Source organism: Gopherus flavomarginatus, chromosome 7 (assembly GCF_025201925.1).
Source record: "Gopherus flavomarginatus isolate rGopFla2 chromosome 7, rGopFla2.mat.asm, whole genome shotgun sequence".
Lineage (NCBI taxonomy): Eukaryota > Metazoa > Chordata > Testudines > Testudinidae > Gopherus > Gopherus flavomarginatus.
The window spans coordinates 91,889,709-92,337,844 of NC_066623.1; the positions used below are offsets into that span (position 1 = coordinate 91,889,709).

The window sequence follows — 448,136 nt, forward strand, 5'->3', positions numbered from 1 at the left end:
GCAGAGAACAGATTTCAACCACTATGAATCAGGAACAAGCTAAGTGTTAGCACAAAAATGAATAGCATTAATTAATGAAAGGAAAAAAAATAACCTCATTGCAATGAGACAGAGCAATCCTGAAAGTCTTTGCTATATGGCAGTTGAAGGAACTGACTGCTGATTGTGTGCAATACATATGATTATATTCAAATGCATGATACTAGAAATATAAACTGGAGCTGCTGTTCACCATGCTGCTTTGAACCTGTGAAGTGCAAACAATTTGATAAACAACTTACAGTACTAGTGTTTTAGTGTGGAGACCATTTTGTATTTAGCATACTGTTTGATTATAAATAAAAGATTTATTTTAAAGTAACATTTAATACCACATGCACAAATTCCAGATATCTCTCAAGACAGCAGATATTGCTTTGAACAGCAAGTGCACATGAGATGAAACTTCGTAGGTAAACCATTACTGTACTTCTGCTGAAAGAGACAATGCTTCCTCTTCCTTTTTCAGAAAGCAGTCGACTGATGAGCAGACTTGAAGAAAAACCTCTTCTGGTGTTCCTTCTGCATGTATCTATTAAAACAAAATATATGTTAGATAGAAATGATGTTGTGAACACACCAGCCTATGCTGATTAAGTTGTAACAATTTAAATAACCCATGTTTTCTAAATAATTGATCCAAAGGGCTCAGAGCAGTACTAATTCTGGGTTATTGGATTTGGGATTGGATTTATAAACATTCTGCTTAAGATAACCTACTGTAGTGTCTGCAGCTTCTGTAAATGCTGAACTGGAAAACAGCATATTCATTTGTATGCTTCCACTAGATTACATGTGGCGGTTTTGTAGGTTGTGCAAGTGTACATTGATCTTTATGCAGAGTCCTTTGAAGTTTAAAATATAACATCTTTGATATATGGAAAAGACTAAAAATTTTGGGATTCCTATTGTAACACTATTTTATGTTAAACATAAACTCAATAAAATAGCACCGTTTAATACTGGTTAAAAAAAAAGTCACTAGTCTGTCTTGTTTACTGTTTTCTTGTCATTTGAAGTGTCACTGAATATAATCCTATGATCTAAGGGCTTTCAGGCAACAGCTCCCAACCTAGCTTGTCAGTTTTGAGTTTTTTGTATTTCAAGCTTTGTGAATTTGTTCCAGTTTTTTCATGACCTTTGGGCAGTGCATGTTCTGCAGTGGGCACTGCTTTTGTTCTGGTCCATTGCTCGCTTTCTTCAAAACAGATGATAAGTCCGAGTTTTTCTCTTTAGCTTGAGTTCTTCACAGATTCTGCTTTGACCAAATTTTCTCCTGGCTGTTAGATTAAAACTGCTTCCTATGCTGTGAAATAAATACCAGTGTTCTGGCTGTGGGGAACAGAGTTTACAGATAGTAATTGTTCTGTGTATTATATGGGAAACGTGTTGATCAATACAGCTTATTTATTTTCATTATGAATCGATTTTCTTCATTTGTATTTAGTGTCAGATGCTTTTCTTTATTCTGCATTTCATCTTTGGCCTATTAAAACCATTCATACACCTTTCTAAATTTTTATATTTTATATTCCAGAAATATCTGCAAATTGGATCTGCAATACAATCTATCATGTTTATTACCATGATAAATAATGGCTTCATCTATGCAGTGAAACAGAATTTGATGTCTAAACCAAAGTTTCAATCTCTAATTCAATTATTTTTTTCCAAAGTATGAAACTCTACACTGTGTGCACATAAAATAGATATTTTAGAGTAGCAGAATTTCAGTGCAAGAAAAACTCCTTGTAGAAATTTTTTTATTTCTCACATTTTTTAAATACACCATTAGCTGCCCATTCAGGGCTCTAGGTGCCTATCCCATAATTTTAAAATCACTAAATAAACAAAGGCCTGTCCATAACTAGAGCCATTTCAGCACATTCCCTCCTCAACCGCCTCAGAGAAGAGAGGGAAAGGATGTGTTTTGCAATGTGCCCAAAGTAGGGTGACCAGATGACCTGATTTTATAGGGACCGTCCCGATTTTGGGGTCTTTTTCTTATATAGGCTCCTATTACCCCCACTCCCATCCTGATTTTTCACACTTGCTGTCTGGTCACCCTAGCCCAAAGGTTAACAACTCTGGATTCTGGTGGATCCGAGGGGGGTAGGGTGAGGTGGGGGCTAAGTTCTAAAAAGGATACCCTGCAGCCTGTCTCCTACTCTCCCTCCTACCCATTGAAACAAGTGAGGTGACAATATCCATCGCTGTAGTACTGATGAGCCAGTGCATGGGACAGCAGAACTATTGCCCACAACTACACTCTGGGTTCTCTTACAAGTATAAGAACAGATACACTCGGGAAAGGATCCATCCACCCCATTTGTGTTCACAAACAAACCAATTAAATCTCATGGCAACCGTATTGAAGGCTGCAGACAAAGAATCAGCATTAGCGTAGAACCTCAAAGATAGGAACCCCAGAGTTACGGGCTTACTGGTCAACTGGACACCTTGTGGAACCAGAAATAATCAATCAGGCACTAGCAGAGACAAAAAAAACCCAGCAAGTACTGTACTGCCTTGGGGCTTTAGCCCTGGGGCTCAGGGCTTTGGCGTGGGGTTTGGGCTACAGCTGCAGGGTGGAGGGGTCAGAGCTCTGGGTTGGGGAGGAGGGGGAGCTCGGGGCTTCTGACCCTCAGGAGCACTGGGGCTCAGAGTTTTAGACACGGAGTGAGCACTGGGACTTGGGGTTTCAGCCCCACAGCTCTGTTCCTGGCTTTTGACACATGGGTGGGTCCTGGGACTCAGGGCTTTGCTACGGGGGAAGTGCTGGTTTCAGCCCCAGCACTCCCCTCATGACTAAAGCCCCGAGCCCCGGTGTGCCTCCACCCCGGCAGAAACTGGAAGTGGTGGGGGAGGAGTGGAGCTGTAGGGACCCCCGGCACCCTCTGTGAGGCAGAAGCCCCAACCACAGGTCTAAAGCCCAGAACGCTGACACCCCGAGGGCCAGAAGCCCCCACCCACATGGCTGCAGCCCCAGTCCCCCAGTGGCTGAAATCCATAATGTCTTGTTCAGAGTTAGGGAACGTTTCAGATTTATGAACAACCTCCATTCCCGAGATGTCTGTAACTCTGAGATTCTACTGTATCTTCATCTATTGCCGGGAGGAGGTTAGCAGATGCATCCAGTGTAGTTGGCTTGCTACTGCCTTCTGGGGCTATGTCTACACTGCAATAAAAGATCCACTGCTGGCCCAGGTCAGTTGACTTGGGTTCGCAGGACTTTGCCATGGGGCTAACATTTGTAATGCAGATGTTTGGGCTCGGGCTGTAGCCTGGGCTCTGAAAGCTTGTGAGAGGGATGGATCTCAGAGCCCAGGCTCCAGCTTGAGCCCAAAAATCTGCACTGCAGCCTGAACCCCATAAGCCTTTGTCAATTGACTCAGGCTCTGAGACTCAGCGCTGCAGGTTTTTTACTGCAGTGTAGACCTACCCTCAATGACTCTTCCTAATAATGGGAGAGAGAACACAGGCCAATAGCCAGACTGTCAGCATCAAGAGTTGGTTTCCTGAACATGGCGTTTGCAATACTTTAAGAGCGGCTGAAATCTATCCACTCAATGGGAAACACTGACAATTTTGGCCAACAATGGGCCCAGTACCACCACCACCAGTCTTCACCAGACATGAAAGGAAAAGGTTCAACGCGCAGAATATAGCACAAAGTTATCCCAGCACCTGTATAATCTCAGCGAGCAGCACTAGCTGAAAGAGAAGTTTGTCCCTTCAAGTGTACGATGGACCCTGCAAGCTAAGAATTTACAAATGGTACGGTAAGTTCAAGACTTTGTGTCCTCTGTTATGGTGCATCAGATTGGAAATTCCACTGCAGGTTTAGATAACTTCCAACATGGAGGGTTTTAGTGTGAAGTCTGAAAATCAAAAATACACTCAGCCCTATAGTCCTTGTGTTTATTTTGGTATTATTTTCAGTTTATTTTATACTTTCCCCAAATTTTTATTTCATTGCATGACTTTGTATTGAAAATAGATCATTTGAAATTGCCACAGAGGAAGCTGGAGCTTTTGACTATAAAAACAAGACCATGTGGGGACACTTAAGGTACCTAGGAAGGCAGTTAGCATTGTGGGATAAGCATATTTAGTTGGATGTTTTGTTAAAATGCTCACCAATTAAATTATAGTTAATGTTAACACTTATATTCCCAGGACTGGGGTTACAGAATTACAATCTCATTGAGAATGATGGTGCAGATCATACTTCTCTGAACTAGTTACTCAGGCTGTCTGCAAACATAGAGGCTTAGCTACATGGGAAGTTATCACAGAATGAGCTAGGGTGGAAATTTAAAGCACCCTAGCTATTCAGCACAAACTCCCCACTCATTCCACACTAAAAGTGACTTTTGTGGTTTAGTGGACTAAGCTACACACAAAAAGGGTCATTCTTCGGCTTGGTTTACACATAAATGTTTTATTGGCATCTATTGGTCATGCTAACAAAACCCCCAATATAGACACAGTTATGCTGGTGGAAGAGTGCTTCTGTCCTCAGGACTAACATTACTCAGAGGTGTGATGTTCCTATGCTGGGACTTTAGTCTGTCTGTATGCTAGGGGGCTATGCCAGCATAGGCTCTGTAGGGTAGACATGGCCCTAATGTAGAATGTGTCCACATGAGGAGCTACAGCAGAATTGCTATTGCACTCTACACTCACACCCTAGCTTATTCCATGCTAACCTCCTGTGTAAACAAGCATAAGTAAACTGTGCTGCACTGGTTTCCATTCATTTCACATTTTAAAGAACTGTCTCCTATGACCACATTACCCATAATTGTCAGTTATTGTTTCTTGCACCTCTCTCAGAAGCAGTTGAGAAACAACAGAGTTTCCACTCCCAGGGGGTCACAAGGTAATCAGGAGGGTTGAGGTGTTATATTTTATTACAAGCTAAAGCAAAAAAAAAAAATCTCGCTTCCCCACATATCCTTACCCTTCAGATTCAAGTATTCTCTGCCAACCTTTAGACACATACGCTGCTACATGGGAGTATCACTGTTATCACTGATTCAGTCTCTGTAAAAGAGTAACACACGTAGGGATCACAGAAATGTGTTACTTCAAACCAGGGTTCATCCACCTGAAAAGTTTAATAAACACTCTTCTAAAGCATATAGTGTTGGCTGCTATCAGAGATTGGACAATCCTACACTCAATGGCAATTTCTATGAATAATTGTGGGGGAGTTTGTAATAACTATGCAAAAAGTCTGCATTAAGTAACTAAAAGTTTCTTTTACTGCTCCTTAACCAGCACATGCCTTAACTACTTTTCAGAGCTGTTATTAAAAGTAGAAGGGAAAAAACTGACATCTTGTAGGCTAAACTTCAGGCTGATGTGACTTGAAATAGGGAAGTTTTATGACTCCCTGAAAATCCACTGGGCCAGGATGCTTACATTATTTGCTAAGTGTACACTCCTTTTGTTTAGCTGTCTATTTGAACATGAAGTTTCCTAGGAATACACCTACACAGCTACTGTAAACCAGGTTGGGATCTTGCTTGATTGCCTATGCATTGCTTTTAATATTACTTATTAAACTCCTACGTACCGACAATAAACGAAGCTTTAAAGGATGAGTCAGATGTTAGGAATAATCAGAATTTGTCTTTCTCAGTAAAAAGCATAACTACTGAATAAGCCACTATTACATTGACATTGAGCCTGATTTTTAAAAGTATTTAGGGACCTGAAGATCCAGATAGATGCCTAGTGGGATTTCCAAAAGCACCTATGTGCCTCACTCCCCTGGAAATCAGTGGGGGTGAGGCACATAGGCACTTTTGAAAATCCCACTAGGCTAGGCTGACTAGACAGCAAGTGTAATAGTGAGGCACTGCTTAGGCAAGTAGTAGATTTCACACCTGAATCTCTAGGCTACAGCCCCAGTACACCCTCCAACCCCCAGCAGTGCTTCCCATGTCTACACTGCTATTTTTAGCAATGCAGTGTCCAGGGCCGGCGCTTCCATTTAGGCAACCTAGGCAGTTGCCTAGGGCACCAGGATTTGGGGGAGAGGCAATTTGGCGGCGGGGGGTCCTTCCGTGCTCCGGGTCTTCGGAGGCAATTCTGCGGCAGGTCCTTCACTCGCTCCGGGACCAGCCGCTGAAGTGCCCCGAAGACCGGGAGCGCGGAAGGACCCCCCCCCACCGCAGAATTGCCGCCAACCAGGAGTGCGGAAGGACCCCTGCCTAGGGTGCCAAAAACCCAGGCACCGCTCCTGGCAGTGTCCTGCTGCCAGAGACTTTCCCTGCCACAGTGAAAGGCTCCAGCAACAGGGGAAGACTCTAGCAGGGCAGAGGCAGCACGGAAAGGTTCTGGCAGAGGGGCGGAGGGGGACCTCCAGCAGCTATCCTGCCTCTGGAGCCTGTCCTCACTGCCTCCCGCCCCGCCAGAGCCTTTCACTGCCATGTGTAACTACACACCACAGTGACAAGCATGGATGTAGCCGACCTTTCAATGCAGCAGGTAGCTACACAGGTAGTGACTGTACTGTACACGCTGCTGTAAGGGTAGAATAGCCTGTAATCTTTAGGCACCCAAATACAATTAGAAATCTGACCCATACTCTGCTTCACTTAACCATTATGCCATGAAAGACAACTTATAATTCCTAGCCTCAAAAACTCTGTCCCTGTGGATAACTGTGTTCAATGGCTATAAGAGTGAAATATATTTCAGTTTCATAATTTGATTTTGTACTAGAAAAAAAAATCAGCATTTGCTATAAAATCTTTTAGCCTACAAACCCCATATGCCGCAGTTCTGCTGAGATGCAGCCTGCCCAAAATTGTGCCTTTGTGCCTTTCTAAAAGAAGCACCTAATTTGTTTTAGTGGAGTTGAATTCACATATGGCTGTCACATATAATAAATATGAGTATGGTTCCATAAGTTTGTTCTTGCACCTGGGATTGATTTTTGCCATGAATTTTCCTATTTTAACTAAACCTTGACTTTTGCATTTTTTGCTAAGAATTTTTTTTGTTTTTCTATTTTTCTGCCATAACAAGCAGCTACCGCAAAATGACATAGTTCAATAGTTAATTGCAAATTGAGATCGTCTTTCTGTAAGTAAAATAGTGCGGTGTCTTTGTATTTTTGAAAAACAACACTAAAGAGTATGAATGCTTCTGTATTAAGGAAGTTACAGTCTTTGTTCCTTTCAAAAGTACTTTCTGCCCTTTCATGTAGGATAGGAATGATCTGTAAAAACAATCTGTAGTAGTTGTTATCAGCTGGTAGATGCAGTGCATCACACATGGTAGGGATCACAGAGAACTGAATTGCCCCCCAAACCAAGATTTTAAATTCCTTAAATGGAAAAAACTTCTGTCCCACCGTTACAGTCACTTTGATGCCCAGAATAGGGTTTGGAAGCTCTCTGCTCAAATGGAAAATGTGCAGATTAGAAACAAACAAACAAACCCCAAATCCCTTCAATTCTATCCCCTTTATTCCGTCTGATTAGATTTCCTTTGAAACTGCACACTACCTGTGCCTCTGCTCAGCTGAGCTTTTGAAAGGTTCACTATCATTTATTCCTGTCAGGTTCACAGACAGCGGGAAACATTTGCATATTAAGATTCCAATTCTTTTGTTGGGTGTAGCGCCTTAGCTGCTGAATAGAAGCAGTTAGTTATCTTTTGTTCAAAGAGTGACTTCAAACGGAGACCTGACCTGCTGCCACAGTAATCTGACACTGCCAAATCATCATTTCAAGAATCCTATTGACTGCAGTGGCAATTAGGTCAGACTCCAGAGGTTCATGGGCTCTATAAGGTCCTTAAAGCTCCTTCCATGTATATTCTAACAGTAAATCAAATGCAGTTAATGAGCAACCTAAGGTTTGATGATTGGGCTCTTTATAAAACAAGTGCCCTCACTTGATGGTCCACATCCCTACCTTCTCCACCTAACTGATATTTAACTGGCACCCTTGCTGGCCAAAGATTACATGAGCCAGGAGAGTGATCTGTCACCCACTAATAGAGGGCCATTCCCATGTATCATGGTGCTATACAGCAGTAGGGAAAGCGACTCTTCAGAACAACGACTAACAATTCTAGCCCACAAAGAAAACATTTTCAATTTAGACTTAAACTAATAAACAGGGTGAGCAACATTCATATCCTTTGCCAGAGTGACCTAAAGAGGGGCAAAATACAAAGTATTTGGAAAACGTACACGCAGGAGGTAGAGAAAACAGTAAGAAACCATTGCTAGGATGTGATAATGTGTGTGTCTGTTCCTTTCACCAGGATGCTGTGCAGGACCATAAGCACTAATAAAACCAAGACAAGGGAGAAAGAGAGACTATCAAGGGGAGTGACAAATGATCTAGACCGTGGTCTATACTACGAGTTTAAGTCAAATTTAGCAGCATTCGATTGATTTAACCCTGCACCAGTCCACACGACAAAGCCATTTTTGTTGACTTAAAGGGCTCTTAAAATCGATTTCCGTACTCCTACCAGACAAGGGGATTAGCACCAAAATCGACCGTACTGGGTCGAATTTGGGGTAGTGTAGATGCAATTTGATGGTATTGGCCTCTGGGAGCTATCTCAGAGTGCTCCATTATGACCGCTCTGGACAGCACTCTCAATTCAGATGCACTGGCCAGGTAGACAGCCAGTGCGTCTGGCCCCACAAATTTTTAAATTTCATTTCCTATTTGGCCAGTGTGGCGAGCTGATCAGCACTGGTGACCATGCAGAGCTCACCAGCACAGGTGACCCTGGAGTCCCAGAATCGCAAAAGAGCTCCAGAATGGACCAAACAGGAGGTACTGCATCTGATCGCTGTATGGGAAGACGAATCCATGTTATCCGAACTCCATTCCAAAAAACAAAATGCTGAAACATTTGAAAAAATCTCCAAGGGTATGAAGGACAGAGGTTACAACAGGGACCCACAGCAGTGCCACATGAAGCCTACCAAAGGACCAGAGAGGCAAATGGCCGCTCTGGGTCAGAGCCCCAGACCTGCCGCTTCTATGATGAGTTGAATGCCATTCTAGGGGTTGCCCCTACAACTACCCCACCTCTGTGCTTCCCTCCTCTCTAACCCTTCCCAGGCTACCTTGGCAGTTATCCCCCCATTTGTGTGACAAATTAATAAAGAATGCATGAATTTGAAACAATAGTGACTATATTGCCTCTTCAAGAGGATATCAAAGGTGAGAGGGGAGGGCAGTTGGCTTACAGGGAACTAGAGTGAACCAAGAGGGCAGGTTTTCATCAAGGAGAAACAAACGGAACTTTCAAACTGTAGCCAGGCCAGTCATGAAACTGGTTTTCAAAGCTTCTCTGATGCACAGCGTGCCCTGCTGTGCTCTTCTAACCACCCTGGTGTCTGGCTGCGCATAATCAGCATCCAGGTGATTTGTCTCAACCTCCCACCCCACCATAAACATCTCCCCCTTACTCTCACAGATATTGTGGACCCCACACAGCAAGCAGTAATAATAATGGGAATATTGGTTTCATTGAGGTCTAACTGAGTCAGTAAACAGCGCCAGCGTGCTTTTAAACATCCAAAGGCACATTCTACCACCACTATGCACTTGCTCAGCCTATAGCTGAATTGCTTTTACTACTGTCAGGGCTTCATGAGCCATGGGAGCAAGGGCTAGGTGTGACCGCGCAGTGCTGCTGACTGGGAGAGCAGCCTGAGGCAGAAGCCTGCAGCTGGCATGATATTCCAGGCAGGACTGAATCTCCATTAGACGAAACTTAAAGGAAAGAATGACCTGGAGTCATTCCCATTTTTGTCCAGGTGCCCCTGACCAACTTCACTGAGGCCGACCAGGAGCACCCATGTCTGCCCAGGCACTCCCCCAACCATCCTAACTGAGGTCGTCCAGGAGCACCCATGTCTGCCCAGGCGCTCCCCAACCATCTTAACTGAGGTCGTCCAGGAGCACCCATGGGATGACGATGACAGCTAGTAGTCGTATTGTACCGTCTGCCATCTGCAAGGCAAGGCAAGGGGAGGCTGCTGTGTAGCACCGCAGTACCGCGTCTGCCAGCAGCACCCAGGAGACATACCGTGACAGTGAGCTGACCAGGCTCCACGCTTGCTGTGGTACGTCATCTGCATGGGTAACCCAGGAAAAAAGGTGAGAAATGATTTTTTGTTGTTGTTTTCATGGGGGAGGGAGGCTGACGCCATGTACCCAGAACCACCTATGACAGTGATTTTGCCCCATCATGCATTGGAGGCTCAACCCAGAATTCCAATGGACAGTGCAGACTGTGGGAACTCTGGGATAGCTACCACAGTGCAACGCTCTGAAAGTTGATGCTAGCTCGGTACTGTGGACTCACACCAACAACTTAATGTGCTTAGTGGGGACACACACAATTGACTGCATCAAATCGATTTCTAAAAAATCTATTTCTATTAAATTGACCTAATTTCGTAGTGTAGACAAACCCTGAATGCATTTTTGGGTGGAGTGAAAGCTATGGATACAGTTAATGGCTGAGGCTGTCAAGAAGCCTGTTGTTTGTTTATGTTGATTTCCTACCCACAACAAGTTTGCACCCTCCCTGGACAATAACCAGCTTGGCAAGGTAGGGATGGAACATAAAGTAGATGACTGAGCAGGTGGCAGTGACTGGCACACAACTTGTTTATTTTTTTTGAATGCCCACCATTACTACATTAAGGGGGCAGAGGGCACTTGGCTTTATTATGTGACTGATACAGTCATCTATGGGCGATACAGAAGACCGCGTGGCCTAATTGTTCAGTGGAAGAGAGGACTTTTTTTTAAAACAAAATTAAACACACAGAAATATAGCAAACAGATTCCTGACTCTGAACCAAGTAAACAAGACATTATAACCAGAGACTAGGGAGACAGTACTGGGCAGTCAGTAAGCCATTTCAGAATACAAAAGGAAAGTTTTGAACCTGCTCATGTGTAAACGTCAGAAAGCTGAAATGCACCCATCTCTCCTCTCACTTAGGCTGAAACACATCCCTGGGCCCAGGGGTGAGGCACCAAGCAAGGCCATTCTAGGCCTTGTGTGCCAAGGTGAATTTCTCCCGTGCACATGAAGCCCCCTCCAGTTCCTGACTGAAGAGCTGGTGAGCTGCAAAGGGCAGGGGAGCTTGCACTGCCACTGCCCTGCGCTGTACCCGTTCTGTGGATAAATGAGGGGACTCAGTTGCCAGGGCTGCCAATCTGACCCCTTGTCTCAGCATTAAATTCACTTACAAATGTTGAAATCAAATAAAAATAGAGTCTTCTCTTTGACAAGCCAATTGACAACTCTGTCTTTTTGCTCTATGCCAAAGCAAAGGCTGGCTCTTTTAGAAGTGCTGTATGCTTATGCTCCTGAAAGCTGTGACGTGGAACACTTGGATTGAAGTAAAATTGCTAATCTCCCTGCAGGTAAAAGCATGATCAGTATTTGGTCATGTACTGGGGCAGGCTGCATTTAAAAATAAAGACAACTGTGATTTTCAAAGCAGCCTAAGGGAGCTGGGTGGGATTTGAGCCCCTTAAAAACCTTTTCAAATCCCATCCTATGCCCTTTTAAATCCTTCCCAATTCCTCAAAATAGGGTTTGTCAGATTTAAAGGGGCATAAGCTTTGTGTGGGCTCTCAGCACAACAGTGAATTTCATCTGTTGGGAGCATGGGCCTCAGCAGGAGGGGTTTCCCAGCATTAGTGAGGTGGAGCAGGACTTGCGTCACCTTTAAGTCCCAATACACTGGCCAGAAACCATCCCTCTTTCCTGCACAGAGCGCCCTTCTAATGGCTCCTCCCCACCTAGGAATGAACTAAATTCCTAAGGGTGAAAACGTGAATTATGTTTAAAATAAGAAGCATGTATACTAAATACGTATTTTGAAATGCTTTTACATAAAGACTCTATCCCGTACACATAGCTAGATCCATAAAGTAACGAAGCATGTGACAAATTCCTTGATTTAGAATACAAGGAAATTGTGATCAGAAGTAGTGTTGGATTTTTCTATTTTTCACCTGACTTCCACTCCACTTCTCTATTTCAGAGAGCACACGAGTGTGCCAGTGATGATATCAATTATGCCGTTTCCACTCAAGACTGCCTCTGCCTTCTGGGCAGAAGACCCTAGCCCTGCCACAGAGCAGCACACAGCAGTCTGAATAATATGTTGTAACTTGCTATAAGTGAGAAAGCAACGCCCCTGCCCTCCAAATTGCAAATTTCCCCTCCACCAGTGATATTCAAACTTCAGTGGTTCAGGAGCAATCAACATTACCCCAAAGAACCACAGCAGTGTGAATTCAGTGTTTCATTTACTATATATTATTCTCCTAGCAAAACGATTGACCAAGTATTATTATTTTATCCACTACGATTTGTTGTTCACATAATACAGGGGTGGCCAAACCTCTGGTCTTGAGCCGCATGTGGCTCTTTTACAGTTAAAGCGCAGCTCATGGAGCCCCTCACTCCACTCACCAAACTGGGGTGGGGGGAGTTCAGGCTTCTGCCCTTCAGGGATGCGGGGGGGGTCTCAGGTGGAAATGACATCATTGATATCATCACTGGCCCTCTCCTGGGTGCAGAGGCCCAAGGTGGAACTGGACAATGTAATTTACTTCCCAATGCCAGCAAGAATGAATCTGGCTCCAGGTCATAGATTCATAGATTCATAGACTCTAGGACTGGAAGGGACCTCGAGAGGTCATCGAATCCAGTCCCCTGCCCTCATGGCAGGACCAAATACTGTCTAGACCATCCCTAATAGACATTTATCTAACCTACTCTTAAATATCTCCAGAGATGGAGATTCCACAACTTCCCTAGGCAATTTGTTCCAGTGTTTAACTACCCTGACAGTTAAGAACTTTTTCCTAATGTCCAACCTAAATCTCCCTTGCTGCAGTTTAAGCCCATTGCTTCTTGTTCTATCATTGGAGGCTAAGGTGAACAAGTTTTCTCCCTCCTCCTGATGACACCCTTTAAGATACCTGAAAACTGCTATCATGTCCCCTCTCAGTCTTCTCTTTTCCAAACTAAACAAACCCAATTCCTTCAGCCTTCCTTCATAGGTCATGTTCTCAAGACCTTTAATCATTCTCGTTGCTCTTCTCTGGACCCTCTCCAATTTCTCCACATCTTTCTTGAAATGTGGTGCCCAGAACTGGACACAATACTCCAGTTGAGGCCTAACCAGCGCAGAGTAAAGCGGAAGAATGACTTCTCGTGTCTTGTTTACAACACACCTGTTAATGCATCCCAAAATCACGTTTGCTTTTTTTGCAACAGTATCACACTGTTGACTCATATTAAGCTTGTGGTCCATTATGACCCCTAGATCTCTTTCTGCCATACTCCTTCCTAGACAGTCTCTTCCCATTCTGTATGTGTGAAACTGATTGTTCCTTCCTAAGTGGAGCACTTTGCATTTATCTTTATTAAACTTCATCCTATTTACCTCAGACCATTTCTCCAATTTGTCCAGATCATTTTGAATTTTGACCCTGTCCTCCAAAGCAGTTGCAATCCCTCCCAGTTTGGTATCGTCCGCAAACTTAATAAGCGTACTTTCTATGCCAACATCTAAATCGTTGATGAAGATATTGAGCAGAGCCGGTTCCAAAACAGACCCCTGCGGAACCCCACTTGTTATACCTTTCCAGCAGGATTGGGAGCCATTAATAATTACTCTCTGAGTACGGTCATCCAGCCAGTTATGCACCCACCTTATAGTAGCCCCATCTAAATTGTACTTTCCTAGTTTATCTATAAGAATATCATGCGAGACCGTATCAAATGCCTTACTAAGACCACGGCACAAATGAGTGACTGGGGAACCCTGGGTCATGCATGGTTTGGAACTTCTTTCTGTCCTGCTGTAAGGAGATCTGTGAATGGTGGGGTGGGGTGACCACTGTATACAGGATTGCAAGACAGCTTAGTACATCAATCAGTAAACATATATTTGTTTTCCTTTGGCAGCTCTACAAAGTGCTGCTTATTCATTCTTTTTACTTGAACTAAAGTCATGCTTTGTGTTACTCCATGAGGGTCAGATCCTCAGCAAGCGTAAAAAGAGGTGGCTCTGTTGAAATTAGTGGTCCTATGCCATTTACACCAGCTGAAGATCTGTTGCTAACCGTCTATGTAAACCTGGTGTGGAGGTTTGTGTTTAGTTCTGCACAGGAGGGAGGTTTAGGTGTCACACTAAGGTGGATATGCTGCCCTTGGTGACCATGCAGAGAAGTATACACAAATTTTTTTTAATAAAAACTTTTAATAGGAGAAGATGCTTTGGTTTGTGGTGCTGCATGGTATTCTAGGTGAATCTGCCTTTTTATGCTTTAAAATTGTTTTCCAGACGTCAGAAATTTGATTGCAGAAATTGCATAATGCAGGCTGCTCCACTGAGTGTTTGAAAGTAACAGTGTATTTTACAGAGACTATTTGAAGTTGCCAATGCCAGTCCTGTGTGCAGGAGAAAATAAGTCAAGCAAGAGAAAGGCGAGATCAGATCAGAATATGAGCAGCTCCATGGGAGGCTGGCAGGAATTGAGCACAGTTTATAAATGGCCTTTCCATCACTAATCCTGAAACACTATTCACATAATGGAAGAGGATTAATTCAAAAGTTAAGCAATTTACCTTGCATAACTGTGTCTTCTTTTCATAATATGCAATCATGGGCTCGGTTGCTTGGTAGTATGTATCAATTCGTTTCATGACAGCTTCGGCATCATCAGTGCACTGACTCCTCTTCAAAAGGCGACTGCTCATGGTCTCAGTGGAGCAGTCCAGGTAGAGCACAAGTTTTGGCTCCCCAATCTACGGAAGCAGAGAAACAATAATTAGTCCAAATGCTGGGCTGGAAAAATCTGGTTTTGTTTATTAACCCAGCTTTTTTCAGATAACTGTAAAACACAAGCTAGCTGATTAGTCATATAATTAAAACAAGACCAACTCTCTTCAGCAAACAAGTTATTCAATTAATTTAGCCCCTCTTCTATTTGTGATTTGCCGGCAAACGGATTATTATTAACAAATAGTCATGTTATACAGCAGCACCCAGAGGCCTCAATCGGGACGAGGGCCTTACTGTGCTAGGCAAACACATACAAAGATACAGGCCTTGCCCTAAAGTAATTACAAGCTAAGACCCAGACTTGGGCTTTGAGAATTTGTTTGCTCTTTGCAATTATCTGACAAATGCTTTATGCAAACACACTCCAGCTTCTGGCGTGCCCACTGTAGGTATTCAGTATTTGCTGGTCAAGCTTTGTGACTAATCACATGGTATTGTTTTTAACTCCATGACTGGATAACTATAACTTGGATAGTTTCACGTGCAAATAGGTGGTTTCACATGAACATGTTTAATTGCATGCAAATAAAAGAACTATACATAAACATACATAATCTTGTGCATGAATGTTCCCAAATGTTTATGTAAACAAAACCCTGCCTGAACAGCAATTACACAGTCAATAAAAGGTTTTAGGAATGCAATCCAATATATTTCACGGCATTTACTCAAACAAATGTTCATAGGTACTTTATCACAGTATTTGCCCGGGTCTAATTGAGATGTAACTCTCCATCCCTATGGCTCTAGTATGAACAGAGAGATGTGTTATATCACTCTGATTTATGCAGAGATGAATTGTTTCTAACTCATATAAGAAGAAACCTAGCATTGCGTGCTTCTCAAACTGTGGGGCTGCCTTCCTTGGGGAGGCTTTGACCTTTTCCAAGGGAGGCGCAAGTGAATCAAGGCAAAATTAAACAGGTTTTTGTGGGTTTTTTTTTTCATTCTTGGGACATGGTAAAGACAGGTAATTTCTGAATTAAATAGAAGAGTATATTATATGCATTTACTTGTTCCCAGCTGAAAAAGAACCTGTAAATATAAGGGCGGCGGGGGGAACCAGGCAGGTTGCACTGTTCCCATGTTATAAAATATCTTGTGTGTCTGTATGTGCATCAGATCCTTACAAAAATTCTGAGGATGATTCACAGTAATTAACTTTAAAGGGCCATCATGGATGTTTCTCTATATGTTGGGTTAAGAAAGCAGCAGTGCACTTTATCCTGCAGCCTGCTCAGTCAAAAATGCCCATTGACACTGAATTTTGTCTGAGCAAGAACTGTAGGACTGAGCCTAGTACGTGATAAGCTGCATGGAGATAATAAAATCATAAAAATGTGCAGCCCATTGCGCTGATGCACGCAAGTAAACCTAAACCATCCTTGACAGGTGTTTGTCCAACTTGTTTTTAAAAACCTCCAGTGACGGAGATTCTATAAGCTCCCTTGGAAGCCTACTTCAGAATTTAACTGAACTTATAGTTAGAAAGTTTTTGCTAATATCTAACATAAATCTCCTGTGCTAAAAAATTATCACATTACTTCTTGTCCTGCCTTCAATGGACATGGAGAACAATTGATCACTGTCCTCTTTATAACAGCTCTTAACATATTTGAAAGCTGTTATCAGGTCACACCTTTGTCTTTTTTTTCTCTCTCCAGACTAAACATGCCCAGTTTTTTTAACTTTTCCTAAAAAGTCAGATTTTCTAAATCTCTTACCACTTACGTTGCTCTCCTCTAGCCTAAGTATGGTGCCCAATACTGGACACGATACTCCAGTTGAGGCCTTCCCAGTGCTGAGTAGAGTGGGACAGTTAACTCCCATGTCTTACGTACAATGCTCCTGTTAATACACCCCAGAATATTACCCTTTTTTGCAACTGCATCACATTGTTCACTCATATTCAGTTGTGATCCACTATAACTCCTGGATCCTTTTCTCTGCAGTATTACTGCCTAGCAGGGCCGGCGCTTCCATTTAGGCAACCTAGGCGGTCGCCTAGGGCACCAGGATTTGGGAGGGCAGCATTTTGCTGCCCTCGGCAGCAATTCAGCGGCGGGGGGTCCTTCCACGCTCTGGGTCATCGGCGGCAATTCTGCGGCGGGTCCTTCACTTGCTCCGGGACCCGCCGCCGAAGTGCCCCGAAGACCAGGAGCGCGGAAGGACCCCCCCGCCGCAGAATTGCCACCAATGACCGGGAGTACGGAAGGACCCCCGCCTAGGGCACCAAAAACCCTGGTGCCGCTCCTGCTGCTTAGCCAAGTTATTCCCCACTTCGTATGTGTGCATTTCATTTTCCTTTCTAAGTGTAGTATTTCTATACTGAATTTCATCTTGTTGATTTCAGACCAATTCTCCCATTTGTCAAGGTTGTTTTGAATTCTAATTCTGTTCTCCAAAGTGCTTGCAATCTCTCTAGCATGGCACTATCTGTAAATTCTTAAGTGTACTCTCTTCTCCATTACCTAATTCATTAATGAAAATATTCTATAGTACCAGACCCAAGACAGACCCCTGTGTGAACCCACTAGATACATCCTTCCAGTTTGACAGCAAACCACTGCTGAACCACTCTTTGAGTATTATCCTTCAACCAACTGTGCATCCATTTTATAGTAATTTAATCTAGACCACATTTTCCTAGTTTGCTTATGAGAATCCCATGTCAAACTGTGTCAAAAGCCCTACTAAAAAATCACAAAATATCATGTCTACTGCTTCCCTCCCATTCACTAGGCCAGTAACCCCATCAAAAAAGGAAATTGTTTGTTTAGCGGGATTTGTTCTTGACAAGTCAATTCTGGCTATTACTTATAGCCCTATTATCCTCTGGGTACTTACAAATTGATTGTTTAAGAATTTGTTCCAGTATCTTTCAAGGTATTGAAATTAGGCTGACTGGTCTATAATTCTCTAGCTCCTCTTTGTTCCTCTTTTTAAAGCTAGGTACTATGTTTGCTCTTCTCCAGTTCTCTGGGACCTTTCCTTACTCATCCTCCATGAGTTTCTGAAGATAATTGCTAATGGTTGTGAGATTGTTTCAGCTAGTTCCATAAGTACCCTAGGATGAATTTCCTCAGATCCATCAACTTGAAAACATGAAACTTATATCCTTTAAACTACTGTTTCCTAATTTTAGCTTATATTCCTTTTCTCTTATAGTTAATATTGTGTTGAGTTTCTGTCACCACAAACCTTTTTAGTGAAGACTGAAGCAAAATAAGCATTAAAAACCTCAACCTTCTTGATGTCATCAGTTATTGGCTCTCTTTCCCCACTAAGTAGAGACCTGAAATCCTACACTTTCCTTTGTCTTTCTCTTGTTCTTAATATGAGAGGAGATGTCTCTCACCTCCTCTTATTCCCTTTTATGTCCCTTGCTAGTTGTAACTCATTTTGTGCCTTAGCTTGTTTAATGATCAACACATGTAATGAGAATGTCAGATATGATCTCCATCCATGTGTATCTGAAATCCTTTGAAAGGGACATTTCAGAGTTACGAACAACCTCCATTCCTGAGGTGTCCATAACTCTGACGTTCTACTGTATTTATGTTGACCTGTTAATGTGTTAAAACCACAACTGCCTTGTCCATGCTAGGATGTTACCATGTATTGATTACCACATGTTAGCTAACACATGATTTTTAAAAAGATACCTTCTTTCCTTGACAAGGCCTTAGTCTCACTCTGCCTCAGTTCCCCATCTTAAAAATGGGATAATACATTCTTACCATATGGTGGGGTAGGAGGGGCAGTGAGAATAAAATCCATTGACAATTTAAGGTGCTTAGATACTGTGGAAAGGAGCTCGACAGTACTGCTCCATATAAAGGAGGCACAATCTGTCCCACAATGCTCAAAGATGCAGGATATGGAACAATTCTAGGATGCTTCTGAGTACCCTCAACTCTCACTGACTCCAATATATTGGGTCTTCAGAATGTTTCCATAGGGACTGCTCAAACTGTCCCTATGTAATTTACTCTTTCACGTTACACTATCTTAGGGAAGCAGCATTAATTTATTGATAAACAGGATTCTCCCCCCTCCTGCCCCACCTCTCACAGCTACAGGAGCATTTAATACTAGTTCCATTTAAAATAAAAAATGTGTCTGAGAGAATATGATGGCTGGGCATTAGTGCTGGGGTGCATGGATTCATGAGGGAATTAGTTTAGGGCCTCTAAGCTTTGTATTTCTATAAGAACAATTCCTGAAGCTTTCTAAATAGTATGTATCTTTAATACTTGTAATGATTTTCGTATATGCTGTATATATACAGCCTCACCACATTCCTGATGTCACCTCTTGTCATTCATTCAAACATAATGTGGTAAGAAAATATTTTTTAAATGCCCTTTAAAAGAAAAAAATGACATTAGTCATCAGTCATGACTAATTTAAAATGTTTCAAAGATTTACTGAGTTACCTACAACCAAATTCCCCCCTTATAGAACTCAAGTGGCTTCAGTGTTGCTACACCAGGGATGACTTTGGTGACTAGTATTTTTCAGCTAAGTTTTAAATATGTGGATCTTTATATTTTGTTCCAGAAGCTGATAAGGGTTCAGTGTTGCACAGTCTCCAGTGGGTTTCTGCAATGCCCATAGAGCAGCGGTTATCAAAACTAGGGCTGCTGCTTGTTTAGGGAAAGCCCCTGGCGGGCCGGTTTGTTTACCTGGCGCATCTGCAGGTTCGGCCGATTGCAGTTCCTACTGGCCGCGGTTTGCCGCTCCAGGCCAATGGGGGCTGCAGGAAGGATGGCCAGCACGTCCCTCAGCCCGCGCTGCTTCCTGCGGCCAGGGCCGGTGCAACCATTTAGGCGGACTAGGTGGTTGCCTAGGGCGCCGAGATTTGAGGGCGCCAAAAAGCGCCCCCAAATTTTTTTTTAAATGGTTGAGCAGCCGCTGCTGTTGGGACAGAGAGGGAGTCTGAGCTGCCGGCAGCAGCCGGCAGCCCAGGGGGTCCCCTGGGTCAGGGCGCCGCCCCGGCAGCCGGAAGCCCAGGGGGTCTCCTGGGTCAGGGCGCCGCCCCGGCAGCCCAGGGTGTCCCCTGGGTCAGGGCGCCGCCATGGCAGCCGGCAGCCCAGTGTGTCCGGAGGGGGCGGCAGTCATGCCTGCGGACGGTCGCCTGCTCGCGCGGCTCCGGTGGACCTCCCACAGGCATCACTGCGGCAGCTCCACCAGAGCTGGGGGACCAGTGCGCGAGGCGGCGAAATTACCGTCCGCCTAGGGCGCTCAAAACCCTAGCGCCGGTCCTGCCTGCGGCCCTCATTGGCCTGGAGCAGTGAACTGCGGTCAGTGGGAGCGCGATCAGCCAAACCTGTGGACACACCAGGCAAACAAATTGGCCCGGCCCGCCAGGGGCTTTCCCTGAACAAGAGGAGGCCCTAGTTTGAGAACCACTGACATAGAGCTTAATCTAGGAGACAATATCTGTGGAATTCTGGGAAGGATTCCTTCCCCTGCTCCAGTTCCGACATGCTGCTCTGGCAATGAATAGGGGCTGCAAAAAGCCCACAAGGGGCTGAGGGAAAACTCCCCAAGAGCACGCACTGAGTTGGGTCATGGCACATACTGTTCAGGCCATTCTGGCTTGTACCTCAAGCAGTAGGCACAAAGAGTTGGCAGCAGGTTAGGAGCCTCCAGGACTGTCTAAGTTACTGAGGGCCAGTTCAGCCCCTGTAGCAGCCCAAAGCCACCTTTGTTCCCCCTTGCCCTGGGCTGTGTCTCTTGGAGATCCAGTACAGAATCTGATCTTCTGTCTCTAGCTGTCATCTCTCACTGCTCATATGGATCCTTCAGATGTCCCTCCTGTAGCAGTGCTATGCAGTAGGTGGCCTCTGAGCATGGCCTTCCCTTAACTTCCGCTAACACCATCTGGGTGTTTGCTCTCCAAAACTGTCAGTGAGGTGTAGGATGACCACCGGTCCCTAATTGGGCAGGACAGTCCCGAAATGTACATTTCAAGTCCCAGTACAAATGACTCCAGGTCAGCATTTGCCCCAGATTCCCTGTTGCACCACTCCATGCCTGCCCGAGGTGGTGCCAGTCTCCTCCTGGTAGGGGGGCTGAGGTGGGCCTTAGTCCCCTCTTGCCATGAGGGTGAGGCCCCACCCCATGATCCTCCTCTTCCTCCCTGAGGCCCCACTCCTGGCCAGGCCAGAAGCTGGGCAGTAGTAAGAGCCACCCAGGGAGTCTGGGCTGCTGTGGGGAGCCTTGGACCTTCCACCTGCCCTGGGTGGCACAGACATGGGAGGGGGCAGGGACATGGGCTGTGGGCTGTTCTTGTACAACCCGGCACCCCACCCAGGGCAGGTGGAGGGTCCGAGGCTCCTCACAGCAGCCTGGGCTCCCTGGGCGGCTATTACCACTGCCTGGCTCTGGTTTCGCCATGGGGGCAAGACCTCCAGGTGAAGATGGGGCGGGAGGGGTTAGGACCATGAAGGGAGAGGGGGGCTCCTGCATCCTTCCTGTTTTAACATTTTGAAATGGCGGTCACCCTAGTGAGGTGTGAATTAAATGGTGGCCAGATATGAGAGTGGAACTCACTCAGTTAGGCCACTGAAGGCACTTCATCAGGTAACTGGACTCTGGCTGTGCATTCTGCACATTAAGAGGGCTGAGGTTTGAAGTGGGACCTTGGTGATCTGTTGGCAGCTCAATACTACCAAGCAGTTCCCCTTTGGGCAAGTCTGTAGGAGCTGTGCTAAGCTTGTCTCAGCTGGAAGTTGCCCTTGGCAGCTATTACATCAGCTGTGCTGATCAGTGCCATGGGGCGTTAATTGGACTATTCAGTGTTAAATACTTCCATAAAGTATTTTGAGTTTTCACAGCTGCCTGGGACATCAACAAGGCTAGTGTTCTGGCCTCTGATAATTAAGGTTCTCTGGTCTGTGAATCAATATTTCAATTTAGGAATCATGATTACTACCTCTGTCTTTCGCTAATAGAACTTTGATGTGCTAGAGATGGCTCTTGGAAGCTTTTATTAAAATTTGCCACCAAACTGAAGAGATGGCTTTCCTGCCTTTGATGGAGTCAACCCCTCCCACTATTACTGCCAGAGAACTTTACCTCTTGGGAATCTGCTGAATATTTAAAAAAAAAAAATCCAAACTAGCAGCCTTTGGAATGAATCTGATTGCACCTTATGTCAGTCTGTTCTAAGTATCTTTCAGGGTAGGCTACGTCCCCCATCTCCTCTCACACCATTTCAAGTTACACAGATCAAACACAGCTGAACTATCAATGTACGGAGTAGAAGCCTGAGCCTGAAAACCTTTGCTCAGTTGAATGTTCCTTACTTACACTACTCATTACTCTATTTGCATGAGAAAGAACTACTCATTTGAGTAAGGGTTTTCATATTCAGATCCTATTTCAGATACAGTCACTTCCAATAAGTGCAATCACTATATGTTTATTTGTCCAGTGGTGCTGCCCCCCGCCCCTTCTCCCTTGTATACAGAGTTTCTGTAGTCCTGCCCCCCGCACTCTGCAAAGACATGCAAATATATGTAGCGTTTATCAGAGGCAGAGAGGGAACATTTCTGTGGGAGTCCCTTTGTTAAACTGGCACATGCTATTGGAAAGAGACATGGGAGAATTACTTAATTTTGTGCACAGGAAGGCACTAATGGACCAAAAATGAATCTCTGACCTGGCCAACTTTATTGCTAATTATCTTGACTCGGTGTTGAAGCCATTTCTCCCACCTCCTGTGGCTTTTGTGACTCTTTTGTAGTGAACAGAATCTATATAAAGCAACTAAAGGTCCACTGATAACTCAATAAGTCTTTACAATATTTTAAATGAGTTACAAGAGAATATGTAGAGTGAAGGTGCAATATAATGGAATACATAATTATTATTTTCCTCCAGGATATAAACTAATCAGCCACTCCTATTTTGCTTTTTCATTGTGCTAGTGATCTTGTGCAAATTCAATTCAGGCACTTATTTAGAGAGAATGGAATATTTTCTGCAGGCTGAGAAATCAATAACTGAGACTTCTCTGTAGATCTTTGTGCGTAGTGAAAAAATCAATAGCTTCCTTAATCTTTGTAAACTACCATACAAAAACTTGCAAAATGCTCTTTTATGAGTATTTCAGCATGCTGCCTACCACAATAATTTGGCCTGTGCTTTGCTCAGGCACAATGGTTGCAGGCACTGAGAGCTCTGACTCAACTTAAAGAGAGAGTTTAATAATGCATCTAACAGTGCTTGAAATTCTGTTATGCCACATTGCCTTTTGATGAGAGATGCAGTAGCAGCACATGCAAACTGAAAGTGTAGCTATAATGAGAAAAGTGACTCTCAAAATGGCAATATCTTACTAAACAGAATTGCTCTCGTCTGTATTTAATGTAACTTAAATGGCTAAAATTGATTTTTATTCCTTCTGGCACTGCAGAGGCCATATACTTGAGGGAGTAAGCTGGATTTGCTGTATTGCTGGCGTTCCAGATCCCCAGTGATCAATAGCAACTCTCTACTCTCTTAGTCAACAAGTTGGAACAGTGGCTTATAAAGAGCCATATCTGTCAAAACTAGGGACCTGAGTAGCTGATTTGTGTGTCAGATGCAAGTTGCATTTTAATATCAGCAATAATGGTAAATAACTAGATGTTCACCTTGCATTCAAATTCTTCTCCCTGTTTCACGTCCCTGGGATACCCATCAATCAGAAATCCCTTTGTGTCTCCTAAACTGGCAATCATGGCCTCCTTCAGTAGCGCCAAAACAATATCCTGTATTGAAGAAAAAGAATTCTTGGTTACTAATAAATATTGCTTTAAAGGACTCAGTTTTTACACATGACCTTTAATCTTATGTCTTCAGGAACTACCACAACTCTGCTGTGCTTCGAGCAGGTCCTTTGAAAGCTGGCTTTTTTTTTCTCTAGCTGCCCAGGGAAAGGGTAGTTTGATATAGGGGAGGAATAGCTTTCCCCCAGGAACAGATATGTCACACAAACCCAGAGCCAGGGTGAGAACAAACCTGTTCTGGGTTTTCCAGGATCTTTCCTGTTGTGATGCGCTGTTGTTGTGGGACATATCTGAGTCTCAAAATCTATCTGGGGACTGTGACAGACTGACACTATCCTGTAATAGCCTGAACAAACCTTATGGAATTAAGATAAACGTTACTGAAGGAAGTTAAACTGTACTGAAATACATTTGGAGTACATTGTATTAAAATGCAGTTGTGTATGTGTTACTATGGTACCCTATCCACCTTCTCAATCTGGGAGGGGGATGCTAATGTAATTCCTCCATTATCAGCCCTTCGACACCCCTCTCCCCCCAAGGTCTGTATATACTAGTTCAAACCAGATTCTCCAGGAACCAACAAGCAAAGAAATGTTTTTTGGATAACTAGCCTGGTTTTAAACTGGCTGATGGCCTTCCTCCTGGTCCTGCAAATGGACAGGAGTCCTAGTCCACGAGGATCCCAATTATTAGCATAGAGTTGAAAGGACTGGACCTACTGAGGTCCCATAAAACTGGGTGCTTATTCTGAGATGAAGCTGTGATGAACTGGTAACCACAAAGAATCCCCTAGGGTGGGGAGCGGAAGAACTGCTCGTGTCAGAATCCATGTTAGGGTTAATTCAGGTAAGTTTATTAGCATCTGTGTGGGTTCTTTTATTGTTTTTAATATGATTTCTCTGTAGTGTTTTTACCTTAAGAATAAAGCAGGCTTGCATAAGAAGTGCTGTGTGGTAACTTATAACTGTAGCAATTACACCTAACCATCTCTGATGACAAAAGCAAGCAGGTGTTGGTGGGCAACCTGTCTGTGCTGGAAAGAACACAATGAAGGCAGGAAGCTGTGCAGCCTGGAAATACCCCAGTCAGAAGGGAAAGAGACACTGGTCCCCAACCAGAAAGGCAACAACTGAGGAGCTGGAAACCTGAGAGTGCCCTTGCTCGATCACTGAGGGAAAATATGGATGCAGTTGCCCTGAACTGTGTGGACCATGAAACTTTATGACATTATAATGACACTTCATAATCTGATTGTATTTTGACATAGTGTCACATTGTGTCAATGCAATGTTGTGGTATCCTGCTGTAAATGACAAGAGAATTTGCCTCCCCCCCCAGACAAACTGGGGAAGATAACAACACTGAGCTAGACCCAGTACTCCTTTTAATTTCCTATGGGCGACATTTCTTGATGCCTTTTATTAACACACACATCTCTTGATCTAACTGTACTTGCTGCACATCATATTGTCCATGATTCTGGCCTGCAGCCTGACCCCTTTATGCTGCTCAGATGCTGTAAAGTGGGGGGACCTCTCCCACCCCTCCACCCTGCATCTGGAAATTATTGTAGTTCAGAGAAATTTCCTGGCCAGAGACTGAAATAACAGCCCCTACACCTCTTCACATTCCCCATCAGTTGGCGCTCAGTTATTCTGGGCTGCCAGCCAGTTCCTTAGGGAGCCATTGCAGTTAATGTAAATTAAAAGAGCTCCTAGGGATGCTCCAATTTGCACTGAAGGCCATGCCAGCTCGGGCACCAGCCCAGAATTTGGAAGCTGTAAAAGTGGCATAAAGTTCCCTATGCTGCTACTTCTGTGTTGCATCTCTTGCAAGGTGTAGCATGCAATCTGGCACGTTGTGTTTAATAATCAATCTACCATAGGGAATTTATGGGTATGGTGTGAGAAGGGACAACTACGTCACCAGGATACAGAAAAAAGAGAAATGCCACATATCTGGGAATGAAGGATCCTCTCTGTCAAGCTCTAGGCTTACTTCCCCTCAGGCAGGAATACATACCAGTGCTGCTTTCCTATTTCCACACTTTTTGAGGGACATCCCCTGCCCCCTTTATTTTGCAAATGAAACTACAGCTTACTCCAGGCACCAGTTCGCCACATTCCATGATGTCTTTGATCAGTTTGCTCCTCTCTGATGATGATGTTAATTCACGTTGGAGGAGGTCACCAGTGGACAGATGAGTAAATCCATATTTCTGTGCTAATTGTTCACACTGGGTTCCTTTGCCAGAGCCAGGGCCACCTTCATGAGGGGGAAAAAAATCTAGAGTTAGAAACAGAAATTGCAGGGAGCTGAACAATTGGCCTTTTTATTAATCACTGCAGCTGGGCAAATGTAATGAAAATAACATGAGTTCTTGTACTGACTGGGCGTTCAAGTACATAGTTAGTTAGTTAAAGCATTCTGTGCAGAAACTGCCTGGTAACATATTACCATTAAGTAACACTGCTGAAAAGAGAGCAAGCCCCTTGATCGAGGATTTTAACTCTTAAAATATGTTGTTCCTTTTTCTCTTCATTAACTTTCAGTGCCATTAACAAATTCTCCTTTCACACTGATTTCACACTGGTGTACCAGTGGAGGCCCTTGGAATAAGTAATGTAACTTAATGGCAGTAAATTACCAGGCAGATACTGCATAGAATTTCTTAGCTAATTAACTGTGACCTGAAGGCTCACCCACTACAAGAAGTGGTGGCATTTTCTTGTACAGAGATGCTCTAATAGGTAGCAGAAAATTCTGCTCGCCCCTTCCCGAGGGGGAGCCAGTTTCTTTTGTGGTTTGTCCATTCCAGTGGCTGACAGATTAAACTGGAAGCTTTGTTCATTCTCCTCAGTGCTGGGAGATACTGGTTTGTTCTCCAGAGCAAATCATGAGAGTTTAAAGAAAGCCAGAAATAAATTGTGTTTTGTGGTCTGTCTTTTGATTTTTGAACTCTCCTTGCCCATCGCTGATGTGTGAATGACAATTAGTACTGTCCATTAGTACGGTCCACTCTCAGATTTACTGGGAAAGGTGACTTGCTCCTGCTACAGCAGTTTTCATTGCCACATCAACCAGACCCCTGCCCAGCACTTAATTCCCAGCTTCCCCTTTCCCCCACATCTGCCCAGGCCCCCCAGCCTCACCACTGCTCCTTCCCTGGCTGAGCATTGCAGGGAAGGAGGAGGAGCCGATGAACTGGGGCTGTTGCTGACAGGAGAGGAAGGCTGCTGGCCTCTTCCTGCACCTTCCTCCTCCCCTCTCTTTCTGTGAGAAACTGAGAATAGCTTTGGGAGCTGAGGGTGGGGGGATGGAGCTCTTTCTGCAGTAACTTTGATTGCTTGCTCTACCTTAGGAGGCAGGGCAGAGGACAGCCAGCCAGTCAGAGGGGGATTTTCCCTGGGCAGATTTCAAGTTTGTTAGAGCACTGGAGCCTCTCAGGCCATCAGGAGAAGGGCTCCAGCCCAGCCAAAATCCCATCACGCATGGAAAAACTGTGAGAGTTGGCCACCGGAGTGCAGTGCCAGCCTTGGGGCACCAGGACTTTAGCCCTTCTGGAGTCAGTCTCACTAGACACTCCAGACTTAAAACAGTTTTCATCCCTGCCTGGAGAAAACCCTGAGTATCTGGCTCCCCCAGGACCTGCCTCTTGGGAAAGAGCAGCCAATCAGGGCTGCTGCAGGTAGGCAGAGCTCCCCCACCCCATCCTCTCAGGAGCTGAGAGACATTTGTGGGTTGGCAAGGTGAGGAGAGGGAGCAGCCACTGCCATTGTCACAAGAAGGGAGGAAGGAGGAAGAAGCAGAAAGGGACGAGTGGCTCAGGACAGCTCTGCTTCCCCCTTCCCACCTGTGAATAATGGGTCAGTCTGCTCCTCCCTCACCTCCCCATCCCTGCAACACTAGCCTGAAAAGGGGGCGAAGGGGCAAAGAACATTGAGAGCTGCATCCTACCAGCCTGGGAAGGGGATGAGGGGATGAAGAACCCCTAGAGCTGCCCCTCCCCAGCCTGGGTGGCGGGTGAAAAACTGCTGGAGCTGCAGGAGGAGCAGAGGTGTGTTGGGTGGGGGAAGGAGCCTATATGATGCTAGGAAGGGAGCAGAATTGATGTGGAGGGGGAGCAGGTAGGATGAATTTAATTGTCAGCCTGTGAGATGGGCAGATATGGGTCTGAGGTGGCAGAATTGCTCAATTAGTATATTTGGGTTCACGGAGAAGCTGGAAACTCAGCAGCACCATTACCAGGCAACATTTTATACAAGACTGAGCTCAGCTGGATCTTCCAGGGTGAGAGCATCAGCAGTAGGCACCAAAAAAATTGTATTACTCTGTACATTTGGGAGAGCTAGTAACACTGTCATTGTCACACGGGGGCAAGGGAGAGTTCAAAAATCAAGACAGCCCAAAACCACAGTCTAATAATTAAAAGTAAACCTCATGATTTGGGTGTCTGACTGATAATTTTTGAATGTTTGAGGTTGGCAATCAACACTGTCAACTCTAATATCCAAATACTATGCATACTACTCCACTATATGACTGAGTCCAAGTTTCATCCATTTTTCTTTCTTGATTGCTTTAGTCAATAAATATGGGCTGACACACTCATGAATTTAGCCATCAATCCCCTTCAGGAGCAAAAGTATCCATGTTCCAGGCCTTCACATTGAGTTGTAAGAAAATGCTGCCCAAACAGATATCGTTCAGTGGCATTACAGTGGTGTAACTGAGAACAGAAATTAGGCCATAATGTAACAGTGACAAAAGAATGCATTTGTCTTATATAAACGCAGCGCCTTTTATTAGAGTCGCAATGAACATTGTTAACATACAACCAAAGAATCAGGCGCTGCATCTTCACTGAGAATGTTTTTGGGGAAAGGGTTAGTCTTTGGGATAACCTCTTTTTTTTCCCTTTAGAAAGATAGGCATCCAGATGCCTTGTGTGAGGTGGCAGTGTGCAGGCCCAGAGGCAGAAATGTAAGCATCTAGGAAATTTTTACTGCAAAAACTTAGGTGCTGAGTGAGTCTAGGCATGTACACGATTAGGCAGTTCATAGGTGCTGACTCTATGGGTGTTCTGGGCAAGGCCATCCCTAGCCATCCCTAGCCATGGGGGTGCTGTGTGGGGCCCTAGGCCTCTGGGGTGGGGGGCTGGCCCCAGGCCTCCACAGGGAGAGGGCTGGGGGAGGCGGTTTCCCCGCTCCCCCAGCCCACTCTGCTCTGCTCCCCTGGCTCCCAGCCTTGAGGGGTAGCATGGAACCGCCCCCCCCCAGCACTTGCCAGCAGCGCAGCTGGGGCAGAGCCAGGGGGCGAGCACCCCCCGACATTTTAGAAAGTTGGAGCCTGTGGGGCAGCTGCTGAGCAGGGTTTACAGTAGTGCCTAAAAATGGGATTTAGTAATCTAAAACTGGGATTAAGGCAACTCAGTACACTGTGGATCCAGACCTAGGTATCTGGGTACCAGCTACAGATGAGGGTTCAGTGGTAAATATGAGCCAGCTATCCCCACAGAATCCTGGCCAGTGCATTAGGCACAGTAGCCTCACCTCCTCACTCCACATGAGGAGGAGCCTCACAGCCTGAACCTCATTTTTTTAATGGGAATGAGGCCACTAAGCACCTCACAGAACTGGACTCAGAATGAAGAGATGCAAGTCACGAGTGAAGGTGCAAAGACCGCAGGATGTAGCTTTTTATATTAGAAACTGTCCCTTTGTAACAAAGTAACATAGTAATTAAAAAAAAATTGGAGTAAATATTTACATTTAGGGCTAGCCTGTGTCTTGCCTTTGTACATGTACACAGGGAGAAGGAGGAAGGAAGGAAGCTTCCAGCATTCAACTCAAGGGTCAGTCACAGTCCCTTTACTCTTGGAGGTGCAGAAACTACTTCCTCCTAACAAGCCTAGGAGCAGGTGGGGCCACGTGGTGGAGTTCCACTTTTTTCATCTCACTGGTCAGAATGCTCTGTCCCCATTGCCTGATTTGCTAAACCCTGGTCTCTCTAGCTGAGGAGTTTTGGGAGGTTGCAGATGAACATCCCTGCATATTGTATAACACTCAATGCAAGGTCCAACAATGAGAGTTTACAAATCTAAACCAACCAATGCAAAGAGTAGGGAGAGTTCACTTCTAATATTCTTCTTAGGAATACCCACACTTTTGGCTGCTGGTCCAGAAGGCTTATTATCATAAACCTACCTGTGATCGAAAGACTAGATGAGAGAATTATGTTTACTTCATGATGTGCCAGTATGAATATACATGCTGTTAGATGAGTGTTAGTTGTAAAATCAGAGTAATAAGCCATGGACAAGAGCAAAGGTAGGACACTGCTGAGCTGGACTAAGGGCTGGACTTTGGTGGGTTAAATGCCAGCAATGAATCAAGATCCACTGAGGGAGGTGCTCTCAGCTATGAGCTAATTAGACAAAGCTGACCTTCACTGGGCACAGCTGACTCCCGTTAGGTTCAGTACCAGAAAGAAAATGGGACTGGTTAATGCTTAATGGCGAGTGGATGATATGGACCAGAAGGAATAAAAAATGCTGTCTTGTATGGTTTATATTTTTCTGTTTTGAGTTTATTGCTTTTAGCTTGTACACAAAAAAAAAGTGCAGAAAGAGACTATATTGCTATGTTTGTGTTTTGTTTAAATGATATTGTTTCAGGAGAATATTTCTTCCTTCCAACTAATACAGTACAGAGAGTGCTTATGAAGTTATTAAAACTTTTTACCAATGCTTGGAGCGATATGTCATTTAATACTTATCACTCTTCTTTTAAAGCTATTTTGTACCAATTGTTACATTGAACAAAGGTTGTGGATAAGAATAAGATTCTTCTAAGCTTCTCTCGTAATTTAACACTTTTAAAAATAAATGAGTGTCTATTGCTATGGCCCCTTCCACTGTATTATCTGATCACCTCATAAATTAATTTATTTACCTTTGCAACACACTTTTGAGGCAGGCTAATATTACTACTTTGCTTCATGGATATGGAATCCAAGGCACAGAGGGATTAAGTGAGCTATCCAAGATCGCATTGCAAGTCTGCGGCAGAACATACAACAGAAGGCCAGTCCTTCCAAGTCTCAGTCCGGTGTCTAAATCAGTGGTTCCCAATCAGTGGAAGTGGCAGCCAGTGTGTCCCTTGGCTTGTGCCGCTTCCAGCAGCTCCCATGGGCCTGGAGCAGTGAACCGCGGCCACTGGGAGCCGTGATCGGCCGAACCTGCGGACGTAGCAGGTAAACAAACCAGCCTGGCCCGCCAGGGGCTTTCCCTGCACAAGCGGCAGAACAAGTTTGGGAACCACTGGTCTAAATCAAACTACAAGACCATCCTTCCAGCTATGTGTATGCAATCAGTAAAAATAATACAGGGGAAATCATTAGGCTAGAGACACTTAGATTTCTTTAAAACATTGTTAATTACAAACAGGAACATTTTCTCTGGCTCTCCTAGCTAGCTGATGTTCTATTTATCCATCACCCATCTGTGTTGGAAATGTGAATCTCCTTTAGTGAGAGAGCAGATTCACACTGATCAAAATAGAAAATGAATATTCTTAATGGATGGTGCAGCTCAGGACTGATGCTAATAAAACCTTAAGCCATCTCAGTGATTAGAAAGGAATCATCTGGCTATCAATGCACTTTGAGGTATCAGTTGTCTGAGTTGCATCTGCCAATACACTAACCTTTTGTGTATTCAAGCTTTTAATTTTTTATAATATAAATGGTACTATATATTTATAAATATATTAGGGCTGTCGATTAATTGCAGTTAACTTATGTGATTAACTAAAAAATGAACTGTGATTAAAAAAATTAACCAAGATTAATCACACTGTTAAACAACAGAATACCAACTGAAATTTATAAAATATTTTTGGATGTTTTTCTATATTTTCATATATATTGATTTCTATTACAACACAGAATATAAAGTGTACAGTGATCACCTTATATTATTTTTTATTACAAATATTTGCACTGTAAAAATGGTAAACAAAAGAAATAATATTTTTCAATTCACCTCATACAAGTACTGTAGTACAATCTCTTTATTCTGAAAGTATAACTAACAAATGTAGATTTTTTTGTTACATTGTTTTGGTTTTGAGTGCAATTACCTAAAACTTTAGAGTCTACAAGTCCACTCGGTCCCACTTCTTGTTCAGCCAATCGCTAAGAGAAACAAGTTTGTTTACATTTATGGGAGATAATGCTGCCCGTTTCTTATTTACAATGTCACCTGAAAATAAGAACAGACGTTCACATGGCACTCTTGTAGCCGGCGTTGCAAGGTATTTACTTGCCAGATATGCTTAACATTCATATGGCCCCTCATGCTTTGGGCACCATTACAGAGGACGTGCTTTCATGCTGATGATGCTCATTAAAAAAATAATGTGCTCATTAAATTTGTGACTGAACTCCTTGGGGAGAATTGTATGTCTCCTCTTCTGTTTTACCCACATTCTGTCATATGTTTCATTTTACAGTAGTCTTGGATGATATCGCAGCACATGTTTGTTTTAAGAACACTTTCACAGAAGATTTGACAAAATGCAAAGAAGGTACCAATGTGAGATTCCTAAAAATAGCTACAGCACTCAACCCAAGGTTTAAAAATCTGAAGTGCCTTCCAAAATCTGAGAGGGATGAGATGTGGAGCATGCTCCCAGATGTCTTAAAAGAGCAACACTCAGATGCAGAAACTACAGAACTGAACCACCAAAAAAATAAATCAACCTTCTACTGGTGGCATCTGACTCAGATGATGAAAATGAAAATGTCAGTTCGCTCTGTTTTGGATTGTTATCGAGCAGAACCTGTCATCAGCATGGACGTATGTCCCCTGGAATGGTAGTTGAAGCATGAAGGGATATCTGAATCTTTAGCAAATCTAGCACATAAATATCTTGCGACACCAGCTACAACAGTGCCATGTGAACACCTGTTTTCACTTTCAGGTGACATTGTAAACAAGAAGCGGGCCACATTATCTCCTGCAAATTGTAACCAAACTTGTTTGTCTGAGCGATTGGCTGAAGTAGGACTGAATGGGCTTGTAGGCTATGAAGTTTTACATTGTTTTATTTTTGAGTGCAGTTATTTTTTGTGCATAATTCTACACTTGTAAGTTCAAATTTCATGATAAAGAGATTGCACGACAGCACTTGTATTAGGTGAATTGAAAAATGCTATTTCTTTTGTTTTTTACATCGCAAATATTTCACTGTATACTTTGTATTCTGTGTTGTAATTGAAATCAATATATCTGAAAATGTAGAAAACATCCAAAAATATTTAAATAAATGGTATTCTATTATTAACAGCGTGATTAATTTTTTTTTAATCACTTGACAGCCCCCCCCCCTACTGAAATAAAGCCATTGCATCTCTCTGAAAGGTTAATCTTGGGAACAAACATTCTGTGCTCTATCGGGTGTGTGATACAAACAGTGAATCTGTAACGTAGTATACCAGAGCCTCTTAGAGAGAAAGTAATGCATCAGTAAGTGAGATGTCTTAAGGACACTTCAGTGTTGCAAACTCTTAGGGCTTTATTGAGAGTTTCACGATATGTGATATTTTATTTAAAGTTCCAGCTTTGGAGTCAAGTGAGTGTGCGAATCTTGCCTTTCATCTATTTTCCTAGCCCTTCCATTGTGGAGAAAAGCTTGAAAATGTGACCTGAGTATATCCTAAAATCTCAGAAACCAGAAGGCAAGTTAAAAAAAAAGTTGTTAAATTCCAGAACTTTTAAGCCACTCACTGAAATCCTGTGTATTAAAGATCATCTTGGTTGAAAACAGAAAATAATCTTCATGTGCTTTCTGGAAATGCTAAAGGGATATTCAGTGCTTAATCAGGATGATTGTAGGGGAGTAGTTCCCATGGAGTACTGCAGAAAGCAACAACCATCATCTTCTAGCTCTGGCACCTGCAATGGTTTTAGGTATGGCTACTTGGACAGAGTGTTTGCTGTAGCATCCTGGTCACTGAAGTTGCTACAGCACCAAGATGGCTATGGGCTGAATTGGAGCTCATCAGTCTATTAGTAGTGGAGATTACTGACAGTTGGTCATAACTGCTGAGCTAATGAGACTCAGTAACTGGGAGGACATCTCACGGGGAGGAACATGAAGTAGAGGGAAAGCGCTGAAGGTAAGCTGGGTTGAGGAGAGTAGATGTGTGACAGGCTCCTCCTGTGGTACACCTGTGCTATGTTCTGCTCTGTTTGGACATAGAGGATTAAAGGTACATGTAGTGGGAAAAAGTGTGTGAGTGAGTGAGTGAGAGAGAGAGAGACACCATGAAAACAGGTAGCTGAAGAAGGACTACTTAGCCCTGTTGAGCTGATCTGTCAGAAACTGAGGAATTAAAATCCTGAAATATCTGGTATGAATAAAATCTTGCTATTTAGCATTTTCAACACTTTACCATATTATTTTTCTTTGGTAAATGTTGCCAGTACAGCCAAGGCCAATGGGTGCAGCTGAACCATGCTAAGAATTCCTTAAGTGTTAAGTGGCACCAACTATTTCCAGTACCAATCAGAAAGCTTCTTGAGCCACTTCTGGTTCTGTTTATGCTTGTAGTTAAACTGTCTTCAGCCCTGCACTCATTGTAGGCACTGATTGTCACAGAGGGGTCAATTTGATAGGATCATTTAAATGGTCAAGCCTGCCACACATTAGTCCTGAAATAGTTATTTAATATAAACTATTAAGCAACTGTCAGAGGGAAGGGCTATGCCATATATGGGGGAAATGCCTACAAAACAGCATATTCATCTTTAATCTCATTTTAGATCCAGTTTGCCCACAAACACACTTTTAGTATTTTGCTAGCCAGGAAACGAATTAATCTTTAGATACAGCTGAGTGCCTAGCATCTGATCCAGACTCTAATGAAGCCAATGGACATATATTCTCATTGATTAGAGTGGGGATTGTCTCTGTCACCTATTGTATCAAATTCTGGCAGAAGGTGAGGATGTCTGGTGCATGCAACCATGAAGTCAGTATGAGTGCTGTTTTTTTTAGATGTGGTGTTAGGCTATCAAGTAAGTTAAATTGGTTAAAAGCTATCCACTAGATTTTCATTGTTCAAGACTGTGAGAGTGCTCACTACTGTGTGCAGCTGAAATATAGTCAATTTGAGTCATTGGCAATTATTACAAAAATGTAAAATACTAGCATCCAAAAAAATCTCATGTTTTGCTAATTTATTTGGTTATAGCTAATTTCATGATTGTCTCTTCAGCTTGTATTTCTAAATTCAATGAATTGATCTTGTCATAGTCCATTACCCTGCTGTTATGTCTCTCATTTTCCTTTCTGATTCTACATCTTTGCTTTCATTGTCTGGATAAAACATTGATGTCGTTGTCTAATTAATTTGTCTTCACTGCATTTCCAATTAATTCCTACTCTAACCTGCATGTAAATCTTTGCTAATCAGTCCATGTTTTCGTTCCCTTACTAGAGACGTTTGAGAGAAATTAGATTTGTTAGTGATTTTTTTAATCTCATAAACAGTGTTTCAACAGCAGATGTGCATATTTACTTCAATTATTATGTAAACAATTAAAACACTATTTTTTAAAAAGTCCTTCTTAGAAGTGGCTTGGCAAGTCCAGATTTCTTCCCTGAAGGCAATTGGGGTAGTAGGAGTCCTTCTGTCCTTCTCACTGGGAAGAGCAGAATTTTTGCATATGCTGTTACAGCTTCTAGTTCCTTTACAATACTTTTAAGGGCTCAGTTGAACTCCCTGTGAAGTCATTCTAAAGACTCCCATTGTCTTCAGCAGGGATTGGACTGGGCTGCTAGGCTGTAATCCTGCAAACACTCATACAGTGACTCTTCCCTGTGTAAGTACTGATATTGACCTCAGCTGCACTACTCTTGTGAATGTCTGTAGAACTGAGCCCTCTGTGCATTAGTCCAAGGAAATAAATAACAGCAGCCAGTGTTTCTTTGTCTGCAGAGATCAGATATTGCCTTTGAGAAACACCCACTGTTCCCATGAAAGATGTACTCATACAGGCAGCCAAGGCAGTTTAAATATCAGTGCTCCGAGGAAGATAAATAGGACCTATATATTGGAATCTTCTTCTATGACAACATGGTGGCATCACAAGAAGATCACTTACAAATCCCATAGAATAATGCTGTCAAGGCTACGCAGAACTCTTCACTTCTGTTACACTGGCACAAAGCAGCATAGGATGCCAGACATAAGAAGGAGCGGCGCCAGGGTTTCTGATGCCTTAGGCAGACAGCCATTTCACTGCCCCCCGGGGCCCCGGTGGACCTACCACAGTGATGCCGGCGGACGGTCCGCTGCTGGAAAGGCTCCGGTGGAGCTGCCACAGTGATGCTGGCGGGCGGTCTGCTGGTCTAAAGCCTTTAGACCAGCAGACCGCCTGCCAGCATCACTGTGGCAGCTCCACTGGAGCCTTTCCAGCAGCGGACCGTCCGCCGGCATAACTGCGGTAAGTCCACCGGACCCGCGTACCGCCCCCCCCGGCAAAATAGCGCCCCCCAAAAATTCTGGCGCCCTAGGCCATTGCCTAGGTCACATAAATGGTAGCGCCGCCCTGAATGAGGTGCATAATGGTGATTGCATGGGGAAACTTCAATGGTGCCTGCCTGGTCCTTGATTCTCTGAAAAGCAATTTACTGAAAAATATACTTTTAAAAAAAGAGGATCATGTGTTGTGATTTGGCCAACAGACTAGCAAACAGTGGTAATATCTAGAAAAACATGTCCTTCACCTGCCTATCTGAACTAAGACAGCAACTTCTTAGTGGGCTATACCCACAAGTTGGAGATCAGCAGGATTGAGCCGATTTAAGTAGATTAGTTCCCTGTTTCATTACATCTTTCCTTCTGCTTCTCTTTAAAAAATGGCACAGGATATGTCAGACAAAAGCTATGCCTTATGAAATCATGTTGGTGAGTGACTTTTTTCAAATTAATGGTTTTTTCCCAGATGTATTGCAATCCCTGTCCTTAGTCTCTAGGATCTGTGATAAACTATATTTACTGATCTGTACTTTTCTCTCAGTTACGCTTCTCTTTTTCAGCCTGTCTATCTAAATACTTAACCTCATCGTGTTAGAATCTGGTGCCTTTCTTAAACATTATGCTTACTTGTGTTTTCCTCTAATTTTTGAGCTTCATGGAAAAGAAATTTCGAATTCATCTAGCCAGGTACAATACCTGATTCTAAGAGCTAGGCTGATGCAATAAGGCAAAAGAAACATATCATATGCCTGCATGTCTCCTGGAAAGACAGCTACAATTTCAGATGTTGAATATTTTAAATAAACTACTTGCAAATAAGAGAGAGTCAAGAATTATTCATAAAACAACCAAATAAAGAATAAATTTGAGAAAAATGTTGTCTAAGCGTGGACAGCTCACAAACATAAAATTTCTGAAATTTGTTACAGATCACTTCACAGTTCCGTGTTTTATACAAACCCACACATGAGTTCTCAATGAAATGAAAGAGAGAAAAAGTGTAACTGTATGACATAGGATTGCAGTTTTTCAAAAAGTATGAAGCAAAACATTGCGCATTTTCCTTTTATGAAAGTTCTGGATTATCATAGCAATGGTGTAATAGTCCAGTCTCAGTTTTTCAAGGGTTTTTATATACATACAGGTTAGTGATTAGCTGGGTCTATTCATATTTAGTACAAAAATGGGGCTTAAAAAACCTGTAGTATAGAAATGTGGTCTTCTGATCTTTGCAAAACCTTAATTTGCATGGCTTTATTTCAGATTTCATGGTTTTAATTTACAAGAATTAATATGCAAATAGAGAGGTTACTTACCTGTGCATTAAGAACCAGGTTAAGATCTCAAGGAGGGGCAGGCTCTTTGATTTATGGAAACAAATTAGACAAACCTTTGAGGTAACCTGACTGGTACAGTGTACAAAAACAATCTGTGGATAGGAGGGTGAAATCCCATAATGATCGCTAGATGTACTTTAACAGAGCTACACAACAAACTTCGTGATTTCAAGTCCAGCATGTCATCAACAATGCCTGAGTGGACCTTCCACAGGAGTTATTGATCGATGAGCATGCCTGACCTGGAAATGCTTCCATTTCTGCAGGTAGGTTTTCTTCATGGCAGGTTTCCTACTGCCCAGAAGTACTGTCTTAACCAATTCTATGCCCAAGAACCATTGAGGATCCAAGCTCTGAGATACAGAAATGTTGGGCTGTGGTGCCCAAGTTTTGGGTCAGGAGATCCATTATCAGAGTGGCATTCACAGGGAAAAGCAAAGCGGGTTTGAGAGCCAGACTTGTCATGGCCAACATGGAGCTATGAAAATTTCTACCACTTGTTCCTATTTAGAACCCTAAGGATCATGTGTTGGAGGGTAGGCACAGAGGAGGGTGTAATGTCAGGTGACTAAGAGGGTATCCCCACTGGGTTGTGACTCTACCACAAGCACAAGTGTCTGCAGTTTCCATTGGATAGTTTTGCAAAGAAATGCACCTTTGGGAGGCTGAGCTATATGCTAAAGCTTCAGTGCTGACAGGTGGGATGGTACCAGGAGGGATCCCTCTCAGTGCCCCTGAGGAGGAAGAATCTGGTTCTTCTGTGATCAAGAGGTCCTCATGAAAAAGGAACCTAATCGGTACCATGGAGTCTGGGCAGTGTTCCACCAAAGCTGGGGATGGTACGGAGATGCAGTCCTTGTGCCCTGTAGGTATGTGAGCTGAGGAGAAAGGTACTGGAGACTGCTGAGGTACAGTTATTATGGCTACAACCTGAAGAGAAGTATTCTGAGGTCAATATAGGGTTCTTAGAGGAGTCCCTTAGAGTTCTTTTTGTGTCTGGAGGGCTCATCTTCCAGTAACAACTTCAGTGCTAACAGCTGTGATTTTCCAAGAGATCCCTTGGTATGGGATGAAATGGGCTTTGTCTTGATGGGTTCTGGGGCTCACACAAGCCTCAACAGTACCCATACTGGGATGCAAGATCTCCCTAAATTCTGGCCATGGAGATGACTTCCCTTTTTATAGGAGTTCCTCTAGGTAATGTGGACTCTTTCTTGGAATATTTGATTCCAGAGCTGCCCCACAATCTTTAATTGAGGCTGAAGGCATTGGAATGACCTGAATGGCTGAGGCTGACGTACAGGGTGCACTCCATGAGAAGGCGCTTCTGTCTGCCCTGAGGTGCAAGGGTCTGGACAGATCTGCTTTTTAAAGCTGGTTCAGACCTTGCATTTGGATTGTATGTGGGACTCTGAGGCAGCTGGAATGTCTGTTGCTGAGGGAGAAAGACCTGTGGCTCATCTGACAAGGCTTGAAGCCTGGAATGCTGGGCATAACCTGTTCCATCGAGGGAACAGCCAAAGGCAGAAGCCCTGACTGCAGAAAGAAGAGTTCAAGTGAGGGGGACAAAGTGTGCTAAAGAAAAGTAACATAAAGAACACAAAGAAGGAGCTGTAAAGCTAGCAGCAGACACTGTTATGATCTGTCTTGAGCCAAGGGTGGCTGAGTGGGAACTTGAGTGAAAGTAGGTTCACATCTCCCTATATAACCTTGCACCAGAGCACAAGGATGTATGGTGCACAGGTTTGGACCCTCAGACACTGCTAGCTAAAATTTCCAATCACAAGTGCACAGGTGTATGCATGTTCCCCAGAGGGACTAACAATTATCTGCATACCGGAATTTGGTTATTGTCACCGATATTACTTTAGTTCTGGCACAGAGATGAGAAAGGTTGAAGAGGTTGCTGTCAATCCGATATTGAATGCTAGTGGCCTGTGGTAGGCAGTTTTGGGTTAATGTTTTCATAGCTGCTAAGAAAATGGAGAAAAGGATGGGTGACAGTACACAGCCTTGTTTTACACCAGTTCGGATGACAAAGGACTCACAGGTAGAACCACCGCACAGGATGGAGGCAGTCAGGACCGGCTGCAGGCACCAGCGCAGGAAGCAGGTGCTTGGGGCGGCCAATGGAAAGGGGCAGCACGTCCGGGTTTTTTGCGGCAATTCAGTGGCGGGTCCCTCAGGCCCTCTCAGAGGGAAGGACTGGCAGCTGAATTGCCGCTGAAGAATGAAGCAGAGCAGTAGAGCTGCCGCCGAAGTGCCGCTGATCGTGGCTTTATCTCCCCCCGCCCCCCTGCCGCTTGGGACAGCAAAAAAGCTGGAGCCCAGCCCTGGAGACAGTCATCTGGTCATGGAGGAGTCTTACAATGATGATAAATTTGCTTGTGCAGCCAAACTTTGACATGATTTTCCACAGAGCCTTATGGTTGACAGTCAAAGGCTTTGGTCAGATCAATAAAGGCCATATTAAGCTCCTGGTGGTAGTGTTGACATTTTTCCTGGATCTGCCTGGCTGCAAAAATCATGTCGGTGGTGCCTTGTGTTGGTCTGAAGCCGCATTGGGACTCTGGAAGTACTTCCTCTGCAAGAGGGAGCAGGCGATTCAGTAAGATTCTAGCCAGGATTTTCCCAGCGATGGAGAGGAGGGCAATGCCTCCATAGTTGCCACAGTCAGCTCCGTCTCCCTTTTTGAAAATGGTGATGATGTCAGCATTACGTAAGTAAGCGGGGATTCCTTCGGTGTGCCAGATTTTGAGGAGCACCAAGTGCAGCTTGTCAGTCAGTGTTTCTCCCCACACTTTCAGTCTTTCACCTACATTAACAATCAAAACTGTACGACCCATTGTTAACAGCTGCAAATGGAACAGTTATATTAAGGATCTTACTTACCAACTACAAAAATGATGTTAGATTTCCTTAGATCTTCTGTAAAATCTAAATAAAAATAAAATCTTTGTTTTATTGGCAGCAACTACTGATTTTAATCATCTGTTCTTTCTATATACCGTTATATAACACATAGCAAGGTTTTCAAGGTAGCTTTTTGATTTAATGTAGCTTTTGTTTTCTACTAGAATGTTCTTTATTCTGAAATGAACTGTTATTCACAAGCTCACTTATGTCCCAGTTTTGTAGCTGTCACTGCAGAAGTGACAAAAATATATCTTACAAGGAAACAATGACAGCCCTTTCATATGCACACCCTAGCAAAAAGAGGCAAAATCATAATAACTAAAAAGAATCAAACTGCTCTTGAGATCAGAATAATATGCATCATGACCCACCATGTTTCTTTGCTTTTTTTTGCTTTTATTCTAAAAGTATGATTTGATTAAAGTTCATATATTACAATTTCCATATCCTTTTAGGTTTTTGCATTCAGTGCTCCACATTAAAGGAAATTTAATCTTAAATTCAGCCAGACTAAAAGCAACTCATCTCTGACTTGCACATTTCTAATTATGGGATATCACTAGCTGAACGTGTTCATTAACCCTCAGGCTGCTCTTAGAATCCTGCCAAGTCACACCTTACATCAGCTCTTAATAACTGTTTGCAAAATTCTGAAAGCTATTTTTGGCTTAATAGTAAGACTTCTAAATAAGTCTGGGTCCAATGGGTTGAATGGGAATTGAAGTAACTCTCCGACATACTGTCACACAATCAAAGGTGCTTTCCATCAGTATCTGAAATGCATACCTCTTAAAAAAAAAAAAAAAGAATCTGGATGCAATATAATACACTTATCATGTACTTGATTATACTAAGGGGGGAACTAAAAGTATCATAATGAATACATTAGTCTATACTTAAGAAGAAACTCACCGCCTGCGTTCTCATATCCAGAGAAATTTGATTGGTCATCTACCTGTTAATTAAGGAATTGACATTTTTTAAATTGTTATTGCATAATTTATGTGTTCTTCACGTACCTGTGGATATTAAAACTACCCATGTGAAAGATGATTTTGCGATTTTTGTGCCTATTCAAATATACAGTAACAATGGCTACAAAGGAACTCTATTCATGTAGCTTTATTTCTCCCTGCAGAGCATGCATGCAGGAAATCCAAGGTAGTTCACGTTGATAGATATTGGCCCATGCAGTAATTGTTGCAAAGACTAGCCTATTATAGTGTTAAGCCACACAGTGGCTAAGTATTTCAGAGGCTGCTAGTATGCATACTAAATAGCTTCCAACAGTAAATGGTGGACATGTTTCCAGGTCAACCATGTGATAAGTAACAATAGAATGAGTTGTAGTGTGCAAAGTATGTGTTAGAAAAACGAAATTAACATATTGCCCCTCGCAATGTATTGCACTAACTCTCAGGAAACTGGAGTTCAGGACTTGAACTATGACACTCTCTCCTGAGATAGTAGGAACTGAGCATGCTTTGATGGCACCATGAGGGAGAAGAAAGCTACCTTGCGTGACTCTGCAGTGACCTCTCTTGCCCATTTGGGAATTGTTTGGGCTCTCAGGAGAAGTCTCCTCTGCCAAAATGGTCAGATGAACATGAAGTTTGGCAAGTGTGTATGTTTTTTGTAAAATATGTGGTTTGTATATGTAGCGGAAACAAGTTCCGAGGTTCTCTGGCAGACTCACTAGACCCAGCCAGGAAAAAAGTTGTCCTTAGCTGTAGTCCTCAGTTCTGGAGCATGCTACATCCATTTTATGCCAACTTGTGGTAGACCCTCTGGCTGCATGTTCTCAGCTCCTGACTAGAGCTGGTCAGGAAATTATTTTTCCAACAAACCATGGGCAATAATAGGAGAGCACTCCCTGTAACCAAGGAGAGCGACGTGACTGTGACTGACCCCTATATGGAGGGGCATGGAGCAACAAAGAAGGACAGCTTTGTGCTTTCTCTTCCACAGCCCACACATGTCAGTCACAACTCCTTCCATAGAACGAAGGGTCAGAAAAGATGATGCATACTCTGAACCCAACAAACATAGGGATGTGAGTGGTAAGGAAATGCCTGGGGGAAAAGGACAGCTAGGGGAGCTCCTGCAAGGATGGTTATGCAGACTGCCCCTGAACCTTCCTGGCCACAATAAAGGCTCTTATGTTCAAAGATATAATGTGGATTTCGAGTGGTTTTGTCTTTGGTCTGTTGACCTTCAGGACAAACTGCAAGTGCTGCTGCAGCAGCAAATGTTGTTAGAGGAGAATGTATGGGGGAAGTGAGTTGCGAAATATGTGGTTAACTACTTATTTTGCACTGCCTGGTTATTTAATAATATTCTGTGTCATGGGGCTACTGTTCCTTATTTGATTTACAGTATTTTTATAGTATTTTTAAGTGTTCGACATAGGCACCTTATAATCAGGAAAGATTTGGACAAATTGGACAAAGTCCAGAGAAGAGCAACAAAAACGATTAAAGGTCATGTTTTCTAGACCTATCAGGGAAGGCTGGAAAAAAATTGGGTTTGTTTGTTGGAGAAGAGGAGAGACATAACAGTTCTCAAGTACATAAAAGGTTGTTACAAGGAGAAGGGAGAAGAATTGTTCTTCTTAACCTCTGAGGATATGACGAGAAGCAATGGGCTTAAATTGCAACAAGGGTGAGTTAGGTTGGGTATTAGGAAAAAAAAGTGTGTTCTTAACTCAGATCAAAACAGCAGTAAGTACATGGTCAATTTGGCTTTTTAAATTCAGTTTGGCAGCTCAAGTCCAACCACAGACTCTCCTATTGGCTGCTAACATGAGTTAAAAGCTGAGTTGCCAGTGCCTTTGCTGCTATTTTAACCAGAGTTAGCTGATGTAGATTTGCTAATCAAAATTAAGAGCAGTCCCCCATCCCACTTCCCTTTTTTTTTGCATACCTTTAGTCACAAGTTTACCTACCATTCGAATGAAAAAGAAGTTACTGCCATCCTTTCACATAATCGGCTCTGTTTGCTCTCCCCTAATTCCTCAAATGAAATTACATTAAACAGACTGGGACCCTTGCAGGCTGGTGGGATCAGTTGTTGAGATAGTGAAGGAAAGTTTAAGTCAATTGGAGCTATAATTTTTTGCACTGGAAGTTCCTTATATTGTAAATACATCCCAGGAGGCAGTAGTGAAGCTAAATGAACTTCTCAGTTTCCTGTTTGGCAGGCAGTATCTCTTTTAGGATTAGTTATATGCCAGAAAAGATCAATATTTGTGAGTCTTCACTCCTGGTTCAGGAAAGGAATAAGTGGCATTTATATTCATTAAAATTCAAAAGTCGATAAATAACACACACCAGGAATCATTGATCAAAAACCATCTCCTCAAAAATATTTACTTGTACTCTTATCTGCATATATGCTGATCTTCCCGTGCAGAATTATGCCCATCTTCACTAGACTTTCTTTTATTTTTAAATTTTACCCACAGGATTTCCTTAATGAGACAACATTAGGGATTGTGAGACTGCAATTTGGATTTACAGTCATCCTATGAAAATGTCTCTCATAGCATTAATTCATAGTGATTTTGAAATGATGCACTGAGGTCCACAGAACAATACTGGACTACAGGGCAAAGAGGTACTATGAACTCTGAAAGGTAAGAATCCACGCTGACTATGGTCTTCGGGAAGCCAAGAGAGAAAGTCAAGGAGGCTTAAAATAAATTAGAAAATAAGATGACTTTGGATTTGATTTTGGTGCCTTCATTTTCTTAGATGGTTTCCATTGTTCTAGGTATTAAACCCTACTCATAGATGTCGCAGCCCTAGGCCTCTATTCTAACATGGTGTCTGTATGGCCAATTGTCGGTCATCTAGAGGTCACACTGGTACCGTGTGCAACACCATGGTGCTGTGTGCTATCTTAAGATGCGGTGTGCAACGTTATAGTGCCATGTGCATTTTCCCGCTCTTTTTGCCTGGTCACCTAGGGGTCAGGCTACTGCTGTGTGCATAATACCGGCGTGCCATGAGCAAAGGGATCCAATCTGACCAATCGTAGTTCTGTTCAAACGGTCAGATTAGGGTTGTGTGCAAAATAATGCTAGTATGCCATGTGCAGATTCTATCTACGTAAAGGGCACCAGCTCGGGACCTGGAAGGTGAAGGAGCTAGGGACCAGTCAGATTTTGACAAGTGTAAAAGAGCCTCTGAATAAAACTATGCCTCATGCCAGAATCTGCAGGAGTAGCCACATACTGACTGAAGGACCTGATCAACCCTTCAGCCAGGGGTCTCCTCTGGATATAGCCGGCTCAGGACGTGACATTTATTTTTTAAAGTTATCTTCTACGGATTCAATATGCTTCTGGTGTCTGTACTGCTGGTCAGCTGCGCCTGGAATACGGTACTTGCTTTCTAATTTTTCTGTGAATACTCTGTGCTTTGCTTAGTTTCTTCTGCAGAACTGTATATATATTGTTGTTATTTGGTGTAAAATTGTGCATACGCAGTATATGAGAGCTAAATTGTTGTAATAATTGCTATTAGAGTAAGTTGGTATATTTTGTAGTGTTTGGTTAATGTGCACAGTTCATTTAATTTAGTGTATTAATTTTATTTTTTAAAAGAGCAGATAATTTTGAATTGTGTGGTTCCTTGTTGATGAATGTAAATAGCTTGTTTCAAGTTGTGTAAGTATTTTGTTCTAATAGTACTGTTAGTTGGTAAAAGTGCTCCTCCCCAGCCCAAGCTGTGATTTTTTTCCCTGTTAATAAACGGCCACGTGGTGTTTTGAAGTTTCAGTTTGTCTAGTTTTAATTTTCCTCTCTCAATTAAAATTCACCCAAACCCGCATTAGGGACGGACAATAGATTGATTCTCTTTTGCCCTCTTCCCGCCCACCCCACCCCCGCTTCCCCTAAAAATCACAGGAAGCTTCTGTTGATGTGGGTGGAGAGCCAGTCTCTTGCTGTATGGAATTCAGTTACAGGATCTGCACACTCTTGAAGAGGTCATGTGATGTGACCATGTCAGACAAGGAGAAGCTGGTGAGCAGATTTCTCTTGTACTGTCCTTTTGTATAGGGGCTTATGTCAGTGATTAAGCCAGTCAACTAAGATTTTAATTTAAATAATAAATAAATAATACCTATTTGTATGTATTAATTTTTAGCAGATGGGTCTTTAAAGTGATTAAGATGTAAAGGATTTGTTGGCCTGCAGTGATGATGGTGGGCTCTGCCTGGATACCAGAGGGCTCTGGAGAAGAACTGAAAGACTTGCTAATGATCACATAAGGAAAGGAATGAAGAGGCGGTGCTAAGAATATTAGGTTGAAAGTGGTTCAGTGTGAGAGATGACTATCAGGAATACAGTGATTCAGTAGTAGCTGGGTCAAGAATATAAAGACAGTTCTGTTTCCATTTAGCTGAGGCCAGGGCCGGCTCTAGCTTTTTTGCCGCCCCAGGAGTGCAAAAAAATTCCGCAGCTGGACTACCGAAGCAAAAAAAAAAAAAAAAAACAGTCGCAGGGAGCTTGTGGAGGGCGATTGAAGGACAGTACCCACCCGCTCCCTCCACCCGTGGGCAGACAGGCGCTATAGCCCGCTCGCAGCCGGGTGAGAGCAGCTCCCCCCTCCGGCCTTGGGGTGACTCTCCCAGCTGGGCAGGCTCCGAGGGGGCCGACACAGGCAGCACTGGCTGGGGTCTGCGACTTCCGCGCGGGGCCGGCATTGCAGCGGGGCTTGGCATAGCGCAAACGGCGCCAGGATGAGTGGGGCCCACCTCTCCACTGCCCGCCGGGCCGCTGCAGAACCCTCCCTCCTTCCGGTGCCCAGGGGCTGCAGGAGGTGGTGGTCTTTAAAGGCGGCTTGGCCAGGCTGGGCTCAGAGCGGTGCGGGAGGCAGAGGCCGGTGCAGGCGGCAGGGAGTGGTGCGTCCCAGGGAGCCCGGCGGCACGATGAGTGGCAAGGACCGCTAGTTCCTGCCCCCCCCGCCCCCCGGGCCAGGATCCATGTCCCTGCAGAGCTAGGCTGGCCGCCCCAAGATTGTCTGGAATGCCGCCCCTTTCAATGTGCCGCCCCAGGCATGTGCTTTCTTATCTGGTGCCTGGAGCCGGCCCTGGCTGAGGCTCATGTAACTCATACTGAGGTTAGGGGATATCTATCTTTAATAGAGATATTTGATGGGCAGTTTATAGTCCAGTGTTACTGGTGCAGATAGGTCAAGGTAAGGTTGTCCATAAGTATAGTCTATCCTTTCGTGGTGGATTATAACAGTTTTTGGGTTGGGCAATTGCACTTGAACCCAGCTAACAGATGTAGTTGTACTGTCTGAAGGATCATCAGGTACAGGGGATCTAGCTGCCTATAACTGAACAAACAGAATTGGGAAGACAGATTTTAGATTGAAATGATTATTAGATGTTGGAGGTATAATATCAAGAGTACAATAAGTTACCATGTATGTGATCTAATGATAATAGCAGAAATATTGATAAAACAATATCCTGTCATATAGTTTGGGTTACAATAAGACCTTCTCTTGTCATTTAATTCATTAGAAGGTAGGTAATTTATATTGGATATTGTTATAGTTTAACATGTTTAACTTTATGAGTGTAATGACTGGGACTTGAAATAACTATAATAATAAAATGGGTTAACAGTAAGTCTTAGCATATTACAGGGAATGTTACAGCACTATTCAGATCTTTGTAGGTGGTGATAATGGTCAATTGTGACTCATAAATCACATCCATATATAGAAACTGGAATATTTATATAATGGATGGTGCTTTTAAAGCATGTGTGAATGTGTTCTGAAAGAAAATAAGGACCAGCACAGGGGATATGAACAGACATGGAGAAAGCTGATGTGTCAGAGGAATATCATGTTTTATTAGTCTATTATTTATTTCATTTATTATTTGAACGTGTCAAAGTAGTGGATAAAAGAGAAACAATTGTACAATTTAGACTTAAAAGGTCACCTACAAGACATTAAAGAAACTAAGTAGTCACGAAGTAAGAAGAAAAGTATTGTTGTCAGAAATTGGCTAGGAAAGAGAAAATAAATAAGATTAAACGGTCAATTTTTATCATGGCAAAAAGACTTCAAGAATATCCAGAGGTATAATTGCTATTGCTAACAAAATTTCTTGAAGAGATATTAAAAGTCATGCCGTAGGGCTGTGATGGACTATACCCCTGTGTTCACACCCTCACACTATTTGTAATAATCTTTATACAAGGTATGCCTTGTGAGATCATTTGAAAACTCACAACTTGCTAATCAGTGATATCATGGTAAAATGTGTATAGCAGCTTTATGCATAAAGTAAAAAATTTTCCCTACAAGGTGATAAAAATATGTACTCACCTAGCACCAAACAGACCTGTCTTGAACAAAGGAGTGTATGCTTGCCTTAATTTGTATTTAAGCAATAAACAGTCATCAATCAGAAAGGGGGAAGGGAGAAAAACAGAGAGGTCACACAGGTGAAAAGCCCAGCAGACTGCTTGTCACCTGGTTCTCAGCTGGAAATGGTGGGGGGAGGGGGAAAGGTGAACGCCCCAAGACACTCCTCTCTCTCTCTCTCTCTGCCCATCTCATTATTCGCACCCAGAAGAGAAAGGAAACAGCTGTTGGACTCTGGGGAAGGGATCCAGATCTGAAGAGTTAGGTCAGTAATTCTCCTGGAAGCATGTGGTAAGAAACTTTTCTTGAATTTAATATAGTTTGTTAAGCACTAGAAGGGGACTATCTTTATTTTTCTTGCATCCATTTCTGACTTTTATGCCTCATTACTTGTACTCACTTAAAATCTATCTCTTTGTAGTTAAGAACTGTTTTATCTAATCCAGTGTGTTTAAGTTAGTGTCGAGTAACTCTAGTTAAGATAACAAGCTATTGGATATTATTCCCTTAAAGGGAATATACTCAGTATATTTGGACTGTCCAGAAGAGGGCTGGGTAGTACAGTAGACCCTGAAAGATACAAACACCAGCAGTCAACCAGACACCATGTGAAATCAGAAGTAACCAATCAGGCAGCAGCAGAGATGGGGGGAAAAAAAGCAAATACTGTACTGTGCCTGTATTGCATCTTAAAGGTAGACACATCTGTGTTGCCTGTTCCCACCCCATCCCCTACTCACCATGATGTGGGGCAGCCACTTACAAGTAGAAGGTGGTGAATGTTGTTTTTCCTTCTCCCTCCTACTCCTACTGGGAGGGGAACAAGTTTGCAAGCTCAGAGCCCTGGGATAGAAATTTTCCGAGCTGCTACTGACACTTGGCCTGGAGTGTAAGCTGCAGGAGCTGGAGCCCGAGTTCCTGTCTGAATGCTGCACTCTGGAGGAGCAGCTCAGATTTAAAGGGCCACACACTGCACCACACGCCCACTGACACTGCGGTGCCCCAGATGCCTCACTCATAACTCTGGCAGCCAGGCGCCTAGAACCCCCTTTCCCCACCTCCACTTGCCGGGCAGCCACTGCAGAGCTGTGAGCCCCCTCTCCAAACAGTCCACCCTGAGGAGCATCCCATAACGGCTTGTTCAGAGTTATGAACATTTCAGTGTTACAACTTCCCTTCCTGAGGTGTTCATAACTCTGAGGTTCTACTGTAGAAGACATACTTTTCTGGGAAAATTCAAGACTAGGAGTGTGTTGGGGTAACCCTGCAGTGTAACCCAGGCTGGTGAGAGCCAGGGTGTGACTGGCAGGCTGCAGTCACACAAACACATCTGGGAGTGATGCTCCTCTCCCATGTACATTGGCCAAACTGGACTGTCTCTAAGCAAAAGAATAAATGGACACAAATCTGACATCAGGAATCATAACATTCAAAAACCAGTAGGAGAACATGTCAACCTCTCTGGTCACTCAGTAACAGACTTGAAGGTGGCAATTCTGCAACAGAAAAGCTTCAAAAACAGACTCCAATGAGAAACTGCTGAACTTGAACTAGATACCATCAATTTAGGCTTTAATAGAGACTGGGAATGGCTGAGCCATTACACACATTGAATCACTACACAAGTTTTTTCTCTTAATTAATTAGCCTCTTAGAGTTGGTAGGGCAACTCCCACCTTTTCATGTTCTCTATATGTGTATATATATCTCCTTACTATATGCTCCATTCTATGCATCTGATGAAGTGGGCTGTAGCCCATGAAAGCTTATGCTCAAATAAATTTTGTTAGTCTCTAAGGTACTACAAGTACTCCTGTTCTTTTTGTTGTATAGTTGTAGTTCTTAGAGCAGTGTTAAAACAGATCCAAAATGTTTGCAGCTGGTACCCCTGAAGATCAGCAAAGGGTGCCAAACCTTCTGAGGAATTAATAATAATATGGGGAGACCTGCCTGGTAATCAGAAAGCATCACGAGGTGGCTGTCAGCAGGCGAAGTTTTGGATGTATGACTTGCTTGTTTCAAGATGATCCAGTCTCTGGCATATTCTGAGTGGTTTTAGAGTTCATCTGATGATCTAAAATGTGTGTGGATGTGATCCAATAAGCATACATCTGCTCAATAGTTTACAAAGCATTCAAGCACACTGGAGGTCCTGAGTCCAGGACCAGCAGCCTCAGACCCCCCAAAAGGCTTGATGCCTACGGACTCAACAGTGTCATCTCATAAGGAAAGTTCTAGTGCTAAGGGGTATTCCAAACAGCCCTCCGGGAGCTTTGTCCTCTCTGTCCCACTCTCCTCTCCTAAATCTAACATTGGAAATTGTAAAAGATGTTGAGAGAGGTTACTTTATACAGTCACACTCCATGACAGCCCACCATCTGCTTCCCAATTCCCCAAGGGAACTTCATGAGAAACTACTCTGCTTTCTCTCTCCTCCAAATGAGGGCCATAGAGGTAATCCCTCAGCAACAAAATGAGAAGGGATATTATTTGATTCACTTTCTAGTACTAGGAAGAGACGCTATCTGTTGCATCCAATGATGAATTTTGGATGTCTGAACAAGAAGAGTGGGCAATTGTAGCAGTGACACTTGCATCCATCGTTCCTTTCCTGCGCCAATAGAATTGCATTAAATCAGAACCAGACGTATTTTCAATGACCAATATTACCATATGGAACATGCATGCTTCAAATCAAACTTAAGTTCACAGCAAGCCATTCCTGGCAGTGAATTAAAGCATGTTTCTCAATCTTTTTGATACCAGGAACCAGCTTTCTGCCTTTCTATACTGTGCCCCAAGGAAATCTCTGGGACCAGTGCCGGTCCATGGACTGGTCATTGAAGAAAAACTGCATTAAAGCCTTTTAACCTGAACACCCCTCTGGTGCATCTCACAGGGAAGGAAGCTCTGTAGTCAGTCCATATCTGGTACAAAAGTCTATGGTGCACAAGGTATAAATGACATGGTGTCAGAAAGGAACAGAAATAGAAAGAAAAAGGGGACAAAAGGGGGAAAATATGCAAAAAAAGTTGTAGGATCTCATCAACATGCCATTCTTCAATGCCCCAGAGAATTTTATCTTTGATAGATTTTCAGAGTGGACAGACTGGAAACAATATTTCACAAAATTTCAAATTGCTACAAAACTCCATAAGAAAACTTGAGATATACAGGTGTAGGGTGTGTGTGTGTGTGTGTGTGTGGTATGCAATTTATGCTATGAGAAAGTAGGCAGAGTATATCTTTAAATCTTTTCCCTTTACTGAATACTGTCATAAAGATCTCAGTGAAAGGGTTCTGGCTATGTTTGGCATACTTCATATCTCTGAGAAATGTAGTGTATGAAAGAGCATGTTTTCACCAAAGAATTCTAGAACCAGGATAAAATGATTAATCTTTTGTAAAAGCTCTGCATGCATTGGCTGAAAACTGTGATATCTGGGACTGCACAACATGAAAATATCAGAGACAGGCAGTCTTTCACAGCAGCTACAATTAAAGGCAGACCTAACACTACACACAGCTATTCAAGCAGTAAAGGAGTCTGAACTTGTGAAAATAAATTTGCCAGACTTGAAAAAACAAGAAACTAGTTTATAAGCTGTAAACAGCTGCAACATGACTGCTAAAAGTCATTATCATAAGACTCCTGAGCCTGAGAGGGGGAAAATTCCAGCCAAACTACAAAACCTTTCAGAATAAATGTACAATATGTAGAAGATTTCATAGCTCAAGATATGTGTCCAGCTAAAGGTGAAATATGCAATAATACATAAAATATGGTCATTTTGCAGCTGTTGGCCATGCTGAGGCATTGAAAGAGCGTACTATGATTAGAGAGAATAAGAGCCATTGTTTCTGGGTTCCATCATGTGACTACACAAGCCTGCCTGGAGATTTAAAGTGAGTATTTCTGGAAAGACTGACTAAAACTGACTCAAGAGCAGATGTGACTGTCATTTCAGAAGGAATTTACAATCACCTTCAACCCCTCCTGGAGCTGAAATCACTTGACAAAGCCTTGATTTGCATTGGAGTTATTCTGAACTGCATGGACCAGTTCACCACAGAAAACTTACACGCTGAATGCACAGCTTCTGTCTTTGTACGTGATCAAAGACCAACAGCCTTCTCAACTGCAGTATGGCAGCCATGATGAACCTCGGTGAGAGAGGGTGAAAAACTCAATGGAGTATTTGGTGATATTGGACTTTTGAAAGGAGATCCAATACAAATAACATTGACAGACAATGCTGAACCAGACAGCCTACACACATCTTGCAGTATTCCTATCCCATTGCTTCATAAAGTAGAAACTGAATTAAAGAGAATGGAACAGATTAGTGCTACGTAGAAAATCTCTGAGCCAACAGCATGGTGTAATACAATGGTACCAGTTATAAAGTATAAATGTGTGGATCTTTAAATACTGAATGAAGCAGTTGTGAGAAAAATATATCCTGCCAACACTGAATGATTTCCTCCCCCAAATGAAAGGAGTTACAGTATTCTCCAAGCTGGATGTCTCAAGTGGATTCTGGCAAATTTTGTTTAGATAGAGTTCTAAACTGACTACATTTATCACACACTTTGGGAAATTTTGCTTTTGAAGATTACTGTTTGGGATTACCAGTTCACTTGAAATTTTCCAAAGAAAGATGGCAGAACAGTTCACAAACACAAATGGAGTTGCACTTTTCATAGACAATACGAGTCTTCGATGGAAGAACACACCAAAACCCTCAATGAAGTTTTAAGCCAATAATTAGTCATTCTGAATGGAAGCTAAACAAGGACAAGTGTATTTGCCAACTATCCCAAATCAAGCTGTTTTTTTTTTTGGGGGGGGGGGGGGATTGGAGACAATAAACAAAGATTAAATCAGTCATAGCCATGAGAAAGAAAAAGCAATTCAAGAACTGAATGCATCAACAAATGTACCAGAACTGAGATGTGTTCTGGGCAAGGTGAATTACCTAGGTTTATACCTATAAGACCTTTCTACAATGAGAAAACCACTGGACAAACTATTAAAGTCCAACACACAGTGGGTGTGGAGCCAAATAAAGACTAAAAAGGAGTGCCTGGGAAGCATACGGGAGCCCTGCAACCCATTCAAAGATTACATATAAAGGCATTTGTGAATGCTATGGATGCATACAGACTAGTGTCAGAAAAGAGACTACTCCAGCTACAAGTAACCTTGACAGACATGCAATTTCAAGAAGTTTTAAGTTATATTTGGGCTGGCTGGTCCAAGTATCTAAAGGACACTAAGGGAGCAATAAGAGACTACTTTGCAGTACGTGGACAATTAAGCAAATCAAATGGACTCATAATTAACAGCAATTTCACTGTAGTTTCAAATGAAATGAGCAGAAAAATCCTAAACTTCATACATGAAAGACTAACTAAATGCTGCGAACAGGCCAACCAGTCAGCATGGTGGCCAGGCATCAGCAAGGACATAAAGAATAAAGTACCTGCATGTGAACATGGCCCCACTTGAGGAATCTGACCTGTTGACTTGAGCAACTCTATCATCTGTATAATCCCAGCAATTAAAGTTATTAACAATTGCACCTTTCTTGAAAGGTAACCTATGCACAAGATTTCAGTTATAGTTAGCTGAAATCTTGTGCATAGGCTATATTTCAAGAAAGTTTAATATTACTTCTTTTTTTCTCCACACTTAACATCATATCCCACCAGCAAGTTCAAGGTGCTGTTTAGCTCCTGTTCTAGTTTAACAAAGATGCTAAATAAACCATCCCTTACACCTCACCATTGGAGAATCTCTCCTATGTCCTACTTTATTACTTTTCTGCTTATGACTACCTTCTATTAACTGCACTTCACTTTTCAGTCTCTTTGGCTTGCAACTGAACATTTTCAATCTGAATGAACTTTCTAGTAAGACTCTCGTAGGATCCAGTTACATTACATCCCATGCATTCCTTTTATCTATGGATTGGGGGTGGTGCTGGATTGGCTTTTTTGGGTTTTTTTGGGGGCGGGGGGTTTGGACAGCATTACAATCAAGCTTGTCTAGTATGTTTTCCACATATAGACCAACACTGTTTCTTATGCTAGACTTGGTTCCATTATGCTTTAGGTCTCCACAGATTTATTTTCTTAACATCAATTTTATTGTTTTACAAAGTATCTGAGGGGCAGCCGCTAGTCTGTATCCACAAAAAAGGATAAATGGACACAAATCAGACTTCAGGAATGGTAATATATAAAAGCCAGTAGGAGAACACTTCAATCTCCCTGGACACTCAATAACAGATTTAAAAGTAGCCATTCTTCAACAAAAAAACTTCCACAACAGACTTCAAAGAGAAACTGCAGAACTACAGTTCATTTGCAAACGTAACACCATCAATTTGGGCTTGAATAGGGATTGGGCACAGCTGGCTCACTACAAAAGCAATTTTCCCTCTCTTGGTATTGACACCTCCTCATCAAGTACTGGAAGTGGACCACATCTACCCTGACTAAATTGGCCTTCAGCATTGGTTCTCCACTTGTAAGATAACTCCCTTCTCTTCATTTGCCAATATATATTTATGCCTGTATCTGTAATTTTCACTCCATGCATCCGATGAAGTGGGTTTTTTACCCATGAACACTTATGCCCAAATAAATCTGTTAATCTTTAAGGTGCCACCAGATTCCTCATTGTTATTGTTTTACAAGGGATTGAATTGAGATGATCAAATAGTCATTGCTATAATTACTCTTTCTTATTTCTTTTAAAGACTAGTACCAGATTTGGCCTACGATCATTAATATATCTGGAAAACTAGAGAAGCCAGTAGTGATTTTAAAAGATCTGAGCTCCTAAAGGGTGTTTTTAAATTAGCCTTAAAAAAAAAAATAAAAAAAGAAAAGGAGTATGGACAATTAGGAAGTAGTAAAGAATGTGCCAGTATTATCCTTACTTGCAATCAATTAGCAGTATCTTTAGAAAAATTAAATAGACTCTGCAGATCAATGTTAAACAGCTAGTTGTAAAGGGACTTTTACTACACATATGTTCCTCACAAAATCTTAAATGACAAACTAATTCAAATTGGCTTGAATTAAAACCACTGTACTGTGGATTCGAAACTCATTAAAGTCTAGAAATAAAGGCTATGGCTGCCCTGTAGAGTCCATGCTGGCACAACTATGCCGATATAGCTATGCTGGCTCCTAGTGTAGATGTGGTACACACTAGCAGGAGGAGTTCTGCCAGTTTAGGAACATCCTCCTTGACATTAACTATGCCGCCAGAAGCCCTCTTCTGTGTTTTTTCACATCCCTGCCTGACATAGCTATGATGACAAAAACCCCAGTGTTTGACACATCTATGCTAACAGAAGATTACTTCCGTCACTACAGCTAATGTCATTCCAGGATGACATCCAACACCATGATGTGGTATTCCTATGCTGGCAGAAACACTCTTCCTTCTGTGATAAAGAAGAGGGACTACACAGCACATTGGAAATCTGAAGATGATCAACTGGGCAAAGATGCAAATAATAATGTGAATGGAGAAATAAAACAGAGGAACAAAGGAGAAATACTGGCAGAAAACTGCAATGGGATACAATCTGGAAAAAATAAACTAGGGGAAAATAATATGAAAATATTCAGTGGAAAACTGAAATAAGAAAAGCATCTAAAAGAGATCTAGGGTGAAAGTGGTCTCTGGCTTCTGTGTGATTGCATATGGGCCTGAGAACTGCATACCACCAGAGTTTTCTTCCAGCAAAGAAGAAGAAGAAAGAAGGTCTGTACTGAAAGTTATATAAAGGAGAAAGAGTTCAGGCCAGTGGGGGAAGATTAACTGAGAATTTGAGGTGTTTTTTAAAAAAGCTTTTACATTCCATATTGCTCTGGGGTTTTTGTTTTTGTTTTGTTTTTTGTTTGTTTGTTTTTTAAATAAAATACTATCCTTTGGAGCTGGGGGAGCTTGGCTAATCTGAAAATCAAGCCACAAATTCTTAAACTTAACTCTTATCTTAATGTGACACTATTATCTGAGAAACTTTTATTGATTCAGAAACAGTCCTTCCCAAAAGGAGAAACAAGCTTTTGTATAATTTTGGGCACAGAGTTGAACTAAAGGAAGCATAAAAATAGCAATCTGCTTTGAAAAATAAGCCCCAAGGCTATGAAGCAAACTAAAAAAGACAGGAAATTCAAAGTGGATGCCTGAATTTTGAGAATAAAAAGATCCAAAATCCGGAGTCAAGGACAGAATGTAACCTGCACTTTTAAATTTCTTGGGGGGTTTAATCATTTTAATGTTTGTTTTAAATGTAGCCTCTCTATAAATATCCATGTGTATAATGCAACATTAAAATAGTGGAACTCAAAAGCTAAAATAATACGGGAGCAGGAGTATACACATACAATGAGGCAAAAGCACATTTTAAAATCCAACAGTCCTTAATGCAGCCACGTGTTTGCTTCCTACTAGATCATGCTATAAGCAGTACCCAGCCAAAAACACATTTTCATTCACTTCATGTTCTCCTAGCTTTTCTCTAACCTCACACACTTGCAACTCTCCATAACACTATGTATTATTTACCTATGACTCTCAAATAGTCCAGATACAAATCTCTCCCCCTTTTCCTTTAATTTCTCAATTATATTTTGGCACTACAGAAAAAGGTTTGGTGGTGGGAGAGTTTGGCTTTCTGACAGCACGTATGCCCAGATGATGAGTAAACATCTCCTGGAACAGAAGATGAGACCTTTAAGATGATGAATATAACTGGCTATTATCACAGAATAGCTGAGCCCAGATTTCACCGGCCATGCATAAAAGAGCAGATACACACTCCAAGAGCACCAGACAGACTGGTTTAAAGTGGGGAGAGATGTACTCCCAGGAAATAAATCTGCAGAAAAGAGGGCCCTTGTAATATGTTAATTGTTTACTGCCTGAAGGACCCTGGGATACCAGGAAGTGGAGCACTACTGAAATAGACTGCATCACAGGAAAAGGGGGCTGCATGTAGGGTTGCTGATAAAAGATATCGAATCCTAGAATTTGTTCTTAGTAAGATGTAAGAAGTTAGTTTTCTCTTCTGAAACTGAGAAAGCCTTATCTAGTATATCTTTTGGCCAAGTATAAATCTAGATACTGTTGAGACAGTCAGTTACAGTGTATTAAATCCTTTTTCTATCTACTTTTTTATAACTCTTTATAAAACCAGAGTTTCTTTTGAGTGTGATTTTCATGCAGTTCCATCCTGGAGAAGGACGTACCAGGAAGGAGTTCTCAAACCAGGCCACTCCACACTTCCCTTGGCCAAAGGGCATGGAAAAGCAAATTTAACCCTACTAAAATGCAAAAGCATGTAACTCACAAAGGAGGAGACACTTAGACCCCAAGCCGGAGGCAGAGCTGGAGGAAGGATGCATTTGATGACAAATGCTGATTCTCAGGCAAATACGCAAATGATTTTTTAAAACGTATACATTGTACCCAAAGAAGCTGTTCTATTGCTTTGATACAATATGAATAAATATTTTAAAGAGCAATTTTTGTACCCAATAGAGTAAAATAGCACTTGTGTAGACACTGCAGTTTAAAAAGTAAATGTATAGATTTGCCAATAGGTGTGAGTGTGAAAATGAGCATTAACATTATTTATAAATAGAGCTTGCTCACCAGCCAGCTTTACAAAGTTCATTGTCTGTATTGTTTCATTTATTTTCAAAGAATTGCACAAAGTGAACTGGTGCCTGCTCTTACTGTACTTGCTATCTTGAAGTCAGTAGGAGCTCTGCATGAGTGAGAACTGGGCACTTGTAAGTTATAAGCTCAAGTATACTTGTGTAGAAGCACGCTGTGCTAAAGATGGGGAGACGGTACACTGCCCCAGTATTAATACCTGGAGGCATTAGAGTTTTGTAAGCCATTAAGCTTCTAACCTAGAGGCACTAGGGGAACTGGATTCTTTGCCCCCCAAAAGCCACAGAACAAAACTTGATGATGTGCTGCTGACAGAATCTAGGGAGCCTAAAATGCAAGTGATTTTTGGAAAATGAAGTTGTGGATGTTTAAATCTGCAGTAACTTACATGGGTTTCCCTCCATGCAATGACATTCCAACTGAGGGGGATTCTAGGAAGCTTCTGACAATATGGCTCCAGTAGGCAATTATCTTGGGGTAGCAGGCAGTTTCACCTTGTCTCTGGCAGATCACCACTAAGATCTTTGGGTTTGAGTGTGGAGCCTCATGTCTTCCACATATGGGGAAGCAAACACCACTTCTGTTCCCGACAGAAGAATTCCAAGAATAGTCTGCAGGTTTGGCCTGGTGGCATTTCTGTTCCCCTATGTGGGAATAACCTGCACAATGGAGAATGGAGCTATAAGATTTGTTTTATCGTATAGAACGTACACTTTTGAAATGACTGAATAATCCTGAAAGATATACAAAATGAAATAAAAGCACCAAAAAGACATTTAGTTTTGAGCATATTAAAGCAGTGCTTTGTTCAAGGCAAACTACAGTTCTTTTGTTTCTAGAACTGATTTTTTTTTTAGCCCCTAATAGGACAGTTTCCATGGTAACTCAAAATGAACAGATTGTGCATTGGGCTCAGTAGATTTCTGTTAAGCATGTTTCATCTGCCTAAAGTTAGGACAGATTTTTAGAACCTCTGCTGTGGTTTGAATGTTCATTTTTCCTTATTAACATTCATGTCCTCGAGTTTATAATCTCTCTCCTTCCAAAGGCAGAATCTGGATCTATAATCTGAAGAGATGTCACTGCATATCAATGAGGGAGAAAAGCCCATAACAAAAACATTGGAGTTGATAAACCTGGAGGACTGTGGCCTTCTGGATGCTCATGGTCATATTTTAAATTCAGATTCCTTATGATTAATGCTGTAGAGCATATGTGAATGCAACTGCCACTTTACTATGTACTTTATGTCCTGGAGTATGATTAAAAAATCATAGTGTATTCTCCTGCACTCTGACCCAGCCTCTTAAATAATTTAATCACTGTGTATCTTGAAGGACTGATGTAGAAGTCCCAGTGGAAACTAGAAGTTCTTGAATAGCTGATAGAGGTGGGAACCATGTTCTTTGTCATGTTGTAATTTCAACCCTTGAAGTATCATCTCTGTAGTGCTGGATTATTCCCAGGGATCTTGTCTTCCAGAAGTGGGGAACAGAGAGACAAAATAATGTGACAAATGAGATAATATGGGTAGAAGCAGAGAGAAGATCTTTGATATCCATAGAGCTTTAGCTAAAAGGGAATTTGAATTCACTGCTGTCTATCCATCTTTTGAAAATTGTTCTGCTACAGTATTGATTAGGATTTTTTCCCGGGCATTTTGATTCTCTTTTGGACATTTATCGGTTGAGTTTTTACTTATGGCAAAGTATCAGGATGGATATGTTGTTCTACTCCTGGTAGTAACAGAGTCTGTTTTTCATTGGTTGGGTTGATACCTTTCCGTTTATATTTGCGTATCCTAAAACCTAATTTTTTACATACTCTGGGCTGGAAATGGTAGTGCAGCCATGCATCTTGAAGAGTTGTTGCCATATTTTCTAAACAAGAATTTGCTTTCTGGGTTAGTAGAATGTAATTCTGTTTTTGAGAGAGTTTCTTTCCCTCTATTTCCTCTTTCTTTTGTTTGTTGCTTTTTGAGTAATCCTGGGACATTTTCTAATTATAAAACATTTTTCCTTTGCAAAACAGATCAGGTTATGCAATTTGCTTAATACAGGCGATTGCATGAACTCCTGAACAGAAAACCTTTTTGATATATTTCTGACATTTTTTTTTATCTTAAACATACTTGGCCATCTCCATTTTGTAAATGCTATTTGCACTCATAATCAGGTTTAAATAAGATAGTTTGCTGTGGGGGAAACAACCTGCCTCCAATCTAGCAATTTATTTTGTGGCAAAAAATGTGTGTGCAAATTGCGCCCAGAGTCAGGCACTTGGCATTTTTACAATTTTTCCCCAAGTATTTATGTCCATCTGGATTTCATCCCCTTGACTAAGGCATGTTCTCCTAGGTTACCTGGAGTGTAGGTTTTTAAAATTTTAACTAATTCTTGCTTTGTTAGCATATATTCAGATTGTAAGCTTCCATCTATTTTCTACACACAATTCTTTATCTAATGAGAGCATATTCTTACTCTACAGGCTGGTTGAACTTGAAGCAGTCCATGAAAGCTTTGCCTTTCACAAGGAAATAATTTGTTACTTCATTCTGAAGCTCTTTGACGTGATTCACTGGTTGCAATTAATCTATATTCTTGTTTGGCCTGAATGCACTTAAATTTAGACCAAATGGTAGATTTCAAAATAACTATTGAATTTTGAAAGATAAAACATGTCTGAGTCCTAGTATCAAATGGCACAATAGCGACTAGTTCTCTGGCAAGGCCAAGAAACTCAATAGTAAGCATGACGGAATACAGTTAGCAGTAATACAATATAGCCATGCCAGAAAGCAATTCTGCAATCAGATACTGTATGTGCAGATGCACACACCTGCATTGTCTTTAATGCAAAGATTTCTTCATTACATAAAACAGATAATAGAAATAACAATATTTCTAAAAATGAGTATTAGAAATTGGGAGAATACAATAAAAATATATTTCCATTGCCATAAGCAATCCTGTTTCCTCCCAGGATGAGAAACCAAGGATGGGGTACTAGTCTGAGAAGAAATAGCAGGAGCTCTTCTCCAGCTCTCTGTTTTTCAGTTGGGTCATTGGGTGCTGTCATTTTCTTTAATGAAGGAGCTGTAATTGCTTGGCTGCCTAAATAGCAGCTCCTCCCTGCCACGCCTTTAATTGCAGGGAACTTGCAGGAGGCAGGGACATCCAGCCCTAGTTCTTCTATTTGCTAGGAATGCTTCCCATCTGCCCACCTATATTGTGGTTTTGTTTTTTTTAAGGGGGATATGCCAGGTATGATAGTGGACTAACTTCAATGAAGTAAATGCAGTTTTACTAGATCTGATTGCCTTAAGTATTGCAACCTTGTATTAGGATTTATTATCAAAGGAGAGTAACATATCCAAATTAGATTAATTAGTTCACTGCATGGGATATTAAAAGTTGTTAATGGAGAAAGAGAGGCCAACATGGAAGTGAAAGGTTGGTGCTTAGATGAGGAGCAGTGGATAGGCTGGAGCTTTGTTTGAGCCAAGGTTTTTGAAATAGAAATTGTGGAGAATGTGCAGTTGAAGAAAGATATCTCTGTGAGAAACCTAGGAATCACAAATCTCATTCTGGAATTATGGTTGCAAATTAGATGGAGAATGAAGATAAGGGTGAATCTGAGATATTTGAGCATTTTAGGTTTAGGGCAAGCCGTTTTGTACTGTTTTAAAAGGTTGTAGATATTGTTTCTCTCAAATGAAGGTAAAATTATTAGCTTGGGAATATTCTTATTGAGTTTAAATACTCATTGCTTCGAAGGTGAGCTTGCAGGTTTAAATGCTGCTGTAAAATGTTACTGAATGAGAAGAACTATGAAGAAATCACTTCTTCCACATTGTTGTAGTATGATCTTTTAAGTAGGTGAGTTCTGACTTAATCTAATGAATACATTTGAAAATTTCAGGAGCAATACTTTGGATGTGGAGGATCTGGCTTAAGAATAAATGTCTTTTTATTTCTAGTTCATCATGTATAGCATTACAAGGGCATTGCACCCCTCTGGCAGACCCATTGTTACAGTCCTAATACATGTCAACATGGGGTATTTTATATTTAAACATTTGATTAAACAGAATACATCGACTCCAATGTATGTGCCCATCAGGACACCAGTCTAGATAGACTTTTGGCAAAGGAAGGGAATTCAGCAGCTGCAGTTCAGACTTCATGATTTGGCATAGGATGCAGTGCATGACTTCTGTAATTGGATCTATCTTCTGATAGGCTTAGAAATCATGGCTCAGAAGAAGAGGAATGGTCAGATCTGAACGGTCCTAAAAATTGTCTGCATGAGATTTTTTAGGGACAGTGAATCAATAAAAGATATGGGTAAAGTAACAAAGTGGAATTTGGTTCATTCTTTCACAAGACATTATGAGCTGAATGCATTGTGTGGTCTTTTTTTCAGAACTGTTTTCTAAACAGTGTTTCTAAAATACCTGTCTACATCATCTCTGACACAGAACCTGTTTGTTAGACCTATTAGTTCCAGATATGAGTAGGAATGGAAATGTAATTCTTTTCTGAAAATTTTCTTTTGCAAATTTCTTCAATTTACATGGCCTCCCTTGTTGCCTTACAATGTTTTGGGATCTTACCGAGGTGCAAATATTCAGGCTCCTAAAGCATTCACGAATAGCAAGTGGGGAACAGTCAGCTTGTTTATTGAAAATTATAAGCAATTTGTTCTAATTTACATTATAAAGGTGTAAAATATACAGAATCAGTTTAAAACTACAAAAAAGAGAGCCAGATCTTGACCTGCAATTAATGCTGCTTTGCACAGTGGAGCAAAGCAGTGCTGAAGTCAGCAGAGCTGTACACGGGAGGATCTCCTCTATGTGGTGGAATCCTTGGATGGCATAGTCTTAGAGGTTCATATATCACTCCACCCTCCTGGCTGCCAGTACCAGAGGGTGCGTGGGTGAGAAAATTCTTGGCTCCAAGAATGGCTCCTGGTAGGCCATTAGCAAGTGGCATAAAATAATGACGTCCTTAGGCTGCCCTAATTTACTTCAGGGACCATCCTGACACAAAGCACCCCCAAAATTTAGTGTGTGCAAAGGGCATATCTGTGCCTCCATTTCAGCTGCGCCAGATGCTGCTCAGTCCCTGCTGAGGATCTGCCCCAATGAAAGCAGGACATGCCATATAGCAGTAACCCACAAATGCACCTATCTCTAATTGCTCAGTGGCTGCCAAGATGTTCTGCTAAATCTCAACCATTATTTTAGCAGCTTAGCTGCATAAGGTTGCTTGGAAACCAACCCACTTACCCCTCACATTCCTCCTGATAGCTGTTCTTTGCAATAATATCCTCACATGACACACTTGTATCTAGACATGCATCCCTGCCTCACTTGAGAGCCCCATTGTAGAGGGTGTTGGTGCTTGAGACAATTACTAAATAATGTGTCATGCGGTAAGTCACTGGGGTATTAATTCACTGTCCTAGTCAAAATGTGTTCCAGCACTGAATACAAGCAGTTCCACTTAGTCTAGTAATCTACTTCATTTTACTTTATCTTTCATTGAGGATAATTTCTAATTTATTCTTTCAGATGTGTACGTACACTCTGAGTAACTGGACAGTTTTATGATTGTAACCCATATCTTAATCTCTTTCTTCCTTTCTTTCATATATTTCCCTCACTTGTGTCATGTCTAAATTTAGATTGTAAGTGCTTCTGGATAGAACTAGGTTTCTTCTATCCATTTCTGTAAAATGCCCATCACAGATTTAGAGACACAACGATCAATAATAATAGAAATCTGTCCTGTGGGTTTTATTTTTTTATTTGATCTGTTTTCCTGACCTTTGAATCAATGGCCATATTAGTAATTCCCATTACCTGATGAAGGCAGCCATTATCAATGAGCTGCTTTAAAACTGCATCAGATGTTTCTGGTGCTTATGGCTAGGAGGTTTTCAAATCTGCTTTTTTCCTCTCCTTCTTTTCCTAGTTGACAGCAATCTTGCTTCATTGCCAACCTGACAATTTGCTGCTCAGGGCAGGAATGATAGTCAACCCCAAGCAGTGGGAGGAAGACTTGCAATTAATGAATTTTATATGGTGCCATATCAACCTTCTTAACAAAACATATGGCTAAAAAACAAATAAGTTTAACCCTCAGCCTCCAAACCCAACCATACATGGAATGACTCAATACTATGAAATTAGCAATTTCACATAATTTTCCTGTTAATCTTGTTTTGTAACCATGAGCAGCACTTTTAAGGACCAGTTAAAATAATTCGGTTTTATGTACACAGGTTGTGGAATAAGGTGTGCTGTTTCTCCAGGGACTCATACTTTGCCAAGGGAACACACACATCGTCGTTTAAAAATTAAAAATACATGATTATTCTCTTATGGATTTGTATAGCACTGCAATGGTACACTCTGCATTACAAAGCTAACAGACCCTCTCCCTGCCGTAAAGACTTAGACCTAACCAAGACAAGGCAAAAACAAAAGAAACTTAAGGAGCTCATTGATAAAGAGGCCAGCTTAAGAACGACTGGTGGAAGTGTGTGCTTTAAGGAAGGTTTGGAAGGGAGAGCAAGGCTGCTTGATGGACAGAAGTGAGAAAGAGTCAAAAAGCTGGGAATAGGAAGAGCGGTAAAAAACAGTTAAGGGAAAGGACTGGGAGTAAAACTGGAGGAGAAGTAAGCAAGGGTAGAATATATTAGACTTTGAAGGTGTTTGCATCAAATTTGGCAAAAGAAAACCGAAGGACAAATATGCAAATAAGGAAATGAAAATGTGAAAAGCAGAATTATAAAAATCTAACTTTAAAATATGCTAGTGCAATAGGGAGATGGCCCTCAGCAGAGATTTTCTGACCTTATTCAATCTTTCAATGATATATTTAACAGGGCAATATTCAGGCCCAACAGATGTGTGGCATACCATAACTCTAGTGTGGACCTGTACTGTGACAGGCTGTGACTCTATGGATAGTCCCTTCCAGTCTGGTTTTGCCATGGCAGGAGTAACCTGTGAGAAAGGAGGGGAAACTAGGGCAGGGCACATACATACTATAAACAGGCTGAGCCCATCCTTTGACTCTAGGTCCTGCCTTTTCATACCTCCATGGGTTAGGGAGTAGGATGACACACCGTCTGACCATTTCTTTTTCCATGGACTTGGAAAAAGCTGTCTGAATTTGACCTCACAATAGAGATGACATTGCAGTTGATAGGAGGGTTGATCTTAACACAAACACTTTTTTAAAACTCCATTTCAAGTGGAGAATATGTTTGCTTGGGTTTTAGTTACATTCCTCACCTTTTTCTTTTTAACCCATCTCCTCTAAAATATGTTCAACCATTGCTCCTACTCTAAATGGGATACACCTAGAGAGGCAGGGAAATGGAGCATGACAGACTTCTGTTTGTCTGTAACAGAACCACATGTGCCACCATTCTGAATTGCATGGAGAAAACTGCAAAATGTAAGGGATGGAGAACAGGGCTTTGAAGCCAAAGTAATCTTCATTGCTTTCCCTTAAGCAGATAGCTACTTCACTGTGTGTGTGAGAAGAGATACTTAGATAAGCAATTACCTGGTCTTCAAAGTCAAATTCGGTATCAGAGATATCTCCACAATCCATAGTCAGACTAAGATCAAGTACATTTGGCCCTAAAATATGAAAGGAAATGAAACTTCAGAAATGGACTGGCAGTTTTCACTTCACATGATGGGACATAATTATATTTCCAATCTCAATCAGGTTCTTTCATTGTCCATATGTTTGGTGTGGTTTTTTTTAAACAAAACTTGTCCAAGGAGTTATTTGTATGTAAAAGAATACCAATCTGTGTGATTGTTCTTTAGAGATGTCTTTTAAAAGCTACAACAATCCTAATAATGAGTGGTTAATGTGATTAGTATACTGTCTGAATTACAGTGCCTTTCATGTATTCTGCAAAGTGTTGTACACTGTGCAATGTAGTACAAAAATGTTACTGGAATTTTAATTAACTATAAAGTTGGTTAAGAGTAAAAAAAATTTTATACACAAAGGGATCAATTAATGGTTCTCAATAGACTGAGAAAGACATAATCTACTTTGTGTATACTAGTAAATCAGAAGGGTTGCATTTTACATTTGCTTTGCTCTGATGTAAATGACTGCAGGGCATTGGAAAAATAGGGCTCAATACTTCCAGAGGTGCTCGAGGTGTCCAAGGCTAAACTGGTGTGGTAGGAAAATCTATCAATCTCTTAGTTCAGATGTACCAACATACAGGATAGAGCCATGGCCCCTAGCACCTGCATCCTAGAAACATCTATTTTGGGACCACCAGTTCTGCCAGCAACAACTCTCCAATGCTGGCAGATGGATTATGGCAGTCCCCTGTGTTCTGGGGAAAGGAAGGATTCCCTGTTCCCTCTATTGCAGTAATAATTTAGCCCCTTTCATAGCTCATCACAGCCCACCAGTATCTGGGACTTATGCAAGTTTCAATGGGCACATTGTTACAAGATTATTTGAGTTCCAGATAACATAAACTCAATATATCGTCTACTTTTTGCCATCACTTCAGTATACTAATTAAAAACAAAAGTTACTACTCTTATTTAACTTTCAACTTGTCTTCACTCCACTGATTTACAGAATTTTAAACCCTAACGTTATATATAACAAATTCAAATAATGAGAAAATCTAGGACCCAAATGTTGAGTCCATTCTAGATTGCAGCTACAAATTAGCTGTCAAGAAGCCCGCTGAGGGCCTAAGCACCATTTATCAATTTGGGAGCAGTGAAGAACTACAGCAGCTAATAAATATAATTTTTGTTGTAACCCGTTGTCATCAGTCAGGGTTATGGATGGGGAAGCGGGAATGATGTTCTGCTGGGTTGCATGTATGATCATGCAGCAAAATATCTTTGGGAGGAACAGGCACTATTGACCACGTAGGGCATGGCTATACTTGCAGATGTAGAGCACTGTGAGTTAAACCCGCCTTCTCAGAGCGCAGTAGGAGAGCCTCACAGTCTGTCCACACTGACGGCTTCAAGCACACTGGCATGGCCACGTTTGCGGCACTTGCAGTGGTACTGAGAGCGGTGCATTATGGGCAGCTATCCCAGCATGCAAGTGACTGCAACGTGCTTTTCAAATGGGGGCAGGGTGGGGTGGAATGTGACAGGGAGTGTGTTGTGTGTTTGTGGGGGGAGAGAGTGTGGGTTTTTGGGGTGCTGAGAGTGTGTCAGCATGCTGTCTTGTAAGTTCAGGCCCCCCCAACCCCTGCCCGCCTCTCTCTCACTCACTCAAAGCGAACAGTAAATGTTTGCTTCTTTTCTAAGCTGATAAGCAGCCAGCTTCTCCGAAATGGAGCTTTGAAAGGGCATTTCCGCATTCCTGCAGCCGATTTCACAACTATGACAAGAGTGGCAACTTGACTTAAGGGATTATAGGACATTTCTGGAGGCTGATCACAGCACAGTAACGCAACACCTCGTTCACACTGGTGCTGCGGCGCTCCAACAAGTGCGCAGCAAACATTATTCCACTTGCCGAGGTGGAGTACCAGCAGCGCTGTATCTGCAGAGTCAAAGCGCTCTACATACCTTGCCAGTGTGGACAGTGAATGAGCTAGGGCACCTGGGGCTTCTTTATTGCACTGTAACTCGCAAGTGTAGCCAAGGCCATAGTCTTAACGCTGCCACTAATCTTTTGATTAATTTTTTTTTCACTATTAAATCTAATTCTTATTTTACTGTGTATATGGAGAGCTGTCTGCATCATGCACTGTCCCCAAAGGCTTTACTGTTTCATAGTTCCCAATTCATTTAAGCATCAGCTATTTGTGTTTATTTTTCACATTTACATAGTAATCATCTGTGTAGGTGGTGAGATGAACAATAAGAGAGAGAACATGAGGAGCAGAACTAGACAGCATGATGAGTAAAACCATGAAGCTTTGTAAAAGGAGATGACTCCAATGCTGTTTAATTTGCAATCTATATTATAATTGGCCAAATTCATCCCTGATGCAGCTTGTTCACTTTATGGGATTTACACCAGGGATGGATTGGCCCACCATCTGTTTGTGTGGGTTTTTAAAAAAAATGTTCTTGTATACGTTAACAATTTGTTATATTAATATAGTAGAAAGGGATTATACTTTCCCCATCTTTATAACCGGAGATGCACCTGCATTCTGTACGTTGGTATTAGTGTTTTGTGAGGTGTTCTAATGAAAATACCTGTTTTTATAGATAGGTGCAAGAGGACAGAATTAAGATTACTATGAGAAGCTTAATTAAGTTTCTTGTATTTTATGCAACTGAAGTCTCAATCTTAATATTGCATCAAGGCAGATAACTAAGCCTGAATCCTGATTGAGAATGACCTACCTTGAACTGCCAATTATTTTTAGAGGCACTTTTGTACAATATTTGATTAACTATCACTAATATTCCTTATCTACTGGGAGCAGTATGTCTCCTCCCTAACAGGGAGCATTTACATTAAATATTGGATTTAGAAGCTAAGTGCTTTTTAGGGAAATAGACTACTACAAACTTTTAATGTAAAGACTGGGCTGAAAGTTAGTGGTCACACACAATATATTTTAAACTAGAAAAGCCATAACAGTTCTGTATTTGTAACATGGCAAATTGTCTAAGGAAGTTTTTCCTTGAACTGTGAGGCTTGTTTTCTTTGCAGAAGTCCCAATTCTTTTGCAAGGTTCAAGAAAGGGTAGGATAAATTGAGAGATTTTTTTCTTTCTTGTTTTCACTGAGAACTTAGTGAAAGGAAAACCATCTGTCACTCTCTGAATATTCTAGAGAGAGCTATGTTTTTGGTGAGTGAAATAAGAAAAACCTAAAAGAGATGCCCTGCAGTACACTGTAGTAAGAGGCTATTGCGAGAATAAGGAAAAGCAGTAGGGACATAGCGGAGCTTTTGGACACCATTGCTGCAGTATTGATAGGACTGGAGAATGGGGTAGGTTGTTTGCCAGTCTAACTGTACTTTTAGGGGGAACACACCTAACTTGCTGGACCCACACTAAAGCCTGCTACTACAGGGATGGTAGGGGAAGAGAGCAGGTTTGCTGGACATCCACTGAAGAGAATGGGAGTGGGAAAGGGCCAGCCAGTTGATCAACCTCTATAATAATGGAAGTGATGAGGATAGGGATGGGAACTGCCACTGACACACTAGAAGACCTTGAAAGATGTGGGGGAAGTCAGAGGGCTGGTGGGTGTTCCGAGTCTCAACCTAAGTTTGCTCAAAATTTTCTGTACTAATTTTCAGGAAGCTTATGCTAAACTGGTGTTGCTGTCATCAGTATTAATGGGGAAACAAAAATTCTGAACTCAGGACCAGGCAAATAAGTGGATGAAGAAAGAGTTGTCAAATGTTTTCTTTAAAATATCAGTGCATGTTCATGGCTAGTCTATATATAGCAGTGGTCTGGTAATACCCTGCAATCATAAACAAGGTTTAATTAATGTTGTGGGGTTTTTTGCATCTTTCTTCCTAATGTTAAGCTTGTACATAGATATAGGCTGCAAAGCACTTTAGCACATGGTTAACACCAAGGGGTACATCCTTAGCTGGTTTGGATCATTTTGCATTCCATTGTCCCATTCCATTACTGCATTTAAATGCTTGCTTAACATTAAGCATATGACAATTTACATCAGAGCTACCCATAGATATCTTAGTCATCCCATTGACTTCAATGCGCTACTCATGTGCTTAAATGTTATGCTGGAATGGAGTCACAGAATGCAAAACCCAAGACCTGATCTGAAAAGGTGCATTTATAACCTGAACTACCTCTTTCAGTTTTGACATGTATGTGCATATGAGGTTGGGGAGAAGTTAGTTAATTTTCACGTGTATTGTGTTTTCCAAAGGGGAAAAATGGAAAGGGTTTTATACAGTTGAGTACATTTAAAAAAAATTTCCATTGACTTCTTTGTTGGAGCTCCCTTAGCTAAATAATCAGCTCCACAAGGAAGAAGAAGTTATTGAAGGAAGAAAGTACTTCAGACAATTTTATTTACTTTTGTGCTCAACTTTGCATCTTTAACACAGAGGGCAACATTTATGCTATCTTGTAAATTGAGAGTTCATTCTTAGTAAAGATTTGGCTCAGATTTTGACACCTCTTTTGTCGATATGAAGCTGAATTGCACAGAACTGTTAGTGAAAAACTATTATCGAGGTATAACTCATGGGCGGATACGTATAACAGATGTCTGGATCCTAGTACAGAAATGTACCCCAGTGTTAATTTATTATGTTCATTTATATCGAGTCAAATTATGCTGATCTGTCTAAATTTAGCTGCTGTTAATTTGCCATTGAAAGGTAGCCGAATCACACTGATGCAAGTTAATTAAGCAGCTGTTTGGACAATTTGTATTTCAGTAACGTAGAGTTAATATAGTCTCACACAAATGTAAATATTTTTTTTATTTGCAGTCCATAAGCCTCAAATATCCTTACACAATATATCTTTTTAAGAACAACGGCATTTGTGCTTTCCACATTTGACATTGTAATAAAAATAATTTTAAAAAATTCTGTGAAACCTAGGTTTGTCCATATAGTTAAAAAAATTAGGTTTAATACAGTCAAATTGTCCTTTTAGTTTATTAAATTCTCTGAAGAATGGTCTAACTCAGTTAATAAGTCTTACATTTCAGCATTCTAAATACTTAGAAAACCATTTTCCAGGGAAAGATAATTAAAAAAAAAAAGATAACTGATTGGTATTAGAATAACAGTTCCATTTTGCTCTCAGTAAGATGTTTCTAATACAAAATTTATTGCAATCTTTAGTGGTGGAATTTCATGACAGGTTGTTGCTTTTGGCAACAGTCTTAATATATCTCAAGGAGCCACAATGAAAAAGAATATCATCTACGAGCACACTGAATAGCTTTCTTTCTCTAAATATTTGTTGCACGTGGATCTTGTAAGAGTAGTTCAAGGTATGGCATATCAAATATGATGATGTGAAGCCATTAATGTGTTCAGAAAATAATGTCTGTTAGTCACTATGAACCAAATTACATCTGCAATTATGCTAACAGTTTAAAGATAAAATGAACTGTGGCTAAAGACCTTTACAAACATTATTGAAACAAGCAAAGAGCCTTTAATTGCCTGCTATTTTATTAATCCTCACACGCTTTCTGAAAAAGGGAAGTACCCAACTGACTGTATCTTCTTTGGTCTGATGCCCATGTTTGATATGGAGAAAAGGCTAATTACAGAAGTGATAGCTCTTAGCCTGGAGACTGGATTACCGCACTTTTGAACCTTATCCTGAAGGAGGACAAAGGCAGGTACAAGGTTCCTGTTCACATGAAAATTCACTCTAAGGCCTGGTCTACACTGTGGGGAGGGGTCAATGTAAGATATGCAAATTCAGCTATGGGAATAGCATAGCTGAAGTCGACGTATCTTATTTTGACTTACTTCCTGTCCTCACAATGCGGGATCAATGGCCGTGGCTCCCCTCGTTGACTCCGCTACCGCCACTCGCTCCAGTGGAGTCCTGGAGTTGATGGGAGCGCGTTCGGGGATCGATATATGACGTCTAGATAAGACGCGCTGCATCAATCCCCGATAAATCAATCACTACCCGCGGATCCGGCAGGTCGTCTGGACATACCCTAACACAGAAGGGCTGAGGGGGGAAAATCCTCCAACATGTGTTGTGGAGCTCATTAACAGCTAATGTGGGTATTGGAGGAGTAGCAGATGTTGCCTGCTGCTTCTCTTGCAATGGGTTTTTGGCTATGTGGGTCTATGCGATCTGTAGAGCCACCGAATGCAACCTGTTCTGTAGGTGACACACACAATTTGTGCATTTCTGTGGCCCCCCCTGAGATCTCATATCCAAGCCCTCCTGATTCTATTATGTCAGTTCTCCAAATATTTGCCCATTCAAACGGTGAAACATACCATTTCCTTCCCAGACCTGAACAAGAGCTCTTTGTGGCTTGAAAGTTTGTCTCTTTCACCAACAGAAGTTGGTCCAATAAAAGATATCACCTCAGCCACCTTCTGTAGCTGAGAGCATTAGCAATTTCGAGGGGGTGGGGAAGAAGTCAAGAGTTTGTTTCAGTGTTTTCATCAATATTTGATGGATATGAAAAACAGACATCACTGCTACATTTGATGTTGAAAGTAAACAGTTTCTTATGCTTGTACAGTAACTCACCTGCCACTGCCTCTTTGGGAGAAAATAGCTTATTGTCGAGTGCCATGCGTATGTCATAGAAAACTTCCTCTTCGTCCCTGTCCGCATCAAACTGTTGGAAAGAAAGAAGGCAGTCAGACACTTCTGGACAGGATGAATTATTTAGATGAATGCTATTATATAATATGCAGTCCAATCCTAAACCATTAAAGTCAATGGGAATTTTTCAATTTCCTTCCATGGGCTTTGAATCAAGCCCTTAGCTATGATTCATTCCATTGCCAACTAGTCCATTTTTCACAGACTGCAGTTAAAAAGCAGTTGAGTTGTTTTAAAAGACTGACATTTCCAAGGTAGAACTTCAGAAAACAATACTAGTAATACATAGCACTATATTTGACACTTTTTCTGCCATCCAAAGTATCTATGTGGAGACTGTGAAACTACAGATCACATGAATAGTTCTTATCACCTGATTTTTAGGGGGACACTGTAACAAAATTAATTTAATTTGTAAGTCAAAATCGTTGAGCTACTTCTGAATTGTGGCTCAAACTAATCTTTTTAATATGTGAGCCGTTCTTTCAGAACTTCAGGGAGTTACTGGAAAAATGAAATACTTTTGAAAACTCACCTGTAATAAGTGGAGGAAGAAAAGGTTTCCTTTGTGTATTGCTATCTGATATCTGTACTATCCTGATTAACATAAGTTTACAAAATCACATGGGGGTAGAAGTCCCTTTAAAATTGTGCAATAGCTTCTTGAGTTTGAACTTTTTCCCCTCTCTCATTTAGAAAATCCTTTGTCCAAAGTTTGACTTCTGTTTTCCTACATCCTAGTCTCTCTCTCATCTGTTTCATGAGCTTTCTGTCCCAATCCATCATTTTACACTGTTGTCCCCTGTTTCTGATATTTATCACTGCACCATTCAACTAGATCATTTTTTATTTATTGTTCCTACTTAATAAATTATGAATGCCTGCTTGAAGATGGCTCATGTTTTTCTTTTATTGATTTGAATATGTTGCCAGCTGATTACCTTCAGTGTTCTTCATGTTAATTGAACATGGAAATAAAGGAAAAAATGTACATTTGGGTACATTAAGCTGCCTTTTCTCCTCAACTGAAGACAGGTATGTTTCCAAGAGAAAATTAAACACTCAGCGTAGACTTAGGGTTAAATCCATCCCTCACCGCTGATCCACCACAAATCATTCTAAGTTTCTATTAAATCAAACAAGCTTTCAGTTGTCCTTATACATGACCAAAATAAAAACCAGGTTCCAGATTATGAACTGATCTGTTCTGAGTGTTTATATACATCTTGAGCTCTTTTCTTGTCTATGAGGCTTGGAACAATTTTAATCATAAACCAGCCTCTTGGCACAATTTTCCACATTATGGGGTCATTTTTAGAATAATGTGCCTTGTGATGCAGAATGAGCCTAAGGGGCAAATAGCTGTCCACTGATGAATGTGAGTTCATGAGCTTTGATGGGCTTGTCCTCTCAAGTTTGAAACTCTGCTGAACAGCATGCTCCAGCTCTATAGCCAATGTCTGTTTGTCTTGTTTTGTTTGGGGATCCAGAAGCATGAGATTTCTTGGAGAGATTATCAGAGGGCTGGCCGTGTTAGTCTGGATCTGTAAAAGCAGCAAAGAGTCCTGTGGCACCTTATAGACTAACAGACGTTTTGGAGCATGAGCTTTCGTGGGTGAATACCCACTTCATCAGATGCATGTAGTGGAAATCTCCAGGGGCAGGTATATATATGCAGGCAAGCTAGAGAATCTCTTAGAGAGATTATGACACATATGACTTAGTATTAGTGATGCAAACAGCAATAGGATATTTTGTTAAAAAGAATTAATCTTATTTCTAGACCTTGTGCTAATACCGTAATTTATTACACTCTGTGTGAGAGAAGCCTGGCCGCTGCTGCAAAGGTGCAAACCTTTTTACAGCCTAGTCTAAATGCTGGTTGGAGCTGGGCTGCAGAAAGCTGGCACTGGTGGAAGTTTAGTTGTTCTTCCAATACTTATCATGTATATTGATTAAGACTACAGCGTGACACCCAAGGATTTATTCAGAAAGCTGTTAAAGCCTTTAGCTAGCCTCTACTTCTAGAAAATCAGTGTCACCCTGTTTATTAGCCCTCATGGTCCTTCATGACAACTTGTATAGGACTCGCACTATACAAACTGTTTTGTATTTGTTGTTTGTGGAATTTCCTTTCAGTACCTAATAGTGGATTTAGAGGCAAAAAAGAATCCAAAGGAAGAATCTCTGATGGCCATTCATCATAATAGTTATCAACAGACAGAGACAGAATTTGTGCCTTGGAGACCCAGAGAAATAGTCCTAAAAATGGAGAAAGAATAGGAAATTCTGGAGAAAGAACAAATCTAACAAATGAGATTCTGAGAGCAGAGAGAAACAGGGCATACTGGAGGAAGGCATCTAAAAACTTGAAGAACGAGTGACAATAAACCAAATCCTACATAGCCACCTGGGTGTCTTCAGCATGCCTATTCCTATTCAGTCCTATTCCTTTTAGTTTCTCCCTCTAAGGCCTCACAGAACGATGACCACTTTTCTTCTAATCCTGTCTTGACTAGGATTTAAAGATTTGACTAAAACTCTAGTCAAGACAAGGAAGTTGTACTTCCTCATGCTAAACTGGTCAAGTCAAAGCCTTAGGCACCCCGCCCCCGCCCTTAGGTTTTAACTTCACCAGTTTAGCATGAGTTAAAGAATACACCTTCCTTGTCTACACTAGACTTTTAGAAGGTGTTAGTTAGATTAAGCAAGCTAACATGATCTATCTCTATGATCTTTTACAGCCTAGTCGAGACAAGGCCCTAGTGCCTGAAGGTTGGATGTGAAGGTTTGTCTAAAATGTTCCCCGTGTGGAGATACTCTTAAGCCCAACTGCTCCTGGAATTCAAGATAAGGTTGGTGACAAACAGCACAATTTTCCCTCTGTGGCTGATTAGGTGTTTGTGCTCCTTTAATAATTTTTAATCACTTACATAGGGCATTATATTTTCATAGGGCTTTACAAACACAAACTAAGTCTGCATCTACACTTGGCGCTGAGGGTGCAATTCCTAGCTCAAATAGATGTACTCAGACTAGCTCCCATTGAACTAGTGTGTGTAAAATAGAAGTGTAGCTGGGGTGGCATGGATAGGGGTGGGCAGTGAGGCAGGCTAGCTGTCCCAATTACAGTTTTGTACTCAGGGTGGCTGGCCTATGCTGCCATTCATTGCTGACCAGGCCATAGCAGCTACGCTATTTGTGAACACTAGCTCGATGACAGCTAGCAGAAGTATGTCTCCTCAAGCCAGGAAATCATACTCCAAGTGTAGACATAGCCTAAGCTTCACAACATTGTTGTGAAAGTAGACAACTTAATTATTATCCCCTTTTTATAGATACAAAACCTAAGGCACATTGAAGTTAAATGATTTGTTCAAGACTGCACAGTGAGCCAGTGGCAAAGCCAGAATTAAAACTCAAGTTCTTGGCTTCTAGCTCCATTCTCAGACCACTAGACAATACTACCTTCATGATTCTTTCTTTCACAAGTGGGTCGTACCCCACTTACCCATGCCTTTGACTTCTGGATTGGTTACTGCAGTGCACTTTACATGGGACTGAAGCTGAACACTGCTCAGAAGCTACCTCCGGGACATAATATGCCTGTCCATCTTTTTTAGACAGAATCATTCACAGGGAACATATCACCTCAGTTCTTCAGGAGTTGCACTAGCTTCCTATTAACCTTTGGGTGAAATTCAAATTGATTTGGATTTAAAGAGCTATGTATTTGGATCCTGACTATCTCAGAGATTGCCTCTTTCCCTGTACACCGTGACAACAACTGAGGCAAGTGTGGTCTTCAGCCTTAAATTTAACAGTCTGTATAGTGGTGGCAGTGCAGTGTCCATGGAGAGTCCTTGACTTTGGAATTTAATAATCTAGCAGTGGTCGAGTGACCTTTAAAATGAATCCCTTCACTCAGGCCTTTTTCTAAGGCAGAATGGTGGACTTTTATATCTTGGGGGGATGTCTTTTATATGTTGTTTCATAGCAAAAAATAGTATATTTTGTTAGACTTCGTACATGCTACTTGAGACATTGTAGGGGACACATTTTATACATCAAAAATAAATACTTATGGCACATAAATCGGTGAATTGCTGTCAGATAGTCTAATTGCTATCAACCTGGGCCGTGTCACGTTTGAACTGATGAAAGGCTCTGTATCCCAGTATTAGCAATCTCTCGAGTAACCCAGTTTGCCGTGGAAAATTGCTAGATCTTTTTGAAACATTCTAAAGGTTTCCCAGAACTCAAAACACAGCTGCATTCTCTAATTCCGGGGACACAAGATGTGTCTTTGCACTCTGAAAAATCTAAGTTGTACAGTGAAATCCTCTTATTGCAAACCAAAGAAAATCAATTATTTGAACACTTGCACTTAATTCAGTTTCTCCCTTATGTTATGGGACTTGTAATGCCCTGAGCTGTGGGAAGGAAGATAATTTTGATGGGGAAAATATTTTTGAAAGAAACAGAGATGTAGTTTTGTACTTCAGCGAATTATTACACATTTTTAAATGGCAATTCTTTGATAACTACCAGATACTTGAATAGAACACAAGGGTGCTCAACTGACCCTATTCAGTTTTAAACAATAGCAAAACCCTTATGATTAAATATTTTTGACATTTGATCTCTAAATTTGTTGGATTTTTCTACCTATTGAAAATAGAATTGCTAATCACAGTAAGAACAAAAGTCTCTACTATGTGTGCAATCCAGTTCTCACTTTATGAAAGAGAATTTCAGAGCCCAAACAGAACAGGAGTACCTGTGGCACCTTAGAGACTAACACATTAATTTGAGCATAAGCTTTTGTGGGCTGCAGCCCCACTTCATCAAATGCATGTAGTGGAAAATACAGTAGGAAGATATATATATATACACACAGAGAACATGAAACAATGAGTGTTACTATACACACTATAAGGAGAGTGATCAGTTAAGGTGAGCTATTATCAGCAGGACAGAAAAAGAACTGTTTGTAGTGGTAATGAAAATGGCCCATTTGCAGCAATTGACAAGGAGATGTAAGCAACTGTGAGGCGGAGCGGGGATAAGCATGGGGAAATAGTTTTACTTTGTGTAATGGCCCATCCACTCCCAGTCTTTATTCAAGCCTACCTTGATGAAGTCCAATTTGCAAATTAATTCCAATTCAGCAGTCTCTCATTTAAGTCTGTTTTTGAAGTTTTTTTGTTGTAATATTGTGACTTTTAGGTCTGTAATCAAGTGGCCAGGGAGATTGAAGTGTTCTTCAATTGGTTTTTGAATGTTATAATTCTTGATGTCTGATTTATGTCCATTTATTCTTTTATGTAGAGACTGTCTGGTTTGGTCAATGTACATGGCAGAGGGACATTTCTGGCACATGATGGCATATATCACATTGGTAGATGTGCAGGTGAACGAGTCCCTAATGGCGTGGCTGATGTGATTAGGTCCTATGATGGTATCTCCTGAATAGATATGTGGACAGAGTTGGCAACAGGCTTTGTTGCAAAGATAGGTTTCTGGGTTAGTGTTTTTGTTGTGTGGTGTGTGACTGCTGGTGAGTATTTGCTTCAGGTTTGGGAGTTGTTTATAAGCAAGGATACATACTAACACGGCTGCTACTCAGAGCCCAAACAGGATCTCTAAAAGGGTTGATTACTTGTATGTGCTGCTAAGTTCTCTCCCAACCTCCTTTGGTGGATGCAAAATATCCAGAGTCAAAGCATATACATTTATTTAAAATATATTTATTCCATAGACAATAAATTTGCCCAAAAGCAGAGCACTAAAGTGAAGTTCTACTTTGAATAATTCCTGTATAAAAATGGCACCTTTTTACTCAAGAGATCTGCGTTCAGAATCACATCTGCTTAATTTTGGCCCTGACCCTGCCATAAGCAATGTGTGAGGGCACCCATATGCCTGCACAGTGCTCCATTGACTTTGCTGGGGCTCCATAAGGGTGCATCGGTGTGCCCAACTGGAACTTACTGCAGGGTCAAAGACTATGTGATTAAATACTTTGTAATTGCTTTTTGCTCTTTTTATCCATGGGGGAAAAATACAATTGAGAGAGAGAGAGAGAGAGAGAGAGATGGATGCTGTTCCTTTTTGTCTGTTGTCAACAGAACTGCATGCTAAATTTTAACCAGCCACACCTGTACAATTCCCATTGAATTAGGTTGCACAGATGTGGCTGATGACAAAATCTGATTTATGCAACCCTTATCGTGGATAATGATGCATGAAAAGGAAAGTAGCTAGCTTGATGCTCCCAAGTGCTTGTCTATCCTACAGGCCCTACAGCAGCACAACTATGGTGCTGTTGCACTATAACATAGTTGTTTCCTACAGTGACAGAAGGTTTTTCTTCCAGTTGCTGTAGGTAATCCACTTCTTCAGATGGTGGAAGCACTCCTCCGTCGACCTACCCACCTCTTATATGGGTGTTAAGTTGGAATAGCTAGGGTGCTTAGGGGTGTAGAGATGTATACCTAAATTTTAATTGTAGACTAGGCCTAAGTTTTAGTTTTCAGGGATGGAAGTGAGGAAAAACATATTTTTACTTGTAAACTGAGCACATTTGATCCAGAAGCCACTCAGAGAAAAGAACTATAAGACCCCACAATGCCATTGTTAAAAATACATTTCAGATTTGTACTTTAAGAAAAATATGCATCCTGTGAGCAGAATAGTTTGACAGTGTTTCCCAAACGTGGGATGCCGCTTGCGTAGGGAAAAGCCCCTCGCAGGCTGGGCCAGTTTGTTTACCTGCCGCGTCCGCAGGTCCAGCCAATCACGGCTCCCACTCACTGCGGTTCACTGCTCCAGGCCAAGGGGAGCTGCTGGAAGTGGTGGGCCGAGGGACATACTGGCCGCCACTTCCAGCAACTCCCATTGGCCTGGAGCAGTGAACTGTGGCCAATGGGAGTCGCGATCAGCCAGACCTGTGGATGCAGCAGGTAAACAAACCGGCCTGGCCCGCCAGGGGCTTTCCCTATACAAGCGGCATCCCAAGTTTATGAAACACTAGTTTAAGACATCACAATCATTATAATTCAGTAATGACACTTATAATTTGTAAATTGTATTTTCCTTGGGGTCTTGATTTGAGCTCTGTGTAGCTTGAAAGCTTGTCTCTTCCACTAGCAGATGTTGGTCCAATAAAAGATATTATCTCATCCACCTTGTCACTCTAAAATACATAGCTGGCTTTTGTGGGGGGGTTGGTTGTGGTTTTCAGTTCTTGCATATCTTCTACTGGTGTGGTCCAACAATCATAACAAGCTTTCAAAAGCAGGACATCCTACTCTTGGGCTAATTTCCTCATCATCTTTCAACTGAGGAAAAACTGCCATATAATTAATACCACTTGGAAGATTTGCAGAGCAGGAATCAGAAAGCATGGTAGCAAGTGGTGGAATATATTCTGGTTATTTAGACATTTTCAATTACTGACATAGTCAAAAAGTTAACATATTAAAAATTCTCCTTCTGATCAGGTTTTCCTTTGACAACATTAGAGGGAGAAATAAAAGTACTACTTTCAAAAGTGAAGAAAGCTACAAAAAGCATAGAAGATGAAATAGCAATATGTCCTTCAGCTTCAATGTTTTTGTGTCTCATTCTGGAAAACAAGTTTCCGCACATATATTTTAATCACTTTTAAATACATAACATGTTGTTTGGGATGCTAACCAGAAAAACTAGGCAATTCAGAGGGTATCCGTATCCTGGCCACACTTAGCCTAGAAACTGTATCACATATGCATTCTTCTGAGTATTCCACCAGAAAGCAGAAACCTAGACTAAGAGATATAGGGTCCTATAAGCAAAAGGTGAGGGGAGTGAGAGATGGACTTCATTATAGGGAGGACAGGAAGGATTATATGGGGCCTTAGAAGGTAAAGGAGGAGAAAAATGTCAGAGTTGACTGTCAATCTTAATTCTCTCCCTTAAGGAGACACATAAAGACAAAACTGTCTGAGACTCAGAATTATCTTTTGTGTTGATTTTTTTTTAATCCCGCACCAAATTATTAGTTAAACCAACGTGTTTAACATACATCCTTAATGCTGCACATGGGAAAAACCAATATTATCTGGAAAAGTTCTTTTGAAAATAAAATGCAGGTGGGGGGTGTGAGGAAATAATCTGGAACTGTAATGCAAGCAGTGGCTGCTTAGGTGCTGAACAGTGCTCCATTTGCATGGCTTCTCCCTCTATCACTGAAGAAAGGTTTTGGAGCTTTTATAGTACCTATTCTGTGATTCCTCTGTTTAGTTAATGAATTCATTGATGTTTCCACTGCTGCCGCCTCCTCTTCAAACAAAGTTATATATAATATAATGTTGTATAAAGTTCAACACAGAAATACTAGCCAAGGAAATGTCTTCATTTAAGAGCTGATGCTGCCAACCTTTGTAGTGGCATAATCTAGCTGTTACTGCTCATTTCTGCTCCCAATGGATTTAGAGGGACTCGTGCCATTGACTTTGGTAGGAGCAAGTGTAACTCATGCCTGCTTGGTGTGGCACTCTGTCCCCCTGTAGTGACAGCTAGACCATCTAGCAATTGATGAGCCTGCTACATCCTTGGCTAACAGAGATGTGTCTTTTAGATCATGCAGTAGAGAAAGGCTCATGTCTTACGCTCCAGAAGTCCCTGGTTTGATCCCAGACGACAACCGGGATCTGTTGGCATTACACAAGAGCAGTCTTTAAACTCCTCAGAGCTTTTTTTCAGTTTGGTTTGCAGATATTTGGACTTTGTTGTTGACATCAATATTTAGGAGAGAAATAAGCTAGTAAGATCCTCTTTAGTATTTTCTTTTTGGTAGTACTGGAGAAATAATAACTGGCATTATAATGTATCTGCTGGAAAATTTATGCCATATACTGTGTATCCTGTTGGCTGATTTGATTGTGGTCCAGGATTATATATCAAAAGTCAGCATAACAGATTTTTGATAAATTGGTGAATGATATTCTGAGGTCCTGTCTGCATGTCATAAGTAATCTTTCTAGGGAAAGCAGTTGTGCTGCTAGTCATCAGATGCTCAATGAGCGTTTTAAAATATGTTCTCAGAGAATCCTGTTCCAAAGAAATGTTTTCATAAAGTTATATGCCACTTCAAAGAAATGGTCTGTGCTTCTAAATAAGTGGGGTTAGGTGGCCAGTGATAATAAATGGAAGTTTGGTAGCATCCTGACTTAAAATAGGAAGAGAAAGAGAATATAGTGTAGAGATCCAGGATTCTTTCCTCTTTAGCTAGATGAAAACAAATATATCAAGGAAATTGCATGGTTGTCTATGCTTTTGTTTGAAGGCAAAGTCATCCAGTCTCACTGCTCCCTACAGGCTGATTTACAAAGTGAAACTGATGGTCTGTCTCAATGCAGGTCGTTTATCTATGATGACAGCCATGAAACTGGGAGATAATTTTTTCCCCCCAAAATTAGTGTACAAAAGAAGAATACGAAGGAGTTCGAGTACAGCAGACTTCAGCTCAGCGCAAGGCATAACAAGCTTGTGCGACAAAGGATACTTAATGCTGCCCAGAGATCCTACCAGATACACAGAAATGAAAATAAATCAATAAATGAAACATCAAGGAAAGAGATGTCGTTGAAAAAGTATTTGTAATTGCTGAAATCATGATATCATCTAATCTGGAACATGACTGATGAGAATGAAGAGAAAAAGCTGTGGCCCAGTTCATCGATATATGGCAATCTTCCCATCCATCTGAAAGTCTAATCGGATTACAGGGATTGGATGATTAATGCTCTAATTGTTCATTTGGTAAGTAAGGCAAAGGCTGTAACAACAGCTATAATGCATAGATGAGTGTTCTTTCTGTTAGTTCCTGAAACAAACATATGGCATATGGAGAAACAACATGACTGGCATTTATGAACACTGTACAGAAATGCAAGCAAAAGGAACCTGTTGGAAAATAACGCTAATTATATTCTCTAATTAAAAGATCAACTGTTCAAAATCACATCAGAATGGTTTCTGTATTCTAGTAAAACATCAAATCCCCCATAGGTATTTCCTTCAGTCAACAGACTCTGTAGTACTAAGTCTGTCTTGAGTATCAGAATCTAGGTATCTGCATATATTTACAGAATAGCGGGGGTTTGTATGGAGAATACTAACTTTTGCTGATTCTAATGTGGAAGAGGAAGTGAAAATTGAGCTTTTTTTATACCACCTTAATTTTGGGGAAGCTTCATTGTACAGATGTTGTTGTTCTAGGGAAAGAAAAATGATTTTTAAAAATCAAGTTGTTACAAAATCTACAGGGACATACAGGTGACCTGTAAAGATAGGGTACCAAATTCTAGAACGTTTACATCTCAACAGCCCTCCATTTCCATGTTGTGGTACAGGCAAAGCAAGGTACACTGAAAGGCATATGTAGTGGAAATACTGGTAAATGCTTCATTAGTAACAATCTGGAAGTGACATACACTGCAGTCATTGACAAAGTGAAAAAACCACCATAAGGCAGGTGGTTTTTACTAAAGAAGGGAACAGGTTTGCCTACCCCACCCCAAGTCCAAAAAACAGCAGCTGTGTGGACTCTGTTATTATTCCTTTGTCCCCTCCACAATTTAAAACCTAATAAACATCCAGATTTTAAAGTCACACTGCATTACAGTCCCCTTGTATCCTGGCATTTGTCAGTTTTGAAGCTATTTGGCACATAATGCTCCAAGATAATAAATATAAAGAAACAAATTGCTTAATTTAAAGGTGCAGAATCTTCTTGGCCAATAAATAGGATTATAAAGTGGAACATAAACTGATCACGCAATTAGTTTTAAGAGAAAACTTGACAAATATTTGGGATTTTATGATAGGGATGATTGTGGGTGGGGGCAGGGCCCCCCTTGGTGCGTTCCTTTATATTCATGTTTTATGTTCCTAAAAATCTAATGCTTCAGGGTTTCAGACAGTCAATTGCAGGGGACAGAAAGGGATTCCCTTTGCCCAGCTCCCAAGCATTCTGTTTTGGTTTGTTTTTTTACTTTTTGTTGGCGTGGGGAGGGTGGTCTCCTTTCTCTGAAGCATCAGAGGTTGCCACAGCTGGAGATGGATGTGATGAAAGTGGAAATTTTCTGTAACATTTTTGTGAACAATATTCATGTCAGTCGCCACATTTGGCCTGCACGAACTGTCTTAACCTTTGCTAATCTAAGGACTTCCCAACACTGTATTCCAGTTGACTATTAAAACCTACTCTGTTTTGAAAAGGATACATGCTATAGCTGCAAATATTGACTGACATGCATTGATCCCTGAAGGTGTGAAAAGTCTCTGAATAGGCATCTATCTCAGCTGGACTCTCTGTTCAGAGCTCACAATAAGAGACAAGATATGTTGGAGTCTGAAGGCCTCCGTCTCATAGGTGTTATGGTCTACGTGGCTCACCCTTGCGGAAGAATGTAACCCGTTGTGGTTATGGCATGCTAAAGGGATTACTCTTGGGAAGTGTTTAAAGGCTGGGGCATAGCACACGACCTGTAAATCTGTGACAAAGGGATACTGGATGGGGTGGGGTGGGCTGGTGCTCTGAGGCAGTACTGAGAATTCTCTCAGTCAGGTAGGTGCTTGGCAGGCTGGCTCATGCTCCCATGCTCAGGGTCATAATGATTACCATATGTGGGGTCCAGAAGGAATTTTCCCCCAGGTCAGATTGGCAGTAACCTTGTGGGTTTTTTTGTTTGTTTGTTTTTGTTTTTTGCTTTGCTCTGCTGTGTGGGCATGAGTTACTTGCTAGGCTTATCTGAGTTGTCATTTTTCTTTGATTCCTGTCAGTCAGCTCAGCAGCGACAAAGGGGCTGAATGAAGGCTATCCACCACTTTCTGTCTTGTATCAGCTTCATTCATCTTTATACTTTTTTGGTTCTAGGTCATGTACAGAATTTAGTTTTTAAACTAAACAGTCAAATTAAAAAGCCACAAGCCTCCCCGTAACATTAGAGGGATTTAAATTAGGCCCTTACAAAAAGCTAATAGGTGCTTATAAATTAAACTGTCACCAACAGGGCCGTGAATGGTCAAACCTAGTGGTTAAAATGAGAGTTTGGCCTACCAGTTAGAGCTGGGTCCAGGGAGGGGAAGAATCCATGAACAAGCTGAGGGTCAGTACTGGAGAGACAGAAGCCAAAGGCTAACCAGACATGGAGCTGAGGATTGAAGCCGCAAATGAGAAGCTGTAGGGGAACAGGCGCTCAAGCTAGAGCTGGCAGTAGGTGGAGCAGGAGGAGGTTTGGAAACAAGGCCAGAAAAGGACAGGAACTGGGCAGAAGCAGGGACTGGAAACAGGCTGGGCAAGAACTGAAAACAGGAGTAGCACAAGCTCAGCTGTGGGTGTGGTGTGCATTCAACAGCTACAAATCTGCTGTGTGAGTTAGGCTTACAAGCCTGCCTGATAAAGCAGCAGCTAGCTGGCCAGCCTCCTCCTGGCCCTGGCTAAAATGGCCATCTATAAAACCAGGGAGAGGAGATTGACCGATGGAGACTCTTGTGACTGTGGGGCCTATTTCCGATCCTCTGTCAGCTCACGCATCTGGGCAGAGATCCTCTGGGTGGCGTTTGCTGGCTCCCTTGACACCTTTGAGGAACAGTGGGTGCTTTCTGGGGTTCTCTGCTCAGTGTCCCTGTCTGGTTCCCTTCATTTGGCCCTCTGACCTCACTCCTGTCCTTGTTATCTCATTAGTTGTCCACTGGAATCACTTGGCTTCCAGGTCCTGTGGACAGGGGCAACTCCAGGCCCCAGCACGCCAAGCACGTGCTTGGGGCGGCATGCCGTGGGAGGCACTCTGCCGGTCGCTGGGAGGGCAGCAGGCGGCTCCGGTGGACCTCTCGCAGGCATGCCTGTGGAAGGTCTGCTGGTCCAGCGGTTCTGGTGGACCTCCCGCAGGCGTGCCTGCGGAGGGTCCGCTGGTCCAGCGGCTCTGGTGGACCTCCCACAGGCGTGCCTGCAGGAGGCCCACCAAAGCCGTGGGACCAGCGGACCATGGGACCAGCAGACCCTCCACAGGCATGCCTGCGAGAGGTCCACTGGAGCAGCCTGCCGCCCTCTCGGCGACCTGCAGAGCGCCCCCCGTGGCATGCCGCCCTGCTTGGGGTGGCAAAATGTCTAGAGCCACCCTTGTCTGTGGATCCTCCCCTTAGGCTGGGGGGAGGTCCTTTAGTAGTGGGTGGGCTTCCTGGATCCCAATAGGAAAGCAGCAGCCAGTGAGCTGCTGTGGCTACTTTGTCAGTTCCAAGGCAGTACAGCCTGGCTCAATGGTTGCCTAGCAGCAAATCAAGTCATGGAGCAGGCCAGCAGCTGGTCTAGTTGGTCTGGCCCCTAATAGCACTTCCTCCCATTTCGGGGCTGCCTTCTAGGAACTCTGGGGCCAGGTTTCTCTGGGTAGGCCCAGTGGAAGGCACACAGGAGGTCCAGGATGTGGACGTGTTCCATAGGTTTCCATGACCCCTCCTCCAGGCTGTATCCCTCTTAGTAAGTCAGATATGGGAGTCTTCCCCAGACTCAGTAGGAGTCTAGAATCTGCTGGACCATGTATTCCTCTTGACCCGGATTATTGATGGAAGAGGTGGAGTAGTGCAGTGTGGGAAGGGATTCTCGAAAAAAGGTTTCAACAGGAAGCCATGGAACACGGGGTGAATCTTCAGGAATTCTGGCAGCTGCAATCGAAAAATTACAGGATTAAGTTTCAGAGGGGTAACCGTGTTAGCCTGGATCTGTAAAAGCAGCAAAGAATCTTGTGGCACCTTATAGACTAACAGACATTTTGGAGCATGAGCTTTCGTGGGTGAATACCCACTTCATCAGATGCATGTAGTGGAAATTTCCAGGGGCAGGTATATATATGCAAGCAAGCTAGAGATAATGAGGTTAGTTCAATCAGGGAGGATGAGGCTCTGTTCTAGCAGTTGAGGTGTGAAAACCAAGGGAGGAGAAACTGGTTTTGTAGTTGGCAAGCCATTCACAGTCTTTGGTTAATCCTGAGCTGATGGTGTCAAATTTGCAGACAAACTGAAGCTCAGCAGTTTCTCTTTGAAGTCTGGTCCTGAAGTTTTTTTGCTGCAGGATGGCCACCTTAAGGTCTGCTATAGTGTGGCCAGGGAGGTTGAAGTGTTCTCCTACAGGTTTTTGTATATTGCCATTCCTAATATCTGATTTGTGTCCATTTATCATTTTCCATATAGACTGTCCAGTTTGGCTGATGTACATAGCAGAGGGGCATTGCTGCATATGATGGCATATATTACATTGGTGGACATGCAGGTGAATGAACCGGTTATGGTGTGGCTGATCTGGTTAGGTCCTGTGATGGTGTTGCTGGTGTAGATATGTGGGCAGAGTTGGCATTGAGGTTTGTTGCATGGATTGGTTCCTGAGCTAGAGTTACTATGGTGTGGTGTGCAGTTACTGGTGAGAATATGTTTCAGTTTGGCAGGTTGCCTGTGGGCGAGGACTGGCCTGCCACCCACGGCCTGTGAAAGAGTGGGATCATTGTCCAGGATGGGTTGTAGATCCCTGATGATGCGTTGGAGGGGTTTTAGCTGGGGACTGTATGTGATGGCCAGTGGAGTCCTGTTAGTTTCTTTCTTGGGTTTGTCTTGCAGTAGGAGGCTTCTGGGTACACGTCTGGCTCTGTTGATCTGTTTCCTTATTTCCTCGTGCGGGTATTGCAGTTTTGAAAATGCTTGGTGGAGATTTTGTAGGTGTTGGTCTCTGTCTGAGGGGTTAAGTTGTTCCATGATTGCAAATGGCCTTAAATATTTGTGGTGCAGCTTTGCAGACAGACTGGTGGATCACAGGTTTTGGGCAGACAGCCAAACCTTATCCCCTACTGTGAGGTTGGGGATCGGCTGATGGTGTTGGTTGGTGTGGGGCCTGTATGCTATCTTAGCCTCTTCTAACTGGTGCCTGAGTTCATGTACTTGGTAAATGTGCGTAGTGAGGTCCGCAACAGTGGGCACTGGCAAGATGAAGGGAATTTCAGGGTGTTACTAAGGGTGGAACCCATAATTCATGAAGAAAGTTGTCTGCTGGGTCACAGCATGTGTGGAGTTGTAGGTGAATTTGGTGTGGGTAATCATTGCTAGCCAATAACGCTGATAATAATTTAGCAAGCCATGTATGTACTGCTCCAGGACTCTCTCCTTGACTGTTGGAACTAAGATGTTAAGCAGTTGAAGTGCAAGGTTTGATGCCTCTGAGATGCAGAAATTCCTGCCAAAAGCGGGACGCAAATTAGGACCCCCCAGTCACATACTATGCTTGCAGGCAACCCATGAAGATGAAAGATGTTGTCTTCAAACAGTGGGAAGGCTGCAACGTGGTATAAAATACACCATCTTTATCAGGAAATCATCTACCACTAGAACTGTAGTGGACACTTGGGAGGGCGATAGTTCCATGATGAAATCCATTGATACGATGGCTCAAGACTGAGGTGGAGTGGGCAAGGGCTGAAGGAGACTGAGCAGTTTTGCATGGGGAGGGGCGGGGTTTGGTCCAGGCACAGAGGTCACAGGACCAAACGTAAGTTACTGCTGAAGGGTGGAGGGCCAGCCACTAGAAACTCCTCAACACCAGGGCCTGGGTCTTGAATAACCAAAGTAACCTGCTAGAGGAGCATCATGGCAGATTCATAGGACTTAGAGCCTCAGTAGGCCATTGGGTACAGAATTTTATTGCAACAGGTGAGGCAGTCTGGGCACTGGCACTGTCTAGGGCTTGGTGGTTCTGAATTGTGAAGGGATGTTGGTCAGAAGGGAACATATGGAAGGTAGAAGGTCACGGACATTGGTAACCAAAATGAAATTTTGTCAATTTGAGGATCCTGGATGGAGCCTTTCATCAGGTTCACAACGTAACGTATCTGCCCTCCCATTCCTGGTCCCAGGTGCAGTAGGTCACCATGAAGTCAAATCAGGTAGATAAGAGGGACCAACAGGTCACTGTTGTCACTGATTTAGATGCTGAGCTGTCTTCAGGAATTCCAGGTTCTTGTAGTTGGTAAGGACTTGGATTAGGAACCTGTCACTTTCCAGGAAGTGCTGCAATTCCTTGACGGCTGCTTTGATGGCCAGTAGCTCTTTGTCAAGGATGTGATAGCTTTGCTCTGCTGAGGTGAACTTGAGCAAGTAAAAGTGCAAGGGTAATGCTGACCATTGGAGGCTGCCATTTGGGAGAGAACTGCTCCCAATGAAAAGTTTGAGGCATCTGCTTCTACTGTAAATGGCTGGCCTGGGTCAGGGTAAACCGAAATGGGGGCTGTTATGAATTATTCCTTTAGGCACTTGCCACTTATGCCTCTGAGGACCAAGAATAATGGCTTCCTTCCACAGGAGGACTGTGATTGAGCTCAAGAAACTCTAGATGAATCTATAGAAGCTGTTGAAGCTCAGAAAAAGTTGCACCCCACAGATGTTCCTGGGTGTCACCGAGTCAGTGATGGTATTTGGAGTAGAGGTTTTGGTTGGGCCAATTTCTAATACAAAAATAGGGTAAATTCCAGACAACTTCTACATAGATGCAGGAAGAAAAGGAATGGCAGAAGATGCTTCCCACTGTCCATTTTTCAGCTGCATGGGAGTCAGAATGTGGCTCCTCTTGACAAACCTACCTACTGTGCACCCCCTTCAAATGCACCTGAAGCACAATCTGGCCTATGATTAGCAGAGTAGATATCATAGAATCATAGGACTGGAAGGGACCTCGAGAGGTCAACTAGTCCAGTCCCCTGCACTCATGGCAGGACTAGGTATTACTAGACCATCCCTGACAGGTGTTTGTCTAACCTACTCTTAAAAATCTCCAATGATGGAGATTCCACAACCTCCCTAGGTAATTTATTCCAGTGCTAACTACCCTGACAGGAAGTTTTTCCTAATGTCCAACCTAAACCTCCCTTGCTGCAATTTAAGCCCATTACTTCTTGTCCTTCCTCAGAGGTTAAGAAGAACAATTCTTCTCCCTCCTCCTTGTAATAACCTTTTATGTACTTGAAAACTGTTATCATGTCCCCTCTCCATCTTCTCTTTTCCAGACTAAAGAAACCCATTTTTTTCAGTCTTCAAGTCCTTCTAGATCTTTAATCATTTTTGTTGCTCTTCTCTGGATTTTCTCCAATTTGTCCACATCTTTCCTGAAATGTGGTGCCCAGAACTGGACACAATACTCTAGTTGAGGCCTAATCAATGTTGCTTACAACACTCCTACTAATACATCTCAGAATGATGTTTGCTTTTTTTGCAACAGCGTTACACTGTTGACTCATATTTAGCTTGTGATCCACTATGACCCCCAGATCCCTTTCCGCTGTACTCCTTTCTAGGAAGTCATTTCCCATTTGTATTTGAGCAATTGTTTGTTCCTTCCTAAATGGAGTACTTTGCATTTGTCCTTATTGAATTTCATCCTATCTACTTCAGACCATTTCTCCAGTTTGTCCAGACTGTTTTGAATTTTAATCCTATCCTCCAAAGCACTTGCAACCCCTCCCAGCTTGGTATCGTCTGCAAACTTTATAAGTGAACTCTCTATGCCATTACCTAAATCATAGCAGGGTTGTATGGAATAACAACTTTGATAGATATGAATGGGAAGGGATCATCCCTTACACTTTGATTATGATAAGCAGCATCCTGAAGCTTCACACACCAATGGTTTTTAACTGTCAACAAGTTTCATAAAAATGTATGTGCTTAATGCTTTATGGGAGGAAGATAACTGATGGGGAAGATACCATACAATTATTAAACTTGGCAGGATGGAATATTGATGGACTCAGGGAGAGCTTGAACTGGGAATGGTGGGAGGAAGGGAGAATTGATGCTTGATGGCATGGCAGGAGAAGGCCTAATGTATTTGTGTTGAGCTAACTGATGGGTTTGCAGGGGGGCTGGTGAAATTGGGAAGGGGGCTGTATAGAGGTTTTGAAATATATTCAAATTTAATGTAGACTTTGTAACTCTAAGATGCAAAGCCCATGTTTGATAAGGCATTTGGGGAGAATTAAGATAGCTATAGAGAGATCTTAGTTTTTATCTAGAAAGAATATAGGGGATGGGAGGTTCTGAATTATAATATATGGTTGACCAGTGATTGTTATGTGGTGAAGGGTGAGGATTAATGAATTGTTTTGGCTTTGTAATTATTTTGTATTTTTAATTAATACCAAAGGTGTCTACAGTTTCATATAGGCATTCTTTTATGTTGTATATACATCCAAACATATTTTCCCCCTTTCTTCAATCCCTCTCCCCATCAATTTTTAACACAGTAAGTATCAAAGCATTACAAAAGTTGTAGGCTCTCTTTCCATGCTGGCTAACCCTGCAGTAGATATACTGTTCTACTCTCTCCCACAAGCTGTCTCTCCCACAACCAGAATTGAATTAGATAGTATAGGCAGGTTTGTTAGACACAATATTGTCTTGGACAAAACAACAACAACAAAAAACCCCAAAATGACATAACGGTAGCCTGTTTGCTCATTCTGGACATGACCTACCAACTGACTTAGTAACTCTAGTGACTTTTCAGTATTCTAAGCATAGCCAGTGGCTTCCATATACAAACTCTCCCAGGACTGTAAAGCTTACATCTGTTGTAAACATGCACAGGAAAAAGTGAGAGTGCTTCATAGGATGCACGTGGGATGTACCCGTCTTGCAGAAGATATAGGAAAGCTTACCCTATCAAATAGTTTTGGGAACGAATTTAGAACAAGAAGGCATTTCACCACTTACACAAACACTGGATATGCTATTCTATCTTGAAATGACAACACAAAACACCAATGTGTCATGTTTTTATATTCCACACTGGCAGAGTAATTTTCAGTCCCTATTCTCCATTTCTGGAGACAAGTTACACTGAACAGAAGTAGTACAGTGGTGGCTGACAGCAGGACAGATTGCTATTGGAGCACTAGCATGGCAAATTGAATTACAGTCTGGGTTAGGATGCCCCATGGCTTGTTTGCTGCTTGCCTCATAACACTTTAGGAAAATGTCACACTTTAGGGAGAGATGGTCTGAGAGTCTCATCTCCAGTTGTGCTTACTCTAAAAATGGGGTTTATTATTATTTTTTAGTGCATCTAAAAATGGAGGGAAGGAATGTACTGGCTAGAGTCATGCATGGAGTGGCTAGATGCTGTTCAAACATCCTCTACCTGTATCTCTACCAGTGCACTCTGTCTTAACTTCAATACCCTTTGCTATTACAGTGCCAGAGCTGACATGATGCTGCAAATTATGAACCAATAGTATAAAATGTAGTATTCTGAGACACAGTCAAAGGCAACTGAAGTGCAGAACTGTGCAAAACATTCATGTGAAACCTACTCAAGTATGTCCTGGGTTGGTGGCTAGTTCCATTTAATCACCTCAGCTCATGAAAGATCCAAAATCACAAATCTCTTCCCCCAATTGCATTTCCTCACTCCCCACAGCAACATTTCTCCTTCCTCGGCAAGCCCTGGGACTCCTCCTCCATCTTTGCCTCTGATGTATTTGGGGGCTCAGTGACTTCCTCATTCTTCAGGGGTCATTGGGTGGTTGCTCTCTGCCAGCAGGCTCTTTAGGAGTTACCAAGTACAGGATGATAACTAGTTCATAGCGTGTCTTTTGCTTATTTCCTTCATGCTGTACAGTGAGTAGGAACATGCTATAAGGTGGATAGAAAGCTGGCTAGATTGTCGGGCTCAACGGGCAGTGATCAACGGCTCGATGTCTAGCTGGCAGCCAGTATCAAGCGGCGTGCCGCAGGGGTCGATCCTGGGGCCGATTTTGTTCAACATCTTGTTAATGATCTGGATGATGGGATGAATTGCACCCTTACCAAGTTTGCAGATGACACTAAGCTGCAGGGAGAGGTAGATAAGCTAGAGGGTAGGGATAGGGTTCAGAGTGACGTAGACAAATTGGAGGATTGGGCCAAAAGAAATCTGATGAGGTTCAGCAAGGACAAGTGCAGAGTCCTGCACTTAGGATGGAAGAATCCCATGCACTGCTACAGGCTGAGGACCAACTGGCTAAGCAGCAGTTCTGCAGAAAAGGACCTGGGGATTACAGTGGACGAGAAGCTGGATATAAGTCAGCAGTGTGCTCTTGTTACCAAGAAGGCCAATGGCATATTGGGCTGTATTAGTAGGAGAATTGCCAGCAGATCTAGGAAGTAATTATTCCCCTCTATTCAGCACTGATGAGGACACACCTGGAGTACTGCATCCAGTGTTGGGCCCCCCCCACTACAGAAGGGATGTAGGCAAACTGGAGAGAGTCCAACAGAAGGCAATGAAAATGATTAGGGGACTGGGGCACATGACTTATGAGGAGACGCTGAGGGAACTTAGGTTATTTAGTCTGCAGAAGAGAAGAGTGAGGGGGGATTTGATAGCAGCAAGGCCAGCTCCAGGCACCAGCTAAAGAAGCATGTGCTTGGGGCGGCCAATACCAAGTGGCGGCCCTCCGGACACTATTGGGGCAGCACATCCGGGTCTTCGGCGGCAATTCGGTGGCGGGTCCCTCAGTCCCTATCGGAGCGAAGGACCTGCCGCCGAATTGCCGCTGAAGAGTGGAGCAGCATGATTGCGCTGCTGCAGCTTGCTTTTTTACCCTGAATAGCAGCCTTCAACTACCTGAAGGGGGGTTCCAAAGAGAATGGAGCTAGGCTGTTCTCAGTGGTGGCAGATGATAGAACAAGAAACAGTGGTCTCAAGTTGCAGTGGGGGAGGTCTAGATTGGATCTTAGGAAACGCTATTTCACTAGGAGGGTGGAGAAGCACTGGAATGGGTTACCTAGGGAGGTGGTGGAATCTTCATCATTAGAGGTTTTAAATGTCCGGCTTGACAAAGCCCTGGCTGGGATGATTTAGTTGGTGTTTGTCCTGCTTTGAGCAGGGGATTGGACTAGATGACCTCCTAAGGTCTCTTTCAACCCTAATATTCTATGTCTATACTCCCATTCTCACAGCAGCCAGTTTGTTGAAAGAGATCAGTGCATTTAACACCTCATAACCTCTACCAGATGCCCTAGAGGTATTACCCCAAGGGGGGAGGCCCAAAAGCTAGAGTAAGACATTAGCCAGAATTTTGTTTCCTTATGACCTTCTAAAATAACAGCAGGTTTTTCACCTTTACTTCCATATTTGCAGAAGCATTAGAGCTCCAGGGTCATCCTTCTTTAACAACAACAACAACAACAATTATTTATCACAGCATCTATCTTAATGGCAGATTTCAAAATGAGTGAGAAACATATAGGAACATCAGCCTTAGTCAATCTGTAATGAATGTCTACACTACCATATTTGTCGGTAAAACTTCTGTCCGTCAGGGGTCTGAAAAAACCACAAAAGTGCTGGCATCGACAGCGCTATTTCAGCTGGAGACGCTTTCCTGCCAATATAGCTAGCATAGCTACTGCTGCTATTTGGGGTGATTTAATTATGCCGAGAGGAGAGCACTCTCCCGATGGCATAGAGCTGGGGTGGGCAAACTACGGCCCAAGGGAACCTCAGCCTATGGGAGTTTCAAGGGAGGTACCCGCAGGCCAGGGCAGTGCCCACTGCCCCTCCCTCCCCCAGAGCCTACAGGGATGTGGTGCCATCCGCTTCTGGGAGCGGTGCAGGGCCAAAAAATCGGGACAGGAGGTGGGGGGTAATAGGTGCCTATGTGAGAAAAAGACCTAAAAATCAGGACTGTCCCTATAAAATCAGGACATCTGGTCACCCTAGCCCTGTTGCGCACTGCTGCCACCCTGGAGCACTTAAGGTAAGCAGCCCAGGCTGGAGCCCGCATCCTGAACCCCCTCCTTCACCCTGCACCCCAACCTCCTGCCCTGAGCCCCCAACCTCCTGCCCTGAGCCCCCCCCTGCACTCCACACCCCCTCCTACACCCAGCCTCCTGCCCTGAGCCCCCTTGTACACCCTGCACTCCTCCTGCACCCCAACCCCTTGCCCTGGGCACCTTCCTGCACACCACATCCCCTCCCACACCCCACACTCCCTCCCGCACCCCAACCCTATGTCCCAGCCCCACATTCATGGCCCTGCAAGCAATTTCCCCACCCAGATGTGGCCCTTGTGCCAAAAAGTTTGCCTACCCCAGCATAGAACGACTATATGGGAGACCTTACAAAGGCACAGAATAAACATCCCTAGGTAAATTATCCCAATGGTTAATAACCCTCACTGTTAAAAATGTACACATTATTCCTAGTCTGAATGTGCCTAGCTTCAGCTTTCGACCATTTGATTTCATTATGTCTTTTTCTCCTAGATTAAAGAGTTATCTATTATCAGAAATCTCTTCCCCATGTAGACATTTGTAGCTAGTGATCAAGTCACTTCTCAGCCTTCTCTTGGATAAATTAAATAGATTGAGCTTCTTTGGTTGCTCACTGTAAGGCTTGTTTTTCAGACCTCAAATAATTTGTTAGCTCTTTTTTTAACCCTTTGAATTTTTCAACATCCATTTTGAAGTGTTGACACCAGAACTGGAAAAAATATCACAGTAATGGTCTCAATACTGCCGTACAAAGTGGGAATACCACCTCCCTATTCCTACTTGATACTCCCTTTCATATACATCCAAGAATTATGGTTGCTCTCTTACCTACAACATTGCACGGGGAGCTCATGTCGAATTGGCAATCTATCATGACTCCTAAATCATTTTCAGAGACAACTGCTTTCCAGGACACAGGCTGCCATCATGTAAGTGTGACCTATATTTCTTGTTCTTAGACTGATGATCTGGCATTTGACTGTGTTTAAGAACATATGTTTTTCAAGGGGCCCTATCTCATCAACTAACTGAGGTCTGTGTAACTAGCCTATTCCCATTATTATTTACCACTACATCAATTTTTGTCAACTGCAAATTTTAACAGCAATTATTTTATATTTTTATGCAGTTAACATTTTACACCTTTTAAATTCATTGAGATGATAGATAAAATATCTACGGATCTAATGTTTGGGAAAAGGTTTTGAAAACACATTTTGTGCAAAAGCAATAAAAATTTAAATCTACAATGGAAAGTGGTGAATTTGTGGCCATTTATTTTACTTGGAGTTCAGAATGAAAATGTACTAGTATTTTAAGGACAATAAAGAACATGTGACTGGCTTAGATGCATACATTTTTCTGATCTTCTTTCGATGTCTTGTCATTAGAGACTGGTGAATACTGAAAAAAGTCTGAATATTTATTTGAAAATTCAAACTAATAAGCTTTCACTGTGTTCAACCCTAGGAGGTCTGCTTTCTGTGAACAGTCTTATGAATGAATGGAGAGTGAATTTTTGGTAAATACCCATAAAGGAAAATTTTAATTAATAAATTCAAAGTACTGGCCCTGGAAGCCTGCTTGTAAGAGTTATGCTCATCCTCAGGGAACAGCAACACACCATGTGACCAATATATCCCATCAAAACTAACTAATGCACATCAAATTGTGAACTCTATTAGCAACCTGCTTGTGAACAAGCATAAATGTTTCAAATGGGCTTGGCCAGGGGCTGGGTGCTACAAGAGCTCAGCAATGGAAGTGCACAGGACTTAAACAAATATCTAGATCTCAGGTGGATGTAGCTAGAAGCTGGAGCAGTGATGACAAAGTAAGAGAGGGTGTTAGCCACTCCTTTTTAATAAACAGAATGGATATTACCAATGGGCATTGCGGGAAACCTGCGTAGTCCAGCAGCTGCAATGGCAGAAAGGCAGATGTAGATTTTAACTCCATTACTCTGTGTCAATGTCATAGGTGCATCTGAAGAAGTGGGTTTTTCACCCACTAAAGCTTATGCCCAAATAAATCTGTTAGTCTTTAAGGTGCCACTGGACGCCTCGTTGTTTTTGTGATAGGTGTGTGTAGCAAGGTGCTGGTAGCCCCATAGTTCAGCTTCAGCCAAGAGCTATGTTTCAGAGTAGAACCATGCTTCTAATCAACTGTGCCAATGGCTCCCAGTAGGATAAGCAGAGCATGTCAGTCACCGAGTTTTCATAGACAGAATAGTGCAAACTCTAAATTCAGGCAATTAGTATGTTTTGATTCCTTCATTTTCTACTGTTAGTCTACAATGCAGAGAATAAGAAGCTATGAAAAACAGTACAGTATAAAATAACTCTGCTAATCTCAGTTGTGGGAATTTAAATTTTTTTTATATACTAAAAAAGCTAAACTTTGCCTTTGACTTACAGAGCAGGAGTGATTATGTTGAAGAGACATGCCTTCCTGTGTTTACTTTCCTTTAGAACTTTCTGCACAGCTGTCATCATGTCCTTTTCCTAGTCCCCATTAAATAGGTGTCACACTTTTCCTCTGTTAAGCATGCATTTTTAATGTTAGACATTTCACTATAATCAATCCACAAAGCAAGGGACCCACTGGAACTTTCTATGTTCTCTAATACAATTATCATATATTTGACCATTATTTACCAAGTTAAATCGGGTTCAAGTAGAAAGGTTTTCTAAGCGCAGTTATCCTCCCAGAGCAGTGAAATTTAATTAAAAGCATATTGTCTTTTCAATCAGAAGATGGGGGTGGAGTAGGAAGTCTGCAGATGTCTAAGTATTGGTGGCTAAGTGCTTATAAAAGGAGTGTTACTGTGATTGGATTAAGTCACTGCACAGTCATTATTACTGAAGTGGTGGAAACTGCCTAATTTCTCTCTAAATTGAGCTGTAGTGAGGTAGCTGTTGGTTGCTTTTGAAAGTCACTATCAAACTTCCAAGAAAATGTAATTCAGTGTTTGTTTTTAGTAGTCTTAAAACTGGTCTATACTGAAGAGGGGGAAAGGTTTGTTCAGCTGGTTCTGGCACACAGTGTTTAAACATGGATACCTAGGTACTTGTAAGGCCCATACTGTAACAAGGTTATGCCCTATCGACACTCATCAGGGAAACTGTGTTTAAACATAGGCACTCCTTTAGACGTGGGTACATGAGACCTAGGGTGGAGCTATGGAGACCCTATGGAGAGCTCGCCACAGGGCTTTAGGAAGTGGCTGACCTGACTTCCATGTAGAAAGGAAGTAAAATCCATGCATGGACACTCGGTACAAGTGCTTTGGGGGCAAGGTCCATATTTACTTGCTGTACATCTGTTTCAGTGCACACTTGTACACCTATTTAAACTGAAGTCAACTTGTTTTTAAGAGTTTTTCATTCTCTTGAAAACTACAGTCAAAAGTCAACCCAAAAAGAGCTTAATTTAACAGTCAGTTTAACATAAGCTAAGCAAATCTGTATCTTCAGTGATTCAGAACAAACCTACTATGTACGCTCAGAGTGAAATTTCCAAACAGTTGCATCTTCGTTTTATTCAAACCAAGGAAATTGTTTGTTTCAAGGTTCAATGCCATTTTTATTGTAGCTCTGTCTTAAAAAGAGAGAATTAGATTTTTTTTTAATCAGATTTTTTTTTCCCTTTTGCTGTTCTCATAAATAGCTTAAGACATTTTGTCCAAAGCTTTTTCTCTGTACAGAGAGCAAGTATGAACTTTAATTTTAAAAATGAATATTTGTAAAGTGAATAAAGCTCATTGGAAATTTTATGTCAAAATGGTTTTTCGATGAAAAATGTCCAAATGTTTCAAAAATATCAATTTTGATTACATTTTGTTTTAAAAAAGACAAATGAAGCGTTCCAATAATACTTTTGATATTTTTGGAACAGACTATTTGAGTTTTCATTTTGAAACTTTCTTTCACCCACAAAAAAATTCAAGTTTAAAAAGGTTGAAACTGGAATGAAGCGTTTTGATTGATCTGAAATGCTTTTGTCCCAGAATTTAGTTTCACTGGAAATTTTGAATTTTTGTTTTTATTCTGTTTTTTAATGGAAAAAAATTCTAATTTGTGGACTCTCACACAAAATGGACAATGCGATTTCTGCCCAGCTCTAGCATTGAGTGTCTGAAGAATAGGAGCTTTTAACTGAAATTGTTCTGCCATTTTAACTATAGCAGGTGCATACATACAATTTCAGGAGTATTTAATGGATAAATACTTAACTGTAATTTTATATTTATATTTATCACCCTAAATGTAAGAAAAGTTCACATGATTTGCACTATAAAGTCTTAACCGCTGAAGATACGGATTTGCTTAGCTTATATTATGTTAAACCCACCTCTGTTAAATTAAACTCTTTTGAATTGTCTTTTGACTGTAGTTATCAAAAATAATGAAAAACTTGCCAAAACAAGTTGAGTTCAGTTTCCACATGATTCCTGACCTTCTCTAGAAAAGTCCAAGAGTCATAAGAGATCAGGAACTGTAAAAATTAGGGTGACCAGGCGTCCTGTTTTTAAAGGGACAGTCCATATTTAAGTCATTCTGGAAGTGTCCCGACTTTTTCTTAAAAATGGGCAAATTGTCCCATATTTTCTGTCTCCCCCGCATCAGTACTGGTGGGTCCTGCTGCTGGCCAGATTCCTGCTGCCAGCTGCCCACCCACCAGCAGTGAGTCAGAGGGTCCAGTGGCTGATGATGGGGGTGGATGTGCAAGGCTGGTGGCGGTGTGAAGCTGCAGCAAGCGGGGCTGGGCCGCTCCCTCTGTTGGTCCTTCAGTGCAGCCCCCACTGCGTGCCGGCTCTCGGCCAACAGGGCCCCAGTCTCTGTCCCATTTCCTGCTGGCACTGGTTGCAAGCTGCGATGGCTGGTGAGTGTGGGCAGGTGCTAGGTGCCAGCTGGTTGAGTGTTGCCTCTGCTGCCCACTCATCTGCCATTTACGTGCTCACCCTCTTGCTGTCCTCTCCCTGCTCTGCCCCGTCACCCCCTACAGCCCTGCTGCTCCTTCATATCTTGTCCCGCTCCCAGTGCTGTGTGGAGAACCAGCGCCTGGTCAGAGCACTCAGCTCACCAGCAGCCTGGTCAACAGACTCCTTCGGTCGGGACGCAGGACAAACACCTAAATATCGGGACGGTCCCGATTTTATCGGGACATCTGGTCACCCTAGGCTGGGCTGGCGCCCCAGGAAAGCCCAATATCCCCCGGCCCAGGGCGCCGGCCAGGAGGAGCCGAGCCCTGCATCTGCCAAAGTCCCTCACAGCGCTGGCATGGGGAAGCCTCTCCACCCTCAGCTCAGCTCTTGAGTGTGAGGGAGAAGCGATTTCCAGACTGTTCGCGCCCCAATCCTGCAGGCTCCACAGCAACCCTCCAGGCAGGAGCTTAGCACCCTCTTCACCCGCCCCCCCTCCACCTCCGCCCTGGGTCCTGCCCCCCCAGGGAGAGCGAGGGTCCCCTAGACACCCTTCCCTGCTGAGCCACCTCTCTGGCCAGGTTCCCTGAAGCCCCTGCAGTCAGGTTTCCTGGGCCCTGGTACACAATGCAACCTTAGAGTTTAACCCCTTTCTGCCTGCACTGTAGCTTGGGGACAGGAGTTGGCTGGGTTATGTCTGTGGCCAGCAGCAACCTGGAGGTGTTAGCTGTCTTTCGATACTGTGTGGGCAGGAAGGAACAAGCTGCTTCCAGCCACAGGGGATGGGCGGCGGGGGGCAGAGATCAGTTCTGCAAAGACATGAACCAGGTCATTCCTTCCTCCTCCCCCTCCTCTGTGGCTGGAAGCAGCTCCCATCCCTTCCCTCCTGCACAGTGCCGAAAGGCTGCTGCTGGCCCTATTCTTGTGTGAACCCTGGCAGAAATCTGGGAGCGGGGCCACGTGACCCTGCATGCCCCCCACGTGTTGCCTCGGGAAGACACAGCGCTGACCCAGGAGAGTTGGGTCCATCCTGAGGGTCCAGCCCAGCATGGAGGGCAGAGAGCGCTGGGCAGGGAGGCTCAGGTCATTTGGTCACTCCCCCCGTGTGAGAGAGGTGTACAGGAATATGTGTGTGTGCCACCTATCCCTGTGTGTGTCACCCCTCCCGGAGTGAACCCTAAAACCTTACAGATAAGAAAGTAAATAAAAAGAATCCAACTACACAGTATTTCTTTTTAACAGGGGCTTAGTCAACTTGATGTTAATTTGACTTGTTTGTACTGTATGGTTCTGATTAACGTTGAACTCACTTGAATACAAGTAATTTTACCAGAGGTCCCATACTCAGCATAGGGAAATATGGTCACCCTAGCACAAATGAAGAGAAGGCTGGTGTGCACAGAACTGCAAATTGTTTGTGCTTTCCTCCAGATGATCAGAGTCAGAGATAAGAACTGGAGTATTCATGAAAGCTTCAGTGGTCACTGTGGCAGATAGAGGGCAAGCACAGATCTAGAGGGAGAGCAGAAAACTAAGCAACATTTTCTTAAACACAGCAGAAATGAGAACACCAGGGGGCTGTATGAATCTTAAGGGAAAAAATTCTTGGGATGCTTGGAAAATGGAAGGACAGAAAGCACTGCTGAAGACTAGTTCCCCATGGTTATTATTAATTAAGCACTAACAAAATGTTCAGCATCATAAAAGGCAAAAAATGAAGAAACTGCCAAATACTGCAAGAGGATCCGTGCGGATGGATGGACCTCTGCATCCACAAATTGACTTCAGTTGGGCTTCTTGCAGAACTAGAGAATCAGGGCTTATCTACACTTACAGTGCTGCAACAGTGCAGTTGTGCCCAGGGCCAGATTAATTTTTTGTGGGCCCCAGTATCTAGACCAAGGCTATGCCCCCCCTACCATCTTGCTCAGCCTCTCCCACCTGAGGTCCTGCTCACATGAAGGGGTAGAGAGGAGGGAGCAGAAACAAGAAGGGGAGGGCACAGAGAGGAGCTGGCCCATGCCAGCTGACTCAGGCTTATGGGCAGGACCGCCGCTACCATTTAGGCAGCCTAGGCAATCGCCTAGGGCGCCAGAATAATTGGTGGGCGTCATTTTGCCGGAGGGGGCGGCAGGCAGCTCCGGTGGAGCTGCCGCAGTCGTGCCTGTGGAAGGTCTGCTGGTCCGCGGCTCCGGTGGAGCCGCTGCAGTCCTGCCTGCGGACGTTCGGCTCCTCGCGCAGCTCCGGTGGACCTCCTGCAGGCATGACTGCGGCAGCTCCACCGGAGCCGCGGAGCACCAGACCCTCTGCAGGCACCACTGCGGCAGCTCCACCGGAGCTGCGGGACCAGCGTGCGGGGCGCCGAAATTGCCGGCCACCTAGGGCGCTCAAACCTCTAGCACCAGTCCTGCTCATGGGGCTTGGGTTAAGGGGCTATTTAATTGTAGTGAAGGGGTTTGGGCTGCAGCCCAGGCTCTGGGACCCTCCCACCTCACAGTTTTTAATTGCAGTGTAGATACACCCCATCTGGTCAGCCTGTTGACAGCAAATGCAGAAGTGTTATAACCCTGGGACATTAGAGAGGCATCTATTTAGAAGGTGCAACACATTTGTGTTTCTGCTCTCAGATTTGATGCCTTTTCTCCATTTAGATAGTTATGTGGCTCCCTTATGATTTCTGTTACAAGCTGTAACTCCATCAATTTAAGTGAGGATTCTAGGCTGCTGTGATGGAGTGTCCACCCCACACTTGCCCTAAAAGGGTTAAGGCAGATTGAGAAGGGGGCTAATTAACCTGAGAGGCCATAGCTGAGAGGAATTAGGTGGCTAAGCAATCCCCAGATGAGGAGGAAGGAGCTGGGCTGGGACTACAAAGACAGGAAATTGGAAGCAGAGAGAGCTGCTGGGAAAGTCTGGGAGGAGTGTTTGGTGGCTACAGGGACTGGTAGCTTACAGTTTCTCCTTAGGAGAGGGGAGTTAGGAGGCTGGCAAGCCTACAGTGGCAAATTGTAAAAAAGGGCTTAGGAAAAGGCAGTAAGGCCTAGAAGGGAATGGACCTTGTAGGCTGACTAGAGGGTCCCTGAGCTGAAACCTGGATTAGAGTGTGGGTTTGGGCTCCCATGCTAGCCACTGAGGGAGTGGCACTATGTGGTGGTGAATAGGAACACAGCACAGGATTTGCTGGAGAAACCTTTTGGCACCTGGAAGGGGAAAATGTGTGTAGTGACTGGGCTGGAGAGCTGAGTCATGAAGATGCAGTAGCCCATGAAGCAAGAGAGGGACAGCAGACTGAGGGAGAGAGGCAGAGGCCCATGTGCAACTGTGGCAAGGAGTGTTGACCTGGTGAGCTATTCCTCAGACTGACCAGGTGGAGGTGCCATCCTAGCAGTGTGCACAGCACCCGCATCACAGCTGCCACAGCCATGCTATCAAATTACCATCCCATAATGGTACCAGGAAATGCTCAGGAGTTTGAAATGCTTGCAAGGGTTGGTAATACTGGCTTAAGGTTCAGAAAATAATATATTTTATCTATCTCCAAAAGGTTAAATCTGAAAACATGTTAAATCTCAGAAGTAGGGACGGATACAATCAATCAGAGGCAGCTGCAGTTGTTGCCTAGGTTAATAAGCTTGGAAGGATGCCAAGTGAGGGCTTTGCAGAGCACTTAAAAGGCAGCTATGGTTCAACTGAGGTTTCAGCTACATTAACCATCAGCTGGAAATACTGAAATCAAACAATTGTTGACTTCTTACCATGGAGTCAAAAGTTCATACAATGTGAACTTTTACCCATATGATAGTCAGGGCTGGATGAAACACAATTAACACTGATAAATTAATTTGGAGTGGAAGAGAATAATATTTTTGCACACTCAAAATGAAGTGTAGCAGTAATGCAGTTTCAGTTCTCCAGTAGAATTCTTCACATTCCCTCACTTCTCTAAATCATCAGTTGGTCCTTTCAGAAATTTAGAAAGATACTTAAAGGGCAAGGAATTTTTTTTTTACAACCCACACGTTTTTTTCTATACTATGTCTTGCATTCAAACAATTTGAGTTATATTAATGTATACTCCTAATGCCAAAGTGAGAAACCAAAAGACAGAAAACCAAAACATTCAAGCTGGGATCCTGTGTGATAGCACTGGAACTTTGAAATGGCTTGTAACGGATGGTTTTGTCAGCTTGATAGCTAAAGTTCATGTCAGTGTGCAAGTGGGTGACAATTGGAAGGCTGTGCCATTCTGAAGGGCAAAGGGGTGAGGAGGAAATATTCAAACACTGCAAAAATCCACTTTTTCCATTCAATAAAGAGAAAATCTTATGCACCTAAATTCCACGGGGAGTTTTTCTATGACAGTTGACAGCCATTAGGCTTGTTTGATGCTAATTAGGTTAGACAATTATATAAGCCATTCCTTTGCTGATAACTATTAAACTTCTAAATCTGTGCACAAGCCCACTTCCAGCTTCTGCTGCTTTTGGTGGGTCCTCGGCAGCTGTAGCTCATCTGAATGTCTCATTTTGAATGGGAAAAGTGAGTTCTTTAAAATGCGAAATAATGAACATATCAGTGAAATCAACATTGCATGCCACAGCTTGTTGTCCTTTCCAATCAGTTTATGAATGAAGATACAGTCCTTTCTTTTGATGCTTTATTAAAAAAGAATGTTTCACTGAAGCCAGTCATTTGATTGGATAACTTACAAACTCTAACTCATGGTTGACATGTGAAGCACTGTGCTTATACATAATATATCTAAGATAAACCAGGTCTGATCCTGGGTTTATATGATGATAGTATGCTGACTTCTGACTTTTTTTTTTAATGTACTGAAACAAATAGCCATGCATCAGAAGATAATCAAAACCACTCTTGTTGATTGGACAAGGAAACCATACTTAATTTGCGAATACAAGCACCATCACTAAGCCTTGAATACTAGGAAAAGTTAATAGAATAATATCAGAGGACTTGAGAGTAACACCTGATAGACTAATATGACTGTTAGTAATTGAATACATTGGGAAGGATGATGCCTTTAGACTAGTTGCTGACTGCATAAAAATATTTTGATTCAGAAAGGTTGGTTTATTATAAACAGAAATAGATATATTTTGGATTCTTCCCTATTCTCCTCTCCTGTGTCATGTCTACTTTTTGATTGTGGAATGTCCTGAAATTCATTTTGTTTTGGACGTAGAAATGTACTGTGATTCAATAAGAACTAGATTGTACAACCTTCACTCACTTGATGGGTATTTATACAACAGTCCTATGGAAGCTAATGAGACTTCTTACTTGAGTAAGTGCTAATCAAAGTGAGTAAGGATTGCAGAATCTAGCCTTCAATCTCATAACACCCAATTTGTTCTGTACCTATAAGTCTGAGTTTCTAGCTATTTGATTGTTTTACTTTTAAAAAAAACAACAGAATGTGCTTTCTTCCCATGGCTATGCTATCAGCTCATCATCTTTTATGTTGTTTTAGTGTTGGCCATCCTGACCCAGGTCCTACAATGAGCTCACTGCAGGATTGGGGCCTTATTTGTCTGTGTACATAAAAAAAAAAATCTGTACCATAAGTCAATATGATTAGATATAATTTAACATCCCACAATGCAATGTGACCTTCTTTCCATTGTGTTATGGCAAATCCTACAGAGAAGAGTAGCAGATGATGTGGTACCATCTAACTCGTAACTAACTAATCATGTAACTTAATGTAATTATATTTAAGGTTTCTGGTTTTCAGTGTTTATTTTTTCTGATATTCTTTATTATATGAAAATTATTACTGCTTTCCAACTTGTATATTTGTTGTTTAGAATAAAAATAATTTTAAAAAATTCAAAAGTTTCTTAGTACAAGTTTTCCTCCATTTAATTTTTAAATATAAAGACAACTCTGTCACATAACATTGAAAGTCATAAGCTGATTAATTGCACATTCAGCACCTTCTGTTTATATGTGTTATTTACCTTCTCAATAACAAATTGATACAATTTGCAGAAAGGTTAAAATAATAACAACAAAAAGAAGACATTTACAAATAATAGTGCTTACTACTTCTTTTGAAGAATAAACTGTGAAAAATGACTTCCATGTAGTTTTACAGTTTAAACTTTAAAACCAGAAATCTTAATTTCAATATATTGTATAAACTGGCAAAATAATATTGCACTTCTCATGTTAAGAGGACATGCATGATTGTCTCTCACCATTCCCTCCTCCCCCATTTTTTCCACGGTAAAGAAATCATCATAAGAACTGCCACACCAGTTCAGATCATCTAGGCCAGTATCCAGTCCCCAACAGTAGCCAGTGCCAGAGTTTCAGGAGGAGTGTATAGAACAGGGCATTTGGAGTGATTCCACCCCATCTTCCCCCGCTGGTTTCTGGCAGCCAAAGCATGAAGTTGCATTCCTGACCATCCTGGCTAACAGCCATTAATGGACCTATCCTCCATGAACTTATCTAGTTCTTTTTTGAACCCAGTTACACTTCTGGCCATCACAACATAGCATGGCAATGAGTTCCACAGGTTAACTGTATGTTGTGTGAAAAAGTGCTTCATCTTGTTTGTATTAAACCTGCTGCCTATTAATTTAATTGGGTAAGCTCTAGTTTTTGTATTGTGGGAGAGGGTAAATAACTTTTGTCTCCATCATTCCTGCTTTTACACATCTTTATCATATCCTCCTTTAGTCATCTCTTTGCTGAACAGCCCTAATCTTTTTACTCTCTCCTTCTATGAAAGCTGTTCCATATCCTTGATCATATTTGTTGCCCTTCTCTGAACTTTTTCCAGTTCCACTATATCCTTTTTGAGATGGGGCAACCAGAACTGGACAAAGCATTCAGGGTGTGAGTGCACCATGGATTTATATATTGGCATGATGATTTTTTTTGGTCATTTTGTATCCCTTTCCAAACAGTGTCTAACATTTCATTGGAAGTGGTGCTGTATACTGAACTTACCTTTTCAGAGTATTATCCATGGCGATTCCAAGATTTTTCGATTGAGAGCAAACTAATTTAGAACTCATTATTATGTATGTGTAGTTAGGATTATTTTTTCCAATGTGCATTATTTTGCCCTTATAAATACTGAATTTCATCTGTCATTTTGTTGTCACCAAGTTTTGTGAGGTCCCTCTGTAAGTCTTCGAAGTCAGCTTTGGACTTTGCTATCTTGAATAATTCTGTATCATCTACAGACTTTGGCACTTCATTGTTTACTCCCTTTTCAAGATCATTAATGAATATGTTGAACAGCTTTCTGAAAACGCAAGTACACTACCCAAGAAATTCAAGTAGATTGGAACTGCTCAAAAATTATAAAAATTCATTGTTCACGGAATAAGGCTTGGTCTATGCTATCAACCTAAACACCAGAGTACACAGTGCTATGTCGCTAAGACCAGTTACCAAGGTATTATCATTGGCTGAATATTAAAAGAGTAACTATTTATGAATTCTTGCCATGCTCCCATCAGTACATCAGTATAAAAAGATGCCTAATTAAAAAAATTATAGGCACTGAATTTCTAGTAACAAAAAGGCATTTTCCTTTAAAGATCCTCACTTTAAAGCGTCTTCACTTTCTGACAGAATCTTTTGATCTTAAAACCATAAACAAAGGAGTCCCTTTATTTTAATGGAAAACACATAATTGGAGGCTTCATAATGAAACTTAGGCAACAGAATGTTTACAGATCTGTTTTAACAACCAGTTTGAAGATTCACAATCCAGATACTTGAGACAATAATATCTTAACATTCTTTGTCTAATTAAAAGTCATATAGTACCCTAGATCACAGCAACCATTCAATTGCTTAATGTTATAAACCATTAACTACATCTCTCCAAATATGAGACAGACAGAGGGCACTAGAATATAACAGTAATAGAACATGCCTAGAGGAAGTAACCTCCTCACCCTAAAGTGTATAACCGTAAGTTAGGATGGTTATGGGAATCACTACTTGTAGAGTCTCTGGTGTTTAATAGGGTCAGTGTTCAAAGAAAAGGATGGCCACTACTATATTAACAGTTGAAAACACCATTAGAATATGGCACAATCCCTGTAGATGAGGAATGTTGGACCATGTGAGCTGGAATGGGCCATATCCACTAGTTTACAAAGCTAGGTTTAATTATAGAGAGCAGCCTCTGCTTTCTTGGGAGGGGGAATGTGTTATTTCTGATACTAGTTTATGATCCAGAGCTAGCGCCATTCAATTTTGGTTAATACAACAACTACATTATGGTGTAGCCTGCTTGTATTCCCTACATTTCTATAGACCTGTAAAAGGGCCTGCCTGTCTAGTACCACCACCTTCTGGCCAAGTGTAGCTCTGCTGAGGCCTGCCTCTGTTCCTCTTTAGTGGTCAACAAAAGGTTCACTTTAACAGTCCAGGCAGAGCCTGTGCTAGGCATAAGCAGACTTAAACAATTGCTTAGGGCCCCAAGCAACTCAAGGGGGCCCTCCATTAATCATTAGTATGTGTTGTGTGGGAAGGCCCCTCAAAATATTCTTGCTTAGGGCCCCCAATGGGCTACCACCAGCACTGAGTGTAGGAGCCAAATATTATAACCTAAGCATGTCTCCTTTCAGTGAAGTCCTCCAAAAGGGGCACTTTAACAAAAGCTTAAAGTTTGTTACCTCAGAGCCCTGGTTTGGACTACTCAAGATTGAAAGCTCCCAAAACAGGGAGCTGGGCCAGAGATTACCACCCCTTTACCAGCTGTGCAGTTTTTAGTACACACACACGTGTACACACACACACACACACAGAGACTCCTTGATTATATGCAGGTGGTTCTGTTTGCAGCTCCTGGTCAGCCTTTAAAAGGTAGTACACTCCATCACAGACAGTACTTAGGACTTTTGTGCAGTGGAGTGAATTAAGTAAACAAGGATATGTGATGATGACATCCACTAATAAAAATAATTTTGGAATGCAGTATTTTATTCAGAGATTAGTGAATATGATTTCCCTAAGCACTACACTGCAGATCTCTTAGGGATTAGCTATTCCATTATTTCAGGGCTAACAGATGGTAAAAATACTGAGACGCTGCTTAGTTTATCTGGTAGAGAAAAATAACACAGTGGAAGGATAGTTCTTCAACTGAAATTTAGGCTTGGTGCCATAAAGAGTTCATGGATGTATAATGCAGAGAAGAGCTCTGTTCATAACAGGTTCTCCCTAGACAATGATGAAATTTGTGGGCCAGATTTTCAGCTGACGTAAATTAGTGTAGTTCCAAAGATGAAGCTATGCTTATTTTACAACAGGTGAGGAGTTATATCTACTCTCTTCGCATTAAACCAGCAGTTTTCACACTTCACTGCACCTTGACCCCTTCTGACAACAAAAATTAGTACATGACCACAGGAGGGGGGACCAAAGCCTGAGACTGCCTGAGCCCTGCTGCCCCGGACAGGGGGCCAAAGTCAAAGCCTGAGCCCCACTGCCCTGGGCGGGGGTGGGGGAGGAAGCCGAAGCCCAAGGGCTTCAGCCCTGCAGCCCGACCTGAAGGCCTCAAACTTGGGCTTGGGCCCTGGGCGGTGGGGCTTGAGCTTTGACCTCGGGCCCAGTAAGTCTAATGCCAGCCCTGCTGATCCCCTTAAAACAGGGTTACAAGCCACGTTGGGGTCCCGACCCAAAGTTTGAGAACAGCTGCATTAAACTATTCACTGAATATACCCTTTTTAACCTGGGTAGGATTGTCTCTTTTCTCCAAATCTCAAAACAGACTTCTTCATGTAACTAGTTAGATATCTCTGGTTACACATTTAATTATTTCTTTGTTTTCTCTTGTTTTGTTTGACTGTTTTTCTAATTGTGCTACAATTAAAAAAAAAAAAGAATGAAACCTGCAGAAAGCAGTATTAGTATATTAAATGGTGTCATGTTGTTTGCAACGTTAGAATATTCATATTAAAGATTATTGTAGGCACAGTTTATTAAACATGCAGTAAGGTATAACCTAACAGTTATTTTAGTAGGTAAATGGTATGAGTCAGTTAAGTGTTTGTGATTGAACAAGTGCTGTCTAGTACAATTCAACTTCAGACATTTTATTTTGGGGTTTTCTGCTTAAGTCCATTTATCTATAACATTCTTGGTTTATTTGGCATAACAGTGTGCACAGACAGAATGATACGTCAGCATTTCAAAGCCAATGTACACCCTTCTACAGTATTCATCTCTAGACGATTACTGGGAAGGAAATAGGTGAGAATAAACTAGGTCAAGAACAGACTATATCTTCAACATAATGTACTTGTTTCTCCGTGTAACAAGGTCCTCGGGCCCCCTCTTCCCAGGGTTCCACTGGCTGCCCCAGTAAAGCTCAGAGAGGCCTCCAGTTCTTCAGCTTTATTTACACCAGGTTCTCCCACCACCCGTGATATATTATATTACAGCTTGCAGGCCTTACAATCTCATCTTCCGCACAGTCTGCCCTCAGCCTAGAGACTGACCTTCCCCTGGCCATCTCCCTCTCTTCTGGCTGCCAGCCAGCCTTTATAGTCCTTGAACCCTCAGCCCACAGGTGAAGCCAGTTCTAAAGGCCAGGCACCAGGCTTCTCCCCAGCCCCAATCTATTTCCCCTGATTGGGGCTGGCTGACCAGGGGCTAATTAGGTGCCGTTGCACCAGCACCTTGCTACAATCCAGTTGATAAGTGCTGGTTTCTATCAGGTGATATATCTCCTAACTGTAAATATAGGATATTATTATTGCACTACCTGTTCTTCAGTCAAGCTGACTACATAGGAGTGAATTTCACTCCTATGCAGAGGGCCAGCATAAGACCTATTCGTCACTGAAGTTCCACTTAAGCCGATTTTATGCTGTAGCAGAAATATTGTCATCAACTGGCATAAGAAGTTGTATCTTTCAATTTAAAACTCTGCAATCATAAATGTACATTCTAGGGGAAAGAAGTGGCTTTGAACAAATCTCTTCTTTAACCCCACATTATTTCTTTGTCTCTGGTTTAATTAAATACTTTTTTTTTTAAAGGTGGGAATGTTTTGTACTTATATTAACTAAAATTTAATCATGTGTAAATTGAAGAAAGTGTTTAAAAATCTGCTTCCCAGGCAGTAAGACACAGTATTCACTATTACACTGACCACTGCATCACTGTCCTGAACAAACTACCCTCACAAATCTAAATCCTGAAACCTTTACTTAAGAAAAATGGGGGGCTGACATTCTGTGCTGAGCCACCAGGAAGCTTACAGCTGGTGCAAACTGGGTTTTCCCTCCTTCCTCTCACTGAATCTTCTTTCCTTGCTTAGTTTGGTGTCTTGTAAACCATTTAAAAAGCACTAGCATAATTTAGAAAACAGTGTGCTGGTGTAGTAAAGTAAACAGTAAACGCATGTCAACTTCTGCATATCTGTCTGGTTAGACATCTATCTATAGTCTTATATTATGTCCAAAATGTAGCATCTGTGATCCTGAATAAAATCCTGACTCTACTGAAGTCAATGGCAAGACTCCCATTGACTTCAGTGGGGCCAAGGTTTCTCCCCTAAGATTAAATAGCCTACAGTTGGATGTGACTTTGGGGATAGAGTGAGTGTTTATTGAAAATGGCTATTTCTACATATTTCATTTTTCTTTCCTTATAGCTGGCGTTAATGTCAGGATTTTACATTTGCAGGGCACTGGATCTCTCTTTAGAATAAACACTATTACAGATGGGATAGAACACAACTGAATACAACAATAGAGGTACCAAAGAGGCAGAAAAGATAGCAAGGCATGTAGGAGGAGGGTAGGTATATGAAAAATACTCTATGGAAACTAGCAGAGAGGAAGGAAAAAACGATCAAAATAACAATAAGAAAGAAGAATACAAATTAAGCACCAGAACAAATAAGGTCTAAAACAAGAAAAATGTCAAGAAGAACAATTAATGCAATATATTTGAGCACAAATGCAAGAAGTATGACTAAGAGTGAATATATATATATATATGTATATATATTTTTAGGTATTTAGTCTTTTTTTTCTGCTCATGCAGTATCAACAAGCAGACCGCAATTTCCTCAAATGTCTGCATATCAATCATATTTAGTCACATTTTCTGCTGAATTTTTCTTTTCTCTCTTGCTCTGTTGATTGATTGTGATCAATATGTTGTACATAGTTTATACTTGGCATTTGAAAGTTGTGATTGTCCATATGACAAATTGTTTTGTTACTTTTCCCTGAGTGGAATGAGAGCAAGGAATGGAGGAAGCCTCTAAAGCTTGGAGCTCTGAATATCAGTGAGAAGTAGCAGACAAGCAGGATTAGGGAATTTTTGAAAAATTACAAATCTTTTCCACTCTGGTCTTGCCTGAGGCATCATTCCTCTAGGAATTAAGCTATTGTAATTTTCTTTTCTTCTGTTCACATTCTTCACTGTCCTCATCACCATAGAATCTAAGATTCTTTCTCCCTTCCTGTTCCCACAGGGAGAATGTGTGGAAAGTTTTAGAACTTAGTGTATAATATGTACATTGTTCATTTTAGTAAAGCCACGGTTGAAATGTACCTTCCCCCTGTACTTGGAGGAAAAGTGGTAAGGTTTGTGGTGGTTCTTAGATCCTGGGAGAATTAGTTCCACAGTTTTATATCTTTCACACAGACAAGCTTTACCCTGGTGATGGCAATTAAATTTGCCAGAGGAGCAAAGTTGTCAACCACAATGCTCATCCTCATGATCTTTTAAGTACTCTGGGGCCCAGACCGCTGAGTGCCTTGAATATAAAGACTAACTGTCCTTGAATTGCTGCGTAGGATTGCCAGCCCTCCAGGATTGTCCTGGAGTCTCCAGGAATTTAAAGATTAATTTTTAATTAAAGATTATATCATGTGATAAAACCTCCAGGAATATGTCCATCCAAAATTAGTAACCCTCTGTAAGAGTTATTCCTGAGTGCAGTTTAAATTTAAACTTTCTCGTCACATTCCCAGAGTGCAATTTTGAATGTGATCCCAGCTGAAAAGGGCACAAACAGAATTCTATCTTGTTTAATTGCCTTTGGGCCAGAGCTCCAATGAAGAATTTGCCTTTACTGCAACGTAAGGCCCTGGACCCACAATGAACTTCATGTGGATGGACCCCTGCATTCACACAGTCCTCCTGAAGTCAATGGGGCTCTGTGCTGGGATGGGATTTCATGCAGGTGCAGGGGTCTTTCAGTGAGGAGCTGATTCCAGGAGGAGGGACTACATTTGTATCAATCAGCATCAGAACAGTTAGGATTAAATTGCTTAAAAGCATGACAAAAGAATAAAGAGGGAGAGTTAAGAAAAAAGCATATTAAAATAAATGACCAAACAGAAGGGAGATCAGAAATAAGCTAAACGTTTTTTTTTTAAAAGCCAAATATGAGAAATGAAAGATTTCACAGGACACTAAGAAAATCAGTAAGATTTTTTTGTAGAGTACATAAGAAAACTCAAGTCTGCCAGTGAGAAATATAGCAGGATCTCCAAGCAACAGCAGAAGCAACTGATGGAAAAGAGGGAGGCATTAATTTTTTTTTTAAAAAAAAGAATCAATTATTTGCCTTAGTGTTTATATAATGAAGGATAATGGTAAGTTGGTCCAGAGAGAGACAGATTTCCCAGTGGATAGAAAAAATATCATGTGAAATTAGAATCTTAGCAGATTATGGGGGAACTAGGATGTAAGAGGACTGTTAAGACTCATTAAAAAATGGTCATCTATGTCAGAATTTGGAGAAAGGCGCAAAAGAGCCAAGGAAAACTTAAGAGTTAGAAGAAAAAGAGCATGTTGACCCAGAGGTGGATTTGAATACGGGCTTCTTTATTGCGATACTTATTCCCTTTGACCCAATTGTTGGGTAAGCACTGGATTAGTTACAGCACACTTTTTTTATTTGAGTTAGTATGTAAACGCCTACATCTGAAACAACACCCCAAATATCCTTATTAATAGAAACTCTCATACTACGATCATACCCACCCCTCTTGACTGATTACAGCATTACAAATATTATACACACATTTTTACCTTGAAAATACATTTCTTTGCAGTAATTTGTTGCTACAAGTTCCCTTAATCTGCAGTTCTCAGGGGAGGGAGGAAGGGACCATGAGCAGTTCTCAGGGGAGGGAGGAAGGGGCCATGACCCAGGGCATGCTTATGTAGCTCGGAGAGGAAGGGAGGAGGAGATAACACTTCTTTAGCCAAAAGGTATCCTTTAGATCCCCACATTTCTTATGCAGCTGTAACACTTACCAATTCTTACCCCTTTCCCCTCCCTTCTCCTTGTTAACACTTTATCAAGGGAAGGAATAGTGTATGCCTGTGCCTACTTCCTGACACTATGCCAGCACACCAGCGGTTTTCCATGTCTTTACTTAACCCTTACATATTCCAACATTAAGCAGATATATTTATGTTTAAACACTCTTTGGAAAAAGTAGTGATAAAGAATTGAGAGACTGGAGAAAATCGATTGCAATATCTGTTGTAAGAAAAGATTTAAATTATACATAAAATCAGTATGTTGGACTTCAACACTAGTAAAAGAAAAGGCAAATTATGTGAGAAAGGGGGGAATATTTGGAAAGCTCTATTAAATATAGTCAGCATGAATCTACCCACAAATAAGAACTTTGTATTTGAAACTTGGGACAATAATTTCTAAAATGTTCATGTCAGCTCATTTTTCTGGGCCCCTGTGCTCTCTGGCTCCCTCCTATGTGATATGTAAGGGGACAAAACTGCAGAAAAAATCATAGTGTGGATGAGAAAGCCAGCTAATGTCTGCTTGGGAAAAGGGGCGATGAAAAGCAGCAACCCCATGGGAATTGCAGGAGAACTGCACTCGGGTGGCTCCAGGCACCAGCATGCCAAGTGCGTGCTTGGGGCGGCAAGCCACGGGGGGCGCTCTGCCGGTTGCCGCGAGGCCAGCAGGCAGGTTGGCTTCAGCGGCATGCCTGCGGAGGGTCCGCTGGTCCTGCGGCTTCGGCGGACCTCCCGTGGGCGTGCCGCTGAATCCGCGGGACCGGGGACCTCCCGCAGGCAAGCTGCCGAAGGCAGCCTGCCTGCCGTGCTTGGGGCGGCAAAATACCTAGAGCCGCGCCTGACTGCACTACTACTTGTGGCAAGTTAATTGTGAATTCCCTTGTGTGCTCTCACACCACCACTCCATCTCATTATGGGTCACCGAACACAAGGTCCAGCCATCAGCTGGTTGTGGGTCTGGGGAGGAGTGTGGTGGACCAGGTGTTTGCAGGGTGACAGCTGTGGACTCCCCGTGTCTGATATGTTTACTTGCATCTTACCACCACCCATCCTATGGGAAAACCACCAACTTCCATGGCTCTAGAAGCCAATTCAGTGCTCCACGGTCTCATGGGCAGCATTTCTGTGCTGCACCTCTTCAGCGATGTACCTTTAAGGAGCTCGTGCAAGTTAATATAGCAAAAACATAATGGAATATGTCTGGAGGTAAAAAACAAGAAATAGGGATATATATTCATTGGTAATCTATTATCAAAACACAAGAATGCCCTGGGCTTATTAACTGGGAAAGCTACTCTCAAACTTTACCAGCAAGAAGAATAAAAACAAACAAAATACTGGGCAGCACAACCATAACTACTATAGATAAACCATAGGACAATTTTCTAGCATTGTATGATAACGCCTTGCAGCATCATAGTATCTTTCCTCTTAGCATCTGGAAATGAGTAATATAAGGAACTAGTGGGATGTGTGTAAAGCTCGAACTAAGTAGTAAAGAGTGCAGTACAGCATAACCAAAATAATACAGGCACTGGAGAAACTTTTTATTCAAATAAGGTAAAATTCAACCCTCCTATACTAAGCTTATGCATAGAGCAATAAACAGAGGTGATTAGTGAAACTCACCCCCTTTCAATATGTGGTCAAGCCACGGGATTCTAGTGCAGTCCCTTTGAGGATGGAGTTTTGGTTTGGATGGAGGGAGAATCTACCCAGAGTTCAAGGGAAACTGAAGCTGTGGCCTCATGTCTATAGTGGACCCAGCAAGCCCCTCTACATCATAAATGAACTTCATTCATGGAGAGGAAATAATATATATAACTTTAATAACAAGTTAGGTACATGATTTGGATCTTCAAATATTTTTACAGGCAACTTGTGAGCACTATAGATCAATGAAAGGACAACCTTGGATGGTCTCATCTCATCTAAAATTTGCTATATTGGACAAGCAATGAGTAGTGATGAGTCAATATAAAATTATTTATAACAGAAATTCTAAAAGGAAAAACTAAAATAATCCCACTGACTTTTCAACTGACAGAATGAAAGAGACAAAATCTTGGAAGTGCATTATTAATGGTAATATCATACCACAGGAGTAGTCAATGGGTGGTCTGCGGGCCAGATCTGGAGCACCAGATACTTTTGAATGGACCCCGAAATCACAGAATCATAGGACTGGAAGTGATCTTGAGAGGTCATCTAGTCCAGTTCCCTGCACTCATGGCAGGACTAAGTATTATCTAGACCATTCCTGACAGGGGTTTGGAAATTTTTAAGAGCAGGTTAGACAATGATGGAGATTCCACAACCTCCCTAGGCAATTTATTCCAGTGCTTAACCACTCTGACAATTAGAAAGTTTTTCCTAATGTCCAACCTAAACTGCCCTTGCTGCAATTTAAGCCCATTGCTTCTTGTCCTATCCTCAGAGGTTGAGAGGAATTTTTCTCCCTCCTCCTTGTAACAACCTTTTATGTACTTGAAAACTGTTATCCAGTGGTGCCGGAAACGGGGGATCAGGAGGGCCATAGCCTTCCCACTTTTTGCTGGGGTGGACCCCACCCCCTTTCCCTTCTCTTCCCCCCAAGGCCCCATCCCCCCGTCCAGGCCACCATGGAGCCTGGCTGAGGAGCCCGGGCAGTTATGGAAGCCCCGTGGACCCTACACCTTCCTGTGGTGCGGGAGGAGCTGAGAGCAGCCCCCAGCCTGTGTCCCCGCCCCCCAAGCTCCCTGCCCAGACCAGGGCAAGTGGAAAGTCCACCACTCCACACCAGCTCACCACATGGCTCTTCCCGACCTGGCTCTGGCCTAGGGGTGGGGTCTCCAAGCCGCAGACCAGCCATGGTAAGAACTGCATGGGCAGCTGTGGGGAGCCACGGACTCTCCACCTGCGCTGGGCAGGGGGCTGCTCTCGGAGGGCCCTCCGTATCACGGGCAGGTGGATGGTCCACTGTGGCTCAACACTGCTGTTATGATGTCCCGTCTCAATCTTCTCCTTTTTCAGATTAACCAGACCTTTCATCATTTTTGCTGATCTTCTCTGGATGTTCTCTTATTTGTCAACATATTTCCTGAAATGTGGCATCCAGAACTGGACATCATACTCCAGTTGTGGCCTAATCAGTGTGGACTAGAGCAGAAGGATTACTTCTTGTGTCTAGCTTAGAACATTCCTGCTAATACATCCGAGAATGAAGTTTGCTTTTTTTTGAAACATTGTTACACTGTTGACTCATATTTAGCTTGTGATCCACTATGACCCCCAGATCCCTTCTGCAGTACTCCTTTCTAGGCAGTCATTTCCCATTTTGTATGTGTGCTATTGATTGTTTCTTCCTAAGTGGATACTTTGCATTTGTCCTTATTGAATTTCATCCTATTTACTTCAGACCATTTCTCCAGTTTGTCTGTGTCATTTTGAATTTTGATCCTATCCTCCAAAGCACTTGCAATCCTTTCCAGCTTGGTATCATCCACAAACTTTATGAGGGTACTCTCTATGCCATTTGTCATAACATTTTTTCCCAGATCTGGACCTTAGCGTCCAAAATATGGGTGTTAGCATGAAAACCTCCAAGCTTAGTTACCAGCTTGGACCTGATAACGCTGCCACCAGCCAGGGATTTATACAGTGCCTAGCTCACTGTGGTTTCCCCAAAACCTTCCCTGGGGGACCCCCAGACTCAGATTCCTTGAGTCTCACAACAAAGGGGAATAAGCCATTTCCCTTCCCCCTCCTCCCCTCCAGGTGTTCCTTCCCTGGGTTCCTGGAGAGATATACAGAAGCAAGCTCCGTGAATCTAAACAGAGGGACTCCACCCTCCCTGTTTCCAGTCCTGGAAACACAAGTACCGAGAGCTAATCTCTCTTCCCCACTCACCCAGAGGGTATGCAAAGTCAGGCTAGTAAATCTAACACAAAGAGATTTTCCCCCTGACGTCTTCCTCCCACCAATTCCCTGGTGAGCTGCAGACTCAATTCCCTGGAGTTCCCCCTAAGAAAAACTCCAACAGGTCTTAAAGAGAAAGCTTTATAAAAAGAAAGAAAAATACATTAAAAATAGTCTCTGTATAAGGTGAAAATATAGAGGGTCAATTGCTTAAGAAAAAAAAGTGAATAAACAGCCTTATCCAAACAGAATACAATTCAAAACACTCCAGCAACTACACACATGTGAATACAAAAAAAAAAACTATATAAACATATTGTCTTACTACCTTTGTACTTACAGCTTGAAAACAGAAGATTAGAAAGGGCAGAAGACAGAAAGATCACTCTCCGAGCCGAGAGGGCACAGACACAAGACAAAGAACAAAGAACTCACACCCAAAACTTTCCTCCACCCAGATTTGAAAAAGTCTTGTTTCCTGATTGGTCCTCTGGTCAGGTGTTTCAGGTTACTCCTTTCCAGGTGAAAGAGACATTAACCCTTAGCTGTTTATGACACCATTATTTAAATCATTCATGAAGATATTGAACAGAACTGGATCCAGAACTGATTCCTCCAGGACCTAACTTGATACGCCCTTCCAGCTTGATGGTGAACCACTGATAAATACTCTCTGGGGATGGTTTTCCAACCAGTTATACACCCACCTTATAGTCGCTCCATCTAGGTTGCATTTCCCTAGTTTATGAGAAGGTCATGTGAGACAGTATCACAAGCCTTACTACAGTCAAGATATACCACTTCCCCCACTATCCACAGGGCTTGTTACTCCATTAAAGAAAGCTATTAGGTTGGTTTGACATGATTTGTTTTTGACAAATCCATGCTGACTGTAACTTATCACCTTATTATATTTTAGGTATTTGCAAACTGCTTAATTATTTGTTCCACTGTCTTCCCGGATACAGAAGTTAAGCTGACTGGTCTGTAATTCCCCAGGTTGTCCTTTTTTTTAGCTTGTTCTTTCTGTATTTTAACCTCTGATCCTACCTAATTTTCACTGGCATTCAATATGTTTGATGTCCAGTCGCTACTAACCTTTTAGTGAAAACTGAAACAAAAAAGTCATATGGCACTTCTGCCATTCCACATTTTCTGTTATTGTTTTTCTCCCCGCATTGAGGAATGGGTCTACCCTCTCCTTGGTCTTTCTCTTGTTTTTTATGTTTTTGCAAAAGGTTTTCTTATTACCCTTTATGTCTCTAGCTCATTTAATTCTGTTTTGTGCCTTGTCCTTTTCTAATTTTTCTACATACTTGTATTATTTGTTTATATTCATTCTTTTTAATTTGACCTAGTTTCCACTTTTTGTAGGACTCTTTTGAGTTTCAGATGCATTGAAGATCTCCTGGTTAAGCCAGGGTAGTCTCTTGCCACACTTCCTATCTTTCCTATGCAGTGGGATTGTTTGCTCTTGTGCCCATAATAACGTCTCTTTGAAAAACTGTCAACTTTCTTGAACTGTTTTCCCCTTAGAGTTGCTTCCTATATGACCTTACATACCAACTCCCTGAGTTTGCTAAAGACTGCTTTCTTGAAATCCATTATCTTTATTGTGCTGTTTTCCCTCCTACTATGCTTTAGAATCTTGAACTCTATCATTTCATGATCACTTTCACCATGTGACCTTCCTCTTTCAAATTCTCAACCAGTTCCTCCCTATCTGTCAAAATCAAATCTAGAACAGCTTCTCCCCTAGTAGCTTTCTCCATCTTCTGAAATAAAAAATGGTCTCCAATGCATCTTTTTATTTTTAATCTAATCTTCTTATTTACTTATCAGTATTGTTGTTGTTTTATTGTATTCTCTGGAGTCTGAACCTTGACTATACCTTGACCAAAAAATTTGGACCTTGACAAAAAAATAATTTACTATCCTTGTCATACCATGTCTAGTTTGCAATTTAAGGACATTTTTGACATTTTTTAATCTGATTAGCACATAGCATTAAAAAGACTTGCTCATATTTATAATGACAAGAAAAATTATCTGTATGATTTACAGACCTTTCCAAAAGAGGTTGTACATGATACATTATATAGTGCCAGTTTTTCTCTTAAGGGTCAATCTTCCAAACACTTACTACCAGGCAGAGCTCATAATTCATCGGTTGTAATTTAACCACTCTGAGCAGTCCCCATTGACTGCACTGAGACCACTCACAGTACGAAGTACTTAGGGTGAAATCCTGAGCTCACTGAAGTCAATGGGGGACTTGCCATTCTCATCAGTGGGGCCAGGATTTCACTCTAGACTAGCTAGTGCTTGCTAAACCTGTTAGCGTTTGCAGGACTAAGTCGTAAAAGAGAAATAAACAGAACAATTATTAGTCTAACTGCATTATCTAGATTTCTTACCTACAGCAATGAACTACTTTTTACAGCTGGACTATGAAAGATGTCTAATACAACCAAAGATAAATGAGTTGGAGACATACACTTGTCAATATTTTATACAGTGCTCCTTCAAGTGTATTGTGAATTCTCAGTTGTAGATTCTAATCAGATCAGTCTCTCTGCTTATTCTGCACTTTTCCTAAAGTTTTTTAGTATCTGTGTAGTGAGGTGGTCACCCGCTCCTGTCTTAAAAGGCTAAAAACAGCCTGGGGAGAGGGCTGTGGCAGGGAAGGAAAAGCGGGGCTGAGTGAGGAAAGCAGCCTCAGTGGGGGCCATGCCCCAATCAGGCCAAGGCTGGCTTAATGTGGGCCCAGCTGGCCTTTATAAGAGGGCTGGGGCCAGAAGCCAGAGAGAGACTCTCTCTAGCTTTGAGAGGGAGGGGCCTGGCTGCAGGGAGCTGAGAGAAGGTACCTAAAGTGGAGCAGGGCTGAGGGAAGGCCAAGGGAGCTGTGGCCTAGAGGAAGTCCAATTAGGTACTGGAGTTGCAGGGGGCAGCCCACAGGTAGGCAGAGGCAGCAGGTCCAAACTCCCTTTGCGTATGATGAATAGCTTATATACTGCAGTCTGCGCCAGCGAGCGGGAGCTAGATGGTGACTGCAGTAGCCCACGACTGAGGCAAGGTGGGGATAGAGGGTTAGGGGTTCCCCTGGGTGGGAAGACCCTGAGACTGCAGGGGTATTGCCAGGGGGCAGCACCCCAGAGACAAGGGGTACCGGGTCCTAGGATGGACAAGGGGGCCGGTGGCAGTGGGACATTGGCCTGCAGAGGGCGCTCTTTGCTGGAAAGAGCTAATTCCCTGAGATGACCAGTAGGGGGCGCTGCAGTGGTGATTCCTGCACTCTCACAGTATCCCTTATATCCCTTTATAGTGACTAGAGTTATTCATCTTAAACCTCATCTGTTTTCATACTCAGGATCTGCATTGTTATTCAATTCCTCTGTTAGATCTACTGACATTTCACCAAGCAAAAAATAAATTAATCATCCCCTTCTTAAAGCTGTCATAATCTATCTTACTTGTGGTGATGGAGGTGATAAGCTTGAAATACGTTTGCAGTACTTTATAACCCTGCTTGCACTAATTAAACCTTCTGGCTGCACTTACGTATGTAACTTGTTTAGCGTGCAAAGATGGATTCTCTTTTCCAGCATATTGCAGAGATCACTATTCATACTGATTTGCCAAAAGGACCAATTTATGCCAGACCTTCCTGGCCTCCAAAGTTTTAAAAATTATCATTTATATAACACCATAAATTTATGTGGTACATTATAAACAGGATGTGACTTGTCTGAAGAGCTTACACTTCAATGGCCAAAGCCTCTACTGGTGTAAATTAATACTGCTCATTGAATTCAGAAGATCTATGCTGGTTTTCTCCAGCTGAGTAATCCACAATCAATGGAATCAAATGTCATTTCTCTGATGTTTTCAAGACAAAGAATCCCAAAGGTGTTTGCAACGCATGACACTGTAACCTTCAAACAGTAATTAAAGCTTCATAGTTTTTTGTTTCCCTGGATGAAATTCAAGGCCCTAATAATTTTTGCCCTAATTTTAGCATGCTCACTCTAATAATCAGAGCAGAATTTGACTCAGATTCACTATTATAAAGCACTATTATAAAGCAAAGAGAATGCAGAGTACCAGGTATAAGCTCCTGAGTTCAACTACAGCCATACATTCGTTTATCAGGGTGCATATATTGATAGCTAAATGACTTACTGTGATGATTAGCCCCTTTTCCTGGAAATATTTGACCAGTGGAACAGCATTCTGCTTGAAATTAATTAGTCGTCTTTGAGTGGCTTTCAGGTTGTCATCAGGTCTCCCTTGCTGTTCAGCACGTTTCAATAACCTTTCCTTCAGCCGCTGATTGGAACAGGCCAGAAACACCACCAAATCTGGAGTGCAGATCTGTAGTGAGGATTATCCAAAAAACCTGTGATTTAGTATACCATCCAGAACAGCCATAAACAACAGTAACCTTTTCATGTAAGTCTTAAATATGCTATCCTTGCATATATTATTTCTGAGCAGATTGCTAACTTTGACAAACTCAGTAATTCTCAATTGACTTTGTAGGCTACTTTATATAGAGACATGTTTGTCACATTTTTATTCCTAAAAGGTTTCAGTACGTTGTAACTAAAATTTAGATCTTAAAAAAATCAAAATATCAGTATCCCATATTCCACAGGAATCCCCTGTGTAGTTTCCAAAAGTAAGTAATTTATTCAATAAGATGGCATTTAAAATCCAGAAGTCACTATAGAGTTTACTAGGGTGCAGAGCCAGAAGACAGGAGACCTGATTTCTGTTCCCAGATCCACTATAAACTTCCTCTGCAATTTTTAAGGACAGTCTTTTATTTTTCCATGGCTCAGTTTCTTTATAGTAAAATGATGATAGTATCATCCAGTTATTCTTGATTCATAATGTTCTTTTTTTCTCATCTTTCTTTTGTCTGTATGTCAGCATATTCCATCTCGAGATGTTTCCCTAATCCTGACTTGACTATTGCAATCAGTTTTCCATAAAGCTTTTCCTGTTCCTTAAGTCCTCATGCACTAAAGTTTACAGAGGGCAGAATTCTATAGCCAGATGATTCAGCTGCAGCTGGATGTGAGACCATATCAACCCCCGGTTCCTCAAATTCTAGCCATCTCACAATTCAATTTAAATTGTCCTTTTGATTTTCAAAGCTCTTCATGGACTTTTAGTTACTTCTGTTATCAACCAGAAGTTTCTCAAGTGAGAGAGATGCTCACAGAATAAGTAAGACCAGCAGAGTCATGATAACCATTCATAGAAAAGCTGCTAAAAGTTCTCATGAAACAGAAGTCTTCAGAGCCCACTGTTCATTGCTTTATTCCATACAATAAATACAGTGGGGAAAAATGTCAAAAGCACATAAGTGGCTTAGATGCTGACTTCTACTGAAAGTTGATGGGACTTAGGCTCTTTAACCACTTAGGTGCTTTTGAAAATGTTACCTGATATTCTTGGTGTTCCCCCAGCCTACAACACCCATTCTCCTCAGTTTACTGAGTCTCATTGGACTGTGAATCCAAAGCATCATGCTCAGCAACGCTACTTAAGCTGTGCTATTTCACAAGACTGACTGGACCCCTGGCTTGATTCAAGCCCTTGTTCAGTTGTTCTGCTCCATCTATCTTGAACTTTCTCCTCCTTCTGTAATAAAGCAAGGTGCTTCTCCTTAAATCTTTCTTTTTCTCTTTAGCCTTTCAGAGTGTGTGATGTTTCTGACTGTTAAGGAAGCTGGATAAAAATAAACTCTATTATATGGTGCAGATCTCCATCTGACTACAGATTACAAAAGGGTTGTGCGCATTCCCACATGCATTTATTTCTGATGCCCCTAAAATTCATTGCTAAAATTTAAACTTCTCTGTATTGTGTGTGTAAAATATATGATAATATAATAGTTAATGGTCAAGAGTGCAAGGTACATGGATTATTTCCCATAAAGTTACCTATGTATAAATTGACTTTGTCTGCACTATCTAAATAAGATAATGTTTAGTAACGTTAAAGGGCTATTGTTAAGAATTCACATGCATTTTACTTATTAAAATGTGGACAGAGAATGATTTACATACCCTAAAGTAACATGTTTATTAATATAATCATTCATAAGTAAACTACTGTAGTCATTAACACTTTATTTATGGTAGCACCTTCCATCTCAGAATTGTGAAATGCTTAGGCTGATAAACCCATATGAGGTTCAGTACAGACGTTCTGTCACTCTTTTACAGGTGGGTTTTGTGGAGAAGTCAAGAAACAAATTTTGAAAAGTGGCCTCTAGTTATGCATGCTTCCGTTTTGTGTGTCTAACTGTAAACATCTTTGACCTGATTTTTCAGGGATGCTGAGCTCCTGCAACCCCAAATGAATTCAATGAAAGCAACAGTGGCTCACCATAAAAAAAAATTAAAATTGAGGCACCCAAAATTGACGTAAATATTTCACAATTTGGGCCCAATCAACGGCACAGAACCTAGGAAGTACAAAAGGGGAAACTTTGACTAGACAATAGGAACATATTTTGGACTATTAATAACAGTAAGATAGAAACAAAAATCTCAAGGGAGATGAGGAATCACCAGCACTACAGTGAATTAAACTAGCTGATGATTGGAAAAGTTTAAAGATAATGAAATCATTCTTTGTGCCATGGGGTTGACAGGCGGGGAATTGGAACTGAATGACTAAATACAGTCAAATCTAATGATTGTTTGGTACAGACTGATCTCTGTTGAAGTGATGAGAGCTATTCTGAATGCAAATCAATTAGCAATATTAATTTTGGTCATTTTTAACAGCATTTTTCCATTAGTTTATGGAATAATATATATTTATAATTTTAAAACTCACGTAGAAAACTGCCAATCCTCTCCCTACTCCAACAAAATAAAATAAAATTGCATATTGTTTCAAGCTATTTTAATTGTGTAGTTAACTAGGTTCTTCTGTCCCTTCCACACATCCTATAATCACAAGCCAAATTAATTGTGACAGCTGAATTCAAAAAACATCATTACTCCCAACACGTCCTGTGTAAAGTTAATTTCTGTGTTAGACTTCTGTGCAACAGCATTCTGGTAAAATCAGCTATGTTAAATTCAGGTGGTTGTTGTTAAGCAGGGGTATGAAGAAGAACCAGGATTTGTGGGGTTTTAATGGGCATATAGTAGTAAACAAACCCAATTTACAACATGAGATTTACTCACCATTGGAGTAAAAGTACTATGTATTTCAAAGTGTTCCAAGTCATTGAACTGTATGGCTACAGAATGCATGGTGGAAAGGTAGTGTCACCTAGTGGGGTGAGCATATTAGTGGTACCCAGGACCTCCACTGTTCTAATCCTGGCTCTGTCACCATCTTGTACTTGCTAACCAACCTTATGCAAGTTACCTAAGGCCTGATACAGTTTCCACTGAGAATAGCAGAGGGCCAGTAAGGACAGAGACAATATAGTATTTTGGACAAGTAAATACAATTGTGGCTAACTTTTAACTTACACGGCATATCTCCTGATGGCCACCTGTCCTGGCAGAAGTGAAGAAAGGTGGGCAGAAGTCAATAGCCTCCCCTTATTGGCACCAGTTTTCCCCCTCTTTCGGTACTCCAATCCACAGCATCCTAATGTAGCCGGGGCTTATCAAGGCATGCAGCTGTTCTAAGGCCTAGCCATGTCCGTAACTCCATGCTTTCCGCTACATGAGGACACCATCAGGGCTGCTCAAGTGCAGTAACTGCAATATTCTGCCCTAACCTCATGTACAGCATAAAATCACACACAGAGTGAGCAACAAGAAACAGATTCCCCAGGAAACCAATAGCTCCCAAGGAAAAATGGGGAGAGGGTAGGACTGTGTAGTGGCATAGAGGGCAAAGCAGAAAGATGCCTTCTGCCTGGCACCACCTTTTTGTGAGCAGCCCCTGTTCCTCCCCCTCCCCCTCCCCCCATACTCACTAGTCAATCTTGGTGCTTAAAAGAAACACTAGATTGACCAGTGGCAACTCTCCGAACAAAGGAGAGCTGCCCACGGGCTGGCAAATGCTGTGGCCCCACCACACAAACTGGGCTGATTGTGAGGGGCCAGCTCCTTTTAGAGTCAATGGAAAGACACATTCTGGGTCTTAGTTTTCTCTTCCAAGTTTTAAAATTAGGATAAAAAGAGGCTATATCACAGTGAGTTCTGTGAGGAAGAATTAATTGTTTTCACATTGCTTTTTAAAATGTAAAGCACTATAAAAGTGCTAAGTATTGTTATGGTTAATGTTTTTTTTACTAACAACAGTAATAGTGCAGTAAGCTTCATGCTGTTAACACCAGAAACCCAGTAGCTGAAGCTGTTTATCCTGAAGCCTTGGCTTTTATGCTTGGAAACACACATCATCCACCCAGAGAAAATGTCAGTCCAAATAGTAGTTTAAAATTCTTAACATGTGAAGCCTATTGTCAAAGCAAGCTATTCTCTAAAAGGTTTCTTAAAAGGAAATAGTGATTCAAGATTATATTAGATGTTAACATATGTGGTGGGCCTACACAATAGATTCTAATTTTTGTGACAGCTGCATTAATACCCCTCCTCAGTAGAGTACAAATGTTCAGTCCGAAAGCAGTTTAAAAACTGTGCTATAAAATTTATGTTTATTAGCATTTCTCCCTGGTGTTTAGATGCAAAAAGTGTGTTGCTCACAAAAAGATAACCTCTCTCTTACATGCAGATATAATTTTTATTGGAAAAGTGCAAAACACTCCAAATATTAGTGATGACTGCATTTCTTTTCTTCATGAAGCCCTGTGTTTCCTGTTTACCACCTAACCTCAGCCGCAGCTATATCTTCAAGAGTATGCATCAGCTATGGCTTCAAGGGTGTGCATATGAAGTAGGGATGTGACAAATTACTGTGGACACAGAGATGTGTGGGAATAATTCACAGTTGCTGTCTACTCACCTATGACTTTTAAAGTTGGGTAGTGAGTGTAAAGCTGTAAGATAAGAACAATGGGTTCCTGACTGTATCTGCATCCCTCCTACTCCTTGCCTGTGCACAGATTGCTGGATCTACAGAAAGCTATCCTTGAGTCCCAAAAGAAGAGTATTAGGGGAAGCACTGGTTCCACAACAAATCCATCATCTCCATACCAGTGCTTCCCCTAATACTCTTCTTTTGGGACTCAAGGATAGCTTTCTGTAGATCCAGCAATCTGTGCACAGGCAAGGAGTAGGAGGGATGCAGATACAGTCAGGAATCCATTGTTCTTATCTTACAGCTTTACACTCACTACCCAACTTTAAAAGTCATAGGTGAGTAGACAGCAACTGTCTGGCTCCAAGGAATGGGATCCTCAGGCAGTAGGAAGGCAGAGGGCTTCCATATGGTTAGTCCTGTATCCCTTGGGGAACTACAAAAGTTGTGAGTCATACCCCATTGCCCATTATAGGGAGATAAGCCCCACTCTCCATTCCTCTGAGGAATACAAAGGAAATCCCAGAAGGGAATTATGACTGAAAAGACTAAATACATTTTCTGTTTCCTATTTTAATAGATTCATAGATCCTGAGGCCAGAAGGGGACCATTGTGATCATCTAGTCTGATCTCCTGTATAGCACAAGCCATAGAAGTTCCCCAGAATAATTCATAGGGCATATCTTTTAGAAAAACATCCAGACTTGATCTAAAAATTGTCAGTGAGGGAAAATCCAACGTGACTCTTGGTAAATTGTTCCACTGGTTAATTGGTCTCACTGTTAAAAATTCACACCTTATTTCTAGTTTAGTTTCAGCTTCCAACCATTGGATTGTGTTACATTTTTCTCTGCTAGATTGAAGAGCCCATTATTAAATATTTATTCCACATGTAGGTAATATATAATCAAGTCACCCCTTAATCTTCTCTTTTGTTAAGTTAAATAGACTGTGCTCCTTGAGTCTATTGCTAAGGCATGTTTTCTAATCCTGTAATCATTCTCATGGCTCTTCTCTGAACTCTCTCCAGTTTATCTATGTCCTGCGCACCTCTCCCATGAAGCTGAAAAAAATACATGAAGTGTCTTGACTCCCAAAGCAGCAGGCACAGTAAAAAGAAAAATTTAAAAGACTGAAGAAAATGTAGTTAAAAACTGATGTGAAAGTTAAGGTGGGGGGAGGGGGATTAATTTATTACATGAAGCACATGGAGAATTAACCACTTGAACTATTCCCAGAGTTGAACAAATGCAGCTATGTTTGCAAAGCCTTATGTTTCCAGTGGATTAATACCCCATGATACGTGCCTAGACTGTGCACCGCGGTAGTAAAGACCCAGACTGATTCAGTGCTCACAAATTATCCTTTCTACATTTGTTGTTAAAATTAAGTGCCATCCATGTAGAAAGGACAAACATATTTTATGTACACAGATAACTAATGTAAGAGTAATTAAGCACTGGAATAAATTACCTAGGGAGACTGTGGAATCTCCATCATTGGAGGTTTTAAATACAGGTTAGACAAACGCCTGTCAGGAATTGTCTAGATAATACTTAGTCCTGCCTGAGTGCAGAGGACTGGACTAGATGACCTATCTAAGTTCTTTCAGTCCTACATTTCTATGATTATTAATGTTACACATGTATATGAACTGTAGCATATGAAAGGGATCATACTAATTCATACATGACTCAGTACATGAACTCTTAGGACCAATATGTAAAACACATGCTACTTGTATAGCTTTCGTACATGTCATATATTTGTATTCCATGCTTTCTCTTATGTAGGTTTGGAAGGGTACGTGGAAAGGCATCTTACTCATATTAGGCCTGATCCAAAGCCTTTTAAAGTTAATGGTAAGACTCCATTGACCTGAATGGCTGCTGGATTAGGCAGGGAGTAACTAGAATCACAATGCTTGAATTCTCTGAACTAAAGGGTGGGAGGAATTGTTAAAGGACCAAACTGTGAGAATTTGCATGTTTTTTCTTTTGGTAGATGATAGGAACGAGAAGAGATTGCCTGTGTTCATAGTAATTTTGTTATAAATATTACCCAAATCTAAAACCTATAGACCAAATTCTTTACTTGAGATCCAACCCCTTTGCACTGCACCAGAGGGCCATGTTCTGGCAATAAATGTCCAGCAAGGAGTTCCCCTGGCTTAAGGGAGCCCCCACTAGCATAAAGCTGGTAGATGTGGTTCCTGCATCAGCTGCTCCTGTCCCTGGAGTAGGTGAAGTGTCTAAGAAAGGTGGGGCAGGTTGAGATGGGATGTGGCTGTCATGGGTTTGAATTCCACTACACCTTTCCTCCATTGATGTAGAATCCATTGGAGGTCCCATGCCAGTGGTGTAAATTAGAACAACCCCTGGTTGTTCTAAATCTTACTGGCATAGACTGGCCCTCATGGTCAGGGTGCTGGAACTGGCTCCCCAACCTCCATGGAGTGGAGCTCAGCAGAGGAGAAATTCTGGCCGTGTGTAGGCAGTAGGTATTCTACTATGGATGACTTGCTTGTTGAGTTTTAAACTAGGCAAAAGACATACAGCTTCAACTAGAAACACAACAAGGGGGTGCAGAATGGTGCCAGTCCTCTTATCTTTTATAATAAAAATTTCTGGTGATCAAATCCAATTCTCTTTTAGTCTGAGTCTCCTACTTAAACCAGTGTAACTTGGAAGTAAGTCTATTGAAGGCAATGGTATTACTGGAATAAAGCCAGTGTAAATGACAGGGAGGCTTTGTAATCTCTGGAGGTATTTTTCACGTCTCGTCTTATTAATCAGATTGCAATAGTTGCTAGTTAGAAAATTAGATGATTAAACTCTCTTTTTTCCTCATTAGGAAAAAAAAAGAAAGAAAGAAAAAAGAAAATATCACTAATTTGCTTCATTTCTTAATTCCTGGTACATTCTACTGGATACTCATGAGAAAACTTAATTGATAGTTCATGCACACTCATCATTAGATTAATAGTGCATTTAACTCTAATTGCACTAATAAAGGTTATTATAAAGTTACTTTATGTCCATTGTGTGGTTACTCCCCATGATAATTACTGATCTGCTGTGTATAATCCCATCTCTGCCGGGTTATTAGACTATTTGCATAATTTTTCTTTTTTGTTTTAGGAAAACATAAATGTGTTTCCAATTATGCCAAAAGATGCATGCTGCTGGAGGGGGTTTGCTGCTAATTTACTTCAGTCTTTCATAACGTGGGTGCTATGTGGGTAACACAATTGTTTCCCCAACATTCATATAGGTATTTATTCTGATTAGACCTAGACTGGGAGTTGGGGCAATTGCCTAGTGGGTTAGATCTTCACACCAGCTGGAGGGTCTCTTCTCTCTCAGATGCATGCAAGTTGAGCATGAAATTCATGCCTGTGCAGAGGGAACTTAAGTGGGATTTAAATGGTATATAAACCGCATGTTGGCCCTCTCTGTGCATATAAATATCATCCTGAATACACTGACTGGGAGCTCTGTTACTTATGACTCTGATGCAGCCATCAGGGCTTCAGTAACAAGTGCCAGCGGCATTACCTGCTAGCTGGCCTTTCTCCCTGCAGATCAGCATCCCAAACATATAGTCAACAGTTCTGCTTTTTGCTCCTCCCTCAGTCTAACTTTCACTCCTGGACAGCAGGCACCTCAAGGAGGGTAACCAGAACACACAGTTAGTGTGTTAAAACCCTCCGCCTCAGCATATAGGAGTTAGGAAGCAAGGGTTACTGATCATGCAGACCAACTTTACTCTTCCAAAGCTAGGTTTTGTCCAGCTAGGCAGAGCTCCTACCCCTTATGCCTTTAGTCAAGTATTAGTTCATTAGGAAATGGTATTTTGGGGCTTGAGCAGCCAGGGACAAAGGATAAAAGGACGGGGCCAAGAGGAGATAAACAGTTGAATTTGTGGGGGGGAGTGAGCTATTTGAGATGGAGTTTTAGGAATGGGGAAAAACAAGAGAGGAGCAGGCAAGAGGAGGAAGATACATAGATTTTTGAGAAGGAAAAGGTAGATTTACTTTCTGGGCAATGGATTTATTTTAGGGGTGACAGATGAGATAGGAAAAGATGGATTTGTTTTGCAGGCATAGAGAATCTGGCTCATAACACTTGGTGGGTGGGGTTACAAGTAGTGGCGGGTGTGTAGCTGTTGGAATGAACCAAAATGCACCAACCGGCAGGAGGAGTCACTTTCATCTTAGATAAATAATAGCACAGTTGAATTCAAGAGAACTTCAGTTGTTCTGAAGAACAAAATTTTCACCATCCTTCCCCTTTTACTAAGTACCTGCCTTTTCTCTATAGGCATTAAGATTGAAATTCACCTATCAGTAGATGGTCATTAAAGATCTGTGATATAGTGGACTTGTAATTGTTCTGCTCTTCAAATTCCAGCACAGAGAACAGGACTAGTGGCCATAAACACCAATGTGGGGCTGTATAAGGGTTTCAGCTACTATTCCCGCCCCAGGATTTGAGTAACAGACCTAGAGGATGTGTAGTGCTGCCCTGAGTCTGCTGTTGTATAAGAGGAGAATTCAGTTCTCCTCAAGTTCCTACAGTGTTCTCTGCACAAAACCTGTTTTACTCCAGCATTGTGGAGGGAGCATGGACTCCTCCCTGGGGGAACTGTATTTGAGAATTAACAGGTTAACCTAATTCATACAAAATAGTTCTCTATAAATTAAGAAAAACAAACAGGCTTCCAATCTTCCGGTTTGCAAAGCACATGTAGAAATGAATTTACATGTTCTCAGAGGCATCTTTAAAAGAACATTGTATATATTTCATTGAAATTTAACTTCCTCAAATTCATCCATATTATCTAGCTCACACAACACAATTAAAAATACTTATTCTTTACAAATTAATCTCTTTATTTTAACATGGAATTAAACTCTACACTCTTCATTAACATATCAGTTTATTGCAATATCTACCATACATTTCATTTCATTATTGATATATCTACCTGTTAATAAATTCTAGTCAAATTTTGATGTATTTACTCCTGCTGAGATAAAAAACAAACAAAAAACCTGCTGAACTCAGAAGGGAAAAGTGATATATCAGTGAATGAAAATGGAATAGGAGTAATTGAAATTAACTGAAAAATATTGTAATGCTAAGCTGTGGTTTTCTTAGGAAGGAAAGACCTATTGTCACCTCAAAGACTGGATGAGAAGATCAAGCTGCAGTTTCTTCTTCATAGGCAATTTGAGTTCAACTCACCAATCAGAGCCATCGCTGGAGCTGAAGATACTTAACATGCATGAGCATGCTGCTCCTGTAGGTGACTTGCTGGATTTCAAGCTGACAGGTTAATACTAAGTAAATCGCTTTCACCTTAGCATTTTCCAAAATGTGCTTGGAATTTAAATAACTCTCCAATATTTGCCAGTCTGAAGGAAAGTGGAATGCCTGCTTTTAGGATACTTATTTGTTGAGGCTCAAAGAAGGGACAAGCCAGAATTACATCAGCAATACTGACAGCCTCAAGCATTCAAAAATAATGAACAGGTCTCCAAAAAAATCATGAACAAATTTGGGGTTCTTTTCATTTGCTTTTTGATTCATGTTTTCAAGCTTTTCTCCATGACCAGGAGGACTAGAAACTTATTTTCATTTAAAATGGTAGCTGAGATTCTCATGTAATCACATGATTCAAGGAGCTGGAATTTTAAGAATAAGCACTATTATTACAAAAGTTGGCAACACTCTTGAAATAGGAAATGGGAGAATCAAAACTGGGCAAGAATCCAAGGCCTTCCTGTGAGAAAAGCTATCTGGGTTAGGATGTGAGATGTTCAGTTACTAGGAGAAAGAGTTAAAGCAGAGAAATAAAGGCCTTACTTTGGACATAGACAAGTGGCTCTAAGGAAAACTGTGACTCCCAGTGTTCAGAGTTTGATTTTGACATCATACTAGATTATATCAGTCATCAAATCATTTTAATGACTGGAATTACATCAAGTGGTCATTGCTGCTATTGGGTGCTGAGCACTTTTGCTTCTCAGATACCATGGTGACAAGAGCCTCGGTATTACCAAAATTAGAAAATCTAGACGCCAGTTTATTATTCTAACTTATCCAGTATCTACAGAGAGAGCTGAGACATTTCTGCATAGTCATATGGAGGTTATGTAGACCAAGAAAATTGCACCTCGATTCTAATTTGAAGTGTCATCTGTTCCTTTGGGCTTTAAGGTGTAAATATGGATGCCATGCAGGGAGGACTTGCATGACTAAAGATTATTGTTTGGAGAGTTGTCTGTCTTCTCCTTGATTTGTAGATCTGAAGCGATACAGAAATAATAGCCACCTCTGGGTACTCTGAAGATGCACATTTACTACAGGCATTCTGACTAGCTGAGATGCACTGTGTTTTAATATGATTCTACATAGTACTACTTTGGGAACATTCTAGCTGCGCCACACCATCAAGCTGATGTTGGAAACATAACTGGAAGATACTATAATCTCTAAACTATTCCTATGTTCAGGAATATTAGCATTAATTGGTTTGTTTTGGCTCAACTATATTTTGTCCTAGCGAAAAGGGAGTATGTGAAGTTCAGTGAATCAAGCTTTTGGATTAGCTGAAGTGGCAAGAAGAAATGTGTTGAAGTTAGCACGAGTAAATACATCAGAAGTTTAACTAGAATTCACTATCAATAAAAAGTGTATGCAAGAGCAGACACTGTAATTAATGCTCATACTGTAGCATTTTGTAATGTCTTGATTAAGTAAAGAAAAGATTTAAGCCCAAAGAATGCTAACTCTTCATAATTGAGCCATGTGAGCTGGAAAACCAAATAATTTTAATTTTTAATTAAATACTCATAATTTTAATATCAGATATTGTGTTAAAGATGCTTCTGATGATACAGGCACTTTAACTAATTTCTACATGTGCTTGCAAACAAAAATGGTAGAATGCTTTCCCTACTCTTAGCCTTTGTATTTTTTTAGTATAGTGAGCAATTTCTGACAATTAGCCATTAGCTTGTCCTTGTAATTACTGGGCATAAGTCCTTCATTAATCACTTTCATAATGGACTAGCGTGTAAGCCAGTGGTTCCCAAACTTGGTTCACAGCTTGTTCAGGATAAGCCCCTGGCAGGCCCTGGCGAGACACTTTGTTTACCTGAGCATCCGCAGATACAGCCGCTCGCAGCTCCCAGTGACCGTGGTTCACTGTTTCCGGCCAATGAGAGCTGATGGGGGGGCAGGGAGGGAGGGTAGGAGGCAAAAGGAGCAGTGACTGCATACAGGCTGGTACTGGTGGCCCCTTCTTACTGGTATGCCGTACCGACCCATACCAGCCCACTTTCACCCCTGCCTAAATCTCTCTAGCTGCAGATTAAGCCAATTACTTCTTGTCCTACCTTCAATGGACATAAAGAATAACTGATCTCAGTTCAGCTGTACTGCTCCCTAGCCAGTTATTTCCCAAATTGTATTTGTGCATTTGATTCTTCCTTCCTGAATGTAGTACTCTGCACTCATATTTACTGAATTTCATCTTATTGATTTCAGACCAATTCTCCAATTTCTCAAAGTCATTTTGAATTTTAATGCTGTCCTCCAAAATGCACAGAACCTCTTTTAGTTGGTGTCATCCTCAAACTTTATATGCCTACACCAGTGGTTCCCAAACTTGGTTTGCAGCGTGTTCAGGGTAAGCCTTTGGCGAGCCACGAGACACTTGTTTACCTGAGCGTCCACAGATATGGCCACTCACAGCTCCCAGTGGCCGCGATTCGCTGTTTCTGGCCAATGGGAGCTACAGGAAGTGGCTAATAAGCAGGGCAGGTTTCAAAAACAAAACAAAAATGCTTTTAATGAGCTTTAATGCCTTTTAGCACTAGCTGATGCTAAGAACTAGTGATACCTTGTAAAGGTGACTTGAAAAGAAGTTCTCAAAACTGGGTTTGTGCCAAGATGCATAACGTTTTTAAATGTTTATTTTTCCCAGGGCCGCCCGGGTGGGAGGGGGGGCAAGTGGGACAGTTTGCCCCAGGCCCCTCAAGAGCCCCCATGAGAATATAGTATTCTATAGTATACTATTGCAACTTTTTTTTATGGAAGGGGCCTCTGAAATTGCTTTGCCCCTGGCCCCCTGAATCCTCTGGGCTGCCGTGTACGACCGCTCTTCCAGCCCTACATTTCTATGATTCTGTAGTAACATTTTACCCTAATACTGCATCGAGGTTAAGTAAATCTTCTTCATTCAGGGAACTCTGTAGAGTTGGAATGTGTATGGCAGATTTTCCTCTCTATGGTCACTATTCCAGCCCATAGCCTAGCAGCCTATATGCCCTTACACACACCCCATATGGAGGTTTTGGAGCATTGGATCTTGGTAAGAATGGAATCTCTCCTGGCCAACCTCCAGCCTGCCACCAACAACATTCTTCACAGCAGCCTATTCAGAGGCAGTTCAGAGCCTGCCTCTTTGGTGTATCTTAGGTACGGAGGCCCCTTATGCGGACACTCTATCCAGACATCTTCCTCAGCCTCACTTCCCCACATCTCACAGGCAGAGCAAATATAGGGTTCAAATGGCACAGAGCACCTATGCAGGCCCCCTCCATTTGCCTCTGGTGCCAAAGAAAAAAAGACCCAAAATTGCAAAAATATTTGATTGAATTAAACAAGGCTGTTTGTTTTTGAAACCTGCCCTGCTTTATTGCTGTCTGTATCCCACCCTCTTCATGTCAACTTAATCTCTCTTCCTGCTATACCCATTCTCCCCAGTTTCCTTTATTACTCATCTCCAATTCCACATAATTTAACCATTTACCCTTTTGCAAAGTCTCCTTGTTCATTCTCTCTCATTTGATTTGATGTCATTATGTATGTTCTTGCAATGTGATTTAGCTCTGTGTAAACAGTATCAAAAGGAGGGGACTCCAGTGAAAATGCTGCTTTGCAAGTGAACACTTCTTTGGTAATTACACACTTTCACAGGCCAGTACACATCCATCCCCAACACGCTACAGATTATAACAAATGACAAGGGATGAATTTATTACACCATTCTGTCCTCACCGCCCATTGTTGTCCCCCATCCACATTTTATCTATTTCAAGAGATCCTAGAGGGTAATCTATACATCCACTGTACTGTGGCATGTTCTGCATATCCCAATACAAACTCACAATATTTATTATTAATGTCACAGCACCCAAGTGTGCAAAATGCCTTTTAGAAAAAATAATAAGACACAGCCACTGTTCTGAAGAGTTTAGTCTAGAAATTTTAAATTCATTGTGATGAATGCTGTTGCCAAACTGTAAGGTGGAGATGGGATGAGGAAGAGAAATGGTTGTTAAAAAGATCACCTGTTGTGGGCATGTGAATATCTTGATAGTTCAATTAAATTTAACCTTTTGAAATGTGATTATAATAACCTAGATTGTGCATCCCTTACTCACACTGGTGGGCACTTACTCCTATACGTAGTCTGATTGACTTCAATCCCTCTGAAGTCAATCATGTGACTATGTATTCACATGAATACTTACACAAGTAAGTACTCACAACATAAATAAGGGGTATATATTCCAGGCTAAAATGATTTGATTATTTTCATTACTGGGGATTTCAACATTTCCCTTACAAGTGCTACTTCCTCGTAGATCTTCTAATTAAGAAGTATCTTCTTATTTAATCAAAACGCCCTTTGCTGCAACTTCAACTCATTATTTCTCATCTTTTCACTTTTGGTTAATGAGAACAATTTTTCCCTTTCCTTATTATAAATTATGAATAGCTTCTACACACAGCCAGTAAGAAAGCTTAAACATTAATAAGTTGTAGAAAACATGAGTCATGTTTTTAATTGCTGTCTTATACAAATTATTGTGAAATGTTCAGTAGTTTGTACTTCACAATTCCACTGCACTTTCTACCTAAGGATCTCTAAACACTTTATAAACATTTCAGGCTAAACTTGAAAGGCTATGCCATCCCTTCAGTTATTATCCTCATGCTACAAAAGAAGGGTCTGAGTCACAGAAAGGGTAAGTTGCTTACTGAAGCTTATTACTCAGAAATCTATGGTAGAGCTGCAACTAGAACCCAGATCTGGCAGCTAACAGTTGCCAACCCAGTACCTTAAGCACAACACCATCCCTCTTATGGGTGGAGAATTGTTGCTTGCTCTACAGAGATCTTTTAAGAGATAACCAGCATTCTTTGCATCTATAAAATACAAAACCAGGAGAAAACCTGATCCTTTCCCCATTGATCATGCCACACAGCAGATTAAAATAGTTCTAGTATATTTTAATTCATATGTCAGCCCTAGGTCTATAGTAATTTCCATGGCCCTTGTGTGGGGAGAGGGAAGGGACAAGAATAGGGAAAACGGTATTTTCTCCCCATTACCCTACTCTAAAAAGCTCCACCAGCTCTACAACTCCAGACTGGAACATGGCTGCATACATAGGATTACTCACAGAGATGCAAATAGCACTACACTGTATCTTGCAGTCAGACTAGGACTCTGAGGAATATAATTTAGCAAATGCCATTTGATCAGCTTGAAAATGAAAGAAGTGACTGATAGTATATTCCAGCCTAAAATGACCAAATATATCCCCTCTTTCCTCTGAAAAACATAAGAATAAATCTACAGCAGCCATGAAGCAATGGGACATATTAAAAAGGAGCCCAAGTTAGCATTTGTCGTCATCCCCCTCTGTTTGCCTAGTCTCCTAGGATCAATGAGAGCTAACAATGTTACCAGAAGGGTATCTTTAACACATACTGTATTAGAGGAACTTTGATAGGACAATTGAATATTTTAAAAAGTTAATAAGAGATATTGGAACACAGCAAAGAAGAGTTCACAAATGAGCCTTTACCTCTTCCTGCTCTCTTTCTGTGCAGATGGATTTACCTTTCAGTGGCTACCCCCATCATGTCCTCAGGCTTGACAGAGGCATAGTGGTATTAGTCACAACATCTTTAAGAGTGAAATGCACCCCTGCATAGGGGCTTATGTGGGATTTAAGAGGTTTATAGGCCAAGTGCTGGTGCTATGTACATAGAATAATTTCACCATAGGATAATTGTTGGGGGTATGAAGAACCCATGCAGCGTAGTTTCTGCCTATCCCTCCACTCCCATCTCTTTTCATTCTTCCTTTGCCAACAGAATCAAACAAAGTCTTAGCACCAAGAAGCTTCCTCTGTTTCACCACTAAATCACTGCTTTTAGTTGTATGCCATTCGTCATCATTCATCTGTAAGCTCTTAGACCAGGAGTGGCCAATCTGAGCCTGAGAAGGAGCCAGAATTTACCTATGTACATTGCCAAAGAGCCACAGTAATACATCAGCAGCCCCCCCATCAGCTCCACCCCGTTCCCAGTGACTCCTGCCCACTGGCAGCCTTGACGATCAGCACCTCCTCTCATCTCCCTCCCCACACCTCCCTGTACCTCCTGATCAGCTGTTTTGTGGCATGCAGGAGCTCGGAGGGGGAGGAGTGAAAGCACAGCACGCTCAGGGGAGGGGGCAAAAAGGGGTGGAATGGGGGCAAGGCCTGTGGCAGAGCCAAGGGTTGAGCAGTGAGCACCCTCCAGCACATTGGATAGTTGGTGCCTGTAACTCCAGCCCCAGAGTCGGTGCCTATACAAGGAGCCGCACATTAACTTCTGAAGAGCTGTATGTGGCTCCAGAGCCACAGCTTGGCCACCCCTGTCTCAGGCAATAAACTCTTCAGGGAAGGGACTTTGTTCTCATTGGACCCAATACAATAAAGAACCTAAGTGGTCTGTTAAATAGTGATAGATTCCTCTTGCTTAAAGTTAAACACTTGTTTAAAAGCTTTGCTGAATCTGGGGCCGTGTCTGTAAAATGCCTTATTACTGTTTAATTTTCTCTAATTCTACGTTATTTTTAAAACGCTTAATTGGTTGGTAATAGTGTTTGAGTTTTCATCTTTGTTCTGCTTATTAGATTTTAATATAGGATTTATCTTTTGTTGTCGACAATCATCAGTGTGTTATAAATTTTTTAAATGTTAATTCTGGGTCTACGCCTGCTATCTCTGCACGCTCAAGTTTTCCCTTGATGTTTATGGGAGATTTTAGTGCACAAAGACTACAGGATCAGACCATAGGTTCTTAAAGAAATAAATACATACATAGACTTTGGCAAAAGGCTCATAGTGAGATGAATAAATGTGCTGGGCTTGATTCTCAATTACAGTAAGGCTCTGGCAGTGCAATGGGGCCTTATTCCTTTAAGGCCAAGTTACAATGCTTGAGCAAAAATGTAAAAGGGTCTTAGAGTAAATAAGAATAAGGCCCAATTTGTAATGATGTATGTACTTACACTCTATGATCATTATTCTTATATCTCTAAGTATGTTATGTAATGCATAAACCTTATATATAATGGTCACCTGCCTGGCATAACGCTCTTCAAAAACACCACCGTGCTTACACTAACTGCAATTTTATTATAAAAAGATATTTTAAATGTCTACTGAAAACGAAAACTGAATCAAGGAATGATGATTTGGACTAAATTTCTTTTCTTTTTTCAGTTTTGAAAATAATTAACATTAACCACAAACTTCTCCTTTCTTAATTTATAAGCAAATGTAGCTGGCAGTTATCAACTGTTTTCCATAATAACTATTTTGTCAGTTTCTTTTAATTTTCACAATTTGATTTTCTGAACTTCACACAGAATTATACCTTATAAAAGAGCAATAATGAAGAGCCTCATTAGGCTGCTTTCTCTTTGTTACTTCTATTGATGCAATTCCATTTAGAATTCAAAGTACAGCAATGATAATTAGTGCTTTTAGTGATTGTGGAGCACTCTGAAATGGTTTGCTTGAAAAGCACTCTAGAAATGCAATATTGAACTGTAACCTTTGCACATGTCTATAAGGAAATATTACATGTTACGGTGTTTAACCAGAAGATTAAATAACATTTTTTCCTCACAACACTGCAGCCAAGTGGAAATTAAATTTACATATTTTAGATTAATTTACTTATATACATGTCTACATACACATCTATGTCATCCTAATAGGACTCTGTATTTTACTATGCAATCATTTTATCTGACTAAATTGATTTCAATAATCAAAACTAGGCAAGCCAACAGACAACTATTTCTAAAATGAGATGACCACTACTGGATTAAGTGAGCTCACAAAAATGCAGGCAATTTTAATCTTAGCATTTGTTTCAGTCTTTTCAGTGCCTCAGAATAACCTTGAGACCATTCTTCCTTGATTGTGAAGGAATTAATTGATTGCAATGTGTTTCTCTTAATGAACATTTAAATTGTACAATTAAATATTAAAGGATAACTTGTTTCCCTTCCTGTAACAAGGCAGTGTGGCTCCCCTCCTCATCCGGGAGGGTCGAGCCCCGTCAATCATCCATAGGGGCGGGGCCTCTAAGCGGAAGTCCCGCCCCTCAGATGGTCAAGCGGCAACCCGATAGGATAAAAGCCGGCCCTCAGCCGTCAGTTGGAGCCCAGCCACCGTCAGGAGCAGACCTGTCCGCGAGAGCTCCTGACTGGGAAGCTACTGAGGCCGCAGGCCGGTGTCCGGACTGGCCGGAGCTTCCCTGCACTCGCTATAACAAGGAGCTGCCAGAGCTTCCCTGCGCTCGCTATAACGAGGAGCTGCCAGAGCTTCCCTGCGCTCGCTATAACGAGGAGCTGCCAGAGCTTCCCTGCGCTCGCTATAACGAGGAGCTGCCAGAGCTTCCCTGCGCTCGCTATAACGAGGAGCTGCCAGAGCTTCCCTGCGCTCGCTATAACGAGGAGCAGCCAGAGCTGCCCCGTCCCTGCTGCGGCCCCGAGGACACCCCAGAACAGGCCTGGCCGGACTTCCCGGAGGAGCTGCCGGATCTGCCGCCCAGCCCTGGCCGTGAGGAGCCTACGTGGTGGGACATCCCTGAAGCTGATCCCACGAACCAGGTAGGCCCGGAAGGGGATATTGAAAGTAGCCCAGGGGCAGCTGACCCGAGTCAGGCTGCAGATTTCCCGATACCCATGGCAGTGTGTTGCGGTCAGGATCCCCACTAACCACCTGCAGCGGTGATCACCGCTATTAGGGCCCCGGGCTGGAACGCAGTGGAGTAGGTGGGCCTGCATTCCCCCTGCCACCCGTCCACGGGTGGCAGAATCTCCCTCCCCAGCCTGAAGAGGCCAGCTAAGCTGAGCTAACTGTGTACTTGGTGCCCCGCCCGAACCAAGGGCTGGGCCCCCTTTGACTGTGCCACTGCTTGGTCCTGTCCCAAAGGGCCCAAGCAACCCGCACTCCTGCCAGCCCGCCCCTGAACCAAAGGGCCGGAGCTGAGCTAACTGTGTACTTGGTGCCCGCCCGAACCAAGGGCTGGGCCCCCTTTGACTGTGCCACCGCCTGGTCCTATCCACAGGGACCGAGTTACCCGGGGGATGGGCGAAAGTTCCGAGAACCGAGACCCTCAGACGATAAGTCGAGGCCGGTGTGGCTCCCCTCCTCATCCGGGAGGGTCGAGCCCCGGCAAGTCTCGCTTACACTTCCTAAATGATTAATGTATGAAAACTGTTAGATTTTTAGCTTGAACTTGAGAGGATTTTCTTTACATCAGCAGGAGGTTAGTCATATTTGGTTTCACTATCACATTCTGTCTTTTTACAGAATTTTCTGTCTTCATACTCTAAAGTATATGCCAAGAAAGTGACCTTTTGTCAACTGTAATTATGTATTTGAAAAGATTTAAAGTGCAATGCTGAGAATCTGCTCATTAATTTCAAGAAGCTTTACAATGATATAAGACAAGTTTTCTTAAGAATAAAGATAGTCTCTTACTTGGTCCTCAAAGGAGAGTGCCTGTGCAACGTCTCTTGGAAATCCATCAATAACTATACCTTCTTCATCAGGAATCTGCATTAATCTCTGCTTTATCTCAGTTATGGTTGTTTCCTTTCATGGAGAGAAATAGTTTTAAAAGTTTTTTGGTGATGCACATTAACACAGCATGTAAAAATCTTTACAGAATAAATACCAAAAAGAGGATATTTCTTAGGTAAGTTGTACCTGAGGGGCCAGTTCTCCTGTAGTAATTATTTTAGCAATTAGACTCCATTTTCTGTTGCTGCTCGTATTGTGGATCTTCTTCCTTAACAATTCACCAACTGATATATATTCAAATCCATAACGTTCTGCTATTTTCAAACTTTGGGTTCCCTTCCCACTTCCTGGGCCACCTATTGTAAAGATAAGCAAAAAATTGTGCTTTCATTTGGAATGTCAAATTCACTATGACATCTGTCATCAGCACCAATTTCTCAACATACTATCAAATCAAATCCTACAGTTGTTTCATGGTTAGCACTCTCATCAAAGTCAGTGGAAGTGGATCTATTGCGGGATTGAACCTAAAGTTAACAATCTAAAATAAAATATCTGCATGAGTCAAAAAAACAGATGACCTTGTTCTTTCTGGGTCCGATTCTCCATTCACTTACCTCCCTTTACTAACCTCTTTAGTGGAGCTTTTTCTGGTTTATACTAGTGTAAAGAAGAAGAGTATCAAGCCCTCTTCTGAATTTCGGTTAAGGAAAGCTATTACTAACAGAATCCAAATGGAGGGACAGATATTCTGATGACCTTATTCACATTAAAAATGTACCTTAGTCTACAAGTGGTCCCACTTAAGTCAATGGAACTACTCATGAGATAGAAGTATCAACGTCTATTCCTATGTCTGCAGAAAATTCTGGAGTTTGTAAAATTAACATACTTTAAAATGTTAAATGAGTGGAGAAGGTATAAGAGAATTGGTACATGTAATGATTTCTGTCAAAGCATACACATTTCAGGTACCCCAAGAATTTAAGAACCATTCGGAATTTGTTTTATCCTTCTGTGTACTTTTAAAAATAAAGTACTACAGTGGAAGCAAATACAGTAACTCCCAATTTAATGTCCTCTCGCTTAACGTTGTTTCGACCTTACATCCCTGCTCAATTACAGAACGTGCTCCATTTAAAGTTGTGCAATGCTTTGCTAAAACATCGTTTGGCTGCCTGCTTTGTCCACAGCTGGCAGCTCCCCATCAGCTCCCCTATGCCCCCCTCACAGAGCCTCCCACCTGCTGGCAGACCCCATGGATCGGCCCCTTCCCCCTCTTTCCCCTGCTTACTGCCGCAGAGATGGCTTGCAGCATTCAGGAGGAAGGGGGGAGGAGCGAGGACTTGGCGCGCAGGCTCCCCCTCCCTCCCCTGCCTCCTGAATGCCGCAAGCCAGCTGATTGCTGTGGGCAGGAGGCAGGGGATGGAGGGGGAGCCTGCATGTTGAGTCCTCGCTCCTCTCCCCTCCCTCCTGCCTCCTGAACGCTGCAAGCTAGCTGATTGCTTGCAAAGTAGGGGAAGCTGCCGCTGCTGCTGCGCAACGTTCTTCTCTTAGTCTTCAGCACCTTCAGCCTCCTTGCCTGCCTCATTGTCTCCAGTGCCAGTGGGCTGTGCCTGTGTGGGGTAAGGCGAGGGCACCTCCCAACTATAGTACTGTACTGTACTATGGGCAAACAAATATTTCCCTGGAACCTAACCCCCCCATTTACATTCATTCTTATGGGGAAATTAGATTCGCTTAACATCGTTTCACTTAAAGTTGCATTTTTCAGGAACATAACTACTATGTTAAGTGAGGAGTTACTGTATTAATAATTGAGATAACATAACATAAACTGGTTACAAGGAACAACATACCTCTTCCTTATATTACCTATATTAGTCCCATAAATCTTTCTTAAGGATTTCTGTGGGAAATATTACACCCTAGGATATTTCTCCATATGTGCTATAAAATAGTGTGACTTAGGGTTAGATAGTTGTGGACAGTTTTTGAGGGCCACGTTCTGCCATTGAAGTCAGTGGGACTATTGGTGGAGTGAGATACTACTGAGTGAGAATAAGGATGGCAGAATGTAGCCCTATATATATTGCAATGGGTAATTATCAAGTAATTTTAAATATATCATTATGAATTTGCAAGGCTTTATTTACTGGCAACAGGCTATCTATTTATAAAGCACCTATCAACTGGGAATCAAAACACTTTGCAAGGTTTAAAGGTTGAACAGAGTTGCCAAAGAGGGACAGTCAATTCAGTTCCCTATCTTTCAACCTGGAGATTCAAAATCTTCCTGAAATCATCTAACTGCAATAGAGCAATAATTAACAGGCAGAATAAATATAGATAATATTGTCTGTTATAGAAAATTTGGTGATGGAGGAAAAAGTTTGCCTTATTCTGTCAGAACTGCACAGGATATTTGATGTGAAGAACTAGGAAAAAGATCACCCATTAATATCCCTTTTACTAATATTTTGAAAATCTCAATCTTTACTCCTAAATTTTCAAAAGAGCTGAAAGAAACCACATAGCCTGCTGAACAGAGGAGGGTTTCACTCTCATTTTCAGGGAAAACTTTCCTTTGCCATGAAACACATAGGAAAAAGGAAGTGCACACTGTCCTGTATTTCTATGCTTTCATCTTAGTTTTGTGCCCAAAAAAATAATTAAGCCACAAATTGTTTGGTATCAAAGGTTCACAACCTTCTCATATCTGAAGTAAGTTTTTATCAGTCAGAAAATTACCTTTATACCAAACTGATTTATGAAACAATGAGGAAAAGTTCAGAGAATAAAGTAGGAGGACAAGTATAAAATTATTTCCCATGTCAAATAATTATCCATTTTCCTTTTTTGCAGATTTGACATTTCTTGGTATGACTTAAGTTGACAAGTGTGTTTACCAAAGAGGGAGGAAGCTGAATTTGGTCGCTATTTTTTGGATAATGTAAAGAATTTGAAAGTAGCTGTTATACGCCACGTGTGACAGAGTTTCCAACAGAGGATTCTTTTCCTGCTAAGCTTCAGAGCCATTCAATGGGGGCAAGTCAGCCCAATGGCTGAAGTAGCCCTTGTGGACTGCTTACATAATTCCCCTTTAGATGGGAAACAGAAAGATCTTCATAGCACCATCCCCTGCTCCTTACATGCCATCAGGCAAGAAGCACGCACTGAGTAGAGCTCCACCCTGTTCCAGGAGTGCATGCGTACTGTGCATTTCACCTACATCCAGTCTTCACCCACTTTACTTGTGCAATGGAACCACACTGATTCCACGGCATGAGGCCTTCCATGGCCGCAGAGTAGAGAGGCCTGGATTTGCTCCCTTATGAAAAGGATGGCTATCTATTTGTTAAAATAAGAAAAATAAAAGGCATTTGTGTTACTTCTCCATCTGCTGAAGGTCACAGAGCTCAAAGAATATGAAGGCTGGAATTTTCCCATGTTTTGATTTCTGCATTAGAAAGTAGGAGCAACAGGCTGAGGAAAACACCATTGTCTAGCAGCCCTATGAGGGGTATGCACCAGTAGCTATGAAAATGTGATGCTTTTTTGTTCTATGTGTATTGCCCTTTACATTTCTAAGAACTCTCCCTGTGTGCAGAGTTCAGCAGACATTTTGTTCTCAGTGCTTCTGCTGTATATCGTAGAAGAGACACACACGTTATCCTCTCTCATAGAGATTGCATTTGTTCTCTTTAATATAAGTCCTTTTAGATGCAGAATCTGATTCTTGACTGCTCTGCACCTTGTGTAGTCATTTACACATATACAAAGTAAGTGCAAAATGGGCACAAAACACTACCACCAGAGTAAATGAGAGAAGTCTGATTTGGCAGCAATTTACACTAATTTGCACAGGTATAAATGACTAGATATGGTGCAAATCTTTGGCAAATCAGGCCCTGATATGGCATTTGGAAATCAGGCCCTCTTGGTATCTGGAAATATAACACCCAGACAACAAAAAACCTAATCCAGACAAGTGAAATGCAAATGCTTCATGTCCATTGGACAAACTATTGACCTGGATTCAAATTATAGGTATACTGAGTGATTAACATATCTTACCTGAGGTTGAAAATTATTAGTTTGCTTGCAAATGCCACTAAGCAACAAGAAACGATGAATTTTATGAAAAGTGTGTAATTAAGTACTACATTTTTTCTGATGAGCACATCAGACACAACTGGCTGAGTGTAGCTAGAGATGAATTTATCAAAGTAGTGGGCTGAAGAGGCATGCTTTCACTCAGGCAGGAAATGCATCGAGGAGTTTTAAGCACAGGTCACATGACACCAGGGACATAGCTTATCTAATTTTACAGGTGTTTCCTTTTCTGTGGACAACTATACTTTCTTATCTGGCAATCAAACCCGAGACATAGTTTGCACTTGGACCATATTCTTTCCCTAACCTAAGTAGAAAGTTTACATTTAAACACTGTAGGCATCTGATTTATTTACATTATAAATATCAATCCAGAGAGACTAATAATATGGGTTTGTCAAACAACTGACCCTCACTTTGCCTTCATACCTAAGACAAGGATGATTTTTGGTCGAGGTCTTGCAGGATCAAATACATCATATTCCTCAATTAGCTCAGCAGTTTCAGAAAGATCTGTGTCACTTTCTATGGAGAACTGGTGGATTGGAGGGAGTCGGTCATATCGTCGATAAGGAAAGTTAGGATTGTCAGGCATCACTGCAAAACAATAAAATAAATGAGAAATAGTGGAAATAAATAGCAAAGTCAACATTACTTGCATTTTTTTATTAAATGAGGTTGACACAAAGAAGACTAGTGTTGTTATATTAAGAAATATAGTGGTATCAAAATTCCTTCAATATCTCAAATGCCATTTTACTTACTAGAAGTATTGGGTATTGAGTCTCTCCACTCACTGGGTTTATTCAATTTCAAACAACTAGTTCTTACTTTATAAAATATCTTTAGTGTCTTTTGAAATTTACAAACTTGCATTTATGGTAAAGTACTTTTATTCTTCAATGAAAATCTGCCCTCATGGACAGCATGAAGGCACAAGCCTCTGAGCCCTCCTCATCTCCTGTAGATCCCCCGGGATCCATGATTTTGTGAGTGAATCTCCTTTTATGTTGCATACAGATATTGGATAGGAGGAATAACTATGGCAACTTGAAAAGGAACTAAATTACTGATCATTAATGTTATCAATATACGCTATTCATATGTTAGTATGACAGATTTATATGTACTGAGAAGCACCAGTTCTAAATAATTTCTTCATATACATTATAATTTGTAAATTAATGTACAGCTCTAATAACTTCTTAGAACACAAAGGGACAAAATTTCAGTTGGTGTAAAGCAGTTTAGGTCCACCGAAGTCAATGAATGTGTGGCTCATGAGGACCAATTAAAGATCTGGCCCAAATACTGTAAAGATCTGAGGCTGAATTATGTCTATACATAGATGTGTTACGCTCTCACAATGCAGCGTATCCACACAACAAACATTCATCATTTAGCTGCAGGATTATGGTGGCCAATTATGGCATGGTCAAGAGTGCTAGCAGCCAGGGAAGGAACATGTGTGTGCATCAGCAGAGCTGCATTTCCTATGCGTCAAGCACCAGGATGCACATTTTCAAATGTATTGGCAAGGGTTTCACCTCTGAGCACTTGCCCATACATCAATTGAGGCATAATGCCTCCAGGAACCATGGCTTTGACAACACACTTCTTCCCCCTCTGCATCAAACTACTTCATCATAGGAGGCATAATTTTGATCAGTTTTCCCCCTACATAACAACCATTATGAGAAAACAAAACAATCCACCCATTATTACAAACCAAAAAACAACAAACAACCACTCTTGAAAGTAGTTTTAAAATAATTAAATAAATTACCATTTCAGGTTTAACTGGTCATTAACTGATTGAATATTTGTTTAAAATATTTTGGCATATATATGTCTGTACTCCTACAACTTTTCCCATAAAGATGTGTAACATCTAATTTGTCATAGCAGTACAAGATAACTTGTGTAAATATACATTTTTAAAATAGTGGATCTGAAACTGCCTAATACACTGATACACAAAATATTCAGCTCTAGGATATACATTACCATTCCTGAAAAAGGATCTTCTTGATTGTCCTCCATTGAGCGGGGGTAATGTCCTCTTTTCTTGACTAACAAACGTGTCCCATTTCACTTTTTCTGACCCTCCCAGCTCCTTCACTTTTTGTAAACAGCCTTCCAAATATTCTATTGGGTCATCAGGTTTGTAACACACTAATCCATTCAACAGACTCTGAAACATAACATCCAAAAATCAGTTATAGTTCCAAGGTTATGAAAACAAACGCTAGCTTGTATTTTGAATTTAATTTTGTTGCACCCATTTCTAATTCAGTGCACCCCCAAAACCTCTAGTTCAAGTCGATGTTTGGGATATGCAAGGAATGTAGGATTTGGGTCTGCTGAGGTCACCAATATGACTTAGAACATAAGGTTCCTTGGTATATCTTTATTTACCTGTTTACAAATGGAATGAAAGCAGAAAATAGTAACAAGTTTTCTTTAATCTTTCTTAGAACTACATCTCTGACTTGGCAAATATATATATAGTGTTTCTTGTATTAGCTAGATAAGCCCCAAAGCTTATGTTTTCTAGTTTACTTGTTAGTTTAATAAAAATGTATAATTTTCTGAAAAACCAATATGACGACAAGCATTTTGCTCATATTAATGTTTGAGGGACAACACTATAATAAAAACTAGATAGTCTTAAAAGCCCTGACAGGTGTTCAAACATCATGTTGATGAATGTGGTATAAGAAGCTGAACTGACCACTAGCTACAGTCATTTAGAAAATGTCCATTGTGTAGTATGAATTGTAGTATGCACTAATTGGTACAGGATAAATGTCTCTGTAGGGTAGGGTGGGATGTTATAACCACTTTCGGAGCAGACAGGGATTGTTGTTTGTTAGTAAAAGGATAGGATTTGTCAGTGAAAGATGGACCATTGGTTCCAATATAGAAATTCCGACTCTTAGCTTTTAACATATGCTTTAGGATGTAGTCCTTTCCATTGCATTTTTCAGCTTTCCCTTATTCACATGCATAAAATTGGGTGCTGTAGTTGAAATTAGTATAATACATGAAATACCTTACATTCATGTTTCAATATTTCTCCAGTGTTATTTTAATAGCTACAGTTTACATAGTTATTTCAATGTTGCTTTTATATGCATTTGCATTTATAATATTATAAATAATTTGTTCGCATGGGTTACACCTTTTGTATAATCAAATAACTGAGCATTGCAACTATACAAATTTCTGTGGAAGAATGCATACCTTTGTCATACCAGAGTCTTGCGGCTCTCTAGATGCACAATTGCCTGTATCCATAATTAAACCATATATTTTTAAAATTTATGAATAAAACATAAACATAGCCTTTGCCCTATATATGTCTTTTCAATCATTCATAGGGAAAATCTTGTTTCAAATAGTCTAAAAATAATATTTTCATACAGATCAGCCAGGAGATGGTTTACTCGGTGGAAAAATCCACATTGTACTGGAAAAAGCAAATTACTGTTCATTAACAGATACACCAGGTAGCTTGCACTAAATCACTTCAAAAATTTTATGTTTAACAAACTCTCATTAAATAGTCTGGGTTATCGATCAGTTAGTGAACAGAGCTCTTCAAAAATGGATGATCATTTATGCCTGAATTCCTAAACAATCATTTCATTTTCGTATAGGAACTCATTGGGCATATGGGTTTTATCTAAGTGGGTTGTTTTTTTTAACCTAACCTAATTTTTTAAAAGGGTTTGGTCACACACGATGTTTTCTACTGTTGGCTGAAGGACAAAATGATCAGGGAAGAGATAATAATAGCTTGCACATTACGCCTTCCATCCAAGGCTGACACAGCGCCCTGGAGTACGTGGAATATGTGACTGACACGCTCCTGTTCCCTAGTTCCCGATCGCTCCTCGTTCCCAGCCCACCCAGGGGCGGCTGCCGGCCAGGCTGGGACCCGAGCCCTGAGTGGAAGGGCGGGGGGATGTTTCTGTGCTGCGTGAGGCAAACCCAGCCCGGTCCGAGGAGCCAGAAAGCCCGTGTTTGCGGTGGGGTCACCTGGGGCGGCCCCTGGCCCGTCGCTGACTGGGCGGGCGCGGGAACGCCACACCGGCCCTTCTCCAGCCGAGGAATAGGGTCGGGCGGCGCGGCGCGGCGCTGGCCGCAGAAGCGGAGCCCAGATGCCTTCCCGGCCCCTCTGGCTACCCGAGCGGGCTCCGTCCCTGTCAGTCTCTCCTGGCTCTGGGACGCGGAGCGGGCTCCAGCCTTCTCCTCCCGGCTCCCGCCCAGCCTAGGACCCCGCCGGCCCCGCTCCCACTCCGGGCACGCGTTGGCCCCCTCCCTCCTATCCATCCTGCTCCACTCCGGGCACCCCTTGGTCCCCTCTCTCCTGCTCATCCCCACCCGCCACTCGGGGCACACCTTGGCTCCCTCCCTCCTAACCATCCTGCTCCACTCCGGGCACCCCTTGGTCCCCTCTCTCCTGCTCATCCCCACCCGCCATTCGGGACACACCTTGGCTCCCTCCCTCCTAACCATCCTGCTCCCACTCCGGGCACCCCTTGGTCTCTCCTGCTCATCCCCACCCGCCACTCGGGACACACCTTGGCTCCCTCCCTCCTTCCTAACCATCCGACCCCACTGCGGGCACAGCTTGACCCACCTCTCTCCTGCTCATCCCCCCCCCACTCCGGGCCCCCCGGGGGCCCCCCACCCACGCTTCCCCCACTCCGTGGGCCCCTTGGCCCCCTGTCTCCTGCCCCCCCGCCTCGCCCCACTCCGGGCACCCCTTGGTCCCCACCCTCCTACCCATCCTGTCCCCCCTCCGGGCACGCCCTGGCCCCTCTCTCCTGCCTCCCGCACTTGGCTGGCTCAGTCCCCCCTTCCCGCGCTGGGGTCCCGCCCAAGGCGCACGAAGGGAGCTGGCGGGGCCGGGGTCAGACCGGCTCTCGGCGCCCCGGGCTGGATCCGGCAGAGTCAGGCAGGTTCGCCCCGGGGAATCTGTCCCCTGCCCGGGCTCGCTCCGCGGGCGGTGGCTGGGCTCCGCCCTTACCTCGAAGAGCTGCGGGATCTCCCTCCGGGCCAGGTACTCCTTGGCATCGCAGCTGTTCATGCCGCCGGCTGCCGGGGAGCGGGGCGACGGCTCCACGGCTGCTGCTCCTCCCCCGGCCCCGGGGCGCCTCCTCTCTCCCGTGTCCATTGCAGGAGCCGAGGGCTGCAGCGCGGCGCCGGCTCAGGCCACTGGCTGGCCGCTCCGGAGGGCAGAGATGAGCGAGAGGAGGCAGAGCCAGCCCCTTCCCCAGCTCCGCGGAGCACCGCTGCGGCCGCCCAGCCGTGTGCCGCGGGAGCCAGGCGCGCTCCACAGCTCAGGCTGGCGGGTTGAGTGGGTGGCTGAGCAGCGCACGCCCCCTCCTGCGGGCTGCATAGCGCACACGGCACGGCCCCTTTCAGGGCTTCCGGGCACCGCTAGGCAGCCAAACGCGGCCACCTTACAGCGGGGTTAACCTGTACGTGCCAGAGGAGATCCCCCCTAGCCCCAGGCCCCCTCCCTGCTGCACGGATCTGCCAGGGCACGTAGTCTGCAGGCAGGAAGGAGGGGCACAGGGTCCGCTGGATCCAAAGCGTTTCCAGCAGACCACAGGCGTCAGGAAAGTTTCCTAGGCTGCAGTGCTGCAGCCAGTGCAGATTGCAGCCCAAGTCCAGGACACACAGCACGGGCACCAGCTGAGCTTCGGACCTCTGGCCGTAGTATTCAGTGCAGTTAGTGACACACGTGTGTAGCTGGGACACTGCTGTTAGCGGGGGCCTCCGGTGACATCCCGAAATGCTCCCGACGAGTGGGAAATCATCGCTTAGTTATTGCCGTCATCAGAAAATATATCTGAGCCATCTGCGTGTGAGTGGACGGTTGAGAATGAAGGAAGGGTGTGTGTCTGTGTGTGTCTGGATGAGCCGGCGTATGAACGTGTTTGTGAATAGGTGCCTGTGGTACTGAGGAAGATAGGGAGAGGGAGGCTGCAAGGGCAGGTACCTGTAGACATGGTGGTGAAGTCCATGTGCACTTACCAGTGAGTAACTACCTCAGTTCCAGTTAGATCTCCCAGTTCTTCCCCTCCTCTATGTCATCGATGATCCCAGTCAAGCCCTTGGGACTCTTTAGAATAAGATTTCCAGATTAGGTGAGTGCCAAGGTGAGGAAGGGTTGTGTTCAGGGGCAATCTTTGCTATTGGGTCAAGGCAACCTAGATACACTTCTTAGGACTATCAAATGCTGCAGGTCACTGGTTCCTTTTCAAGGACTGTGACTTACCATATCAGAAAGTGCTAAATGTTGTCTTGTCCCTCACTAATCATGTCTAGTCATGAAGTTAGAGAATTAATTTAGCAACTGGTACTGGGTCCTTTGCAAGGCATCCAATCTGAAAAACTTAATTTTCCTTACAATACCACGTTCAAAATGGGGACAGGTGTTAAAGCCTGCTTCCAACATACCTTGCAGAGTGGATATATCTTGGTCCCATCTCCCTGGTGAAAAACATCCTCACCTTATGTGGTATTGGGGTGTTTCCAAAGGAAATCGCTAGCTACTGGGTCTGGGACAACCATATTCCCACCATGACGTTGTGTAAGAGAATTTGGAAATATAATGCTACAGCATTGCTACTGTGTAGGGAAAACCAACATGTCACCTCTTTTCGTTTCCAGAGGCAGTGTTGACAAATATGCTACTTCCACTTTTAACATGATGCATTTGAATGCAGTGGGCATCTGGAACTGTATGGGAAAAGTTGGAAAAAAGCTCTATTTACTCATTCCTAGAACAGTTGACACCTTCACGTATATTTGAGGGATTGAGATGTGTGTCATCAGACACTTCATCCTTAAATACTTGAGTATGATGGGGTGTTCATCCCATGCTAGCTTAAAAAGAGTTAATGAGGCTGAGAAGGGGTCAACTAAATAAATAGGCCACAGTTGAGGGGAATTAGATGGCCTAAGTAAGCCCTGAATGATGATGGATCCCAGCTGAGAAGGAGTAGGCAGGGCTAGTATAAAGCTAGGAAGCTGGCAGCAGAACAGGGCTACAGTGAGGGAGCTTGCAACTATTCTCTGGATACTAGAGATGGAGGGTACCTGGGAAAAGTAGAGACCTCAGGGATCTGGTCCTGAAGGAATGGTTTATCTAGAAAGATGGTGGAGTAGAAGCTTGGGAGAGGCCGAATAGGAAAAGGTTAAGGGAAATGACAGCAAGGTGGGATGTTGCAGATCTTGGATGCTGATTTGAGGGTCCCTGAGCTGGAACCAGGATTAGAGATTGGGCCTGGGTTCCCACACCAGCCACTAGGAAAGTGGTACAGAAGACTGCCTGGGACAGTGGTTGCTAGAGGTTAAGAAATCTACAGTTATTCACTTGGAATAACAAACTGTAACAGGTACAGTAAAAGAAACACCAAAAAGTAACCCAGAAAGAATCATCATGCAATTTAAATCACATAGAGCACACTGATGTAGCTACTTGCATTGGTGCAAGCTGCTCTAGTGCAAAATGGGGTTTATGCTAGCATGATTTACTCAGGTAATTTACTGAATTAAATCTATTCAAATACCTCTAAGGTAGAGGGACCTAATTCTTATTAGATCTGGTAAATATTTTTATGAAATCTTGTACAATTAAGTTGTCTTTTCTCAATTAATCTTTTTGAGAAGAATTGTTCAGATGAATGAAAATTTCAATGTTTTTTCTTGAAATAATCTCACATGATCAAAATCACTTGAATTTTTTCATTTACTAAAACCCTGGGTTTCAAGAAAAGGAAAATAACAATAATGACTTCAAAAACAAAATAAATACAATTTGTAATCATTTCAATTAAAAATATTGACATTTTTCATGAAAAATTGATCCATTTTGAATTCCTTTCCGCTCCCCCACAACCCAGCTTCAATGTTTTGAAGTTCTTTGTGGAATCATTATCTGTTTGTCTGACCTGCATCAGAGAGCGAAATTCTACCTGCTCCAACTTCTACTGACCTGGCTCAGTAATCATTTTTTATTGGCCATGGATGTCTTACATGCAGGCATATTTCTCTCACATGGAAAAATATTCGTTACTGACAATAACAGTTGCTGCCAAACTGGTCCTAAACATTGTTTAAATACAAGGACAATTTGTGTTTAGCACCATTTCAGAAGCACTAGTTAAATCCCAGAGGTGTAAACACAACTTGGCACCCCAGAAACCATTTGTTTTTGTTTACTTACAAAAGCTTGAAAAACTAAAGTTTGTAGCTTACCACTCTTCTTTGAAAAGGCTAAAAATGGGAACTTCCTTTGTCCTAAAAAGCTGAAATACAGAATAAAATAGAATTATTCCTATAATAAACTCAGTATTTTTAAGTCTATTTAAGAACGCTTTAGATATCGTATAGTTCACTATTATAGACAATGGCTAATGCACAATGGAGCCAATGGACTAGAGATAAGAGTCTTTGTGCTGTAGAAAGCAGCAGTCAGAGTTTTGTAAATAATTTAAGCTATGCTGATTGATTTTATTTTGTTAACTAATGTGTGATGATTTTCAGCACAGAAGGCATAGTTTTAGTAAGTTTGAGACACTAGCAGGACAAGGTGTCATGTACTTCTCTACCAGATATGGATTGGCTACTTGCTTATACACACCAGATGTGTTCATCATAAGGTCCTTGCATGCTCTGCCAGGTATGGCTGAGGTTAATTTAAATACAATAGAACCTCTCAGAGTTATGAACCCCTTGGGAATGGAGGTTGTTTATAACTCTGAACAAAATATTATGGTTGTTCTTCCAAAAGTTTACAGCTGAGCTTTGACTTAATATAGCTTTGAAACTTTACTATGCAGAAGAAAAATGGTGCTTTCCCTTCATTTTTTAGTAATTTACACTTAACACAGTACTGTACTGTTTCTCTCTCTTTTTTTTTTCCTCCTTTTTTTCCCCTCTGCTGCTGCCTGGTTCCAAATGAGATGTGTGGTTGGTTGGTCAGTTTGTTACCCTGGTGCTCCTAACTCTGAGGTTCTATTGTAAGGTATCTTACACACACTGTCACCTTGTGGCTGTGCAGTATAATACAGTTTAGCATTCTATTATATCTCTCCATTTAAGTTCTATGTTCCTAACCATTTATAATATTTACACTATCACACTCTTTTTGAAGTTCAGTACATATCTGTCTGTTAAGAACCTCTGAATTGTATAATTTAAAAAAAAAAGTACAACCTGAATGCAAAGCAACTTGCTAATCTGGCTTTCCATTAGTTGCAATAAATGGCTGGCTGGTTTGGAATCCTTGAGGAGTCGTCGTCGTCTTGTTCTGCATCTCCCATCTGTAGAGTTTGCTCTGTTGATGGTTCTTTCTGAGGAAAAAACTGTAGATGTGGACAGTTTCTGTTGAACTCTCCACTGTCTGTCTTGATCACATATGATGTAGAACCAGTTTTCATTGTGGAGGTCCAGTCTGTTGTGGTCCATACCTCCTGCTGCCATTCTGGCATTGCACCTGACCCTCACCCTTCACTTTGTGGGTAGTGACGTCATAGTCCTCTCCCGGAAGAAAGTGGACTGCTCTCTCCAGGTGAGGGAGGAGCAGCTGCTTTTAGTGGAAGAATTGAAGTACCTAGGGGTATGATGGTAAGCGGGAGCATGAGATCGACTGGCAGATTGGTAAGGCGGTGGCAGTTATACGGGTGTTGTACCAATCTATGGTAGTGAACTGGGAGCTGAGTTCTCGGACAAAGCCCTTGATTTACAGGTTGATCAATGTCCCCATCCTCACCTATGAACTTTGAGTAATGACCAAAAGGATGAGATCATGGTTACAAGTGAAGTAAATGAGGTTTCTCCACAGTGTGGCTGGACTTACTCTCTGAGACTAGGTGAGGATCTCTGTTATTCAGGAGAGCCACAAAGTAGAGCTGCTACTCCTCTGGATCCAGAGGAGCCAGCTGATGTTCAGGCACCCGATAAGGATGTCCCCTGGAAGGACTTACTTTGGAACTCTACTGGGCATGTCCCATTGGGAAGAGGCCCCGAGGCTGACCCAAGACATGCTGGAGGGATTATATCTCCTGGCTAGCCTGGGAATGCTGGGTAATACCCCAGGAGGAGCTGGAACCTGTTGCAGAGGAAAGGGAGGTCTGGTTCTCCCTACTCTCTATGCTGCTGCCATGACCCTCACCAGGAAAAGTGACAAAGGAAAAGGAAGAAATAAAATAAACAATATATGATCTGGGTGCTGGAGTTGTCCGTCTTTCTCCATCCAATTGGACATGAACACAGTCAGCAGGTTCTAGATGTGGCAGTTATCTAACTGAGTGATGTCTGTTGTAAAAGTGTTCATAAGCTCTTTTAACCTTGTTATCCAATTTGGTCATTCTCTTTGTGTCTGGCCACTTCAGAAACAAGTTATTTTCCAAAGCTGGAACAGTAGTTCTGAGTTGTCTTCCCACCAGAAATTAGACTATATCTAGCAGCTGCTGTTGGTGTTGGTCTATAACTCAGAGCAAAGAATGGATCCTCCTGCTGTAGGATTTTCTTGGCTGTCTGTACAGCTCTCTCAGCCTTTTCATTTGCTTGTGGGTGAGTGCTGGTAGTAATATGAGCAAAATCATATTTCATTCAAAATTACTTAAATTCTGCTGAAGTGAATTGTGGTCCATTGTCCATCACTAGTTGTTCTGGAATATCAAAGTGAGCAAAAGTGCGCTTCAGCTTCTCAATAAAATTGCAACACGTTATGTCTTTCAAATATATTATTTCTATATGCCTGGAAAAGTAGTTCATGATAACCAGATAATGATGTCCTTTGAATTCCTATAAATAAATTTGTAGCTAGTCTCTTCCAAGATCTCTCTGGTAGAGGTGTTTGTCCACTGTATGATCTCACATTGATACCTTTCAAAAGTCATATAATCAGATTCTCCAAATTCTTCCACATTTCTCACTAGGCCCATTATACTTGCCACACTGCAGTTAAGAAGGCTGTTGGTCTTGATCCTTTGATCACATGCACTCTGAATGTATAGCTTTTGTCTTTGTAAATTGTTTGGTGAACTGGCCCATACAATTGATAACTCCAGGACGAGTCAGATGTGTCATATGACATCAGTTCTGGGAAGGGCTGAAAGTGATTACAAGTCCTTTTTGAGATGACTGTGTCATGTGACATCAGCTCCTGAGTGAATTTTGAAGTTAATAGTCTTGCCAAGAATATTCAGTTTAACTCTCCAGACAGTCTCTGTCATCGCAAGTGATAGATTCCAGAAACAATGGCTCTTGACTGTGTATCATGTGAATCAACTCCCTGACTGCTTTGGCACAGCTGCAGCAAAGAGCTGCAAAATGTTCATATTTCATGCATGTATTACACTATGCACCTCTGGCTGAACATGCATCATCTCTTGGGATATGACTTTTTCCACACATTGTGCATGTAGGCTGGAATTTGTCCCTCTTAGTCTGGGAGTTCTTTCCCCTTGCCTCATGGGGCTTATGGTAATGACTCTTAGCACTTAACATCTATTAACAGTTTCTAAGCTAGTTTCTTGTTTTTTCAAGGTTGAGTTGGTCTTGGTTTTGCTGTCTCACCAGCTCAAACCACTTCCCTATCTGAATAGCTATGGTTAAATCCCTCTTCAACTGTAGCTGCTGTGAAAGGTTTCTATCTGTCAACCCAACAACCAGTCTGCCTGAGATTTTCATGTTTTACATTCCCAAAATCAGTTTTCAGCCAGTGCACACAGAGCTCTTATAAAACATTCCCCTGGTTCTTGAATTCTCTGGTGAAAACATGCCCTTTCATAAACCACACTTCTGAGGTATAAAGTGGTCATCAAACATAGCCAGAACCCTTTCATAGTAATCTTTGTAACTGTCTTCAGTGAAGTCAAAGACTTTAAAGATAGACTCTCTCTGCTTCTCCTATAGCATAAATTAAAGAAAAGACCTATATATCTCCAATTTCTTTGTGTAGTTTATTTGCCATTCAAAATATTGTTTCCAGTCTGTCCATTGTGAAGGACTACTAAAAGTGAAGTTCTCTGGTGCATTCAGAGCCTGCAACTTTGTTGGTTTGTTTCTTCTGTTTCTGTTCTTATCCTGCTCCTGACACAGTGTCCTACTTCTATACCAGATATGGCCTGGCTAAGGAGCTTGCTTATACACACACACAATGAGTTCATCATAATTTGAATGCACTGCCAGTTATAGCCGGAGTTCGTTTACATATGTTTTTTGCACACAGTGCCGACTGGTGGCTGAATGGTATAATACAGTTTAGCATTCCATTATGAAAGGTGGATGAGGTAATATCTTTTATTGGACCAAGTTCAGTTGGTGAAAGAGACAAGCTTTCAAAGAACTCCCTTGGCTCAAACTTGTCTCTTTCACCAACAGAAGTTGATTCAATAAAAGACAGTACCACACTCACCTTGCCTCTCTAATATCCTGGGACCAACAGGGCTACAACACTGCAAACATATGATGCTGTCCTGTGCATTCTCATTGATTGCTTTTAAGTAACAGAGACCTTTTATTTAACATACACTTTCAAGCTAGGCACACTGAGTCTGACTTATAATTGTTTTAGTTTCAAATAATGGCAGCCTCTACATGAGAACTTTTTGGACTAGCTGACTCCTAATTTAAATGCTCTAGTGTGTTAATGAGATTTAACCAAGAGACTTCTTAATGAAAACTTAACTGCTTCAATATCTAAGTAAGTGTCAGTGATCTCGCTCCTCGTGTTCTCCCTTACTCCATGGGAAGATTCTTGTGTCTGGTCCTACCAGCACTGAAGATCCTAGATTTTAGCTAAGTCAGGAATTTCAGCTAGCTTGAAAAGAGACTAATACAGAGAACCCAATAGCTGTCAAAGATTACCAAGGTAATTTGCTGAGTTGGTTGAAAAATGTGAACTTTTGGTCAAATTTGGAATTTGCTATTCAATATCAAGAGTGTCTAGACGTCCCCTCTGCTCTGTGGGTGCTCGATCCCCCCCACCTCTGCCCTGCCCCTGCACCCCCCTCAACCTGCCCCCATTCCACCCCTTCCCCAAAGTCCTTGCCCCCTTCCCACCCCCAAGTCCCTGCCCGCCTCTTCTCCGCCTCTTCCCCTGAGTATTCCCCACTCCTCCCCCTCCCTCCCAGAAAGTCCTAACAGCTGTTTGGCAGCTCTTAGGTGACGGGGGAGCAGGAAGCACTAGGAGGGAGGGGGAAGAGCAAGGATGTAGTGTGTTGGGAGGGGAGAAGGAGGTGAGAGCTTGGCTGCCACTGATGGGTGCAGAGCACCTGCTAAGTTTTACCTGTGAGTGCTCAAGCCCCAGAGCACCCACGGAGTCAGCGCCTATGTCAAGACTGCCTGATTGACTAAGAGAGATTAAGGTTACAGCTGCTTCAATAATTCTGATCATGGTGAGGAAGCCGGCTATCTATTGTCAGCTAAGTCCTTCAACAAGGACTGTTCACCAAGGCCTTGTCTGTGCACAAAAGTTGCACCAATTTAATTAAATTGTTGTAACCCCCCTGTCTGGGCACCCTTTAATTGGTTGAAAAGTGCCTTATATCAACTTAACTTAAATCAGTAAAGAATAGACAAGGCTTACGTATACCTTTCAGAAAAGGGAAAAGAATTATTTTCAGATACCTTAAAGGAAGCTCAGGCAAAAGGAGGATTGATATCAATTAAATAGATATGTTCTTGATCTACTCTAGGGAATGGTGAATGTAAATTAACTTTGTATTTAGGAAGACAGGCGTCAGCAGTGTTAAATAAGCACTGGGTGTTTTAGAAATTCATATCTTTTAAATTTATACAACGAAGGTACAGTGAAACTATCATTGTCCCCAAAGAACAATGCATTCCAAATTGCATTTATAACCTTTCATGCTGCACTGCTGGTAACAGTCAAAAAATGTGGTTTGATTTCTAAGGAAAATCTTTTCACTCACATTCCTTAAATGCACTATCTTCAATAAGTGTCTTTCTCAAAAACTTAAACAGTGTGTGTGCAAAGTCAGAACTGACATTTTCGCTGTTTTGGCTGCCAGCTTCTGGGCATGTCTTGGGGTCAAATTAAAGACTGCCTGGAAAGTTAGAATCAAACATCAGTTATCATGCACTTCTAAATTACTATCAGACAATGAAAGAACTGGGGCTGATTTGGTTTTGATAAACAGACTCTAGTTCTATGCTGTACAATTTACCATCCCAGGAAAATGATTGCCCCTTTGGAAATCAGTCAGGTTCTGAATATGTGAAATGTAACTAGAAATCAGACTGTTAGATCTGACTGACATGACATCTCTCCCTTGATAAAATTTTTACTTTTGGCAAGATCCACATTACTGCAATATATGGGGGAAAAACATCGGATGAAACTGCATCTGAAGAACAAGAGGATGTATTTATGTACTGACAGTTATACATGTATCTTGAAGATAGCACTCTGCCAATTAACAATATCAGAACATCAGAGAGCAAATGGAAGAGGTACAATCCTGCTGATTGGGAGACAGCACAGGGGTGCACACAAAGTTCCCTATAAGCAATTCAATGAATTTGAATTCTACAGCATTGTGAAATTCTAACTCAGGGCCAGATTCTATAACAGGAAGAAGAGGGTGTGAGGAGTCCCTTTTGTGGTACTCTACAGAAAAGGTGGAAGAACCATTTGGGCATGCATGCCCCCAACCCTCTGAAAGTCCCTGGGGATCTCTACTTCCGGCTTGAGCTGCAGCTACACACCCCAAGCCCACCCAAGGGTGTCAAGAGCAGAATTTTGCTCTCAAAAAAGTAATTCCAACACTGATTCATCACTAACCCTGGGAAATTATCTTTAAATTCATTGGTTTATTCCATACCATGGTCCTCATTCTGATCTTTCATCCGCTTGTCCAGTAGACTGGCATAAAATGTGTGAAACCAGCTAAAGGTCCTTAAAGTCCTGCTTCTGCTCCCACTTAAATCAATGACAAATCTTGCTGACTTCAATGAAAGCAGGATTAGGCCCTGTGTTTGTTCCATCACTTCAGAACCACACCCGCGATGTATGAACATCATCAGGATTTTTTTAAAAAAACAAATTATCATAGAATATTAGGGTTGGAAGGGACCTCAGGAAGTCATCTAGTCCAACCCCCTGCTCAAAGCAGGAACAATCTCTAACTAAATCATCCCAGCCAGGGCTTTGATAAGCCTGTCCTTAAAGACTTCTAAGGAAGGAGATTCCACCACCACCTAGGTAACCAATTCCAGTGCTTCAGCACCCTCCTAGTGAAAAAGTTTTTCCTAATATCCAATCTAAATCTCCCCCACTGCAACTTGAGACCATTACTCCTTGTTCTGTCATCTGGAACCACTGAAAACAGTCTAGATCAATCCTCTTTGGAATGCCCATTCAGGTAGTTGAAAGTAGCTATCAAATCCCACCTCATTCTTCTCTTCTGCAGACTAAACAATCCCAGTTCGCTCAGCCTCTCCTCATAAGCAAAGTGCTCCAGCTCCCTAATAATTTTTGTTGCCCTCCATTGGAGTCTTTTCAATTTTCGCATATCCTTCTAGTAGTGTGGGGCCCAAAACTGGACACAGTACTCCAGATGAAGCCTCACCAATGTTGAATGGGGGGAATGATCATGTCCCTCAATCTGCTGGCAATGCCCCTACTTATACAGCCCAAAATGCTGTTAGCCTTTTTGGCAACAATGGCATACTGTTGACTCATATCCAGCTTCTCGTCCACTGTAACCCCTAGGTCCTTTTCTGTAGAACTGCTGCCTAGCCATTTGGTCCCAAGTCTGTAGCAGTGCACGGGATTCTTCCATCCTAAGTTCAGGACTCTGCACTTGTCCTTGTTGAACCTCATCAGGTTTCTTTTGGCCCAATCCTCCAATTATTCTAGGTCATTCTAGACCCTATCTCTACCCTCCAGCATATCTACCCCTCCTCCCAGTTTAGTGTCATCTGCAAACTTGCTGAGGGTGCAGTCCATGCCATTCTCCAAATCGTTAATGAAAATATTGAACAAAACCGTCCCTAGGACTGACCTTTGGGGTACTCCGCTTGATACTGGCTGCCAGCTAGACATGGAGCCATTGATCACCACCTGTTGAGCCCGACGATCTAGCCAGCTTTCTATCCACCTTATAGTCCATTTATCCAGCCCATACTTTAACTTGCTGGCACGAATACTGTGGGAGACCATATCAAAAGCTTTGCTAAAGTCAAGGAATAACACATCCACTGCTTTTCCCTCATCCACAGAGCCAGCTGTCTCATCGTAGAAGGCAATTAGGTTAGTCAGGCATGACTTGCCCTTGGTGAATCCATGCTGACTGTTCCTGATCACTTTCCTCTCCTCAAAGTGCTTCAGAATTGATTCCTTGAGGACCTGCTCCATGATTTTTCCAGGGACTGAGTTGAAGCTGACTGTCCTGTAGTTCCCCAGATCCTCCTCTTTCCCTTTTTTAAAGATGGGCACTACATTAGCCTTTTTCCAGTCATCCTGGACCTCCCCCAGTCACCATGAGTTTTCAAAGATAATGGCCTATGACTCTGCAATCACATTCGCCAACACCTTTAGCACCCTCCGATGCAGTGCATCTAGCCTCATAGACTTGTGCTTGTCCAGCTTTTCTAAACAGTTCTGAACCACTTCTTTCTCCACAGAGGGCTGATCACTTTCTCCCCATGCTTTGCTGCCCAGTGCAGTAGTCTAAACATTTCTTACAGAAGCTGCTGCTCTGCTAGATAGCTTTACCAAATCAAGGAATCATGCTTTTGGATTGACACATTTATCCAGGCTGATGCAATATACATGGGAAGCCTGAATTTGTAGATTCTGTAAGAAATACAATTATGTGAGACCTTTTCAACAGAACCTGCTGAATTATATGCTTCTGTTCCAGAATTAATGTCTTTTAATGTAGATGTACAGCTTGAGCAACTCTACATTGTGCTCAGGCCATTAGCAAGTTGAAAATTCATCAGACAAGGATGACTAACAGGAAATCTTTCTGCCTTAGAAAGGAAATACACTGTTTCTGAACATTTTTTACCATATAGCTATCTAACAAGCTTTCCATAACATCCATAGGTTCCCCCCTTTCTTGTTACACTTAACTAAGAGTTTGGTTTTGTTAATTGTAATGATACAATTTATTGGTACCTATTCAGATTATCTGAGTGAAGTGGAATCATGACTCAAGAAGTGGTGAAGATTCTACATTATGGAATCTAACATCTGACTCTAGCATTGATTTAACCTCAAAATTGCTGTTACATGTCATTTGTGGAGATGCCATCAGCTTTTGTTTAGGTCCCTAAATTAATTCTTTTAAAAGCAAAGAGGTAGTGGTGTGGGGATGGTTACACAGCCCAATAATAGAAATATTTTCATTTAGTTTATAATGTTAATCTTATTTAAATCAGCACTGGGCTAATGAATAAGAACAAGAAAAATGAAACTGACTAGAAATTACAGCAAAACTGACTTGTTTTATTTTTCAAACTCAGTAAAATGTACTGCAGTGCACTACAAAATAAAACTGAGTAAACAGAAAAATCTGGAAAGTAAATTAGATCTCAAGTGTGTGTGTGGGGAGGGGGATTTTTTTATTGGGAAGAGTGGAGGAAGGGGAGTTGTTAATGCAATATGATATAAGTAATGCAGACAAGTACGCTCTTTAAATAATGGGGCCAAATCCTGAGGTCCAGATTTGCTTCAGACCTTACTCTGAAACAGCTAATTCACTTTTGTTTTGTGCAGACCCCTAGAGTCCTGAGTCCACCAGGAATGGGCATTAGCCCTGAGCCCACAGAGGGGTAGAGCCCTGAGCCCACAGAGGGGTGAAATTGTGTCCCTTATCCCCTGAGTACCCACAAGGATGGGTAGGGGTGGGAGACATATAGTATGGTCCTGGGTAGCCACAAGGGGGGTAAGGGTGGAGCCTGTTCATGTAACAGGACCATGCCCCCAAACTGAAGGAACACGTAAGAACATAAGAATGGTCATACTGGGTCAAACCAAAGGTCCATCCAGCCCAACAGTGACCAATACCATGTACCCTAGAGGGAGTGAACCTAACAGGTAATGATCAAGTGATCTCTCTCCTGCCATCCATCTCCCACCTTCTGAACTTTTTCTAATGCCAGTATATCTTTTTTGAGATGAGGAGACCACGTCTTTATGCAGTATTCAAGATGTGGGTGTACCGTGGATTTATATAAGGGCAATAAGATATTCTCTGTCCCCTTTTTAATGATTCCTAACATCCTGTTTGCTTTTTTAACTGCCACTGCATAGACCTCTTCAGAAAACTATCCACGATGGTTCCAGGATCTTTTTCTGATTAGTTGTAGCTAAATGAGTCCCCATCGTATTGTATGTATAGTTGGGGTTATTTTTCCCAATGTGCATTACTTTACATTTATCGACATTAAATTTCATTTGCCATTTTTGTTGCCCCATCACTTAGTTTTGTGAAAGCTTTTTGAAGTTCTTCACAGTCTGCTTTGGTCCTAACTATCTTGAGCAGTTGAGTATCATCTGCAAACTTTGCCACCTCACTTTTTACCCCTTTCTCCAGATCATTTATGAATAAGTTGAATAGGATTGGTCCTAGAACTGACCCTTGGGGAACACCCCTCTCCATTCTGAAAATATACCATTTATTCCTACTCTTTGTTCCCTGTCTTTTAACCAGTTCTCAATCCATGAAAGGATCTTCCCTCTTATCCCATGATAACTTAATTTACGTAAGAGCCTTTGGTGAGGGACCTTGTCAAAGGCTTTCTGGAAATCTAAGTACACTATGTCCACTGGATCCCCCTTGTCCACATTTGTTGACTCCTTCACAAGAACTCTAATAGATTAGTAAGACATGATTTCCCTTTACAGAAGCCAGGTTGACTTTTGCCCAACAATTTATGTTTTTCTATGTGTCTGACAATTTTATTGTTTACTATTGTTTCAACTAATTTGTCTGTCTGGTTCTGACAGACTTACCGGTCTGTAATTGCCAGGATCACCCCTGGAGTCCTTTTTAATATTGGTGTTATATTAGCTATTTTCCAGTCATTGGGTACAGAAGCTGATTTAAAGGATAGGTTACAAACCATAGTTAATAGTTCTGCAAGGTAGGAAGTAGCCCGGGGTGTCAGATTTAGACTCTGTGCAGGAGGACCTTACCACTGTTGTTCCCACAGGGCCCTGGGCTGGGGCCTGGTGGAGAGGAAGGACCTGGATCTCCCCTGTGACTTCCCACTTAAGGGCAAAGGCCCAGACCCAAGAGCACACCCAGACATTCCTGGCTTGGGGTCAGAAAACCAGGTATCTCTACTGTCATCCAACAGAGATAAGGGGCTGGTGGTCAGCCCAGCAGTTAGCACATCTGTCTGGCCCTCTGAGCAGAGAATGTAGGCACTCATAGTATCCCAGGCCTGAAAGTAGGCCAGAGAAGGAAGAAGCAACAAAGAAAAGAAGCAGAGATGGATTTTTGAGAAGCTTCTGAAGTGGGTCCTGCAGAACCAGCAAAATAATCAACTACTCCAGCAGCTTTCTGCCCAACAGCAAGTGATTAAAGAAATGATGGCACAGCAGTGGTGGCTCATCCAGCAGATGGCAATGTTCCTACAACCCCTCGGGCAGCAGCAAGTCTCACCAGAGGAAGGCAAATACCACCCTGATATCATCCATTCTGGTGGAAACTGACAAATGGGGCCCATGGATGACCCAGGGGTATTCTATATCATGTTTGTGAGGGTTGTTGCTGTGACCCAATGACCCATGAAAAGCTGGGCCACCCTATTGGCCCACTCCTTGATAGGCCTGTCCCATGCAGTGTACTGGGGCCTTGATGTGGTGACCACCAAGGATTATATCCAAGGCAAGGCAGCCACCCAAGAGGGCCTGAACATCTTGCATGACACCTACTGGCAGTGGTTTCACCACAAGAAATTCCCATTTGGGGCAGGGGGTACAGCCCTCAGCCATTGCCCAGGATCTGAAAGAACATTGTTGGCAGTGGCTCCAGCCAGAGGACTCCCTGGGGGTTCAGGTGGCTGAGAAGTTAGTCACGAAGCAATTTGCAGATCCTCCTGGAACTTTTGGCAGAGGCAGTCACCCTGGCAGAGAACTATCTGATGTTCATTGGGTCTGAAGCAGATATGCCAAAGGCTGTTCTGGTGCACTCCCGGGACCCATGCACCACTGATCCCTGAACCCAACTGAAGCTGTCTGGGGCACTTGAACACAGAACCGTATTGTAGGGAGGTACAAACACTATGAGAAGAGCTCAAAGCCCACCCTCAGTCGGCTAGGAGGAATCCAGCCCTGGTGGAGCAACCTTACTTGAAGGAGCTATTGCCTTGGAGAATTAACAATGGAATTGCCTTTTGAGGGCCTGTTTTGCATATGGGCAACAAGCCCATTCATGGATCGTAACTATGGGCAAGCCTGGACAGCAGATAACCAGACTCAGAAAAAGGGCCAGGGGAAATGCTAGTCCCCATACAAGTGGACTGAGTAATGGTGGGGTGGGAGCTGAGGATGGGGGAAGGGAGGCATGCTCTAATTCCAATGGAGACATACAACCCTACCCAATGAGAGAGTTGAAACTGACTCTGTAAAACCACACCTAGACAATGCATGCTGTAGTGGCCAAAAAACATGGCCTCTTTGGTCATCTTGCGGTAGGACTTGGAAGGTTTTTGTTTCTTTTAAGAGATTGCCCAGAGATGGGATAGTACATCCTGGTGGAGACACAGCTGAGGACAAAAGGCAGGAAACGTATGCAGTAGCTGAGAAAGAATATCATAAGGAGAAGGCTGCAAGGAAAGATGAAGACCCAGGAGAAGAACCATCCTTGTGGATGAATGACTATTCACTGAAGCCTAATCAGAGCAGTAAGGCCCACTGCTGCCTCTCAGTGTGGTCTTGCTGGCTGGTGAAGCAGAGTCTGTAGAAGAACAAAGGAATGACCCAACTTTGGGTCAGGTTTGTGAACAGCTTGCCCACGTGGTCAGCATAGTACTAGATCCCCAGTAGTTAAAACAGTAGCCCCATCTTAAGCTGGTTGAGGAAAGGGCATGCTGGACCATGAACGATTCAGTTACCTGAAACTGGGCCAGCTAGTAAGCTTAGGGAGGACTAATGACCCACCAGAGTTTGGCAGAAAGCAGCATGTTTATTATACTGATAGCTAAGCTCAAAAGAAGGGGCGGGGCTCACGCTCACATGCCCAGGAAAGGCACGGCACCGGAGATGTCAGGATCCTTCAAGGTAAGTGTTCCACAGCACAGCAATGGATGGTGCAATGAAGGTAAGTCTTCCCAAGGCACGATGGAATGCAATGCAGTGAACCACTGGCCGGGTGGTCTGGATGAAGGGCCTTCACAGGAGGTACACACTTGTGAGTGCACTGCTGAGCACATGGCCCCTTCCCCTTTTAAGGACCTGCTCCTCATGGCCTGCGACTAGAGATGACTTGGCTGCGTTTGGCTGGTCACATTCCACCTTGGCCAGTGTCCATGCATTGGGTGTGTGAGTGCTGCCTAATTAGAGCCCCAGACACCTTGTCTACCTGGGAGCTCTTCTGATCTTCCAGCTGTTCAACCAGCCCATTCATCCAACAAGCATTTCGAGCGGGAGAGGGAAAGCTACTCACAGTATTCAAAAGGGAGAGGAGACAAAAGGGGGGTGGGGAAATGTAACAGACCTTTTGAGCATATAGGTTATAGATTCAAAGACAAGGGAGGTGAGAATGCAGCTGCTAGTACCAAGAGAGTTCTGAAGGGGTGTGTGTTCTCCAATTGGCCTGTTCAATACAATGAGGGACCCTCTGGGGAGACAAAAGACACACTCAGTGACAAGGTTCTACTGGCCAGGTATCCACTCAGAGGTGTGGGAATATTACATGTCATGCCCCAAGTGCTAGTGGACAGATCATAAAAAGGTCCCAAAGGCACTCCCTGTACCGCTGTCCATTGTAGGGGGTGCCCTTTGAAAGGATAAGCATGGACCTGGTGGGCCCATTAGAAAAGTAAAACTGGTGATCTTGGACTATGCTACTAGACACTCTGAGGCTGTCCTCCAGTCAGCTACAGTGGCCATCGTTGTCAATGAGTTTCTGAAGGTGTTTGTCTGGGGTGAGGGAGTCCCCAAAGAGATGTGATTAGATCAGGTGACAAATTTCACCTCCCAATTAATGAAGATGTGTGATCTGCTAAGAGTCAAGTCCTTGAGAACATTGATATACCATCCTCATTCTGACAGACTGGTGGAACAGTTTAACATGACCATTGAGGCAGTTCATAGCCATTGATCTCTGACACTGGGAGAGCTTGCTCCCACTTCTCCTGTTTGTCATCTGTGGGATGCCCCAGGCATCCACAGGCTTCTCCCCATTTGAATGATTGCATGGGAGGCAGCCAAGGAGAATTCTGGACCGCCTCCATGAAACATAGGAAGAGCAGGACTCCAGGACAACCAGTGTAGTGTGATAGGTTATACAGCTCAGAGAAGTTGAAGATGGGACAGGGGGATTGCAAGGGGAAAACCTGCAAAGGGCACACCACAACTCGGAGCCTCCTCCAATCACTCCCTTTGAGAACCAGCAGGTCTTGCAGGACCCTGTGCATTTGGACTTTTTGTTAAACTATTGACTGTTTGGATTACAGAGGCCATGTCCTAAACTGAAGGAGCACATGGATGGCAGTAGCCCAGGGTGGCAGACTTAAACATTATCTACCGGGAGGACCCTGCTAGTTTTACTTCCCACAGGGACCTGGGGTGGGACCTGGTGGAGAGGGAGGGCCTGGTTCCCCCCATCACTTCCCACTTTAGAGCAAAACTCCAGAGGCAAGTGGAAGCCAAAATGCCCCTTGTTTGGAGTTAGAAATCAGGCACCTCTACTGCCCCTCCACTTAATGGAGAAACAAGGGGCTGCAGGTCAGGTGCACTAACCATTAGGCTTTCTGTCCTTCTGAGTGCCCTATCACAAGCTTTAAAATGGTTTAATTGGTTGAACCATTTAGAACAGATTAAACTGTTTGACTTGTAGGGAGACAGTTTAGACTTTAGGAAAGTTGAATTAACTGAATTAAGTGAAGCTTGTTTGTTTTTTAAATAGCAGCTGGGTTTGGGAGGCCTTAGAATTGGTTGGATTTAGGCATCCTGGCATAAGTATGAGCCCAGGTAAGGAAGGACAGATATTTTCAAGAGGAACTCCATTAAACATAGCTGGGGGTTTGATTCTGTATGAATGTATCAGTTGTGCCTGATACATACTATGTACTTTGAGTGGGTGTATGAACCACACACTGGGCCTGCAGGGTTAATGATTGCCTGTGGGTGCAATCAGCCTCAACCCACTACATCTGCAGTATGTGTCAAAGCTGGTTGGAGGAGCTAAAAGGGCTGAACCTGACTCTGTTAGGTGCTGTCCAGGAAGGCAAGCTGATCTCTGGCTCTCTCTCAATAAGAGAAGCCAGGCTGGAGTTAGGGAGGTGAGTGGGACTGCTGGCAGACAGAGCCTTCCTGAAGGAGGCAGTTGGGATGAAGTGGCAGAAAGTAAGTCCTCCCAGTCCCATGTGTGGTGCAGGGAGCAGGAAGACCACCCTGTGATGAGAGTGGAGAAAACTCCCCTCCAGCAGAGCCAGCTGGGTGCTAGATGGTGCTAAGAAGCTCTGCCAGGAGCCAGTGGAAGAGGGTTAATGGGAGCAGAGCTGACATGGGGAGCCTGGTAAGAGACTGAGGCAAAGACCCAAGGCAACGTAGGCCTTGGTCTAGGGAGGCAGCAAGGGGTGTCTGTAGTCAAGCCTTGACTCCCTATTCAATGGTACCTGGACTAGAACCCAGTGGAGAGGTAGGGCTTAGTATCCCCAGCCTGCTGAGGCACAAACTCCACTGTCAAGGGGTAAGAACTATAGAAATCCCCTGATACCCAGGGTAAAGACTAGTGACTCCAGTCTTGGACTGAGGGTCCAGTGTGAAGTTGAAGGACTACTATTTGGTGGGCTAGTGGTTTATTCTGGCAGGGGTCAGCCTATATGACTTTGTTAGAGGGCACAGGGGGAGCAGGCATTGAGGTGAAGGGGAACAGTGCAGGGATTGGGGAGAGGGGATGGTGGGGCAACTAAGGCATTCTTAAATGATTCCCAATCATCATTCATATTTTTCTGAATAAATTCTTCCTCCTAGCTATTTGGCTTATAACTGATTTTAGCTTTCAATAACCACCTTCTTAGTCCTTAATCTTCTGTTTTATTAACCATACAATATAGCTATGATCACATAAATAAGATGAAATCTGCTGTAAAGAAAAAATGCCATTATGGCTCCATAAACTGAACTAATACCAAGAGGCCAAAGTCTGCAGTATTTATACCAATACAATCCCATTAAAATCATTGGCTAAAAATTACTCCTATGAATAGAACCAGTATAAGGTCAACTCACCATTACAGTCCCACTGGTTAAATTAAGACTTAACTAGTTCATAAATCTTTTGCTGATCTGTGCAAGATAGAATTTTCACCCAAAGGAATTAAATGGGATGTCAACAGTCAGAATCTGGATTAAATTGAACAACAGATGTAGCAACAAAGTTCACTGGTGACTATGCAATTTGAAAAATATTTTCTCCCATGGCAGTCAACTAGACAAACTGTTGGTGGTGTGAATGCTGTCCAGTTACAGAACTCTTTTATTATGTAAGCTAAGACAAATATAGCCAGTGAAGCTGTATTGAGTACTATGGGAAGGTATCATGAAAGTTCTCCCATATTGTTCTGCAACCCTATTATGAGTGAAATATCCAGAAACCCCCTTCCTCTTACAATTGTCTTTGAGAAAGGATGTGTCTTAACGAGGCTGTTCTGTGATAGAAACTGAATGAGAATCAAGAAATATACACATTCATAACAAGGATTACTCACACTAATGTGCGTCTGTTGGTTTTTTATATCTCTTTCCTGCTCTTGACCTGAATTAATGTGTTTTACTGATAACTATATCTGCTACATGAAAAAGCAGCTAGTGACCTTTTTACAGTTATAGACTTAGTTTACTTTCTCATTTGGGATATTGATGTCAGTCAATGCCAGCTACTCAGGGTTTTCATGGACACTTTTGAAGGAATATTACCTCAATTAAAGTCAGCTACATACAATTTCAACATTTAGCACTTTAATGGGAACTTTAAAAAAAAAAAGCTTTATAAAGTAATGCAATCTCTGAAAAAGCAGAGAGGCAAACCATTTATATTGAACTTGCAGAAAAAACAGTAAGCACAACTTTTAAAGAACAGCTCATACACATGTAGAAGTTTAAGATTTAAAAACTCAGGGCCAGATCCTCTTGTGTATCTCAGTTATTTATTCCTTTGTATAGTGAGTTCTGCATGTTCCTACCTCCCACTCTCAAACAAAAAGGGATATATCCAGGGCCAAGAGAATGATCAACCAGTCCTGACACACCACTGGTCCTTTGATCTGGAATAGGTACTGGTGTGCACGCCAGACGTAAATCACAGCAAGCCTGAGATTGCTTTAAATGTATGCTACTCCTGGAATTGAGGGAACAAAAGGGCAATTTCAATCTCCCTCCATTGTTGAGTGAGCACAGCTGGGCTGGACTGGAGGACTTCAGATTGGAAGCATAATATGTTGGGTGGCATAGACAATTAGTGGAGATACATGTGGTGCCACAAGTCTTCCATGTAAAACTCATGTTCTGCAAGCAAAACCTCTGCTATATGAGCTAGATGCAGATATATGCTATATTTTCTTAGCTGCATGTCAATTTTACATACATCTTAGGAAGTAAATTTGTAGTATGTTTCAGTTTCAGAATTGTACATCTCATTTCTAAAGTGCAAATAATTTCAGATTCAGGCTGCAAAATCATAACTAGAATACAGGTTCTCAGATTCATATTGTCAGTCTCTTATGACAAACTTCCTTCTCTACCTTGGTGGGTCCTGTGCTTATTGGCAGATTTGCTCACCTCAGTGATCTTCCCCACAGTTTGGGTCAACTTCTCCTGTGTCTGATCAGGAGCTGGGAGGTTTGGGGGGAACCTAGGCCCGCCTTCTACTCTGGGTTCCAGCCCAGGGCCCTGTAGATTGCAGCTGTCTATGGTACCTCCTGTAACAGCTGCATGACAGTTACACCTCCCTGGGCTACTTCCCCATGGCCTCCTCCAAACACCTCCTTTATCCTCACCACAGGATCTTCCTTCTGGTGTCTGATAATGCTTGTACTCCTTAGTTCTCCAGTAGCTCTCACTCTCAACTCCTGGTGCCTCTTGCTCCCAGCTCCTCACACACTTCCTCTCCTCTGGCTCCCCCTCCCTGATTGGAGTTAGCTCCTTTTTAAACCCAGGTGCCCTGATTAGCCTGCCTTGATTGGCTGCAGGTGTTCTAATCAGTTTGTCTGCCTTAATTGGTTCTAGCAGGTTCCTGATTACTCTAGTGCAGCCCCTGCTCTGGTCCCTCAGGGAGCAGAAGCCTGTTTCTCCTGGGGTCAGTAGCGGATCTTCCTTCTCCCGCTCTGTTGTAGAGGGAGAAGGCAGCAGCTGCTGCTGTTCCTGCTGGGTTCTGGGCCCTCGCTGCTGCTGCTGCTGTTTGTTTCTGCTCCAGCTGTTCCCCTGGCTGGGCTAGACACAGCTGCCCACCCCTTTCTCTGTTGTCTGTTTGCTGGCTGGCTAGTGGTTCCCCCCCACCTCAGTTACTGCTGTTACTCCACCTACAGCCCCGGGGGGTGGGGCAGCTGCTGGCCTGCTTCCCAGAGATGAGGGGAGTGAGGGACCCCAGATCTTGTTGCTGAGGACACCACCATCTGAGCGGGGTCCCTCCTGCCTGGACACCAGACCACCACCACCTGGAGCTGCTGGGACTACTGTGGCTGCTGCTGGGGAGCTGTTGGTGCCCTGAGGTGAAGGAGGAGAAGAAGAGGACTACCTGCTGCTGGGAGACCACATGAAGACCACTGTGGAGGGGGCTTTTCTGGACTGAGTCTTTTTTGAACTGTGCTCTTTTGGTGGGGGCTTTGGACTGTGTTTGCTGGGGCACCGGGGGTGTGGCGTGGAGCCTGCCCCCAGTCCATCCGTGTCCCCTTTTGCCCCCACCACCATTGTTGCCCCCTCCACCACCCCCGCTAGCTGTTTTCTTTCTACTTTGGACTCCTGCCTCTGGGACTGAGCTGCTCGCCTGGCTCACCACGCTCACTTCCATCATTTGGGCCTGCAGCAGTAGCAGCCAACCATTGACTTTTTGGCGCAAGTGCCTGTGAGCGCACACACACCCCCTGCCCCCTGGGCTGACCCCCTCCCCTTGCCACATTTGTCTGCCCCACCTATTTCCCTCTGAGGCCCTGATAGTCCTGCCCCAGCCCTGCAGCTGTCCCTGTGGTCCCTCTACCACATTCCCAGCTCGCCCTCCCCCCCCGTGCTCCCCCAGCCCTGATTGGTCCCTCCCCTCGTGCGCCCACACCCCCTCCCATGCGCTTGTGCCCTTCCCCATTTAGTTTCCCCTTGTTCCCTTTCTGGCGCCCTCCTCCCCTGCCTGCAGCCTAGCGGGGAGGGGTGGTTTCCTCCTTCCGCTTCCCTCACTGTTTGTCCCCCTTCCCACTCTCATTATGGCGGGGGATGCGGCGAGGGAGACCCCTCACAATGCTCCCACCGCCCCTCCTCCATCTGCTCCCGTGTCCACGCCCAAGCCTCTATCTCGACCGCCGCTGCCAATCCACCTACCTTCGCCCCTACTGGGGCACTGGCGGCGGTGAGTACTGGGGAGACCTCTGCTGCTGCCACGTCCCTTGCCCCTTCTGATTCGGGGGGAGCCCCCCCAGCCGGTGGGAAGGGTCGGGGTGGGAAGAAGGGTAAGGGCCCCACTCGAAAGGCCAGGCCCTCCATGGCGGAGACTGCCCCCGCTGCCGTGGCCCCACTACCGGCTGTGGCATCTCTCCCTGCTATTCCCTCCACCAGCTCTGCAGGTGTCCCTCCCCCGGCCCCCAGGGCATATGCCCAAGTGGCGGCGGCCCCCCCACCTGCCGCCGCTCCTCCGCCCGCTGCTTCCGCTACCATCTACAGCGGCCGGGGCCCCTTTCCCACTTCGACCAGGAAGCACGGCGTCCGTTGCCTCCTGGTGCTCGCCTCGCCCCATGTGGAGACCTACATGCGGGCGTTGGCGAGGGTGGTGGGGCCCACGGTCATCATGGTGGCCTCCAAATGTACGGGAAGGTGGTCTTCTTCCTGGCATCGGAGGCCGCCGCCCAGGAGGTGGTAGAGACAGGCCTGGCTGTGGGGGGGTGTGTTCGTCCCCCTGGAGCCGTTGGAAGACCTGGGGGTTTGCTTAATTTTGACCTCCATCCCTCCCTTCATGCCCAATGCTGCCCTGCTGCCCGCCCTTTCTGCCCTGAGACGCCCCATATCCATCATCAGCCCTCTCCCCTTGGGCTGCAAGGACCACGCCCTCCATCATGTTCTCTCGTTCCGCCGGCAAGTGCAGCTTCAATTGCCGCCGGCGGCTCGTGGCGGAGAGGCGCTCGAGGGGTCCTTTCTGGTCCCCTACCAGGGAGCCCACTACCAGGTGCATTATTCAACGGGGGAGGCCCGGTGCTACCTCTGCAGGCGATGGGGCACGTCTGGAGGGACTGCCCTTGGCCCAGCACAGAGGAGTGTCAGGGACCCCCGAGCCCTGGCAAGGCGCTGGTACCCCTGCCTGCCCGGCACCCGAAGCTGCCCCTCCTCCTCCACCACCTGGAGGAGGGTGTGGCAGAGATACCGCCGGGCGTGGGAGAGGGCTCGTCCCAGGGGGCGTCCTCCCTTACTTCTGCTGTCCCACCACTGCCTCCCTGAGCCATTGCCCTTGCCCTCTGACCTGACCCGTTAGCCAGCCCCCGGATGATGCCATGGAGGGCTGGTCCTTAGTGCAGGGGAAGCGGGGCAAGCGGAAGGCTCGAGTTTCCTTACTTCCTTCGGATTCGGAGGCCCCTCGGAAGAGCAGGAAGGGGTGCACCAATGACGAGTCTTCCGCCTTGCCCCCTGATGACTCCCGTTTTGTGGTGCCGGCTGGGGACGCCGTGGCAGCACTGGAAGGCAACACCACCGCTCCTCCGGGGTCCCTTCCCATGGAAGCCCCTGAGGGAGCCTCTCTCACCCCCTTCCCACTCAACGCCTCTGCGAGCGCTGCGGTAGGTATCGCCTTGGGTGCTGGCGGGGAGGGCCCTGGGGTGGTGGCTGGTGATCTCCCTTCCATCTATGAGGAGATCGAGGCCCTGGGTCTGACCCCAGTCACGCAGGGGGAAGATGACCCTCTGCCGGCGGGCCTCGATCTGGGCGACCTTGCCACGGCCCCTCTGTCCCCGAGTTCCCTTCCCCTAACCGCTGCTTCTGCTCCCACTCCTGAGGGTCCCCTGGATTCTTCCGTCGACACGGCTGCAGGTGGCACCCTGTTGATGACCGCCGAGCCCCTTGGGGCGATGGCCAGTGCCCCGCTGCCAAGAGCCAGTTCCCAGGGGGTATCCCTCTTGGGTGTGGAGGACCCGCCCTCCGTCCTCAGCAGGGACCCCATTGACCAACATCTATCTCTGGATGCCGAGGCTGCCACACGTGCCACAGTGGCTGAGCCTGGCATTGTTAGGGGTCCCCTTCCCACTTCCCAGATCCCTGAGCCTGGCCAGGAGGAGCCACGGTTTGGCGGCTCAAATATAGAGGCTCTGGATCCTGCCTCTACCTCTTTCCCGAACTCTCTCCCTGATCCCCGCCCTACTCCTGTTAGCCCTGTCCTTGTCCCCCTCCACCTCCTTTGATGCCAGTGCCACCCCTGGGACTATCCCCCAGGGAGCGGCTTCACTGTTTTTTCTTGTCCTGACCTCCCAGGGGCTGCCGTTCTCCTTCCGCCGCCTCTTCTTGAATCTGGGAGCGGGGTGGGTCGCGTGGCGTCGGCCCATCGGACGCCACGTCAGAGGTCTGCCCCTGCCTGCCCTCCTCGGTGGGCCACGGGGCTGTGACAGGGGCTCCACTGGGGGACAGTCATCAATCAGTGACCCCGCCCCCCCATGCGCTGAGGGAGGAGCTGCGGGAGTTCCTTGAGGACGTCCGTGGCTCCCGGAACAAAGTCCATCTTGCGCTCCAGCGGTGGGGGAATTTCTATCAGGTCCTCCGGGCTGCGAGGGCCCTCATGGGGGAGGGTAAGAGGACTGGGAAGCAAGCCCCCGCGGCCTACCGGCGGGTCAGTGTCTTCCGTGACTCTTTACTCACCTACGGGGTAGGTCACGGATTGCTGCGCGGCCTGCCCGAGGCCGTGGGCGTGTCTGCCGGCGAGGATCCCCCCCAGCCCTCCTCACGGCGCCGATCATCCTTGCCACTTTAAACACCCGGGGCTGTAGGATGGGTCTCCGCAGGAGCCAGGTGCTCTCCTTCCTCCGGGAGAGCGGGTACTCTGTGGCTTTCCTGCAGGAGACCCATATGGATCCGGCCGCTGAAGCTAGCTGGCGGCTGGAGTGGGGGAACGGGGCCTACTTTAGCCATTTCTCGGTCTGTGCGGCTGGAGTGGCGATCCTGTTTTCCCCCGACCTACGGCCTGAGGTGCTGGGGGTCACCGAGGCTGTGCCGGGTCGCATGTGGCAGCTCCGGGTCCGCATGGAGGGGCTTGTGGTTAATCTCGTCAACGTTTACGCCCCGACATCGGGCCCGGAGAGGCTGCGTTTTTATCAGCAGGCGTCCGCCTTCCTTGGCTCCCTGGATCCTCGTGAGTGCCTGGTCCTGGGAGGGGACTTTAACACCACCCTCGAGGCACAGGACCACGCGGGGACCGAGCAGTGCCCGGCCGCCGCGGACATCCTCTGGGAGATCGTCGAACGCCACTCCCTGGTGGACGTCTGGCGCGACCGCCACCCGGACGACGTCTCGACGTTCACCTTCGGGTGGAGGCCCATCGGTCGCGCCACTCCTGGCTGGACCATATTTACCTGTCACGTTTCCACCTTTCACGGGCCTACTCCTCCAGTGTTCGGCCGGCCCCCTTTTCGGATCACCACCTTGCCACCGTGACGGCCTCTCTCTGCGCGGAGAGGCCGGGGCCGGCCTATTGGCACTTTAATAATAGTTTGCTGGAGGATGCGGGCTTCGTGGCGTCCTTCCGGGAGTTCTGGCTGCCTGGCGAGGGCAGAGGCACTCCTTTTCCTCGGCGCGGCGGTGATGGGATCTGGGGAAGGTGCGCGCCCGGCTCTTCTGCCGTGACTACACCCGGGGCGCCAGCCGACGGAGGGATGCGGCGATAGGGCAGTTGGAGCGGGAGGTCTTGGAGCTGGAGAGGCGTCTGGCCACCAGCCCCAAGGATCCATCCCTCTGCAGAGCGTGCCGGGAGAAGCGGGAGGAGCTCCGTGCCCTCGAAGACCATTGGGCCCGGGGTGCTTTTGTTTGATCCCGCATCCACCTCCTTCGGGAGATGGATCGCGGCTCCCACTTCTTCTTCTATGCCCTGGAGAAAAGGAGGGGGGCCAAGAAGCACGTCACCTGCCTCCTGGCGGAGGACGGCACCCCCCTCACGGATCCGGCAGAGATGTGCGAGAGGGCCAGGGCCTTCTACGCCACTCTTTTCTCCCCGATCTGACCGATCCTAACGCTTGCAGAGTGCTCTGGGACGGACTCCCAATGGTCAGCACGGGCGACCGGGACCGGCTAGAGCTGCCTCTCACTCTGGCCGAGTTCTCGGAAGCCCTCCGTCGCATGCCCACCAATAAATCTCCGGGCTTGGACGGGCTGACCGTGGAGTTCTACCGCGTGTTCTGGGATGTCCTTGGCCCAGACCTGGTCACCATCTGGGCCGAGTCTTTGCAGAGCGGGGTCCTCCCTCTCTCATGCAGGCGAGCCGTGCTGGCCTTATTGCCGAAGAGGGGGGACCTCCGTGACTTACGGAATTGGCGTCCCGTCTCGCTCCTCAGCACGGACTACAAAATTGTTGCGAAGGCCATCTTGATGTGGCTAGGGTCCGTGCTGGCGGACGTGGTCCATCCAGACCAGACCTACACCGTCCCGGGCCGCACCGTCTTTGATAACTTGTATCTGGTCCGGGACCTTCTGGAATTGGGGTGTAGGGATGGTCTGTCGTTCGCCCTCTTGTCCCTGGATCAGGAGAAGGCATTCGACAGGATGGATCACGGGTATCTCCTGGGCACTCTGCGAGCGTTCAGCTTCGGACCCCTGTTTGTGGGTTTTCTCCAGGTGCTGTACGCTTCTGCGGAGTGTCTGGTCAGGCTCAACTGGACCCTGATCGAGCCGGTCAGCTTCGGGCGGGGAGTGCGACGGGGTGCCCCCTCTCGGGCCAGCTGTACGCTCTGGCGATCGAGCCCTTCCTCTGTCTCCTCCGCAAGAGGTTGATGGGGTTGGTGCTTCAGGAGCTGGGGCTGCGGCTGGTCCTGTCGGCGTACGCTGACAATGTGCTTCTCGTGGTCCAGGACCCGGGCGACTTGGCACGGGTGGAGGCTTGCCAGGCTGTGTACTCGGCAGCCTCCTCCGCACGGGTCAACTGGGTCAAGAGCTCTGGCCTGGTGGTCGGGGACAGGTGGCAGGCGAGCTCCCTCCCACCCACGCTTCAGGCCATCGGGTGGAGCGCGGGTGCACTGCTCTATCTCGGCGTTTACCTTTCTGCCACGCATCCGTCTCCGCTGGAGAACTGGCAAGATTTGCAGGGCAGGGTGACGGAGCGGCTCCGGAAATGGTCAGGACTACTCCGGTGCCTCTCCCTTCGGGGGAGGGCACTGGTGCTTAATCAACTGGTCCTGTCCATGCTCTGGTACTGGCTCAACACCCTGGTTCCGGCCCCATATTTCCTGGCCAACCTCCGGACAGCGATTCTGGAGTTCTTTTGGCCAGAGACACACTGGGTCTCTGCAGGGGTCCTTCACCTGCCCTTGGAGGAGGGGGGGCAGGGCCTGAAGTGCTTACGCACTCAGGTCCATGTCTTCCACCTCCAGGCCCTGCAGAGGCTCCTGTTTGGTGCGGGTAGTCCGGCGTGGAGCATATTGGCGCACGCCTTCCTCCGCCGCTTCCAAGGGCTCCGATACGACTGGCAGCTCTTTTACCTCCATCCGAGAGGTCTTCCGCGAGTCCTCTCCGGGCTGCCGGTCTTCTACCAAGATCTCCTCCGGACCTGGAAGCTCTTTTCAACGACCAGGTCCGTGGTGGCCACCGTGGAGGCTGACCTCCTCGCGGAGCCCCTGCTAGACAATCCCCAGCTTCATGTGCAGGTGGCGGAGTCCCCCACGGTGCGCCAGAGGCTGGTCTTGGCGGGAGTCACCAGGGTCGGAGACCTCCTGGACTATGACCGGGGAGACTGGCTGGCTCCCCTGACGCTTGCTCAGCGCATGGGGCTCTCCAGACCTCGTACTCCCCAGCGCGTACTTCAGGAGGTGAAGGCCGCCTATTACTGCCTGCTGCTCGGGCTTACCTCGACCAGGTCCTGTGAGAGGGCACGCCCCACCCACCCTCCACCCCAGGCCCCGTGGACATTTTTATTGGGCCCCTGCCCTGTGGACCCAATCGGCCTCCTCACCCTTTCACTGCCAGCCGGCTGCATGATCTGCAGCCAGTTCTGTTCCAGACCGCGCCACGGAAACATCTGTACACGCTCGTGCTCCATACCCTTCACTACCTCACCCTCGCGTCCCGCCCCGATACCAAATGGCGGGACCTCCTGCCACCTCTCGAGGGTGAGAAGCCCCGGTGGGCCAGCTTGTACTCTGTCCTGGTCCTGAGGCCCGCCGGGGATATCAGTTGGTGGCTCCTTCACGGGGCCGTGAGCACGGGCGTGTACTTGGCGCGGTTCACCCCTGTCCCTAGCACCTGCCCTTTCTGTGGTGAGAAGGAGACCTTGGCGCACAGTTATTTGCAGTGCACCAGGTTGCAGCCCCTGTTCCGGCTCCTCTTGAATATTTTCTTGCATTTTTGGTTGCACTTTTCCCCTCACCTTTTTATCTACACGCTCCCCATCCGTGGCCCCACAAAGTTGCGGGATCTCCTTCTCAACCTTCTCTTGGCCCTGGTCAAACTGGCCATCTACAACACCAGGGAGAGGAGGTTGGCCGACGGGATTTCCTGCGACTGTAGGGCCTATTTCCGTTCCTCCGTCTGTTCACACATCCGGGCAGAGTTCCTCTGGGCGGCGTCCACTGGCTCCCTTGACGCCTTCGAGGAGCAGTGGGCATTGTCCGGGGTTCTCTGCTCGGTGTCCTCATCAGGTTCCCTTCGTTTAGCCCTATGACCTCACTCCCGATCCTGTTTTTTCATTAGTTGTCCCAGACCTGTTGGTCCTCCCCTTAGGCTGGGGGGAGGCCCTTTAGAAGTGGGCGGGCTTCGCCCGTCCACCCCCGCTGGATGCCAATAGAACCACCACCCACCCCTCTCTCTGCTACTGCCTGCTGGCTGGCTAGTAGATTCCCCTCCCCCCTCTGTTACTGCTGTTACTCCACCTACAGCCCCTCGGGGGGGGGGGCAGGCTCCTGACCTGCTTCCCAGAGATGGGGGGAGTGAGGGACCCCGGCACTTGTTGCTGAGGACACCATCTGAGCGGGGTCTCTCTTGCCTGGACACCAGACCACCACCACCTGGAGCTGCTGGGGCTACTGTGGCTGTTGCTGGGGAGCTGTTGGTGCCCGGAGGAGGAGGAGTAGAAGAGGACAGCCTGCTGCTGGAGACCGCGTGAAGAACACTGTGGAGGGAGCTTTTCTGGACTGAGTCTTTTTCGAACTGTGCTCTTGTGGTGGGGGTTTGGACTGCGTCTGCTGGGGCACCGGGGGTGTGGCGTGGAGCCTGTCCCCGGTCCATCCGTGTCCCCTTTTGCCCCCGCCACCATTGTTGCCCCCTCCACCACCTCCGCTGGCTGTTTTCCTTCTGCGTCGGCCTCCTGCCTTTGGGACTGAGCTGCTTGCCTGGCTCACCATGCCCGCTTCCATCATTTGGGCCTGCAGCAGCAGCAGCAGCAGCCTAGCATTGACTTTTTAGCACAAGTGCCTGTGGGCGCACCACCTCCCCCTGGACTGACCCCCTCCCCTTTTCCACATTTGTCCACCCCACCTATTTCCCTCTGCAGCCTGATAGTTCTGCCCCAGCCCTGCAGGTGTCCCTGTGGTCCCTCTACCCCATTCCCAGCTTGCCCTTTCCCCCTCCACCCTGTGCTCCCCCAGCCCTGATTGGTCCCTCCCCTTGTGCGCCCACGCCCCCTCCCATGCGCTTGTGCCCTTCCCCATTTGGTTTCCCCTTGTTCACTGCACTGCACCCCCCCCCTCTGCCGTTGTCCCCCCTGATGGGGACAGGAGCGAATCGTGCCAAACACCTGCCCTTTTTGTGGCGTGAAGGAGACCCTGGCGCACATTTATTTAGAGTGCGCCAGGTTGCAGCCCCTGTTCCGGCTCCTCTTGACTTTCTTCTTGCATTTTTGTTTGCACTTTTCCCCTCACCTGTTTAGCTATGCACTCCCCATCCGTGGCCCCACCAAGTCATGGGATTTCCTTATCAATCTCCTCTTCGCCCTGGCCAAACTAGCCATCTACAAAACCAGGGAGAGAAGGTTGGCCAACTGTGGGCAATGTGCAGAAAATAGTGGATGGCTTTGCGGCAATGGGATTCCTTAACTGCGACAGGGCAATAGATGAAACGCATATCCCAATCTTGGCCCCAAACCATCTAGTGATGTACTCCATCAACCAAAAGGGTTACGTCTCCATGATCTTGCAGATGCTGGTGGATCACCGGGGCTGTTTCACTGACCTCAATGAGGGGTGGTCAGGGAAAGTGCATGATGCTTACATCTTTAGGAGCACCAGACTGTATAGAAAGCTGCACGCTGGGACTTTTTTCCCAGACCAGAAGATTCTCTTGGGGTATGAGGAAATGTCCATAGTGATCCTGGGAGACCCTGCCTAGCCCTTGCTCCTGTGGCTTATGAAGCCTTATACCGGGAACCTTGACAGCAGCAAGGAGTGCTTCAACAATAGGCTCAGCAGTTGCCAAATAACCACTGAATGTGCCTTTGGCTGATTGGTAAGATCACTGGCCCTGCCTTTTTGTTAGGTTAGATCTCAATGAGGAAAATATTCCGATGGTCATTGCAGCCTGCTGTACTCTGCATAACATTTGTGAAGAGAAAGGGGAGAAGTTTCCCTAGTGGTAGAACACTGAGGTTGATAGTCTGGCTGCTGATTTTAAGCAGCAAGATACCAGGGCAATTAGAGGGGCACAATGGGAGGCTATTCAAATCAGGGAAGCTTTGAAGGAACATTTTGAAAATGATTTCCAGTAATGTCTTTGTGATGCATTCGGACAGGTGAGGTTTACTTGCCACCCTGGATGACCCCTGTAGTACTGGCTTATTGAGCTGCTTATAGCCACTGTTTGAATTTTAGCACCAACTAATGTGTGTGACACAAAGACACATTTTATTTCAAATACTAAAGTTTAATAACAGGACAAAACTTATTTTATTTTTGGCAAACAGGGCACATGGCAATGATGAACAGTCTCTCAGTTATGGCTCTCAGCGCTGTGTGTAACTCCAGCTTTCATTGTGAAACCAGTCCCTATGGATGGAGTGTAAGAGGTACTGCGAGGGACCAGGAAGATGTGAGGAACATGGTGGGGGAGTTTGGGGAGGGCATGGAATGGAGTTCTGTATGGCTGTGGGGGGGAGTTGTGCACAGATGTGCTCAGACTGCAGCATAGTAAGGGACTTTAACATCTCTGTCTGGCCCTCCAGTAGCTTTAGCATCTGCTCCAGCCCCGTCTCCTTTCCAGGCAATCTAACCTGACTTTTTCGTTGTCTCCCTCCATGCTCATATTTCACTATCTGTTGCTGCAGCAGTTCGTGAAACATATCTCCCTTACTTGCCCTGGTTTGCCACCTTATCTGACAAAGGCACTCTGAGGACCAACTGCACATCTGCAGAAGCCAAAGAAACAATGAACAGAGACAGCATTGTGAGTGCACTCATAGCAGTGAATCACAAAAGTTACACATGCCTCTTTCTCACTGTCCCTTGGCTAGCACACAGCTCGGCATGAGTCCCAAATATGGTGTGTTTGCTTCAGACCGGCTCTGTATGCTCCTCACCTGTGTGCTGCTCTGCTCCCTGCAGAAATAATTGCTGGTTGGTGCAGCAAAGTTTCATACAGCAGGGGGACAAACAAGGCAGCTCTGCCAAGGAACCTTCGGCAGAGGATTTTAGAATACCTGCAGAAAAGTTTCCTAGAGACCTCTATGGAGGATCCCCGGGCCATTCTGGTGTACATTAACAAACTTTTCCACCGGGCCTCCACTGCATAGCTGTATAGGCTCTTGTTAATTTCTGTCCCTTATCCTTCCTCTACCATATAACAAAGTACATGAAAGCTCAATCTCCTCTAACCGTGTGGCATCAAAGCAAAATGTGTGCTTACCAGAGCTCATGTCCACCGCTTCATGCGCAGCGGAGCCAGAGTGCTGGGACTGGCTACACCTCTCCAGTGTCAAAGAGATCCTGATTCACCATGCCCTGGATGACCCTGTCATGTGTTCCACATCATCCAACTCCATTTCCTTGTCTACCACTTCATCCTCAGGGTTGACTCGGCTGGCCACTGTCTCCAGTCTCCTCCGAAGTATCCACGAGGCTCTTGGCAATGGAGGTGGGGTTGTCACTGAGGATGGCATGCAGCTCCTTGTAGAAGTGGCATGACTTTGGCATGCATGAGACTGACAGTTGGCCTCCCTTGCCTTCTAGTATGTCTGTCGCAGCTCCTTGATCTTATCACGGCACTGCTGCACGTCTCTCTCGGGTCCCTTCTCCTGCATGCCACTAGCAACCAGCCATACATATCAAAGTTCCTGCTGCTGGATCCTCTCCCAACAGATCCAACAGCTCTGATGTACTCCATGCAGGAGCGGGTCTGCTGCAGAAAGCCAGCATGGTCAGCTGGGAAGAGGCTATGTGAACTGTCCACAGATGCCAACTTTCCAAAGTGCTGGGGGGTGCTCGACCCCCAGCTCTGCCCCAGGCCCCAACCCTGCCTCACCTCTTCCTGCCTCCACTTCACCTCCTCCCCACCTCTCCCTGCCCAGTTCTGCAGCGTGCCGCATTCTTGCTTCTCTCCTGTCCCTCTCAGAGCCTCCTGCATGTTGTGAAACAGCTGTTTGTGGCAAGCAGGAGCCTGGGAAGGGAGAGGGAGGCACTGATCCGTGGGGCCTGCCGGCGGGTGGGAGGCACTGGGAGGGGTAGGAGCAGCTGATAGGGGGGCTGATGGTGGGTCGGCACCTATGGAACTGTCCATGCTAAGAAAACAGGAAGAGGAACTTCAAAAATTCCCAGGCCTTTAAACAGAGGAGGGGTACATACCTGTGTACCTTCAGGGCAGCCGAGTTCAAACTGCTGACCAGAGTGGTCATCATGAGCATTGCGGGACACCTCCTGGAGGCCAATTAGGGTGACAAAAGCAAGTGCAGTTTCTACATTGATACTGTGTTGTTCTAACTATGTCTCAAAAAGCACTCTGGCTCTCGTCGGGGTGGTTTTATTATGTTGGCATAGCAAGGGAGTTATGTTGGCGGGAGGAGCATTTCAGTGTATACACCTCCAATGTTTTGTTGACAAAACTGTGTAGTGTAGACGAGGCCCTAGACATACCTTCAAAACCAGTGTCCTGCTCTGAAACTATTATGACCACCTTCTGAATGATGGCAGAATGTCAGGACCTTTCGGTTGGCTTCTGTTGGAGGAGAAATCAGTGACGCAGAATCTGGGCATATTCAAGCATAATTTGCTTTATTTATATGGCCAGGGACTTACTCTGCATCAAGAACTGACTCTCATGAAGAGTCTAAGGCAAAAAGCAAACTTTCCTTCTGCTTGCTCTGCTTCCACTCTCCCAAAGCAGCCTTTACACAAATATTCTTGCACAACTAAAAGTAACAACACAAGCATTTTTTCCAAGACCAAAAACTTGCTTGCACGCTAAAAACTTGAAGACTAGCTGTAAGAGCACCACATGGTGACACCTGCTATCACAATATTATGCTGTAACTAGTATTATTAAAGGCCTTGATGATGCAGTTTCTTAAGGTGATCAGAGTAGTCTAAAGAAAACATGGGCTAAGAATTACCTTTCTAACTGACTTGAAGCAGGCATGAGAGCTTTATAATAATTTTAAAAGGAAATGCTATGATTCTTACATGTTTGTAGTTAAAGAATACAGTGAAATTTCTTTTCAAGGAAGAATTGGACAGGACCTCATGAGATTATCTAGTCCAACCCCCTGCTCAAAGCAGGGCTAATCTCCAGATAGATTTTTGCCCCACATCCCTAAATAGCCCCCTTAAGGATTGAACTCACAACCCTGACATTAGCAAGCCAATGCTCAAACCAGCAAGCTATCTCTCACCCTGAAGCAGTTTACTTTAGTAAGGAAGGACACACCAATAAACAAGTACCTTTTTTTTTTAAGGGAAAACTATTTTTGAGCTATTATTCATTTCATGTATTTTTGTTTCAGTCAATGTTTAGATGAAGGTTCCAAGTGCTAAATGTGACCTTATATCTAGAAAACAAAAAAAAGGATATTAATAACTAACCCATTGGTCCACATAAAAGCAAGTATGATACACATTCACCTCTGATCTATGGTTCTGACATTACCTACTCAGAGAATATAAACAAGTTAACATTTTTTCCCCCATATTTCATCCTCTCACAATAGAATGAGCTTTATATGATATTAAAATGACTTCTAACCTCATGTCGTCTGAAAAGGAAATATTGGATTGTTCCATGATACAGCATCAGGAAATCTATATTCTCTTGTTGATGTGCTGGGGATTTGAATGCACAGAACAGAACTGATAGCAGGATAGAGCTCTGAATATATACTAAAAATAAATGTCAGCTGAATTTCATTTTCCTTCTCATTGCTTTATTTTATAGTTTACTGCTGACTCCAAACCTCACTGAAAATGAGATCAATATCATTTCATTTTGCAAATACCAGTTGAGACATTATTGTTTCATCTGGTTCCCAAGAATAAAGAGGGACCTTCAATTTATGGATGAACAACATGGTTCTTGTGTTTAAACCACTGTTCAAATCTTTAAAAATCTATTAAAAGGTACAGTTCAATAACTTTACTATAGAAGCTAGCTCTATTTAGGAGTTATTTTCCTTTTTCTGTGGGGGTTCTGAAGCATATAGACATGAGGAGTTGATCACCCTGTCCAATTTATTGGCTATTCCCTAACCACCAATCTCTTTCCACCCAACAGAGGAATATGTGAAACATTCCACTATAATTCAGAGGACACAGCTTATTACTTTAAGTGTAACATTATATTTTTAGGACTAAACACACAACTCCTAACTCACAAAATATATGTGCATGTGATCTTTTAGCTTGAAAGGTTTTCACTTTGGTCTGTTTTAGGTATTTGAGGAACTATTCTATAGGCACCATTTTCAAATTATTTTGTTTCTAGCTACATACACACACATGCTCACTTTGAGCTGTCTGTTGCAGTAAGATATATATATATATATATATATATATATATATATATATATATATATATATATATAATAATGCTGAGGTAGTGGCATCTGTCCACTAACATAAATTTGAAAAAATATAAAGAACTGGACTTTAACCACTGAATACAGGTAGTAGCAAGCTTTATATACCAATATCCCTCCAGTCTGAACTGGAGGAAGAGTCTCAGGGTGGGACAATTCAGTTCTCACTCTCTCTGCTGAGCTATTAACCAGAGTGTTTGGTTTATGCCAGTTGTGGTAGTGGTTTGTGTGATATGGTTACTTATCCATGGAGAGCTGAAGTGAATTAATCAAATAGCCATCAACTGGTGTTAATTCTGACAACTACTAACCTGGTCTGGATTTGAAACAGAAATGTAGCAGGCTCTACATTTCATTAACAATTCTTAACTCAACTATTAGCCCCCCTGACTCCACTCTCATGTTTTTTACTAAGCTGGGCCAACAGAAAGTAGGTTCTTCCTACAAATTCTTTATAAAATCTTATTTATAGTTGATAAAGTACTTGGCAATTGCAAAAGCATCTGGAAGCTTAAATGATTGATGGTTATAATTAAAAAAAAACATAAGCAGCTGTGGCAGAGAAACTACTGTAGCAAACATAATAGTTATTATATGGCTGGGTGCCCACATACATGTTGACATAATTGCACTCCAGCACCTAAGTTCTCATTTTAAAAAGATTGAGGGAATGCTCTACCATTTGGTTTCAAGTAAGGTAGTTAAAGCTTATGCAAAAGATAAGGAGTTATTACAAAAATTTTTGGGTATGGATAATTTTGTAGGAAAATACATACCTAGCCTAGCAGAAAAAACAACAAATCTAAGGGCTTTACTCTGTAAAAATAATCAAGAGAGATGGGACTGTCAAACTCAATAAGAATTTAAGCATCTTAAGCAACTAACAAAAAGAGCTCCAGTACTAAAATGATTTGATAGTAACACAGACTTACAAAATTGTCTTCAGATGCATCCCAAAGCTGCCTAGGAGTAGTTCTATTACAAAAGTTTGGTGATCTTTGGAAACCAATTGCTTATGCATCTTGAGCAGCGGTGGGCAACCTGCAACCCGTGGGATGCAGGTTGCCCACCACTGATCTAGAGCCACGTCAATAATGGAATGTCAGTATGCTCAAATAGAAAAAGATAGTTTGGCATTAGTTTTTGCATGCAAACTATTTCACATTTATATATAGTAGAGAGAGATCATAAACCATTAGCTAATATTTCAAAAAGGAAAATGACAGGCATACTGCCTCAGTTACAAGGATTGTTTTTTTTTAATTGTATCTGTATGATTCAGAATATCAGCCATGCAAATCATTAACGGTTGCTGATACATTGGTTACATCATAAGCTCTAGAAAGAGTACTTGAAGAAGATGATGTGGTATATGTAGATATACTTAAAAATAATTCCTATATCAGCCTATAGGAGGAAATCTTACAAGCAACACGGCAGGATGAGAATTTACAATAGATTATTACAGGCATTGAAAAAGGATATAATAAAAAATGCTATCAAAAGCCATATAATCATTTTATTCAAGATGTACCAGTGATTGAAGGAATTCCATTTAAAGGTAATATAGTAGCAATTCCTCTAGGACTAACAGCAGAGATGTTGAAATACATACACGAGGGACATTTTAGACATAGAAAAATATAAATGTAGAGCAAGGGAGGTTCTATATTGGCCACAAATGAACCAAAACATAAAGGATTATATAAAAATGTGACATAGGTTTTCTGAATAAGTACCAAATTGTTTAAACTGAGCATTTCTATGTTGAAAATATAAGACCTTGGTCTAAAATAAGTTTAGATCTATTTGAATATAAAGAACTAGGGCTGATTAAAAAAAATTAATCGCAATTATTCATGCGATTAAACAAATTGTGTGATTTATAGCACTGTTAATAATAGAATACCATTTATTTAAATATTTTGGGATGTCTTCTACATCTTCAAATATATTGATTTCAATTACAACACAACACAAAGTGCACAGTGCTCACTTTATATTTTTGATTACAAATATTTGCACTGTAAAAAACAAAAGAAATTGTATTTTTCAATTCACCTAATACAAGTACAGTAGTGCAATCTCTTTATCATGAAAGTTGAACTTACAAGTGTAGAATTATGTACAAAAAAAAATTGCACTCAAAAATAAAACAATATAAAACTTTAGAACCTACAAGTCCGCTCAGTTGTACTTCTTGTTCAGCCAATCATTCAGATAAACAAGTTTATTTACATTTGCAGGAGATAATGCTGCCCGCTTCTTGTTCACATCAGAAAGTGAGAACAGGCATTTGCATGGCACTATTGTAGGTGGCATTGCAAGATATTTACATGCCAGATGTGCTAAAGGTTCATATGTATTTTCATGCTTCAAACACCATTCCAGAGGACATGCGTCCATGCTGATGACGAGTTCTGCTCGATAACAATCCAAAGCAGTGTGGACTGACACATGTTCATTTTAATCATCTGAGTCAGATACCATCAGTGGAAGGTTGTTTTTCTTTTTTGGTAGTTCAGGTTCTGTAGTTTCTGCATTGTAGTGTTGCTCTTTTAAGACTTCTGAAAGTATGCTCCACACCTCGTCCCTCTTAGATTTTGGACGGCACTTTAGATTCTTGGGTTCAGTACTGTAGCTATTTTTAGGAATCTCACATCTACAGCAAAAGTGTTCTTAAAACAAACAATGTGTGCTGAATCATCATCTAAGACTACTATAACATGAGAGTTGGAGCAGTTAGGTTACCTCAACCCACAGTTATGTTGGGTCAGTTAGGCTTCCTGTGCCGAAAGTAAGGGCTGGAGTCAGTAGGGTACCCTGATTTGGGCTTAGGGTGGAGGCTAGTACCCCTGCCTAGCCTAAGGTTAGGGCTGGGGCAATTAGACTAAACCAACCTAGGGTTAGGGTTGGGACAGGTAGGGCTCTCTAGATGAAGTTTAAGATGGAGTTGTTACAGTTCCCTGACTTAGGCTCAGGGCTAGGGCTGGGGCCGGTACCCCTCATTGCAGAGTTACCAAGTCTAGTATATACCCCAGCTTGTAACCAGCCTAGTCTATATCCAGCCACGCCAGTCTAATGCAGGAAGCTTGTACTTTCTCCAATGCTCTCAGCAGATATATGCAGAAACACCTGGCAGGCTTTTATTAGTTACCTGGTAAACAGAATCTGAAAGTTCTTAGGTTACCTTAGAGAAGAAAAGGCTAAGACAGTTCAGGCTGCCAGAGCTCCATGAGCCATATTGCAGATTCCTTTATTCCCAGGTATGTGCACTGAACTGTAAGTGTGTGTATCCAGCATTCTGAAGCCCCCAGCCTGGGTCAACAGACTTGGGCTAGCAGGGCTCATGCTAGTGCTCTAAATATAGCTGTGCTTCAAAGTTGTAGCTTGGGCTGGAGCTCTGCCTCTGAGGCTCACCCCCAGTCCACCCCACCTAGGCTTCATAGCCAAAACTCCAGCCTGAGCCACAACTTTGAAGCAGTCTGTATAGCTGTGGTGTATAGATGTTGCTTTTGATTATTAGAACTGGGAGCACAGGTTGTTGGGAGTCTGAAAGGACAGGAAATAGGAAGGAGAGGGGAGGAGTTGAGGAGGCAAAGTAAGAGTTACAGAGAGTGCAGCAGCAGTTTGGTAAAGAGGTAAAGTCCAGGTAAAGTCCTGTTGAAGTTTGTTAGTACCTTGCCTGGTTGATACAACAATAGCTGCTTTTAGAGCAGTAGCATGAGTCTGTTGACCCACTGGAGGCTCCAAAACACTGGCTGGACAGCCTCTGTGAGCTCATCTCTTATTAGAGCCATCTGACACTCTTTTGTTTTTGTTCTCTGGACACAATCATGCTGTGTTCTCATGTTCAGCTGCTTCTGTAGATAGCTATTGTCCCTTTTTGTAGTCTTCCTTTCAAAGGTGTTGATTCCTGCCCAGGCTGTCCTAGCAGCTATGTCTCAAATACTTAGCCTTATTTCACATGTTTTAGGAAGAAAATAATTCCCCTCCCTCAATGGGTAGTGATGCCAAAGTGATAGGAGGAGAATCATACAGATAGCTCATAACTGTGGGAAATTTTCTGCAAAAGTGTTAACACATCCCAGCCCAGCCTAGGCTCAGGGCTGGGGTACTTTGCCCCAACTCTAACCTTTGGTGAGGGAGGGCTTTTAGGTTATCATGGCCTATGGTTAGGCCTCACTCAGAGACGATTAGGGCTGGAGTTGGTAGGGTTCCTTCCCTGACCTAGTTTTAGGGAGGGGGCTGGTACCCCTCCCCAGCCTAGGATTAGAGTTGAGGTTCGTAGGGCCCTCCTTTATAGAGTTGGGGTAGTTAGAGCTCTCCAACCTAGGGATATAGTACCTGGGGTTCCCTGGCCTAGGAGTAGGGTTGGGGTAGTTAGGCCTCCTTTGCCCAGGGTTAGAGATGGAACAGGTAGAGCTCCCTGAGCCCCGGCCCCACCTGAATCCTATGCCAGAGTGCTTCCCAGCCTATAGTTAGTGTTGGGGCAGTTAGGCCTCCCTAGCCTAGCGGCAGGCTTTGGGGTGACAGTGCTTCCTAGCTTAGGGTGAGGGGAGGGGCAGTTAGTCCACTTCAGCCCGGGGTTAAGGTAGGGGCAGCTAAGGCTCTGCAGCCTAGGGTTGGACTGGAATCAGTAAGGCTCGCCGAACTATTATTATAATTGGGGCAGTCAGGCCATCCTGACACAGAGTTAGAGTTTGAGGTTATTAGATCTCCACAGACTAGGACTGGGGTTAGTAGGGCTCCCTGGTATACGGGTTAGTTTGGCCAGTTAGGGTTGGAGTTACATTTAGGATAGGGTTAGTTATGGGGAGCAGTTAAGCTCCCCAGCCTAGATTTAGGGCTTGGTCCAGTAGGGCTCCCTAGTTTATGATTAGGGCCTGTAACGGTAGGTCTACTCTGCAGCTGGGAATGCATCTCCCAGCCCAGGAAGACAGGCTCAAGCTAGCAGGGCTCAACCCCTTAGGCTTGAGAGTCCAAACTGCAGCCTGAGCTGCAAAGTCCACACTGCTAGTGTGAGTCTGTCTACCCAAGATGAGAGGGTTACTCCCAGCTGCAGTGTAGATATACCCTAGCGCTCCCCAGCCCAGGGTTAGGGATGGGGCAGTTAGTACTGGGAGAAAGTAAGGCTCCCCAGCCTAGCTTAGGACAGTTAGGGCACCATGACCTTTGATTAGAGTTGGGAGCATTTATGGCTCCTTGGCCTAGTGTTAAGATTGGGCAGTTAAAACTTCCTGCCTAATATTGTCGGCTAGGCCCAATCTGTCAGGTATGATCTAAAGCTGCACAAAATGGGCAGCACGTGTGCACGGAAGGGGTGTGAATTTGGGTCTCCTACCTCTCAGGCACCTAATGCTGCAATATTGGTTATGTTTTGTGGATGTGTCTCTATCTGTCCTTCTGAAGCTGTTCCACTGTTATAAATCATTAAATATTGTTGAAGCCAGCTGAAATCTGGATCTCTCACCTATGTGCCCTATCCACTGGGTACAGAGTTATTCCAGTTCTCTCATTTGCTCACTGACTACTTAATTATTTAAAGAGAATGTATCAAATTCCAGAGGAGAGATTGAGGGAGCCAGGCCCTAGATTAACTCCTATCCGGTTATGGCACTCATCTAGGAGATGGGAAACCTTAAATTCAGATCTCTTCTCCACCTCTGGCAGAAGGGGGAAGTGAACTTAGGTTTCCTCACACTGTGGGTGCCTGAGCTGACCCAGAAGGCTGTTAGAGTGGCACTTTCTCCCTTTTTCCTGAAAAAGGACTGACCTGGTTTAACTCCAGAAAAGAGTGGTTGGGGATCCCAAATGAATATAGGCACTTAAATCCCTTTGAAAGGAGGAAGTGAGGCAGCCCCCTTTTCTTCAGCATTTCCTACTGGCTAATTTAGGCAGCTCTCTGCTCAGTTTGCTGGCTTTTGTGAATCCCATGTTTAGGCACCTCACTCTCTTCCCACGCATTGAATAGGGAGCTTAGGTGCCTACAATTTAGGGCTGTAAATTTCACTAGGTGGGTGCCAGGGCACCTAAACGTTAAGTGTAGCAACACTGATAATTGCAGTGCTTAAATCTCCCTTGTGAATCCCACCCCCCAAGTATGGCATTTCCTAATTCTTGAGTGCTTCACTCTGCAATCACCTTGTTTGTACCGTGTGTGTAACACACCACACGTACAGTGAGTGTTTACAGCTTGCCATTCTATTCTTGTTTCGCTATCTTGGGTCTCTAAATGCGTGTTCATTCTTCCCCCGGAACTATTTATTTCGTGTTACCTAGTGGCTAGGAGCCCTAATCTTACACGGGGTCCCCAGTGCCACTATCTGCATTTACCCTGGATACATTTTTCCCGCCACGGCTAACCGCCCGAGTAGACGGCCAAGCAGCCGGGAGGACCGCACCTACCGCGGTACCTCAGCGCGCCCAGGCACAGACCGAGGCAGCAAGCGGCTCTCCCGCAACAAACGCAGCCACGGAGAGGCGGGGCGATGGGAGCAGGGAGGCTCGCCCAGGCGGCCCGGAGCTGCTTTACGGCGGGGTTGGGGACGCGTCCTCCCTTCCTCTTCCTGTTGTGAAGCCGGGTGCTATGGCCGCTGCCCTGCCTGCTCCCCGCTGGCTCCTGGCAGCAGCCGCCGCCCTGCTCTGGGCCTGCTGCGGGTCGGCAGCTACTGATGGGATCCAGGTAGGGGAGCGCGTTGGGCTGCCCAGCACCGCCCCTGGCCCCATGCGGGTGACTCGAGCGCCAGGCCCGGAGGCTGCGTCCGTGGACCTGCCCCTGCATCGACTCCACGCACTGGGGTGGCTGCCGTGCTGGGGAGGGATAAGCCTGTGCAGCCCCCACTGCAGCGTTGGGGGAGAGGCCATAACGCTGCCCACCCCTTCCTCTGCTCCGTGTGTAAAGTTCTGCCGAACCCCATCCGATCTGCTGCCTGCGAGGCTGGAGCGTCTGATTTATCTGAGATTGTCTGTTCCTTGCTCTAAAATTCCTTTTAAACCTCTAGATACCTTGAGCTGCCCTCAACCCCTTCTAGCCCAAGCACTGAAGTATGATCCCCGGTTGTCTTGTTTTTCAGTACACCGCTGCCCCAGTATAAGGCGGCTTCACAGACAAGGTGGTAAAGCTCTGCCATGTTGCTCTGAGCAGTATGTTAAGGGTGCTAGGCCGGGGCTGAGCAGTTTGATGAAGGGCTGAGGGGTTTGGGGGCAGTTGGGGTCCCCCCAGGGTCTGGGGGACAGCAGCTGTGGGAGAGCACTTTTGGGGGCCCTGCAGTCCCAGAGGGGCCTGGGGGATTAGCAAGGGGCTGGGAGAAGCCTGCTCTGCTTCCCTTGCCTGGGTCCCAGCCGAGTCGCTCGGAGAGGGGACTTGGGGGATGGGATTCCCCCCGCATTCACCGCGGCTTGGAGATGGCGGAGTGAAGCGGGCTGGGGCTGCATCGCTCTGCTTTCCGCCGCAGGGTAGCGTGGGGAGGTTGGGGAAAGGACACTCTCCGCACTCACCTGCGGCGGGAAGCAGAGCAACACAGCCCCAGTCCACTCCACTCCGCTATCTCCCAGCCGCGGCGCTCCACTTCCCATCGCAGGTGAGTGCGGGGAGGTTGGGGAAAGGACGCCCCCACGGACTCACCTACGGTAGGAAGCGGAGCACTACGGCTGGGAGCTGGTGGAGTGGAGTGGGTGTCATAAACAGATAGCTAAGGGTTAATGTCTCTTTCACCTGGAAAGGGGTAACAAACAACACCTGACCAGAGGACCAATCAGGAAACAAGACTTTTTCAAATCTGGGTGGAGGGAAGTTTTGGATGTGAGTCCTTTGTTCTTGGTCTGTCCTCTTTCTCGGCTCTGAGAGTGACCACAGGAATCTCCAGGCTTTCTAATCTTCTGTTTCCAAGTTGTAAGTACAAGGGTAGTAAGACAATAGGTTTATATTTTTTTTTTTGTATTTACATGTGTGTAGTTGCTGGAGTGTATTCTTTTTGGATAAGGCTGTTTATTCATTTTTTCTTTTAAGCTATTGACCCTGTATATTGTCACCTTGATACAGAGACCCTTTTATGTCCTTTTTCATTCTTTTTATATAAAGCTTTCTTTTTAAGACCTGTTTGAGTGTTTTTCACTGGTTAAGGTTAAGAAACGAAGGGAGGGGGAAAATCTCTTTGTGTTAGATTTACTAAGCCTGACTTTGCATACCCTCTGGGTGAGGGGGGAGAGAGATTAGATCTCTCGGTACTTGTGTTTCAAGGACTTGAAGCAGGGAGTATCCTAGGGTCCCCAGGGCGGGGAAATCTGGGAGGAGGTAAAGAGGGTGGAATCCCTTTGTTTAGATTCACGGAGCTTGAATCTGTATATCCAGGAACCTAGGGAGGGAACACCTGGAGAGGAGGAGGGGGAAGGGAAATGGTTTATTCCCCTTTGTTGTGAGACTCAAGGAATCTGAGTCTTGGGGTCCCCCGTGGAAGGTTTTGGAGAGACCAGAGTGAGCCAGACACTGGAATCTTCTGGCTGGTGGCAGCGATATCAGATCTAAGCTGGTAATTAAGCTTTGGAGGTCTCATGCTAGCTTCTCATGTTCTGAACTCTAAGGTTCAGATCTGAGTAGGAGAGTTATGACAGTGGGCTGGGGCTGGGCTGCTCCGCTTCCGCTGGTGAGTGCTGGGGGGGGGGAAATCCCTTCCCCAACCTCCCTGCGCTCACTGGTGGTGGGAAGCAGAGCAGCCCAGCCCCAGCCAGCTCCCTTACGCCAACTCCCAACCATGGCGCTCCACTTCCCGCCGGACAGGTGAGTGCAGGACCTTCCCCAGCCGCCTCCCAGCGACACACCTGGGGCCAGGGAAAGGAAAGTGGAGTGGACTGGGGCCGTGTCGCTCCAGTTCCCACCGCAGGTGAGTGTGAGGGGGGCATCCTTTCCCAAATCTCTGCACAGATAACCGGGGCAAGAAGCGGAGCGCCATGGTTGGGAGGTGGCGGAGAGGAGTGGGTTGGGGCCAGGCTGCTCCGCTTCCTGCTGCTGCCTGTGAGTACCTGGGGGTGTGTGTACGGGGGTGGTCGGAGCAGTCAGGGGACAGGGAGCAGGGGGGGTTGGGTGGGGTCCCAGGGGTGATTAGGGATGGGGGTCTCTGGAGGGAGTAGTTAAGGAACAAGGAACGGGGAGGCCAAAGCAAGTTTGATATAACGGGGTCTCATCTATAACGTGGTGAGATTTTGTGTCTCCCGAGGGCCGCGTTATATTGGGGTGGAGGTGTATTTGCTTTCGTCTCCTATACCTGAGCTTGGAAATCCTCCTGGTTGACGAACTCTCACAGTATAAATACACATATTTATGTAAATGTACATGTTAAGCATATAAAAAATGTAAATAACTGATTCTAAAGAACTAAAGGGCACCAAATGAAATTAATAGGCAGCAGGTTTAAAACAAACAAAAGGAAGTATTTCTTCACACAACACACAGTCAACTTGTGGAACTCTTTGCCAGAGGATGTGTTGAAGGCAAAATCCTATAACAGGGTTCAAAATGGAACTAGATAAATTCATGGCAGATAGGTCCATCAGTGGCTATTAGCCAGAATGGGCAGGGATGGTGTCCCTAGCCTCTGTTTGCCAGAAGCTGAGAATGAGTGACGGGATGGATCACTTGATAATAACCTGTCTGTTCATTCCCTCTGGGGCAGCCTGGCATTGGCCACAGTCTGAAGAAAGGATACTGGGCTAGACAGACCTTTTGTCTGACCCAGTATGGCTGTTCTTATATGCACTATGTCTTGTTTAAACTGTGTAATAATTATAAACTACTAGTTAAGCTGCATCAAAATTAATTTTCAGATTCGTTCGCATGCACCAATTCTCTTTGAATAGGAATATAATATTGGGAGGTGGTGGGTTGTGGGTTTTTTGTTTGTTTGTTTGTTTTTTTGATCCTTTTGAGTTATTTGCCAGTTGGGGTTCTCAGTTTCCAGTAAACTGTTCTTGTTTGGTTAAACATACAAGAATAATATTGTTCACTTTTGTGATCAATCCAGATATATTATGGTCAATTTGTGTATTTCTTGTATGTGAATTTTTCAGAGCTTCATGTTTTTATAAACTGAAGGAGTTAATCAAATATTGTCCCATGGTCAGGAATCATTACAGTTTTTGCCTTTTTCATATTTCAGTAATTATACCTTTTTACATACTGCTCACTTTAAATCCAGATATGATGTTTATAGTCTAATATGAATCCCATATTAACATTTTGATAAAGTAGAAAACTTCACTGTCAAATGATTTCTATAATGCACAGTTAACAAGATTAATAAAATGTGACAAAATAGCTAATGGAAATAAGATCAAGTATTTTAAATACACAAATTTTAGAACCTTATAAAGTTACCATTCAGAGCTGCAAAGAAGAGCTCTGTGTAGCTCAAAAGTTTGTCTCGTTCAGCTACAGAAGTTCGTTCGCCCACCTTGTTGCTCTAATATTCTGGGACCAACACACCTACAACACTGCATAATTCTATTTTCATTGTTTATTAATCATTGTACTTGTGTTTCTGTGTTAGAAGGTCCAACATAATCTGGTCTTTAAAGCTGATTTAAATGTGTGGGGTCTTTTATTTTCCTATCTGGTATTCTATAAGGGAGTGAGGATAGTGAAAGGAAAAACTTCTCCAAGGCTCTTCACTTTAAGGAAGGATTGAGGGCTGCAATGCTTTAAGGAAGCATTTCATCTGTTCCTGTTTAACACCTGATTAGAGACTTGTAAATGGAAAGATTCTGGGATTTTAATCTTTCCCAGATATTGCCCTCTTGGACAGAGTGCAATGTTTCTTTTTCATTACATTTCTCCCTATCCTAGTTTGCTGCTTCTCTCTTTCCATCACCACCACCACTCTGAAGTTCTCTGGTTTTGTTTTCATTGCCAGTCAAGTGTTTCTTAATGTGATACCAAGCTTTGATACGGAGTTTCTGAGAGAACCAGATTACCTGTCTGATTTTAACGAGGACAGAATAGCCCAAACAGAATATAGAATGCATCCTTTTCTCAGGCATCAGGAGGGGTATTATAAACCAGAATAAGTCATGTTTTCTATTTAGCTGGTTTAAGGTTTTAATTGCATATGACATTAACATTTTATATTTTGTAGAACCAACCAACCCCCTCACTCCCCTCCCCCCCAAAGTGTTGTGTTGTAGTTTTTTTCCTACACACATGTTCCAATATTGTTTGTCTCTTGCAGGACCAAGCAGAACAGTTTTTTAGAAGTGGGCATACAAATAACTGGGCAGTTTTGGTAAGCATTTTGTATTCGATCTTAAATAAAACACTGGTCCTGCAGTTGTTGCATGCTGGTGCCATGGCAGTCTGCCCATGTGCAGCAAGTTGTAAGATCAAGACCTGGAAGTAAGTGGTATGACTTGGAGTTATCCCTGCCAGTTTGCTATACTACATTACCATTATCTCTTCTGCATAACTTAATTACAAGCATCCAGAACATTAATGCACATTTGAAGTATTTATAAAATTAAAGTTACAATTAGAATGAAAACAAATAATTGCTGTATATTATTACAGTTATGTTGTTTTTTAAACATTTGCTTGGTTAGGAAGGTACAACATCTTCCTAATTTTTTTGTTTGTTATGAAACTCACTAACTTCTGACAACAAATTTTCTTCTTTTTTTAATTCTAATTTCCTAAATACTTAGGATAAGAAATACTGGTCTTAATTTTTTTATCTGGGTAACTTCAGATTGTATGACTCGATTAGTTTTTAATCAGGCTTTCCGAGCATAATGACTAATGATCAGTTCTAAAATATTATGTGAGCAGTCAGACATGACACAGTGTTTTTTTAAGTATTAAAATTTAGCAAAATGAAAGAATTCAAGAAAAGACAATTGGATAATTGAAATAATAGTAATCATTCTCTTATTCCCTAATGTACAGACTTAAAATTATTAACATTAAATACCTGTTTCTGTTTCAATGTTAAAAGCAAGCAGAGAGTTAAAACACAATTTTCTTTGGTCAGAGCAATACACTTGTTACAAACTGGTAGTAATAAGGAAAGTAGAAAGTTCTTGGTGCTGAGGGTAAAGAGAGACATGCTTTCTATCCTGGTCTTTGCCGCTGATTTCCTGTGTGACCCTGAGGAAGTTGCTTGTGGCCAGACTGTATTCCTTGCTCTCCCAAATGGCCCAGAAATTTAGGCTCTGGCCTCATGCCATCTGTGCCTCATTTTCTCCATTTATAAAATAGGAGTGATAACAGCACTTGTGAGGTATAAAATAAATGAATTAAAGTACTTAGAGGTGCACAAAAGAAAAATGCCATAGAAGTCAAGACTATTATTACTATTTTGTTTTTATCTAAGTCTTTGTACTGTGCTTGTCACTGATAACTATATAAACAAAACTCAAGAGCTTGATATTCAAAAGCCTGTTTAACAGTCTGCTCTATTTTGCCTAAATAGAAAAGCAACTTAAAATCATCTCTTCAAAAAATGCTCCTTTAATTGATCATCTCCTATCTCAAATACTCCTTTTTAAAGATTTTTTTTTAAGCTAAATATTTTGCATCCTGGCTAGTATATTTTGTTAAGATGTACTTATTGCAGGATCTTATTCAATTGACGCTGGGCAGTTTTTTCCATCTGCTCATAGAATATTTTGAATATTAGGGTTGAAAGGGACCTCAGAAGGTCATCTAGTCCAATCCCCTGCTTAAAGCAGGACCAACTCCCAGCCAAGGCTTTCTGAGAGCTGTTCTAATAGTTTTAACCCAACAAATGTCTCTTGTGTTGGTCAGCCTTCCAAGGACACTTACTGCTGTGCTAAATAGCAGCTACTCTCATGGCTCTCACTGGTTGTTCTGGAGGCAGCTTGAGCCTGGTTAGAAGCTACAGCCTTAGTGCACAGTTCAGAAAGGGCCTGGCGTCATAATTCAACAAAGCAATTAAATGTGCTTAACTTTAAGTAGGTTTGGTAAAATGTTGCATGACCTGGTCCTCTCTTGTGGGTTGGTACAAGTAGGCAAAGTCCTGAAATGGTGACACAGGCATGAGCTAGGTAAATAACAGAACATATGTTTTATTACTGGAACAGGTTACAGAAGCAGCTCTCCTCCTGCTGGTGATAGTACTGACACCCAAAACCCTGCACCTTCCCCTCCCCCTCCTCTCAGTATTATGTCCTGGGTCCTCCTCTGGGAGGAGCCACACCCTTTTGGGCTGTTGTCGGATGTGTAATGGACACAGACCCAGCCAGCACAGTAACTCTATTATAATGGTAAAAGCTTTTAAGTGACCTCGGAGCCTAACTCGCAGTCAAGGGGAATTGTCTGCCTAACTCCATTATGCCCCTTTAAAAAGCCTCTCTTTAAAAACCAGCTTGGCGGGACAGGAATCTCCCAGGAAGCTGAGGAAGACAAGAGGTAGGAGTCTTATGATTCTTACTGAAAATTAAGTTAATTTTTCATGAACCAGGTTCAGAGTAAGAAGTATACAAAGCAAAACTTTTAAACTGGTGTCTCCATCTAGTCAACTTTTAAAAACGAATCGTAGGTACTATACCTGCCCCAGATCCTCCCCTGCTCCTTCTGTGTGGCTGTACAGTCCTGTTTTCTTCTATTTTAAAATGTCTTTATCTTTCCTCTTCTGATCAAAAGAGCCAAAACAAAACAAAACAAACCTGGCTATGAAGGCAATGAGGAGTCTGGTGGCATGGCTCCATGCATCTGAAAAAGTGAGTTTTTACCACAAAAGCTTAAGCCCAAATAAATGTAGTCTTTAAGGTGCCACCAGACTTCTAGTTGTTTTTGTGGATACAGATTAACATGGCTTCCCCTCTGATACTTGTCTATAAAGGGAAAACTGCCAGTGACTGTACAGAAAATGCTATGGGATGCACAGAGGAAGTATAGTTCTTTTTTTTTCTAATCTGAGTTGTGTTAAATTGAGGTGTAATTTGTAAAAATGGTAAGTGAAATATCTTCAGACAGAAATAATTTTTTTAAAGTTTTAAGCCTATGATTTATGATTTTTGTTTCAGTTCTCATACCTCTGTTACAGAGGATTGCAGGACTGAGCTCGCTTACAGGTTTTAATATTGCTCTGTACATCTGAAAGATTCTTTCTATCTATCATAGTATCTAGGCCATGAGTGTTCATATTTAGTCATTGTCTGTTTGAAGGCTATATAATACAATTATTGCTTCTTAATCAGTTTCTGAAAGTTACTTCTGACACTCTTCTTGTAATTACTTGCTTACTTGTATTTAAACAAACTGACACATTGGTTGGAAATGGGCCCCCATACTGGAATCTGAACATTCCTACACTGTTTGAGATTTTATAGTCAAACTCTGTGGGTGGGGCCCAACTGTAATGTTGTTATAGTTGACTCTGTAAAAACCAGACGTCCCCAGCAAAAGTTTCCTTCTTTCTACATGTGGACCTTGTGTTCATTTGCTTACACTTTACCACAACAGGGCAATCATAGAAATTAGAAATGGATAAGACATTAAATAATCTAGCTAATCCACGTGCATTACTGGATTATTCCCTATGGTACTTTTTTTTTTTTTTTTTTTGTTAGTACTTTATCCAGTTTTAAATGAAAGTTTTCTCCATGGCTCAGTACGTTAACATTTGTTTTCAAAATATGAAAAAACATTGATTTCTTGCAGTTGCTTGGCACTGATTGCCGAGTGACAAGTTTTTTGGCATCTCAGCAGTCAATATCCATTGATGCATATACTAATTCAGAATGCATTTCTTACATCTTCTAATATGCATTTATTTCTTTTTAACTCTTAAAGGTGTGTACATCTCGCTTCTGGTTTAACTACCGTCATGTGGCAAATACGCTTTCAGTTTACAGAAGCGTCAAGAGACTAGGCATTCCTGATAGGTAAGAGAATCTTGAAGAGAACAATTGTTTAAACTTGGATATTAAAGGAAAAGTTCCGTCTCGTCTTCTGAAACAGGATTAAAATGCTGGTCTCTTCCTTTCATAAGCAAGTGAAAGGTAAAGAGCATAGACTTAATTACGTTAATTTACTGAAAATTAGAACAATATTATTTCAAAGGAAAATGAAAAAAATATGTACCATGATGCTTCCAAACAGAAACGGAGAATTAGATGAAATGATGTGACACTCACCAATCACTAAATTGCCCTGCTAATTAATTTGGTGAATGCACAATGTGAGAAAATTGGTAAAATGTATTCAGAATTGATAGTGCAACTCTTTGACATGTACCTGTTACTGTATTGCAACTTCATGTCTAACATAACTAATGCCTTTTTAATATGCCTTTTGATTAGAGAACACTTCATTTAATGAGCAAGACTAAATACAATATGAGTACAGTGCTTCAGCTAAATCAAGGGCGCACAATTAGAATAAGGGCCTCTAAATAACTGGTGTCTAACAAAGAAGCTCCTGCATGTCACAAGCTATATTAAAAAAAGACATTTTGTCTGGGAGTTTCAAAGGAACCAGAAGCCTTTCCTGCATGCACAAATTGTACTGCTTTAACTACACCAGGATAGTGAAAAATGACACAAACTCCATAGTGTGGATGCAATTATATCAGTATGAAGGTTTTGTATGGGAAGGGGAATAAGCAATAAGGCATCTTTATTCTGGTATAACTGCATCCACATCCGGCTTGTACTGGTATAACTGTTTTGGTAAATAGTTACCTTTGTACAAAAACTGTGCAGACCCATCCTAAGAGTGAGCTGCCCAAATACCATTGGATGTCAGTAGGAATTAGGTACCTAACTCCTTTGGCAATTCCATTTTTATGTTATTTTTATGATTAACATTTTTATGTTATGTCAGAATGAAAAAACTAGGAGGATCTTTACCATGGCCGATGCTGAAAAGGAAGCAGTTGTTTCATCATGAAAAAGCCAATATCACATTAAGTTAATAGCTCCCTATCTCATTAAAGTAATACCGTGGTGAAACTAATGCTGAGATCTATATTTCCTTATAACACCAACAACTGTAGTGTTTTCTAAGAGCTCAGCCCAGGGTATCATGGGAATTGCTAATGTGTGAGGTGTGGAGGGATGTCTTCAGTGAGTATTCAGTAATGCCTTCTCATACTTTTTGGCCTTGTTTTTGTTTTGAATTTTAACCTGCTGATTGCTCTGTGATCTGTGGGCTACTGTTAAAATGCTGAAAGCTTAATCTTTCATTTATGAGCATTCTTTTTTCACTCAACTTTCCAAATAGCAGCTCTCTACGTTTAAAAATTGTGTTATGTTTTTATTTGCGTTGTCTTGTGTCCAAACTGTGTTTGTGTTAATAAGCTCAAATTAGCCAAGGCCCACAGCATTGATGAGAGCTATTGGGGACTTGGCAATACACACTTCTTTGAGGTAGATAGGAGCATTGAAAGACTGAGCAGACCAGTCTTTCCTGTTTTGGTTGGATTTATATGCTCAGGTCTTAGATTTTGTTTTAAAAAGCTCTTACTTTATATTGGCTCCTACCAGAACTTTTGTTCCCAAGGGACAGTGAGGACCAGATCCCCAGATGGTGTAAGGTGCTGTAGCTCCAGATCTGACCCTATCTTATTAAACTACACAGTCTGAATAAAATAACATGCATGCAATAACTGTTCTGGATGGGGTAGAATCAGGGCACTAATGTCATTACAGACTAATGTCTTGCTCATCTAAGGCTGTCTTCACTGACAAAAAAAAAAAAAAAGGTTTTAGAAATGGCAAGATAACTAACAGACATTAGCTGTCCTGCTGTAAAAACCTAATAAAAACAGAACACTGTATTTTCTCGCGCGCGTGTGTGTGTGTGTGTGTGTGTGTGTGTGTGTGTGTGAGGGAGGGAGGCCTTGGCTATACTGGCACTTTACAGCGCTGCAACTTTCGCGCTCAGGGGTGTGAAAAAACACCCCCCTGAGCGCTGTAAGTTACAGTGCTGCAAAGCCTTGGTGTAATCAGTGCCACAGCGCTGAGAGCTCGGCTCCCAGCACTGCAAGCTACACCCGTAGAGGATGTGGTTTACGTGCAGCGCTGGGAGAGAGAGCTCTCAGCGCTGTGGCACTGATTACACCAAGGCTTTGCAGCTCTCTCCCAGCGCTAGCGCTCTGACCACACTCACACTTCAAAGCGCTGCCGCGGCAGCGCTCCTGCTGCGTTGCCGCAGCAGCGCTTTGAAATTTCAAGTGTAGCCATACCCAGAGAGAGAGAAGCGGAGTGGTATAGCACTGACCTTGCCTGGCAACCTCATGGTAACAATGGCACGTGTCTTGTCTTTGCTTAGGATTTTACAGTGATATAACTGTTGCGTGTTAGTGATCTCACTTTAAAACAGCTTTGTGTCAGTAAAGACACAGCCTAAGTTTGGGGTTTTATTTGTGGTGTTGGGAAGGAGGTGAACTGGGACCTTGCTCAAGTGGTGATATGTTGTCATTTGCCTCAAGTGTCCCTAATAAGAAGTCTGCTCAAGCTCTGTCCTGTACCTGCGTGGCTGTGCACGTTATGGGTTGGTGTGTAAGTTAGGGGTAAATCTATGCTATTTATGTACTGTTTATATTTCCAGGACTAAATCTTTCATGCCCTGCCTATTGACTATGTGTAATTTTTCCCAGCTTATGGGTAGGATTCTGCTGTCACCGACTCAAGTGACAAAACGCTCATTGACTTGTGTGGGTACAGGACTGAGCACTAGACACACAACCTCACTGAAAGGAAAATAAGTTTCTGCTTGTCAAAACTATGTTGAGAGAGCCTGGGATTAATTGCTTTGCTGTTTCTGTTTGGCAAGACGAAGGTCAAGACTACACTACAGACATCTGCCAGCACAGCTGACGTCAGGAATGTCAGGAGGTCTGATCCTTAATCAACATAGCTGTAATATCAGAAGACCCTAGCATAGATGCAACTAGACCAACAGAGCTCAGCATTTTTAACAGTATAGCTTGTTTTGCTCCCTGGAGTATTTTAACTGCATTGATATAGCTGAGTCTACACTAGGAACACATTGGTGGTACAGTACACTGGTATTCCTATATTGGTAAAGTGATTTTAGTGTAGCCAGACAAGAGCTAAACTGGCTTGAGTGAACAAGCATTTTCAGTACATCAGAGGAAGCCAACATTCTTAATGTCAGTTGAAAGTCATTGCTGGGAAAAGAAGAGGAGAATCCCAGGTGTGTGACTGCCCACAGCCTGACTGTTTGAGAAACTTTTTTATACCTTGCCTGTATTTTGTATCAAGACAGGCTGTTTGAGTACAGTTATAGTAGGAGTATGTCTCGTGCTGGATAGAGCTGTCTAGGTGCCCTTAACTTCTTGCCATGTGCATGTCTGGTATTCAGTCTCACCTGTGCCTGTTTTAGTATAAGTGCACTTAAACCTGACAGTGTTTTGACATGTGGAGTCAATGCTCTAAGCTTGCAATCTTTACATATTTGGTTCCCAACAGAACGGTGGATAAGATATTCTCCTTTTTGAGTGGGTGCTGAGGGGTGTTTAAGCTGCTGACTGAACTGACCTTGGAGGCATGGATTTCCCCTGGTGTTCCTTACATCTCTTGTTTAATTTTTCGTTTTTTTAATATAGGTTTCTGTTTTCCCTTCAGGCTGCAACAGACACAGTGGACAGTTTAGTTTAAAAATATTACTTTTGTTTTTAGTTTTAAATAATATTCACAGAGTTCTATACTTCATTTTGCATAGGAGTGCGGATGTGGGTTCTCCTTGTGGAATATCTGTGGTCCTAAGTGAATTTCAGAGATTATTATTGGTACAGACCGTGAGTGAATTGCAATCCTGCATTGTGCTTTTGAACAATGTCATTGTCCCCACAGCCCCCATTAAAGCTCACATCTGTGGAAAGCAGCAGATTTCTTCCCTTTTTATCGTCTTACTTTGCAAAAGCTTTGTGAGGGGAAAATAATTCTTGTTTTAATGTTGCCTTGTCCTCTCGCCTTCCTGTTGTTTCACCCACTTGTCTTCTCATAAACCTAAAATGTCAGCTGTCTAGGTCAGGTTCTCTGTAGTTCTTGTTTGCCCAATGCCAACTACAATGGAGACCATGGCTGAGGATCCCAGACACCACTGTAATATATATAACATGGCAGAGGAGTACTGATTTGTTAAGCCCCTCTGAGAAGTAGAGGGGAAGAAATTGAAGAGAAATGGGATGAAAGAGCCCCAAAGGCAACAAGGGGCAAAGTAGAACCAAGCAGCTTTATGCAGAATTCTCTTCTTAGAAGCAGGAGAAAACACCATAAGTAAAAACAATGGAAACGATGCTCCTTTTAGCATTAACTCCTACTGCATGTTTTCTCTTCCCAAAAGAGGTACAGGTGAGCCTGGAATGGTTGATGGTAACATGAGCTATTGGAAAGCTGTTCAGCCAGGTAAAAGGATAGCTCCCGAGATGAGCGTAGAGGTTGTGTCTCTTTGCGGGACTGGAGCTTGTCTTTCCCATGAACACTGTAGGGCTTGGAAGGTGCCGTGTCAGCAGCCCCTCAGATATCTCCTTTCTCTATGCCCATAGGAACTTTCATAGGCCTACTGTCCCACTTGTGTTGATTTTGCTGTAGGATGTCATGTTACGCTCCAGACTGTTTTATTTGCATAGAATAGCTTTGTTTTATCCTGAGTTGAGTTGTATTAATATTTAATCAAGTCTAATAATAATAAGGGAAAATGTTCACCAGGGCAGTATTTGTGCTAGTAGGAGGAAAGCTTCTTTGTGAGTAATAATTCCTCCTGGAATACTTGTCCTCATGCTTCTTCATATTCTGAGGAGAAATTGCTGTGGCCAAGGGGTTGTGCATGAAGAGAAAAAAAAAGTAGTCTGCTGATGCTCGGAACAATCCTTAGGTGTTAATAACAGTGAGTGTATTAATAGCCTCATAGGGCTTAACAGTTGGGTCCTGAGTACTTGGAACTAGACACTGAGGACTCCCCCTACCCTCTCCCCCCAAGAGCTTTCCAGTGGTTAGGGTACTGAGCTGGGAGTCAGGAGACCTGAGCTCTGTTTTGAGCTCTGCTGTGTGACCTCGCACAAGTTACTTTGCTTCCTTGGTCTTCAGTTTCCCCCATCTCTAAAACAGGGATAATGTGATTTCCTTTCAGATAGATAGATGAAAAGCTATATGAGAGCTAAGTGTTATTAGTACACTTTCTCTTTCACAAATGTTCAACAGGAATGAATTTCATTCCTGCCAATGTATAGCTTAAGCAATTGGGATTTGTGTGGGGAACTAAGTAGTGATTTTATGGTCCACTCTCTCAACTTATTACCCTTTTTGCTAGGCAGCCAGGCCCTGCTCCCTCTCAAACCAGAGAGAGCCTCTGAACTCCTGGCTGCCTTGACCTTTATAGGGCCAGCTGGGTCTGTTTGGGGCGTGGCCACAGCTGAGGCTGTTTCCCCAATCAGCCCAGCTTTTCTCCTCCCACAGCCCTCCTCCAGGGCTGTTTTAAACCCCTCAGGGCAGCAGTGGGTGTCCACCCTGCTACAGTATGTAATTATTCATTTTGTCTGTCTTGGTGATGGAGCATCATGCTGTCTTCAAGAACATTGCACAAGGTGGTGGAGCTAATTGGTTTCATAACAGCCTCAACTCAGAATTCCCTTGTTTTTGAGACTGAGGCCTTGTGTACTTGCAGTTTTGTGCACTGATTTTTAAGTAAATCTGTCATGTGCAAGGCCCACACTCTCTTTATATAAGTGCCGTTTAAAACCCACTTCTTCAAGGCCTGCACAAAGGCTTTATAATAGGGGTTGGAAAAAACACTAGTGAGCCATCTTCATCTTTTTTCCACCGTGACCCACCTTCTGTTTGAGTTTTTAAGCTCTTTGAAGCAGCAGCCATCCATTTTTGTGAAGTACTGTATGACATTGAGCACGTTGTTAGTGCTAAACAAATAATACCATTACTGTAACAAACAAAAAGCTTAATGTGGTAATGTTGTGATGGTGACAGAGTTCTCTGGGGAAATAAAATATTACCTAAGTAACTCTTACTTATACTCCAGGCAATTTTCTAAATGCTATAGACTCTTGTTTTAATAATGAGTAGAGCCCTGCGTGGATACAAAATTTGTATCTTCAGCCGATCTGTGATCAGTAAGCATAGTCTGCAGTTATAAAGCAGATATCTGCGAATTTGCAGGGCTCTCATAATGGGTCATGCTTGTTGGCTACATTATTTGTAACTTTCCTTTTGTTTATTGTATTAAAATAGAATATATGAGATTGTGTTATTTTGTTTTTCCCAGTCACATTGTCCTGATGCTGGCAGATGATATGGCATGTAATCCCAGGAATCCCAAGCCAGCAACTGTGTTTAGTCACAAAAACATGGAGTTAAATGTTTACGGAGATGATGTGGAAGTGGACTATAGAAGCTATGAGGTAACAATGCTTTGTCCATCTAACCAGATTTTTCTGTAGTGTTGTTTCAAAGCCTGATCCAAAGTCCATTGAAGTCAGTAGTAGCCTTTCCGTACATTTCCCTGGATTATGGATCAGACCCTTAGTCTCAATTGATATATATAATAATAAGAAATTTTTTACTGAATTTCAGAACTTGTTACAACTTTTTACGTCTTTATAACTAATTAGAATTTATTATTATACATTGTTATTGGCTATTGTAAAGAAAACATTAATTCCTATGGCTGTTGTTGTTATGAGTTACGGTTAGGAGATTGTGAGGCTTTCCAGCTATATTAACAATATAAAAATGTTACTGGGTTTTCCATTTTGTTGAAGTAGTATAGATTGTATGACTGATTAAACGGCTAACACTTTCATAAGCTTTGACGCTAAGCAGGTGTGTGTTTGCACATTGCAGGTTCAACATCTTTTTTTAAATATTTGGTTTGTTTTTTTTTCAAATAAAACATGTCTTTTCTGTAAGTAACCCAATTCTAACCACTTTATAACAACTAGTTATATCTGCAGCACTTTACCACGTTCTTGTTTTCAGAAAACACTTCTTGCTGCAAATTCTTTTTCTAAGTCTTTACTGGACTGACTTTAATTAGACTTCAGTTACAGTTTTTAATTAGTACCACATAGTAAAATGATTTATAAAACAAATACGTATATTTTACAGGAACAAATTAAACCCTGTACCATATTTGCCTATTAGAGTATACAGAAGATGTCATGTTCTCTGATTTTTAATGTCCTGAGAACATAAAGTGCATGTTGAAAGATTATAGTAACAAAAAAAAAAACCTAGCTGTCATGAGTCTGAATTTTGTTGGTAACAGTTTTGGGTGTTGTAAATCTGCATTCAGAACAAGTAGTTCTAATGTTTAATCAAATCTTTTATGGTCGCTGTCCAGATGGACTACATCTGATCTTTTAGATGTTCGTGCCACAGGAATCTTCTCCTTGCCTGAGTTGCACAGAGAATTTAAGCCTTAGAGTATTTATTAACATTTTTCCATGGTAACACATACTAATGTTGCAGCGTTTTGTGAATGCATAAGTAGTATTAACTGAATAAAGATATACACTACAGTGTGACAGGTGTTCAAATCAATGAAGATGTATTAAAAGACTAGAATGGTCATAGAAGTGTGTTTGATGAAATAGTTTTCAAATATAGTAAACCAACAGGCTGATTTTAATGGGGCTATTAAAAAAACAGTGATTGGTGAGCAGTAGCACAGTAAAACCTTGAAGAGAAGAAATCTGGTAGTGCAATTTATACCATCTATTGCTGGACCTATTTATATATAGTGCATAGTTTGTGTCATTATTTTGTGGAGCCACGTCTAGTAGTGGTCAATAGATATCCCTTATGATAGTTAGAAATTACTTAATTTCCATGTTTGTAGGTTACTGTGGAGAATTTCTTGCGTGTGTTAACAGGAAGAATCCCACCAAGCACACCTCGATCCAAGCGCCTACTTTCTGATGACAGAAGCAATATTCTAATATATATGACAGGTAATTACAGGAATTTATTGGTTTTGTTGCACAGTAAGAGAGTGAAATCTCATGAGGATGCTAAATAATGCTGAAAAATTAGTAAAACAAGTACACAGTAATCATAGAGTCACATTAGTTTGAGCAAAACATCCATTATTATTAACATTAAAAACAATCCATGCAAAAAGTTCTGATAACAAAGATTGCTTCATCAGTTAAAAATCTGGGTCTCACACTTGTATTCCACAACCCTGGGCATATGGTCTAGAGAGCCCAATTTGTAATGACTCTGGAAGTTATAAAAAACATTACCATGTGAAGAGGTTTTGCATAAATAGTAATCAAGGAAGCATCTTTAAAGCAGTGTCTATTAATTTATGAATGAATAGATGTATTCCAGGTTAAACATACATGTATACACTTACGCAAGGTGTTCCGGGACGCTTGCGTAAGTTGGGGAGCGTCTGTAAGGTTCTCATTACCCTGGTATTGTCTTGTCGTCCCACACCAACGAGGGGAGAGATTGCATTTAAGCTGTTTCTGTTGGCTTTTGGCAACCATGTTTTGTATATATTGTACTTCTATCTTTAACGTACATGCTTATTTACCTTTTCTACAAGGTCATGGTGGAAATGGTTTCTTGAAGTTTCAGGATTCTGAAGAAATCACTAATGTAGAACTTGCTGATGCCTTTGAACAAATGTGGCAGAAAAGAAGGTAAAAATTTATTACTTAGCTATTAAATGCAGTATGTCACCAACAGGTGTAAAACTTGGGTTGTAGCCTTTCATTCCTCCATTTAATTCTTGTCAAAACAGCACACTCTTCTAGTGAAGATGTCGAAATTAATTATTTTTATTCTGAATGTGGTTTAAAAATGGAAAAAATTACCGCTACCACAGCAGTGATATTAAATAGCTGTTGTCCTTGAGGTTGCATGAAGCTCTCCTTTCCAGAGGAGAAGGAAATCTATTATAATCTTCAGCCACTCATGTGAGTTACCTTGGGTCAACAGCTGTATGTGCTTCTTACTAACTATAAGGTTTAATGGTCAGCCAGTTGGAGCTCTATTAAATATCTTGCTAACTATGCAGTGAAATGAATGAATGAAAACATAGTCTACAGGATGCCAGATGTGAAAGCTGTTTTATTTCTTTCAGATACAACGAATTGCTGTTTATTATTGATACCTGTCAAGGAGCATCCATGTATGAACGATTTTATTCTCCAAATATAATGGCCTTAGCTAGTAGCCAAGTAGGAGAAGATTCACTTTCAGTAAGTATGAGTTTGGTTGGGTACTTGGAGCTAAGGTTAGAGTTCCTATGGGTATTCAGAGGTAGGGTTAGGATTCCTATGGATAGAGCTTTTCACCCTTGAGTCAGGGTTTCTATGGGTCAGGTACTTGGAGTTAGGGTTAGGGTTCCTATGGGTAGGGCTCCCTGCCCTAAGGGTTAGGGTTTCTGTAGATATAGCTCCCCACCAGAGGCTTAGGGTTCCCATCGGTAGGGTAGTTGGAGGTAGGGCAAAGGGGGTATTTTCAAAAGTGCCGAAAGGATTTGGCTCACACGTCCCATTTAACTTTCAGTGGCAGTTGTGCTACTACATTTTTCTGGCACTTCTGAAAATCTCCCCCTTAACTGTTTAACAACATAAAGGATGTTTAGCCTCTAAAGCAGGGACGAGCAAACTTTTTGGCCTGAGGGTCACATCGGGTTTCCGAAATTGTATGGAGGACTGTTTAGGGGAGGCACAGCCTCCCCAAGCAGCCAAGTGTGGCCCGGCCCCTGCTCCCTATCTGACCCTGCCCCCCACTTCTCGCCCCCTGACAGCCCCTCCCCTGGGACTCCTGCCCCATACACCCCCTCGCTCCCTGTCTCCTGACCACCCCCAGACCCTCCACCCCTGACTGCCCTCCGCCACCCCATCCAACCCGTCCCCTCATTCCTGACTGCCCCTCCGGGACCCGTGTCCCCATTCAACTGCCTTGTTCCCACCCTCTGACCGCCCTGACCCCTATCCACATCCCCGCCTCCTGACCACCACCCTGAACTCCCCTACCCTCTATCCAACCTCCCCTGCCCCCTTACCGCAGCAGAGGAGGGGCTTGGGGGCTAGACTCCTGGGCCAGGAAGTCAGGGGTCAGGCAGGAGGGTCCTGCGGACCAGATGTGGCCCGTGAGCCATAGTTTGCCCACCTCTGCTTTAAAGCATCACTCATGTAATGTTGATGTACTTTACACATTGTTCCGTTGTGCTGTCCGAAAGTGTGGGGATGTCAGTTGCCCACTAGGCTAATGTACACCCCTAATTTGATTTTCAGTAAGTCTTACAATTCAAACATAAAATAATGAATTAAAAAAATGTAATGATAAATACATTGCAGAAAAAAGGTAACAATAGAAATAGAAAATGTGATTTATAGTACAGTGGGTAGCGCACTTGAAGAGAGGGACATTAGTTGTCATCTCCCTACGCCTGCAAGCTTCCTCTTTCTAACTTTAGGCTATGGCCTCGTATGACAGCCACGGTTTGTGAAACCATCCTATTCTGTAGTTGTTCGATTTTTAAAGGTAGTGAGCACCATAGCCTCCGTAGATGTTCAACATCTCTGAAAATCAGGCTCTACTCATGTGCTTACTGAAACTGGTAATGACGTCCTGGAGCCACACAGGATTATCTCTCTCACCCCCCCGCCCCCTTCTCATGCTCAAGAGGCCATAGTGGGAGGATCCTACCGGAGTTCTGCACAGGTGAATAATGGAGGAGTCGGCTCCCTGCAACTAGGCAAAGACGGTGCTAGTCAGAAATGAGTCTAAAAAGAGGAAGATGATAACATGCAATATACAGATTCATTTACACAGTCTGTTGGTTTTTTTGATGGTTAGTAATCTTTTTTTTGCATACTTCTGATAATTTGACTAATAGTAAAAAGAATTCATAGGTTTGACACTTGCATGGTCCTGTTTTGCTCTGTTCTCATCAGATTTTTGCTATGGAATACTCTAAGTATGTATATTTTGTTTTTAAGCATCAGCCTGATCTTGGGATTGGAGTTCACCTTATGGATAGGTACACATTTTATGTCTTGGAGTTCTTGGAAGAAATTCACCCAGCCAGCCAGACCAATATGAATGACCTAGTAAGTAGTATACTGTATTCATTAGTTTGCTAACTACTCCTGTGTTCTCACAACTGGTCCATTTTAGCAATGGGAACTTCACAAAGTTTTTTGTTCTCCTGCATATCAAGAGGATATTTTTAAAAATGTTTTTGTTGTTGTTTATTCAGTAAAATCATTATATATTGACATTTTGAAGACTTGAGTCCACAGTTTTAAAATTGTGTTTTTGCTTAATTAGGAAACAATTAAATTAAAACAACCTGGTTATTTTACTGAAAAATGTCACTTGTGTGTGTTATCTCTGCATCCTGTGGAACCGATCCATTTGCATGGTACCTAGAGTCATGGACTACAATCACTTTGCACATATGGAAAGGCAGTCGTTGGCATTTGCTGGAGGAAATTTGTCTGTTGGAATCCTGATCTTGCACTCAGAACCCATGAGTAGAGCCCCATTGACTACAGTGCTTCGCCACGTAGGTGCAGGGGTCAGCCTGTGCAAATCCAGTTACAAGTCTGGGGCTTTATTTGTTCTTGGGCAAATATTATAATTGCCACTTACGATCCAACAAAAAATGTCTTGAAGTTTAATGACAGTGGCCTTTGCACAGTTACATATGTTCCATCGTGGATACCATGAATTGAAAAAGCAACTACATTTCAGTAGCATTCTTAGCCTGTTGGCCTTGAACAGGTCAAACGTTCCTTTTTTTCATCGCAATGCATTATGCTTTTATAGCTTGTTGCTGTAAATTCTGTCATACTGTTGTCAGAGACTTAAGAGCCAGCATTGACCACACACATTAAATCTCCATTTCAGTAAAAGGAGCAGCTGTTCAAACATTTTATGTCAATGTCTGTGGAGACTGGTGTCAGCCTTGCTGCTAGATGAGGTGTAGTAGATTTCACACAAAGCAGCCCACAGTGGCAGATTTTGTGTTGACATAGAATTGATTCAGTGACTAATATGCCAACATTTTACTACCAAGAGTACGAAAATCCATTTCATTACATCATATTCTAATTTATGATGGGATTTGGAGAATTTTAGAACAAAACTGATGTCACAAGGATTAAGTAGCTTTTCTGTTGATTTATGTACATATTTAAAAAAAAACATTGTTTGAGTGAATTTGGCTGGAACACTCAATCTGTAGTCAAGGGAATTAATTGTCTTATAAAAAGAAACAGTACCAGAAATTCAGCAGGAGTTTGAAGTGTATAAATAGCCATCTGGAAAATGGTGCGAACTGGTTCAGCTAATTAGAAATGTTAATGCAGATCTTGTTGATGACATAGCAAGTCTGTAAATCCTCTATCATTTCCATCGCTTTAATAACTTGTAAAAATGTTGACAACCACAAAATAACAGAAAAGTCCTGTGTATTCCTTATTTTTAATTATAATTGTATTGGTTTTTCAGTGGCCAAATTCAGAGTATTCAGCAATAAATTGAAATAGTACAGCAAACCCTGTAGTAGCATATTATACCCAAATACTATCTGAGGGATAAGGAGACTTGCATCACTGACCCCCGCGCGCCCCTCCCCCCCAAAAAAAGAAAGAAAACACAAATGTATGTCACGATTTGCAATCAGAATACACTGTATTATATTGAGACAATGTGTGAATGAACTTCAGGGAATCTGACTTCCAGTTGCAGAAGTCAAATCCCACCATGCTTTCATCCTGAGGGATCCCTAAGAGCCATAACTCTAAACCCTGATAAAATAATCAGCTCATGTTTTGTGAGAAATTAAAGGGAATACTTTGGTCAGTTACTGAATTTCTCTGCAGGGTACCTGCTTAAAGAAGAACAAATTCCTTGTCCAGGCCTGATTTTAAAAATTAGCACTATATAAATTCAGTATAAATAGATTAAAAACTGGTTAACAGACAGATCTCTAAGTCAAAAGTAATTGTAGATGGGGAATCATCATCCAAATGGTGTGATGTTAGTGAGGTCCCCAGGAATCTATTCTTGGCCCAATGTAATTCAGTATTTTTGTCTAATCTGGAAGAAAACAAAAAATCATTGCTAGTAAAGTTTAGATGACGATCAAATTGCTGGAGTGACAAATGACAGATCCATTTTACCAGAACAGTATGTATCTAAGTGATTTGTGTTTAAATATGGGTTTTTACTACAGCCAAATATAAGGGCAAATACGTAGAAACAAGACATTTAGGTCACTTACAGGATAGAGGACTGTACTCTGGAAAGCTGGTGACTCTGCAAAAGGCTTGGGGTCGTGGTGGTTAATCAGTGAATGTGAGCGCCCAATGCAATGCTGTGATTAAGAGGGCTGATATGATTTTTGGCTATATAATCAAGAAACTATCAAGTAGAAATAGCAAGGCAGCATAGGTGAGACAATTACTAGAATAATGTGTCTAGGTCTGGTCTCACACTTCTAAAAGGATGCTGAAAAAGTGAAAAGGGTCAGAAAAGAGCTTTACAAGAATGATGACTTGAGGTCTGGAAAACTAGCTTGCCGTGAAAGGCTTAGGAAGATCAATCTGTTTATCTTATTAAGTTCAGAAGTGACTTGATTACAGTCCATAAGTACCTAAGTGATGAGAAGATTTCTGATGGTAACGGACTTTAATCTATATAGGAGTAGACCTTGGCAGCATAATAACCAGGGCTTGCCTCCCAGAGAAGGTTTCAGTCTGTAACCTTTCTCTTAAAAAGCCTCAAGTCCACCCCCACAACATCAGTGTGTGCCTGCTTCAGCTTCTGGCCCATATGGCCTAATAGCACATACGGAGCTTTGCATTCCAAACTTCACCTTTGCTCTCTGCAGGCCTGGCTCCAATAGATATATTGTCTTCCCAGGCACCTTCTGGACAGACGTACGGATTTGTGTAGCAGCATAAGTGCTTTGGTCTCTTGGTTGGCGGTTGGATCCCCACAACGTGTGCAAAGGAATTCTGTTTTTATCCCCAGAACTGATTGACTCTGGTAACAGATGCATCTCTTAAAGTTTGAGGATCCCATCTTGGTCAACTCTGGAGGCAAGCTCTTTAGTCATCTCTGGAAATTTCACTCCACATAAATGTGTTTGTGCTCTAGACTATTCTTTGGGCCTGCGAGATATTTGTCCACCATCAAGAATCAAGTGATAGCAATTCTTACAGACAAAACCACTGCCATGTTATATCTGAACAAGCAGGGGAAGTGCAAGATAGCCTCACTTGTGCCCGGGGGGATCCTCCTGTGCAATTTATGCATTCATCACAATGCTTCCCTGAAGGCTTTTCACCTTCCGGGAACGAGAGTGGTCAGTCAGTCAGGAAGGACGCTCTCCATCAGATCTTTCCCTGCTGGCGGTACGCAGCAATAGACTTTTTCATGACCAACCTGAACAAGAGGTGCACGAGCTTTTGCTCCAAGGTGGGCTTCAGTCTGGGTTCCATCACAGATGCTTTTCTTCTTTCGTAATCCAGTCATCTCCTATATGCGTTCCCTCCAGTTCTTCTCATTCAGAGGGCACTCAGGAATCTGAAAAGAGACAAAGCAACATTAATCCTTATTGCATCAGCATGTGCAAGACAGTATTGATTCATGGACCTATATCAGCTTTCCATCTAGGCACCAATAACTCTACCACTAGTTGAGGATCTTCTGTCCCAGAACCAAGGCAAGTCTCTGTATTCCAACCTCCAATCTCTTTACCTTGGATGATCTCTGCTTGAATTTTCATGAGAAATTGTGCTCCTCAGAGGTTCAAACCTTTTTGGTGAGCAGCTGAAAAGAATTCACTAGACCCACATATGCAGCAAAGAGATTTTCGATTTGAGCACAATCTCAACATTTATGGCCCTCACACACCAGTTACACATGTGCTGGACTATCTGTTGCACCTGAAATCATCAGGCCTTTCTGTTATTTCCATGAGAGTTTGCCTGGCTTCCTTTTCTGCACAACATCCACCAGTAGGTGGGTTTTACGCTTTTTCTCACCTGCTCATTTCCTGGTTCTTGAAATACCTACCTAACATTTATCCTCCTGTGCCTGATCCTTTACTGGTCTGGAATCTCAGTCTAGTCCTCTCCAAACTCATAGCACCACCCTATTTGAGTCTATGGAAACAACCTCACTTTTGTTGTTGTTGTCTATGAAGAGTGCTTTTCTGGTGGCAACCACTTCTGCTAGAACCATTTCAGAACTTCAAGCTCTCCTGGCTTATCCTCCTTTCATGGTTTTTCCATAAAGACAAGGTTTCCCTTAGGCAACCTCACAAGGTAGTGTCCACTTTCCACCTAAATCAAACTATTTATTTGCCAGTGATTTTTTTCTGAAACCTCATGCTTCTAAAGCTGGCAAACTACTTTATACATTGGATGTTCGTTGAGCTTTGGCCTGGATCTCCCAGGCTTTGATAGCCTGTGATGAGAGAGTTAAGAGTCAATCAGTGTCAACTCAGCAAATCTCACATTGGATTTTTACTATATTAAGCTCTGCTATGATCTTACTAAAATCTCTCCTCCATTGAGAATAGTGGCTCACTCCACTAGGGCTCAGCCCACTTCATCAGCCTTTCTGAGCAATGTTTCAGTAGCTGGTATCTGTAAGGCATGATCATCTGCATATACTCTGTCCTTTTATTATGCCATTACTCAAGTCTCTTGAAATGATGCCGACTTTTGCAAGCTGGGATTATAGCCTCTATTCAGTTTATCTGAAGTCCCCCTGCTTGTAAGGGAACTGCTGATGAGTTACTTGGAGTGGAATATATACATGCACAGTCACTCAAAGGGGAAAAAATGGTTACTTACCTGTAGAATACCTGTTGTTCTTTGAGGTGTGTTGTGGACATACACATTCCACAACTCTCCCACCTTCCCTGCTACCTTTGAAATTATATACAGCAGTGTTAAGGAACAGAGGGGAAGATGATGGCACGAGGCGAGCAGGGCACATGTGCTGCCTAGTGGTACTGGTGACAAAAGTCTCTGACTCAAGTACTTTGTGTGCACAGGTACCTGCAGCAGAATGTATGTGCACAACGCATCTCAGAGAACAATGGTTTCTGTACAAGTAAGTAATCCTTTTTGTTTTCCCCCTGCAAGTTTTCTGGTTCCGGTAACCTCCTAGGCAGACCGTCAGAATAAACCCCTTGCCTTGTGCAAGAGGCAATGGTTGTCATTTTGTGCTTTATGTAGCAAGCAGTTTAAATGGGATCAAGTTTATCCAAGTTTTCCTTTTAGTTTCTATTACTTTTATAAAGATAATAATTGGAGAGGTGTATATAGTACCTAATTTTATGATAGGGCAAATATGCATTACTTACATACAATAGGTGAGCATATTAGTAGATTGCTCCTGTCTCCTCCAATAAGATATTTTTTTAAAATTAGCTATACAAACAATCTATATAGAAGAGAGTGCTAAAAGCTCTCCATTTTAAGGTATCGGATATTCTAGTATGTATCATTGCTTAATAGTGTAATTGTTTTCTTTCTGAAATTGAATATTCCAGATTTTAAAGGATTTTTATCATGTTTCATCTCAGAAGGATTAAATCCTATTAGTTTTTGTTCTGAAAATGGCCAAAATTGCTTGCTGAAAGCATATACTATACATAATGCATCTGAACTGTCAAACAGGTACTTGGCTTCTATTAACAAATCTAAGGAATCTGATACATATACGATCCATCATAAGTAGTAACTCACTTCTGCAGCATCCGCAGATAGTTGCTCCTTAATCATTTTCCTTGTAGTAGTAAATGTTGCTTTTGTGATAGTAAAGGTCTTTTTTAAAGCCTTTAACTGATAACATCTTTCTCTACAAAGGCTGAATATAAAATGGGAAAGAGGAAAAACTGGGTCATATGTCTATATTTAATTTCACTCTTAGTCTCTGGATTCTTCTTATTTAGAAGAAAAAAAATCCAAATTAAATGGCATTTATTCAAGAGCATTTATGTTGGTTACAATTTTTAAGGAATATGTGACACTATCAGTTTGAACTCAGGAGGAAAACACAGTGGCAGCAATCTGTTGGAAAAGCTTTCTGCTTATACCAGAAGAAATTCAGGTTATGAGTACTTTGTTTATAGCATAGTTCTGTGTGATTATAGAACATCTAAAATTTATTAGGCAGGATCATTTCAAAATAGTGACTAAATGAACAGTCTCCTGGTTTTGGGTGTGGGTATGGGTATTTGGATGGAGATATTCGTGCCTTGCGAAGAATCCAGTTTTGATTGTCAGATTAATTGCTGTTGTATTGGCCTGTCTGATCTGAACTGGTAGACTGTTGGTGGCTCTGACTTCCATGTGCTGTTTTTCAAAGGAATTGTATCCTGTTATTCCTAGTGTGTAATCTTTTAGGAAGCAGTACAGCAACTTCAAGGTGTTCCTATACCCTATGATATTCAGAGCAGCCATTTTTCTTAAAACACCTCTCTCTCAGACCCACCTGAGCTCTTGGCACCATAATGTTGCAGAGAATAAGGTCTTCCTGCTTGCTGTGCTCTACTCCGCCCATTTCCCAACCCTCCTGCCCACCTGCATGGCTTCGGGATGTAGTGGCTCTGCAGACTCTGTCCTCTGACACTGCTACCCGTGCTGCATGTTACTGGAGCAGAAAGGGGAACCTTGTGGCCTTTTATGTCCCAGTGCCACTCTGTAGCCCAGGCAACAGTTCGGCCCGTAATCTACTCTTGAGGGTATTTCAGTTTACACTGTTTATGGTATAGTTATGCTTATTCTTCCTTTTCTTTTTTTTCCTTAACTATTTGTTTATTTAGGAAGTTTTAACAGGATTACAAATCCTTACCATGTAAATATCAGAGTCAAAACAGTAATCGTTATAGCAGTGAGCTTCTGTTTAGAGAAACGTACAGTAATATAGTCGTCATATCTCTATCTACTTAACAGGATGTTACCATATTACAGAGTGAAGCATCTTTACTCTATCCATGACATGCTGCTTCTGGTGATTTTTCTTAAATTGAGTGAAACCTCAGGTTACGCATGTCTACCAAATGTTACCACATTTTTCTCTTTCAAATTTTTTAAAGTAATTTTATCTTTTGTTACTTTGCTTATTTATGTCCCTAGTGCTATCCCCTGTCAATTTCAAATAATTTTTTGATTAGGAAAAGTTTGCCCCTACTGTCATCCAGACTCTGTATTAAAGTGTAAATAATTTATTCTTCCTGACCCTCCCCCTTTTTTTAGCATTTAGTAAAATTCATGTATTAATAGATACTGTAAAAATAATTGTACTCTTGAGAGAGATTTTTTTAAACTAAGTAATTGTTATTGGCATACTCCAATGTTTTAAATTCTTAAATACTTAGTATCTAGTCTTAATTATTTTTCTTAGCCAAGAAGCACGTATTTGCTTGTAGAGTGCCTTTATTTTGTGCAGAAGTGGCTGTTTGCAGTCTTCGAGAATGTAAAGACTTAGGAATATAAACTAATTCTGGGCTGCATTTGTCTGTGTTGCCTCTTAAATGTCTACAGCAGGAACACTTTATAGAATGACTGACATACCACAAGGTGCCAGATGACTGAGGAGCATCTCCCCAGGTAGTGTTCAATCCATACAGCCTAGAGCTGCAATAGACAGCATTTATTGTGGGTAAAGATTAAACCCATTGCTAACCCACAAAAGGGGCCATTTTTCTGGTTTTAATCTCTGACTTATTTGAGTAAATTTTATAAACTAAACTCATGTTCTCTAGGTTAGAGGAAAAATCTACATCTATTTCTATACTTTGTCATCCAAAAGAAAATCTGCTGGGTAGAAGTGCATCCGGGGGGAAGCCGTGGGAAGGCAGTGCTCCTTTTAAGGAGCATAGAACTCCTTAGGAGTCAAGAGTAGAGATGAAGAGAAAAGTCCAAAAGGAGCAGAAGACTCATTTGTCTGGATGTTTCAGTTGGACTTCTGTTATCCTGACTGAACTGAAAGGTGACCTGGCCGGAGAGCTAGGTCATGGAAAGTATAGACAGAAACAAGCCATCACGTGGCCTAAGAAGAGGTCAGCAAAGGATGCTAGAGATGAAGACCTTCTGCAGTGCCACATTGTTACATCAGGGAGTGCTGCAGGGTGAGTTGAACCATTGGAAAGGAAGAACCTGGGGCTGAAATTGAGCAAGAGTCAGTCTAGCCGCCTCCACTAGGGGCTGCTGCAAAAGGCAGAAGGTGGAATTGGGAGCACTTGTATTTTTTTGGCATCTGGCTTGTGTTTTGCTTTTCTTCTCCAGATTAAAGAGCTCTGTAGTGCCTGATATTATCTTCACATGAATGTATTTATATGCTGCAGTCATTTCATCCCTCAATCTAATTTTTGATAAACAAAACGGATTGAGCTCCTAAAGTCTCTCACTGTAACACATATTTTTCTAGCTCTCTAATCTTTTTTTGTGCATCTTCTTTGCAGCATGTCCAGTTTTTCAACATCCTATTTAAAATGTGGACCCCGAAGCTGGATACAGTATTGGTCTCACCAATGCTCTGTACAGTGCCTTCCTTACTCCTACTTACCACTCCTTCTTTGTATATCCAAAGATCACATAAATCCCTTTTGCCACACCCACCTCTGGTTAGCTGAACTAATTAATAAGATCACTTTGAAATGTAATTTAAAGTTGATGGCATGATTTTTAGCATGACGACATAAAACAGGATTAGGCCAAAATGAAGTTCTGACTTTCTGAATACTCCCAACATTCATTTTTAATAGTTATTTACATGCATGAGCTTTTGCCTGGCAGCTAATGCGTATGGCAAAGTGAGCTATCCATACACCTAACACTTTCATTATTTATTTATTTGTATTTTTCAACCAGATTATTTCTTTTAGCACTCCTGATACTTCCAACTTGATATTTGACTGATATCAAGCCTAAAAAGGCAGAGTGGTTTTGTTATCTGTGTGTAGCAGAGCAAAACTCTTCTCATGAATTCAGAACTGAACTTTATTGTAGCAGATAGAGGTGAATGTTGGCACAATGGATTGAAATAAAATCTATACTTCTGGAAGCAAAATATGCCCTTCAGATGAACAGATCAATGAAATAATTGAATTGTTAATTACTTATCCTCTGCAGTTACCTTAACTTTCCAGAGCAAACTGGTTATTTTCTGATAGACAGTATATAGTTCTCATGGGTTTATTTTTATTGGTGTCTCAGTTTAGCATGATAGAGGAAGATACACTGAGCTAGGCAGAGAAGGGATGCACTCAGGGTTGCAGACTGGTTCCTGAAAAATTCCTGGGGCAGCATAGCTAACACAGCTCCCTTTCTTCTGGGCTTGTGATAAAAGCACAATTGACCCCAAAGGAGGATGGTCTTGGGTTTTTAAAGATATCTTTTAAATCCCTTTCATATACAGTTTATCACAGATTTCATTCACTCTTAGAATGTACCCATTGAAAGAGGGAGGATTTTTTAAATTGGCAGTTTTATAGGAATAAAATAGAAGAATTTGTCACGACTATTTCACCAATGAAAGAGCAGATCAATGGGCTTTCAGATAAAAGAACTGTTGTTGTCGTGTGCCTTCAGTAGTTAACATAAAGAAGAATTAGTAAGCAGCTATTGCTTTGAGGTCTTTGAAGCTGTTTGCAATGGAATCAATTTCAATCAAAAACCTTTGGTGCTAGGTTTGAAATTCTGTTGGGAACTGATAGATTAAAGTTATGGATGATGTGCTTTGAAAAGTCATTCATAGTTTGTTGAATCATTTATACACCTCCATTTGTGGTGGTGTTGACATTACAGAAATATAAAATTGTTACAGTTACTCAATGTTTTATAACATTCCTTGCCAGTGTAGTGGCTTGATGGCATAGCTACAGTGTAGAAGACTTATGTCTTCAATAATTTGTGAATTAAAAAATACAAATATTATGGATATTCACGGGCTTTAAAGATTTAGATTTTTAAGGTTGTGCTCTTTGAGGAGCTAAGAGTGAAGGGAACATGACTGATCTTTCTCTTTAAGAAGTTGTGATTTGCAAGATGGCCAGAGAGGAAGTCTCTCTTCTATTCACTTATCTGAAGATGTACAGCCAAACTCATCCGTGTGCCCAGCTCTTGGGCCAGTGTGTGTCTCTCCAATTCCAGAGCTGCTAATGCTGGTTAAGAATAACCATAGAAAACTAGACTTCTCTCCTGCTTCTGATCACTTTCCTGTGCCAGTATATAATGAAGTTGGAACAGTAAACTACAGGGTTGCCTGCAAGAGAAGGCAAAATGCTTTGAAGAGTGGGTAGGACATGGGTAGGATCCAGAGTTGGTGAGTTAACAAAGAGCTGGAGAGTGTAAGTGCCATGCCTAAAAACACAGATGTAATCCTCCAAGATGACATTAGCTGTGCAATGAGTGTGCACCCCAAGTGTAAATGGGATGGAACAAACATGGATGTTGGCAGCTATGTGGAAGTGAAGGTTCTGTTTTCTCTGATATCTTTCATGAATAGGTCTCATCAACTGGACCACTCTGATTTTATTGCTACCTAAGACTAACTGTTCTGTTTTCTATACTACTACATCATGCTGCATAAGCTGTGTTACGGTGAGCCCAGGAGACCTGCCTAGTGACATAGTTGTCTGGCTTCTTGCATATTTTCTGCCAGGTACATAGGAAATAATATTGAGCTGTTCCTCCTATTTTTTTTTTTTTTAAAGCAGATATTTGGCAACACATTTTGGTTCAAACACTCAGTTTTTTTTCAATGGTAATAAAAGCACCTGATAATAGCCAGCACCATCGAGTTACTAGTCTAGTACATCGTGTGTTCTAATGGGAAGAGAAAATACTAGTCTAGCTGCCTGGTAGTTTCTTGCCATCCTTAAACGAGGTTGGAGGAATCTTTGCTCTTTCTCTTCCTGTCACTAAAGAACTGTTCCCACATTCCAATCCTCCATTTGGTTTTGTATTTCCTATGTCCTATCAGAGGCAGCAATATCTACTGGGGAGCTGAAGACTGAGACTCAGAAGAGTGGGGTCATATTCACAAATCTGCTACTGACTCGCTGTGTGGTCATGAACAAGTAATTTCTCTTTTCTCAGTCTTTTCATTTTATAGTTGGGAGAGTAATGATACTTAATCTTGAGGTCCTTGGATGGAAGGTGTTATATAAATCAAAGTCTTATTTCAAGACTGCTGCACGCTATATCCAGGGATTGGAGTCCACAGTGGTTGTAAAAGTGCTGTAAAGACTACTGGTGTTCATTTTAGATTGTAGATGTGCGCTTTCCCTAAGCAATGGCAGGGAAATGGTCTTGGATTGCATTTATTGGGTTTTGGAGGATTGTAATAATTTGGATACCTGGTCCTAGCAGTAAGAACTATAGCCAGAGTCCTCCACAGCCCTAATAATGTTGTGTGTTTAATTTATGGTCAAGTGGCTTCTCATGGATTGGCAGTAACCCGCCAAACCTTGCCATAAGAGGTTAGAAAGATAGGGTGTTCCCTCATACCTAAGTGAGATTTGGAGATACCCTAGTGCAGGGGTAAGCAGCCTATGGCACGTGTGCCAAAGGCATCATGCAAGCTGATTTTCAGTGGCACTCTCACTGCCCAGGTCCTATCCACCGGTCCGGGGGGCTCTGTATTTTAATTTAAATTTAAATGACGCTTCTTAAACATTTTAAAAACGTTATTTACTTTACATACAACAATAGTTTAGTTATATATTACAGACTTATAGAAAGAGACCTTCTAAAAACATTAAAATGTATTACTGGCACGCAAAACCTTAAATTAGAGTGAATAAATGAAGACTCAGCACACCACTTCTGAAAGGCTGCTGACCCCAACCTAGTGCAATACTTTGAATGGAAATACAGACCTGGTTAGACCATGGGTTTAGGAGAGTTTGTTATGGTTTTGGAAAGAAGGTACATGTCTAGATCTGAAACGCCATGTTTACAGAATTACAGAAATGGGAGGGTTGTGGCGGGAGAGGAGGATGGACAGCAATGATGCATAGAGCAATGATGCTATCATCCCCTTTTGTGCCCCTGCTTTCAGAAGTTGATAGAACCATATGTCTTGTTGTATTACTTATTTAATAAACGTTTACAGTCACTTGAAATACTAAGTTGAGTTTGTCTCCTCTGATGCCTACTTAGTCTCAGTAAAGTCTTTGCTATCTCGAATTTCTTGAGATCTAAGGAAAACCTGGATAAGTTTGTTACTGCTTCCTTCCCTTGGTGGCTGTGCCTTTACAGGAGTGTCAGTGCTGCATTTTGGAATTCAGCATAGCCGTGGAACTGATCTGTGGATAATATGCTGCGTAAGCTGCAGACATATCTACAATAACTTAAAATAAGTCTAAATTTTTTTTAATATATGATGATTCTAATTCATAGTTAATTTTCAGGCTGTAGAAGGGAAACAACTCTTGGGATTTTGGCTCCTCTGGACCTATGTCAAGAATCCAAATTCTTGCTTCTTTTTTGCAACCTTTTTAATTAGCTACTCAGTAGACTTTCCAAGGCTGTGCGAGCACTTATCCAGCCTCACTTACCTCCCTTTGATCAACCTATAGGATTCCCACCTAGTTTTATTTTTCAGAAGTTACCACATGTACATTGAAAAACAGCTTGTTCTGATGAACGGCTTGTTTTCTCCCAGAAGAGTTGCATATAACTCCTCTTTAATATTAATTTGCCATTAGAGTTAATGGGAGTTACATTCATATCAGGAGCAAAAAAGGTTTCTAAATGCATAATCTTGACAAAACAACACTTCTTAGTTCTTTAGTTAAATCGCTTTTTCTAAGTGTGGAAAACCATTGTATGTGTTATTGATACCAGGGAAATCAATGCTGATTTTGTTTAGCGGTTGTCTCTACTTTCCCAACAATATTCTGACAGACACCAACAGAAACTAATTTAAAGAGTAAATGTGAGAGGGAAAATGTAACTATCCTTTTTGTGTTCAGTTTCAGGTGTGCCCTAGAAGTTTGTGTGTTTCTACACCTGGACACCGGACTGATCTTTTTCAGCGAGATCCTCAGAATGTTCTGATAACGGACTTCTTTGGCAGTGTACGAAAGGTGGAAATTACAACACAGACCATTCCTCTGGATCCTAACTTAGGTGGCTTGGAAACCAGGTGTGTGTGTGTGTCTGTGTCTGTGTATATATATAATATAAAAAATATTCAGTTTTGGTTCATATACTTTAATGTAGTATGAATAGAGAACATATACTGTTGCTGTACCCACCTGTTTTATACTCAATATGAAGTCTGTGAACATGCAGTATATTTTAATGAGTGAGGCTTTGATTCTCTACTCCATCTGACGTGGGTGGGGGGGGCTGCAGCTCCCTGATTCAGGGCAGTCCAGCTCCAGTGCAAGTTCGGGGTGTATAGGAGCACTTCTGACTTGCCTCATTGGAGGGTCAGGCAGGGTGACACTCTGCTCTGCCATACCCGCCTTCCTGTACCATTCCAACACATCCTCCTCCTTCCCCTTATGCAATGCAGGGGAGGAGAGGGAGGGCAGGGCAGCACCGGGTCCAATAGGCTGCTGAGCCTCATTCTTCCATCCAGCCACTGGTGGAGAAGAGAACATCTGCGCAAGAGGAATTCTCCCCATGGTTGTCTGAGTGGCTTAAGGCTACATAGCACAAAGTGGTTTTAGACTAGAGAATCCAGCCATAAGGAATTTTATAGCTGATATAATGCTGCTGCATTTTGACATCCAACAGCAACTGTTCAGCGTGCAAGCCCAGTCTGCACTGTCCACGTTTATTTTTAGAAAATTGTGGTGGATTTAGGATTCTCATAAAAAGTGCAAAATCCTCTCCATACCAGCCTGCACCAAAAATATCTCAGCCCCTTCTCTGGGGGAATGTGATTGTCCCTTTTATTTTTAGATTAATTTTCCATTGAAAATCCAGAGGATTGCCTTCTGTGTCTTCTAATATGATATTTTATTTGAAAATAAAGCTTAAATCTTGAGAAGTAGCCACAGAGAAGTGTTCCTCAGAGAAGCAACTCTGCAATAACGCTTGGGATTTTGAGCTCCATGTAGTAATGTATACATGATGTTATTCAAGATTGAGTGAGGGGATACAGGAAGTGTCAGCCAATTGATGAAGTGTATTCTCTCTTCAGTACTGTACGATAAAAACAGGACTTCTAGTTTTCAGTTTAAATTGATACTTTGAGATAAATATTTCTAAAATCTAAGGCTCTAGAGAATTCTTACAGTTGTGTCTAAACTCAATCACTGTACTTTCAAGCATCACTTTGCCCTAATTCCTAGCCAGTTTCACACAGCAAAATGATGTAAAAATATGTAGCTCATAATTCTGTCTGACGTAAGCTGAAAAGTGCCTGGAAAATGGGAATTTGGGGGCTCAATACTTATTCATTGAAAAATTCTCACTTCTCTAAGCTATGTTGCAAAAATATAGTCAAAGATCAAAATATGGCCACCAACAAAAGCTTTTTAACAAACCAGTTTTTACTTTCCTTCTTAGAAGCCCTTGTTAAGTAGCCCACAAAGATTTCTTTACTTCATATCACTGCTAGTAAACTATATACGTCTTCATATTTCCTCTTAGATTGTCCATCAGGTAGCTTGCTGTTCACACACAGAAAAACCTCTGCCAGGTTTCTTAATAGATGCTTTGATCTTGCATAAACACTTGTGCCCTTGGGTAGCTTTACTTGTGGAAATAGTTCCATGGGCTTGAGTGAGGCTACTCCTGTGAGTAAAGTTAGTTAGGCATAAGCATTTGTTTGATTGGGACCACTGATAACCATCTGATGGCTTCTTGTTTCAGTAATAGTTAAGCAAGGCCTTAGGTTCATTGTATTTCTAGTACTCTGTTGCCATCTATTGGGAGCATGTACTAGATGACTGATTTGTATTATTGAGCTTCTTTCATGTTGTATTTGCCTTTCTGTTACAGTCCTTTGTAAAATGACCTGAGAACATTGTGTTGCCATCTGCCAGGCAGAAATATGAATCAGGTTATAGACTGTTTTTATGTATATAGATAGATACATAAAATATAGATAGATACAGGTATATAGATATGGATATACATATTTTGTGATTCATCATTTTTCTTAGAACACTGTACAGAATTGCTCGTGGTTTCCTTCTGGCCCGAAAAATCTGATTTTTGGTGTTGGCTTGTAGGTAAGTTAAGGGACAAACTACTAGTAGTAACAGGGAGGTGAGTTCTTTAGCATAGGTGGGAGATACCTGCTTCTAGTCTAGTATGTTAGATGTATAGCATAATTATCTGGTGTATGCGGCATATGGATCTACTGTGTGCTGGTCTTTTGTAAAATAATATTAGGTGTTCTAAAATATTTGATTATTGTTTTTCAAGCAACAATGTACTTTATAGTGCTTCAGCTCTGTTTTCAGTAGCTCTGTTGGTATGGTTTAAAACAGAACCTTTTTTTGATAGAAAAAGCCTTTTGGAGCAGTGTAGAAAGTTCTGTGGCTTTCTGGAATTACCTTCAAAGACAGCTGTGCAGAATGTTTATTAAATTCCTCAGATTAGCTCTCAGTATGGCAGTCTTCAAAGCTATATTTCGCTACAGTGAACAGCGAGGAAATGTAACTTTAAGTGCAAAAAAACTTAGGAATATGTTTATCTGCCAGTTACCATTTCCCAGTATTGTCCTCTTTAAATGTCTGGCAGATGATCCTCCTTCTCAGCGCACCCTTGTCACAACCCTCAGTAGCTGGCTTGAATGGGGTCTGAGATGTGAGGCCAAGATGAGGAGGTTCTAGACATGTAAAAGGACAATAGCGTGAAATGGTAATTAGTAGAGATCAGAGTTTGTCAAACTGTAGACTACTGTGCTACACAGATCACTTAGTGGTTGGCCCTGGGTAGGTAGGCTGATCTTATACCAGCTCTTCTTTCCAGCTTCTATATCACGTTAAAGTATGACTGAAATTTGGTAAGTGCTCCTAATCATAGTTTTGGATGCAAGTGATTGTTGTAATTGCATTTGAACATTAGGCAGTGGGAACAGAAAAAAAGGTGGGGAAGGCAGTTCATGCAGTATACAGTTGGACGGGTGTCATCTTTTGTATTCATGAGTAGGCTGTGCTGTGACTGAGTTGGAGAGTTTTTTTCTAAACTTTTTCTTTTTTTTTTTTTTTTTAAATCAATGCTGTACCGAAATACAACTTTGAAGGGCCTGCTATACTAAAAAAGCTTAGTATGTGGGATTTTGTCTGAGGAATCTATTCAACCTTCTGTACAACTGTTCTGAAGGTGATGTTAGAAAGCCACAGCGCTTTTCTATGACATTAACTTGTAATGAGACACTTTGAACATTTATAGTCCCGATTAACTATTTAATTTTCCCTAGCTGAACATAAACATAGTTTCTGAATTTAAAAATATGGGTCAATCATCTTCCCAGTGCTAATCCTACAAACTTTCTGCATGTTGATAATGAGACTTAAGAACTCTTGAATATTTGACCACTGTTTAATCTATTAAAATTAATATGATTTTTTTTTAATTGGAGATATACCAGTCTCCTAGAACTGGAAGGGACCTTGAAAGGTCATCGAGTCCAGCCCCCTGCCTTCACTAGCAGGACCAAGTACTGATTTTTGCCTCAGATCCCTAAGCGGCCCCCTTAAGAATTGAACTCACAACCCTGGGTTTAGCAGGCCACTGCTCAAACCACTGAGCCTGGATAATAAACACATACCTTCAATAAACTTCATTAAGCAATATAACTATAGCATGACAGCGTATCACCCTTTCCCATGATTGCACCAATATACAGGAGACACTTCTGAAAAATTGGTGTGATGGAAACTTTTGAAATCTTTTAATGTAAGGATTTTAGGTATTCCAAGGTCTCTAGAATTGGAAAAGCTGTTTTGTAGATAGTTCCTCTGTCTTGAATTACCTTTCTGAGTTGGGGCCCTCACTTTATATTCTGAATAATGTGCATCTTTTAAAAATCTCCTATTTAATGTTTGTCTCCTTATCTCTGTCCTCTAGACTAGCTGCAGTAGATTTGGCTGGGCTGTTTTATAGGGATTGTATCATGGGCAAACTTTGAGCCTAAAGGGTATTTCTAAATAAGATTTTTATTTTTCCTGGTATGTGGATATGAGATTTTGAGAAGACTATCACTGGCATATACCCTTTATGAATGTCTTCCGGCTTTCAACCCTCTGTGTTTACTTTCGGTGAAACTGACAGTAAAGTCTAAAAAAAATACACATTTTTTTCAAACATGATGCCAAAGTCATCTTACTAACACCATTTAGGCAGAAAGGAAGCTTATTTAAATATACATTTGGCCCTTCATGAGGTTATTTTGGCTAATGCTGTGCTTATTCAGTGGTTTAAAAAAATTGTTTTAATGGTAAATTAAGTTGTTGAACTCATTACTTTATATACCACAACATTAACTCTGAGCCGTTCAAATGTTTACTTGGGCTGCTAAGGTTCTCTCTTGGTATTTTTTTCTACTGCTTCTGTCACATGTTAATAGCTTTTTAGGAATAGGATTTATTTTAGTATCTTAAAAATTCTGTAATTAAAAGTTTCTTTTCATTTTCCTTTAATTGTATAACAAAGTTATTCAAAAGATTTTTTTTTAAAGAAAAGGACTGAAATTATATTAATTTTATTAAGCAAGCATAATATTTTCCTCAATATTAAAGAGGAAAAAGCTTTGCAAAGAAAATATAAGAAAGTAACTCAGTATTAAGTTAGTGCCCCCTGTAGTGTTTATATATAGATGTTTATAAATGTGTAATACATATTTTTATAAAAATATAAATATTTTAATCTGTACACTTTTATACATTTGATTACTGGGTATAATACATATTTTAAAATCTTAACTGAAAATTAAAGATTGAGTCAAGTCACAAATTTGCTCACATCTCCTTAATGGATATTTAGATCTAGATATTTTGTTTTAGGCTCATTGTCACTAAAACTCACATTTTCACCCTTGTCTATACTACTTTCCCTCTCTCTCTCTCTTTCTTTCTTTTTTTTTTTTTTAATAAAAGGTGGCCTAAAAAATGTGTTTTAATCGGGTTTATGCCTTTTTTGGTTATGCTTTTCCTTTTTCAAAATCACTCCCTCTTGTTCCAGATGGGGTTTGTGTTGCTAGTTAGACGGTCACCACGGAGATTTCTGCCTAGCCCAGATCTGAATTTTTAATATGAAATACAAAATAAATAAAAATTATAGGATGAGGAGAGAAGGAGACACACATCTTTAGGCACCGTATGATAACATAATTAAAAAATATTAATGAAGCAGAAAGGGAAATCAAGGCCCCTTATGTAGTTTCTCTCATTTCTGGGTCACTATAATAGTGTCAGCACATGCCTCTCACAATACATGGCCAATACATGTCTGCGATCTCTCTACTTTGGAATGTGACGGCACCCATGTCTCATGAGCGTCCACTTCTAGTCAGGTGTGAGCCGCCTTTTCTTTCAGTTCTGAATGGGTTAGCACTCATCTTTCACAGGCACTTTCCCTGGCTGATGATTCTTTTGGCAAGTCTTCAGTGACTCAGCCAGAGGGCTGAGTCTCACACACAGTCCCCTTTTCTGGGTGTACGGTCTCTAGTTTTTGCTCATAGCCCTGGTATGGGGCTGTAGCACCAAGGCTCCCTCCTGGAGACACCGTCTTCTTTACCAGCCCAACAGGGGCCCATTTTGGTACCCTCAGTTGGTGTCCTTTTGGCAGCCCTCCCTAGGTTCAGTCTTTAACCAGACCATCAGGGCCCATCACGGGACCCTTGTCCAGTCTGCTAGGTTCTAGGCTCAGCCTGCCTGCACTGAGCTGTCCATGGTCCTGCTGCACTTCCAGCCAGCCAGGCAACCTGTCTTTGGCAGCCTTTCCTGGGCTCAGTCCTGTCTGCAGCGAACTGTCTGCGGTCCTGCTCCTCTTCTAGCCAGCCAGGTACCCAGGGTGCCCTCCTTGAGTTCCAGGCAGCAACTAACTGCTCTGCCTCTGCTACTTCCTTTTATATGGCCCTTCTGATCCCTGATTGGTCACTCCATCAGCCCCTCTGATTGGCTGCTCCCCTGCAGCCACTCTAGGCTGCTTGGAGTACTTCTCTGTTCTTTTCTGGGGCGGAGTGAGGGCGGGCCCTGAGGCCTCTAGCATAGGGCCTCCAGACCTAGTCTGCTTTACCTTTCAGCAGCATTACTTAACTCTGTAAACGTTTTCTGGTTTACAGGATTTTGTTCTACCAAAGAGAGAGAGAGAGAAAATTGTGGGAAAACCTGTCTCCTTTTCTGTGCATATGGGGGGGAAGGCATTAGAGGACTAATAACACTCAGGTGATTTAGCCTGTCTCCTCACTACAAAGTTGGAGAGTTATGAGCCCAAATAAAAACAGAACCCATGCTCTAACCCGCTCCCTCAGTTGTGCCAGCTAGCCCGGGTTGAAAGCACCACTTAACTCAGGTGGGAGGTATGTACTGGAGAGGGGTTGGGATGACACTTGAGTGAGAGCCTGGGCTAACTCTGCAGCAAATATATACTCATAGGTTATGTCATTTCATTCAAAGTTAGCATGATGTTATCAGAATCCCTGATGCAATGTGTCTCCCCTTCTGGCTCACAGGTGTCCATAGATAGTGAAAATCCCACTTATATAGAATCACATTTCTGGCATACCTGCTGAGCACTGGACAAACTAAAAAGTCTACTGGATTCTCCATCCCTTACTCAACTTAGCTTCTACCTCTGCAATAAATATTCGACTAAAGTTACCCCAGATAGCATAGTGGGATCAAACTGTGCCGGTGGAAGCAGCTGTCACCCTAGTGGGTTTCATCCTCAGGAGTACAAGCTGTGTTTATGATGCTACCTTCCCAAGGGGTTCTGCCAGGCAAGGGCAGCTTTTATTTGTTGCACACCCTCATCACCTAGGCCAGAAGCTGCCTGTAGGCCCCTTTTGTGCATTTGCCCAAGCTGTGTGTTTATCCTACTGGCAGTGTCTTCCTCCAAAGCTCATTCCATTTTCTCAGCCTTTAGCTTTGTTCAGGAAATGGAGGCCCTTGAAGAAGATGTGACTCCAGTTCAGTCTTTAGTAGTCAGCATTAAAAAGAGCTCTTGCTTGCATTTAAACTTGCTAGAGTCTAATGCACATAATTAATTCAAACAGATAAGGACTGTTTCTTTAAAATACTGGTTACTCCTGACAGGTAATAAATAATGAAAATGCAGCCCTGTATTACAAGGAAATTCAATTTTGGGATCATACAAATGGCAAACCACTCAAGGTTCCTTTTTCCCTCTCTGCTTTGACTTTGCCAGAGCTCTTCAGTGAAACTTTGTCCTTGTTTTACGTAATTGCTTAGCTGTTACTCTTACTACACAGTTGCACAACAGCTCATTAACTATAGCTGTACTACCAGATTACAGCTGGCAATTTCATCTTGAGCATCAGCTATGATGTCTGTTGTGTATAACTTTTGAAGTTTTACTTGGGCCTGATCTACACTGGGGGGGTGATGGTGGTTTCGATGTAACATACGCAACTTCAGCTATGGGAATAACATAGCTGAAGTCGACGTACCTCCCATCCTCACGGCACGGGATCGATGGCCGCGGCTCCCCTGTTGACTCTGCTACCACCGCTTGCCCTGGTGGAGTTCCGGAGTCAACGGGAGCACATTCGGGGATCGATATATCGTGTCTAGACGAGATGCGATATATCGATCCCTGATAGATTGATTGCTACCTGCCGATGCAGTGGGTAGTCTGGACGTACCCTTGGTTTGGGTTGAGACTTCTGTGAAGTGAAATCAGCAGTTACCCAAAAGAAAGAGCTTCCTTTCTAGCCCCATCCAAATAGTGAAATATTTGTGAGTAGAATAAAAGTTTCATTTAAAAAAATACTAGTTTCTTCCTTCGGAGCACTTTCAATCTGAGCTATTGTAACTTCATAGGCTTCACTTTACAAACACCTCAGCACTGACGGAACCTAGAGTTGCCAGAAATGAAAGGTCTTGGGATCCTGAGTTCAGTTGGTTTGTTTTTTTTTTTTAAATCCCTTTTTAAGCAAACTAAAATGATCTAATGGAAACAGTAAGGGATGGAAGGAATCGTGTATTTTAGAGAAGTGGGATTTGCAGAGTTTAAGATGTTTATCAAGTTTTGAGCCTTCAGTCTGTCAGACTCAGGTAGGAGCTCTCACTAGCCAGGTTGATCACTTTCTTCTTTTCAGCTCTTGTCATGAGGAGGAGATCCCTAACCATGGAGGTGACATTACATATTAGCGATGTCCTTTTCACATGCGAGTGATAGTGTAAAGTGAATTCAAGATAAAGTAAGGTCATTTTTAGCTTTGTTGTCCTTGATAATTAAGCTTCATTGTTTAATACTTTCTTAAAACAAATGGTGGAAGTTCATATCGATAATTGGGCTAAATCCCTGGCAGTTAAGGTTCAGACACAGCTAATGGAATGGGCAACATCTGTAAAAGATATTCCTTTGCAGGAAATAACCCTTTCTACTTTTCACACAGTAAGTGTAGGCTTGGTGCTTTTATTTATATTTTTATGATTTTGATGGGTAATATATTTATTTTTAAGCATTTTTTAGCTTTTTCAACTGTTTACATATTCATAGTTTCAGGAAATTGTGTGTGTGTTGAACAGTGTAATTATTTAGTGACGGACAATGAGATTCTAAGAGTTAAAGCTTTATAACTGTTAAAACACAAATTGGCAACACATCCCATGTCAAAATATACATAGTAAATATTCTTAAATCAAACTCTAAGTTCTCTGTATCAGAGGGACAGCCGTGTTAGTCTGGATCTGTAAAAGCAGCAAAGAATCCTGTAGCAGCTTATAGACTAACAGACGTTTTGGAGCATGAGCTTTCGTGGGTGAATACCCACTTCGTCAGATGCATGTAGTGGAAATTTCCAGGGGCAGGTATATATATGCAAGCAAGCTAGAGATAATGAGGTTAGTTCAATCAGGGAGGATGAGGCTCTGTTCTAGCAGTTGAGGTGTGAAAACCAAGGGAGGAGAAACTGGTTCTGTAGTTGGCAAGCCATTCACAGTCTTTGTTTAATCCTGCGCTGATGGTGTCAAATCTGCAGATGAACTGAAGCTCAGCAGTTTCTCTTTGAAGTCTGGTCCTGAAGTTTTTTTGCTGCAGGATGGCCACCTTAACGTCTGCTATAGTGTGGCCAGGGAGGCTGAAGTGTTCTCCTACAGGTTTTTGTATATTGCCATTCCTAATATCTGATTTGTGTCCATTTATCCTTTTCCGTAGAGACTGTCCAGTTTGGCCGATGTACATACCAGAGGGGCATTGCTGGCATATGATGGCGTATATTAATTACATTGGTGGACGTGCAGGTGAATGAACCGGTGATGGTGTGGCTGATCTGGTTAGGTCCTGTGATGGTGTCGCTGGTGTAGATATGTGGGCAGAGTTGGCATCGAGGTTTGTTGCATGGATTGGTTCCTGAGCTAGAGTTACTATGGTGCGGTGTGCAGTTACTGGTGAGAATATGTTTCAGGTTGGCAGGTTGTCTGTGGGCGAGGACTGGCCTGCCACCCAAGGCCTGTGAAAATGTGGGATCGTTGTCCAGGATGGGTTGTAGATCCCTGATGATGCGTTGGAGGCATCATCTACAACCCATCTACAACCCATCCTGGACAATGATCCCACACTTTCACAGGCCTTGGGTGGCAGGCCAGTCCTCGCCCACAGACAACCTGCCAACCTCGATGCCAACTCTGCCCACATATCTACACCAACGACACCATCACAGGACCTAACCAGATCAGCCACACCATCACCGGTTCATTCACCTGCACGTCCACCAATGTAATTAATATACGCCATCATATGCCAGCAATGCCCCTCTGGTATGTACATCGGCCAAACTGGACAGTCTCTACGGAAAAGGATAAATGGACACAGATCAGATATTAGGAATGGCAATATACAAAAACCTGTAGGAGAACACTTCAGCCTCCCTGGCCACACTATAGCAGACGTTAAGGTGGCCATCCTGCAGCAAAAAAACTTCAGGACCAGACTTCAAAGAGAAACTGCTGAGCTTCAGTTCATCTGCAGATTTGACACCATCAGCGCAGGATTAAACAAAGACTGTGAATGGCTTGCCAACTACAGAACCAGTTTCTCCTCCCTTGGTTTTCACACCTCAACTGCTAGAACAGGGCCTCATCCTCCCTGATTGAACTAACCTCATTATCTCTAGCTTGCTTGCCTATATATACCTGCCCCTGGAAATTTCCACTACATGCATCTGACGAAGTGGGTATTCACCCACGAAAGCTCATGCTCCAAAACGTCTGTTAGTCTATAAGCTGCCACAGGATTCTCAGCTGCTTCTAAGTTCTCTGGCAGCAGCGCCCTTCCTTTGCCTATCTAAAAATATTTTTTGTCTTGTATGTGTATGATGAAGTCGAACCTTACCAATAAAAATCTAATCCGTCCAATCCTAAATAAAGAGGACTCATTTAGGTAACTGAAGGTCCATTCTTACTATATGTCAGCAGCTAATATTCCTCTTACTCTTGTCAGTGTTTCCTTGTTTGAAGACCACCAGGGTAGTCTGTGCCCAGAAGTTGGAGGGTTTATATTTATACAAAACTTTTTTTATCCTTACTTCTGTAGTTCTGCATGTAGTTTTCAGTAGAATGCCCAATTATTTTTTGAACCCTATGATGCTCTTAGCATCAGTAATTGCTTTATCATTGCCACGAGATACCTCAGTATTGGTAGTATTCTCTGGCTGCCTTTTATACTAGGGCAATTAAAAGCTTTTAAGAAAAACCTCTGTCATTTGCCTGTCATTTGGTGGCATTGCCTGTGCTCCATTTAGACTAAGTATCTCAAATATTTTCTTCTTATATAACATATTCCACAGACTTCTTAGACTAATTTTTTTTACAGGATAAACCAATAACACTAAAATATTGAAAGTTTATTTTCATAGGGGAAATCTGATTTTGAGTATTCTGTCTCTCCAGTAGGATACATTGAAATGGTTTGTGTAACTTTATTAGTTCCAGCAGTAATTGTGTGATTGAACTGGATGGTATTTTGAACCAGAAGATGGCAGTACTGTTAAGCATGAAACTGTGTCATCACTGTTTTATTTCGAAAACTAGCTTAGAAACATTGCAGGTTATTAGGTAGTGCCCTTAGGTAGTATGTAGGATTAACTCAGTGCTACTGAATGTGGAATCAGTTTTTGTATAATCAATTTGTGGTTTCTTTAGGTCAGGAGAAGGAAAGGAGGACTTGGGTTTTTATTACATCTGTCGATTAATCGCAGTTCACTCAAAAATTAACTGTGATTAAAACAATCACAATCGCACTGTTAAACAGTAGAATACCAATTGAAATATATTAAATATTTTTGGATGTTTTTCTACATTTTCAAATATATTAATTTCTATTTCAACACAGCATACAAAGTGTACAGTGCTCACTTTATATTTTTTTATTACAAATATTTGCACTGTAAAAATGAATCAAAAGAAATAGTATTTTTCAATTCACCTCATACAAGTACTATAGTGCAATCTCTTTATCATGAAAGTGTAAGTTACGAATGTAGATTTTTGTTATTACATAACAGCACTCAAAAACAAAACAATGTAAAACTTTAGAGCCTGCAAGTCTACTCAGTCCTACTTCTTGTTCAGCCAATTGCTAAGACAAACAAGTTTGTTTACATTTACAGGAGATACTGCTGACTGCTTCTTACTTACAGTGTCACCTGAAAGTGAGAACAGGCGTTCTCGTGGCACTTTTGTAGCCAGCGTTACAAAGTATTTATGCCAGATATGCTAAACATTCATATGCTTTTTCATGCTTCGGCCACCATTCCAGAAGATGCTCGTTAAAAAAATAATGTGTTGATTAAACTTGTGACTGAACTCCTTGGGGGAGAATTGTATGTCTCCTGTTCTGTTTTACCACATTCTGCCATATATTTCGTGTTATAGCAGTCTCGGATGATGGCCGACCACATGTTCGTTTTAAGAACACTTTCACGGTAGATTTGACAAAACTCAAAGAAGGTAATATGAAATTGTAAGGATAGATACAGCTCTGGACCCCAGGTTTAGGAATCTGAAGTGCCTTCCAAAATCTGAGAGGGACGAGGTGTGGCAAATGCTTTCAGATGTCTTAAAAGAGCAACACTCTGATGCGGAAGCTACAGAACCTGAACCACCAAAAAAGAAAATCAACCTTCTGCTGGTGGCCTCTGACTCAGATGATGAAAATGAATATGTGTTGGTCCGCTCTGCTTTGGATTGTTATCAAGCAGAACCTGTCATCAGTGTGGACGCATGTATTCTGGAATGGTGGTTGAAGCATGAAGGGACGTATGAATCTTTAGTACATCTGGCACATAAATATCTTGCGATACCGGCTACAACAATGCCATGAGAACGCCTGTTCTCACTTTCACGTGACATTGTAAACAAGATGTGGGCAGCATTATTTCCTGCAAATTGTAACCCGACTTGTTTGTCTGAGTGAGTGGCTGAAGTAGGACTGAGTGGACTTGTAGGTTCTAAAGTTTTACATTTTTCTTTTTGAATGCAGTTATTTTTTGTACATAATTCTGCATTTGTAAATTCAACTGTCATGATAAAGAGATTGCACTACTGTACTTATATTAAGTAAATTGAAATATACTTACTATTTCTTTTGTTTTTTACAGTGCAAATACTTGTAATAAAAATAAATATAAAGTGAGCACTGTACACATTGTATTCTGTGTTGTAATTGAAATCAATATATTTGAAAATGTAGAAAACATAAAAAATATTTAAATGGTATTCTCTTATTGTTTAACAGTGAAATTAATCACACGAATTTTTTAATCACTTGACAGCCGTAGTTTTTATATAAAAATCTTTAAGTAAAATTTATCATTAAAAGTAATATATACATATAAGTTAGCAGATTCCTGTTCAGAAATGGGATCAAAAGTTCATCTATGGGGTTGTGAATCTATCCGTAGGAGTGCTGTAAATCGCCAAGCAATTCTGTTTATCTGAAATGTTTTAGGATACGTTCCACATCCTGTTTATGAAACAAACTGGTAATTACATATCTACTGCATTTGTGTTTAACATCTTCAAGTTGTTGTGATGCAAAAATGTAATTGTTGTTTTACCAAATTTTTGTTGATGTCCACGAAGAGATTTGAAAAGCTTAATACATGAAGTGCTATTGGTACAATTGCTAAATTTCCTCTAGTTGTAAATATATTTGTCTTTTCTGTTTGCCTATGTGGCATTAATTGACCCTATAAAATTATATATATATGGCTATATTTATTAGTGGAAAATAAAGAGAAATTCACATGGGAAGAGTGGGCCTCTATCAATAGAACAAATACTATGGCAGAATTAATACAGTAGAGTACAATTTACATAGTGAAAAGTCAAGGGAAAATAAATAAGAATGACAGGATCATTGGGCGCTCTAACAGGCATAAAAGGAGATGGCTAGATTTAAAATACATTACGATAGAAAATGATGCTGTAGATAATCATATTCCCCATTTAGTAATGGATAAAAAATTTCATTAGAATAGTGTGTTTTTAAAAAAAGGAAAAGAGCAATATTAGAGGAGTTTAACTGCAAGTAATAAGTCATGTAAAACTGTTTAAGCCTTTCTCTATAGGTTTCTTCACTTAACAGCTCACACCTTCACTCCTTCCTTATGTCAGTATATCCTACCTACCTCCCCCCTGTCCCCCCACCCAGAATTGGAATTCTTCCTAATGCTCTACCTTCCACAGGTTGGATCACAGAAACCCTCTTGGGAGCTGCCACCCGACGTGCCAAAACTACTTCTATACCTGGTTTCCCTGCCAGCTCAGGACTCCAGCATCCTGTCTTGCTGAGCCAGACACTCCCATCTGCTCCAGCAAAGACCCAGGGTCTGAGTTGTTTGCCCCAAAGCTGCAGGTTTACCTGAAAGCAGCTCACAGAAGTGTGCTTGTCTTTAAAACTCAGATGCCCAACTCCCAATGGGGTCTATACCCAAATAAATCCATTTTACCCTGTATAAAGCTAATGCAGGGTAAACTCATAAATTGTTCGCCCTCTGTAACACTGATAGAGAGATATGCACAGCTGTTTACTCCCCCAGATATTAATACATACTCTGGGTCAATTAATAAGTAAAAAGTGATGTTATTAAATACAGAAAGTAGGATTTAAGTTGTTCCAAGTAGTAACAGACAGAACAAAGTAAGTCACCAGCAAAATAAAATAAAATGCACAAATCTATGTCTAGTCAAACTGAATACAGATAATCTCACCTTTAGAGATACTTCAGTAAGTTTTTTCCTCAGACTGGACACCTTCCAGGCCTGGGCACAATTCTTTCCCCTGGTACAGCTCTTGTTCCAGCTTGAGTGGTACCTAGGGGATTCTTCATGATGGCTCCTCTCTCCGCTTTGTTCTGTTTCACCCTTTTATATATCTGTTGCATAAGGCAGGAATCCTTTGTCCTTCCACCTTTGTTTCCACCCCCTTCTTCTCAATGGAAAGACATCAGGTTAAAGATGAACTCCAGAGCAGGTGACATGATCACATGTCACTGCAAGACTTCATTGCCCACTTGCCAGCACACAGTATACAGAAAGACTTACAGGTAAAACACACCCATCTGCAGACAGTTGTCCTGGGTAATGGGAGTCATCAAGATTCCAAACCACCATTAATGGCCCACACTTTGCATAATTACAATAGGCCCTCAGAGTTATATTTCATATTTCTAGTTTCAGATACAAGAGCGGTACATTTATACAGATAGGATGATCACACTCAATAGATTATAAACTTTGTAATGATACCTTACAAGAGACCTTTTGCATGAAGCGTATTCCAGTTACATTATATTCACTCATTATCAAATTTTTATAAAATCATATAGACTGCAACGTCACACATACACCTTCCACAGAAGAGGAATTCCTCCTAATGTTCTACCTTCCAAAATTGTAATGACTTGCCCATACCTCCTTGCTTCCATTGACACCCCTATACTTCTTCTCATGCTTCAAATCGTGTTCTCCCATTGGTCTTAATCAGTAGTTCACTTCATAGTTTCATAGATTTTTTTAAGGCCAGAATGGACTATTAGATCATCTAGCTCAGAGGTTCTCAAACTGGGGGTCGGGACCTCTCAGGGCGTCATGAGGTTATTACATGGGGGGTCGCGAGCTGTCAGCCTCCACCCCAAACCCCACTTTGCATTCAGCATTTATAATGGTGTTAAATATATTAAAAAGTGTTTTTAATTTATAAGGGGAGGTCGCACTCAGAGGCTTTCTATATGAAAGGGGTCACCAGTACAAAAGTTTGAGAACCACTGATCTAGCTTTACTTCCATTAAATTTCACCCAGATACCTCCATCAATACTTTATTTAGATGAAAGCATTTCAGTCCTCAGATTTAACTGTTTGTCATAGGCAGAGAACAGGAGAGACTGAGGCACAACCAATGCTAACGTCCCTGCAGTGTCAAGGAATTGATTAGTTGAGATATCAGTAGATGATCCTAGCAGATAATTCATGCCCTCCATCTGCCTTTCCGCAATATCAGATCCAAGTTCTTCTCTCATGCTTATCCCCTAACCTTCCCAAATGTTCTCTTTTATTGTAAAGGAGTGTGTCTAGGCTTAGCTGCTGGAATGCCCTGGCTTCAAGTGGATTCCATTATATTCAGGGTTTACAGTTTGATTCAATATCTCTCAGTCCCTCCACTATATAAGTTGTTCCAGCACCACTGTGTCTAGGGGGCTAATGGGCTTTGTAGGGAGTGAACTCCCTGATTTCCCTGTATAGCTAGCTACTCTTTCTACACTGTGCTACTCAGTGGCTCAGTCTTCCCTTTGTTTTCAGAAGCAGCAGCACTTCTGCCTAGAAGGAAGGGAGTCTGTCCTTTAGAAAGCCCAAGAGCTATTCTCACCTTTTCTTATTGCCACTTGAGACTGGCTGTGGGATGGGTCTGGGGAAGAAGGTAATTCTCCCCGGAGAGTGAACCGGTGCAGGGCTGAAGGCTCCCTGCTCACTCCATGTGGAGCTGCTGAAGGAATTGTAGTTCTGGATCTCCACATGGGGGATCAATAGGTGGGTGAAGAGCTGCAGAGAGGACTCAGAGTGGCGGGCTAAGCTGAAAATTATATATTTCCTACAACTGTGCACAGGACTCAATGCCCTGCACACAGACTCCAGTTATTTCAATGGGGATTACAAAACAGCTGCTGGACCAGTCCCTCAAAACAATAATTGTGTCAGAGTCCAAAAATGTGTGTGCGCCACATCATGTAAGTATATTGAGTGCAGTGACTTTTGTGTCAATGGTAACGCTCGGTGTATAGCATGGGGAAACATGCACCTGCAGCTTCCTCCACTAAAAGCCCTCTCTGCACTCTGGCGTGTAATGAAGCATATCATTATAGTTTCAAAATGTCGTACTCTGCTCTTTCTAGGTTAACTCCATCTTATTTCTCTGAGTCAGATTTCTCAGAGATCAGGCAAATAAGTTCCAATTCCTGCTGGTGTGCTGAGTTCGTGTGTGCCGGGGGGTTGTTAACGTTTTATAAGCCGAATTGCAGTTTGTGGTTACTAAACTAATGCTATCAACTTTTCAGTTTTAAACCCACTTTTTACTTCACAAGCTTTCCATAGAAAAAATATATATTTACAAGATTGTAGCTGTTGATTCAGATACCTTTTTTAGCTAGATTTTTGCAGAAATGTTGTTAGGGTTTGTCTGGCTTTGAGAACTTCTGCTGCAACATGTTTTTTATTTTTGATACAAGGTATCAGGGGTATCATTTCTTTTATGTTTTCAGTATACATTACTTTGCTGTACACATGAATGTAGCTTTTGAATAAGCTTTGACATCAGAGAAAACTGTTAGTGTGTGATGGCAGTGCATACTGGGAGTAATGCAAAAAACTCAGTTAAAAATCTGACCCAAAACCCACTGAAGTTAATTTTTATAGGCTTTGCATCAGGCCCTAAGTCAGCGTGCATTCTGTGTTAGCACTTCCATCTGCTCATTGACATGTACATCATAATGGCAGTAGATCTAGTTAACACAAATGGATAACCTCGGAGATAGTTAATTGCTAGATTTGGAAAGGGCTTGCAAGTAAATTTTACAGCAGATTTTGACATTTCTTAACATGTGAGAACATCTAGGAATTTGCTTGATGGGCAGACAAATGACAATTTGCTCAGTCTTTGTTCGTCTTTGTCCCTCACCCGTTACTTAAGAACTCTCTGTTCTCCTTTCCTTTGTAGCATTTTTCTCTCTCCTCTTCTGTCTCACCGTGCCGCCTGTACCTTTTCTGTGTGATCTTGCACTCAAGTGGTCTGTTCTAAAATTCTGGTCTCTGCTGTTCTCTGTACAGACATCTCGGATAGCATGATTTTGGTATGTTTTTCTTTCCTGCCAGCATGCTAAAATATAAATCCCGTTTTTTTTTCAGGGTGCACTTCTGCAGTTATGCTCAGTTTGCTGCCACTCAAGTAAAATGTATTAAATCCTGATCTATGTTGTACTGGTGCTTAACACTTTGTGCCACCAGAATGTTGATGTCATATGGTTTTATGGGTTTCTTTAGCCCTTTGGGACAGCATGATGTATTATCCCAATACGGATTAGTAGTAGTGATGCTTGTTAAATGTTTGCAATTGGAAGCACTAAATGGCTGCTAATGATTAGAATTCCTCTTTGGTGTTTGTGGCTTAGAGGATGAAGGCAATAATAAGATGATGGGAATTTTAAGGGGGTAGAGCTGAGAGGAGAAGAGCCAGCAGGTTGAAATGCTAATTACTGGGCTATTAGATCACCGGCTTTTTGGTAAGCAGTTTATTTTGTCATCCCTTTATGCCCTTGAAAATGGACCTGAAAACATAACTATAAATTCTAGAGAGCTCCAGGACTCAAGCAACCTTAATATTTTTGTGTTTGGCATTAAACCACATACAAGCGGTCTCAGTCTTTGCCCACCTCAATATCATCATAAAGTTTACACTAGTTTTTTCAGTGCCTGAGAGATTATCTTCCAGATGGTCAGAAATCTCTGCCACTGAAAATTCATATCTTGTCCAAAAGCTTGGAGCAGGGTGCGGGGAGGAAGGGGCATTTTGCCTCTCCTGTTCACATATTGAAGTGACAGCTAAAAGACTATAAGATGGTCTTTTTCTCTCTCTCTCTCTCTCTCTCTCTCTCTCCTCCCTCTTCCCGAACTTTAATTCTTCCTTTGTGTTTCATATTCTAAGAGACCAGACTTGTTGTGATGACCAAGACTGTTACTTAAATTCCAGTGATTGCACTTCATGCCCTATGGGAATCTTTGTATTGATTTAGTGGGAGTCTGTTCAGGTCTTATGCTGGAGGAGGATCTAGAAGATGGAACCAGTATATTTTCCCTTTATTGTGCATTTCTGAAGTCTTCCTTGTCCTCAGATGAGAGAGAGAGAGAGTGATGCTCCATGGTGAGCGGGAAAAACTGGAAAAAAAAGGGGAAAAGAAAGGCTGAGCACTAAATGAAAAAGGTAAAATTATCAGTGGCAGAGTGGAGGGAAACACCGTTTGGGTTCAGGTGGACATCTTGAGAGAGTGCTTGAAATGAGGTAGCACTGGGGCATCCGTGATCGACCAGGTATGCAAATCAAGCTAGTGGTGACTGCTAAGAGGGCTTCTAATCTGGTAAAAGAAATAGTTTTCCAGTTTTTGTCATTCTTGTTTTGTAGAACAGTGTGAATGTGATGCAGTAAATGAGACCATTTTCTACACCTGGTCAAGTATATAAAAGCTGTAGAAATTACAGTTAATATTGAAATTGATGTAAGGGAATCCAATATGTGAATATATCTACAAATATGCACAGTAGCAGGGGAGCTTTCAGGCTATATGCCAGTGTTAGGTTAAATTTGTTGGTGGGGTGAAATATGTGGAAAAACTGATCTTTCAGAAATAATGAGTTGATATTTATAAAGAATTGGTATGGCTGATTTCCAGAAGGCTTTTGACAATGTATACAAAGACAGTCTTTGGAAAATTATGGCATGCTATGGAATATTAGCAAAAATAATTAGAATAGTCAAGGATCTGTCTGATGCTGCTGAATGTGCATTCAGAGATCATATCAGTCAGTTGCAGTGATAACTGGAGTAAGGCAAGGAAGTGTCTCCACAATTGTTTGCACTAGTCACTATTTCATGGGGGAAGTAACTGCAGAAGGGCAACCAAGGAATTTTATGGACCAGTGATAGAGCAAAATTGTATCGCCTTCTTGCTGCTAATATTGTCCCGCTTAGTTCAAAACATTGCTTAATGGAAGAAGAGACCCAGTTATTGGCAGATACAGAAAAACAGGTTGGTTTGTTCGTCAATAAAGGGAAGACAAAATATACAGTTATCTGTGTCGCAAAACTAACTATTTTAATGGATGAAGAAACACTAGAAGAATTCAGTCATTTTACCTATCCAGCGAGTGAGATGTGCAATGATAATGAAACCGTGGCAGATGCTAAGCAACGGATATCAAAATCAGCAATTAGGTTTCATAAACTTGAAAAGATTTGGAAAAGTAGCATGATTGACATTGATGAAAAAATATGAAATTTTAACACCAGAATCATGTCTGTACTCCTTTGTGAAGCATAGTGATAGAAATCTACAACAGAAATTGATAAGATCACCTCATTCCAAACTAAATGGCTGAGAGAGATCTTCAGAATCCATTGGGAAGATTTTCTTGGATCATCAGAAATTCTAAATTGAGCAAATCAATGTAAAGCATCAAATATAGTAGGAAGATGATGCACATATTTTGGACACTGCTTTAAGATGCCACCGACATGGATTTCATGGGAAGTGTTAATATGGACACCAACTAGAAAGAGGAGAAAAGGGTGACCTGGAGAAACATTATGCAGAGCAATAGAGAAAGAAGCCAGATCCATCAGCATGACACTCAGAAACCTGAGCAGGCTGTACAAGACTGAAATAAACGGTGGAAACTGGACTTGACCAAGGAGGGGGATGAAGAAAAGAAATACAGTGTAGTGAAATGCAATGTGTTAAGCATGATTGCACCAAAGACTGGTACTGGTAAGTACCTGAACAAAAATGAAGGCCTACCAGGCATGGTATGGAAGAGTTTGCATTCCCTACAGCAGGACCAAAATGAGAGGATAGAAGAAATGTCCTTGCATATACTTCCTTCATCAGACAGTTGGATGTGTGTCCGCTTTGGGTACAGAACCCACAGTATTATTTGTATCATAACAAATGTAGTTGTCGTCTACAATCTACCAAGACTATGATATGGACATTCCTAGGGCAATCCGTGACCATGCTGAGGACTATGGACGTGCAGTTTGAACTTCATAGATCAGCAGCTAGATTGCCAACATTCATGCTAAACGCTGGCTATCCATCTCTTCTGGAGCAAGCAGAGCTTGAAAAGATATAGCTAAATTGGCCACAAATTTATATAATGGGGAGAGCAAACTGAGTTAAATGCAAAAACCTTTAAAGCTAACCATTAAACCAGCCCAGCAGAGAGGGATAGTACCACACAACAACAGCCCAAAGCTCAAATCCTTTTTGGAACACAAAGACAGCAGTTCTTCCACCTGTTGCATATAGTGGATGAGCAATGCCTGTTGTGTGTAGACACATTCATATTTCAAAATTCACCATTGGCATTTGTGGTGGTTTTCAGTAGTAATAAGTTCAGTGGCCTGAGCAGAAAAATACCCACATTCACTGATTGAAGACCTCTGCAAGCCTAGCAAAATCGAGCCATTCCAAACTTGCTTACATCTACAAGAGGAGGAAGAATCACTGGAATTGTTAACAATAGTGATGTGTATTGCTACCATCATTTATTTTGGGTATTACGTTGGCCCAACTTGACAGGTATTGGAGTGGATTGACAGGACCACAGCACTGCTTGGATGACATTCTAGTAACTGGTAAGAATGAAATTGAGCAACCTAGAGAATCTAGATACAGCCTTGGAGTATGATAGTCTATCTGTAAGGTCAAATGCAAAGTTTTCCAATACTCGCTAGCATATTTGGACTATGTGATTGATCCCAGTGGTCTTCACAGGGCACTAGTAGAAGTCAAGACCATAATGGTCACCCTAGTTCCTGAAAATGGGAGTTAACTTTGTTTATGGGTGTGTCATTCGTCTGACTTTTCCAATGTTTAACAGAACATCCTTGTTAGAAGAGGAATATAATATGTGTTCGTATTCTGTGTTGCTTTGGAATAAATACCTGAATAGTTTGGGATGCCAGCAGTCATTTTAGGATTTTGTCTCTTTGTAGGAAAACAAAACAAACAAGCAGCTTGTTTTTGAACTCTAGCCGCTGGCCCTTACTTAAGCCTGTTCCAAGATTAAAGGGACAGACAACTAGTAATCTAGTCAATTAAAAAGAAATGACTTTCAGATGTTATACCTTCTCCTTCTCCTTCTCCTTCTCCAGTGCCAGGTTTTTGGTTTTTACAATTCTATTTTTTTAAAATATTTTCTCTCCCTATGGCTGTGTGCAGGGATGGGAGGAGGCAGTGCAACTGATTACACACACTGTTGTCAAATACACAAACTGAAAAAATAGAGGAATGCCTTTTTCTCTAATCTTTCAGTTGCAATATTATTCATAATAGCAGCAGGTGGTAAATTTTCTGACAAGGATGTGATTTTTTCAAATTGAGTGTCCCGTTAACTTTTCTGATTACTCCTGCCTCCGTGGTGGCTTGTTTGTTTACCCATGGCAGACTTAGGATACATCATAACTTCAAGAGACTAGTACATTTGAAGGTATTTTGATTGCCAAAATTGGTTAACTTGGGCCTTGATCCCAGTACAAGCACTTAAATTCAGGCTTAACTTGAAGCATCCATGTAGTCATAGTTAAGTATGAATTTGAGTGGTTGTGCTGGATCGGGGCCATGAAGTCACACATGCTGCTAAGTAGAAAAGCCAAATTAGCTAGCAAGATGAGCCATTCTAATAAAATGCATAATTTCTGTGGGCCAGCTGGTGCAGAGTAGTTCATTAGGCAGTGTAACTTACACTAGCAAAACCTGCTGTCCTCACAGGGAAAGGATTCACTGCTGGAGGAGAGCAGATGGTCTTTCCACTCCTGTCCTTGGAGGTTACACTCAGGATAGGGCAGCCTTAATTTGTGACTGGGACTCGGTAGCTTTGCTGGCAGATGCTGCTGAGGGCAGGCACTGAATATTCCCTGGTGGCTAGCACTTCAGCTTTTCAGGTTGTGCTGGCCCCATAAGGATCCTCAGAAGGACCAAAGGGTTATGGCTGCTTTGTGCCAACCTATTTTATTTTCCCCATGACTGACTTTCTGCTGCTGAGGACCTAGTGCCCTGGCTTGTGCTAGCAAACCTAGCTAGTAATTTATACCTGTGAGTTTTTTCATCAGTAGCAGAATGCTATGAAAAAAATGAGTGGTCATTTGCTATGTGCTAGGAAAGAGAACAGCTAAATGTAAACCGCATGAAAGGGGGAAAATATGAGTTTAAGTAATTCCACAGTATATTTCTACCCCATCAGCCAATTTCATCTAAGTTAATAAAGATAACTGTATATTAACAACCTGAGTGGAAGATAGAAAAGATCGAGATAGGGTTGCCAGATATTGTCAGCTGATTTCCTTGTCCTGCGTTGTGCAGAAATGGGTTGTGGCGCCATTGACATAATTCAACTCTTTTTTTACGTTTTAGTGATTTTCCTTTTGAAGTTATTGGAGGAATGTGTTATCTTCACATTCCTAGCAATTTATGGATAGTTTTAGTTTGTGGGAATTCAGTAATAATCCACTATAGTTGCTATAGGAGGCTCTCTCAGTTTAACTGTAACAAAATATTTAAGCTTCATAGTTTCCCAACTGAGTTTTCCCGTTGGTTTCTTAAGAAACTAAACCATGACTACCCTACTAGAATAGAATAGGAATGAAGACCACTTGCTGTAGGTCAAAATTTTATCTGGGGAATTGGAGCAGAACAGTCACTAACTGAAACTGCTTTGAATCCCAGCCATAAAGGACATAACCTCTGTTTCTTCCTTTGCTGTCAGATAGTACTCTGGTTCCTTTTTCCTTTGTATATCTTTCCCTCTGTTAGAGCTTTCACTAATAGATAATTTATTATGAAATATTCTGAACTGCCTTCTTTCTTATTAAATGCATAAAAGCTTTATAAAGTCCCCATAAAAATATATGATGCACCTGTATGATGGATAAAACTGTTATATATTGTAGTGTTCTAGAAATGAAAATGCATGCCTATGTGCAGCAAAAAACACCCCCACCAACCTTTGAGAGGCTAGACAGAACAGTTTCAGTTAAACAGTGCTTTTGCATAATTGCTCATGAATCCATTGTTATGAATACATTAACAAATATTGGCACTGTCCGGCCCTACTGTATGCAAGTCTGAAAAGTAGTTTAGGAAGGAGACGTGTGGGGGACATTGCCTTGACTGTATGCGGTAAGATTTTTCAGATCACTGATTGAAATATGGTTCAACTCAAGAGTGACCCCAAGTGTGTTCTCATAATGCTTTCTCAGTGGCCTACAGTATGTGAAAAGTGTTGGTGGTCTCAGTCCAGTTGCTAGTGGACAGATAGGTGGGCCATATCATAAAAACAGTACCCACGGTTTGTTGTTCTTGCTGATGCTTTCGGCAGAGTAGCCAAGAACTGAACGCGCATGGAGACTGGAACTACGCTTTCAGCCTTAGAAGTCTTCCCTCCATAATGATGGAACATGTTTGCGAGACATTGTAGAGAAACTTGTACTGATGCTCTGTGTGCTCTGTAGATAGACAACTTCAGTTTCCGGTTATATCAGTCTATCACCGTTTAGTATTAAATTTATATATACATGCTGTATTGACAACAGCTGCTTAACATGTAACAGTTAACTTTTTCAAAGCAGTATACAGATTTGGATGCTGGAAAGCTGTCAGCAAAAGGCCAGATAGTCCCCTCTGCTGCCATGAGGTGAAGTGGGAGGTAGATCTTCTATGTGGGCCAAGATCTGTCTGTAGGGAGGGACTGAGTGTCAGCCTGTCGCCTCAGAATTGCAGTCATGCCCCCTATTCTTTACACACATCCTTTGGAAAATCCCCATTTAAGATAATGCTGCCAATGGATGGGTGTGATCGGAAGCAAATCCCATCAGGTGCTGTTGCTACTCAGTAAGGCATTCTGAGAGACAACCCAGAATAGTGAGTAGAGGGAGCACAGCGGTCCCATAGCCCCAGGTTGCACCCCAGGAATCCTATCCCAGTGGGTTTAGGAATGTTGCTTTAGAAATGGGAGTGTGTTGCCAACGGATCTCTGTGAGGTTCCTCTCCCCCTTCCATGCAACTTCCTGTCCCTTATTCAGATAATTTTTGTTAGAGGAGAATCTGATTAAAAGTTAGTGCGTCTTCCATTGAATGTGTTTGTAGTGCCTGACATTCTTGAAAGCAAACACAACCAGCATTGTGGCAATGATTATCGAACCTCAGCTTAGATGGACAGATCATGTTATCAGACTGGGTGCTGATAGACTCCTGCAAAAAGTCCTCTATGGTGAGTTGAAACTCAGAAAGAGTAGTCAGCATATGTGCTCCAGAGACGCGCATAAGCAGAACCTCAACTCCTACAGCTTTAATATTGATAATTCCGAAGACACAACCAAAGACAGACTTGAATGGAGAGCAACTATCAGTAAAGGTTGTAAGCACTTAGAAAACAGCATTTGTGGAAAAACTGATTGGAAAAGAGGGCCAAACATCTTGCCAAATCTTCAGTGGGAGTTTATTCCTGTGTGATATCATTGTTAGATACAAAGGACAGCCCTACCATCTGTATTTTAAGAAATGCAATGTACAGCGTCCTTAAACTAAAGGTCATCTGCAATAGCTTTTCCATAAATTGATTATACATGCTTAAGTAAGGGTGTTATTCATAACCTCTTTTCGACTGACCATTCAGACACAGACTTAACAGTTGTAGGCTGGTAGTTTGCTATACCATCCTTTTAAATCTTGTCTTAAACTATGATTGGCTGTCTTGTAAAATCTGTCTGTACAGCACCTAGCACCATGGGACCTTTATCTTGTTGGGACTTCTAAGTGCTACTCTAATACAAATACATAATACATTGTGGGCATTAAGAGGTATGTTCAACAGTGCTTTAGATGTTTTTTGATTCTCAGCGCTGACCCCTGTATAGCGGTTAAATATCATGTTATCTGGCTCAAAAGGGAAGTATAGCTAAGTTTGCATCAGCCAGAAAGGTGGCAGTTATATGTGGAGTCATGAGGATGGGGAAAGGGTGGATGTCTTCACAGAACTGACTGTGTGAAGGATGTGTATGGCTCTCCTCACCCCCAAACTAAATTTAAAAATAATTTTTCACAGCAGATCTGAACTGCACCAGAAAACAATTTATTCTTGATTAACAGTGTGACAGAATCTGCGTTATGATTAATGTGGTAGTGTTGCTGTCAAGTTATGACTGTCTTTACATTTGTTATGAGATGAAATTAATAGTGTGCTTTTAAAAATGATTATCGTTAACACTGTATTGAACTTTGTGTAGATGTACAATGGTTTTATTGCTCATAATAAATGCAAGGGATCTGTTAAAGTAATATTGATTTATAAAGTGATGTGGCTTGGAATTTATGCATGGAAATTCATCTCTGTTGATGTACTTAGTTCTGTGTTTATATACAGTATGCAATTTTTGGAAGGTGTGGGGAGAAGATACTGTGGTTCTTCTGCTGAGGATGCAGAATGAGGCCTAGTTTAAAATAGAATTCCTTCTAAAGATAGATCAATTAAACAAAAATAAAACAAAAAAAGCAAACTATAAGTCATTAATTATAAATAAACCCGTCATAGTATATATTTAAAAGAAATGCAACTAGTGACTGAGAATTAGTGTCAGGAAACTGGGCACTATGCTGTTGTTTCTGTAGGCAGAAAGCAGATTGTTTTAGTGGTTTGTTTACAGTAAGTAAACATCATATATGATGAAACAGTATACTTGTCGGGTACATTGTATGTATCCCATTTTTAATCTGAAATCACAACAAAGCTAACATAATTGAACTTGAGACAGTGGTTAATTAGTATATTAATACACTTCTATAGAATTTTTCTAAAGGTACATCTAAATTTGCTACCACAGTCTGTTTGCAAATCAAGTAGCTTCCCTGCTCATATTGTACTGGTACAAATGCATGTTTTTCATGCACGGAAACTGCAAGAACAGTTTTAGAGATGAATTTATGACTACATTGCAGAGTTGGTTCTCTAATTCAATGCTGTGAAAATGCTTTGTACCTACTGTGTGTTCTCCCACTCTATTTATTTTGCTAAATATAATCAGAATTGTGGAAAAGGATAATTATATAGTAAGTCAACATCACTAGAAATATCAAGAGAAAATAAAACTGAAATCAAGTGAAGCAGATTTTATGGCATTTCTTTAAATTCACCCTAATTGTCTTTTTAAAGAGGGGGTATAAATTTAAGGTGCACGTCGGCTCAAGCTAACTAAACTAAAACAGAAATGAAAGTGAAGAGGAGAAAAATTTGCACGTCTGTATAATATTTGAAAAAAGATGAGCCATCAATGTCAAGCTACATAGAAATTAAATGCAAAAGAAGTGCTAATACAGATGGCAAAATCAAACCCTCAGAAGTCAGGAGACTCCAAAAGTTAAGGTTTACTCTCCCAATGTAGCCAATTCAATTAACAGTAAGATACCAAGGGAGGAAAAATAACTTTAAGTGGTAATGAGAATGGCCCATTTCAGACAGTTGACAAGAAGGTGTGAGTAACAGTAGGGGAAATTAGTATTGGGGAATTTAGGTGTAGGTTTTGTAATGAGCCAACCACTCCCAGTCTTTATTCAGGCCTAATCTGATGGTGTCTGGTTTGCAGATTAATTCCAGTTCTGCAGTTTCATGTTGCAGTCTGTTTTTGAAGTTTTTTTTTGAAGAATTGCCACTTTTAGGTCTGTTATTGAGTGACCAGAGAGACTGAAGTGTTCGCCTACTGGTTTTTAAATGTTATGATTCCTGATATCAGATTTGTGTCCATTTATTTTTTTGCTTAGAGACTGTCCGGTTTGGCCAATGTACATTGAGGGCATTGCTGGCACATGATGGCATGTATCACATTGGTAGATGTGCGGGTGAACGAGCCCCTGATGGTGTGACTGATGTGGTTAGGTCCTATGATGGTGTCCCTTGAATAGATATGTGGGCAGAATTGGCAACAGGATTGGTTGCAGGGTTTGGTTCCCAGGTTGATGTTTTTGTTGTGTGCTGTGTAGTTGCTGGTGAGGATTTGCTTCAGGTTGGGGGGCTGTCTGTAAGCGAGGACTGGCCTGTCTCCCAAGGTCTGTGAGAGTGAGGGATCGTCCTTCAGGATAGTTTGTAGATCCTTGATGATGCACTGTAGAGGTTTTAGTTGGGGGCTGTAGGTGACGACTAGTGGCGTTCTGTTACTATCTTTGTTGGGCCTGTCCTGTAGTAGGTGACTTCTGGGTACCCTTCTGGCTCTGTCAATCTATTTCTTCACTTCACCAAGTGGGTATTGCAGTTTTAAGAACACTTGATAGAGATCCTGTAGGTGTCTCTCTCTGTCTGAGGGATCGGAACAAATGCGGTTGTATCTTAGAGCTTGGCTGTAGATAATGGATCACGTGACATGGTCTGGATGAAAGCTGGAGGCATGTAGGTAAGTATAGCGGTCAGTAGGTTTCCGGTATAGGGTGGGGTTTATGTGACCATCACTTATTAGAACTGCAGTGTCTAGGAACTGGACCTCTTGTGTGGACTGATCCAGGCTGAGGTTAATGGTGGGGTGGAAATTGTTGAAATCATGGTGGAATTCCTCAAGGGCATCCTTCTCATGGGTCCAGATGATGAAGATGTCTTCAATGTAGCGCAAGTAGACTAGGGGCATTAGGGGACGAGAGCTGAGGAAGCGTTGTTCTAAGTCAGCCATAAAAATGCTGGCATACTGTGGGGCCATGCGGGTAATAGGAAGCAGGTTTAAAACAAATGAAAGGAAGTTCTTCTTCACACAGCACACAGTCAACTTGTGGAACTCCTTGCCTGAGGAGGTTGCGAAGGCTAGGACTATAACAGCATTTAAAAGAGAACTGGATGAATTCATGGAGGTTAAGTCCATTAATGGCTATTAGCCAGGATGGGTAAGGAATGGTGTGCCTAGACTCTGTTTGTCAGAGGGTGGAGATAGATGGCAGGAGAGAGATCACTTGATCATTACCTGTTAGGTTCACTCCCTCTGGGGCACCTGGAATTGACCACTGTCAGTAGACAGGATACTGGGCTAGATGGACCTTTGGTCTGACCCATTATGGCCATTATGTTCTTATGGGTACCCATAGCAGTCCCGCTGGCTTGAAGGTATAAATTGTCCCCAAATCTGAAATAGTTGTAGGTGAGGACAAAGTCACAAAGTTCAGTCACCAGGTTTGCTGTGGTGGTATCGGGGAAGCTGTTCCTGATGGCTTGTAGTCCATCTTTGTGTGGAATGTTCATGTAGAGAGCTTCTACATAAATAGTGGCTAGGATGTTTATTTTCTGGAAGATCACCAAAGGACTGTAGTTTCCTCAGGAAGCCAGTGGTATCTCGAAGATACTGGGAATGCTAGTAGTGTAGGGCCTGAGGAGAGAGCCTGTCTCATTAGACTGACCTCACACTTGGTAAGGCAGTGTGACCTTCACAGGCTTTGGAGCCTGGACAGCTGTTGAGGTGTTCTGATGGTTTCAGTTCTCTTTCTTTTTCTATCAGTTCAAGGTACAAATTAGGGGCAAGGGATCAGGTGGGACTGGGAAGGGAAGGGACAAGAAATGCTGAAACATCCTGGTTTAGTTACTGAGATCAGGCTGCCTGGGGACAAAAGGGGAGTTTTAGAATGGCACACTAGTATTGATTATGGATTTTTAAAACACAAAATTATGAATCAAGTTACATAAGGAGGGTGCAGCTAGGGAGAATTTTATATTTTTCAAAATACCTATAGAGACCCCAATATGTGAAGTGGGGTGGTGTGTTCCTTACCTTCACTCTTCAGCTTGCAAGCCCTTTGCAGGCAGGGACCAGTTTTCCTATGTGTTTGTGCAGCATCTAGCAAAATTGGGCCCTCATCGGAGTGGGACCTCTGCGTGCTGCAGTAATACAAATAATAAGCGGTGAATGTAATTCCTTGATCCATAGCTCTGTTATTTTCACAGTTTATAAGCACTGCAGCCTTGACCAGTTGAGTTTGAAAAGTTCCTTGCTTTGGAAAGCATAGGCTAGTGCTGGTGGAAAGACACTATAAGCTTCTTTGGTAAGGGACTGACTGCACACGTTCACCACTTTCCAGTTAAAACTTTTGAAGGCCCAGTTGTCTTCACAGCGCTGTGTTTGGGGGTAGTTTTTAGAGCTGCAATAGCTAAGCATGGAGCTTATGTGCTGTGCTATATTTTTTTTTTTTCCTTACAGCTTCACTTGGTGATCTTGCAAATTCATCTGACCAAATAATTGGACATAAACTAATTGCATGAGGCTTATATCCATGGTTAAGTCTAGATTCTGATTCCCTTACTCATGTTGGGTAGTTCCTTGAGTGAGATACCCTTGTTCATGTTGGACTATGAATAATCCTCCTAGAGTCACTGGGACTGCTTTGTGGAATAAGGCGCTACTTGCTCTGAGTATGGGTATTGGAGTCTGCTCCAAGAGTGCAGATATTAGCTTTGTGTGGATTTGTGTTCCTCATGCTCAGTCCCACCATATTAGATGCTTCATATTTAATCTTAAATAAACTTTTATCCAGCTTAGAATTTCAGTGGTGACCCATGTTTGTGTAACTCTTCCCCGCTCCAAAAAAAAAAATAAAATCAGTTTTTACTGAGGGTGGATTCCTTTGGAGGTGAAAGAAGGAGCGTTGACCTCTTGTAATGCCAAAAGAGCAGAAAGGATTTTCTTATTTTTTAATTTTATTTTTAAACTAAAAAAAATTACCTCTAGGAAAAAACCCATCATGAAGTATTTTAATCTAAAAGCTAAGTATTCTGGGACATTGAGGTGAGAAACCCGGATTATAGTGGAAGGCAGTTGCAGTTGGCTCAATTATTATGGGACACCAGCTGTCATGTAATGAATAAATTATAGTCATGTATGCCTCACTGACCCTTTTTTTTTTTTTTTTTTTAAAGAATGCAGCCCAGTACTGTGCTCTATATTCCAATCCTTGTGAAATATTTTATAAGGCTGAACAAGTTTTTTTTCCCAAAATAGGGAAGCCATGAACATAAGGTATGATCTGCAATTATACCTGAAAGATTAAAAATTTACTTTTATCAGTTACAATAAAACAGTTAATTCTCACTGCACTAGTCCCCTCGCATATTCGTGATCCACACAAAACCCGGGTGGCAAAGTTTGTTTTTTCTCTCCACAAAGCTGCCATAGTAAGATGCTATAGGAAGGTATCTTATTATTAAGCATCATCACTTGTACAAATCTTACTATCATATGTTTACTACTGTTATGAATTATGGGCATATTTTTAGTGAGCAGTGGTCAAATAAATGAACAGAGTACATATTGTCAGACGCTACCCTGGGCTTTTTAAAATTGTTACTTGCTAATTCACAACATTCAGTGATTGTTGATGATACTCCCAAACAGTAGTGTTTATTCAGTAAAGGTCTGCTGTAGTGCAATGTATTCGCCTTTCTCAAGGAACTATTGTTCTGGAGCAGATCACATTAAAAAAATAGTTATTGGGTTTGATGAAAACCTGTATGAACAGTGGAAAAAAGAGAGGCAAAGTTACCATAGCAACTACTAGTACTGAAGACAGAAGCTAGGTAAAAAGGTTTGAAAGCAGGAGAAATGTAACTAGAAAATATAAGTGAACACACTGATATATTATTAAAAAAAACCCAAATCCAAAATTAACTTTAAACATCTTCATGCAGGGTTAATATTCACCCTGTATCAATTAGAAATCCTTTAAAGTGCTATTTTCCTCCAAAATTAAAAAAGAGGGGAGGGAGTTGCTTAAATTATATACGTAATTTCAGCAATAGTGGTCAAATAAGCCCTTTGTTAAAGGAAATGCTTTTTATAATATGGTGAAAATTGTACTGAAAGTGGCTTGATATCTCTTGTTCTAATGTACATGCTTCAATGTAGTTTCAAGTATTATTGTGATTTGATCCAATGTAGTAGAACAGGCCCTGTAAAGGTCTCACATAATACGTAGTGCGTAGACCAACTGATTAATTAAAGCTTTAATAACCAAAGTAGTCCCATAGTGTGGTGTGCAATAGTTCTGAATATGATTATTTATTATGTGTCATAAGTGCCCATAAAACTACCCTTGGATACCAGAGAGAGGAAGGTGGCTTTGTAGCTTCTTTGAAAGCATTTCATTCCAAGAAAAAGCCACATTGCTGAGTTCCGCTCCACCTCAGCGAAAAGGGAACTGCTGAAAGGTGATATCTAGTCACCAGTGTGTGCACACAGGGTCAGTTGTCTGTGTCTTTGTTTGTTCTCAAGTTCTAATCACACCACCGTCTTTAATTTACAGGCTCTATTTTGATTTTTCTCTTTTGTACACACACCAGTGTCCCACAGTGATTTGCTGTTAGGTATTAACTTGGACTCAGGTTTTGCCCTTCCGTTGCTTTTACATTTATAATCATGCACTGGCCTCTTGGAGGCAGTTTAAGATTTTATCTATGTGGACACTAAATTCATATGTAGTCATAAAGTGCACACATCTTTCCATACATTTTTCTTGTACACTGACCACATCTAGATTTGATCTGAGTCCACATTAGCGAAAATGGTCCCTTGGCCTTAAAAAAACAAAACAAAACAAAAAAAACTGTGAAAATAAGAAATGCACAGGAATTTTCATTCTTAAGGGAATTCTGTATTTGAATATTGAAGATAAGATTTCAGATCTCTGTTTGACTTATAGGAATAGACTCCCCCTCCCTAGAAACCCCCCCCCCCGGGGAAAAATTGCCCAATAATTACTGACTCTCTGTCCACATGGCAAACAGCTGTCAGAGTACCTGGTTGCAACACACATACCGCTGACAGTATTAAAATATGATTCTATCTTGAAGTCTAGATGATACGTAACCACCATAGATTATACCAGCGCCTGAGGCTTCTTGTACACATCAGTGCAGTTCTAGTGCTATTGTCCGTTTCTTCAATTTTGCTGAAGAAAACGTATATGAAGAATCAGGGACTAATTTGCATTTTATATAGAAGTATGAAATACATACTTCTCTCTCAAAATTGTGAAAGAGAAAAGTTTTGCATTTTTTTTCTTAGTGTGCCTATGTGCATTCCAAACCCAATACTTTTGCTCAGTCTTTTGTCAGAAAGATGATGTTGTAACCTTTCCTCTCTAGTATGCAATACACATGGAAAAAAATGCATTAGCTTGAGACTCAGTGTATTTTAGGTGAAAATATTACTATGATACTGGATTACAGTCTTCAGAATGCATAATTTCTGTAAATTATTTGCAGCCTTACATGTGTAAATCTATAGATTTCAATAGGAGTTAGAACAAGGGCTGCAAGAATGGGCTCTTTAATCATTTTAGTCATTTAGTCTTTTTAAGTGTAGAGCCAGAGCCTATTAGAAAATGCCCATCTCTCTATATCATGCATTATGCATCAGAGAAATGCACATATGTTACCTTTTCATCCATTTTCTTAATCCCTGAATGAAAAATTAAGACACCACCATCACAGTGTGATCCTTTATATACAGAAAAACTATGTATACACAAGTCATTATAGTGTGGATATTTTCTGGATTCCTTTCTTTATCAACCTGTTAACATTAGGCAGCATATCAAACTGGATGTAGTGTAGGTAGCGCTTTAAACTCAGAAATCTACATTGTGTAATAGCTTTTTCCAAAACATTTTTACTCTGATGCTATCACTTTTGTATGCTGCTAAAATTGGAATTGTTTCTTACAATTTTACTTTATATTGATGATGTGCCTCTTTTCATAGATGCAATGAAACTTTTGTTTGTAGACTATACAGATTGCATCATGCAACCTTCATTAAGAGATTCTGTACTGGGCACGCTGCAAGAAAATATGGTGTGACAAAACAGGAACGTCAGACTGTTTCTACAGTTAGGGTTAACATCCAGTAGGTGGTGGAAACAAATAAATCACAGTGCAACATGTATCTTTCTAGACTACTTCTTTTATTGAATTAAAACATCATTTATGGATTTTCTTCAGACTGTGGATGGTGTATCTAAGGAAATGAATTACTGCACTTTTTGTGTTTGGTCATGTGCTTTAGGTCACCCTCCTCACATGCTGCAAAAGAATGTATCCTGTACTTGGTATTGTCTTAGATATCTACTCCTTCAAACATTTTAAGATGGTGTAATGTGGTCATACACATCAGATGAAGCAGAAGAAAGCTGCCTCCGTGCTTCATTGTGGCACCACAAGTGGCTGATATTAAAATCCACATGTAGTTCCTAAAGGCTCAAGACGGCATTTTCAGACTTTGCTTCCACATGGAGAATTATCTTTCAGGAGCCATGCTGTCATGTTTTGTCATTGGCTCTTTTTATTTTAGGCTTGCTTTACTGTACTGAAGTTTGATGTATGTACAGTCAACTTTGTGTGGTTGTAAATTTGCGACCCAGAGAGCTTTCAAACTATTAATTGCAATATTCCACAATATGTCTGTTGTCCTGATGGAGGGAGAGTGATGAAACAAGGTGTCCAGGTGCTGCAGTGGATTTCTTTTTAAACTCTGCTATATAAAATTTGATGTATAATTATGGTTTATGTAATGTAAGATAGGTATAACAGATCAATTATTCTATAGTGTTTTAGTAGAAAAATGTGAAAACACTTAATTCCTGGGTTTGGCAGTATACAGGATTGCCTGTTTCCACTGCAGAGGCTATGCTGTAATGATTTCTTCTGGGATTTGGTCAGATTATTAGTGTTCCACTGGCAGGTGTTCTCACCTTTTAATAGTGATTATTTTTTCTAAAGAGCCTTTGAAGGAAAGCCATGATTTTATTAAAGATGCTCAGGTCTGCAGTTGCTGTGTGTGCTCAGCTTCTTTTTGGTCACAAAAGCATATCAGCAAAAACATTTAAAAGAAGAAAAGTCCTTCTATAGTAAGTGGAAGCCATACATGATGAAATTCCCATGGTTTCAGTGTACTCTTCTGATAAGGAGCCACTGTCACTGTCTGCTATCTCTCATGAATCATGTTCTACCAGATAAACAGAGTATATGTTGTTCCCTAATGGCCCCCATCACATCAGTTCTCCCAAGGGTGATGGGAGCTTACCACTGCCATAATAGGAAGATGGCCCCAGCGTGTTATGAAGGGTGAGAGCTGCAGTAGGAATTTTGTAGGCTACTTGGCATCACAGCAAGAGTCGGCAGGTGCCCCAGTGCTGTTTTCGCTGTATCTTTTTTTTTTCCAGGCTTTGTCTCCCGAGGAATATGATTCATCAGTAAATACCACATTTATCAGGGTTCAGTCCAGCTTTCTGTAACAAGACAATAACCGCAGTCACTAAGCAACCCTCTAGTGAAAGTTCAGTACTTTACAATGCAGCATATTTACTTAAATGGAAATTTTTCATTTCAAAGTGACCGGTCATATATTTATTGGTGAGGATGAGTGTCTTTACTGCAGTCATCCTTTTCTCGGTAAATGCAGCAGCAGCAGTGTTCTTAGGAACATAGGTCAGAGGACGCTACGGTATGAAAAGTAAACCCAGTGGTAGTTAACATAAAATGCTCTGCCTACACTCTGTCTATATTTATGAAATCTCATTTGACCAACAAAAGTAAAAAAAAAAAAAAAAAAAATTGAAAAAAGCACTAATCACAGATAGACAATGAATATTCAGCTTATGATGTGATTTGGAAGAATGCGTAGTCCCTGATACACAGGAAAGGCAGGGACAAACTGCTGCAGAAGTACTGTATTTATAATGCGGGAGAAGCACATTTTCATTATATTTTCTGGTGTGGGACCCATATAGTCTCGTGCTGCTCCTCAATACTATGCATGCTAGCTATTCTACAACAAGAATAGGACTAGAAGCCAGCGCTCCGGAAGTATATATTTTGTAGTATATACATAAAAGAAACTTGGTAGTACCATTGATGATGAAAATGGTGCTTATGTCCATTATTTATTTGTATTACCATAGCGCCCAAGAGCTCTAGTCATGTACCAAGGACCATATAAGTAGCCAAAATACCAGGGAGATGGGCACATTAGACATGCAAAGGTAGATGAGAGAGAGATTTCTAATTCAGAAATCAAGGCTATTTTGTAACATAACATAAAAAAAAATGCCAATAGAGTGTGAATTTTCTACTTAGCTCCATAAATGCTAAGTTAAACCCTGCAAAAAAAAAATCAATCAATCAATTTTTAGACATTGTTTCCTTTTTTTGTGGCTGGTCACTTCGGATTTTTTCTTGAACCTATGTGCTGGGTGATTCCAATTGTTCCGTTATTTGTGTATGAGTTAGTTCTTCCATATGCAGCTGAGAGCAAGAAATCTGTACTCATTATCTGACTGAAATTATTGTTTCCAGTCTGAGGAAGATATCATTGCATCAGATCCACACCCATAGACTTTAAACATAATATTGATAAAATGAGAGCTCTTGATTTTGGAGCATCCAATACTTATGTATTTATATTTTATATATGTCAATAAACATTGAAATACAGGTAGAAACAGTTATACCTATTAATAAATAATAATAAATACATTAATTATTTTGCCCAGATTTGGTTAAAATAGAAACACCAGATTTCATATCTCAAAATTCAGTAAATAATTTTCTAGAGGAAAAAGGTACTTAGTAAAACAAATATCTCTTAAAAGTCTCTGAGTATAAATATTTTTAAATGGACTGAGATCTGTTTGAAAATTCACAGGCGATTCATTCCATATAAAAAGAGTAAGAGCAAGAGCTGTATACACCTCTACCCCGATATAACATGACCCAATATAACATGAATTTGGATATAACGCGGTAAAGCAGTGCTGCGGGGGGCGGAGGTGCAGGCGGGTCTGCGCACTCCGGTGGATCAAAGCAAGTTCAATATAACGCAGTTTCACCTATAACGCAATAAGATTTTTTTGGCTCCCGAGGACAGTGTTATATCAAAGTAGAAGTGTATTTGGGAAAGCATTTTGTATGGTGTTCATAAAACTCAAAGCTTTAAGTATAAATCTCAGTGCTACTTTAATTATGGAACCATTGTAGCATCCCTACTAGGGAGAGGAGAAAACAGATCATGCAACTAATCTATCAGTTAGATGGCGGAATGCTGGATCTTTATGATGGTGAAGAAAATTAGAAGATGGTAACCATTTGTGTCGTAGAAATTTTTTTGGGCAAAGAGTATGTGATCATGTAATACACTAGAAACTGTTGCTGGTATAGTAATGACCTTAGGAGGGGGAATTTTTTATGACATTTCTATACCAGCAAAAGCCCTGGAGGAGACTCAGGCCTGCTCTACACTACGGGGCGGGGTCGATGTAAGATACACAACTTCAGCTACGTGACTAGCGTAGCTGAAGTCAAAGTATCTTATTTCGACTTACCTCCTGCCCTCACGGCGCGGGATCGACGACTGTGGCTCACTCTGTCGACTCCGCTACCGCCACTCGCTCTGGTGGAGTTCCGGAGTCGACAGGAGCGCGTTCAGGGATCGATATATCGTGTCTAGATGAGACATGATATATCGATCCTGATAAACTGATGGCTACTCGTCGATCCGGCGGGTAGTGTAGACATACCCTCAGTTATACCAGCAAAAGGGTTCTTTTGTTGGGATACTTTATTTCATTCGAGGAACTGGTATAAGACAAAAGCACTCTTTTTTTTGCCCCTGTAAACCGCATCTCCACTTAGGAGGCTTTCCTGGGGTGACTATACTGGCAATCCCTTTCCCATGTTGACACAGGCTAAGGCTCTTAGGTGCTTCAAAAACTTTTACCATTAATCTTGCAAAAACATAACATTGCAGAAAAGTGGCTTTTTGCATTTATTAATTTATAATGAAAATCACAAGGGTTTTAAAAATTGCTTCGTATTTGAAATGTTAACGATTAAGATGTCGCCACATTGCAGGATTTGAACATAATGGACTTTGTACTAATTTAGGGCTGGAAATAAACAGAGATTTCAAAAAAGAAATCTCCTTAGCATTGTGTTTTAATCTCTTTACTTTTACATTGAGCCATATAAAATGCTGCATAGAAGTGGAGCTAACTGTGAATAACCATGTGAATGAGTAGGCATATCTGCTTAGGGAGTTTAAGGAGGTGGATTCCGTTATCCTCAGAAAGAAAAAATCTTGGCTGTAGGGGAATCCATTCAGTATGTCATGGGGAACTTGAATACAGATCATTTTATATTCCGTTTCCCTTCATATTACCTTACGCGGAGAGCAGTAGAATTGCAATGAAACTGTCTCATCATTGTAATTCATATTTTGAAATACTGAATAAATAAAGATAGCAAAGCAAACTGTAAAATGGCAATATTGAGAAGAAGGCTGACTGTTCTTTAGGATCACATATTAATTAATCCATAGTCCAATAGCCTGAAGTCTCTTGGCTTGAGTGAATATATTTTAACAATGAGTTTGGATTTTTCAGTTTGGTCTGTTGTTAAAAATACAAACAAAAACCAAGCGAATAAATACAGAACTCCTCCATAAATTACTGAAAATCACAATCTGGGAGGTAAGATTGACAGAACCTTAAAAAGATAGATGCACTTTCTGTGCAGTGGCGGGACCAAAAAAAAAAAAAAAGAAATGCCCCTCCTAACATTCTCAGCAGTATAGCACTGAATATTGAGGTGAATTGGGGAAAGTTACTTTGGCCTTTTGAAGCATCCCATTTTGGCCATTGGTGGAGACAGGATACTGTCCTAAATTCTTTTTGGCATGGCAGTATGTGGTGTACTTAGGGTAGTTTATAGAAAGGAATCATTATAAACGAAATCCTCTTTAAAAAGGAAAAACATGGTTAGCTACAGTATACTGTATTCTGTAGTATACTGCCTCTGAATCCTCTCTGTGTCTGAGTTCTTTTCTCTGTATATATACAACTGATAGTGTTTTATCCAAGAGGATCAAATGCTGCATTTATTTTTCAGGGCAGACGTACCTGTACACTTACAATACAGGAAGCCACATTTTAGAATACAGCTGTTCATTTTCAAAATGCCCAAAATATTTGGGGGTATTTTGGACTTAACTGGCTTACCCATTATTTGTACTGGAATGAAGTCTTGTGAATATTTATAGGAATGTAAAAGTATATTTGACATCGCTTACCTTTTTCTCTCATTCTTGTAGTTTTAACACTGCTGATCAGAGAGGTGTTTTTCTCCCACTGTTCGGTAAAGGAAAAAGTATTTGTATGCTAAATTTCAACCTTGACTACCATTCTATAGCCAACTTATATACCCTAGAAAAATGAGATAGATAGTAGAAATACTGACAAACTAATATTGTGTCAGCACTACAACAGAGTTGCTATTGTCAGTAAAAGCACAGAGACCAATGGTCTGCATTTACAATGTTTTTCTCACAGGGCCATAAGTAGTAGGAAGTCTAAAATCCCAAGGGGAGACAAAACTGGATCTGATGAAGTTGCCACCACTACTCTGACACTGAAGTAGCGAGCTGACTCTTGTGATGAAGCCAACAGTCCCGTGAGAAATTAGAGCTAAGCTGGTATATTGCGTGATTCATGAACTGGGAAAATAGAACTATGTGCTGTAGGTGAAGAAAATGTGAGAACTGTTGTGAAAAACTTACTATGTAAATCTAAGCAAAATGAGAATCTAATTTAAAAAAAATTTTAAATGCTTCTGGTTGCAAAGTAAGCCTTGACAGTATAAACTAACGCACAACAGTTCTCTTGAATCTGAAGTAAGCCAGACAGAAACAGTGGGATGAAAGGATGATCTTAATGGATTGATAAGTGTAAATTCTAGTTATAACCACTTAATGGTCAGTATTCACCTCCTGGCACAACCTGCTGTTAGTTTTTTAAGAGCAGGCTCGCTGTTGATTTTGGTGACTCTCCATGTTCTGATAGATTATGATGTTTGGTCACATGTAATTATTAAGCACTGCACTGCTGATAATTGTTTCCAAAACTTTTAGCTAACAGGTTTATTTAGGTGTAGCAGGGTGTACCATGTTGTTTATGGCGCTATTGTTATCTAAATAGTATTAGAGCCTTCTGACTGAAAGTTGTGACTCTTTGTTTTTTTGTTTTGTTTTGGGTTTTTTCTTATTTTGTTAAGATTTCATTGAAATTTAGTCAGAGGTTTCTGAGTGGTGTTGACTTTTGTTTTCATCACTTTTTTGCTTTTGCTACAAGGAGCAAAGGTGAAGAATGAAGTGTTGCTCTTGATGGATTATCTTGAGTATTGTTATGAGTGGCAGAAGAAAAGTTCAGGATGTATCCCAACTGTAATGGGATGTGCAAGATGCAATGAGCAGTCAAGCAGCGAAGTGCCCCAGGTCTGGGTGGATAGACTTTGGTCTTTATGCTATTAAAAAGAAGCAGTGTTTCAGAGTCAGAACATGCTAATTTTTTTCTCAATAGAAATAGTTTCCTCCAGTGTTCTCATTTCTTATCCCTGTTTTGTATCTTGTTTCGATTAATTAAAAAAGAGATTGTGAATTAAATAGTGACTATTTCAAAAACAATTTGTGACCTTAAGTATTATTTTAAATCTCAGATTATTCTAATTATAAAGTATACCAAATTTAAAGTAAAGCTGTAGCTGGTTGTGGATTTATTCTCACCTGGGATTATTTGTTTTGCTAGTGGGAGTAGAAGCACCAAGGAGTTCTGCAATTTTTTGCTCCTCCACACAACTAAACAGGCTGTTCTGTGCTGCACCCAGAGTCTGTCAGCAGCATTACTGAGTTTGCTGGAGAATTTGGCAGAGAGTAAGAGTGATTTAGGGCACTCCTTGCCTTCTGTTTCTCCCAACCCTGCCGGCTTAGTAATAAAGGGACCTAACCTGAGTTAGCTGGTTTGTTAGCTGAGGCACCAACTAATTATTATCTTACATTAGAGAAACAACGTGAGTGAGGCATTTTATCTTTTCATTGGACCAACTTGTGTTGGTGAGAGAGAGACAAGCTTTCAAGCTTACACAAAGCTCTTCTTCAGGTCACGGAAATGCACTCAGAGTGACACAGAATACAAAGTAGAACAGATTGTTTAGCATAAGTAATAAACATCCATTTCAGAGGATGATTCAAGGTGAAGTGGCCCATATCACCTCTCCAGTCATTGGGGGCTTAGGGGAGAAGGAAGCTAAAGAGAGGGGTAAGTGAGTTATAAATTGTTGTAATAAGTGTCTCTATTCTGTCCATGATTTTTAGTATTTAATAAAGTTATGAATTTACACTCCCAGGCTCGTCTTTTGAAGGTGTTGTGTAGGTTTCCTTTGAATAGGACGACTGAGGCCAGATATACAGTGATTGCTTTGTGAAAAGTGTTCACTCACAAGTGATGTGGCGTTTTTGTCTTTTATCATTTTTCTGTGGGAGTTCATTTGAGAGCATAGTGATTATCTAGTTTCACTCGCATAGAATCATACAATCGTAGGACTGGAAGGGACCTTGAGGGGTCATCTAGTCCAGTTCCCTGCACTCATGGCAGGACTAAGTATTATCTGGACCATCCTTGTGTTTGTCTAACCTGCTCTTAAAAAATCTCCAATGATGGAGATTCCACAACCTCCCTAGGCAATTTATTCCAGTGCATAACCACTCCGATAGAAAGTTTTTCCTAGTGTACAACATAAACTGCCCTTGCTGCAAATTAGCCCATTGCTTCTTGTCCTATCCTCAGAGGTTACGGAAAGCAATCTCTTCTCCCGCCCCCACCCCGTAACAACCTTTTATCTCCTTAAAAACTGTTATCATGTCCCCTCTCAGTCTTCTCTTCTCCAGACTAAACAAATCCAGTTTTTTCAATGTTCCTTCATGTTATGTTTTCTATACTTTTAATCATTTTTGTTGCTCTTCTCTGGAGTTTCTCCATTTTGTCCACATCTTTCCTGAGATGAGATGCTCAGAACTGAACACAATACTCCAATTGTGGCCTAATCAGTGTGGAGCAGAGTGGAAGAATTACTTCTTGTGTCTTGCTTATAACAGCCCTGCTAGTACTCCCAGAATGTTTGCAATAGTATTATGCTGTTGACTCATATTTAGCTTGTGATCCACTATGATCCCCAGTAACATAGCTGATACTGAAGCATTCAGTGCACTGGATGAGGTATACCACATGTTGTGATAGACATGTGTAGGACCCATGAATCTTGAAAGGCGTGTTGGATGGGGGTGTTGATCATCATAGCAGTGGAGATATGTCTACAGGGTTTACATCTGTTATTCTGGCAGAGTCTGGTTCTGCTTTGAGTTGGTATGCCCTGATCTGTTGGAGCTTGCTTCTGATGATGAGATTAGGGTTTTTTTTGAGGGCCAGAAGAAGAGGGTTAGGAAAGATTTCTGTCAGGATGTGGTCCCCATTGAATATGGGTTGTAGTTGTTCGATGATACTCCGTATGGGTTTCAGTGTGGGGTGGTAAGTGACAACTAGGGTGTGCGGTTAGAGAGGGTCTTATTTTTATATTGAAGCAGGTTTTCTCAGGGTATTTGGGTGGCCTGTTTCATGATGTGATCTATTTCTCTGGTGGAATGTCCTTGCTTAACAAAGGCAGTTTAAGCGTGTGAAGATGTATATTTTGAACTTTGAACTTTCTCCTCAGAGCAGTGGTTCTCAACCTATTTACCATTGTGGGCTGCATCCAATAATATCTGTATGGCCCTGAGGATGTCACATGGGCCGCAGGTTGAGAACCAATGCCTCAGAGCATATTATGTGGTATCTGAGTCCCTGGCTGTAGATAAACAGATTTCTTGGTGTGTTACTGGGTTTATGAAGATAAGTTTGGTGACCTGTAGGTTTCTTGTAAATAGTGTCTGTAGGGTTCCATTATTGAAGCTGATTGGGGTGTCCAGGATGCTAGTGTGGGAGTGTTCTAGAGAGAGTTTAATGGAGGGTGGTGGTGGTTGAAGTTGTGGTGAAAATCTGTGAGGGAATTTAGGTTGGCTGTGTAGAAGATAAAAATATCATTGAGGTATCTCAGGTATATCATTGATTTTGTGGTGCATTTGTCCAGAAACTCTTCTTCAGAGTGGTCCATGAAGAGGTTGACATATTGGGGAGCCATCCACATCCCCGTAGCTATTAAAACTGAAATTGTTATGGGTGAGGATTAAATGGATGATTTTGGCAGTGTGTTTGGGGTGGATATCTGAATGTTGTCCATTATCTTGTAAAAATTTGAGGCAGGCAGAATGCCATTGTTGTGAAGGATATTGGTGTATAGGGAGATGACATCCCTCTGATTACTGGTACAGCATTCAGAGTAATTTTTTTCATGATTTCAAAGATCATTTCTGCCTCAGGTACACATTTTCATTATTGTCTAGATAAGATGCATGTATTGTTCACATATTGCTTTATGGATTATCTTCTTTTAAAAACATCTTTTATGCCATGCCACTACTAGAGGAGGTTCTATAAGCATCATGGAGCAAATTCCCCTATTAACAGATCTTGGCATGCCTGGCAATATTCATGAATCATCTGCATATTTCCATCGTAGCCATAGCTCCCTCCTCACGTCATCCTTGAATATGCACTAATCACTTGCCCATTACAAGACGTGACTTTGAGGGCTCCACAGTAATGATCTGCAAAAGATACACGTTAGCGTTCTGCTAGACAGTCATGCAAGGTCACCCAAGGTAAGCTGCCAGCTGTCCAGTTTACCAAGGTACAGTGAAATGGAAGTTAGTGAAATTGTGTTGAATACTAGGTGCACCACATAGTTAAAACTGAAGCATTTAGTGCACTGGATGAGGTACACCACATGTTCTGATAGGCATGTGTATGTGATATTTGCACTACCTAAGACAAAATATGTCAGCACAAGTGTTTTGTGCTGAAATATATTCTTAGATCACCTGAATATTCATCTATCTAACTGAGAAAATGGATTGGGGTAAAGGAGAAGTTCTGTAAGGAATCTTTTTGAAACACTTACTTTACTTTTTAATATTCCCACATTTTAGTCAAATAATATAGCTGAGCATATCTGTAGGGGAAACATTCACATGCTGGAAAGTTAAGAAGAGTTTGATTAGCACCCATTGCGTATTTTAATTGTACTACCTCCAGGGAGGAGTAGTGCTTTCTATGATTTGTGCTTTGCATGATGGTTGGTGCCGAATGGTACTCTTACCATCTAAACCTATTATGTTTGAGAACATGCAAAGCTAGGACTTCGCAGGTGGAGCAGGTAGATGGCATTAAACTAAAGTTTAGTTCTTAATCTTCTCTAGTCTCGATATAGTACATAAATTTCTCAATGGTCAATTTTAAAAACTATTCACTCAAACCAGATATAGCCCATTTCAGTCTCTCTTTAATGGGGAACCTAATAACTTTCTCTGATGTGGTGCATAAAGTACTGTTATTTTGTGTTGTTTTTATTGCCAGATGCAAACTTGTTCATGTATTTATAGACAGTAAAGCTACTGGTGCTAGACAAGATTTAAAATTAATATTTTCACCCCCACTGTTTTCTCTTTCGCTCTGGATATCTGTCTCAGGCCATTGCTACACTCTTTGCATCCTGCTACCACATAGTGACTTTGTTGTCATTTGCAGCATTTCTTCTGTCGTGCTGCTCTTATGCCTGGAACAGCTACTCAGTCAGTATAAACCAACAAAGCTGGTGACTCTAGGCAAAGGAACAAATGTCTACCCTTGCTAGCCCACAATCTCCTAGACAACTATTCAGTGTTTTGCAGTCTCAAAGCAACCACATATTCTGGCATGTCCTGTTTACCAAGTCCTATCCTTTCCAACGCTTAAAAAATTCCTGAAAGCCCTCCTTTTCTGGGGTGAATCATATGAGCTATAGTGACTATATGTTGTTCTTAGTGTTATACCAGAATCTAGCCATACTCATGAGTATTAAAATGTGCCTATCCTCTATTGTAATATGCCATCTCTTGGTGATAGGGATTTAGTTCTTTCTTTAGTACTTGCTGCCTATTGCGAAACAGAATGTGCCCACACGACACTATATAAATAACAAATCTGCTTCCTCACTAAATATCTTGACACATTTTACTAGTACCGTCACTTTCTGTGGCTTCTGCTCCCTTCTCCTTGTCTAAGAGCAGTCATAGCAGCAATACAGAAATTGCTTTCAAATTGAATTTTTTAAAGATATTCTTTTGATATCTCTTGCTGTTTCCTAATTCTCCTCTGATTTCATGTCTCTTCCCTGTCCTTCGTGAGAATCAAAATCTCTATATGCTCTAAATTACCAGATGTCGGGCATACTGGAATACTGTTTTTATACGCTAGTGTTTGAGCTCGTATTGACACTGTTGGCAGTAGTCTGCTGTCATGCTCAATTGGGACAGAAAGGCCTATTGCTGGTGGGAAAATTAATTAATTCAAAGTGTCTGTGTGTTTATAATATAATTATTTTAAAAGCACAAAGAAGCTTGCATTAAAGTAATTAGCTTTTAATTTTATAAAGATCCAAGTGTGAAATATAAATGAACTAAATGGTGAAGCTAGTGGATTTTGTGAAATTATAGTCCAAAAGATACATCATCTGTGATCAAGCACACTTCCATCAACTGACAAATCCCTGAGGGGCTCAATAAGATAAGTAGTTTTTCATAGCAGAGTCCATTTTTTTTTCCTGATGTCCATCTTCTCTCTGAATAGATGCATATCTCCAGGCTCTGCTTTAGGGGGTTCTTCGGAGGAGGTACTAGTGCTCGCTTTCTTTGATCTCGCTGTGAAGGAGACAAGCAGAGTCAGGATGACCTTGGTGGGAGGTGCCATTTCTTCTAACCTGGTATTTTCTTCCACTCTGAAATGGAGAAGAGGAAGCAGGGCAGCCCTTGACCTTTCTTCCCTCTTCAGTGAAGAAAAGCAGAAAAGAGCCAGCCTCTCCTATCATGCTTCTCCATCCTCTGTGCCCCTCCTCACCCCCCTCAGAAAAGGAAAGCCGTGCAGCTACGAAAGTGAAATAAGCTCTAATAGTGTAAGGCACATTTACAGTAGTATAACTCCGTCTGCACTAGGACTTATAACTGTATAAGTAAAAAATGACTCCCCCAGCTGACATAGTTATAGTGGTACAACTTTTCTAGTGTACATTAGCTCATAGGTCTTTGAAACCTGTTCTGAATTGAACCTGGATAAAGACATGGTATGGATGTTAAGTGAAGACACTAAATAAGGAAATACTATCCCATGATGGTGGTGGTTGTCGAGGTTTCTTTCCCCACTCTGAACTTATGGGTACAAATGTGGGGACCTACATGGACACTTCTAAGCTTAATTACTAGCTTAGATCTGGTATACACTGCCACCACCCAGAATTCCAGTGTCTGGGGCACCCTCTGTCCCCCCAAAACTTTGTCCCCTCCCTGGGTTGCCTTGAGGGACTTTACCAATTCCCTGGTGAACACAGATCCAAACCTCTTGGATCTTAAAACAAGGAGAATTTAACCATCCCCCCTCCTTTCCCCCACCAGTCCCTGGTGAGTCCAGATCCAATCCCCTTGGATCTTAAAACAAGGAGAATTTAACCATCCTCCCTCCTTTCCCCCACCAATCCCTGGTGAGTCCAGATCCAATTCCCTTGGATCTTAAAACAAGGAGAATTTAACCATCCCCCCTCTTTTCCCCCACCAGTCCCTGGTGAGTCCAGATCCAATCCCCTTGGATCTTAAAACAAGGAAAAATCAATCAGGTTCTTCAAAAAGAAAGTTTTTAATTTAAAAAAAAAAAAAGGTAAAAATTGTCTCTGTAAAATCAGAATGGAAAATGCTTTACAGGGTAATCAGATTTCTGTAGACCAGAGGGTGCTCCCCCCGCCCGCCTAGCCTTAGGTTCAGAGTTACAGCAAACAGAGGTAAAATCCTTCCAGCAAAAAAGAAACATTTACAAGTTGAGAAAAACAAACATAAGACTAACATGCCTTTCTTGGCTAATTACTTACAAGTTTGAAACATGAGATACTGATTCAGAAAGATTTGGAGAGCCTGGATTGATGTCCCGTCCCTCTCAGTCCTGAGAGCGAACAACGAACAACACAAAGAGCACAAACAAAGACTTCCCTCCACCAAGATTTGAAAGTATCTTGTCCCCCTATTGGTCCTCTGGTCAGGTGTCAGCCAGGTTTACTGAGCTTCTTAACCATTTACAGGTAAAAGAGACATTAACCCTTAATTATCTGTTTATGACAGTGGTGATTAATTATTTTACTATTTATAGTATTACCATAGTGCCTAGAAGCTTGTCAGAAGATTGCACGCTTTTTGAATTAAGGGGAATGACACGCATAATAGACATGCGTAATATCATAACATATACACAGCTCTCAACTGAGACCATAACAGTAGCTCTGTCTTGGCTCCCTCAGAGCAGAGCCAAGGATGCAGGTGTCACAATAAATGCATCAGAATGCCATTAGAAAAATAAGACTGTTCTGTAACAAACTATTTATCATTTTGAACAGCTCTAAGGTTGATCAGAAGGGAAGGAAGCTGGGACTAAAATGTCTAGAGAGGCTTTTGTAAAACATACGTACAAGTCCCCCCTCCTCCTGCCTTCAAAAAGTGAGAAAGTGATCCATCCATCCTTTGGCCCTTAACTTAGTTAATTCACTAACCTGCATGTTCCATAATTCACAGTTTATAAAAACAAGCCCCCACCCCTATTCTTGTCAGGAAAGATCTCTGAGTATGGAGCTATAAGGAGCGCTCATCTTAGTAAGACCTCATGCATTTTACAAAATATTATACAGTAGGTTTACTGGTACAGTGTAGTATCATAAATAATGAAAATTGGACTGCACATTCCAAATGAGCAAAGTGAATTTGTCATGAACTATCCTTTCTAAATTGTTTTATTCACTAACTTGCTAATTCTCAAAATTGGCTGATTCACAGTGGTTATTCACAGATCAGTTATTAGCACAAGTTAGTGAAGTTCTGCTTTACTAAAATATGTCTTTGGAGATTTTTTCAAACAGGAGTATCAACATTTTGGTTGCTGCAACTTCCTTCAAGAACAGAGAACCTTTACTTTTATCCAGTTTGTATGTCAGGAATTTTCTGGTGTTGGGAAGGCTCACATAATTAAGAAGTCTCATGTCTAGGAGAGAAATAGCAACGTTCTAGTGTAGTCCTGATGGCGAGGTATAGCATGGTACGGCATATGTGTGTGCTAAAAAGCCCAAAGAGAGGGACACATACCTGATTTGGTTTCCTGAGGACTGCACTTAGGCCTGTCTCGTCAGACAAATCAGTGTTCCACCACAGCCTACCCCTCTCTTGCCCTGGGGACGTGAGAGATTAAGGGATTGGATGCACAAGTAGTTAGAGATTTTCACTTTGTGGATTTGGTTCTCCATGCCATAGAGAACCCTTGGCTATATGCCCACCCATAGTCTCTACTGAGACTTGATCTGGACTATGACAGCATCTCACTTCCTGCTGCACACCTTGCAAGAACTTGCAGGATCAAAGCCATAGTTGGTGTAAATGACCCTATCCCCGTTGAGGTATAAAGAACATAAGTGCCATAAAGTATATCCACAGTTGTCCGAGGGTATGAAAAGCAGGGATTCCAGGGCAGTTACCTTAGTTTGTAGCAGAGATACTAACAATTTCTGTGCAGTTCCAATCAAATGGTATTGTCTCAACCAGGCAGAGTGCATGGATGCTGTAACAGCTGCTGATAGATAACTAGAGGGTTTATTCTCAGTTGTGCAATTCTCTGCACTCTGGTTGTGGATATCAGATTTGCATAATCACTGTATGGTTATTTCTTAATAACTATACTGGATGCAGATCCTTATGTCCTAGTGGGCTAATAATGACAGCTAGCCAATCAGAGTACAGGGATTTGCATAATCAGCGGAGTTATTTCTCAAAAATCACACAGTGATTATGCATATTACTCTGACTACTCTAATTCTTCTGCCCTGATTGGCTTTTGTACTAAGAATTTGTTGCAGCAAACAGCCCCCAAAAGAGACGACCTCAGTCTTTCCCTCCAGCTGAAACAGGAAAATTCCAACATGTACATTGGGGCAAAAAGAAGAAGGGGACTGGGCTGGGGGTGGAGGCAGAAAAGGATGGGGTGGTCCACACTGCTGGATAGAGAGATGTTCAAAAAACACCTTTAAAATTTGTTTCCCTTTTCTTATCCCTTTGTGTCCTCCTCCTCCCCTGCCTACAGGTTAATTTGTCTCCAGAATGATTGTCATAATTATGTTTACATACGACCATGAAAGAATAAGGCCATATTTTTGGTACTAGTGTTTAATACGACGATATAGTGATACTCCTCTCCTACAAGCATACCTAACTCTATCTTAAAAAGACGGTTACTCACCTTTGTAACTGTTGTTCTTCGAGATGTGTTGCTCATATCCATTCCAGTTAGGTGTGTGTGCCGCGCGTGCACATTCGTCGGAAAACTTTTACCCTAGCAAGTCAGTGGGCCGGCAGGTCGCCCCCTAGAGTGGCGCCATCATGGCGCTTGATATTTACCCCTGCCGGCCCACCCGCTCCTCAGTTCCTTCTTGCCGGCTACTCCGACAGTGGGGAAGGAGGGCGGGTGTGGAATGGATATGAGCAACACATCTCGAAGAACAACAGTTACAAAGGTGAGTAACCGTCTTTTCTTCTTCGAGTGATTGCTCATATCCATTCCAGTTAGGTGAATCCCAAGCCTTACGTAGGCGGTGGGGTCGGAGTGAAATGTGGCAGAATGAAAACTGCTGAGCCAGAGGCTACAGCATCTCTTGACTGTTGAACCAGGGCATACTACGAAGCAAAGGTATGGACCGAGGACCAGTGGAGCTGCGCGACAGATCTCGTGGGTAGGAACACGAGCCAGCAAGGTGGCAGAAGAAGCCTGAGCCCTGGTAGACTGTACGATGATGTGGCTTGGGGAAATATGAGCCAAATCATAACAAGTGCGGAAGTCCGCCATCACCCAAGATGAGATCCTCTGAGAGGAAAACAAGCAAGCCTTCCCTTTGGCCCGCTACCGTGACAGAGCTGGGGCACCTTACGAAATGGTTCTGGCAGCGCAATATAAATGCGAGCACTCCACAGATGTCCAAGGAGTGCAATGGTTGTGCCCATTGCGTTGAGCTGTGGGTAACATGAAAGGCCGAAACCACCTTAGGGAGGAAAGCCGGGTGCGGTCATAACTGCACCTTGTCTTTGTGAAACCTAGTGTACGGCGGAACCCCCGTAAGAGCTCTGAGCTCCGAGACCCGTCTGGCCAATGTAACAGCTACGAGGAAAGTTGTCATCCAAGACAGGTATATCAGAGGGCCAGTCGTGAACGGCTCGACTGGGGGAGACATAAGTCTGGTTAAAACTAGGTTGAGGTCCCAGGTTGGGGCTGGGCGGCGCACCCGAGGGTGCAAGCTCTCCAAGCCCTTGAGGGATCTCGAACCCATAGAGCGTGAGAACACGGAACGTCCACCTTAGCCTGGCTGGAAGGTAGAGATGGCTGCTGAGTGTATCCTCAGCGATGATACCGCCAGGTCCTGCCGCTGAAGGCCAGAGGCAGGCCAGATAGAGGGGATCGAGACCTCAGCAGGAGCAAGATCGAGCGTATTGCAGCTGTAGAAGAAACGCTTCCACCTGGCCTGGTACGTTGACCAGGTGGAAGGCTTCCTGTCACCCCGGCTCAGTTACGCAGCAGCCACACCGTGAGGCGAAGAGGCTGCACGTCCGAGTGACGAAGCCTGTCGTTGCCCTGAGTGATGAGGTCTGGGTGGGGTGGCAGGGTAATTGGGTCTGTTATTGACAGGCCGAGCAACGTGGTATATCAGTGCTGCCTGGACCACTCTGGAGTGATCATGATGATGCGCGCTCTGCCCCTGCGGAGTTTGAGCAGGACCTAATGAACCAGTGGGAACAGTGGGAAGGCATAATGGAGTTGGCCTTTCCACGGCATCAGGAATGCGTCCAAGATCGATCCCGAGGAGAGACCTTGGAAGGAGCAGAACATCTGGCATTTTCTGCTCTCGTGGTGAGCAAACAGGTCTATGTGAGGAAACATCTCCGCTTCTGGAAAGCAGAACGCCTCACATGGGGCAGAGTGATCACTCGTAAGACAGGAAAGACCTGCTGAGTCAAAGCGCCAAGACGTTCCGAACGCCTGGGAGAAAGGACGTCACCAGCTCCATCGAGTGGGCCACGCAAAAGTCCCGGAAATGGATGGCCTCCTGACAAAAGGGGGGGAGGACCATGTCCCTCCCTGGATATTTATGAAGCACATGGCCGCTGTGTTGGCTGTAAACACCGAGATACAATGGCCTCGCAGCTGCCGCTGGAACCCCTGGCACGCTAGGCGGACTACTCTCATTTTTGGGGCATTGATGTGGAATGCCAGCTCCCGAGAAGACCAAAGGCCTTAAGCTCGGAGGTGACCATGAGCACTTGAGCAGAGAGATGACGCGTCCGTCGTCAGGGGCAGTGAGGGCTGGGGCGGATGAAACCGCATCCCTGCCCACACCAGGGAGGGAGTTAGCCACCACTCTAGGGAGCCTAAGGTGCTCGAGGGAACGGTGACTACCATGACCATTGGCTCCCTGTCCGGGTGGTACGCCGAGGTGAGCCGGACTTGGAGAGGACGGAGGCGGAGCTTGGCGTGTTTGGTTACAAACTTGCAGGCAACCATGGACCCAGGAGACTGAGACAAGTACGAGCCGAGGTCGTTGGGAAAGCCTGCAGACCTCAGATGATCGTTGCCATCGCCTAAAACCGCAGTTGTGATAAGCAGGCTCCGGCTAGGTAGGAGACCAGGATAGCTCCTAGGAAGTCCAACCTCTGCGTGGGAACCAGAGTGGATTGCTCTATAGTAATCATCAGGCCTTGACCTGTGAATAAGACCGTGACGATGCCCACGCGCTGAGTGGTTTGTGTCTCAGAGTCTCCTCGGATAAGCGAATCGTCCAGATACGGAAAAACGCATATCTGACATCAGCGAAGGTAGGCGGCGACTATGGCCGTAAACCAGAAGTACTGACAGTTGGCTAGAAAGCGGAGGTATCTCCTGTGCGGAGGGAAGATGGCATTGCGAAAGTACGCGTCCTTCATATCCAGGGCGGCATAGTAGCCCCCAGGAGGCAAGGATGGAATAATAGTTCCCAGGGATACCGTGCGGAACTTCAACCTTATCCTAAACCGGTTGAGTCCGTGCAGGACTAGGAAGGTCTGAGACCTGCGTTCGAGTGGGGGACTAGGGCATAACGGGAGTAAAACCCCTTGCCCCTTTCGTCCATCGGCGTCTGCACCTCTTGTACGAGGAATTGCTCGTGAGAGGGGTCCCTGAGGGACAGGGCTGGAACAAATTAGAGGTGGTACCTATGCTCCACCGTGCGCAGGATCCAGCTATCTGAAATTAACTGGGGCCACGCCAGGAGAAAGCGGGATTGGGATCCCGGCCTGTGACTGGTACACCGCCCTCAGGCGCACCTTGGAAGGTTCGTCTTTGGTCCCAGTGGTAATTGCGAGGGACCTTGACCGTGGCTCTTTAGGGGTCCTGACGTTCGTCTGCGACCACCTTGGCCTCGCCGTTTGCCAAAGTCCTGTCTCTGGCTAGGCACAGAGTATGGCGGCAGGGGACAGAAAGGCCTGCGTTTGGTCGCTGGCATATGCATGCTGAGAGAGCGCATTAGGACCCTATTGTCCATCAGGCTTGGCAGCCTGGGGCTGTCTTTGCCGCGAAAGGCCTTTACCAACAAAGGGTAAATCCTGAATGGCATACTGCAGCTCCGGCCGAAGGTTTGAAACCTGAAGCCATGAGATGCACCTCATGGCGACACCAAAGGCCAGAGTCCTGGCTGCAGAGTCTGCTGCGTCCAACGAGGCCTGGAGGGACGCTCTGGGTACCTTTTTTCCCCCGTCCTCCAAGACGGCAGCGAACTCTTGGCGGGAGTTTTGAGGGAGAAACTCCATAACTAAACTACCTTCACCCAGGCGCTATAATTATCGCAGCTAAGCAAGGCTTGTTGCTTTGCTACCCAGAGCTGCAGGGCCTCTGCAGAGTACACCTGGCGGCCAAACAGGTTCATTCGCCAAGCCTCTTTCGGTTTCGGGGCTGGCGCCCGCTGGCCATCAGAATCGTGGTCCTGAGCGTAAGATCTGCGCATGTGGGATGACACGGATGTGTGTCCGGATGGCCATGGAGGTACTAAAAGAAGGCACAGGCAGAGTCTCTGACTCTATCGGACCTTGCCCAACTCGGCACCGGGAACCGGCACCGGGAGGCGTACTGGTACCTGGAACGAGATCCAGACCCGCAACCAGAACGGTGCCGGGAGGTCGACCGAGATCTCGAGGCTCGGGGAGAGGCTACAGGAGTCAAGGTACCTGTCGCGGTGCCGGGAGTCGGAACGGTGCCGATAGCGGGTCGGCGAACGGGATACCGACCGGTGCAGCAAGTGCGACCAGTACCGATGAGGAAAACAGCACCGGGACTGCAAGTGGTGTCGGGCGTGCCGACAGGATCTGGAGTGTCTGCGGGACCGTGATCATGAACTGTGCCGCTCTGTTGTGCTGACAGAGGACGGTCACATGAAGAGACTGTATTACCCGCACCGGCGGTGCCGGGGTCAGGCAGCATCGACTCTGTCATGGCAATGAGATCCCTCGCCGTTGGTAATGTCTCCGGCGTGGAGGGAACAGCAGGCTCAACCACAGTGCATACTGGGGAGCTGTCAGGCACCGGATTCGACGGCCCTCATGGGACCGGGATCGACGGTACCGAGGTCGTCAGAGCTTCGGTAGGTGTCGGTGCCGGGCGATCCGAGTTAGATGAGCTGTCTGGCTGCGGTGCCGTCGGCACGGAAGCAGCAGGAGCAATAAGCTCAACCACGGCGCGCGCCGGGGAGCTGTCAGGCACCGGATTCTATGGCCCTTGTGGGACTGGAATCGACGGTGCCGACGTTGTCGGTGCCTCAGAGGTGTCGGTGCTGGGCAATCTGACTTAGATGAGCTCTCTGGCTGCGGTGCCGTTGGCACGGAAGCAGCAGGAGCAGTAGCTCAACCACGGCGCGTGCCGGGGAGCCGTCAGGCACCGGATTCTACGGCCCTTGTGGGACCGGGATCGACGGTGCCGACGTCGTCGGTGCCGCAGCAGGTGTCGGTGCCGGGCGATCCGACTTAGACGAGCTCTCTGGCTGCGGTGCCGTTGGCACGGAAGCAGAAGGAGCAGTAGCTCAACCACGGCGCGTGCCGGGGAGCCGTCAGGCACCGGATTCTACGGCCCTTGTGGGACCGGGATCGACGGTGCCGACGTCGTCGGTGCCGCAGCAGGTGTCGGTGCCGGGCGATCCGACTTAGACGAGCTCTCTGGCTGCAGTGCAGTTGGCACGGAAGCAGCAGGAGCAGTAAGCTCTACCACGGCGCGTGCCGGGGAGCTGTCAGGCACCGGATTCAATGGCCCTGGGGGACTGGAATCGATGGTGCCGATGTCATCGGTGCCTCTGCAGGTGTCGGTGCCGGGCAATCCGACTTAGACGAGCTCTCTGGCTGCGATGCAGGTGGCACGGAAGCAGCAGGAGCAGGGGGCTCAACCACGGCGCGTGCCGGGGAGCCGTCAGGCACCAGCAGGAATCGTAGGCTCTCTCGACCTCGGAGGAAGGGAGCGGTGCCGAGTCGACTTCGGTGCCGGCGACAGCCGGTGCCGAAAGGCCTTGGCAGTACCGGCGGGGTCCGGTGCCGAGGAGGCGCTTCTGCCAGCTGCTTGATCATCGCTCGGCGCCAAAGGTGGAGGGGTAAGTGAAAGTCCCGCTCCTTTTTGTTCTCGGCTTAAAAGCCTTGCAAATGGGGCACTTAGCTGTCAAGTGTGATTCCCTGAGGCACTTCAAACAGGAGTCGTGTGGATCTCCCTTCGGCATCGGCTTCTGGCAGGCCGAGCCCATTTTAAAGCCCGGTGAGCCGTGCATGGGCTCCGGCACCGGGTTCATGGAAGGGGCTACTTCCTGAACCCCGCTAACAATTACTAAACTAACTATGTTAGCAAAGAAAAAACGTATAACTATACAAATATATATATAAAAGGATTATAACTGCATAACTGTATACGAGAACTACGAGTAGCTAGGGAAGTGGAGGTCAGCTAAGCCGCGCTCCACTGTTCCAACGACCGACACGGGCAGTAAGAAGGAACTGAGGAGCGGGTGGGCCGCAGGGGTATATATCAAGCGCCATGATGGCGCCACTCTAGGGGGCGACCTGCCGGCCCACTGAGTTGCTAGGGTAAAAGTTTTCCGACGAATGTGCACGCGCGGCGCACACACCTAACTGGAATGGATATGAGCAATCACTCGAAGAAGAACTGAGTGTTCTGTTCAAAGGGAAGGTTAAAATGAGGAATAGTTCTATATTGAACCATGGGCTGAGCTGTTCATTGTGGCTCCCAAAAGACAACCAGCACCCTGAGTTTTGTTGGTAGCCATAGGTGCCCACTCCGTGGGTGCTCTGCATCCCCTGGCCACCAAGCTCTCCTCACCCCCTGCCCCATCTCCTCCTCCTCCCGTGAGTGTGCCGCATCCCTGCTTCTCTGCCGACTTCCCAGCACTTCCCGCCCGGCTGCTGCCAAACAGCCGTTTGGCAGCTTTAGCACGCTCCGGGAGGGAGGAAGAGGAGCAGGAATGTGGCACGCTCAGTGGAGCAGGTGGGAAAGAGGTGGGGCTGGTGCCGGATTTGGGAAAGGAGTTGGAATAGGGGCAGGGAGGGGGCAGAGTTGGGGCGGGGACTTTGTGGAAGGGTTGGAAGGCAGAGTGGGGGTCGAGCACCCACAGGAAGAGGAGAAGTCGGCATCTATAATGGTAGCCAACCAGTAATATGCTTTCACAATTCTTCCCTACTGAGAGGGGTAGGCAGCTGCATTCTGCACTCGATGAAAAGACTGAGCAGCCTAGGTGGTTAGTCCCAGACACACCATGTTTCCAACCAAAACATTGGTGACCTGAAGCAGGTGCTGTACAGGAGAGGAAAGAGCTCAATTCTCTGGTTAGCTGAAGATGAGAGAGAGAGTATTTCTGGCCATTGTTGGTAGTTGGGGATCCAGGAGCAGAGAGCTGTCTAGTGAGGCTCCAAGATTGAAATACATTTTGAAAGTGTACATGAGTGTACACATTGGAGCAGGTTTAGACTCAATGAGTTCCTCAGAATGGTTTTCCCTACTAATCAACTTCCCCTTTTTCTTTCCTAGAGAGATCTTACGCTAACTGGATTTCTTTCTGGGCCATCTCTCTCTCTCATAGTGACAGAGAGAGAGAGTGAGCAAGGAAACTGCTCTATCTGGGTTTAATGACAAGGAAACCTAGTGTACAGTTTCAGCAGCATATCAACGGGGTAGCCAGCTGGAGGTCTTACTCCAGTTCAAAGCGGACAAGTGGTTGCATTGTTAAACTCACCACTACAGCTGGCATTGAATGGCATTTTTGGCAGAGAAGGGAAGGAGAATGATTTATCCACTTGCCCGTGGTGGTGTCACATTTGAGTTACCTTAGTGGGACCATATGGAGAAGCTTGCACTGTCATTGCCAATGCTGCACCTGTTCTGTAAACAAACAACTTCATTCTCCAGGGAGATCAGGCAAGCATCTTTCACCAGCTGAATTCACTTAAAACAAAATTAAAATGTTTTCTCAGGTTTCCGCCTGCTGGTTTTAAACTTTCTACATATTTGAATTATCCCAGTGAAAAACAGCAGCCATGAGTAACACTAGTTTTATTTACACTAACTTGTCTTATTATTTTCTCTCGGTTTTAAAAACTATTTTAAGGTGGGGATTTACTTTTCCGATTATAATGAAGCAAAACATTGTTCCCTCTAGATCAGTGGTTCTCAAACTAGGGCCGCCGCTTGTTCAGGGAAAGCCCCTGGCGGGCCGGGCTGGTTTGTTTACCTGCCGCGTCTGCAGGTTCGGCCAATCGTGGCTCCCACTGGCTGCGGTTCGCCGCTCCAGGCCAATGGGGCTGCAGGAAGGGCAGCCAGCACATCCCTTGGCCCGCACTGCCTCCCACAGCCCCTATTGGCCTGGAGTGGCGAACCATGGCCAGTGGGTAGTAATGTAGCTTTTTTTGTTTTTAATTCCAGAAGTTTGTTTTTTGTAATAATCGTAAGAACATTTATTAATATGAACTTCCTTTATTTTCAGGGCTCCAAATGATGAGATGGCAACAGAACCACTAAAATATGCTGAACAGCTTCCTGTAGCTCAGATAATACACCAGGTATGCCTTTCCATTACAAGTATTTGCTTTCAGAATAAGCAAGATTCATAATCTTTAAAATGTAATACTTTTGTTAGGTTTTACAGAATCAATGTGCTTATGCTAGAGGCACTCACAAACTTTAGATGACAGCTGTTAAATCATGAAAGTCTTATTCAAAGCACAGCAATGAAAGGATACTTGCAGGACGACACAAGAATTCTGATTTCACCGATGGCACAGGATGCAGTTAAAATTTTTGTATTTTTTCTCCTAAAAAACAGAGCTAGATTTCTTCCAACTTGTATCTTGACCCGAATTACAGCATGCCTGCTGTCTTTGAAAAAGTAGCTAAATTACAATACCATTATCACAGTGTATTTGTAATGAAGAGTTGAACAGGGAAAACAATTTCCCTTCCCAATATAATTCTGAATGAGATCTGAGTAACATTTCCATTTCCAACTACAGTAGTGCCATCATACTTTCTGTTCCTTGCGCAGCATAGCTGGTATCACAACAAAAAGCACTGTTGGTAAAGTTTTGCCTTAGGTATTTCGTTCTAATTGTGGCTGTAATTAACTGCTGGCTCATTGGGCCAGATGTTAATATTGTCTAGATGGCAGATTATCTACAGCTCTGGCCTTCAGACACAATTGACTTTGAACTATGATAGATCAACAGGAGAAAATGGAAATCCACCAAATGTTTAAATTGCTGAGAATATCCTATGAGTATTTATTAATTGTTGTTGTTGTAGATCTTTCCAAGTATCTTTGTCAATCAGAGTGTTTCTTTGCAGTTGAATTGCTTGCTGCAGGCAATGCCAGTTTTAGCTTAAAGGAAACATGGGCTTTATTTTAAAACTTTCAAGTATACAGGCCTTTTCTGCAAGATGTAAACACACAGGATTTTAATTTTTTTTTTGGCTGATATCTGCACCTTCGGAAAGAATATCTGATGTGTTCAGAACATTGGAGATTGGAAATCAGGACCAGTTTGTATGTCAGGAATTCCCTGGTGTTGTCAGAGCTTCAGATGACCCAACAGCCTGCAAATGTCACATTTAAAATTCTGTCTTCATGCCTGACTCTCCGCATAAATGAATTAAACAACAGAGCAGGCAGCAAGTCAATATGTTCTTAACAGTGAGAGCGAGCAGTGAAACAGTTTGTGGGTTGTTTGGAATAGGTAAATAGAAACTGCACAGATTGGTTCACCTAGAGGAAAATCTGAAACAGGAAAGAGAATTAACCTTTAAGATGGCTGGCCAGATTAAATGTCACAGTAATATTTTTACAGCTTAAAGAAATTAATAACCATGGATGGTTCATTTGGTTATTGTGTGATGTTTTGCAATGGAATACTGCATTGTGGGAAGGCAGAAATATGATTTTCGTATACTTTATCTTGTTGCTATAACAGAAGCTTACCAATAGTATAGAACTAGATCCTCCCTGTCATCTGGTGCAAAGCAGCTAGACAGACCTAGTTACCTAGGGATTTCCCTGGCATAGGATGATGTAAAGCTCTATGCCACCCCCTTGGAGGCCCTTATCCACGGAGTATGTGAGGGGGCAGAATGCCCTGGCAAATCCCTGCTCCTGGAGTAGGCACTCTTTTTGAAGAAAAGGACAAGCAGCATATACTCTATGTTGATGACTGGGGATGTTTCACATTTACATTCTTTTGCCTGATAATGTGATGACCTGTATCTTAATTACTTGGAATAGCCTAATAGATAGCTGGGAACTCTATTCAAATGGTACCATAAGTTTGTTGGTATTCTGGGTATCACCAAATGTCTGTCACTGTTTCTTGAGGTCCTTAAACATAATCTCTAATATTTTCTTCAGTTTTTAAACCACTGTAATATGGTAGCCATTAAAAGGCTTCTCTTTGATTTCTCATTTGTTTGCTATCTGAGAAAAAATCAGGTACAGTACATCTTGAATTGTTTTACATATGAATTGCATAAAAAAGAAACACTGCGCCCAATTTTGACTTCAACACAGCACTTCTCTGGTATTAGTAGTAATCTGTTACCATATTAGTATAAAAATAGGACAACAACAACATAGAGTTTAGCAATTCTAAATTGAATACTTGTATCAGACTCAATACGTTAGTGCACAATTTAAATATACAGACACACAAGAAATGAAAGGATAAAAACCAAAGGGCGTATTAATATTAAAATGTAAACCACCCATTTTCTGAATATAGAGCAAATCAGACATACACAGAAAAGGGAGATAATTGCTTTACCATTCTAAAACAAAAAGCACAAACATTAAATTTAAAAATATTTTAAGTAATTGGAAAAGGAAGAGCCTGGACAGCCACTAATGTAAAATTTAAATCTGCTATAAAACAAGCATTCACATGAAATGAACACACAACCTGTTTTTGAAATATTACATTACTAGGGGGAGCTTGGCAGCCAACTGGTTGACAGCCTGTACAGAATGAATTGCCAAGACATTAGAAATCAACATGATGGCTCTTTGATTCTTAAAATATCCTATAAGTAGCATGAAGTAATCACGTACTCTAGAACAAAAATATTTAAATTAAGTTTCAAAATAGCTTAGTCAAGCTTAACAAGAGTACTACAGAAGACATCCTAAAAATGTGAGGGTTTTTTTATGCTAATATATGCAGACAAATTTGGATTGAATTTGTGTATAAAAAGGCAAAAAAGTTAGGAGGTATTTCAGTTCAGTTTTTTTGTTTCATTTTTTAAATTCTGCTTTTATTTTGTTCTAGTGAGAGGGTAGAGAAAAATGTTAACTTAAGTCAAATTTGGAAGAAAAATAAGTTGTATGTTAGAAGATTCTGTTTTTGTTCATCATATACAAAACATTCATTAGTAAGGCCTTAGTTCAGCAAGGTATTTAAACATGTGCCTAACTTCAGTGGAGCTTCTCATGCACTTAAATTTAGGCACATGCTTATACACCTTGCTTAATCGGAGCTTGACATTTGAACTATCCTCCTATAATGTCGCCCAGTAACGTTACAGATATTGATGAAAGGGATGTTTCAATGATATGTGTCCATTCTCTTAATTTTGTTATAATTAAAAACTTAATTAAATGGCAACTTGAGGCCAGAATCAGATTGGATACTTATTTCTTCCAGTCCTTTGTTAAATACTGATCATATTAAGCGAAAACACATTAGCATTATGGAGCAGTACAATAGTTTAGATTTTTGTTTGTAATAGTAACTTTAAGGTTCACTGTAGCTTGTCAATGTGCTCTAAGGCGGGAGTGAGAGGCCCACACTAGGCGTGCGACCTAGAATGCTCTGCATTTACTTCTGATGGGTTGAGCATTCCTATATGTACTCTACTTGTCTGGTGAAAACACACATTGCTATAGAAACTAGTAAATGAATATCCTAATGTATCTAGTATCCCTTTGTTGCTTTTTTTACTAATGAAACTTAGCAAATAAATTACTGTTTCATTTCCCCAGAGAACTATTTGATCCTAATTTGAGAACAGAAACCTTCAAAATTAGCAACTAAAAAAATTGCTTTTCTAGAAGTAACTGTTAAGGAGAAAGAATTATGATTGTAGCCCCAAGGGATTACTATATTAAATTAATCCTGTAGGGTAAGCATACCTTTGCATTGCTCAACAAGAACTTTTTTTTGCCACTGAGGTTCCAGTTCAGCAAAGCTCTTAAGCACTTGATTCATTTTAAGCATGTGAGTAGTTGAGACTACTTAATGAGTTAAATATTTTGTTGTATTAGGGTTTTAATGCACAGTTTTGACTGTCCCATCCAATCCATAGCTGGAAGGATGAGGACTGCAACATGGGGCATCAAATGAAAAATTAAAGGAAGAAAATGGATAAGGTGTCTTCAGAGCTGTAGAAGGGGAGCAGAGAGACCACGGTTGCGGTTGGAGCAGTTTGTGATTGTCAAAGGTAATTACGGAACTGCTCAGGACAGTAGTTCCATAGTTAACCTTGCAACCAAGGTTTCATTTTCATCTCTGGTTTCATCCCGTATCTCACTTTGGCCCCAAAACTCTCCCCATCTATTGTTTGTTTATTCTTGGGACCTGATTCCGATCTCTATTGTTTTACAGTGCTATGTAAATTCATTCATTTTCAGTGACGTTATTCCTGTTCTTTGTTGATTTAGCTGGGAGAAGAATCATGCCCACAAGTATAGAGGAGAGAGGTTTTTTGCGAAATTTGAAGGAAAACATTGAAACCGTGTTCATATGTCAAGAAAGTAAAATGTAGAGTGTTCAGGTTTCTAAAATGCTTTGGTTTTGCTGTTCTTTGTGAGGGCCTATAACACAGAAATACTCAATAAAAACAACAACAATCCAATGCACAGAAGCCAGTACTGATCCTGGTAAGGGCTTTCAAAATGTAGTCCAGTAACTATAACGAAAGCCGACCATGAGGATGGTTCCTTGCACCTCCAGAGCATACTACTTTGGCAGAGCTCCAACAATGAGAGCCTGTTCCTGACAGCAGGGATCTTCACTCTCACTTGTCTTGGCTCAAAATGGAATCTTTTCCCTCTGCACCTACATCAAGACATTTCCTTCTTTGAATCTAGTATTTTACATACTGCACTTCTGGGAGAAGCTGTCAGCACCCAAGGATTTAAACTGTTGTCTCTCCTGGCTTCCTCCACGAGGAAGGGATGCATGTCTCCTGTAGGCATCCATAGAAGAAGGATCTACGTAAGATATTCCTTCCCTGCTTTTTTCACCCAGATGAGAGGTTGGGGAAGTGGCTATCACAATGCCTGTGGGTTCAAGGCAGTGAGTACAAGCTGCCACTTCCATATAAAACAATCTTGATGTGGCTCCCTTACAGACATATGGAGCTGACATTCATGTTCTACTTCACTGGTGAAATCTTCACACTAACCCAGTCCATGGGCAGAATATTGTTACACATACACACCATCTCACTTGCAAGGAGACAGGTGGTGCCATTTCTCCTTAAGACGATGGCACATCAGCTCCAAGCAGCACAAGAACTACACATTGAGCTGTCATCTTTAGCATACAGGTCTGTCGCATCTTACGCGCATTTAACATGCATGATTTCAGCTTTATGCGATCGGCAAAAACAAAAAAAGAGAGAAAAATAACGATTTTAATACAGTACCTGTAGTGCGGGTGATTCCGCCCGCCATTCAACTCAATGTAATTTTGACTATATGCGGTTTTGATTTACACACTAAACGTGGAACGGAACCCCTGCATAACATGAGACTCACCTGTATTTATAATACAATCTTTTTTCATGAGTTGCTTTTAATAACTTATTTAAAACTGTCCTTTGCTGAGAAACATCTGATTTCATTGCTCTTTGGATTGGTTAACTCCTAGGGAAGTAGTGGATGATGGGAGTCATCTTTGGATGAATGAACTAATACTTGCCAGGATAAGTTCAGCAAATTTTAACAAGGTTATCTGTTGGGAAACCTGTGCGAGCAATGCAATCTAGTGAAGGGATACCCCCTTGGAGGAATAATGCAGAAGAAACAGGTGATTTCCAATATAATTGCATTTTACAGTTACCTAGCAGACATTAATTTGCAATTAAACTATTCCTTTTTTCTTTCATAGTCTAAATTTGAAATTAAGATTTTAAGTTTAACTTAAAAAATGGTACTTTCTGTGGAAAATACTTCCTGCTTTGTTAAACAGTGACAAACAGATGGGTCAGAATTCATTTATTTACATGTTATTAGGTTCATTTCACTTTAATTGGTTGAATATAAAATGGTGATTAGCACTATGTAAATTTTATTCATCTTTTATAAAATGAGTTAAGGGTTTTTTAAATTTTAATCAGGCACATAAAATGCTTAGTAAGAGAACACAGGCAATACAGGTTTTAGTTTAGATGCAGACATTGATATTCTTGGATTAGAACAATTTATGTGGAGAAAAAAATAAATTGATGAATGAAACTCATATTGAAGATTTTACTTCATTTTCAAATGTATAGGACACAATTTTCAAAAGCAACCAGTGATTTTTTTTTTGAGTGTTCAACTTGAGATGCAAGTGTATGTTTAGGAATTGCTACAAACTTCCTCTCTGAAAATCAAGCCCCTTTAAGGTGGGTATCCTTAATTACTATGTGTTTGTATACAAAATACACATATTCTATGTATAGAATGTATTCCCTCTGCCTAGTGATGCCATGAGTCAGAATCACCAGGCAAGTAGTCAAGAAGAAAAGTCCTGCATTTCTCCATCTCTCACTAGGGGTATGTCTTCACTACCGGCCAGATCAGCAGGCAGCGATTGTTCCAGCAGGGATCGATTTATTGCGTCTAGTCTAGACATGATAAATCCATCCCTGAGCGCTCTCCCGACAACTCCTGTACTCCAGCTCGGCGAGAGGCACAGGCACAATTGACGGTGGAACGGCAACAGTCGATTCACCGCAATGAAGACACCACAATAAGTCGATCGAAGTACGTCGACTTCAGCTACATTATTCACATAGCTGAAGTTGCGTAACTTAGATCAATTTCCCCTCCCAGCGTAGACCAGGCCACAGTGGAGCTCCTCCTCTTCCTCTTCTGCAGGTTTGATCAACAGCAGCTGTGTGTTTGTTCAGCTATCTCCTTTAGTGTTGCCATCTCCTGTGACTGCAAGAGAGTAGATGGAAGGCAATCAGTGGCCATGTCAGTGCTTCTGTACACCTTGGACTAGACGTGGAAAACCATGATGCTTGGTGATGGTCATCAAAATGTGTGGGTTCCTTCTCCTCCGGTGATTGAATTTAAGCCAACATTCTCAAGGTTAGGGATGCTGGTTACTTTTGTATGCTGTGGTAAAATACAATATATTGCACTCATTATTCTACCTTTTCAGTCTCTACGATTTGCGGGGTCTGTTAATGCTGAAGAAAGTTAGAAATGGACACACTGTGTGTCATTTTTAGTATGTGTGTGTGTGTATGTTTGTGTGTGTGTATGTGCACGTTCACATGCTGGGTTCCATCTCCTTTTCACTTTGTAAGTACAAATACTTATAATTGAGCACAGTTTAAACTTGTGTTTTGTTTGCCTGTACTTGTAAACGGGACAAAAGGAGGCAAATGGAATTGTGTATGGATGTTACCCAGTAAACAACAGTTCTGAGTTCCCTTCCTAAGATCTAGCTGCTGTGCTGTGAATCTAGTTTCTTTCAGTACTAGGCTTATGTGGGAATTGTTGAGTTTTCTGTAGCTTCTGCTTTTCATGCCTTGCAGCCTCACAATACCCCAAGAGCAAGGATAGCTACTTCTGTACCCAAGAGAAGTAAAAGAAACATTCTGTCAATAGGACCAAATGCTGGTGTAGGTTATTGCCAACTTCCACAATGTGCATGGACATAGAGCACTGAAGAGAGATGCTGCCAAGATTGTATGCATGCAAGAGCAAGTTCCTGGCTGCTGTTTGCTCATCTGGCCCCTCCAAAAGAAATGTGCATGAACTCCAAGGTTAAGGATAATCAAAAAATTACAATGGGAATACTGTCTTACTGCCCCAAAACTGAAAGATGTTCACATGCTCATGCTTGCTTTATAAAGTCAAGCGAATGACTGATTGCCATGATAACTTCCACTAAGTTTATACAAAGCTAGCTGAGACAAACAGTGCCATCATCTATTTCTCTGGCTTTCACTTCCAGAAGTCATTTAAAAAAACAACAACCCCAAATGCTGATTTGCTTTTAGTTGAATTACAGAACCTATAATGCTGGGCAGAACATTTCAAATTAATTTTCATCTTTTCAATTACCATGGAATCTCACTGGCTTGCACTTTTCTAATATGTAAAAATGAGGTTGGCCCTTGCCATCTCTCATGCAAAGGCTAAATAGCAGAATGCTCTAATGAGGCCTCATACTAATCAAAGTAACAATGTACTACAGTATTTCCCAGAATGCTGTGAAGTATTATAATAAAGAATTAAAATTAAACCACATTTGGTCTAATAAACGTTTTGATGTGTTATCCTTTTTGGACACTCACTAATTCACAACATTAGTGATGTTCTAATCTACTCTAATACAGTGCATTGCTGACTTTTTTTCAAAATGATCTCTCTCTCTAAGGAATAAATGAAACTACAGAAACCTTTGGATAATATTTATCAGTACTTTATAATTTTGACCCATCTCATACATTCAGAAGAAATTTAAGACACAAAATGAGTGCATCACTTCCATAACAGTTATCTAGCAGACTTTTGGCCACAGCCAGCAGTGTGGTGGAACTGCTTTGCATTGTACTGCTGGTGGATTCTGCCTGCAAAGTTGGCATAAATGGGCATGAGAGGATTATGCCAGTATAAGGGGAATCCTCCAGTGGCAGAGAACAAGTATAGTGGTTCCTATACCCCTCCCTTCCTTTCTTCTTTAGCAAAGGAGGTGTTAGGGGGACTTTTAGCCATGACCCCTCTCTCTCCCTCCCCCCACTCCCGGATCTGTGCTGTGTGATCTTCAACCACAGTCAAGGATCTAGTTCATCTCTATTTCATCAAGTCAGAATACCATGGAGAATTTCTGTTCCTAATCTTCAAGATGTAGGATAAGTAGACATCTGGAATCTTCATTGACATAAGTTTTTTCTCTTTAAACACTGCTTCCTGAATCCTAGAAATTTAGCAGTCATTATGGGGAACTTTATTTTTAGGGCATAGATTACCAACATATTCATGCTATGGAAATTCCTTCTGTCTGTACATCCCACATTCTCTGTTAGAGCCACAAAGCCAGTATTAGCACTTTTTGTTAATCTCTGAACATCAGGAAGACACTGAATGTAATAATATTACAAGCCTTGTAGTGTGGTAGAATGTACCAAATAACTAAATGCATTGCAGGGCAGCTTGCGTAAGGCACCCAAGCAGTCATTTTTCAGTTTCCTGCTTGGGGTTCTGTTTTTGGTACCAAGAAATGCCTTGGTCACTGGTCCTCAAGTCTTGTTTTTTTATCCAAGCCGATGCCTGTGAGCGACCTGCGAGCTGTTTAAAGTGTCTGGGTGAATCTCACATATCAAATTTGTAAGGACTTGAAGTCTTGGACCAAAAAAAAGAGAGAGGCCAGGCTGAAGTTTCTTTTAACGGAAGCTGTGCTGAGACGACCAACAGAGCCTTCCCACACAGAGAGAACAACCACTTCATCATCAACAGTGAGAAGTGCTCTGCCAACGCTGGCAGAGGCGGCATCTCGTCACAATCTCCGGTGCAGAGGAAGAGCCATAAGGCTCCTAAGGAAAAGACCGGAAAAGGAAGATCTCTAGGTCCTAAACCACAGCAGGAAGGGGGATAGAGAATTGAGTAGAGTACATCCCAAATCTAAGCACTCATCCAGGTTAACAGCTAAGGAGGGCACTGTTGACTCCAGCGCTGGGACAGGCACTGTCAAGTCTGATACCTGAAACAGCATCTATAACTTCTACGGTGCTGTTGTTTTCAGTTACTCACCAAACAGCAGCAATTCTATTACCAGCAATGGCAGAGGTGTTTGCGGCAATAAGGGACTTGTTGTCTTTGTCAGTGCTGGTTTTCCCAGCAGTGCAGGAAATCGCTCCCATGGTATCATAACAGCACTCGCTGAATCAGTTCAATCACTGCAGTGCCCAGTTCTGCATTAGCCTCTTGTTTCTCAGAGCTCTCATCCTACAGTTCTGTCAAGGAGAAAACTGGTAATGATGGCCAGGAGGGGTCCATTCATCGCAGCTCTGCAGAGAGGCAGCCTGACTCTGGGATTTCTGCATTGCCAGTTCAAACAACCTCACAGCCTCTTGGGCTATGTCTATTCTAGAGACCTTACAGCGGCTGCACCACTGTAAGATCTCATGTGTAGCTGCTCTGTGTGAACAGGTGAGCTCTCTCATTGACATAATTAAATCACCCCCAAAGAGCGGTGGTAGCTTGGCTTTGGCTGCACTGGTTCTCCACTCTCCTCTCCCTTTCATAAAAGCTCCACTTTTATTTCTGTTGGACTCAGACCTAATTTCCCAAGATCCTATTTGCCTGCTTCATTTAACAGCCTGGATGGATGCTCCATGGCTAGACACTGGGGAAGAATCTTGTTCAAAAGAGGTTCAGGATGTGCTTTTAAATAGTAGGAAGCCATATACTAGATCTACTTACTTGGTGAAGTGGAAACAATTCTCTATCTGTTCCCAATAATCTGAAGTTTTACCGAGATATTTTTCAATCCATCTTATCTTGGACTCTTGGTTGTTATCTGCTAGGAGGACTTTGGTAGAACTATCTTAGCTTTCTACCCTCAGGTCGATAATCGCTCTGTATTTTCTAATAAGATGTCAATTATTTTTTTGAAAGGCCTGGAGTGGTTATATTCTCACATACAAGATTCTGTTCCCCTGTGGGACTTGAATTTGACATTGTTAGAGCTTGGGCCTTCCTTTGAGCTTTTAGCTACCTGTTCCTTACTACATATGTCAATGAAGGTGGCATTTTTGGTGGCCATCACTTCTGTTAGGAGAGTAGGTGAACTACATGCACTAATGTCTGACCCCACTCTAACTTTCTTTAAACATAAGGTTTACCTACATCCTCATCCAGTTTGTTTCAAAAGTGCTGGCCAACTTCAGTATTAACCAAGTGATTTACTTATTGTCATTCTTCCCAAAGTCTAACTCAAATAAAGATGAGGAAAGGCTGCATACAGTAGACATCAGAAGAGCATTGGCTTTCTATTTCAACAGGTCCAAGCAGCTCCTCTTGTCTTCCCAGCTGTTTGTGAAAATCGCAGACAGGATGAAAGGGCTCCCAGTCTCTTCTCAGAGGATTTCATCATGGATAGTCTCCTTTATTCACTTGTGCAAAGATTTGGCTAGTAGTAGTCCCCCAAGCAGAGTGACAGTACATCCGACCAGATGGCAAGTGGCTTCTGTGGCCTTTCTAGCTCAAGTGCCTATCATAGATATTTGTAGAGCAGGAACCTGGTCTTCGATGAACACATTTGCATCCATTGTGCCATCCCTCCGTATTGTAAAAATGATAGCAGATTTGAGAGAACTGTTCTTCAGTCCTAGTTCAGATAGACTCCTATCCCACCTCTGGATTTCATGGCTTGTGATTCACCAAGAGTGGAATGCGCATGTGCAATCACTCGAAGAAAAAAAGTTACTAGCTTGTTCTGTAACTGTTGTGGTTTGAGATGTGCTGTACACATTCATTCCATGACTTGCCCTCCTTACCCCTCTGCATCTGAGTTTCTGGCAAGAAGAAACAGAGGGAATCAATGGTGCTGCTCCCTTTATGTCTGTTAGCTAGAGTGCGTGGCAGTGGAGGGCGCTCAATCTGATCCCATGGGCAGCTCTAAGGGAAAAAGTTTCTGACAACAGTGACAGAGTGCGCACACATTAAGAGTGCAATGGATATGGAGCAAAGGACATGGATAACAGTGAGAGAAGCTTTCATAGATTTTAAGGCCAGAAAGGACCATTATGATAATCTAGTCTGACCTACTGCATAACACAGGCCATTAATCTGTTTTATCATTCTCCCCTTTTCTGTTAATACATTAAAATTAGGGAGCAAGGTCAGGAAGAGTGTTGGGATGTAGGTAAAAGATAAAATAGTAAGTTTTGTAGGAGGGATTTGAAGGAGGGGAGAGTACTGTCACATAGGACATGTTGAGGAAAACGTTCCAGGCATCCCAGGTGGCAAGAGAAAAGTTGATCATTCCTTGGGGTAGAAAACCAGAACAGAAGCAAGAGGAGTTGCTGAGTGTATGTTGCAAGCAAGCAGTTGGGGCTTTATAGACAAAAATAACATGCCAGCCTTTAAAATAGCTTATATTTTTCTAAGCAGTTTTACAGTCAGTTAGTTACTTCCACTGATTTCTCACATGATTGTGTGAAAATTTTGTGTTCAATATGTTTTAAATATAAGCATTCACTTTGGAAGGAGAGAACTTGGACTAGTAGAGACATCCCCATTTGATGTGATTAACACATGGAAGATGATGTTTTAAATGAAAAAATACTGTGATTACTGCAATGCCATGCAATTTCATAAATGTTTTTATGGTGCTGCTACTGTAAGTGATCAGTTGATCTGTCTATGAATTTATATAGCGTCATTGTTTTATAAGCGAGCACTAAATATGCTGATTATCATTGCGTAATGTTATCCATCGAGGAGCTCCTAGTGCAGAGGTTTCCAAACTTCCCTTATTGTGTACACCTTCCAGATCTACTGGTTGCTTATACAAATTATAATATACATTAACACATAATATATAAGACTATAATGATCATACATGTCATTTATGGTTTGTTTTAATGTATGCTTACATTTGATCAACTTAAACAATGGTTTAATAGTACTACTCACCATTAATGTAAGGGAGGAGGTGGTTCGAGCACAGGCGCATAATATTTGGAGTGATAGTTTGAGTTGTAAGTTGTTTTCAACACAAAGACACTGTCAGTACTCTGATTTCATTCTAGTGAGTGATGAAGATCCACTTTCAAACAGGTAAGTTGTAATAAACGGCATCAAAACCTTGACAGCCCTGTCTGACAATTCGGGAAACTCTGCTCACGTTTCCAAAACTCAGCAAACGGCTTTTGTTGGAACTCAGCCTTGATGTCCAGGAGATTCTCTTGTTCTTTTACTGACAAGTCTTGTGCCATGGGCAATGCAGAAAAATGTGTGAAAGGGTAGTGGACCCATCTGTTTGCATTGAGGAAAGGTACTCATGTAATTGTCTCACCAATTCAGTGAGATGTTGCTTGATGTCACTTTTAACACTGTCCTGCAACTGTAGTTCCTTCGTTGTCAGGAATTCATGCATATTTGGGAAAATTTCAGTGTTGTTTTCCTCTACAGAGCGAGTCCTTTTTATCACTGACTCAGTTTTGTCCTGGACATTGAAAATGGTTGTATTCAGCCCATGAAGTTCTATACTTAGCTCATTCAGGCGAGAGAATATATTTGACAAGTAGCCCAGATTGTGTCCTGCAGACAGTGAGAGAGTGGGGACGGGTAGTCTGTAAAGAATACCTTGACTTTGGAGTGAAGAAACGTGCCAAGAGCTAGCCCCTTGATAGCCATTGAACATCTGTGTGGGGCAATAGATTGACATGCTCGTTTCCCATCTCATTACATAGAGTGGAAAAGATTCTGGGATTCAACGGTCGAGCTTTTATAAAGTCCAGCACCTTCTTCAAGGTGCTAGGCATAATTTTGGCAGCAAGTACTTCCCTATGTATACTGCAGTGCCCCCACATCGCATTTTGAGTGACCTCTGTGATACGTGTCACTGCTTCACTATGCCTACCAGTCATTGGCTTTGCTCCACTGGTGCAGATACCAATGCATTGTGACCAGATGATATCATATTGGTTTTATGAAGCTGTGAAGCAACCAGAAAATCTCCATAGCTGCTGTTCTTGTAGGCAGTGACTGGCAAAACAAAATGTCCTCCTGTTTTACACCTTCGTAAATGTACTGCACAGACACCAGAAGGTGAGCTAAGCCTGCCATGTGTGTGGATTTGTCCAGTTACAGAGCAAAGTACTGGCTGCTAGTGACATGGTTCACTAATTGAGTTAGGATATCATTGGCCATATCATCTATTCAGTGTGACACTGTTGTTTGACAATGGCACTAACTGAATTAATTTTTGGGCCTTCTCTCCAAGCTTACCATGTCTGCAGCCACAGGTAATATTAGTTACTCTACTGTGGTGTGAGGTTTTCCTGACTTCAGAACTCTGTAACTCATTAAGTATGATGCTTCAAGAGCCTTAATATTTTCATCGGTGGCAGCAGCAGAGTACAAAACTTTCTTGCTTGCCATTAGCTCTGCCCACATCCAATATAAAATTCTGATGGTTTGTCCTAGTTCATGTTTTGTTTCCAACTGTCTGCGTAGAGGAGATCGTTTTAGGCTATTATTTGACAAGACATCACCACATAACACACACTGCAGCTGAGGATATTCACTGACTGTAGTCCAAGTAAATCCCATGTTGGTGTACTTTTCCTCATATTTATGTCTCTTTGATATAGATCCTGTTTCGTCCCTTGTGTCAGTGTTTCTCTTCACAGGCTCAGATCCACATTTTGAGTCAGTAGTCATCCCCCCAGCAGTTTCAGCATGCTTCTCATCACTGATACTTTGGGTGTTCTGCTTTAGCTGTGTCTTTAGCCACCTTTCCATATTTCACTCCTATGTCAGATATAGTGCGACATATATGATTGGAACCTTCCCCCTCCCCCCTGCTCAGTTAGACTGAACAGTTGCTGAACCTGTGCTGTACAGCGTCTCTTTTTGTATCTGTGTTCTCATTGTATATCTTGAAGTAAATTAACTATCATATTTTATATAACAAATTCCCCTAGAGTTTTAAAGCTTGGTCTGAGTAGCCTGTAATGAAAATGCAAAAAATTAAATAAACAAAATCCTCCATTACACAATTTCTCTCACGTACCTCCCAGAGATGTCTAGCATGCTCCCGGGGTACACACATCACAGTTTGGGAACCTCTGTTCTAGGGGATTGTGCTCCGTTCCTTTCCCAGGTTCTAGGCTGTGATGTTACAGTGCACAGATTTCTATATGTTGTGTTCTGAAGGGTCTATGCCAAGGGACCAGTCTTTGTTGTAATCTCATTGTTACAAATTCCAATTTGATATTCTTAAGGGTTTTAACCAAACACAATCCCTATTGTGCTCTATAAGGGTCTTCAAATGCTGGTGATATATGAAGCGTTGCAGTGTCTAGACCGAGTGATACGCAGTTAATGCTGCTATGGCTCTCTGAATTCCTTTGCCTCTATCAGCTGATGTCAGAAGAACCTTTTTTCTACTTAGAGCTGCAAACAAGGGCAGGTTGTGTCTAATACTGTGTTCCTTCAGCAGTGCAGTTGAGCATCTTCTTTGCCCTCATCCTGACAGCAGCACATTTGACTGAGGCTTGAAGCTTTTTGGTGCAATAACTCGGATTTCTTTCTTCTCTGTGCGATAGCCCTTTTCCATTAAGCATATAATTTATTTTTTTCATTATTCTTTGCTCCTGTGGGATTCATTATGCTATATTTGTCTGCATTCATCTGCATTTGTCATTTATTAGCCCAGGTTCTTATTTAAATGTTCTAAATCTTTGTGCCTATGTCTGCCTCATTCTTCGTTTGTTTGCTGTTCCTTCAAATTTTGAGTCAGAAGAGTGAATACTATTTAGGTCATTCTGGTGAGTTGTCTGCTGTGGGAATAATTGAATAGGTTTCCAGTGCATAATGATATGCAAATAATGTATTTCTGTCTTGCATGGGAATAGACTAAATATATATGCAAGCTCTGTATGACTTTAATAGGGTTGGCAGCATCATAATATACCATGTGCTGTTGTTGTATAGTATCTGATATGTGTACACGTGTGTGTGTGCATGTATGCTCACTGTAGCTGAAGGCACAGGAATCTATTTTAAATATTTCTCTGTGAGAATTTAATATGTGAGCGACATACTGTACTCTGTATGGGAAGTGTTAAAGCCAGTGGTAGGTCTGATTTACTTTGCTTGCATAAGCTACAGGAATCACTTTAAGCACCAAAAATAAAACTGAAGATGCCTATCAGGTTATCACTCTGGTTGATTTCACTAGTAGAGCTTCTCCATGTGTGGAGAAGAAAAATAAACTGAAAAAAAGATGTAAGTTCAGAAGCTTCTTTTTAAAATTACTCATTCCACTAGATCTTGCCAGCAGTGTGTGTGTGGTGGGGGGCGGAGAGTAAGGCTTGTGAGGAAAAGTACTTTTTAAAATCAAACTCCTTTTTAGCTACCTTTATACTAGTTTCTAGAGCATTTCACAAAACAGATGCTTTCTTTAAAAAGCCTTGCTTTAGTAAGCCTTTCTGTGTAAGATAGTACATTCTTCCTAAAACTTCATTTCACTGAAATTAACTTATAATTCCACTGAGAATGGCTTACATAAGCACAAAGGGAGGCTTAGTGGTTTAGACGTCCATCAAATAAACTGCATAACTAAAAAGAGGATGCCATGCCTCACGCTCTTGTACTTGGAAGTATTGTGTTCCCTCTCATGGGAACTCAAGATTAGAGAAATTATAAAGGCTTTGCACAAAAACAGAGAGTTAGAATTAATTTTTGCCTAAGCAGGGAAGTGTCAAAAGTCTATTATGGTAATTTTTCAATTTTGTCTTAACTATTCACACATTTTAAAATAGTTGTACAATTGAGAACAGGCATAATTGATGTGGGTTTTCTTTTTCCAGTCCAGCATAAAATGTAGTTTAGATGCACTTGGGGTTTCAGGCAAAGTAGGTGTGCTAATTAAGTAGTTGACATTTTTCATATCATAGTGAGAAAATTTGCTTAATGGGTTGAAAATCATATTTCATAGAACAGTTTTCCCTATTGTTAATTACATCTTATGTACAGACATCACTCTGAAGTGGAGACAAATTAAATACCAAAACACTAGTCAAAACAAAAGTGTATTTCACAGTGCTGGAATTTTCCGCAGAAGAACCTAAGTTATCGTTGTTCTCTCTTAACTAAACAGTGTTGAAAGTCAACATGGAAACAAAACTTTTTTTATCTAGCAATTTTTCTACTGGAAAATGTTGACTTTTAGAAGTTGAAAACATCAAGGAGTGAAGAGGTTCTAACAGATTTTCTAATAAATTATTTTACCCATTAATGGCCTAATACAATTAAAATGTTTAAAAGTGTGTCTACATCTCAGGAACCCACACAATGCTGGGGAAGAGTTAATGTAGTTAAAAAAAACACAAAACTTGATCCATGCAAAAGTTGGAGGGATTTTTCTAAGTAAAGGAAAACCTTCTGATTTATCAAAACTTTTAAATTATGTAATGGAATTGGCTTTTTATTTTGGTGAACAGGGTATTTAGCAATAGAAAAGGTGAAATATACTTATTCCTTCAAAGCTACTCTTATCATGTGATCCGTTTAACTGTGCTGGATCAAACTCTTTCCCATTTCAATGAGACAAACATTTGAATGCTGTTTGTAGTATTAAATACTAAAATGAACAATATTTTAAATTATTTTTGTTGGTAGACAGGATTTGGGAATTGTATATACATTGTGGCAAAGTTCCTCCTCTACCTTGGTGGGTCCTACACTTTTTGCAGATTTGCTCACCTCAGTGATCTTCCCCACAGTCTGGATCAACTCCTCCTGTGTCTGATCAGGAGTTGGGAGGTTTGGGAGGAACCCGGGCCCGCCCTCTACTCTGGGTTCCAGCCCAGGGCCCTGTGGATTGCAGCTGTCTATAGTGCCTCTTGTAACAGCTGCATGACAGCTACAACTCCCTGGGCTACTTCCCCATGGCCTCCTCCAAACACCTTCTTTATCCTCACCACAGGACCTTCCTCCTGGTGCCTGATAATGCTTGTATTCCTTAGTCCTCCAGCAGCACACCCTCTCACACTCAGCTCCTTGTGCCTCTTGCTCCCAGCTCCTCACAGGCACTTCCTCTCCTCTGCCTCCTCCTCACCTGACTGGAGTAAGCTCCTTTTTAAACCCAGGTGCCCTGATTAGCTTGCCTTAATTGACTGTAGGTGATCTAATCAGCCTGTCTGCCTTAATCAGTTCTAGCAGGTTCCTGATTACTCTAGTGCAGCCCCTGCTCTGATCACGCAGGGAACAGAAAACTACTCATCCATTGACCAGTATATTTGCCCTCTACCATACTCCTGTACCCCACTGGCCTGGGTCTGTCACAACATATAAACTGCAACCTTTCCCTCCCTGGGAGCCAGAAGGCCAGATTTTAGCTGTAAGTCACTGCTTGGAGCAAGGTGAGACGTGGCCAAGCAACAGTGGAAATTGCTGAAGTTCTGGCTGGCTAAGCCAGAGTTCCTCTGTGGTCTTATTTACACTTGGAGATTATATTGTTTGAAGGGCAAAGATCTGTTGCAGTGGTGTACACAAACTGCAACCTGTAAAAGTGGCAGAGCTCCCATTCCAGCATGCACTGCTGGGGCTTTTATGACATTTGTGGCAAGCCATGGCCCAGAACTGCGTTTACTCTCTCCCCATTATGCACCTGAGGAGAGCTGGCCACATTCTTGTCACTGCACCCTTTCTTTTCCCAAATAGCTGTGAATGGGAGTTGCCTGGCTATTCACCATGTGTTTTCTGGGAGGAGTGGGGCGAAGGGTCATATTTGGTCTTGACCTCTTCCCCATAGGCTTAGTTCTCTTATTAGCAGTGGTATGGGATGTCACATTTATTTAAATGTAGCCGCAGAATTAAAAAAATGAGCAGCTTTGTAATGTACTTGAAATCCTCAGATGAAGGGTGATGTATATGCACAGAAGATCAGTAGTCTTTATTACTAACTTTATTGCATAAATACTACTACTCATATGAGGCCTTAGGATGCAGTCCTGCAAGCTTATGCACTGGCTTACCTTCAGACATGATTGGTCTCATTGATTTCAGGGGGGACCACTTGTGTGACTAAAGTTACACACATGCAGGACTGGGACCTTTGTTAATAAAACATGATTATTCAAACAATGTACAGAAGACTGTGCAAGAAATAAGATATAATTTCAGTTTCTGACTATAATTTAGTATTCTTGCACATTTTCATTACTTTATGTAATAAATAACTTTGGCATTTATTAAACATGCATTTGACTTTATTCTAATTATTTCCTTCTGTATGGCAGCTTCTGTGATCGGCAATATTTACTTAAATAGGATTTCAGTGAACAGTAAAATTAACAATTCTGGCTTTGCTAATTTAATGTGCTGTGCACAGCATTTCTTCTTCTGAGTACGAACAGATACAACAGAAATTGTTACCTGTAAGCCCACATTGGTAAAGTAATGCTGCTGTTACTGTTACCATGTTTTGATGTAAATCTCATCAATTTAATCTTGGTATATTTAGCACTGTTGTGATGGCAATTATCTTTTTTGACACTCTTTCAGGTGTAGACACTCCTAGCTCCAAATATATTTACATATTTATCTCACTTAATTGTTGTGTAATTTTAATGAGAGTTATATTGGTGGGTTTTGTGTTAAGTTAATTATATTTTGTTTACCCTTCAAAATAGTTCTATGCACCTTGTGAGGATTGTGGCAGTGTAATGCACAAGCCCATCTTGACAGAATTGATGAATAGCTAGAGATAGAGGTATTGGCAGGCTGCTCACCAGTGCCATGTCTGGAATTTGTTTTCCTTATTAATTCAGAAAGGCTGGAATTCGATAAAATCATTTCCATTTTCAGAGTGAACGGAAAGGGTAAATGAATAAAGACTTCAGTAATGGAACCATTGTGTTTGTGTTGTTGAACAGGCAGGGCAGCGTCACATTGTATTGTTCCCTGTGAAAATTATTTGTGCATATGGTTTCTTTGTGGAATCAGTTTCTGTTCTGTTGGCTAGATTTCTCTTTGCTGGGTGTCACTTTTACCTAGCCCAACCCTACTGGTGGTTATGGGGTTGGCCCATTCCACCTCAGTAATTGTAATCCACAGTTCAGTGCCCCCGGGAGCAGTTCAAGTCCATTGGCTCTACAGTGTCATTTTGTTAGTGGGGGTGCCTTTCAGGGGGTTCATGCAGAGAATGCTCCCAGTACCAGCAGAGTGCACGCACATACAAGGATAAAAATGGGCTTGTGGATATGGGTGATATGGGAGTGTCTGGAGGAAGTGGCTGTTTATTAACTGCTAGAGTTTAACATGGACATGCAAGTGGGATGGGAAGCACTGTTGTTTAAATTAATGAAAGTGAGGTTTAAAATGGTGCCTGAGGATGAGTGGAGGCTTTGGAGGAGTGAGCTTTTGTGATGGAACAGAGCAAGCTCCATTTTTTTTTTAATACAAATAATCTTATTTTGTAGCATTCATAAAACTAATTTTTAGTCAGTTTGCTGCTCATATCTGTAAGGGGACTAATAATATTGAAGCTTGGATCAGACATAGTGTAGACAGGCAATTCACACAGAGAACTAAATCCTGACCTGCTACGCTGCTGTGCTTTTCAAGCTGAGGAACTAATATAGTTGTTGCAATTCCAAACTCCTCCGTATCCCTGGGTTACAGTATCCCCAGTCTAATACTGAGGGGGATGTAGTTTCACCCTCACTCTGTCCTAGTCCTTTCAGAGAGAGTGAGTGTGTGTGTGTGTGTGTGTGTGTGTGTGTGTGTGTGTGTGTGTGTGTGTGTGTACGTACATATGATTGCTAAAATTTAAATGAATTTATATTACGGTGTACAGTATATCCTATCAGTCTAGATGATGATATTATAATGAGTTTTTATGTTGGTTACTTTACAGTTAAGTATAATAAAAATAAATATAATAAACATAAATGGTTGTTTATCTCTTTGTATTTAAAAAATGGATATAGATTGTTACTTTGTAACGTGTTTTTTCTTGTCTTTCTGTTCCTTTTAAACGGCTATAACTTGTTCCTCGATAATATTCATTGTGCCTGTAGAATACTTACCTAGATCTAGTCAGAGATCTTTAGTGCATTTTACTCTGAAGGGCTTGGTGTTCTACTCTGAATACTTTGAAAAAGAGAAATATTTCCTGCCTCTCTCCTCAAGAAATCTGGTCATGAAGGGTGGCAGTTGTTTTTTGAGGGCTGTTTTTGTGCTAGAGCTACCCTTTTGGGTTGTGCCTGCTGCTCTCCTTGGGGTGAACATGTAACTTATGCTGTTGAAGAGACAGGGACAGGCCATCAGTGTAGATAGTCATAGATCAGTATATAGAGTTGTGAATGATGTGTAGAGTTCCTAAACTGAGTGATTTCAGAAAGCGGCTGGATTTTTTTTTTTTTTTTTTTTTTTTTTTCTTTTTGCCAGACTTGCATACACTAAGTTGAGTGAATGAATGCAAAAATTGCATAGTTCGGGATTGGGTGGGATGGTATTAGTCTTTTCTTCTGCATTGCTCTTGCCACTCCAATCTGTATATTCCTCCTATTCTTTATTTTGACAGTCCCCTGTGCTTTCTCTGCCAAATATGCCTAGTGCCTAAGGAGGTGTATGTAATTCACAGTCCTTGGTCTGGCTGTGGCGAGCACACAGTACCAAACTCTTCCACCACAACTTAATTTACTGCAGTCAGGTGAGGTGAGTAACAGGCAGGTGAAGTGCAGCCAGGTTATCATCATTAATTTAACAGAGTTGTAGTCTGTGTTTTCTTAAAAGCCTTACTACAGTGGAGGTAAATTGGTATTTACTCAGCTTAAGAGCTCTCCTCCTACAAAGAAGTGCTCTGTATTCCTAACCAGGTAGCATAAAACACTGAATTAGATGAAAAAGTATCAGGTGAATATTCATGGCACTAGGATGCACTGATACTTTCTCAGGTCCTTCCTGACAGGAGCCTGGCCTTTGGGCCTCATTGTCTTTTGATGCTGCAGGCATGGCAAACATGCCTGTCTCGGTATGTACAATACATACCTGGCTAGTTTTGCTATAGCAGACTGAACCCAGGTCTCATGACATATTGACAATACTTAGGTTCTGTAGGCACTAAAATACCTAGCAGCAGTGAGTTGATTTAAGAATAGTTTGATCTTTTTTGTTGTTGTTTCTTTACACACACAATCTGTTGCTAGCATTCTGCTCTGTCTGTATAAACTTTGTAAAAATCCTGGCTGACCTGTTAGTGGAAAGCAGCTGAATACAATAGCAGGCTGGGGCTTTGAGAAGAAACTAACCAGTCTTTTAAAAAAGAGAAACTACAGTTTTGCCAGTTCTAAGTTGCCTATCCTGCCTTTTCACTGAGAAACATATGCTTTGCGAGAGGACAATGGCCATACTTTAACATGCTCACATAAATGAGGCAGATCCTTCTTACCTGCTTTCCTCTCCCCTCTGAGGTGTGTGCTCACTTCTCAGCATAATGCAGTTTGAGAAATGCAAGCTAATCCTGATGCTGGAACAGTCACTCATCTGTTTACATGCATAATGTAATGCACAACACAGGGCAGAGGAGGACTTCTCTAATTCTATCTGTAGAGATTCTGGGGACATTTTAAAAAACATCTCATACTAGCAATGAAGTTTCCAAGAAGAGGGAATATTTATTTGGATTCTAATGCCTTAAAATGTAGCCATTGAGATGTTTGATTAGATCTTGTACTCAGTATAGCATGTTGAGTAGAAGATCTAATGTTGTCTAACATCTGCTGTTAATACAGCCTGTCACCTGGAAAGTATGCATTAAAGCATCTCAGTTTAAAAATAACTGCATGGACTGGCCAAGTGATTCAAAGTGGCTCTATATTGTACTGCCATATATGGTGGATCAGAGGTGGGCTTCTGAGCAGGAAGGAGAGTTCTTCTTCTTAAAATGATGACATGTGGCTGGTAGCTGGTGTAGCCATGACAAGCTAATATGGAAGATGTAATATACTAGCCAAGTGTGTGTGGTCATGACTGTCTGTAATTGCTGTCACCCACAAAAGGTAACATACTACTAATATAGTTACTCCTTCAGCTCATGTGGCGTGAACAATTTGTTTCTGGAGTCTATCCCCACTGGCAACCAGTTGTTATAAAGGGGTGGCCTTTATAAGAGCAAGCTCCTCTGTATGTCAGACCATTGGGATGAGCTTTCCCAGATGGGGTGTGGCTAACATGGTGTTACACATCATGTGTAGGCGGTGAGATATAGAGGTCAGAGCAGAGCCAGAAGTCACGGGGTTTGGGGAAAGGTAGAGACTAGAGCTGGAGTGGGAGCAGGCACAGACTGGAGCAAGGACTTATATAGGAGGCAGGTCTGGGGAAGCTGTAGGCATAGAACTCATTGAGCAGCTGCTGTTGCTACAAGGCTTAAATGATGATCTGCTAGCTCTTCTATATAAGAATGACCATACTGGCTCAGACCAATGGTATGTCTAGCCTGGTATCCTATCTTTCAACAGTGCCCAATGACCAGAACAGGGCAACCATCAAGTGATCCATCCCCTGTCATGCCGTCCCAGCATCTGACAGTCAGAGGGCTAGGACATCCAAGTATGGGGTTGCATCCCTGACCATCATGGCTAATAGCCATCGATTGACCTATTCCCCATGAATTTATCTAATTCCAGTTATAGTTTGGGCCTTCACAACATCCCTTGGCAGAGAGTTCCACAGGTTCGCTGTAGGTTGTGTGAAGTAGTACTTTGTTTGTTTTAAAGCGGCTGCCTATTAATTTCATTGGGTGACTCCAGTTTCTTGTGTTACACAAAGGAGTAAATAACACTTCCTTATTCACTTTCTCATTGATGATTTTATAGGCCTCTATCATATCCCCCCCTTAGTCATCTCTTTTCCAAGATGAATAGCCCCAGTCTTCTTAATCTCTCTTCATATGGAAGCTGTTCCTTACCCTTAATGATTTTTGTTGCCTTACTTTTTCCAATTCTAATATGTTTTTTTGAGACAGGGTGACCAGAACTGCACACAGTATTTGAGGTATGAGCATACTGTGGACTTAAACAGTGGCATTATGATTTTTCAGTCTTACTATCTATCCCCATCCTAATGGTTCCTAACATTCTGTTAGCTTTTTTGACTGCTGCTGTACACTGAGTGGATGTTTTCGGAGAACTATCCACAGTGACTCCAAGATCTCTCTCTTGAGTGGTAGACCCCATGATTTTGAATATATAGTTGTGATTGTATTTTTCAATGTGCATTACTTTGCATTTATCAACACTGAATTTCATCTGCCATTTTGTTGTCTAGTAATCCAGTTTTGTGAGATCACTTTGTAAATATCTTGAGTAGTTTTGTATGATCTGTAAACTTGGTCACCCCTCTGTTCACCCCCTTTTCTACATCATTTATGACTATGTTGAATAGCACTGGTCCCAGAACAGATCCCTCTCTGTTTACCTCTCTCCATGCTGAAAACTAAGCACGTATTCCTACCCTTTGTTTTGTATCTTTTAACCAGTTATTGATCCATGAGAGGATCTTCCCTCTTATTCCATGGCTGCTTAGTTTGCTTAAGAGCTTTAGTGAATGGACCTTGTTAAAGGCTTTCTGAAAGTCCAAGTAGACTATATCTATTGGATCACCCTTGTCCACATGTTTGTTTGACATCCTCACAGAATTATTATAGATTGGGGAGGCATGATTTTACTTTACAAAAGCCATGTTTGACTCTTCCACAACAAATTGTGTTAATCTATGTGTCTGATAATTCTGTTCTTTATTATAGTTTCAACCAATTTGTCTGGTACTGAAGTTAAGCTTATTGGCCTGTAATTGCCAGAATCACCTCTGGAGCCATTTTAAAAAAATTGTCATCACATTAGCTATCCTGCAGTCATCTGGTACAGAAGCTGATTTAAGTGAGAGGTTACAAACCACATTGGTACAGCTGTGCCACTGTAAGCTCGCTAGTGTAGACGTAGCCTTAGTCCTTTAGCTCAAGTGACAGAGGCCTGTGCTCTTGCTGCCTAAGGTTCTTGGTTTTATCCCTGGTGTGGATTCTCTTTTGATTCGTTAGAATTACAGTGGGAAGAAAATGTTAAGATTTGTCTCAAGCAAAATAACTGTGAAGCAAGATGTTCAAATATAAGCATTTTAAATCCCCTATTTAACTGGACACTTAGACTAATATATATATATATATATATATATATGCATATAAGTGAGATTCATGTATCTGAATATGGGCATTTTTCAGTCACACATGTCTGAAAACTGTGAGCATGGTGTGATGAAAAACATGGTGTATTTGATTAAAATACCGAAAATTAGCTCTGTGGGTCTTGAATAAATTGGGGGAGTTTATTGAATAATAAGTGCATTCTACAGAAAACTTCCATTCTTTTGTCTCCTAAACATACACACAATTGTTTAGCATCACTTCCCTTTATCACGGGTGTGAAGATTAATGCTTAATTGTAAAGCACTTTAAAATCCTTACAAGATACCATAAAATTTTGGAGAAATACCTGATTAATAACTTGGGTAAAAGTAAGGAATGAAATTGTCAACAGTGTATTGAACAATCTTTTTGGAACAGAAATTAATTTCATAAAATGGCTTATTGAATGAAAAATTTAGACACAGGAAATGACAAGCAAAGCCATCATGGCATAATTATCATATATCTATAGTGATCTTTCAAATTTGAAAGCAAATATGTTTAAGATGCAGTTGTTGGCGTTAACATATTAAGTGTAGCTAGCATTCTCTCCAGTATGTTGTCTGGGTTTTTTTTGTTCTTCCATAATTATTTTACTCAAAATGTGGGTCGTCAGTAATCATTACACTATTGTTAATAAGTAAAAACTGAGGGATAAGATGAAAATGCACTAAATTGTTTTACAGATTAACAGGAATCCTTTATATTGGAATTCCGTTATGACTTTAATCTTACTGTGGGCACGAAAGAGGATTAAGTTATTACTAGATGGCTGGAATTATTATGTTCCTTAGTCCACAAAATCAAAAATATAACTGACAAATGAGAAGTTCATACTTTCATTAGATGCACTGGGCATGTATATTATTATATGTATATTTCATTTTGAGAGTGAATTCTGTGCTTTCTTTTCAGAATTATAATGATTACCTGATTTGCAATGTAAAATTGCAACTAAATCTGAATTGCTATTAGAATGTCCTTAAAAATATGTAATATGCATGCTGCTTACAGGGAGTTCTGTATAGTAAATTATGATTGGCCTTTCCAATGCGAGTGTTTAATTTCTTCTTCCTCCTGTTGGATGGCGTCTTTTTTTTCTCAGAGCATGGGGCATTTCGTTTTCACTCTCTGATCTGAGGAAGCCTTGCATTTTAAAGATCTCTTTTGAAACGTGGACCTGTTTTGTTTCTGACTTGAGAATGAAATTTGAAATGTCAGCTCTTTAGTGCAGATTACAAATGTGAGAATGGCAAAGAAAAAAAGGAGCCTTTCGTCCATCAGTAGAGGAGAGGAGAAGATGACAAAGAGGAAAATTTCAGACAGGAACATTACTGGGAAGAAAACAAATAAATGCACCCAAAATATTACATAAAGCCCATCCTAGTGCTGCAGTAACACAGTTCTACAGTACCGAACAGGAAGCTTGCTTCAATTCTCTCATCTGATTGCTGACCCCCTAAGCTATCAGAGGCTGGGAATTCCATTGAGGCGGCACGTCCATCATGTAATGGACCCCTTGGAACACACTGCTATTTTTTTCTGTAACAGTAGATATGGATATTCAGCCCTTAGGTTTTGTGACATAAGCAAATACCATAGGCTAGATTCACAAAGGGACTTAAGCACCTAGCTGCCACTTCAGGTGACAGGTTCAACACTGAGGCACCATTGCTCAGTTCCCACTTAACCCTGTAGATGCCTAAATTTTGGCAACTGGGCATGTACACAGTCTCCTCAGTCCAGACACTACCCAGGAGCTCAGTGGCTGAATCATGCCTGTGCCTCAGGAGAATTCTCAAACTAGACATTCCCCTACCTATCTTGTCTCTGGAGCCTGATCTGGTAGGTGGGAGGATGTGGAAGTGGTGGTGCCCCCCCTCCCCTTAACCCAATGGTAGGGCACACAGTTGGGATGTGGGAGTCCCAGATGCCATCCCTCCCCTCCCCTCCCCCCCGCCCCCCGAGATTTGAAGTTGGGTCTTTCACCTCCCAGGAGTGAGCTGTGAGGTATTCTGGGGCAGGTCTCCCTCAGTCTCTGTTGTTGAAGCTGTTCCTACGTGCTTTTGAAGGGTGGGTTGCAGGCCATGATCCTCTCCTCAGCATTTCCTACTTCCTAACTTAGGCAGCTCTCTGGGTGGCTTTTGTGAATCCTATTCTAAGACATCTAACTCTCTCCATGCATTAGGGGGCCTGCAAGCCTAATTCAGGGTTATGAATTCCACTAGGTGGCAGGGAATCGCCTTCGTGAATTTAATCCATCTGGCTAGGACTGGGAAGAAACTTTCTCTGTAAGCATGTTATTGCATAAGTGCAGGAGTGAAAGTAACTTACAGGACTTACTGGTACTGCTGGAGTCCTGAGGGGGCGTGGCCTCAACCAGAAGAGGTATGGCCTCAAGATTTAAAGGCCGTGGGGCACTGGCTGTGGCTGGGAGTCCCAGGGCCTTTAATTCAACCTGGGGCTCCCAGCTGCAGAGGTGGCTGGGAGCCCCCAGGGCTCAGGGGCAAATGAAAGGGCTCGGGGCTTCAGGAACCCCGAGCCTTGCTAGGCTGGGGCCGGGATTTAAAGGGCCCGGAGCTCCTGCCGCTGCAGGGAGCTCTGAGCCCTTTAAATCCTGGCCTCAGCCCGGCCACCAGAGCTGTGGCCTGGATTTAAAGGGCTCTGGGGTCCCTGCAGTGGCGGGGAGCTCTGAGCCCTTTAAATCTCGGCCCCAGCCCGGCCGCCGGAGCCGCAGACGGGATTTAAAGGGCCCTGGGCTGCCAGCAGTGGCGGGGAGCTCTGAGCCCTTTAAATCTCGGCCTCAGCCCGGCCGCTGGAGCCACGGGCCCGATTTAAAGGGCTCTGGGCTGCCTGCTGTGGTAGGGAGCCCAGAGTCCTTTAAATCCCAGCAGCAGAAGCTGGTGCGGTCTGGCACTGCATACTGGCTCTTGCTGGTATGCCGTACCGTACCGGCTTACTTTCACCTCTGCATAAGTGAAGTCACTTTTGAGGTTTGCTCCTTTTCTTCAATGCGTATGCCACAAGTCACTGTTGGGAATAGGCTACTGTTCTGATCCAGTATGGAAATTCTTGAGTTCCTGACCAAATACTGCTGTAGTTACATTCTGTGAATTGCAGTGCCTACAATCATTATCAAAATGTGGACACACAAGTTTAAGTCAGTCTTCTGGCCAAATAGTTGTTCTTTTTCATGCAACTTCCACACTGAAATCAGTGGGAAGTTTTCGTTGGGTAAAGACTAAAGGATTGAGACCTTAATGACACTTTTAAAATAATTTTTTCTTTGCATGTGAAATATAGATGCACACTTTTAAATTTGAACTTTTATTCTGAAACCATTTTCTAACCTAATTGCTTCTGTAGCCTTAGTCCATTTTCTTTATCATTCTTTTCCATAAAGTGCATTTTAACGGCAATAACATGTACTGTATGTTTTATGAAAAGTCCTCATTGAAAATCTTGGATGCTTTCCATTAGGATCCCTACAGACCCATCCAATTTGAAAATACACTGTTTTATTCTCTCCTTAATTACAATACTTGGAGCAGCTCTCTGTTAACTGTTTTGAAGTTCCATAGAATAATGATTCTATCAGAACTATCAAGAGGATGACAGAAAATATTCACAGTAGGAAGCTCACTGTTGCTTAGCTACCTCCCTTTTTAATTCGGACTCTCTAGCAATTTGGTAATGACTAGCCCTTAAGCTACTAAATGTATTTGTTCATGACACATTGTGACATTTGATGTGTGCATTTCACCTTTGTGTTACAGCTATTATTGTAGGAATAAAGAGGACGTTTATAATGGGGTTATATGTAGTGTAAATCAAAAATCTTAAGTACATCAATTATACAAGTCACTCTTAGTGAAGTTCTCATCTAGGTACTACTCAGGTGAAATTGCTAGATAGAGAAACAGTCTGAAATAAAAGAATTATGGGCCTGATCCTCCAAATATTTACCATTACTGTGAATAGTCTCACTGAAAGCAATAAAACAACCCATATTAGTAAGTATTACACCCAGGGTAAATATATGCAGGGTCAGGCTCCAAATCTTGAAGTGCATGCACACGCACACACATGTACACACACACCTGTCTACATCATTTATAATGGTATTTAATTAATTGCAAGTGAAGAGATCACAGCACCCTAATATTTTGTCCATCCAGACTTTTACAAGGAGTGTGACGTGGTTGGGTTTAGAAGAAGCTTTGTTTGACTAAGGACTGCAAGTTAGGATCCATGTCAGTTGGTGTGCAACTTGAATGAATGCAAAATACTGGATTTTTAAAGAATTCAGGAGGCAAGATTTGTGTGTTGGCAATTACTTTCTAATCCGCCCTCTTACTAATATCTATTCAGGGCCAGATTTGTCAGAGATCTCTCAACGTGTATGCACTTGTGTACTCAAAAAAGGTACATTTGCACATAAGTACTGGTATTGCACAAACACATGCTCCCATTATGTGGATACAAATAGGTATATGAAACTTTTGCTCATGAAGCAGTACCTTTGATCTAATATATTCTTAAGGCCAGAAAGGACCATTACAATATTCTAGCCTGACCATAGAATTTTACCCAGTAATCCTTGCAGCAAGCTCAGAATTACTGGTTGAGCTAGAATGTAAATCCAGTTATGATTTAAAGATTTAAAATTTGGCCCTTAGCCGTGGGGCACTTTATAATTGCCCCCTTCTCTGTGTGCACCTATTTGCATTCAGAAAACATCTTCTAACACCTCCTTCCCACTTCATTGAAAAAACAGCAGCGTTTGTGACTGAAAAGAAACAGAAATGTTTAAACCAGAATGTTAGTTACTGTAAAATTAAAATAATTATTCTAATCACTGACATATGAAAATTGTTTTGCTTACCTACATCTCTGAAATTCTTGATGTTTTGAGTTTTAAAAAAACAAACCAACCCTCTTGTCTATAAGCTATATCCTGTTAGTCTCTGTCTTAGTACTTTCCATACATATGAAGATTACTTATAAGATTGTTTAGGCAATTTTTAGCCATCTTATTGTGTGTTTTTACACAGACTGGGAAATATAGCTCCATGTAAATACATCAAGTTGAGGACCATGCTCACTTTCTCTGAATAATAATGTGTTTTGTTTCATGAGTAAGCATTAGTGAATAAAGCAAGTGCTTATAACAGAAGTTGATTTGACTAACATTTGCCTTTGTGGGTTTTTTTCATTGTTTCTATTTGAAATTTGTGTGTCGTGGTGGTGGGGTTATTTTTTCTTTTTTTTTCTTGTGGTTACCTTTTTAACTTTTAAAACTTTAGTACAAAGAAAATAATGTTAAAGTCAAAGTGATTTAAAACACACACCTGATAATGTTTGGGCAGTTGAAGTCAAGCAATAGAAGAGGTTTTAAATAAATCATTTTTACTGTATTTAAAATGCTAAAACATCATCTAAGTACCTGATTACATTAAACTAAAATTTAAATTATTTAAAAATTCATCCCAGTATTGTTTCCTTGTACTCCTCCATCTGTCTGCCTGTATCCATCTGTTGTCTCTTGTCTTACACTTAGATTGTAAGCTCCTTGGGGCAGGGACTGTCTTTTTGTTCTGTTTGTACAGCACCTAGCACGATGGGATCTTGCTCCATGATGAGCTTTCTTAGGTGCTCGGGCAACTCGAATAGTTAATAATAATAAACCTCATTCCTTCTCTTATGTCTCCGGTATTTGTTATCTCACTCTCTGGCATAGAAAGAAAGGGTGAACTCCTGACGGGGTTGAAATTAATGGCACAGCTCCCCTTGACTTCAGTACTGGCTGTAATTCGTTATTTCTCAGTCTCTTAGGCAGGTAAATGTGTTAAAGTAGAGCACTAATTATATTGTTTTAAGACTGTCATAAACTCTTTTGGGAATCTTACATACAAGTTTTGAGAATTTCAGAAAACTGTTTCAGGTCATCTCACTCATTTATTTCTGTGCTCTCATTTTATGTGTTCAGTACTTGTGGGATGTCTATGTGACACCATAGTTGAAAATGTTAGTGCATTTAAATATAATTATGTACTCAGCAGCATTATTGACAGTTTTAGGCGTGCAGCAGAGGCACCTCTTGGACTTGAACAAAGCAGTGGTTTAATATTCACACATAGTTTTAGTCTCTAAATCTGTAATCCTATTTCTCAAGATATATTTATGTTTAAGATAACTGAGCATACAACTTCACTACTCCCAACTATTTTCCTTTATGTTGCTTTAGTCTTTGTATCAGTAATATATCCAGTACATTTGAAAGTTGTGCTGCATGGCTTTAAACAGATTATTTTGTGTCCTTGAATTCAAATGTAAAAGCATTACTGTACCAAGACTCCATTTTCTCTTGGAATTTCATGGGGAAAGCTTCAGTACATGGCATGACAAAACGTAAAACCATACTCCTAGGTCACCTTATAAATATTTATTCATATAAATTCTTTAAAGAAATTAAATTATGTGTTCTGTACAAAATAGAAGAGAGGCTTTTAGTGTCACTGACTGCAAATTGAAGTCATTTGTCTAGAAGGGTCAGGGGCCACTTTGTGGTAAGGATTTGTCTCAATTCCAAGAAAAGAAAGATTGATAGTACAAAGAGATTGATGAAATGAGCAATGCAATATGCATTCGAAGTTGTGGGTTAATTAGAAGAATTTAAACAAGAAAGTTCCTTTGTGTGGAGAAGTGTTTGGGATCTTACACTCTCGGAACTGAGGTACATTGGCAGCTTGCACATTTAGAGTTGATTTTCCTGAGATAGTTACATGGAGCTGTGTGGTTGTGAATACCAATGAAGGGGTATCAACACTAGATACGTTTTATAGCTAACGATAGTTCTTTAGCAAATGTAAGGATATATATATTTACTTTATTTTAAATCTTCTGCTTTGTTATTATTAATGTAAATTATAATCTGAGTTTCTTGGTTCTTTCAGCAGGGAAAATAAATTCGATAACATTTCATGGGCCTGTTTTTCTGGTTTGTGTCTCAGGCCCTCCTGTTTCCATTTGTTTTGTTTATGCATAACAAATATTATAGGTAAAGAGAAATTTTCTCATGATTTAAAAGAAAAAAAAAACTATACAGATCTATCCAGCTTTAGAAAATGGAGGCAGAGAAATCCAAAGGCTTTTGTTGTTGTTGATTGAAAAGCTGTTTTGAAAGAACAGACGCTGCAAACTGCACCTATGGCTTTAAAGTTCCCAGCCACCTGGTGCATTTAGTGGGAAACAGCAAGCTTCCTATAACCAGTTTCATGCAGAAATTGGAACTGTGGAGTATTTTCTATTTGTAATAATTTACCTGAGTGAAATATGACTGTTTTAATTTGACTTCATGCTAAAAAAGCAGAACAGCTTTGAATGCTCATGGTAAAGAAGGAGAATATGGTTCAAGGTTTAGTAGAAAATGTGTATATTCTGTGCATGACAGATGGCATTTCTAATAACAAGAAGCCAAATCACTCCTCAGAAAATGAACGAAAACTAAGCAAGAACTTCATTACAGTATTTGTGCTATTTAGACATGGCCTATTTCTTTAGCAATTCTGTTTAGGCAGCATGTGCTTATTTTTCTTTTAGCAACTCTGACCCCTGCATATGCCTAGGATTGTGCATTATTGTTTATGGTGTTAGATGTCTACTGTGTGCAGGAGGTGTTGAGTTATGCTTCTCATAAGAATTGCAACTCTGATATCTCTGATTTCAGCATGTTTAAATTCTCAGCCAAAATGTTGCATGTATGTAGCATGAATTACACAGATCTTAGATAGATTTTGGGCAGTCTCGGTCTCTGTCTGGCAGAGTTCATTTCCCACCACAGACCATACAAGATCTGAAATTTTCATGGTGCTGAGGAGAGAGCAGAAGTGATACAAATCTTACCATTCAGTTTGTATCAGAAGGGGCGTAGCTGCCGTGGATATAGTTCACTTCTCTGCAGATAAAGAGGATTGTTCAAGGGAGGAATACTGGTTGAGGACCAGGCAAGCACAGGCTTCCTGAGGTGCAAAGCCTTGGGAAAACTACTACGTTCAAATCAATCATACTGTGTATTATAACATTTAACTATTTATAATTATTGATATATTTAAATAGCTATTAAGTTATTAAAGAACTCAGCACAGAAGGAACATCTGACCATTTCTTAGATGATGAAAAACTACACTTTCACACTTAAGAATGTATATTTCTAATACCCAACAATGTTTTACCAAATTCTCCCATAAAATTTCACAGTTTGCTTGAGTCCAAGTATGAGAGATTTCACTCCAAACAAATGTGTGAGAGATTTTTCTTCTGGAAAGTTTATGTGCACCTGCAAACAGTGTACAACGAAAGTGGTGTCTGACTCATAGCTATAGTGTCACTCCCAGGATGCAGATATAACAGGCTGTCAACTCACTTCACGCCAGTTACTTTTAACTTCCATTAAAAGGACAGATGTTTGGCACTGGATATCAGCTTTGTAAAGGATGTACATATTGTCAATATTTTGCTCAAGTGCAAAGCTTTTTTTTTCCAGTTGATAAATCCAATAAGTATTTAGCATGAAGAACTAACAGTGATACCATTTTTATTTTACAGAAACCAAAACAGAAAGACTGGCATCCTCCAGGAGGTTTTATTCTAGGACTCTGGGCATTGATTATCATGGTTTTCTTTAAAACATATGGAATCAAGCACATGAAATACATCTTCTAGGTTTTCTGAGCAACAAAGATGATTGCACTGATTGCAACATGTGATGAAAATTGATGTTATCAAAGGTTCTTTATTTGTGTATTATGTCTGTTTGTAGTGACAAATAATGCTGAAACCTCACATCTAGATGCTCTTTTGATGTTGTGTCATCTGTCCTCCTTTCTGTAAAAAGCCTAACTAATGGTTATACTATTAGATAAAATGTATTTAAATGAGAAAGTATAAAAGTAATGCTGTTTCTGAGCAATTTTTCCTCCTGTGTTTTCAGAGAGAGCAGGAAAACTGAAGATCTCAGCTGAATCTTTAAAATGTTAAGGCTGTTTATGAATTGTAAAAGGGAGAATTCTTTCCCTTCCACCTCTAAATAAATCTTTTTAAAAGTTATCCCATCACTGGAACAAAGGTCTAGACAATATGCAGAACTTTATTTAAGTAAGATGTCATTTTATCAATAAAAACTTAAGTCACTCTACAGACTTCAGGCATGACATATTGAAAACTTGCTCAACAGAAACAAAAATATTGTAGAAAATATTGATTTTTTGTGTGTTAAATACAACCCTTTAGATCAGTACTTTTACCTAGGGCAATTTTGGGTTTAGGATTCTATGAGCCATTAGAACTGAAAACAAAAATATGGCCAAACAATGACCTCATTGAATCTAGTTGAATAAAAAGCTGCCAAAATGTATGAAAACGTTATTTCATCTTGTCCATTAGAAATCAGTAAATATCTAATAAGAACGAACCAGTAGATATGTCAAAACAGAATTTACAAGACTTAAAATAATGCAGCTCAGAAACTCTTGAGTATAATAGTACAATTTACAACTATTTTAAATCCCTGATACCAGAGTCAATTTTCCTCTCTGCAAAGAAGATCCAGTGTATTTAAAGCACTGGAAACCCTCTAAACCAGATTGCATAGCCCTAAAAAGACAGTGTTGCAAGGTCTGTGAATGGTTCTATGAATGAATGGTTAATGTATGCTTAATTGGGCTTTGTTCTTAGATTTTACCAATATTAGGTGACAGGAGGATCAAATCTGTTCATATACAGGAACAACAAATGCCAGAAGAGAGATTTCTGAAAATGTTTTTCCTGAATGCCTTAGGGTTCTGCTCTGTATGCCAGATATAAAGATTAGATATACAGGAAGAGAATAGTCTATCCAGCATAAATCTCTAAAAATCATTAGGTATTGTTTGTATTTGTATTACTAATCCATAGATGCCTGGATCATTTTGTTGGAGAGAATACAGCATTAAACATTGCCACATTGCATAGAAAATTGCATAGAACATGTGCATTAGATGTTTTTACCATTGTTTTTTTTAGGCTTGATCGTAGCATCTCGCTACAGCCTCACGTTAGGTGTGGTGTTGAGGTGCGCTGTCCTACAGGCACAATCCCACCCCCAGCTCTGGTGAGCGCAAACTTAGTGCTGCTTCTGGAAAGGGTCTGGTGTCTGACCAGGTACTTCTAATACAGGGATGGGGAAGCTTTTTTCTATCAAGGGCCATTGACTCACAGAAAAATCAGTCGAGGGCCACACACAAGTAAAAAGCAACGGTCTGATCCAAAGCCCATGCTGTTGACTACCCCGGTCTTTGGATCAGATGCTGTGATGAGGTTCTCGCCGTAAATCAGGCCTGCCATCCCCTGGTGGTGGTGTGTGGGCAATGAAGCGAGGGGGTGGGAGCGGGAGAAATTGGGGCCATCTTCCCCCCTCCCACCGGCCTTGTGGGGGGTGATGGACACTCTGGCCAGGGGTTGCCTGGGGCTCCAGGCTCACATCCAGCTCTGAGAGGAGATGCTGCTCTCCAGCAGCAACGGCTCCCGTCCCACCTCCATGCATTGGGCCTGGCTCCCAAAGCAGCAGGCCTTTCTTTTTTGAGTATTCCTCTGCCACCACTGGGCTGCCTGCTCGCTCGCCTGCCACCCTCCTCCCAGTGCTGGATTAGCCACTGGGCCAAGGGGGCATCTCCAGGAACCCCAGCCAATTGGGGGGGGCCCAGAAAAATGGGAGCCCATCTGCTCTGACCCAGCGCTCTTGCCAGGTCGGGGCGCGGGTGCTTTCCCTGCTCTGCCCATCCGGCGCTCCAGCTGGGGAGCGGGATCTGGGCATAGGGGGTTGCTGGAGTGCCAGGCGGAGCAGGATGAGCCCCGGACCCCGCTCCCTCGCTGGAGCGTTGGGTGGGCAGGTGGAATGGGGTGGAGCCCCCCAACCCTGCTCTGTGGCCTGGATGAAATTAAGCAACGGGCCGGGCCATAGGTTCCCAACCTCTGTTCCACTGGCTGGTGCTAGAGACTAGCAGCATCTGCACTAGTCCCACAGAGTCATCCTGTTCCATAAGCACAATGTTGTGCTCAGCGCCTGTGACGGGCACAATGTTGGGGGAGGGAGCTGTAGACTTTTTCTTGCGTATTTGCACATGCATCTCCCCTATCTTGGCACTGCCGTGAATGAGAGAAATGGGCAAATAGAGGAAGACTGTACCTTTGTATTCCTTTAAAAAAATAAGAGATTTTTAAGGGTAAGTGAATGGTCTGAGGGGTTTGCACTGGGATATAGAATCTTTCACCTCTAGAACCCTAGTTCAAATTTAGCTGCTGGTCATAGCACTTGGAACTTTCTTTTTCTGAGCACCAGCCATATGGTTTGATGTTAAATTGGAAACAAAGAGATTCCCTGCACGAAGCACCTTACTGGCTAACAACAGGGTAGACTGTGAGAAATAAGATTAAGATTGGAACTTGCTCTCATTACATCAGCCAAATGCCCCCCACACATGCCACCAAGTGGATGAAATGCCAGTGAATGATTGAGCTTGGAAAACACTGTCCTCTCTTTGCTAGAGGAGGCCTCTTCAAGTCAGAGTGGGACACAGTGGCAAGACAACAGTAAGAAGCTAGCACTCCATGCTGTACCTGTTCTGTGGTCAAAGAGAAGGCACTTTTCTCCCTGGCGTTCATCTAGCACCTTTCACAAGCAGTAGATTCACTCTCAATAATTATAACACTTGTAAGGAATAGGATTTTTTGTTCTAAAAATTAAATGGCATGAGACTGACAAGAATTTAAAATGAAAAGTGCAATCTATCTCTGCTATTTCTAATGCATCTATCAATATAGTGTCTATTGTAGACACCCATTAGAAAATTGAGTCAATTAAATTTGTCCTTAAAGGACCTCTGTCAACCTATTGTTCCTCAATTCAGCTGCTGATACATTTTTTTTCTTTTTTCTCTCAAATAATTATTTTTATCCAATGATAAATTGGCTTTAGAGGCTGATTTGGTCACATTTTAAAGGACAGCTGAAGTGACATTAATAGAGCTTTCAGACCCTGTTTCAACTGCAATTAAATTTTCCTATTCAGATTCCTTAGACCTTATTCATTTCCCCCCACCCTTTTATTGTCTTCATCTGAGTGAAATGAGAGGCAGGAAAATCAACAGAGCTGGGCTGAATTTTGAGGGGCAGGGAAGAAATCAGTGATGCTGTACTTTTGAAAAGAGAATCTGCTTGGGGAAAAGGAGGCAGTTAGGTGAGTTATTAAAATGAAATTTACGGAAGGGAAAACTCAGTAAGTAAACCCACACAGCTGATTAAAATGAAGTAAGAAGAACAATTAGAATGGAATGCAACAATCAATGCTTATTGCATTTATGGTTGAGATATTTAAAATCAGAGAATAAAAATGTAAGGCTGCAAGAGGCCTTGAGAGGTCATCAAGTTCAACCCTCTCTGCTGAGGCAGGACTCAAGTAAACCTAAACTAGGAGTTCTCAACTTTTTCTTTCTGAGCCTTCTCCCCTTCCCCCAACAGGCTATAAAAACTCCAAGGGCCACCTGTGTCACAGTGACTGGTTTTCTGCATATAAAAGCCAGGGCCGGCATTAGGGGGTAGCAAGCCAGGCAATTGCCTGGGACCCCACAAAGCTACATTACTCAGGCTTTCGCTTCAGCATCGGGTGGCAGGGCTCAGGACCATGGCTTCAACCCCACGCAGCAGGGCTTCGTCTTTCTGCCCTAGGCCTCGGGGATTCTAATGCTGGCCCTGCTTGGCGGCCCCCCTGAAACTTGCTCGCGGCTCCCCAGGAAGCCTCAGACCCCTGGTTGAGAACCACTGAGCTAGACGGTCCCTGGCCCCTGACGTGTTTGTCCAACATGTTCTTAACTTCCAGTGATGGGGATTCCACAACTTCCCTTGGAAGCCAATTCCAGAGCTTAACAACCCTGATAGTTATCAAGTTTTTCCTAATATCTAACCTAAATCTCCCTTGCTGCAGATTAAGCCCATTATTTCTTGTCCTACCTTCTGTGGACATAGAGAACAACTGATCACCATCATTTTTATAACAGTCCTTAATATCTTTGAAGACTGTTACTAGGTCCCCCTGAATCCCCTCTTATCTCAAGATTAACCATACCCAGTTTTTTAAACCTTTCCTCATAGGTCAGGTTTTCTAAACCTTTTATCATTTTCATTGCTCTGCTCCAGACTCTCTCCACATCTTTTTTAAAGCGTGCTGCCTAGAATTGAACACACTACTCCAGCTGAGGCCCCACCAGTCACAAGTAGACTCAGAGACTTTAAGGCCAGAAAAGACCATCATAATCATCTAGTCTGAGCTGCACACCACAGGCCACAGAACCTCACCCACCCACTCCTGTAATAGACCCCTAACCTGTGGTTGAGTTACTGAAGTCCTTAAATCATGATTTAAAGACTTCAAGTTACAGAGAATCCACCCTTTACACTAGTTTAAACTGCAATTAACCTGTGTCCCATGTTGCAGAGGAAGGCAAAAAGCCCCAGGGTCTCTGCCAGTCTGACTTGAGGTGAAATTCCTTGCTGACCTCAAATATGGTGATCGGTTGGATCCTGAGCATTTCGGCAAGACCCACCAGAAAAGAATTCTCTCTAATGACTCAGAGCCCTCCCCATCTAGTGTCCTATCACTGACCATTGGGGATATTTGCTACTAGCAGTCACAGATGGGCTACATGCAATTGTAGGCAGTTTCATCATCATCCCCTCCCTAAACTTATCGTGTTCAGTCTTGAATCCAGTTAGGTTTTTTTTATCCCCACTGCTCCCTTTGGAAGGCTATTCCAGACCTTTACTCCTCTAATAGTTAGAAACCTTTGTCTAATTTCAAGCCTAAACTAGAGTAAACTAGTCCTAAAGTAGAGCAAGACCATTACTTCCTGTTCTTACATATAAAATTCCTGTTAATGCATCCCAGAATATTAGTGTTTTTTTGCAGCTGCATCACATTGTTGACTCATATTCAATTTGTGATCCACAATAATCCCATATCCTTTTCAGCTGTACTACTGCCTAGCCAATTATTCCCATTTTGTAGTTGAGCATTTGATTCCCCCTTCCAAATATAATACTTTGTACTTGTCTTTATTGAATTTCATCTTCTTGATTTCAGACCAATTCTTCAATTTGTCAAAGTCATTTTGAATTCTAATCCTGCCTTCTAAACTGCTTGCAGCCCCTCCCAGTCTGGGGTCATCTGCAAATTTGACAAGTATATTCTCTATCATCCAAGTCATTAATAGAGAATATTGAAGAGTATTGGACAGGACCCCACTAGATACATCCTCTGTTTGACAGCAGAACTGTGGTCTTTCAACAAGTTGTGCACCCATCTTATGGTAACTTTATCTAGACCATATTTCCTTAGTTGGCTTATGAGAAGGTCCTGTGGGATGGTGTCAAAAGCCTTACTAAAATTAAGATGTATCATGTCTACAGCTTCCCCCTCCATCCACTAGGCCAAACTTGTTCTGCCGCTTGTGCAGGGAAAGCCCCTGGCAGGCCGGGCTGGTTTGTGTACCTGCCACATCCACAGGTTCGGCTGATGGCAGCTCCCAGGGGCCTCAGTTTGCTGCTCTGGGCCAATGGGAGCTGCTGGAAGTACGTCCTAGGCTCGTGCCTCTTCCAGCAGCTCCCATTGGCTGGAGCAGCGAACCGTGGTCACTGGGAGCCACGATCGGCTGAATCTGTGGATGCGGCAGGTACACAAACCGGCCCACCAGGGGCTTTCCCTGAACAAGCAGCGGAACAAGTTTAGGAACCACTGGACTAGGCCAATAAACCTGTCAAAGAAGAAAATTAGGTTGGTTTGGCATGATTTGTTCATGACAAATCCATGCTAGCTATATCTTATCTTGTCATCTAGCTGTTGTGATTTGATTAATAATTTGCTTCAGCATCTTTCCAGGTATTTAAGTTTGGCTGATTGGTCTATAATTTCCTGGCTCCTCTTTCTTCCTCTTTTTAAAGATAGGTACTATGTTTACCCTTCTCCAGTCCTCTGGGATCTCACCTGTCCCCCATGAGTTCTTGGAGATAATTGCTAATGTTTCTGAGATCGCTTCAGTTAGTTCCTTAAGTACCCTAGGATGAATTTCATCAGGTCCTGCCAACTTGAATACATCCAACTTATCTTTAACCTGTTCTTGCCCTGTTTTGGCTTGTGTTCCTTCTCTCTTGTAAATGTTAATTGAGTTGAGTATCTGTTCAGTGTTAACGTTTTTAGGGAAGACCGAAGTAACACAGGCATTAAACACCTCAGCCTTCTTGATGTCATAAGTTATTAGCTCTCCTTCCCCACTAAGCAGAGGGCCTACACTTTTCTTCATCTTTCTTTGCTCCTAATGTATTTATGGAACCTTTTCTTGCTTTTTACATCCCTTGCTAGGTGTAACTCATTTTATGCCTTAGCCCTTCTGATTTTGTCCATTCTTGTGCTATACTTTTGTACTCCTCCTTAGCAATTTGTCCATGTTTCCACTTTGTAGAATTCCTTTTTGATTTTCAGGTAATTAAAGAGCTCTTGATAGAGCTAGATTGGCCTGTTACTAGTCCTATGTTCCTTTCGCATCAGGATAATTTGCTGTTGTGTCTTTAATGTTGTCTCTTTGAGAAACTGCCAGCCGTCCTGAACAAATTTATCCCTTACATTTTCTTCCCATGGGACCTTACTTACCAGTGCGCTGACATTATTAAAGTCTGCTTTTTTCAAAGTCCATTCTTATTTTGCTGCTTCTCCTTCCTTTCCTTAGAATCTATCATGTCATGATCATTTTTACCCAAATTGCCTTTAATCTTTAAATTTACAACCAATTCCTCCCTGTTAGTCAGAATCAAGTTTAAAATGGCTGTCTCCCTGGTTACTTCATTTCTGAAACAATGTTGTCCTCAAACATTTCAAGGACTTATTGGAAATTTTGTGTTTTGCCATATTATTTTTCTAATAGGTGTATGGGTAGTGAAAGTCCCCCATTACTACCAGTTCCTGTGTTTGGATTTTTTTTTAAATTTGTTCTAGAAATGCGTCCTTCACCACTTTTTAACCCTATTTTCCTCCTTTTACCTTTACCCAGAGATTTTCAGCTAATCTGCCTCTCACCGCTTTCTGGAACATGTGTATGTATTCTTGATGTATAATGCAACACCTCCTCCTTTTTTCCCTGCCTGTCCTTCCTGAACAAGCTATACCCCTCTATAGCAATTTTTTAGTCATGTATTTTATCCCACCAAGTCTTTGTGATGCTAGTTAAGTCATAATTTAGCTTATCTGCTAACACTTCCAGTTCTTTTTTATTCCCCATATTCCTTCCATTTCTGTATAGATATCTAAGATTTTGAGCAGATTCCCCCACTGATATCCCTCTTGATGCTCCTTGATGACCCTATTGTAATTTTCTATTGCCACGCCACCCCTCCCCCATCTAGTCCTCTGTTAAGGTTGCCTTTGTTAATGTTTACCTATGGGCTTTTGTCACCTGTCCTCTTTGAACCTAGTTTAAAGCCCTCCTCATTATGTTGTTGAGTTGGTGTTCTTCCCCTTCTTGGGCAGGTGCACTCCATCTCTTCTCAACTGTTGTCCTTCCCAGAAAAACATTCCATGGTTAAGGAAGCTGAATCCCAGAACCCCCATAAATCAGCCATCTTGCTCATAGGACAGTCTTTTCTTTCAGGTATTTGATTATAATTTTTGTCCCTAAGTACAGTACCACTCAGAAAAGTGACTCTAGAAACGCGTCTTAATAAGGTTCCGAGTAAATGTGCTGTTTACAAGTGAAATTCCCCCCGCCCTTCCCCAACTTCCAGCCCTGTGAACTCAACCTGGGATCTAAGAGTCAAACTGAGTACTTTCCATCTGTCACATCATATATGTTTTGCAGGGCAAATTATACCCTTTGTGCAATCTCAGTGCTTTCTCTGAGGTTGCATATTTTAGCTCTGCATTTGGAATTTAATAAACAATTTTGATGATGATGCACACAGAACAGAATCCAGCTTTTTCTCCCTCTTGGGAATATAAAACAGTAAAATCTTTTTTCAGTCACTAAAGTATGCAACTATGAATGACTATAGATAGGAGTAGAACTGTTGTATAAAAATAACTTCTTCAATAGACACTTTTCAGAGCAGAATTACACATTGTATGTATACTGTATGTGTGTACACCCATGTCCACTGTGTGGCCAAGACTGCATTGCTGACCTTCTTGTCTGTAAATCCTTGACCTTATAACTGCACTGATGTATTGTTTTACTGTATAGTACCTAGGACAAATTATGATACTATAGAAATGGTAAAAACTTTTTAAAAAAAAACTGAATAATCATCACTCTAAAATCAGCATCTTTATTTCAACATTTTCACTTCTTTAGGATCACTTATTCAAGCGTATTGCCATCATTTGACTAAAGGTATGGTAGCTTTTCCATATGTACATAGCCAGATATGCATGCCTAAATGTCTGTGTACCTTGATTCATGGCTGTGGCTTTAAGGAAAAATGATATCCTGTATGTATGTGCAGTACTTGGTTTTCGCAGGCATGCCCAAATGATTACACAAATGCATGACTCCAGACTGGCAGAAAAGGCTGCAAAATAGAGATAAACAAGCAAACCTACCTAAGCCCCAGGGCAGAAAGTCCTGGAAGCTATGAAAATAGGAGGGTTCAATTCACCATACAAGCCAATCCTTGTTTTCCTAGGTTATCTTAATGCCTACCAGGAAGCTCTGTGTTCCTGACATGATGAAGGAATATAGGTAAACCAAAGCTGCTGCTATCCCTACTATCACCAGTAATGCCACCCACTTCTGTTCAGAGAGCTGCCCCTCTGAGTAAAGATTAGCCTCCGTCAGATTATGGTAACGGTGGTGTTGACACCTGTTCTGCAGGGAGGACATATGCCTCCATCTCTAAACTGCAGTGAAGTTGAGAGATCATTCCTTACCCTACGTAAACAGCCTTACCTGGATCTTTGCTCTTCGGGACCAGAGACTACAGGTGGTGCTAAACTCTAAGCTTAGCTGGCATCCTCCATTTTATCACTTGCTCTTCAGCCAGGTCTGCAGCCTAAAACTAAAGATAACAGAGCTGACATCACAAAATTGCATGCAATTGGGCAAAGCAGGCCAGGACACTCGTAAGAAAAACTCTTATTCCTAATGGTCGGTGGACAGTGCAGCAAATAAAACTACTTCCATCATTGTTGACCCCTTTCCTAGCCCTGTTTGCCGTGAGGCGTTTGATGGCACCCTCTTGAAACGTTTAGGGTCAGCAGCTCCAACCTGGCTAATTGAGTGGCCAGGACTATTGGACTGATTTTTGTCTTGTTTCACCCACTGCAATAGACTGATAACAGCCGAGGAACCAAATCATTTCCACAGTGCTGGATAATTGCATCTAAGCTACCGGCGTTTTCCCTCAGCTGGTGTATTTGGACTGAGCGGATCACATCTCATGCCCTGATGCCTCTTCAAGTAAGGATCCACAGGGAATAAAACAAAGCTGAATTGGAAACAGCATTGCCTGCTCAGGGCCCAGTAGGTGATGCTAGGACTGAGGATTCAAATACTGTAAGGAAGAGTGAACTCCAGACATGGTATTAGACCAGGGGTCGGCAACCTTTCAGAAGTGGTGGGCCGAGTCTTCATTTATTCACTCTAATTTAAAATTTCACATGCCAGTAATACATTTTAATGTTTTTAGAAGGTCTGTTTCTATCTCTAATATATAACTAAACTATTGTTGTATGTCAAGTAAATAAGGTTTTTAAAATGTTTAAGAAGCTTCATGTAAAATTAAATTAAAATGCAGAGCCCCCTGGACCAGTGGCCAGAACCTGGGCAGTGAGAGTGCCATTGAAAATCAGCCAGTAGGAACCTCCCTTTTCTTTCTGCGGAAGCAGAAGAGGTTCATTCACCGAAGCTACTCTAGAGCCACAGGGTCTTCTACACTAACACCCTGTACTGCCACAGCAGCACCACATCCCACTTTCTCTGCATGTTGGCTTCCAGCTGTGCCTGTGTCACACAGCTGTGACTTAATAAAATCGTATCAAACTTTCCAAATGAATTCACTTTTGAGGACAAGCATGAGAAGTTTCATCCGAAAGGGTAATTGCTCCAGAAAGTTACAAGCTACAGAAAATAGGAGTGTATACAATGAAAGTGTCTCCTCAACCATAATTTTAGCACTGCTGTGCAATAAAGAGCGTAATAGCGGGTTTTTTACAGTGGTGAAAGACAAAGTAAAAAAGAACAGGTAGATGTTTGTCTTAAAAGATAATATCCTCTGCTATTTGCACCTAATTAGCTCTGGTTTGCATTTGTCTGCAAACTTTTAAAAATAGCACACTGTAAGTTAGACATCTTGAAAGCCTTTGTGCTTAAATATGAAAATCTTTTATATCCTAAATAATATGCTACCAAAGTAACAGTGTTTCATAGCACCTGTTTCACTTACAAATTCTTCAAAATTAGAGTTTGGGGTCTTTTGCTTTTGTTTTTTCCTAAAGTGGATTTCTGTCACATCTAAATAGTTAAACTGGCATGTGCCTTTCAAGTTTTGTTTTTTAACACAGGTACATGTATATATTAAATTTCTCTCCACTTCATCTCTCCCTATACTATTATATATACACCTCTACCCCGATATAACATGACTGGTATAACACAAATTCAGATATAACGTGGTAAAGCAGTGCTCCAGGGGGGCTGGGCTGCACACTCCGGCGGATCAAAGCAAGTTTGATATAACGTGGTTTCACCTATAACATAGTAAGATTTTTTGGCTCCCAAGGACAGCGTTATATCGAGGTAGAGGTGTATATTTTTACATATATGTATATGAGGGACACACTTGTCTATGCTAGAAAGGGTTTGTTGATGTAGCCTAGTGGAGATGCAGTTTGCATCAGCAAAGAAATATTCTTTTGCCAATATAGCTTATACCAGTTCCCTGGACTCTAAATAACCTATGCTTCCAAAAGGATTTTTTTGGCAGGTATAACTATGTCTACAGCAGGGCTGTTTCTGGCATAGCTGGGGTGGGGGGTGGGGACGGAGAGGGGTGATATTTTTTTCATATTCCTAACTGACTTTGCTATGCCAGCAAAACTTTTAAGGGTAGATCAGTCAACTGAGCTTTATATTCTGTTGGGAAGATACATTTTCTCTATGACATGTCATCTTATTTTCTTTTTCTAAAACTGTATGAAAATAGCAACTGTTTCTTCTCCTATCACCAAATGGTTACTGGAATAATACTGCCATGTATTTACTGTTTGATCAGGCCCATAGCACTGGGGGCGGACAGGGCTGTAAAGAAGATAGTTATAATGTACACAGCCACCATTTCAGGGTTCTTGGGAAGAAGTGACTCATGTAGTAACATCAAACAGTTTTGTTTTTGATTTAAAAGTATAAAACCAAAGCCAGATTGTCCCCTGCTCCAGAAAGGGGCTGGTGGGAACAAGCCTTTTGCGCCATTCATCTTCCCTGCAGAAGCAGCAGAGGTTCATTCACCCAAGCTGCATTAGAGGCACAGGTTCTTCTACCTTAAGTTCCTGTACTGCCATGGCAGCACCAAATTCCCAGCTACTCAGTAACCTGCCTCTGTTAGGACTCCCTTGCTCCCAGTTACCCCTTGGATTCTCCTTAAATGAGGGTTTTGGGCATGAACTTTCCTGCATGACCTACTTAACAAGATAGGAATTGTTCCAGGATCCTGTCTCGGAGAATGACCACTACTAGCTGATTCAGAGAAGGGGCTCGAAAAATAGACCCTAATTCTGCAGTGGATAGTTGTGGAATAACTATCCCCTGTGGAATGTGTTGTGCTCATGTTAATTAAGGTGAATTTCCTTTGTAGGGAGACAGGGTTGCAGAGCATAGTGAGCAGAGCGCTAGACTGGGACTTGAGAGACCCAGTTTCTATTCCTAGCTCTGGCCTGTTGGGTGAGCTTGGGCAAATTACTTCATCTCTCTGTGTTTCCCCATTTTTACAATGGGGGAAATGATACTGTCCTCCTTTGTAAAGCATTTTGAGATCTACAGCTGACAACGTGCTCTATGATTATTAGTTATTCTTGTAGGAAGCGTTGTTATCTGATTTAATGTAGCTGTAGGAGGGCTTATTAACCATCTTATTGTTAGTTTTTAATTTTTGTGGTAAGGAGTTGCACAGGTTACAGTTGCATCATGTAATAAAGTACTTCCTTTAACGGTTTAGATTGTATTGTCTTCAGGTTCCACTGAGTATCCCCATGCTCTTGTACTGCATGGAAAGGGTAAATAGGAGCATCCAATTTACCTTTGCTATACGATTTCTTATTTTGTATTGTCACCTCCCCTCTGCTGTGGGTAGCCGCGTTAGTCTGTATCCACAAAAACAAGGAGTCCGGTGGCACCTTAGAGTCCTTGTTTTTGTTTTAAACTAAGTAGTCCTGATCTTTGCATTCTCTCTTCATACAGAAGTCTTTCTGTGCCTGTATTTTTGTAGCCTATCTATATAGCCCTCCTATTTTCTGCATTATCACTGTTATGATGGAATAACTAGGAATTAGAAGATTGCAGGTGAGGGCATAGCACTGATTTACATAAAAGATGGTCATAAAGGAGATACAGTAATGAGACGGAAAAATAAATACAGCAATCGTCTGAATACTGGTAACCATATATACCAGTTATCTTAGTAGCTACATGTAAGAAGGTGACATTTCTGTCCTGTAACATGCTATCACATACATTAGATAGGTTCCAAACCATGGGTGCAACCACTGTGGGAGGTGAGGAAAATATTTCCCGTTGACTTTTTCTTTATTACCCCCTATTGGGGGTTTGCCTTTATAGCAACAGCAAAACCTAAAACAACTCAGCCTTCTGGTTCTCCTGCATTGGGCAGCGTCTAGTGTTTTCCCTACAGAACTTGCAGTTGTCAGCAGGATCTCAGGCTGTACTCTCCTAAGGGATATGGCGCACAGCTGCACTACAGATGTGGTCAGAGGCACTGTCACCCAGAGCTTCCCCAGAGCACTGAGACTCCACTTTGAAAGCACAGCCTGGCCCTTTAGAGTCACTTTTCTCTGTTACTTTACATATGTTAAAGAACATTTTTAAAGAACCCTGGAATGGGAACCAATATTTTGTGTTGTAAGTGGGGCCATTTCCCAACCACATCATGTTTATATTGTTCTGCCCCAGCTCAGTGGCGATCTCCCCATCGTATTGACTTTTCCGGTTCTTTTATATTTCCTACATATTTTTAAAGGAGTCTGTTACTCCAGAATATTTTCCCTGGACAGTATTACATTTGACATATATGTTAGCTGCACTGCTCTGCTCTGTAACAGACAGCTGTTAATTCAAAGCTATTTGAATTTCACTTTCTTTCAGTAAAGATTCAGATGCTGATTCCTGGAATATCCCATTTTTTTAGTTACAATTTGCTGATCGTACAAATATGCTCTACTTCTGTTTAACTGTGTTTTTACCTGTTATAGTTTCTTGTCCTTCAGCTATGATGTTTAATTGATATAGAAATAGGACTCATTATAGCCAATTAAATATTTAATTTCCATCAGTTAGGGGTGATAATCATATTTTTCCCCTAAGTATCGTTGGTGAAGGGTGCTATATGCAATATGCAGCATTTCTGAATTCAAAATGCAAGAGAGGTGTGAAATATTCACATAGTAACCCCCTATAGTACCACACGGTTGCCATTATGCCACCACTGTGTTCCACTCTTTTGGGGCCAGATTACCTTAGCTGCTCAGATTCTATGGTGATGAGTGCCATATACATGCCTGGGCAGCTACAATCGACTTATGTCCGGGAGCCAAAGAAACAGAACAAACATTAATTAGAAAACTTCCCTAACTTACTACTGTTTCCTCCAGAACTGCAGGAATAACTATCCTTAGAGTTAGGTCAGGATCTAGAGGCACAGTTCTCATTTGCTTGTTCATCTTCTGTATGTCATTCTGAACATTTTCCTGGAACTCTAAGCCTCACTGTCCTCACACTTTACTTGAGTAAAAAGCTCACTGAAGCCCATGGAAAGATTGCCCGAGAAAGTACTGCAGGGTTGGACCCCAATTATTATTTTAATTTAATTGTTCTTGGGTGAATATTTACTGTATGTAGTATATTGTGAAATGAGGGATCTTTTTTGTGGTGACTGGTGCTGTTTGTGAAGTGATGGTTCCTGACACGAATGCTTAAGAGCATCAACTAGTTAACAGGAGTTGTATTCTCAAGTGTGGTGCTAACTTGTCACATGACTTTAAGCCAGGTTACCTAGATGAAACCCATGGGAATTAAGTGCCTAAATACCTTTGAGAATCTGGACCTTAACCGCTATACTTCAATTTCCGTATCTGTAACAATGGGCATAAATAGTACTTATCCAGCTTTATAAAGTGCTCTAAAAATCCCTGGATGAAAGGTTCTTTGAAGTGCACATGATTATTATTTTATATCATAATGCTTTTAGCTGGACATCTTTGTGCTAAAAAAACAGAAACCAAAAGCAGTATTTTTCTAGAGTTGCAGAGATATTTCCTTTGTCATATTCAATTCCAGTTGCACATGTCACACTAGAGTTATAGTTCTTAAAGCTGAAAAACAACCACTGTAGTGAAGCTGGCCAGAGAAGAAAACGTACGTTAGACATTCGAGTTTAAGTAGATCTTAAAATTACTGATATCTGTAAATACTGTTTTACAATGTTTTTTTAATATCAGAGGTGATGCACACTGGAGCTACTGAGTCAATACAATCATAGTGACAAGTCTAGAATGACAGTACAAAGCAGGTAAGGACAGCGGTGCCTAGTTGCACTACATCTCAAGTCTGGCAGCCTTTACCATTACCGATCCTTAGTTTAACTATACTCTAAAACCCCATGCCAGGCTGGAATGGAACGTACAGTTACAACTTTTCAAAATGTAGAAAAAAAGCAGTTTGGTCATTTGTAAATATAAATAGTACTAAAGTGTTTTTTAAAATTAATGAATTCACTAGGTTTTATTTTGTATACCGGTAATTTTTGCTGTGTGGACTAGAGGGGAAAAATTAAAAATGATTTCCCTATAAATATCCACTCCCTTTTGCTAAGGTCTTGGCCTCATCCCCATCCTGTGGCAGTGAGTTCTAATTACACATTGTCTGAAAAAGTATTTCCTTAGAAATTTTTGGCTTAAATGCTGAAGCATCCTTAAGAAACACTTCTACATTCTGCTTAATTAGATGGGGGAACTCAGACCCAGATCTTTAAAGCTGCTGATTAGCGTTCCAATACCTAAGCCTTAATTGCCCTGCCACCTACAGGAATTTTCAGCCCCTAGGTTGGCACTTAGGCTCCCCATACAATATAGGGGGAGAGTTAGGGGCTTGATCTACAAAGGTACTGTGCCGTCTGAGTCCAACGTTTAGGCACCACTGACAGGCTCAAAACCACCACTCAGCTGCCATCTAACCCTAAGTGTGGGCACCTAAATTTCACCAGTTAGGTATGTGCAAAGCTGCCTAAGTGCTGATGCTTTTCCAGAGCTGCTGAGTTGCCCAGAGCCCTAGTTCACAGATACATCCTGTCCTTGACATTTCCCATTGGCTCAGCTTGCTTCCTGCTGTGAATCCTACTTTTAAGTGCCCAACTCTCCCTATACAGTGCACAGGGAGTCTAGAGGCCTAACTCAAGGCTAAGGATTTTATTAGGCAGCACAGTGACTAAAATTAGGCATGGCAGGGTTGAGCTAAAACCTCCTGTGTGGATCTAATGCCTCGTAGGCACATATGTCTCTGTTGGTAAAGTTTGAGATGCTGACGTGGTGGGCATGCACACAGCTGCCTCAGTCCTGACACCACCAAGTGACTTGCTGCCTAACTCATGGGCCTTGGTGGGATTCACAGCCCCAACCAATCTCACCTGTGGGGCCCAACCCAATAGTTAGGCTGAGAGGATGCTTTTTGGCAGTAGTATATAAACTGAGGGAGGGCGCTGCTTACGGGATGGGGAGAAACGCAACAGTGTGGGATGGGAGTGGGATTAAACAAATAGGCTGCAAGCACTATAAATGCCCCCTCACCCCCACCAGCCATTAGCTGCCGCTCTCCAGCACCTAGCTCTGAAGGCAGCACCACTGGAGCAGCAGTAAGTAGTGACAATGCCTCCCTTACTGCTCCTCCCAGCCCACTTGCTCCCGCATTGTTTGTTGAATTTTTAGCCCACTATTATGGCAGGGGGATCCCAGTCCTGCTGCAGGGTAGAGCCTTTGCCAAAAAAAAAAAAAGGTTTCAGATTCCATGTAATGTGGGGGCAGGGACGGGAGGCCTGACAAATTCTGTGACTAGGAAGGCTTATGGGCTTGCCCCTTCTGCTCCTGCCCCTAGGAGGTGGGGAAGCAGAGAATGCCCTACCCACTGGCCTATAGCAATTCATTCATATTTTTTCCCTCGCTCTCTTTCTCCCTCCACCCCCATTTCCTGACTACTTAATTATACAGTGGAAGAGCAGCAACAGGAGAGCTTCAAGACATCCACCCCCCAATGCCTCCCATGTACCCAAGTGCTTAGGGCACTCTCCTGGGGAGGGTGGCTGGTCCACAAAGAGGTGGGATTTGGCTCTCACATCCTGGGTAAATGCTCTTGCCCCTAGGATTTCAGTTAAAAGCAGACCCACCACCACCATCTCTGAGGTTTTTCTTGAGAAAGGGCTGACTGGCTTAGGCACCTAACCACTAGAAGTGGGTTCATGGCTGTGAATGCCACGTGCAAGGCACTGATCCAGCCTGGTGCCTAACTCCCCAAATCTCATGCTGTGAGGGGGTGGGGCATGATAGCTCTGGGGCCTTGGGTCCCCCTGAAATAAAAGTCCCCTGCCACGATCCCAGGCCTGACGGCATTCTTGTGCCCTGCTGCAGCCATGGCAGGGGCACAGAGCTTTTCTCACCTCAGGAGATGGGGGAGTGGAGGGCTGGAATAGGGTGGGGGAAGGGATCCATGCTTCAGCCAGGGCCAAGCTCTCAACACCTCCCTCCCCCATAGCTCCAGCCAAGCTCTCAGCCTCCCCCTGACATGCGCCCCCCCGCCCCCGGCCCAGCCAGGGTCATCAGGGGTGGAGGTGGAGGTGCTCAACCCTGTGGCCCTAACAAGGATCTCAGTGCTCCTCCCCCACCCAGTGGCCCTGGCTGTGCTCTCACAGGGAGCAGCGGCGAGCACAGAGTGGGGAGGGGCCCTTGGCTAGAAAAGACAGACAGGGGCTAGCCTCCCCAAGGGGAAGCTTCACCCGCTGCCTATGGGCAGAGCTAAGGCTACACCCCTCACCTCAGAATTTCCTACGGGCCTGGCTAGCTGGGTGGCATCTGAGACTCCCATTTTTTAGGGTATGTCTACACTGCAATTAGCATGTGCGTGATGGCACAGGGATATACATAGCTGCGCTAGCTTGTTTGGTAAAGCTTCAGCAACACAGACATCAGTGTGGGCGAGCTCGGGGGCCCGGCTACACGTCTGCAGCCTGAGCTGCCACAGCTTCGCTGCTGTTGCACCCCAAGCCAGCTTGGGTAAAGGTGGTTCAGGTCTGGCTACATGTGCTGTGGTCAGACACCATGATTCCATCACAGCCATTCCCTTACGCATTTAGCTCTGCCCACCCCACGTCTGGAGGAACCTGGATGCCTAACGGTCCTGAGGCTGCCACGTGCACCACCTAAGTCCCTTTGTAGTGCTAGTCCCAGGCACCTAAGGGATATTGGGTTGGTGTTTTTTCCCAGAAACCAGCAAGCTGAGTAGGAAGCCAGCTCAGCGAGCTAGGAGGGACATGCCCAAGAAAGAAGCCCGTTTCTTGTTTTTGCCTCAAGTGGCGGGCCGGGTACACTTGGCTACTGACCAGAGCCAGGCACACACACCACTCTGGCTCCTCAGCGCTGAACCCTCTGCTGGCATGAGGCACCTAAGCCAGGCCATCTGTTTGGCTGCCCCAGTGGCCAAAACTGCATCACTTGCTCTCTCTGGATCCTGCTCATTCTTGAGCTCTGTCACATTTACCCCATTCCCCTGGCTGCCTCCTGTGTGAGTGCTGCTCCTGGGCCTACAAGTAGGGTTGCCAGGCATCCAGTTTTTGACCGGAATACCCAGTCAAAAAGGGACCCTGGTGGCTTTAGTTGGCATCGCCAATCTGGCCGTTAAAAGTCTCGTCAGCAGCGCAGTGAGGGCCTGGGGATAAGGCAGGCTCCCTGCCCACCTTAATGCTGGGCGGCTCCTGGAAGTGGCCGCCAGGGCCTTGCAGCCCCTAGGCACATGGGAAGCCAGGGAAGCCCCGTGCACTCCCTCCTCTCCCCTGGCCCCATGTGCAGGCTCTGCAATGCCCATTGGCCAGGGCTGCAAGGCCCTGGCAGCTGCCTCCTGGGAGGCGCGGTAAGTGCCCCTGGGACTCCTGTTCCAGCTTCGAGCCCTCTCCTGGACCCTGAACCCCTCATTTCTGGCCCCACCCAGAACCCATACCCCAACCTCCTGCCCCGGCTGGAGCCCTCTCCCACAACCCCAGTGAAAGTGAGTGAGGGTGGGGGACAGCAAGTGATGGAGGAAGGGGGGGGGGAACGGAGAGAGAGTGGAGGGTGGGGCCTCAGAGAACGGTCAGGACAGGGGCGGGGCCTTGGGGCAGGGGTGTTCAATTTTGTGCTATTAGCATCTTGACAACCCTACCTACAAGGGGCCTGCATCCAGCGCCCCCAACGCCCCCCCCAGCTGCATGTTCAGTGTATGCCTATGGGAGCAGGCCCCACTGACAAGCTAGACGGTATCCTGCTGGGGGGGGGGGGGCGGTGGCACTCAGCCTAAACTGCATGTTAGCTGTGGGGGTGGGGGGGCGGTGGCCTGTTGACTGAGGTGGCTTTGTGAATGCTGATTGGAGGACTCACAGACACCTAGCAGACTTAGGGTTAGATAGCAGCAGAGTGGCACTTTTGAAAAAAGTCAGTGACAACTAAACGGAGGTGTTAGGTAGCTAATGAGGCAGCTAGGCACCTTAGAGGAGTCATTGGCCATTTCATGGGTAACAGCAGCCACCAGATTAGTTATTGGTAACACTATTAAACCACCTGCTTCAGGGCTAAATCCAAGCTCTAACTATTAGCGATTATCCCACAATTGTCTCCTGCAGGGTTCTCGTTCCTCTCCCCTATCCCACCCTAAAGTATTAGTATTGGCCATTGTTGGTGACTGAGCTGGACCTTGCTGCTAATCCAGGCTGGCAATTCCTAGTTAATATAGAAAAGGGACCAGTACACTGTTTAACCCATACGTAACTACAATTTCTTAGGGATTTTTACTATGGCCGCATGTCACATGCAAGTCTGACAGCCACACAGTGATAGAAGACCTCAGGCTACGTTGGCTCTGCAGCTCTTTCATTGCAGCACAGCTGTGGCTGGCCTGGGTCCGCTGACTTGAGCTCAGGCTCTGGGGCTAAAAATAGCAGTTTAGCTGATCAGCCTTGGACTAGAGCCTGGGTGCTGAAACCCAGCGAGGGTGGAGGAGCTCACAGCCTGGGCGCCAACCCAAGCCTTAGCGTCTCTACTGCTATTTTTAGTCCCACAGCCTGCGTCGCAGCCAATGGAGTGGGCTCTGAGACTGTGTGCTGCCAGTGTCTTCGCAGTGTAGACGTACCCTAACAGTGCTATATTTTACCATGTCCCAAATCCTTTTAGCATTAAATCAATAATAAAGTAACTAAAAGACAGGTCACTGTGGCAGCCTAGGAAACATTGTAATCTATAACAAAATCTTTTACAGTGACAGTTAACATGCTCTGTAAATCAATTTGACTAAAGTTCACCAATTTTAGCACTATGTGCTGGATATGCCACCAGTAGCCAGGGTGAAATGGTGCTTCACACAGTCATTAGTTTAAAATCCATTCTTTTCTTTCTAAGGTGCCATGACATAACATGGGAGGAATAAAACACAGTCAGTAAGGACATGTCTTCACGGCAGCTGGGACCATGCCTGCCCAGGTAGACACAAGCTACCTCCGCTCAAGCTACTGTGCTGAAAATAGTGGTGTGGACATTATGACACAGGCTGGTCACCTGTTTAGGAATCCGGGGTGTGTGTGTCAAGAGGGCTTGTACGCAGGTGGCTATCCTATGGCACTGTTAGTGCCACAACATCCTCGGTGCTCATTGTTTGAGGTTTACCTCAACTTGAGCTAGTGTGTGTCTGTCTACCCGGGCTGGGAAGCTCACCCGAAATCCACGGTTCTCAAACTGGGAGTCAGAACCGCAAAGTGGGTCACAACCCTGGTTTAATGGGGTTATGAGGGGCTGTCTTAGACTTGCTGGGGCCCAGGGCCAAAGCTGAAGTCTGAGGCCCATCACCCCAGGCCAAAGCTTGAGCCACATGGCTAGGCCAGAAGCTGAAGCCTGAGAGCTTCAGCCCTGGGTGGCAGGGCTCAGATTACAGCCCCTTGCCTTGGCTTTGACCCCACCCCACCCTGGGTGATGAAGCTTGGGGTTTGGCCCCCACATCCGGGGCAGCAGGGCTTAAGCTTTGATCCCCCCTTATGCGGGGTATGTAGTAATTTTTGTTGTCAGAAGAGGGTCATGGTGCAATGAAGTTTGAGAACTCCTTCCCTAAATGGTGGAAATTAAACATCAGCTGGAAATTGGCCAGTGCATGGGGTTAAATAATTGGCCAAGTAGTGTAACGTGTACTAATTTTGCATTCAGGCGGTTGCAGACAGAAGGGGTACGTAGCAGGGGGGAAAATACCAACTGAGACAAAGTAGAAGGACTGCTTTATCCTACTTGCTGCATCCCTTCCACCTCTTTGCAGTTACAGTTTAGATTCTCTCAGAATCTTAAATTGGTGCAAATTATGCTATATGACCCATTACACCCATTTTCTAACCAAGTGCCACCACTGGTTATGTCCTGGCTGAGTACGATGCAGAGATTTCCACAGGGGGTGTAGCTACTCCCATCAGGTGTGAATTTGGGCAAACTGTGTGCCACTGCCGCGGTGTACTACACCTCACTTTTGAGCTTCCTGACTTTTGACATTTTAAGATCAACCATTAACAATAGCTTTGGTTTCACTCTTTGTACAATGAAGTAGCTTTATAGCCTGAATTACAGCACTCATGTAATAAATAAATTATTCCCTGCAATTACTTTGAAGAAGTGATTGAGTTTTAGTAGTTGCGAGGTGAAAGGACAAAACACCAGAAATGAAATCCATCTTTATGCACAAGCCATTATAATTGAATAAGACCCACTGTAAATTTCCATATATCGAACTATTAGTGTCCACCCCTGTAATTCACAGGAACTAGCCACATGTGCATCGTGAAGAACCTGCCATGTTCTGCTACTTTTTGTCTTTAAGGGGACAGTCCCAGAACCACTGAGCTCAAGCCGCTCAGGCTCCTAACCTCTCTGTGACCCAGGATCTATGAGAAGAAAGTTACTGGGGGACTGGATGGGAGAGAGTTTGGAATGGCAACATTGTATCTCACGTGACTGATGCCATCTGATTTCTATTCTGCTGGTTGGTGTAGACTTAGGAACATCACATAAGTACTTATCGTAGGGGAAGGCATCAGTTCATATACTCTTAGGGTACATCTTCACTACCCGCCGTATTGGCGGGTAGCAATTGATTGCTCGGGGATCGATATATCGTGTCTCATCTAGACACGATATATCGTTCCCCGAACGCGCTTATATCGATTCCGTAACTCCACCAACCCAAATGGAGTTGCAGAATCGACGGGGAGCCGTGGACATCGATCCCGCGCCGTGAGGACGGTGAGTAATTCGATCTTAGATACTTCGACTTCAGCTACGTTATTCACGTAGCTGAAGTTGCGTATCTAAGATCAATTTTCCCCCGTAGTGTAGACCAGCCCTCTATCCATTGCGGGCTGTCTGCAGATTGCAGCTGGAAATAGGAGGATTACAGAGTTAGTGGGAAGTATAAAAGGCCAAACAGAATAATGGAGTTACTGAGAGTCCTCTGACCTCTTGAAGTGGCCCCTCTCATTTCTCAGTCTTAATTATATGCACAGTGCCACAGATGGTGGCGATATCCCAGGATACAATCTAGTAAACCTTGCCCTGCCCTCTACCCCGTCTCCATTAAGAAAGAGTAGCCTGACATCATAGCTGCAAGTGCACATTTACATCAAAAGGAATATTCTTTGCCATTTTCATATTAATGTGAAATGTCAGACGGTAGCATCTCACACACGATCTTCACATGGGAATTTTCTTTCCGATAAAGACTCTACCTTGGAGTAAAGCCCAGCCATTTAAAAAGAAATACAACATTTCCAGATCAAATATTAATTACATGCTCAACAGAATCATATTTTTCAAAGGGAAAACTTATAAACAAGAAGCTAGGCCTTTCTATACGACTAGCAATACATTTTGGATTTGAAGGCTTATGAAAGATAATCACATACTTGTGAATTAGAAAAATACTAGCCTAGCCTGCATAAAAACCTCCATTAAATAAGTATTTTACGTTTTCACTATGAAAATTCAGTGGCAACGTGCTTTAAAAAACTATAATGAATTAAACATCCCATTAATGATAGTCAAGTTGCTTTTTACAGATCACATACTTATACAGGAGGTGAGCTGGCTGGACAACGTTAATTATTGGATTATAACACAATTGGATACAAAATGTCCTTTTATGTATTCCTTCGCAAGAACTTCCTGAATATTGTAGCGGTTTCCACCCACAGATCCTGTTAAGCTTGCTTTTTTAGATTGCCTTGCTCTTCTGTGAGGTTCAATACCCTAAAGCCTGATACAGTAGGTGATTGTGATTGCGGTCTTGTGCATTCATTCCTCAGAACACGGGTTTAATCTCCAGGTGATTTATCGTAAGTGATTCTGGTTTCCAGTCTGGTTGAAAAAAGTGAATATTGAATATCCGTGCCCAGTTCTCAAACACTCGTTTCTCTGTGATAAAACGATGATGGCTGCCCTTTCGTCCCCGCTCGTGTGAAATGTACATTGTACATTCATCAGGTCCCAAAGGTTCATAATAATGATAAGGTACTGAAGAATGATTAGGATCCCTGTGGAAAAAAGAAAATAGATGGAAGCCCAAGATGTTCTTTGTACTGATTGAAAAAAGATGCTATCTTAAATAAGCTGGTGGGTGCAAATCATTTTTTGTCCCAGTTAAACTGAATTTCCTGCCGCTGGTATTTTTCTAGCATAGTTAAGCTGTATCTGAATGAAGCAAAGGTGATTTTCTTTTCCCTTCCTGTTAAAAGAGTGACTCCCCTGGCTCAAAAGCAAGGGAGGGTATACGCACTGCAGTGCCACAGTGCTGCACTGAAATTTGAAGCATGATGCTTAAAAGAGATTTATATTCAGTTTGTAACCCGAGAGGAGAGGTGCACACTGTATTGAACTGGGGGAAGGGGAGGAATTGATCCCAGTCACTTCATTCCCTCACACCTGCTTGTGTGAATATTCTCCCAGCATGGTGCCAGGGATATAACCATACAATTTCATTAGCACTTCCCATGCATATCAAGTTGCTGATGCAACCCTCTCTTGATTTTTTAATCAAATGGAACCAATGCACAAATGCGTTCCTTCTATTATAGTATCAACTTTCAGATACGTAGGGGGCAAAAATTAAAGCCATTCACACAGGGCAGCTCTTAGACCTTGTAATCCCATGCACGTCAACCTGCAGGGATGCCACAGAGCACAACATTTTAAGTAGAGAGCGATTTATGTGAGACATGGATCATTTTAACAATTTTCAACTCACTGATGGTACCTGCTACAGAAAAGGTGTTTGGTTTTAATTCTCACACCACACTTTGGTTGCCCTGTTTGATTTTCTACATCAGCCAGTATGTTGTTTTGAAAAATACACATATTACCTTCCCAAATGCCTTTAATATGGGCAAGGCTAATTTGATCTCACAAGAAAACATCCAAGCCAGTGTTACTACTGGAGCTTAAATGGAGTGTATATGGCCAATGCAAAACAACTCTAGTGTAGGGCTGTTTTCTGGCTGATGTAGAGTCCCCATAATTCCTCTGTGCCTCACTCCTTCCTGCCCCCAGGATTGGCCAGAATGCACTATTCTGACTATTGTGCACTGGCATAATGGGCCACACAAGGTTGTTCCAAGTTGTTGCAACTCGGAGGAGCTCTGAAGTTGCTCTAAGCTGTGCGCTGAGCTGGCCCCGATATGGCACATGAAGAGACCAATACAGAATCAGCGCTGGTAGCTGTAATACCAAGCTTATTACTTTCCATTTTAAAAAAGAACTATTTAATGTTTGATCTCAATTTCAATCAAATATACAAAAAAAAATCTAAAGTATTTTGGTATTGCCCATTATTTCTATTGTATAGCATCTGTCACCTACACAATTCTCTGGCTAATTTTCCTTATTTCATCATTCTCCATATTGTATGTGTAGCAGTAATGTAAAAAATTGCTGCTGCTTTCCATTTATCCCTTAGATTAACATTTTAATTCCATCAGTCTAGCTTTCTAATAACACAATACAATACTGAGATCAATCCTCCAGCACCACACTAACCATAAAATTACATTTCTAAAAATTAGATTGATTCCGTTCTTATTGTACGTAGCCTTACTGGCATATGTATGAGAACAAAAAAAAACAAAAAAACAAAAACCCACCAACAACCATTAGTACTTCATCTACAGACCCCGATTTTTTTTAATTTTAAAAATCTGTGTTTATATATGTATTTAATATAGATGGTTTCATCTATCACCAAGGTAGATTTCTAGATCTCTATTTCAAATGAATGTCACACTAAGTTTATTATAAAAGGTCCAATGTATTAAAAAGAAAAATAAATCTCCTAGCTGAGTGGTTTATACTGTTGTCATAAATCTAAGAGGGTATATTTTTAACGTGGTATTCAAAAAGAAAATCAGAACTACTATGTACATAGGCACGGGCATATAATTTAGATTATTGCTTCTTTACATGTAATCCCCCTCTCTCTTAACTCCCCTCCCAACACACACTTTCTCTACTGTAAATCTGCCCCCTCCCCACACTTTCTCTACTGTTTAAATCACTGGAAATATTCTGGTGTAAAATCAGTGTGTGTGAGAGATCAGAATCAGGTCCATGTTATCCATCTAGCTAATACTTTTACTGTGGTAACAAATTAACTGCTTAGGGTCCATGGCTGATAAAACTTCCAGGCTTACTGGCTCTGGCACTTCCTAAGCTTTTAAACAGCATCTTGGAGGCTGCATCATATTAAAAAGGGTGGGTATCCAGCATCTTGTATTAGACAGGAATTCCTTCTTCTCATCATATGGAAAGATAAAAGCCTATTAGAAAGATACTCCCTATTTAAAGAGGTTAGTTCAAAGCTACAGTTGTAGACACAAATATAGAACTTCAGGGTCTGGAGTTGGGACCTGGATGGTCCCAAGAACTTGGAACAGAAGAGCAAATGAAGCAAAGAATGTATTTGTATTATGTCTTTTCCCTCTCTCTCCTTGTGCCTGTACCTTGAATTAACTCCCATGGATCTTATTCTTTGCTTTGTTTGACGGCTTCCATAGCAGGCCAAACTTTCCTATGTGCTGGATGATAGTTACCTCATAACAATGTAAAAGCAGCAAAGAGTCCTGTAGCACCTTATAGACTAACAGACGTTTTGGAGCATGAGCTTTCGTGGGTGAATACCCACTTCGTCGTTCATAACAATGTGTTATTTTAGACCCAGATCCTGTGAATAACTCCACACTGGCTTCAGTGGGACTCTGTACGGGTACAGATGTCTATTCATGAGCAGTCACTTCCAGGATCCGGTTCCAGAAATTCCAGGTTATTCCATTTAATACAATGGTGACTACTAGAAATGGTTCTGAACCAAAACCAGTTATAGGAACGTACCAAACTCAGGGGAAGGGAGCATCCAGATTTGTATCATAACAACTTTGGCTCAGATCTTCAAAGGGATCCCCAATGGGAGTTAGGTGTCTAAATAAATTTGAACACCTAGGCCTTTGTGTTTAGTCTCTTTTTCTCTCATATAAGCCAAACCTAAATCCCAGTTCCAAAGACCCTTGAACTTCAGAAGAGCTGGGTTTGGAGCTGAACTCAGTCACCCAACTTAACTGTACCATGTTCTCTCCTAACTGCAATTAACTTGTGTCACCAGCAAATGAAATGCATGAGTAATCTCTATCAGGAAATTGCTAGTCAGCTCATTTATTAATATTAAAACAGATGCTATTTTACCACTGCCTGATACTGGCATTAATCAGTATTTTGTCAGTTAGCATGCATATTAATATCACAGCTGGGAGGGAGCTGTTAGATGGCAGTTTGTAAAATATACTATACTTTCCCACTCATTGCATGCCAGCGCTGACACACAATAAGCACTTGTATCTGGCGTCAATCATTTACTTTTTGCCACTTCAGTGCACGTTTCCACAGATGGTATCCACCCACACTGGTACCTGAAAATACAGCAAACACTGTTTGCACTGAAAGGAATGAAGCAGAAAAACAAGGCCATCCCATCTCCCGCTCCAGTCAATCTCTTCCTTTACAAATTAAAAGTGGCTGTAAATCAGCCTTGCAGAATTATACTTGCTCACTTGGGGTGAGCACTATATATATTTTGAAGGGCGAATAAAATGTCATTATTCTCTGTCATCGTCAATCACCATGTTGAAGTATGGACAAGCAGATTTTGTGCTTCCGCTGTTAAGTTTTCTGGACAATTTTGCCTCCTCTCTCCAGTGCCCTGCCCCCTTTGGAATCTAATTTCTAGTCCATTAAAATTGTTCCAAATACCTTTATACATTTTCCTCCTGATTATATGGGACGGAATTGTGCAGCCTTTACTGAGGCAGTGCTCTCACTGAAGGCAATGAGTAAGGACTGAAGGAGATACCGCACTATGAATAGTGGCCATACAATTGGGAATAAAATGTCTAACTCCAGACAACATAACTAGGAACAACAGCTACTTGACTTAAGGCAGTTGTGGGAGGGGCAGAGTAAGAAGCCAGAGTCAGAGGTGGTGGCCAAAGGAATAAATTACAGAACTTTAAACACCAATTTGCCTAAATTTCCACAAATGAGAAATGATTTGACAGCCAAACAAGAGAATTCTTGATAGGAAAATATCATTTTTTTACCTGACTAAATCATCTCTATGTATATGCCTCTCGTGTAAAAAGAGTTAGTCATGTTGTGCAATTAAAACAGTGATCAGAATAAGCTCTAGTATGGGAAGATCTCCACAGATCCATGCTGGGGCTCTCCTCAGACAGAGCTCCTCCCCAAATGCGGAAAGCAGCAATATGTATGGTGTCAGCCACCCTCACCTAGCAGCTGTTAAGTGCAGAAAAGGTTTGGTAGGGTTGCAAGTGGAGCAGAAGCCTGGCGGCTCTTTATGGCACCATTCTGGGATTGTCTCAGATTTCCTATCAGGAGTTAATGCTGCCAGAAATAACATCAACCCTCTTGTGTCCTTCCAGCAGATGCTACTGGACAGCCAGATGCTTGGGTATATCTGTCTGCACTGCAGACTAAGACCAGGCTGAGACTCAGGTTTGAGGCCAAGCCCCCCTGTGTCCACACATAAATCAGTCTGACTTGCATCAGCAAGCACTCAGGAGCCAAGGCCTAGGACCCTGCTAGGATGGTTCTCAGAGCCTGAATCCCACTGTGACTTGGGATAAACCCTGTCATTTTGCAGAGTGGATGCAGGTCAAACCACCGACCTGGGGTGTAAGGTCTGTATAGTGCAGAAGAGATGCATTTGCACAGCTGTGAAACCCGGATCCAGCAACTGTAAATACAGGTTTACAATGCAGTGTGGATGCTCAAGCATGGGCTAGGAAACACTAGTCCACTTGTGAGTCCACAAGTTTGGGTCCCACAGACCCAGGCTTAGTATGCAGTGTAGACATACCCAAGGGGACCCAGCAAATGGCAGTGCAGCTCCTGGAACTTGGTTGCAATGGGAGCCAGTAGAGACAGGAACATCCACACAGAATGCCTCCTGTCTCTGGGGGAGAATGACACTTCCTTGTGTGCCCAGGATCACAGGAATTAGGAGATCTCACTTTCTGTGAATTGTATAGGAGCCCAAATCCCTCATTTTGCAAGGACAATTAAATGAAGCACTGCAAAATGTGGCGTATTTCTGCTCTTCTGACTTCTTCCAAGGGCTTATCTACTAGGGTGACCAGACAGCAAATGTGAAAAATCAGGACAGGGGATGGAGGGTAATAGGACCCTATATAAGAAAAAGACCCAAAAAATCGGGACTGTCCCTCTAAATTCAGGACATCTGGTCACCCTGTTCTCTACAGAAGAGGGAGATCTGACCCCAAGTCCACTCAAAATCAGAGTAGGTGATCTTCCTCAATTTTCTTTTGGGGCAACTTTGCTATGGGGAGTAAAGCAGGTTATCATCTTACTATCGGAATGCTCAATAACTTCAGCACACCCCTATCCAAGCAGCACTTTGTAAGTCAGATACTCACACAGAGTGGCATAAGAGCAACATCAGGGCACCTTAGGGTATGTCTACACTGCAATTAAAATCCCACAGCTGGCCCCTCTCAGCTGACTCAGGCTTGCGGCAGTTGGGTTAAGGGGGTGTTTAACTGTGATGTAGATGTTCGGGCTCGGGCTGGTGCTCGGGCTCTTGGACTCCACAACAGTGGAGGATCACAGAGCTCGGGCTCCAGCCCAAGCATCTATATCACAGTTAAACATCCCTTTATCATGAGCCCCTTTGTCCATGTCAGCTGACATAAGCCAGCTGCAGGTGTTTAATTGCGGTGTAGACAATTCCTTCACTGTTGATAAAATCCAGTAATATCATGACCAAGGTGAACTATTCTATCTTACATATGGATCTATTGCATAACACCAGAAAATCACAATATTCGGGTCAACCATTCCACTTTCAATCGCAACTACCAACACACGTAAATATTAAATTTAGTAAATGTACAAAATGATTTATACACCTAAGTGTTGTTCGTGTTGACAATGAAAGTATTCTCATTCTGTAGGAAAAATTCCTTCAAACAGAATTTGTTTCCCCCTGTCCTGGTAGAAAGAAGTTTGGTTAATGATCTTAAGCTAATAATTTCAACAGAACCAACTGTGTAATATTTATGATTCCTCTGAAATGTCCTTCATATTACAGATGAGATATTAATTTAGTTCCATGACAGTGATCACCCAGATTCATTACTCTGCTAATTAATACTTTAAAAAATGGGTAAGAGGAATAGTAAATTTGGTTTTATTTTAATGCTGAATATAAATATGAATATTAGACATTAAATTTTAATATATTTGTATTTGCTATTCAACTAAATAATCAGCAATACATTCGGAGGATTTTAATCTGGAAAATAATGAAAACATATTTTAATGCAAATTTTTACTGTGTTGGACCTAAAACACATTGTTCCTAATGTACCACAGGAAACACAACTCCCAAGTTCAGCCTTTTGTGCACACTTCTAGTAGAAGACAATAGTTAATGGCACTATACTGTATTTTGTAACCATATATTTGAAAATAAGTATCACGCTTTATTTGCTACAATATTTTATAATTTAATGAGCAGACCAAGGACAAACCAGACAGTTCAGGTTGTATTTATGGGAGCACTGGGTTCTTCTCAAGGGCCTTTGTACATGACCTTCCCCAAAGTTAGTCTCTACAGCACAGACGTAGGCTGTGCCCTTTAATAAGGATAGATTAAATTCTACTGCTTATTAAACTGATTTTTCCCATCTTTATGAGAAGGTAAATGAACCGCTGTACTATAATTTGTTCACTGAACTATAAATATTAGCCATGTATATAAAAGAGGCTAAAACTACACGTATACCCTAAATGTAAAAAAAAGAATAAGAGGACCAAAAAATGGCACTGTGGCTAAACAGAGTAAAAGAGGCAGTTAGAGACAAAAAGACATTTTAAAAATTGGAAATCAAATCCTACTGTGGAAAATAGAAAAGAGCATAAACTCAGGCAAGTCAAGTGTAAAAGTATAATTCGACAGCCAAAAAAAGGATTTGAAGAGCAATTAGCAAAAGAGACAAAAACTAAACAGCAAATGTTTAAAGTCCATCAGAAGCAGGAAGCCTCCCAAACTATCAGTGGGGCCACTGAGTGATCGAGGTGCTAAAGGAGCAGTCAAGGATGATAAGGCCATTGCAGAGAAGCTAAATGAATTCTTTGTATTGCTCTTCACTGTGGAGGATGTGAGCAAGAGTCCCACACCTGAATCATTGTTTTTAGGTGACAAAACTGAGGAACTATCCCAGATTAAGGTGTCAATAGAGGAGTTTTTGGAACAAACAGATACATTAAACAGTTATAAGTCACCAGGACCAGATGGTATTCACCCCAGGAGTTCCAAAGGAACTCAGATACACCATTGCAGAACTACTATCTTTGGTATGTAATTTGTCACTTAAATCAGCCTCTGTACCAGATAACTGGCAAATAGCTAATGTAACACCAATTTTGTAAAAAACCAAAAAAACAAAACAAAACTATAGTAAAGAACAGAATTAACAGACACATAGATGAACATGATAAATTCGGGAAGAGCCAACATGGCTTTTGCAAAGGGAAATCATGCCTCACCAATCTATTAGAATTCTTTGAGGGGGGTCAACACACATGCAGACAAGGAGAATAGGAATACTTGTGGCACTTTAGAGACTAACAAATTTATTTGAGCATAAGCTTTCGTGGGCTACAGCCCACTTCACTGGATGCATAGAATGGAACATATAGTAAGGAGATATATATACATATACAGAGAACATGAAAAGGTGGGAGTCGCCCTGATGGCATGGTGGGCTCATTCACCTGCACATCTACCAACGTGATATATGCCATTGTGTGCCAGCAATTCCCCTCTGCCATGTACATTGGCCAAACCAGACAGTCTCTATGCAAAAGAATAAATGGACACAAATCTGACATCAGGAATCATAACATTCAAAAACCAGTAGAACACTTCAACCTCTCTGGCCATTCAGTAACAGGTTAAAGATTGCCAGGGGATGTTGTGAAGTCCAAAAGTATAACTGGGTTCAAATAAGAGTTAGATAAATTTATGGACCATAGGTCTATCAATGGCTATTAGCCATGATGGTCAGGGACATAACCCCATGCCCTTGGTGTGCCTAAACCTCTGACTGCCAGAAGTTGGGACTGGATCATTTGATGATTGCCCTGTTCTGTTTATTCCCTTTGAAGCACCTGGCACCAGCCACTGCCAGAAGACTGGATACTGAATAGATGGGCCATTGGTCTGACCCAATATGGCCATTCTTACGTTCTTATATAAACAGTAGAGAATCATAGAATATCAGGGTTGGAAGGGACCTCAGGAGGTCATCTAGTCCAACCCCCTGCTGAAAGCAGGACCAATCCCTAACTAAATCAAATATAAATATTATAGTATCTTATAATTTAATATTTTGCCACTTTGTTACAGTACATTAATTCTTATGAACATTTTACACACAGTCACAGTGAAGATGTTAAGCTCTCTGGACCAGGGATTGCCCTTTTTTTTTTTTTTAAATCTATATGCACGTACCCCAACAAAGCAGACAATCTTTCCCGCAAAGGTGTTGCCTTGCTTTATACTGAATTAAAGTGGTACACAGATTTATGACTTATAAATTCATAAGGATCGCTTCACTTACTGCCAGAATGCAACCACTTCTGGGATAGGACATGGCAGCCATTATAATAGTGCCAGGAACTTTACAGTTTTAGAGTAGGAAGTGAAGAAGGTCTTAACCAAATTGAACTGGCAGGAGAGGTCAAGTAGGCGGAGTGTAATGGAAGTTGTTTATGATATCCGTAGTATCTGATCTCATCTGATGCTTTCCTTGAAGAGCTCTTTGTGAAATTTAGGAGCTCTGGTAGGGACAGCCCAAGTTACAGTTACTAATGTTCTGTTAGAAATACATAAAGATTCTCACCATGTACAATTTGGTGTTGAAATTGCCTATGGTAAAGATCCTGCCAGTAAGCTGCTACTTCTTCATGGTCAGCACAAATGCAAGGTCTTGAATGGTCATTTTTAATGCTCAAAAGAATTAACACAAAAGAAACTCCAGCGCCATGATACAATGAGCCAACCCATCTCTGTAATCTTGCTTTCCTTGCCACTGAAAGTTATTTTACTGATAAACCTGACTTCAGTGAGGTCAGTGAGTTTCACTGGCAAAAATCTGAGTGCTGCCTCTTTCACCTGCAAACCACATTTGCATGCACAAGATAGCTAATAGCAAGATTAACCATCCATTTTACATGCGCAAATTCAGATTTTGTGGGGGCAATGTAGGTGGCCAGTCTTTCAGATGTGTAGGGCTTACATGTCAGGGGAACCGGGATCTTAATTTTGGTTTCATAAATCGTTCAGTTTAGAAACTAGTCAAATTGTCAGAGCTTCCCTCCTTCTATAATGAAAAATCCCTTCAGAGGAGGATTGAAACTAATATTTTCCAGATTAATTTCATGCCAATTATTGCATTAGTTTTAGCTGATAAATATTCAAAGGCTAAAAGATACCAACAAGATGGATTAATTCTCCCACTGCACGAACAAAAACATTTAATATTTTAAATACCAAAATTAAATGCTGTTTGTTGTTTCTTGAACCAGATCCTGGGACATGTTAATTAATTGCTTCAAGAGGACTGTAGACATATTTCTTGGAAACAAAATGAAACATTTCAATATTTATCTCCAATGTTCAACCTGGCTAGCAAATAATGCTTCCGAAATACATCTTACCTGCAGAAATCTGGTGGCACCATGCCATAAACATTTATCCTGTCACAGAGTTCTAATGCGATAGTCATTGTGAACCATCCTGTGCTAAGCCAAGTGTTGGATATCTTCCTAAAAGAAAAAACATAATTAAGTTTCCAGGGTGACAAATCATGCTTGAAGTATCTAAAGTAATTTCTGGGCAGTTTTCTCCATTCTTGTGAAAGGTTATGAAAATTGGGCAACCAACACCTCTTCTGCTGTCATTAATTTTGGGCACAGAAACATTAATATTTTTGTGACATTTCCCTTAAGCAACTGTAGCCTCCAAACCTGTGTTTATATTCTGATACCAGAAAAATACCCTGTATTGATAATTGCTTAATGGAAACCATCACCCAAATGCATGGTGACACAGGATGCCATTTAGAGCCTAATGCTGGTCCCACTGTGTACGTCTACACAGCCTGTGGCAGCAAGCCTCTCAGCTCAGGGCTTGCATTAGTGCTCTAAAAATGGCTGTGTAGACAGTGCTTTGAAGTCATGGCTGTGGGACTCGAACACATCCCCACCCAAGCAACTTCAAAGCATTTTCTGCATAGCTATTTTTAGCACTAGCCCAGATCTGTTGATCCCAGAGGCTCACTGCCGAGAGCTATATAGACATGCACAGAATTTCAGTGGGACCAGGATTTGGCCCCAAGAGCTCAATTCAGCCAAAATAAGCTTTTGCAAGTGCTGGTCAGTGGACATGCCTCAGCCACTCTGTGTTCCATGCCTGAGAATTCTACTTGCGATTCTTAGCAGGAAATCTCCTTTCTTGGTGACTAAAGCTATTGCCATCTGTTTGCCATAACAGGACACCTCTTGCACAAGATCAGAGACTCTGTCTTCACTTAGCCTGAGTGTCTGGCATCTGGGATCTCTGAACAACAAGGCTTCCAAAGAACCATTTATGTCATCTATTAGCCTCAACCCCTTACTGTTGATGAGGAAGCCAATGACTAGCTTAAATTAGTCTACTTGACTCACCGCAGGAATGGACCTGTCTGCTATGGGAGAACAGTTAAGACAGCAGCCCTTCCTTCCATCCATGTATGCGCCCATCATCATGGTATTTGGGCAGAGAATTTCATGCCATGAAAAGGCAATCTCTCTCCAGCTAAAACTCCACAGCTATCAGGGCTCACTTTCTAGCATTCTATGGCTTCTAACATAGGGGGAGTGTTTTAAACAACACTTAACCACCCTTGATGTGTATGAGGTTGGGACTGCTGGAGTCCATCCGTGCCATCCCACCCCTCACTCCACCAGCAGTTGATCATGAAGATTATTGGAGAAGGAGGACAGTCTTCTAGTTAAGGCACTGGCTGGACACTCAGGAGATTGGGGTCAAATTCCTGGCTCTACCAATGACTTCTTGTCATTGGGCAAGTCACTTAAGGCAAGATTCCAAGCCCTTTACTCGTATTGGTAGGCCGATTTACATTAAAGTTTACTGGTGCAAAAATCAATGGGACTGCTCATATGAGGAATTGTTCCTCAGTCTGACCTTTAATTTCTCTGTGCCTTGGGTCCTCATCTGTAAAATGGGGATAGTAATACCTCCTTTCTCCTACCCTATGTTCTGCCATGTCTATTTACAGTGTAAGCTCTTTGGGGGCAGGGAGTGATTTCTCACTATGTGTATAGGCAGCATCTAGCACAATGGGGCCCTAATCTCAGTTGGGGTCTGTAGGCACTATTGCAATACAAATAATAATTTTCCAGCTCAGAGGTGGAGGGAGAAGGGATAAGGACTCAAGGAGGAGAATTTGTTTGCATGGCACAGAAGTGAGAGATCTGAGGGGAATAGATTGTTCTCAACAGACAAGATTCCCCCAAGGTGTAGGGTTTGCACAGCTCAGAAAACCCAGGGCATTTGTCAAAAGGGTCTGCCCCTTTTAGGTTAGACAATTATGATGTTAGTTACTGTAACTCTCAAGGTTTCAATAAATAGGAAAAATAAAGGAATTTAAACAAACTTTAAATAAAAGAAAATCAATGAGCATAAGGAATTTAAATATGAAAAGCTGTTTAAGTACCACTGTTAATGCTTCCATCTCTCTAAAGGCCACCTCTGCAGTATTACAGTATAGAAACAGGGTTACATTGCCTTGCCTTTTCATAAAAGATTTTAACAAGAGTCCAACAAAAGAATATCTACTGTTTTTACTTCTAATCAGCTGTAATGAAAGAATACGAAGAGCTGTCATGTGCTTATTAGGGGGAATTATCAGATATTCTTTTATATGATGAACTAACACACTGTGCTGATAATTCTGTAGTGCACACTAAATTACAATTAAAGGCCTTTCTGCTCCACCAAAATCTCATTTATAATCTCTATGGAAATACTCTTCCTGAAGTTATTTCATTTACGCTTCCTTTATCTAATTACTGTAATATTGGTTCTGAATCATATTTTCTTAATGTACCCTTATTCAATTACAAAGTTATTTTCAAGTACAGTTACTTTGTAATATCAAAGTATATTGCTCTGCAGCTCTGTCATTTGCCATACTATTTCATTGGTGACATTTTCTGAAGACTCTGCCTATTGGGCAGTGCAGTGCTGTATCCTCCCAGTCACAATGCCATCCTGACCCCCTCTTACTCTAGAGAAAGTAAGATGTAGCACCCCTTTTTAAGATGCAGGATACTTCCTGCATCTTAAAAAGGGGTGCTACAGTTTTAAAGATCAGTCCTTTTTTTATAAAGCACAATACATCCAATTATCCTTTTTCTCATAATACTAAAGACAGACATGGATGGCTTGATTATTGCTTCCTTGCAATCAGATTTCTCCCCCTTTGTTTTTTTGCAGTCAATAACTCAGTAGTACTCAATAGAAAAAAAAAAAGTACACTGAGTAGAGAACATTCTGGGTTAACACAATGTTCTGTTCCTGCACCCACAGCTCTGTAATTGTCTTTTTTTCCTACAAATTCCTTCCTGCTCATGTTTCCTTTCATCTTCCTTCCTCCTCCTTTTGTGCTGCCTTTTCATTTATTTTCATTTCTTGTTTTAATCTTCTTAGTCCTTCAAGTAGGTCAGAGGTGTCCTTTAAAGGAGCATTTCTTGTACAGTGGCATGTGAACTTTCTTATTACCAATGGAACCTGTTTGTAACACCAAATGCTACAAGGATCCCAGTGCCCTTGGTTCCCACTGGGAGCTGAGGGTGCCCAGAACTGGGCTCACAATAAACTCAGCTATAGGGTAATTAAAGGACAAAATTCCTTCAGGAGGTTTTCACTTCTCCTACAGGACAAGACGGAGCTCTGAGCAGATGTGACTGCAGAGGCATAAAAAGCCCTCACTCTGTGCACACAAAGAGCCTGCTCAGATCCCTGCTGCGTGCAGGATATCCCCACTGCAAGTGAGGAGGCATGATTCCATCCTCCCCCATGTGTAGCCAGCAGAGCTGGCCAAACAGCAGGGCAGGAAGTATCCCTGCATCTTAAAAAGGGGTGCTACATCTTACTTTCTCTAGAGTAAGAGGGGGTCAGGATGGCATTGTGACTGGGAGGATACAGCACTGCACTGCCCAATAGGCAGAGTCTGAGCCTAAATGCCCCATCTAGCCCACAGTGACGCTGCATTACACTTGCTGTTAATGTTTCACTCCCCTGTACACTGGGGGTGCAGCTAATTCCATACATCCTCCAAAAAAAGCGTTAATTCCCTGGGGATTGTCAGCTTCCCCTTCTTCTCTGCTCTGGCTGAGCAAACTAGGAGAGGGAAGAGTTTTTTCTGTGCTAGTAAAGGCCCCTCCCTCCCAGCTGCAATTTCCCACCGCAATTACAGTGAATGAAGAGAGGCCCTGCCACCACTTCTAAGGTGAACGTGAAAGGATATTTAACAAGTAGGCCTAGACATAGTTACATTATGCTTATACCGGCAATACCAGTCCACACCTCCAGAGCCACTGAGGATTCCCTGACAATGGAGCCAGTGTAGGAGGGGCAAGATTTAGGGGGCAGTACTGCATGCCCTGTGCAGAGGTCTAGCCTATGGGGGATTTTCAGGTAACAATGCACAAGACAGGTTGCAACCAGAGGATACATTGTATCTTGGTTGCAGTGGTCCTTTACCTTACAATGTGGGCTTGCAAAGGGCATGGACAGCTACCTATCATTGTTATTTATCATCTGTATTGCAGTAATGCCTAGGTGCCCCAGTCATGGACCATGCCCTCATGATGCCAGGTGCTGTACAAACAGAACCAAAAGACAATAGGATGTAATAGTCTGCCATGGAGTGGCTCTGCCTCTGCCCTGCAGCCCGGAAGACAGGACACATCCCCCACATCCCCTGTGGTTGCCTAGTACTAAGATCTGCTGCATGGGCTGGACTTTGCAGAAAGTTTCTAGGTGAGGAAAACTGTTCACAATGACTTACTGCACTGGGTACTCACCTCTTTGTATCGAAGTGGGGACATTGTACCATGTTTACTGCTGTATATTTAATGTGTACAAATATAATGAGTTCATAAAAATCAAAATAAAAACAAATGTATTTTTCTTGAGAAAGTCCCTGGCTTAAAAGCCTATTTACCTACATTATGCATATAAATATTCCAGTCCTGCAGTGGGTCACTTATTAAAAATTTCATTTGAAGATCAGTCTATAAGTTACAGATACATCTTTATGAGACTAACTATCATAACAATTTCTTTTTTCCCAGCTGTAAATGGAAGATGAACTGTTCAGAAGCAAGTAATATATGAAAAATGTGTGTATTTGTTTTACAGGAAGCTGTACAGCAGCAAGGTTCAAGAATGCTTAAATTATATAAAAAGTAATATGGAGATATATCTATCTCCTGGAACTGGAAGGGACCTCAAAAGGGCATTGAGTCCAGCCCCCTGCCTCAAGCAGCAGGACCAAGTACTGATTTTGCCCCAGACTCCTAAGTGGCCACCTCAAGGATTGAACTCACAACCCTGGGTTTAGCAGGTCAATGCTCAAATCACTGAGCTATCCCTCCTCCCCATCAATAAATAGCCATTATAATTCACAGAACAGTAGCATTCCCTCTGTAAGAAAGTATAACCTATCAATTTTGATTTTTCAAAACCAGTAAAAAACTGCTTTTGGGTTTATTAGCCCAACGTGAGATTTAAAACACAATGTATCTTCTGGCTGTTTCTTTCTGCAATTTCCTTGCTTGATTGTATACAACACACACTGTTTTCAGTCTTATAAGTTAATGGACAAATATTCAATACAAATGATTTTGATACACATTTTGGATTTAAGCTACAAAGGCTAAGTGTTATTTAGCATGTAAAATCATATTACAACCACAAGCACATTTAACGGGCATGATGTTCCGTCTGAGTTAATCTGAAGCTGATGAGTGTAAACGCCATTATTCTGCAGCTATGGAAATATCCCCAAATGTACCCTCATAAATTTCCTCACCTGTCTTTGCCAGTTTCCCATTTGAAGAGGTCGTCAAATTGAAGCATCTTGTGCCGAGAAACCATATATACTTTTAATTGAGGTAGTATCTGATTCATCAATTGCAGATTATTATAAACCAAACCTTTTCCATCTCGTCTCATATAGCTGCTGGGACCCCAGAAGATAAACACAGTACCTTGACTCATATTTAACAGTTCATTGCGGTTTCGCAGAATTCTCTGGATACTAGAATGTGCAATGACTCGAAGGCTAGTTTTGTTTCCAACATCTTTTCCATAACCTCGAGTGGGTGCATCGTTCATTCGTATTACACACTCAGTCTGGTCGATTCTGTTGCCTTGTTTGCTTCCCAAAAGGTGTCCAGAACTGGTTACCAGTGCACAACTCTTGCAGTGCATTTTCAAAGGCTGCAAAGAAATAAACATTTCAAAATTAACTGCAATCACTTTTTCATCCACTAGGCAATAAAATAATTATTACTAATTAGTTTACTCATATATTGCACCTTTTAGTACAAGGATCTCAGAGTGTTTTCCAAACACCCTCTTGGGTAGGTAAATGTTTTCTGTTAATATTTGTATATGTTATAACAGATTCTGTTACTTAAAACATTGCTTTGGTGAATGGAAATAATATTTTAATCAGGTTACTCTGGTGCCAAATGTCAGCAGATTGTCTCCCTTGGGTTGTCGTCTGCAGCATTAATGCCATACAGGTTCAGCATGTAACTACACTCATTTTAAACAAAATCACTGTCAAGGTTATCATAGTGCTTTATTAATAAATTTCTTTGTCTTTAATGCATACACATATTTTAAAATCGCACTGATAACTAGTGCTTTGCACTTTTTCTAGATTGTCTTTCAAGTCATCTTCAAAAGATACACAGTAACAGGAGATGGAGTACATCCATACAATGTGTGTTTACGAGGCAATGGAAGAGAGAGGAAAACCACAAATAAGCCAGGTTAAATAAACCAGGTTATTAAAAGATGTATAAACCATCATTATCAATCTGTAAATACATCTTATCCCATTGTTTAACAGGAGAATTAAGAAAAAGAAAGGAAAGCTAAAGATAATCAAATATGCAGTATGCAACAAGGTGCAGTGATAATATACTAGACTAAGAAGACAGGACTGTTTCCTGATGCAGCCCTTAAATAGGCTCCTGTGGAATGATGATATCTTGCAGCATCATTCACGATTTGTTGAACGGGTCTAGATTGTCTCTCCTCGATTAAGGAGAATTGAGTAGCCTAGATGTCTCCTTCCATTTCCTGTGCTGTTACAAGTGCAATGACATTAGAAATGTCTCAGAAAATGAAGACATTTTGAATTATGATAGCAAAATTTCCTATAGTAAGTGGTGCCAATAAAATAATAACTTTGTTAACTGTAATGTTACATTTTACAGTTGTACATGAGAAGATGTACCAAGCACTTAATCATTAACAGAGTGACAGCCGTTGAATAATAGTTAAGAGAGAAACTGAGCTTCTGTTATAAACCTGATTTCAGCCCCACCTTTTATGTATATTGTTCTCAAAACATGTAAATTAGTTTTTTTTCTATCACATCTGAAGCAAGTCTGACAACCTGTTCCTGAACTATGAGATCCTAAACTAGAGCTGTTAAGCACAAGTCCAGACGTATTCTAATGATATTTGTCTGTTTCCCACTTTATAGCAAAAAAGGCAAGTTAACCGACTTGCATGGATTCCCTTAGCTGAGATCTAGTGCCGTGGAGCAAAACATAGACGATTAAATTCAAATTACCAGAGCAATTATCACTGTCTTTAGTAACACTGCTAAGGAATATCAGTTCTGGTGACCTTAGTACACAGTTCAACACACAAAAGCTTAGACCTAAGCTGGCCATGTTTAACAAACTAGTCTCTAGCCCCTTTCCTTAGGCAGACAGAGCTCACACTGTGTAACTCCATGACTTGGAAGGCTTGTCAATGGAAATGAGACTTTGTCCTTACAAAAAACCTACAAAGGGGCTGAGGACCTCATACAGGTTTGCAAAGGAAAGGGGGAGAACTCAAAGAACCTGGTCAGCTTCCTGAGCTGGGGCTGAGGAGACTCAGTGGGGGCTTCTCCCTTCCTGCAGGTAGTGGGAAATGCCCCCACTGATCTCCTCCCCCTGCCCCTCAAGCTCCACTCCCATCCAGCTCCTACCTCGTGGACCTCAAGAGGTTTTCTGCTCATGCTCTGTGGTTCCTCTTTGATGAACGACAGGAGGTTCTTCAGGGAAAGGTGGCAGTAAAGATGCTAGTGCACCCCACAATGACTCCTACGTGCAAGCTGCTCATGTGCACCTTCCATACCTGGACTCCTCCTTCATCTGGCAGGCTGCGCCCCAAGTCATGAAGTTTCTAGGGGGTGGAGTGCAGGAAAGAGGACACAGGAGCATGAAGACCTGACAGGCGACAGGTCTCTGGCTGGGGCTACTGAGGGGGAGAACAGGGCCTTGGGGAGAAATGAGGATTAGGTGAGGCGTGGATGTTTGGGGGAAGGGGTGCTGCCAGAAGCACAGGATCCAGGTGAGGAGAGGGATACTCAGGAGCAGGAGGAGCAGTCAAGCAGGAAGCATTAGAATTAGCACTTCACTGCCTTGTTCAACAAACCATCTGTGGTTCATCAGCAGGGAATCCCATTGCTGTAAACAACAGGAGATTCATCTGTTGCATAAGCCAGGGAAGAAGGTACTTTCCCTTTCCTTCCTTCTGCAGTGCTAAGCTCTCCTGCCTTGCCCTCACTGCTCCTTACAGCCCCCTCCCTAAAAGCCATGAGCACAAATCCACTCTCCCCAGAGCTCCCTGTAGCCCTGCTCCCTGACTTACAGTCACCACATAGGTCTTAAGGCTCATGACGGACCCACAAACCTCAAGGCCTGTGAGGGAGGAAGTTTGAGGACCCTAACAATCATAAGGATTATAAATGCTTGTGAGATTCCTCACCAGACCACTTGGCTCTCCCAGCAGTTGATTCCCATACTCTTGTGCACCTTATAAGGCCTACAAGAGAGAGGCTTTCCTCCCAAGATTCACAGAACATGTAGATTAGTGAGTCCCTTCCTGCAGGCTTCAGGAAGCCAGGGTGACAAAGCTCCCCACGCCCTTACCTAGCCTCTTCCATTCCCCAGTCCAATGACCAAACTAAGGAAATCCCCTTCAAAACCCTTATTAAGATGGAGTTATGGTTGCAGGCATATATCAGTGGTCTGACATAATAGTGCTTTTCAAAAATGGTAAAGTGAAAAAACAAAATAGCCCACCACAATCTGCACAAACTGCCCCAAGATTAGAATGCCAGGAACTGCAACATCAAAGTTACACTTCTCAAGCCAGGCACCCAAACTACCTGCACCCCCAGCAGTGCCCTAATAGATAGCCTTAGCTATCCAGGTCTACCATAGCCAGCCAGTTACTTTTGATCACAGACCATAAAAGCTAGATTGTTTTAATTGTAACTGTACAGAGCCAGATTCTGCCACCCTTACTCACAATGAGTAGCCTCATTTACCTGAAATCCTATTATTTTAAACTCTGCATCATCTGAATCTCTTACTTGTCCCTCAGCATGAGACACATGCTGCAGAGGGCAGCTCTCTCATGGTGGGGGACAAGAAAGGGACTCAGATAATGTGGAAACGTGGATAACAGAGCAGAGACGCCCGAGGGGCATTACTAGGAGGATGACAACATCAAGCTCCCAGAGGCAGGGGAGGAAATCCTCCTGCTGAATGGCTCCTGCCTCTCAATTATCCTGCCCTCTGATTATCCGAATAAAATCCATGTCCATCTCCCCCACGCTATTTGGATAATCAGGAATATACTGTATTTGTGGAGCAACATACTACCAGTGTAAGTAAAGGTAGCTGGGCTAATTCACAGCTTCCTTTATGGACACCTACAATGTGCACAAACACACACTGACACTCGTATTATTATTTACAAATTCCAACATAACATGCGAAAGGGCCTGAAGTAAGGGCCTGATCCTGCAAACCACTAAGGGAATTCAGGCCCAGACACTGAAAGGTGTTTAGGCAGCCAACTCGCCTAAATACCTTTGAGGATCTAGGCCTCAGTGCCTCACAAGAGTGCTCAGCGCCCATGAAATCTGGCCCTGTGGTAGCCAATTATCCATGTCACTACACACATCTCCATACATAAATCTCATATTCCTATTAACGTACTTGCACAAAAAGGGCAGAAGTTAGTGTGGTGACATTATTATTACACTTAATACAGAGACATGTACATATAAAAAACATTATAAAAGCGATGTTCTGTGGTGCACATCTTTGACATGGTACATGCTAGGAAGGAAGACGGAGGCTGGCATCAATATGGAGCAGAGTTAGGCCTGGTCTACACAACTTACACAATTAATAACGTAGTTGAAGTTGACGTACTTAGATCTATTTACCTTGGTGTCTTCATTGCAGTAAGTCGACTATTTACCGTGGTGTCTTCATTGCTCTCCCGTCAACTCCGCCTGTGCCTCTCGCCCTGGTGGAGTACCGGAGTCAAGGGGCACATGCTCAATGGTCAATTTATTGTGTTTAGACTAGCCGCGATAAATCGACCCCCGCTGAATCGATCACTGCCTGTCGATCCAGTGGGTAATGTAGACAAGCCCTTAGGATAGTTTGGGACATCCTAGGTTTCTAACAATTGAGGGTTTATTTATTCACTTATTTCCTCTTCCATTCTTGGAAGGTAATATCCACTGAAACCACATATAACTGACTGCAATCTCAGCTTCATCTTAATGAAGATTTGTGTGTGGAAACAGCCACTGAAGAATGATTTTTTTTATTAAGATAATCTTAACAAAAAAACAAAACAATCTTTTCAACGGAATTACTAAAAAAATTAAACAATTTGTGTAGTGGTATTTCCAGTGGGTGTTACTGTCTCATTTTTCACACAGAGCTAAGTCCATTTTCATTCACACACATGCATTACTATAATCCTGAGGGACCTAATGATATAGGTAGAAATATTCATGCCTTTGTGAGTCTGGTTCCTAATGAGTATTTACATGCATTTTCCTTCAAGCACTCATCTGCCACTTTGATGAATTACGTACCAGAAGGCACTAAGGTGAACTAGTTGCTCCAGCGTCATGCATGGAAAGCAAGATGAACTGCTAATGAGGTTAAAAGAAATGTAGTCAGCACCAATGTTAACTCACATACTTTTAAATATCCACATAGCAAGGCATTTTCACCTAAAACAATTTCTGCTGGTTTCTTGCCTACTGAGCTACAACTTATTTGTTTCTTTAGAAAGCCTGCAAAAGAACCCATCAATTGCAAGGAAATAAAGACAAACATTATTGGAACCATGAAAACCGTTTTTTAAAAAACAAAAACAAAAAACAAAACAGATAATTTGATGAATGTTGACATATCTGTTAACATGCCCTCTCACTCCTGCTCCCACCCAACAATTTCCTTTGTGAAAAACGTGTCAGTGATTTCTCACTTACTTCCTGAGCAATACTTGGAACCTGATTTTTTGCAGCTGCTCCTTGCAAGCGACTCCTGTTGACTTTACTGGGAGTTTCATTTACTCTCAAAACTACAGCTATAGACTGGGCCCAGAACCTCCAAGGTACTGAGGTGTTGCTCCATTCGGTGTTATGATGTTTGATTCCTAGGTGGTCTCCTGCCCAGGGGAATCCTCAGAGCCCAGCAAAGCACTCGGGCTCCCCATACAATGCATGGTGAAAGTTAGGTGCCTATGGAAGGGATTTTCAGAAGCCAATAAGGTGAATGGGGTGACTCCTAAGCTAACCAGCAGTCAAACACCAAGAAGAGTCACAGGGAGAGGGTTTTAGGTGCCTAAGCAGCTGACCTTGTCTCCCTCCTTGTGCCTGAGATAAGTGCCTTTCTCTAATTGGAAACCTCAGCAGTGAACACTCTCCTTTAGGCAGGCACCAAAGCAGGGTCAACTGCTTAGGTAGCCTGTGCCCTAGCAGTCGAAACCATTGCTCTTTCTCTCCAGGCCCTGCTCATGTTCGACAGCTCTCTAATTATTATAGCTGCTTAGTGCTGGAGTAAACCAAACCCCTACGGTGCCAGGAGCGTGCCAGCAGTACCATGACTTGGAGGCGAGCACCGAAAGCGCTTCAGCAGCTCAGCCTTGTAGGCACTAGCCCTAGTGGGCTCAAATAACCACTCAGACTCATGGCTAAGTGAAAGGGTATTTTACTAGGGTTGGCAAGAAAGGCAAAGGTTGCAGATACACTAAGTACAGAAGCTTAACAGTTACAATTCAAAGTGAGTGACAGTGGTAATTGTTTGGGTTCCTGGGGCAGGACAGTTGAGAAACAAGGCTCTATGGGCCTGGAGCCTCTCCATTCCAGTCTGTATTCCAAGCAAATTGATGCTTACAGGCTTCCAGGCCAAGCTCAGTTAACGTCTCTCACTGGCACCCCTCTGCGCTGGTTTTCTGCCCTGACACTGTTGCTTGCGTCTCTCACACTAACCCTACATGTCCCTGTGCCCTAGCTAACTCTTGTGTGGGTGTTGTGTTGTCCATTCACCTGGCCTGCCTGGCCCCACTGCTGCAGGATCTGACATGTATCAGTTCTTAGTCAGAATTGCCCCTGCCATGCAACACTCAGCCACCTCCCCCCCCGAATATAACCCAGCCACTGGCTGCCACCCCCTACCCCAATATAACCCAGTCACTTGCCGCCACCCCTGCCCTCCCAACATAACCCAGCCACTGGCCACCACCTCCCATCGAATATAACCCAGCTACTGGCCACCACCCCCGCCCTCCCAATATAACCCAGCCACTGGCTGCCTACCCCTCCACTAACAAATAGCAGCCACCACTGGTCTTCCATTCCCAACCAGCTGAAAGGACCTAGTGCCGATTAATTATTACTAAACTAGGTAATTACAATTCTTTTTTAGTAATAGAGAACCATGTTACCAAAAAACCCAACGAAATACACACACACCAGACACAACCTCTCCCACCCAACACCACAACTCACCCACAATACATGTCAGGTGTGGCCAAACTGTGGCTCATGAGCCACGTGTGGCTCTTTCAGTTAAAGTGTAGCTCCCAGAGGCCCCCACACACACTCCCCCACCCATTCTCCACCTACTGGGCAGGGGGGAGCTTGGAGCTTCTGCCCTACAGCAGGGTCGTGTGAGTAGGAGCTTCTACTCTTCAGGGAAGCGTGGTCTAAGGGTTTTCGCCCAGTGGGGGGAGAGGAGGGGGCATCAGGACAGAAGCCACAAACCCAGTAGGAGCTGCCCCGTGGGGCAGGTTGTGTGTCTCTTGTGGGTCTTGAATGTCTGAAGATTATTGTATGTGGCTCAGAGGTTCGGTAAGTTTGGCCACTCCTGATTATGTATTTTTAATATTATTTCATCTTTTTTTGTACCTTATCTTAAAATGACACCACCATTTGGACTACCGGGGGTGCGAACTGCAAAGCACTCTACCATGTCCCAAGTTTGTTTTCTGTTTTGTTTTTTTAAAAGGAGCAAGGCAGTACAAAACCAGCCAGGTGGCAACCCTGTCTTAGGCATGCTCAGAGCACATCTATGGGATCGGGCCTTGCTGGAGAGGCAGATGATCCCTGTCTAGGGCTTTGTCTACACTACCACTTTTGTCGGTAAAATTTGTTGGTCAGGGATGTGAAAAATAAACACTCCCCTAACTGACATAAATTTCACTGGTAAAAGTGCTGATGTGGACAGCACTATGTTCCTGCCAACATAGCTAAGGCCCTTCATTGCAGTCATTTAATTATGCCAGCAGGAGAGCGGCTACACTGGAGACCTTACAGAATTGAGAATTCTGCAGAGAATTCTGCTTTGAGGCCTCTGAGGCTTTGGCTTGAGCTGCTCATTAGCTGCAGAATGGCATCAGGCTTAGGCAGCTTTGCAAATGCTGGTGAGGATTAGGCACCTATAGGATTAGGTGGCACTGATGCCTAAATGGTGAACTCAGGTGCCTAAAGAAGCAGATAGGTGCCTAAATACCTTTGAGGAGCTGGGTCTTGGACCCTGAAGGTGTAGTCCTAGGCAAATCTACAGCCAACAGCCTCATCATTTGGGGTACCAGTTGTGTAAAGTGTCTTGGTAATATTGCAGATAACTAAAGTGAGAAGAAAGAAAGTATTAACTGTAAAATTCTCTCATTGGAAGAAATAAGGCATTGGTTGCAGCAGAACTGTCATCTACCTAAGCAATAATAGTGGAGGTGCAGGGCATTTCCATGGGATGGATGGCCAGATGGGAAAAGCTGATGGCCTGAGACATAACCAAGGGCCATTAAACCTAGACTGTCATTAATTCCATGCAATGCTCTCTGTTAAGGTAATTATCGCTGTTATAAATGCAAGATCCTAAAAACCCAAGCAAACCCTGACATATGGATTTTTAAATTTTTTTTAGGAGGGCCATTACCCTCATCTCAAGACTCACTTTTGAGCAGCCCACAAAAAAGGGCAGACAGTTGGGATAGAAGAGATATTTTTATTCATTATTTTGAAAGAATATATATAATGCATAATTAAAATGTATATATTTAATTGTATCCCTCTTCCTCAACTGTCTTCTTAGATAGTAGGCTTTTTCAGTCGTGTTTCATGGCTTCTGATGTGCATATGCAGACCCAGCACAATGTGGCTGGGGCATTTGAGCACTTCCACAACACAAATAAACATCATACAGGACATTTTTAGACTATGAATGACTCACAGATCAGTCATACCAGATAAAGAAACAGATCTAAAGATGGTTAAAGAAAACTTAGTTTGATAACATCCTGCCTGTCCAGAAACCACTTATCAATAGTTGTAGTTGTGAAATCCTCATTTCTTTATTGTTTTGTCAGTATGGTCCCCACTTCCCTATTGTTTATCTGTATGATCTCTGTCTGGTTCTTTAATTGTTTCTGTCTGCTGTACAATTAATTTTTCTAGGTGTAAATTAATTAAAGTGGTGGGATAGGATTGGTTAGAGAATTTTGTTACACTATGTTAGGATTGGTTAGTAAAATTTTAGAATACTGATTGGTTAAGGTATAGCTAAAAAGGACTCAAATATCACTATATAAACTGGTGTCAAGTATCAGAGGGTAGCCGTGTTAGTCTGGATCTGTAAAAGCAGCAAAGAATCCTGTGGCACCTTATAGACTAACAGACGTTTTGGAGCATGAGCTTTCGTGGGTGAATACCCACTTCGTCAGATGCATGCCCTTCGTCAGATGCAGACATGCATCTGAGGAAGTGGGTATTCACCCACGAAAGCTCATGCTCCAAAACGTCTGTTAGTCTATAAGGTGCCACAGGATTCTTTGCTGCTTAAATAAACTGGGGTACAAAAGGAACTTCTTTGGGTACCAACTCCAAGATACAGCCCCAAAGATCAAAGCTGCCAGACCTCAACACTCTGCCGATGACACCGTGCAGAAACTGGAGTCCCCCAGATGGACCTGATCCTGACTGGCCATCAAAAAAAGTTCATCTGTCTTATGGGAAGTGGTGAGCACTGTATGTGTAGCGTGTGCAGTCTGTTTTTGGTGATTGTTAATAAATAGAGGTTATGTAGCATATTACCAGGTAAGGCTCTTTCACTGGTAAAAGACCCTGTAAACCCTCAAAAGATTAAGCCCAGAGTCCACAGGGAAAGGGTGTTTGCTCTGAGTCCACAGGAAGAGGGTGTTTGGTCGGAGTCCACGTAGTAGAGCCTGGAGCCCACAGAGGCGTAAAGTTAGGTGCTTTTCGCCTGGAGCCCTAGGAACTGGGAAAGGGTGGGGGTACCTAAATTAAGAGGGTTCTGCCTTGAGCCTGAAGTCCTGGGTAAAGTTTCAAAGTTTTTGACTTTTATATGTAATTAGTTACCTCGTGATAAAAATCAAAATATCTAATAACGTTGATATCCATTAGGTCTCACATTCAACAACATAGGAGGCAAGCAAACAAACTAACATTGGAATTATACTTAGCTAGGAAATACTACAGTTATTTACTGAGCACCTAAGGTCAGTGTTCAGTAAGTAACTGTACTGAAAGGCATAGGAAGAGACATAGGTGTTTGAATCTGCTTGTTAAGCCTGGGTGCAGATCACAGTGCTACTAGCTCTGTGAACATTTTCTTCCTACAGGGAAAAATTAATTTCTGTATATTGACAATGGTGACCTGTAAAAAAAGACTGAAACATATTCTGGAGTCAAGAGTAGCTTATTACTGAGTTCACTAGAGGGAGCATGTCAGTTTAGAATCATTAGCATTCCTAATAGATATCAACTTCTGACATATTGGGGCCATTTAGCGAGGCAGAGAAGGGTTAAACAAAGTTTCCCAAACCCTTTTCGACAAATCATTTTCAGCTAAAAATCTGAGACTGTAAGGGCAAAATATCAACAGATTGCTCAAGTGACTCTGCGGTGTGATATCTGCTAGAAGCCCATTGTCAAATCTGGAATTCTTGACAGACAGTATTCCCTTTTGCACTGCAATATTACCACATATGCGGTATTTCTCAGTGCTGGCAGTGTTTAAAACAAACAAACAAAAATGAGGCTCAGATCTGAACTGGAATGAAAACCATAAGAATCCTCAACCCCAAAAATTGACCTTTTTTGCTTATGAACCATACCACATCAGCTGCCTGCTCTCCAGAAGCACCCAAATCAAGGTGGAAAGTAAGAGCAATATAAAAAATAAGAGCTATTATTTAAAAGAAGCCAAAAAATGCCTACCTTTTAAATTGGGGCATCATAATTTCCCAGTCTCCCTCTGTACAGAATGTTGGAGATATCAGTATTATTTTTATGAATATCGATATTTCCATCTATTTCATTACTCTCATAATGAGAGTACTACATTGGGGCAAAGGATTAGTCCTTGGGGGTTTACATGTCTGCAGAAAGGCAGACAACGGGTGTAGATAGCCCAATCACTGATACTCAGACAAAAAACACAGGTGTCAAGAGCTTTTGTTGATTTGTCCAAGGGGAGAGGATTGGCCGAAGAAAATTGACACTAATGACTCTAATTCACTGTTACAAGAACAAGGTTTGGATAATGGAAAAACCCCAATGGAGATACAGGAAGAAACATGGGTTTTAGAGTCTGCTGTTAAACAAGCTGCTAGCAAGGAAGAGCAGACCAGAACCAGAAGACAAGACTAGACAGGAAGCATGGGGAGAGGGGTCAGCTAAGGAAACTGAGGCAGGGTCTTGCATGCAGATGTCTGTTATTTTTCTGCAAATCTGTACATCTCTCATGCTTTGTCTGAGTAAAGCATGATTGGTTGAGAAATTCCTTTGCAAATTGGTGTGTCCCTTGCTTTGCCATGGAATCTCTGAAGGCTGGAACTGTAATCCAACGTAACCATGAGGCTGGAGCTCTGGAGAGGCCATGCATAATATACTGGGGAGACGTGGGGGGTTAGCACTGAGCATGGAGGCTAGTGAAGCTGAACCACAATTTTTGTAAATGTTTATACATTTTATTTTTTTTAAACAGACAACTAGGGGTTGGCTAATGTCTGCTTTCCTAGAAATTTTGAATTAGTTCATCAGAAAAAAGAAAGCACACAACTTGAAAACTGCTGGACAAAAATCAGCCGTTATCTGCCATATAACAGTGCTGGAAAATGCCCAGCCCTGTTGGTTTTCAGGAGAAAAAAAATAAAAAAATTTCTTCAGGGAAAAAAAGGGAACCAAAACCATTTTCTAATCTGTTCTATTGTAGATGTGCTCTCCTCAGCTCCTGCTCCTCAGGTCTCATCTCCCTTCTTAGCCATTTCAGACTATTTTAAATTCTATTTTACTGGCATGAATCTTGTTGTAGCATTCCAAAATATATCCCAGCTAGTTCCCTCTTTTCCCACTGTGAACATCCTAAGCATTACTGAATATTAGACAGTTTTCTATAACTCACTGCACATTACTTCAATGTCTACTTGTCTTATGTGCAGTATTTTTTAATCACTGCCCTTTCCACAGAACCTCATCAGCATTTCACGCTTGATGACAGTAGCTCCTAAGTTCTCTCCAAGTTCAGTGTAGTTTATTATGCCTGCTTTACTCTCAGCTGTTAGGTCTAGAATAACCTCTGTCATTATTCGTTGTTCAATGATTGTATAAGGACATAATCCCAGACTGCTCCTAAAAATATGTCTCTGACCTTCGTTTTCCTAGCTGATTAATCAATTAACTCTAGAGCCAAGTTCTGCTCTGTTACATGGATAAAACTCCCACTGAGTCATGTAACTCAAGCTCAAAGCTTTATTTTTCTAAAGTTCATTTTCTTCTGCTCTATGAGTCAATGTAGCAAGTCATGTTGCACAACTTGTTCTACCACTCTAGAATTTATTTCCAAAATACCCAATTATGTGCGCCAAAATGCTTGCAAGAATAACCTGGAAACCCCTACTTGTTTATTTGGGTTTGCAATATAAGGATGCTGCTTCAGTCCTCTCAATAACATGGAAAGAGGGAGTAGGTGGGAAAAGAGAGAAAAACTCTGCCTTAAAATTCTCAGCCTTCATCCACCTGAATATTTGTTAAAAAACATGCACCAGATCTAAGCAGCTCTGAGTTGTGAGAAAGTTCAGATCCTGATTTGAATTTTTTACCCAACCTTTTTTCATATAACAAGCTGCAATCCAAACTCCAGACTAGAACACTTACAAATTTCTGTGTAAGTCTAGATCCGGGTCCAAGATCAACCTTTTGAGATATATGCCCATCTCTCTCCAGTCTTAGGTATATGATGGAATTGCTTTCTGGTTGTGAGTTCTGATCTCAGCAATATGAGGTTGTTTCACACTGGTATATGGCTTCGCTTTGACGACACAATTGTTATGCTTTGAACAACTCTCTGTGAGGATGTTAATTCCAGGGAGAGCATATAGCTTAATCAGGACTGGCGTTAGTGTTTTTAGCACCCTAGGCGCACGGCCATTTCGCTGCCCCCGCGCTGGTCCCGCGGATCCAGTGGAGCTGCCGCAGTCGTGCCTGTGGAGAGGGTCTGCTGGTCCGCGGCTCCAGTGGAGCTGCCACAGCCGTGCCTGCGGGAGGTCCACCGGAGCCGCAGGAGCAGCGGACAGTCCGCAGGAATGCCTGCGGCAGCTCTACTGGAGCTGTGGGACCAGGGGACCCTGCGCAGGCATGACTGCGGCAGGTCCACCGGAGCAGCCTGCCGCCCCCCCCCAGCAAAATGCCGCCCCCCCAATAATCGTGGTGCCCTAGGCGATTGCCTAGGCCGCCTAAATGGAAGCGCCGGCCCTGAGCTTAATTTACAGGCTGTGCACACTAACTCAGACTATCCCTTGAACTTTCATTCTGTAACTACTACGCTTATAAGTATTGTGAGCTCCACTGTGTAAAAGCAGAGAAGAGCAAATATAATTTTATTTTTTGGAACCTCAGAAAGTGTGCCATAAAAAGCTGTATTGTTTATTCAGTAAACGGTGAGCAGTGACTGACACCAAAACAGAGACTCAATGACAGACATTGAGCAAAGAGACAAAGGTTAGGAGATACCACTTCTCTTGATAGTGTTAATCCTTATGCACAGCCAAACAAAAAGCATTTGCAGCAAAACTTTGCAATTCAAAAAAGGTCTGGCAGACCTATTTTTAAAGATACACAGGCCTGTTTATAAAGTTAAAAGCTAAAACAAACCAACTGATTATTATTTGTCTTTGTTTCTTGCTTAAACATGCAAATGTTAAAGAAACACAAGTATCTTCAATTTCCATTGAGTAATCTATGAGTTCATTACATAGCTGGACTCTGTCTTCATTTTTCTAATGATAAATATGACAAGCAGTGAAAATAAAAATGTAGTGAATAAACTCACCCATAGCAGTGACTATTCTCTTGGGTTTTAATACTGAGTTGATTTCTCAAAGTCTCTATCAGCCTAACATCACAGTGATGGGCAGACCCGAGCTAGTTCTGAATGGTCTTCACAAAAATATAATTCAATTTCAAAACATGAGCCTATGTCAAGAGAAAATAAAATCATATGCACTCCATATAGCTTTCAATGGGACAATTTTCTTATGGAAAGTACTGTTAAGCACTTTAGTCAATGATGAGTCCTTTGCTTGTGCAAAGCGTTTTCCGCCACATTAACTTTTTTCAAGGGACTGCCTGCTAGTTAAAGCTTGCGTTAGAATAATTAAAATAGGCTCCTCTCATTGGAGAGAAAAATGCATGAGTTTGGTTCCTGGGAATTGACCAGCTATACAAAAGTGGCCCTTACTAGTCACTTAAAATATAAGCCAGCACAGCACATGATCCTGAGTGAAATAGTATATGAAACAAATTTCTGTTTTATTAGGAAGTATGATTACAAGGTGTGGATGCTTTCCCCTAAGCCACCTGAAGTGAATATAAGGTGCACCCTTGTAAATTGTCCGCACATATAAAGCTAAGATTTAGAGAATAGTTTCCATCTTGTATCCTATAAATGTGTCCCAGGAGGAAGATTAGTATCAATCATAGGCTTATTGGAGAGGGAGATAGGATACAATGATAACCTGAAGCTATCAACTAGAGTAATGGTCTAAAAAGAAAAAGCAATCAAAGAAGAGAAAAGGATATCCACAATGAAAGACAGAACTGGAAAATCAGGGAGAAATGTATCATGTTGATGAACACGAACTGTTATACAAGAGAGAGAGAGAATCACATGAACAATATATAGGCTCTAAAGAAATGGTTATTGCCTAATGTTTATCTTAAAAGGAGTGTAAATAGACATCCCTATTACATCAAACTGCTTTACTTTTGTTCTTTAGCTTGAACACTTGCATTGAAATGCAATAAAGCCACAAATGCAGTGTCTTAACCATGCAAATTGTTATTGCTGAAGTCTCAGGAAAACAGAGGTTATTCCAAGGGTTTCTAGACAAGGTGCTTAAAGAGTTTGGTATTTTTCTTCATAAAGCCATTGAAGCCAGCCAATTCCCTCTCTGTAAAATTTGGAAATGCTTCAGGATTCTATTCTGCCCTTAAATACCCCTGTGCATCTGACAAAGTGGGTATTCACCCACGAAAGCTCATGCTCAAAAACGTCTGTTAGTCTGTAAGGTGCCACAGGATTCTTTGCTGCCCTCCCTGTGCAGTGTGTTTGAAGGGAAGAATGACATTACAGCTTAAGTTTTTATTTAAATAATTCCAAATTTCATTCCTAGAATTTGGTGTAAAACCTGTGAGCTAGGAGAGGACAACAGGAAGAAAGCAGAATGAGTTGGAGAATTTTTCACAATGAGAAAGATGTTCTACATTACAGATGTCTGGGGAGGAGGGGAAATCTTTAACCCCTTCTTGTTTTGGTTGCCATTTAAGAGGCAGTTTGGTTTGTTTTTTTTAAATGGGAAAAGCTGGACACCTAACTTAAATCTGTCATCAGAAAGCTTTAAATTATATAACCAGCACTTCCTCATCAGATCCCCATACAGTAGCTCTCCCTGATTCTGGCAGCAGTCCAGAAGCAGTTTCACGTGGATGGACTTTTATTGAACAGTTTCTTCAGTGCAGTGGGCATACCAGAAAGTACCTTTCCTGCATCAGGCATGTAGGTCATCTTTCCAACTTTATTGCTCCAAATAAAAGGGATGATTTAGTCATCTAAACAGTAGCTTTGACAAACCTAGACTCTAGAACCACAACTTCACACCCAAGCAGGGCTAGTGCAGACTTTCATTCTTCTGAGAGAGACAAAGTGAGACGCACAGAGCTTACTTTATGTGGATCTTTCAGCCAAGAACTTAAAAATAAGGGGCCAGGTCCTCAACTGGTATAAATTGACTTACTTCCATTGAAGAAAGATCTGACATTTGAGATCCTGTGCAGCTTTTAAAATCACTTCATCCCTCATACTGCAGGAACAGGAATGGCTCCTGCTTACTACTGCACCAATTCCACTGACTACCTGGTGCTGAGAGACGTCTACAGTCCTTACTGGGAGCTTGTCGTTTCCCTGTGGTCTGTTGGCTATTTCTAAGGGGTGTGCATATAGGCCATGGTTATAAAGAGTGGTGCATATTTCTAGGATACTTTCTTGTTGCTAAGGAATAGCCAGGGGAAGTCTCTCTCCCCACCCCCCAATCAACATTTGAACTCCATATTCAAACATGCCGCCAACCAAACTCTGCTCAGAGCCTAGTGTTTAATGTTACGGATGTTATTTAGACAGAAGTTGTCACTGCTGCCATATCTCTTCTGTCTCTCAGAAGATCTAGAATAAGAAAAATGTAGGTGTTCCTAGAAAAACAAGTCAGATGACTTCCTCTAGCATCATTAAAAAGCAATTAAGTTGTATTCCAGAGACTGGCAGAAGTACTGTGCCAGTAGGTTTATCTTACATTTCATTTTAAATTATTACATGTCATTTTGGAACAGAAGACATATCTCCCTTTTCTAAGCTAACTACACTGTACGCATGAGGGAGGGGAGAAGGAGGGGAAAGAGATTGCAATGGGTACACTCTTTTCCTCCAATTAAAAAACATTGAACAAGTGGCTGAAGCAGCTAACTTTAGTGCAACATGCGTTTGGTTTGCATGCAGGTTTTTTATTTTTTTTAAATGTTTGGAAATCAGGTTTCTTTAAACAGAATCCTGAATTAAGCACTGGATGTCTGGCAAAACAATAGCAGGTTGATATATTTTCAAAAGGCACTGAAATGGTAGTGTACATCATAGAAGTTTGTTAATGCAAAACCACCCAATGTGTATTTTAGCCACCAATGGATATTTTTGAAGTGTTCACTATTCCCAGAGCAATGGACCAAATGGCCAGTGTAATCAGAGAAACAATACCAAAACCTTTTTAAATAATAAATGACCTTTCTCATATGTCAGAAATAAATGCATCAGAGAAAGTTACTCCTCATGCATAAACAGCCATGCTTCAGGGCATAAACCAATCTGTAACTGATGGGAGTTAGGAAGTAACATTACTAAGGGTACGTCCACACTACCCACCGGATCAGCAAGTAGCGATCCCTGAATGCTCTGCCGTCGATTCCAGAACTCCACCAGGGCAACAGGCGGAAGCGGAGTCAACAGAGAGTCACAGCCGTCAATCCCACACCGTGAGGACGGGATGTAAGTTGATCTAAGATACGCAACTTCAGCTACAAGGATAGCATAGCTGAAGTTGACATATGTTAGATCGAGTCTCTCCCCACCTACCAGTGTAGACCAGGCCTAGGGGGTAGATTATTCCTAAACTGTATATTTCAGGGTTTCTTGCACCTTCCACAGATGCATCTGGTGCTGGTCCCTGCCATACACAGGATGCTGAAGTAGACAGAGCACTGGCCTGTGTTGGTACGGTAATTCCTATGTCCTTATATTCTGGAATCATTATAGGAAACATTGTTTTAATTATTCTTTAAAAGACTGTAATAAATCTATCATGAACACCTATTAATTGCTAGTACATCAGCAAAGTTGCGAGTGTCACAAGCCTATCCAAAAGAAATTAAGGTGAAAAGCCTAACATATTAAAGATCTCTGAGGGCAAAATCCTGTCACCTTCCAGATGAGCTTGTAGTCTATGTGACAGTAAACGATGCATAATGATCACCATATTTGAAATCAAGCCTCCATGTGGGGACAATCTGACAAGGTTAGGCAATTTGGGGACTATGCAGCAGCAATTATGGAATGGACAATCGTCCTCCTTCCCTTAAAAACTGCAATAATTCTGTATTGCTTCATTCACTAACATCAAAGGATACTTGCTTTCACTGATTAGTCTGGGGGGGGGGGGAGTCTCAACAAAAAGAAGGGAGGTGTGTGCCCAAGAATGACTGGCAATGATCCTAACTTACCATTCCAGACACCATTTGGCCTGACAGTTGATGGGAAATGAAGTGTGATCAATTTCAGTCCATTGTACATGGTTTCCCTTTGACTGACCTGCCAAATCCTTGATTGAATAATTAGTTAAGGTATGAGTATCAGATATTTTGCACAGTGGTCTCAAGGCAAAATCCCAATGTCCATTTTTTGTCATGACAATTACCACAGAGCTGTGATTCTGATTAATTTTACTTTCGCTTATATGACTTGATGACATAGAGGCTTAAAATATACAAAAAAAATGTAATTGTACATGAGATAAGAAAGTAAAACACCCAAACATGAAAATCTAGAGGTCAATGCAAGTTTAAGTAATAGAACACATGGATTTCATCTTATGGATGGATGATAACCTCATTAGAAAAAAGTAACACAGCAAGTTCCCATTCTGGGTATCAAGGATACAGTGGTATCCCAAATACTGTGTGGTAACTGACAGCAATAATGACATTTTAATAGCAGCCAGTTTAAAACAAAAAAGCAAATCACTGGGATTCACAGAGGAAGCCAAACCCTAGTGGTGTTTTGGGATGGGAAAGCTTTATGGTTCAGGTCTTCTGTTGTGAGGGTGGGAAGGTGGTTAACTAAGCTCACCCAATCCCTAATCAGATATGCACCAAGTTATTCCACTGGCATATCAGAGCAGCCTGGGGACTGCTCTAAATTACACCAGAGCCAATAGTCCCTTTGATATACCAGCTAGAGATTGCTATGGAACAGGAAAACTACATGACACCTCTACATTTTCTCAGGCCATCTGTCCTACAGTCACTGTAGGGACACCTGTGTGTGGGGAGAAGAGATGTAGGAGCAGCTACACCAGCTGAATACCACCACAGGATCCTATGACACTAAGGTGATGATGGCATGGTATGTTCTGCTGGATTTGCTGAGTCAATGTGGCCCTAAAGGAGGGATATATCTGGGCCAGTCTCTCCAGAGAGTGTTTGCCAATTGTATTTTTACCAGAGAAATATAATGAATGTTCACTCTTTGTTCTTCAGTCAGTATATATGATATGTACAGACCCAAAAGGGAATTGTAATGATTTGTGGAATATTGACATAGCTGTGTGTGAAAATGGTGGGTTTTTAGTCCTCTCTTCTTCCCTCATCCCCAAATATTTTCAAGGATTAACATGTGTTCATGTCTTTTTAATGTGTTTATATACAAAAAGTAATGCTATGAAAGGCACAATTCAGACATGATCAATGAACTACTGATTAACCAGGGCTCACAGCAATGTCATTCAACTGCCAGGCAAAGCTGTCCTAAATCTTCTCTCTGGGCTACATTTCTAGACATGAGTCTCTATTTTCAAGGTACAAATAACTGCAAACAGGGCCATCCCTAGCCATTTTGGTGCCCTATGCAGGCCCCCACCATGGGGGGAGAGGGTGGCCAGGCCTCCATGGGGAGCAGTAGCAGGCTTGGGGGGCAGGGGAGAAACCAACCCCCAACACGAGCCGGCGGAGCGGAGCGGGTTGGGGCTGGGTCGCTCCACTTCCTGCCGCGTGGTGAGTGCAGGACAGGCCCAACTCACACTCACAGGGCGGCGGGAAGTGGAGTGACTCATCCCTAGCCTGCTACACTCTGCTTCCCTTGCTCCCAGCCTTGGGACTTGGGAGAGCAGGGCGGAACTGTCCCCCAGCATTCACCGGCGGTGCGGAGCAGGCTGGGGCCAGGTCACTTCACTTCCCACCACCCGGTGAGTGCAGGGCAGGCCCAATCCCCAGGGCCGTAGCAACGAAGAACGTGGCCCCCTCCGAACATATGTCCGGGGCCCCTTACAATGCAGAAACTGGAATGCGGTATTTATTTTATACAATATACGGGGTTCATATTATGTATACATAGGCCTACACTGTACATGTATTCCGTATTTACGCAAAGCACTTCTTTCGAGCCTTGTTCTCCGCAAATTGGTTAATCAATGCGTCATAGTCCAGAGATCTGGCAATCTTGTTTTTGATTGAGATAACTGCAAGCGCAGAAAGCCTGTCATCTGTCATGGTTGAGCGCAGGATATTCCTGATCAGTTTCATTCTGCTGAAGCTCCTTTCAGCACCAGCGACAGTAACTGGTGTGGTCAGAAGAATTCTGATGCAAATGCAAAGATTCGGATATATCTCCTGAAGGCTGTTCTTGTATATGTACGTTAAAAAATTGTTTGCCGTGACAAGTCCTCTCTCTTTCTCGATGACATAAATAAAACGATTCAATTCCATTATGAGTTCGTTGGCATCAATGTCTCCCATTTTTCTTTCAAAATTTTTGCTGTGATTCTCCAGTTCATTTTCTCTGTGACACTGCTTCAGGCTGTTAGCGTTGTACAGAAATCCAAACAACTTATACCATTCCACGAGTTGGTCAAATCGCGACGAAACAGAAGATATGGCCTGATCAGTGAGAACAAGAAAGAACTGCGATTTGAAATTTTCTTCGGCAGAAAGACGACTCGAATCATCAGCACATTCGCAATTAAACATTCTCTTCTTACGTCGCACCCTGGTTTCTGGAAACACCTGCTCAATACCCATATGCTCTGCTATTTCACGTACATTTGTGACCACAGAGTTATATCCTGTATTTCGATAGTCTTCCAAAAACTTCATTGTAGCACCGACTTCTGCCTGCAGTACGTCAATTGACACATCTGGTGACTGAATTAATTTGCTGGTTTTATTGACATGAAATAGTATATCATACCATGTGTACACAGTCAGAACAAAAGGCCACGTAGTAACATGGTCTAAAAGCGCACCGGCTTCTGTTGCTGTATTGCCATCTTTCTTTTCGAGTGCATATTCTCGCAAAGATGACAAAGCATTGCACAATTCTTCAAGGTGATAACGCAATGGCTTCACAGCATCAATTCTCGACTCCCAACGAGTGTCCGATAACCCTTTAACAGATATTGGCATATGTTCTTGAAGTATATCCCAACGTGAAGGTGAAGAAGAAAAGATAACGTATATTCTGTTAATCAGACCGAAAAAGTCAACGGCATATTTCAATGACTTTGCCGCGTCTGAGATCACAAGATTCCAAGTGTGAGCTCCACATGGTACATACAAGGCACCGTCATTTATTTCTAGCATGCGGGCTTGAACTCCTTTATTCTTTCCTCTCATATTTGCGCCGTTATCATAAGTTTGGCCTCTCATGTCAGCAATGTCTATTCCTAAGTTGTTTGACTTTTCAAGAAACGCTTCCAATAAGCCCTCACCAGTTGTATCATGAACATTAAGAAAACCAACAAACGCTTCATGAATAATGACACCATCTTCACCGTTGCATTCAACAAAGCGTAACACCACAGACATCTGTTCTTCATGTGACACATCAGGAGTACAGTCCAAAATAACTGAATAATATTTTGCTTTTTTAAGCTGCGCTATTCTGGCCTCTTGAATGTTACTGGCAACAAGTTGAATCAGCTCGTTTTGGATCTGTGGACTGAGGTACTGAACATGTGTCTCCGCCTTCTTAATCCTCTGTAAAAGTTCGCTGAGGACAGTATCATATTTTGCAAGCAATTCAAACAGTCCCAAAAAGTTGCCATTTGAAGGATCGCCGAGCTTTTCATTACTTCCTCGAAATGCCAAGTTTCTTTCGGACAAGAAAATAACGACATCAACCATGCGTTTGACAACATTTCTCCAGAAATCTCTTTCTTTCAGAAAAGCCTGCAAGTCGAGTTGGTCAATAGATGTACGGTTTACTATGCCTGACCGAAGGTCAAACCATTTCACCATACAGTCTTGATGACTTTTGCCTGTTTCATGCTGCTGAAGTCTTTTTGACAGTGCTTTCCAAGCAGATGTTCCACGACGTAGCGGTATGTCGCCAGTGCCAAATAATTTACAACAAAAACAAAAAATGGCATCTTTCTGAACTGAGTACATTAACCATGAACGTCTTATTTTCTCACCATTTGCCATGGTTCGATAGAAATGAGTACTTGTGAACCTCCGTCTTTCCTCGTTAAATGGAAATTCGTAACTTTCATTCTGCTGCGGTGGGCCATGTGCAACAATGTCACACACTTGCCTGTCCGATATTATAGACGGCCAATCTCCTGGATCATCAGTCAGTGGTTCAGATTCAGATACTTCTTTCCCGGCAGCAGCTGGAATATCTGTCACAGTTTGTTTGGTAGAACAACTGGCTTCACCTTCGACCTCACTTGAAGCACTTCTGGATACGATTCGTCGCTGCTAGCGCTGTTCGTTTCATGTGCCTGTACCTGTACGTTGGATTGCAGCGCAAAATACGTTGACAACTTTGGAATTTCCTTCTCGGCATCTTTTGCTGCCTTTTGTTTACTAGCTCCGCTCTTATACCTTCTCTTAGACATCACAAAGCACGCTCCTGCGTTGGAAACGATAAAAAACTAAACAACTAAATTAATAACATTTATCCGCTGACCGCCATTATGAACGCAAATACTCATTCTTTGAATGGGTCCAACTAAAATTCGAAACTGACTGACAGACAACTGATGTAGCCAATAGCATTATGATGTATAATAATGACTTCACGGTTTTGTCAGTAAAACCGACATGGATTGTGCAATAGCGTAAATAAATGTCACTTATCTAGTTATACCTTACATTTTTTTTGCCACTTTTAGGGCCCCCTTCCTTGCGGGGCCCCCTCCGGTCAGAGGGTACGGAGGGTGCTCGCTACACCTCTGCCAATCCCTGCTGCAGTCCTTAGGGGAGGTGGAGTGGAGACGGGGCTGGGGCCACGGGGAAGGGGTGGAGTGGGGCGGGGCTGGGGCAGAGCAGAGGTGGAAAGAGGCGGGGCTGGAGCAGACTAAGAGTAGGGGCTGGAACAGCACGCAGCTGTGTAGGGCAGTTTCCTGGTGCCCAATGCAGCTGCGTGTTTTGCATATAGGTAAGGATGGCCCTGACTGCAAGTAACATTTAGGTCACTTAGGGCTTGTCTACATCAGAAAGTTGCAGCGCTGGTGAGGGAGTTACAGCGCTGCAACTTAGGAGGTGTACACATCTGCAGGGCACCACCAGCGCTGCAACTCCCTGTTTGCAGCGCTGGCCGTACTCCCGTTTTGTCTCGGGTGTAGAGGATCCAGCGCTGGTGATCCAGCGCTGGTAATCAAGTATAGACACTTACCAGCGCTTTTCTTGACCTCCGTGGAATAAGCAGGTATCCCAGCATACCTGAGGAAGCCTCTGGTAATCAAGCTGGTCTCCTTCCCCGGCTTGCTCTCGCGTTCCCCGAACCCCGAGCAAGCAGGTCTCCTTCCCTGCGGTTTGCAGGGTGGTTCGGAGAACGCGAGAGCAAACCGCGGCGAAGCTGGTCTCCTTCCCCGGTTTGCTCTCGCGTTCCCCGAACCCCGAGCAAGCAGGTCTCCTTCCCTGCGGTTTGCAGGGTGGTTCGGGGAACGCGAGAGCAAACCGGGAAAGGAGACCAGCTTCGCCGCGGTTTGCTCTCGCGTTCCCCGAACAAGCAGGTCTCCTTCCCTGCGGTTTGCAGGGGAGTTCGGGGAACGCGAGAGCAAACCGCGGCGAAGCTGGTCTCCTTTCCCGGTTTGCTCTCGCGTTCCCCGAACCCCCCTTGAAGCCGCCCAACAGCGCTGCAGTGTGGCCACATCTAACACCACTTGCAGCGCTGGTTGCTGTAAGTGTGGCCACTCTGCAGCGCTGGCCCTATACAGCTGTACTAATACAGCTGTAACAACCAGCGCTGCAAAATTTTAGATGTAGACATGGCCTACGATATTGAGTGTCCCCTCCCCACAATCTGTGAGTGTACTCACAGACTAGGACACGGAAGTGGCTTAAATTCTAAGCACAGTAATTTTGTTGGTGCAAAACATGGAAGCCTGGTTAAGCTGGAGCTGAAAATTTGGCTCTTTGTGTTGCAAATAAAATTTAAATGCTGAGTCCGTATGCCTGGATTTCACACGTCTTTCATTGCCAAGTACCCTGGCAGGGTGGAGGAATCTAAAAAGGCCATCTATCCTACAAGTACTCCCTCATTGTTGCCATGGAGTCCTGCCTATCGCGCCCCACCTCGACCCCTCCCTTAACAGCCAGTGAAGAGCAAATATAAAAGAGAAAAATAAGATTAAAAACTTCAGCAAGCAAATGTCCACGAATCTGCAAGAAAATGACAATGTTTTACAGAGCAGCGATGAAGAAGCCATCTTATTCCACCTATCAGCCAGGTGTGCCTCATTCCTTTACATGTTGTAATAATTCTTAACCTTTGCCAGCACAAAGAACAGTGAAGGTCTTTTAGACTTAATAAGATAAGCCCTGCTTAGTACTAACTTCAGTATGCTAAACTGGATGAGAACTCTAGCTTATCAGTGAACAGCACCTGAGATAATCCAAAGAAAACAGGTTTATTTGTCTGATGTGTTGATAACAGATTCAAGTAGATGATATAGCTTTGGACCCACAGATAGAAAGTGTCATTCTGGACAATTATGCCATTCCTGCCTCAACTCATTGTTTTTAAATTGTCAGGAAATATTGTTCCATTGAGTTGCAAGCGAAAAGTGCTTGCTGGCTGATTGTCCTTTGATTCCTGCACTTGGCAGATGTGTGTAACAGCCACTACATGCCACAATGTATTTCCATGGTTACTGCTGTAGTTCGCATAACACTTTGAAGTGAATGTTCCTTAAGAAAGGAAATCTGTATGACAGAGGCAGAACTTGTAAACTATATGTTCAAGTTCAATGCATATTTTTTCATGTAGAATCAGCCTCCTTTTGGAACTGTGCACCAAAGAGAGATTGTTATATTCATGAACTGCAAATAAGGAATGTGAAAGAAGTTGGATGGATAGCCATCCTGCACTGTTTAGGTAAAAATGTTGAATTACATGCATGAGTTATATGCACTATAAAAAACTTGAATATGGGAATTAGATATATATTTACTATGTATAGGTGAACATAGTCAGTAGGAATCTGGTTCTGTGTATTTTATTTTAAATACTAAAATAGCTTTTCCTTACATATTTTAAGTGGTACCCCTTTAACCTAGATGCGGATCTGGTCCTCTGTTATTAACAGTTCATTACAACACTTATCACAGCTGAGTTATATAGTACAGGACTACCAATGCTAACCCATGCCTATTTAAAATAAATACAAAAACAAAAAAATGCAGCCCTTTTTGCTAACCTTCCTCTGATTATCCAGTGCAATGTGTCTATACAGCATAATCTGTCCATCTGTCTCTAAGGGTATGTCTACATCTACAATTTTGCAGCGCTGGTTGTTACAGCTGTATTAGTACAGCTGTATAGGGCCAGCGCTGCAGAGTGGCCACACTTACAGCAACCAGCGCTGCAAGTGGTGTTAGATGTGGCCACACTGCAGCGCTGTTGGGCGGCTTCAAGGGGGGTTCGGGGAACGCAAGAGCAAACCGGGGAAGGAGACCAGCTTCGCCGCGGTTTGCTCTCGCGTTCCCCGAACCCCCCTGCAAACCGCAGGGAAGGAAACCTGCTTGCTCGAGGGTTCGGGGAACGCAAGAGCAAACCGGGGAAGGAGACCTGCTTGATTACCAGAGGCTTCCTCAGGTATGCTGGGATACCTGCTTATTCCACGGAGGTCAAGAAAAGCGCTGGTAAGTGTCTACACTTGATTACCAGCGCTGGATCACCAGCGCTGGATCCTCTACACCCGAGACAAAACGGGAGTACGGCCAGCGCTGCAAACAGGGAGTTGCAGCGCTGGTGATGCCCTGCAGATGTTTACACCTCCTAAGTTGCAGCACTGTAACCCCCTCACCAGCGCTGCAACTTTGTGATGTAGACAAGCCCTAAGAGCACTAAACTCTTTCTCCATGTTGTGTTCAGGGCTGATCATACTGTTGATGTACTTATTATTATTTAATAACACTGGTCTACAATTTTTGAGAAGTCATCTGCTTCAGAGATAAAATGTGATATTTATTATGCATTTTGATGTGCTGAATTCAAATATGACAATTAAAACAATTGATTGGCTACTGTTTATAAGATATTTACGTTTTTAAATTTTATGTCTATGTATATTGTGTAGATAGTAGAGTTTTAATCTTAAATTGTAAATCTAGGTCTTTTCATGTGTTTATGGTTGCTTTACATGATAATATTTCACCTGTCCTGTTTATGTAACACTTTAAAAATCAGCAAAAGGGTTATATAAATCAAATTTATTATGAAACAAAAGGCAAAAAACTATTATGTACATAGTTTAGTCCTATTCAGTGTCTACTTGGCGCTTCTTGGCTTGTCTCTTGTATTCATTAAATGGAGCATCTCTTGTCACTGTCCAGCAATAGTCTGCAAGCATTGATGGGCTCCATTGGCCCTGATAGCCTGCCAGGAGATTCCACTGCTGTAGTCTGGAGCCCAACAGCTCTGCCTTACTCTTGGGTAGTTCCAAATCCCTGACAAGGTCATTCAGTTCACTTTGTGTTATGAGGTGTGGTTCAGAGGAGGAGGATGGGAGAAAATGTGGGTCCTGTGACATTGATGGTTCAGGACCAGAAGTTTCATCCTCTTCCTCTTCCTCGTCTGACTCAAGTGAGAATGATTCTGGTGCATCAGGAACCGGCAGTCCTTCTCTGTGGGGTATTGGGAGTATAGCTGATGGAATGTTTGGATAATGCACAGTCCACTTTTTCTTCTTTGACACACCTTTCCCAACTGGAGGCATAATGCAAAAGTAACAATTGCTGATATGATCTGTTGGCTCTCTCCAAATCATTGGCACTGCAAAAGGCATAGATTTCCTTTTCCTGTTCAACCACTGGCGAAGATTTGTTGCACAAGTGTTGCAGCAGATGTGTGGGGCCCACCTCTTGTCCTGATCTCCAATTTTGCAGCCAAAAGAAAGGGGATAGGCTTTCCTAACCATAGTGGTTATACTGCGCTTTTGTGATGCAAAAGTCACTTCACCACAAACATAGCAGAAGTTATCTGCACTCTTCACACAAGTACGAGGCATCTCTGCTCACTTTGGCTAAACAGAAATGTGTCCCTTTGCAAAATCAAACACTGACAAAGAAGAGAGCAGACACTGTATGATTTCTAGAGCTGATATAGGGCAATTTGTTCAGCAGAGTGATGTAATCATCCATGACTTCCAGGAATAACATGATGCAATTCATATCATGTATGATGCAATACCAGCTTCAGATTGCATCATTCATTGTTTTGCCTAAAAAGCAAGTATTGTCCAAACCCAGTCATAGATTTATTCATAGATCCAGTCAAAGATATATTTTAGTCATTTCTGGTTTAAATTGAGATCCCTTCCCTTTATAACTCACTTATCCTCCGCCATTCCCAAGTCAAGGGTCGTATATACTGACCCAATAGCATATCTTGAAAACTAGAGCCAATCAACAATTATAAGCATCATTTTCGTTCTCAGTGCCCCAGAATTAGTAAAGTTGGACTACATTTATTTCAGAAGCATTTTGGCTGTAGAGCAGTGTAAACTATAGTTACTGTGACGTTGTGCAGTCTATGTGGTTTTATAAAAATTATAGGTATTACAAAGCTTATAATCTACTGAGTGTATTCATTCTATCAGTATAAATGTATCACTCTTGTATCTGAAACTAGAAATATGAAATATAAGTCTGAAGGCCTCCTGTAATTATGTAAAATGTGGGCCATTAATCAGCAGCGTAGCCAGGTTGTAAGTGCAGGGGGAGCAAACACATAAAAGGTGCCCCCCCCACCAGGCTCCCCCTCTGGCCATGCCCCCTTGGCTCCTCCTCTGCCAGCTCCATGCCCCACCCCCCAGCTCCTCTTCCACGCTGCGGCCATGCTGCGCCCCCCTTCCAGACACCCTGCTCATTGGGTCCTCGCTTACCTGGCTGCTCAGGTGCCTCTGATGAGCTACCTCCTCCTCCCCCACAGCGCCAGGGCGCCCAGCTCCTGCTGGTTCCCGCTGAGACCTAGAAGCCGGCTCCCCATGGGGAATGGAGACCAAGCCCCGCCCGCTTGCCAGAGGAAGGGGGGTGTGGGTCGGGAGGAGGCCCAGAGCTGGAGCGGCAGGGGGTGCAGGTGTGGGGAGGGAGAGCCCAGGGCTGGGGCAGCAGGGAGGTGGGTGGGGGAGCCCAGGGCTGGGGTGGGGGCAGCCAAATTTTTTTTTGCTTGGGGCTGCAAAAAACCTAGAGCCGGCCCTGTTTGGAACCTTGATGACTCCCATTAACTAGACCCATTGTCTGCAAATGGCTGTGTTTACCTGTAAGTCTTCCTGTACAGTGTGTGCTGGTAAGTGGGTAATGAAGTCTTGCAGTGACATGTGATCATGGCACCTGAACTGGAATCCATCTTTCCATTGAGAAGGAGGGGGGTGGGAACTCAGAGAGGGACAAAAGGATTCCCACCATATGCAAAAGATATATAATGAGGTGGAAGAGAACAAAAAGAGGAGAGGAGCCATCATGAAGAATCCCCTAATTACCACCTAAGCTGGAACAAGAGCTGTACCAGGGGAAAGAATTGTGCCCAGGCCTGGAAGGTGTCCAGTCTGAGGAAAAAACTTAACTGAAGTATCTCTAAGGGTGAGATTATCTGTATTCAGTTTGATTAGATATAGATTTGTGCATTTTATTTTATTTTGGTTGGTGACTTACTTTGTTCTGTCTGTTACTACTTGGAACCACTTAAATCCTACTTTCTGTATTTAATACAATCACTTTTTACTTGTTAATTAACTAAGAGTATGTATTAATACCTGGGGGAGCAAACAATTGTGCATATCTCTCTATCAATGTTATAAAGGGCAAACAATTTGAGTTTACCCTGCATAAGCTTTATACAGGATAAAACGGATTTATTTGGGTTTAGATCCCATTGGGAGTTGGGCATCTGAGTGCAAAAGACAAGCACGCTTCTGTGAGCTGTTTTCAGGTAAACCTGCAGCTTTGGGGCAAGTAATTCAGACCCTAGGTCTTTGTTGGAGCAGATGGGAGTGAGTGTCTGGCTCAGCAAGACAGGGTGCTGGAGTCCTGAGCTGGCAGGGAAAACAGGAGCAGAGGTAATCTTGGTACATCAGTTGGCAGCTCCGGGGGGCGGAGGGGGGTCTGTGATCCAACCCATCACAGCTACATCTTTAGAAAAATGCCTTCTTAAGGAGAGAGTTGTAACAAACTGATGGGGTTTGTAAACATTCAACCCCTCCTGGATTAGCCCAACACAAAGATTGCCAGAATTCTATTTGTTGTTCTTAGCCAGAGCAAATGCTGCATAAGGCTCACATAAAAAAGTTCCATCTTTAGCAAAACAGGAATCAATCAACTTATCTTCTCTCAGAAGAGCTAGGCTGTCTAGAATTTTACACCGTGAAAATGGTTACTAGGCATTCAGTAATATAGACTAAATGATGAGCTGACAAGACTTCAAAATTATTTTTTTCTGACATGGTAAATTCTGATTCTGCTCAGTAACAAATGTAAATTATTTACAACTTAAAGACATGGTAGATATTGTACAGTATAATGCATATAGGTACATAATTCTTATATCCATGTACAGTAATGGTATAGTATATATGCACAGATAAAATAGAAATATTCTGCCTACTTTCTATCTTGAATAGTTTTCCGGTAACCATTCAAAGCTAATAGCATGGCTTCTCTTATTTGATGGTGTTATTAACTATTGACAGTTTTTCATTCAACTAAAGCTTCTCAAATGAAGAAAAATGATAAGTGCTTAGCAGGTCAAATAAAATGGATACAGTGGGTAAAGAAAATCCCAGTATTTCACAAGAAATCTGCAACCTCAGAAATAACATTTACTAGATGGATTTTCTCATGCAGCAATTTCCATTTGCCGAGACATAGGTAAGTGTAGAATTATAAAGTCGAAGGAAAGGTAGTGTATGTTCTCTGCAAAAATTAATAATACAATGGAAGAGAAGGTTCCTCTTTAACCAACACCAACTATATTTTGCTGTCTCCTCAGCCAGGAGGAAATCAGATTTCTTCTCTATGGCCACTATTTCCCACTGTCTAACCCACTTCATCAGGCATTCAAAGCCATGCTGACTGAACTATTCTCTCCTGATTCTTGTCTGAGAGTCTGCATTGACTTTACCCTCACCTCACCTGGGTCCAAGTTTTATTCATTTCTCCCACGGTTGCTAACTTCCCAATGTAAGTTTCCTTTTGGGGACAAAATCTCTCTGCCACAGATTCTGCCTCAGTAGTGATACACATAAGGATGCACATCTAGTAAATGTCAAATTCATTTAAATGTTCTTGAAAGTCATTTTGTAGGACACGAGAGAGTTACAAATCCATGAAAATCCAGGCTCTCTCTTAAATTTCAGGATGGTAGTGAAGGCAGGCGGGCATACTGTTCACAGTGTGCAATTTATCCAGTGAACTTCAGTCTTTCTCCTGTTCCCAAATTATTAATCAACAGTTCATTACAAATGCGCTTGCTATTTGCAATGAGCTGCTAAATGCCTCATATGAACAATTTCAGCTTATGGATTGTTTGAATTGTGTTTCCCACAGATACTAACCATTTGTTAAGACAACTGCATGACGGTCACCTATCTGCTCCTTGTTTGGAGGAGTATAATAAATAACAGGAGGGCATGATCCAGCCAGGGTGCCCTGATTCTCTCAGAAAGAGGATGGAAGCAATTCCTGGAATAAGACCTGAAAATTCAGAGACTTTTTGGACCTTTTTCTATCTGGGTATTTGCATGAGGCCTTCCTTGCCCGAGACAGCACTGCTAGAGAATCTAGGTTACTGTAACACTGTAGTCTAGGATTGGCTCTAAATGTTGCCAGCTTTTGTAGATTTTACCACAAGTCTCATGATATTTGATTTTTTTGTAAATCCCCAACCCTCAGAGTTGTAGACGTATGTGAGAATCTCAGCTCTCATTAAAACAACAACAAAAAAGTATGTTTCTATCCCTTTTGCAAAGAAAAAACTGGAAAATGTGACCCCAGTGCACCCTAAACATCCAAATTATTTTTAAAATGTTATGATTTTTCGCCAATCTCATGATTTTTGAGCACCTAGGTTGGAAATGTTGTTATCACAGTTGTAGGAAGGCATTTTGCATAATCCTAGCCGTGATACAGGAATCACATACCCTCATGGAACTGTTTGGTGCCAGGACTTTTGTCTGGGGTTTTGGAAAAAACAATCCCTCACCACTGGCTCTCTCTCACCAATTAATTAACTCTAGGCTCTTACTCTACCCTAAATTAATAAAGTTTGGGCTCCCATCTCCCCAAACTGAATTAAGTCTGCCCCCCAGTAAATGAATGCTCCCCATATACACACCTCTTTGCAGGGCTTGTCTGGAGCTGCTGGGCTCTGGGGGACACAGTAAATCCTCAGCAACTCATCTCCACATGACCACTTTGCTTTCCTTGATTCTCCCCCCGACCCTACACTGCTGGAACAGCTGCAGGGGCTCCAGACCCTCTCCCCCATTATAGAGAAGCAGTGCACCTGAGCCTATGTGCCTGCTTAACTCCTCCCCATCCAACATCTCTGCTGTTCTGCCTCTGCAGCTCTGCCCTGAAACAGAGCAAGGAATGCAGTGGCCTGTCTCTCTGCTTCCAGCCTTCCCCTCATCTCCTGTTACAGAAGCAACTCTGCTCCTTTCTTCCTTCCTCCCGCCTTCCCCCTGCAGGGAAGAAGCCAGTGGCTCCCAGTCCAACTCAGCTCACTCCCTCCAGCACAATTTCTGCTCAGTGTGGGTGAGAGGATTTTTTGAGTCCTGGCGTCTGTTCAGTTCCTTGAGCTCATTTGCGGCAATCAGGTAGTGACAATCTGAAAGAGGGGATTTTTTAAAAAAAAATTGAATGAGATTTAAAATGTCTTATTGAAATACTCCCCCTTCATGCCAAATGTCAGGTATTACAAGCTGCCTTAAAAAGTGATCCTAAATGAGTGAGTCACCTTCTTCTCAGTCACTGAGACTTGGCAAGACTGCACAAAACCCCACTGCCTTCTGGCATCACTCATGGCAGCCTCAGTGGTGAGGCTAAGGACTGAGTGGATAAGGATGCTAATTAAAATCTCTCATTGCTAGGATATGTCTTCAGTGCACAATTATCCCAAGGCCTAACCCAGGTGTTGCCCAACACCCCTTGCTGTCCAAACAGAAAAAACTCTCCCCTAGGCGTGAGGTATCTTTAAGCCCGGGCTAGCATACACAGCTGAGATTACAACCTTGAGCCCAGGTTTTGCATCCTTCTTTGCAGTGAGGACATTGGTTAATCAAGCCTGTCTGCTGAAGGTCCTCCACCACCTTCCCACACCTGGGCTGTATTTTCTTGTCCTCTATCTCTCTGGCACAGGTAAGGTTTGCAATGGGGACTCAGGACAAACCTGAGCTCATTCAGAAATTATATACTTGTACAGGAGTGAGCAGAATAGAAGCCCATTGGCAGGCATGGGTGCCAGGTTTGTATAATTTTTGGTAGTTCCCAGAACGCGTCCAAGCACAGTCGTCCCATCTCTACCTACAGCTCTGAAAATATAAGCCCAAAATTTGTGGAGCCAGGCCCATATTCCTGAATATTGGTGGAGCATGGGCACCACAGGCCCATGTAACTCACCACCTATGTTGGTGCGATAGTGTGGGGAAGCTTCCTTGCCTCTCTCGGTGCTGTTAACAAGCAGAGAACCCCAGGTCTCAGTCTCACGCCCATCAAAAGAACTAACTTCATTTTGGCATAAAAGAAAGGTTATCCTCCAGGGAGCAAGATTTGCTTTACTTTGCTAGTCAGTAAATACATGATAGTGTTAGCATCAACAATCCTTTTCTTACACAAGCCATTTAACCCCACTGCAGTAACTTCCAATCTTTCAAGGATTTAAGGCAATTCCCAGTAAATTTCTATGTCTGGATGTGTCTTTGTCAATAAACTTGGTCTGTTAAGTAGCAAAGGAAGATTAGAGAAATAATCCTCCTTAAAAATAATATCACATTCATTTTTGTATGTGAATATTGACTGTATAATACAAACATCAATTTAATAGGGGAAAGATATATATCTAGTCTGTGTGTTACACGTGGTTCTGCCTTTTCCTTCATATAGGCCAGCGGTTCTCAATGGGGTCACCAGGGCCAGCATTAGACTTGCTGGGACCAGGGCTGAAGCTGAAGCCTGAGCTCCACCCCCATCTGGGGCAATGGGGCTTTGACTGAAGCCCCCTCTCCCCTCACCTGGGGTGGCAGGGCTTGGCCTGCAGCCCCCACGCACCTCCAGGGCAGCAGGGCTCCAACTCTGGCTCCAAACCACCCTCTTCCCCTCCACTCCTCCCCTGGTCATGTAGTAACTTTATTGTCAGAAGGGGGGTCACGGTGCAATGAAGTTTGAGAACCCCTGATATAGGCCTACAGCAAGGTACGCAAGTATGATTCATTTTGAAACCAATAACACTGGTGAGCTTCACCTTTTACTCTTAGTGGCTTATGAAATTCGTGCAAGCTTCCAAGTGTGACAGGTGTTCAATGATATACTCTTCATGATGGGCACTCATGATATCATTTGAGTTGACCCAGCTGCGAAAGTAGCGCAGATTTCGGGCTAGAACAGAACAGATCACTAAATAAATCTGTAAGGATTACCCCTTTATTACATTAAAGTTTTTACTCACCCCTGACCAGAGAAAGAGGAAGACAGACTATTCCCATATCTTCAACCTTTGACATTCTTAGATTCCGTCCCTCCAGATAATAATGTTATTTCAGTCAGCCATGTACGAAGGGAGCCTGACAATTTCCATTGCCATTTCAACAGTGCAGACTGGATCAACCACTCTGAACTGCACAAAACTTCCAGCTTCTTAAGTCTCCCTGTTCCACAAATGAGAAATCATGTCTGGTGCTGTACGATCCCTTTGATTTGCAAACATTAGTTATAACATAATTTTATATTGGCCAGTGATATTTTTAAATTCTCTTTTAATTCTTTCTTTGTTTACACTTTATGCTGACATAATTCTGCCTGATTAGTATTGATGTAAATTCTACCCTGTCAGTTACAGCTCTACTCCCAAGTACTTTCTATGAGAATGAGAACTGTAATATTTCATCACACATATTGGCCCAAAAATCCATACTTGTCTGGCACATTTTCAACTTCTGAACTCCCAGGTCTCTTATCTGTCATCTCTCCCTGCCAGAGAAGATACATACAATCACAGCTCACAATAATACATAAATTAAATACAATAAGGTTTTTCAACGATATTGCAGGAAATTGCCTTTTCTGTCACAATATATATTAAACAAACCCAAGGAAATCAAAATCAAGAGGTAAAAAGCAGCAAGACAGGGAGGAGAAGGGACAAGGACAGAGCATATGGATTTATCTCCTTTCAGCCAGGCCTCCTGCAAGGATCTTTAGTTGACCAGTTTTAGGAAACTGTCCCAAATTAACTCCAATTTTTCCAGGGTTAGCCATCTATTGCATGGGATCCTTTCCTTTGCAGCCATGTCAGCCATTTCATTATACCAGCCTTTGTGCATTGGGAAGGGGGTTTACTTTTTCAACTATCTTGCACCCAGTAAAGCTTTAAGTAGTCATCTCCTTCAGTATTGCAATAGCCTACATTTGGTGGGTATATGACACAAAAGTTGAGTGAAGTCTCTAGGATCATGTTCATTCTGGTTTTAATATGATCCCAGAAGCTTGAAACAACAGGAAATTATCGAAACATATGTGCAGGCATGGCTCTTTCACCTTCACCCTTTCAACATCGATCGTGGAGTAGTTTTAATTCTGTAAAGTCTTTGTAGTGACCAGTGCAACTTACATATCATTTTTTGTTGAAAGAGATATAATGAGAGGTCCACAGTCAATTCCTTAATTTCTCGTATTGCTCTACTCCGTTGCAGGGGTGAGATATTTATTGCCAATTCTTTGTTTCATTTTTGTCATCACTACATTTGTATTAACCCTTCAGTGGGTCATTAAGAATTCATACAGTGTAGCTGTCAGTCTGGGGAAACTGTAAAGCTTTCTACGAAATTCAAGCTGTTTTGGCACTTCAGACAGTGCAAGTGCTTTCACACCAAATCCTGAGTTGAGCAGGTGACAGATTTGAATAGGCTGACATATTGCAGTAATTTGTGGGTTGTATTTAGAGAGAAGTAAATGTATGATCTAGTTCTCACTATCCTTAACTGGGATATATATAATATGCTGTATTCCATCCAGTTTTTTCAGATTATCATTTCCCACCCAAACTTTAGCATGGGATTTCCCCAGACTGGGGCCTCTATATGGGATGACAGGTGGAATTTATGTTGGTGTGCTATACTGGCCCATCTCTGATGGTGAATATAGATGATGGGGTTTCGACCATTTTGGTATCTACAGTATCCAGAGCTTAGTATAGACACCGGTGGCAAAGGATGGGACAGCACCTTCTTGATACTCATCCATATAGATTTTTTTTACAGCATTTCTCCATTGCATGGCCTGGTTTATTCCCCAGTGGGTCTGGGAATCCACACTGGGGACAAGATCCAGACAAGGGGAGGAGTTGAAAAGCTAAAGACAATGCTGGACCAAATATGCATCATCTCTCTAATGGACCTGCCATGGATCAGCAGGAAAACTAATAAAGGGTATGTTACTTTTGTTCTTAAATTCACCATTGTAGTTGGGAGAAAGTCCAGGGTGCAGCTGCAGCCAGAGAAAGTTCTGGAGCCACACTGGCAGGAGGTGGGAAAGAGCACCAGGGGCCCAGAATCAGCACAAAGGTACAAGACCTCCATATGGATGACCCTTGCCTCCTGCAATCCCATAGGATATGTAGATGTTTGGAGCTGTCCCTGAGTCCTTGTTAGAGCCCACAGGGCTGGGACCTTGGCCCATGGGTGTTTGAGAATGCTGATACTTTCACATAGCCATGGGAGGCTTAGGTTGGGCTCCTAGGAAGGGACCCTGTAAGGTTGGGCTTGACAAGAAGTACCGCACAGCAGGACCTGAGTCGCGACCCCTCACAGCCTCTGATTGGTGAAGGACCAGTACTTAAACTGGGAGCTACAAAGGGGAATTGTCTGAGCAACAATACAGACTACCTCCCTGTCTCTGCTACAGACCCTAGACTACCTCCTGACCCTGGTTTGTCCTCAACTTCGCTATTTGATTGCTATCTGTAACTTGGTGCCCAACCTTGATCTCCTGGTAACCTGACCCTGCCTGCCTCCTGATGTCTGACTCTCAGTTCATCCTCTGGCTTGTCTCAGACTCTGACCTCCCAGTACTTGACTCAGCCTGACTGCCGACTCCTGCTCCGACCACTAGGTCTGACCACCCTCATCTTGGTCATGACAGGCTTGTTCCATGGATAAGGCAGCTTGGAGATTGAGGCATTAGCTCTCTTTCACAGCAGGGCGAGATCAGCACCACAGTTACCAGCCTAATCACCAGGGTCTTACAATTTCCATAAAAGGTTCTTTCTTTACAGTTTTGCCTTTTTTTCATTTTTGTAATATATATAATTATATTGTCTGTAATATAGGTTTAGAAGGATTAGATTTTTAACTGTAAATTTTGATTTCACTGTACACACACAACCCCCCCTCTTCCCCCCAACAAAAATATTTCCATAGATGATGATAGAAACTTACAGATAGGTAAACTAAGAAAAATGTTGCTTGAGAACTTATTAGAGTTTGGTTTAAAGATTTTTACTTTGTATATTTTGACATGTAATGTGGACAGTTTGTGTTTTAACAGTTATAAAGCTTAACTATTTGAATCCCAATATCTATTGTCATCGAATAACTGCCTGAGTCCCCATAATTTCTTGCAACTGTGAAAATCTCAGAATTGATAAAAACTGGGAAAAAAGCTTAAATCCCATAATTTTGCACAATTGTGAAAATGCAAATTGATAAAAATTGGAAAAAAATGCTTAAAGACAAACACTGATATTATAATAACTGAATTCTGCCAAGCCTAAATATACATAAGGAGAAATCGCCATGGTTTAAGCTATATTAATATATTATATTTTATATCAATGTATCATATATTGCTGAAGCCATAGCAATTTGTCATTAAATAATATTTTCAATGCCCAATCTCCATGTACTAAGCAATATTTGGCAAAATGTTTGGGACATCCAAAAATATTTTTATCATGAAGGATAGTAATGGAAGTGTTATGAAAATATTTAGTTCACACATGTAGCTGAATGTATCATAAATTCTTCTTCAACAAAGAACTAACATTGTTGACTACCGTGGAGGCCTCGTGAACATCATGGGTGCAGTTATAGAATATTTTGTATATATTGCTTGCATTACATCCACCTCATCCTTATTTCCATCACTAATTCTGTAATTTGAAGTAAGTCCAAGAGCCCATCTCTAGTGAAGATATGAAATTCAATTTTCCACTCACATCTACGGGGCAGCCCTGATATGTCCCTGTTTTCCTGAATCTACATTTGAATGCACTGCTCTCAGAGAAGTACGCAACACTTCAGCAATAATTTAGCTCTTAACAGGAGTCACAAACACTGACTCAGCACATTTGAAACTGAGCTCTTACCACCCTGCACACAGATACATAACTAATTTCATAATTTAAGAGCAAAATCACATCAAAGCAGTGACCTAAAATTACCTGCTATGTATGAGTCTCATATTCTTTCCTAATTACTTATAAAATGCACCCTAAACACTATTTCACAAGGAGGAAAAATCTATGCGGTAGAAAATAGGATAAATAACGTTACTGGACACATGCATTCCAAGATGTTAATTCTACTTCAATTCCTGTTTAGCAGAAGTTCATTAAACTTCTTCATCACGAGCCTGACCTAGGAAAGTAAATAAGTACTGTGTTATTCCCCTTCGAATCCTGAGTTGCTAATAAGGAATTATAAATCTCCAGTCACTTTGAAAAACAACCAAATATATCACAAAGTGAAACACAACAGCAGAAGTTCTGTATCTTTCATGAAAATGAGACTGAAATGGAAGACTAAAAGCGTGATTTAGTTTTACAGACTGTGAATTAATACCATATTGCTTCAGCTTTTCTAAAGTGCATACATCTCCTTTCATATGGCAAGAGAGGTGATTAGCCATGTTCAAATAACCGAGTCCAGATTAGTGCAATGTTATTCACCTTGAGAACTCCTGAAAGATAATCAAGAGGGCAAGACTATAACCTTCATGTAGTGCTCCTGTTACATGCTATTGATTAACACAACAAATGTCATCAAAAGGCTACTGGACATCGATTTGTTGATATGCCAGTATGATTAGCAACTATAAATGTACACAACAGGGAATGAAAAGCAGGCAATTTCATTCACCAAGTCCAGCCTGCTCCTTCAGGTGCTTCTACTTCATTTTTTTCTAAAAATAGCTAATCACTGCACCTACAAAGCACCTTTCATACACAGATTTTACAGCACTTTATACAGATAGATAGGGAGAATTAGCTCCATTTTACAGGTGGGGAACAGAAAGGAAAAGAGAGGAAAAGAGAAGCATAAATGGTTAACACGTGACTTAGCAAAAGTCATACTGCAAGCCAGTGGGAGATTTGGTAAACATCCTGGCTCCCTGCCTCCTGCTCTAGCAGCTAGAACATACTGACTTGATCTTGATCCAGCAAAGCATTTAAATGCATGCATAACTTTAAGTACAAGATTAATCCCACTGGAGACATTTGTTGGATCAGGGCCTTGGTTTCTATACACATAGGATGACATCAACCCCTAGTGAAGCCAGTGATAAAACTTCCATTAACTTTAATGGGGCTAGGATTACTTCATGCTTTCTAAAGCATGCTCTGGATTTGCTGGTCTTTAATTTGATGACCTGAGTTATATCATCCAGAATACTTCAAAAATAGTAGCATGAATTGTCATTAACTACAGCGATTAATACAGTGTCTTATAATTAGATCCCCTTCAATGTCCTCTTGACTTGCAAATGTGTGTTTCTGACTTTACTTTATGCTGCTTTCCATTTGATACTAGGATTTCTCTGGTCCTCCTTCCTGGTTCAAGAGCTACAATGTGTTTCCTGCAGGTAATGTGACCAAAATTGAACACCACACTTAGCCGGCATTGTTTATAACCATGTTTGCTCTCTCTTGCTATCAAACACTGCCTTAAACACCCAAGCCCCATTTCCAAACCTTCCTACTGTTGCTTCTTCCCACTCTGCAGCTACTGCTTTGCAGTTCAAGTATTCTGTATATTGAGATTTCAGAATATTTATTCCATCCATGTAAACATGGCATTTGGAAGGATTTTGCCCATATTATGAATACTATTTAAATAGGTGTTTATGTTCAGGCACTCAGATACCACAGTAATGAGTATAGTATAAATGCCTAAATAGACATAGAGAATGCAGCCGTTACTATCAGAATTAAGATAATTTTCAATAGATGAGACTTGTGCACAAACTCTGACCTGCATGGATCCTGTCAATGTTAGACACAACCTCTCTCTCCTTCACTTTCCTCAGATGTAAAATGGGTATAATAATATCTACCTATGTGAAAAGCATTCTGATATCCTTGGAAGATAGAGGGAATAGTTTACAAGTGTAAGGTGGAGGGAATGGTTTAGAAGTGTAAACATCCGTTATAAAGTACCAAGAACCCCTGGAACAAAAAGGTCAGACCTGGTAAGGTAAAATTCAGCCTTTCATCATTCTGAGTTTCACGTGGTTTACTACATGGGATTCTTTCAGATGAGGTCTTAAAATCCCAGCTCCTGTCTGTTGTGGACAACAAAGGTCCCACGCCACTTTTCACAAGAGCAGGAATTTGCCCTGTACCATTGGTCAAATTCTACACTCTCCCCACTTCTTGGTAGTGTCCTATCTGGTTGCTGCCCTCCCATTACAGAGGTGGCTGTGGTGGATGGATGTTTGTAATGCAGTTTGGGATCCTTCGAGATGAAAAGTGCTTGAGAAGTCATAACGTAACAGTCCAATTTTAATTTTATCTGATGTACTTGTAGTGCTGATTTTTAATTCTCTATTCATCTTTAGACCTCAGACTGCACTGTTAACTGCATGGCTGGGATGCTATACCTGTATGAAACTGAATGAAACTGCTAAACTGAGATTGCTTTCAAGAAGGTGAGACCTAGCCTCATTAGCAATACAAAAGGGCTGGTAATTGAAATACATGCAAGAAGCTATTAATTCAACCGGTCAAGTAACCTGACAGTTGCTATAAGCAGTCTTTACCTAGACAAAGAGAGGGTTAATTAGAGATATGCAAATAATTTGATTTCTAGTGTTTCAAGTCTGGAAGGTCTAAATGTTCTGTTTCAATAGGTGATCAAACCACAATGGATGAGCCCCATGTAAAATGAGAAATAAATTATAATGGAGAATGTAAAATAATCATGTCAATACACTATGTGCCAGGGAGATGCAAATAAACCGAATCTGCATACTTCTCATGCTGCCAGACCTCACTTAAGGCACAATTCCTGGGCTGCTCTGTGCATGTCTCCTATGTTAAGTCAGGAATGTGCAACAGAGGGAGTGTTCCGGTCCTGTTCCTCCAGCTGCCCAATGGCACACCTGCCCTGGCAGGCTCTCGCTTCATTCTTAACACATGGACGTTATAATATGTTATATTTGGTCCAACTCCCAAAGAAGGAATATCTTGCTCAAAAGTCAGTACATATTTTGGCACACTGGGGAAATAAACCTGTTCTGTTACTATGACATTTCCACATCAAAGTCAGAAGGCCCAGCCACTGGTGTTGGGGGTTTCCTGGGCACATACACAGCCTTTCTAAGAAGGCGTGTCACATTTCTCACAGCTCTGACAGAAAAAGACAGCTATGGCTTTTGGGGTGTGGGAGAGCCAAGATTTTACTGCTATGTAGTGAACTAGCTAAAATCTACCAATTATTCTGTAAACCAGAGAGTAATGCTAGCTAGTAATACTGGACAAGCCGTGTTTCCACTTCAGGTGGTTTAATATCACCTATTTTTTATTTTCTGTTTTCTTGCATCCTGTAAAACACTAATAAATCTGTCTTTTCTTTAATCTAAGCTTAATTAAGTTTTTGGCTGTTATCAGAGGAAATTACTTGCTGGCATTCCTCAGGGAAGCAAAATGCTGTCCTCAGGAAGGCTGAAGATAAAAGTCAGTGCATTGGTCAAGGGCAGGAGAAAAGCTGTTATGTCTTTCAAAGCAGCGCCTTGGCGGGGACGATGGTATCATTATGAATACAAGGAGGGCCAAATGACTAGAGGATACAATGCACCATCAGAGACTGCTATGCATGTAACATAGTACTATTAGGGCATGGTATCATTATGCAGGAGCAGGAACGAAATGAGATGGGTATCTTTTAAAACAGTTTAAAAGCAATGTGTCGTCCTAAAATGTAGCTAAGGACTTATCTGCACACAAATGTCATAGTACATTACCAGTACAGATAAACTAATACCAGTCTCCCAGAGTGAACCCAGTCAGTCACACTAGCGTAAAGGTACTTCTACCAGGATAGCTTATTCTCATAAGGGAAGGGTAATAAGGTCTACTGGTATAAGGCACTTTTACATCAGTTTGTCTGCACCTACACTAGGAGGTTGCACCAATTAAACTCAGAATTTAATATCCAGAGGGATCTTGATCAATTGGAGAACTGGGCTCTAGACAACAAAATGAAATACACATATGAGGTGCTATCCTTAGAGAAGAAAAATCAAATGCACAGCTACAGAATGGGGGAAAACTGGCGTGGCAGCAGCACTTCTGAGAAGGATCTAGGAGTTGTGGTGGATCACAACCTCAACATGAGTCAGCAATGCGATGCTGTTGCAAAAAAAGCAAATGCATTAACAGAGGCATAGCATGCGAGTCACGGGAGGTGATAGCACTGCTCTACTCGGCGCTGGTTAGGCCTCAGCTGGAGTACTATGTCCAGTTTTGGTCACCAATGTATAGAAAGGACATAGAGAAACTGGAAAGGATCCAAAGATGAGCAACAAAGATGATCAAAGGGATGGAATGCAAGTCCCATGAGCAAAGGCTGAAGGAACTGTTAGTCTGGAAAAGAGGAGATTAAGGGGGGATACAATAAAAGTCTTTAAATACTTGAAAGGCTGCCATAAAAAAGATGGAGAAAAGTTGTTCTCTCTTGCCACAGAGGGTAGGGCATTGGGTTCAAACTACAGCATAGTAGATTTAGATTAAACCTCAGGAAAAACTTCCTAGAACAGTAGGACACTGGAACAGACTGTCTCGGGAGGCTGTGGAAGATCCTTCACTGGAGGTTTCAAAGGAGGCTGGAAAGCCATCTGTTTTAGATGGTTTAGACACAACAAATCCTGCATCTTGGCAGGGGGTTAGAATAAATGACCCTTGCAATCCCTTCTAACCTATGGTTCTGATTCTAACTATTTCAGTAGAAAAATCACATCTGACCAATATAGTTAAATTGGTACAGAAATTGTGTGCAAGCCAATCCTCATTGAGGAGGCATTACACCACAAGTGTATCAAGAATCAAGGTCTTAATCCAAAATAAAGACTGACACCTTTCATTTGCACATGCAGGACTAGAACAACCAACTACAAACACACTGGGAACATTTCTTCTTGGTAAGGGCCTTCTGCTTCTGCACACCTATGACATTCAACTAATCGTTCTCCACATGTTATTACAGAACACCAGAGGCAGATCCGATCTGGTGAGGTGCTGAAAGTTTCCCAGGAGGTGCTGAGGACCCCCTGTTCCACCAGAGTTCAGCACCTGGCAGGTCTGAGTTTGAAATTTGTATTTTTGCCTCGTGTCACTGTGCTGTTTAGAATATTTATTCAAAATGTGTGTATTCCAAATACTTCCATTTTTAGAATACAGTTTACAGTATAGACAGAGTAGCAGCCTGTTCCCTTCCCAACAGCACTGATAAGAGCCAAAATGTTTACAATGTAAAACTATCTGAGAAGCAAAGCAGCAGATCTCTATAGGGCAGGCTTTCAGACAAGGGTATTTGGTAGTCAATCTGAAAGAGGCTTAAACCAAGTTATCCTACATGCCCAGAAGTGCTCCTGAAACACCAGGCTTATTCTGGAGTACACCAAAAACTGTAATGTTTAATGTACAAAATACTGGATGTTTCCACTCCATGGCTTCCAAACACCCCATACTAAACCCTGTCAAGTAATTTGTCCTGACACTGATGTATAGTTAAGATCTTTTCCTCCAAGATCTCCTAGCAGGAGTACATTTCCAGCCAGTGTGTGTGGCAGGGGTGAAAGTAACTTACAGGATTTACCAGTACTGCCGGAGTCCTGAGGGGGGCATGGCCTCATCCAGAAGAGGCGTGGCCTCTCAAGATGTAAAGGCCCTGGGGCACCAGCTGTGGCTGGCAGACGCAGGGCCTTTAAATCAACCAGGGACTCCCAGCTGAAGAGGTGGCTAGGAGCCCCCCGGGGCTCAGGGGCAAATTAAAGGGCCCGGGGCTCCGGCCGCTGGGGGAAACCCCGAGCTTTGCGGGGCTGGGGCAGGGATTTAAAGGGCCCAGAGCTCCTGCCACTGAGGGGAGCCCCGAGCCCTTTAAATCCTGGCCCCAGCCCGACCGCCAGAACCATGGCCGGGATTCAAAGAGCTCTAGGCTGCCCACAGCCGCAGGGAGCTCTGAGCCCTTTAAAACTCAGCTGTGGGCAGGTTTTAAAGGGCTCTGGGCTGCCTGCAGCCACAGGGAGCTCTGAGCCCTTTAAATCCCGGCCTCTGCCCAGCCGCCAGAGCCGCGGGTGGGATACAAAGGGCTCTGGGCTGCCCACAGCCGCGGGGAGCTCTGAGCCCTTTAAATCCCCGCTGTAGAAGCCAGTGCAGTTCAGCACGGTGTACTGGCTCTTGCCGGTACGCCGTACCGTACTGGACCGGCTTACTTTCACCTCTGGCGTGCGGTGTTAGGATCAACACACTCACTGTATAGTCTGATTGGATTTTTTTCAAAAAGAAGACAGCACAAACACTGGAAATTTACCTTTGCTTTTGTGCTGTCCCTAGCATTGAATATTGTTATCCCTAGCTGTACCCTTAGCACTGACTCCTGCAATGCAAACCCCCGAGCAACAGTTCCTCTCTTCCGCTCTAAACCAGATAACTTGGAAAAAGACTGTAATATCCATAATTCTATTACAGCTATTTTAGAAGAGGGCTTGTCATAAACAAATAGTTAAGGGTTAATGGAACAGGAGTACTTCATGTCTGTTTTGCCTGTAAAGGGTTAACAAGTTCAGTGAGCCTGGCTGTCACCTGACCAGAGGACCAATCAGGGGACAGGATACTTTCAAATCTTGACGAGGGAAGTTTTTGTGTGTGCTGTTAGTTTTTGGTTGTTGTTCTCTCTGGGTTCTGAGAGTGACCAGACGTGCAACCAGGTTTCTCTCTAATCTCTCTGATACAGTCTCTTATATGTCCAGAATACTAAGTACTAGGTACATAAGGCGAATTAGGCTTATGTTTGTTTTCTTTATTTGCAAATGTGTATTTGGCTGGAAGGAGTTCAAATTTGTATTTTGCTGAAAGGATTTTAATTTGTACTTGTATACTTAGGCTGGGAGGGTATTCCCAGCTGAAAGACCTTGTACCTATTCCATTTTAAATTTACAAAGATAATTTTTACTGTTTTTCTTTCTTTAATTAAAATCTTTTCTTGTTTAAGAACCTGATTATTTTTTTTATTCTGGTGAGACCCCAGGGGACTGGGTCTGGATCCACCAGGGAATTGGTGGGGAGAAAGGTTAATTTTCTCTCTGTGTTAGGATTACTTTCTCTCTCAGGGAGAGCCTGGAGGGGGAGAGAGAAGGAGGGGGGAAGGTGAATTTTCCTCTCTGTTTTAAGATTCAAGGAGTTTGAATCACAGTGATCCTCCAGGGTAACCCAGGGAGGGGAAGTCTGGGAGAGGCAACGGTGAGGGAAAGGGTTTACTTTCCTTGTATTAAGATCCAGAGGGACTGGGTCTTGGGGGTCCCTGGGCAAGGTTTTGGGGGGGGGGACCAGAGTGTACCAGGCACTGGAATTCCTCCTTGGTGGCAGCGCTACAAGTACTAAGCTGGTAATTGAGCTTAGAGGAATTCATGCTGGTGCCCCATCTTTTGGACGCTAAGGTTCAGAGTGGGGATTATACCATGACAGGGCTTGTGGGCAAATAAACAGCCCTGAACTAAATTGTGTTCTATGAATTATTCTGATGCATAATTTGCGTTTAAAACACTTTTTGTGTGCTAAAAAAAAAAGGAATGTAAATAACAATGGATATATTTTGGTATTTGGATTCACTGAGTCTATCATGAAAAAACTGATTAACCATAACCCACATCCAAACAAACACTAATTTAAAGAGACAGCTCAGAACTAAAGAGGTGGTGAACAGCTCACCAATATGTTTCCTTTAGCTACAGAGGGTAAGGGTTTACGGGTGTTAATTTCCAGTATTTTTACTGAATGTAGTGGATTTTAACGTATTTTGTGCTTCTCCGAGTGGTTGCCTCCCAGCCACTATATCATGTTGTCATTCCAATTGTCAGTATTTAGATATGAAATACATTACTTAAATTCAATTACAATATTCACTAATAGAGGTCACTAGGAAATTCCTCGTAAAAGAAATAATTTCGTTTAGAACTTGTTATTAAAAATGATAAACATTTCCAAAACAGTGGCATATTAATTTTTAAACAATTAATATGTACTCTTAGGGTCTGATTCTGAGCTGTTTTACATTAGTTTATAGTGGTGTGACTCTGACCTCAGTTATTTCTTATTTTGCACCAGTGTAAATCAGATTAGAATTGAGCACCCAATTATCATTTTTCTTTTTCAACATTCTGATGGGTTGGAAAAAGGATTATTTCCCTTGGTTGTGAGACTCAAGGGATTTGGGTCTTGGGGTCCCCAGGGAAGGTTTTTCAGGGGGACCAGAGTGCCCCAAAACACTCTAATTTTTTGGGTGGTGGCAGCAGGTACCAGGTCCAAGCTGGTAAATAAGCTTGGAGGTTTTCATGCTAACCCCCATATTTTGGACGCTAAGGTCCAAATCTGGGACTAAGGTTATGACATGGTGTAGCAGCGGTTGGGATATAGACAGAATCCAGAAGCCAGTAGGAATATTATATTTTTCTCTTCTCTGCTAAGGGCTTTTTAGCAGAGAGAAACAGTTTGGTTTTAAAAGGGAATCAGAGAGAATTTTTTTTTCTGCTCTCTCTGGCAGTTTGTGGCTTGCATGTTAAGCAAGAAGCCATTAAGGTGCTATTAAGAGTCTTTTGTCACACAATAGCACTCCCATTGAGAGTCATTACCAGCACTATATAAATGCAAATAAAGTGGTTTTTCAGGTTTACTTAACATTGAAGATTAGCTAAAGGCACTGTTGCTAGGCAGACTCCAGGAGGCAACAGAGCCTGCAGTTCAGAAGATAAACACCAGAGGGCACCCCAACACAAGAAAACAGGAACCATGACTTCTAAGGCAAAAATTGAGGCCGAAGAACAATTCAGAGAAGCTGAACACAGGCGACAACTGGAAATAAAACAAAAAGAGATGGAGATGAAAGAAAGAGAAGAACAAGCCAAAGAGGTAGCACACAAAAGAAAACTAGAAGAAGAAGAGGTGGCCTACCGAAGGAGACAAGCAGAAGAAGAGGCGGCCCACCGCCGAGACATGGAAAAACACCAAAAAGAAATGGAAAAACACCAAAAAGAGAATGAAGAGAAGGAAAAACAGAGAAAACATGAACTGGAGTTGGCAAAAGCTGGGCTGCATGTGCCAGCCAACCCTAACAACCCGGTGCCAATTATTGCTCCACAGCACAGGAAATTTCCCTCCTACAAGGCAGGTGATGACACCGAGGCCTTCTTGGAAAATTCTGAAAGAGCCTGTCTTGGGTACAACATCCCCGAAGACCAGTACATGGTAGAATTGAGGTCACAGCTCAGTGGACCTTTAGCAAAGGTGGCAGCTGAAATGCCTAAGCAGCAAATGAATGACTATAAACTTTTTCAAACCAAGGCCAGATACAGAATGGGGATAACCCCAGATCATGCCCGTCGGCGCTTCAGAACCCAAAAGTGGAAACCAGAGGTGTCATTTCCCAAACACGCCTACTACATTTCAAAAAACTATGAGGCCTGGATAACAGGAAACAACGTTCAAACCTTGGAAGAACTGCACCTCCTCATACAAATGGAGCAGTTCTTGGATGGTGTTCCTGAAGACATCACACGGTACATACAAGATGGAAAACCCAAAGATCTCGCTGAGGCGGGGGAGATTGGAGCCAAATGGATGGAACTGGCAGAAAGCAAGAAAGCTACTGTCAAGGGGAACGATTACCCCAGGGGGCACACAGACCATAAACCCTACAACCGAGGACAGCCAAAGACCCCACATACCACCCAAGTAAAGCCACAGACACCCTACCCTTCCACCTCACCAGTCTCCAGTAACTCACCTCGGCCCAGTGACCCATCAGATGGAAGATGCTTTAAGTGTAATGAACTGGGACATATCAAGGCCAACTGTCCCAAGAACACCATGCGAGTGCAATTCATTACACCACCATCACACCAAAGATCCTCAGGCCCGGATGCCTCTCAAATACCCTTGGAGCGAAGGGAAAATTTGAGAGTGGGAGGAAAGAAGGTTACTGCGTGGAGAGACACGGGGGCACAAGTGTCAGCTATCCACCAATCCTTCATTGACCCCAAATTCATCAACCCAAAGGCCAAAGTTACAATTTACCCCTTCATGTCACAAGCTGTAGACTTGCCTACAGCTCAACTGCCTGTCCAGTACAAAGGCTGGTCAGGAATGTGGACTTTTGCAGTCTATGACAATTATCCTATCCCCATGCTACTGGGAGAAGACTTGGCCAACCAGGTGAGGCGGGCCAAGAGAGTGGGAATGGTTACACGTAGCCAAACCAGGCAAGCTTCCAGACCCATTCCTGTTCCTGAGCCGTCCACAGACGCCCCGTCTGTGTTACCAGAGACCCAGACAGAGGTAGTGGACCCGGATTCCATGCCTACCACTGAAACAGCCACAGCATCTCCAGTCCCAGGCCCGGAACTGGAACAGCAACCAGCACCAGCAAGTGCAACCACATCTTCAAACTCGACGCCAGAGGGCGCCAGCGAGCCAGAACTGGCAGAAGCAAAAGACAGCCATACCCAAAAGGCTCAGCCAGAGCCTGAAATACCCTCAGGTGCACCAGCGGAGAGCGGTTCACCAGCAACGGAAACAACCCCATCACCTACATTGCTTCCAGAGGGACCAAGCCCAAGTCCACAGTCTGAGGAAGAACTGGTGACCCCAGCCTCAAGGGAACAGTTCCAGACTGAGCAGGAAGCAGATGACAGCCTTCAGAAAGCTTGGGCGGTGGCACGGAGCACCCCACCGCCTCTCAGCTCTTCTAATCGATCCCGGTTTGTTATAAACCGAGGACTTTTATACAAGGAAATTCTTTCTGGTGGACACCGGGAAGAATGGCAGCCGCAAAAACAGCTGGTGGTTCCAACTAAGTACCGGGGGAAGCTCTTAAGCTTAGCCCATGATCGTCCCAGTGGCCATGCTGGGGTGAACAGAACCAAGGACCGGTTGGGGAAGTCCTTCCACTGGGAGGGGATGGGCAAGGATGTTGCCAAGTATGTCCGGTCTTGTGAGGTATGCCAAAGAGTGAGAAAGCCTCAAGACCAGGTCAAGGCCCCTCTCCAGCCACTCCCCATAATTGAGGTCCCATTTCAGCGAGTAGCTGTGGATATTCTGGACCCTTTCCCAAAAAAGACGCCCAGAGGAAAGCAATACGTACTGACTTTAGTGGACTTTGCTACCCGATGGCCGGAAGCAGTAGCTCTAGGCAACACCAGGGCTAACAGTGTGCCTGGCCTTAACAGACATCTTTGCCAGGGTAGGTTGGCCCTCCGACATCCTTACAGATGCAGGGTCTAATTTCCTGGCAGGGACCATGGAAAAACTGTGGGAAACTCATGGGGTGAATCACTTGGTTGCCACCCCGTACCACCATCAAACCAATGGCCTGGTGGAAAGGTTCAATGGAACTTTGGGGGCCATGATACAAAAATTCATCAACGAATTCTCCAATAATTGGGACCTAGTGTTGCAGCAGTTGCTGTTTGCCTACAGGGCTGTACCACATCCCAGTTTAGGGTTTTCACCGTTTGAACTTGTGTATGGTCACGAGGTTAAGGGGCCATTACAGTTGGTGAAGCAGCAATGGGAGGGGTTTACGCCTTCTCCAGGAACTAACATTCTGGACTTTGTAAGCAACCTACAAAGCACCCTCCGACACTCTTTAGCCCTTGCTAGAGAAAACCTAAAGGATGCTCAAAAAGAGCAAAAGGCCTGGTATGACAGACATGCCAGAGAACGTTCCTTCAAGGTAGGAGACCAGGTTATAGTCTTGAAGGCGCAACAGGCCCATAAAATGGAAGCATCATGGGAAGGGCCATTCACGGTCCAAGAGCGCCTGGGAGCTGTAAACTACCTCATAGCATTTCCCAATTCCTCACTAAAGCCTAAAGTGTACCATGTTAATTCTCTCAAGCCTTTCTATTCCAGAGACTTACAGGTTTGTCAGTTTACAGTCCAGGGAAATGATGCTGAGTGGCCTGACGGTGTCTACTACGACGGGAAAAAAAACGGTGGCGTGAAAGAGGTGAACCTCTCAACCACCCTGGAACGTCTGCAGCGGCGACAAATCAAGGAGCTGTGCACTAGCTTCGCCCCATTGTTCTCAGCCACTCCAGGACGGACTGAACGGGCATACCACTCCATTGATACAGGTAATGCTCACCCAATCAGAACCCCACCCTACCGAGTGTCTCCCCATGCCCAAGCTGCTATAGAACGGGAGATCCAGAACATGCTACAGATGGGTATAATCCGCCCATCTACCAGTGCATGGGCATCTCCAGTGGTTCTGGTACCCAAACCAGATGGGGAAATACGCTTTTGCGTGGACTACCGTAAGCTAAATGCGGTAACTCGTCCGGACAACTATCCAATGCCACGCACCAATGAGCTATTGGAAAAGTTGGGACGTGCCCAGTTCATCTCTACAATAGACTTAACCAAGGGGTACTGGCAAGTACTGCTAGATGAACCTGCCAAGGAGAGGTCAGCATTCGTCACCCATGCGGGGGTATATGAATTCAATGTCCTTCCTTTCGGCCTTCGAAATGCACCCGCCACCTTCCAGAGGCTGGTAGATGGTCTACTAGCTGAACTGGGAGAATTTGCAGTTGCCTACCTCGATGATGTGGCCATTTTTTCAGACTCCTGGCCCAAACACCTACTACACCTGGAAAAGGTCTTTGAGCGCATCAGGCAGGCAGGACTAACTGTTAAGGCCAAAAAGTGTCAAATAGGCCAAAACAGAGTGACTTACCTGGGGCACCAGGTGGGTCGAGGAACCATAAACCCCCTACAGGCCAAGGTGGATGCTATCCAAAAGTGGCCTGTCCCACGGTCCAAGAAGCAGGTCCAATTCTTCTTAGGCTTGGACGGATACTACAGGCGATTTGTACCACACTACAGCCAAATCGCTGCCCCACTGACCGACCTGACCAAAAAGACCCAGCCAAATGCAGTTAAGTGGACTGATGAGTGTCAAAAGGCCTTTACCCAACTTAAGGCAACGCTCATGTCTGACCCTGTGCTCAGGGCCCCGGATTTCAACAAACCATTCCTAGTAACCACAGATGCATCTGAGCGTGGTATAGGAGCAGTGCTCATGCAGGAAGCAACAGATCACAACTTCCATCCTGTCGTGTTTCTCAGCAAGAAACTGTCTGAGAGGGAAAGTCACTGGTCAGTCAGTGAAAAGGAATGCTATGCCATTGTGTACGCCCTGGAAAAGCTACGCCCATATGTTTGGGAACGGCGGTTCCAACTACAAACTGACCATGCTGCACTAAAGTGGCTTCATACTGCCAAGGGGAACAACAAAAAACTTCTTCGTTAAAGTTTAGCTCTCCAAGATTTTAATTTTGAAATTCAACACATCACAGGAGCTTCTAACAAAGTTGCTGATGCACTCTCCCGTGAAAGTTTCCCAGAATCCAGTAGTTAAAAAGTGTTCTTAAAATGTAGAAGTCTGTTAGTTATATACTTAGTAGTATATGTAAAGGTGCATGTGTTGTAGTAATCTGTTTATTTTAAAGTTCTAGAAGGAAATCGCCGCCAGTGAGCTTCCCCACTGTCTGCAATTTGGGGGGCGTGTCATAAACAGATAGCTAAGGGTTAATGACTCTTTCACCTGAAGCACCTGACCAGAGGACCAATCAGAAAACCGGATTTTTTCAACTCTGGGTGGAGGGAAGTTTGTGTCTGAGTCTTTTGTCTGTCTGCCTGCTTTCTCTGAGCTTTGGAGAAGTAGTTTCTACTTTCTAGTCTTCTGTTTCTAAGTGTAAGGACAAAGAGATCAGATAGTAAGTTATATGGTTTCTTTTCTTTGGTATTTGCATGAATATAAGTGCTGGAGTGCTTTGATTTGTATTCTTTTGGAATAAGGCTGTTTATTCAATATTCTTTTAAGCAATCGACCCTGTATTTTATCACCTTAATACAGAGACACCATTTGTATGTATTTTTCCTTTCTTTTTTATATAAAGCTTTCTTTTAAGACCTGTTGAAGTTTTCTTTACTGGGAAATTTCAGGGAAATTGAGTCTGTACTCACCAGGGAATTGGTGGGAGGAAGAAATCAAGGGGAGATCTGTGTGTTGGATTTGCTAGCCTGATTTTGCATTCCCTCTGGGGGAATAGGAAAGTGCTTTTGGTTTCCAGGACTGGGAACGGAGAGGGGGAGTCACTCTGTTTGGATTCACAGAGCTTGTGTCTGTGTATCTCTCCAGGAGCACCTGGAGGGGGGAAGGGAAAAAGGATTATTTCCCTTGGTTGTGAGACTCAAGGGATTTGGGTCTTGGGGTCCCCAGGGAAGGTTTTTCAGGGGGACCAGAGTGCCCCAAAACACTCTAATTTTTTGGGTGGTGGCAGCAGGTACCAGGTCCAAGCTGGTAAATAAGCTTGGAGGTTTTCATGCTAACCCCCATATTTTGGACGCTAAGGTCCAAATCTGGGACTAAGGTTATGACACTCTTAGGGTCTGATTCTGAGCTGTTTTACATTAGTTTATAGTGGTGTGACTCTGACCTCAGTTATTTCTTATTTTGCACCAGTGTAAATCAGATTAGAATTGAGCACCCAATTATCATTTTTCTTTTTCAACATTCTGATGGGTTTGATACACCAGAATTATAAATCTGATGTCTTGTTTACAGATCAATGTTTTATAATAACACCAACTGAAGGAGCTTAAATCTTTAATTCTCAAGAACTTATATATGAGATATCAAGTTCAAGTGCCCAAGCTGTCATCTGGATCAATTTGAGATACCTTTGATAATTCAACATATGAAGGGTTAATTCCAATTTAAGCCCTTAACATTTTCTAAAAACAACTCATGACCTATCTTGCAAAAAACTCACTTTGCAATTTGCGTTGAAGGATTTTTTTTCCCTTCATCTCTTTCAAATGCAGCTTTGCATTAGCATGTTCAATAAAGCAAGTAGTACTCCAGCTCTATTAGTTAGAACCAGTCTTGACCCTCATTTCGACCTAACTGGAGATAATTACTTGATACTAATGTAAAGTGTCAAAGCCATTCTTGAATTTCATTGAGTTATCGTTAGACAGATTTTGGTTCAAATCACTCCAAATACTTCAGTTTACTTTTATTACTCTTTCTCTTTTGCTGACAGGTCATCATGATCCTTCTTTGCACATTTGAGCAAAACTCCCAAAAGACTTCAGGACCAAATCCATAATCTGGTACACTCAATATACATATTGATCAGTTTGTACAAATTCTTCCAATATAAGATGTACCCTCGTTAAACTAAAACATTTTAAAAACTACATTTATCATAGGTGGAATGTATGGCATATTGTGTTCTGAGTTCACTACTATATCTGACATATCTCAGCTATGTAGAAAGCAGCAACGGCTTCTTGTTTGGGTATGTCCTATGCGCTGTCAACAGGGAGCTTTGTCAAGCAGTAAGAGCAAATATCTTGAAATTCAGTTCCATCTCAGTGGATGGCTGGTTCATTTTATGGAGTCTGGGTTAGAAGTCTGAAAATTAACATGCATACATTTAAATGAATCATTTCTGTGCATTAAGTAGTCACTACATTACTAATATCTATGGTAAGAGGACGAGAGTTATTCTTTGAGGATCTTGAAATATCAATAAAAAGAAAGGCGCAAAAGTCTACCTTTCAGTGAATATCTAAGTGGCTCCACAGCCGTGAGTCCACAAAGAGTGAAAGGGATACATTCTTATATTTTTAAATGGGGGAGTCACACGCTCAACTCCCATTAGTATAAGTGGTGGTCACGGGGGTAAAGCTCCAGGAACCAAGATTAGAATGTGCACCACAATGCTAGCATTCCACATGTTCCAGAGACTGGCTAGATTTTTACTAATCAGTTTTGAGTGCACCCAAGGCTCAATGATTGTTTCATCAACTCAGGTTTGTTCCAAGTATAGCTCATCAGATTACAACAATCTGACAGATGTTAAAGTACTTTACAGTGTTAGTTGATGAGCACAATGTCACAACAATAGAGCAAAACAGATAGACAAGCAGGATCTTTCTTTTCTAAATATATACTATTAACTATCGGGATTATTCCTACGTGCTTTAAAAAAACAATACCACCATGTAGGTTTGCATTAATGTTCTGAGACAGAATCTGTATATATTGAAAGATGACAAATATGACTTTTTGTATTCTTAATATATAAGAACCAACACGAGAACTGACACTTGATTTGAGACAGAGAAAGGCACATACCTGTGAACTACCTGGGTGCTGAATAATGTACCTGAGATATGGGCAAAATCTCCATTAAGTGCTTCCCCAGACCTCAGGTATGTATGTCACTTTGACAATGGTGCTTCACAGAAACATTGTTCCATTCTCCTACAGCACAGTAACTGGTTCATCTCTGAAAGCATTAATATCACTTGTTTCTTAATTTTTTTATTATACTTTTACAGCTTATAAAACATTTCATTTTCTGTCACATTTCCAAGACATACTTGACACAACAAGGACTGACACAGGAGAGCACAGACATGCACACGTAATGCACGGTTAATTAAAACCTCAATTTAACTGGCACAGAAGTCACTCTGGGAAATTAGAGTTTACAACCACTGAAATAGCATATGGTCAGTGATTTCCTCTGCAGATGCACTTGTAAGAAGCACTGAATATTTCAGTAATTCAGTTACCTAGTCTATCCTGTGATTCTCTACCTTTCTCTTTGACTTTTTGCTGGTATATGATATAGTTAAATTATCTGCTTTTCCCATTATTTGAACATACAAGTATCAAGTTGAAATTAATTATAACAGTCTCCTCTGCATGATGCTTCCAAAAAACTCAACTCATTGATTGCAAGTCTTCTTTTTACCTTGTGCTCTCCCTGTCTGTTTGATCTGTCCACTTGTCTCTCATATTACACTTAAGCTGCAACTCTTTGAGGCAGGGACTGCCTATAATGTTATATGTTTGTACAAGGCCTAGCAAAAGGTAAAATAAATAAATGATAACAATAGACAATACACATTTCTTATTGATTTGACTCATCTACAATGCAGCAGCTCCTTTTTGTGTTTCTGATTCTCTGGCTGGAACAATTAAAACTTTTCCTTTTCATCAATAATCAAAATACTAATTCTATTAAGGACAAAAAATAGCAGTGAGACTACATTCATGTAACTGAAATGTAATAACCAGAATTAAATTACTCTTCCAAAAATCTCTCTAATCTACAGTTTACAGGATCAATACTTCACTTGGTGGACACAGATTTACTCAATAAAAGGACAGCAGACTCCCAGCACCCAAGACAGTAAAGACTGTATTCCTCCTCTCTGAGCTAAAAAACATATTTTCAAACAAATAGATTCTGACCATTACTGCACAAAAAATGCAAATGTTTCTACATGCTGGAAAATTACCTTATTACTGTACGAAATGAGAAAAGCAGGGGAAAAAAGAACTTTTTATGTCAAGGGTTTTCATCTTGTCACAGGCTCCATCACTAGCTTTATGGATTTCACCATAGTGATAATAACTAATAAAGGTCCACATATGCACAAGTCTCAATAGCTGCTTATTCCCAGAGGAAACTGAATCACTTCTTGAAAGACCCATGTTCTGTTCTACAGTGGTTCAAGGTACCAGGAAGTTAAAACCATTCTGGCACTGGACTGGCACAACAAACAGCTCATCACTCATCATGTCACCAATTCAGCAAGATTCTTAACCATGTGTCTAACTTTAAGCGCATAAATATTCTCACTGAAGTCAACTGGTGTACTCACATGCTTAAAATTAGGCATGCGCTTAAGTACCTTTATGAACTGTAGACTACAGCTGTAATTATAGGTCCACTCTTTCTGCCAGTGACCTTTTGGTGCATCTGATGGTGGTGTTGCTAGTTTCAGGTCCACAAAGTGCCTGGTCTGCTCATGCTTTAAAGTCTAGAATGGCTACTGGAAAGGGAGAATCATCCAATAACTTATCAAAGATAGCCCTTGTGTCAGTATTCCCCAAATCAGGCAGATTCCTGCCCAGGTTTACTCAGATGAATGGAGAAGCACTGCACACCTACTGAAGGCATCGATTCCAAAGCACAGTAGCACACATTCCTTGGCTGAGGTGTGTATGTGCACAGTGAAGGGGGCACTAGAAAACCAAACTTTGGCATTACAACTATTCTGATGAAAGCCATTTCTTCAAGTTTCCAACTGTGGACTCCAATAAGGTTTGCTCTTCAATAAATATTCCATGATAAACACAATCTTTGGAACTTGAATACATAGTTAAGTATGGTAGTTATTAAACATATATAGAGTTTGAATAGTTCAGCATAGTTAAAAATACCAAATATTCTACATGCAGAGTAATCTGACTTTCCCTGATTACCCACTGAACCCCCCTGAATCTCTTACAGTGCTACCCAAACTCCTGGATCACAAAGAACTTCAGCCTCCAAGGCTATCCAGACAGCATATTGCACACATGCTCCCTTCGCTTCACTTAAAACAGAAATAGATGATACACTCTTAGCATGCAAATTACTTCATATTAAATTGCTAATTAAACAATGCTGAATTTAATTTGGGGATCATTTTATCTCAGAGTGAAATAAGCAAATAGGACCCCATTTGTTTTCCTGATTATGGGCTCTTTGATCTACAAAATACAAGGAATATATTACACTTTTGAAAAACATTATGCATATTCAACCCTATTATTTCTTACTAACAAAGTCCCTGAACCACAATCTCAATGGAGGAACATACAGAGATTGTTCAAAAAGAGGGATTGACCCCTTTCCGGTATATTATTTATAAATCCCCATGAAAAACTTCAAAAATGCAAACTGCACATTTATCCTGTTAATAACAAAATCAATATTCCCTGACCATCACTACTTTTCATATCATCAATTTTTAGAATGCAAGTCTTATTCTCCATGCAATTACCTCTATATGAAGCAGGAATCTTTCCAGCTGTCACAAAATATCTACAACTTTCTACAAACAAACATATTTATACTAGTACCAATAATCCAAAACCTCATGCTTAATATCAAACAATATTTATTTCTGAACATTACTGACAAAGGCTGGGTTTGAGTGTCTGATGTCAAATATAATTCCAGTTTTATTATAGTGCAGATGTCAGAGGGATGCCATTATTAACTGGTAATTTATTCACCATTCAAATTCAAACCATCCTTTTTTAGAATTAAAGTTTTCTAAGCCAAAAGTAATTCAACTGTAGCTGCACTTGCATTAAGAACATAGGCCTAAATGTTCAAAAGTGACTAGAGATTTTGCAAGCCTCAGTTTTTGGGTGCCCAACATGAGACATGCAGAAGGGGCCTGCTCTCTGAGAATCAGGGCCCTTTAAGGGGCTTCATGTTGGGCACCCAGAAATTGAGGCATCCCAAATGATCAGCCACTTTTGAAAATTTAGGCCATAAGCAGTATTTTAATTACAGATGTGGTGTGTATTCTCTAAAGTTACTGAACGTCAAGCTCTATTTCCCAGTTGAAGATATTAGCCTAAATCTGAATCTTATCCAAATATTTGCACCCTCATTATCAGTGATGGGTAAAAGTGAATTATTACAGGCCATGAATACTAATCCTGAGCAGCACATAACCTCCAAAATCGGACTTAGGATAGAAGTAAGGATAGGGTTTAGAAAGATGAAAACACCAGACTGGAATAATAATGTAAGATGATTATTGACAGACCGAGGAAGTAAGTAGCAAGAAAGGGCATCAGGCAAGAAAACATGGAATTTACTTAAAGCCTGGTAATTAAATTGCAACGTGACAGAAGCAAATGACAAAAGACTTCCAGGTAGGCAAGTCTCTAAGAAAAGTATCACAGAGGACATCAGAAAGTACAGTCCATGGAGAATGATCCAGACTAGTTTTGTCTATAAGGGGGCTCATGTGCTCCTTTCAAACATGATTCGATGCATGACTGGTAGAGAGGATCAGAAAAAGAGATGACACTCATTAACCTTTTTTCCTGACATAAAAAATAGGTTAAGAAACAGAGGGGATCAAAGGCACACCCCACATATCAATAGACCAGCTAAAGCAAGCAGTGAAAGATGATTATTGGAGAGAAAATGCCTGAGGAAGGGAGAATGGATCAACATTAATCCCACAAAGGATGATTCCAGAGAGTAAAACTGAAATAGTAAACTGCAAAGATAACAGCCTCCAATCTGATGAGCACAAAGCTTTTCTTAAGAGGCTGATCTGCTGCACTGGATTTCAACCTATAGAGAGAACAAGAAAACTTTTGATTAAGATCCTCTATAACAAAAGACCATCAGGCGGTAAATGAGTTACTAGAGATGATGAATGCATGCAATCTATCATTCTACAGAGACAGTTTTTGATTCAAGAGTACTAAGGACATACAAAAGTTACATTTTGTTCCTGGAAAAACTCACATAAAAATTAGACCTCCAACACATTTCTGTACAAAGAAAGTAAAAATATCAAATAACAACAAGCATGAGAAACAGAGGGCAACAACAGAAGATCTTGCATAAACTAGGTAGGAAATTTAACAAGGACTTTTCATACACTGAATGGGAGTTGCATTAACTCCACTGATAGGCAGAAAACAAAAACCACCTGAATAAAGAACATCAGTGGGAAGACAGTATAATAGAGTTGCCTGAACTGCGCTCAGATCATCTATGAACTGAAATGGTCACCATGCAATTAGGAATAGTCTACTGCAGGAGTATGTGTATGTAAATATATATGTATGTATATGTAACCTACTGGTGAATATGTATTACAGATCCCCCTCTGTGCCTGATCTGCTGAGGATGGGAGTCTTATAATTCCAGCTAGCTTTTAGCACTGGAAGTCCCTGCTTCAGTTCCTAGTGTTGGCCAAGATCATCACATATACATATGTTCACACACACAGCTAAATAAAACACAGACACGTATGAGAATCAAGCAACATTTAGACTCGAATGGGGCTACAAATATTCAGCATATCTGTATGTGTTTGCAAGATAGAAACCTGAATTTCTAACTCCAGAAGTTCGAGTTCGAGGGGAAGAAGGTGTATCTGCTCATTTTCAGGGGCAGGGAAGGGGCCAAACATGAGGGAATATGGAGAAACTCTGCAAGGGAAACTTACAAAATTGTCCTCACCTCTGATAACCTCCTGCCATTTTTTCTGAAAGAAAGGAGCCCTCTGCCCCTAAGTAAATATATGCAAAAATTGTTTGTGAGTAATGGAGAGAGTAAACAACTAACATATTACATATTTCAGCATTTATTATATATCCCAGACAAATCTAAACAATTATGGTGACAACTTGGTCCTATCAAAATTAACAGGAGTTGTGTCATTGACTTCAAAAAGGTCAGGATTTCACTCTTGACATTTTACTTCCCAACACGAGTTGTCTTTGTTTAATAAATTCTGGTTGTGCATGAGACCAATATGTACATTTTAATTTGTTTGATACTACGTTCTACACATTAGGCTATCTGACAATCTGCCAAAAAACAGAGCTCACCCCAAGGGAGAATTTGACATTCCAAGAGGCAATCCTGCCAAGGGAACATGTTTCCTCAGACACCACAATTTCAGCCAATAATGTTTGCAAGGCACCACTGTTTTAGAGGAGCACCACAAAAGGGGGCTGAATATGGCTGTATATTTTTCTGCCATGAGTGGTGAACAACTAAAATACCAACAGTCTCTGAGAGGGTCTGAAGGTAAAGATCATACAGAAGGGCCAGGGGAAGCAGTGGATTTAATCCACTCCCATTGGAGTCAATGACATATTTTTCCTTGACCAAATAAGTACGTTAGTAGTAATTCATCCTTATGAAAATCATAATGTGTCTAGTCAATCCTGGCTATTTAAATTCAAGTTGACTAGGCTCTAACCATAAGACTACTGATTCTCCTCACTTCTCCTCTCATCTATTAATTTGACTCCTCCACAACCTTAAACACAAAGGACAAGAAGAAGTAACCTTGCCTTAGATAAGTAAATTATGCTACTTTAGTAAGATTTCCAATGATTTCAGAGGGCTTGGGATCAGACGTATGCTGAGGGAAATACAGTATATGCATATACCAGCTCTAAATAACCAAAAACATTACAACAAATGAGCATGTTGAATAGTCATATACCCATTTCTCATTGGTTTCAATGGGACTCAATGTTCCATACCTGATACATTACATTATATAGCTGATGAAGCATTACATGAATACAGCATTACGTGAATAATAATGGATATTTCTGTTTATTTTTAAGTTCATAATTCCATAAATACTATTTTATATGTTGTATCGATTTTAAGATACAGAGAATACATCACATCCTATTACAATCAATGAGGGTGAACATACAATTATTGAAAATAAAATTCAGATAAAGACAAAGATGGTGACCTTTCAGTATTTCTTCACAATTTTCAATAGAAAAGGAAGACAAGGAAATTTATGAGAATACAGTTAAAGATAGGAGGAAAAAGAGATGACAAAATGTATGACATTGTCCAAAAGTACAAGATGGATTTAGAAATCTAATAGCATAAATTATTCTTGGATATTTTCAAACAAATAAAAAGATACAAGAAGGTAGCTAGCACTTATTTCTTACTGTTTACTTCTTGATTGTGCCCTATCAAGCTTAATTTTCTATCTATAAATCAAACACTGAAATCAACACCACTCTCCATTCAAAAACTGAAATCAAGGGTCTATAAAATATGGTTAATCTTCTGGAAAACAGCATTAATACTGGCAAGCACAATTATATCAGAATCACAAATAAACAAATTTAATAGACTTCTGTAAGACCTGCATAGATAAACTCATCAATCAAATGTAAATGCTTGAATAAAGCAATAATGCTACATATTAAACATGTCTACAGAGACCAGGTAGATACTACAGTTACCAAAACCAGCAAAATGAAGTTGAGTATAATTGCAGTTCTCAAAAGGAAAGAGAGGCTATGCAATACACAGAAAGGGGGAGGAAAACAATCATTATGAAGAAAATTAATATAAATGAGAAAAAGGCAGATTATAAGGAGTTAAACATATCAGTATGCTCTATTGTGAGTTATAGTATGAACGTACAGAGGCTTAAGATTTGTCTTAGTTTAAAAATATGAGTTCCTCCCATGGTCTTCCACAACAGTAATATTGAGCCAACATAAATCAATTGTTGCTTCTAAAGAAACATGTTTCCTTATTAGTCCCATATACTTAATCATGTCTCTTCTGCTTCTGGCTTTTTTAGCGCACCTAAATGATACTGGGTGGTTCTTGCGAGTCGATGAGTTTAGAGTAGAGCTGTGTGAGTAACTGGGGTTTTTTGGGGTTCACTGTGCAGCTTAAAACATTTTTTAAAAAAGAAAACCTGTTTGCTTTTAACCAATTCTGAAACTTGTTGGGATTTTAAGCAAATTTTAAAGTCTATTTCAGGTCACACAAAATGGTTAGTTTTGTTTCTAGGCATTTTTAAAAGGCAACATTCACAAAACAGCCTGAGAAGGACTTGCTGCCGCCAGCCCCCTTATAACTGTTAGCCTGGTGGTTAGGGCACTCATGTGGGATGTGCCAGCAGGGACTTTAACTCACATCCTCCTCCTCAGGGGAGTGCCCTACCCAACAGACTAGGGGTTATTCTAGAGCAGGGGTCGGTAACCTTTTAGAAGTGGGGTGCCGAGTCTTCATTTATTCACGCTAACCTAAGGTTTCACATGCCAGTAATATATTTTAACATTTTTAGATGGTTTCTCTCTATAAGTCAATAATATATAATTAAACTATCGTTGTATATAAAGTAAATAAGGTTTTTTAAAAGTTTAAGAAGCTTCATTTAAAATTAAATTAAAATGCTGAGCCCCCCAGACCAGTGGCCAGGACCCGGGCAGTGTGAGTGCCACTGAAAATCAGCTTGTGAGCCACCTTCAGCACCCGTGCCATAGGTTGCCTATTCTTGTTCTAGAGGAAGGTCTTTCTCAGGCTCTCAAAGCCAGTTCAAAGTTCCCTAGGGAATCTAGCCTTTTCTTTTTTTTTTTTTTTTCCAGTCTGAAACTATTTGGGCAAATTCATGACAAATTCACGAACAGTTCCATGCTGACCAAAACTGCATTTTTTGGCAAATATAACTATTCATTCACAAAATGTTGCCTTGCTCTAGTTTAAAGGCTATTATCACAATCTACGAGTTAAAGGAGGAATGTTTTGCACTGAATTTTGGAGTACAGGTTTCCAGTATTACATGGTGTAGTGCAATATTGGTGTAGTCCAACTGAATATTGCACTGAACATGCACTAAAATGAGGAAATGAGGATCTTATCACAAAAATATACCATCACTCAGTAATGGTATGCTTCCATTTAAGGATGGATTGAGTTGATACATGGTGTTACAGTATACTGGCACTCATTGAGAGCATGAGTTTCGTCAGAATTTAAGCTTTACTGAAAGAAGATTATGTCTCTAGCCTTTCTGACTTGAAAGACAAACTTCCAAAAGAGACCCAGTGACACATTGGCCTCCTGAAACCCTGAAACAGTAATTTCTGAGAGGTATCTATGGCCCCATTTACCTAAACAGGGTTATCTCTAAAGCCCAACAGCTAAAGTACTGAGCAGAGCCAAAGGCAACATGCAAAGAATCATCACCACTGAATGATGTCACAGATATATGAGATAATATGTGATAGCCTGACACAGTGCAGCAATGCTTGCACTGTACATTCATCATCCATAACTGATGAGAATGCTTTGCCCTGATTAAGCTGCCTCACAAAGTTATACAACTTCACAATGCAAATGTTGCAAAGGAGTGGTAGGATGAGAAAGAAACACTTTCCCACCTCCATCTCATGGTGGCTGGGATGAAAGAGTTGTTTTCTTTCCTCACCCTATACCCCCTATCAGGTCTAGATAGTGGTTTTTTTTGTTGTGTCTGTTTACTTTCCTTTGCCCCCTGCTTCTGTCTGTCAGACTAAAAGGGGTTTGGGGCTTCTCCAAGAAGCACACAGGGAAGGGGGGATCCAGGATTTGCCAGACTGTTTCTTTGATGCTTTCATCTCACACAAAACAAAAAGGAAAGATTTAAGGTGAATCTTGCAGAAATATGATGTCGATTTCATTCTTTTAGCTGTGATATGGGGGTAATAAAACTGAACTTCTTGTAAAAGGCTTTGAGAATCTCAGATAAAAAGTGCTGTGTTAAGTGCCAAGTACTATTTTATACAAAGAATTAATAGAATATGAAATAGATTCTTGAGATGTGTTCATATGTATTCTCAAAGCCAACTAGTTCATTGCTAGTTCAACAGCAAAGTTTGCTAACAGGAACCTGCCTGCTTTTATGGTCCCTAAGTACAGAAGTTGGTATTTGGAAACTGCCATGCTATTTGTTTACAAACTGCCTGTAAATTTAAAAAAATCCTTGCCACTAAAGACAAATTAAAATGGGTCTTCTTTAAATGCTTGGTTTTAATATGCGGTAAGTGGCGTTTGATGGAGATGTGTCCTGCGCTAAACATCAGTCCTACAAGTACATGTCCCCAGTGAGAGTTTAGAGAAATGCTTGAACAAATTGCTTAAGACAGGAAAATGAGTATTCGGCTCTTGGGTTATTACATTTCTGGTTAGATGTAGGTGCTGATAGTATTTGTTCTATTTCCTGACTCTTTCTCAATAGTCCCTGTAGGGATGAGAGTTAAGTGCTGAAAAGTGAAGCAAAGATTAGAGGATACCACACTCACAACACCTGTTCTGGCACATACATGAAAAGGTTCCATGTGCCTATATTTTTAGAAAGTTTTCACATCTTGTTCTCCTTGGGAACAACTTGTAATACCTGAAGGAGTGGAACCCTACAAACTCTTACAGCTGTCTCTCTCTAAAGCAGGTGGCTATGTCTTGGAACAAATGCACTGGGTTTGCAATTTTTCTCTTTTAATATTTAAAGATAATTTCAAGCTAAAAACAGATTCAATAAACTTGGTTGTCATTTATGCCCAGGCCCTTTCACACTGCTCCAGCAACGTAACAGCCTGAAAATGGGTAGAAACTGCCTCCTGAGAAAGCTCCTGTACAGAGAACCTGACAGTAAGAATTCTTCACAACGACCATTCTCTCAGCCCCTAGTGTTGAGCAAGGTTGGAAAGAACAGCACAGCACGGTGGCTTTTCTCTGCTTCCCAAGGACCACAGGAGGCTACAGGAAGCAAAGTATAAATGAGACCATCCCTGAGGCAGCTTTAACCCACAACTGGGGCCAAGCAGGGCTACGCATGGTCCAAGAATACTTAGCTCCTTGCCAGCCTCCATCTCTGTCCCAGCCCAGGAATGGATAGAATCATTCCCCGTGTAGCCATATTTACTAGTAGGGGTTGTATTTACTGAAATATTAAAATCTCAGAAAACTAAATATGTGTAATATATGATCCCAAAGTTTGCATTTATAGAGGGAAGGTTTTTGTGCTAATGTCTCAGGTTTCAAGGTGAGTGACACATCTTTCCACCTTATTGAACAAATGTATTCTTTTCTGTTCCCTCCACTTTTATTAATATATCCCTGAATGGGAGCACTCTTCTCCCTTCGGCGGATTTATAATAACACATTTAAAAGATGTTCAGGACTCACATTAACATCTAACTGGCAGCAAAATTGTCGCTCCCACTTCAACCCTCTTGGCTCCTTGATTACAAAGTTCTATTAACTGAAAGACAGCACCAGTTCACCAAGATAATCAAGAAGAAAGGTCAGTGGCTTATGAAAGAAAGTTCTGGCCTTTTAGTGAACCTCTGGGACTTCAGCTCAGCACTAACCTGAGTATTAAAAGGCAGAGTTTCAGTGGTCCCTTAGCACTGGACTATAACCTGACACCACTCATAACATGGCACTGCTGCCACTGGTGTTAAATAAAGGGCAGAACTGAGAACTAATGATGCATCAACTCTCAACCAGGCAAACCTCACAGGTGAAGGCTGAGAAGACAATATGAGGGGCATGTAGGTTAGCCGGTAATGCAGAGCTTGTATCTTTCCTTAAATACGGAATGTTTATAAAAGCAGGCATCATATTTGAACAATCTCAGCCCCTTATCTCAGGGACCATAAAATGCTTCAAAATTAATAATAACATAACGATTTCCTTCATTCTAATTATGCATTAGCATAGCAATCCCCATTTCTGTTACAGTATACTAGGTTTCCCCTTCTATTTTAACAATGAGACCCCTTGAAGGAAGTTGAGAGCTCTCAGCATGTTGCAGAAAGTGATCAGTATCTCACAGGACTGGACCCTATTACAGTGGTTCTCAACCTTTTCATCAAGCTATATGCATTTAGCAGAGAGAGGACCTGATCTCCTATTGATCTCAAAGTAAGCCGGGAAATGATCAACACGCTCATGTAGGAGTGGAGAGTGCTCAGCACTTTACAGGCAGGGTTGAATGTCTCACAGAATTGAGATCTCTGCATTGAGAATCCTTCCTAATGGCATTTAATCAAATCAGGCTGCAAACTCAGGTTGTGCTTCTGCTCCCACTGAAGTCCAGGGGAGATGTGCCACTGGCTATGGCAGAACCAGGATTGGGTCATTTGATAAGAGTGATTTTTTTTTCAGGCTAAGGAGGGCTTCCACATCATCTGTGCACCTCTAGCTGTAAAAAGGCAATATGTGTGAATGATATTATTCTTCCAATGCTATGCTTCTGTTCTCCTAAGATAAACAAAAAGAGAGAAGGTTATAAGAGTCTTTGCCAATATAAGACTGTTAGACGATGCACAACAAGTGATGGATCATAATATAAGAGAAAAAAAAACAGCTGTGGGAGGCAGGCTCTCATGACAGAGTCTCAGCATCACCTGATGGATTATTTGTCAGGGTTCACCATTTGTGAATCATGCATCTAGCTTAAGCCACAAACACTTGCAGCAGATCTAAAAGATGTGTTTTCCAGGGTGTAATCAGAATGTTCTGTTTTGCTGCAGAGGGGGAATACACCCTTAATTCTAAAAGCTGGGCAATGCAGCAAAGCCATTGACAGTATTACAGAGTTTACAGCTTTGCTATTTGTGATAACCAGAGTTCGCTATTTCTCATTTCTTCCCTATAACTATCTGGGTTTAAATGAAACAATTTCAATTTTATCTTAGCTTCATTTCCATTCCCTGCAATGGAGAGAAGGGATGAGAAAGGTACCTGCTCCTGGTCCACAGGAAATAAAACTGAAATCAGTCCTTAAATTTCAGTTTCATCATTTACAGACTGGAAGAAGACCTTAGTTTCCTCAATGAGGATTACTGCATAAACTCTGGTTTTCCAAAAAAAGAACTGCTCCTATTGAATTCTTGCTGTGCACCACATCTGGTAGTCTTTTGGAATGAAACGCATACAGTACGTAAAAACTAATTAAGCAAATTCTTACAGATGTTTATTTGCTCACTGTGTTTCCAAGTTTCAGTCAATGGAAGTTAGGGTTACACAAAAATATTAACTCATTAGTGGGGCACTGAGTGCCCTAAGAATTTTAAGGACTGCAGGAGCTTGCCACTTTCCAGTGCAGTCCATCTTAGTACTGACTGAAAGTTGTTAGCATGTAATGGCTGGTAAAGTATGTGAAATTAATGTGGTGGTTTAAATCCTAAAACAGCTCCCATTAAACAATGGTGGCCACAACTGAATGACAATTAAATCTTTGGGACTTTGCACTGAGATCAAGAATTGAACTGGCATGAAAAATGAGCTACCCTTTCACACTCTTTAAGGTGGTCCCTCCAGGAAAATGCTGGCACATTTTGGCAGCAAAGCTTGCACTGCCACTCCCCATGCTGTCCCTGTCCTATGGCAAGATGACGGACTTCAATATAATGCCAATAACTTTCACAATCACACATTCATATTTATTTTGCATGCTCATTTTCAGTATTTTCCTTCCGGAGTAGTGTATAGTTTTTATTTTTAAAGATAAATTATAAAGGGGTTAGTTAAGTCTGCAAGGCAAAAGAGGAAATAATTCAGTAATCTGCCATGCAAGATCATATTTTGCCTCCTTCCACATGAGTCCACTTATTTGCTTCTCCAAACACATAAAAAAAAAGACTTCCATTACCATGTAAGGGGCTGGTGAACATCTGACAAGAATAGGTAGTTGGTCTGCAAAAGGGTGACTTGCCCCTTTAAGGGCTAGAGGCCTGGGGTCAGCCAACCCCGATTACTGAAGAGGCACACCTGAGTGAGGTCAGATGATCCCGCTATAAGAGCAGTAGGATTCTGCAGAGAGGGGAGGGGGACCTCAGGAAACTACAGACAGTAAGAACGCTCTTGCAAGGAAGATCCTGCCACTAAGGGAGTTTTGGCATCTGCAAACACTAAAGGAATTATAATCCAGCTCCAGGAAGGAGGACTGGGGACTCCCTACCCAAAGGAAAAGAGACACTGAGCTGGGGCGGGGACGTGGAAGGCCGGTGGGGGTGTCAGGATTAAATTAACTGGATCCCGGAGGGGGAGTGTTTCATTTATCTTTGGACTGTGCTCTGGAGTTTTGAAGAGGAAATGGAGGGACTGCAGAGTGCCCTCTGGCCATGAGGAGGAGCCTGGGTGGTAATCACCCTGCTGCATGGTCCTAATATAGTGAAGTGATCCAAAGTCCGCTCAAATCAACAGGAGTCTTCCCATTGATGTTACTGGGCTTTGGATCAGGACCTATTTCCTTTTTGGTTGTCTGCACTTGCTTACTTTCAGTCTGTGAGTACGTGTGTTCTCAAGCTTCATTTATTAGACTGCAGTAAATTATGTGGCCCTTGAGTGCACACCAAATGCCAGTGTTCAAGAGGTTAGCCTTCCCTAGGCCACTTTAGTCATTGGGAACTGCATGTGCTTAACACATCCAAAAATCAGGCCACTTATTTAAGTGCCTGGATATGGGTTTAGAGTGGGATATTCAAAAGTGCCTGAGTGACGGAGGAGCACAAGCACCATTGCCTCTCCATGGGACCTGTGCTCCTAAATCACTTCAGTGCATCAGAAAATCCTGCCCTTAGATGCCAAACGAGGCATCAAAGTCTGAAAAATTTGGCCTGACCCTTTTTGTGCTTCAGTTTCCTACTGTGTAATATGGAGATAATAATACCTCCCTATGTTACCAAGATGCTGTGAGGCTCAATTTTTAATATCTGTAAAATACTTTGAGATCCTCAGAAGCACAGTGATATGTAAGTGCACACTATTATTATTTAATGAGCTGTGGAGGAAGATGGATTATTTTATAGACTGTGGTGGTTGTGTGCGCAACATTTCTAAAACATACAACCTTTGTTAGTCTCTAAAGTACCACAAGGATTCCTCGTTGTTAATATATCCTTTGATTATACTTGAAGAAGAGCAAAAAAGAGAATTTATGATTCTTCAGTGGCTCTCTGTTCCTGTTAACTCAAAAATCATAGACTGATTGGTTTTGACATTTTAGAAAAATAATATTTTTAGACAGCTAAGCTACTGCACCTAATATCCTCTGCTTCGCAGGTGCATTGCATTTTTCGTCACTCATAAAAAGTATACATCATTAAACATTTAAATGGTATCATCACATTTGACAATTACTTCTTTCAATTCTGTGATTACATATATTTACACAAATTGCATAATTACACTAATTGTACATTAGCAGACCACAACTGATTAAAAGACACCTATGGAAGTTTCCATTAAGACAACATTAAAATCATTAAACAGACCTGTACAAGTAAGGACATTCACAGATGAGATCTAAACCTCTAATACTTACAAGCATAACACAGCTGCCCCTTAATATTATTGTATTATGCCCTGTTGTGTCTAGAAATTGAGCTTTAATCCCTTAACTGTGGATTTGACTTTGCCTCCCAATCTCACCATTTTTTTCATGCAGTTTTTGTTATAAGAATACTTAATGTCTTGCCTTGTCTAAATATGCTGTAACTACAGTACATTCTTTCTTGGTGACTTAATGCTGTAATTTGAAAGGAAAATGTAAGGGTAATTACTGATGCAATAAAACATGAATATACTGTAGACAACTCTATGGAATTTTAATTAGGAAAAGTAGGCTGTGTTATGATTTCCCTGTCCTCTTTTCAATAAGCTGTCTCCAAGTGTAGATCTCATTTTCATGGATTTAAAATTTTGAACATTTTTGTCAACTTCAGCCTCATCTTTTAGAAGCATAAACATAAAGCAAGTTATCGTGTAGCTAAATATGGGCTCCGAATGCAATCTTCTTATGGGGAATGTATGTATAACACAACTTCTCTTTTTATTCCTTGCTCTGTGCAAATAAGCTAAGGCATAAATATAGGAAAGGTTGATTCTTTAATTTCTTTGCACACAGATTCTGCTTAAACCAAGGCCATATCTAACCAGGCTCTGACAGTAGAAGATTAACACCCCTGCCAGACCAGCACGCTTGACAAAGGAGCTTAACTTTATCCTCACGGCAGTATAAGACGTTGTATGTGTATTACTATATAGAAACACAACTTTAATAAACACAGAAATGTAATTTTCAGTATTCTTATTGATGACAAAATATGGGTTGTGAAATTTAAAAAGCACAGATCTCTATTTGTATGAGAGAAACAAAGAAATTACAATGTTCATGTCTTCAAAGCATTACTTTATATTTTGAAGTCCAAAGATGCAGTGCTTTGCACAGACGCTACACAAAAAGCACTTCCGGTAACAGAAAAGAAAGACACATACAATTCTTGTCATCCACACTTGACAGGATATGGAAACACAATTTAAGCTACAGTACATGACGAAAGTCTTACTTGATAATAAAGATATTACCCAGTTAGCAGTCACAAGGTTTTCATGCATTTTCTGTCATCACTACATTGAACAATTTTACAAAGTCTTTGTCGAGGGCTTGCATGATCATATTTAATGTGGCCTTGTTTAACTTTGCTGCTTTCAAGTGGCATTAATCCTCTTTTCCTATTTGGGTAGACTCTCCAACATAATTATATCAGAAAGTTCTGAAGTTAGGATATTGTCTTTTTAAAACAATATTTTCCCTTTGTGCAATACAAATGAGATATGGCATCGTCACATGCTCTGAAAAAATACCCAGGAAGAGGCATAATTATAACAAATCAGTTATGAGAAACTTTAATGAGAGCTGAGTCTCCTTATCATCCATCACTTTATTCTAGAAGTGTCTCAGAGTACCACTCTAGGTATTAGGGCTTTGTCAGTGTTCTGTCATAAATCCCATTTCTAAGATGCTTTTAAGTCAGCACTTTTACTGTACTCCACAACAGTATAAAGATAGGTTTTCAGCTCAGGTGTGAATTTTCTTTCCAGATTTTGATGTAAAGAAATATGGCCCTTTTTTTTTCCTATTAAAAACAGATGGTGGAAGGAAAAAAAAACAGTATTTTAGTGGCCTGTAGTTTAATTTTTGTATAATACACAGCTTTAGCTTTGTCTGCATAGTTTCTTTTATACAAACTGGATTTTGAAATCCTTAGGAATGTTAAGAGGTTACATTTGCTCCAAACGCATTTTGTAATTCTCTAGTGGGGAAAAAAAAGGCCGGGAGACATATCATGTTTTCAGGGCCGGCTCCAGGCACCAACATTCCAAGCAGGTGCTTGGGGCGGCAATCTGCAAGGGGTGGCAGTCCGTGTGTTTTTGCGGCCCCAAGCAGTGTGCCGAATTGCTGCCATGGACACAGGGGCAGTCCATGTGCCGTTAGGGCGGCACGTGCGTTTCCGCAGTGGCAGCAATTCAGCGGCAGCTTCTGTCTTCAGCTGCCCATGGCAGCAATTTGGCAGGCTGCTTGGGGCGGCAAAAACAGTAGAGCTGGCCTTGCATGTTATCATTCCACACTGAAGTCAACAGGAGCGTTGTGAGCATATTGATGGAAAGATTCAGGGCCTGCTCCTACTGAAGTCCAAGGATGTTGTGCCATTGTCTTCAATGAGAACAGGAGCAGGATTCCCAGCTGTGATGAGTTTAGAGTCAGATGAGTTGAGAGTGAAAGGTGCTTCTGAGGCATTTTTCCACTCCCTTGGGGCCAAAGTAGTCCCTGGCAAAATTTAGAACCAGGCTACTACAAACTGCACCAACTGCAGCAGTCCCACTGGGTCATCCACTGGCTGGGTATCAGGCACAGCAGCAGTCACTCCAGGCCCCAACCCTCTTCATCAATGCCATGCCTAGCCCCAGTGCTACAAGTTGCAGGAACCTGAGCTGCTTTGTGCTGCTGCAGAAGTGCAAAGCAGACACAGGTGAGGCCAAGAATCTGGCTCTAATTTTTTTTTAACGAATTGTGGCTATTTGGGTGTTCGTAAAGATTGAAAGAAAAGAGGTATTTAAATCTAATAAGGGGTTAATTATGCATGTGAATATGTATGTTTCCTAATAGTATTTAACATATTTCTTAGCAGACCTCGATTAGATGGACTGAAAGGTTACTACCAAAACGTCTATTGTTTTTTGGGGGGACTTTGTGAACTAAGACTTACATGTTGTTGTCAACCTTTTAAAAGGATTTTACGTCGTAAGAACACCATAAGGTGTATCGCAAGCTTCAGCAAAGGAAGTGACATGTCAATATGTAGAGTAATAACCTAGCTATACGGACAATACTCGGCCAGAATTTCAAACTTGGGTGTTTCAAGGAAGACACCTAAAAAGCTGTTTTAGACACAAATATGCAGACGTAGGTGTCTAAATCAGGATGTCACTGTCTCTAACAGTGATTTAAATGCCTAAATTTTGATCTAGATGCCTATCTCTAGGCATTTAGGTTTGAAAATGTGGCCACCGATGCCATTTGTCAGTCTCAATTCATGTCTTTACGGTTACAGAAATGCAAAAGTTAGACAGACGGTATTTTAAGTAAGTCTATCAAACATTTGACACACTGTTCTCATTACCAAGATTTGTTTAATAAGACTACTCTGAGACAAGTAACATTTGGAATATGTAAAATCCTAGCTAATGGAATAATGTATTGCTGCACGGTTTGCATGCTGCATGGAGCTAGAGCATTGCATCATGTTCTCCTACCGCTACATACATGGAACTCCCAGTGGCATGGACGAGGAAGAGCCTTACCAACACTCTTTCAGGCTGACACCGGGTCAGACTGCAAGACCCTTACTCATATCTGGCAGTACTCTACTCCACAATCAGTCCCGTTGACTTCAATGGGACTTCGTAGTCAATGTCTACTATTCAATGTAATTAAGGTTACAACAAACTGGCCAACTATTTGTAATAGTTGCAAAGTAAATATTACAGTGCTGAAAGGCAAAACTGGACAGTCCCATTCAAAGGCAGAGCAAGTGAGGCAATATCAGAAAGAATGTGTGTGTGGATGGGGAACTAGCAGGGCAGGGAGTTATGACACGTTTTTAATTTTTAAAACGTATTTTGAATCAGTATCAATTAAAAAATGACTAACAAAATGATCTGAACACTGGAAGAGGGATTTTTCCTAAGAAGGATCCCAACAAATAGCCGAGCACAAGCAGATGAGTTGAGAAAAGAGTGGCAGTTTTAATTCAGCATTTGAGTTTTTATTTTCCTATTTTAGAGACAACCAATATGCCGATGCAGCTGGAACCAACCCTTTTACAGCAGCCTTAGGAATAAAATGGACATCCATATTTAAAAGTACAGGTGTAATTGTTATAATCTCTGAGGGTGAGTTCAGCAAAATGTGGATGGCTCACACAAGGACCCCTGTGCCCCTTAAACTCTGCAGTGAAGCTCAGATGAGAAATCACAGGTTCTATAGCTGCACCTGATGCCTATGATCCTCTGTGGAATGGGGACAGGCTGGCAAGTACGGGGCTGCTGCAGGATGGGAACAGGTGGTAAGATCTGTGCTTATGTATAATAAGCGGCCCAAAGCCCTCACCTAAGGAATGTGGAGGGGCTATGGTGACTACCACAGTCCATTTTCCAGGCACTGGGCTGGAGAAGTGCATTCTGTGCCTCTATATTCCTCTTATGTTTTTGTGCAGGGTTAGAGGGCAAATTTCATCATTTCTGAATAGGTGTCTGTCCATAGAGAATGTAATGCAAGGAAAAGAAAACACAAGTTCAGAAGAGTAATGAGTCTGAGTGTAACCCATGTCACTATAGAGGAGGCATATCCTGGAGCCTCCAAACCAGAAGGAAAGGTTTTATCACTATGTGGGGAGAAACACATTCTTGGTGATGAACGCAGTCCCAGAAGGACCTGGTCCTTTTATTCCTGATTATTTCTCAGTGAACAGTTTCCCAAGAAGAGCAGTTTCCCTTAAGCTTCCTATAAGCTGTGCCTGAAGTATATGTACATGTTTGCACAAACCTTCACTGCTGAATTTTTCTTTTCCTTAGAGAAAACTACTGGGACGGATGCTCTGCTGACTATTACTATAACTGTTCTCTCTACTCCTGACCTCCCACAGCTGAGGGCAAAACATATTCTACATTAACTTTGTCTAACAATAGGAACTTGATAGAATATTTTGTTCTTGAGTATTAAAGCCATGGCAATATCTAAGGATGCTAATAATGTAATAAACTACAAACATAATATGATTTGGTATGACACTGTGAAGTGTTGGCAAAGCAAAACATTAAATACTGGAATTAAAAAGGAAAGCCAACTCAGAGTTCAGAGACTACTAATGGAGAGTCATTATCCTTTGAATATTCCACACTGTTTCTTATCAAAGTATCTCTTCTGTGAGGACTATAACTGGAATGGTATTTTAAAGAGGCACATGTAAGCATAAATCGTGGGGGGGGGGGTTTAGAAATTTCTAACCTGTGTTATTAACAACACTCTAGATGATTAAAACTGAAATTAACCTATGCCGCTTGTTTACCATTTATGCCGTGGATTTACTCTTCACACTCCCCTTTTCTTAAACAGTGATGCTACAACTCCTGGTTCTTATGGACTAGCACAGTTCTGTTGTGTTTGGGTTCAAAACACATCAGTGGAATGTTTAAGTTTACTAATGATATATAATTGATTTGCAGCTCACTTATAAAATAATTTAATTTTGTCCTACATTATAACTGACTATGTTTCTTTGAGAATCCAATATTTATGAAAAAAACAACAAGGAGTACTTGTGGCACCTGAGAGACTAACAAATTTATTTGTGCATACACGTACTCCTCATTGTTTTTGCTGATACAGACTAACACGGCTATCACCCTGAAACCTGTCAATATTTACGATTGTACTTAATACACACATACCTAAAACACAGAATGCACTTCTCTTATGTATTTAGGGGCCAACCCTCTCCTCCAGAGTACACTCCAAGCAGTAGCAGGTTCTCATCCCAGCTCCACCTTCACTCGTCCCATCCCCTGTGCTAACATGTAGGTTTTCCCGAAAGAACGGAACTCCACAATGCACATATCCGCGGTGTGGCCCCTACCCCACCATTAGCACCAAGGAGCTCCACCAGTTCTGCTGCAAGGAGGCTCTGAGGACATGGGGCAAGGGTAAGATTGCCCTTAGGGTTTTATGGAGGTCAGGGGAGAATCTGACTCTTATCTACAATTAAATTACATAGGCATTTGGAAATTTCCAAAAGTGAGAATTTGAGAACTGTTAGTAGGAGTCTCTGAATTTAAAGTATTTGCTTTCTAGCTGACAGGAAGCTTTACTAATTAACCTGGTCTTAAAGCACTTAATGTTAACTGTTAGAACAAAATAGCACTGACTAATGGAGGTGCATTACTTAGGGATGAGGTGAGACACTCCAATGTTTAATCTCACCTTGAAAGTGACCTTTGGGCTGCTGCGTCAGTTTATATCAGCACCAAAGCTCTGCTGATTTGATCATAATTGCATTAATTAGAACTGAAATTAATACACTGAATTCCTTACTATCAAGGCCACCTCTGCATCAAGAGCACGGCACACCGTGCTGTACTGAGTAAGGCAGGCTGGATTAATGTAGAAGATCAGTAACAAAAGGAAAGCGCCACCTGTAATCAGATGTTCTATAGATTTATAGACATCCCTGTAAATTCTGACTTCCAATTTCCACTTAAGTTCCAGTACAGGTTAAAAGGGAAAAAACTTAAAGTGCCTTATGGAAAGTCATCAAGCAGAGGTGGGCAAACATTACAGTTTTCTGCATGGCAAGTCTCCTTTGGCTCAGCCTTGCTACCACTGTAGTCAACAGAAGCAGAATTGGGTCTGTTAAGAGGACAGTTTGCCTCTGTTGAAAGACATGAAATAGCCTAAAATGCCCACAAGTAAAACTCAACATGTGAGAACTGTACAACATGACAAATTTAAAAGTATATCCAATATAATAGTACAGTACAGTGCCTACTACAGGTACATATAAGAAGACTGAAACTAATGATGAAAAACAAAGCATTTTGTGAACCTTCTGGGGAGGGGTGTGTGTGATGCTATTATTTATTAATATATGATTATCTTAATATTCACAATGGAGAGATATTTACTGTAGCTTCACTGTTCACAAGTCAGAGTGAGGGTCATAACTAGGATCAATGGAGAAACCACAGACAAAAAATGGATCCTGCATTTTTAGAGTCCTTCTTAGTTCTGCTATTTTCCACAAAGCCTGTAAAGAAAAAGAACTTTCTACCTTAATCTGTTGTAAAGAAGGGATCAGTGCACTATGGTACATTTCATGGCTGTCACATAATACACATGAAATGTGACATTTTGAAAGTGTGAGAAAAAGCCTAGATACTTTTACAGCATTTCAAACCAAAAAGGACTACAATATGCAAATTAACCACTGTTAGCTGAATTAGCCTGAGTTAGCTCTGTCTCAATCTGACCACTTCTTCCATTGTTCATAACTGTACTGAAATCAATCTGTAGGATTAAAAAAAAATATCTCCAAAGTAGTTTCGTGTTGTTTGGGTTTCTATGAAAGAACATTTTAAAAACACTGAACACACGGATGAGTTCAGTGCAAAGCGATTAGTTTAATAAAAACTAGTTTTAGTTGTTAAAATTCTTCAAATATTTAAAATCCATCAAGCAAAAAAGAGTGAATGAAGCTACACTCACATTTCTGAGTTCTGATGACATCCAAACTACTTGGGGACAGATCCTCAGATGCTGTAAATTGTCATAGCTTCATTGACTTCGCTAAAGCTTTGACAATTTTCTCCAGTTTAGGATCTGCCTTTGATATTTATGATCACAGTAACTGAGGATGTTATCAGAATCCCACTATTTGTGTGTGTGTTAATACAAGCTTTTACACCAGGAGTGGGCAAACTATGGCCAATGGGAACAGAGAAGCACAGCCACTGGGAGCTCCAGGGGAGGTACTTGCAGCTGAGGGCAGAGCGTAGAGCCCTCTGCCCCCCACCCTCCCCATGGGCCACAGGGGCATGTTGCTGGCCACTTCTGGGAGCAGCATGGGGCCAAGGCAAGCAGGGAGCCTGTCTTAGCGCCGCTGTGTGCTGATGCCACCCCAGAACCTGCACCCCAAACCCCTCCTACACCCCACACCTCCTGCCCTGAGCCCCCTGCCACATCCCTCCTGCACTCCTACCCCCTGCCTGAGCCCTCTGCCGCACCCCACACCTCTCCTGCACCCCAACCCCTTACCCTGAGCCCCCACCGCACCCCATACCCCTCCTGCTCCCCAACCCTCTGCCCTGAGCCCCCTACTGCACCCTTCTTATACCTCAACCACCTGCTCTGAGCCCCCAACCCCCTGCCCTGAGCTCCCTGCCACACCCCGCACTTCTCCTGCATCCCAACCCGCTGTCCTAAGCCCCCCAACCCCCTGCCCTGAGCCCCCTGCCACACCCCGCACCCCTCCCACACCCCAATCCACTGGCCTGAGCCCCAACTCCCTGCCCCAGCCCTACATTCATGGCCCTTCATACAATTTCCCCAACCAGATGTGGCCCTCAGGCCAAGAAGTTTGCCCACCCGTTTTACACATTGCATGGTGTGAGTTTATGTATAACAACTTCATACCTTAGGTGCATAATGAAATAAGAGACCAGAGACCAAGTTTCTTCAGCTACGCTAGATACTCAGGCTTATCAGGTAGCTACATTTCTTTAAATGTGTTTCTGCTTTGATAAAAATGTTCTGCTAACGTATTTTATCAGTCAACTAAATTCCTGGCCTTGTAATTATACCGTATATCCATAGTCAGTATCTCCATCAGCCAGATTCCACCTTAGATAACTCTTATTTTATGAAGACTTATACTTCACACAGCTATCGGTGCTGCATTCCCCACACTATCTTATACTTTCTATTGCCAAATTCTGCTGTCCACACACTCAAGCAAAACTACCAATAAAGTCAATGGAAAGTTTGCTCAATTAAGGACAATACAAATCTGACCCTGTATTTTTAAGTCAAAACCGTAAATGCATAACATGCTGAGCTGTCTGATACATAATCAGCAACAGTAATGTGTACAGTACTTTGAGAGATTACAGATGGTAACAGTGCCAAGCCAGAACTGCTGGCTGTGTCCAAAGGTGCCTGCAATCTGGGATACAGCAAAAGGTACCATTTTCTATCTCTGTTACATGCTCTGTAATGCAAATTGAATGTTATCACTTACTGCACACAGAAGCTGCTAAAAACTTTAAACAAGGATAATCAAAATGCAATAAACCAGTATTATGATTTGCTAAGATGAGAAAAATAGAGATCACTGCTGGTGGCACAAAAGCAACAAAATATAAACACAAGATAGTCAGCATCCAATTAATTATAACACTTTCAAACAGCTCTAAATGTAAGCCTGGTAAAACACATTTCTCTACTATGTGTATATATTTTTTCACCCAATTAAATCTTTTCCAAGTCTTGTTAAAATCAAATACTGTATCCGATTGTACTCCTCCCTCAAAGTTTGATGGAAACATTAAAGACTTTTTCCATTTTTTAATCTATTAACTGTATTAGTGTTCAATAACTATATGTGCTATATGTATAGACTAATTCCACTATCTCGAAACACTGGGGCAGTGCTATGGAAAGAAGCCAAAACCCCTCTCTCATACCATAAATACATACTGCTGAAATTTATGTCACGACAAACTCTCCCCAACAAGGTTATTCCAGAATAAAGTCTCCTCCTGGTGGACTGTTACATCATAATGGCTCCATCAAGATACTTATTGCATAATATAGCCTTAATTCCTCAGTGGAACTTTTACGGGTTGAGGACTTCATTCATGTTGCTAGTATCATGCCTCGAAAGTCTCCACTACAGCTCAACTTCAATATTTGACCCCCCTCTCACCAGGAGCAACTCTCCTTGATCTCCTCAGGAGCAACTAACTACTCTGTTACAAAATGCTGCATGATTTTGTGATATAACAAAATGGAATAAACTGAACCCTCAGACTCATTTTCCTTACTCCTAAATTTTCCAGATAAGAATGGTTAATGTCATGATGCTATAAGCCATTCACCCCAAACATGTCAAAGTTGTTGCCTGTTTAGGTAAAGAAGAAAGCAGAATAATTTTTTCCATGTAGGAGTAAAGTCCCAGCACTAAGGTCTGAGAGATTATGGAGCTATAAAACTATTTGCAGAATGACTCTTCTTCAAACACTTGATTAACTGTACTACTCTCTGATCTGTTTACATGAGATCCATGTAAATTAGTGGGTTAGTCATCAAGTTCTCTGAGTGCTTCAACAAAGGCCTAAGAACTCATACATTTTGTTTGCAAGATTGGTCTTGTTACAGTATTTTTTGGCGGGGGAGGGGGAATGCAAAATCTTTGGTGGTCTGAAATGTTTTCCAATTACATCTGTGGCAGGACTCTCACGTGTTATTGGTAGTAACCACTGTTGCGTCAATACTGGCTAAAAAGTTTTTTAACTATCCAGAGTCATGTTCTCATGTTCACTTCAGAATAATTGGATGGTTAAATACTTATTTCTTGCAAGATTTAGAATATTTCTAGCCTTTCTGTTTTCATAAATTCTGTCCTACTCACATGCAGTAATTGTTCATAAAATATTAGCACTGCCATTTATTGCTAACATTGTGATCATCATTTTGATAAACTAACAAAAAAAGTTACATCCCCTATCTGATGACTAGGCAAGTAGAGCCTGATCCTGCTTCTATGAAAGTCAATATGAAAATTCCTATTGACTACAGAAGTCATGAAAGGTGCTGCTTTGATAGTCTGTGAGACCAGTGTCCTCTCTTTAGTCATGGAACAAGTACAGCACAGACAGAAGCAGTGAAAGCTTCTCCAGGCTGGCCTGCCAATGTGCCACAGTCTTGCCGTGAAGTAAGAGCTTCTAAGAGTAGCAAGGTGGTTGCTATTTGCCTCAGTCTTTGACCTCTCAGTAGCAGCTATCAACAAACAGTGATTCTGTGCCACTCCTGGTAGTTTTTATAATGTAAACACCTGGCTACTAGGAACTAAAGGGAGATGTCCCACTCATTTCAGTCATCAGATGGCAATGATTTTCAACCACTGTTGGCCTGAGATGCTAAAGGTAAAATGCTGAGAACCAGATCCAGATCCATCCAGCCTTTTTCACTATTTTTAAGAGCTCAGTTCAACAAAAAATATGATATCGCTTCTAAAGTGCAAAAGGCTGATGAAGCTAAGAACATTGGCTGTGATGCAGAATAAAGGTAAAATGCATGAAAACAAAGACTAATAAGAAAAAAGTTTCAAATCTCACAAGGTGCTGAGAGTCTCATGCAAAGCATTCTTCAAGAGTAACTAGATATGTTAGCCCTATTCTCAGAAGCTGTGTGGCCATCATGTCTGAGTGGACCTGGAACTACTATTCTGACTGTATATGAAATGAAAGAAGAATGTAGTAGGTAATCTGAGCATAGTAGGTGATAATTGAAATGTAGGGTATGTTTATGCTGGAAGTGGAGGTGTGACTGAAGCTCAGATAGGCATACCTGACTAACTTTAACCTAGCTAGCACAGTTAACAAGACCAATGCAGAGATGGTGGCAGGGTTTTCAATACAGGCAAGCAATATGAGTACGTACCCAGGATTCCAGGCAGGCATCTACATCCCATGCTGATGCTTCTACCACCACATCTTTACTGCCATTTTTAGCTGTGTTAGCTAGCTTGAAGCTAGGGCAGGTATGCCTACCTAAGCTCCAACCACATCTTCGACTGCAGTGTAGACATTCCCAGCGTGATACTTTGCTCAACAAGGCCCAATGCCTTGATTTTCAGGCAAATATTCTCCTCAAGCATAAGGTGATTTACTTCTATAGTAAACTAGTACTGGTCCACTACTGCCAGTAGCATACATACTGCCCTCTGTGAGGGACTCCAGGATCCACCCACACCAAACAACGGGCACTAAGGTCTGTCCTACGTGAGAGGCAGCCAAGATTGCACACCACTGGTGATGGATACCAGAATCTGTCCACCCTTAGGCAAAGGATATGGAAGTCTGAGATCCCAGGTGCAAGTGTTACCAGTCAGCCCACTCAGGGGTGTTGAGCACCACAGTCAGTGCAGCGTGAGGGAAGGGTTACCACAGTTTACCCAGAATGGGTGAAGAGCACCAGAGTTTGTTCATCTGCAACCAAAGGGCAGCAATGTACACAATCAGAGAGATGCACTACAGTCAGCATGCCTCCAAGATGAAGACCATGGTCGACAACTTCATTCCTCTGGCACAATGGACCTTTCTACAATAAAGATGAAGCTCATCTATGCTTTCTTGGGGGCCAGTCCAAGGCTGTGGCATGAACTCTTACAAGAACTAAGGACCATTGCAAGCCACACCACCTTCTTTGACCTTGCCATGTTTAACATAAACATATAGCAAGGGGTATGTATACTATTTTTAAAAAATCCAAAATAAAACACTGGCTGGGGAGAGGAGAGAACAAACACGTAACAGATGTGCAGCCACACTGCTTTCTACACTACTGGAAGGTGCTCAGATACTCCAGTAATGAGTGCAGTATACAACCGTGAGCAGAGAGGAGTAGAATAGGGTCCAGAAGCAATGAAAACACTCGTGTACCACCACAAATAAATAGCTATGGGTGCCAGTCATTGTCCACCCCCCACATACACATAGAACAAGCAGAAAACAATGACATTCCTGCCACCAGGAGTCACAGCCCCGCCTCCCATTAAGCAAAGGGTACCAGAGTCACACCAGGGCAAGGGGTGCAGGAGTCACAGCTACCCCATGGACAAGGAGTACCATGGCCCAAGTCCCACTCCTCTCCAAGGGGAATGGTGCCAAATTACAAGTCTGAGCCAAGCATTCAGGACCTGCCAAAGCTTCTGCTGGGTCTTTGAGAGCAGGCCCTGAGCTGGGAGGAACCAGGTGGGAGGCACCAACAGATCCCCAAAGGATATTGCACCTGCCTGGGGTGCTCCAACCCCCTGCCCTTATGTCCAGGCCAGGGTCCCATCGCCTCACCTTGTTGTCCAGGACACTGATGTAGCCCTCTAGGAGCCCAGCCCCCACAGGCAGCCTCTGGCTGCTGCCCAGCTGCTTGGTCTCCGGCTTCCCACTGGCCGCCACCGCCACCTGCTGCTGCTGCTGGCTCGGCTCTTTCTGGCCCCCGCCGCCGATGCTGCTGTACATGAGCAACAAGCTGGTGCACATGGTGGTGAGCACTAAACACACCGCCAGCCCATGGCGCTGCAAAGGGACAAAGAGACACTGAGCCCCCCTGCGAACAGCAAAGAGCAGGGCCGGGGGCACAGAACCACGGACAGGGGGATGGGGCTGATCCTAGCGGGGGAGGGCGCAGTTCCCCCCAGGCTGGGAGAAGAATGGACATCCTGGAGGGAGGCGAGCGAGGGGGGTGGCTCAAATCCTGAGCGGGGGAGACGGGCTGAAGTCTGGGTCTCCTGCTCTGCACCGCCCACGCAGCGCGACCCCTCTCTCTTCCTGTCATCACATTACAGGGGGCTACACCTGGCCCGGGGCTCCCAGTTTGTTTCACTTTCAGGGCAGTGTCGTTGCGGGCGGGAGGGAGCAGCTGCTCGGCTTAGGTGTCTATTTTGGCAGCAATCGCTGCGCCTTTCCCTTTGCAGCTCCTGCAAGTTTGACACCAATTAAGACCAGACAAAAGTGCGGCTAGAGAACTCCAATAATCCTCCCCCTCCATCCCCCTCGCCACCTCCCTCTCTTCTCCACCCCTTCATCTCTCATCCCTTTCTTCCTCTTCTCCTCCCGCCTCTGCCCCCACCTCTTTCCCCGTCCCCCTCTCCTTCCTTCCCTTTCCCAGGCTTTCCCTGCTCCCTCCGCTCTCTTCCCCATGCATTCAGTCCCCTTTCGCCAGTCCACCCGTGCATTTTAATGACTGTTAGGAATTGTTGCACTAGCCAAGTTACAGGCAGACTCATCCTTTAAGCCGATCTCTTTTCTACACGCTCTGAACAATAACCCTGCACACGAATAAAAGAAAAGCAGGTGGAAAGTTCTCCTCCTCCTCTGTTTTGTTCCCCTTAGTAAAATATAACAAAAGAGAAGATACCAGCCCTGGAAAGGCTGGAGCATATGTCTGATGCCCTGGCCAGCCCCGCTCCACTACCCTCGTCCTCTTCCCCACTCGGGCTGCTTTCGTTTGGTTCCCGGGTGACCTGGGATAATTAGGTCCAACAATTAACTTACCATCAGGGTCTTCATTTTGTGCACCTCTTTGTACCGAATCCTCAGGCTTGCGCATCTGGGGCCACTTTTCCCTCTAGGGTTTCCATTGTGAGGAAGCCAGTGACATGTTTTTGCCGGGGATCAGGCTGGAGGGAGAGAGAGAGAGGCGCCCGAGCCCGAGCTGGGGCTGTGGGGGAAAGCACTGCTGTGGCAGAGATTAGAAACAGAATTAAAACCGGACTGGACCCTCTTAGCGATCTACACAACTGCCGCCTGCCACTGTCTGCTGGGTCCTAAACTACTCCAGGTCCTTCCTCGTCTCCACCACAGAGGCAGTTTCAGGATAAGTAGAAGTTAAAGGAAGACATAAGTTAGGTCGCATTATTCCTCAGAAAGAAACCTCATCTCAGCACACACAGCAGAAACAGAACAGCAGAGAGGGATAGAAACACACACTACAATTCTACAGTCTTCTGCACAATGGCATATTTAATCAGTGGGTGGGATTCTGTTCAACATAAATGAAACGCTTTCAAAATACAACAGCACTATATCCCTGCAGGCTGACACTAGCTTTGCCTTTTTTAAAAATCCTGCTTTTAACACTAGGACACAATCTTCAATTTATGTTATTACCATTTTGCCTAGAGGAAGATTCACCACTCTCTAAGCATTTACTGGGTTTTCTGAGCCTTGTGGTTTTGAGGCAACAATTTTTCATCTAAATAATTTTCATTTGTCTTTGCAAATATTTTAACACCCTCAATTTCTAGTATAGTATTAACTAAACTTTTAGAGTTTCCTGCTTCCTTATTATCTAACAACCCTACATAATAAATTTTAAAAAATTTAAACACACACTGTTCTCACTAATAAGTGGAGCTGTAATTTCTTGTACTCTTGCTCCTAATGCCATCTTTCTGGTTGCTGGAAATAAAAGTCATTCTATTCTCATTTTATAAGCAGTCCTCTGGTGTCCTTTACTGTTTCTTTCTTTGATTTTGCCGTATTAATGATGCATAGTTCAACTGTGAAAACTTTAATAAAGCAACTTAAATTACATGAATTTCTTGCTCTAGAAATTCCATATTTATCTATACGACCCTTCAAAACAACTCATTTTCAGGTTGGTTTCTTATGAAGTTATTAAAATGACAGTATGGCATTTTGAAAAAAATTACATCTTAATTATGAACATATTTCTCTTGAAATTATTCATCAAAAATAATAGTTCTAATATGATTTCACATCTAACATAGCAATGTAACATTAAAGACTACATTAAGGAGAAAATGATCATCAGGCTAACTCAACCATGTTCACAATAATATCTTTCTCAAGGCTGAAATTGTCACTGAAATCCATTTTTCATCTTTACTAATTCATTGGTAGACTTACAGTGGAACAAATGTCATCTCTAGCTATAGCACAGCATTCAGCATTTAATGCTTTTTAAGAAAGTAGAAATTATTAGCAGAAACAAAAATGTATGCTACATCAGTGGAGATGGCAGTAAACATGCTTCGTCATTTCAAAGAAGACTGCTGGCATTGCAAGTATACTTGCTATTTATTCCATTTGCGGTCTAGGTTAGAATAGTGCCAGTTGTTAAGACAGGAGCAGCAGTATAAGAATAATCTTATCAGGTCTTGGTAATTCTTTATGATGTGGTTGCACTTGACACTCAAATTAGTGAAACAAAGGGCCAACTTGATGAATCATTGAAAGCAAATTATCTGCGGCTCTCCAAGGCTTCCTGCAAAAAACTACAAAAGGCAGCTCATGCATTTTGCAATGCTGTTTCTCAGCCATCAGCAAGCAGGTTGCTGGTAACTGACAAAGCTCCTCTAATATATTTTGCCATGCCCAACTGAAGCATCTTATTTATGATGATTTAGGTTCATGGCTGTATGTTAGACATCTGTGACAGAGTATGCTGACCAAATTCATTAAACTTATAGTTCGGGATAGTAGCTAGGCTGGTAGCTGAATATATTGATAGAGTAGCCAAGCTAAATTTTCTAATTTAATGCTGAGTTGGCCTTGAATATTGTCCAGTTTTCTGATTCTTAGATATTTAATTAGATTGCCATCCAGGTCATAAACACTAATCTTGGCAGTCAAATGAGCAGCGACACAAATAGTGTAGTGTAAAGTAAAAACTACTGCAGAATTTATGTGTAAGCATGGTTTGTCCTGGGAAAATTATAAATCAACTGGAAAACTGCCCAGATACTTAATTTAATTTTAAGTTCCTATAAATTAATCGGTTTAGCTTTGTGGGGTTTTATATTTAAGAGCATGTATTTGTGTCTACATAAATGCATAGATATATAGTTATATGCACACACATTAAATTTAATAATTATGCTAGCAAGAAGTAGAAGAATATGAGCGGAGTTCATAAACACTTAATCAACTTGGAATAAAACATTTTAAAGTTCATCTGACTCGCCTGATTCAATATCTAGTGAATCATCTGGTCATAATTTCTTTTTTAAATGAAAGGGATACTGAAATGGATTTCTGATTATTCTGAATTCTGCCACAGTCCCCTGTGTTTTATCAATCAAACAACTGTGTTTTATCAATCAACAATTTTGTTTGCTGCTTTCAGAGGGCATGTTTCACCATGGTCCGGTCAGTAATGCTCAGTCTGAAGTGCCAGACCAGTGTCACATATACTACTTGTCATCACCCTGCATATGTCTCTTTCTGTAAGTTTCTATTTCTGTACTTATATGACCCCCATCCCTCTCAGATCAAGGGGTTAATGTAGATTGAAACAGATGAGGGTGCTCTCCCCACACTACAAGAAAGAGGGAGGGTAAATGGTGCTCAGTCAGGCCTGGGAGAGGAACAGGAGCTTCCCCCGCTCCCCACCACACACACCCTCTTTACTTTAAACCTTGGTATTAATTGTGGGCTGAGTTAGAAGTTGCATGATGTCCTGACCTGCATGTAGTGGTTACAGGCCAGGCAGAAAAGGAAAATGGCACATGAAAATAGACAGAGTGAGAAACATGTGTAGGTAGCAGAGACAGACAAGCAAACTTCTAAAAACCAGTAACAGACTTGGAAATGCCAGAGATCTCTCACTGACAGCTAAAAAAACTCTGCTCATATTGTAACCTTTACTTAGCTTTTTAGACGAATTCATTAACTATTGCCTATAAATTTGTTACACAGCAAATGCCACATTATGGCTGCCGTGGGCTGGGTGTTGTCGAGAGAGAACCTCTTTTCCTTCCTCCCCCAAGAGCACCCCGGTAGGAGATATCCAAAATGCCAATGTTCACACATGCACCCTGAGTGCAAGCTGGGGGTACGACAATGGCTAGCATTGCTACTAGTGCCCAAAAGGATGCCTCAGAGACTGAGGCCATGGCATTGCCAGTATGCACACTGCCTAGTATCTGGAGGCCAGCACTGGCAAGGGTATCTGCTACTCCCATTATGTAGCTATAGCAAATGCCACTTCTGATCATGCAGCTCCTCCATCCCTCTCACAATACCCTGGAGGCATTCTGTCTGTGTCTGCCCTCTGTAAGGAGAATGCCTCCAAGCCATTGCCACACAGCTGCTCCAGCTGCTCACATGTGCCTCAATCTCATCAAAGCCAGAACCTAGCCTTAAATCTTTAATTGTTTTGTGGCTCTCTGCGATGGTCTTTTGATGCCCATGTGGGTCTTTTGCTGTAAAAGAGTAAGTGTTATGATGAAGTAGTAATTCTGGTTGCTGTGCGCCCAGTTTGAGGGGCAGTAAGAAAATAAAGTTCTTGTTTGTCTAGCACCATGTGCAAAGGAGAGAAAGGGAATGAGAGAGGGAGAGAATACATCATCAGTGGGAAAGCTCTCGGTGAGTTCTGCAGGTCATCCAAAATGGATGCTGAAAACACCTTTATACCACACCATCATGCATTCTGTAAGTGCCATGTATTCTACAGAAAAATGAGTCACAAAAATGATTTAGATACAAAACCAGTCCCAATAGTTTTAAAAAATTGTATCTTTCTGCCCCTAAAGCCAGGTGCCTTAGTCCTAATTTCCCATATGGTGCTGAGAATAAGAGAAATTTTTTTGCTCGACATGCAAAATACCTTTAAAAATTACCTAAAATTGTGTTTTCTTTAAAATTTCATATTTTGAGCACTTCCAGGGCTAGAAGCAAATTATGTGGTGCTATAAAAGCTGGGATTTTTCCCTCTACAGGGATAAAATCCTGGCCCCATTGAAGTCAATGGTAAAACTCCCATTCACATCATTAAGGGCAGCATTTCACCGAAAGAGAGTAAAACTCCTATATCCAGTTCTGCAGGCTCTTGAGATAGCATGTTTTAAAGAGCTTGTCACTGGTGCAGGACAGAATATTGCCTGCCCTGGACCTCAGGCCAGTGTGATTTGGGGGGATAATTGGGAACTCCACCTTTCAGGGGGAAGAAGAAAATTTTGTCTGATGAGTTAATTAAACATTATGGCTGTATGAAGGTGTTCTGAGTGTTGGAAGTTGGTGGGAGAAGTGGATTGATGAGCACAGGGGTAGTCAAAGCTGCATGATAAATGTAATCCATCACATTAATTTCACCTCCTATATGCTTTATTATGTATGTATATATTAGTTTTTAACATTTTTTCCCCACAGAGAAAAAGAGCCTGGTGAAACCAGTTTTGCATTGCAAACACTACCAATGGAAAACACTCAACAGCCAACATGGTAATGAGCTCATGATATAGATTTTTCAAACTGCCCATGAGTCATGAAATGCTTTTCAAAATTGGAGATGTGCATCAAGGATTGGTCAAAACAAAAAAAACCAAAAAAGGTAGAAACAATATTATGGATCAGTCAATACTATCTCCTTTTATGAAATCAGGCTGCCTTTGAACTTCTGACAAGCAAACAGTGACAGATGCATACAAAAATGAAATATTGCATGGAAATAGAAGTGCATAAGAAAACAAGGGAAAATTACTGAGGTAAGATCTGCTGAGTCTGCTGTTTTATTCATATCTATTTCTTGGTTCTCTCCCCAATCTTGGAAGCATAAATAAAAGGTAATGGATATTTCAGAACCAATCTTTCTAGCACTACAAAAGCTACTTACTGGTCATAAGGCCATATATGAAATACTGTGCTTAGTTCTGATCACCTCTGAAAAAAAATTAAAAATGTAGAAATAGACAAGGCTCAACGCAAGATGAACAAAAAATGATACAGGAACATGACATAGCTTTAAGTATATATCTGTTAGTCTATAAGGTGCCACAGGACTTTGTCGCTTATGATAGAGCTTATACATGTAAATTGTTAGAGGTTGATATTCTTCTTATATTCTTTAGACCTGACAAAATTAAGAGGGGAAATCACTGAGGTACAGTATACAGTACCAGCTGTGGCACAGAATAGACACTACAAGGCCTAGACACTCCAAGGTCTTTTTGAGCTACTGTCTGCTACAAAAGCAAGAGAAGGGAGAAATACATAATTTTCTATACACAAATTTTAACATATGGAATAAAGTAATTGGGGGAATTAGTTTAATTACTAGAGTTTTGTAAGAGATTGGATAAATGTTTACTGAATATTGTGGGTGTGCTTTTTGATCTAATAGAGAATTTGCAATATCAATAAGATTTTTAGCCTCCTTCTGGTAGATTGTGACACCCAATGTTTGTCTATTTTGTCTTCCTTTGCTTAGAACCAGTGCCCAGAACTCTCTGTACCAGTATGAAGGCTAAGCATTAAGCTGGAAGGAAATATGAAACTTTTTTTAAAAAATTACCAGTTAAAAAAATAAGATGCCCTAATGAATAACCAGGAATGAAACATTAATAAAGAATGCAAAAGGACTTATCATGGTCTGGTTTTCAGTGCATCATGTATTATTAGACAGTCAGCTGGGAACCCTCCTGCTGTTACTTACAAAAACATAAACAGTACTTATGATGACAGGCTGAACAACAACTATGACAAGTGGATCAGTTACTATGAAATTGAAACAGGGGCATGTCAGTGAATGGACAGAAGTCCTTGAATTTTGGATTTCTCTGTCTTGTGTTTTGGCAGAACACTAGTATTCTTAACTAAGGGTTTATCCAAGCTGTCCTTAGTATTTGTAGATAATAGCCTTAGTATAACTTATGTCCCTGCTATGTTTGTTTGTTTGCCCAGACCTGAAGAACAGCCCTGTGTAAGCTCTAAAGATTGTCTCTTTCACCAACTGAAAGAAGTTGGTCCAATAAAAGATATTACCTCAGCCACCTTGTCTCTCTGGTTAAAGACAGTACTGGTCAGAGTCTAGGCTACGCTGTAATTTAAGGTTTCATATTTCAGCTTTATAAGATAAAGTAGACAATACATTTAATTCATAGAGTGTTAGGCTGAAATTATTTAGTGGTCTTTTCCATATGTTCATAAATCTCAAATGATATTTCCCCAGCATACACCAAATACAGTTATCGCAATGGATGCGGCTGTACTTGGGGATATTATCTTGATCCTGCAAGGTGCTGAGCACCGGTGTTCAGGGGAGTTAACAGGAGTTGACGGTACTCAGCACCTTTTCAGGATTGGGCTTTTTATGCATTAAAGCGGGGTGCTCTTTAGAGATACAGTGTTCGGTGCCATAGTCCAGAGCCAATCACCAGGGTAGTTTTGTCCTAGGAAACATTATAGGGAATGAGTGATGTAGTGCGATAGTACAGAGATATAGAAAAGGAAGCTGTTTTTATATATTTTTATTTGACCCACATTTGGGAGTAGAATGTGGCCTTAAGGATGTCATGTTAGAGGGGTTACAGAATCACATTAACACCTTACCAATTTCCTTCTTCCTGGCTTGATTCTGTAAACCCTAACTTCTTACTCACCTGACCAGATCTATGAAGACATTAACACTAGTTAGATGAGTAAGGATCAGGCCCCACACTGGCAGAAGAGTTTCTTCCTTGCAATGCAAATCTACCCAAACCCCCTCAAACCAGCTATCAGGGTAGATGGATTGTCTTCTTTCTGTGTAGTATAATTCTTTTGTCAATTACCATGAGCCTATTGAATCATTTCTGCCAGATTATTGTTATTCATCACTTTCAAATCAACATGCAATTAGATAGCCTCCCTTGCCTGATGTGGAATGTATATCACCGGGCACCTTCCTTTCTTTGAACTGCAGTTGTCCTATTTGGTATCTCTGCCCTCATCATCCTCTTTCCCCCCCAGCCATACTTTCCATTCAGCTATGGGAACCCTTTCAAAATCCTGGTCTTTTTCATGTTCACTGTTAAATACTTTATTCAAGTTGACCATTACTTATCTATTGTATACATAGTACAACAGAAGCATTTTGCCTGGAATGCACCAACACTAATTTTGCTACAGAATTTGCATTTCCTTCTGATAATCTCCTTTGTGAGAATTCTCTTGGTCCCTTTGCTTGGAGAGTCATAATCTCTCCTTGGTCTAAAGTAGTTATGTCTATGTAATTGTTTTATTTTGTCCTCTTTGCTTTTGGTTGTTTGTTTCCCTTTAGAAGGGCCAGTTTGGAAGTCTTCGATTTCTCTGGAATATTTTACATTTGTGTTGTAATCTATGCCTTATTTACCAGTAGTCACAAACAACGTTCTGTGGAACCTGTTCAATTTTTCTTCTGATTAGTACTTGAAGTAGGATAGTATAAACTCAAATGAATGGGGTCCTAGACCATTTATGGTTTAGACCATAGATTCAGATGAGAGAGAAATGATGCTAGTGTGACAACTTGTTGCTCATTTTATATGTTTCCTTTGCTCAATCTCCCACTGAGTCATCTCCGTTACAACCCCAAATCACACTGGATCAACCCTCACATATATATGTTGGATTTTGATTGGTTTCAGTTTTTGTCTGCTGGTAAACGAGAGCTCCTCTGAAGCCTGGTAATGTCAGTTTGAGAGAGTGCAGAGCTTGGAGTCTGATCAGTGACTGTCTGGTTAACAAGGTTGCTGGTGTGATGTGAGGCTAGAAGCACATATCTGAAGGACTTACAAACACTGGGAAAGGAATAAGGGCTGGCGAGGAGAGTGAGGTTTCCAGCATTTAAACTAGCCTTTAACCTTGTCATGAAGCATTAGTATAAAATGGCTTCTGAGTCACTCAATGTTTGATCAGCCACTGAGCTTGTTCTGAAGATATCATATTTATAACTTGCTATCCGGCTAGTGGGAGGGTGTTTTCTCCTCAAGCAGGGAGATGGAACCAGCTGCCACTCCTATTTGTGTGTCTTAATCAATCTTACTTAATCAAAGAAACTGGTACATTTTCTAATTTGCCTTAAGACTCTTACATAAATTTTACTCCAAAGACTTGTAATCTTCAAAGTCCTGTCTAAACATTAACTAATCCTCACAACGTCCCTGTGAGAGAAGTTGTGTGTTTTGATCCCAACTTTACAGAGTGGAAACTTGGGCAGAGAAGGTAAGGCCCACATTTTCAGAAAATCCTGCTCACTCACAACTCTATCTGACATCTCTTAGGCTTTGTCTACACAGGAACTTTGGTGGCAAACCTTTTGTCATTCAGGGGTGTTAAAAAAAAACACACACCCTGAACAACAAAATTTTTACAGACCAAAAGCACCAGTGTGAACAGCTGACAAATCTGCTGCCACTTGTTGGGGGTGGAAGTTTTTTGTTGACAGGAGAGCTCTCTCCTGCTGACAAACAGCAGCTACACCGCACATTTTTTAGTAGCACGGCTGCAGCAGCAGAGCTGTGTCACTAACAGGTGTGTAGTGTAGACAAAGCCTTAGAGCTGTGACCACTTAGTAACTCTGACAGTCAAGCCCTCAGAGACTAAAGTTGGGCCCCCAAAACAAGAGACCTGGTTTGAAAATCAGGCCCCAACTCACTTTTAGAGAAGGAGTTACTGGCTCTCAGTCCTGTGTTCAGCCTGATAGACTAGAGGCAGAAAACCTTTCAAGTTAAATTAGAGCTTCAATGAATGGGCAATGAAACACTACCTCTTACAACTAGAGCAGCAACAGATATCCCAATAAGCTCCAGGGCAAATATTTTTGTAACAGCTGCACATTTTCAGGTACAATGAGTCTCAAAACTTCCCAGCCTCTACTGACTTACCATCAAATCCTGCTGAACACAGCCAAATGCATTTGAGACCAAGAGGCCACCAGAAGAAAATATTTAGGCCTCATCTCCATCCATACCAAACACACAACACAGAGCCAATTAGTGGGAAAGTTTGTCAGCTGCTGCAAAAATCTCTTTATCTCTTTGCTAGCTCCACTGTCTTCTCCTCAGTTCTCCATCTCCATACACCACTTACCACTTCAGGTTCATTTTCTCATGGAAATCATCTCCTTTGCAGTGCCAGTGCCAAGTGGGAAGCGGGCTTGCACAACCTCAGCTGCTACCCCAACATTGCTATAATGCTCCCCATACAGTTTTGCTACAGCAGTTGCCTTTACTGATCCCAGTAACACATTGTGCTATCCGAAACAACTGGCTTCTCAAATACATTTACACAATCCACCAGCCACGGGAGAGTCAGCATAGAGCTATCCTTTTCCTATCCTTATAGGCTATGGTTCTTAAGCTGTCTATGACCTTAAAGGCTGTTTCATTTCCCCTTGTTATTGTTCACTCCCCGCAATTGCTCAGGGAAAGATTAAGTAGGACCACTGCCTTATTTCTGACCCTTCAGATACTTCCATCCTGAGCAAGCTGTCATGCTAAATCGGCATATGTAATACTCTGTGTGTGTGTCTGTATATGCATGCGAGTGAGATTGCAAGGCTCCTGGATTAATAGGAAATGTAGCACCAGAAGTTCTACTTCCACAGCCAGGGTATTAGTCACTGAAGAAGAAAGAGTGCCCCCATTTGTGCTTCTCGTATTTTAGGATGGGATGGCAAAGAAAAGGATTATGGGATGGAGAGAGCATGTGAAGCAAGTGAGGATATAGCACATGATGATAAGCACTTTAAGGGGTATGCCAGGGATAAACAAGGTCTTAGACATCATCACAGAGAGCCGCAAGGCCAAAAATGGTATTTATAAAAGTATTAAGTCTGAGTTGCACAATTTCACTCCAGCAGGCAGAAGAGAAAAGCTCTGGGGCCAAAAGCCTGCCCGGGGTAGCTGAAATCTCAAACCAGTTAATAGGGACTTAGTAAGAAAGTAAAGGGATGCATGCAGAGAAGCTCTGGTATCCTGTGTACGCTCACTGACGGTACTGGGGGTGGGAAATTCTGGGACCAGCAGGAATATCACATCTACAACTTTAAAAATATAGATAGTTTAAAGGGAGATGACTTGGTGCCCTGCAACCTAGCTTGGAGTCCAGGGGCCCACAGACCCACAAGATGGAGACTAAAGAGTCAAACCTTGGTGCCTAAATTTCTGCCCTTAAATACATACTTAGGATTAATCACTAAATATAAGTGATTTAATTCTCAAAGTTACTGAGCACTCACATCTCCCATTAACTTCAAGGAAATTCAGATTTGGATCCAAAATGTGGCTTGGACCTACTTCTAATTTTAGACGAAGCAGAAAACTCTTTTTTCAAAGTGTGGGCTGGCCTTCCCCTGTTCCAGACTTTTGCCATTGAGCTGTTTATAAATCTTACAAGCCTTAGGCAAGCCTTGTCCTCCCAGTTCAAAAAGGGAGCATCATTTTTGCAAGCTAATATTTGCTGTTTTCATGCCTTTGTGTCACTAAATTATGCAAATGAAGTGCAGACCAACGGATACTTTCCAAACCACATTGTGCTGATTGTAGCAACACTGAAACTAGACCAATGTGTATAGGAATGTGGGTCATATAGATCTATTTTGTTCCTAAATGTGGGTATTAACAAATTGCCAAAGTTATTGGCCAATTGACTCAAAGCACAAGCATTAAAATAATTCATCCTGAACGTGTGGTTTTATTTTATGTTTAGTACAGTAGGTTCACCTGCACGAATTTGCTGTGCTTATTTAATATCCTCTTTAAGATGAAAAATGATGCCAGTCCTGTAGTAATAGCATCTTTTGACACTGAGAAAGCATTTTACTGGATTGAATGGCTGTTTCTCTTTACTATGATGGAAACTTTAAAATTTACCATTAATGTATTTAATCAGTTACAGTGTTCTGAACAAGGATACATGCTAATGTCACAATATTATCTTCATTTTGACTTTGGAGGGGGATTAGTCAATGATGCCCCCTTTCAGTCCTATGTGCATAATTGTAAGCAAGCCAATTCTTAAAAGAATAAGTGGGGGAGGCTACAGCAGTATGTGTTAGAGCTGAGAGTTCAGGTTCTCACAGCTGTCCTTACACAGTATGAAATAATATTTTATTATAGATTATTAATCCTTTGGAGTGTCTAAACCAAATCCTGGAGATAATGGTTGGTTTGAAGCAACTCTCTAGATTTAAGATGAATTACTGCTCAAAGATCTTTGAGCCAGAAAGAAGAGACTGGTGGAGCTATTCTGAGGGTTTCACTGACTCCTACACAGTACAGCTCATGATTCTCAGCACCCCCAGCCTCTCCAATACACAATCTTGTTACTGTAACCCTTTACTTTCTCACTCTATCCCTACCTATTTGCTGTTACTTGCCCAGGCAGGCTATGTTCTGGAGAGCTCCCTGGCGCTGTAGGCAGGGATCCTTCTGTCCCTAGGTCACTCTCAGCAGCAAAATACTCTGTGACTTCTAGGTAGCTTCCATATTGAAATCGCCTTTCCAGGACTGGAAAGTTGGGAGTAATCCCACCAGAAACAGATTAGAGGGCAGAGCACAGATGGAATAGTGAAAGGTGTATGATTAAACAAATAAACCACTGAGTCCACAGTTTGTCACATGGTTCCACAGTTTAGCACATGGTCCAACAATTTAGCATATTCATATCACCACAATATACATGGAAGATTGTCTATGTCATATGGCATTTCCACTACCACCAAAACACAGCCACTTTTGGGGTGAAACACAACATCTCTTTAACAGTTACAATGCTATTTGTCATTATTCTCTTTAATACATTGCAGCTGAGTAGTGGTTTCCAAGACAAAAAGCCTCAACATTGGCATCTGGAGAAAAATTCAAGGGGAGATTTCTAAAGCCCAAAGGGCAGTTACATATCTCTCTTCTATTGAAAATCAATGGACTCCTAACTGCCATTTGTGCCTGTAGAAATCTTACCCCTAAACAAACATTTCAGTGATATGATAAACTAAGGTGGGCATGGGAGGAAAAACAAACATTGTAAAACCAGCCCTTTTAAAGATCTGGGGCGGGATCCACGAAGGGACTTAGGCATTGCAACACTGCACATCAAAGCACCTAACTTGTAGATGTTTAGAAAAATCACAGGAATAAAACTGTGATCCACATATCCAAGTTAGGCACCTAAACACACCATACAGTGAATAGGTAGAGAAAACCTCCTAAGAATGCAGTCCACAAAAGCCAGCACACTAGGTGTGGAGCCACCTAAGTTAGCCAATGCGACATGTAAAAAAAGGGATGTGTCCTTGTTATAACATTTTTTCCAGATCTGGACCTTAGCGTCCAAAGTATGGGTGTTAGCATGAAAACCTCCAAGCTTAGTTACCAGCTTGGACCTGGTAAAGCTGCCACCAGCCAGGAATCTATACAGTGCCTGGCGCACTGTGGTCTCCCCAAAACCTTCCCTGGGGGACCCCCAGACTCAGATTCCTTGAGTCTCACAACAAAGGGGAATAAACCATTTCCCTTCCCCCCTCCGGGTGTTCCCTCCCTAGGTTCCTGGAGAAATATACAGAAGCAAGCTCCGTGAATTTAAACAGAGGGACTCCACCCTCCCTGTTTCCAGTCCTGGAAAACAGAAGTACCGAGAGCTAATCTCTCTTCCCCCCTC

At 42.3% G+C, this 448,136-nt stretch overlaps 3 protein-coding genes across 10 annotated transcripts; 1 reads left to right on the plus strand and 2 right to left on the minus strand.

The window, feature by feature from the left end:
• Positions 1-315: 315 nt before the first annotated feature.
• Positions 316-150,193, minus strand: AK5 (adenylate kinase 5). The gene is made up of 14 exons (XM_050961884.1): positions 149,890-150,193; positions 146,859-147,045; positions 145,281-145,448; positions 140,922-141,091; positions 140,694-140,807; positions 121,051-121,242; positions 71,835-71,925; positions 65,195-65,271; positions 41,421-41,463; positions 40,485-40,529; positions 25,808-25,971; positions 23,569-23,685; positions 14,704-14,883; positions 316-571 (listed from the first exon to the last, which is right to left on the minus strand). Exons 1-14 carry the CDS (start codon positions 150,034-150,036, stop codon positions 461-463), a joined length of 1,806 nt encoding a protein of 601 aa, XP_050817841.1. The 5' UTR covers positions 150,037-150,193; the 3' UTR covers positions 316-460.
• Positions 150,194-192,008: 41,815 nt separating this feature from the next.
• PIGK (phosphatidylinositol glycan anchor biosynthesis class K) lies at positions 192,009-315,745 on the plus strand. Of its 4 annotated transcripts, XR_007775426.1 has the most exons (12): positions 192,009-192,143; positions 196,681-196,734; positions 200,262-200,353; positions 206,715-206,850; positions 208,290-208,401; positions 209,004-209,100; positions 209,544-209,661; positions 211,414-211,524; positions 224,427-224,599; positions 281,018-281,093; positions 287,334-287,545; positions 287,660-287,961. XR_007775426.1 is itself a non-coding variant. In XM_050961892.1 (11 exons), the coding sequence occupies exons 1-11, from the start codon at positions 192,048-192,050 to the stop codon at positions 314,442-314,444; spliced, it is 1,182 nt and encodes a 393-aa protein (XP_050817849.1). In that variant the 5' UTR covers positions 192,010-192,047; the 3' UTR covers positions 314,445-315,745. The 4 variants fall into 4 exon arrangements, 3 of the variants coding, with proteins under 3 accessions (XP_050817851.1, XP_050817850.1, XP_050817849.1); XM_050961892.1 differs by lacking the exons at positions 287,334-287,545; positions 287,660-287,961 and adding an exon at positions 314,328-315,745 and having other exon boundaries at positions 192,010-192,143; XM_050961894.1 differs by lacking the exons at positions 281,018-281,093; positions 287,334-287,545; positions 287,660-287,961 and adding an exon at positions 314,328-315,745.
• ST6GALNAC5 (ST6 N-acetylgalactosaminide alpha-2,6-sialyltransferase 5) lies at positions 269,549-435,652 on the minus strand. 5 transcript variants are annotated; one of them, XR_007775428.1, is made up of 6 exons: positions 435,270-435,652; positions 434,067-434,291; positions 353,085-353,494; positions 347,641-347,748; positions 323,744-323,852; positions 269,549-269,674 (listed from the first exon to the last, which is right to left on the minus strand). XR_007775428.1 is itself a non-coding variant. In XM_050961898.1 (5 exons), exons 1-5 carry the CDS (start codon positions 435,282-435,284, stop codon positions 323,819-323,821), a joined length of 792 nt encoding a protein of 263 aa, XP_050817855.1. In that variant the 5' UTR covers positions 435,285-435,652; the 3' UTR covers positions 322,966-323,818. The 5 variants fall into 5 exon arrangements, 2 of the variants coding, with proteins under 2 accessions (XP_050817855.1, XP_050817854.1); XR_007775427.1 differs by lacking the exon at positions 269,549-269,674 and adding an exon at positions 322,966-323,366; XR_007775429.1 differs by lacking the exon at positions 269,549-269,674 and adding an exon at positions 322,975-323,041.
• Between the last annotated feature and the right edge of the window lie 12,484 nt (positions 435,653-448,136).

Bases quoted from the DNA above. Each gene is read 5' to 3' on its own strand.
- AK5 (XM_050961884.1), bottom strand. From the start codon at position 150,036: ATGGACACGGGAGAGAGGAGGCGCCCCGGGGCCGGGGGAGGAGCAGCA. The intron at 25,972-40,484 runs GTAAGTAAGATC...CCCCTCATGAAG, and splicing joins TAACATCATTTTTGTAGTTG to GTGGCCCTGGCTCTGGCAAA. The intron at 572-14,703 runs GTAAATTGCTTA...TTGTTTTAATAG, and splicing joins AGAAGACACAGTTATGCAAG to ATACATGCAGAAGGAACACC.
- ST6GALNAC5 (XM_050961897.1), bottom strand. The intron at 347,749-353,084 runs GTGAGGAAATTT...TTTTTCTTTTAG, and splicing joins TGGGAAACTGGCAAAGACAG to GAAGATATCCAACACTTGGC. The intron at 337,872-347,640 runs GTAAGATGTATT...TTTTTTCCACAG, and splicing joins GTGCCACCAGATTTCTGCAG to GGATCCTAATCATTCTTCAG.
- PIGK (XM_050961892.1), top strand. From the start codon at position 192,048: ATGGCCGCTGCCCTGCCTGCTCCCCGCTGGCTCCTGGCAGCAGCCGCC. The intron at 206,851-208,289 runs GTAACAATGCTT...CCATGTTTGTAG, and splicing joins TGGACTATAGAAGCTATGAG to GTTACTGTGGAGAATTTCTT. The intron at 224,600-281,017 runs GTGTGTGTGTGT...CTTTATTTTCAG, and splicing joins TTAGGTGGCTTGGAAACCAG to GGCTCCAAATGATGAGATGG.